At 42.3% G+C, this 576,716-nt stretch overlaps 23 protein-coding genes, 3 long non-coding RNA genes and 1 pseudogene across 102 annotated transcripts in view; 12 read left to right on the plus strand and 15 right to left on the minus strand.

Moving 5' to 3' along the window:
- Positions 1-5,987: 5,987 nt before the first annotated feature.
- Dbp45a (putative ATP-dependent RNA helicase Dbp45A) lies at positions 5,988-8,261 on the plus strand. The gene is made up of 6 exons (XM_076784688.1): positions 5,988-6,273; positions 6,337-6,530; positions 6,606-6,950; positions 7,019-7,191; positions 7,464-7,819; positions 7,902-8,261. Exons 1-6 carry the CDS (start codon positions 6,216-6,218, stop codon positions 8,123-8,125), a joined length of 1,350 nt encoding a protein of 449 aa, XP_076640803.1. The 5' UTR covers positions 5,988-6,215; the 3' UTR covers positions 8,126-8,261.
- Positions 8,136-11,181, minus strand: L(2)k09913 (transmembrane protein 53-like lethal (2) k09913). 6 transcript variants are annotated; one of them, XM_076784691.1, is made up of 6 exons: positions 11,040-11,181; positions 10,041-10,157; positions 9,673-9,945; positions 9,343-9,611; positions 8,928-9,105; positions 8,136-8,871 (listed from the first exon to the last, which is right to left on the minus strand). In XM_076784691.1, exons 2-6 carry the CDS (start codon positions 10,131-10,133, stop codon positions 8,731-8,733), a joined length of 954 nt encoding a protein of 317 aa, XP_076640806.1. In that variant the 5' UTR covers positions 10,134-10,157; positions 11,040-11,181; the 3' UTR covers positions 8,136-8,730. The 6 variants fall into 6 exon arrangements, with proteins under 6 accessions (XP_076640806.1, XP_076640808.1, XP_076640807.1 ...); XM_076784693.1 differs by having other exon boundaries at positions 10,041-10,162; positions 11,040-11,178; XM_076784692.1 differs by lacking the exon at positions 11,040-11,181 and adding an exon at positions 10,744-11,033.
- A 607-nt stretch (positions 11,182-11,788) lies between these two features.
- On the minus strand, positions 11,789-19,394 carry Posh (SH3 domain containing ring finger posh). 2 transcript variants are annotated; one of them, XM_076784662.1, is made up of 13 exons: positions 18,934-19,394; positions 18,745-18,859; positions 18,565-18,663; positions 18,366-18,502; positions 18,164-18,290; positions 17,765-18,088; positions 17,397-17,692; positions 16,834-17,159; positions 16,561-16,766; positions 16,349-16,488; positions 15,668-15,835; positions 14,887-15,000; positions 11,789-14,748 (listed from the first exon to the last, which is right to left on the minus strand). In XM_076784662.1, the coding sequence occupies exons 1-13, from the start codon at positions 19,392-19,394 to the stop codon at positions 14,565-14,567; spliced, it is 2,697 nt and encodes an 898-aa protein (XP_076640777.1). In that variant the 3' UTR covers positions 11,789-14,564. The 2 variants fall into 2 exon arrangements, with proteins under 2 accessions (XP_076640777.1, XP_076640778.1); XM_076784663.1 differs by lacking the exon at positions 15,668-15,835.
- Positions 19,395-19,882: 488 nt separating this feature from the next.
- Positions 19,883-25,828, plus strand: Su(w[a]) (suppressor of white-apricot). 5 transcript variants are annotated; one of them, XM_076784665.1, is made up of 9 exons: positions 19,883-20,009; positions 20,535-20,764; positions 21,693-21,862; positions 21,935-22,137; positions 22,217-22,439; positions 22,699-22,781; positions 22,857-23,027; positions 23,307-24,601; positions 25,464-25,828. In XM_076784665.1, the coding sequence occupies exons 2-9, from the start codon at positions 20,568-20,570 to the stop codon at positions 25,624-25,626; spliced, it is 2,505 nt and encodes an 834-aa protein (XP_076640780.1). In that variant the 5' UTR covers positions 19,883-20,009; positions 20,535-20,567; the 3' UTR covers positions 25,627-25,828. The 5 variants fall into 5 exon arrangements, with proteins under 5 accessions (XP_076640780.1, XP_076640779.1, XP_076640781.1 ...); XM_076784664.1 differs by lacking the exon at positions 19,883-20,009 and having other exon boundaries at positions 20,400-20,764; XM_076784666.1 differs by lacking the exon at positions 19,883-20,009 and having other exon boundaries at positions 20,625-21,161.
- Positions 25,829-29,192: 3,364 nt separating this feature from the next.
- On the plus strand, positions 29,193-33,127 carry Miox (Myo-inositol oxygenase). The gene is made up of 6 exons (XM_076784669.1): positions 29,193-29,329; positions 30,658-30,844; positions 31,107-31,315; positions 31,429-31,565; positions 31,639-31,869; positions 32,464-33,127. Exons 1-6 carry the CDS (start codon positions 29,312-29,314, stop codon positions 32,570-32,572), a joined length of 891 nt encoding a protein of 296 aa, XP_076640784.1. The 5' UTR covers positions 29,193-29,311; the 3' UTR covers positions 32,573-33,127.
- Positions 33,128-48,905: 15,778 nt separating this feature from the next.
- Positions 48,906-80,447, plus strand: Mav (TGF-beta domain-containing family member maverick). Its single transcript, XM_076784678.1, has 3 exons — positions 48,906-51,108; positions 68,217-68,337; positions 79,473-80,447. Exons 1-3 carry the CDS (start codon positions 49,936-49,938, stop codon positions 80,273-80,275), a joined length of 2,097 nt encoding a protein of 698 aa, XP_076640793.1. The 5' UTR covers positions 48,906-49,935; the 3' UTR covers positions 80,276-80,447.
- Positions 80,448-83,517: 3,070 nt separating this feature from the next.
- On the minus strand, positions 83,518-86,829 carry Non1 (nucleolar GTP-binding protein 1). Its single transcript, XM_076784670.1, has 8 exons — positions 86,504-86,829; positions 86,154-86,428; positions 85,815-86,052; positions 85,404-85,646; positions 85,078-85,329; positions 84,698-84,985; positions 84,346-84,624; positions 83,518-83,948 (listed from the first exon to the last, which is right to left on the minus strand). Exons 1-8 carry the CDS (start codon positions 86,549-86,551, stop codon positions 83,649-83,651), a joined length of 1,923 nt encoding a protein of 640 aa, XP_076640785.1. The 5' UTR covers positions 86,552-86,829; the 3' UTR covers positions 83,518-83,648.
- A 6,068-nt stretch (positions 86,830-92,897) lies between these two features.
- On the plus strand, positions 92,898-94,069 carry LOC143352338 (uncharacterized). 2 transcript variants are annotated; one of them, XM_076784700.1, is made up of 4 exons: positions 92,898-93,149; positions 93,222-93,384; positions 93,466-93,669; positions 93,771-94,069. In XM_076784700.1, exons 1-4 carry the CDS (start codon positions 92,966-92,968, stop codon positions 93,958-93,960), a joined length of 741 nt encoding a protein of 246 aa, XP_076640815.1. In that variant the 5' UTR covers positions 92,898-92,965; the 3' UTR covers positions 93,961-94,069. The 2 variants fall into 2 exon arrangements, with proteins under 2 accessions (XP_076640815.1, XP_076640814.1); XM_076784699.1 differs by having other exon boundaries at positions 92,898-93,384.
- Positions 94,070-104,455: 10,386 nt separating this feature from the next.
- Gish (casein kinase I gish) lies at positions 104,456-233,936 on the minus strand. Of its 5 annotated transcripts, XM_076784683.1 has the most exons (11): positions 232,032-233,936; positions 120,756-120,796; positions 119,740-119,809; positions 119,047-119,195; positions 116,795-117,029; positions 114,085-114,404; positions 112,875-112,949; positions 111,679-111,753; positions 108,965-109,090; positions 106,703-106,809; positions 104,456-104,662 (listed from the first exon to the last, which is right to left on the minus strand). In XM_076784683.1, the coding sequence occupies exons 1-11, from the start codon at positions 232,261-232,263 to the stop codon at positions 104,593-104,595; spliced, it is 1,500 nt and encodes a 499-aa protein (XP_076640798.1). In that variant the 5' UTR covers positions 232,264-233,936; the 3' UTR covers positions 104,456-104,592. The 5 variants fall into 5 exon arrangements, with proteins under 5 accessions (XP_076640798.1, XP_076640795.1, XP_076640794.1 ...); XM_076784680.1 differs by lacking the exon at positions 112,875-112,949 and having other exon boundaries at positions 104,456-104,644; XM_076784679.1 differs by lacking the exon at positions 112,875-112,949.
- LOC143352341 (uncharacterized) lies at positions 113,416-114,077 on the minus strand. The gene is made up of 2 exons (XR_013081904.1): positions 113,557-114,077; positions 113,416-113,523 (listed from the first exon to the last, which is right to left on the minus strand). It is a non-coding gene; the product is annotated as an uncharacterized LOC143352341 (long non-coding RNA).
- A 1,356-nt stretch (positions 233,937-235,292) lies between the features above and the next one.
- On the plus strand, positions 235,293-239,935 carry Rha (rha). 2 transcript variants are annotated; one of them, XM_076784705.1, is made up of 10 exons: positions 235,293-235,803; positions 236,070-236,217; positions 236,285-236,540; positions 237,406-237,713; positions 237,779-238,022; positions 238,097-238,217; positions 238,294-238,397; positions 238,467-238,748; positions 238,810-239,138; positions 239,433-239,935. In XM_076784705.1, exons 1-10 carry the CDS (start codon positions 235,752-235,754, stop codon positions 239,761-239,763), a joined length of 2,175 nt encoding a protein of 724 aa, XP_076640820.1. In that variant the 5' UTR covers positions 235,293-235,751; the 3' UTR covers positions 239,764-239,935. The 2 variants fall into 2 exon arrangements, with proteins under 2 accessions (XP_076640820.1, XP_076640819.1); XM_076784704.1 differs by lacking the exons at positions 235,293-235,803; positions 236,070-236,217; positions 236,285-236,540 and adding an exon at positions 236,639-237,300.
- An 82-nt stretch (positions 239,936-240,017) lies between these two features.
- Mat89ba (nucleolar protein 6 Mat89Ba) lies at positions 240,018-245,443 on the minus strand. The gene is made up of 12 exons (XM_076784703.1): positions 245,285-245,443; positions 244,762-245,190; positions 243,925-244,393; positions 243,569-243,850; positions 243,221-243,494; positions 242,693-242,987; positions 242,400-242,624; positions 241,716-242,150; positions 241,482-241,645; positions 240,972-241,225; positions 240,492-240,901; positions 240,018-240,404 (listed from the first exon to the last, which is right to left on the minus strand). The coding sequence occupies exons 1-12, from the start codon at positions 245,306-245,308 to the stop codon at positions 240,159-240,161; spliced, it is 3,507 nt and encodes a 1,168-aa protein (XP_076640818.1). The 5' UTR covers positions 245,309-245,443; the 3' UTR covers positions 240,018-240,158.
- A 1,474-nt stretch (positions 245,444-246,917) lies between these two features.
- Positions 246,918-254,821, minus strand: LOC143352345 (uncharacterized). 6 transcript variants are annotated; one of them, XR_013081905.1, is made up of 14 exons: positions 254,095-254,821; positions 253,805-253,954; positions 252,594-253,219; positions 252,337-252,513; positions 251,579-252,207; positions 251,146-251,505; positions 250,813-251,062; positions 250,532-250,740; positions 250,321-250,459; positions 250,005-250,261; positions 249,777-249,942; positions 249,542-249,714; positions 249,346-249,445; positions 246,918-248,639 (listed from the first exon to the last, which is right to left on the minus strand). XR_013081905.1 is itself a non-coding variant. In XM_076784709.1 (14 exons), exons 1-13 carry the CDS (start codon positions 254,603-254,605, stop codon positions 249,427-249,429), a joined length of 3,666 nt encoding a protein of 1,221 aa, XP_076640824.1. In that variant the 5' UTR covers positions 254,606-254,821; the 3' UTR covers positions 246,918-248,639; positions 249,406-249,426. The 6 variants fall into 6 exon arrangements, 5 of the variants coding, with proteins under 5 accessions (XP_076640824.1, XP_076640823.1, XP_076640822.1 ...); XM_076784709.1 differs by having other exon boundaries at positions 249,406-249,445; XM_076784708.1 differs by having other exon boundaries at positions 249,393-249,445.
- Positions 254,822-256,346: 1,525 nt separating this feature from the next.
- Positions 256,347-260,977, plus strand: Rtf1 (RNA polymerase-associated protein Rtf1). The gene is made up of 7 exons (XM_076784711.1): positions 256,347-256,666; positions 257,164-257,422; positions 257,494-257,898; positions 257,968-258,205; positions 258,277-259,003; positions 259,089-259,356; positions 259,423-260,977. Exons 1-7 carry the CDS (start codon positions 256,586-256,588, stop codon positions 259,527-259,529), a joined length of 2,085 nt encoding a protein of 694 aa, XP_076640826.1. The 5' UTR covers positions 256,347-256,585; the 3' UTR covers positions 259,530-260,977.
- Positions 260,978-262,042: 1,065 nt separating this feature from the next.
- Tsr (Cofilin/actin-depolymerizing factor homolog tsr) lies at positions 262,043-267,523 on the plus strand. The gene is made up of 3 exons (XM_076784793.1): positions 262,043-262,461; positions 266,523-266,765; positions 266,870-267,523. The coding sequence occupies exons 1-3, from the start codon at positions 262,459-262,461 to the stop codon at positions 267,068-267,070; spliced, it is 447 nt and encodes a 148-aa protein (XP_076640908.1). The 5' UTR covers positions 262,043-262,458; the 3' UTR covers positions 267,071-267,523.
- A 153-nt stretch (positions 267,524-267,676) lies between these two features.
- LOC143352361 (uncharacterized) lies at positions 267,677-272,330 on the plus strand. The gene is made up of 9 exons (XM_076784780.1): positions 267,677-268,577; positions 268,773-269,005; positions 269,125-269,412; positions 269,486-269,646; positions 269,726-269,861; positions 269,933-270,236; positions 270,310-270,469; positions 270,544-271,400; positions 271,469-272,330. The coding sequence occupies exons 2-9, from the start codon at positions 268,781-268,783 to the stop codon at positions 271,555-271,557; spliced, it is 2,220 nt and encodes a 739-aa protein (XP_076640895.1). The 5' UTR covers positions 267,677-268,577; positions 268,773-268,780; the 3' UTR covers positions 271,558-272,330.
- Positions 272,331-272,427: 97 nt separating this feature from the next.
- Positions 272,428-273,690, minus strand: Atpsyno (ATP synthase subunit O, mitochondrial). Its single transcript, XM_076784792.1, has 4 exons — positions 273,537-273,690; positions 273,299-273,343; positions 273,049-273,159; positions 272,428-272,974 (listed from the first exon to the last, which is right to left on the minus strand). The coding sequence occupies exons 1-4, from the start codon at positions 273,555-273,557 to the stop codon at positions 272,528-272,530; spliced, it is 624 nt and encodes a 207-aa protein (XP_076640907.1). The 5' UTR covers positions 273,558-273,690; the 3' UTR covers positions 272,428-272,527.
- Positions 273,691-274,816: 1,126 nt separating this feature from the next.
- Positions 274,817-277,488, plus strand: LOC143352364 (uncharacterized). Of its 3 annotated transcripts, XM_076784784.1 has the most exons (7): positions 274,817-275,408; positions 275,490-275,909; positions 275,971-276,169; positions 276,230-276,460; positions 276,529-276,738; positions 276,812-276,909; positions 276,986-277,124. In XM_076784784.1, exons 1-7 carry the CDS (start codon positions 275,241-275,243, stop codon positions 276,992-276,994), a joined length of 1,335 nt encoding a protein of 444 aa, XP_076640899.1. In that variant the 5' UTR covers positions 274,817-275,240; the 3' UTR covers positions 276,995-277,124. The 3 variants fall into 3 exon arrangements, with proteins under 3 accessions (XP_076640899.1, XP_076640898.1, XP_076640900.1); XM_076784783.1 differs by having other exon boundaries at positions 276,812-277,488; XM_076784785.1 differs by having other exon boundaries at positions 275,284-275,408; positions 275,470-275,909; positions 276,812-277,488.
- Positions 277,243-388,572, minus strand: Bent (projectin protein bent). 50 transcript variants are annotated; one of them, XM_076784719.1, is made up of 106 exons: positions 388,241-388,572; positions 377,075-377,677; positions 376,409-376,430; positions 370,659-370,821; positions 369,768-369,909; positions 367,314-367,449; positions 366,218-366,421; positions 365,125-365,426; positions 363,773-363,990; positions 362,813-363,218; positions 361,851-362,023; positions 361,610-361,780; positions 361,449-361,528; positions 361,169-361,334; positions 360,648-360,854; positions 359,859-360,029; positions 359,597-359,647; positions 359,088-359,105; positions 358,342-358,386; positions 358,225-358,260; positions 358,099-358,152; positions 357,957-358,013; positions 357,599-357,670; positions 349,633-349,686; positions 349,378-349,428; positions 349,226-349,264; positions 349,066-349,119; positions 348,909-348,965; positions 348,757-348,813; positions 348,590-348,646; positions 348,439-348,495; positions 348,314-348,373; positions 348,172-348,228; positions 348,020-348,076; positions 347,852-347,908; positions 347,400-347,444; positions 347,018-347,059; positions 346,731-346,889; positions 344,778-344,960; positions 343,905-343,919; positions 340,798-340,977; positions 338,165-338,209; positions 332,707-332,745; positions 331,578-331,616; positions 326,404-326,551; positions 324,789-325,025; positions 323,513-323,649; positions 317,057-317,182; positions 316,845-316,989; positions 315,995-316,134; positions 315,764-315,908; positions 314,583-314,724; positions 314,338-314,462; positions 313,910-314,263; positions 313,628-313,834; positions 313,152-313,460; positions 312,265-312,855; positions 311,703-312,008; positions 311,296-311,598; positions 310,918-311,202; positions 310,527-310,838; positions 310,135-310,437; positions 309,770-310,051; positions 309,400-309,699; positions 308,859-309,161; positions 308,131-308,718; positions 307,572-307,874; positions 307,178-307,479; positions 306,819-307,098; positions 304,017-306,368; positions 303,248-303,547; positions 302,578-302,880; positions 301,714-302,172; positions 301,301-301,423; positions 300,327-301,214; positions 299,756-300,058; positions 298,526-299,407; positions 297,059-297,640; positions 296,381-296,683; positions 295,907-296,291; positions 295,567-295,772; positions 294,653-295,113; positions 293,932-294,466; positions 293,429-293,623; positions 292,755-293,238; positions 292,402-292,654; positions 291,626-292,076; positions 290,869-291,153; positions 290,651-290,790; positions 290,268-290,531; positions 289,118-289,734; positions 286,514-288,838; positions 285,100-285,233; positions 284,815-285,022; positions 284,340-284,492; positions 284,035-284,261; positions 283,381-283,671; positions 282,926-283,297; positions 282,754-282,810; positions 281,241-281,419; positions 280,750-280,849; positions 280,368-280,667; positions 279,318-279,635; positions 279,115-279,228; positions 278,353-278,587; positions 277,243-277,948 (listed from the first exon to the last, which is right to left on the minus strand). In XM_076784719.1, exons 2-105 carry the CDS (start codon positions 377,385-377,387, stop codon positions 278,385-278,387), a joined length of 27,036 nt encoding a protein of 9,011 aa, XP_076640834.1. In that variant the 5' UTR covers positions 377,388-377,677; positions 388,241-388,572; the 3' UTR covers positions 277,243-277,948; positions 278,353-278,384. The 50 variants fall into 50 exon arrangements, with proteins under 50 accessions (XP_076640834.1, XP_076640833.1, XP_076640850.1 ...); XM_076784718.1 differs by having other exon boundaries at positions 347,018-347,062; XM_076784735.1 differs by lacking the exon at positions 359,859-360,029 and having other exon boundaries at positions 347,018-347,062.
- LOC143352371 (uncharacterized) lies at positions 320,361-322,406 on the minus strand. The gene is made up of 2 exons (XR_013081909.1): positions 322,145-322,406; positions 320,361-320,528 (listed from the first exon to the last, which is right to left on the minus strand). It is a non-coding gene; the product is annotated as an uncharacterized LOC143352371 (long non-coding RNA).
- Positions 354,310-356,174, minus strand: LOC143352372 (uncharacterized). Its single transcript, XR_013081910.1, has 3 exons — positions 354,814-356,174; positions 354,691-354,747; positions 354,310-354,327 (listed from the first exon to the last, which is right to left on the minus strand). It is a non-coding gene; the product is annotated as an uncharacterized LOC143352372 (long non-coding RNA).
- Positions 388,573-403,850: 15,278 nt separating the features above from the next.
- Positions 403,851-408,214, plus strand: LOC143352347 (UBX domain-containing protein 7). The gene is made up of 9 exons (XM_076784712.1): positions 403,851-404,225; positions 404,369-404,656; positions 405,162-405,436; positions 405,526-405,801; positions 405,880-406,068; positions 406,139-406,184; positions 406,273-406,355; positions 406,430-406,595; positions 406,670-408,214. Exons 1-8 carry the CDS (start codon positions 404,186-404,188, stop codon positions 406,586-406,588), a joined length of 1,356 nt encoding a protein of 451 aa, XP_076640827.1. The 5' UTR covers positions 403,851-404,185; the 3' UTR covers positions 406,589-406,595; positions 406,670-408,214.
- Jwa (PRA1 family protein Jwa) lies at positions 408,203-410,659 on the minus strand. Of its 3 annotated transcripts, none has more exons than XM_076784714.1 (4): positions 410,133-410,659; positions 409,812-410,023; positions 409,626-409,739; positions 408,203-408,750 (listed from the first exon to the last, which is right to left on the minus strand). In XM_076784714.1, exons 1-4 carry the CDS (start codon positions 410,330-410,332, stop codon positions 408,716-408,718), a joined length of 561 nt encoding a protein of 186 aa, XP_076640829.1. In that variant the 5' UTR covers positions 410,333-410,659; the 3' UTR covers positions 408,203-408,715. The 3 variants fall into 3 exon arrangements, with proteins under 3 accessions (XP_076640829.1, XP_076640828.1, XP_076640830.1); XM_076784713.1 differs by having other exon boundaries at positions 408,203-408,753; XM_076784715.1 differs by lacking the exon at positions 408,203-408,750 and adding an exon at positions 409,117-409,288.
- Positions 410,660-411,151: 492 nt separating this feature from the next.
- LOC143352234 (transcription elongation factor 1 homolog) lies at positions 411,152-411,898 on the minus strand. The gene is made up of 2 exons (XM_076784565.1): positions 411,699-411,898; positions 411,152-411,622 (listed from the first exon to the last, which is right to left on the minus strand). The coding sequence occupies exons 1-2, from the start codon at positions 411,812-411,814 to the stop codon at positions 411,490-411,492; spliced, it is 249 nt and encodes an 82-aa protein (XP_076640680.1). The 5' UTR covers positions 411,815-411,898; the 3' UTR covers positions 411,152-411,489.
- Positions 411,899-412,574: 676 nt separating this feature from the next.
- On the minus strand, positions 412,575-414,877 carry Rpn7 (regulatory particle non-ATPase 7). The gene is made up of 5 exons (XM_076784716.1): positions 414,649-414,877; positions 413,988-414,339; positions 413,575-413,903; positions 413,323-413,491; positions 412,575-412,931 (listed from the first exon to the last, which is right to left on the minus strand). Exons 1-5 carry the CDS (start codon positions 414,791-414,793, stop codon positions 412,757-412,759), a joined length of 1,170 nt encoding a protein of 389 aa, XP_076640831.1. The 5' UTR covers positions 414,794-414,877; the 3' UTR covers positions 412,575-412,756.
- A 3,279-nt stretch (positions 414,878-418,156) lies between these two features.
- Positions 418,157-429,326, plus strand: LOC143353004 (fatty acid synthase-like; annotated as a pseudogene). The gene is made up of 5 exons (XR_013082041.1): positions 418,157-418,517; positions 418,653-421,077; positions 426,098-426,831; positions 427,042-427,501; positions 427,597-429,326. The product of XR_013082041.1 is annotated as a fatty acid synthase-like (transcript).
- Positions 429,327-438,628: 9,302 nt separating this feature from the next.
- The window catches only part of Tdg (Thymine DNA glycosylase), a 614,020-nt gene continuing 475,932 nt past the window's right edge, over positions 438,629-576,716 (minus strand). For both annotated transcript variants that reach the window (XM_076784776.1, XM_076784775.1), the window contains 8 exons: positions 511,554-511,621; positions 505,146-505,366; positions 497,259-497,560; positions 495,404-495,545; positions 488,083-488,152; positions 458,630-458,779; positions 443,839-443,981; positions 438,629-443,753 (listed from right to left, as the gene is read on the minus strand). In XM_076784776.1, the coding sequence (XP_076640891.1) occupies positions 441,780-443,753; positions 443,839-443,981; positions 458,630-458,779; positions 488,083-488,152; positions 495,404-495,545; positions 497,259-497,560; positions 505,146-505,366; positions 511,554-511,621 (3,070 nt within the window). In that variant the 3' untranslated portion in view covers positions 438,629-441,779. The remainder of the gene's footprint in view (positions 443,754-443,838; positions 443,982-458,629; positions 458,780-488,082; positions 488,153-495,403; positions 495,546-497,258; positions 497,561-505,145; positions 505,367-511,553; positions 511,622-576,716) is intronic.

The raw sequence follows: 576,716 nt of genomic DNA on the forward strand, positions 1-576,716 counted from the left end.
GATCGGATCGGTGGACAGCGTTTGATACCGATGGATTAAAGGCTCAAATTGGGGCAGAAGCTTTTTAATCCAAAGCACCAACAATTTTTTGGAAACGGGATGAAACAGTCTGATAGATGGAAGAATGTCATTGAAAACGATTGGTGTAACAAATGTGCAAATTTTGTGTACACGACAAATCACTGGAACACCAGTGGTCCATTTCTGGTATCAGAATCAACAATTTTCCTTTATTTTTAAAAGACTTCTGTTTTGTCCTATATGTCTCGTTTAAGAGAATATCAACGCCAATGTCCGCTGTAGCCGCGCTCCGATTGGTCCGCCTTTTTCGTTAATAACTCCTGAACAAAGCCGTGGGGAATATTTTCGTGAAGGAAAAACTTACTCCAAATGTTCTCAGGAATTACTTCTTACAAGGAAGTGCAACATTTTTAGGACACACTGTATATTTACACTCGAAGCTGATTCGACTGCACTTAACGCGCCTCCTCGTACCATATTCGAACATTTAGAAATCTATTAAATACAAACATATTTAATACTGTAGAAATTGCTTCGGACAATAGTATAGAAATTTTTAGTGGTTCCTCAGAGTCGCCCTGCGAGTACAAAGGCTTAAAAAAATCGCTTGGGTCGAAGGCTGGTACCGTTCAGCAAACAGCTACCAAAAAGAGATTATGGAGCAGGGACCAGAAAGAACAAAAGTCATGGAATAACAAGTATTTCATTGACTAAAATCGTATTGGTTACAAATAAGGATTATAAGTAACCGAAAATTTTTTCTCTTGTTGGTACATGTTATCGTTGAAAGAAATTCATTTCGATCACTTATAAGAGTTATCAATGAAATAAGTTTATTTCGATCGTTCATAACAGTTATTGATGAATGAAAACTTTCAAATGGTAGAACATCAATTATTTAATAAATTTTTTATTCGTAAAATGAATTGCTACAATCAAAATTTAGTATGACAAACATGAGTTTTACCAAATTTTCTCCTGACAAATTACACTGCAAATCACCCAACGTTAATTTTAGAGCAGAAAAGATTCGTTCAAGGTTAACCTGAGTGTGCCCCACGCGGGCTCAGCATGAATTACGCACGCTAGTTTTGATAAATACAAGACTCTATATTTCTGATTTTCTCAGTTGAAAAAATTTTTCAAAATTTTTTCTTCATAGTTTGTGTTGTTCGAAACTTGTTGTAAGAAAACTTCACAATGAATTTTACAAGCTTGCCCGATCCGAAAAAGGGTAGACAACTCAGTAATTAAATAAGCAACTGAAATGAATTTTCTCATGAATAATTATTATGAACAAGTGAAAAGAAATTCGATCATCGATAACTGTTATGAATGATGAAATTAGCTTCTCTCATTGATAACTATTATGAGTGATCGAAATGAACTCCTCTCATCGATAACTGCTTTGAGCAATCGAAACAGTTTTAATCGATAACAGTTATCGAGGAGGATCCAATTTTTTGGGCACAAATAACTGCTATTTGTAACCAAAAAGTATAAAAATCGATATTTTCGAAACATTTTGTTCTTCGAATTTTTTTCATTATATTATGTGTAGATTATTTTAAATTTCAATAATAATCAACTTTTTATTAATGATTTTTATCGTATAAAATTGTAGAGTAACTGTTATTTTTGCTTCCTGTTATGGAGAAACGAGAAAATTGATGCTGCTTTTCGATCTCTGGTTCATTAATAAAAATTAGTCGCGTAAGAGGACACCAACTCGTAAAGAAGATCGCGTTTCGCCCGTCGCCGGAATCAAACGAACGTAAAACCAGCGTCGTAGCCGTAAACGTACGAAAGAGGCGAGTGTCGGGAATATTGTTCCTCGTCGCGTGGAAATTTCGTTGGGAAGGGTCTCGAAGGAACGAGGGCCGCGCAACAGCCCGTCATAGAGAGGCCCTAATTTTCGCTGCTCGTCCTCCGCCTCTTCGACCTCGTTCGCGTCGTCCCACGCGACGCGATATCTTTGTCGCCTAACCTTCCCGGCGAAAGAAAGGGACGCCGAGTTCTAAACGCGGGGCTACATTTGCATTTCTCGGCGCTTAGGGTCCGAGCGAGGCGGCGGGGCGAGTCGACGTTATGCAAATCTTAATTCGCCCCGCTGGAAAACTCGTAAAATTACCGAGCTTTTCCGCAATAAAGCCCCAAATTACTTGCACGCCTTTGAGCCCTTTGCCTTGCCCTCGTCCGTTCGCCCGGCTTCATCGGGGAGAAAAAAGGCCGAGGATCTCTCGACGATCCTAGATCGCTTCGTCTTGATAACGGTTATGGGTTGGAGCTGATCGTTAACGGGAGTGCTCCAAGTTCAAATGAAATTACGCGCTCGTACATACGACGCTCCGGCTCCCAGGACCAACATTTGCAAAGCCGATTCTCATGAGTCAACGTTAAGTCGAATCGGGGGCCGACCACGCTCTAATTCGTTATTTCCACATTGTTTATCTCAACGCGGCCCGCTCCGGCTGAAAGGACTCGAGCATAGCCGTCCCATGTACATTATGCGAAACGATAATCCGAGGAATCGTCAACTTGCATACAGGACCAAAAGCTCCCGCGCACGTGGCTCTATTAGATCGTCCCATTAGCAATCTCAGACTTATCTTACTTTAACCGTGGTATTCTCTATGCTTTCGCTGTGATTATCTCTGTTCTTAATAATTCCACAGCAGAAAATTTACACATTTATGTCTACGTTTATTTTCATGCTTAAATACACTGGTAACTACACTGCGTATCTGTATGCAAAATAAGAATTGTTTGCATTGGTTACAATTATCAGGAGCCAAACAGAAATTTTGTTCTTCCCTTAAATATTTGAATAAGCTGAAACTAATACATTGATATCATTAAATTCTTTTAAATTATACTTGTCATTTTTCTACGAATTATAGACTGCAGATTTTTGTGCAAAATAGAAATTGTCTGCATTGATTGCAAGACACAGAAGCCAGATAAACATATCTCGTTTCTTCCAAAAATTTTCCAGAGTTGGAAATAATATGTGTACGCAGGACAAATAAAAAAGACGGCACTGGTTTCTCAGGTGACCTAATAGATTCTGGAATATAGTTGAACGATATACGTTCGAGGGAATCGGAGACAAGGAAAGTTCGGAAGACGACAGAGTTTCCGTTTTTCAGGGTCCTTGGAAAATTCATTCCGCCAGGGTCCGCGATTTTCGGGCACACGACTCGCCGATAAATTATCGAAGGAGACCTACGGGGACGATATCTCGACCTTCGGTGTGTTCCATCGCGCGCCCTATTGTAAATTTATGGGTTATCGTGTATATAGACGCAACGGCACGGAAGAACGCGCGATATCCTTGTTCGGTTTTATGGCGGTGGTGGAGGAAATTTGCGAGATCCGTATCCCGTGGGAATAAATGCGAAACCAGACTCTGCAGCGTCCATTGCGGATAATAGCGCGATGTGTACTACGCGCTTCCACGTATTTAGACTTACCGAGTGGCTCGTTTAAGCGTTAACGCCGAGATATCTCCGGCAACCACCGGATAAAATGGTTCGAACAAAACAACGAAGCGGTACCGTTCCCTCCGGTGTTTGCAAGAATGTTAATATCGTAAAATGTTGGTCCGTTTATCGCTGCGTCGCGTCTCGACGCGTCGCGCCGTATCGCGTCGTTCCGAACATTTGCAAACTGTTTACAGTCTTTCTCGCGTGTATGCCGTGTGCGTCTTTTCTGCAATTGTCTCCGTTTCGAAGACCGTAAAACGCAAAGTTGTTGTTTAACGAATTACTGTTGCCGTGGAGATAATTAAATACTTGTCTTTCAGTGAGAATGTTACGCCATCGTGGTTTCACGGACATTACTAGTCTGGCGAACGACGATGGACCCAGAATCGAAAATGTTTTAAAAGATAAACGGTAATTTGTTGTGTTTTTACATCGCAGTAAAAACAATCGTTTCGGTGAACATAGAAGGGTTTAAATAATTTCTATGTTTACTAGTGATCGTTCATATCGACGTCATATTGTTACGAAAAGCCTGAGTACCATATTACCAATTTCGTTGCCATCGATTGATTGGCACGCTCCCTGGGTCCTCCCCCCCCCCTGGATCATCTCCCTCCCATCCCTACCATAGATCCTTTCCTCCTTGCCTAGAATCCTCCCTCCCTTGTCTGAATCGCCTCTCGCTCTACCTTACCGTAGATCCTCTTTCCCCCTTCCCCTCTAGGGATCGCCCCTTTTTTCCCCTAAATTCTCTCTTTCCCTTCCCTAGATCCTTCTCTCCCCTAGCCTTCGATGGATGCCCTTCTCCACATCCCTTCCACCTGGATCACCCATAGATTCCCTTTTTCTAATCCCTCCCGCCTGGAACACTCCCTTTCCCTCCTCCCTACCCTTGCCCTTATCTAACTCATCCCCTTAACTTGTATGTAGTGCTAATTCGCCCCCTTTATTCCGTTCATATTACTGAAAGTAGAAATTAAAGAGAAGAATATTGTATTCTAATCAATAGTGTTATTATATATGTGTCCATATCCGAAAGGAATCATCCTAAACAAATTTAAACTTCTGAGCCGATTCCGTGACGGAAATCATGTTTGTGGCGCCATCTACAGCGGCAGATTTGTGAACTAACATTCCCTATCTTTGTAATGTGTAAGAGAAGGACAGGTAGAGAACGCACTTATGCCACCTACTTTCCGTCAGCAACCTAATCCCCTGATACTTACGCGCGAAATATGATACGCGAAGAAGTATCCAACAAGATAACTATCATGACAAACTATATAGAAAGAAGAGGGTAGACTTCTTTAAATAATCCGACAAGTCGATGGAAATGAATTGATGATTCCCTTCGCTTTAATGATTGAAAATATTTTCGAACTGTAGATAATAGTATAGACATTAAAAAATATTCACGTTCTAGTGGGATTTCTAGTGGGATTCAATAATTATTAACATTATTTAAATCTATATATGTTCTAGTATAAAGAAGTATCTTCGGATAGGTACCCTAATGAATCAATTCCCAGCTTTACAGAATTAATAGATGCCGTTGTATGAGTTTAAAGAAATCAAAATGGAGACCCGACAACCCTCGGAATATAATTCTTGCGCGAATTTCGATCCGAATCTACTAGTTATTTACAATTATTTAAATTTCACTCACCGGTGATGTAACCTACAAATACCGCCGGCTCCCCAGGTACTGATTTCTCGATTGCAAACAATTGATCCACGATGATTCATGATCGATGAAACAGAAATGGATCCTCACCAAAATTTCACTGACATTTCCGACAGTTCCCATCTGAAATTAATCAATTATTAACCATTTTTGTATAGAATTCAAACTATGGCGCCAATTCACTTGGCAGTACTTCTAGCATTTCATATTTTCTCAATTCACATTGTTTACTCATGGAAATTTATAGTCAAAGAAACTCACTTGAATCTCAGGTACTTGTTGTATCATTTTGACGCAAAGTTTGCACTTAATTAACTAAGTATCATTGATTTTTCACGAGGTTCTCCGTCTTCCTACGGTCCACAGCAAATGGCAAATACGTATCCCACATAGTGGCGCCACCCAACGGTGATCAATAATATTAATTAGTTTGAATTTTTGGTATCCTGTCACGGGTGACGCCACCTGTGTTTGCTGTGAGTTCACCTGTCGATAACCTTTGTCTATCATTTTGAGTATTTTACCACGGATGGCGCTACAAGCCCAAAATTAAAAATTTACAGTATTTTTGCTTCCGTCAATTGTATTTTGCGCATACGCGTATAGTATCCTGATGACTCACTTTTAAAATTTTCTCCCAACAATTGCTAAACACCCTACATAATATATCCCCTAAAACCTAAAAGCACGTTTGTGCTAAAAGTTTTAAAACTATGTAAAGTTTTAGCGCCAATAGAGCTGCAACCCTTCACACTCAAACACTTCTACACCCTGACCCTGTATTTATATGACTTATGTGACGAACAGATTAGTCCATGTGGTTGACTATTCTTGTTAAAACATTTTTGCGACTTAATTATAATTGGTATCCCTCAATGTTGCAATAACTGTTACATAAAGGAATGAAATTCTGAAGACTGACGTCATTGCGATGTATTTTTAGAGCACATGTATTCTTACATTCCTCCACGTGCTAACCTACTCTGTTTGTAAACAATTCGTTTTCGCTTGACACATCGAACACAATGACTTTTGCTGGATTGAATTTGAGTCCGTGGATAGTGAATCAATGTAATTCTATGGGTAAGTTTCCATTTAGATACCAAAAATCTTATAAAACATATCCTACGTTGCCATTTGTGATAGGTCTGAAGAAACCTACTCCGATTCAGGAAAATTGTGTGCCAAGAATTTTGGCAGGTGAAGATTGTATTGGATGTGCTAAAACTGGAAGTGGAAAAACACTTGCGTTTGCACTTCCTATAATTCAGAAATTGTCTGAGGATCCCTATGGTATATTTGCTTTGGTCTTGACGCCTACCAGAGAATTAGCTTTTCAAGTATGTTTGCGTATCTAATTACTTCTCCCTGCATTCTCTCTTGGCAAGAGTCATACTAAAAGCTTGTATACATAGATTGCAGATCAATTCTCAGCAATAGGGAAATCTATTAGTCTGAAAAAATGTGTAGTTGTTGGTGGAATGGATATGGTTACACAAGGCTTGGAGTTGTCGAAAAGTCCACATATAGTTGTCGCTACTCCAGGACGTTTGGCAGATCACTTAGAAAGCTGTGACACGTTTTCCTTAAGAAGGATTAAATTTCTGGTTCTGGATGAAGCTGACAGACTTCTCGGTGGTCACTTTGACGACCAAATAAAGACTATATTCAATGCTCTGCCTAAACAAAAGCAAATTCTCCTTTTTAGTGCTACTATGACAGACACTCTTGATAAAGTAAAACACGTTGCATCTAGCAAGGTATGAATTATCATGGAAATTGATATAGGGTGCTGTTGGAAAATGCCTGACTACAATTATTTTTGAAGGTTTTCATGTGGGAATCTAACGATGACACTGGTGTAGCTACAGTAAAAGAACTAGATCAACGTTATGTACTTTGTCCGAGTGACGTTCGCGATTCGTTTCTGGTAGAAGTAGTTAAAACATTTCGATCAAGTAACAAGGATGGATCTATAATGATTTTTACGGACACTTGCAAGTAATTATACAGTATGTCCGGTTTAGATAGACGCGATTGTTTTAAGTATTAAAAATGCAAGTAAATGTTTCCTTCCCTATGACCTTCACAGGAATCTTCAAGGCCATCCAAGATGTGCAGCATTTGTCATTTCAGATACACAGCAACATTTTCTTTGTATTTTTAATTCTTCAGAAAATAATCGCATATATACATAAACCTAATATACTGTACACATGGTTTTCAATAATATAAAAAAAATGAACAATGTTTTATTGCGCATTGTCTTCTAGGAACTGCCAAGTATTGTCTATGACACTGAATGAAATTGGCTTTAGAAACGTAGCTCTTCACGCAATGATAAAACAAAGAGAACGGCTCGCAGCGCTCAGCCAATTCAAATCTAATCATACGAAAATTTTAATAGCTACAGACGTCGCAGCGAGAGGTTTAGATATCCCTACAGTAGAGTTAGTCATAAATCACATCGTACCGAACGTGCCAAAAGAATACATTCACAGAGTCGGGCGAACAGCCAGAGCTGGTAAAGGAGGCATGGCTGTTACCCTAATCACTCCGCACGATATCAAATTGTTGCACGCAATTGAGGATACTGTAGGGACTAAATTGACAGAGTACAAAGTTAATGGTAAGGTATTCATTAAATCGATTGGTGTTACTCAAACGAATTGAAAGACTCGGAATGATTCAATGCAACATTTTCTGCGCAGACAAAGAAATAGTTACGATGATAACGCAAATATCGGTGGCCAAACGAGAAGCGGAAATGCAGTTGGACGAAACAGATTTTTATGAGAAAAGAATGATTAATAAGCGCAAAAAGCTCATTCTCGAAGGAAAAGATCCAGACGAGATCGAGGAGATATTGGAGAAAAAAAGGTCTGGCAAATCGAAGAAGATCAAAAAGAGGAAACTTGCAGAGAAAGCGTCATAATGCAGACAAATGCGATTAGCTCAAGTTTTATTATCTGAAAAAATGTATATAATAATATGATGTATAACAAGCTAAATTATTGCTATGAGATACTTATATAGTTTTTCAATAGATGAAAGGCACTTGGTTATTTGTACCATATGATTATCATTACAGTGAGAAGATTATTATATTCGGTATAAAAAAAATATAAGAAAATATTTAGGTTGTACAAACTTCTCTTTGCTAATTATTATCTATAAGAAACAAGTACAAAACAACCACAAAATATGTAGTCTACGAGTTATTTTCAGTCGCATGTTTTAACTATAGGTTCCAATAATTATAGGACTTAACTTTTCAGATTATAATAACTTTGCAACAATATAATACTTTTGAATATTGCACACGTTAACATTCCTATTTACAGCCGACAAAGCATATGCAAGAGAAGATCATTAAGAGAAACTTTATAATCGATTGTAATTCTACTTTGGCATTCGTTTTTCCTTTCTTCAAGTTAATGAATGGTTTGAGGACTACATATTTGGCAAGTGAAATAAGGTATATATTCAAATATCCTTTACTCATGTAAATGCTACTTGGTAAGGTGTCGGACTGCATATTTAAAGCCGTGCTCGAATTTTCTCTTCGTTCTGAATCAAATTTAATTTATCTAAGAAAGCATATAGTTCTCCCACATATTCTTTCGGATATTTGCGAAAATGTCCGACATGTGGAGATTTATCGAATATCTTGACGTATGTCTGAAAGAAACGGACACAAATGTAGTCTGTTTATATTAAACAGTTCGAAATCTTACCTTAACACCATTGATAACCCATTGGTCATGAACTCGCATATTGTCCCTTATGTTACCAACAGTGTCCACTTTACTTATAAAGAATAATGCTGGACTGTGTACTAAATTCGTATGAAACAATTGACTAGATCGTACATAGTATTGAGTAGATTGCTTGTAAAATGTTCGTAAGTGATACCTAAAAATCATTTTGATACCATGTTGGACTTAAGGCACTGATAAGAGGGAGACCCTAGCTATCTGACTTTGGTTTCAATGATAAAGATGCTACCATCCTACTCCACTATCGCAGGTTTGGAATTTTTATATAATTATTGTATACTATCATCGTACGAAAGCTCGTTGATATCAAAGTCGGATAATTGAGATCTTTCCTTTGAAAAAGGCATGCAATCACGTTAAAGAATTGACTCACTCTAGATACTTTTGAAGCATGTTTTGCAACATGTAATTTTTCGGGAACACAGCGGGCGGTATACCCGATGATACTTGGGGTACATCGACCACACTATCCCAGACCTGACCGATAACCATGTCAATGATATGAGCATACTTTTGGCGGTCGCTTTGCATTAAATCCATCACTTCTCCCCACATGTACGCACCCACTGAAAACCCATGTAACAATATCTGTTGATTACGTTCGTACTGTACTAGGAAATCAAGCAAATCTGCAGCAACCATCTAGAAAAGAAACTTTCCTCGATTATACTGCACGCCTGTTTCCTTACTTATCCATACCTACCCTGGATCCCTTTGTGGGCCACATCAGTTGCCAAGGAGTAAGTGTCACTAAGGCAACGTCGAAACCCTGTTCTGTATATAGGTTCACAAATTTCATAACATGCCTACGTTTGGACATAAGCCAGCTCAGCATAACTAGCAATGGTCTGTTGTCAAGGTTCTTGAACTTTTCCATTCGGCCCTCAGGAGTCTTGATCTTTTTGTCGTGTGAGATGAATTCAATGTTCTTCGTAACATGGTAGCTGGATATTTTGCATACCAACAATAGCAGAGTCTGATTTCAGAAAAAATTTCAGTATAAATATATTTCTGAGAAACAAAGTGTTATAGAAATTTGTATAGAAAGTAAAAGGAACAAATCTACATTACCAAATCCTGTTTCTGACTTAACAATTGTGGCTGAGCATAAGAAACCAGTCGTGTTCTCGCCAAAGTAGTTGACAGTATTCTTCCAATAATCATTGTTGCTGCTTGAATCCTCTGGAACTAAACTGTATCGAAGGAAAAAATTTATTTTGAGCGGTGGACATAAATAAAAACGTAAATTATCAAGAAAAAATATACAGTACTTTACGAATTAATAACTACACTAGGTTATTAAATTGCACCTACTGAATAAAAAAGAAACGGAAATTCAAATTACATAGTGTTATGATATGATAACTTGTTGACAGTTACGAGTTAAAAATTACACATTACATGATTACATAAATGATTCGCAAATGATTTGTAAATGAATGTGACAATGTGTTGACAGACTAATCGAGGGGGGTCGAAGTACAACCTACATACAAGCAATTTAAAATCAATTAACCCATCCGTGACATTTTTATACGCTGAAGAGGCATATTGCTCTCCTCTCCTTATTTTTTCTGTGTCCCGTCTTCTCTGTCTGTCTGTCGATTTAAAGAGTCGTAAGCGCGAAGATCAAATTTCATTGAATCTCCCTATTTCCGCTTTACATAATATTTTGTGAAGGGTCGCGTGACATAAGCACACTGTGCATTCCCTTTAACATTTTTTCCATTGATTACGAACCGTGACAGTCAAATTTATAGGCACAAAAACTCACAAGAACCGTTTCGACGAGCGCAGAGTTTCCAACTACATTATCACAAAGATTTACGTTGGGCAGAAATATCCGTTTCACATTTTCAATGTCAAATACATTTCACTTTAATTAGTTGGTAATCAATTCTTTTGCTCTATTATTAATAACGTGGGAAACGGATGAAAACGAAATCGATCGCGTATCGTTAATAAATAGCGTACAATGAATGCTCGAAGAAAAAGACAATTCAAATTTTTTATCGTCGCAATATGCGAGCGTGCGTTCAACCAGAGAGGCGCAATTAAAAGCGAACTTACTAGCCTGATGGTTGAACACTTCACTGACTACGGTGTAAACTGAATAACATTTGTATTCGCGTGCAGCCACAGTCGACTGCTATATGCTTCGTTTCGTGCAACGCAAGCAGATAAATAATCGCATAGCGTCTACTGATTTCTCCTTTCGTCTCGTAAAATAATGATAGAAACATTTTTTAAACAGACTGGCAGTTTGTAACCATAGACATGTTAATGCAATCAAAAAAATTGTTTACGAAATATCCACGAGCTAATTCGAGTGTCTATTTAAATAGACGCTCAATGTTATTCGACATCGTGGCTATTTCAAATACGTACAAAACCAGCAAATTGTTTAAAAACGATTTATCAAGAAATGAAGGTGAACATTAATTATCTTAATGTTGATAATATGAATTATCTACACATTTTTTCCAGGTGATAACGGCCCTCTTGTTCGTAATACTAAAGATTCATATAAATATATTTCGCCCGATTTCATTGCGGTTTATAGATGTACATACGTATATTTACATCGAAATATAAAGCCAAGTATATAAAACCCGTTTCTCTTGGTTATATGATCCCTGACATTTTTAAAAGTTGCTTAATAAGATAGGCAACGAGACCTTGTCGAAATTGTGAATGCATTTTGTTGTATTATGTTTTCACATATTTCGATATTTCAAATTTCTGCAATTATTTATGATATATGGACAATATACTTTTACATGTTTTGAGTATACATAAGAGTCATACATTTTCAGGTACAGAAAATTTATTAGCAATGAATCACTTACAGTGTATTATAATAGGGAAAATGAATTCATTTGTAACTGTCACATTTTACGATAGCTATTTGTAGAATTTTATTACACCTTGTATTCGTTACTTAAATGGTAATTTACGGTAATTTGCGCTGGCTATAATATAAAGACGGACTCGATATAATATTGTGAAGAAAGTTCCGCTATACAGCGCCCTTTTGATGATTAAACTACTTTCAACATATTTTAATTTTATAACAAAGTAGAAAGTACTAAAGTAACACATGAAACTAATGATGAACATTCATCCTAAAAAGACACAAGATTCTGTGCTGTAGTTAATTCAATTTTCTGACTCACTTACATATCGTTTAGATAGATGTTACTTAAATTTACGCGTCGCTCATTAATTTCGAAAAGTGTACATGATCATTGTGCCTACAAGTGTTCCAACTATAAGCCCTTCCTTATAGCAAAATTGTGTACCATAGAAAATTGAGAGTATTAATTACAATTTTGCTATTTATTACACACTACATCACTGCAAAGTATGCGTAAAATGTTCGTTTCACCTCGTCGTAACTTATTTACATCATTGATCGTTACCTTCGCAAACTTTTAAATGCCAATGATACGTGTTGAAGTGAAATAGAAAAGAATTCAATAGACATCCTGTGATTTTCATTTGTTTTCCAATTACAATATTCACGAATGTTTATTTTTATTATTTAGTACTGCTTTAAATTGATCTATTATAACGAAGTAATATTTCGTTTATAAACTGCTATTGTTATTAATAATAAATTACCTATACCGATGTTATATAAAACACATACATATAAATATTCTTTTACAAGGTATATGTTACTGAATATGGCGATACACATTTTCGTCTAATGCCAGAGGAAGAGGTAAAGAAATATATAAACATATTTTATTAAACACAAATATATTGCTGCAAAAAGTCAGATTATACTTCGAGTAGATATATTATAAACAAATATTACAAATAAAAGATACACTCAAATGACCCCAACGGTACCGACAAAGGCAATTTACAATCTTCTAATTGATAACATAAATATCACATTCTCCTACCTTTTATCCATTTCTCTCTTCCTCTGTATTCTATTCTACATTGTATATGTATACATTCATGAAGATGTATTATAATAGTAAACATCTATAAAACAGTTTATTGCAGTGTTCGTGAAACATAAACATATAAATTAAATAAATTACACTATGTATAGAAAGATAATACATGATCAGACTTATGAACGAAGTTATCAGATTTGCTACTATTATTTAATATTTATTTATCCGTATCGTCCTATGAACCACAAGCATCGGTTCAAAGTAAACATAATAATTGTCAGAATAATAATGCTAATCGTGTATCGAGTTACTTACAAATGTTTGTGCATGATCGTAGAGAACATACTTAATAGAGAATTAACGTAAATTTGCACCTAAATACTGATCGTTATTGGGCCTCTGGAAGCACGTCAATTTATCTTTATCAATTTCATACTGTTATCGTATGAAATAGCTTGCTCTGTAACTTCCTATCATGCACGAACAGATACATGCATTGTAAGTAAGGAGAAGGATATATACATAATATCCACTTATAGTATAGTACAGTTACAAGGTTTGTTCTAGAATTAATAAAATACGTCGCTCAATCGTTTCTTGAACCCTACTAAACTGAAACAAGTCAATGGTTGTGCAGAAGTATAGGCCAGTCTTTGACAATTATACATTCAATAAAATTGTCATTCTGTGTCCTTTCCGTAATTGGAAATTATTACATTTCTTGAGATATGTATTCGTATAAATAGAGAGACGGTATTTTAACAATATAAAGACGTAACATGTTCTATAAGATGTGTGTATCATATCGTACACAGAAAATCATAAACGTAAAATCTATTCATAGAAGATTGTTTGTCAAAACTGACCGTATTGAGATAGCAGTGGCAAGTGATATAATGATAAAACATAGTTGAAAACCATATGTTATACACAACTTGAATGATATTATCACAAAACATACCGCATAAATTCTTCAAAAGCAACATTCTACAAAGAATCAATGAAAAATCTTAACGTTTCCAGTTTGTCGTTTGTGCTGCAAACTGGTACATAGACAACAATCCTTCCTCATGAAAAAAAAAAACATTCGAGCAATAGATAACATAAAAACGAATAACATCATGCATTACAAAAAGAATACTTGTAGTCGATTCCTTTATCGTTCAACTGTAGTGTATGAACAAAGATTTCCACTATAAATATGTATACGCGATTAACTTCGCAGATTATTATCGTGAGTTAATCCGATATCGATAAAAATAAGAAGAGTATTAATAGTTTTTAAAAAATATTTTTGTTCAAATGGCAGTATCGATATAGCACAATCTTACTAGTTCTTTCGTTTCATATAAGACCGATGGCAGTAAACATTTTGTATTACTTTAGCACACTTAATATGTATTTAATCGTTCAGAAAAAACTGTCTTAATCGATAATCGCGACAAAAGATCGCGTGAACATACTGCATGTAGTAATATATAAGTGTTGTATATCCGATACATAATTTATGCAGTATCAAACAATCTCATTGCTTGGAATCGTCCACTTACCCTCATACCGACGAATTACCCCCTAACAAAGTCAAGAAAGGACTCGCGTAGATAGTCACCTTTTCGATTTTCGGTATTTTTGTGCAGAGTTATATACAGGTTTCTAATACAAAATGGCTTTGTGTTGTATCTCAGAAGGCCTCGACGAAACTCGCTGGAAAAAGTCCTGTGCGACCAGTTCTCTGCTGGGTACCTTTGTACCAACCATCGTCGCGCTTCTTATGTACATAAATTATGTCTCCCACGCGAAGTTCAAGTTCGAATTCACTGTTCGGCGGGTATGGCACAATGCAGCGAAATCTGTACACTCGTTCTCTGCAAGAAACATGAGAGAGCTTACAGGATCGTTCTACGCAAGAAACGATTGCCTAGCTGTTACGGTCGAAGCAGAAAAAGTGCTTAATGTTGAAAATTTGATACTGTTCAAAGAGAAGAAATAATGTATTATATTACCGTTCTCGAGAAGGCTGTTGTTTGGTCTGTTTCCCCATACCAGCGTCCAAAGAGTTGCTCTTACGGTGATGATTACCGACTGTCGTGCACATCATCCCACCGGATTCGCTGGATCTAACAATATTGAAGAGATGAGAGGAGTTTCGCGTGTTGCGTGACTTCTAAAGTGACCATTAAATTTTGTGCAATTGTGAAATGAATGCACGCATACCGAATTAACGAGCAATTGTACTGATGAAATTTGTGATCGTAATCAGGGAAACAACAACAAGCAATTGAGAAAAACATGGCCAAGTAAAACAGGCGTGGATTCTAGTGCTTAACACTAACCACATACTAAGCTTTGAAACACAAAAGGTCTTCCGTGGTCTCACGACCATACTTACCCGGGTAATCGCGCATTTAATTGCGAACGTTAATACAGACAAACATATGCGTCATACAATTATTATGTACACTATTAATTTGCGTCAAACAGAAAACTCGATTTCCAGTTCTTTTTACATGTGTATATGCAGGGTGTTTATCTTGAATTTCTCAATATTTTCATTATTTTTATCGGTATAAAGAATTGTCCTAGGACAAAGTTGTTTGACTCGGAACAATGAGCCAAACAGCTTTATACTGGGACAATTCTTCGTAACAGCAGAAATGAATTAAGGAGTCCAAGATAAATGGGATACCCTGCATATGAGCTGAACAAATATACTTTACTGCAGCTGCTAATGTTCTTTGCGACTCTATCTGCCAAAAGAAATATAATTACCAAGCGACGACTAACCTCTGGAGGATCGAGACCGGTAAAGATGGTCTCTCCTTGTACTTAAGTCTTTGTGAAGACGTGACGTGCCCTTGTACAGAGCCTGGACACAAACGATGATGGTTGTTTGAAGCATTTAATTCCTGTGTGGCTCCCACCTGTAGCAACTGACTTGGGCAAGATCCCGATCTAATTTTAAATACACCCGCCCAACCCCCCCGTGTAGAATTAGACAAATACTTCATGACGTGCAGCTCATAAGAAGATAAAAATTGGGGTGGGGAACAACAATGAACGAAATGAAAATGTTTAGAACTACTCTGTACACTATGCGACTGACTCGCTCTAATATTCTTCCGTTGTGTATGTGCGCAAGCATCAACTCATGCAGTGATTTTTACAAATATGAAGAGAATAGTATGCCTGCACAACACATGGTGATGGAACACAAATACATTGATTCCATGTATGCACGAAAACATAAACGAATTTGAACAATACATGCGGATTACTTAAAAAAAAAAAAAAAAAAAAAAAAAAAAAAACAGGGGAACGTGTTAGATATGCTATAAGCATGCGGATTATGATCCAGTTTTCGTTTCGTTAGAAATTTTGATCGAAATTAACCACATTATGCCGAACGCATTATAACTTGCGTAAAGCACAAAGGCTGTCGTTGTAATAACAACTGGTGAATCTTACCGAACGTGTACCGGATTGATGGAATTACCATCGTCAAACACAGGGTTATCCATTGAATACGTCGCGGGTGGCGGAGATTTTGATTTTTTAATGTTTGCGAATCTACGCATCAGAGAGACACACTTATCCTTTTTCTCTTTCTGCTGAAATCAAGGTATTCAAGCGTAAGATCGTATAGCAGTGCAAAAAGACGAAAATAAAGAAACCATTACCTTTTCAGTGCTCTTTGGCGGAGCAGCAGCAGCAGCAGCACTGGCAGAGGAGGGGGATGCAACTGTGCGCAAAGTACTGTTCGGGCTTCTGTTCATTTCAGTAATACCAGAGGAAGCAGTAGCGATGATGTTGCTGCTATTCATACCCGTGATAGTAGTGCTAGTAGTCACCGATGGAGGCAAGATCACTTGCTTTCCTGGTGAAGCTGAAACACAAAGCAACGTCTTACATGTGCTGATATCGTGCACATTCAGAGTACAATTAATACGTACAAATGTTCGATGACATCACAGCACTGTGACTGCGTCCGAGAGGATTCACCGTATTTTGTTCAGATTGCCGAGGAGGGCTCTTCTCCTGATTTTGTGTCTGGCTCTGACCGTGCCAAGAAGAAGACACCATAGGAGAAGGACTGATCGCGCGCGGTGGCAATTCAGGTGGCATCAGGGTGCGTGAATTGTAGGGTTGAGGTGCGGGTCCTTTGCTTTTAGTGTACGTCACGGTAACTCGTGGCTCAGAACCGTTTTGACCGGTCGACGACGGGAAATTTTGATGCTGTCCTGTGTTCTGTGATCCCCGACATAAACTACGCTGACATCTGCGAAGATACATGGTCGTTTAGTGTAGGAAGTACTATAATTCAGAGTCGGGCATTATTCGAATAACGAATGAAATCTTATTCGCTGTTCGACCAGAGTTCAGCTTAATCGTTAGTCGGTCTTCATTTATAATTCAATCGTTATTTGCGAATGACAAATAATTTTGTATACCAATAAGAAGATAACGAATAAACCGATTTATTCGTTATTCACAAATATGACATAATATATCATACTTAGCAGGCGCAACATAGTTTCCAGGAAAAACTCCGCACTTCTGGGTACGGTTCGAAGTCCCCTTGAACCATCCGTCTTGGCAACGTTCGGTCACCATATAGATACCGCCTTTCCTCAACTCGAGTTCATCCGCCTTCTGCGGTTTGTACGGGTACAAAGCAATGTACGCGGCTGGCAAATGAGTGCTGCCGGTGGTCGTGGTGGTGGCTAAACTTTGGGACGTTTGCGCGAGCACAAGGTCGCTGCTACCGCTTCGTCTGTGCCGCAGATTATGCTCTACGCCACTTACGGTAGTCTGAAAAATCGAAATGCGTAGAAATACGCTGCACCTGCGACGGGGCTTTACAAATTCAATTGCGTTCTTCACCTGTAACGGGGAAAATGAGTCACTGCTGCAGCTGCTATTGCTATTCCCAGCTGCATTGTCCACTGGTGGACTAAGTATTTCAGCGCTGTGTCTATGGTGTGGATGGGCCTGATGACCAGTGTTCACAGCAGTGAAACTGTGACGTTTCACGTTGTGTCTGTTTCCAACAGCTGGAGGGGACGTTGCTGGACTACTAGGACTGCTCGGAGCAGTGCTTGAACTACTAGAAGTACTTGAACTATTAGGAGTATTTGGAGTAGTGGTTGAGGAACTACCTCCTGATGATACATTCGAAACGGTATCAGAAACCGGTAACGTTGTGTTCTGTTGACAAATTCATTACGATTTAATGTATATTTCTGTTATACCTCAAAATGAGTATGTTACGAACGCAATTACCTGTACAAGCTGCGGCCGTGGCTGACTTGTCGTTTGTATATTGCGTGAATGATCGGTAGGTATTAGGGGGGTAGTTTCTTCATTAGTAGGTGTAGGAGGAGCTACTCTAGACGGGCCTGGCTGTGCACTGATTGCATAAAAAATAATGATATTAGAGGCACGCGCGAACGCCAAGATTGTTACATAAGCTCGTTGAAATTACTTTGTTGAAAGTTTCATTAGAGCTCTTGCCACGCTGTTCAACTCCACAAAAGCCAGTGGAAAGATACCAATTCTGTCCAACAGTTTCCCTTCTGCCCAATTTTCGTCCACTCTTCTAATCACACTTATAACTTCACCCTGTAAAGACAATTTTTCTTTCAATGAATGATTGAAACAGAATTATGGTTCCATTGCTTTACCTTGTTAAACGTAAGGCAGCCATCTTCATCGTCGTTGGTCATTCTAAAATCATACAGTGCTTTGCACTGAGGAACATGCGGTGTCAATGGTGTCATTACCTGAAAGATAAAAGTAGTTCATAGTTGATAAGCTAAGTAGAACAATTGGGTATAACACTTTTTAAGATACTAAGGTATTACCTGAACGTAGGAAAGAGGAAAAACACCGCGGCTGTTGGCGCTCTCCCCGAAACACCAATTGTTGTCAATCTTCTTGCAAAGGATGACTATATCACCCTTCTTGAAAGACAAATCCCTGAAACAGGAAACGTAGGATAAATGCAAAAATCTCACATGGAATAGATCTACTTCTGCAAAAGAGACAATTACCCTGGAACTTTCGATACATAATCATAGATTGCTCGGCCATAAGCCCGATTGTGCAGTTGGACTTGCTTGGCTGCAGCGTTTGCGTGACGGATCGGTTCGTTCGTGTAGGCAGTAGGAATAAGACTAGCAGTTACGGTAGGAGCTGGGGTGACCTGGTGACTGCCGAACAGTCTCTGCGGTCCTGGGTTGCTTTTAGTCATGGATTTGGCGGTTTGTTTGGGAGCAGCGTTACGCATACCTTCAAGGATGCGCATCAGCAGCACGTTCGGAGGCAGGTCGTCGACTTTGACGTCGACCAACACGCGGCACTCGGGACATCGCAGCTCCCGATGGGTGCTGACAATCTCCTCGAGGCATTTCTTGCAGAAGGTGTGTTGACACGGAAGTACCTTGCTCGAGGTATCCAGCCGCTCGAGGCACACCGAGCACTCTAGCAGATCGTTCAGCATGCACTCGTCCATTCTGGCCGAAAGATTCCTCCTCTCACTTTCGACGAATCCGTTTCAATCCGTTCGCTCGCAACCGTTTTCTCGATAACTGCTTCTTCCTCTTACTTCTCCAATCTTCCCACGCGTCCCGTCTTTGTTGCACCCATACGCCGCCATACACCTGACGCACTCGCCACTCTTCGCATAACATGCAACGATTATTCGCATAACTCAACGGATGGCCAGAGTCCACCGACAAGCCCAGCTTGGACGCGAACCCGCGGACATGTTATCCGATCCTTTTTTCAACTTTCGAACACCACTCTTTCCACCCTTTCATTCACCGCGAGCCAAAAACCCTTGTTAGGCGCGTCAGTGTACCCGCTGTCATCCTAGTATTCGTGTTTCAATGTACGCACACACCGACACACGCGAGACCATATCGATCAATCGGACTATCGTCGATTACAGTCGATTCTAATACAGGCTAACAAGTGCTCCACCAATTGTACGCATGTACCAACCGTACAATAGATATTGTGTAATCGAAGACAATGTCATAGAACAATAACGGTTGGCCAGTCAAATCAAAGTTCGAGTACCGAAATCTTTCATTGGAAATTCCTCGTGTACATATGTAACTGTGCTGTACGTATATTTTATGTATCTGGGCGCTCTCTTATGAACCAGGGGTGGTTTCACTCGAATAGAACTGTTAACACGGGTTTAGTAGTGACAAGGGCCAGAGGTCTCTGATTGCATAATTAATTCTCGGATTATACGCTAGATGGCACTCGCAACAATATTTTGTGGAGATTTATTTAACATTTGATTTTAATATAAATAATAGTTGGCTTATCGTAAAAATATGCGAAGTCTATAAGCGAAAAATTGTTGAATTGATTATGCCTAGGATCATGCACTACAGATAGATGAGAGGAGAGATAGAAAGAGTTTAGATTTGTACGGTTATCCGCAATTTAAATAACTGTCGATAACTATCGATAACTTTTGATTGCGACGATCATCGATAGGTATCGATAGTGCCATCGATAGTTCTCCCCCACTATATACATATATAGTTCGTAACGAAAGGGGTGTGCAAGGCATGTGTGCCGTTCTATATATCCTTTTACATAATCCCTGCTTTGTTGGCTGCTTCTTGTGTACAAGGCGAGAGAGACGTAAAGGTTCAGTAGCTGGAAAATGGCGGCACCGAAAAGTCAGCGTTGGATGGTTGATTCGGGGATCCTACGTAAAAAGAATGGAGAAGAGGAGCCGCAGGAGCTGTTGGTGTTTGGATATAGCTGCAAATTATTTCGAGATGATGACAAGGCGAAAATGATTGATCAAGGAAAGCATTTGATACCATGGATGGGCGATAACACATTGAAAATAGACAGGTCCGTTTCCCTAACCTAGACAAACTTTATCATCTAGGATATTTAATTCTCGCATAAAACGCACACCGTACATGTGTAACCTTTAGAAGAACCGATGTCCGACTAAACTGAGCAAATTGTGCAGCTGTTCGAAAACTATAAAAAAAAAATACGCACTACCACGAAACGGTTTACGTATGGATAAGCAATCTGGAGACTGTTTAAGGTTTCTGCAGGTGTCTTGGCTGTGAACAGGCGGTGTGGAAGCGCGGTATACGCGCTCTACACGCCCGTAGAGCAAGTGCTCTCTCGCGACGTTGGTGCTTACGGCTGACCGTCGGCGCAGCAGCAAGGTGAGACACAGCGTAGAGAGACAAACGGCAGCTGACGATTGTATGTACTACAATCGCTCAGCATGGTATGTATTAGCGTCCTAGACTCGGCCATACCCGGCATAGGCACTGAACGCGTTTCATGTTATTCGTGGTATGGATAGATTTTGTTAATTGCAACCTATATCAAAATGATAATGTACACTAAAATCTCTTGAGAATATATTACAACAAATGTGGTTAGATATCGATAAACATTCTTTGAGATTCGGTACACACACACAACGTGTCTGGGTTACACTAAAACTTCATGACGTAGTCATTACAATATCTGCTATTCAGTTAAAGAAACTGTTATTATATCGTGTAGCCAACCAATCCCTCGAGAATATATTTTCCTGTATGCTACGTGCCTGCAATGATTAACGTATAGATAAACACGGCAAATGTAATAGTATGTCATAGAGTTTTGTATAACTGTATTCTATTTCAGAGGAATGACTTTTGACACAGGGTTTGCTTCGTGATCATAACTTTCAGATGCCGAGATCGACCAAATAAATTCTACAAGACGCCTGTCATTTTCCTCCTTTGATTGTGTTATTGTATGTGTATAGATACGATGGACGCGGAGCTCTGGGGGACTTAAGGATATACGAACCACCGCCAGGTGGGTTTGATCAACGTACTATCCTTACGGAGGAAGAGCTTAAAGTGGAACAGCTATGCGACGAGGAACGGTATCGGTCCCTTTACAACAACGAACTCGAAGATTCCGTGTATCATGGTAAATTGCGGCCACGACAATCAATTTTTCAAAGTCTCGAGAATTTCAACTAATAAGGTATAATACTTTCAGAGGAGGAGATGAAACGGCTGCATCAAGCGTTGGATTCGGAAACCACGTATAGCCAGGTAGCGTATAGTTACAACGAGGAAGGGAACGGTCCGAAAATCACGTGCGAAGATTCCCAAAGTCCAAAACAGTCTGAGGGTTCTCAAGAAGAGGACCAGGCGTTCGTTCCGCCACCCGATCTGGAAATTCCAGACGGTATACCGTTGGTAGGTGTTAAAGCGAAGTTGACGAGAGAGCAGAAGAGAAGAGGAACTTTTACTAATTCTGTGTTATTTTGTGCACCAGCCGGAGACACAGAAACTAAACGCCATCATAACAAAAACAGCGTTGTTCATAAGCCGTCAGGGGGGCCAAATGGAGATCTTGATTAAAGCGAAGCAGGCAAACAATCCACAGTTTTCGTTTCTGTCGATAGACGGACGTCTACACCCGTATTACAGATACATACTGGACGCAATCAAGAGCGGAAAGTACAATCCCGAAAAGCAGCCCGAAAAAGAGGAATCCGGTACGCATATTGTTTTATTCAAGGCAACATCTTAATAGTAATGTTGTTCACTTTTGATATTATTGAGTTGAAATGATTGAAGCGACTTAAAACAGGATTTGATTACCCACATCTACTTTGAATTCTACTTAGTTTTTCTTGCCGTAAGTACTTCCACGCATATTTGTTAATGTACATCGATCTCTGTGTGATACGTAGGAAGCATTAGAGCGATTGTGCACGGCCATGTTCTACTTACTTGTATTCTTTTCAATGATAGAACACGAAGAAGGCTCGTCGGATCAGGATGATGAATCGTATCTGCATCCGAGTCTGGCGCCGTCTTTCACCAAGATCGAAGCGGTATGTGCTTTGGTATTATCGAGAAAACAAGACCAATCAAATCTACAAGAGCTGATAAACAATAATCATTTACAGGCTCCCAGTATTCCCAGCATACAGTACAAGCCATCCGCAGATTGTGCTTATTCGATGCTGGTGAATAAAATCACAGGGAAACCTCCACCCTCCAAGGTGCCGCAAGTGCCGGAAACACCTATTCAGCCTCCAGCTCCTACTCTGGGATATTATCATCCTATACCTGGACAAGTAAGTTGGATAATTACTTGAAAAGGGCTTGATTATGATTTTAATTTTATTTAACGGCCATTTTTGACCACAAACGCTTTGAACATAATAATTTCTTCCGAAGCGAAAATATGCTTATGTCCTAAAATTTGAAATAAAATGTCTATCGAAAACCAATTGTACAACGAGAAAAAATTTTGAATTGGTCAGAAATGACCAAAAGACTGAGGGTTAAACAGAGCTGTAATTGCAGTCCATAAATAATCGGAAGAACGATTGAATTTATTCGATTGTCCACAGGGTTACAATCCATATCCCGCACCGGTACAATATTCTCACGGTCCCGTGGTATACGGGCCAAACGGGCAAATCCAGTCCCCTGGTCAGCTGGCTGTCGTAAACATACCACCGTCGTCCGTCGACGTATCTGCAACACATCTGTCAACGATCGAGCCACCGTCGCCTTTAGTCCCATATGGGTCCACCACACCGCAGAAGCAATTAAGCAGGCCGTCGTTCATCGTACCGCCAGCGGATGTTCAAATAGTCATCGACAAAATGGCCAGTTACGTGGCGAAGAACGGCCGAGACTTTGAGGCGATCGTGAAGAACAAGGGCGACCCGAGGTTCAATTTCCTCGAGCTGTCGCACCAGTACCACGGCTACTACGCGCACAAGCTGACGATCTACGAGGGCGCGATAAACCCAAAGGTTCTAACGGAGGAGGAGCTGTTGCAAAAACAGGAGCCGCTCGAGGAGAAGCAGAAGAAGCTGGAGGAGCTGCAGAAGAAGCAACAACGGATGGAGGAGGTGCAGAAGAGGGTGAAGATGATCCAGGCGAAGAAGAAGTGCGATACGAGGACGAAGCAGGTCACGCCGGGGACCAAGCAGATCACCACGGTGTCGTTTTCGATAAAGAAGCCTAAAGATGGCGAAACCGGAGTGATCGAGAAGAGGAACGCCTTGCCATTGGAGGAGAGCGACGACGAGATTGAGAATGATAACAAAGATGCTAACTCAAAACCCAATTCACCGCAGAACATAGGCGAACAGAATTTAATGACCGGCGGGGATAAAGACTCTTGGAAATCAGAGAAGAAATCGAGGAACGAGGAGAAGGAACTGGTGGACCTTACTGACGAGATTCTAGAGGACTGCCAGAAGGATCTTAGACACAAGCAAGCAGAGGACAGGATCAAAGACAAGCTGGTTGCTGCTGCCAGGGACAAGTTAGCCGCCACGTCCAGAGAGAGACAGCTCCAATTGGAGAGGAAGAAAAAAGCAGCAGCGTTCTTGAGTCAGATACAGTCTTCCGTATTACCGAAAGCTACCGGAACCATCGTTCAATCCATGAGAAAGGACGATTCGGACGAAGTGCACTCCTTGCCGTCGCCTACACCTTCTCCGTCCTTCGATGACGGGAAGTCTTCCGACTCCAGGACCGGTGGTAACTCGTTGATGGATAGGTTGAAGAGTGCAGACCTCACTGGCAAGAGATCCAGGCCGCGGTCGAGGAGTCCCGACGGAAGTCGGAGTCACAGCGACAGACAAAAGTATCACAAGAAGCACAAGAAAAAGAAAAGTACCCACAGAAGGTACTTCAGTTTCTATTTAAACGGTATCCTCTTCAGGGAAACACCGAGATTCCATATTAGAATATATATAATATTTTTCCATAGTGTCGCATTGCTCTTCTATTATAGGGACAACCAAAATGTGATGTTAACAGGAAAAATGTTGCATTTCATTATTTTTGAGATATACAAACATTCAGAGAAACAAAAATTAAATAGCATTTTTTTATTATATGCTGTTCAAGTTTCTGTTTTAATTCTTGGAGGACAGATGGCCATATATTAGGGACATTAGGCTCGTGTATCTAATCTTCGAGATTGCAATCAAATAATTCAATTATTTAAATGTCATAAGTAGATTGCGGACCTTTATGCAAAATAAAAAATGTGTGCATTGATTGCAAGACACAGGAGCTAAATAGAAATTTAAAATCTTTTTAGTAGGTCCACTGCTTAAAATTATACGAACCCATTTTTGTCAAAAATACATCAAATCCGAAGTCTAGTCATAAGATGAGTATGTATTCATACATTTTTCTCTAGTAGATAAGGCTACTGTTCTTTGAGAAAAATGTTCTTGACATTGACAAAAACCCGCAGAGTGGTCTGAAAGTCTGCATATAGAGGAGAGGTGGATAGTTGATTCTCAGAAAGCAATCGGTATCGGTTTGATTACAATTTATGCGATCTCTGTTTTATCGAACGTTAATCCGTTAGTCCGTTGTTCCTGTAAGCAGTAATGAGTTTCAGAGACTCGTGACCCATATATGAATCATGTGGCGTGAGTCGAGGCTTCCGTGACCCAGATACACGACTCATGTGAAACGTCGACGCATCGATTTCGCAATATTTTGTCGCTAATTCCCTTCGCTTCCGGTTCCAGCAACCACGACAGTCCGAGCAGTTCCCGGTCGCACCGATCCAAGAAGAGCAAGAAGTCCTCGTCGAAGCACAGATCTAGATCACGAACGCCGTCCCGCAGACATCATCACAGCGCGCGACGAAAGGGAAGCAACTCGTCCTACTCGGACTCGAGCTCGCCTTAATTCGTACTTTCCATAACTTTATACGTGTAAAATTGTATATACACACTCGTACGCATACGTACATGCATACATACATACGTACACACCGCATATACACATACGTACTCGCGGGCACCAGCGAATATTATCGTTCAGACGATAATTTTAATACGACTTTCGTCCAAGAAACGAAACAGGAGGAAATAAAAGGATTGAAAAATAACATGCTCGGACGATCTTTGAAATTATCCGTCCGCTGATCACGGTGTGCGATGACACTGACAATCGTGATCCTTCTCTAACAATATCCCTGTTTCCTGTCTTCTGCCGGATGAAATCCTTGTCCTTCAGAGAAGTAGTACATGAAGGTCAGAAAAGGAAAATTCATTTTTCAAACTATAGCACCATCAGCTAGCGCAGAAAACTTTTATTCGCAATACAATGTACCCAATGATAAAGAACGCACACGGAAATACGAAAATTTGTTAAATTTGGCGTTCCTTTTTTTTTCTGTGGACCCTTCATACTCCTAACCGGACTGTGAATGTAATACATTTATGGCAATTTAAAACAGTGGAAAGATTAAGATCATTTAGGAGTATCAGTACGTTACTTTCGACTTGTCAAAATGATTAAGGAAGACGCAGAAAATTTTTATTTTGCACGAAGATCCACAGTGTATTTATAACATTTCGGTGGTCGTTCCACTAATCGAGCCAACAACGCGTTGATCAAACTGTTTTCTGACATGGAGAAACGATTATGGTATTGACACAAAAACGTAAACAAGTAGAGTAGAGTTTGATAACTTGTTATTACAGCATCACGGAATGCAAGTTCCACAATAGTGCTATCGTTAGCTCACTCGTCAATAGCGGAGCAGCTGTATTTTCGTTTATCGTCATCCGAGAAACATGTCGGATGAAAAAATTGTAAAGAAAACACTAAAGGAAAATATTTGGATCGAGATTCATCCTCCTAGTTCTGTTGATGTATCGAACGCCACGCAATATCAAAGGTTATCAAATTAAAGTATTCCACGCGCTCGTGCTTGTTGTATCGATTGTTACTCCAACGTGAGCAAGCGAGTTCCTCTCGTTCGCGTCGAGCAACGCTTTGGATAGACATCTCGATTCTCTTCTTCCTTTTCTCTCGGCTGCACCCTGCACCTCGGCCTGACTCGCCCCCTTACCCCTCCGTCGCCTAAATAAGTAAGCCACCAGTTCTTCCTTGGTCTGAAAATAGCACCGATGCTTTATGCATTTAACACCGATCGAATATAAGCTGCCCCGGGAACTGTATTCCATTTTACACCAAATCAATTGCCACCTAATTGAGTTTAATAAATCGAGAACACGCCGTCTCAACTACGCAGAAATGATACGCGCCCTCGTGCGAGCCACGCGCGTGCCGACACCTGTTCTCGACTGAGGATCGCCACTATCGCTTTACTATAGTTGCATAATTGCTTATTCAATTAATATTCGTTTTGTCATCGATGGCGAATTCTTGCTGGCATGCTCGAAAAGAACGTAGATTTCATTCCCTTTGGGGTTATTGCAAAAATACTTTGATTTTTGTAGAAAGTTTCAGTGACGATAGAAAAAGCGCGTGACAGTCACGTGTCACGTTTCGTAAGAGTCAATACTGAAAGAATCGGATGGCTCAAAGTGACCCATTCATAAATTCTTGGTTCACGATTACCCAAGTAACAGAGGTGTTCTTGTGGAAAATAATGAGCTACATTTATCTGTTGTCATTTGTCTACAAAGAAGCCTGAGGCCGGGTTCATGAGTGAAACGTTATATTTGCAACAACAGGGGGACTAATGGAACCACCAAAATTATTTTAAAAAATACATATGCTCAAAAAACTTGGCCGGAAGTGACATCAATTTCATATTACGAAAAAGGTCCGCTGCCCAAGGATTAAAGGGGAAGAAATACAGTTCTATCTGACTACCGTCTCCTGCAACCGTGACAGAACGTTTCTAGTTACTTCTGTCTAGGAAGACAGAAAAGAGACGAAGCCAGACGAGTTAGAACAGGTGCTAGCGATCGAAAAGCTAGAATTCCCCAAGTTGTTCCCCGAAGAGCAATGATTCGTTCCGTTCTGCGAATCCAAACAGTTCAAGTTCATCGAGAGCAGCCTCTGTCGAAGACTCTAATAGTTAGAGCAGGAAATGAGAATCGAACGGAACCGATTCGATTAACTTTTGCCGCGAAGGGAATCTAACGGTTTAGAGGGCACTCTGTATTGCAAACCGACCCGCAAACTGTTCGGAATCGCAAAGTAATTCTCGCGAAGCGAGCGTTACAAATTGCACAGGTAACTCGTCTTCCTCTCGGCAAATGATCACGGGCTAATTACGGTAATCCTACGATGATAAGTCCGAGTGGCGCCGACGGTCAAAGAACCGTCGCGTCGCAGGCGAGTCGGATGGAATTGGACCGATCGAATTCGAGCAATTCAAAGAGTCAGGGGTCAAAGGAAATTTTTATCTCATCTCGTTATAAGCTTATTCGATCGCGGGAGGGCTTAATCTCGCCCGCAGAATAGACCAGCCTTTCACAGGTCTGCCAGGAAAATAACGAGCCGCCATTTTTTTCGTCCGATTACTCGAAGAATCCAAATGATTTTTTTTCTTCATCAATAAAGACTGCTATTCACGGAACGATTACGATGCTGGCGACCACGAGCCCGTATCTCCGCTTTTTTCGCACGATTATGTCCTTTATCGCTTATATGAACATAGAGCGCTTTTATTTTTCTCTTGATTGTCTTTTCCAAGGTGACCGCGGCCTTGGACGCGTATAAATCCTGATAACAGCGCTATGAATCCATTGATCTTCAACTTTGAAGACTATGTTCACGAAAGTCGTATTATACACCATGAATATGTTCCTTTGTTAGAATCATTGCAATGATGAAATCGTGGGACATGTTTCTGTGGAAAATTGTCAGATAAATTGCAAACTATAATCCACGACCGCCATCAGAAAATGTTCGAAACAATTATGTAAATTGTTCACAGACCAAAACGATTAACCATCTTTCGAATTTCTTTTAAATTTTAACCTTTTACTTACCTTGTCTATTTATAAAGGTAAACGCTATATTAACGGTCTTTAGCTACCACATTGGTTTTTAAGAAACGAATCAATTATAGGCTCACGAATGTAAATACTGCCTCAGATCCACAGTTTTCGAAAACGTGAGTGTACATAATACACTATTGTTTGTATTCAAACAGTTGGTGGGGTCAGAAGGTGTGTAGAATAGCAATCGCTGACGTGATTAGTGTGTAATTTGTAACACGCAAAATTTAGTACTTTCGATAAATCCATGAAGATTGAGGATCGATGGATCGCTTTCCTCGATCTTTTGCCCCCAGGGACGAGACGTCAGCGGTATTGACGGAAGTTCACGAGGATCCGTCAGCGTCGTTCGGTCCCCACGAGCATGTCGCGATTAAGCAGACCGTTAATTTCCATGGGAGATTTTTTTATCTGATTTGTTAGACTCTTTAGAAACGCGCGCGAATGTGTTAAGCTGCGATAGCGTGTATCGAATATTCCACACGTGACCACTCTGATCAAGCGGAGGTCAAGGGTGAATTGCCTCAGATTTATAAGTTAGCTCGGTCGCACGAGACTCAGTCAGTGTTGCATACTCAACATCAACAGTAACACACCAGCACAGACAGATGTCGGCCAAGACGATCGTGAGTATCTCCGAGGACCGCGGAGACGATAGCATCACCGACGCCTGGCGTCGGAATTCCCTCGATCGATCGTGCAGTCGATCGAGTCGACTGTCTTCTATTTTCTGTCTTCATTTTTCCTTGCCCTAGAAAGGTTTCCGTTAGAAAAGACTGCCAGAATTTTTATCAATGCCTGAGTTCGACCTAATCTACAAATTCTAAACACTTAGTCAGTGACACTACGAATTTTTTTTTTTTCTTCTGGAAGGTATATAGCTAAATTAAAACTTCATACCATAGCTGTTAGTTGATCAATACTGTTAATAATTCGGCAAGAATTTTTCTGTGTCAAGATTGTTTTTTTTATCATGGCGGTTCTACCTAGGTGCTGGTCTCCAATTTAGACAATTTAGTATCTTCTCTAACGAGTAAATCGTAGAATTTTAGGTAATTGTTTCTATTAAGTCATTGGCCTAATATTTGTAGAAGAGTTCAAGGCAGCATAAATTAGCGGAAATTTTGAACCTGCTTGCTCTTGGTTCCAAAAGGGATTCGAAGACGTTTATACTGCAGGGAATAATAGCAAGGAAAAATGAAAAATAATATCCTTATCACGAATTTGTTTTCTCATTTGACGAATCGCTTTTATAAATTATGTTGCAATTATAAAGATGACGTAAACTATATTGCTATCTAAGAAAAGAATGCGGTTTGGCAATGTTCACAAAAAGATTGCATGAATGATTCAAATGGGTTGATTACCACATTTTTTTAGTCTTCGATTAAATAAACCACTCGAGTATTATTATCCGTAAGGGCTAAGCTTCGAGCAAATAATTACTGTAATCTACAGAGGTGCTAATCCTACTTTAATCAAACTACTATTATCTTTCTTAGCAGGAATTCCCAATCCTATCTCGTCAATCAAAATTCTCATTAGCAAAATTCACGCAAATCTAAGACGGGAGAATCGAAATCGCGACTAAAAACTGGATTGCATACGTCTTGTATCTACGTCGCTGACAAAATATTCCAAATTGCTGAAAAAAATTGATAGAATTAAAAAGAGTTGGTACAATTCCAACAGCTTCGAAGAATTCCAATCAGTTTAAGAACATTCAGCAGATAATTGCTACCGGCCAATACCAGTAGTGTCTACAAAATATTGACTGATAGTGCTATTGATAAAATGGTACCCGGATTAACTATCTTTCGTAGCAAGTTCGGATCGATAAGACTATTCGATAAATGGTTGGAAAAGTTTGGAAGATGTCGAATGGAATGCGCTTGATAGTACACATTTCAGGAACAATAGGAGGATGATAAACTGTAATGTTTTTTGTCTATAGTCGCAGCCGCAGAGGCAAGCCATGATCCTGGATCCTTCGGACAAGTACCGTCCGGAGCCGGCGCACGCCGGGAAATTCGAGAGCGAGTTCAGGAACTACTCGGTTGACGGGGCGGATCCTGTGATGGAACGTGTTCGCAACACCTATCACAAGATGCACTCTTCCCAAACCGTAGAATTCGTTCAATGTGAGTATCAAGTTGACCCTGGACCACTAGAAACATGTGCATCAAGGTCCTTACCCCTATACTACGATTTTCTTTGCATCTACAACGATTAGATCTTGCCATTTTTATCGTAGAATTAGTCATTTATCATTTTCTAGAAGAAGACAATGAAATAGCTTCTCGCAATTGTGGCAGCAGTGAGATTACCAAGAGTGAGAACAATTTAAATGTTCAATAAGATGACGAAGTCTTCTCTTGGATAATGAGTTCGGTTTGGTTTCAGCTCGCATGAAGGACTGGCTGCGCTTCAACAAGTTCAAGATGACCGTGAAGAACGCTCTGATCATGCTGAACGACCTGGTGGACGAGAGCGATCCGGACACCAACCTGCCGAACATTGTGCATGCATTCCAAACCGCGGAGTCCATCAGGAAAGAGCATCCGGACCTGGATTGGTTCCATCTGACTGGCTTGATTCACGACCTGGGAAAGGTAGAATCGCTCTTCTCATAAAAGGCGACCAGCAGAAATCCTGCTATCTCCTCTGTCGATGAATAAAGTAAATAGCCAGCAGAATAATTTAACGCGATGATTTGCTCGTGCAGGTGATGGCGTTTTACAACGAGCCCCAATGGGCCGTGGTGGGCGACACGTTTCCGGTTGGATGCGCCTGGGCTGATTCCATTGTCTACAGAGAGTCCAGCTTCGAGGACAATCCCGATGGCAAGGACTCGCGATACAAGTAACTCTCGCGCTCATATTTCTGCTACTCCGTCTGAATACAACAATCCCCACTAAATGTTTGATCCTTCCAGCACGAAATACGGCATGTACAAGCCTGGATGTGGCCTGGAGAACCTGTTGATGTCCTGGGGCCACGACGAGTACCTCTACCAAGTCCTGATGCACAACAAGACCACACTGCCGAAGAAAGGGCTGGCTATGATCCGGTATCATTCGTTCTACCCCTGGCACACGGGCGGCGACTACATGTACTTCTGCACTAACGAGAATATGGAGATGCTTAAGTGGATCAACGAGTTCAAGTAAGCAGTTGATGAAAGCCACACTAGCTTGCTAATGCTAATCGAATTGGAACCCAGGAAGAATTTAGTACGCTACATGAATGGACCAAGCAAAATTCGTTTGCACTCTTTGCTCTTGAAAGACTCTATTCTTGTATCAGTTGTCTAGACGCATTTGCCATGCAAGCAAAGCAAAATTCGTTTACACACTTTTCTTCTGACAATCGCTGTATCCGTATCAATTTTTCCTGGAGACAATTATAACTAGACTACGAATCTTCATGCGAAATAAAAATTGCATGACGCAGAAGCTATATCACACTTATTTCTTTTCTTAACACGTTGACTGTTGGCCGTGTATGGGTGACATAATTCTTCGGGTATTATGTATTTTGAAAGTCGCGTCATTAGGATTTATAAGATCTAAAAGAGTTCAAGAAGCAGTGCCTGCGATAAGCTTAAACTCTACAATTTTTATTGAAACGATTAAAATTCTTTGATTTTTTGGGACTTTGGGGGGCGATTGTTTTAGGCAGTCAATTAATAATTGTGATCAGGTGAAAATAATACATTTTTCCACTGTCTAATTATGACGATGATGATCTTGCTTTCCAGCAAATACGATCTGTACACCAAGAGCGGCGAGATTCCCGACATCGAGAAGCTGTGGCCTTACTATGAAAAGCTGATCGACAAGTACATGCCTGGTGAACTGGAATGGTGAAAGCCTTTCTCGAGCCAACAAGAATCAATCTATCATCGATCGACGACAACCAGCGACTACAGTGTCAACGAGGCAGACGAGAGGATTTCCTGTTTGTAGATTAGCGTACCCTACGGTCTCTAAGTCAGGCATGTCCAAGTTAGAGCTCGTGAGGGCCGACTTCGAAGCAGGGAGCAAACAGAGGAGCACCTGACAAGCTACACTACTTTTTACAATCTCAACATTCCACCTTTTTCACGGCTGTAGCCTTTTGCGTACCCCCGATGAAGATCTTTCCGCGAGCATCGGTGTTGGAAGTGTTGCCTGCCGCAGGGGCTGCGACGAATAGGAAGTAATTTATAGACTAAACTCTTTTCTTTCACGCTATGGCTTTTGCCTTTTCTGCAGTGGTTCCTTAACCCTTTCGATGTTTAAGGAAGAAATATATTCGCTTCTTTTCTTTATAACACAATTTAGCTAACGCTCTATTTAGCACACTTTTTAAATTAAATGAAATACTTGAAAGGTTAAGATTCAATCTTGTATATTTGAATTACATTATTTAATTTAACTTAGTATTGAGTAGCATTACATTATACAACTCAAAACATCTTTATTCACATGGAATTACGCATCCTGCTAGTCCTTACGTTCATTCGCCTCGTTCTTCCATTTCCGCTGCCATTTTTCCCTGCGTATAGAATCGTTGGTGGGTAGAATCTCTGTGGAGCTTTAAAGTTGGTCAGATTCCAGCTTCCGATTATTGCTCGAACCTTTCGATATTTTCATTAATCTCTGAAGCATCAATATCAACGATCCGGGTGTGTCATGAGCCGAGGGCTCCTCTTACTCTGCGCCACTTTGTGCGTTAACTTTCAAGCTCTGCGCTGCATTTGGTCATGCCTGTAATTTCTGCGATGACTTGAAAGCTCGTAGATGCACTTTGATATTAACGTCTTGCATTGCTATCTATTTTACGAAATTTTATTTCATAATAATCTAGAAGAGAAAACAAATTTATGTTGTACTCTCTAACGATGAACACTAGAACAACCGAAAATTGACATATACCTACATATTTCTACCGGAGGGGTGAAAATGACTTGTTTTATTTATTTCTTCCAGTAATTGGCTTCTTCGTGAAAATTTTCCCATAGTTTCTAAGTAATTTTATGGGTTAAAACATTTCTGCAGATCACGATAAAAAATAGAAATCTGATTTTCTGAAAGTATTATGGCACAAAATAACGTTTCCTCTATCAGCGTTTCTTTCTGACTAAATGCGAAATACTTTCTGCGATGCAAGTGCATTGAAAACAGAAGCATATCAATATATACGAGCGTTACATGTTTTTATATACAAGCGAAGATATTGTTACGGCCATGTAACAAAAAATCACAAGTTCACCTACGTTTCGTAGGGGTCTAAATGACTCATCTCGGTATATGTAGGTATACTACATCAAATTTTACGACAAAAAGACAAAAAAAAAAAAGAAACAATACAATACGAAAAGCCATACAATATTTTAGACAACAAAATGTTCTGAAAATAAGTAATGATTGTAAGAAACGCCAAATAAGTCATTGCGACCCCCCTTGGTGGTTCTAGTGTAAAATATCGACAACAGCGAAACCGAATTTGATTTCAGTTTAAAAGAATTGATAACAAATTGCGCGGATCTAGTAGAACCTGTTCGAAGCGTTCATCACGAGTCTCACTCGATATTATTGTGCAACGGGTTAAAACATAAAAGCGGATGAATCGAATGGGTGGTCGCGTGACCCAGCAAATTTTCCAGATTCGCTGAGTAACGGGGAAGAATTTGACTCACCCTTCGATCGATGGTCACACGCGACTACCTGCACATCGACCAACAAACTGAATTCTAATTTTGCAATTGTTCATGATTGACTATCCGATTGATTATCTGAGAGACAAATCAGCGACAACATAGAGCAGCAGTTAAAATAAAATTTTATCTGTTTGCTCCATGCGAGAAATCGCAACAACCCAACAAAGTCTACAATTAAAAATGCGTCTTCGACACGCGACTTCAGAGAATTCGACAAAATTAATGGCGGAGGTGGCTGGAGGTCCACTCTAGAATAATCGGTAAACTGGAGATTGAGCCACCGATACGCCCGAAAAAAATTCAGAAATCCGACCGCGCCTCTGCGTTTCATGTAAACATGATCGGACATACTGAACCAAAACATGCGATCTATACGGAACGATTTCACAGAATTCGACACCATTCTAATTAGAGTAATTGGTAAAGTAGAGGTCGTACCTCTGACACGTCACGAAAAAATTCCGTAAATTCATGAGAGCACTGTATAGATCGCTTAGAAAACGATACGTCGCCATAGGCGAGAAGATGAGAAGTAGAGGGCGGAAGAGGAGGAATTCCTTCGCGCAACGTTGGTATCGCGCGAAAGTGTGGGTACCACGGGAGGAAGCTCTAGAAACCACGGGTATGCGTGGTTTCGCGGGTAATCGAAAACGCGTTTCGACTTTCGAGAAGACCCATCCGAGCACCGGCACCAAACATTGCGGAGTCCTGGACTCGCGGTTTCGTTCCCACGTGATTAGCCCCGGTAACGGGTGCCTTGTACCACCGTGTGTGCGTGCCCTTAAATGGCCCCCATTTCCGGATACTATTGAGGGAACCAGCCAGTACATCTTTTTCACTGACAACTCTTTCTCCTCCTCCTCGCTTTCTCGCGTTGATAGTTTTCTTCTGATTGCCGGCCAGACAAAGTTTCTTCATTTTGTGTTTGCACAGAAAATTTTCGTTAAATTTACGAACTCATCGGTTTAGTTTTTAACTGGATATACCGGGCACCAAGTTCAGGATCCATCATGGATCTCACCGACAGCAATTACTTTTCGTCTCCTGCTTCGGAGAAGACAGGAACGCGGTTTGCAGTACCGCGAGTTGCATAATGAAGACATTAATAATAACGAGCCCGGCAACAATGCCGATGAGCTGATAAATTCCGAGGGTGAGGGAGTAAGAAGGGGCGTATGGTTGCATTGAAAGAAAGGGGGTCCGCTGGCGGCGCAGTCGTAGGATGGCATTTTTTCGTGGTCAGGAGAATAATCCTGCGTGAGGCGCCGTTAATCCCTCCGAACCAGCGTCGTTAACAAAGATATCGAGCGATCGGGGCGGCCATGCCGGCGTGCACGTCCCGCCAAGCTAATTATTGGCTTTGTTGCGATGTGCATCGCGATGTGCATCTGCAAAGGTCGGAGGAAGGGCAGGCTGTTCCTTTCCCGATCTGGGACGCGCGGGATGTATCGTAATAAAGGAACAGCTGCGGCAACGTTACTCAACCCGAAACGGGGTTACGTGGTTTATTTCGACGCTGCATACGGTGCCGACGATCGCATTTGTGGTCAACGAATTTTGCCTGGCAATTCCTGTCCCGTTTCCCACATTTCCCGTTCGTTTTTTATTTTCTGTGTCTAATCGCTGCATGGGAATTGTCCGATTTTCTCAGAGAGTAACAGGAATCTTAGATCGTGCGTTGACCCTTTGTGATCGAAGCCTCTTCGTCTCCAACGACTAGAAATTTCATAGAACCTACAAATTTCTATTTTAGACAGAATATTTTAGAAACAAGAAAAGGTGTCGTTCACTTTGTTACGTCGGTCACGTGTGAATCTCTGATCCGTAGACTGCGGATTTGATACATTTATAACAAAACAGGGTAGCCACAGTTTTAAACAATGCAAAAATTGAAACAATTGAAAAGGGAGGATATATTTGACCTTTTCAATTAATTAAAGAAACAAGGCAATTTCAATGTGGCTCCCGTTTCTTAGAACAGAGGCAGTCAATTTTTATTTGTCATAACAATCCGCAACTCACGTTCAGGCTTACGGAGCACTAAAAGTGACTATTTTACGTTACTTTATAAAAATAACAGGAATGTGCTGCCCAAAGCCATCTTTTTTTTGACAACATATACAAAAAAAAATTTGTTAAATAATTCCTCATGGATGTATCTTTAAAATCTTGATAATTGTAAATTAAAAATATTAGAACCCGTTATTTTGACAGGTTCCGTAAACCTAATGTTAAAGCAAAAATTCATTGCAGCTCATTGCTCTATACTTGGCAAAAGAGCAAATGATCTATTGTTATGTACTACTAAAAATCTCACGAGCATCGTTAAACGAAAAAATGGTTGAACATTCGGGTACCTTTCTACTGTTTAGTAGTATTGGAATGTTAGAGCTGATGATGTCAGTAGGTCTCTTAAAAAATCGCTATGGGAACTTCCTGAACAGACTGTGTATTTCACGCCAAATGCCGAGCAATAACATTATTTTGCTCTAGTTCCAGAAATATAGCGTACGCTTCATGCTATCGGACTGTAGCCCAAGTAACATTATATTCCTCAAGTATCCCATTCAACAGCACGTTTGGTAAGAATTGCCAAAGAATTTTGATCGAAATTTTAATCCTTGAAAATGGAATGTAAACTGTAATCTGATCGATTTGAGAATGTTAATAAGTTTTCACAGTGACTGGTGACACTTGCAACCACTGCGTACTTTATGAAACGCAGCCAATTGGAAGGCAAATTAATTTTCTGGCACGCGGCGCATGCAATTCAACGACGCGTCGCCTCGCGTGGGGAGATGAGTAAACTTTTGAGAAAAACTATAAAAACCTCTGTCATTCATCAGTTCCCCGAGCTTGCGTCCGAGTGGCAATATTATTTTTAATGCATCCTTTAAAATAGCCTCGATCTTCTCAGAAAGAGGACTTGACCATACATTGCATCTAAACCTGCTTCGTTATTTAGCTCGAAATCTAGCCGTGCATCACTGCTAACTTTATTTTCACACTCATCTTACAAGCTCATTTTACCATTGATAAATCTGATACAACTTTCTGCGAGCATAAATAATCACCTGTCCACAAAGTTTCGTTAATCGCAGCGTCATATGCAGGTGCTGCTACTTGTCTGGGTTGAAAAATACTCTCTGATGCAACAAGGTTGCGAACACCTTTTATTGCATCTTGCAAGCACTGGGTGGGCCAAGAACTGTTGTGGTGTCGTTTGAAGAAAAATTTCGCTTGAGTAAATCAAGTTTCGTAAAGTATTACCCATTTTATTCGGTAATATTAATCTTATTGCATTCCTTGCAGTCGACTTTTATATTTGGACTCAATTCGCAGAGAGGATAGAGGGACAAAATAATGGAAACTCTGCTTACTATACAGGATAGAAATACTTTTTCAAAAGCTGAATAATAAATATTTCCATTTTACTTTGAATCGTGCATATAATTTTGAAAATAAAACACCAAATGCAATCCTACATTATATGAGTTCTCTACGGATGTTGCCGCCATACTGTCGCTATAGCGATGCCATATAGACGCTATGCTGGCGACTAGACTGTGGATTTTATGCATTTATTATATAACGAATATTAATAGGTAAAGTATAAAACGAAAGAATTCAATCTGTAAAAATTACTGAAGAGAGAAGGAAATCTGTACTTAATTCCCGTTTGCTACAAATGACGCAGACAATTTTTATTCTGCATAGATATACAGAGTAGATTGAGACATTAAGCTCGCATAACCAACTCCTAAGATTGCAAGCAGGACAATATAATTATTCAAGTAACAATAGATACCGTATACAGTTCCTTTTTCCCATCTTAGAAGACATTGACGTACAAGTCAGTTCTTTGAAGAAGATCCTCTAAATATTAAAAAAAATCCTCGTCCACAGAGAGTCCTTGAAAATTTGTCTTTAATGCGCGGATGTGTCGCCATTACTTTGTCGAATTGCTCCAGGTAGTCTCACCCCTGGAAATCTGTGTTAATTCAATAGAATTGTAAAATGGTTTAATTTCGCGCAATTTTTTCTATTCGACAGAGATTTGCGCGTCTCGAGTCGCAGCTGCGCAGCAGATTTCGCGGTCCCCTTGTTCGGTGAGTCAATCTGTCGACTTTGAAACGGTAGCAGAGCCGTTTTCCCTCTCGATCGGTTTCTCCCCTCGGGCCAGAGGCGGCTCGGATGTTCAAGCGATCGGCAAACCGCGGTTCCGAACGCTTTGTCGCTATTGACGCACGCGCGCGCTCACGGTGCACGGGTATACAACTTATACAACTACCTAACAACCGATATAGCGGTTTCAGGGAACACGTTCGGCCTTGGGAACGCGCGATCCTTCTCGATCGTCGAGTTCGTTGGACGAGCGAGACTCTCTGCTCCGGTATGGGGCTTCTTCATTTTTAGCGATTCACCGGCATATCGCATCCATGCAACTCCTCATGGGACACTCGAGGAGACGCGCTACGGTGTCGATGGTGGCGGCGGCGGCGACGTCAACGTCGACACAGATCCTTCAAGTACCGAGGTCCTTCGGCTGCTTTGGCTTCGCCTCCTGCCTCCGTTTCCTTCCGGCCGACACGGTTCTTGACGGGATTCTTCAACAGGATCCGTGTGGTCTTTGCGACCGTGCCGGCGACAGGTTCGTTTGCTCGTTTATTAGGCCGAGTTGCCGATCCCTGGGTTTCTCCACCAGCTGCGCGAAAAGAAAGCTGAATCAAAGTAGATTTTCCACCTTGTGTTTCCAGAATAACGTGCGAAAGAATGGATCAGCACACGGTGTCCTGGAAATCTCGAAAAAGTGGCCGAAAGTCAATTTTTCAAGTTTAACATTTTGAAAAAATATTTCTTCCTGTAAACTAAGAACCCTTCAAAGCTTCAACTGCCAAATCATTGTTCATTTCAGGTTATTCTCTGATCAGATGTAGCGTTCCGAAAACAACATCGTAAACTCGAGAGTTAAATTAACCCTTTGCACTCGGCGCTATTTTTGTTCTAAAACTAAATTTTTCTTCCGTCTTAGAATATTTTCATTTTATTCATACGAAGCTGATCCGATTTCCACATATAATGTTTAAATGTTTAGTAATCTATTAAATACAAATTTTGTAATGCAACAAATATTTTGTAATATTTTTTGAAATTTCTTTGAAATAATGCCACAACAATTTCTAGTGGTGCTTCAGAGTCACCACTCGAGTCCTAAGGGTTAAACGTTTTAGTCTACCAGACGCTGCAAGGTAATAGGTCCTATACCTAATTCGCAGACAATCCATAGTCAATTTTTACCTGTAGTAACACCGTAAATTTGTTCCTCCTGCAAAGTACAAACCTGTATCACAATCTTTAGCGCTCTATGCAATTATCAGCACCAATCCTTTGCACTCCGATTCTTTCTTCAATTTTATACTCAACAACTTCTCGACATTCTAACTGGTTTATTCATAATGAGAAAACGATCCTGAAGGCTTCCTCTCAGGCTATTTTGTTGAGTATAAATGTGACAGGTGCAGCAACGTTCGCCGTCACTGTTGGATATACCAAATCGCTGCAACGACTGTATGTCGTGAGAGCGTGACTCGGGAAAAGAAGATTTCGATCTACGCAGAACGTTTACCAAGATCCAGGAATCCGTTCGTAAGAAACCTTATGGTTTTCTTTATTCATTATACAGCGTCGCTGTCTATTTCCGAAAGGCCAATGGACAAATCAGTAAAATTCTAATGACTCTGCTCATTTTGTTTTCAGGGTCACGCACTCGGGTGGCCGATCGTTCGAATTTCTCAAGCGATAAATTAATCACGTAGGCGCACGTGGATTCGTTTACACTTTTTTTTTCTTCTTACGACGATCATTAATCATCCTTTTCTTCCGTTATGTATTTCGCCTGAAGTGAAAAACATTCTACGAATAGAAATCGCAGTGGACAAGCATATTGCTCTGATGCACTGCAATTATTTGCTTGTTCTACCGTGCTTATTCTCGGTCAACTCTGATGATTCAATTTTCTCGTTTAATATCAGACGAAGATGTATAGCGTCGCTACAGTGATGCAAGTGCAGTTTAAAGGAAAGCATGGCTGTAGCGTCAAAAGTGACTTCACAGAGCTGAGGGTTAACAAGCGCTAAAGACTTTCAGTCCATTCAAACCTTTACTCATCGATCATTTTAGATACTTTTGTTCCCCGTCTATTTTAATCATTGACTGGCGATGCTATGTTCAAACGAGACGATCGATATTAACCCTTATGTCAATATGTATCCAGGTTCATAGATACCTACAGTCAGTCTCACAATTGATAGCACACGCTTTAAATCAGCATAACTCTTTCATGAATGGATTAAACGACTTTAGTTTTTCTGCCAAGCTAGGGTAAGAGAGCCAATTACTGTGCCTATATTAATTATACTCATTTTTAAACTATAATGAATATTAAAAAAGAGATATTAAATTTTTCATTAAAATCAGTTAATATATGTTATATATATATCCTTTTTAATATTCACTATGCTTTAAAAATAAGTATAATTAATTATAAATTAATTAATTATAAATAATTATTATAGTAAATTAATGGATTAGTTTACTAGACGATATGTAATGGAAATTTTGGAAACGTTGCGTATAGTCTGAATTACGAAAAAAAAGTAAAAGTTGTTTTTCACAATTTTTTATTTGATTTTAAAAATTTGTTAAATTTGATTTATAAATGCATATAAGCTATACAGGGTGGTCCTTTTAAGTAAGGCCACCTAAGTATCTCTTCAGGTTATTGTGATGCAAAAAATATTTGTTATGTACAGTCAGTCCCATAAGTATTCGTACGCTCTTAAAAATCGCATAACTTTGTCAATATTGGACTATACTACTTGAATTTTTTTGAGAAGTTAGAACAATTGGGTCACTACATAAAGTGAAACAAATTTTTTACAAAAATTGCAATTGGTCGAAAGTGCAGAGAAAATACTAAAAGTTGTATTTTGTAACTTTTTTATGTGGACTTACATTGAAAATTTAGAAAGTACTATTTGTAGATCTGTATGAATTATACATGTTCTGAGAATTTCATCAAAATCGGTCGCAATGAGCCGCAGATGTTCCAAAATGATCACATAAGGGCGAAATTCCCTGAGAAGGCCAAAATTCTGCGACTTTCGCCCTTAAGTTTTCATCGTTAAAAGTTTGTAGCTCAGTGCAATGTTGACCGATTTAGATGAAATATTCAAAATATGTATAATTGATACAGATGTACAAAACGTACTTTTTAAATTTTTAATATAAGCCCGCATAAAAAAGTTGCAAAATACAACTTTCAGTACTTTCTCTGTAATTTCGACCAATTGCAAATTTTAATCAAACATTTTTCTCACGTTATGTAGTGACCCAATTGTTCTAACTTCTCAAAAAAATTCAAGTAGTATAGTCCAATATTGACAAAGTTATGCGATTTTTAAGAGCGTACGAATACTTATGGGACTGACTGTATTGTACATGGCGTCACGTATATACATGCTGAATATTTTATCGAAATTTACGAATTTGTTTATAGCTTATAAACCATTGGGAATTGTGAAAATCAGGGTTTTTCTATGTTTACCATTAAATTGGTGAATATTTACTAATCGCACACACTTAAAGTGTATACTATTGATTATGAGACTGCGTCTAATTTGTCTTCAATAATTGTTGTACGTATTAGGTGGACGATGCATCGGGATATTTCGCAACCGACACGCCTCGCCTCGGTGTTTTCGGGTCAATGCTGTCTCTCCGCTATCCGAGGAGAGATCGATCGATCAGGAATCCCCGTCGGCGGAGATCTAGTAGCGCGGAACACGCGACACGGTCTCGCTATAGATCGTAAATCGCGCACGCACACAGAGAGCGAGCGATTCTCGCGGGCCGTGGGACGCGTGGGCATGGCTCGGTTCGAAGGAACACGGACCGCGAAATTGGCTTAGTCATCGGCGTATTACAGAATATTACGGGATATTAGCGAGAAACGGCCAGCAACGAGCGGCAACTCACCGCTTTCGACGAGGACGAATGACACGAGGGGCGAGCAGGAGCGACGTGTATCCCATGATTCATACCCTCTACCTTGCGGCTCCCGCGACGATCGTTCGATTCCTGGAACGAGGGCCAACCTGTGTAACGAGCTGTCGAGCGCCGTTCTTTTCAACTGGGATCGTAAGCTGGAGCAAAGATATTGCCCTGTGGGGCACTGGCTCTGATTCCGCTTAATTTGGGAGCAGCAGAGCCACGCCCACTTAGAGGGCAGTCTACAGAGAGAATACAAAATGCAAGAGATTTTGAGATACTCTAATTGCGAGTAAAGCTTGAGTAAAGTTTGCCCTGGCTCCGCTGAAATCGAGAGCAACGTAGTTACGAGTAGATAGAGAGAATGAGACACTGTTTTAGCGATGCTTTTCTCTGTTACGAAATATTCAGACGTAGGAGATTAACCTGTGAAGTGTTGAGAGCAGCGAAACCACGCCCTCTCCGAGCACTCTACATAAGCGATACAGTTACTTGTAGTACTACTCCTTCTATTAGGAAATATTCAAATTTAGAAAATGGCAGGATGCTTTGCGAAAGGCTTGAGTAAAGATTCCCCGTGAAGCATTGTATTGGCCCCGTTCAAATCGAGGTCCAAGAAACCACGCCCACTCAGAGCACGCTGCATAAATAGTACGAGATAGACATCCTCTCAGCGCTTCTTCTATCATGAAATATTCAAACGTTAAAAGATTGTGAGATACTTTGTGAAAGGCTCGAGTAAAGATTGCCCTGAGTAATGACTCCGCCCAAATTGTGAGCAGCGAAGCCACGCCCACTCAGAGCATTATTCTAGCTCCGCCAAAATGAAGAACAATGAAGCCACATCTACTGAATGGTTTCTAAAGATAGATAACTTTGTATCTCTCTCTCACTCTCTTATTTCTTTCCGGTGACATCATTTGCCCTGACCTATTGCTATCGGAGCATACCAAGAGCATTCCCAGGGTGTAGAGTTCTCATTAGCAGTGTTCATTAACAAAGATTTTCCCGCGAATCATCAGAGTCGACGATGTAACAGGAAACAAAGTAGCGAGCGAACTATGAATCGACGATGATAAAAATATCTTTGTTGCGCGTAGAATTCGAGTCTATGTCCAAAGAAAATGCCGAGTAGAGAGAGATGCAAATTAATGTGAGATAACAACAAGGAAAAACACGGAGACATAAATAATGTACAGGAAAAATTGCGTGTGTGCAATTGAGAATGGATTGTACGCAGTTCGTTAGGTATGACAGTTAGTGCCATTGTTCGGTCATTACATTTCGACAAGTCGACTTAATAATTTTTTTTCGTCATTTTGTTCGCAGAAAATGCTCCGATTAGATGCATAAAAGGGAATTCTGGACCACGGACACCGGGAATTTCCACCAAGGAAACGACACGATGAACGCTACACCTTTTTTGCCGCGAGTACACGAGAATTCCGGATGTTGAACGTTTCTTGTCGCGACATTCTACTGTGCCGGATAGAAGCACGTGAACATACACACTTTGACCATAATACAGTACCAGGAAGCCATTCACTGGCGATCCCGGCGATACGGATAAGCAACGTTAATCGGAAAGTTTAGTGGCTCATGTACATTGTATATACGTAACAGAAATTCACCTGTACTCAATGTATCTCGGGTAATACCCGTATCGAACCCTGACTACACACGCTCACGTTTCCAACAGTTGGGATCGATTGTGTAATGGGCACAAGAAACGTGTTGCTTCTGTTATCAACATTGGAACAAGGTTTAGTATCTCTGAAGAAGTATACTTACGGTTCTATACGATTTCGAACATTTCCAATTTCTGATCGAAGCTCGATCCTGCGAGCTGTCTAGCTTGCTCACTATTACGTAAATTGCTCTCAGCGGGCGTGGCTTTGCTGCCCTTAATGAGCTGGGAGCAATGCCCCGGACGGCAATCTGTGCCAATGCCAGCTTCAATCGAGTGAGCACTCAGCATTTCATTTATACGATTTTGTAAACAAGAAATTGCCTGCCTTGTACATTCTACGTAGAATGCTCTAAATGGGCGTGGCTTTATCGCTCTCATCGGAGTAGGAGCAGTGCCCCAGAGGGCAATCTACATCCAAGCTTGCTTTGATCGAGTTCCGACTGAACATTTCATTCATTTAATGTTGCAAGCAGAAACTTGCAATCTCGTGCTTTCCAAATAAAATTCTCTCAGTGGGCGTGGCTTTGCTGCTCTCAGCGGAGTCGGAGCAGTGCCCTGCGGTGCATTCCTGCAAATGATAATAATACCCTATGGTATTTCCATGCCTGGTTTAATCACATTTTCACTCAGCATTTCATCTACTCGATCTTGGGAGCAGAAAACTGTCTGTCTGTTGTTGACTATTACGTTGATTGCTTTAAGTGGGCGTGGTTTTGCTGATCTCGGTGGACTGGGAGCAGTGCCCTATGAGGTGATCTGTGTCCAAGCCTGCTGCAATTCAATTTCTACTAAATATTTCATTCGTTTAACCTTACCAAGCGGAAAGCTGTATTGTGCTTTCTTCATAAAATCCTCTCAGTGGGCGTGGTTTCCCTGCTCCCAATGGACTGGGAGCAGTACCTCGCAGCTTCTGCTCACAGAACAATCCCCAAACCAGAAAATACTCCATTCATGCGTGTTCGACACGCTCATTCAGCATCCTCGTCGTCGCTATCGCGAAAACCGTCTGCTCGATCCCGATACAGGAAGTCAAGAGCTATCGAACGGCGTGCAATACATCACCGGCCGGATTACGTTATCGTTGGTAGCTTCATTGTGCAACGAGAACCGCGCGCAGATTTCTCGGACGAGCGAACGTTTCGGTTCTTTTCGTGCGTCGACGAATGATCATTGACTCTGTTCTTATCGGGAATCGAGCGAAACCCCTCGGATGACGCGTCGCGGCGCGGCGCGGCGCGGCGCGGCGCGGCGGCGCGCCTAACCGATCTAGGGTGACAATAGCGTCACGCGAAAGCTTCTCGTTCCGCGAAAAAGCTTGTGAGCGTGTCAAACGGGGAGGAGCCGTATTCCGCGAACGTTTCTCGTCGCGTTTTCTGTTCCGAAAAGCGTCGTCGATCGTTTCCGCCTCGTCAACGACGACGTGTCGGACGCTCACCGTCGCGTCGACTGGAAAATCTGACCAGACCGAATATCGTGTCGCCGGCGACTTTTGACCTCGCAGCCAGCGATTATTCCAATCGCCCCGGTTCTCTCTCGATTTCCTCGTCAACGTTGTTCCATTTAGCGGCCCTTCCGGTGATAACGCGATTTAAGCGCCACACCGCTTCGCTTTCGACCGCAGACGTCCACCGACCGGATTGCGACCGCGTTTCGTCGATCATGGTTGTACAGCTGCGACAAGTCCGATGCGACGAGTCGCGACAGCTGGAAATCCGAGACGCGTCGATGCACGATGGGAAACTTGCAGAGGATCATCGGTGAACGATGACGCTGATTAGGATGATCAGAATGGTGCTGATGGAGCGACAGGATGTCAAGGACGACCGAGAGATTGCTAATATGATTTTCATTTGCCCCTCTTCGACCCTGATTGCTCGATTTCATCTGTTTCATCCTCTTGGAGCTGGTTCTTCTTCTTTTTCCTCTTCCTTCTATTACCAATCTTTTGAGGATGAGTGTATCCTAGTTAGACCGCGGGTTTTATGCATTCATGACAAAAATGAGTAGGTGAAATTTAAAACAGTACAGAGACCAAAAGACTTTCAGAGTATTCATAGATTATTTTTTACATGTATTAAAATATCTCAATGGAAGATATACATTTCTGTTTAGCCCTTGCAATTAATGGAGAAACTTTTTATTTCGCACAAAGATCCGCAGCCTCAGCCTAGTGTATTTTTTGATTCATCGAACTCACCTATCTATGTTTTCTATAGCATGAGAATGTCCGCTGAAAAGTTGGATATTATAGTTAAACGAAGAATAGATCAATGGTTTCAATAGTGTGGTATACAAATAAAATTTTCAGTCGTTTGCGAGAATTCAAGCATACAGAGTATACCGATGTATGTATTTCTAAATGGTTTTGACAAGCGTTATCCGAAGTATGTTGTTCGCATTCCGAACGGGAATAAATGCCCCACTAACTGCGGATTTGATCAGCTTCTATCAATTAAACGGTGGCATACAGGAAAACGAAGTCTATTGACAGAATGAGGAAACAGCTAAGTGATTTTGTTGCGTGATAACGCTTGTCCGCATGCTGATTTACTAGAAAACAAACTACCTTCAACTTTAATTGAGTATCTTCTCTAGACTTGAGAATTCATTCTTAAGACATTTGTAGCTTGTACTGTGTCGAGTATACCGCGGCTTGCTTACAGTGAGACTTATCTTTTTGGTTTTTCTTTCTTCAAACCAAAAATTGCTTCGATTTTGTGAAGTTTCTATTACATTTACAATCAGCTCAGGACTCAACAGTTAAACTATTCGATCTGCTGATCCATTTTGATTGAAGTTTGTAAAAGCTTCGCGTGGTTCTACCGCTTTCATAAAAATAATTGCTTCGATTTCGTAAAGCTTTTATTACATTTACAATCAGCTTAAGAGTCAACAGTTAATGTATTTGATCTGCTGATCCATTTGATCTAGATTTGTAGAAGCTTCACGTGGTTCTCCCGCTTTCAGAAGTTACCTAACTTCGATAGTTTTTTATCTTAGGTGCAAACAGGAGATCGACGTGTTTTAAAGAAGTGCTTTCAGAAATACGGTCTACTTTTTCGGAAGACAAAGCCTGACACTATCGAACTGATCCTGAACACTCGAACGCCATGTACTCGAACTGATTATGGTAGTACGGGTAGGTGTTATGATCGACAGTGTACGTCAAGCTTCCCCTTTCGAAAAACAGGCTATAAAAAAGTCGATGAGTAAGGGGTCTAAATAGATCTGGTCACCACTACCTCTACAGTCTTCGGATGCGTCTACCATTCGTGGGCTAAGAATTTCGATTACGCGTTTGCATGTGACACGCCTTTACAAATGATTAGTAGGCTGCGGATTTTTTTGCATTTGCGGCAAAAATGAATAGGACTAGAAGAACTTGGTGTTGGACTTTTTAACACGATTGAAAACGAAAATATACTTTAACTTCGGTTTCTCCCAATTGTCTTGGACAATTGGAAGGGAGACAGAACTTTTCGTTTGGCTTCTGTTGTTAGCAATTGACTCGGGCAATTTTCTTTTTTTTTTTTCTTTACATAAGGGTCCACGGTCTACTAATTGGGATCGAAAAATCAGCGATTCAACAGGTAGGACAACAGCACCACTGATCGGACGATAACCAGCTTGTCGAGTTAACGACGTCCCCAGTGACCGAAACACGGAGACACTATGAAAAAGAAATGCTCAGCATTGTTCAACCCTGCGGACCGGAGCCGACCCGCTTGTGTATCGTCTCCGGGTCGACCAATGCCGAGTTTCCCAACGTTCACGTCCAAGTGTCGACCGTCTACTTTCACGGGTAATACCGGCCGGTAACTCGACGGTATTCAGATACCGGGCCGATTGATATTCGTGAGGCACGGTATCGAACTTGATTCCGAGTAGTTGTAGTGATGTAGTAGTAGATGTAAGTAGACGTTAGTAGTAGTAGGGGAGTCGTTAAATAGCGCGCGTTACCACGGTATTCGGCAGTCGACGCGCGGCACTCGAGCGGAGCGGGTCGTCCCGTCTTCAACCATAATCGCGTCGTCGCTTCTCGTTCGTCTGCGGCACCGGAACGAGAGTACTCGCGCGTTTGGAGAACCGGAACAGGAACATAACCGAGGAAAAGCAGAACGACAAAAAGGAGGGAAGAAAAAAGAGAGAGGACCACATAAACTATAAGGCGGCACACGTGGATCGTGTGCAAGGATTCCCGGAAGTCGTAGATGAACGAGGATCCTCGATCGGTCCTCGTTTTAAGATGACCGCCTCGGCACCGTCTCCCCTGTCTTCCTCTCTCTCCTCTCCGTCCGCGGACCCGTCCGTCGCCTCCTGGTGCACGTCGTCGTCGTCGTCGTCGTACTCGCCGCCGACGTTCTCCTCGTGTCCCAAATTGCCGTTACCCTCACGCAGGAAGAAGAAACCGAACCGGTGGACCATCGACCGTGGCTACCCGCTTCGTCTTCGCCAGAGAACCGTCCTCTGAATCCTGTCACTGATACCGAAACGCAAGCCAGACACGGAAGAAGAGACTGTCCGAGTGAAGAGAGACACGTGGTCGGTTGAATCGATTCCAGAGCAAGAAAGGCCGCGCGGGTAAACAGTGTACCCGCCGAGGTGCTCTAGCGAGTATCCCAACGAGTATCCTACTGGTATAGGACCTCAAAGTGTGAAGGACATAGACTAGCAGAAGAGGGGTGACACTCTTGCGGATTGCATCATAGAGTTAGTTAAGATCATCGACATAGTCAACACTGTCGTGAATTGTTAAAGAAATTAGAAGACAACGTGAGTGAAGAGTGTACCCATTGTGTGTACCCATCGCGTGTACCCATCGCAAGAAAGAACTCTGGAAGAAGAGGACATATTCTAGTAAAATTATCAGTGAAGAGTGTACCTACCACCGGAGAAAGAGGACTTGAAGAATACAATTCAATATCGTGGATAGAGCCTGAGGGAAAAGTTGTACTCGCCGCAACAACGAATAAGAGGAGGCACTCCAGAAGAAGAGGATACAGTCTAGGGAAAAAGAGACACAGGACTATTAATAGCTAAATTTATCAGTGAAAAGTGTACCCGCCAGCTGAAAGATACCTGGAAGAATACGAACGCAAAACTGAATGTGAATCGTTCGTGAATCTAGTTGACGAAACTAGTAAAGAGTGTGAGTGAACAGTGTACCCGTCGTGTGTACCCAGCGCTAGAAAGAACTCCAATAAGGAGAACACAGTTCACTAGCTATAATAGACACGCTATTATTACAGTGTCGCACGTGAATAAATCGCAGAACACGACGGTAGTGCAAGTGAACAGTGTACCCGCCGCGAAGACCCGACACTGCAAAAAGTCTAGGAAAGGAAGATATAGTCTACCAGCTAATAGACACATTATCATTCTCGGAACTGTCGTGTACAGATCGCATAGCAAGTGAACAGTGTACCCGTCAGTGGGAAGAACTCAAAAAAGAAAAATAGAACACAGTGAAGATAGATAAAATCATTGACGAAGAGTGAACTCAGTGAACCGAGAATCGAGAAAAGAGTACAAAAAGAAGGAAGGTACCCGTCATCGGCAGGAGGACCATCAAACACGTTGCCATAACTGCATACCGGGGGCCAGCTCGGTGAAGAACTCGTGGCAAGGCGAAAGAGGAGCAATCGAGGAGGGAAAAGAAGCGAGGCAAGGGTAGGGGAGCGAGGCAAGAAGAGTACATCAGCGTGTTGTGTGATCGTGAAAGCGGCGAGGTGCTCCCTGGACGGAGACATCTTGCCGGTTCGGCCGCGAGCTCGGCTTACTCGCCGGCTATGGGAAAGCTGGCAACGACTGGTGGACGACGCGTGACCCGTGATAACGAGGAGGACCAGGCGGCATCGGCGTGCCCGTGCGGGCCAAGCAGCGCCAGTTCCGGCCGCGCGTTCGTCGCGGAGCCCGTCCGCGGGATCGCTCCTCGCGGCGACGCTCTTCCGACCATCGTTTTCGATCCGGATCAAGGAGAACGCGTTCGCGAGTGCCGATCGTGGATCTTCGCAGGTGCCCGGACGCCCGAGGACCCGACGCACGGGTCGCTCGGACCCGGCCGGGATTTGTCGAGCCTCCACGAACCGACCCGACCGCCCCTTGAAACGGCAGCCACCACCGTCCCGTCGCTCCACCGGCCCCATGCAACGCATCAACCAATCCGCGTTGGCGACCCGTGTGGTACGGTGTTTAGGGAATCTAGGGAGAGAGTACAGACGACCCGACCGCACCTGGAGACGGCCACCGGGACCTATCCGTCGCTACACGGGTTCCACGCGAATAGGAGGAATACGCACCACCGACTAATCCGTGACGATGACCCGCGTTCCACGGTGTCTAGAGTCTCCGAGGAGAGAGTACCGATGTCTAGAGACTCGAATGATGGAGCACCGGTGTCTAGAAACTCTAATGAGTACCGAGTACCGGTGATTGGAGCAGTACAGACGACCCGACCGCTTCTAGAGACGGCAACCACCTACCCGTCTTCCCTGGAGACGGCAACCAGGACCTACCCGTCGCCACACGGGTTCCACTCGAATAGGAATGCGCACCACCGACTAATCCGTGACGACGACCCGCAGTATGCGGTATCTAGAGACTCTAAGAACAGAGTATCGGTGTCTAGAGACTGTAAGAAGAGAGTACCGGTGATTCGAAGAGTACCGACGACCCGCCCGACCCGCTCGTTAGTAGCAATAGCGATCCTCGCGATGTGCACGCTCGCCGCGGCCGTGCCCACGCCGAAGCCGAACCAAGTGGACCCGTTGCGAACCGGTCTACGACGCGACCTCGACGGCTCGTCCGGTCTCGAGGACGTCTACGAGGACGCGTTCGAGGACGTTTTCCGAGAAGAGGACCGAACCAACGCCGGCACCGTCCTCGACGAGAACGAGCTGGAGATCATACGACGCAGCATCGCGCGCGGACTCGGTTTGAAGAGGATACCTGACCCAGCCAAGGTGAGTACTGTATGGACCGGAGCGAGCGCTCTCTGGTACCGTTTCTTACGATCTCTTTGGAACGTCCAGTTGATCACTGGACATATACCAGCACTCGCTGCTCGTTTTTAGAATAGTTGAAATTTTAGTTCGGCTCGTACTTCGTAATAGGTCAGTGCAAACGTTCCTGCTCGAATTTATATTAAACTACGACCAGGAATCGGGCACGAACTTTTGCACTGACCTAATACTTTACTGGAGAACGAATTCCATTAGATGTCGATGACTCAGCTCTTCAGGGGCTGCTGACGATGTGCGTCGCTATAGATGTTGCATCGTGATCTGTTGATCTGATATCTTTAGCGCTGGAACTACCAGAGGAGTCAGACTTGTCCCCGACCTTTGATTCGTCGCAGAATGGAATTCCAATTTTTAATGACATAAGCGGGCGTTTTTAAGGATTTTGAAACAACGCGGGGGTTAAAAAAAGGGCTGCGCTTTAATTTGTGATCCGAATATGTTGATTTCGTGGGATCTTTCGGGACCTTGTCGTTCAACGTTAACTCCTCGGTTTTTCAACTGATAGATTCTCGATGCAGCCAAAAGGCGTGCAGCTAGCTTCCAGCGTTAGTTTGAATCGCCGTTGTCGGTCGGAGAATAGCCGGCTCCCGTTGGCAAAAAGCACGGGACCCCGTTAAAAGGAGCGTGTACGATCTCTGGCGAAAGGTGTGTAGGGGGAGAGAAAGAGAAAGAGAAAGAGGAAAGGGTGAAGGTGGAGAGACGAGGTAGAGACGTGAGAAGGGTGGAGGGAGAGCTGAGAGACGGGGCAGAAGAAAAGAAAGAGAAAGGCGGAGTGGTGCTCGACGATAGACGGACGCGAAGCGAAAAGGTTGCCGGCTCGACTGGGCGCCGAAGAAGATGATGATGATGGCTCGGGGCGAGGTGACGAAGCGGCAGACCGGGATCCCGACAACGAAAAGAAAGAAACGGGGGAGAGAAGAAAGAAAGAAAGGAAAGGAAAGGAAAGGAAAGAAAGGAGAAACGAACGCGACTCGACGCGACGACGACGGCCACTCCGCCGACGTTCACCGCGCGCCCGACAACTTAGCGCCTTAGGTCAGGGACGAGATGACTATGACGCGACGGATCATCGACGGGACGAGCAATTAAAAAGGGAAATCGTCGACGGATGGAAAAAAAACTGTCGTCATCTTTGCGTAATTCGCGATGGAATCTGCTTCGAGCGAAAATTCACCTGCTGCGAACAACGTGTTCCTTTTGCAGACATTCCTCGTTAAAGCTGTTTCTCACGGACTTGCAAAATCGTTGTCGTTGATCCAAAATTGCAAAAGTCACAGCACAAATTTAAACGTTAGGCGGATCCTCACCGTAGAATGTGATTTTGTTTGTGATTTGTCATGTTGGTTAGTTGTTTATTCAATTAGAATGTAGTCTTACAGCGCGTAGATTCCACAATACCTACGCTCAATTCTACACTCAATACTAAAGCATCCTAATCGTACACTCGTTATAATCGTACGCTCAATCTTGTTGTAACACGGTTTTGATGTAGGTAACACGACGCATTGATGACTTAGATTTTTTAATATTCGCCTAACTTTAATAAATAGACTGCGGAACTTTATGCAAAAATGGTTAGTATCAATCACAAGGGACGGAAACCGGATAAAAATTTTATCTTACAGTTTTATACAATCTTACAGTTTCAACCCCTTGCCCTACAATATCGAATCATACACGTGACGAAGATTCTGAACAGAGTATAATAATTATGTATGTTATTAATTTCCTTTAAACCGAAATAACATTGTATTTTGCCGTTGTTAACACGTTAAGTGCCAAATATCAACCCCAGAGATTCTTACAAAATCAGAGTAATTTAATTAATGAAACCAAAACTAGAAATTTAAAATGTATTATAGAGGATGCTGTCTTAACCCTTTTGAATTCGAAATGCTCCAATAAAATTCGGTTTATCTGGATATCTTATAATAAAAATGAATTTCTAAACCCAGTCAAAAATCACTGTCAGTCATATTTGACTGGTGCGGCAGTTAACGTGTCAATGTACAACCATTGAAGAACATAGGCATACGTAATAGATATTTTCTCCATTTTTTAGGAAATTACGAATTACAAAAAAGTTCTAATCACTGAAACCGTAAAATAAATCGTAGTGCGGGGGGTTAAATCGTATCTATTTATCTGTGTAATGAGTCCGTACAGTGTACTGTGCACAGACGTCTTCATTAGGTTGAAAATAAACTTGAAGTCGCCGTGAACGCAAAGCTCAATAAAACTGAACGAAACTGAACGAAATTCGACAACCACCTAACAAATAACTTTCTTAGAATTCTTTTATCGTCAACATCTTCCGCATCTTTCAATATCTGTTCTTAAGAGCCAATGGTAGTCACGTGACTTTTGCAGAGCCAGTAGGTCGGTAACTGCTGTATAATTTCAGTTCACAGCCTTCAGCCACTGACTTAACATCCATCTTGGTCTTGATCCGACGGGTCTTAAGTCTGTCACGAAACTTGTCACATTTTTTGCTCTATATTATTGATATCATGAATTCTGACGCCAGTCTGTTGTGAGTCTGGTTGTCAGATGTATGGCAGGCCCATCCTCGGCTGGTTCGTAATGGGCCTAGGTAAAACCCTCGGGGTTTTTCCCGGGGCGCGGTAGCAGTCGAGTCGCTACAGTGCTACTCTCGATTTCATCCAGAATACTCATCCAATGGCATAAAAATGCTTGGATTCCACGGCACGCACATCGTCAATTTTTGGCCTACTTCTAACGCTTATATTACCAAATATCTGTATAATCTCGTTAGCTCGTGACCACTGTGCGCTAGATTGACCCTTCCTCTTTCGAACGAGCCCTTTCCCAGCGAAAAATATTCTCGTATAAGGACGAAAATTTGAGTCACGTAAAACGATTTTTCGGCTATTTTAGTCGGTAACCTGGTCACTCTACCTTATCGCGAATCTACGGAGTCTTGGCTCTGAAACGGACGTCGCTCGATCCTCCGATTTTCTGAAATATGGACTCACCGTGATATTAGATTAGCAAACCAGCTATCCGTGGGCGTAGCAAAAGGTTCGGGGCAACAGGTGTTATCCGCGAAGCCCAAGGAGAACGGTAGCGAAAATGAGCAGAGAAAGGTGCTTGGATGACGGCGAGGAACGTCAAAGGAGGTTCGGGGATCGCGGACGTCGCGAGTCGGCGTCCGTAAACAGCCGGCGAGACGAACACGAACACGGGGAACGTGGGTGGTCCGTCGTGCGTTGCCCCACTTTCGCTAACGCATGCATGAGCACGTGCGCCGATCCTTCTTCTGCTATGCAGAACCGGCTGTCCACGTGCGTGCGCGAACGCCCACGATTCTTTTCTCTCTCTCCCTCTCTCTCTTTCTTCTCTCATCTCTTCTCGACGCAGTCGCCTTTCTCTCTTCTTCTCTGTTCGACGCGGGATTCTTGTGCTCTCCATGCTAGCAAGACGTTTATCCGATGACACTCGATACGAGGATAGACGAGTGGATCGACGAGTTCGCGAGACAGAGCTTGTTCGCGTTTGGAGTGGCTTTTGCCGATGGTTAGGTGTCTGCGACTATAACGAGTAGACTGTGGACCTTTCTGCAAAATAAAAATCTCCTGCGTCGACTGTTGGAACTAGAAACCAAATCGAAAGGGCTTTCATTCATTGACACGTTGAACGCGCGAATCTCGTGTGCTTCACTCGAGTTTCGTTTATCTCGTTCAGAGAAGTGTTATTAATTTAGTTCTTACTTGACACACTATGATCATACTTAATTTCATAATCATTCTTAAGCAATACAATGGTCACCGGTGAGCACCGTGGCACGTTCAACGTGTTAATAGTTTTAATACATCAAAAAGAATAGATTCGCATTCTTAAATTCCTATAATGTTCTCGCAGCTTTCAATTTTACCTATCCAATGTTGTCATAAATTCTTAAATTCCTATAATGTTCTCACTGCTTTCAATTTTACCTACCCAATTTTGTCGCAAATGCATAGAACCCGCAGTCTAATAATGAGCAACTAGCAGGAGAACCCTGTACATACAGGGTGTCCTAAAAATGTTGTATTTCTTTGACAGGGGCGATTCCAAAGGTCATTTGAAGTAACTTTTTCCTTTGCGAAAATCTTCTCCGCATCTTTGTTAAGGAGTTATCAACGAAAAACGCAGGCCAATCATAGCGCGGCTAGATGCGGATGGATTCCGACTCGGCCAATGCCAACGCCAGGCTTAGCGAGACCTGTCGCCGAGTCGCAATCCGGCAGCTATAGCCGTGCTCTGATTGGCCCGTGTTTTTCGTTAATAACTCCTGAACGAAGCCGCGGATAACATTTTCGTAAAGGAAAAAATTGCTTCAAATCACCTCGGGAATCTCCCTATTTAAGAAAGTACAACATTTTTGGTGTATAATGTCCTCACGAAAATTATATGGTAGTTCTTAGGTAAGTGTTCGGCACGTATCTGTTCTTTTATCCCAAGAGTTTTAGGAGACCATCAAAAAAATTGTGGAAAAAAATATAGTAAATGGGTACCCGGTTGGCTTTGCACAAGGGTTAAGGGCCCGGGATAGTCACGTGACTTGATTGTCACGATAATTCTGCACGCTATCGTTGATTCGCTGTTAAAATGGACCGCCCCCGCGTAACAACGACCGCCGAACCGGAACGATCGGACCAGATCTAAATTGAGAGCGTTACGTCGAACAGGCGTCATCCGGAAATTCTCGTGGCGATCGGCGAAATCGGAATTTGGATCGTTGTCCCGGCACACCGACTCGACGGTTCGGTCGATGACGATACACCTCGTGGACCGGATTCTCGGTCCCGTTCCGGATCTACCATGAGGACGTGTGAACGTGTGAGAGCGTAGGCGGGGGCGGGAACACCTGTTGTCGCGGCGACTATTGCCGCCAGCGTGCTCGTAACGGCCGCGATAACAAAAGCAGATTCCCTGCGTCCTTCAAACTCGAGGACGTCGCCGGGAAACGTGAGAACATAGTCTTCAGAAGAGAACGATATCATTAGCGCAGCGGCGCGGCGACGCGTTCTCCACAATGTCTTCTTCTGCTTCTTGTTACGCTCGTTCAACTGCTCGTTGATTCGCCTGACAGGCAAAAGTCTGGATTTCCTCTGTTGTTTCTGTGAGGAGCTTATAGTCTTGAAAAGTGGAGCTTCTTGATGATCTTTTAGGCCGACGTTTAGGTGCTTTGGTCTTGGATTCGCTTGGTCATTTTTAATCGACTAAAATTTCGCAAAGAAAAATCCTGGGACGATGAAACCTGGCTCGTTTTAAAGCTTGAAGCCTCTACTTTTGCAAGCCATTGTTCGTTTTCTGCCGTGATGTTTTCCCGCGATGTACATAGCGAGTGGCAAATGGCGGACAGTTTTAAAACGAGTTTAAGCCTATGGTTGTAGGAAGATTAGTAAGATGTAATAGATAAAATGAAAGGTAAAGGATTAGGCAAAACGATGTTTTTTTGATACAGAGAAGTTTCGCAATGTTTCGCGAGGTTACCAGTCTCGCAGCATCCCAACTAGATAGTTATTACCGAACACTAAGACCGTATTAAAATGAATTACGATCTACCACTATAGCCCGTCTATTAAAATGATATACACTATACCGTGACGCAAATCATTTGCATACGTACAAATTCAGGTTGCCTCGATGAATATTCGAGCATTCGAAGAACCTGCAGGAAGTTTAAATTTTTTTGCCAACGGGAAAAAAATATTATACTGCGTCAGAAAAGTCGAAATCACCTGATCGTTCCTTGAAAGTTGTTGAAGAACACTCGGAGAGGAGACAGAAGAAATGAAAACAGGTAACTCCGAGCGGCCCCGACGAATCTCTCAAAGGAAACGTAAACTGCGAGTTCCGAATACGGTACTTAAATCTTATCAATTCTCGCGACAGGTTAAGCAAAAAGTCCCGTTAAGCAAAAAGCGAACAAAATAAAAGGTCCACGCGCTGGGTGAGTCACCGGTCCTAGCGAGACGCAAAGTCTGCCATCGGTTCCAGGTTTAAACGAACGAGGGAGCTGAATCGGAAAAATATTTATTCGCGGCTGAGTCTTTGAACTCTTTTTTGAAAAATCCGGCGGTCGACTTTGAGACTGCCTTGCAGACCGGAAGCGTTCACGAGGAAACGGAAGTCCCAGGCGCCTTTGAGACGTTCTCGAATTCCTTCAAATTCTTCCTGTAGTTATTATTTACAATCCGGACATTTATACCATCTGTTAAACAAATGTAAAAGCACCAGGTTTTAATTGTAATCAGCAAGCGAATCAATGTCAATTACGACTGGACAAGAAATCTTTATGGAAAAGAAAAATTGTCTATAAATTGTACAATACAGGAGCCAAATGCAAGTTTCGTTCTTCCTTTAATAATTTCAATCAGCCGAAACTTCTTTTAATCTGTCCACTACTTTGAGTCGCTCTTACTCATTTCGATGATGTCCCTATTTTCTGTTCACGAGCGACAGAAAGACAAGCTTTCTACAGTTGTAGTTGAGAGCAGAGCGCAAAATACTTGCGCTCACAAATGCACGTAATTTTGCGCAGAAAGAGAAGTTAACTCTTCCCCTTGCAATTCAATCCCAAGGTTTCAGATTAGAGCATACAGTGAATTCCCGTTGTAAGTCGGTGCAATCCTCGCGGTTGAAAGTCAGTGGAACTACCCACACTACCGCGGGGTATACGATATATCGAGCTTCGCTGACCGTTTCTACCTGCAACATTGTATCAGAGAAAGACATTTTCTCAGGCTTCTTGTCGTAAACCTATGACATAGAAACAGCGTGCACTGTGTATTTTAAATGCAACGTTGGGCGAGAACCTCAGATTCCGTCTAACTGTCTCTCGCTGGAACCGTGCAACTGACTTATAGCGGGAATTCGCTGTACCGTTTCATTTTATCGGACGTATTGAATACGCATCGATAAATAATGTCTATTGCTGTCAAAATCAGTTTAAAATGGTTAGACCGACAGCATTTGCGACAACATTCCGGTAGGCGTTGCCACAGTAGCACCGTCCCGGTCGCTAAAAATAGCTGCTCATCAAAGGCGGTAATTTCATCGAGTAAATTCGCGGAGTGTACCTTTCTTTTTCTCTCTGGCGTTTCGCAATCGCCTTTCTCGACGAAAGACGCCGGTCATGACGAGAATCGATCTCTCGGGGAGAGCTCTGTAATCGGCGTTACGAGCGATCGCGGAGGAGAAAGCCTGAACAGAAGGAGGCGCAGAACGGAATGGATCCGTGGCGATGAAAATTCGTTGTCTCGGGGTCGGCGACCCGGCGCGATTGGATTAACCGAGAAATTGCTTTCGAAAGGGAGCGTGCTCAAAGGGCGAGCCACGCGGTGCGTTCACGAGGCGAAGGTTGCGCGAAGAATGCGACCCGACTGGGCCGCGGCACCTATGCCAGCGTGTATAGTAACTATAGTAGAGACACGGGTTGCGAAAGATCTTTCTTCGCGTGGGAGGCCGGCAATGCTTCGGCCTCAAGGACATCCGCATTCGCGGGGAACGTCACCCGTCCTCGGACTACCCTCTCTGTACCCACCTCTACCCGGCTGTGTACCCGTAAACTTCGCTGGGAACGCTTCGCGAAGATTGAACGAGAGAGCTTCGACTCCGGTGGTCTTGCCGCGAGGATCGTTTTCACCGTGGAGGATCTTCGAGCACTTCCTGCATCTCTCTATCTCTTTCTGGTGAGCTACCGACACCTGGAAGCTTGAACGATGGAGCTTTGCCGCAGTGTCGACCGAAGACGTCGAACGGCGTTTTTCATTTTCCGAAAGTCACGTAAGGTAAACCTCCCAGTATCCGGACGCTTGAGGAATACATAGCGGGGTACGGTATGTCTTAATTTAACACGTTGACTGCCATGTCACCCACATGTGGGTGACGGAATTATTTGTCCAGGTTTTAAAATTAATTTTTATGTCAATTTATTCATTGTACCAAATTTGATTAGGGCCAGTATAATGTAAGAAAGTTGGGGGACTGCTCAATATCATGCATTTAATTTTTTTCAATTTTTATTTCATTAAATAACTTACTTCGATTATGTGGAATTTTTCAGGCTTCTAGTTTGGCAGTCAAAGCGTTAATGTGTAAAACCACCATAAAATTAAACCATTTTTGTTTAATTTGGAAGCTAATACAATGTAATTACTGAAACTGAGGACAGTTTCAAACCTCTAAATCATGTTAGGCGTATTTATTTTAACGATTATACGAGAAGGTACAATGTCCCAGTTAGCGGACAACCTAAGAGTGCATGTCCCAGTACACCTGAATTACATTGTTCGATTAACCGAACACATAATATGTTCGACATTACCTGTTACATCTTCCGATACAGCTTCAAAAGTTTGTTTTAATTGATCTTGTGTATATTTTTGTTTTTTCGTTTCTGCCATGCTTAATTTATAAAAGAAAAAAGATAAAGTTTGATTTTATATGAATCTAAAATTTGAAGGATATGTACAAAATACTGTACATATACATACTTCAAGAATACACTATTTGTTATAATTTACTATGTAACATAATTAAATCCTCAATATTTCCACATGAAAACTCACCTGTGCTACGTGCAGCCACGTGCTGATCGATCAATTACTGATATAACACAACGGTCCCCTACTGGTACATTGAGGAAACTGTTGTCCCAATATGTAAATCTTATAATTGTACAGTAAAAAAATTAATTTTCTTGCACGTTCGAATATATGGTTTACATATTAAATAAATATCAGATATAGTGAAATATTCCCTTAACAAATTAGCGAGATTTCTTAGTAAAAGCTTAAGAAATTCTTCGAGATTTGTTATAGATATGACACATGTTTCAAAATAATAATTTTTAACTAGCAAATTTTAATTTTATGTAACGATTATTTTAATTTATATCAATGAGTGTTTCTACTTTATGCTACTAATTTTTATTTTTAATTATATTAACCCCTTAATGCGCGGTTTAAAAAAAAAAACCGGCCAAAAAATCAATTTTTGATATACTGCGCTTTTGTTCCATGGAAAAAGGCTATATTTTATTCTTGAATAAATAAGTGTTATAGCTTACAATCCCATGTAAATGATAAATATCAATAAAACGATTTTTTTTCTTTGCTTTCACATGGTTATTTTCAATTCTCGATTATATTCGAGTGTGAAAAATTATAGCAGCATAAAATACAACGCCGCTCGAATTATCTCGAGTATGCACGGTTTGGCCTGTTTAGCGCGCTCGAATTAACTCGAGCGTACATGCTAAGGGGTTAATAAGTAAGGTAAAAAATTAATTAAATTTGTATTACTGTCCGGATACCGAGACATGGTCAACCACTGGGACGTACCTTATCTGTGCTATTTCGCTATTTATCGTAATTAAAATCCATCCGCCGTAGCCGCGCTCTGATTTGTCCGTGCTTCCTGTTAATAACTCCTTACCAAAGCCGCGGAGAATATTCCCGTAAAGGAAAAAGTTACTTCAAATGACCTCGGGAATCGTCCCTTTCAAGGGAATATATTGTTGGACACCCTGTAGTTATAGATACGATTCCAGTTATGGTATTACCGGTATAGGACCGGTAAGCACGATCCATCGCATTCGACACTAGAGTTTAAATTCGAGTTTATAACGAATGGTTCTCGAAACTTCGAGGACCGGTGTCGCGAACCTTGACTAAATTAAATTCGTGTAATCCGAACGTGCTCGCTCTTTTTCTCTTTTTTTTCCCCTCACTTTCGGGAACCATAATCCCGACGGAAACCGCGGATTTATTTTCGCGCGCCGCAGGTTGCCGAGCTGCGCTTTCTCAACCCGGAAACGACCCGGATTAAAACGGGCTTCCGAGTTCGACGAAACGGATCCGCGACCCGTTCCCGATCCCGCAACGCTCGATACAACTTCCCCAAGGCGAAAATATCTCCTTCGTGGCCGCCGCGGTCATCTGCTAGACGAGACCCGTCGATCTCCGGTAATTGCCTCTTCAAGGCGTTAGGCGTTAGGCGTTAGGCCAGAACCTCGTCTTTGATCTTCTATCTTTGGTATCTGCCGTGCTATTAATGCGCGGGGTACCCGCCGGTTTATTTATCGTTTGAAAAGCTTATTAACCCTCGATAACGAAGCCATCGTACCTGAAATTGACGACGCTCGAATGTATAAAGCTGTGTCCATACTGAAGCAACGTCGAACTTTTTGTCGCCTCGTCGTCTTCTATTCGGTAACAAAATCATTCACATTGTGGACATTGCTTTAGATCTACGAACTGATTCGTGACTGTCACAATCAATTAATTGCAACTAGATGGCGGATCTTTGTGCAAAATAAAATTTGTTTTCACGACGAAGAAGAGCCAAATAGAAATGTCTGTCTTGCTTTAATGATATCAATAAGCTGATATCAAATATGGTCTCAAACATTGTCCGCAAACGCATTGGAAGAAGAAGAAAATTTGCATCTGTCGTGTTCCTATATATTCTCTATACTGTAGATTATTGTATCAGACTACAGACGAGTATAATTCCAAGCTTAGCACTAGAACTACCGAGCCCTAAAAGAGCCCTATTCGATAGAATTTAGTATGATTTTTATTTGTTTTGGATCTACAGATGCTGTTCCCATGAAAAATAGGCCAAAATTGGAAATTCCATAAACATCCGCAGTCTGTTTATAATAGTAACAGGATTACATTTATTTGGATTTATTCAGACAGAATTTTTCTGGTAGAAAGTATTTCCGTAACTTGACGAATTGTAAAAGACAGACAAATCTGAAATCCGTCATTTTGACGGGCTCGGTAGTGCCAGCGTTAATGATCGCTGAAACAACGGAAAAATCGTTCGACCAGAAGAGCAGGAGTAGCAGAGACAGTGCACGCGAGTGTACCTTCAGTTGCAAGTAATGATACAGCAAGATGCGAGCGGCAATTACACCGGGGGCTAGTTTGCTCGTTGCTCTCGCGGACGGAATCACTCGCGGCTATTAAACGCGTTGAATTTAATCAATAGGTACGGTAATCTCTCCGACGAGGAGGCAGATCGAGCCGCAGTCGAACAGCCGCGGCTACTTTATTCGCCGCTCCTCCGATTCGAGTTCACTTTGTAGATGCTTAAAGTAATGTCGCGAAGAAAACCAGTCGTAGGAAGCATGCGAAACCGAGTAAAACATCAGCCGAAGCGAATGGTATGGTTAAATTCCTGCTTCAACCGGTCTTTGAATCAACTGGTTGCATTTTCGACGAGATGTCCTTTTGGAAATATTGTACAGCTACGTCGAGACTCCGAACGACAGGCTGATGCAAGCAATTCGTTTCTTCTGAGCTGTTCAAAAGGTTTTCAACGTTCTTGCTCTTCTACGAGAACTCCATTTTGAATCTTCGATGCAATAATATCAAATACTCTCACAAATTGAGTAGGGTAATTCCGGGAGAGACGCACCATAGGGCGAGATGCACCAGTTTGTATTGTGGCAATACCGGACGATTCTCAACTGTTTTTCTGTTACCATTTACAACATTTTAACGTTTGTAAATAACCTCAAAACGGAGAACAAGTGTATTATATCATTCACGTGTAACAGAAGCATAAAAACTCCCTAGTGCTCGAAACTTCTGATGACATATTTTTGTAAGTGCTCAGTACAGTTTCTATTTTACGATATTTCATCGTGTTTTGACAACATTTTTTGTACTGGGTTTTGTTTTTGTACAGGTGCATCTCTGCACCGTCTTTTTTATAAAAAATGAAGCATCCTTTTTTTAATGAACTAAAAAGCGATAAATTAAAACTGGGACTTGTTCTTTGCCACTCTATTTGTTAACATCATACACTTCAATTAATTAAAATTAATTAATTTATATTTATTGCTCTGTAATTAGGTAATTAAAAAGGAGATGCTCCATTTTTTACAAAATCGACTGGCTAGTAGATACCAATAATTATTGTATTGAATGTTTACAAGATTATTATTCAACCACATCTCAAGTAGATTGGTTTTCTCGTTAAGAATTCCTACAATGGCTCCATAAAACATGTGCTATGTATACTCCTTTGTGTAACATGTGGTAGAGAAAAAAAAGAATACAAGTAGGGAGAAGAAGGTATAAACGAAAGGAGTGCATCTATCCCCAATCAGGAATGCATCTAACCCCAGACCCTAGGAAGAGATGCATTTTTCCGAACTTTTTTAAACGGAATATTAACACATTAAATTAAAAGTTTTACTCATTTAACTTTATATATCGTTAAAGAGATTTAAATAAATAATTAAACTATGTCATTCAATATTCCATAAACTATGCTATTCAATAGGTCCGGAAATGATTAGTTTCCGAGTTATTAAAGTTTTTGTGCCACAATTCTCGTCACATCGTGTCATTGAGCTCCGAACACGCTTCCAAATAATTGTAAACAAAAACAGTACACCGCGATGACGCAAACATAGACCGGCGATTACTTCAAAAACATTGTTGATGCCTTTAAACGGGCCTTTAACAGTAAACTTACCACGGTTGAAATGACCGATTTTCCATTACAAAATTATTGAAATTGTAAAAACGTTTTCATAGGAAATTACCGAATTGACTTCTTTGAAAATTGAAAATGAGAATGAAATGAGAATGAAATCGAAAATCGTACAAAGTTTAATTAAATTCAATCTTCTCTCTTCTATAAGACGTTTCACTTTCATGTTTTGTGCTTGGTAGGTTTAGTGTTAAGACGATGTGGCGAGAATTGTGGCACAAAATCTTTAATAATTCAGAAACTAATCTTTTCCGGACCATTGTTGATATAAATTTCTTTTCTCCTCTAAGCGTTAGGAATCTATTCCTAAAGTTTTGCCCACCATTTACGAAACACCCTGTGGATAGCCTCCTCGAATTACCATCGAATTAACACTGTACCAAGCGTTGGTTAACAGCAAGTAATTTGTGGCGTGACATACAAATTGCGGGAACATGTTCATTAAAATTGTGGAAAGGAATGCGAAGGATGGAACAAGCTGCTAGTAGACCTCCAAGTTCCCTGCAATCGATGCGGAATATTTTAATTCCGCACAAAGATCTGCAGTCTCTTAATAACCTTTCATTGAGGCATCTTCACGATTGCAACGATTGTAAAGAGGACATTCATAGATTCCTAGAACAGCTTGAAGACGTTTCCAAAACATGAAAATGAAGAAACAAAGCTCAATTAGACCTAGGGTAAGGGACCCAATTACTGTGGGGGTACCGATTACTGTGCTTATATTAATTATACTTATTTTTAAAGCATAATGAATATTAAAAAAGAGATATATAACATATATATTAACTGATTTTAATGAAAAAATTGAATATCCCTTTTTTAATATTCATTATGCTATAAAAATAAGTAAATATAGGCACAGTAATTGGGTACCCTATTCCTTGCAATCGATGCAGAATATTTTTATTCCGCATAATGATCTGCGGTCTATTAATGTCTTTTCAAGTATCTTCAAGGCTTTAGCAATTGTAAAGAAGACATAAATACCGAGTACAACTTGAAGACGTTCGTAGGGTTCCCGCAAAGCTTCCTGGGAAAAATCGCAAAGGAAGGAACAAGTTTCAATTAGACCTATTTCTTGCGATCGATGCAGAATGTTTTTATTCCGCATAATGATCTGCAGTCTACTAATACCTTTTCAAGTATCTTCGTGACTTCAACAATTGTAAAGAGGACATGGATACCAAGTACAACTTGGAGACGTTCGTAAGGTTCCCGCAAAGCTTCCTGGGAAGAATCGCAAAGGAAGGAACAAGCTTCAATTATAATGTATAATGATCTGCATTCTATTAGTAACTTTTCAAGTATCTTCACGATTTCAATCATTTTAAAGAGGACATGGATACCAAGAACAGCTCGAAAACGTTTGCAGGGTTCTCGCAAAAGCAGTTTCCGCTCCAGGCCCTACATGGTCCTTGTCTCATTATGTGTATTGTTACCTCAAAGTATACATCTGCGAGATGCAGTCCGAAACGCAGATGCACGCAAACGCCTCCGCGGCGTCGCGAGCGGAATCCCTTAACTGGTCATACTCTTTAAGGACAGTTAGCTGGTCCGAGCCAGTTCCGGTTCGTCGAGACAGACGTGTCGCGTTTATGCTTATTCTTTTTCTCTCTTTCTCTCTCTCTCTCTTTCTCCAGAAGGCACACCAAGTGCATCCGCCCGTGCACAGAGGATCCGTAAATCGATTCGGACGCGCAGTTTCGCTCAGAGCTCATTTAGCTGTCGGCGCTCGGTGCAGTTGACTTCTCAATAGCCGCTCGGCAAGACCGAAAGGTCGGACGGCATGAACGCGATAATGATTCGCGACCGCTGATCTTTCGCGCAATCTTGTTTGCGGAATACGGTGAAAAATTCATGAAAATTCTAATCAATTAGTAGCATTATATTAACTCTTGAAATAATAATCTTTACTAAAATACACGGTGGTTGAACCAAGGTATTGGCCCAAATTAGGCTACTCTCCCCTACGCTTGCAGTTCATTGTCGAAAAAGAACAATTCCTTGTTAACACGTTGACTGCCGCGTGAATTTTCCGCGGTTACACAAGTCATGTCTGTTTCATTCAAAGTTATTAATAATTATTACTAGGTATTGGATAATGAAGTCTGCGCCTTACACTATAATTTTGTTCATTTCGGAGTGAATAATTTTATAACGGTCGTGTCGACCGCGGCAGTCAATTGAAAACAAGGGATTGAATTATTGAAAATGTTCCGGCCCTGTTTTCGAACTTTCCGGATGTTTCGTTGATCGGCTAAGGCGACGTCTCGGCGAACGAGGGCCTAAGTTCGACGTTTAGGTTCCCCGATGGAGCTGACGAAACTCGCCGGCCAGACCCGTGGGCGAGTTAATTTTACGAAAGCGTGTCTAGCGTGTCTGGACTTTCTCACTCGGGCGCGGAAGCTACGGGAGACGCCGAAGAAGAGGAAGCAAGAGGCAGCAGCAGCAGCAACGGCTTGAAAATCGTGAGGACGCTCGAGGCAGGGGAGCAAAAGGGAACCGGAGAAGCTGGTCCGGCGGCTGAAACGCGGCGGAACAATGAAAAGGAGCCGCGGCGGACGAACCAGATGAAGAGATCACTGCCGGAGAGCCGGACTGGATCCAGGACAGAAGCAAACGGAGAAAAGGGAAGAACGAGAGAACACGACTCGCTGCACTGTGAGAGATGCCAGCCGGAGAACGAAGCTGTATCTTCGTGTTCCCGGGCCCTAAATTGGATTCCAGATAATTGGCACCAGACGCTTTTCGATGTAGTCGTCGTGTATCCCAATTTCCTATTTACTAGGATAGAGAAAAATTAATTGAAGCAACTACAATGTAGAAAAAATCGAGCTGATGTATTTATCTGAAGACGAAAATTTGCTCTTCAGGGGCCAGGAATCATGACCTCGGAATTATTTTTCTAGCAATACACCAATAATAATTTACCTCCGAAGTGGAAGAAGTATTAATTTTGTTCGCGATTTGTAGAACACTCCAGGCAAACGATAGGCCAGATTGCCCTGTGGAGCTCTGCTCTGTCTCCATTGCGTCCGAGAGCAATAAAACCACGCCCATTTGAGACACCCTGCCCGCAGAGAGAACGAAATAATCCATGTTCTGATATTTTCAACAATCAATTCACGAGGAATACTCCTACAGCGAAGACCGTCCCTCTTGTCTCTATTTAACCATTGAAATCGATCGGCTGCTGGGCCACGCCCCCAGAAAATGGTCTCAGAATTATTTTATAAATATGTCTTAATAATTTGACTTAGAAACAGTAATTTTGTCTACGATTTGTACAACATTCCAGTGCAAGTACTGGATTTCCCTGTGGAGCGCTGCTCTAGCTCCATTGTATCAGAGAGCAATAAAACCACGCCCACAATCTGACAGTTTTCATATCCAGTTCGCAAGATGTGTTCAACTTACTCGAACACAAAGCGAAATGTGCCCTCGAAGGGCCATCTGGAGCAGTCTCGGAGCAAAGACCCGTCCCTTATGCTTGTGTTAGCCATTGAAATCGGCCAGCTGCTGCGCCTCGACCCCAGAAAATTAGATAATTCCGATGTCACGCCCGCGGGCCGATTATCGCGTCCGCGAGGTCGATAAGTTAAATCTCCTCGAGAACGCCAGAGGCTCGTTCCTTCTGTTCTTTATGGCTCCGACCACGAGCGACTTATTAATTTCCTTTTAATCTTCCCGGCGCTATATTTAGTGGCCGACCCTCTGGTAGCGCGCGGTCCGGGGCCAACGAGCGGAGTCGAAGGCGTCGAGGTGTCCAATTATCGTCGGAGATGGATCGCTGAAAAACCGATACCTATGATCAGCAATCTAGTTGTCGTGGTTTTCTCGCATTCTCTCGCTTTCTCTCTCTCTCTCTCTTTCTCACTATGTAATCTGATAACTGATAGTTAACACGTTTGGGCACCGCGGGGCAAATCCTTTCGACTTAACGTGGGAATAGAACAAGCTATACTTATCTCTCGAACCTGGGCTCCGACTACGCTTTCAACTAAACAGTGTCCTTAAGTAACGCGAAACCTTATTTCCTCCCCTATTACACTGCGAATCTTATGCATTAATGAGGAAAGTGACGAGCTAGATTACAAGACGGTAAATGCCTCGGAGGAATTTCAAAATTCTGTTACATTAGAATCATTACGAGAGAGGAAATCTAACTTTTGTCTAACTTTTTCTATTACTCTTCCTGGACGTAATTGACCTATCTATTAATATCAGCAAGTTAAATATAATGTCGAAGATTATAAAATTGTATAAAAATTTTCATTTCAAAAAGAGGCGTCGGATTCGTCTTCTTTTAGATAATTCCAGAATGATTGAGTAGATTGTATGGGTAGCCTTATTGGTTCACGGTTGAAGTTGCTATTGTTGCTAAGCAAATTTACCAAAGCGATTTACTTTGGCTCTGAATCGTGGATTCAAAACAGAATTAGGAATCAAGAGATCTGAATGATGGATTAAGAAAATGTTACGAATGAATAAGGGAGGTAACACTGAGTCTTTGGTTTCAGGCGAACGTGAGCCAAGCCGAGTACGAGCGAGCGCACAGAGAGTACCTGAAGAAAGTCCACCTGTCCTTCGACGAGGAGGCCTCGAAAAGCAGGAGGAGCCTGCACGTGTTTCACGCCGCAGGTACAGATAAAAAAAAAAGAAACATCTTGGTCGCGTGTTTGCACAATTTCGCTACTTCCTCTCTCTTTCTCGCCTCGCCTATCGATACGTTATTCTTAAGAGGGAACGCGAACGATCCTCAGAAACGCGTAATTTTTGCGGCCGGCATTCTGGAAAAATATACACGGCACGTCCGCTATAATTACTGGCCGCGTAAACACGAGTCCGATTCAAAGAACACGCTCCTGGTTTTTTCGCCACGTGTAACAAACTATGACGACCTGCTCGGGAAAAGCTCCGGAACTTCTAACATTTTCTCGTTGATGAAACGCTAACGTTGCCTTTAAAGTCTTCGTGCATCTTCTTGCTCGCCTTCATTCAAAGACGCTAAAGGTAATTTTAACACTAGGTTTCACGTCAAAATCGCGCGTTTTCATATTTTTAATTTATGATTGTTGGCATCGTAAAGATTCAAATTTATTTCTTTGGATATATACTAAAAAAAAGAGGATTTATAAAAATTTGGATACAGTGCTTCCTCGATATATGTGAACAGCACGGGGCTTGCCAGCGACATATACCGTCTAGGAGATACTATTATTCTTTCGTCCACGTGAACGTCGTACCCTAGCCGTGTTATGTTTACACTCCTCGGCGTCCGAGGCCTCTCGATCTTCGTGGCCCACGGGGTATACCCGGCGGTAGTGGGGATAGTTCTACGACTTTTATCAGCCAAGTATTTGCGACATGTATCGAGAAATGACTGTAGATACTCTTAGTGCTCACTAAGTCACTTTTAGTGCTCTGTAAACCTAGTGTTAACGGCACTGCATACTGTAACACAATGTTGGCTGGAAAATCAAATGTTTAGGGGACTCATAGCCTCCATACCGACTGCAAGTTAAATATATGTAAGGTGGAGTGGGGTAAAACCGACTCAGAAATTGTAAAGTTTACTTTAAACTGATGTATTTTCTATCTATTCCACTAAAACCTAATAATCTTAGTGTTTTTATTTAGCGCATGGTTTATTCTTTAAGTTGCATTAATTTGGATTGAAAATATCTTCTGAAACTTATGATTTTCTTAATAAATTAAAAACAGTGCTGCTAGGGCGGACTTCCCCGGAACTGGGGCAAAACTGCACCTACCTGTTTAAAAATTATTGGAAAAAGCGGAATTATTATTAGTAATAAAATAACATAAAGATAAAAATTCAAATTTGTATTCAATCATCGTCAAGACATCTCTCACATTCATATTGTTTTTTTTTTCATCCTTTGCTGCAGTTTCCACAAACCCAGTTCATGCAATTGTGATTTCTACCTTACAGTTGGTACAATGCAACGTATATTCGAATAAATAAGGGCCTAGTGCGGATTTGCCCCGTGTACGGATTTACTCCACTGCACCTTACTGCAATGAGAAAAATTTATTTAGCTTGGAATTGGCACGGAGTCTATGAGTACCCTACTCGTTTGATTTCCCGTAAGAAAAATTGCAATTAAAAGCAAAGGTCGATCCATGTTAAATCGATTCAAACACAATGGTTTCCAGGCGTTTTCACTCCAGCAAAATTAATTTGCTAGGTTCATAAATTCGCGGACGCTAGCCAGGGAAGGGTAAAAATGTTTGAAGGCACCTGGCGCGTTCCGATCCCTTTTTCCAAGAGTTTCGAGCTGTTCTCGTGCACGCAACAGGGAGACGAAGTCGGAACGCGTGAAACTAGTTGGTCGAGTGGCTCTCCGGAGCCGAATCCTCGAGCAGAGCGAAGCAGAGCGGAGCAGAGCGGAGCGGCGCGGCGCGACGCGGCACGTTTCGCGCTTGTAGACGAGTATTAAAAGAAAGGGTCCCTGGATACGTGACGTTTGACTGCGTGGAAAGGGTTAGAGTGGCTTGGAGCACCCTCGAACGAGCTCCTAACGGCTCTGCCCTCGGATCTCCTTCTTTTCCGTCGTCTCCAATTACGAGCGGCGCGTTTTGCATACGATTACGCGTGCAAAGAGACGCGACTCGGACGATGTAATACCTTGGCGTCTTAACTCTTCGCGCGCGATGCAGAGTTCGTTACTTACTCGCAAATTTACATTGTTTCAACCCTATGCAATCGGAGATTTTTCTTGGACCGTCTATCAGCAACTTGAACGAATCATGTGTTGCTTACAGAAACGATCAAGTGCTCTGGTCGTATGGGATTTGGTAGGAAGTTTTATTGATACAGATTTTGTGGAACAAACACATTACATCTTGTAACTACCGTAATTGCCAGAGCAATCTTTTCATGTCCTCTCGAATGATTTACGAGACGTCCCCTCGGAAGGAACAGTCTACATTAAAGGGCTAAAGGGTCAACAACACGTGTTTTAAAGCCCACAGTTTCGAGGATTCGGCTCTTCAAACTCGAACAATAATGTCGGGGCAGCTGTTATTCCTGACCAGGCTTATCAATCACTGGACAGCTCTCGTATCGCTGATCTAATTAACTTTTACACGCCTGGTCGCTCTATCAGCCTGTATTTCTCGCTTCTCGTACCACGCGTTTTTGCTTGCTGCGATAGAGCCGACACTTTTTTTCGAAAAAAAAAAAAACATATTGGCTAGCTGTTGGCCTAATTTTCTATGTGGATAATATTTCTTCTCTTGTTTTTTCCATCTCGTTATTCGAACTCAAAACATAAAGGAAGATGAGGGCCGAGGAAGGATCGTTTTCTCGAAGATTCTTTGAAATATTTAATGCATTTATGACAAAACTGACTAGGTGCGATTTAAAGCAGCAGACAAATTAAAACAATTAAAAAATATCAATGTGTCAGCTTCAGCTTATTAAAACCAATATAACAAGAAAGAAATTTCTATTAGACTCCTGTTTCTTGCAATTAATGCAGTTTTTATTTTGCATAAAGATAGCCTAAACTGTCCCGAAATGAACATGGAATACTCCAAGCACGCTTACGAGCAATTCCGTGGAATCTTCTTCGCAGCGATCCGAATGTTCCATTAGGTGTTTCATAAATCAGGGATCTAACAGTAAGTCACGAGCAAGGGAGTCCGGCATCGAGGAGCAAAAAGCTTTCGATTTCATCGTGCGCGAGGCATCCGGGGACTGGTCCGGAGTCACGGAACTGGTCCGAAGTGCCATGGCGAACCGCTTTCCTCCGTTCGCGGAAAGGAAAACGTGTTCCCCAACGACGATAAGTTGTCTCGCGACTCGGCCCTGTTCGCTCGGTGCGTCCTCTTCTTGCAGCTGCGTCTGTAGCGGCCGCGTTATTATGAAATAGAAATTCCGACCGCGATGGAATGCCGAACGACGAGTTCCCGAACGCAATAAGAACGAATCGGCGAGGAAGCCGCGGCTCGGTCATGTTCGATTTCCTTTTGTACACCTCAAGTGTACGAGCATTCCTTCCACCGGGATTCCTCGCGAATCGTTCCCGAAGATTGCCGGTCGCGTGCCGATTCCGTCGAAACCGGCCGAAAATATTCCGACAAGTGATCTCTCTTTCAAGCACATTCACTAGATGCAGGTAATAATTAGCGACACTTCAAAGCAGGCCTTCAAAAAATGCTGTAATTCGGTTTTTGAAACGGTTCTCCAGAACCTTCAACTGTTATGGCTGTTCCTGACTTGTTCAGACTTTTTTGTTTTACTTCAATGGAAAACTTTTGCTTCCGTTCTAACACTGAACCTAGCACAACCGGTCAACTGACCGATTTCGTATATTTTATTCTGAAATCATTCAAATTATAAAAGTCTTCCCATGCGAAATGAGCGAATATATATTTTTATCCAAGCACGTAGCATAACCGATCACTTCTGTTTCCGTTTTAACACTGAACCTAGCACAACCGGTCAACTGACCGATTTCGTATATTTTATTCTGCAATCATTCAAATTATAAAAGTCTTCCCATAGGAAATAGGCGAATATATATTTTTATTCAAGTACGTATTATAACAGAAATCGTACAAAATCTAAATAAATCCAATATTGCGATTTCATGTCGCCTGTCCTTTTTCGTCGTGAATGCATAAACTTGTTTGTACAGTCAGGATAAAAGACAAAGATCAAAATCCCATTCAATATTAGCAACGCTGTATCTCAGTTTAATCTAATCTGTGAAAAGTAGATTATTTTGGTCCAGATTGATCTAAACTATTCATACGAAGCGTTGTCTCGATCTGTTCAATTTTAAAGTCTGACACACTATCTTCTAAAAAATGTTACCGACTTAATCACTATGATAAATATTGACCTTTCCGAAACGATATTCTTAAGCAAATCGCTCTGTGTTTTTATGGCAATGCTGAGTGCGTTCGTTAAAACCCGAACCTTGTCAAAACAACCGAAAAGCAACTTTCTCTATTTTCGGCAACGTTCTGGAATCAGGTGTTCCATATTACGAGACCGTATGCTATTTCTGGCGGCGATGATGTGCAAGGTAATCTATAATTGGTGCCGGTGCCGCGAATAAACCTCGGACATCGCAAATTCCGGCACGGTGACGAATTTCTCCAACTTTTACGCCGAATTATCGGAATGCTAGGGATTCCCAACCGATTTCACGGCGAGTTATTTTGCGAGTTATTCTGTTGCGATCGCTGGTCGATCGCCAAAACGCCTTTCCTTCCCTTTCCGATCGGTCTGTGCCGCGCGTCATTGAACCAGAGATCCAACAATGCGATCGCGTGATCCTATTCTGAGGTCACCCCCGCGATCATCAATTCGGGCGTAACAAACGAATCTTTAAGAGAATGGAACGCAGATTGATTCGCATGCTCGCGGTTTTATAGCACGAGCGTTACCGTGCATTCCGAGCTCCTGTACAAACCCAGAGCTGCTGATTTATAACGCTGCCGATTTTTGTCTAGACTGGGCTCCCGGTTTCGATCGGTGGGCGTATGTAGCACAAACAGTGTTCGCGTCTCGTCGTTTTGCAAAATCGTATAAATTATTTCGTTGTCGGCTTGTGGATCTTTCAGGATTTATGGCTGGGGGAACGTTGTAAAGCACAAGGAGATCTTGTATATTAATTCATTGTGATCTTTTGTCTTTTCTATGTATCGTAACAGAAAGAGAACATTCTCTGTTAATCCCTTGCTCTACGATTTACTTTCGTTTGCATTCACTGCAAGGGGAAAAGGGGAAGGTTCTATGCTAATCCCTTGCTGAACGATTTCATCCAGTTTTCATTCATTGTAAGAAAAAAAAGGGAACGTTCCGTGTTATTTCCTTGCTCTATAATTTCCTTCTCCTTTGACTCGTTACAAGAAAAAGGGGGAACACTTTGCGCTAACCCGTCGATCTATGATTTCTTTCCATTTTCATTCATTACAAGAAAAAGGGGAGACATTCTGTGGTATAACCCCTTGCTCTATGATTTCTTTCAATTGTCATTCATTGCAAGGAAAGGTCCGTTGCTCTATAATTTCCTTCACTTTCCGTTCGTTATTGCGTGTCCGTATTTACTCTGATGGCTAAACATCACGAATAAGAACGGCGTAGTATCCATACAAGTTCTGTTCGAAACTTTCGTCGCGCTCTTCTTCCTTCGACTCTTCGTTCGTATAGATTCAAATTTGAAGTTGTTTTATCAAAATCGAATGAAACATATTCTCCTCAGCCGGCAGATATAAACGTTCGACAACTTTTCGAATCACCAACTAGCCAACAGAACCGCGCTAGTCAATTTCCGATTTCATATTCCCCACTGACAATCAGAGATCTCGGAAGCCAATCAGTGTAAATCCTGTAAATTCCCACGTTACTGAAATCCTTTAAATCCCTGCTTAATTAATTAAATCTTTTCGAACTCGATCCTAAAATGGCAGCGGTATGAGGCTCGCAAGCTTTAAGACACTCTGTTTATTAACAATTGTCATACGAATAACCTCCGCTACAAACAAAAGTAAAACCGCGACGCACAGTGGTTCGGAATCGTAAAGTAGGTGGACAAAGTTCGGAAAAATTGGATGACATGGAATGATTTAATATTTGGTCTACCGATAATGGTGAATGTAATAGTTTAGAATGTTTAGAACAATCGAATTATAAACATTCAAGCGTCGATGCTCTCTCGAAACAGTAATCAATCGGTATATGTTACGCGACGATTGAGAGAATACCGTGTATATTTTCTGCGCAAGATTTATTTCAAATGAATAATGAATTCTTCTAAAACTGGTATTTATCTGCTTTTATGTTAATTTTCAAGAATTTTTAACTCTTGCTAAAATAGTCATTTACTACTACAGTTTCATGTACAAACATGTGATATCTCTTCAATGAAGGTTGTTTTAAAAATACTGTAACTTTTTTAATGCAAATAGGTGCATCAAATTTCTTTCAATATCGATTTCTGTAAACACTATTGTTATAATTAAACTAAAACTTAGCTGCGTCCGTCTGCGTCTGTAACAGTGAGACATTTTTTAAAAACATGCATTTTTCATATTATAAAACCCGTTATCAGAAGCTGTTTCGTTCAATGATTAAATAAAATTGTTGATAAACTATATAAATGTGTAAAAAATTGAATAATAACTCTTTAATTATACAGTTTCTTGGGTATGTTTATATAACATTATTTGTCTAAAATTATGTTTTAAATCAAAGAATTTTCGATTTTATCGGATAAAAAAAACAGCTCCCATAAGGGTAGGTTTAGAAGGGTAGTTTTTTATATTAGATGATTCTACGTATTGAAAACCCCCGAAAACTGCCCTCTTTATAATAAATGCAGCATAGTTGAAAGAGATATGAATTTGATTCACCTATTTTATGATTCTGAACCACTGAACCGTGCGACGGTTCAACCAAATTGACACAAGAAAATTGCACTTATAAGTCCAAGTATACTTCCACCGATCGGCTAGCCGAGCCCTTCAATTATCGTAACTCCGGCTTATCCAATCATCGCAATTACGAGCAAGTATGCCGAAGAATGCCAGCACCGTCCGTCCGAGTAAGATCCACGCCGTTTAAGAAACCCGGTGACCGAGAAAACCGAGAGATCCGTCGATCGTTCTCTCTCTCTCTCTCTCTCTCTCTCTCTCTCTCTCTCTCTCCGTCGCGTCGTGTCGCGACGGCTGGATCGTTTCTTATCGGCCAGAGAGAAAGAAACGACGATTCGCCCGGGCGTTTTCACCGGAGGATTTGGAAAACTATTTTCTACCCGTGGTTTACGGCCCCGGTGAAGATAACGTTCCGAGAGTAGGACCGTTAGGATATCGGCGACGCCACGGGGATCGAGATAAACTTTCTCGTCCGAAGCTCGCCGTCGTATTTTTACATTTCCGACACAGGGATTTATCCCGACACGGCGGAACCTGTAACGTTACAGCGTTCTGTTACACGGCTCTCTGTTTTACGACTGGTACACGGCCGACAACGGGCCACGTTAATCCTACGGTGTCGCCTTACGCGAACATTCGGCGGCTGCGTTCTTCCTTGAACGCCTTGTTCAGCGAGGAAAGGGAAAATAAAGGGCGCGAGGAAGCGTGCCGATGGCCTCGTTACGCCATGCTCCCACGCCGAGAAACTAGGCACGCGAGATAGCATGCTTCAGACTATCTAACTGTGCCGTGCGTTTTTGGAATTCTACGTCCCGAGTGCCGTCGAGAACTTATTGTGGTTTTCGATTGAGAAAGTATGCTGGATGCTTCATAGGTGTCGTGTACGGTTCCTTTTGAAACGATGCATGATTTTGACTTGATAATGATCCGGTAGGAATTTTGTGTTTGTAGGAATTTTTGGAGTTTTGAACCTCGTCGTTCATAGGAATCTCTAGTGACGTCTGTTGTGGATGCTTTATGCGGCTTGTAAAGGAACCCTTTTCGAGCGATGTATGATTTTAGGGTACCAATTACTGTGCGTATATTAATAATACTTCTTTTTAAATCATAATGAATATTAAAAAAGAGATATTAAATTTTTTCATTAAAATTAGTTAATATAGATGTTATATATCTCCTTTTCAATATTCATTATGCTTTAAAAATAAGTGTAATTAATATAGGCACAGTAATTGGTACCACCACAGTAATGGGGTCCCTTACCCTATGTGGTTTTGTAGGAATTTTGAACCTTGTGTTATAGGAATCTGCAGAAAATCCTGTAGGGGATTCTAAGAAAACATGGTCCTACGGATGTACTAAGGACCCTTTAAATCATTCGTCTTTTTCCTTTGACATTCTCCTGTATCTTCACTTGGTAACAGAGTTATGACCTGAAACAATTGAGTGGATTTATTGTATGTATACAGAGTATCTTAAAAAATTATGGTACAGGCGTTGGTATAGTGATTCTATACATATAAATACGTCGAAAAGGAAGAATGACGTCTGCTTTGACGCCCAATTTTCGATAAAATCGAGCTCGAATACGGCCGCGTATTGTCTGGCGCGTCTGGTCATCACCCACCGATTCTACTTACAGCAAATACTAGAGCTCGCTCACCTAGTGCGTATTCAAACTGATTTTTCTCAAAAACAATGCCGTCAACAAAAAAATGTTCTTCTTGTTTTTCTACTTATTTTTGCTTGTAGAATCGCCGTGTAGCCACTCGTGGCATGTACATGTTTGTAACTCGTCTTATTAGCGTCTTTAGCGTCTCATTTCAGACGCGATGCATTTCTCAGAATTTGTTTAACCCTTCGGCTGCGTAGACGAGGCATTTGCTCAGAATCGAAACATGCCAATGGACGACATACCAATAGACAACATGCCAATAGACAAAAAGCATAGATAAATATATAGATGGACAAATTGGATCCCGTAAGTGGACCGCGGATTTGATGCATTTATGACAAAAATGAGGAGCTGCAATTTGCCACAGTAAACACGTTCGAAGAATTCGAAAATACTGTTATATTATTCTCAACCTACTAAACATATTAAGAAAGAAAATAAATGTCCATTTCGCTCGAGTCTGTCGCAGTTCAGCTACAAAATTTTTATTTTGCATAAAGATCCGCTGTCTGTTTATACCTAGACTGCGGATTTTATGCATTTCTGACAAAATCGAGTTGGTGCAATTTAAAACAGTGAAGAAATTAAGACAGTCTAAGGATGTCGATATATTGTTTAAAATTTATTCAGAAGAGAACAAAAAATTTTAATCTGTGCTTCTAGCAATTGATTCGAATAATTTTTATTTTGCATAAAGACCCGCAGTCCACTTATAACAAATGCAGACAAATTTTGCATAAAGATCCGCAGTCTGACGTTTCTCAAAGATGAAATACAAAAGTACATCCGCGCAACCGCTGCACAAATTTTCCTTTATTTTCTACAATTTACGAAACAACGCGCAGAATAGCAATGGTCCCGACTAGGCTGTCGTTATTCCGCCTTTTGAAAATAGGACAGGAATATAGGGCAGGAGGCACTCGCAGCTGACGGGATGACCAGCCAGTAAAACAGAACGCGAACAATGTTGACAAGAAGGTGTATCGCGATCGTAAATAGCCGCTTACGCGCGGCTCGCGCATCAAGTTCCCGGAACGGTCCTGGAATGCGTCGGGAACTACCTGTCCATGGTCCTGACGTAAACCGGAGACAATTGCGTGCGAAAATCCCCGACGATATCTGCTCACGGCGATGGTAAACCCGCGTGGCCAACGCGAACGTACACACACACTCCCACAAACGTGCGATCGCGATGGGTAACGAGAGGTTCGCGGTGACGCGCGAGTACGTCTATTAACGAATTACCCCGGAGTTTGATAATTCCTCTAATTGGCCGATGTAAATGGAACGGACGGGACTGGTCGTTGTCGTCGACAGCCTCTACCGGATACGTGTTGTGTCCGCTTCTGCTGCGCCGGCCTCACTCGTACACACGCTCTCGCAAAACGGAACCGGCGCGCGGTGAAAAACGCGCTGAAAAACAGCACCGCCGGCCTCTGGCGACACCGAGACGCCGATCCACGGCTGCAAAAATCCCGATCGATACAGTCATTCGACCGGGTCAATAGCCCCACCGCTCGTTGACTTCTAATGATAGCGCTCCCCTGCTTTTTCTGCCTTTCGGAAACCCGACGATCCTCCCAAACGTTTACCACATATGAAATCAGCTGGAACGTCGTGCCTTACCTGTCTTACACATTCAAATTTCCCTTCGTCAGGAAAAATGCCCTGCTAAGTTGTCTTGCTGGAGGCACGGTGGTGGATCAAATCATTAGAGCCGCAGCAACTAACGAGAACCAATTATTCCTAAAAGAACAGTCGCGATTCAGTGCGGCGAGCTATTTAATTTGTGGCATTTAATCGTTGCCCGTTTCAATCGTTAAACGTATCGTTCCAGGTAAAATCATTAGCACGCCGAGTGCCACACCGATATAAATCACACAAGTTCAAAACAAACTTATTTAATAATACAAAAACAGAAAGGACTAAGTTTCTCGTAACAATGATTTTTCTAATGTTCTCACACCTCGTGGATCCTAATAAAATTTGATTTAAATAACCGATTGCAGTGTAAAAATAGATTTTCAAGTTTGGTAAAAAAATGTTTACCGCGACGTGTATTCGTTTATTGTTGCAAACAGGCGCGATAGAAAGATAGAACAAGAGATAATTTGATTCGCGAAAAGTAATGTTTTATTTCACTGTCAATTTCAGAGATCGAGATCCATCCTTCCCCGAATAACCGTATTGATTTTTCTTCCATGTTTTATTGTCACGTCGTCGTCGAACTCGCTAACAACGACATTATTAACACTTTGACTGCCGAACTAGAAACCTAAAAAATTCCATAAACTCAAAGTAAATTATTTAATGAAATAAAAATTGAAAATAATTAAATGTATGATATTGAGTAGTCCTCCAACTTTCTTGCATTTTACAGATCTTAATCAAATTTGGTATAATGAATATATCAACGTGACAATTCATTTTAAAACCTGGACAAATAATTCCGTCACCCACATACGGGTGACATGGCAGTCAACGTGTTAAACTTTCTAAATTATGCAACACAAAGCTTGATCTAAACGATTCCACGATCCGTTGCTTGATCTCCTCTTCTCAATCAAACAATCTCGAACCCCGGTATGTGCACGGTAGCAACGAGTCGATAGCCAGAGAAAGAGAGAGACACGCAGGATTCAAGGTTCCCGTTTACGTAATGTGCTCAGTGAGTCGTGTCTGTTTGCAGCGCATCCTGGAAATGGATCGAGTCGGATCGACAGAGGACAGCGTCGTCACCGATTGTTCTTTCCCGTGGAAATTCCTGAGGCAGATGCTAACGTGTCTGTTGACCACGCGACGTTGCGATTATTGCTGCACGGGGACTACAGCGAGCGTTCCGAGCTGGATGTTCAACTGTACTTGAACACGTTCGGATCTAGACGGTTGATCGTGCGGAAGAGGGTTCCGGGAGGAGATTCAAGATGGCTGGAGTTGGACTCGACGGCAGCCGTGTCCTCCTGGCTGGAAACTGGTCTGGAGAACTTTGGACTCGAATTAGAGTTCCTTCAGGACGACGAACCTGTCAGACGAAGCTTTTCCTCGCCGGTTCTGAACGTGTTCACGGAATCCTCGGAGTCGAACGCTCTCAAAGATGGACTCTCAAGGTCGAAGAGATCGACGCCGGAGGAGTTGATGTCTTTGCATAGAGGACGCAGGACCAAGTGCAAAGGGGAGAGCAAGAAATGCTGTAGACACGAGCTGACGGTGATGTTCAAAGACTTGAAGGGATTCGAGTTTATAGTCTACCCGAAAACCTTCGACGCTGGTTACTGCAAGGGGCGGTGTCCGCCAAGGTATAATCCTGCTCATCATCACGCCCTCCTGCAGAGCCTGCTGTGGAAGGAGGACAGGAAGAAGGTGCCGAAACCCTGCTGCGCGCCCAGCAAACTCGACCAGCTGATGATCGTCTACTTCGACGAGAACGACTCCACACAGCTCAAGGTCTCCTACTGGAAGAACATCAAGGTGCTCGAATGCGCCTGCTCTTGAACCACCGATCCTCTTGCGGAAGTTGAGAAGCTGCGGTAATGCCTCGATAAGTGTACTTTTCGACTCGAACACTGTTTCATGTGCATCATTAGCTAATTTTTCGGAATTTTTTGAAAGAACAGCATTGGAGTTCCAAACTCAGCCCTCGTTATAATACAGTGTAATTTTGAAGTTTTATGTCCAAAGATTGAGAATTTGTTAAAAGATGAGCATCCAGCTTGCAAACGTCACCTTCTTTGATGCTGTGTAATTTTGAAGTTTCGCATTTTTTAAGTCTGCCCAATCTTTGGGAACTTTTTAAAAGAGCATCGAGGTTGCAAACTTCAGCTTCTTTGATGCTGTATAATTTTGAAGTTTCGCATTTTTAAGTCTGCCCAATCTTTGGGAATTTTTTGAAAGAGCATCGAGGTTACAAACTTCACTTTCTTTGATGTTGTATAATTTTGTTGTATATTTTTTAAGTCTGTGCAATCCTGAAGCTCTATCTTACGGAACTTACCTTGAGACTGCAATAGACTAGAATTTCGTCGTCAGCTCCCCGACCAAATGACGAATAAAAGAATCGCTCTCCCTTCGGTAGAGTCCACAGCCGGTCATAATATTTCAGATAAGCCGCGACAGTTATCGAGGCAATACTGCAACTGTTTAGTATGCTACAGTGTAGCATTGGTAGGTACAGAAAAGCTTTCGGAGGACTGAGAACTGAACAGTTTACGAGGACTCACCAAAGAATCGTCCGAATGGCATTGGGTGGTGGCGTTTCGCAGTCGTTCGATGTACACGCACCTATCTTTTCTTCCGAAAGGTAGCCCAAGGTTTTACGAGTGTCACTGTATATTATCCCATCGACAGTAAAACCGCCATAATTCCATGGTAAGCTGTATCGAAGCGAACTTCTGCACGAAGGAACAGCTGCGAACGCGATCTGAGACATCACCGAATGCCCAGACCCCATAATCGCGGGTCTTCCATTGACTGTGATACTAAGATATCTGCTTGACATTATTACTCATAAATAATCGTATTTCGTATCGTTAAATGGTCTCTTTTTTAAAATTGTCCCTTGTACATACGTGACTTAGTTGTTAATTAATCGTCGTTCTCCGAGAAAGAACTTGCGGATCTACCGACAAACGCGGCGAGATTCTTGTTACGCACAAAAAAAAAAGAAGAAAGAAGAAGAAAAGAAGTCGATAAGACACCACGTTATCTCATCGCGTCGCATGCATTCTTTTAATTTATTTCGATCACTCTGGGGTTAGGATATTGTAGATGTATGTGGGTTCTCCGCGCGTATTGCGAGCCGAGTATTAAATGCAGAAGACAGATTCGATCTATTTATACGCGAAATCGCTGCTTCATAGAGTTTTCTTCTGCTCGAGGTTTCGTTAGTTCCTAATAGAGTTACAGAGCGTATCTCTGACACCGTGCTCCCCTTCTCTCTTCCGTTTTATCATCTCCGGGACGTCGATGTTAAACATTTTCCACCCTTAACGCTGAACCTGCCGCATATGATCAAACAATCGTATAAATATATTTTATTTTACAATTGAAACTATGAAGATAAAGAAATACAAACCTTTCAATGGAGAATAATTCGAAAAATCGAAATGAATTCAATCGTGTAATTTTCACAAGGGAATGTTCGATAGGCTCAGCGTTACCGGTGTAATCATCATTGAACGCTTTCACCTTCGCATCTATTGTATATTTTTCAGTCGAATAAAAGAGCGTCTATAGTTTATGTCCTCCCACACCTCGCGAGGCATACGTCACAAATTCGTTTTCGAAATTTCGTTGATAGACGACGGCTACTTCCTGCGCCGAACCATTGTCCGCGACTTCCGGTTCGCTCGCGTTACTTATATTTTCTAATCAACCATCGATGATGTAACGACAAAATAAAAATTTATTCGTTATTTATATAACAGCGCAGTAACTGTATCTCGACCGCAACACTTTTCGCAGACAGCCTCCTCTCCCGCTAATGCAGCTCCGCATCCGAACCCGATCCTCCAGTGTTTTTCATTTTTATGAGGCAACGAGACGTTGCTCAACGCAACGCCACGCAATTATCGTCGGTATCGGCGTTGTCACAATATTTACTTCGAGAGTAATTAAACCGAGAGGCTAAAAATGATTGTTTATCGTGTAGGGACTGTTATGTAGTTTACTGAACATGCCGGAAAACCTAGCAAGTGATAAAGAAAGACAGCCAGAGACAACCAGTTCAAAAGGAAACGTTTTTTTTTTATTTTTGATTGTGAAACAACAGATGTTTTTGATTAAAATGAATGCAAACACGATTATGTCTAGACAGCGTGATCATTTCCTGTAGCTCGACCATTCCCGCTCTAGCTGATCCTTGAGATGTTTATTAATACATCATTTATTGACACTCTACCTATTGGCACCTATCTAAACAGTCCATTAGAAATCAAAGAGTATAGCTTGAGAATCGTATTAATAAAACTTTATCCTGAGACATAGAATCTAAAAACTTCTTCCGAGTTCTGCCATTAAAAGCCTATTAATAGATTTCCGGTAGCTAGAGTGTTAAATAAGTATAATCGACATGCTATCGTGTTTGGTTTCATTCTAATCAGAAAAAGCTCATAAATACTTTGATGAAGTTTCCATAAATAATTAAAAACGGTAAAGTTATGTATTGGAATTTGTATACTGTCTCACCGACATCCTACCACGGATAATTATTATTACATTCTTGCACAACCAAGGCGGACAGAATTTGTCCACTCTCAGAATAGATCTTTCTACAGCCAATACTGCACATGGTGAGGAAAAGAAGTCCACGAACAACGTTAGTCTTGTAGACTATAGCCGAGGGGTTATCGTCGCGCGACAGCAATAAAATTTCACGATGTTGCTCACCCCGCTCGAGGCCGAAGGTCACTGGCGACCCGGAGTTATGCAATCGTAGACAATTCATTCATATTGTTGCAGTATCTGCCGCGCTTTTCTTTCTAATCACGTCTCGCGAGTTGACAAACATTTGTAGCAGCGATTTAGTTCATTTACATCGAAGTGACAATCTTTTGTGCAAAACCATAACAAAATCTTTGTTGTGTGAATATAGCGAGAACATATAAATATTGTTACGGCGGCGTGATCAATGCGAAGTCGCTGTAAGGAAAAATTGCCCTGCGATGGACAATCCCTAAGGAAGTAATAGAAAGGGAAGGGTTGCCAGGAAAACTGTTGACGAGCTGACAACTGAAGAGATGAAATCTGACTGCTGAACGAACCAGACAGAGAATCGATAGACCAAACACGATTGTATGTTGCTGTAGATAATTGTACATTTGTAGAATAAAGTTCTGTGTAAGTGACGCGGAAATTCGCAACAATATGATTATCTTCTGTCCGTCTTGCCGACGCCTCTCTTCCCAGAGAACAAATGTCTCGGCATCTTCGTGCCGATGAATCGATCCGCTTCGCCCTTCAGACCCTTCTTCGCGATCTTCTTCTTAAGCGCCTTGTGCGCGATATTCTTCAGCTTCGTCCTCATGGCGACGTTTTTCACGCCCATCTCGTCGCGGGCTGGTCTCGAGCTGCTTCGAGCGCGAGACTGCGAGGCGGATTCCATTCGCATACGTTTCTTGGCCGGTTGCGACAGCGACCTCGATCGACCTCTTGTTTTCGTGAAATGCGCCTGTTAAACAGCAACAGATTTCGTTAATATCATTTCGAAATACTCAACTACATGTTTTTGCGAACGTGTTACCCTTTGGCATCTACACTGTCCAACAAATTTTAACCCTTTGAGCGCTGAGTTGTGCAAAGTTAAGCGTGTGCTGTGGACAGCCTACTTTTTACGACGAATCACTCGCTGGGCTACCTGAGAACCCATATATGTGTTCATGGCCCAAATTGAATGGCAGTGTGGGAACCCATATATGCGTTCATAGCGCTCAATGGGTTAATATTTATTTGTTAGATGCCCGACAGAAAATCTGTAAGAATCATCTATGATTGTTGCTGGATAGCGTAATTAAACGACACGTTGGTGCCAACTCTTGGCAGTGCGAAGGGATCATTTTGCCACTCACTTCTTCGGTCTCCTCCATATCGATGCCCAGGTCCTCCATCTGTTCCTTTAGCTTCGTCACCGACCTCTCTCGTCCTCTTGCCGCGGCCGTACGTGGCATCACAGGTTTCGTGGAAGCCTTCTGAATCATCGCCTCGTCCTTCATGATCGCCTTCTTGTCTCGAATCTGCTTAGCCAAGTCCACTATTTCCTTCATCGTCTCGGACAACTCTGGCACCTTGTAGTCGTACATGCCAGCTTCTTCTCGAAGCTGCTCCTCTTTTTCAAGTTGGTTCAATTTCTGCAACAACGAATGAAGGAGATCAATAATCAAGTTTCAATGAGAGTAATTTAAGATTTAAGTGGATACGAACCTCGAATATATCTGGATCGATATAATCAGCGATATTGTGGCCCTCCCAGATTTCGGGAATAATATCGTATTTCTGATCTCCCTCGATATCGTAGTTCTTCTTCAAGTCCAGCACGTAGTCGTCACCTAGCTCTTCTTCTATATGTCGCTCCAGTTTGCGTTTTCTTGTTGCCTGTTCTGCTGCCGCTTGCCTCTTCTGCAGGATAATCTCTGGAATGCACGGTGCACGGACTTTGTTATCCCTTGGCACTGGTTGTGCGACGTGTAGACGATTCAGCAGTCCCTCCACCTGTAATGGCAAACAAATGTTGAAAGCTTCATCTGTTACGATTGAATCGGTTCTCGGTACCATTCCCTTTAATCGTTCCAGAATTAATTTACCTTCTTCGTTCGTATCTTCTGATCAACGCGGAACTCCAACAGACGTTCGCAAGCCTGTATCTTAACATCCATCACTCCGAAGTCCGTTATCGTACTCATCTCTAATACAGGTACTTCTTTCTCTTCCAATGATTTCAGGAGCTTTTGCTTTTCTTCTGGAAGTTCCTCTAAACGCACAACGTCTACTTTATTTAATACAACCGTTAAAGGTTTATTCGCGAATAAGGGTTTAATAGATTCGAACAACTTGACCTGGAAAAATTGAATATAATAAATAATTTCAATGCTTATGTTGATGATGTGCGAATCCAGTTTCAGAGACTCACCTGTTCGTCTAACGTGTGACCGCATTGCTCTGATATATCGCAGAAATAAAGCACGGCCGATCGCAAATGCGCTAATGCAGTTATCGCTTGCATCTCTATGACGTTCCTGTCTTCCAGCGAATGATCCAGGATTCCAGGTGTGTCGATCACTTGCCACCTCAAGTACTTGTAGTCCGTGTGACCGACATATAACGATTTCGTTGTAAACGCGTATGGCTGAACTTCGACGTCGGCTCGTGTGATCTGTAAAAAGGAAAGTACATGTATTACAATATTGAATAAACAATTTCACCCTGGAACAATATTTTGTACTGGCAATAAGAATGGAAATAGAGACATTACTGCAGTTATTACCTTCAAGACCAAGTACTTATCTATCTATATTAATTAATACATAAAAAATGAAATCACCTTGTTTATAAAACTGCTTTTGCCAACATTTGGAAAACCACATATTATAATGGTGCGCGTATAGGGGTCTATACTGGGTAATCTGGCTAAATGCTGACGAACTTGTTCCAAATAAGCTAAATTTGCTGCCTGCCTTTTCATTATTGTAGCCATACGACCCAAGGCAGCCTTCTTCAGTTGTTTACATCGATATAGAGAATCTCCAAACTTCATTAAACGCACATAATCCTTTGCCACACTGTTACAATAAAACATTTATATATACAATAAAACATAAAATATTAATATTTAGGTAACATACACATTAATAGAAGAATATAAAATGTCATTTATACTAACTTGTCGATTAAATGTCTCGCTATATTTATCTGACCAAGGGCTAGCTTGTAATGATCTTTATCGTACAAAACGTTCATTAAATCGGCGTAGAATGGATGAACATCATCGAGCTTCGGAAATTCTTGAATTATCTGCGATAATCTGTCGTGGAAATTCTGCTGTGTAAACTTCACTTTGCGGATGTAGAAAGAACGTATCCTGGTGATTTTGTAATTCTTGTGAACGACTGTGGGTGTTTTACGTTGTGTCTTCGACAAGATTATGTCGATGAAGTCCTAACAAAAAAGAATAAAACGGTAATATCGATACATATTTATTGTAAATAGAGAATCGATGTTTAATTAACTAACCTTTGCGGTGGGAACCACCGCTATTTTCTTGAAATTGTACAAAGACATCGTTGCGTATTCTTCACTGATTACCACTTCCCAAAAATATCAAGTTTCACGAAACGCGTAAAAATAATGCGCTAGATTTTTAATAACTAACGCGATCCCTAACCATGTACAGTATGAAAACACGTGTACGACATTGCACAGCTACCACGATTGTGTAGAGAGACTCAGAGACTCCGCATTACGGACATATGAAGCTTGAACGATGACAACGCCATGACGAGAATAAGGGGAATATACTTATCCTTTACGCCGACTGGAAGAGCTCTTTTTTGAAATGGCTTTCAATACAAAATAAAATACGTTCTTTAAGCTTGAATTTACGCCTTCAGAAGTTGCGAAATCTCAACGAAAAGCATAGAAAAATCATTTGTTTGAAACGTTTTCAATGATTGATTGCTTTTGGATTTTGACCATGTCATGGTCATTATTTTCGAACAATCAAGCAATCATATTAAACAGCATTCTATTAGCTTTGATTTATTTATTAATAAAGCTTTAGGCCTAATTTGGCCCATAAGCTAGTTTGTATAAAGTACACAATAAAATACATCTTGTATGCCTATGTACTATATATACATGTATATCTATATGTATGTAAGTCTATGTCAGAGAAGATAGGTTATGTCCTTTACTGTATTGTTTTCACTTTATCCCTCGACTCTTTTTCAGAGCCTGTTTATTAAGTTTGAATACCTTGTAAAAACTTCCTCGTTTGGGATATTTTTATCCCAATTCTATTTCCTATTACTTTAATATCACAGCAAAAAACTCTACGCTCAAAACTTTCGTTCTTACTCCTTGGAATCATCGATCATTTTTTGATTATTTCCTATACAATATTTGTTTTCAGTTTTCTTGGGTTGGTACACAGCTTGTTTCTATCACAGTTTTCTTTACGAAGGTCACATAACTTACTTTCTATGTACATACAGTGATGAGCAAAAGTGTAAACACACTTCGCTAGTTTTACATAAAACGTAATAGTACAATCTATTTTTCAATTGAATGATAAAGATTAAGTACATCTTGTATCTGGAGACAAGATTAACCAATTTTTTGGTTCTTATATTGCATTTGTAAGACAGGATCATTCTAAGTCTTATATCTATTCTTATTTGTATTGGTAAATATCGGAATTATCTTACTATTCTTATTCTATTTTAATACAGTCTAATTGAGCAGTAGGAGGAGTGCTTGTGGATTTATATAGGATGTTATAAAAGAGTATGTTGTTTGTAGCGCAGAACGCATTGATGATGTTTAGGGCCCTAACGTTAAGGTTCTTTAGGAATGTGTCTATCTTAAACAGGGGTTTCCAATTATTTTTCAATAATTTGGAGACTATTAGATTTCTATTCTTGTGTCAATGAGGACAATACCATATTAGATGATCTATATCTTGGGTGATGTACGAACACTCACAAGTGGAATGCTATATTATTTTAAGTCTGGCCAGGGATTCATGGGTGTTAATGTGATTAGTTCTCATTCTGCCGAATCTTACTATAAGTTCTCTGGGTAGGTCTAGTTCTCTATACCAGGGTTTCTTATGTGAATTGAAGAATTGTTAGAAATATTTAACTCCTTTACTATGAAACCTAACTCTGGGAAGGGATTGGAACTCGTTCCACATTTCATCTGTGAAAGTCTCTTTGAAACCTGTGCAAGGAATTTTATGTTGTAGGGACAGAGCTTGTTTTGTGGCTTCTTTTGCGAGATTATCTGCTACTTCGTTCCTATGTATACCGCTACGAGCTGGGATCCATATATATGAAACATGTTTTTTGATAAGATTTGGTTGATAAGTTTTTAATCATCCTATAGTCTACTCCATCGAGTCCAGGGGATGATTTGGGGTTGGATCGGTCGATGGCATAGTTAAATTCGGTGAAGTCGAACGGGGAGTCTAGGAATGCATTTGGAGTAACTTTTACGTTTATGATAGGATTTATTGGAACCCAAGGAGAGGAGAATTTGTCTGAGGCTTTGTTAACGTTTTGCTTGAGTACCTCAGAGTTTGTATTTTCTTTTTTCTTCGTAGATATCCACTTGTTTTTAAGTACCCTGATGTGGTTCCAGATATAGATGAGTGAAATTTTGTGGGAGAGGTTGGCAGCAAATTGTCGGAAGTTTTCTCCTTTTTTCTTTTTTAAAAGTTTTTTGGTCAGAGCTATTTGTTTTTTGTAAAGGAGCCAATTGTTGGTGGTTGACTGATGCTGCCATGTCTTAAAGTGTGCCTTCCTAATTCTGACGGCTCTGTCACACTCCAGATCTCACCAAGGGACTGGATTTCTGTGGGTGTATGTATGTCCTGACCTTTTCTTTGGTGTGCTATTGAGGACTGCTTGTGTCATACCCTTTAAAAAGTGGTTATACTTTTCAGTAGTGGAGGTATCCATAGACAGCATGGATGTGTCAAGGTGATAATCCATTTTTTTTTGTGTATGCCCCCCAATCAGTTCTCTGCGGAGATATTCCTCCTTTTATTGTTTCTTGGTCTGTATATACTTTTGGTTATGTTAATTGCAATATGGAGTGGAAAGGGGTCTGAACCGAACGGTTCCTCTTCCTGGAATACTATAGTTTCTTCTCCACTGCTTCCACGTGTTAAAACCAGATCCAGGTTATTGAACGAACCATTTCTGGCGTCAAAGTGGGAAGAAGTGTCATGGTTAATTATGTTTACTTCATACTTATCTAAAATTTGTATCAAAGTTCTTCCTGGGCCGTCTATTTTGGAGTAGTTCCATTCTATATGTTGAGCATTGAAGTCTTCCATAATAATGAATGGTCCAATGTCTTGAAGTGATTGAAGGAAGGCGTCCCAGTGTGATTCTGTAATTCTGTTAGATGGAGGTAACAAGCAGCTATTGTGGTTTTTTCTGACAAGTTTGTTATCTGAATGCAGCAAGTTTCTGTATGGCCGTCTACAATTCCAAGGTTATTAAGACGGATGTATTTTAGGTACTTGACAATGAAAATGGCTATCCCACCACCATGCTGGTGTTAACGTTCTTTCCTTACTGAATGAATTCTGGTAATTGGAAATCTTTCTGTAATCTCATCATTCTGTGAAATCAACCCGGTTTAGACACAGACAACTATGTCTGCCCCTTTTGCCAGATCGGTAATTTCTATTTTCTTGGTGTGTATGCTTCTGCAGTTCCAGAACAGGGTGCGCAGAGAGTTGTTCATTATGAGGTTGCCTGGTGATAGGGTCTTTCCTTTTTTTAATTTAGGGTTTTGAGGTTGGGGATGGTTTGTATTGCTTGATTAAGGGAGGAGACTTTGTGTTGGAGGAAGATTGGATATGGGTTTCGGTATTAGGGGTGAGAGATGGAGTTTTTGTTAAGGTTGTTGTGGATTTAATGGTTGGTAGGGAAATGGGTTGTTTTCTGTTTTGTTTTGTTGTTTAGGTGCAGGGGTGGATGGTCTAGAGGTGATGTTGTTTGCTGGGCATGCTTGAGACCATGCTTTGGAAGAGGAAGAGGTCGAAGCAGGTGTCTCTTGTCGTCCAAACTCTTTAAGTTGAAGGATGCGTTGTTGATTTGGTGGACAAAGAGGAGGGAAGTTCTCCTTGTTGTCCTGTATTGTTCTGGAGTTGTACTTGAACGAATGTTTCGTGACAAACTGCTTGGCTTCGTAAAAGCTTACCTTAAGTAAGGACATCTGTCTATTTATTTCCTTGTTTATTTTGAATGACGAACAGCTTGGGTGTAGAGTTGGATGAGCTTCTTCGCAGTGAGCACAAGTAGGTGTGTCAATTGTAGGGCAATCAATGATATTGTGTTCTGCTTTTCTACAATTTTTGCACAGTTTTTCGCTGTGGTAGAATTTGGCAGTGTGTCCTGTTTTAAAACAGTTAAAACATATTTGTAATGGTTCTATATATAATTCTACATGTGTATGGATTAATTTGTACAGTTTTATGTAATCTGAAAGACTCGTGCTCTCAAAGGTGATGACTATGGATTCGCTAGGAATCCACTCCCATGTGTTTGTGGGTTTCTGATTTTCCTGTTGAGTCTTCTGGCATCTAGTATGGGAACTGGGGAGTCTGTGAATTTCTTTATACCTTCCAAATCGCAATCAGTGGAGAAACCCTTGATGAGGCTTTTCCTTGTGATTCGGTATTTGGGGATATATTTGTTGATTCCCTAAAGGTCCTTATTATCAGATTTCACGAAGTTGTTTGCCTGGATACCTGTTTTGAACTTTATAATAAATTTTCCAAATCTTCATGAAAATAATAATAAAAAATTTTCATGAAAATAACATTACAATTGAAAATTAACGTTAAACTTCGTTAAATAGTTTTTAAAAAGAATGGATATATAAATATTGTATAATATTGACATGTATTTGTACGTATTCATGCCAATATGTGCCAGTCTACAACCTACCACCAGCCTGTCATTTGGTACTGTGCAAGTATAGGTGATAAGATTTAAAATTTTAATTTTAAAGGGGTCTGAGGTCTACATTCAATACTCATGATAATTTAAGTTCGATATTTTCATTGATCGCCTGCGGCCAATGAAAAATTAAAAATGGAACAATTGATGTAATATCCGGAAAGGACACCATTAAAATTAATAAACGACTGTGAGACCCGCTGGAATTCGCAGTACGATATGCTCATCAGACTTATTGATGTGCGTAGAGCATTGCATACTGTGCGAACCGCGGATGCCGGATTCGATAACCAGCCGCGAATGGGATGCGATACAAGAATATTGTAAATGTTTGAAGTTGTTTAAAGAGGCAACGGAGATGCTAACAGTGGAAAATAAACCCACCCTTCCACGGTACATTCCAACAATTTATGGGATTCGCGATACTCTAATGAGTATGCTGGAAATGGACGATGCAGAGGAAACCTTGTTTTTCAAAAAGAATCTAATTGTTGATGAAAATCTCACACTACTTGCTAGTGCGGCCCCTGCCTCATGCCTTTTCAAGGTTTTTCCACCTGCATAGAGTTAAATTATTGTAATAATTGTGACTGCTTTTTCTGTTTGCACGATTGTGTGCACGTATTATTAATATTAGTGTATTATTGTTATTATTATTATTACTATTGTTAACATCATCATTGTTATTTATCTATTTCCATCTTATTGTTATAACTACTGTTAATATGACCATTTGCTGTTATTTCAAAAACATGACATGAAATAAAGGAAAATTCATTTGTGATTTAATACATGTATAATATGTGTCACTTTTCATTAATTACCTTCGTTTACCCAAATACTCTGCTAACTCATGACTTAATATCTAAATAAACATTCAAATAGTGCTGAAATGGTAAATAATTAATACGTATATGCATATGTATATTATAGTTTGTACTATTAGTATACTTCCACGAATAATAAAATTGTGCAAAAATTTAGATCCAAATATATCCTTTTGCGTTTTTGTACAAGCTTCTACAAATATTTGTGCTTGTCATTGAAATACACCACATAAGGAATTATAATGTTTCATTATGTATAAAATAATATTGTTTTTTGTGTCAGTTATGCACCGAATTTACATACCTACTTCAACATTTGCAAATTGAAAAAAGATTTCGAGATGAAATTCGGTAAACTTTTTACAAACATTAAAATATTAACTAAACAGAAAGTATCACGAGTGTTGAACGTAGACCTCAGATCCCTTTAAAATTTAAATTTTAAATCTTATCACCTATACTTGCACAGTACCGAATGACAGGCTGGTGGTAGGTTGTAGACTGGCACATATTGGCACGAATACGTATATAAATACATATCAATATTATACTATATTTATATATCCATTCTTTTAAAAAACTTATGTTTTCTTTTAGAAAATGTTAATTTTCAACATTATAAACAATTTTGCGAGAACACCTTTTTACGACTGTGCAGGCTAATTGTAAACCGGAGTATAATATAAAGGAATATATAAAATAACGTTCTTTACAGATCACATCTAGTTATGTACATAAATCTAGGAAATAGTTGTTATTGCATAATTATTTTTAATAAGGGTTATACAAATTCTGAATCAACATTACTCAACATTATATCCATTTCACTATCAAAATGTATAATAAAACATCTCAAACATTTAGCATTCTCAATATATTAAAATGCTTGATAATATCGATGTGCTGATCTTCCCGCAGTAACTCGCATCATGTCATTTTATGCTTGAATTTATTTCAATTTATTTCGAGTCGATCCCTTCGTTGCGAGCAGCTCGCTGCCAAGTAAATACATGTGAGTACAAGTATTGGCGCTGCAGGGACCCTTAACTGAGCTTCGAAATTTTTCCACAAGAGGCACTATAATCGCTCACGTGTTTGTTTAGTTTGAAAACTTTATACATAGTTAGTATGGCTGGTATGGTAGTGTAATATCAGTATTATAATAAAACTAAATGGCAGACTTTCAACGTTTAAGAGATGCTGTAGCAAAATTGCATCAAAGTGTCTCCAATTTTCGTGTAGGAGCAGTTTCCTTGGACGATTATAAACCCACCGAGGACAGGATCAAAAATATGCGAGATACACTTACACAACTAAATGCACGATTATTAATGCTTAAAGCACATGATACATTTCGTATGTGTCTGAACTACTCCAACAATAAAGAGCAGTTTTCAATATATTCAATAATTTACTTCGTTGTTGTAGGAAATACTGAAATACTTGAGGAAAACATAGCAGATAGTGCAACAAAGTTGCATAATGCAACATCAGATTCCCTTTTAAACAATAAAGCAATTAAGATATGCCTTCATTCTTATACGATTCAAAGTATTCTGGCAGGCAACGAGGGTGATAAGGAGAAGCAAATGTAAATCTTTAAATTCTCAGACAATGTAAATATAATTTTTCCTGGTAGTCTGTAATGAACTGCATCAACATTTTACTTCAGGAAAATTAATGCCTGCATGCATACATTATTTACCATCAATGATGAGATGCTGACAATACAGAAGGAGATTGATAAAGCAGTGCAGAAGCAGTTAGATTTAAAGATTGAATGCCAGAATATGTTATTTGAACATAAAAAGTTTCTAGAGGAACAAGAAGAAGTAAGAAATAAAAGGTTACAAGAGAAAAACCCTGAAATTGCAAGGTAGAAACCCTTTGAGTAAATATTGTTATAAAAATACTTACCATAGAGCATTATCAATGCTCATTGATTAATTTTTCCTGATGGTCTAATTTCTCTTTCAGGAACAAGAAGAAGCTAATAGAAAAAGTAGATAAAATAAATATAATGAAGAAACTTATAGTCAACTTTATTGCTGCTTCAAGCCATTTGCTGATGAAAGAATCAATGTTGGTAGAGATGCTAGAGAAACACAGAGATCTAGTCAATATAGACACGATTTTAAAAATGGCCCAAAGTAGTGCCGAAAATTAAGGCACCAGAGTTACAATGGACCACTGTACTATCGATTCTACACAAGTGTTACGATGTAATCTCACAACAGTATTTTTTACAATTTTATATTAAATCATTAGTTGTACATAACGGAATTTCTCAACTGTCTTCAGTGTATACTTTCCTTCTAAACGCATTAAACATTGCAGCATGATCCATTTCTTGAATCTTGATTATTGGGGATGTATGAAATGAAATTCGTCATTATTAATGAGACTCTTCTACGAAAATGAAAGATGAGAGTGAACAGAAAATGTGCAAGAGAATTGGGTTCCACACATATTTACAGGGGGTGATATCCGACTGTCTTCTCCTCTTCTAAGCAGCGTTATCAGACGGCTCTTTTCATACACACCTATGTATTAATCGTTAAATAACAGTTAGCAAGCCAGTGGTCAGCTGAAAGATAGAAATTGAATCACAGCTCGCGGTAAAAGCGTATTCGTCCGCTTAGGGGAGAGGGGTGCGCATTTGTTGATAAAATCAATCGACGATAGTTCCGTTTCTGTCCCGTGAAATCTCATTTTTATTCAATTATGGTCCTGTGTGTGTTCTCAGTCTATTTGATTCCTGTCCCTTTTTCCCATTATCAACATGCTAACCGCTCTCCTCGTGATTTACACATTGAATCCCGCGTATAAACACAAAGAGTCAACCGGAAGTAGTACTCAAACAATTTAATTTCTATGTACATTAAACTTTTCTTGTTGTTCTGTTTGCCTTCGTCTTTAATAGTCCATTAGCTTACTGGTGTCGACAGGGGGGAGGGGGGAGTGGAAATGAAAGCGAACTCGCTAAAGACGGATTAACAAAAAAAAGGAAAGCGCGGTCAAAGGATGAACATAATCATGTTCATCTGTGGGGGGGGGGGGGGGATGTGTGTGTAGCGTGTTGTTTCTTTCGCAAAAAAGAAAAATTCGTCAGACATCTCTTTTTCACCGTTCGTTCATTAGCGTTGGTGGACGCGTACGAAATCGACAATTGTCTGTAGCTGTTTCTCCACGTCCGTGTAAATCGCCTCGTTTAATTAATTACTACTAATTACGATCTCTTTCTCTCTTTCTTTCTCTCTCTCTCTTTCTTTCACTCTCTCTCGCTCTCTCATTTTCTCTCTCTCGTCCGATCTCGCCGTGATGAACACATCCGCTTTTTTCCACCGTCGTCGTGGTCACGTTGGTAAGAAAAATTCATCGGTCGCCGTCGGGTTTGGCGTCGCGACGACGGTAAAACTACAGTGGTAAGAATATAGCTTATTAATTCGCCATTACTGATATAGTTTATGTATATATGTATATGTATATATAATTTGAAGCTGATACAATCTCCCTGACATTATCCAACACTCGATTATCCCTCGACTCGTTCCCTCTGTTCTCTCTTTCTTTTCTTTTCTTCGTGTTTCCTGTGTGCGTACTCTTCTTCTCTCCGCTCTCCACAATAATAATTTTCTATTTACAAAAAGTGCACCGATATTAGTCCAAGTTTTCGTAGTCTCTCTTTTCTCGTTTTACTTCCCCCCCCCCCCCCCTGCACGTCACTTAGTTAATTAGATTCGATAAACTCCTTCTCTTCTCTACTTCTTCAACCATCCCCTCCCCCCAGTTATGTTCGACTCTCGAACACGCGTCTCCCTTTTGTTAAACAACGGACCGTCATCGGAGCACACTCTCGTTTACACATGGGCACGCTATTATACGTCGGTAATGCACGTGAGCTGCCAATTCCATACAAAGTGGCAAACAATCGGTCGAACACAAGCTACCGTAAACTTGTTCTCGGCGACGGATACATGCTAGTTAAAAAAAAAAGAAAAGTAAAACAGAAACAATAATCGTAGCGATAGTAGCAATTAACAGTAATCGTCGTCGAAACGCACTGCACAGATCGCATCGTTATTATCGTTATTATCGTTATCATCTAAAATCACGTTCTGGAGGGTGAATCGCGCGACGAATTGCCTATTAAAAAAGCACGAGACGCAGCGTGACAAATGACAATGAATTCCTCTTCTTTGCTTTTTACAATTGAAACGAGACGCGATGGGGACAGATAGGAAACGTCTTGGTTCCCATATGCGCGACTCCCATGTTCGATCGCGAGAAGCGTCGGTTTCTCCGAAAGACGCGAAAGTTGCGCTACAATTAAGAAAGAAGCACAAGGCAACGATAACAATTTTTACAATAATCGACGCTCCTAGATTATGCGAGATCGAATGCGAGAGTCACTGCAGGATTGCGCACTGAAGATAGACAAAGACAAGATAGACTCTTAACGCTTTACCCACCAGGGATTATCAAAATTAAGGATCCACCTTTTAACCGAGCGATTTTTTAATTATGAATGCCAAACAGCATAGAGTAATAATTTCTTCTTCCAGGCGTAACATAATGATTAAAAGGTCGGCGATCAATGCTTCACAAGTAGGTAAAGCGTTAAAAAACAACAGAGAAAGGGTGATTGAACATTTTTCCCGTAGCACGAATGTTCTTAGAAAGGTGTACGATCATGCTCTCGTTGAGAATCGCGAGGAAATGAAGGACACACATAGACGTACGTTGAATTTGGTCCGATCTATTCGCACCAATTTACAAATATACAAATAATCGCGCTCGCAACAGAACATCACCGTTCCGATCGACAGACAGGAAGGTTGATCGCAGTCGTCGGGACGCGTGCAACAGCCTTTCTTTTCCTATATGTCTCGTTTTCTTACGGAGTACACACGAGAGTGAACAAGAACAAAACAAAAAAAAACCGAGAAAAGATAAACGACGCAAAGGCGAGCAAAGAAAAACACAGGATCGCCGAAAGGAAAACGATTCTCCTGGATCATTGGATACGGAGTTGCGGAGGCTCGTGACGCGTTTACTTTTCTCTCTTCCTTCCTTTTTGTTTTTCTTCGCTCACAACCATACTTAACCAGCAGTCAGTCGTGTTCGTATGTTAAAAAGTCGGTGACGCTTTGAAAAATCGACTAAAAAACTATAAACTAAATTGCAACGTAGTCGCAGCGTAATCGCGCCATTGATCTGTGGCAGATCTGATATAAATATGGAGGCTCTCGTTTACACCCATTCATTCAACCATTCGTTCATTCGTTCACTCTTCATGGAGAATATTCCCCTTGAATTTGGAATTCATCGATTAATGTATATCCTAATCACGGAATCGTGCGTGTACATTTGTGTGTGGTTTGTGGGTGATCGTTTGCATGTAACTGTGTGTATATCCGTCAAGAGATCATGCTTACAGAAGAGATAGCGTTGACGAAAAATAAAAGAAAACTTAAAGAGACGTCGGCTTAAGCATCCAAGTAAACGTAAAAGGACTCTCTCTCTCTCTCTCTCTCTCTCTCTCTCACCCTTTCTCTCTCTCTCTCTCTCTCTCTCTCTCTCTCTCTCTCACCCTTTCTCTCTCTCTCTCTCTCTCTCTCTCTCTCTCTCTCTCCCTTTCTTTTAGACGCATAATTTCCAGTCATTCTCTCTCCATCGCCACCGTTTCGAACGAATACAAAACACAATTGTTCGACGATCACCCGCGCTCCTGCGGCGAGCTTACAAAAGAAGGAACAATGCGCTCGACGCGTACCAAGTGGGAAGATACAAATAACTAACCACGCGCGCGCGCGAGTGTGTGTGTGAGAGAGAGAGAGAGAGAGAGAGAGAGAGAGAGAGAGAGGAGAGATCGTAACTTTGGGACTCGTAAATTCGGTTCACGTCTTCGATTAAGAACGTGCAGCAGTATTGAAATCTAAAAAAATCATCTTTAGAAGCCCGACTCTTTGTGAAGATTTTGCAGAAAAATTTATTTAAATATCTGCGCAATTACGTAAGTTGTAAAACATGCGATTTGAACGCATTCATCTCGAGATCACATTTTTAAGAAAAAATCATCTCACGTGTTTCCGCGAATTAATTTACCAAAATTTTTACCTGAATCCATTCAAAGAGCTCCGCTCTCTGAATCTGAGTAAAGAGATCATTCGCAATACATTATCTTTCTTCTGAAACTATGTACATACGCCGACCACAGCTGCGCGCATCGCAGTTGTCTTCATCGCTTCATAACTTCAATAATTCTCCACATTCTGACGATTATATTTTTTTCCCCTTCTAGATTACTCATAAATTTGTCTAGAATTAACTATGAAAAGTGTAAATACATTCACGGAAGCGTGTTAAAGTAACGTGACTTGGTTCGGGAGGAACCAATACTGCTGCACCCTCTTAAAGGTATTACAACAAGGTCTGGGCAGCTTGTTTCACAGGAGACGAGGAAACGCTGTATATCACCGATTCGCACCCTCTCTCTCGCTCGTCTTTCTCTAAGTACATACATAGGGGATCGTTTCTGTTGTCGGATGTGCTTGGCCCACTGAAACAGTGGACGCAACGTGTACGGGCGCTCGTGGCACGTTAACACAGTACGTTGCTATGGCTCGGGAGTGGCGCATACGCGATTTTTGACCTGCGGACACGAGTATCTTGTCAACGATCATCTTCGCGAGCAAACCAGTCGTTTACACCATTCCTTAATTACTCCAGCAAGAAGAAAAACATCGGCGCTGACTCGCCGATTCAACGGAGTAAAGTCGAGACCGATATGGCTGACCATCAACGCCTGAAACTACTTCGTCGTCATTGATTCATTCTTAGCTCTGAAGTTTATTGCTACACTCGACGATCTTACGGTAAAATAAACAATTTCTGATCGTAGGTCTCGCTAAATCGAATTCTTATTATTTTCCTATGAATTATTAAAGATTGCTAGGATTTTATGCATCCGCAACGAAAATGCGATTTTGAAAGAGAAGCTTTCGACGGTAAAACCGTCCAGATCCAGTTTACCAGTCTATAAACGGTTAAAGTGTGAGGTAAAATTATGTTTAAGTATGGCGTTGATTAATCAGCGTGTTCGGCGTCCAGTTTACTCGCCAGGCGGTTTTGTTACAAATCTCTTCTCCCGTTTCTAGAGCGTCCTCTCTCCGCTCAACATTTTTACTCTAGAATGAAAGATCTATGCACATCGACTAACGCCTTTGTTTTATCGTTTTCTCCGGTGTTTGTCATCGGTGAACGGCATTTATCTAACGAGACGTATCACCGCGACGGTATTTCTCTGTTCTTTATCGTTACTATCAGCTTAACGACAGCATATTTACTCCTGGCAACTACTAATACACTTACGGCGATACATGCGTTTACTTTCGAACAGTAACTTTCTTGTACACCTACGCGTAATACAATGTTTAGTGGTAATATTTATAGAGATAACGGACACGTTTAGAAAAATCGATTTCTCTCTCCCTCTTCCCCCGTTTCGCGCGTGTAACGTGCTTCTTCTTTTTCTCTGGTTATTTTTTACTCGACGAAGAAACGAGAGGATGTTTTGCGATGACAGAGAGGACGAGGATCCTCTCTCGTTATCACGATCGTCGCGTTGCCTCCTGTGTGTACGTGTATGTCGCTAGAATTCTATCTAATTTCGAGGCGCGAGTAAACGAGGATTGAACGTTATCGATGATCAGTCTGCGAACGAACGGACGACGCGGATTCCCGCGTGAAGATTAAGTCTAACTTGTGTTTCCGGCGGCGGAGAACGACGACAGAGAATTTGTAACAAAACGCCAGAGGCTCGCGAGCCACGCTCTTACGCTTGCTCGTTCAACGCTGTACGTACCGAGCGGTAAAAACCAATGCTGTACATCGTCTTTTAAAAACTACGCCATCGAATTTATTTATATTTCGCACAATATCAGGTGTAGAAATAAATTCGTTGCCGAACAAACGCCTTAAACAAATCTCTCCCGCTGTTTTACATTTTTTAATGTTCAACAAAAAACTGTCCTCGGGAGATAAACTTGTGAACTCGAACAATGACGCAGAGCAGAAATGACCACTGACCGATGGCAAACGTGAATTAATTTTTGCGTTTGTCATAGCTCCATCCAATTACCATACGCTTAACACGTTTGTTACCAGTGACGTTCATGATCTTACGAGTTACTTAAAGACATTCAAATTCATTTTCTTTTGCACTTTCTTGTTTAAAGTTGCAGCACGTGACATTCAGAGAATTCTTGTTGACTGTTTGCTGCTAAATTGTGTCAATATTTGAAGTGCTTGCAGCGAACGTGTTAAGTTAGATCGTTTAACAGATAAATGGCTCTATGAATATGTTAATTCAACATCGCCAAGTTTTTGTCGTTGATGACACTCAAGTTACCATAAAGATAACGTTGACGATAATAATTTGACTGCGAATTTTACATAATTTATCATAAAAGTGACTAGGTCATAGACAAAACTAAAAAAACATTAGAAGAATTTAAGGATATTGTTATATTATCTTCCAGGTTTTAAAATATTTAAAAGAAAAAATCCAATATGAACCATTTCTATTTTGCATAAAGATCTACAGTCTATGGTCTATATTTCGCAGATCAAGCACCAGTGATTATTTTCTAATAAATGGTCTGTTTCACCGTAAGATCGGCAAGAATCCATTTCCATACCTTTTGCACGCTCGAATAAAGAAACTCCCTGAACAATTTCCCACGGGAGCGTCTAGATAATTTCAATAATAGTGAAATAAAAAGTCCGGAACCGGTTGCACGACCCGCGGTGGTACGTTTAGCGTTAACCGGCTTTAAGACGAGATCCTTTTCCCCTTCGGCGACGTCGGGTTTCGCGCGCACCTTAAGTATCTCTTGATCGCTCGAGTGCGTTTCGAGAACATCCTACACGGATCTCTATCGTATATAATAATAATGTATATATCACTGCGCAACGCTCTTGTTTCGGCCGACTTCGTGGTACCGGAAGTCCTCGGCGTGGTTCCTCGCGAAAAAAGACACTGCACCACGTATTGTTCATAGTTCTCGCGAATATATTTCTATCTACTTCTCCCTCGTTCGAACATGTCTGTCCACGTCGATCCGAACAGGTTTTCTCTCTCGTCGTTTCAGACGGTATCGAAAATCGGCGGCTGCTAACGTCGACGATCAATTACAGGCGTGCTTTGGTTCTGTGTTTCTGTTTCTTTTCTCTCGTTCGCACTCGCGCTGCTCGAGAAAACGAATAAAAAGAGGAGGCTCTCTCACACTTTCTTTCACTCTCTCACTCTCTCTCGCTCTCTTTCTCTCTTTCTCTCTGTTCGAAAATCCTTCGAATGTCTCGGCTTTTTTTCTCTGGTAGAACACGGATGAACGGTATCGGTGTGTTATATCATATGTATAGTTTTTCACGATCTACGCCCTAGGAGATTTGTTCGCGGCGGACATTTCTATCTACGGACAAGTAACTCTTACGTGCTTCTTCACTCTCGATATGTTATGCGAAACGGAGCTTGGACTTGCCGGCATACTACGCTTTTCCAACAACTCGTCGTGGAAGCCATGAAACTGAAATCAGCTCCTCGGGCTTGTATTTTTCTCTACTCCGCAAGTTACAATCGTCGGGGTTAAAATTAAAACGCTGCGAACGTTCAGTTTTGTTCGTTCACCGATTTGTTCAAGCTTGTACGCTCCTTAGGGTTGAAATTCATCCATTTTCTCTTTTGTATAGATAGTCTTAATCGTCTGATTTATTTTTATTCATTTTGTAACGACGTGATACTTCCTTAATCCATTTATATTGTTAACTCCTTGCACTACGATGTATTTTACGATTACAACGATTTGAACTTCTATGACGTTCATAATTTACTAGGAAAAATAGAAAATTTATATTTAAACGAATTAATAACACATATTTACCAAATTTTGTTCGAAGTCTTAGTCACGAGTCTGACTCGATTTTATAGTAGAAGGGGTTAATGGATTGCGGATCTACTTTACTGCTAGTCCAAACAAAAAATTGTATAAAGCAACTTTCACAATCTCTTTAAAAAATTATTGACACATCATCCAATAGGAAGGGATTAAAACGCGACACAACAAATGAAATATAATTTGTAGACTCAAAGTATAAAATACTGTCTCAGACTCCTTCGTCCAACTGCTTCCAAGGAGCGTACAAAGTTTAATGAATCTTTCACTAATTTCTGTGTACCTTCTCTGCGAACGTTTTCCCCGAGAAGTTTAACGGATCTGTTCATGTAAGTATAGCACGTTGCGCTCATGAAGACGTAGGAGTTTACAGAGTCTGTAAACGTTCCTTTCTGGAACATCTTGTTGCTGGAGTTGTAGCTCAGATCAAGACCAACAAAATGTGGACTTCGGAGTTGAGGAAAGGTTGTTATAGAGGAGTCGTAGCACGAGCGACAATTAGCAACAAAAAGTTCCGTGGTGTTCCTTTGATGGATACACAGCTTTATTAAATAATATACAATTAAGTGAAACGCGTCGCGTACCCGACGCAGGATATAGCGGCTCCGTAGCAAAATATTTGTTCATACATTATGTACAGTGCGGTGTCTTCATGAACGTATGCTTGTGCAAGGTGTCCCACAACTTCGCGACCATAACGTGTCCTCTGCATTTCCAGTATAAAAATAAGAAAAAGATAACGCATTTATCAAAAGCGATAACGAAATCCTTCGTGATTTCAGAGTGACTCTTGTTCTGGTCATAGTTATCATTTCCTGTATACCTAACGCTTTGACGACCGCTGTAGAGCGTACACCTTGCTAGCCGTGTTACTAACTAGCATCACAATACAGGTCATTCTGAATATCCCTCGATAATTATAATAATTGTGCGAAAAGTGCCGACGGTACGCAACGATCAGCGGTGATCAAAGCGTTAACATTAACACTTTCTAGGTCCTACGCAAAATCAGACATAAAATGGCCGCGAAATTTCAGGACACTTTGGATAGAGCGAGCGGCAGGCAGTGTGGGCACAAAATAAGTCGTGAAAGGTAAAACAAATTCGCTAAAATTACAATCAACGCGATTTTCCAGATCACATCTATAGCGTTAATACTGTTGCACGTTCGCTTTTTGCAACCCGTGTACAATCCAAAGGACAGAAACGAAGGGAAACAATAATTCTCGACCGAGAAAAATGGTCGGACAGACGAAGCAGATAATCAGAGAAATTCGACGGTAACGAAACGTTGCGACAAGCCCCGGATTATCATTAGTATGAATCTGTTCTTTCAGTTTCATGCCTTTCCAGCTGGATCGGACAGGACAAGCGTGTTTCGGACCTCAACAGAAGCGGAAGTTTCAGTGAAATGAGATCTCAGCTTTGACTCGACGATCAATCTACCGGGCGATGGAGCGACTCGGTCTTAATTTGTTATAAAAATCACTTTTGTCGAAGCCTGGCAATTCGTCCCGCAGTTCGCGCGCGGATATTTATTCAATTTATAAATTTATTCAGCCCTTAATTGCCTAAGAGGATTCTTGCATAGTATTTTTACAGAACAATGTTCCTACTTTCTAGTTATGTTGGTATACATATTAAGAATAAAATTACCATTTGTGTAAATCATTTTACAGACTATCCGCAAATCCAATTAAGGCAGTCAAGAAGTGATTAAATTGCCATAACAGCCCTAGCTCTTTGATTCCAGGCGATCATAAAATAAAACCTCTGAAGTATATCGCTTTGATCCGTCCGGTAGTTTGAGAAACGTCGATACAAGTATCGTAATACACTAGCAGTCGCAGCAATCGGCTATTTAATTAGCTGATCGCCAAGCCGGCGTTAACATGATTCAACAATGAGTGTGTGTATGTGTGTATTGTGTGTGTGTGTGTGTCTGTGTGTAAGCGCGTGTGCGCGCGCGCGCGTGTGTGTGTCGTAGGCACGAACGCGTTCTTTCACAATCGGCACGTCAATTCCTTTAACGTTAATTTTTTCTCTGTTTCTTTATTTTCTTCGTTACGCGCAGCTAGGTGCTCGGGTGGACACCGAAATTTGCCGGGTAATATATATATTATGTATATATATATGTATTTATATATATAATATGTATATATGTATACTGAACTTTACCGAGGCCCTTGAACTCAAGGACCCACGGGGTCGTCCTCAGTCAACGGTGGACACGAGAGAGTTTTACAATACGTTGAGAAATGGGTGTAGAGTTTAACACATCGACGCCGTGAATAAGCGACGATGATGTTGATCCAACAAACGATGATGGTGTTGTGTGTATTCGTGAACACGAGATGACAATGACAATCATATTTACGAATAATAATAATAATAATAATAATAATAATAATAATAATCATAATAATAAAATAATAATACAATAAATTGTGAAAGTAAAGGATAATCAAATTGTAATGAGACATTGTAAATCGTAAAAGGAGAGAAAAAAGGAAGAGAGGAGCAAAAAAAAAAATAGTTAATCGTGATAATAATCATGATAATAATAGTAGTAATAATAGCAGTAATAATGATGGCTGTGTGGTGGTGGTTGGATTCGATTGCGGCGTTGTTTGCGACGTGTCATCGTGGTCCGCGGCGACGAATCCCGAAGAATCGATCGACTTCTTCGGCAGCATCCGCCATTTCGGTGAACCGACGATCCTCCGACGAAGGTCCGGCTTGTTGATCCGCAGGGCCTCGATGACGTCCCGATCCTTGCAGACTCGCACCGCACTGTTACACGCGCACTGTACTGCCCCCCCAAGATCGACGACAACAGACAGTCACTTTTGTCTTCCACTTTTCTTCTTCTTCCGCTTGAAGAAGCAACAGCATCTGTAAAAAAAACCAACACTAATAGGACTTAGAGTCGTCTTCTTTCGTACGTCTTACGCTAGGACACCAACATGCAGCACGACAACGGGACGCAGGGGGGCACGCATTCCAAAAAAGCTTGGTTCTTTCTTTTCTTTCAATTTCTTTTTTTTTTTTGTTTAGTTGCTGTTGTCTGGATAGAGTGATGGTTACAGGCGGTGTGTCCAGACACGGAGGCGTGTGTCGAAGAGTAGTATAAGAGCAGAAGTAGTTGAAGTGGGAGCTGTTGTCCTGACTAGTGGACGCTACTTGGAAGGATAGATAATGGCTTAGCTAAAGAAGAACAGTGTTTAACTAGCAAATTTAATATCAAGCTCTAATTAGAGTCGTACAACCTCTGAATTTAGAATATCATGGTGTTGATACGAATGAAGGTGTACCATTTTAGATCAGATGGGAAGTCTGATTGTCTGACAACTCGAATGTTTCTATCAAAGTTCCTCCATTCTATGTCTCAAAGAGAAACAGACATGACCAATTTGATTCCAGCGTTTCCTTTATACAATGTAACACGTTTTATCAAAACGATGAAATTATTTTATTGAAACCATGGGAATACTCAATGAATTTAACACTAAACATACCGAACATTAACCCACCATGTCATTAAAGCACAAATTGTGAAAAGTACATAATATTGAACGAGAATTTAGAATTAACAAAGAAACATCTTCTCGACATCGAAGATGCTTGTTTTAAAATGTTCATACTCTTTTTTTTCCGTCACGTACACAAGAAAAAAATCGTTCTTCAACCTTCGAGAATTGGCATCGTTTTTGGATCATCGGTGAAGTTTAAGGATATTGTACTTCGTTAAAATGTTAGACAGAAGGAATCTGTGTAATGGCCACTTGTGCTCAGCTAGTAAACCAGGTTCAGGAATCGGTTTGGAATGATCGGTGGACGTAGGAGTGCGTGAACTTCGGCGTAGGAACTTTCCGCATCCACGACAACGCTTTTTGTTTGTAGACAAAGATTTGATTCTGAAATAGGATAGATAGGAGATTTAACATGTATCATGCAGAAGATCTGAGTTACAAGTAGAAACACCCTGCTACAAGAAAGAATTTACTAGGTTCTGATTGCACTTGCGTCGAGAATATTGTCTGTTCAAGGTCGAGAGTCCTTTCTGTTATGGGCGTGGTGTAACGAAGCTGTGGGCGGTCGATTTGCGTGGTGAGAGCCACGCCCAGTAACCTTGAACAGACGATATTCTCCGCTACCGATGTTATAGGATCGCTGCTACCTTTCTACCACGTTAATTACACTATTTAAATGGTCGTTAATATTCATTTATGGAGAGAGCCCAGAGGCATGCGAATAAATGCATGTTAACACTTCGGCTGGAGGAAGTCTATTAATTTTACATGAATATCATGTATTCAAAAGAAGCTCGATCATTTCATTCGAAATAACGATCTCAAAAGAAGTGATTAGATTATATTAAGATTAGTGATACTAGATTTCTGAATGAAACTACTGTTTATCGATTTATTTAAAAAAAAATTACTGATTTCTATTCTTTAGACAGACATTGTAATACGAAAAATTGTACTGTGCAAATACTGTTGTTGTCCAGCACCGCTTCAGACATTACTTCATTATTTAAAGTGGTAACATTGCAAATGATTTTCACACGTCTCGTGTACATGCAGTATTTACAAAATGTTACTTTGTTCACTCGATTTGTTAACCCATTCAATGTTTATGTTCGCTAGAAAATTTATCATTTCGTTACAATTCATTTCAATTTACTTCTCAAGTATACCCCCGTTATTGCTATTGCTTAAAAGATTAACTAGATTATAGTGCAAGGTGTAAACTTCACTATGAAGTACTTAACAATTATTATTAATTAAGCACACGGGTGCGCACTTTAATGAAACATTGAAAGGGTTAATTGAGAATGAGATGTACAGAGTACTGTTGGGAACATTCGAGTTTTGTCAATCTAGTGCGTGAGATCTATAGCCGATCCGGTCGGTCAATTAACGATAGATCAAATCGATAAATACTAACTTGGTTTCGTCGACCATGTCCACCTCTTGCGGCGCTGTGATTGGTGTGTTCGAGTGTCCTGCTGTTGGATCGTCGTTCGCCAACTCTCCGTTCGTCGAGGACACCACCTAAATATACAACAAGAACCGTCGTGAGAATGATTTTCATGAGTCTTGCCACACAACCGATCGCATAAACAAAGAAACAGAGAGAGAGAGAGAGAGAGAGAGAGAGAGAGAGAGAGACAGAGACAGAGAGAGAGAGAGAGAGAGAGAGAGAAAAAGAGGAGAAAAACTATGATATAATACATAATGTATATAAAATTACTGGAAAGAACGTGACGACCAATGGGATACTCTGTATACCGTGAGCCGAAAAACGATCTATGTGGAGAAGAAGGATCTAGCTACACACGTGATAACACAACGAGTACACGAGTATTTACGTGGAAGGATGTACACATAATACAACGAGTTCTCTAAGTCGCAAGGAACAAGATAGTAATTTACGTGAAACAAGCGGCACTTTATATTCATGAGACGTTCTCAATACAGACGAAGTGAAACTCTAAGACGTGATATAACTAATTTAACTCGGTTAATAAGTCGCTCTCGGATGCCGGCAGAGAAGAAAAAAAAAAAGAGACGAAAAGAAAGGAACGCGCGAAAAACCGGGGAAAGAACCGCCGCGCGAGCGAAGCGAAGGCGGTTCTCTTGCGGCGTTTGCCGATTTTCCTTTTCGGTTTTGCTGGGAAACGCGCGGTGTCGGGCGGTTGGGATTAGTGGCGGTAAACAAACGGCCGTGAGTCGATCAACGATACAAAGTCAACATGCTGCAACAAACCAACTCTCGCAACCTCTAAACTGACCATAATCCACTGGCGCTTCGCCTAGAAATAGAGCGAACAGTCAACAAACTGTCCGGGCGCTCGTGCGCGTCGTTCTCCTGGTCGAGATAGAGGGGAATTTGGGAGAACAAGAGTAAAAATTCGGGAGGAGAGCGTCCTGTAACTCGTCCTTGATTGTTTCTTCGTTTTTCTACTCGTTAAATAAACAATTTCGAAAGAAAAAGTTCGATAGCGACCGAGGAGAGAGAATAGTTGGAGATTTTTGTCACAAAAGCGAATTGTACTGTTCTCTGGACCAAACAGGGCCACGAGATGCTCCGAGGGCCACGACTGGGGCGCTCCGTCGAGCTCGAGAATTATCAAGCCACGCCCACTTATTACGATCCGCGTGGAGAGGGCAAGATGGACTTCTACTCGGTTGTAACGTAGATACGTTCTGATTATAAGAGCTTAGACATGATTAGGCTGCGGATTTTACTGCGTTTTGTCGGTACTATTTTCAACTTGTTAAGAGTACAGTGTTTACTCCATATATGTCCTATATACCTCCTCGTGAGGGGCCAAGAAGCTCGAGAGACCTCGGTCGCCGAGGATTGTAAAGTCACGTGGATCAAAGAATAGTATCTTCTAGCCGGTATATGTCCGTGGCTAGACCCGTGTTTTGGACATATATCGAATAAACACTGTATTAACGAAAGAAAGAAATTTCTATGTGATCAGCCTTTCTAAAAACGAACAGAACCCTCTTCATTCATAAATAACCCTGTTTTTCTTATTAAAAAGATGTATCGACTACAACCGAATGTATTTACGTAAGTACCAATGCCAATCTTGCGAATCGTGATAAAATTGGAAGATTGAGGTTGTCACGCGCTTCTTTATGATTGTGGCGTCGGAGGTTCTTCTCTCTGGGGCAACGGAGACTGTCCTCGGAGCAATTTATTACCCTACTTGCTCTAGAAACTACGATATATAATGTATACTATGGTTTTGATCCTGTCTTTTTCTAGGAAAAGAAGATACAGGTGACACATTCTATTTCTTTTCCGAATTGTATGGACGAAGTAGCGCTATGCGCTGTTCCTCCGCTATGAGCAGTATTCCCCTCTTGTGACAAGAATCTACGGCGCAAAGACTCGATAATTGCTATGTTATCGAGATAACGCTTTTGGAAGTGTTCCACAGTGGTGCCGTTTCTCGAATCAGGATACTAAAAGAATTACATTACTATCGAATCTAAATAAAGCTTGTCCAGCCACTGTGCAACCCTTTCTGGTGGTTCTTTGCGTTCTCCAAGTTTCTGTTCAAGAGAAGTGGATCCAACGCGACGCGAACATATTAGAAACAGAAAATTGTATAACGAGGGAGCGAAAGGAGAACGGACAGACGGACGGACGGACGGACACGGCATAAGGAATCCCGAGGTGTCCACTCACCTGTACTGAACCGTGCCTATCAGCGGGTGTCAACGTACCACCGGCTCCTGATTGCTTCACTGTATCCGGCCACGTGGTTCCCACCCCTTTACCGCCCCCGCCTCCCACCCCTGGTGCTGACACATCCTAAAGGAACAAGCACGAGAATGTTGCGAAAATGTTCAACGCGTTAGCGAATTACAAGAGAGGATTAATATACAGGGTGAGTCACCTAACGTTTGCACCTCAAATATCTTTGTTGTTTCTAAAGATACGTAAAATATGGTAAGGACAAAGTTGAATGATACAATGGGGCTGACACGATGCCAAAAAAAATTTTGTTTTTATGTCATTTTTTTAGAGATATCAAGGTGACCTTCACTTTTTTAAATGGAACCACCCTTTTTTAAACACCTACAATGATAGTCCCTTTCATTAGGAATTCAGTGACCATAATTATTCCAAGGTCATTCAATGTTATTGTTATTCAGTATTCTTATTTACTATCAGTATGTTTCCAAATGCGATTCCGTCTTATTCAATGACTGAAAAGTATGATATGATCACGATTTACTGTGAATGTAGACAAAATGCAGTGCAGGCCCGATTACTTTATGAAGAAAGGTACCCCGAGCAAAACACTCCTTCTAGACAGACTTTCATTAATACGTACAGGTTGTTTCGAAGTACTGGAAGTGTACATGCAAGACAGCACAAACGGAAGAATCCCACGACTAATGAAGACAATGAAATTAATATTTTAGCAGCTATAGCTGTCGATCCTCACGTGAGTACGAGAAAAATTTCCCGGAAAGCAGGCATAAGTCAAAGTAGCGTAATACGAATTCTGGCCCGACATAAATTTCATCCGTTCCACATATCGCTCCATCAAGAATTGCACGGGAATGATTTTCGAAATAGAATTAACTTTTGTCAATGGGGATTGCTTCAAAATCATTCATTTTTTTTTCTAATGTCTTGTTTACGGACGAAGCAACATTCACTTATCATGGCACAATTATACATTTATAAAATACAGGTATTCTGCTTCCATATTTTAGTTTCATACGTTTTTTCTGTCCTTGACCTTGAATGACCTTGGAATAATATATTCACTGCATTCCGAATGAAAGGGACCATCATTGTAGGTGTTTAAAAAAGGGTGGTCCCATTTAAAAAAGTCAAGGTGACCTTGATATCTCTAAAAAAAATGACATAAAAACAAAATTTTTTTATGGCATCGTGTCAGCCCCATTGTACCATTCAACTTTGTCCTTACCATATTTTACGTATCTTTAGAAACAACAAAGATATTTGAGGTGCAAACGTTAGGTGACTCACCCTATATATGCATATATATATATACAAAAAAAAAGAAAGAATAGATGAAAAATGTCGTGGCACCTGTCAGAGCTTGAGCACCACGTGAATACTGTCGATCGCGAATCGTGTGATCGTTGAACTTTCCATATTTTGCTGTTCGATGCCGATGGATACGGGTGCGTTTTCTTTACTTTCTACGCTCTTGATACGTACGCGATACTAATAGCATGATAGTATTTAAGTAGGTGAGTCTAAGTCTGAGTAACTACGGCACTAGCTACTGTACGATGTACTGTATGTATGCGGTTGTGTGATTGATACTGGTGGATACTGCCAACTGGGAATACATAATTACTGCTTCTCCTACGACGATTCTTCGTACACTTTCTTTTTTAATCGTGTTTCGTACCGATTTTTTAATCAGCCGTTGCCTTATGATCTCTTTTAGCAACTGCGTCCATTGAAGCGATCGAGGAGTTTCAAATTGTGTTTTGTAATGATTTCTTGGTAACTCTTTGGAATTTCTTCGTCATCAATCATTTTCTAACTGGCCACGAATTTATTTTAGCAGCTGAATCTCAATAATAGACAAATATTATAATAATAGAATATAAATAAAAATATTAATAATAATAATATTGACATTTCTCTATTTCGATTGAAAGAAACAAAAAATATAATTAGCAGACTCTAGAGAGAATAGGAATTTCATGTCCATCCTAAAAATTTAATGTTGATAATAAAAATGTGGTATTTCTTGTTCTTTTTAAAGTGTCTTCGAAATCATAAGGCAGAGGTTCGATAGAATCACGAACAAGAAGATGAATCGTGCACGAAGAACCGTTGGCCAGCGATTTACGAAAATCAGTGTGGCTTACATAGTTGCCCTGCATTTCGATGTGAACCTCATCCAACATGAGGACAACATCCTCCTCAAAATCATCGTATTCCTACACACCGGGGATTCCCGTGATTCGCAAAGGAACAAGAATCGTTTATTGTATCTGTCCTCTGTGTATTCTCGCGCGAACGGAAACGGTGTCCCGAGAACATTTCGCTTCGAGCCCGATCGACTTGCCAAAACACCGTCGATACACTTTCCCGTGCCCGTATTGGTTATATCAGTCTTCAAATCTCGAACGAATAATCTAAAGTATGTATATTTTACACAAAAACGAAAAAAAATATTTAAAAAAAAAAGCAACAAGAAAAGAGTAAAACAAAACGGTGAACAAACGTCTTTGTGTTTTTGCCGGTTATGTGTGTACGTTCATGCGGTTATTCGATCAGTAAGTATTCAATGAAATAAAAAAGCTTCACACATCCATGCTCTGTTCAAGAGAAAAAAGTACAAAACTTCGAGTAACGAGTGTATAGGTGGAAACAGGAAAAAAAAGTTCAGGATCGCGTACCTTGTACGGATGCCGATCGCGATTCGGCGACACGATGATCTCCTGTCCGGTCTGCAATGATCCAACAGGCGTCGACTGGAAATCAGAAAAGAGGAAAGAATCGTTATAGTGAGACGATCATCGTCCGCAGAGGGGGGGCGGCTACTGCTTTCTCTCTCTACACATACATGATCAACTTCGTTATAACATACTTGTAACCAACGAATGAAACGATACTGTCGCCGATTTTTAGTTCGGGAAGACTGCTCGTCGAACTGCAGGGGGTATTAAGAATCTATGGTCCCGTTGGCGATCGGGTCGGAGGATCTAACGTGACACGGATTTTCGTAATCTTACACGATACGGTACGATTAATGCTATCTGTCTGCGAAAAGAAACCATCCAATTAAGTCCATCGAATTGGAGAGTGATCGGATGCCTAGGTTCGCTGATGTCTCTCGAAGCGTGATTCAAGCGTTTCTCGAAGAAGATGGGGGCAGCTAGGGATCGTTGGATCTTGTTATTCAGGATGCTGGACGTTTAGGAAATGATTTTTGTACTCGGACGTCTGTGTTTCAGCGACCAGCAATTCATATTTGTTGTTCAATCTGCAATTATTTGGATCTCGTGGCTCTTTATTCGCTGTTTCCGGGGGCCGGTACAAAAAAGCATCTTTGGGTTTTCAGTGTTGATGTAAATAAGTTGCTACTTTAATAATTGAATAGCCTTTTTGCTGTTTTGAAGCGGAATGCTGTGTAAAACAAGCTACAGCTTGAACGCGATGAAGGATAAAATGGAAAATTACAGAGAGATTGTTCATCATTAAATACAACAGGAACGATGTGTATAGATTGCGAATTTCAGGAAACGCTAGTTTATTATGTGGAGTTCATCGCAATTGTGCGGCTCACAGTCGAGCCTGTGCAACTTCTACCGTTAATTAAAATAATTTACTAGATTTTTGCAGAGTTCCACGACAACAAGCGGATTCGTGAAACAACAGGAAACGGAAGTAAGGTCGGAGTTCTTCGAAACGGCTCACAGAGATTGCGATGCTGAACGAAACGAAGGCCCGAAAGCACCCAGAATCGTCCGATGCGGTTTACTGTTTTGCGAGCAAGGTTACGCATGATCGCAGGTAGTTAAGGGCGAATTTCGGTCGTGTTCGATCGCTGTCGATGGAAAAGCAACGCAGTGGCTCGCTGTACGTGACCCACCTTGTCGGATCTCGTTTTCCCAACGTGAGAGGGAGGCGCGTTCCGCAGCAGTTTAAGTTGTTCGAAGTTGGATGGCTAGAGATATATTGGGGGCAGCATGCAAACGTTAAAAATCAGTGAAATACTGTTTTTACCGGGGCGAAACGCAGAGGGGAAACGTCGGAGGAACACCCAGGGCGACTTTACTTACCCCGAAGAGACGATACCTCGGAGTTTTGTTCCGTTTTGCTCGTCGACAACGGTGCAAAAAACCACACAGAGATTGAAAGAGGACTACTCGGTGAACCGTGCTGATGCTGGGGACGACGAACTATTCCTATCGAGCCCCGATTCGTTTTTACGATTACACTGTGTTGTACACACAGTGTGTAGTAATTTTCGGATTTCTTTCCTTGTCACAGTTCAGAAGATATTTTTAGCAAGCTGAGACAATTAAAATAGATTTTCCGACTGTACTAATGTCTTTCAGTATTCGAAGAAGCTGTAAACGTGGCAACTAGCTATGCCCTCTTCTATATATTCAACAGAGATCATTTTTTGCTCAAGACAGTTCCCCCGGCAGTACCAACACCTTTCAATGTTTAAAGAAGCTATAAACCCGGTAACTAGCAGTTATTTCACGCACATTTTCATTAAAGGGCATTCTCAGCTGGAACAAAGATTTAAAATAGACTCTATCAACCAGGTTTAACATCTTCAATATTCAAGATAGCCTTTACGAAAATACTCAAACCGTACGAAATGCTATTAAAACCGTCTCGAAGGAATAGCTCTGCTTTACACCTCTCCGCATCTCTAAAACTTAAAATCGCGTCGGCTAAAACGAGTTTTGGCCCCGTCATGTGCACTTCAAACATTAATCGCCTACAATTTCCAATAGGTTTGCTTCCCAGGATCAGCACAGTCCTCCAAAAGCAGATCAGTTTGGAACAGAAAGAGAGTCGTATATCGTTGTTAATCTTTCCTCCTTCGAAAACAATCTTAGTTCAGACAGATCAGCTCCTTAGATATCGACTCTTGCGATTCGTCCCCGGATACGAGCATCGTCACGACAATTCTTTCTTCGGTTCTTGCATGCGTTTTGCAGGGTGGTGATTTATTTGAGGGTTCGGTGTGGAATCAAAAAGTGGTAAGATAGTGAGACTATTTAGTGGGTATGGTTGTACGGGAGGAGGGGGTGTCTGGTTCACTTGACAAACGGGTCACGCACCATCGTCTTGCCGGTCCAGTCGAACTCGCCGTCGTTGACGAAACCCCGTTTCTCGTAGAGATCCTGGAACAGGTTCCTCAGGTACTCGTAATCGGGCGTCTCGAAGAAGTCCAGTCTGCGGACGTATCGCAGGTATTTCGCCATTTCCTCGGGGTGCCCGTCGCAGAGGACCTCGATCGGCGTGTTCCGCTTCGTCTCGCCGATCTTCTGATACCGCTCCTTCAGCGTGTCCGCCTTCAGACCCTGCCAGGGCAGGCTGCCCCGCAGGAAGTACATGAACATGTGCCCCAACGCTTCCAGGTCGTCTCTTCTGCTCTGCTCTGATTACCGGAAAAAGAAGAATTCGCAGTCAGTACTAAAGTCGTTTCTCTTTCTCTCTCTTGTTCTCTCTCTCTCTCTCTCTCTCTCTCTCTCTCTCTCTCTCTCTCTGTCTCTCTTTCTAGGTTTTATGCTTTGGCGTTCTCGCGTGGGCGACCCTGCAGAACTTATACCACTGTGTTCACCAGTATCCCAGCACTTTCACGTGAAGAGCACACTAATGCTGCAATAATTAGACTGAGGACTTTACGCGTTTCGGAGAAAAGCGAGCACATCAAATACTAAACAATGAAGATATTAAAAATATTACGTTATTTTCTGGTTGTTAAAATTAGCGAAACTAGAGCCACAGTTGTAACTCCTGTTCTTTGGAATTGACACAGAAAAATTGTGTTTTGTACGAACGTCTGCAGGAAACAGAAAAATTAACATTTGATTCCTCTTTCATTAATTCTTCCGATAGGTTGAAAAATGAATGTTCATTGTGACATATCCGACAAATGCACGTGTCATCACTGTCATTAAAATTTGAAGGATGCAGAAACGATAGAGGCACAATCGCTACGATCAATTCTGTTTTGCCACGTTTGGTGCGATTAGTAAAACTACTGGGATTGGCGGTAAAACTGTTAAACATTTTTTTGTCAATGACAGTACATCGTTTTTCCGCGAATTCAATATCGATCGATTGCTCTGCTGTCATTAGGTTCCGCGAGTCTGATGAATCCCTGGTCATTCCGTGTAATTACTCGAGTGAATAGATCCGGACAAACGGTCATTAAATCAGCCAATTAAATCCTGTAATCAGATAGACAGTCGATGAAAAGATTTCTGTGTCGGAACGGGACTGATTCAATTACACTCCTGTCTTGCAGGAACACGTACGCATTAAAGCGACGCTCTAATTGTTTTGATGAGTAGCAGATAGCATAGAACATTTGCAATGGCAATGCTTTTTGCTGTTCACCGAGTTGTACAATGAATTCTATATGTGGATCGTTCGAGATTTAATTATTTCTTTGCGAAAAGCAATCAGACAATAAAGGGTTCGGACATTAGAGGCCCGGATAATCGAGATCAAGGATAAGCTCAGTTTCATTTAAAAGGTGCCTATTAAAAATCGTTAAATATTCCGCGCGACACGTGGGAACGAGGCCCGATCGAGCACGTGGACTGCATTTTCGCATGTGCAGGCACGCGTGGAATTTTTCCGCCCTTGATCGAGCGGCGTTGAGACACCCGTCTAATAGACCCCGACGGTGTTTCTCGTTTTTGTTCGTCCTGTTGGCGCAATAATTCGCTCGCGATTGAATTACCAGTAGAGGAAAGACTATAGCCGGTCGGTGAATTGCTGACTCGACGGATTTAGCGTGCTGCTTGCTCTCTCGCTAGCAACTTTCTCCGGCGCCGTAGATCACTGATCTAGAGAATTTCCGCGGCTCGTCTAACAACACCGGCTCGATCCAAAACGAGAGCTCGATTGTACTCGGGGATCGAAACGGTTATAGAACTTTTTGATGGATTCTGTTCAAGTCATTGACAGTAGAACTTTTTTGAAAAATGTTCTTAAGTTATAAGTAGACTGTGGACTTTATGCATTTATGATCAAAATGAATAGGTGTAATTCGAGACAGTGAAAAGATTAAAAGAGTTTAACAATGTCGATATACCATTTTTAACATATAAAAATGATTAATGAGCAAAATAAATTTTTGCTTAGCTCCTGTAGATTGCAATTGACGTATAAAACTTTTATTTTGCATAAAGTGCCGCAATCTAATTACAAGTTTCGATGAGAATGAATAAAAAGAAATTCTGGAAATTAGTAGCTTTGAATGGAATCTGAGATATTCAATGAACAATACTATGGCAACATTACATAATTATTACTAGACTAAGGATTTTATGCATTTAAGATAAAAATGAATGAAATACAAAACTGTGAAGACTGTAGAAACATTTCTGAATATTGTTACACTATGTCTGACTTATTGAAAGGATTAAAAGAAGAAATACATTTACAGAAAAACATTGATGGACGTCTTTTTCATGAATATTTTAAAATATCTTCGTTTTATGGATCTATTGTACAGATTCTACAATATCTGTCTCATAGGAACACATTCTGAACAAGTTTCTGATGACGTTTCGCTCTATAGAAGATTCACAGGAACAGATATCTTCTAAAATGAAGCAAGTTTGACAGGTTCGAAAGTTAGAAACAAAAGTCTACTTCTGGCTGCCCATTCCGATCCCCGATTGTATTCGCGTTTCTAATTGACGTCGCCGTGCTGCACGCACGATAGACTCGTTATTCAGGATAAATATCGTCTTGATTCTTATCAAGGTGTTGTATAGAGTCTCGTTGATAGGCAACGTGATGGGTGGTTACCTTTTCCAAGGTGCGTGTTGATGCTCATGTAACGCGCCGTCCCCGTCAGGCTTTTGTGTTCCCGATACGGTATGTGCTTGTTCGTTTCCAGGTCTATGTACTCTTTGGCCAGTCCGAAGTCGATGATGTGGACGATCTTCTCCCGTTTGGTTGTGCATCGCCCGATCAGGAAGTTCTCCGGCTTGATGTCCCGGTAGATCAAGTGTCGACTGTGAACGTACTCTATCCTATGGAGCTGCGCAGACAGGTTCGATCGATCAATCATTAAGTCTCCTTCACTCTATGATCACTAATCTAAACTACATTAACCCTTTGCACTCGAAACTATTTTAATTCCAACGTCAAGAAGTTTCTCTCGACCCCGAATATTTTCAGTCTTATCTTTTTTTACATTATGCAGATGAAATTGAACCTGTTTTCTCAGGTAACATTTGAATTTTTAACAATTTATAGAATATAGACGAATTTCATAATATTATATTATATTTTAGTAACGCCTTAGAGTCGCCGTTCGATTGCAAAAGGTTAATCTCTGATTGACGCTTTTCAATGTAAATCGTGTCTGAATGGTCTAAAATAGGGTCCCGCTAACTACGTGTACAGTTATTAATAGACTGCGGATCTTTCTGCATTTATGGCTTCTGAAAATTTTCAAAAACTACTCTAATATAAAATTCTACAGAATGTAGTACGATTTTTATTTATTTCAGATCTACAACGGTGATTTTCATGTACCACTGAAAATTCGATTTTATTTGTTTCCGCTTTCCTAAAATATGCCTATAAAAATTGAAAATTGCATAAACATCCGCAGTCTAGTTATTAATCTTTCTGATTGCGAGTGCAAGCCTACTCTCAAACAGTTTTCCTTTTCAAAGCTGTTTTTTCTCGGTGGCCTCTTCCGCTAGCTCAATTTCCAAGTGTAATTGCGTGTGCAGTGAATCTTAAAAAGCGAGACTGAAAATAAAGTAACTGAACAATTGCGAAAGTGTGATCTCAAGCTATTTTCACTAATCTGAGCGAATGTGTCCCAAAAAATCGTAGCAAAATTCTCTGGATCCGATCCGTATCGGAAACAACGAAAACCATTAAACCGAATAAATACTTCAAGAGTTTTAAAAGAGAACATTCACCAGATATCTTCTATTAACGTGACCCATGAAAATTTTAAGAGTGGATTTATGATTGTACAGCGAACGATACGCGGGATTCCGGGCCGCTGAACGAATTTCAGCGACGAATGCGATCGGCGAGCGTGGAATCACGAGCATTGTCCATTATGCATTGTTCATTGTCGTTTTGCAAAACGCAGCCGTGCTCCGTTTGTCGGAGAGCGGCGAGGAGCTTAGCGCGCGTTTAAATTCGAATTTAGAATCGAGAGAAATCCTCTCGAGTTTCACGGATTAATTGGTTAACTATCAATTCCGACGATCGTTTCGGTGTCGAAGGCTTCCTTTGTGGTCAAAGCGATTGACGTTTGTGTCTGAGCGCAGTCGACACGGTTCCCTTGGTCACCGGAAACGCTGTCCACGATGAAACTGACGCTTTAACTCTCCGCAGGGACAATCTCGTAGATCCCCGCTTTCGTAGATTACGAACAAGCCCAGAAATTTCTTGGCAATTTTTCCGAGCACATTTTTCGGGACCGCTCAACTAAACCTATCGATTGTCTTATTGAACGCAGCGGACTCCAACCGTTTCAAAAGACTGTACATGTCTCACAGTAAATATGCAACAAATTAAAAAGAAAAAACTGCACACTCAATGCCAAAGAAGATATACACAGTGAATCCAAAAAGTATCTGAACACTGAATTTCTTATTTTTGAAGAGTTGCGACAGTTTGGTAAAGAAAAATAGTACAACAATCAACTTGGACACGTTTTAAAGCTTGAGGGCTTTAGTTTCGCTGTATATCGTTCATTTGCGCCTAAGATATTTCAGCATGATGTCCAGTGAATCCAAAAAAATACTGGAACACTAAATTTCCGAGTTTCCAAACATTGTCAACATTGAATCTGTGATAATTTGGTTAAGAAACATAGTATAACAATGAACCTAGACTCATTTTAAAGCTTGAAGCGCCTCTAGTTTCAAAAGCTATTGTTCATTGTTTTTTCTACAATATTTTGCATGATATAGCAGGCGATAAACTGTAAATTGACTCTCCGAAATCTGGATTGTTGGCAAAGTTTTTGGAAATCTGGGTCGGGACAGCCCCAGCATGGCAGAGGAAGGATCAATGGTGCTCACCAGTTGTGTGGCGATGTTCAGAACGGTCTTCAGGGTAAACCTCCTCCCGCAGAGGTCGAACAGGTCCTCCAAACTCGGGCCAAGCAGCTCCATCACCAAGGCGTTGAACTTCCCGCATGGGCCGAAGTAATATACTTCCGGAATACCCTCTGAGAGCATTTCACGAAATAATAAACGAGTCAAAATGCTGAGTATTCGATGCAGAACTTCGCGGAATGATTTATTTGTTCGCGCTCCGAAAGGCGGAAGCGAGCGATAGTTTCGAAATGGACTTCAATCGTTGCAAAGAAAAGTGCGTCGAAAAGATACTTTGCTTGTGCATTAAGTCCTTAAATCTCTGTATTTAAGATTTCTGTATACGAACTACTAGTCAAACGTCGATTTAAAAATCGGTAGATAATCTGTGATGTTCCAGGAAAATTTAGAAAATACAGTGGTTTCTCTATATATGTCGCCAAGGCCTGGATGATAAACGTCGCGGAATTATCCCCACTACCTTATACGCCGAGGGGTGTAAACATAACACGGCTGGGGTATGTTTTTGAACGATACAGTACGCTGACGAGACCCGTGTTGTTGACATATATCGAGAATTCACTGTAATCTGTAGCGTTTCCGAAAGGTAAATTTCTGATCAATGTTCGAGTCTATGAATATTGTTGAGTGTTATGGGATTACAATGAATGTACTCACCGTGTGAACCTAATAATTTGTAAAACCTATATTCTAAGTGCAGCTGTGGCGCCTTCGACCTCATTGGTTCCTGCAAAACCGAAAGAAAGGCCCGAATTAAAGATGGAAATCTATTGCTCCGCGTTTAGAAATCTTGAATAAGTAAAAACAATTCGCAAATGATCTGTTCGTTCGCTTCTTCGACGCAAAGCAAAATGATCGAACGTGAATATTTCATTCCGGGCCAAACCGACCCCGCGGGGGGGGGGGGGGCGAATAATTAAACTCCATTTCTCATTAATTTTAATTTAACCCTGCACGCTCCGGAGCAATATTTCAGTCGGTGTTCTCGCGGAAGTCCATATCTCTCGACATTCTTTATTATGAATCGCGACGGAAAGAAAATGTCTCCGGAAAAACGCGTTTCAGCGAGAAAAGTTGCAACTGCCTTGCTGATTGCTGGCGTCTTTAAAAAATGAAAGAATGGAAGTCGCTTGTACATCCGTCCAGCAAAAACGCGTCGAAATCGAAGTCGTAAATTAAAACCTTGCTGTCATCTGTCCGACATTGTGTTGTTAAAAAATATTATTAAAATTGTTCCCTTACTGAAATCAGGCTCAAAATGTCGAAATAAAGGCGGACAGACGACAAGACTGGTACGAAAGTATTATATTATATCATGAAAAAAAATAAGTGGTTCACCATTGAAATTATGTGATTGTTGTCGACTAATTTATCAAGAATTTTATAAATAAACAAAAGTCAGGAGATAAAGTATAAAACAGTGGAAAGATTAAAAGAATTGAATTACAGCAAATTTGTCTCCTACTAAAGAACATATTGCAAACAATTGTAAAAATTGTAGGAAAATATTATTGTGACATCGATTGATATAAAATTGTAAGACAAGAATCATCGAATAAATGAAAACAACGGAGATTGAAAGAATATAACATGCTCGAACCGCGCAGGGTTCATTGTAATCGGATCGGGTACCGATCGGGAGAACGCTCTGTGATAAATGTTGCTCGACTTACCATTTTAATTGCTACATGCTCGTTATTGTAGAGGTTTTTCCCTGCGAACAGAAAGAGAAGGAAAAGGTCAGTAGACGTGCGGAACGATAGCGCGGCAATTACGTGTGTCGCGCGCCAACAAGCTTATTAATACTTTTCCCGCGAGCGCCATTGGCACCTAACGCGCGCCGCGTTGTAAATATTTAATTACAATCCTCGCGACTGTTTTACGCAATCGCGGATATCATTCTGGGTGTGTCCCGCGGCCTGCGCCGATCGCTCTCTCATTAGGCTAAACGCTAATAAACGCACCGGAGGTTGTACCGATTATCGCGGACACCGCTAACGACGGTGTCTGCTCGCGTAATTGTCTCCGAGAACTCTGCGAAGCCAAACGATGCACAAAAAAATTGTAGAAGATATCGTGTCCCATTCTGTAGATTGCGTTCGTCGTCGCTGACATTTTTCTTTGCGAAATGCTAAAGCAACTTCTTAACGCGTACGCTTGGCAACGTCACACGTGACGTTCGCAGCTTATCTTGCAGTTTATCTAAAGATAGACAAGTTAATTTTATACACCTTGCTATTCAACAATGGAACTACCGGAAGGGTTAAAACGAACCATTTCAGACTTTTTATTGCATTAGGAAATTCGCATCGGACACCATCAAGTGTACTTGCGGTTACAGGACTCGTCCAAATGATGGGTATGAAATTTTGTAATTTACAAATTATTCAATAGATTTGTCCCTTTCGACATGTATTATAGGTAGACTGTGGATTTTATGCATTCACAGCAAAATTTAATTGATCGAACGTTTAAAGAACTGTTGCTATCATTGAGCAACCAACGTTAAGATTATAGCAGACGATTTACCGGGGATTACAGATCGGATTTAGGGTGCACGGTAGCATGTAACGATGGAACGCTATACTCGAGGTTTCCGTGGCGCGACGTATGATCGGTGGAGAGGTTTATCCAGCAATAAAAAGGTGGTGCACTTGTCCTCGGCGATCCTTTCGCCGCGGAACGGCTACAACGACACGATCCAATTCCAGTAAGAAGATGCCCTGACAATGGAAAATATGTTAGAGGGAAGCGGCGAGATCCGCGGGAATTACTGCGGCTCCGAATACCGTGGAAAAATTGATTCGTCCTCGAAAATAGGCCGGCTCCCACAGCTGGGACGAGAAATTCCGTGAGGTATTCCAGGAACGTACCGCTTCCAACCGTTCGCGTCCAATTCTGGGCCTAGAATCTCACGTTCTCCTTCTAGTCATCGATCGGTGGTTGATTATCATAATCAAAACCAATCGCTTGGATTAGCTGCTCTTCGATCATCTCGAGAATTTTTATGTTTCAGAGAAGTTCGAATTAACAAGTAATGTGACAATGACGCAACTGAATCATACAGAAACAATTTTATCCCCCCCCCCGCCCCGCGGTACCAGCGAGTTCATTATCACCGTGTTGATTGCCGAGCCAACATCCCAAAAACTCCGCAAAATCAAAGGAAGTTTAAAGAATGTATAAATAGTGTTGCACATTAGAATTGTGGTAAACATTAATTGTCGAAGACGAGTTGTGTCACCCACGCATAATCGATGCAACAGTCAACTTGTTCATAAGATCGAGACACTGGATTTAGACACCTGCTGCAGGCTTTGCCTCAGATTTCCTTTCTAATCGATTTATCGGATTGAGCTATAAATAGCATGCGGATGTTTATGCATGTATAGTATGTGCGAAGGTGAAAAAAACGGTCCGATGAAAATTGTTGTCGAGTTCGACATGCTGTGTCAGTTACGATTTAACGAGAGCAATTCATACGAACATTTCAAATGTGTAAGATCAATTCAGCAGTCTAGTTACAACAAACCGTTTACTCAGAAATCAAAAGTTCCAACTTGAACACCTTCTCCATTACTGTAATGTATGATCAATTTTGTTTCTAGAAATCTGGGTTAGGGTAGTAGGTCTCATGAATTTATAAACAATTCGTGAACATGACATGTAGTTTTCTAACGATCGAAACAAATATTTAACATCCTCCGGGGTACAAGAATGTTCAGTTTCGGCAGATTTCTCGTAGCCATCACTACCTCTTCCATAAAAGAGACATTATCGCCGTTCCCTCTCGATAATTGCGAGCATGCAAATAGTATGCGAATCTCGGAAATATCTCGACAAAATTGCAGACAATTCGCAAAAGGGACTTGTCGCAGCCACCACGAATGCCACATCGAAAATCGGTAATTAAACTTCGCCTTCGACGGCGTTTATCCGTATTGCGGATATTACGTATTCCGATAATTCCGAGCAAGGTGGGGAAGATACCTCGAGGCACAAACCGATCGGCGGATAATATCTCGGTCCGATTAATTGTTTAATTAAGCGTGGCCGATCTATGGCCCGCATTCGCTTCCATTCCCATCGATTGCCGCGTGTATCTCTCTTTTTCTCTCGATCGGAGGCAGAATATCCGCTGGGAAGATCGCGGATCGCTGGATTCTGGATCTAGGGATTAATGCGCGCCGAGGTAATGGAAAGCTTCCCGGAACGAAAATGTGGCGAGCTATTTGCTAAAAAACTCACTCTGTTCGTATCAATTTTTACTGGATTCATATTGCCTTCCGAATGTTCGTTTTTCTCGGGAATCATAAAAATAATGTTGGGAATGTGTTCTGCAATATTTTGCAGAGATACCTATTAATTTTCACAGACAAAATTGTTCCTCTCTTTTTCGCGATGCTTCGATGAGCTTAATTAGAACACATTCTTCTGTGTGAAAAACTCCCTTTGAAATGACTGTTTGCAATTGATTAAAAAATCCTTCTCCACGGGCTAAAAATTCGGAAACATAATTTATTACCGTCAGTGACATTATAGACTATGGCACGCAGCTTTAAATAAGTAGTAAAATCACCTTTAATTAGCAGATACATAAATCACCTCTGAGAAACATTTTTTGATGTTTGATTAATTGTGCGATGATAGAACTGATTAGATCAACAGTTACTTCCACCGTTTGTTCGAAAGCTTCAAAAGCAAAGTGAATAAGCCAGTGATCCACGATCCGGCCGCGAGCACGCATTATGCTCGATTCACTCGATTCACTCGGCTCGATTCGCTCGGCACGTGAGATCCGGCACTGATTCATCGCGGCGGCGCACTCGTCGATTACATTCCCGCTTGATACGTTCGAGATCCGCGATCGCAATTGCAATTGTCGTCCTTAATCGCTCGGGTTCACGTGAGCCTGGCGAATCGCGCGACCACGAGACTCTGCCTTGGTATTCTCAGCTGATCGCTCGCTTGCTCACGTGTCTCAATCGTTTTCCGAGCGAGTAAGTCACGCGAGTCTGACGAAAATCGTTCTGGCTATTCGAAAGATTGAAAGCTATTGTCTGCCGAGGCTGCGGACAAGGATGAGCGATCGATACCTTTCTCTCCGTAACCTTCTGTCTCTGATCGTTCTGTGCTTTCTGTGCGTACTTGTGGTTTCGCCATTGCTCTCGATATTGTATTAGTACCTTCATTTACACTTTTTTTCTCCCTTTTTGTTCCCTATCCTTTAACTAACCCCTAGTCTCCTCCCCTTTCTAGGGTGCATCCCCCCCGCTTTAGTCGCGGGCACGCTCCTTTCGACTCACAGACCTCTCCCCTTTAGCAGCAATGTACTCTTCTATTTCTAATCATAAACTCCCCTTTTCCTAGGCATCTATGCTTCCCCCTCTAGTCATGGATCCTCCCCTCTCTAGTCTTGGGCACACCCTTTTTCATTTACAGACCTTTCACTTGTTTTTCCACTTATAGACCCCCCCTTTATAGTCATGGACACGCCCCTTTCCACTCACCGATCCTCCCCTTTCTAGTCATGGACACGCCCCTTTCCACTCACCGATCCTCCCCTTTTTAGTCATGGACACGCCCCTTCACACTCCGACACCCTCCCATTTGTAGTTATGTACTCTTTCCTTTCTAATCATAAGGAATTCCTTTTCTAGGCATATATCACTTACGGATCCACCCCTTTCTAGGATGTATTTTCACCTGTCTAGACTTGGACACGCTCTTTCCGCACTTACAGGCCCACGCTTTGTAGTTATGCGTCATTCTCCCTCTAATCACGAATGCTCTCCTCTCTAGCAGTGTACCATTTACAGATTCACCCCTTTCTAGGTGGAACCTTCCCCCCTCTAAACTTGGACACGCCCTTTGCCACTTATAGCTCCACCCATTTCTAGTCCTGTACGCCTGGGCTTCTTCATGAATGGTAGTAAACGTATTAAGATCCATGAAAAAGAATTTAAGCTGTCCCAGAGAAGTTGTATAAAGGCAATTTTTAATAGAAACAGAAACTTGTTTCTTTCGTTAATAATTTAAATGAATCGAAAATAGTACATCGATGTTGTTACACCCTTTTAATCTATCTGCTGTTCTAGCATAAGTAATAATATTAGTAAAATATTATCCACCACCTATTGACGAAACTTAGAAGGTTTTATGCTACTCTGTCATCTCGTCTGTCCATGAACCACCGTTTCTACTTACTCCGTTTCTAACATGCCGAGCCTCGACCGAACGAAATGCGCATCAGCACTTTCCATCCACATTTTTGCATAAACAACGCTCGTCCCGCGCCACTTCGATCACACCTTCGAAAGCAAGAAGCTGGATGATTTGAAAAACCTTAACGATCCCCATTAGCATGGCCACGCAATTAAACCATTTTTTGAACCATTAGCCGGAGAAAGCGAGGAACAGCGGACCATGGAACGCTAAACCAGAGGAAGAGCTCGCCGAACAATCTGTTATACGACTTCAGGAAACATAAAAGGATCGGCGCGGCGCTCGATCCGCGGCCACTGGAGGGTTAAATCGACAAACAACTTTCCTTTCCTCTGTAACAGGGTCTACTGTGTATATCCCCGTGCCCCGGCAAAAGGCCGCCACTTCTCACAGAAGTTCGAATTCGCCGTTCCCGGACATCGAAGTTCCCCGAGGTCGATAGGCAAAAGAGTCAAGGCGCTTTTCTCGGGGCCGATATCCCTGGGAACTGAATGGACTGCCAGTTTGCCGGCCACTTTCTCCCGCTTTCGATCGCAGAGCTTCCAGACGATCGGCGCCCATTACACGACACGAGGATTACGAAACCATCCCATCCGGCCAGTTTGTTTTTCGTACGGTTTCGCGCTCAGCTCCGCTCGGCGACGCGCGAAAACTCGTTTAAAATTTGATCGCGCGCGACACCCTCCACAATTTTGCCGTACCGGCCATTAGCAAGATTACCTAATTGTGAATTAACCGTACGAACACCTCCTCGCTCCTCGTGTTCTCCGCTGAAAACTGGCAGTTGATTGTTTCGTGCACCAGAAACTCGATCGATGAGAAGCACACCATGTGGAATTAGATACAATATCGGTGAGACGATGCTAATCAAATTACTCTTTTTCTTTTTGTTAACGATTATTTTCTCATGGAAGCTTTACCAACATACTAATCACATTCTCCTAATTAAAACGAGTCCAAACACGATCCAGCTTGGACTATATTTACCTGTACAATTCACGTCTCAGTGAAATCAAGGGCATCGGTTCGGATAATCGAGGTTCTACTATATCGTGGTTTACTCAGGTAAATGTGTATCGAGTTGTATCGTGCTGGGTATCATTTTAAGCAGAAAAATGTCACGCGTGCGATGGTAACATCTTCATAAGAAGATAATCGACAATTAAGAAGTTACGTCACCTGAAAAGGAATAGTGTCCGTAGTCTGAACACGTTGCAGTAAATCTAGACTCTAAGTTCTTTAGATCAAGACGAATTCGATTAACGAAAGATAGATAGATGAAAGCACGATCTATCAAAGAATATAAGAAAAAGCCGAAAAATATGAACAATCAAGAAATACCAGATATGTGCTGAACTATTCAACCGAAGAACGGACGAGTGTATCGGCCGAAAAATCGCGGTATCTTCGAAAGATGTTTCCGCAACACTGGCGACAGCGGAACAATGGTTGCGTTCATTCAGTGTTCCCAGCAACGGGGACAACGTTTTCAAACGCAGGCGTGTTAACACCCGTTAAGGTCCCGGCCAAAGCGATTGTGGAACGCGTCTATCGGAATTGCCACTCGGCGTTGATTCGTTCGGTGTGTGCTCGACGTCTTTGGCCTGGCGACGAGACCGGTGTACACAGGGAACCCTTTGTGACGCGCGCCTAACCGATAATTAGAGTCAGAGTTAAGTGTACACGTTTGATAATTAGAGCCGGAGTAAGACCATTACGCGGCGCGCCGACGAAGTACGAATTGCTGCTGCTCAAGCGATAAGACTTTGCCGAAACCCGGATTGCGATCCAATAAGACTTATGCTCGCGCAGCTACTTTACCGATTACGGTTGCAATTTGCATGGCTGGGTCCGTGGAAATCTTTATGTTCCAATTTTATGTTACATATTTTTTAATGCACCTCCTTCGGCTCAACGTTGAAATCTCTCACCAACTTCGTATAGCTATTTATGACTATTTTGACTAGTTTTATCATTTTTTTACTACTTAATGATATATAAGGGTTGAATATTACGCCCTTTCTGTTTTGAATGATCGTCGATCGATGTACCAACTACGTTTTCGTTAATTACTTGATTGTCATTGCCCACGTTTCCCATATATCCTACAGTAGAGGACAGAAAGAGATTTTGAGAAAGAAAAATATTTCAAGAGTTCATAATAGAATTAGCTCGTTCGAAATTATGCTTTGAATCGGGTTAGGTATATATCTTTAGAAAGAAAAATACTTACAGTAACACTAGCGGTGCTAATTAACTACGTATTATAATTTAGGTCCAACCTAGACCCAAGTCGAAATTTGTTGACACAATTAGAGTAGGGCCCAGGTGAAGGAACCTAATTTCTTTGCGAGACATTCGGTCGGTATGGCGAGATAATAAATACAACGAGAGCACGAACAGGAGCTTCAGCAGAGTGTTTGACGCTCGAAAAATATCCCCGAGTGGTCCAAGAGCGAAATTAATTTGAAAGGCAGCTGGTTCGCCGGCTATTCTCCCAATGTTCTTGCGCTCTTTGACCAAAATCAAACGTTATGGTTGCGAATGGGGTTCTTGTATAACCGGCAAATCCTAGTACTGGCAAACCTGACTAGCTTAGTTAATGGCAAAGTTGAGAACGTCTACAGTTCTAACAGGGGCAAGCAAATGCAGCAGGACTCCATTTATCCTAATTGGATCGTGCGGATAATAAGGGTCAACCGATATCCCTTTCAACATAGTACAGTACAGTACAGTACAGTTCGTTCCGTTCGTTCGCATAATAGAAGCTAGAAATAAGAGCTCCGGTGTTTGGAAAGCCTGATTACAAGATTAGCTCGACTAAATGCAGCACTGCTGTAAAATCATTTCATCCACGTCAACGGCGAAACGTCGCCGGCTAATAATCTAGACTCTGTTTACGAGAATCGTGTCCTATATTATGCTACACGGGTTTATTTAATAAAACCGCACGTCCCAGTTGGGGGACTTCCCTGATAAAATCGGAAGACTGATTTTATAATCTACCATCCAAGAAAATTCTATTTTGCTGGATTTTTTGTTGGATAACATCCTAGACCGGTCGCAACAAATGCGAAATGTTCACGATGTTGCAGTTTACACGAAACTAGACAAATGAATTCTATCCTTTATTTTTAAAATCGTACAACATAGCGTAATGCGAACATGTGTGTATTATAGAACAGTGTATGTAATCATCTGCAGGGAAGCATGTATGTCGAAAGTAAAAAAATTGCTAGATAAAAACATATTGATTCTGTCTATCTATAGGGTAAAACTATACAATACGTCCCGGTTGACAAAACGCCTCACCATTGTATTACGCATATAAGTAAGTATACGCCGTTGCAAAGGACACGATCGAACCTACGTAATTATTACATTTCATCGAAAAATATTCAAAACTTTCGAATTTCGGCTTCTGAACAATTTGCGGTGAGTACTAAACAAATTCAGCTTTCTAAGTCGCTATTTCTTGTATGATAAATTAACCTATATGTTTCAAAAGTAGAAAAACTGACCTCTTCAAATCGATATTACCCACGCCTCCTGTCAATGCCTTATTGTCTTTACGCCAAGGCGTTTTGTATCCAAGAATTTACAAAACGCCCCAATCGTTATTGGATAATACGCCCCACCTTCAAAATCATATTGTTTATGTATTATGACGCATTTTTTTTTTTCTTAATTGTTAATAGAAATGCCGTGTAAATATGTAAGGACTACATTAAGGGCATCATGGTCTGAGAAAGATCTCAATGAGGCAATGGAGAAGGTAAAAATCAAACAAATGGGAGTTAACGAAGCTTCTAGATTGTTCAGTATACCTTCAAGGACTCTAAGGAGGCATATTAGTACAGGAAAATCTAAAGTTCCTTTACGTCGTTCAACAGTTCTTGGCAAAGAACATGCTAAACAGAACACTGTTCTTTAGAACATACTAAAGATTTAGCCAAGAATAAACGTCCTGAAAAGAAACCAAAGGCAAAAAAAAGCATGGAAATACTAAACCAAAGACAAAAAGAAGTAAGAATAGAACATCTTCTTCTAAAAGTAGCAATGAGATAGCAGTGAATAAGGATACTTCAGAAGAAGAAATTTCCGATGAAGACACTAATAAGTGCGTAGAGTGTACTGAATACTATTATTGTACTAAATCAACAGAAGACTGGATACAATGTACATCATGTTTAGCTTGGTTACATGAGTTCCGTACAATGTACAATCCTTTTTGCAATCGTTGTGGTTGGAAAGGCAAAAGAGCAGCCCTTAATAAGAAATAATATAATTGCATTAGATACTACTCTATTTTTGTTCGTAACTATAGTATTTGTTGCTTTTGTTTAAACTTTTATAATACTTTATTAAGCGTAATATACCTAAAGTAGTGAATAATTTATGTAGAGGCGTATTGTCACATGAATGAGGCATTTTACGCGTCTACTGTGTTACAATACTTTCTATTACGTTTTGTTCATGATCAAGGAATAGTTGTGTAGAGAAATGAACAATTTATGTGATTTGACAGATAAAATAAAAAATTACTGAGAAATATTTTTTTATTGATTTTTCTTTAAAAATGGGGCGTATTGTATAGTTTTACCCTATTGATGGATACCTGTTTGAAGCAACCTTTCAGTCGAATTCAGAGCAGGCCTTGGCATCGGCAAGCGTGATCCAGTTAGGGGCGGCTCGTTTCGCGAATAATCTACTTTCTGGACGGCGTAGAAGCGAGTCGCGAATCTGCGAATCCAATTAGGGGATTCATCGAGGAAACATCGCGGAAACTACAGGCTAGAGAATCGAAAGGCCGGCGGCGTGATACTCGAAGGCGATCGGTCGCGGTACCGGTCTGGAAAGAAACGAGCAATCAATTTGCTCTCGTGGCCGGTAGCTTTGCATTACCGGCTTCCGAGCTCGCTGATAACGGCCACGGCAAAGCATAAAAGGGCCCAGCGAAGCGGCAGACGAATTCTCGGGGCGAGAAAAATTCCTCGGGCTCTCTCCTCCACCCCCTAGAACTGCTCGTGCGAGAAACTGATCGATCAAGGCCTTCGCGTAAATAACTGAATGTGTCTCCGAGAGACGATGCGACCTCTCCCTTCGGACCTTCGCGAGAAAATATCCTTTCGACGCGCTTCGGAAAATAAACGACCAGGAAATTCGAATTATTGAATCTGCAAACAGAATAAGGAAGCTTCGAGTCATCTCTAGACTGGGGATATTTATGCAAAATCATTTTTCCAGTTACTTAAGAACGTTATCCTTCCTTCGATAATTTTCCCAGGTCGAAAGTAATGATGCTGTTCGATTCAATCTTTACACTGTGTCGAATTGTAACTACTTATTTTTGTCATAAACGACAGTGGAAGGATTAAAAGAGGTTGAGAATATCAAAACATTTTCTGCGACTTAATAAAACCATATAAAGGGAGAAATAAATTCCAATTTGGTTACTACTTCTCGCAACGAACGCAAACCATTTTTATTTTGCACAAAGACCCGCAGTCTATTAATCACAAGAACCTCCCTAATGCGCAAACAATGTTGCTAATACCTACACGCGTTTCGTAAATTCTGTTTGACATCTTCGTCCGTGAGTCCGACTCGATTTTCCAAAGCAAGGGGTTAATTAGGCTGATTAATCCCGGTTCCACGACCACAACTGTGAATTACAAGAGCGGTAGACGCTTCGCGAGGATGCACTCGGTATGCAGAGCATTCTGCACGAGCTCTAAAATATTATCCACGGCCGGAGAGACATCGGATACAGTTCCTGGCGCTTGGTATCCCAGCCACTCGTAAACTTTCCCGTCCGCGCCGCTCAAACAAACGCGTTAGCAACAGTTTATCCATGGACGCGGTTGTTTTCGAGGCTGGTCCCGTCCAGAACTTTCGCCGGAAACTTCGAGGAACGTTTCCGCGTCCGCCGGTGCCTGTCCTTGATACCAGCGGATTTATTTTTCGTCAGACAGCCATGAGTTATTCGCTCGATGACGATGAGACTCTTGTCGCGTTCTTCGCGTACCTGACACGCGAGCGTGACAAAATGTCTGGCGAATTTGACCGGCGGCTTGCAGAAGAGCCGGGAGACCTTGACGAATTTTTCTTGTGTTGGATTCGGCACGCCGAGATCGCGGATGCATCATAATGGGAGGGATGAACGTGGAGAGCTCTGAGAGGGCGTGGTCTCCTGTGTATAGAGTACTCCCCAGGGCGTGGTTTTGTTTTCCTCTCAATCTAGAGTGCTCGGGAAGGCGTGGTTTTGCTATTGTTTCAATGTGGAGTTCCCTGCAAGGACGTAGCTGAGAGTACCCCTGAGGGCATGGTTTCGTTGTACTTTCAATCTAGAGTGCCCAGGGAGGACGTGGTTTTATGGCTCTCTCTGCAGAGGGCTGTGATGGGCGTGGTTTCTTTGGATTTTAAATCTAGAGTGTTCTGAGAGGGCGTGGCTTCAATGCTCTATACATACGAGTACTCCAACAAGCGTGGTTTTATTGATTACTCAATCTAAAGTGTTCGGACAGGATGCGGCCACAGTGCTCTGGAATTTTAGTGTCAAAAGAAGGTGTGGTTTCATTATTTGTTGCGTGAAGGGAACTGTGGGGCGTGGTTTCGTTGCTTTCCACTTATAAAAGGCGTAGTTTTGTTTGATCCCTCTTTGTCGAGAGCCCTAAGAGGCGTGGTTTTGTTTGCCCTACTTTAACGAAGGCCCTAAAAAGCGTACTTCGTTCACCCTTCGTTGTCAACGGCCCTAATGTTGAGACTGATGAGAGTAAATTATGTCCATAAGTATTTGAAGAAATCAAATTCGCCGGACACCGACATTAATCGAGAACGCTACTGCCTGCCAATTCGACGAGACACGGGACATCTGACAACCGAAATGCGAGATTGCTCTCGATATTATCGCTGTTTGGATCAGCGTGGCAAATTGTATTCTACAAAGCTGTCCAGCAGCTTTATCAATTTTATTTCTATTTCCTAAGCGCTCCTTCGAGCAAATACTGCAGTCTAGCAAACAGACAAAAACTTGGGGACCGTGATAAGCTTTCCAGGTAGAAACCTTGTCGCGAGTAAACGATGACAAATTTTCATGGATGCTTTGTATCATTTTTCCTGTAACCTTGGGACAAAGAGCATTTATTCTACTTTTTCCTCTGTTATGAAGAACTATCTTTCGTTTTATTGAATCGCTAATTTTCTTCAGTACAGAGATTAACCTAATTTCCTTATTGAGAACACAGGAATACGAAAACACATTTTTAAGGAAATATGAAGGCACGAAGATAACGTATCTCTATCGTATCGATCGGCGGTACGTGGGAAAACAAATCGACCGTTCAATCTCCGTACACGGTGGAACGAGTCGCCCCAAGAAAATACATACCTCGCAGCCCTAAATTTCCCCGATAATCCGTATCAATATTTAACCGGTCAAATATTTTGTTTTGACTGCCGCGATCCACTCGAGAGCGAGCCACGCTCGGCAAGCCAGACGTGAGCACCTATAACGCGTTCGGAAAAACACGTGAAATATTGAATTCCACGGGGAATCATCGTCACGGATAATTAATGAACTACCGGGGCTGTATTTACAACGGATGTAACTGAATCGGACTCGTCGAAACAAATATCCCCGTGATGCTAGCCGGCCGGTCTTTATTTTTACGCGGCAAAACAATTCGCGATACGTACCAGTCATTAGCACACGCTAATTAACGCTGTTCGCTCGAACTAAATTCGCACAAAATTTGTTCTAAGTAATTCCAGTGAATTAACAAGGGATTCAGCGATCACAAAATCAGATGAAATCAAAACTTTCACCTTCCACTCACATATAGTTTTCCTGAACAATACATCTTTCATTCCCAGGTCTGATTTCTCGTTGTTCTGGGCTTCCGAAAAATCTGAAATAATACAGAGCCATATTGTCGGCGAAGGGTTAACAAAGCAAACCTGGGTGATTAAGAATTTGACATTCATTGCTTTCTGAATCTTCTGACGTTTCGCAGATCGCGAGCAAATTTGATAGAACCGATCTATCAAGATTCAATTTCAATTCAATTTCAATTCAATTTCAATTCGAAAAGTGTAAAGTATGAGTGACGGGGAACGTGTTACAACAGAGGAAAGATTATACCACTCCAATTAATGCCTCGGGAGTAAACGGATAATAACATTCTCGGTCCCAGACGAGTCCTGGCTCGGAGACAAGCATCTCGGGGCGAGAGCGGCGTCTCATTTTCCGAGCTACGTCACTTCCGACCGCGAGGAGAAAAGTAAATCTGCGTCAGGACAGATTTCGCCAGCATCGCCGCTTTTTAATTATCCCCGTCGAAGGATTTTCTATTCTCGCTTGTTATCTCTGTTCCGCCGGCGGCGAGTCCCGCAAGATGCAATAATCATCCTGGCTTCTGATTCGCGTTCATCCTCCAGCAAGGTAGAAAGATCCTTGCTCGGTCGAGCATTCGAAGTAACTCGCGAATTTTCGCTGTTCTCGCTCGCCGAATTCATTTCCGGCGGGGTATAGAGGGGAAAAGGGATGGAGTTCGAGGAGGATGAGGGATAACGCTCGTGGAACACTGATAATCCCGTTATTAACATCGCGGCGGATCCGTGCTCGAACCCAGACCAACGAAAGTGAACGCACCTCGCCGGAAGTTCGAAAGAAATCCGCTGGCAGCCGGCCAAAAGCTTGCGGACAGCTAAGCTACGGCCGACAATGGAGAACCAGTTTTACTCGCTGCTTGCTCTATTTTTCCCTCTATATCTTTCTCTCTTGTTTGCTTCGAACGATGGAGGTTTGGTAATGAGGAAATGTCTAGGGTGGAGAGGTTTAATTCAATCAAAATTTCATCTAAAGCGGCGCGCCTCAGTGCTCCAAACATTTGTCGCAGGAATTGTTTCTAAAAATCGCTCACCTTTTTTTTTAATGCTTTGATTCAGAGACCATAACTGTTATAACCAAAAAGAGAAAAAGTCTTGGAATAACAGGTATTTCATCGACTAAAATCGTATTGGTTATAAATAAGGATTATAAGTAACCAAACATTTTTTCTCTTGTTGGTAATTGTTATCGTCGAGAGAAGTTCATTTCGATCGCTCATAACAGTTATCGATGAAGGAAATTTGTAATAGTTATTATTATGTAAATAGTACAACTTTCAAATGGTAGACAATCAATTATATAATAAATTTTATATTCATAAAATGAATTGCTACAATCAAAATTTAATGTGCCAAACATGAGTTTTTCCAAATTTTCTACTGACAAATTACACCGCAAACCATCTAACGTTATGTAATTTTAGAGCAAAAAAGGTTCGTTCAATGCTAACCTGAGTTTCGGGCACAGCGTAAATCATGCACGCTAGTTTTGATAAATACGGGAGTCTATATTTCCGATTTTCCCAGTTGAAAAAATTTTGATAAATTTTTTGTCGATTCGTCTTGTTGTACGAAACCTTCTCAATGAATTACGCAGGCTTGCTCCATCCGAAAAAGAGCAGACAACTCAGTAATTAAATAAGCCACTCAAATGAATTTTCTCATCAATAATTATTACGAACACGTGGAAAGAAATTCGATCATCGATAACTGTTATGAGCGATCGCAATGAACTTCTCTCATTGATAAATGTTATGAGTAATCGAAATAAACTTCTCCCATTGATAACTGTCATGAGCGATCGAAGTGAACTTCAAACAAAACTCGAAACAGTTTTTCTTGATCGATAACAGTTATCGAGGAGGATCCAATTTTTTGGACACTAATAACTGTGATTTGTAACCAAAAAGTATAAAAATCGATATTTTTTAATCATTTTGTTCTTGGAATTTTTTTTCTTTATATTTTGTGTAGATTATCTTAAATTTCAATAATACTCAACTTTTTATTAATGATTTTTATCGTAGAAAGTTTTAGAACAACTGTTATTTTTGGTCCCTGCTTTGATCGTCCTGGTGCAAGTGTCTATGAGTAGACTGCGGATCTTTATGCAGAAATTTTTCTCCTTCTTTAATAACATCGGACAGCTGAAAATAATACAATTAAATTCTTCCAATCTTTCTACTCAGAAAACTGTTTTCAAGATCGTTGGATAGATTTATGAAAATCTTCAAACGAAGAAAGATTGGGAATTAAAAACGTGTTTGTCGACTCTTCGAGGGACGTTCGCAAAGTTCTTCTTCTTCAGTTCCTCTCTATTTATCTTCCGAGCATCGTATCTACGGCGAAGTTTTCCTAGAATCATTTATCATCCTTGATTCATCCTCTCTGTCGAAAGATTTCCACTTTTGACTAAAAACGCTTCTACCGAGATCGCTGGATAGATTAATGACAAATTTGTGAAGGTAGGATTGAGAATTAAAAATGCATTTGGCCGTTCTTCGAGGTCGCGAAGTTTCTCGTTTTCAATTCTCAAGAACTTCTTCCAACATCCATGGATGAACCGATGATAAGTTTTCAAAGAAGCAAAACAAATGTTTAATTTGTCAGCTTTTTAACACGTTGAACGCCACACGTCAACCATATGTGGCTGGCGGAATTATTTGTGCAGGTTTTAAAATGAATTTTTACGTTGATATATTCATTGTACTAAACTTAATTAGTATCTGTAACATGCAAGAAAGTTGGAGGATTACTCAGTATCGTACATTTAATTTTTTGCAATTTTTATTTCATTAAATAACTGACTTTGATTTTATGGAATTTTTGGGGTTTCTAGTTTGGCGTTCAAAGTGTTAAGGAACACTCGTAAAGCGTTTCTCTTTCACTCCTGAAAATCCGTGAGAGGAGAAAGAATAAGTTCTTAATTTTCTCGAAAGGACGTTCACTAACAAGGGAACATATTCAAGTGCGAATTTCCGATTTTGATGAAACTTATGTGACATATAGTTCTTTGAAAAATATTTGACACGTATTTTTTTTTATCGGCAACCATCCACTTTGAAGGGGTGAAAACAGCCCTCAAAGTTGGGGGTCAAAACCATATTTTTTGAAATACCTCGGAAACCAGAGGTCGAAAAAATTTGAATTTTTTTTTAAATTGTGTGTTTTTCAATGAGAAATGTAGTCGCGCAAGAAAAATTTAACAAAAGTCTTTTGTTTAAACAATATATTGAAAATTTGATTTTTTTTTGCAGTTTCTCTTATTTATTGTTAGTTCATTTTAATGTAAACTTGGGTGTGTGATCTTTGATCAAAATTAGGGTTTACATGTTTCAGGATTTTTTTTTTTTTTGCCATTTAACAATAATTATGCATTATGGAAGATAGTCTTGCATCTGCCGTGCGTAGGAAGGAATTGTGGCTTGTTTTATCGAAATATAAGTATTTACTATAAACGTGTATAGTATTTTAAACAATACCACTGGGTTATGTGTCGTTTATTGTTTTATTAGTAGCTAAAGAAGGTGGCGCAGGTAGCAGCGTGACGCGGTGCTAATTACCGCGGCGGAGTAAGGGTACCGACTTTTATAGCCAATTCGCCTGTGAATTTCTGCAATCGTTGGGCCTTCGGTCAAAATATCCCTGCAGCCTTTTTAAACTGTGAATCCTCGAACCTGGAGTTTCCCTCGTCATTTATGGTAGCTCTAAAAAGAGCTGATTTTGAAAGAAGTGCTGTCCACAAAGATTATTCTACATAATTCTGGCAATATTGATGTCCTGTGATTGTTGGGCCTTCGGTCAAAATATCCCTGCAGCCTTTTTAAACTATGAATCCTCGAACCTGGAGTTTCCCTCGTCATTTATGGTAGCTCTGAAAAGAGCTGGTGCCAATGCCGCACATCAGTTTTACCTCGGTTATATACAGCATTTAAGAAGGACCCAAATATTTTCAAACAATTCCATTGGTTGTTAGAGTGAGAGAGGGGGAAACGTAAAACAGTCTTCAGAATGTATAAATATGGGCACTTTGCTGTATGTGCTATTAGTCTTTCTGCATTACGGTTTGTAAAGCAACGTACATATCAAGAAGTTAAGGCTACTTCTTTCGGATTTTTAAAACGGTGCCACATATATCAAATAATTTCTGGCAATAATAAAGTTCGAACATTATATTAATTTTGCTTTTGCTTATTGTTTATTTGTATTGTTAGATTCGTTTTTACAAACATGAAGGTCAATCCGGTGAACGTTATAAATATTTTGATGGCAACATATAGCAGTAACAATAACGAGGGAACACCCACGAATGGAAAGGAAATTGAACTGGCAAACATAATTATAGACCTGATTAATAGCTACAGAGAAGCAGGGTACATGAATTTCGAAACGCAACAGGAATTAATATTCGATGACCTAACAGACGAACCGACTTCATTTAATGTTCCCGAAGATGAAGAAGATTTGGAATCAGCGTCAACATCTAAACCGTCGTCTTCAAGTTCTCCAGACGAGAGTCCAGAAGAAATAGAATTTGGAGGCATTGATTTAGATTATAAGAAGAAAGCTGTAGATTTTTGGAAGAGTGGAAGAAAAAGACCACTAAACTTCGAAACTGTGAAGAACAAATACAAGAAATTGAAGAGAAAATCAGATTTATACAGATGGGAAGAGCAAATTAATACAGGCGGATCTCGTTACGATAAACTTACAGCAATTGCACATGCTACACTTGAAAAATTTATTGTAGCGAGAAATAATAAAATTTTGGTACACGACGTAGATTTGAGACGGTGGGCAATGCACGAAAATTTATCAATAAATTTAGAAGGATTCCAGGCATCGTCCTTTTGGTTGTGGAAGTTTAAAGAAAACTATAATATAGTATCGAGAAAAACGACGAAACTCGTTACCCGCCATCATACTAACCATTTAACAGATTTGACCGCAGCAGCAGAAGATTTTGTGCATCATGTGAAAGGGTATTTTGAAAATTATGGCGCAAGCAATATTTTCAACAGTGATCAAAGTGGGTTCCAGTTGGAATTGCACTCTGGTCGAACACTTTCACACAAAGGTGAAAAAGAAACGGGTGCTCTTGTCCAATCGATATCTTCAACAACGCACAGCTACACTATCCAGCCCACAATTTCAGCTGACGGACAGTTGCTATCGCCATTATATATTGTTTTGAAAGAAGTCAAAGGGCAGTTAGGACCTCGTGTACGAAGAAGTGTGTTCACGGCACCTAATGTACATATTGAAGCTTCCACATCGGGAAAACTAACGAAGGAGTTATTTAGAACGTGGTTGATTGAAGTATTTCTCCCATCTGCTCCAGAAAATTCTGTTTTACTTCTTGACTCGTGGAATGGATACAACGACGAGATCATACGTAACGCCCTGCCAGAAGACAAACAATTAGAGGTATTGACGATACCAAAAAATACGACGCCATTAATCCAACCACTTGACGTGTATGGATTCCGCATTTGGAAGAATTTTGCAAGAAAACTTTCCGATCTTGCAATATTGTTAAATATTGATTTTAATCTACACGCAAGAAATAATATTATTAAATTACAGTCATTAATCCACAACCAATTATCAGCTGCGCGTTATAAACGGCTGTTTCAATATGCTTGGTTCCGCAGTGGATATATAGAAGAACGGCCAGGAGAATTTGAAAATCCCGTAGAGTTCTGCTTTACAAAATTAGATGGTTTAACGTGTTTCCATTGTTCAAATGTAGTCGTACTGAAATGTTCTTGGTGCAAAGAACATTTATGTTTTTCTCATTTTATCATCGAGTATCATTATTGCCAGAATTATGTAGAATAATCTTTGTGGACACCACTTCTTTCAAAATCAGCTCTTCTCAGAGCTACCATAAATGACGAGGGAAACTCCAGGTTCGAGGATTCATAGTTTAAAAAGGCTGCAGGGATATTTTGACCGAAGGCCCAACAATCACAGGACATCAATATTGCCAGAATTATGTAGAATAATCTTTGTGGACAGCACTTCTTTCAAAATCAGCTCTTTTTAGAGCTACCATAAATGACGAGGGAAACTCCAGGTTCGAGGATTCACAGTTTAAAAAGGCTGCAGGGATATTTTGACCGAAGGCCCAACGATTGCAGAAATTCACAGGCGAATTGGCTATAAAAGTCGGTACCCTTACTCCGCCGCGGTAATTAGCACCGCGTCACGCTGCTACCTGCGCCACCTTCTTTAGCTACTAATAAAACAATAAACGACACATAACCCAGTGGTATTGTTTAAAATACTATACACGTTTATAGTAAATACTTATATTTCGATAAAACAAGCCACAATTCCTTCCTACGCACGGCAGATGCAAGACTATCTTCCATAATGCATAATTATTGTTAAATGGCAAAAAAAAAAAAAATCCTGAAACATGTAAACCCTAATTTTGATCAAAGATCACACACCCAAGTTTACATTAAAATGAACTAACAATAAATAAGAGAAACTGCAAAAAAAAATCAAATTTTCAATATATTGTTTAAACAAAAGACTTTTGTTAAATTTTTCTTGCGCGACTACATTTCTCATTGAAAAACACACAATTTAAAAAAAAATTCAAATTTTTTCGACCTCTGGTTTCCGAGGTATTTCAAAAAATATGGTTTTGACCCCCAACTTTGAGGGCTGTTTTCACCCCTTCAAAGTGGATGGTTGCCGATAAAAAAAAATACGTGTCAAATATTTTTCAAAGAACTATATGTCACATAAGTTTCATCAAAATCGGAAATTCGCACTTGAATATGTTCCCTTGTAAGTTCTCTTTCACACCTGGCCTATTTATCTTTTTCGGGTCGCGTCTACGGCGAGGTTTACCTGCGAAACCGAATTGAATCGGTGCTAACGAAGACGAATTGCACTCGAAGACGGACGCGCGCGCCTGCGGCACTCGTTGCGCGTGGATATCTGGAACATCGAGGAACGTTCGGGCGAACTTTCGTTTCGTAATTCCGCATTCACAATGGAAGGCCATCGCGAGGTCAACGATATGCGCCGTGCCGGAGGATAATTCAGGATAACGACGGGGGAAAGGGGCACGAAAAACTTGGCCAAAAACTTGGCCGGCCACAAGTAACTTCGATTAAAACGTTCCTCGTTAATTGTCTGCTCTTCACGAACATCCTCTTATTAACGAGCTAGTTCTTCTAGGTAAGAATGCACGATTTTGTTCGACTGTTTTATGGAACTAAGAAATATCAAGCACAACGGGGTCGTTGAAACTGTAGAGGGGACTGTAGAGGGGACTGTAGAGGTGTTAAACAATTTGTTTTTCTTAAAATTTGATGCGTGTGTGTGTGTGTGTTTTAATCGTTCTATGAAACAAGAATTAGGAGCAAGTTCAGTCCTCATGAAGTACTTTACATTACCTTAATATTTTGCTTTTCATTACATTAATATTTCTATTCGATCGTTACCCGACACTTTCAATGTTCACAGATCCAGTTCTATCGATCAACGGAGTAATTATTGCATATTTTTTTAGCGTACCGGCGGGGGTTAAAAGGGTTTCTTGACCCAGGTGGGATTCGGGGGTGCAGCACGCGTGAACATGCAGCAGCTGCATCGGCGTTATACATTCGCCGGCGGAGAATTGCATCGATCGCCGGCTCTTCCGCCTCCATAGATCCCCATCAGCATGCAAAATATCACAGCGTGGAGGTTGCGGGCTGCGCCGCGTCGGCGCCAGAAATCGCGTGTGTAATTCCGTGTAATTTCCTCGTGACGATTACCAATATTCCAGAACACGCCGTCGACGTTATTGGAAAAGCATATTCAATCTCGTAGGAAGTATTATCGCCTAAGGTCCGGCCGTTTTTCTTTCTGTTTCCATTCTCTCCCGAAACGTTCCTCGTTATCGGTCATGGTGGGATCTAACGGAGAAAAGTCAGAGGAAAAATCGAATCTGGACCTTTGACGCGATTTTCCTGGGACCATTGATTATTCGAGATTCATTTAATCCATCGCGGTTTTATTTAATAATTTGTGACCCTTTGCGGAGGAAGATTTGTTAAAGTATTAACCCTTAGCACTCGAACGGCGACTGTAAGGCGCCACTAGAAATTGCTGTATCGTTATTCAAAATATTTTTTACATCATTAAATTTATTTGTATTTAATAAATTACTAAACATTTCAGTATTTTATGAGTAAATTGCTCCATTTTCGTATGTATAACACGACAAAATAATGTATTGAACGGAAGTATTCTAGGTCGGAAGAAATGTTTCGTTTTCGAGTTAAAATAGCTTCGAGTGCAAAGGGTTAATAGTAGAACCACCGAGCAGTAACACGTTCGTTACCCTTTATAGTTGCAATATTCTAGTAAATGCAACAATGTGTCATCTTGTAAAATATGTGACAAGATAATGTCGAAGACAAGGAATGTCGCAGACGTCTTTTTCACGGTTCCAAGAGCGATAAAGACGACACTTTGGTCGCCGCGACAACGATTACGCAAACCAGGATCCCTGTTTCGCCGAAAGCGCGATCGGCGCCGATCGAAAGTATAAGTGCACATTCCTCTGCATTCACTTGCACCGCGCGTGTGGCGCAAAAGACACAGCTGAGCAAGCCTGAACCAGATCCGCGGATGACTCGGACCTCTTGTACCGGCGAAGGTCGTTGACTCCGCCGCGCAATTAGTCACTGCTTTCGCGTAATTAATGCGTCATTTCGCGGCCGGGCCTGTGATTTTCCGATACCGATATGTACCGCAGTTTCGATCCTCCATTGTTCGAGTATAAATCCTCGGATCGAACCGTTGTTTCATCATCCGCTATTCGAAGATCTTTCTTTGAATCCTGCTTAGAAGTTAGCTTAGAAATCTCGATCTCCTAAATCGGTCAAGACAAATACGTGAGAATACATGAGTTAAAACTCTATTTTTGCTGTGCTCAAAGTTTTTATCTAAACGATAAATCAGCTACGATGGTTCTCGCAATAAATTTCTGAATACAGTGATTCTCGATATATGTCAACGACACGGGTCTTGCCAGCGTCATGTATCGTCCAGGAGACATAACCGAGCGTCCGAGGCCCCTCACAGGGTGTATATCCTGCGGTAGTGGGGATAATTCCGCGACATTTATCATTCAGGTCTTGGCGACATATGGTATATAGAGAAATCACTTTCATCGCGAATCCCTTTCTTCGGGTTCTACTTAGAAACTAGTGCAGTTGGGAACAGGTCTGGATTAGATTAGGATAAAATCGTCATCATCTCGATCTCCTAAATCGTCCAGGATAGATACGCGGCGTTTGAATGCGCCATATTAAAATTCGATGGAGAATACAATATTTCCTTTATCGCCGGGCACGAAGTTTTTGTCTGAACGATAAATCGGCCGCGGGATGGTCCTTCTCGCAATAAATTTCAGAATAGCGATTCCGCGGAACGAATGCGAACGACACGCCGCGTCGCTCCGCCCGTAACCCCGTTTATTTGAACTTTCTCCATCGATCCGGCCGGCAATCGAGATTCTCTTTTTCCCGGCGGCTAATCTCGCGAGCCTCCATTATCCTCGTCGCGACGCGACGGTAAGGCAAGCCTTGTGCTCGCGCGCGTTTAAAAGCGTCGACTTCGCCTTTGTTTATCGCACACTCCGCGCAATTAAGCTGGCCGTTTTCTTGCTCCCGTTCAAGAAAACCGGCGACGGAGGCGGCTATATCCAATCCGTCGTACGGTTTCCCTCGTACGCAACGAGTTTGTCGACGAGTGCTCGGGACACTTGTTTCAACGACGGTCGCATTGTATCCGCGGGCAAGAATTTAATGAGATCGGTCACGGATTGGACTAAGCATTCGATCGGTTCCCGTGAAACGCCACCTTTCGTCGAAAACGGCCTTTTCGATCGATTTGTTTGCGAACTTGGCTTGTCTGCCGTTTTCATGGGAATCGGTTCTCGGCTGACTCGCAGGATACCGCCCGTGGTTTTATTTTCGAGGGTTTACCGATCGGTGCGGTTTTGTTTTCGCAAATTAAGGACCGGAAAGCCGGCTTTCGAAGGGACCACGCCCGCTTGGCCGCGACCGCCTACCTGAGAATGATCTGACCCCGTAGATCCTCCACGCGGATTAGTGTTTCGCAGGAATTCAAATCGGTGTCTCGGTTCTGAGCAGAATACGATGCGAAGGCTCTTCGAGTAGGTCACTATTTATGCGCACCCACCAATTTTTGCCATACATCCATCAAATCCGGAGTCTAACTATATGTTATCATAGTACAATATTCTTTTACCAAATCAGACGCAAAAGTCAAAACATCGCGAAGAAGAAAGACACGACGACTTCACTTTCATGAATCACCAACACGATTGATTGTTCTACCAAATCGCAATAGAAATGTAATAATATGATCGACGTTGCTATAGAATAAACTACGTCGAGCAGAGTGCATTGTGGCCGATCAAATATTCGACCAGCAGAATCCCCGGCGAAAACAAGAAAATAAAAGACCAACGGTCCATTGTCTCGCCACTCGGTTAGATCTCGCGAGCCTAGCGATGTAAAAGCCGAAACATCCGTTCCCATTTGGTAGAGCGAAGAAAAGCCAATTCCAGCGAGGATCGAACAAGTGATCAAACATTTCGTAGCGGCGCGCGAACCAAGATAAATCATCCGTCGTGGTGCACAAACGAAGAGCAACAGAAAGCGGCGTGTCTCGGGTTTCACCGTTCCTAAGGATAAAGGATTTGGAAATCGCGGCTAGGATCTATCTCTCGCGTCTCGCCGGCTACCGGCGCGCGGCGTGCGGATTTTATCCGTGGCCGGTATCCGTTGGGCGGGTACAACCTGTCCTACCGGTGCAAACGAGACTGGCGGCGAGCAAAAATCGCGGCGACAAGCTGGAAGTAAATCGGCCCGACGTTGCACCGTGCTATAGAAAACCGTGGGGCACCAGGATCGTGCTGGAGCATGATAGCTGTGATTGTTGCAGCGAAATGGACGAGAAACTGTCGACGACAAAATCTGTAATTACAAACGTAGACAGAAAGTGAGGACTTTATGCATTTATGACAAAAACATTATTATACTATTAGAACACTATTATACTATTTCCAACTCATTGACATTATTCAAGAAAGAAAGAATCTTCTGTATGGAGATTTTTCACACTCGTCGATGACAATTTTTATTTTCCACAAAGTTCCGCAGACTATTGATAACTGTCAATTAGACTAGCTCGGAATAGCTAGGGTACAGTAGCTTCGTTGAATGTCGGGGTCAATAAAAGCCTTATCAGGACACTTGGTATAGAAAAGCGAACAAAATCACGCCTTCTCGAGGAAATTTCTACAGCAGGAGCAACAAAACCACGATTTTTAAAGCACTATATACAGGAAGCAAACAGACCACGCCCCGTCAAGAGACTCTGCATAGAGAGAATAACGAAACTACGGGTACCAGAGTACTCTACATTGAAAGAACTACAAAACGCCCCTCAGAGCACTCTACCAAGCAAAAGCAACAAGACTACGCCCTTGAAGGGCATCTTGCACAGAGAGAAGGAACACCACGCCCACTAAAGTACTATACACATGAAGTGCTAAAACAACGCTCACTCAAGGACATTCTATATGGAAAGGACAACAAAACCACGCCCCTCAAAGCACTCTACCAAGCAAAAGTAACAAGACCACGCCCTTGAAGGGCATCTTGCACAGAGAGAAGAAACACCACGCCCACTAAAGCACTCTACACATGAAGTGCTGAAACAACACTCACTCAAGGACATTCTACATGGAAAGGGCAACAAAACCATGCCCCTTGGAGCACTCTACCAAGCAAAAGCAACAAGACCACGCCCTTGAAGGGCATCTTGCACAGAGAGAGCAAACGCCACGCCCACTAAAGTACTATACACATCAAGTGCTAAAACAACGCTCACTCAAGGACATTCTACATGGAAAGGGCAACAAAACCACGCCTCTTGGAGCACTCAATAGAAAGGGCAATGAAACCACGCCCACCAGGAGGCTCTGTACAAAACGTACAGGACAGATTAGTCTTTCATCTTTTTCCTTAAAGCAATTTGGTCTGAAATAGGCTCGCTGACAATCAGCCAAATTAATTACATTTTTACAGTCGTAAGACCCTTTCCAACAAAATTGTGATCCATTCTATCAGGATAGGCTCGTTTCACCGGGAAACTGTCTTCGTTCACTGCGACCAAAAATTCCCGAAGTTTCTGTAACTCGCAAACAGTGACGTCTCGAAAGTGATACGGTAAGTTCGAAAGGCCGCTGGCGATCGTTTCGATCGCGTATTCAGAACGTGACACCGGTTGTGCCTGCCGGTTGTTCCGTCGACGAGAAGAGGAACACGGGCGCGTAACAAACGCCGGGGTCGGCTCGGTTCGGCTCGGCTCGGCTCGGTTTGGCTCCGTATGTATATCGTACCGATTATATAAAAGAAAAGGATACCCCGAGTGGTAAAAGTGGGTCAGAGCGTCGACTAGCGCCTAATACGCCTCGCGTGTACACGCTTCCTCGTGCGACCGTTGGCCGCGTGCAACGTCCTCGTTTTCAAAAGGATTCGGTGCGCGCCGATGATAAATCACGCTCGTGCGAAACGACATCGTATTCGCGGATTGAAATCGCACGAGGAGACGAGAAGGAGGAGGAGGAGGAGGAGGAGGATGGGGGGAGGGTTGCGCGCCGCTTGATTTCGAGTTTCAGGCCGAGCGTGTTTCCAGGAGAATCGATACGAGCAACCAGCAACCCCCCTCCCCCAAGTCCCGCCGGTAGTCGGGCAGGGTGGTAACGCTATTTCAAAGCGCGACACGAAAGTGTAATAATAACAACGCGACAGATTTCAAGCGGTTTGACGATCTACCCGCCGAGTTAACACGTTATCTCGCTGGTTGAACGCCGTGCTGTTGACTCTTAGGCGAGATTAGCGCCGAGAGCTTGGAGTAATCGTGTTTGTCCGTGTTTGAACGAAACGTTTGGCAGCAGTCTCAGTACGCTTCGATAAGGATGTTGAACGTGTTTGGAGATACTGAACTTGACCGTTTGAACGTGTTTGGAGATACTGTAACTCTCTTGGGCGTCGCAGAGGTGGTAAAATAGCAAGACCGATTTTCGTGTCCAAGGAATGTTTGAAATCGTTTGAACTCGATCAAGTGTAAAAATGCTTGTACTGGGTGGTAAGAGACGTTGGATGTTTGAGAGTGTTTGATCGGACGAAATCGTCGATGATGATGTCGGTCGAGGTATGATTGACGTTCTCGTGGGTACTTGCAGGGATCTGCGCCGGGTCGCAACAGCGTGGTTTGACCAGGTATGGCTCGGTATGACGCGGTGTGTGTCTAGGTGGGCCGGTATCGGGCCGGCGGATCGCTCGAGATAATTAAGAGCCGCCGAACGGACGACGGTCTCGAGAAACCGGATGACCAACAGCGGAACGAGCGGTGCCGGGGTCTGCGGAGGGCGACGGGCAAACGTGGAAGTAGGCGGTGAAAGGGAAAATTATGTTCTAGCGTGACTCGAGACAGGCCACAGAGAGATGCACGTGCCACGGGCACATTCGACTTTCCAGCCGCCCGATAACCTCGACGGAACCGGGCGGCGGGAGATCGTGCCCGTTCCGGGATACCAGGGCGAACCTAGTAGGCAGCGGATGGTTGGAGGTAGGTGGATATAGGTGGACATAGGTGGGCAGAAACAGAAAGAGAAAGAGAGATAGAAAACAGGTTGGAGGTGGAGACACGGTGCAGACGATGCAGCCAGAACGCGGTGAAAAATGTTTCAGGCTTGGAATTTTCTACAATGGTGCATCGCAACATGCAGGACTCTCTTTAGAACGCGCGTCCTAGTTCGCGTTGTTTCTAAGTTGTAGTCATCGTTCGTATTTTCATATAACTTTTTTTCTATTTTTCTCGACAAACAGCAAAGGTATTGCAGATTTGTAAGTTTTCGGATAACCGCAGAATAATTCATATTCTGTACAGTCTGAATTTTTTCCTTTGAGAAAAAGGACTGTTCGGCCACACCGAATAAAAAGTGGGCCGCACAGGGTTGCGCCGGGAACGCGGCCCGGCGTTCTCGGCGTCGCGTCGGGAAAAGAAAGGAAAGGAAGGAAAGGAAAGGAAAGGAAAAACGGTTTCCCAGGGTCCACGTGTCGAGAAGTGGTGGCGGGTAGACGCTTTTAACCCTCTAACCTAGTCGGGGCAGGCTTCTCGTAGAAACCATCAGCCAACCAGCGTGTGCCGAGCGCACGACCGAGCAACCGAGTCACAGCCCAGCCTTCCTCTCCGCACCGCTTTCCGTGCCGGCTAGAAAATCGAAGTGGAACGTACGAGCGAGCGGAGGCAACATCGCTCTCATCGATCGGCCTCTGCCTCTATTCCATCCTCGCCCGTTCCCTCCGTTTTCCTCCTCTTCTCTTCTTTCGCCCTCCTTTCCAGCGATCCTTACCCTCTTTCCTCCTTGATCGACGCCACCCTTCCTTTAATCTCATCCGAGACCACGGTTCCGCGCCCTCCCGTTGTTTTTCTACGCGACAGGTCGCCGGGTTGCCGTTGTCCTGCTTTCACGACACCTTGTTTCGACTTCTGTATCCCCTTTCCTTCGACCGACACCTACTTCTTCCATCCTCTCAAGTTACAAGCGCGTCTACCCTTCTCTCGGCGATCTCTATCCTGCTTTCTTGTAAATCGCTGGATTCTTTTCGGTAATCTCGTTTTCGACCATATTCTGCACCCTCCCGTCCCATTGCGTTCCCATGTGTCAACCTCCATCTTGCTTCTGTCCTACTCTCGCGACCTTTTGTCATGATTATTTTTCTGTCCCCTTTCCCTCGACTGATTACTTCTTCCCGCCTGTTCTTAAGTTGCGAGTCGCGTTTGCCCTTGTCTCGGCGATCTTTATCCCTTTTTTCTTACAAATCGTTGTCATTTTCGACCATATTCTGCACCCTCTCATTCTTTTTCCAGGCGTCAGTCTTCTATCTTGCTTCTGTCCTACGACCCTTCGTCTCCATTTTTGCGCCACTTTTCCTTCGACTGACACATTCTTCCCTTTTACTGTCTTCAGCTCGCTCAAGGACTCCTTACAGCAATCTTCATCATCTTCCCTCCTTAATCGCTGTGTCGCTTCCTTTAAATCTCATCTTCAATCATACCCTGTACCTTAATTTGGTTTTGTCTCCTGTTCTCTCACTTCGATTCTACGAAACCACCAAAAATTCGCGTATTCAGGTTGTTACTAGATTTCCAACAAATATAATGTCAAAATGCAATCTCGAGACAACGAGTAAATAAATCCCTTCCTCTTTACACAAGACAATGAACAAAATCAACAATATTCATATGAAAACGCCCAAAATTCGAGCGGCATTTGCAACACACGTTACTACATTTCCAATAAACTAAGCGTCAGAATGCATTTCCATAAAACCGACAAATTGAATCCTATTTTCTGTGATAAAGTTACGATATCGATCAAATAAACCCGATGAGAATGAAAAACGAGTGCTGCAAAAAAAAATCGCAACAGAAGGGTTGGAACGAAGCTACCCGTCAGCCCGTGCTCTTCCACCAGCACAATCACCGATCACTTCAAACCCGAATGATTCACCCTCGCTCCTCGACGAGCAGTCCTTCTGCCGCGCAACCAACGACAGAAAAGGGAGAGCAAACAGGCCAAAGGTAAAACCCGGAAAGACAAAAGAGAGCCCCCGGAATACCGGCCGTCAAAATCCATTTCTCTCTCTCTCTCTCTGTCTCTCTCTCTTCCTCTCTCTTGTTGAAACGCCGAACGAAGGGCACTCGAACGGGAATTCGATTTCCGGTGGTTTCGGGGCCGCCGTGTATAAACGGCACGCGCGGCCGGGAAAAACGCGCCGAAAAGGGACGGTCGCAGCGGGTCGTCGGGTTGTGCTGGCGGGTAGATAGCATCAGATAGAAGCTGTGGAGAAAATACAGTGGAAGGGAGAGAGAGAGAGAGAGAGAGAGAGAGAGAGAGAGAGAGAACCGGGGGCCGAAGTGTGACCAACGTCCGATATGGAGTGGCACGCGTGCGTCGTTATTGCGGGAGCGGGCCGATAGAGAGGTTCTGAACATCGGAGGGGTGCGTGGCAGCTATCAGCGAAAGCGAGTTGAACAGAGAAAGAGAGACTGCAGGGGAGAAACTGAGGGAACGAGGCGGAGAGAGAGAGAGAGAGAGAGAGAGAGAGAGAGAGAGAGAGAGAGAGAGAGAGACATCGAGACAAAAGGGTCGCGAGAGCGGGACGGAAGTAGAGGGTGACGCGTTGGAAAAACAACGGGAGGGTGCAGAATGTGGTCGAAGATGAAATTAACCCCTTGCACTGCTGTTTATTTGCAGGCGATAGGGACTAGACACACGGTATTATTTTTCTTGATTTCGTCGAGATGTTAACGAGGAACATTGGAACTCTTTTTGCTCGGACAATTGGTTATTAGTAGACTGCGGATCTTTATGCAAAATAAACACTTTCTACCTGAATTGCAACAAACTGAGGTGAAATAAATATCTAATTTCTTGCTTAATAGGTCAAAAATAATATAATAGTATATTTGAATTCTACAAATGCTTTTACTGTCTTAAATTAGGCCTACCCAATTTTATCATAAAAGCATAAAATCCGCAGTTTAGTTATTAGTAAACTGTGGGTTATTATGCAACATACAAATTGTTCAAACGAATCACAATGAACTGGAGAAGAGTCACGCAGAAATTTCTTTCTTTCTTGGATAATGTTTGTAAGCTGAGACCAGAGTTGTGCTGATTCAATTACACGGTAATTTAATTACACAATTGAATTACATTGTATTTCGATACAGTAATGCAACTACGTTGTAACTAAATTACATAATTCAAACCTTTCCATTGATTCGATTGCTAATTATTTAAATTAGATTTGTAATTGAAATATAATATAATTAAAATACGGCTCTCCAAATTATAGCCTGGAACTTTGAAGAAGTGTGATATATTTTTATGTGTTTCTTTCATATACTTGTTTGCTGTCAATAACACGTAACGCTGTTTTATGTAATTTAACTACAAAGTATTTTATAATTGTACTCCAATTGCAATTACGAAATACATTGTAATTTAATTCAACGAAGATCTGAATTATAAATTACAATATGACTGAATTACAATGTAATTCAATTACTATGTAATTATAATTCCCGGAGTAATTCAATTGTAATTCTGCACAACTCTGGCTGAGACTGACACATCGATGCTCCTAAATTCTTTGTAAAAAACCTTGTGTCAAATGTCACCTACCCATTCTTACCGTAACTCCAGCAAATTCACAATATGTGAGACGGTAGAAATTCCCCGGGTCGAAAATAAACCAGCAATTTTCAAGCCAACAATCGAATTCTTTTCTCCGCCCTTTGCCTGATTTTCTGCAATTATCTTCCGCTCGAAATCTGCCTGCATCCCGCCACATTTTTTCGCGATGCGGAATTCCCTGGAAGCGCGCGGGCTTCCAGAATTTCTCGTTTCATTTCGCGTAACAAACGGACGGCAGAATCGCAACGAAATTAGTTGGCTTTGACTCGGGGGAGATACAACGTGGCTTCAAGCTCGGAGGAACTAGGGCGCGTTCTCTAAAAGAGAGAAAAGGGAGAGAGAGAGAGAGAGAGAGAGAGAGAGAGAGAGAGAGAGAGAAACAGCGACACGGGAGACGCGTAAGAATGCATAGAAAGCGAGGGATAATCGCGAAGTTAATTGAAAATCAAAATCAGAGCAGGGATATCCAATCGCGTTCCGTTGGCGAGCACGTGAGATTTTTTTGCCAGCTATCTCGTCGTATTTGTTGCTCCCGACCGTGCTAATTGCTCGATACGATCGCGTTAAATAATATTCGCAACATTTCGCGCGAGACGTTCGATCATCCGAGACACAATGACGAAACCAGGTACAGTAGATTGATGCCGTTTCGTGTTAGCAGACGCGCGTCATACGGTGTACTTGTTCTGTTAATAAAATTGATATTTACATTGCTGCGAGCGCCGTGCGACAAGCACTATAAATGTTTACCGTTTTGTAGTATCGTTCAGATGCGATCCACGTAGCTCGGACGTAGTCACGCGGAAACGCCCGGAGCACAGAACGCGTTAAATATCAAAGCAAAGTACAAATATTGTTGGCGAAACATCACGTGAACGCCGCTCATTCTTTGCACGAGTCCAGTTTTTCTTCGATGTTCGTGCGATTAGCCTGCGAATCTCGACGTCTTCCGCTCTTCGGAATTCAATTAACCCTTAGCACTGGAATGGCGACTGTAAGGCGCCAGTAAAAATTGCTGTATCATTATTCAAAATATTTTCTACCCTATTAAACTTCTTTGTATTTAATAAATTACTAAACACTTCAGTGTTGTACGAGTAAATTGCATAATTTTCATATGTACAACATGAAAATATACATATAGAAGGGAAATATTCTAGGTCGGAAGAAATGTTTCGTTTTGGAGTTAAAATAGCTTCGAGTGGAAAGGGTTAAGTCAACGTATGAATGACTGTTACGTTGCACTAATATTTCGTAATCATGGCAAACACTATAAAAATCGCTTAGGTGAAACTTCTATTTCAGTTTCCCCCCTTAACGATTGTAATTAAACCCGTCTATGTATTCGCACAGTGCCAATATTAGACTTTGCATTTTATGTATTTTATTTTCATCTCGGTCAAATTTCTGGAGGTAAACAAATGTTCTGTGTACACATCTTCTGCTTCGTGCTGTTGCTTCGGGCAATTTTTACGTTGTTCCAAGATCTGCGGCTTACTGATTATTTTTTAAAGGAATTCTGCGATGTACTTTTCGCCAACTTCAAGGATCTCGGAGAATTTCTTGTCACAAAGCTAGTAGGCATAAAAATTTGAAACTTTGTGGCTCTATTTACCACTCTGTGGAGAACACGACAAAATATTTTCGAGATATAATATTAACTTTGCGTAAAGGTATGGTTGTTCAAGCTTCGGAAAGAGCGTAGGAGGATTGCTGGTCTTAAAAATTTGTTCAAAGCCGTCGCACTGGACTGCGCAACGGATTATCTTTCCAGGACGCAAGAGTGCAAGAAAATGCAAGATAAAAATTTGTTTAAAGCCGAGGCAAGTGGCCTGCGCAAGGAGTTAACGACTCGAATCGAGGAACACCTGCGCCTCGTTCGCGATCGGATAATACAGAGTGATAGGGGTGCGGGTATCGGGAAAGCTCGCGATTCGCTTGTTATCAGCTGACAGTGCCAGTATTCCCCGGCGGGTAATCGGACCCGAGAACCGGCGGAACGTAACGATGCGTGGCTCGTTTCAAAATACGAACGAGTTCCCCCGAAGGAGTGACATTACGTTCTGGTAAGAGAATCTACACGAACACACGACACCTTCGATCCACATTCGAATTATCCATATATTCAACATGCAACATACAGAAATATCCTCGTTAGAAAGTGTCAAGAATTATCGGCATTGACAAATTCTAATAAAAATTTGTCTCCACTAATTGCGAGATGCAGGAGTTTGTGCATCGATCATTTAAATGAGCTGGAAATAATACAACCGAACTTTTCATTTCTTTAACACTTTGACTGCCGAACTAGAAACCTGAAAAATTCCATAAAATCAAAGTAAGTTATTTAATGAGATAAAAATTGGAAAAAATTAAATGAATGATATTGAGTAGTCCTCCAACTTTCTTACATTTTACTGATCCTAATCCAATTTGGTACCTGAACAAACAATTCTGTCACCCACATACGGGTGACATGGCAGTTAACGTGTTAAACATGTTTACTGATTTGTACCTGATCTATTCATTTTTTAAATAAATGCATAAAATCAGTCATATGTGGGTGACACAAATCTTCGTCAATCTTTAACAATTAATTTTGTTCACAATACAGTTGCTTGGACCGAACTTTATTTGGATTAGCATGATCTGAAAGAGTTCATAGTTCCTACGATGATCTCTAGCTGTGCACTTTTTATTGCAATGCTTACTTTGATCTTATGGGATTTTTGAGAGGCGATTCTCCGGCAGCCGACGTGTAAATAATCCAAAAAAGGAAATTACATTCACTACGACTCTGTTAAACATTGAGCATCGAAAACAGAAATACAAATGCATGCACGTGTAGTTCTGTAATTCTTGCAGCAATTAGCAAGTTCGTCAGAAAACTTACAGTTAAATTCTCGCTATAGCACGATAACAGTACAAAGCGTGTTCGTCAAGCTTTGTATAAGTGTTCTCGGCTTGGAAATTGCTGCAGTTTCGAAAAAGTCGACGTCCGCGTGCGAAAACCGCTGTTTCACGTGTGTCGAGAAGATAAAAAGTTGCGGAAATCGCGAGCGAAACCCGCGACGAAGCAGAAGTTCGCGTCTTCAATTAAGGATCGTAACTGGGTCAAAGATAAAAACAACAAGGCACGAGATTACGGTGTTGTTCAAGTTCCCCCGCGTTATCGAGCGCCGCATCTTCGCCTGGCCAATGAAAAACAACAAAATTCATAGTTACGCTATTCAATGGTTACGCGGCATTTGTATTCTCTGGTTGTATTGATACTGTGCGTTCGACGCGGTTTCCGCTAACTAGCTTGCGGATTCCATTAGCGGAAGCTGTCTAACAACTGCGGGACACATTTCTGTTCAACTTTTTACCGAACAATGTAGAGGAATCCCAAGGTGCACTGACAATTTCGATAATTCGGTTGGCAATGGGAATCATCGAGGAAGGTGTGTGAATAGTCATTTAACACATTGAGTCAGGGACCAAAAATAACAGTTATTCTAAAATTTTCTACGATAAAAATCATTAGTAAAAAGTAGATTATAATTCAAATTTAAGATAATCTACACAAAATATAAAGAACAAAATGATTAAAAAAATATCGATTTTTACACTTTTTGGTTACAAATCACGGTTATTAGTGTCCAAAAATTGGATCCTCCTCGATAACTGTTATCGATGAAGAAAAACGATGAAACGATGAAGCAAAAAGAAATCGAAACCATTTTTCTTCATCGATAACAGTTATCGAGGAGGAATCAATATTTTGGACACTAATAACTGTTATTTGTAACCAAAAAGTATAAAAACCGATATTTTTTAATCATTTTGTTCTTCGAATTTTTTTCTTTATATTTTGTGCAGATCATTTTGGTTGTAACAGTTATGGTCCCTGCTTTGAGTGTCTAACCAGCAGTAGGTACATCGAAGAAGAGACTTTTAGGTAGAAACGAACGAATTTTGGAAAGTCCAGTCTCCAGTCTCAGTCTCAGATAATTTCTCGAAAGAGGAGGCCTGAAATCATCCAATAGTGGCAACGTCGTCCAAGCGTCGTCACTGGACTGCGAATCTTTATGCAAAATAAAGATGTTCTGCATCGATTGCGAGGAATAGGAGCCTGCCTGCCTGCCTGCAATTTTGAAATCAATTCATAAAATCCGCAGTCTAGTCAACGCTACAAATTGAATCTCGTGGTGTGCGTAACCACCATAATCGACGAGACAATTAAATATCCTTTTCCCAATAGTAAATTAACGATCGCAAAGTCCTAGGAAAAGCAACTGGCGTTCAGAAATTTGCGCTGGTTCGTGAGCATTTCTCAAATTGGATCGCACCCGTCGTTGCCGCCAGTTTTTGCCATTGTGAACGAAGAGATAGCCGCGTTTCATAAGGTGAAAAATGGTTTCTAGAATGAAACGGCTCGTCGAAAGAGGAATTTCGAAAGCGTGGCAGTCGATGGCGGACCTTGAGGATCCCTCCGACCGTTACCAGGGACAGCTGTCCGCGTGCAACGTGGTGCAACGCGGTGCACCGGCTCGGCCGACGATCCACGGAAAGCCAGGCAACAAATGAACGAAAGAACGAGCCGCAGGGAGAAAGAGAGAGAGAGAGAGAGAGAGAGAGAGGAGGAAGGAGGGTGAGAGAGAGAGGAGAGAGTAGGGGAGGGGGGAGACGCGCAGGTGTCACGATCGAGACGAGTCTGCGGCACACGCTGCAGCCAGGAGTTGCACTTTGTGCGTTGCACTTCTACTGTCTCCGTCTTGCTTGACGCTCTTAATGCTTCTGTTCATTCTCCTCGCCTCTCTTTTTCTCTCTCTCTCTCTCCGCCTTTTTCTACTGTCTACTGTGTACCCCCTCTGCCCCTGGTTCTAGAGCTGCTTCCTACGCCGCATGAAGCCCCGTTCACACGGTACCTCGACCTCCTCCAGAGGTTTCTTCTTCCTCGAGACATCCTTCTGAACAACTGCCACCGGGTCAGGGATGAAAAGAACGCTTTTACGAGCCTCACCTCCAGCACAACTACCGGCGATTGTTTCTTAACCCCGCTCGTTACTCTTGCCGGGTGCAAGGACATCGATGGCGACTTAGGGCGCGAGGGGTCTTTTACGTCAATTTAGTCGTCCCGACGCGTTGTCGATTTTTACCCTAACACCGGATGCTTTTGATGAAAATTATCAAATCAATTACGTTCCTGCCCGATTCCGTGTTAGAATACAACAAGGAGTCGGAGTACTGTGCACTATTCTACACATTTCTTATTGATGCTCTTTCAAGGCCTGGACAACAACAAGGTTTGCGAACAGCAAAGTCTACTGCGAATGAAAATATCTACATAATGCTAAGTTAGCGATCAAACAACACTGTTGAGGAGACAGAGGTTGCCTGTGGAGGCCGGGTACTGGAGTTACAGTTTATTTCGTGTCAGAAAATGATTCGCTCTTCTCCGATTTTTTCCCATCATTTTTCTAGCCAGGAATAGTGGGTTTACATTTTCTTCGAATTTATAGAGATCTTATCAATAAGATGTGTGAGCTACCCAAAAATCAGCCGCTGTTCCAGAAAAGATTTTCAGCATCCTCCTTTCTATGGCTTCTCGGCGTCGAACTTTTGAACGCTAGTGTACGGAATAGGTTCTAATAGGTTGATAGGTTAAAGACTTTGGGGACGATAGGTCGATCGATCCGGACGAAACTGGCTCCGGTTTCGAGGGATCGTTGACATACAGCTCGGATGTGCTCGGGGCTAAATCGGATAGGAAATAGCTCGCGAATACGATTGATCGCGGAGTCGAATCCGATATATGCGGCAGAGAGCTCGAGCCTGCGAAGAATGGGGGGTTCCTTAAATCGAATAATCGGCCGAAAACCCGTGGGAAAGAAGTACGAAATGAAGATCGATGACGCCGATTCAGCGCTATAAATTCCTACGCGAATTTGGATCTCTTTGAACAGCAGAGAATCTCTGGAATCAGGGGCAAGCATGATTCATTGCAAATTGGAAATTAGGGGAAATGAGAAGTTTGCGAGAATGTCTTCCACGTGATTATGTGGCACATTTGATTCTGTAACAACATAATTATCTGTGCGGATTTCGAATCTGTTCTCCTGAAACTTCGCAGAGATTCCAATCTCTTTAAAGAATGTTCATTGAAAACTGGGAATAGAAGGTAATGAAAACTTTCCAAGAATGTATTCTATGTATTTACATAGCACACTCGATGGTCTAACGTTACAATTATCTGCGCTAATTTTGGTGTCTGTTCTCTTGAAACTTTGCAGAGTAGAGATTCCAATCTGTGTTTGAAGTTTGATTAATTGAAAATCGGGAAATGAGAACTTTGCAAGAATGTCTTCTACGTGATTATATGGCACGTTTGATAGTGTAACAATATAATTGTCTACGTGAATTTGGATCTGTTTGAAACCTTGCGAATCATAGAGATTGGATTCGGTTTTGAAGTGTGCTCACTGAAAACTGGGAATCGAGGGAAATGAGAACTTTGCGCGAACGTCTTCTATATATTTAGGTTTGATTGTGTAGAGTGTAATAAAACAATGCTCGTAGAGAAATTTCATAAAATTTTTATGACGCGAGCGAGTCTGCAGTATTCAGTTTACGTTGTACCGTAGAACCTCCAGCATCCTGTGGCCATTATGACACTAATACGGACACAGTGTTCAGCAACTCGTATTAAATACCGTGATTTGCCAGTGAAAAATACAGAGCTCGTAAATGTTGAAGAGACGTTAAATTTATTTTCCGTCACATATTTTGAAATTGGTTTTCATCTTACTTCTCTAATAACCGCTACGAGCGAAACACCGACTAACAATTGTTTTTATCATTTCCGGTATGAAAACTGTGTGTACAGAAGGATCGCGTCTCTATTAAAAAGTCAATATTAACCCGTAAAAAAGAGAAACCGGAAGTTCCATCGCGATAGGATAGTGTTTCGTTGATACACGAACAAAAAATAAAAGTGAAGCTCGATAATCTAATTCTCACGTGGCGAGCACTGGCAGATAACAGTACACGATTCATTCGCGACCTGTGTGCACAACTGAATGGAGAACGGACGTGTTATAGCGTTGCCAGCTTCGAGTCGATGATCACCTTGTGGACTTCGCTATGCAGATAATGGCGAGGCCTGGAATGCAAAAATTTCGAACAACGACCATCCATTGAAAAAAAAAATATACCGGAGACAATGCACACAAGATTTAATCAACGGGCGGGTTAATCAATCCAGTATCGAAAGATTCTATTTCCCGATTCGGTCGATTCGTTAGCACAATAGCCGGAAACACCAGATGGATAGAAACGAGACCGCTTCGTGCATTTCAGTTTATCATTATTCAAATCATGGTGGTGCTTTTTGTAGGAATTGACTGGTCCAAAACCTGAGACAGTGGGATCAATATTTTAGGTACCTTAAAATTTTAAATAACGATACATCTTGGTTCGTGATTGAAGTTGCTATTGCTGTGGAAGAATTCGACTGTAGATCGGTAAATAATGTGTTGATACTGTTGTAAACTCATTCTTATCATAAACTCATACAGTCCACAGTTTAATAAATCATAAATGAATTTCTACGGGTTCGTCTATGTGTCTAGTAAGTATTGCACGCAGCGTGCGACAATCAAAGAGGTTCGCAAAAGTGAAATTCGCGCACACGGTGCAAAATCAATGGCCGGAGGCGTCCGAGTTTTTACATGAAAGATGAAAGGAGCATTCGCCCGAGGATTCCCGTGCGATTCGATTTCTGTTCGTTGCGTCTCCAGGAAGGAAACAGGAATCGTCGAATGATAGGACATTGAACGGTCTCCAGCCCCGGGGGCGTTCTGAAAGAGATGCCAGAGGAACACGTGTTGGCGAAGCCCCAGAACCGTCTTTCGCACCGAATCCTTAGGATCTCATAGTTCAATGCGCCATCGCATCGGCCCCGGACGCCGCGATTCGCGTGGAAACTCGCTCGAGCGTGGACGAGATCTCCGTCCTCGTCGAGCTCGACCGAAAAATGATGGGTGTTATTGGCCATGAACGATCGCGTCTTCTCAGCGATTCAACACGTCCAACCACCGCTGCATGATCCCAACTTCACGCCCGATACCAAAAATTTATTATCCCCCGATTCTCTTTGCGCGACGTCAGCGTTTGCCTGAACCCTTTTCGATTCGTTCTATTCCCACGGTTTCAACTGTGGATCGAGTCTAATCTGCTCTTAGTTTGAATTACGCTTTAATTGTAATTGTAGAATTTATGGATTTTCGGGCATCCAAAATCCCCCTCCCCTTTTTTCGTTTGTTCGATTTTTATCGTAATGTATGCTCGAATGGAGAAATTTATTTAGTGATATCCAATGGAGAAGCTATTCCCGAATAAAAAATCACCGGTGTTGCTGGTTTTAGTGTTAATGTATTATTTTCGATTTACTAGAATTATTAGACTTCTGTTTCTTCCAACGAGATAAAGAAAATTTTTATTTTGCATAAAAATCCGTCTATAGCACCGAGCAATACAGTCGGAAAACTAAACATGTAGAAGCAGCAAAGAAACGAATATAGCAAGCAATGCCAAATTCGCACAGCGGTCGCGGAAAGCTTCATTGCGCCTAAATATTTAACGTTTTTGCGACGATAAGATAAATCGTTCCATTCCGACCGGTCCCAGCCCGTTTCACGAACTCCCTCGATATTACTCCGATTTATTTATTTAACGAAGAAATCCCTGCTTTCGTTGAGCCGCGGCACGATCCAGATCTTCGGGCGTATTTCATCTTGATTTACGATCAAGCTGTTATCGCTCCGCGAGAGGACTCAATTGCTCCGATTCGTAAAAACAAATGGGAGAACGGAAGGTGACTGAAGATTCTCGATATTTTCCATCGAATTCCGGCGCGTTTATTCGAGATTGTTTGATCAAATTTCCACTGTCGAGCAACAATTAAAACAGGTTCACTGCGTTGGTCATATATGACAGCAGAGACGGTATCCTTTGATTGGGTAGAACGAATTAATTCGCATCGTGAAATATTGCACACTAATTTTTCGATTGCGGATCATAATGCAAAATAAAAGTTGCTTGCATTAATTGTGAGACATAGGAATCAAATAGAAATTTATTTTTCTGTTTGGAGATTTTATCAAGTTGTAAGGAATGGATTGATATTTTTTAATTCTTTTCATCTTCCTACCGTTTGAAGTTTTACACCCATTTCTGCCGTAAATGCGTAAAATCCGCAATTTTTATTAGGACTTGTAGCACACGGGAAAATTGGAGAAATAATCGCTTTGATCAATTCGAATTTTTCAGCTTCAGTTTCCCTAACCAAATTACTTGAACTTGGAAGTTGTCGAATTTTTGGAGTTGCGATTTTGCAGTCGACCTGTTGAATGAACTTGAAGTCTATATCAAACGAACATGAAGTCTACTTGAAATGAACATGAAGTCTCTGACAAGCGAACACGAAGTCTATATTAAGCGAACGTAGAGCCTACATGTATTAAGCGAATACGAAGTCTACATCTACGCATAACACTACGAGCATCGTGACCAGCGAGTGATATTTCATTAGCATGAGTGTGTTCGATTGGATCAAGAGGTCCGGACGATACGTTTCCACGGTAACGAACTTAAAAATTTTGTTTAACATCATCCGGTTTAAATCGCGTTTGCCGGCCGGACTACGATAACGAGATTTACGAGAAAGACGAGCACGGACTTTTTGTTTAAGGATGTAATCTCATTGATGACGAAGCACCTGCTGGAATGCCGCCGTGACCGTCCGTATTCGATATAATCAGCGAGTCAAAATCGCAGACGATGTATGTACATATTGTGGCTCCGAAAACCATTTGAACACCGAATTCCTGATTTTCAACAAATTTCAGCAAAAAGGAAGATATAAAAGAGAATAAAGAGAGTGATGGATAACGAAAGTAGAAGCTTCAAGCTTTAAAACAAGTCTGGTCTGATTACCATACGATTTTTTTTTCACAAAATTGTAACAGTTTAAACACGTGTGATACTTGAAACTTATAGAGACCGTGTGCAGAGTTATCGAACAACGCGCTGTGGTCTGAGAACGCGATTTGACGGGCCAAAAATCAATTTTTGAAAAACTTTTTTGCTATACAATAACGATACACTTAAAACCTTCAAAATACAAAATATTATTCATTTCAGACAATTGTGGAACCGAGGGTGACGTTTCGAATAAAAAATTCTGAAATTGGAGGTGAAACTAATTGTTCTAAGAACTCATTACAGAACATGATATAACACATTTTAATGAATGTTTTATATATATTAATAGGCGTACTTTAATACTACAATGATATAATTTTATCTATATAGTTAAATAATTATAAAATAAATAATATAATCATGTCATGCGTATTACTTATATTAGCTACACTGAATAACTAAAATATATCGCGTTACAAAATGTCGATATGTTACATAATTATATAATATTATTGGTGTCAGATTCATTATCAGTGGGCTGCGGACCATGATACATTTACGGTTTCTGAAAAATTTCAAAAAATGTTATAATATAAAATTCCACAGAATTTAGTACGATTTTTATTCATTCCAAATCTACAATGGCTATACCACTAAAAATTAGATATTATTTGTTTCCACTTCTCTGAAATTTGCCTACAAAAATTGAAAATTGCATAAACATCCGCAGTCTTCTCGTTTGCAAGAATAAAAATCTCGAAAGTGACCACTTAACTAAATCTGAATTTTCATTATCAGTGACCTCAAGAACACTTGATCACCAACTTTTAGAAAGTTCCAATGACATTTTGATTTTTGGCCAGTAAAATCGCGTTCTCGGACCACTGTGGCATCGAGAAAAAATTTCGACTGTTAGATGCACGTTTCGAGAATCGACGAGGGAATTCCGCGAACGTCGGCTGAAACTAGTCCGCGAATAGTTGAGGATCCGCGAACTCCGGTCTACGATGGCGCTGTTTTGCCTCGGGGTTAATTGGCGGAGGTTAGAAGACGCCTGGGTTAAGCAATTTGCGACAAAGTCGCGCGGAAGTTCGTCCATCGAGGAGACACCGTCGACGTCTGTACGCATGTAGAACAGAACGATGCAAGTTACCAGGAGCCACGTGCATCGGATCAAAATGGCAAACGCGTATTGCGGAACGTTCCTGGATTGGGCGGGTTCGCTAACGTGCGCTCGGCTAATTAACCCGATCCAATTAGCAGGACTGGTAACCGATTTATGCTAAAGCAATTAGTCGTTGATACCCGGCATTCTACACGATACGAACGTGTAGATACACAACTTCTTGGTGACGACGCCGTGCGGACTTCCATAATCTCGCACTTGAAGAATCAACGAGCGTTCAATTGAACCTTGAGCCCTCGAGCAAGCGCTCGGGTACAATGTATGGGAACTGCGTTTCTTAGAATCCCTAGACTTTGTTCCGAGATTAATCGAACGGGTTGTCGAAGACTATTAAACGCCATGGAAAAACTGCTCGGACCAGTGTCCCATGCGAGTGGCGATGATGCTCGCAAGAAATCGGTGGGAAACCATGCCACTTAGAATTCGATGGGATCTGAAATCTTCCTTGAATCGTGTGCTGTCCTCGAAACACTGGAGTCCTCTAATCTTCCACTAAATGATTCTGTAGAGTCTAGAACAATTTAGATAGCGTTTCTTTCAATCACAATTGCATCCAGCCCTTTCTTTGGCCTGCACCTTCATCGAGACTCAAAGATTAGGGTACTAGAAGTAAGTGCAGTAAGCGCCTCGATGTAAGCGCATTATTGGTCCCAATATATGTACGCACCAACTTCCATACACAAGTAAATGTTCGTTTAAGCACAAATTCAGACGTTCACGTAAATCCACGAGTTTCTGAATAGATCTGGAGAATTTCGGGCTCAAATGTTTTCTTGCGCGTCGATGGCTCCATCTGTTAATTAAGAATTCACTGTTCTATGAAATTGTACGAAATCTTGAGTTTTATAGTTTCTTCGGAACTCTCTGGAGCTTTCTGCAGGTACACGAAGATCCGCAGTCTAATGATAGCCGCGCTACTTTTGTTAGTTCGGAAGTTCGTAGAGGAAAAATCGATTCCTCCATCCGAACTCGACCTATCCAATTTCCAACCGTCCGTCAGACGCGGTCGAACTAACAACTGGCTTCGTTTTATCGCCTCTCCTCTATGAGAACGCTTTCCCGTTTATGATCGGACAAATAAAATACTGGGAGCAGGCGTGATATGTTATGTAGGTCCGGACCGTCTTTCAAAAGTTAAATGACAGCCGAGAGGTGTTCCTTCGGGCGGTCGATCACTGCGCTGGATATCAACACCGGATTGTTAACTTTCCCCAAACATTGCAACCAAAATTTTCCCATTAATTTTTCGCACTAACCCTGTTATTTTCTTCTGATCTTCTTTGGCGTTAATTTGATAGTGAGTCCAGCGGAAGTCACGAAGATCTTTCTTGAATGATTAATAGAAATCGATTAAGCAGATTAAATGAAACTGTATTTCATCATTTAATAGTTTGAATAAATTGAAAATATTATAACGATACTGTTAAATTCTTTTGATACCTACGCCGCTCTGTATTTTACTTATGCATTTTTCTCCATAAATGCATAAAATCCGCGGTCTAATGATTAATATCTGTATATTTGTGAATTTAATTGAAAGAAATCTGGTTTTTAACTCGCGTGGATGCAAGCTGTTGTTGTATATTAAAGTTGTATATTTCATCAAGGAAAATTACAATTAGAAGCAGAGGTCTATTTTCGATTAAATTAGGGCTGAAATTTATATTTTTCGAAGTGTTACCATCTCTTTTATGGCACACAAAGGGTTGAATAACGCGAGCATACTCGAATGACGAGCACGAGGGACAGAAAAGCATCGAAGAAAGTTCGGACAAACATGTGCCACGCGCGACCTTGTTTTTGCACTCTGAATAAGGTGCACATCTGTTCGCGTCTATACGACTTGCTCGAAATGATTACCTTTGGTTCGAAGGAAAACAGAATTTTTCTAAAGATAGAAAGAGAATGAGGAAAAGAAAGCGCACCTTTCTGCACCTTCCACAAATCGACGAAACAAACAACAATCATCCAATTTACCCACAAACGCTAACAAACTAATCAAGAAACGTTGAATGCAACTTGCATACATAGGGTGCAGCGGATAAATAGAGCAACAGGCTTAACCGCGTCGCGACGCGTCTAGACGCCGAGCAGCCGTCGCCGGGGCACGCAAATTGCGTCTAATTAACACTCGTGTCTCCTCCTTGTGCAGCACCGCGAAATTTGATCGCAACCGAAGCCCAAGTTCGATCTCACGGTGTCTGCGAAGGTGGCGAAGAAACCGTTCAACCTCTTTCCCCAGTTCCTCCAGCTGACCGGGGAATTTCGTGCATTACCGAGTTGGCCTAGTTCCGCGATAATTCAAAACCAAAATTTTGCTTTCTCGATAGAATTGCAAGTCGAATATGCATTACTTAAAACAATACAAAATAGTGCTCTTACTTAGGACTGCCATCTGCAAAAATTCTGGACGATTTCAATGGACTATGATCACAACGGATCTTTATGCAAACTAAACATTATCTGCACAAATGATAAAGAACTGAAATAAATTTAATAAGTTAGAAAGATTATATTGATATTCTCAAATTTATTTAATTTTCATACTATTTTAAAAGTTACTTATACACATTTATCATAAACGCATAAAATCCGGAGTCTAGTGATCAGAATGAGAAAATGAAAATTAAATATGGTTGTGTACAATAAAAGCAAGGACCTTACTGTTCAACCAAATTTTTCATGAAGTTAACGTATACTCTGTAATAATGTATACTTTTCAAAAATTCAAAAATTAAATATTCACATTTCTCTGGTGGGTGAACAACGAAGTATAAAATACATCACGGTCCGAAGAATACAAATCATCATTCTCAAAAACGGAAGAATGCTTCCAGCTCGAGTATGGTGTTTCGTATTCGACTTCTGTATCCAAAATCTACCAGCTGATCTAGCACTGCACTTTAAACCCGGTTTCCTGCACACCAGATTATTCTAATTTATTCTCCCCTGGCCGCCGATCGAGGAAATGTTATCTTACACAGCATTTCCATTAAAAAATCTAGAATCCTTCCGCATCGGACAAGTCTCATCTCCTAATAGACAATCCACGTAGTCGCAATTTGCTACGCGAGAGGCTAACGCAACTTCCTGAACAGCTTACAAGGATAAAAAAGGCTAATGCTTCGGATTCCTCGCATTTCAGCTGCGGCGCGCACAATGCATCCGCGGGGCGAGCTGCAGTGGGAACGTGCATCGGCTGAAGTATGGCCTGGAATAAACTTCCCATGGAAACGGAAGATGCAGCGAAAACGCGGAGAACTCGAAGAAGCTCTAGGACGAGAGCGATGTGTTGTGTTGGCCCGTGCGTCTCGGCCCGAGGAACGCGGAGAAAGTGTGGGATTGAGTCACTCGGTGTTGCCAGGTGGATAATCGATGGCCGGAGGAGGTGCACGCCGTGCATGATGCGGGGGCGGGTGCATCCGAGCAGAAATTGGATTTGCAAACGGACCGGACACGCGTCCTCCTCGAACGTTTTCACCGGAGAACGTTGCACTTGATGCGATTTTCTCGTAATACCCTGTGCTGACATCCAATCGCAAAGAATGGCACACATATTATACGCAACAGCTCTTACTCTTCAAATGGCAATCGTTCAACTTGAACACAGTTTAGCGATGTGGCCTACGATTCAAACAAATTGAACTTGCTCCGATGTGTGAAGAAACACATCGAATTTATTTATATAAATTCAACACTCGATTCACCTATATAAATTCACTATCTACATCAATTCTACGCTGAATTTATCGATATACATTCAACATCGAATTCAACACTGAATTCATCTATCAAAATTCAATATCTATATAGTTTCAACATTGAATTCCAGACTGAATCTGTCCATATAAATCCAACACTAAATCCATCTGTATAAATTCAGCATTTAATTGATCAATATAAATTAAAACTCGAATTCAACACTGAATTTATCTACATAAATTCTACACTGAATTCAACATTATATAGATGTATTATAATGAATGCTTGAATAAAGAAATCTATTACTTGCCACGAACGCATTTCTCTAATCTCGATAATCGTCGAATAAGAAACTGGTCGTTTGAAAGTGGTAAGTTTAGTGTGAAAACAAGCGATGGAAATCGCACCTAGTATAACCGCAGCCTAACGTCGTTTTAATTACCTGTCCTCCTATCAACAGATCGCCTCGTAGCTGGTCGGGCTTCGCGAGGTTCGATTTATCGATCCTCGGCCTCCTTCGACGACGTTTTTCCCGAGATGTCGATTTCAATGTCACGCAAATAAATTTTTTTTTGTTGACTAACAAATACAACGTTCAATGGAGAAATTTATCTACGTTCTAATCCTGTAGCAGCCAGTTTAAACGATTAGGTATTTGCATTTGAATCGCGAAGAAACTCATTTTTGTTGACTAACAAACAAAACCTTGAAGAGATTTATACCTTGTTTCGAACGTTCCAGCAGTTAGTTTAAATGATTAGCTGTTTACGTGTGGTTCGATAAGAGGATCAACGTTGATGTCGAGACTGCAAAAATATGTAAAAGAGTATTAAGACATAAAGATTAGAATGGATCCGCAATGGCTAGCGCGAGAGATCGCCGAAAGCGTTCGTTCCTTAAAATTGTTCGCAATAATTTCATGCTTACGCAGACTCGACGAGAAGCATAATATTAAACCTGGTCCTCGATCTCCTGCAAAAGCATCTTTACGAGTTCAACAATTGTAAAATAAAAAGCTGGAAAGTCATTTCAACCAGTCCGGTGGTTTGCGCGCTCGATATGAACGTTCTCTCGCATGTAACAATTTCGCGACACTAGTCCTAAGATTCGCAATCTCGAGATCAATGCACGAAATTGAAGATAAAAGTAGAAGAAAAACGACAGAGACTCGGCCGAGGAGATCTAGCGGGGCAGGAGTGTACCGTTCTTAAACCTAATCAAGGGAGGGATCACGGTGTCGAGCAAAAAAGAACTGGTTAATTGCAGCGGCAGAAAGCCGGCGCCTTGATTAACGGAATAATTAGCCTCGAAACGACGGTAATGCAAAAATGAGAGAGTAGAAAATTTACAGGCGGAACAGGCTAATAATTACGAGCAACGCGATCGTCCTATCTGCATTTTTAATTGAACCCGCCGAACGTAGAAAACTTTCGTTGCGCCGTGATTTGCCCGCAATAATGAATCCCTCTCTAATTATTGTTACTTTTTTTAATTCCCCCTTTCGGCCAAACGAAGCCGATGATTCAGGCAAGCTTCGACCAAACGCGAACGCTTAGGAGAGAGAGAGAGAGAATGAGAGAACGAGAGAGATACTTTAGTTACACGTCGCCAGCTCCGTTAATCGCGACACGTGTTTTCCAATGCTTTAATGACGTTGTTATTGTCCTGCAAGATAAAAGCCGACGAACAGGGAAAGAAGGGCTGCGTCATCGATTTATCTTCTCCCCTACTTCTTTACCAATGCTATGCTCTTTTTCACGGAGCCTCGACTTTGACTTAGTCCGCAAATGAAGGCTGCTATCGCCGATGTTCTCTTGATTTTACAGCTATTCAGTAATTCATCAATTTAGTGTCTTTTAACTTCAATCTACCCCCTTTAATTTTATTTTGTATTTATAAAATATGTTCCATTTAAAGCAATCCTATCTTTTAATTATTCTATATGTCTTTCACAGACTGTCTTAAACATTTCAACAGAGAATGTTTCCAGGATTATTTTGTTACAACAGTAACTATTGTCCTGCTCATTTATTCAGTGATTTACTTATTCACTTATGTCCAACTGTATACGATGAATAAAACATCTAGTTAGTTGCTCGGTTTTCCTCGATATCTTCAAATAAAAATGTTACAATCAGAATATTCTCTGTGTTTGTCCTAAATCCTAGACCATCCGCTCTACAAAGACAATTAAGTAATTGAATTTTTGTACGACGAGACATATAGTAGTTAATTTGAATATAAAGAAGACTGGCTTTCGTTCAATATTTACAACCTCGAAAATTTCATGATCTGAGAAATTCATTAAACACTGAACCTACCACTGCCAGTCAAATGATGGGTTTCATATTTTTTACTGTACACTTGTTGAAATTGTAAAGTTGTTTCCTGGAATAAACTTCTTTATTCAATTGTAATAAAAATTGCACAAAATCTGAATAGATACTGCTTCGTCGTTTTCTTAAGGTAAACCACTTGAATCGCTTTCAGTGCTTGGTAGTAGTGTTCATTCTCGAGAATTTCTCGAGAAAAATTACAGTATTTCTCGAGAAATTTAAATTTGGGAAAATTCTTATGAATCTCATTTATTTTATAACATATAAATTCTAAATTCTCTTAAATTCTTATTTAAAACTTTAGAAAAACTGAATACTGAATTGAGTAATGAGTTTCTTGTTGTTATTAAAGAAGAAATATCTAAAAGAAGAGACAAGATTGTTGTATCCCTTATAAAATATCTGCATAATCCAGAACCTCTGCAAAAAGATTCAGAAGAGAAATTTTTTTATTTAACTAAGTCTAAGCAGACTTTATGGAAAATATAACAATGATTCTTATGAAAATAGCGAAAAACTTTCAGATTCTCAGAATGCGGAACTATCACTGGAAAAACAGTTAGAATTAGAAATTGCAGATAGCCTTCAAGAATTTAGTGTCAAGAGTTTAGCGGCAGAAGAAAATAAATTCCGGACTCTAACAAAGGAATTCCAAATTTTTGAGTCCATTGAAAAAAGGACATTCAATCTTCAGCAACTTTTGGATGTTCTGTATACGATAAAGCCAACATCCACACAAAACGAAAGAAATTTTTCTACGGCTACAGATTTTGTTACAAAAAAAAAAAAAAAGAAGTAGATTGTCTGATTCTACATTAGACGCATCATGCTTCTTAAGAAGTCATTTCAAAACGAAAGCGTAATGTTTCACTTTATAAAAGTTTGGTAAAAGTTTCCCAATATTTTTTTATGTTATTAAAAATTCTCGAGAATTCTCAAGAAATATAGTCTTGGATTTAGAATAGATTTGGAATTAGAAATGAAAAATGTCGAGAAATCAGGAACACTACTTGGTAGGATTAATTTTAGTAAAATAGAAATTGAGGAGCTAAGATGAGTGTCACTTAAATCGTTAAAAATCGGGTCGAAACGAGAGTTCGAAATCGAACGTCAGTCTTTCCGCAACGATTTACTCGTCGAGAACGTTCCAAGCAGCGGTGCGATTTTCCCGGTGTTTTTCCGGCGGCTCACATAATTCTCCCGTCGAGTTAATTAACGAAAAAGCACGCTACAAGATTGTTAGAACACCGAGCGGCGGGGTTAGAGTAACGACCCGAGATTATGGGCCACTTCCCCGTGAAAAATTGTACGCGCGTGACAGAGAAAGGCAATCGTCCTGAAATTTACGAGAACCACGGATGATTTCCTCGCATTTTCGTGGATCAAGGACTCTCGTCCGAGCGGCTCTGCCGAGCGCCTCCTAGAAACGTGGCGGCGACGAGCAAAACGAACGAGTGACCTGGATATAGGCTCATGTGTGAAAGATGCTCGTCCTATAAATAGGTAATGAAACTATTCATTAAAGAAGATAGAATGTTCGGCTACACCTGCACGCCCCGGCAACGAGCTCCCTAAACCTGTTACCGGGCTTCAAAAATTCGTTTGACATTGCCATTCAATTTCCCACGTTCCTTGTCTCACTTTTCAACAAAACGTTCATACCCAATGAATGCAATTCATATTTTTACAATTCATTTTATCGCAATGAAATCAATCACAGTTCATTCGCAATTATTAGACTGTGAATTTCATGTATGATTAGACAGCGAATTTTATGCATGACAAAAATGGATAGATGCGATTTAAAACAGTAAATTAAACAATTTCAGAGCATCAGTGTATTAGTTGCAGCTTATGAACATTATTGAAGGCTGAAAGAAAGTGTTCAGCTTTTGTATCTTGCAGTCGATGCAAACAATTTTTATTTTGCATATAGGTCCAGATTTTGTTTGTATTTGATCGTTTACACGTTGTAGTCCAGCTGCAACCGAGTTAAATAAGAATTTTTCGCTACGATGTACGATGTAAATTCGCGCGACGCGACGGTGTAAAAAATTCTGTTTGGATACGTCCGAGGAAATCGAGGATCTTGATATTAGCAGCGGCCAAAGTTTCCAGTAGCGGCTTGTGCAATTTGTTTCGAAAACGAGTTTAATTCCGCGGAACAATTAATTATCAGCGATCAATATGCAAATAGCCGGCCGATTCTCGGCTCAGATAGGCCACAGTGAAAGTATTAAACGAAAGGCCGCGCTGGGCGGAAGATATCGCTGTATCGAGGGTCTCGCGACCAAGTCCTTGAGCGGACCACTTTAAACCCAGTTCCTAATGAAAAATCGCTATTATCTCGCCGGTTTATCTGCCGGAGCCGCGAATCGACCGTGCAAATAGTTTGCGCGGAAACAGCGATTGCTGCGTCGATCGATCAGCCCTGATCGGGCTGGTATTTAATCTAAACTAATCGCGGCATGTTTTATTGAATGGGAAGACTCATCAATTCCCTGGACGTTACGTAACGATGAAGTGAAAAACATGATACATGGCTTCCCTGTACGATTTTGAAACTCGCTGCTCAACTACAGAGAATAATGGACCACTAAATAATTCGCAGGTAAACACTTCTGGTATAATCGAATCCCTGCAAACAGTCGGCATATCTTTCTAGTTTAAATTTTAGTGGAACTTAACGCGCGTTGACTACCGTAAAATTACTATTACAAAACAAGAGACATGAGCAAGATAGTAACGTCCTCTAATAATTTTAACAGGCTTAACATTTATTTATGGAAAATAATAACTAGATTTTCAAGCAAAATAAAGCAAGAGGCAGGAGCAAGATAAAAATGTCTTTTAATCATTTCAACAGAATTAAATTTTATTTATGGAAAATAATGAAATAAATTTCCTCGTCCAAGTATCTATTATTATTGAAAATTGCGGACAGTCTCAAGAAATTTAGTGTGGCCGTTTTTATAAGGCAACGTTCATTACTTGGTAGGTTTAGTGTTAAAGTTTAAACAATTGATCAGCGTTGAAAGTTGAACTATACACGCCTTATTTCAGTAACAAGTGAGAAGCGACGCGATCGCGTTTGAAAATTGCTGTCGCAAAGATGGCCACGGCGCACAGTGCACGATTTCCTGAAAAGTTTTTGGTAATGTAATTTATTAATGTATAACACGTAAAACTGATAAGTTTATTATTTATAACTAAAATAATTGGAACAATAAAAAAGTATTAAAATTTTCAAAATTAAAATTTATCCTCCACCCCGAACTGAACATGTTGAAAATTTTTGTAAAAACTGAAAATATGGGTCTAAAATATTACAATAATCCACAAATTATTTAGACAACAGGTACAATTTGCAATAAATCCAATAGATTAAATATTGTTGCATATTTTCTTTGGAACGTCTCCGAATGAATTTTCTTTTGTTACACATAATACAATATTCATTGCTGCAACTACAAAATTTAAAATCAGCTGCGTCTTTTTGCGGTTTGTTGAGTACTGTAAACTAAAAATCATACGCAAACGTACAGTGGAATCACAGTAATTCGGATATTTCTAAAGGGACAATCACTTTTTTAATATTGGACCATACGACTTAGATTTTTTTTTAAAGTTAGAACAGTTAGTTTACTAAATGACGTGAAAAAGAAATTTAAAAAAAAATTGCAATTGGTCGGAATTACAAAGAAAATACTAAAAGTTGTTATTTACAACATTTTGAATGCGAGCTTATATTGAAAATTTAAAAAATACATTTTGTAGATCTGTGTCAATTATACATATTCTGAAAATTTCATAAAAATCGGTTGATGCGGAAAAGAACTACAGGCATTGAAAGATACAAGAATCCTTACATTTATTACAACCATAGGCTGAAAATCGTGGAAAACTGCAATTTTCACCACCTTCAAACGTTTGTAGCTTATTGCACCGTTGACTGATTTTAATGAAACTTTCAGGATACGTATCATTGACACAGATCTAGAAAACGTATTGTTTAAATTTTCAATATAGGCCCACATAAAAAAGTTGTAAACAACAACTTCTAGTATTTTCTCTGTCATTTCCACCAATTATTATTTAGTAGAAAAGGAAGATACAACTATTTGCGAGGGTTAAAAGGTATGTTTAACCCTTAGCGCTCGAACGGCGACTGTAAGGCGCCACTAAAAATTGCTGTATCATTATTCAAAATATTTTTTACATTATTAAATTTGTTTGTATTTAATTGAAACACTTCAGTATTGTACCAGAAAATTCCACCATTTTCGTATGTATAACGTGAAAAAAAATATATACAGGGTGTGTCGCCACATTTTGCCATCTAAATTTACATCATTATTATTACGCATAGCAAACAATGTTTCGGATGAAGTTGAATGGTTTTGAGAGGTGTACATTCTGATGGTACATTTTTTTTGTAGGTGGACGTGTAAAGGACATATGAAGGTCATTAATGTTTTTTTAAATGGAATCATATATTTTTTATTGCATCAGCTGATGCTCCTTCATGTTCTTTAGAAGAAAGTATTAATCTATTTGTGTAAAAAAATCATTAGCTTGTGAGATAGTTTAATTCTAATTTGTTAGGAAATCTCGACTTTCTGGTCAATATTATGAATTCAATGTGATAATGTAGTAGGAGAGCAAGAATTATCAATGTAAATATTTACATTTTCTGTGTTGATAATTCTTGCTCTCCTACTTATTGTGAAATTTAGACTTATTGGTCCATACTTTATCGAAGGATCAACCGGACCAAAATATGCACATTTTTTATCAAATACTCTATGGATATTTTCAGATGATTTACCACTGCATACACGACAAATAATGTGGATTCAACAGGATGGTTGCCCTGCTCATTATTCAAGAATAGCAAGGGATACATTAAATCGAATGTTCCCAAATCGTTGGATAGGGCGAGGTGGCCCCATTCATTTTCCGGCAAGATCACCAGATCTAACGCCCCTCGACTTTTTCTTGTAGGGCTACTTAAAAAATAAAGTGTACGCTGAGTCTCCGACTACAATGGCCAATATGGGGGATCGTATCATCAATGAGTGTAACAAAATAACATCAGATACACTACGCAATGTTAGTGAGTCATTAACTTCTCGATTCAGAAAGTGTTCCGATGCAAATGGTCGCCACATTGAACCTTTTCTGTAAAGAGACATTACAATTGAAATATCTCCTAAACTAATGAGTTTTTTACACAAATAGATTAATACTTTTTCGTAAAGAATATGAAGGAACATCAGCTGATGCAATAAAAAATATATGATTCCATTTAAAAAAAACCCTAATGACCTTCATATGTCCTTTACACGTCCACCTACAAAAAAATGTACCATCAGAATGTGCCCCTCTCAGAACCATTCAACTTCATCTGGAACATTGTTCGCTATGCGTAATAATAATGACGTAAATCTAGATGGCAAAATGTGGCGACCCACCCTGTATATGGAAGGGAAATATTCTTGGTCGGAGGAAATGTTCCGTTTTGGAGTTAAAATAACTTCGAGTGCAAAGGGTTAATATTGTTATTGAAGCGACACTCCCAATAAATTGAGTTCTTGGGCGGTATTGATTTTTGTTCCATTTTTTACGGAAATCGTCGACTGTGTGGCGCAAGCGGATCCGCGATCGCGATAAAATGGTGCGTCAGGTGAGCTAATGTAGGGAAACGGAAGCAACAGGTTCGATATGACGAGAGGACTGCAACGAGAACCGCGGCCGGGACACACGCGAGAGTCGAGGGTTAGTTTTTCATTCGCGGGCACGGTCGGGTATGTAGGACAGGGCAATTTCGAAAATATTAAATCAGACCGGCCAGTTGCCAGGCAATCGGACGGTCGGACGATCGACCGTCGTCGTAGACGTAGAGTTAGACGACGTAGGTGTGAATGTAGGTCAGGGTACCAACACGTACAACCGCCGCGGAAGAATACGAACCGCGAATTCCGAGGAATTAGTTCGTTTGATAACAATTGACGTGCTGTACCGGGAATTTCGACAGAGAACGCCGGTTCACCTGCCGCGGAATACTTGCTGCAATTATGAACATGCGGATATTCCAGCGTTCTTTGAATTTTTCATCGCCGTTCCCTGCTGTACGTACGTTCTCTGGCGAATTTGTGGAGATTAAACTATGTTCAATAGGATATTCGAGCAGTTTGCGGTCAATTTTTACTTTCGTGTTCATTTTTCCTGGCTGTTATGTGCATTTTTATAAGCTTATCCCTTTGCACTCGAAGCTACTTTAACTGCAAAACGAAACATTTCTTCCAACCTGGAATATTTCCCTTCTATATATTTTAGTGACGCCTTTCAGTCACCATTCGAGTGCTAAGTATGTTTAGCACTGGAATTCAATTTTCCTTTTTTTTTATTTGAATATTCGTTTTAACAAGACGTTATTGTTCTGGTACATCGTTTCAGAAAAATTTCCGAGAGGTTTCTTCCCCGTCCTCGAATTTTCGCTGTTGGCTTTCGAAACCTTGACGAGATCCGCGCCGGATTCGAGCCACGGGCTCCCGGATTACACAAAAGCGATCCTCACCGGTCTCTCTCTCTCTCTCTCTCTCTCTCTCTCTCTCTCTCTCTCTCTTGCACACACATACATACTCTTCACAGCCTTAGGGCAGGATCGATAGCATCTATCGTGGAGAATGTGTTCCTCTTGAATCGCTGTTTCGATTGCTAGAACCACCGTTTCACCGAAACACGCTCAACAAGATATTTCCACAATTCGAGGGCCGCTTCTCTAAACTGTTATCTTTTCTACTATTGTCGACAGTGTTCAAAAATTGATAGCCAAGGCCCGAAGCAAAATTGAGGCAGATCAATGATCGGAAGTTGTCCCTGTTTGCGATAGATCAATCATTTTCAATGAGCGTTTCGCGTGGAATATTAAACGCGGAGCCTGGCGCACCGGGACGAAAACAATCAACATATTTTAGCATAAATCAATAATCCTGTGGAAATATTCTCGCGAAGGTATTTGATCAAATTCGTAAAATTAAGGTCTGGGTCAGTTTTGCTTTGACGAAATTCTGAAGTATGTTTCTCGAAAGAAGATCGTTGACGTCATAATAGCTGTCCAGTCTACTCTTACGCTACAGGTATGAAATAGTAGCGGTGGGGTGGACAGCTATTATGACTTCAGCTATTATGTCTTCTTTCGAAAGACAGGAAATACAGCTATCATTGAACGCTACTTGTGAAAGCGATTTTCGACTATGAACTTGCAGCAATTTTTATGCATTTATTTTCAGAAATAAGTTTGTGCAATTTAAAACAGTTGAAACATGGAACGTATTTAAGAACGTCGACATTATTGCCCCCAACTTCTCAAGATCGTTAAAGAAAAAAGGAAAGGTCTATATGGTCACTGTTCGTTGTAATGGGCGCAGAAAATTTTTATTTTGCATAAAGATCCGCAGTCTACCTATAAGCTAAGATTTCTGCATCTTACTTGTCACAAGTAACAAGTAACAAGTTGAACATTATCCTAAACAGCAGCATTAATCACAGCTGTATCTAATTAAAAACCAATATTGTTCGTCAGCTTAGTAGTATATTAAGATATCCTGATAATTTCAACCAGATCGACACTGTACATCGTTTGGAATAATTTCGCGCGAAAATTCGCATAGTAGAGTAGATTAGCGGCAAGCTATTATCGATAGCGTCGCCGTCGAGGCTTATCAGCTCGTTAAATAATTTATATCCTCCGTCGAGATGGAATCGAGGCGCGGAATTGCAGCGTCGAGCGTCGGCTCACGGTCTACACTGCGAAAGATCATTAAGAGGAATTGCGTGGTCTAATGGGTCTTGTGTAATTGAATCCCGGGCCACCCGACGACTCCTAAGTTGTCCAATCCGTAGTTATCGCATCAGTTTTTCCGTTTCTTATTCGCACACTCGTTTTAATTGCCGCGACCAGAACGGAAACGATCGACTTCGAGGGAAAAACTTGTGTCTCGATATTTTTCATCGACCCACCGGCCATGGAATACATCTAAACGCCGTTATGAAACGTCTGTTAATGCCTCGGCTGACACTTTAATGAAGCATCAACTTTCGGAGGACTAAGCTCCGAGACTAAGCTGCTTATCTGTATGCAGACGTTTTTATTCGCGATGCTCTCTTTCAGCTGCAGTGTCTTCGCCAGGATAAAAACACTGCTTCCGATGCTGCCGGCCTCCCTCCGCAACCATAACTAGTTCTGCCGGAGTCTGCTGAGACCGATCATTTATCCTTAATATTTTGCGCGGCGCTTAGTATCAATGCTTTAATTAATGGCGAGTCCAGCCTTAGAAGCTAGCTTAGTTGGCTCCGCTGCGACATAAGAATGGCGCAGTGAACCTTCTACAGAATACAGTGTTTTCTCGATATATGTCCAAAACACGGGTCTAGCCACGGACATATATCGTCCAGGAGATACTGTTCTTTGATCCACGCGACCTTACACTCCTCGGCGACGGAGGTCTCTCGAGCTTCTGTGGGGATAGTTCTGGGACTTTTATCGGCTAGGCATTTGGGACATATAGAGAGTAAACACTGTAGCAATTTTCTCAACCACCAATGATCCAAATTATTTGCAATTTCGTTACGGAATAAAACAGAAGTGAACTTTTGCATCGTAATATTTTTCTCTGCCGGCAATGATCCAAACTATTCAAAATTTCGTACCGAGATAAAACAGAAGTGAACTTTTTCCAGCGCAATATTTGTCAGCTTCGTTAAAGGACGATCCGGATGCAATAACCAGAGGCAAATCTTTTTAATCGACTGCTGCAAAGGACGAGCATTTAAAAAACGAGATACCGTGCAAATGTCAGACTCGGTGGTCTAAGCGCAGCGTTCAATTATCAAATAAATTTCCTCGAGAGCTCGGGGGTAAACGTTTTTAACGGATAAACCGCTTTCGACGACTCTCGCCGCGTGTAATCTACAATCAACGGGTAATTCGACCGTCTCGAACTTCGTAATTCGCAATTTTCCCGCGGGAGCAGGAAAAGTTGCATCGCGGGATTTCGAAGCTACTCTCTCTGTCTCTCTCTCTCCCTTTCCCTTTCTCCGTCGCTCTCTTCCCATTCGCCGGATAGTTTGCAGAGGTGATGACGAATTTCGAGGCAATTTGCGAGCCGCAGTCACGTTCGCGGGCCTCGCGGAATTAATAATTCGAACGAGGAAACGACGGCCCACCGAGTCGCCGTGCTCGATTATTCAGACTGTCATTAACCGCGTCCAATAATTTATTCGCGGCCAAACGAATCCGATTTCGCCGAAATCGCCGCAATTCCAACAGCGAAAAACCTGCGCCTCTTTTCTGGCTGATTTCTCGTTCGTTTATTGTCCATTCCCTCAGCAAAGTTTCTTTGGAAATTCCACAAATGCACATACTTTTGCTACCTGATTCTATACATGTTCGGTGTGGGTCCTGAACCGGGAGAAATTTACGTGGTATAGATTTTTAAACGTTATGAAGAACAAGAGACATTTGTACGTAATTCAATTGAGTTACGAAAATCAAAGACCAGAAAACTGAGTAATTAAAATAAACACTCTGCATTTCTCAATTGAAAGGAAAATTTTTACTTTGAAGATCCACAGACCAATCAGAAGTGTTTCATCGAAAGAAAACCGAGAGAAGTGAAAATATATTTTTCATCCAGTCTATGGAATACTTTCTATTTAACTCTCTCTTGGAATTTCTTGGAGTTTCTTGGAATGAACGCAGAAGGTGTCTACTTTGAAGATCAACAGTTCATTCACGAATCAGAAGAAAATTCTACCAAAAAATTTGACTAAATCTGAAATACCCTCGCTTTTATTGGAACGAATACAATTTTTATTTCGAAGATTTCTAGCATATGAAACACAAATGTTTTTCGAATCCTTGGTGAAAATTCGATTGATACATCAATGGCCAATAATCCCAGGGTGTCGATGGCAGCCGCATCGATTTTTCAGTCACGTCCGATTACAGTTGACCTGACATTTTCGACAGGCCTGGCGCATCGGGGGCAAATCTGCGCAGGACTCTGTTCGAAACAGACGCGGGCGCTGCGTCGTGATCGATCCTCCTATGGGATTCCGAAGTACCTGCAAACTGCGGCTGCTAACTTCTCGCGAACTTTGACCCGCGGGGTGTGAACCACGCGATCGCTGCTCCCAGCCCTGTGGTTGCTTCAGAATCCCCTTTTAAAACCCTGAAAACCGTCAAAGGCCAACTACGACCCACGCAAGACGATCGTCGCATGTCCTAACGTCTTAGCGAATTTAATTTGTGCATAGCAGCAACCGAACTGAACAAACTCTGTGCACACCCTTTGCACTCGGGAACTTCTCTTCTTTGACCGTCTTCCAAAACTTCGAACACATTGGTTTATTCATTAAGTGGCGAGTGATATGTCGCTTTAACCTTTTCGTTACGGCAGTCCGCCACTGAACGCGACACCGCGCCAAAAAGTGTGCACATACAGTGCTTTCTCGATTTGTGTCACCAACACGGGTCTTGCCAGTGACATATATCGTCCAGGAGATACTATTATTCTTTGATCCACGTGAACGTCGTACCCGACCTGTATTATATTTACACTTCTCGGCGTTCGAGCCCTCTCGAGCTTCGCGGCCCCTCGCGGGGTATACCCCGCGGTAGTGGGGATAGTTCTGCGACTTTTATCAGCCAGGTATTTGCGACATAATCAAGAAAAGACTGTAATCGGCGCTCGTAACGAAAGGGTTAAATAAAATGGTACAGCGGGGTACATAATCGTCCTACTTAAATTAAAGGCTTGAATTTTCAACACCCCTGCACTCTCTTAGCGCGTAAGGTCTACGCTCCTTTCATGTGACCTGTGACAATCGATGTCGTGTTGTAAGTCCACCACGAAGAACCACTAAAGTCTCTAGCAAGCTTTACAGAATTGTATCGCAAACTCTATGAAACAGTGTGTCCAACCATAATAAAACCATAATGGAACGCCGATACGTTTTTCCCATGAGTCATAGGCCGCGCATCTCGGAGCATTATATTTCAATCCCCACTCCACTTATCGATTTGTAATCTGTCATTAATAATTTATACCCGCCACTGCTCGATAAGAATCATGTAACCCAACGGGTGGAATATTGATTAGATTCTATTGTGCTCGATATGCGAAATGTGGGTTACAGTACACATCGAACCTTTTTACCTGTAGTAGAGGCACTATCTTCGATTGGAAAAAAATTCTGAATTAAATTCTCTGCGCAATGCGATGATTAAACTGCAAATATTTATGCAAAATGAAAATCTTCGAGAGAAAGGATTTAATTAGAAAGTTGCTACTTTTTCGGAAATTTCAACGAGTCGACAGCATTGCAGGAACATTCTGAAATTCTTTTGACGTTTTCACTGTTTCGCATTCTACAAAGCCGCAGGAGGATTATTAATTAATGCGACCGTATTGCTACCAAATCAACGTGCTGATAAACACGAAGAGGTCGTAACATAAACGTAACATAAACGTAATATTGAACATTTTATTTCGCATTATTTCCGAAGGGATTCTTCTCATTCCCAAGTCAATGATCGATGTTGTTCGATTTATTCGATAACCGGCCAATGTCGTCGCTTATATCGTGCCCCCACCCCACCCCCACCCCATGAATGGTTCAATTTCAATTCACCCGAACGATGTCTATTGGCGGTTTGCTCCTCGGCGAGCGACGGAAAAGTGAAATTTCGATCGAGCTAAGTGAAAAGGGCTTTCTCCATTGAAGTCGCCCTCTTCGGCGAACAGCGATATTTCCTTCTCGGTGCCCTTTCTCGATTTGAAGGGAATAAAAGCCCAGACGCGACGATAAACCGATAACGATGTTCGTTCATTTTCTCGAAAATAAACGGATCCACCCCGGGTTTCCGGTATGGAGTCCGGCGCGATCATCGATCGTCCGAGGCGAATTAGGTAAATCGTAGCTGCCGTCGCTTCTCCTGATCCGCTTAATTATGTTTGCCGCGGTGATGGCAGTGACGCTAATTAAATGCAGATTGATAAGGCGATGCGCGTTCGAATGGTGGGTCGAGATCTAATTAGGGAGGAGTCCGACGATTTAATTACGCTCGAATCTCCAAGAAACAACTCGCGCTCGGAGAGAGGAGCTGGCTAGATTTCAAATTAGCGGTGATCATCGCCGCATACTGCCGCCATTATGCCCTGGCTAATTACCTAAAATTCAATCATCGATTATATATCTGTATTCCTCCTACCTTAGACCCACACCCTTTCCTGGATCCCCTCCCTTCCCGAAATTTTCCCTACATCGGACCTCCTCCCTCCCCAGGATCCCATTCCTTGCGTAGATTCCCACAATTCCGTAGTCCTCTCTTCCTGTGAACTCCTCCCTTCCCTAGTCCTTTCCTAATCATCCCTCACCTAGATATTTCCCTAGCCCCAGTTCCCTAATTATTCCCCTAGTTCACGCATCGTATAAAACCCATACTCCATTCAAAACTGAAAAAGAATCAATCAATAAGTACGAGTTTGAGCGTTAAGAGCCAAGGGTAGTCACGTGACTTCTGCAGAGCCAGCAGGTCGGTAACTGCTGTATAATTTTCGTTCATAGCTTTCAGCCACTGACTTAAGATCCGTCCTGGTCTTGATCCGACGGGTCCTAAGTCTGTGAATAAACTTGTCACATTTTTTACTCTGTATTATCGATATTATGAATTCTGACGGGAGAAACGTGCTTCAAGTTTTTGACTTTATTTCGCAGAGACTCAAGACAAAATACAGCTAAATTTGCAGCTGGAGTCATTTTCTAGCGTGCGCTACTCTCGATTTTATCCAGAAAACTCATCTAACAGCATAAAAATGCTTGGATTCCACGGCATGCACACCGTCAATTTTTGGCCTACTTCTACCGCTTATATTACCAAATATCTGCATAATCTCGTCAGCTCATGACCAACGCGCGCTAGATTGAACCTTCCTCTTTCGAATGAGCCCTTTCCGAGCGAAAAATATTCTCATATAAAGACGAAAAGCTGAGGCACGGAAAACGATTTTTCGTCTATTTTTGTCGGTAACGTGGTCACTCTACCTTATCACGAATCTACGAAGTCTTGGCTCTTAAGATAATTGCGAGGTACACATAACCTTCTAATACCTAATAAGTCGTTTCAAAGATCAAGTTCATGCGACACATTAGAAACCAAGTCACACAACCTAATTATAAAACAGCGTGCCAGCACACAGAGGAGAATTAAATAAGAAGTTGGAAGTGTATATTTAAAATTGAGGAAAACACGAGTACCGTGAAGGTGGTAGCCAAAACCGGTGCAGTGGCCACAACCGGTGCATCTACCCCACGGTCCGCGCCAACCAACCCGACGCAGACCCTCCCTCTCTTCTCTCCTCCGGATAAAATTTCACTAGAAAAACCAGCTCCCGCGGCGAGGAGGCTGCGTTTGCTACAAGAGTCTCTCTCTCTCTCTCTCTCTCTCGCTCTCTCACCCTCCCTCTCCCTCTCTACGTGCAGCATGTTACATGTTTCAGAAAGCGGAAACGTTGCTGGACGATGCCGAGATGATCTTGGCCCGGGAATTCGTCGCGAAGATACTTTGTTAACGCCTACTCTTACCTGGCAGAAGTCTATGAATAGTCTCATTAATAAATGCCTCTGTTCTAAAGAAAATGCCCAGAGCCAATGATTCCGACTCGATGCTCCGCGATCGAAATCTAGAAGTCGCTGTCGAACAATTTATTATAGCAGTGTTTCCCAAACTTTTTTTGCAATGGAACACTTCGCAAACCCGAAAATTTTAACGGAACACTTAGCTTATTTTTTAGGTTGGGTAATTCCTACTAGTAAAATTAAGAAAAAAAAATTTTATTAAAACGCTATTTAGTAATTATTTATAAATATAAAATTATAATATCATATATACACATTAAATTATGAATAAAGAAAGCACTTAATGACTTTGATGATTTTGAGTCCTTGAATTGCATGTCTTCTTGATGTCAGGTACCTTTCCAAGTTGTCGCGGAACAACTATTCAGGTTCAGCGAAACCAGAGTTGTGCTAATTTCATTACATTGTAAGTCAATTACACGATTGAATTACATTATATTTCAATTATATAGTAATTCAACTACGTCGTAACTGAATTACATAATTCAAACCTTTCAATTAATTCAATTACTAATTATTTTAATCAGATGTGTAACAGAAATACAGTATAATTAAAATACAGCTCTCCGAATTACATATAGCCCAGAACTTTGAGGAAGTGCGATATATTTTGATGTTTTTCTTTCATATACAGTGTTTACTCGACATATGTCCAAAACGCGGGCCTAGCCACGGACATATATCAGCCAGGAGATACTTTCGCCCACGCGACCTTACAATCCTCGGCGACCGAGGTCTCTCGAGCTCCATGGCCCCTCACGGGATATACCCCGCGGTAGTGGGGATAATTCCGCGACATTTATCACCCAGACCTCGGCGACATATATCGCAGATTCACTGTACTTGTTTGCTTTCTATGCGGCGAATTTTCTATTCCTCGTCCTCGTTCATAATACGTAACACTATTTTCTGTAGTTTAATTACAAAGTATTTTATAATTGTACTCCAATTGCAATTACGAATTACATTGTAATTTAATTGAATGAATATCTGAATTATAAATTACAATACGACTGAATTACTTTGTAATTATAATTCCTGGAGTAATTCAATTGTAATTCTGCAGAACCCTGAGCGGGATACTGGTGTTCCGCGGAACATAGTTTGGGAAATCCTGTATTATAGAATCCTTAGCTGCTAATCGTTCCGGTTTGCACAACTTTCAATCTGGTGTGCAATTTATGGAAAATTAAGTGGCGTTTAAGTGATTATTTCGCAAACGCATTTAATTCTGGTTCTGATTTATGTCGCATTAGGGGTGGCTTATTAAGAGTCACTAAAACACATTTGTACTTTTTGTTATGAATTGTAGTAATGAATTTTTATCTCAGCAATTACTCGTCAGATTGAACGGAATCTTTTTTTATTTGAAGGTTGCTCTTGCTCGAATAATTTCGCTCGTACATAAATATAATTGTAGCGTCCGGTCGCACGCACACAAAAGAGTCTTTCTTTCGTGCAAACGGCCAACGCAATTTACGACTCTCGTTCGACGAAGCTATTTTTGAGTGGACATTTTCCAGACCTAGTCGAAGTATGTTTATTAGAGTTTTGTCCCAAAGTCCTCAATAGCAAACTGAGACCGTCATAAATTAAGAGACGAACCGAAGGGCACTTGAAGCGGACCCAACGGTCTATCGACACTTGGGTCAAGCATGAGTGGCCCGGAGGAAAGTCCCATCATCTTCTCCGATCACCTCGCCGTTCCGAAAACAAACACGCCAAGGGCGGAAGGAACGGGGGTGAGACGAAGAAAAAGAACAGCTCTGATTGGAAGGACCCAAAGCGTGGGTTAGCCAATCAGGGTTGCTTAGGATTTTTACCAGGGCAAACGAAGGCGTTAAAATTAAGTTGTACAGGACTTTCGAGGAGTCACTCAGAAGTCGTCGCGAGATACACTTCGCATAAAATTGTACAGTCGCGAACGATACGTGTATATATAGAGATTAAATTGAGTTCGCCAGCAAAGTTTAGTTCACGATAAATAGACCCTATCCACATAATGTCAGTAATAATAGAAATTATAAACAAATTCTAAATTTTGCATTTTGGCGACTGACGCTTTATATTTCTTCAACTTCTATTTACAAAATGAGCCCGGTCCCAAGAGATGTAGACTGAAAAACTATCTGTGAAACAAATTATTAAAAATCCGACGTGCCTTCGCGATCAGCTCAGAAATAGTTAACATTTAAAATTTCTTGCGTAAATATTTCTCTGGAGAACGCAAATCTGTGGAATAGCGTTTCCAGCAAGAACTCGAAGAATCACGAAGGAAATATTGAAAACGAATGCCGGGATTTTCTGGTGCGGGAGTTAAGGAGGAAAGGAAAAATCGCCGGCTTTAATAAAAATCCATGGAAATTGGTTCCCGAGCCGGGAAATCTTGAAAAACCGCTTGTTCCAGTGGCCTTGTCCGTCGCGATGGCGGAACGATCGAAGCCGGATGGAAGTTAGACGGTGTATCACGGCCGGAGGCGCGTTATTACCGAGCAGAAAAAATAAATCCGCGGATTTTAACGAGATTGCGGGTGTTCGAACTATACCCGCCCTCTGCTCGACCAAGGAAAAATCGCCTTCGAGCGTTAATGACTGGACGATAAAGCGAAAGCGGAAGAAATGAACGCTTCTCGAACGAGGGGGAGAATGCATTTAAGTATTCATTCGCCGGCTAGCTGTAGAGCAGCAGGATTTCATCGAGAATTGATTAACCCCTTGCACTATGATTTATTAAGTTGGTCGAGGAATTAGTTTGAATTTTCCTCGAGCTATTAGGTGCACAAATTAATTCGTGGATCGAGAAGTTAATTAACTTCAATCTGTAGCTCTTTCTTCGTGAATTTGATCATTTACGAACCAGTAGATGGCATACTAATTAACACTTTTAGCACCAACAACAGCCCTCAAAATTCCATGAAAATAGAGTAATTTGTCGAATGAAATTAAAATTAAAAAGCTAGTTAAAATAAAAATCTTCTTACATTTTGCAGATCCACAAATTCCTACCCTGAATACATGAACGAATTTATAACATAAATATTTAGCAGATCCTGTTAAAAATCGAACCCGAGTTTAACTCGATTCTGTAAGGTTTAAGCTGACCTGGTTCTCCGCTTGGTAGTTTCAAGTCATCAGTCTGTCTGACGGAATTATTAATCACGCGGCGATGTTATTATACCTCGCGTTACGCAATCAGGAGAAACGAATGAATGAAGCGTGCAGGGAAAACTGAGACAATGACAGACGCATGCGAGCAAGCGCATGTATGTATGTACGTACTCACGGCACTATTTCGCTGGAATTCATTCTTGGAGGGAATTGTTAGCTGTGATGTAAACGGTTTTTTAAAAGAAGCTAACATTGTGGCGGTACAAAGAGCTCCGAGTTCTATGCATTGTTGTAATTCAGTGCGATCCAACCAGTGGTATAACAATTGCTTGTATCAGGAGAATTTACTCTTCGATCCAAGTATGAATGACGATACGCGCGCGATGTTAAATCATGTATGATTCACGACAGTGCATCATTGTTGCAACCATAAATGCGCCCAGTTCTTGCGATAAACTTTGTATGAGATTACGAAGAAAATCGTGTTGTAAATTCTAAAAAAAAAAATCGTCATCAAAAAATCGTTATAGATTGATGTACAAAGAGATAGATGGGCAGAGATGGTGATGTAGCAGATAGAAATATACATAGATGAAAACGGAGCTAGAGATAACTAGATAGAGACAGATGGAGATAGATCATAGATCGAAGCAGAGGTTGATACAAAGAAAAGATGGACCAAGATAGAACTGGACAGGCAGAGAAAAAGTCGGTGGGTGGACAGACAGAAGAGCGGATAGATGAATAGAGATAGACGTCCGCGAGGTCAAGAAACAAAATGGAGAAGGACACAGTCGCGCATAAAGAACGCGAACCGCGACGAAAACCTGTCGAAGCGCTGGAAATTGGAGAGCCGAGAGCGAGATCGCAAATACAATGGTGTGCTTGACCTCACCCTATAACATAGCCGCGTCTTTCTAATGAAGTTCTTGACCTCGGTGTCTTTCGGGATCGATACACAGTAGATTCTATGTCGGATTTGAAAAGGAAAGGAGGAGGCGACTCGTCCGGCCTGTGGCTGGGACTGATGCAATCTTCTTGCATGCTGTGGACACCAACCAGAAGTCAAAAGAACTGCATAGGAATGCAATCTCGCAGAAATTCGTCCACCAATCTTGACGAACCAACAAAACTCCAGTGATCCATCCACTGTACGCTTCAAAATCAACATGAATTCGAAATACAGTGATCTCTTTATATATGTCGCCAAGGTTTGGACGATAAACGTCGCGAAATTATCCCCACTACCGCCGGGTATATCCCGTGAGGGGCCACGAACCTCGAGAGGCATGCTGGCAAGACGCATGTTGTTGACATATATCGAGAATTCACAGTATTTATTTCCGACCGCTTTACTCTTAATAAATTCTCATTGGGTCATTTTTGACACCGCTGGGCGAACTCGCAACACTTCGTTAATTCATGTTATTTTAAAGAAACTACTGCAACTTTTTAACCAATTGATGTGCCTGGCTCTTGAAACATCTATTACAACATATACAAAGATAAATCGAACCATTCAAAACGTTCTACCCATTCGCTTTAAGGCAGAAGTTTGAAGAATCTAAAAATGCATATACGCATCATCCGGTGCGAATGTGTTCAATTTGGGGTACCTTATGACATCGAAAAATGTTCGAATTGCTAAAGAACAACTTCCTATATTCCTTCCTTGAAAGTTTCCAACAGAATTCTCGTTGTTCGAGCGATTGGGAGAAGCTTTCTGTAGCACCTAACAATTTTGTTAATTCGATGGACGAAAAAGTTGGAGAGAAAAATTTGCTACACCGATTGATCGCCAATCACGCGTAATTGTCCAGATGAAAAAGTTCCCCGGTTTTTGTCGTATCCCTCGCGATTAGACTCGCGTTAAATGTTTATATTATTCTGTTTCCGTTAATTAGGATCGTCGTGCTCGTTCGCTGAATCATAATTGTGCACGAGTAATTCGATTACACGACAATTACAATTGTTAATCGCCGACGGAGATTACATTTCGCCCCACTACACACGCCGGGAGAGCAAACAACCCGGGCGCTCTCTCAAACTTCGTCGCGCGAAGGCCACCTATATTACACGGCCGCTTCCGGTTCTAACGGAATAAACGAAATCGCACGTACCGGGTGCTCCAGATTATTAGACTATATTTAGATATTATTACACGGTGAACGAACTCGGCGGAACTAAGGCCTTCGCAGGAATTAGTATTTAACCGAGGCTTATCCCGTTCAGAATCGTTCCATTGAAAAATTAATTTTTATCTGGCTCTCTGGATCTTCGTTCTTTGATCTCCGCACTGTGTTTATGCAAATCGACGTTCACGCAGATTTATGTTTTCAACCCGTGTTGTAACCGGTCTGTCTCGTGACGAACATTTTAAACGGAATCCATTAAGTACAACTACATCAAACGCTACAATGAATTTAAGAATATTTTTGTATTAATTTCGACCCGTTAAGATTATTAGAAGAACGAACACATTTGTGTATTTAGCTTCTTGCGACAGACAATTTTTGTTTCGCATAAAAATCCACAGACTAAAGACCATGTGTTCTTTGTATTCGCCTCTTCATTCTATCACAGTGTCGCCAGACCGGGGAAATTCGTGCGGAATCATCAATCAATTCGAGGGAATCACGTGACATTGTGACACATGCACGAAATGCGTCACGTGACCGGGCAGTGGTGTGGAAGCGTGGGGATGCTCCCCGTCGCAGAGTGGGAGAATGGCATCGTAGAAGGGGTAAACTAGAGTGGGAGACAAGTCTTGATCTGGCGACACTGATCCATCGACGAAATTGTTTGCAAAAATTAATATTGAAACATAGAGACTGCAAGATGGACGTTTTCTATTCATTTCAATTCAATCAAGTGGAACCCACCACAGTAAACATTGGAACATGCTAAGAGCAATTTTACGAATAGAAATTCTTATTAACTCGATGTTAATGTTTTGCTAGAAGAATAGAAATATTGAGCAAAGTAGATGAACATTTAGACTAGATTTTTATGCATGAGCAGAAGCCAAGTATTAATTTCTTTCTTCCTTTGATAATCTTGATAACACTACACTACAAATGCATGGAATCTGCAGTCTAGCGGACGCGAAATAACGAAATTCAGCGATTGACTTCCGGCTGTCGATATTCGCGGCTATTAAACCGACCGGGTCCGATAAGCAAAAGCGTCGACTGTCAATCACGCTAGGCACTGTTCGCGAACGAGGAAAGTTCATCGAACGGAGCAGCACGGGACGTCGACGTCGCGAAGCAAATTCGCAAACATCTGTGTCCGCGAACTGACGTGCCACCCAGTATAATCGCGGAGGCACGCGAGTAGTTTACACTGGCCAGCTGATGTTTAATGCGCGACGTGCATATACAGGCCGGTGTGCACCATGTAAACTTTACCTTTCGTTGATTCAGGCCTCTGCAGCCGCGTCCGCGTCATCCGACCTTCGCCTAATGTCACGGAGATGGAAATGGAAATGAAAAGCGGAATCCTTCGAGGAGCTCCGCGAGTCCTCCAAAGAACCATTCACCGCCCAATCGTTTTCAATATTTTAACTGGCGGAAACCTGTCAGCAGGCTTCTTAACGCGTTCATTGGCACATATCAATCTCAAAAAGATCCCACAAAATGAAACCCCTTGCCTCGACACTTTATCCAACGGAAAGCGATTAATGAGATTTTCAATAATTGTGCCGCATCAAAACGAGATTAATAATCAGCATTTTCTATAATAATGCCAAGCGAAATTATTTGCTGGAGGTGAGTTGTCAGCGCACAGTTTAAAAATCCTTAGCTATGGATAACAGACTTCAAAAGATTGCAAAATAATCGCTGGTACATAATGTGTTGGTATTTGTTTCGCTGCTTACCTTCCTTGTTAAAATGTTTCATGAACTGCAACGCGTTTCTGTTATGAACGGATTGCGGATTATTATACCAAAGAAAAATTGTGCAAATTAATTTCAAGATACAGAGACGTCCATTTCTCTTCTTTTCTCTGTGTTGTGTTTGATCTGCCCAATTCAGTCATGAATGCATAAAATCCGCAGTCCAGTTATGAAATATTAAAGCTATTTAGCAGAAGGGAATCGTGAATTTTCTGAATTTAAATAACAAAGTGTAGACAACTACTTTGAGCGAATACTTTGATTTTGTCGCATTTCTGGGGAGCTGTCCTTCGGCATTCAGTGCCGGATTTATACTTCTGTCGCCTTGGGGCTACCACCACAGGCCAACTTTTTTACGTATTCACCCCTACTATTACATCGCGATAAAAAAAAATATATAATTCCATTTTAAAAAAAATTTATGACCTTGACATCTAAAAAAAATGAGCTTGAAAAAAGTTTTTTCCGAATCATTATATTGCCCCTTCGGTTAGGTTAATATTGTCCTATAACGTTTTTTTTCTATTACTAACACTAAGCGAGATATTCAAGGTGGTCGAGTTAGCTGGGACACCCTGTATATATACTTTACTATAAATGGCAATGTTATTCTAAAGGCTCGTACAGACCTGTACATTTCGACGAACATTGCGCCGAACAGCGAACGAAACGCAAAATCGGATTCAAAATCAAAGAAGTTTCGATAGAAATGAGGTAGAGCGATGAAATTTTTTAAAGTGAAAGCTGTAACTTTGTAGAATATGGGAAAAATAGAGAGATTGTGGTACGAACGTTTGTTAACCTCGAGAAAATTCGTTAAACGCGCACAAATTCAAGAAAATTATGGTTTTTCCAATACCACGCGCGGAGAAAATTTTTTTTTTCACATGCCATACATCATTTCCCATAGATTTTTTCACGCTGATTTCAAATCTGGTCTCAAAATTTGTCTACGACCTCAGGATTCTGCAAAAAATAGATTTTTGTGACAAAAACTAATGAAGTCATTTTTTCGTTGAAATGATTGGATGGTAATAATCTTCCTATTTTGGATTCCTATTGTGCGGCACGCGGCATACAGTGATCAATTTGGACGAAATCGGATTCAAAATCAAAGAACTTTCGATAGGAATGAGGTAGAGCGATGAAACTTTTTTTAAATTAAAGCTGAACCTTTGCAAAATATGGGAAAAATGGAGAGATTATTACCATCCAATCATTTCAACGAAAAAATGACTTCATTAGTTTTTGTCACAAAAATCTATTTTTTGCAAAATCCTGAGGTCGTAGACAAATTTTGAGACCAGATTTGAAATCAGCGTGAAAAAATCTATGGGAAATGATGTATAGTATGTTAAAAAAATATTTTTTGCGCGCGTGGTATTGGAAAAACTAAAATTTTCTTGAATTTGTGCGCATTTAACGAATTTTCTCGAGGTTAACAAACGTTCACACCACAATCTGTCTATTTTTTCCATATTCTACAAACTTGCAGCTTTCATTTAAAAAAAATTTCATCGCTCTACCTCATTTCTATCGAAAGTTCCTTGATTTTGAATCCGATTTTGTCCAAATTGCCCACTGTGCGCCGTCCGGCGCAATGTTCGTCGAAATGTTCAGGTTTGTGCGAGGCTTACCCGTTTGCGTTCGTGCGCGCTGCCGATCCATCACTTGTCGGTTTTTCGACATACATCAAAAGCCTCGTACAAACCTGAACATTTCGACGAACATTGCGCCGAACAGCGACCGAAACGCAAGATCGCGCCGTTCGGTTCGTCGAAATGAATATCGATTTTGCGTTTCGTTCGCTGTTCGGCGCAATGTTCGTCGAAATGTTCAGGTCTGTACGAGCCTTTATAACGCCGCAGTGTATCCGCGTGTTTCACTGTATAATGTATGAACAGTAAATATAGAGTATTTGACACGGTGACTTTAGGACTAAACTTTAACGCGAACCGCACGGGCTAACTTCCTTAGTCGGACTGACGACAGTCTTAACTTTACGCCCCCGACTGGGTCCCACCGTCCCTTATACCTGACCCCTCATGCCATCCCTTATATTTGTGCACGAAAGTGCTATGACATCGTTGAATTCCAACAAATTGGTTAACATTTTAATTTATTTGTTTCTATTGTTGTGCTTTTAATATTTTTCCAAAATGTTCCGTCCTGGGCTATAGTCCCTACAGCCCCCCCCCCCAAAAAAATCCGCTACTGTCCGCTACTGTCGAAGTACCGAGTTCTAAATGTACGTTTGCAATTCGAATTCGAGGCCGACACTGGTTAAAGAGGCCATCATCGAAGACCTAGCTATCAAGCCCAGTGGGGCTTGTGCGTGTAGAAAAAGGCGATTCACGACTCGCCCGTTGACAACGCGGCGAAAAACGAACGAAAACCGTCCCGCTTTTGTTGCGCCACGGCCTTCCCCCCGAAATTCCCTGTTCCGACGAGTAAAAGTGCTCCAGTTACCAGTGTTTATTTGCTCCGAACTCTGCGGAGTGCTCGACAACGGCCTCCCGATCCTCGCAAAAACTTAGCAACTACGGGGATCTGCACCTCCTCTCTCGATCCTCGTTTCTCGTTTACAGGCCGCGCAAAAAATAGCGACAGACTGGATCTCTCGTGATAATTACAGCGACTCTCGTTAATATTCGAACACTCTTTTCCAAGAGCATCGCGTTTTAAATGTGACTGAGAAGTCAGACGTTTAAACGTACATTACCTTGATTCCGCGCAATTTTTAGATTTCTTCATTTCCAAGCTGAGGATCTTCATGCAAAATTGTCTTCGTCCATTACGTGAAGCAAGGGTTCAATAAAAATTCTTCTCTTAACAATTTTGATACTTTGACTACCAAACTAGAAACCTCAAAAATTCCATAAAATCAAAGTAAGTTATTTAATGAAATAAAAATTGAAGAAATTAAATGTATGATATTGAGTAGTCCTCCAACTTTCTCGCATTTTACAGATCCTAATCAAATTTGGTGCAACGAATATATTTACGTAAAAATTCATTTTAAAACCTGAACAAATAATTCCGTCATCCACATATGGGTGACATGGTAGTCAACGCGTTAATGAGAATCACTGGGATTAGAATTACTGGGTTCTGAAGTTGGAACAGTTTCGAGTGCATAGCATTAATCCGTAAGCTCGCAACACAACCTTTGATAAACCACAAACAAAAAGATGTTTGCGTACCACTCATCACGTTCAACGACATTAAGCTCGCCTATTGCGAAAAAAACATTTGCGATGACCTAATGCTAATAATCTTCTGTTAAAGGATTGGTTTGAATAGAAAGAGACGCGTGGAGATGTGTAACAGAAAAAGATTGAATGGATATATTTAGAAAAAGAATTACAGTATTCGGTCTGCTTAAACCATGTCCGCACGGTTCAGTTCCTTTGCTGAGACTGACTGCCTTGGTGTCCTAGCGTTTTGACCAGTCTAGGCTTTTTACCTGCTTGTCATAAAAACCTTGTCCTTGGGTATTTCCCAAGTCCTGCCATCCTGACCATTTGGACATAGCAAAAACTTTCCTTTTTGCCAGATGGCGAGTTTTCTTAAAAAGTAAGAATTACTTTAACATCTTCTCCAGTAACTAACACGTTAACACTCTATCCACCGGCAATTACCCACTCCTTTAAAACTCCGAGATTAACGATCAATTTTCTTAATAAACTGTTCAATGACTACAGCAACTACATTGACAAGCAAGTTACTCGGACAGATACAATCTGAAAACGCCTTTCGAGATTAACACTTGGAAGAAAATGATTGGGCTCCTTTTACGCATGGCACGGTCGTTAAGAGCCTATGAATAGGCTTAAGGTAGCTAAAGTTTTAACAGTTATGGTTATCAAATTAACTGTTAATAGGTAATTAAATTTAAGGTTTTGTGATTAATCGCCGAGTGATCACAGTTTTAGGATTGCGTGGACCAGTTGGAACTTAATCGGCGGATTAACAGCGACACTTTAATCACTGTATTCCTTAATGACTATAACTTTATCTATTTAAAATAAACTTACCAAAAAGTTGGAAGAACTTCTCGAGACAAATATGTGTAACTGCATAACAATTTTCTCCACTTGTCCATAGTTAATCGATTAATCTAGCAATTCAACTCAGATATTAACTAATTACAATTCCTAGAGAACCGAAAACTTGGGTCGCTCAATTTCCCCCACCGGATCCCATAAAATTAATTATAATCGTCGATTAACCAACAGCGAAATCAACAGGGAAAATGAACAATATTAGTAGTGCGGTCCGGTCTCGTCAATTTGATGGCCGTCGGTATAGCAATTAATTTCGGATCTATGCGGGTCGGCCGAATTTTTGTTGCAACCACAGGATGCACATGGGCGTATGCAGCAGCTAGCTGCGGAATGCGGTCCGAAAATACGATGGATTTGAAATAATTTCGCGCTGCGAGCCGCGAAACCGGCAAACCGACTATTATTAGATTCGTTGCACGACGGTGTTCGATTGTTCCATTTTTTCCTATCCAATCTACATTTTTCGATCGTTAGAGGGTACACGCCTTTTGTTATCGCTCGTCGTTAGAATAATAAGCCGTCATTCGAGAGCGCGGCGAAATGGGCGGGACGACAGACCGGGAATTGCCACGCGTGCGACGCTAATTGCTGATTGCTCTTTGAAACGCGGTTGGACCCGTTCGTCCCCGACGGATTTTTTAATCGACATTTTGACGCGCAATCCAATCCCATTCCCGGCGAAGAAAATTCGCGGGGCCTAGATTTTTTAACGATATAACGGTTAATTTTTTAACACGGCGGTTCAGTGACATCGTTGCATTCGAATGCATGAACTTAATTGGCAACTTAATTGGCAGTGCGATTCTATCGGGAAAGGTCAGCGTATTTTACGGACCGTTTTCAACCTGTTCGTTTATCGATCTGCGCCTTCAATCGCCCGTTGCAATGAACCATTAAACTTCATTAACCCCCGGGTAACCACGGTACTTGCGACTGTCATTGCTAGACTGCGGATCTTCCTGCAAAATCAAATTGTCTGCATCAATTACACAACACACGTTAGACACACCGAAGCTTCTTTCTCTCTTTAATGATCTTAATCAGTTGAATATAATAAATATGTTGAGATTATTAATGCTTTCAGCTTTTCTTCTGTTTCAAATCGTACCAACTCCGTTTTGTCATAAATGCATAAAATCCGCAGTCGAAATCCGCATTACTAAGCATCCGCGAAATTTAACAGTGTCAGTTGAAAATGCGAGTGCAATTGAACCTTCCTTGTGCAACAATAAAAATATTTTGCTACGTAGACAGACAAACAGGATGTTTACAGTCGAATTAAGACACGGTTGAACGAGCCGTGGTTTCAATACGAACTTCGTAATTACAGGCGCAGTTTCAATTACACATTTGACACGCCATGCTTCACTGTTTACAATTCTTTTCCGAAAGAATCCCGACACAATGATTTCTCTAATGTCATTCCTCTAATGTCGCCAAGGCCTGGATGATAAACGTCGCGGAATTATCCCCACTACCGCGGGGTACGAGGGTGGTCTGAAAAGTTTCCGACGTCCACATGGAGATGGCAGTATTCGTCGACAAAAATACTGGAGCGCGTTTGTGCATGCTTTGACAGGTACTCACCAAAACTTCAGCCATTTCGGACGCTCAGTTATTATTTAACAGTCGTTTGAGTAAGTTGCTGTGAGTGTTTTTGTGAAAATGGAAAAACTCGAGTATCGAGCTGTGATTAAATATTTATTTTTGAAAGGCAATACGCCTACGCAAATCAAAGAAGAGTTAGACGCTGTATACGGGAACTCTGCACCATCATTTACCACCGTGAAATTTTGAGCAGCTGAATTTAAACGTGGCCGTACCAGCTTGGGTGACGATGAACGTTCGGGACGCCCAAAAACTGCAACCAGTGACGATAACATCGCTAAAATTCACCAAATGGTGCTAGACAACCGTCGAATTAAAGTTAGAGAGATAGAAGAGGCCATGAATATATCCAAAGAACGTGTTTGTCACATATTGAATGAAGATTTAGGCACGATAAAGCTGTCTGCGCGTTGGGTGCCGCGTTTGCTCACGTTGGATCAGAAACGTGTTCGAATGAACATTTCGATCGCTCTTTCGGCGCAATTTAGGGGCAATAAATCAGAGTTTTGGCGCCGGCTAATTACTGTTGATGAAACTTGGATACACCATTACATTGCCGAATCAAAAATGCAGTCAAAACAGTGGACTGCTTATGGGGAATCGGCGCCAAAAAAGGCAAAGGCTGTTCCTTCGGCTGGGAAAGTGATGGCGACTGTTTTCTGGGACAGTCGTGGAGTTATTTTTGTTGATTATCTTCGAAAAGGGAAAACCATTACGGGAGCATACTACGCATCATTACTTGACAGGCTGAAGGCAGAAATTGCGGAAAACGGCCACATTTGCAGAAAAAAAAATCTTGTTCCACCAAGACAATGCGCCGTCTCACACCTCAACGATTGCCATGGCAAAAATCCACGAATTACGGATTGAACTGCTTGATCACCCACCTTACTCTCCAGATCTAGCTCCAAGCGACTTCTTTTTGTTCCCCAAGTTAAAAGTTGCACTCGGAGGACAGAGATTTTCATCAAATGAGGAAGCCATCACCTTTGTAAATAGCTATTTTGCAGAGAAAGACGGCAAGTACTATTTGGACGGGCTGCAGAGATGGGAGCATCGCTGGGAGAAGTGTATAGACTTACAAGGAGACTATGTAGAGAAATAAAAATAATTTTGAGGAAAAAATGCCTTATATCTTTGTTAGGTCGGAAACTTTTCAGACCACCCTCGTATACACCGTGAGGGACCGCGAAGCTCGACAGGCCTCGGACACCGAGGAGTGTAAACTAACACGGCTAGGGTATGTCTCCTGGACGATACATGAAGCTGGCAAGACCCGCGTTGTTGACATACATAGAGAATTCACTGTAGTGTGATCCTCTCGTAATTCGCCCGCAGATTCTGTGCATCCGAAGAATGCAGTGACAAATTCCATCAAGATTTTAGTTGGATTTCAGCTAATTGACCTCTTAATAATAATGCAAGCGAAGTTCTCTTCGACTATCGTCCGCGAACCAGTGCGTAAAACGAAATTTGCATAGAGATCTAGGTGCCTTCGATCTTGCCATTTTTGTAAGGCATCGTTCGCTTGATGCTCGGTACATTCACCGTTAAAAATTTTCACCGTTAAAGATTTTAAGCAAAAATTTGCTTAAAGATTCTATTTTGGCGTTGTTAATGTACAGTTATTGAAGAAACGGACGGGTTAAAAGGCGTAATAAACGAGTTGAACGTTAACACATCGGTTGTTTCGCTTTTTATTCGTTTGTTTCTGTTTTTTTTTTCAGATCGACTCGGTGGCACTCGAGCCCTGCTAGCAGTTCCCAAGGCAGATAGAAAAGAAAGGGCGAGCTGGAGGGTCTATTGTGCGAAGGGCGTTTAAGTTCATCGTCCTGAGTATTCATCGCGCTCCAACGGGTACTTATAATAACCGGGTGAATGATTTTGACGAGCTTTCGCGAGCCGCCGCGTCGAGAAAAAGGGCTGTGCTCGAAAAAAAGAGAATATCTTATTCGATTTAGAGTTGAGGACGCAGCCCGAAAAGTTCTGGACTCGTGTTTGCCCGTCCGGGGCTGGATAAGTAAATATCGTTCCTGGTTCGATAAGAGTCCGATCACGTTTATCAGTCACTGCCGACAATAGTTTCGGAACCAGGTGGAAAACTCGTGTTTCCAGGTGAAACGTTTCGATGGTATACTGATCGTCTTTTCACTGAAGTTCGTTGGGTTTGCGTTGATTGGCTCGTGTGGATCGATTAGGGAACTCGATCAGCTATTATGCTAATAGTCGAGGACATTATGTCGTTTATTACCTTATTTTATGGGGTTTGAACCATTTGTTTAACTGATACTTCCTGGAACTCCCTTGCAGATCAAAATGATCTTATGAAAATAAAAATTTTCCGTGTACATAGATTGTAAAGAACAGAAGTGTATTTCGCATGTTACTTCTCCTTTTGATAATGTCAATAAGTTGACAAAAATGTAATAATATTCCTAAATTCTTTTAATGTCTTCTTAATTGTGTATTTCATCCACTCATTATTGTCATTGTTGAGGATATGATAGTAGTGAATGAAGAGACTTTAATATAAAAAACTTGGAACGGTGAACTCTTAGTACACATATACCAGGTATGTCCTGCTTAAACCAACCTTTTTGTTGAACTATTATATCATACTATTATGTCATTTTGACTCGTGACGCACACTCCACTGGGTTTTTTCCACATTGTTACATTATAAAAGTCAAAGGTGACACCCCGACATTCCTGGATGTGAATTTTATTTATACTATTTTATTTCAACAGTCATAAATGGATAACAGTCTACTTACGAGTTGCCAGTCTCGTGTTAATCAGTAGCATTTGACAATAGAATTGTCCATCTATGAAAATCAATCTTTGTTTATTAGGATTAAGGGAGTAATTAACGTAATTTTAAACTCTGCAGTTTGGAACTCGTTACATAAGTTTCACTGAGGTTATAGGGCTTTTCAGGGTGTTGACTGGGCAGTCAACGTGTTAACAGTGTCCATAAAAGTCGCATCATGGCAAACGCGGTAGACAAAGTGTTAAATAAAGATTACGGAGACCAGCAGTTTCCTTAAATATTCATGGCTCTCGTAACTCCGTGGCAGCTAAACTGTATAAATTATTCAACGTAAGAACTACATTACACGTTGCGTTAGATTACTATTATTATAAGTATTTGTTTCGGAGAACGGAACGTTTCGTATAATAATTTTTGCAGCACAGAACTTAACAAATAATTGGACAACTCCGACGTTTCTTCTTCGAGGGGACTCGAAAAAATGGTTCGATTTAATCCGTATCGATAAAATTTCCGGCAAAATTCCATTTCAAGAGTGTCCAATTATTTCCCTGTAAACAAATAAATCCGTTCGTGTTACAAAGAGCTACAATTTGAAATGCGATACAAGTGCAATCAGGGAAAGATGGAATCGATCGATTTTCGAAAAACAAAGGCTAGTGAAAAGCGATACAATTTTCAATACGAAGAAAAAAAAAGAAAACCAATTTTAACGAGGATGTTCTTCCTCGGTGAACAATTTCAGCCTCTCTAGATCATGCTTCGTGAGTCAGAGAACCGCCGTAATGCTGGCCGAATGCTAAAAGTCGTTGCCAAAGTTACCAAATTTTTCCGACTCCTCGGGAACGCATGCGCGCGAGGCGAGGCGAGCGAACGAAAAAGCTTTTCGAGCCGAGAAATGCGCTCGACATTTAAAATAGTTTTCTCGACACTTATCACCTCCTCCCCCTCGGCCTCCGATGAATCATTCTCGCCCAAGGAAAATATTTTCCGATAGCAAGACCGAACCGCGGAAGGGGGAACAAAAATTGAGAAAAAGAAGGGAGAAGCTTTTTTCGCGGCAGCAATGACAGGATTATCGTTTCACGGTATCGTTGCGTGCTCGATGCAAATGCGTCGGATAGCGAGGCTCGATAAACGAGAACCGGGTCGAAAGTCGAGGAAAGAGGCCAAACGAAAATGATCCGCGAGGAAAATGTCGACGCGAAAACACGGGCCGGCGAACGATGCATTTTTTTATTTTCTTTTCTTTTTCGAAACGAAATAGATGGTTAATCAGAGCTCAACGCATCGATGACTCCGACTTTTTTTCTACCACCGATCAAACGTTCTGCTCGGGCAGGGCCTAGGACAATAGGAAAACAATAGGACAATATCAAAATCGCCGTCTGGTGGATAGAGATAAGCGACATGAACGATACACGCCAACGATCAAAGGTATAGCACCAGAATTGCCGTTCCACGAAAGAAGAGCTCGCAAATATGTATATATCGACGAAATCGAACGTGCGCTCGTTATGTAACGTTTAGCACGATTTTAGAAATAGACGACGCTCACGTCTTTAACCCTTCAACCCCAGATACCCAAAATATCGTACGATGTTCAATAACGTTGTACTTGTTCTGGTTTTTAACACACTTTATTTATGAGAAATTATTCAATAATGTTCTTAAAATCAAAGCACCACGGTTGAGATTTTCTCTCTACGTTGTTGAAATGCGACAACATTTCCGTTCATAATTCAACAAATTTTTGGAATATAATGAGATTGTGGATCTTCATGCAAAACAAAAATTACATCAGTTGCAAGAAACGGAAGACACATTAAAATTTCTTATCTTCTGCAATGGCCCTAGTAAATTGAAAATAATGTATCGACGTTCTTAAATTATTTTAATTTATCTACTTAATTTATCTATTTGAAATTGCATCAACTCATTTTTGTCAAAAATGTTGAAAATCCGCACTCTAAATATACCCACTTCTTCTGAGATTATTATTTAAAAGATAATTATTCAGCTTCTGTTGCATACAGCTCGGTCACTAAACAGCCTATTAACCCCTCGCACTATGATTTACTTTAAGTGATTATAATATCTTCGGCGTTCGAAACCTTCCACGGGGAAAATAAAATGTATACGTATATGTCCCGGATAGCGCCGGACGTCCCTGGGACGACCTTAGAACTTCAATTTCGGACTTGGGATTTATAAATTAGGTACGTTCCAGGAATGCTCACTTCTTACGCGCGAGATATATATATACACACACATACATATAATAATAAAAATGTTCTCAAGACACGTTGACAATGTTTTCAAATGTTCTAATGTATTTCGAATGTCTTGAAGATATTATTTATAATAATGACTACAGCAATAGCTAAACAGCTGGATGCAAAATAAAAATTTTATACCAGAATTGCAAAAAGAACTGCAGTAAAATAGAAAAGTAGTTTTAAATATTCAGGAACCATATCGTAGACATCTTTGAAGAGATTAGATTTTTAAATGTTCTATACACGTCCTGTAAATATCCTGTTAACGTACTGAATATGTCCAGCCGGACATCCGCGTGGTACGTCCTGTGGACGTCCCACTTTGTCACTGGTACCTACATGGGTCGTATCTCGGACATATCTGAGCCGTACGTACATTACTTGAACGTCCCTGGGACGTACAGAAGGTCAGGTACGAACGTCCATGGAACGTCCAGGTGCTGAAGTATACATCTATTATATTCTTTATAATATGGATTACAAAAAAAAATACCGATAACAAAAAAAAAATAACAAAAAAAAATATCGAAAACAAAAGGAAAATATCGAATAACTATCGAATAAATATCGAATTCTTTTCCTAGGAATTGCAATTCAATGTTAATTTGCACGCTCGCATTTCTCACAAGCGCACCAAATCAGCAGCCTAGCACCGCCATTATTCGAGGATGCGAGTTTGAGAAATCTGAGAGATCCATCGACCGAGAGGATGCGAGTTTGGCATGAACAATCTGTAACGAACTAATTTCCACGGTGCACGAGTGCAGGCTGCAGGGAAGATGCTAGTTGGCGCGTCGATTTAGTGGACCGATTAATTGCTAGCTTATCTGTTATCGCGATCCCTGTCATACGGGACTCTTTAATTGGAGAAGTTTGCAGCCTGCTTATGCTCAAGGTGCGTTACCTCGTTCATCGCCGTTTTAACTATTCCGTACAGACTCCAGAGACCTCAAAGCGCTTTCAGTTGAAGTTTGCTTAAAATATTCATGACAAGTCTGTCTCGATGTTATAGAGAAGAAAGTAGGAATATGAAGCACCAAGATTATCACCAATACACAATATTGATACTTAAGAATGGTTGTACAGTGATTTCTCTATACATGTCGCTAAGGTCTGGATGATAAACGTCGGGTATATCCCGTAAGAGGCCGTGAAGCTCGAGAGGCCTCAGACATCGAGGAGTATAAAGATAACATGGCTATAGTGTGTCTCCTGGACGGTACATGACGCTGGCACGGCCCGTGTTATTGACATATATCGAGAATTCACTGTACATACTGTACCGACTTAATCTTCGTTTTTCCAAAGGATTCGATCGATGTTCGAACGTTTTGTTTGAGTGATCAGCGGTCTCATTATCTCGGTATCGCAACGTTGCGCATCTCGGGCGACTCGAACGTGACGGATCCACCTACAACGCGCGATTATGTCACAAAGCGAGGACCACCGTTGTGCCAAGTGCAATGGCAAAGCTTCTTGGAACAAGCCTGCCGGGTGACCTAGTCGAAAAGCGAGGTCTGGCCTCTGAGAAATTTATGTCTTCCTGTCTGGGCGTGGTTGCGTCTGGATGACCGAAGGATCACAACCACGCGAGATCTCGAGAGATCGATGATTCCTTAAAATTAGCAGAGACGCGCCAAGCTTGATGGAATGACGTCAAGTGGGGTTTACAATATTCATGTAGAACCATGGATTTGGTCAAGATGCTGCCAGTTGGAATTACTTGGCAGCGTGAGAGAATCATGGTTACGGTGAAATGAGGTGGTTATGAAGAAATTAGACAGATAGACGGGGATCCATTACCGAGGACATTTCAGTCGACGGTGAAACGAGCTCGTTATATTAGAAATACGACCGTAAAAATAGATATCGATCTATTAACCTTTCGAGTGTAGACTATAGTCCGTGACTGTCAAATATTGTACATAGGAGGATCGATATTGCGAGGGGAAAGGACTGTATTTTCGAAAGATAGGGTCTAAGGGCTCCAAGAAAGATTCTTGGACGGTCAATTCTACTACATACATACATCCTTGATCACCAACCTCTCCTTGCTCTCTCAGACCACAGCACTTTTTTCCAAGTGTCCTGAGGACCTTCGAGGTCCTACAAGGACCACGGCTGAGGGCTTCTGGACCCTCTCGAGGGTCGTTAAAAGTCTTCTTGGGTCTCTTGAGGACTCGCGAAGAGCTCCAGGTTGGTCGAGAATTTCAAAACTTTTCTGGAGACTGTCAAAACTACTCCATGGAAAAAAATCTTTCTGAGATTGAATGCTGTCTTTCACTGGTGGATTCTACGTAAAAAAATGTGCAATACAAAAAATCGACCTTGAAAATCCGTCAAGGTTAACACTTGTAAGAAGTAGAACCGGTAGATCGTGACCAGACGCGTCAGACGATTTGTATATCCAATTTTCAAACTAGATTTTCCTAGAATTCTACGTTATCGGTTTATTTTTTCATGTAGAATCGCCCGTTTTCCGGTTGTACCACCAGTTACCGACCACCACCCTGTATATCGAGCCATAACTGTCTCCATGCGTTCGATTCCTTATTGCTCCCTGGTATCTCTCACAAAATGGAACCCAGAAGTGCACGGAACTGCTCGGAAGGCTCTCTCTATCGCTGGCCTAACATTCAGGCTTGCGCTTTGATCCAACGTGAGCTCACCAGGTCCCAAACGACCGTCACCAGGTGGCAATAAAGAAGGTCGAGCATTCTAAAGTGAGACTCCGCCGCGCCGGTTTTCATTGCCGTCGAAAGATCAGACGGCCGCGAGCCGCGCACGAGCCCAAATGACATTTCCCGGCGATAACTACCTGCCTCGAAACGAAACCGCGGCTTGATGCCAATATGCGTGGCCTGGCATAAATCATTGTCAGAGGTGTAACTCGATTGCGGGTCGGGATAACGAGCGGAACTGCGAGAAAGAGAGGGAGAGAGAATCCGCTGCTCTCGCAACGCCACGCGACGCGACGCTGTTTGCCTCTCGTTCAGCGATCATGGAGACAACTAGAAGGTTCCGAGCAATATGCTGGCCCTTTCAGTCGGAGTTCCGAAAAAATGAGGGTGCTTGTTTGGCCAAAATGAAGATTTCAAAATCATAAAAGCAATAAAAATGAACTTTAAACAGCATCGACAAAAAATCAAATTCTCGTAGCTAAACTAATTTCCAACGAAACCGAATTTCAGATTTCCCGTCTCACAATTCGTGAAGTCATACACAGGTGAAGTCAAACATGTACTTCCTTGAAAGGGGTGATTCCTTAGGTAATTTGATGTCACTTTTTCCTTTGCGGAAATGTTCTCCGCGGCTTTGGTAAGTTATTAAGAAAAAACGCGAACCAATCAGAGCGTGGCTACGGCGGACAAGTTTTGCCTCGGCCAATACTAATGCCATGCTCACCGGGACCCGTCGGCGCGCCAAAATCCGTCCACTGTGGCCGCGCTCTGATTGGTCCACGTTTTTCGTTAATAACTCCTTAACAAAGCCGCGAGGAACATTTTCGGAAAGGAAAAAATGACTTCAAATGTCCTCAGGAATCACCCTTTTCAAATTTTGTAGTTTACTTCTTTATTGAGGTACGTAAATGTTACCATGAAATTCTATGAAATTCAATCCTGTTGTTATGATTATAATGGAAGATACGTCAGTGTCGTTTAGGGCTCGGTAGTTCCAGCATTAATCCGCTGGTAGCAATCAATAATTCTCGATCGCGCGGCCCCAGCGTAATTAGTCGCGACAAGACGCCGACTAATTATCCGAGCCCTCCGACAAAGCTGACTCACCGCACACCACTCTTTAATTTCACGGCATCGCAACATCTGTTTCTCCAGATCGATCGCGGCATATATTCTTTTCCACCTACTATAATACAATGCACGGTCTTACGGCTTTGAATTCATCATGCCTGTCACACGCTTCCACTTTGAAATCGGAATACACATTGTCCCAGAGATTCTCGCCGTTCGTAGGCGGCCCTCGCGGTATATAGGCCAGATGGCAAGGAATCATCGGACCGTCGGCTGCGTATATCGCTGCAAAGAGGTCAGCAATTATCCCGCCGAGGAATCCCATTTATACCATTCGCAAACCGGAAGATTCGGCGACCCCGGCGAAACGATGACGAAACGCGAGCAATTAACCTAATGACGGACGATCGAACGACCCCGCATCGATCCACACAGCTGTTCCTAAAAAACATTTACGTTTTGACCATTTTTGCGGAGCATTTTATGGACTCCGTGTCAATTTTTCTCCTTTCGATGGTCGTTTTTAGGAATTTTTGCAGGAAAACTAAGTGACGTAGCGCTAAAACAATTCTTCCAGTGCATTCAGACGTGATTTTCAGTATTATTGACGATTTTTTACTGAACATAATGATGCTTCTTCAAAGCATTTCTTCAACGCACACACAGTTCTAATGAAAAATGAATTCTAGTGAAAATTGTTTTCACTGCTTCGAATACACATTTTCGATTAACTAGAACAATTTTTAAGACAATAGACAGAAATTTTTATAGAGAAATTATAACGTAAGTAAAATATTAACGTTCGTGTACACGAGGTGCAATAAGAAAGGACAACTTACGGAACCGTGTAAATCCAGTGTGAGAGTGTGCAAGACACGAAACTAATTATTAAACAAAGGGTTGATTGAAGATTGTTACGACCCGTTTATTCGGTGACCAGGCTCTCGTCGCACGCCACGCATAAACAGGTATCGGTACCCTGTTTGTCGGGACGCTACGATTGTTTCGCGGGTGGCGACTAATTAACGGAAGTTCGTTTGTCGTGGTGATGCTTGAGGCCTTGCCGCCAATTATGCGCTGAAATTGCAGGAAAACCGAGGAAGTGCGTGATCGCGAGCGAACCGCGAGATGTGGAACGAGACAAGACAAACGGGATCGCCGAGAGGCAACGCAAACCAGCCTTCTATAGTTCGGCTCCTAAGCTGAACGATCGTGTCTTCAACCCCTTCCCTTGTAACACTCCTAACAAACATTTCAGACGAAATCTACTAAACATCTGTGCCATTAATTTCTCTATTTTTCTGTTATTCGTCTTTAATACTTTCGCTTTCTGCATTTATTGCAGCATTAGTTAAAATCGGACAGAATCGAAATTAATTCTACCTTGCTACTTTTATGAAGCGACAATGTTTTAAGACCGTACTGTTTCAGATTTTCAAACAATATTTTAACCTTTATGCGGACGAGAACTTTTTCTATTCCACTTCTAGAAGGGTCCAATAAATCCTCCTCTGTAAAGCAAAATCACTGAAGAGTTCATCATATGAGTTAGATTAACCTTTTAAGTACGGCGCACAGTGGGCAATTTGGACAAAATCGGATTCAAAATCAAGGAACTTTCGATAGGAATGAGGTAGAGCGATGAAATTTTTTTTAAATGAAAGCTGCAACTTTGTAAAATATGGGAAAAAATAGGGAGATTATTACCATCCAATCATTTCAACGAAAAAATGACTTCATTAGTTTTTGTCACAAAAATCTATTTTTTGCAAAATCCCGAGGTCGTAGACAAATTTTGAGACCAGATTTGAAATCAGCGTGAAAAAATCTATGGGAAATGATGTATAGCATGTTAAAAAAGTATTTTTTGCGCGCGTGGTATTGGAAAAACTAAAATTTTCTTGAATTTGTGCGCGTTTAACGAATTTTCTCGAGGTTAAAAAACGTTCGTACCACAATCTCTCTACTTTTCCCATATTCTAAAAAGTTGCAGCTTTCATTAAAAAAAAATTTCATCGCTCTACCTCATTCCTATCGAAAGTTCCTTGATTTTGAATCCGATTTTGTCCAAATTGCCCACTGTGCGACGCGCTCGTCCGCGACTCTGTCTCCCAGGGACGAAGCGCCTGGCCGCGGATGCCACAAAAGCCACTATAGTGGTTCGTACCATTCAAACTGATGCTTTCCATGGAAACCACTACAGTGGCATACAGTACTAAAGAAGTTAAAGAGAGGAGGCTGTGATTCGTGACAATTTGATAAATTTTATGTGAGAATAATTTGCTTACTGCTATAATGGTAAAAGAATTCTAGAATCCCATTTAGAAAATAGTGCAATTACACTTCCCCACCTGCACCCATACAATTCTGTAGAAAGTCAAATTGCTCAACGATGGAGCTTCGTAAATTTGGTAAAAGAATGGAGAATTGCTCTCTGAAACTGTTATGCTAATTGCTATATCACCTGTGAGCACCTTTCCCGAAAAAAGGGAGCCGGTACTCAATTTTCCTCGTCTGCTTTTACCTGGAGGAGTTCTTGGAACAACAGCTACACTAACGATTTCAAACACCTCTCCAGGGGCGGCGCTCGAAAAACTCTCGTCCCTATTCTCCCATTAGGCCAATCAAGCGCCAATTAAGGTCCGCGGAACAGGTAGAGGTTGGCATAAACACGCGTGACACCGTTAATACAGCGCGTGGGTCAAGTCCGAGCCGCCGAAGAAGCGGTCGTCTAAAAATATATCCGCGTTTCCGTTCGTCGGACTGGCGAGCACGAGCTTGCTAGCTAAAGAGAAAGAGAGAGGAAGAGGGATTCCCATTGAAACCACGAAGAGGAACGGAGATTCCAAATAAAAGAGAAACGGAGACGTGGAACAAGAAGCGAGAGAGAGAGAGAGAGAGAGAGAGAGAGAGAGAGAGAGAGAGAGAGAGAGAGAGAGAGAGAGAGAGAAATAAGGCGAAGCAAAGCGAGCAGGCAGCAAAAAGGCAGCTCACAGTGATTTAGAAGATTCTAGATTTAGGTCGTACAATTAGGAAGAAATTATTTCAAATATTAGTGCATAAATATTTTAAGAAAAATTGTCCACTATGTATCCAAGAAGTTAAAGCTGACCGATTTTCAGATTCGTATTCAGCTGATCCAAATCTACAGGCCTGCTAAGAATCGAAATGCAAAGTCAAATTAAAATATCGTTTCTAGACAAATTTAAGAAATTGGTCATAGAACATTATAACTAGACCGTGGATTTTTATGCAAAATAGAAAATTAGTCGCAAGATACGGAGGCTGCATAGACATTGGTTTCTTTTATAAATTAAATGGGTCTCAAATACCCCAGAACTATCCCCACTGCCGCGGGGTACACCCGTGAAGGGTCATGAACCAAGACCTCTAGAGCTCCGCTGTCCTTTTCTACATTCCGCGGGGATCAAACAATGGTATCTCCTGGCCGATATATGTCCCTGGCTAGACCCGTGTTTTGGACGTACATCGAGTAAGCACTGTAATAGTATTTTCAGATGTCTCAAACGTCTCTACTCGTTTCTATCATAAATGCATAAAATCCGCACTCTACTTGTTACCTAATTGCGCACTTCACTTCCGTTTCACTTAACGCTCAGTCGTGGCGAACATTTTTATTACGAACGCGCTCTCGCAATTATTACAATTTACTCGCTCAACAGCCGCCCGTATGAATTCCATACAGTCAAGCTAGTTACAAAGAAAGAACCTCCGTTACGAAAAAACTTCCCGAAGAGATGGATCGTATGAAATTAATTTCGGCGTCGCGTCGCGTCGGCGATCGAACGGAAAAAGCGGGTGGGAAACGGTGTTGCGCGCAATAAAGATAGTAATTTTAGCATTTTCTCCTCGTAATACGAGGATCCAGACCACAGCGCGGCGTTAAAAGGACGTTACACGGTGCGGCGGCCAGTCTAGCCGGATCCGGGGCCGAGTTCATTTCACTTTGCAGTCATCAGGTTCTCCTGAGTCACTCGAGCCAGCCAACAGACAGGTTGCTACCTGCCCTCGAACGTTCACGTTCGCGGAGACCTTGCGCCTGTATGCGAGTGGCTCGACTGGCTCTTTGTCTCTCTTCATCTCTTCGCCCCCCCCTCTCTCTCTTCTTCCTCGCGAGACTGGGACTCTTTCTCTCTCTTGTTCATCGTGAGACAGAGACACTTTCCTCTTTCTGTCTCGTCCTCATCGCGAGACAGAGCAAACGAGAGTGAACCCTTCTCTTTCTCTTCTTCATCGCGTGACAGAGGAAAGGAGAGACTCTTTCCCGTTCTTCGTCGCAGGACGGAGAGAAAGACTCTTTCTCTCCCTCTCTTCTTCATCGGAAGACGGAGGGAGAGAGAGAGAGAATGTTCTGCGCGTTTGCGAATTCACCGATGCAACAGGGACCGGTCGTTCGAACGACTGGACACACTGGAAAATTGCGAGTCGAGGCGAGGCGAGGCGAGGCGAGTTCAGGCGAGTCTGCTATGGGGTAAATTAAGAGTCAGCTGGGAAGCCGGTGTGAATCAGCTGACCGAGAACTTGCGACATTACCCGTGTGTGCGGGGCTCTCTTCGGTTCGGTTTGCGGCTTCGACGAGGGACTGACAAAACCAACAGCGGAAGGGGACCCCGAGCGAAAGGGATTGGGCCCCGAGGCGAGGGGAGATAGTGTGCTCGGTGAATTGATTAACCATCTGCGACGACGAGCCGTTTCGCTTCGGGACGAACGAATGGGCGAACTTGCGTGAGCCGGGAATGGTAATTCGAACCAGGAAATTTCGTTACGAGGGCTGCTTTGTGGGAAAAGTTGCTCTTCCGTGAGGAAATGTTCGCGGAACGGTCTTGGAGATCAAGAGACTTTTTGGTAATGCCTCTGTACGAGGAATCGTGTCGAAGTTACGGGAAATTAGGGGACTCGTACAATTTTTGGACTATTTCTACCACGGTTTAACGCTAAACCTACCGAGCCTTAAAAGTAACGGATACATGTTGTCTTAAAGAAATGACGAGATTGAATTTATTTGGATTTCGTGCGGTTCGTATTATAATACATGCTCTACTAAATATATGTACTTAATCATTTCCCACGAGAGAGAGATTTTGTAATTTCAATAATTGTAGAAGAAAAAATCCGGTGGTGGGTTTAGTGTTAATGCATACCTACTTCGACTTATTTTTTTTTATGTAGTCACCCCGACACCAGAACTAAAATCCTTCGCGGCCTCGTTTCTATCGCAATCTCGTACTATCTTCTTCAACCTTGCCCGCGTTATTTAACTCGAACTAGAAACATCATATATTTCTTGTTAATTACTTTTCAGCGTCGAGTCCGCCCATTAAACGGCCTCTGGTAATGGGGACCGGGGTCTTACGCCGGGAGGTTCGGCTTCTGTTTACCAATTAAGACGAACGGTGTTTTCGACCATCGGCGGAATAAGGTCAAAATTTTCCACCATAGTTATTACGCAATCGTCGAAGCAGAACAAGCTGGAAAGAGATTTAAAAGGGAATGTTGTGGAGAGTTGAGAGGCTTTCCCGGGCAAATTGGATCGCGGATAGGAAGACCGATAGGATGGAGATATGGACGGGATGAAACCTTTGGGGGATACCTTACCAGATTGTTTATCGGGTTCCGCCTCGAATTTTCTAATGAATTTATTCCGATGGGCTGGAGGAGACCTTCGACCGGAACGCGATTCTCGTACGTGAGTTTCGAGCACGTTCCCGATCAATTTTTCCCCAAACGTGACCGTGGGAACCCGGTGGGCATTCTGAACTAAACCTGGGTACACACCGCCGGAAGATCGGTTTTACAGTACACTCACTGTGGCCCACGGTTTGGAATTTCGTACTTCCTGTCCTTCGAACTACCGACACCCTTCCGAATACAAGACCGACTCGATGCGAAACACTGAAAGATGCGATCTTCCCAACCGGTTCCGATTTCATTCCCGAACACGCCGATTTTTATTCTAAAGTAAAGAAAAGTTGTTTCCTGCATAAACCACAACTAATTGTTTAACCCTAAACGACTAGCCTTCCGCAAACACTTCAATCTCGCGAGACTCGCGAAACAATATCAATTTAATCATTCTTTTTTGTTTCGAATTGTTTTTCATGGAAGTTCTACCAGCATATTCGTCGAATTCTTCTAATTAAAATGAGTCCCTACACGACATCATTCGGAGCATGCTTGTCTGCTGAATTCACAATTTAGTAATTTAACTGTATCGGTTCGGATAATCGAGGTTCCAGTATATTGTGGATTAAACGAGTAAATATTATGCGCGTTGTGTCGTGTCTAATCAGAAAAACCTCACGAACCTACTGCTGAAATTTCCATACAGAAATAATTGAAATCATTACATTAGTATAAGCCTTTGCATCAAGTATTCGGTGATGTATAAAAATGCAACGAATACAAATAGCAAAGGGACACAGAGTGTGTATGGCAGAGAGAGAGAGAGAGAGAGAGAGAGAGAGAGAGAGAGAGAGAGAGAATAAATGAAGCGTACGTGTAAATAAAATAAATATAGTGTTATACAAACCAAGTGCTATTCTTAATCACGAGGCTGAATAAATGATACGAGCATAATTCTACTGGAAAGATAGACCCCTACGTCAGAGTGCTCGGTCCCAATCGATGACAGAATAACCAGCAAAAATGCAAAACTACCAGCATAAACGCGGCGACATAATAAAATGTGACGCGCAAAGTAAACTACCGTTCATAAGGAATATGCCCGCAGACTTCACAGTTCAGAGAACAAAAGACAAAAATAAAAAATAAAAGACTTCACGGTCTATTGTTCCACGACTGCTGTCTTGAATAACATTTCTCATCAGTTACACCCGCGTCAACGTTAACCACAAAAAAAGTTCAAACGTCCATATTCTTCCCATCTCTCTCTCTCTCTCTCCCTCTCTTTCTCCCGCGAGTTTACGGTTGATCAAACAACCGATTAAACGCTTTTTAATATTCATAGGTGATTATGAACACGACTTCCGTGATATACTGCCGGTGATTGTACTATATTCTCGCCACAGGCTGGAACCGGCAAATTCCCCCATATTTTACAACAAACGACGTTTCCGGTTTAATGCCATTATTATGTGCGAATTCGCCGAACCCGCTGAATTATCTGCATTCTAAAAAGAATGCTAGAACGAACACAGTGCTTCCAGTTGCCGAGTAAAAATACCCAACAGTCCAATTTCCCGGGTGAAACTTCGGAAGAAACGCGCTGTTTCCGACGGTCGTCTTAGCATAAATATTGGATGGGCGCGGTTACGCTACTGGGCAGAAGTGGAAACACAAGTAGACTAATATCGAACAGTGACCAGAACGATATTATTGCACTCGATTGCACATGAGTGTGCAACGACAATCATCGGAGACTATTGTTGTCGACAGTGAACAATCTTCAATCTCAAAGCTTGTATTCAATTCTAAACTCCATTTATTTTATTTCCGCAATTTAATAGCATCGATTTTAAGAACACAGTTGACCAATTAAAAACAATTTTTCTTTCAATCAACGAGACATTTTTCCTTCTGAAATATTACTATAGTAACTCCTCCCAGTGCAATATATTTCCTAGCACATATTTACCTTAAAGAATCGCTCGTTAAGGGCGGACACTCAAGACAACCCTTTCTAATCCTTCCTCAATCGATAACCTATTTGCCCCGCTATATTCTTCTGAAACATAACAGTGACCTCCCTACGAGCCTATAAATATTCTCCGAAGCAGCAACAACCTCGAATAAATAAATTTCATCTGCTATCGCTAAGACAAAGCTATTTTTGTTGCAATATGTGCTAGAATAAAGATATTTATTTAATCATTTCCAACGGAAGCATAATTACGGTACATATAAAATGAAAAATCCGAAATCGATGATTCCGACCGGTGGTGGTAGGTTTTTGTTAATTCACAGCCCAGTTTCAACATTCGCTGATTTCATCGCGAAGAGAAAATCAAATGAAACCGCAGAAGTGTTTTCTCGCGGCACCACCTAAATTAATTAAAATCCTCGAACCGTGGGCTCGTTGAGGGGTTGCAGAGGGGATGTAGGTAGGCGAAACGCGAAGATATAAGAAATCTGCTGACACAATCTACCGCAATAAAATCGATAACACTCGGCGTGGAGTGCACGCGACGAAAGCAACGTTCGATATTCGAAAGCGTCGCGGCGCTGCACCGATTTAACAGCTTTACACGGCAATGACGTCAGCCAGTCAGCTGATCGAGTTTTCCAGCGTGCAACGTCGTCGTCGCCGTCGCCGTCGCTGGAAAGGGAATGAGTGAAAGAGAAAGAGAGAAGGAGAGAAAGAGGGAGGGAGGGAGAGAGAGAGAGAGAGAGAGAGAGAGAGAGAGAGAGAGAGAAGGAGAAAAAGAGACAGCTCTCTGAAACTTTACAGCCGGCTTATTACCGATGCGTCGCAGCAACCTGCGACCTAAAGCGGTCGTTCGCGTGGATAACACGTTCCCCCGGACTTGAAAGAGGGAATCGATGCGAGGCGAACCCTTTTCCCTGCACGAAGGGCGCATATAGACGCCCAGGAAAAATGGACGACGCTCCGCCAACAGTACTACGCTCCCCATAAAATATTTTATACTTCTTTCGAGCTACAACGCCAGGCTCCGACGGGTCAGAGGATGATTTTAGATGGGAAGGTGAGTGGAAATTGTGAAGTTACATTTTGTTGCCCTAGGGTTCCCCTAGGCGTGTCTGTTCGTCTTTTATAGCACTTGGAATGTTTTATTATGCGTAAGTTCGCGTTTGTTCACCCTTTCTCTCTCCGTTGAAATGGTTTTATTCTGTACTTTCAACTTATATTTTTGTGTACAATTCTTCTTCATTTTTCGTTGAATGTGCCATTAGATCAGAAACAATGTTTGCGTGTTTCTCTTTGAGGTTTACAATCGAAACGATTTTATTGGCAACTAAATTGCAACCCCAAACATGCGCAATTTACCAGGATTTGTGGTAGAACTAGAAAGGGGATGGAACAACGTGAAAATACGAGTGGAAAATGTTCAACAACGTTGTTTCATTCAGAGCTTTGTTGTCTGGGAAATCGAGTCGGAAGTTCGCCATGCGAGAAGTAGGAATGGCCAGCCACGATCAGACACGTCAGCCTATCCCTGTTCCACAGCACATGTTTTTTCCAAAAAATGTTCAAGTTCTTTCTTCTCAAAAATAGAAGCTTTCAAGAGAAGAATTTATTCTATGTTATCGACTAAATTTTTCCTCATTCTCTGAATATTAAAACGCAGCCCCTATGTGTCAGGTACATTAAGCACTGTGCTTAGGGTCCATGAAAAGTGGATTAAAAAGAAGGTGGCTACGACAATTTAAAGTTACGTTAGGGTTGGAAGCCCTTGTGCAATGTGAACTGCAAAATATCGAAGTTAATCACTTTCTCGTAGAGGTTATTCCACTGAAATTTCTGTACATATTTTTTAATAAACATGGATGATGGAGAAATCAATATAACAACGAAAGCTCTCTGCAGTTTTGCAGTCCTGATACAATAAAACACCCGAGGTACAAACTATATCCCCCCAAACAGTTCATATCTTTCTTAGAAAAGTGATTCCACTGAAATTCCCGTGAATTTTCTGTGATGTTAAAAATGTCTTTGTGATGAATGTCCATATAAAATATTGTGGCCCACGACAGATGCGTGTATAGTTGCACATGCACCGTAGGAGAGTTGCACATTTCTTAAAGAGGAAAGAAGAAGGTATTCTTCGTGGCAGAGAGAGTTATCGTTGTTAAAAGGTATGTTAATTCGTATTGCTCGAACCAGAGAGAGAGAGAGAGAGAGAGAGAGAGAGAGAGAGAGAAGCAAAGCAAAACGAGGTAGGAATAAATCCCGCAGCAAATAACCGGGGAAATGGAACAGATTCCGCGGTGTTATTATACCTGCGTCGCGCTGTGAGCAACATTAACATCGTGAGCCTGCAATAAAACACTGCACACAATTCTCGAGTTATGGGTTACTCCCTGAAGCCCGTTCTGTAACATACAAAGAGGGTGTGTCGCGTATCGCTTCCAGGAATCGACTTTTTAACGCGACCAACGCTTTGTCTGCTAGTTTCCTTAAAATAGAGAGGAAATTCCGGATATGTGGATGCACTACCGTGGCGTTTAATGTACTTGGAAAGATACTAGGAAACCACCATTGCCGCTCCACTATGATTCCACAACCTCATTCTCATCGATTCCAAGAAAATTCGACGCTTTCATTGCACAACTTTACAAGTTTGCTTTTTTTTTAATGGCGGAACATTCGAAATAACTGAACTTGTATACAGTGTTTATTCGATATATGTCCACCAAACGGGTCTACCTAGGGACACATATCGGCTAGAAGATACTATTCATTGATACCCGTATTATGTTTACACTTCTCGACGATCGAGGCCACTCGAGTTTTGGGGCCCCTTACAGAGTAACCAACAGACTTTTATCGGTTAGATATTTGGAACATATCGAGTAAAGACTGTAATATATCGAGCGACTTCAAAGAGACACAGCGGAACCATGATTGCTGTTTTATAATCATTTCTGCGCGATATAGTAACTAATATTAATGAAATGCAATGACACCGTGATTATTTACGCAAAAATGGCGACGCATTTAGACGAGACAAACAAGTGGATAATGTTTAGTAAACTCGAGCAGATACAGAAAAGCTGTGCTTGCTATTTTAATATCGTTTCTTTGCAATAATATTACTATTAATATTAATGAAACGCAAGGCTCCGATGATTATTTTCGCAACAACCTTCCAGTCATGTTTAGTCCTCAGACAGTCGATGAGAATTAAAATCGGTTAAAGTCAAAGATTAACCCTTAGGACTCGGGTGGCGACTCTAAGGCGCCACTAAAAATTGCTGTATCATTATTCAAAATATTTTTCAGATTATTAAATTTGTTTGTATCTAATAAATTACTAAACATTTTGGTATTGTACGAGTAAGTTGCACCATTTTCGTATGTATAACATGAAAAAATATATATAGAAGGGCAATATTCTAGGTCAGAAGAAATGTTTCGGTTTGAAGATAAAGTGCTTCGAGTGCAAAGGTTTAATCAACTACCACTAGATCATTCAACTGTAAATTCCAAATAAAATTAAATCTATAAATCGATTAAAATTTGTCCACTTTGTCCAAAGTTTTAGCAAATCTGTCTGTTTGCCAGTGATAAATCCTTTCGGAACCGAGACGAATACTAACGAGATAAATTGTGTGTCAGTATCGAGGTGCCGAAGGAGACGATTCGAAGCGGAAGGGAGGCGTTTCGAAGCGGAAAGGAGGCGTTTCGAAGCAGAAAGGAGACATCGTCATCGTCGTCGTCGTCGTCGTGTGAGCGGAGTCCGCGAAGACCGCAAAGCGTTTCTCTAAGGCGGCTCGGAAACGCGACAGGATCGGTTTGGAAAGCAATTTGCTTGGTCGATACGGCGATTCAAGGAACACAGAGAACGTGCAACAACCGCAACGCGGCCCGGACCGACTGCCACTCGGTAAATGCGTTTACCGAGCGACGAGCAAGACCGGCCGAAGCTGATAAACTGATAACGCCGACGACGTTAATGGAACAACGTGGCGACCGGTCTGCCACGAGACGATCATGTCCCTTGGACAAGTCCCCATCCCAATGTCGATCCTCTCTGACCAACAGACAACGACAGATAGCCTATCGTCGCGATTCGCGAACTATTATCGCGGAAAAATCACCCGTTCCGATAACGCCGGTGCAGCGTAATTGTTACCAGTTCGACTTTATACTCAAAATGCACCTGTGAAACTTGCAAAACCTTCTTATGAATTTATGAAAATTCTTATATCATGTAAATTAACACGTGTACCTATTTTCTTTGATTCTTCGCACGTCTTAAACTGAATGTGTAAAATGGTAAAAATGGGTACATTTCTCCTCAAATATGTTGCAATTTCTTGCACGGATTAGTTTGCAAAATTTTTTTAAGTCAATTGTAAGGATCAGAAATGAAATAGAAATGTATTTTTTCTTTCAATAATTTTGGCGTATCAATATTCTGGAAATCGTGTAACATTTTCGCAGTCTAGTTGTAATAGATATTCTGGAAGTTGAATATTTATTAATTAAGAAGTTCTAGCATCTTGTTAACATAACACAGTTTTGCAAATTTGTTCGGCACCTGCGTCGGATCACACCGAGAAATCAGTATGTATGTTAAAATTGAACCCACCATTACTGGTTTCGTATATTTTATTATACAATTAATAAAATTATAAAGATACTCCTCCATAGGAAATTATCGAGTATTTCTGGAACCGATTAGGTTCGGCGAAGAAGAGACCGATCGTCATTTTCGTTCGATCTCAAGGCCGATTTTATCGCCATTGACGTAACAACGGTGGCTCGTGACGCGAAGCGATTTATAGTCACAAACGCGTAACAGAGTGATCTTGAAAGTTGTTGACCAGATTGATAGTCCGAGTATCGTAGAAAATGCCTCTAATCCACCGGCAAGGCCTTTTCTTCGTTGATACTTATTAAAGCGGAGGAGACGTCTGTGACGTAAACGGTGCACGTAACTTCATCTTAATTAGCCTTCCAGTTATGCGTTTATCACGACTTCCCGCAACGGGATCTCAGTTTTCTTTAGAATCCTACTGAAATCGCTTTTCAATTCTTTTGACAAGACATTACGATCTTCTTCGAATTCTGATATAGACTGCAGATTGTATGCATTTTATGAAAAAAAGTGAGTGCGTGAAATGTAGAACGGTAAAAACATCAGAACTCGTGAACACTTTCACGTTTCGAAGAAGAAACGCAAATGTCGAAAAATGTATCTGTTGAATGCATTTCGAAATGCATAAAATCCGCAGTTCAGCAACAACATATCTCACAGATATCTCATTCGTCCAGGCACGAAGGCTCCGTGCTCAAAAATACATTAAAATACCACGAGATGTAGTCGCGCTCCAATAATCACTAAAAACATTTGCGCTGTCGTTTGACCAATTTTCGATTCGGGGCGAAGGTGGAAGAGTGAAGAACGAAACAATTCAGCGGCCGAGGCGTCGAAAATAGAACGGCTCTGTGAAAGAGTCTGTTTTCGAAGGGCGAGCGAAAAACGCTCGACTTCGAATGAAAATTCATCGACCTCTCCGATTGTTTCGGTGTGCCCCGAAAAGTCGAAAACTTTTTACGGGCAACCGGAAGGCGTACCAGTGCGTCCACAATATGGACAAAAATAAAAAGATTCATGACTTAAAAATTCATCACTTTCATGTTGGAACTTCAAACCTTCATAGAAATGTTCGTTTTCTAAAAATGAAAACTTCTCGCTATTTCCACATAGAATGTGTTACTGGCGATATGTACTTGTTTGTTCTTCTCCACTTTCCGAGATCAAATTAATAATGTGAAATTAAACGCTACCGATAACTTTAATTATGGTTTTAAAACATATTTCTCAAAACGTATAAAAATGCTGTAAAAAAACTGTGCAAGATTTAGCTACTCCTACCTGTCCGTTAATTTTTAACCATCTCTACAATGTCAGCGACGACTTAAATAAATCTATCTTCCATATATGTATAGCTTTCAAACAACTTGAAAATTGTGTTCAGTTTTGTACCTTCATTAACTGTTTGCAGAAGAAAATTGCAAGCTACAGAGAATAGTGGCGTGCAAAGTTCAACCGAACAACTTAGCGATTTACATCCAACAATACATAATGCTAATGTCGGCACGTCAACATGGAACGCCTTTAACTCGATAATAGTTTAAGCAAAACCAAATGTATTGTAGTGTTTTGAAAACATCTCGGCATCGCTTTCAATAATACGTAATCAAAAATATAGGTTCCCACTGAAAATTTCTATTGTAATCTCTACAGAGATTTTCGAGGTTACTGCGATGTTAAACAAGCAGAATACAGTGAATTCTCGATATATGTCAAGAACACATCAAGTGTATCTTTCAGGAAACATACCCGAGCCGTGTTACGTTTACACTCCTCGGCGTCCGAGGTCTCCCGAGCTTCGTGGCCCCTCGCGGGATATACCCCGCGGTAGTGGGGATAATTCCGCGACGTTTATTATCCAGGCCTTGGCGACATATACAGGGTGGTTGGTAACTGGTGGTACAAGCGGAAAGGGGGTGATTCTACGCGAAAAAAGAAGTCGAAAATATAGAATAAAAATTTTTCGTTTGAGGCTTTGTTTTCGAGAACATTGAGTTTGAAAATGCAGCCAATGCGCGTGTTATTCGATAGGAATTGTCTGCTGCGTCTGACCATGACCTACCAATTCTACTTCCTACGCATACTAAAGCACGCGAACCCGACGGATCTTTAAATTCGATTTTCTCGAAAACAAAGCCTCAAACGAAAAATTTTTATTCTATATTTTCGACTTCTTTTTTCGCGTAGAATCACCCCCTTTCCGCTTGTACCACCAGTTACCGACCACCCTGTATAGAAAAATCACAGTAATCACGTACTCTCTTCTATATGTTGCAACTTTCGTCTGAAACAGTTTGTCGTATCACCTATAATTTTCGAGTAATGGAATTTTGTCCAGAAAACGAGCTTTTCGACGCACTGCGAGGCGCTCGGTTTACAGTGACCGATATACGGCAACATTTTGTTTCGTTAACAGAGTACTTGAAGTTTCGTGTATAGAGTCGCGTGGCAGCACGGTCGGCCCGCGAAAGAGGGAAACTTCACTTAAAGCTCGGGGGGGGGGGGCAGAATGAAAATGTCTTCGGCCCCGTAGAGGGAAACCGGGCCGGGGCTGGCTTTGTGCGGTTTTGTATGCCTATTATGCGACCGTTCTTTGCGGGTGCATCGCCGGGAATGTAATCCGAGTTCTTTATCCGGTCGAACGAGATCGTTAATTCCATTGGACCTGGACGCAAGCAACTGTGTCTGTCGATGATGCTTCCCCGGGTTCGTTACTTTCCTCCACCGCCTTTGTCTTTCATCGGAGACCGTTCTTCTTCCTCTCTTTTTCTTTGTTGCCCGTCCGGACTGCGGATCTTGCGAGACCGGAATTTTCTGAAATAATTGCGAGAACGAACGGAACAAGTCGAATGGAAACCGATCTCTTTTTATTTTCGCTTTCGAGAGGGCTAATAGAAAGGATGAAGCACCTTCGACGGAGTAATTGCGAGAACCAGTCCGATAGAAACTAATTTCTTCTTCTATTAATTTTTACACTTCGGAAAAGATTCGTGGAAAATATAAAGTAACTTTGAGAAGTTCGTTTAGCGAGTCTATCTGATGTTTGGCTCGCTCTCTTCTAAATCGAAGAGGATTGGGTTTTGTTCCCTCGTAAAAACCCTCTGCGAAGGGACATCTGTACGACCGTGAAGGTCAACTAGTCACCCGCGGCATAATGACCATGGCCGCCATAAAAAACGCAACATAATTTAGCGTAGTGGAAAATCCGAGTAAAACTCGGCACATGCTGAACTGTAAACCATTATAGTACCTAGATTTATAGTCTTATAGCCGTAGCCGCCTGTAACCAAATGTACCTTCTACTCCCACTCTTCCTAATTTTCCACCACTTTCAACACCTTCCAAAAACACATCCTTCAACCAATCATAGACAACTTCCTAAAACCACACCCACATCCGAGCTTTTCTAATTCCTATACGATTGTAACCAATTCAGAACTGCTTCAAAAACCGAACTATTAAAAACACCGAGATTCTAACAGCAAGCCAAGTCTTGCCACATCGCAATAAAGACCAGTTCTCCGGAGATTGACAATACAATCATTCGCCGTCAACCTATACCCAGTCGCGATCCGATTTCTCCCAAGTCCGGGATCGACGCGACACCACAGGTTTCACGAATTTATCGCGAAAATGGTACCTACAGATCGAATGCAAGACTGTGAAGACATTAAAAGAATTTGAAGATACTGTTACGTTATCTCTGATTTATCAGTAGACGGATCTTTATGAAAAATAACAATTATTTACATCGCTTACGAGATAATATGTGTATATTCATTTCACTCGTAAATGTACATATTTTGTAATCAAAACTGCAGAGTTAAAACTCATTACAATCCTTGAACTTTTCTAGATCGTACAAATCCTGATGAAGTTCAAACTTCAAATTCCGCGTAGACGAAAAATTATGTCACCCACGTATGATCGACGCGGCAGTCAAAGTGTTGATATTTTTAAGATGTTGAAAATAATGTACCAAGATTCTTGAAATCTTCGAATCCTTTCGCTGTTTTAAATTGCACCCACTCGTTTTTTGCATAAAATCCGCAGTCTACTTATTAAAATGATTAAAAGAGAACTGGACCATTTTGCCCGCTAATAACATTCATGAACATTCCAACTTGTCTGAGAGGCTCCGTCCGATAATTTCGATATTGGAGTCCTCGAACGAACGGTTCCAGGGGAAATTTTTACACGGAGGTTTTTCAGCGAGAATTTTTGCGAACTTTTTCGCGGAACGTGTCGTGAAACGCGGGTGTGGGTAGAGCCGACGTCACCCGCAGAAATTTCCGGTCACGCGATTGCCAAACGAAACTTTTCATCGTCGGGCCGAGCGAAACTTTGTTTTCCCATCGTGTCGGCAAACTAATCCGCGAAGAATACCGCGTTCTTGATATACGCGTGAATGGGAAACGCGGGAGAGCGACCATTCTGCAATTAGTATTAATGGAACGCACACCAGGGGGGGGGCGAACTGGTGTGTATCCACCGTTGCATTAAGATAATGAACGGCATTGCCTCGTTAATTGTTCCCTGCTGTATCGACGTCAGGACACAATGCCCGAAATCCGGCGTTTTGCAAAGAAGCACACACGGGATCCGCGTCCCGTTTTGCACCGGTGAGAATCGAATCCCGATATTGATCGCCAGCTAGGCGGAAACAGAACCTCCATTGTCTGCGAAATCGGTGTGGGCGGTTTTAAGGAGTTCAGTCGCTGGGATATCGACGGGCACGAAATGGAACTGCCTGCGCGTTTCGCCGAGGACGATTAAATTTGCGGGTTTTTTGCGGCCAACAGGTTACGCGATTAGGCTAAGGAATTTTAAAAGATTGTCGTGAAAATTGGTGCAATTTCGAACGATAGGTTAAAAGAGTCTAAGGAATTTTTGGTTGGCTCCTGCTGCTTACAATCGATGCAGCAAACTGACTTTCTACCAAGATTATTCTGTGTCGAAAGAGTGTTTAGAGCGGATTCTACAACATTCTGAAATTTAGAGGATTATTTATGGATTGTGTATCTTTATTTTAAAATTGTGTAAATAATTTCTACATACAAGTTTTACCGAATTCGTCTACAGAAGCGACCAACGCTATTAACCCTTAAGGGGGCCGGCAGGCATTTGGCCTTGACTGTCACGCTATGTTACGCTGTGCCTTTTTTTCTAGACATTTTACGTCTTAAATAAGTAAGTAGTCAATTAAAAATGCATACCACCGTGTTTGTACATGTCTTTGCTACGTCTGTCCAGAGCCTTTTTTTCGATACGAACACTAAATCTCTCTAAATTAAGAAAATCTCTCTGCGCCAGCCATCTTGTGACGTCATACTTGCTTCAGAAAGCGAGTTTTCTGTCGAATATTACAAATTACTCCACAATGAGGTAGAAATTCGCAATTTGAGCTCTGGACAGACGTAGATTGGACTTTTAGGAAACACAAGTGACCACTTTTAAACTGCTCATTGCAATATTGAAGCGTCAATTTGTCAAGATTTTGACCCTTGCAAGTTCATATGCGTATATTGCAGAGATTCTCTTAATTTCGAGAGATTTAGTGTTCGTATGGAAAAAAAAGGCTTTGGACAGACGTAGCAAAGACATGTACAAACACGGTGGTATGCATTTTTAATTGACTACTTACTTATTTAAGACGTAAAATGTCTAGAAAAAAAGGCACAGCCTAACATAGCGTGACAGTCAAGGCCAAATGCCTGCCGGCCCCCTTAACGGACCAATGCCGCGTATATGGCGGCAAAAATCATTTTATTATTTTTATCAGTCTTATTGTTGTCATATTTACATAACGAACGCGTTAAGCATTGTGCCAGGTTACTTCTGTGAATTTGTTCCCGCTTGTTATCTATGTTCCATTATCTTTTGCCGTTTTTATCTACGTGCATTTTCGTCCTCCTCGCATGCAAATTCTGTCTTGTTTTGATTTTGCTAGGAAACGTGAGCGTTCCCGGAGTTATTTTACACTGTTGAGTTTATTATATTTTAGTTTGTTAATAAATTTTCACTAAAATATGAATATTTTCCTTTCTATACTTGATATAAAAATATTGTGTCCACAGTTTCTCTTCGTATGAAAAATAGCTTGGACCGGGTGGGAAGTAAACTTGAAATACTTCCGGACCGTTAAGGGTTAATAACAATTATCAGTAATGTGATAACGACACCTTACACTATAATCTAGTTAATTTCAGTATAATTTTATAACAATAATTTTTATAGCGCCGGTCTTAAATATTGTATCTCATTTCAGAATTGTCTCTTTTGTCGACGACTGCGTTACGATTGAAACAGTTCCTGCACAAAATGAAGATTTGATGTATGAATACTATAATATGCTGAAGATTGGGGAATCATTTATGAGAGAAGAAGATTCATCGTGTTCATTAAAATATGAAATATTCAGTAAATACGCGTTCCGCTTAGGGTATCCGCTGCAGAAAATTGATGCGTAAAATATGGACCATCTCTCGACCAGACACATTTTACTTACTTTGATGAGCTGCACGCAAGTCTAACAAAAATTCACCGTTCCTTTTACGTTACCCGGTAGTACGGCTTTACCTGAATTTCCGCCGAAAAGCGGAGCACACTTTACGCTATTTTAAATATTTCATCGCTCTGCGACTCCATGGGACTCTAAACTCGAGTACTCGCACGTTTACGCTGACGGTCGAGAAATATAAGATCCAGACTTCGAGATATACTACTTTCCTGACATCCTGATGGCTGAAATTATTCCATTTATACACCCGGTGCAATTTTTGCTTGCGCGTTTGACCACGAAATGCGCGAATAAATTTTAGAAGAACTAGATCGGAGGTTGAAAACTGTTTCAATACCGAGAAATGATTTCGAAGAACCTTCACTTCGAGTAAGAATCATAATTGTTCACTGAAATTGACCTGATTTATAATCAAATACTATAAATTCAGATTGCAATAATTAGACCGCGGATTTTACATTTTGGCCATTTATGGCAAAAATGAATAAACGAGATAGGGTAAACATTGTGTTAATTTCAACTTATTCAAATTATTGAGAGCAGTGACACATTTTTATCCGAATTCTGTTTCGACTTATTAAAATTATTGCGAGTAGAGATACATTTTTACCTGAACTCTATTTCAACTTATTAAAATTCTTACGAGCACACACATTTTTTTAAAATTCTGTTTCGACTTATTAAAATTATTGTGAGTAAAGATATACATATTTTTATTTGAAGTCTGTTCCAACTTATTAAAACTATTGAAAGCCGAGACAGATTTTTATCTGAACTCTTTGTCGTAGTGGATGCAATTTTTATTTCGCACAAAAATAGTAGTTTAGTAATAAGATTAGGTGTGATATTTTCAGTTCCAAGCGTGTTGGTATCAATTGTTAAGAATACGACAGTTTCAAGGTTGGAAGATCCACAGCTATGGAGCATAGACGTTCAAAGGAATTATGAAATAGTCTCCGGTAGATAAGATAAATGTTAAAATGCGTTGTGCAAGATGCATTCGATATGTATGTATGTAGAATCGAACGGTTGTATCGATAAGAAATACGAGTAAGATACGCGAGCCGCAGACGCCGTGATAAAACGCGCCGATAAGAGACCGGTGAAAAATAACCGATTCTGAAACGATCGGTCTGATCGAGGAGGAAGCGGATCCCGGAACACATAGTGAATATAGTGAACACAGTTTGCGAGTCATGATCAAAAGATCGACACGAGTATGCGTTCGTTCTGCTGTATGGTTGATCGCGACTGTCGCGCCGCAATCACGCGACACACCGCTTTAATATTAAGAATGAGTCACTTGCTCGAAACGCAACCGAACTCGTGCCGTGCACGGCACCGCGAACTTATCAACAGATAAATGTCGCTAAACCGACGACAATAACGTCAACCCGTGAATTAACATCGGCCACGCGTGGCCGACTTATCCTAGCACCGAACGCGGGAGCGACTTTGCAACATTTTCCATATTCTACGTGTCTTTTACCTCATCTCTTTGCGTTAGATTTCACTGGGAATCCCGAGTAACCGATTAAGTAAACGAAATGATTGAAAGAAACATATTTATTGAACGTAAATCTACTCTAAACTTTGACTCACGATTTTAACACTAAACCGACCACGGACAAACGACCGGTTTTATATTTTCAATTATGGAAATTATCAAAATTCTTTAATAGAAAAATAATGGAATAAATTTCCTTGTACGAGCATCTATTATATTGAAAATTACGGACAATTCAAAAGATGTAGTGTTTCCATTTTTATAAGGCAACGTATCCGTATACGCATTGTTATCCACAAAAATAAACAAAGCAACAATGAAACCGTACGAGGTACAATGATGGTCACAAAAGTGCGACGCTCGCAGCAAAATGTTCATTACATTCAATTTCCACCAGGCACTTAATAACGTTCGATAAATTGTCTAACGTAATAAGCATTAGTCGCGCGACGTCTTCGCTCATGATTCATCCTGTCCGCACACGAACGTTAATAATCTAAGCTATTACTTTTTCGAGATTGTTAGTAACGCGGTGATTACTAATCTCTAAATCCAGTTTTAAAGCTAGCCAAGCCGAGACATCAATCATCCCCTAGTCTCGTCAGCCTGGTAACGAAGGTTTAAAACTAAATTTAATGGATCTGCCGATTATTCATCTCCTCGGAGTCGGAACGAAGTATCATTTTCTTGCTATCAATATTCAATGTTTGATGCAAACGTAATTCCACAGCAAATTTAGGACTCCCTCCTCTAGATAATCGTTAGAGACCAAGTAGGAAGAAGACTAATGAGTTGGCAAATGTTTTTCTTTGGAAAGGCGACATTACAGTGATTTCACTATACATGTCGCCAAGGCCTGGAGGATATAGGTCGTGGAATTATCCCCACTACCACAGAAGGTGTACCCCGTGATAACTCGGCTCGGGTATATCTCCTGGACGATACATGACGCTAGCAAGACCCGTGTTATTGACTTATATCGAGAATTCACTGTATTGAGAATAGTGAAGCCGCAGACATCGAGGTGTAACACAATGGAACAGATTACTTCCAATTCTTACATGAACAATTGAAAGAGACACAAATTGAGAAAGGCCCAGCTTCTCAAGATTTTCTAAAGCAAGGGGTCAAGTAACCCTTCATTGACAACATGATTTTTTAGGACTCTGCGTAATAGGTCTTTCATTACTAGGCCTGATTTCTCATTATTTGGAGCTTTGGAAAAATCTGAAAAAATTCTGAGGTACTTGTTATAGAGTCTAGAAGGTAGATTGTTAAATCGCTGTAGAAGAAATGGGAATTTGCTTGGAACTCGACGGTTAATAAGGATGATATTATTAAAATAAAGACGAGGTTGCCGGTGTTGGAATAGAGGAAGATACAGTACATATTACACCCTAATTCCCATATATAAGAGATTTTATCGCAAGGTTGGAAGGGACCAGCAGCTTTGAACGAGCTAGCGCCCTAGTTGAGCAGCGTCCAGGAGGTCTCCGAGCTTTCCAAGAAAACAAACAAGGACCTAACCGGGTATCGACGCGTTCCCCGATCCATCCACGCTATTTCCACACCTAACAATCATCTGGCAGAAAGCACGGGCCCGTATACCTGGAAAGGTTCGCCGACAACTGGAGGATTTTATTCGACGGGCACGGTCTCAATTTGTCGGCCAGTTTGGAAGAAGCCGGCCAAGCGGAAGATCTAAACGAGTATTCACACGCGGCTGGATCGTTCGGAGATGAATCACGGCTAGAGGCAGACATTTTTCGAATTGCGTCGCTTGCCAAAATTTCGACTATCTGTCCCCTTTAACTCAACGAATTCTATTAGGTTCAGTGACAAGGAAACAAACGAAAGTCGATGAATTTTCATTCGAAATTACTTCCGTCTCCGAAAAGAGATTTTTCAAAGAACTGCTCTATTTTTTATCGGCTTTCGGTGCCGAAATGAATCTTCATTGCTAGGCTTATTCCAAATGGTTGAATAATTGTTGATGATCTTTATTCATTTTTGCAACGAGCCATCGTCAACTCTTTACACTAGAAAAGCGAGTCTAAGGCGCCACCTTATTTACGTTACCATGTTTGTACCCAGGAAATTTCTAAAATTTCCTAGGCAAAAACATTTATTACGTTTATTACTACTACTCGTAAATTTCATGTGCATAAGAGTAACCACATACATCGTATACAATGGAAATATTCTAGGTCACAAAACAGCTTCGAGTGTAAGGGGTTTCCAAAGAGACGGGAATATGTTAACAGTTTAAATTAATTGGTCTAGTTTTAAGCAAAAGTCGATCTTTCGACCCTTCGCTCCAGCTCACATTTTTTCCAAGGGACAGAGCAAAAGCAAAGCTAGGATAGCCACCGTAAAAACAATATGTATATCCGTCGACAATCGGCTCGCTAATTCGCAACGTTTGCTCTAGGCATTCTTACTGGAGCTCGCGACGCAGACTTTAATGATTTAACATGATTGCACACGCATTTGTAACACAGCCGCGGCGCACTTTGTACCGTTTCCCCCGGTGAAAGAGGAAAGCTTGATGAATAGAATCGCGATCGTTCCCTGGAAACGTGGATGTTTCTTCGGCGGAATAATTGGACAGAGTTGAAATTGCTCGGGCGAATGATTAACAGTGATAATTTGTTGGGAAGCGACTGTTATCTTGCCGGCGATGCTCAGGATTAGCGGAACAGATTGAAGGGAGCGAAGTGGGTAAACAAAGCGGAGGAGATAATGTTTATCGAACGCAACCGGTGATCTGCTTCGCAAAAGCGAAACGGATGGTTCATGGAAAAACATCCCGAGAGGAGAAGGAGCATAAGATGCTCATTGTTTCGTTGCGAAAAGAATCATTCACTATTTTTACCGCCTTGAAAACGTTGCGAATGATAGTGCGGAATACTGAAATTCGAAACTGAATAGTGGATTGATTAACTCCCCGAACTCGCTAGGAAGTTGAAAACATTGATGTCATAGTACACGTTTATTCCTAACCCTTTGATCCAATAATTTTTTCGAAAAGAAGCAATTTATGTTTATTGTATGTTAAAACAGAGGAACAGAATTTTATTACGAAAGTTCTTTCAATTTGGGTCACTCGGTGGTATCAAGCGTAATTTATTAAAGCAATTTATTTTAAGTAGAAAATATACAGAAACTCGCAAGGCAGTTAATCGATAAGGGTTGCGACTATGAGTCTTTCTTTAACGTTAGGTTTACGGAGCACTAAAAGTGACTATTTTACGTTATTTACGTTATAAAAATAACAAGAATATGCTGCCCAAAATTTGTGGCCATTTTTTGTTAATAACATACATCCAAAGAAATAAATTTGTTGAATAATTCCTCATGGATGTACCTTTAGAATCTTAATCATTGTAAATTAAAAATATTAGAACCCGTCGTTTTGACGGGTCCCGTAAACCTAGCGTTAAGTAAAATGGCCGTAAAGGCAGAAGAGTTAAACCCCATCTATTCAGCACCCGATTACCAGGATCATCTTGTTGCAAAGAACAACAAGGGCATTTGCACCTTTAAAAACTTGAAATTCCGTTCAGGAGATTACGAGGACGCAAAATGAAATTTATTCCTCCTGGAAAAACTTCGGCGAAGCGCGGAATAAAGAAGGTAATTACTCTATTTCAGCGTGCAGTCGACACGCGACGTAATTATTTTTACCGAGTGCTACTGTTAAAATAAATCGAGCTGCGTGTATCCCCAACAGATCTTTTGAAAATCAAGATTTTTAAATCACAGAACACGCTCGCGAAAATTACAGAATAGGCTCGTATAAAATTGAAGGTTCGCTCTAGAGCTTGTCGTTCATTTATATGTCCATTACCCCATTACCTTTAGAGGATTAATGACCGCCATAAAAATTCCTTTTGGCGATATTTACGCTAATATCCTACGTCACGGAGGGGCGAGATAATGGTTAAGAAGCTCCACGAAGCTATGTGTAAATTATGAAAAATCGCGCTCTTTATTACGAATACGGGCAATCCATAGTTTTAAGATCCTCAGACCGTAAAATTTAATTCACGTTTCTCATAAATTCAAGAAAAGAAAAATGAGAGGAAGATGCAGAAAAATCAAGTGAAATGTTGGTGTAGTTTGCAAAAAAAATAAACCAGGCTTAAATAGAAATGCATTAAAACTAGTTTCGCGTTTTTTAAGATTTTGGTAGGATTTTTTATGCAAACTAAAAATTTTTTACCTGAATTGCAACGAACTGAAGTGAAACAGACATTTTTTTTTTCTTCTTACTATGTTCAGCAGATTGAAAGTAATATAATAGTATGTTTAAATTTTTTTAATAATTTTGCTACTTAAAATTACACCTACTAATTTTTGTAATAAATGCATCAAATCCGCTGTCTAGCTATGAATTAGTAAAAATTGTTGATGTATTAGCTCGTTCTTCCCAGTTGGGCCACTCCGATTACCGAAATGTTGACTGCGGTTCGCGAAAGAGTAAACCGCGTGCGTTAATCGGAAATTTCAAGCGGCCTGTGTTTGCGGAACGCGCAGACGTGTGTAACAAGACGGTAACACGAAGCTAATAATCGTCCGGCAAACATAAACACTTCTATATTCGGCTTCCTCTTAGCATAGATAAAAGATATAAATTTATCACGCGGAATTACGTCATGCGTTAGACGTGAACTTTAACGATAAGCGGTGCATGCGAGACACCAGGAATCGGTCAACGTCATTGGACGGTCTCGCGGTGCAATGCTGCAGCAGTAACCGCCGCGGCGGCGTTTTCAATGCAATCATTGTAAACATTATCATTAGAGAATATTAATTATGGAGGTCAGTTGTGTACACGACGAGATACGCAAACATCTGGAACCGATCATTTACATCGGAAATTAACGCACGAATTAAATGCAACAAACACTGTTCCATTTGTTTGTCTAGAAAGCTCTTAAAAATAACCAACGATAAATTGGAAATTCGATTCTACTGCAATTTAGTATATAATAAATTGCACGTAAATTTTTCTCGTCTGCTTGCAAATTATATTTCAAGCGCCTATTAATGTCACGAAAATTCAGGCTATTTATTAAATGCAACAAACACTGTTTCGTTTTTTTGTCTAGGAAACTCTTAAAAATAACCAACGATAAATTGGAAATTCGATTCTACTGCAATTTAGTTTATAATAAATTCCACGTAAATTTTTCTCGTTTTCATCTCGTTGTAGATCATGTTTGAAGTGCCTATTATTACTGTTATAAAAATCTAAGCTTTTATCAGAGAATGATTAACCGATTTAATGCAGTAAATTTCAGTGTTTTAGTCACGTCAATGCTACCGCTGTTGTCATCCTGTTACTCCACTGGCTATATTCATTTTCGCGATCGCCTTACTGGACCGCAGCAAACAGATACATCATTTCGCAGTAAAAACATTCGTAAAATAAATCGAACACTCCGACCAAAAAGGTGGCGGGACGTAAAGTTTCGCAATAAACGCTCGAAGGAAATGACTGTGAACTAACGCGAAACGGCACTGATAATGATCGCCGGTCATTTCGCGATCGATCCTCGCCAGGGAAGACAGATAACCGTGTTCCGCACGAGTTCAGCTCGAAGTCGCTTCGTTACTCCGGGTGAACAAACCGAATTAATGTTTTTACATAACTGTTCTTGTTCCTGTTGCTAGCAAACGAACGAGCTATTCTAATCGTCTGCCGGTCGTTGCTAAACAAATTGGAGTAGCCTGGCTCCAATTAACACATTCTACTACGAGTTTACGTTTCCTTAATCATTCGGGTCGCCCTTTAACGAACGTACCGTAATTAAAGCATTCAAGAGAGTTAGTCATCGCGATCGTGACTGCTCGCATAAAGGTCGGGACGATGTGTGGCGATGAATAGGGTAATTAATGTATACAGCGAGCGTGCAAGACCACGCTCCAAACTTTGCCTCCTAGCATAAATATTTTGACGAGTCTCGAGCACTGTTTTCTTCCGCTTCTTTTTTTCGACCCTTGGCGCTCCCGTTGCGTTTATTTTGAAAAGCGCACTTGCTCGTTCGGTAATTAGGAAAACGAATTAGGAAAACAGTTAGCCAATTGTATTTGTCACTTGTCCTCTGACGAACTGACTCGAGTCGCTGTGATACGGAGCCTTTCGCCTTTGCGAAATGATAAAAATGCGTAGAACACGCTTCAATTTTTAATTTTAGATGGGCAGAAAATTAGTCCAGACGCTGCAGAAAACTTTGACTATTTAAGTGTCTAAATGTTTAAATTTAAAGAATTTAAATGTTGAATTTTATATAGGCTAGAAAATTAGTACAGAAGTTGCAGAACACTTTAACTATTGTGAAGAAAAGAATTAAAAATTCGATATCTTTATTAAAAGATAAAAGAAGGAATGCGCTTACATTTTTCAATTTTGTCGAGATTAAAGAATTAGAGCAGAAATAGAAGTTGCAGAGAACTTTTACTACTGTGAAAAGAAGAATTGCTGCGCCTAGAAAATAATTTTCAATTTTATATAGGGTGGAAAATTAGTACAGAAGTTGCAAATGAATTATGAAGCACGCAAGGTGTGCTTTGAGAAATCCTGCTCGGACACAGCTACAGGGTGTGGCCCGAAACACCTGTTCACCCATTGTATTCAACGACCCCCACAAATTGCCCTAATTTTTTTTATTCATTTATGCTTCATCCTCTTTTTATGTTATGTTTCAGAACCAACAGGGCTTTGACTCGAAACGATACAGAACACATCGAGCTCAAAGAGACAAGCGGCAACACAGGAGTGTGTAATCGAGAACCAATTACTATACAAATTGTTATACAAGGCGATCCAGTTCGCGAATAAAATTTCCCATGAAAAATCAATCGAAAAGGACAAAAAAAAGAAAACATAGACAAGTGTTCGAGCCAGTGTATACTCGATTACAGCTGTTCTCGTGTTCAGGCGGCGTATATTTATTTACGTTGTCGTTATTTGTTTACCGAAACCGTGTATACGAAGTGCGACGCTTTGTTTTGTAAACTTTGCGGCAAACATGCTTGCACGCACTCTCATCGAGGTTAGTGCAACGCAAAATTGACTGTCGCTCGAAAACAACATACGATTTCGATCGTATCTCCTCAACAGGAATTTATTAAAACGATTAATATTGTTTTAATAATTATTTCTGTTGCATTTTACATTGAACCGATTATGTAGATCACATCGGTTTTATCGTTGTAATTAGAACGGTTGCAGGGAAAATTGTTTAATGCATTGACGAGATTAAATTACTCGTAAAATGCAACGTGCGTTTTAATGAAAACATGCATTTTCATAATTCCGAACCCCCGTTGATTAAATGCTTTAATGAATTATAAATTGGTTCAAAAAATGTTTCGACGCTTTTAATAATCGTGGGTCAACTTCGGGAGAACAATACAAAATAAATTGTACGAAAAGAGTAATGGGAGCGTTAATAGATTAAAGATGGTTATCTGTTCTTTCTTATTACTCGCAGTAAAATGTTCGCAACAGGAAATTACGTTTATCAGACAAAATTCCATTTCGTTACATACAGGATAAATAATTCCGCACTTTTACCGTCTGCTCCGTTTACGTGTAAAATTCCGCATCGTGTTATTCCACGATCGCAACTACGTCCGTCGCATTTAGCACATTCGATTGCAAACTATTCGTTACTGATAAGAACCCGAACGGGAAAGTGATAGGTCAGGGCGAGAAAAATTAGAGAAACAATTTCCTCGCGGAGGAATGCAACACTGTATGGAATCGATTATCTGTCTGTAGATAAACATACGCAAAGGGTTAAAAGTGACAGAGCATCGGCTAGCCGCGGATTAAACGATGCAATTTTGCACGGTGGTGCAGCGAACGCGGTAACCGTACACTCCGAAACAAAAAGATAGCGCACCGTGCATCTCCTCGTATTTTCACTGTACAATCAAGAAAATGTCGATTTCATTTTGCCTACTACTTCGCGGACACGTCTGTACGAATAACGTACCTATGTATACATTCATTAATTGATTCATTGATATTCATTCAAAAATATCTGATGCAACCATTTGTATAGTATTGTACGAGTAATTAGTTTCATATCCATAAAATGAAAAATAAATCATATAGAATGGAAATATTCTAAATCGGAAGATTAAAGAGTTAAAAAAAAATGAATCGAATCCATTATCAAATTAATCATCTGCTATTAAAATAGGAGAAACGACAGAGCAAGCTCCTTCTATAAAATTGTAGTTAATTGCAGTTCTGATTTTTCAAAAGAACCGCAAAACCACCGCGCAAAACAATGCAATCGCTGCAATGTCACCGAAAAGTGACGTGCAACGTACGTAACAAAAGTTCGAGCCATAACAAGAGGGAGTAATTGCAATCTACATATTTAGTATTAACGGACATTGTTATTGTATTCACTTGTATTATTATTGTATTCTCCTTGTTTTATTTCTGCATTCTACGTTATTGTATCCACATATATTATTCCTGTAAAGCGAAATAAACCCAGAAGGATTTTAAATGCTTAATAAATAAAAAAAAAAGAGGGGGCGCATAAATGAAATTTCTGTTGCAACGTCAAATCAAAATTACGTCTGAAAGTGCGCTACCGTTTCGCGTCGGAGCGTGTACGTGTAATTTTCGTAACGGATAAACGGGCGCCGTTTACGCCGCGTCTCGATAGATTCTCGATAGGGTGAATAGTCCCGTTCGATATTACAGTCTCGAGACACGGGTAGCGAGAAGTAGCGAGAGACGGAGCGGCGCGGCGCGGCGCGGCGCGAGGCGAGCGGCACCGAAAGAAAAACGAATGTACACCGTCGGACTTACCGAGCCGAAGTTCCCCGAAGTTGCCGGATCCGATCTTCTTGCCGACACGGAAGTTCGGGCCGACCATCAACACGTTCGAGGAGGACGTGACACTGTGCCTCGACGAGTGCACGTTGGACCTGGGCGCGTTCCCGCTGCCGCGAGAGATCCTCTTGGCGTCTTCCTGGTCGCGTTCGGGGCTGCGCGTGAACTCTTTCTGGCGTACCTCTCGTCTGTCCTCCCTTTTCTGCATTTTCGCTGGACAGTGGTCTTCTGCTCCGTTAAATGATCCGTGGCGACCGTATCCGTGTCGCGAGCTGTCGTCAGGAGCCGAGAAAACACGCTCGATTCAACGACTCGGTCAACGGGAGGGAGAGAGAGAGAGAGAGAGAAAGAAAAGGAAGAGATAGAAGAAGAAGAAGAAGAAGTGGTTGTAGTAAGAGGGGAAAAAAAAGAAAAAAAATAAAGCTTCTCCCCCCGAGAGAGACACGCGTCGAATAATAAACCCCCCCCTCCCCCGGTTCACGGTCGATTTTTAATGGTCGCGACGTTGCACGGTGTCGTATCGGGGATCGATCCCCATTCTTGACATATTTTCTTTTCTCGTCTTCCCTCGGACAACCGTCGATGGATAAAATACTCCTGCGGCTTCCTGGGCCAGCGATATAGATGTATATATACACACACGCACACACAGAGAGACGCGTTACGGGGTTTTACACGCACACACGGCACAACGACGACGACGACGACGACGACGACAACGCACAGAGAGGAACAGGAGAGACACACCGTGTACGCGGCGAGTCGCAGGTGTTGTCACGGTTCGTCGGTCGATGCCTCCAGGGGATCAATCCCCATGCTATCCTAACCTCCAAAACTGACTTTAAAACTGTTTACACTTTAATATATATATACGTATATATAGACGTAGGAGAGAATAAGGAACACGCGCGAATCACACACATACACAGCTCTTTATCCGTTCTTCCCTGTGTTTCTTCTTCTCGTTCAGTTTTCTCTTGCCTCCGTTTTCGTTTACTCTGTTCCGAAGAGCGGCGGCGGCGACAGCGGCTAGTAGTTATCACAGACCTGGGCGAGCATTCGTCGTGTCGAGGACCCTGGACGATTCCATGCCAATTTCGATCTGGCTCTTTTCTGACCCGGCCGGCCGGGAGGAATAGTCAATGGGAAATATCGCGTTACAGTCAATACGGCGTGCATCGCCGTGGCCTGTTCTCTTGCGGTCGAACACACTCGAAAACCGTCACCTCCATTAGAAAAACGACGGGCGCCTGCTGGCCGCGTGCGATGATCCTTCACCGAATCCTCTCGTGGCCTCGAGAAGACAGACAGACCCCGCCGATACAGGCCTGTGCCTTCAGCCACCACCGCGACACACACACACACGCAGGAGAGGACTCTCTCGATTCTGTGGTTAAGATTCGGGGAGCGCCGCCGAAGCGGCTCTGGAACTGTTTCCCGGTGACACGCACACAGCCACCATGCACCTCGCGAGCTTCCTCTGTTCTCCTTCTTGTTTAAGGAAACCGTTCGCTGCCGTGTGTCACCACCAGTACGCTCGATCAGCTATTGTGTGCCTACACACGAGAGAGCCCAGATTAACCGAGCATAGTCCCTCACGGTCCTTCTCTGTCCCTCTTTCTCTCTTTCTATCTCTCTCACTCTCGCTCTTTCTCTCCCCGTCTCTATCTCAGTCGCCCTATGGCTCTCTATGACTTCCAAAATTTCTCCAAACGAAACCGCGATCGAACGGACACGTATCCACTTCGCCCAGCTGTACCGTTCTATCGGCCGATCGCACACACGCTATTCAAAAGAGCCGTCGAACGCGGACAAACGATCGCGGACAAGCTTACGCTCCTGTCTCTCGCGCTCGACTCGACATGGGTGAGATTTGTTACGAGGCCGACAGTGCTGCCAACCCAGCCACGAAATAAGGCCGCGTTCCCAACGGTGCGTACATGCTCCGCCGACCGCGACCGCCGCGGCACTGCACGGCGCCTCTAAAGAACTAATTCGGAAGTTTGTTCGAACGCGCATGCGTGCGCAAGAGGGTCCCTACCAAACATGGCCGCGAAACGTTGTAATCGAATGCGCATGCCTGAGGAAATCTATGAATATAGCTTCGGAACTACGTATACATTCAAATTTTTGAATAATCATACGAACTTGAATATTTCTCTTAAATGTGTTGCAATTGCAATTTTAAACTGTTTAAAATTTCAATTTTAAGGTAAACGTAAAATTGTTTGGAGAAATTGTGCACGTATATGTTATGCAGCAATAAATGTATATGTTAAATGTACAAAAGATCGTTTAAAATACTGTACATCCAGAGTAGATATATGTATACAGTTTTTAAAGCAATTTTTTGATCGCATTATGTGGGAGTCTACAGTATAATATACTTTGCAGCAACGTTAAAATGCAAAATTGGCATTACAAGATATAAATTCTATACAGGAATATAATAATAGTCTTATTAAGTGTTGTAAATACTCATTTACCCTTGAATTTTCTTACTCTATTCCGATTTATGACTCTTTAAACGAAGTCCGATCAAGAATAGTATGTCGACATACAATAACGATCGTTATTGTTGGAAGAACGATTCGACAAAAGCCATTTACATTACTTTCATACGTTCAAATAATACATTTTCAACGATAAATAGAAGATAGAAACTATATAATTACATTTACAGCAATATGCGATGACCCGGATCACGCACTTCTCTTAAAATTTCAATATAATTCATACTTCAAACACAAAAAAATGAACAAGGTATGTACGTAAAAAGCATAAACAATGACTCAAAAACTGCAAGTTTTTAAGTATATTACTGTTGCAGTAAATGGGCAATATGTAACACGATGAAAAGTAAATTTTTAAATAATAATAAATTAATAAAATTTGATGTACTTGTTCAATATCATTTCACAACGATTTACGTCTCATATATGCGCGCGTTTTCCAACGTTTCAAACTTTTCGCACGCAGTTTCTTCTTCTTCTTTCATCCAGTGACGTAGAGAAAGGGATGGAAATATCAACTTGAAAACTGAACAACACTGTATGCACGTAGGATGTCAAGGTCATCCCATTTAAGGACATAACAACATAAGTTTTGGCAAAAGTTCCAACTGTGACATACCCAGCGTCGATGTTGACGCCCTTCCTTTTCAACAATGCATGTGCTATGTACGTCTACAAATGATATTTCCCGTGGCAGAAACAATTTGTATTTCTTCTTCCCGCTCGTATGTCCTTTGCCAGTCCTGTTTTTTAAAATAAATAATCTGTGCTATGCTTCAACGATAGAACTTAATTATGATCCCATTCATATAAAGAATTGATGATGTCTTCGGAAGATGTTGAAATATTGTTATCAGGCATTCACTCTTAGCTAATTATATATTTATATATGGCGACAATAGACATGGCGTTGATTTTGAATTTTAAATTGAATGGAACATGCGAATTTCAAGCATGAAATTAATGTCACGAGTTGATTTTTGGAAACTGTTATTTATAACAAGGTTTTGCATTCGGAACTTTATTCAATCTCTAACTAAATTGTGACATTATTAGAAGAGCATGTTGTGATACGAAATGCTCATGTTCCCATGGAAACCGATTTGAATTTTACTGATTTCTTTGATGTACCTTACACAATTCCAGATATTATTTTTATTATTTTTGTGTATGATATAGTACCATGGAAGAGTTGACGAGTTCTGACGTGAGAATCGTATTGAATATAAAAGAAGGTAAATTGCATTATGATTTATTAACCTTTTAAAAATGATTATTTTGTACCGATGTAATTATTAATAAATACAAATTACTTGTAAAGAATGTACATAATAAATAAAACTTAATATTCTTCGAGTATATTCTTGAATATTCATAGAACACTATGCAGGTCCTCGTATTGACTGCCTCTGTTATGTTAATACGACAATTAATTATTATATGGCTTGAGTATTTTTGTGCACTAAAATCGAAAGCATTGACATTTTGTTCGTACCTATAGGTAGAGGATTTGAGCAAATTTTACTGCCAACATCAGTGACAGCAACTTTAAATGGACATTTGTTAGAGACCGAAGCAATTGAACCAAGTCCTAATCCGCAATATGATCACGATTTGGTTTGGGAAGTAGACAAGAGTAGACTACGGAAGTACGTACTGAAAAGAAATGAAATATCTCTTGGAAAATAGTTTAAAAATTTTATATTAATTTTATAGGATGAGATCGGGACAAGTCCCATTGAAATTAGAATGTTTTACTGTTAAGGGCAACGACAGTAAAGAGAAATTGGGGTACATTTTGCTTAGTCTAAGATCTGCACAAATGTTTTCTAAAAATGAAGATATTGATGTGAGAACTAATTGGCATAAACTGCTAGGACTGAAAAGTAATTTGAAAGCAGATAAACCAGAGTTACTTCTTGGTTTAAGTATTCATGATCAAGACTCTGCACTGTTAAACTGTCACGTAGAGGTAAATATTCCATTTTCTGTAATTAAACTATGGAATTTCATGTATTCAGCATGTTTCGGTAATACAATTATTTTTTATCTGAAAGAATTCAAAACAATCCGAGCAAGCAACATTTCAAGATGATAAAGTAACTCCAATTTTATTACGCGATGAACGTCTTATTCAGTTGGGTCCCCTAGAAACTTGCCATGAGCTGTTCTTGATGAACATCACAGCCATATCTGCAGCAAACATAGATTTATTATTACCAACCAAATATTACTCAGACTTAAAAAACAATTTACACTTTTGGTGCAAAATATTAGAGAATGACGTGTATTTTAATCAGTCCAAAAAAGAATATGGAGAGCTTTGGGCACTGAATGAAAAAATTGTAATAAGGATAAGAACCTCTCTAAAAGTTTTGAGATCATATTTACAAGTAAAACCACTTTTGATTATCTATTTGAAGTATAAAAGTAATGTAATAGCTGAATCAGAAGTTAATATGCAACCATTAGCTCCTACTGACAATATTGAGGAGTTTCTTAAAACTTCTGAGAACAATAGTAGTATTTTAAATTATCGCTGTCATCTGCATAAAAAGGATCAGACTGACAACGATGAAATAGAATATAATAATTCGTATCTTGATGTGCAGTTAAAATTACAATATATAGGAGGTAAGACAGAGGTAATAATGAATTCCCCGAGCACAATATTAAGTGAGACAGGCCCCATTAATCCTGTTAGAGAACAAAGAAATGATTTAAGGCAAATAGTAAGTTCGCCTGTTACACATTGTGAAGCTAAATGTGTGAGATTTAAGGGAGGGAGATTATAAATCAAAATTGAAGACATTTTAACTTCTAAATATGATTTCCAGAATTATAGTGAAATAGATTGCCATAGAAATCCTGCTGGTGATTTTGAAAAGTACACTACTGAAGTACAAATGTTCAATTTTCCAAATGGATGCAACATGCTGGATAAGCAGTCTATGAGCTATGAACATATAAGAAATCAACCAATTAAACCAATGTTTTCCCAATCACTTGACAAGCTGCCATGTCATTGTAGACTCAATGGTTGCTCCAAAAGTATAGAAGCATATCATTGTTATTGCTTAAATATTTTATTGACAGCAATTAAATCAATGTCTTCGAAATTAACTGTACCAAATATTGAAATTCGGTATGTACTAATGTAGAAACTCAGTCGCAATGTTTTTATTTATTCTAATACATAAAATAATGCAGATTTCATCATCCAAAGACTGAGGTCACATCTACTTATCGTCCAAAAATACCACTTGTATTAGGAGAAAAAACGAAGTTGCAGGATGCAGGATGTAAATTGCATTTTATATCAGCGACAGACGAAATCAAACATTTATTGCTATCTTTTCCACCTAAAATTAGTATATACAAAATAGATGAGAATTCTAAAATTTGTATATCTCAATGTGCAATCGATGTGAAACAACTGTTTCATCAAAGCAAGGTAATGCAATAGGGAAGAATAGTATTGTACAAACATATCCAGGTGCAGGCTGAAATGATGCATACATTTTACAGTTTGAGTGTCAGTGTGATACACCATTGTACGACACTGAACAGAACATTGTTGGGAACTTAGATATCACGATGACTTTAGAGGATCATGGTCCATATTATAGACTTAAAAAGAAAACACCTAGTAAGTTCCAACATAAATAAATTAGAGTATAACGTAAACCAGAAGCATTTATTAAACTCCAATTTATTTAAATCAGGTGAAAATTTAGGACCACCAATTTTAGACGATAGTTTAGCATATAAAATAGTTGACGAGTTGGAAACGTGGAAAGAACGACAAAAGGAGATATTTAAAGTCGAGGTAAAACAATCTCAATGTAAGTACATTCACAGGATACATGTACTATAAGAAAAAGTTTTTTTAATTCAGTTGAAAAGGAAAGAGGATCGTCATTTGAATTTGTTAAGTCAAGAATGGCAAAAGCATAGAGAAAGTTTAGAAGCGAAGCTTGCGTGCAGCGTCGAACAATGTAAAATGTTAGCGAATAGTCTAAACAACGCTACGGAAGACCTACGAACACGGAGATTAAAGAGTCTCGAAAAGGAAGCTAGATTAATTAAAGCAAATGAAGAACTGCACTGGTCATACGAAGCGAAATTGCGAGAGCTCAGAGAATCGTACCATGCGATGCAGGAAGACCATATGTTGAAGGTCAGTAACGCTACTCAGCTGCTAACAGGAGCAAAAATTGTGTATCTTTAATACGTCGTAGATCACTGCACTTGAGAAAAAGAAGACCATCCTAGAAACGCAAGTTGACCAATTGAGTACAGACAATGGAAGGATGCAGTTGCTTCTTACGAAACAGGCGGAAGAGTTAGACACTTATCAGAAAGGGTCCTTAACGCAGGATCAAACAGCAACATTGCTGCAAGAATTAAAGGCGCTTGAGGAGAAGTTGCAAGCCACGCAAGAGAGTAAAATGCTTTTTAAAGAAAAGTACGCAGCGGCAGTTCGGGAAATGCACAGAATGAAAAAGGAGTATCAGCAAACAATAAAGGTTCAAATAAAAAATAGTAAAGAAGAATTGGAAAGTATAGAGTACGTATAATAGACCATAGAAGATTAATATACAAAACTACATTAACACTAGGTTTACAAAACGCGTTCTAATATTTTTAATTTACGATTATTGAGATTGTAAAGATACATCCATGAGGAATTATTCAACAAATTTATCTCTTTGGATATATATTATTTAAAAAATGACTAACAATTTGGAATAAACACATTCTCATTATTTTTATAGAGTAATGTGAAATAGTCATTTTTAGTGCTCCGTAAACCCAGTGTTAAAATAGAAACCATTATACTTATTTATTTTGTTTTAAATAGTTTAGAGGATATATTGCAAGCGGACTCTACCGCTTTGACCGACGATCGAACTATATTGAATGAAATTCAAAAGGAGATCGACGTGATCAAACAAAAGCCATCCTTTTTAGAAAAAGATCCTTATTGCCAGGTTTTCACACCGCCTACCGTAGGTTCAAAAACAATCCAAAGTGAAAGCAAACATATTTTAAAAAGATCAGATGAGAACGACGAACGATTACAAGCCCTGATAGAAGAACGTAATTCTCTTTTAAAGACTGGTAGCTACACACACGAAGACGTAGTTATTATGAAATTAAATAATGAGATAAGGTCCTTAATGATGAAGTGATACAAACTATATGTTTTAACGATAATACATCCATCAATGTGTAAATTATTGTTTTATATTTTTTTTATAAAAATGATTTACGAAACAGTAAAATAGTCAATTATAAAATATTTTATAATACTTCATTTTATACATATATCTGTATATTTATTGAAATAAACATATCGTATATCTTTATGGTTTGGTTTACATGTTGACAAGTTCGTTGATATTTTCCTCACCTAAAGAAATCATGGTGAGTATCTAAGAACAAATAATATAAAAAGTATATTTATTGTATCATATACATTTCAAACTATGTTGCTCTTTGTACAATACAAATATCAGTTTTCGTATATTTACATTACAATTCAATTATACTAGTATAAAATAGAGCCCACGATTTTTTGGGATCATCATGTCAAAGAAAATCTTTTCGATTGCACATCGATCGATTCTATCAAATCTTTGCCAAGAATGGAAAAGTCTTGAATCATTGCCGAAACATTTAAAACCAGTTGATCGTCATCGTTGAGCTTGCGGCAACTAATATTTGTTACTTTGAAGTCTTTAGCTTCTAAAGCAGAAGGTTTGAGTAATACTCCTATCACTGTACCGCCGTAGGTATCATAAAAGAATAAAGCAAATTCATCGTATCCGTTCTATTGAAAAAAAAAAGACATTTATATTTAGTTAGGAAACTGTTAACACATTAACATATATTATACACAATTAATATTTACACTCACCCTCAATTCCTTCAAGAAAAATTGTACAGGATCAAAATTTGTAACCGGTATCTTTTGTGCAGAATGTTTCTTATAAGGATGTACATCGAAGAGAGAATACTCCTCACTGATATCAATTGCTTGTCTTCTTCTCGGAACCATAACTGGCTTCAAATGTATCAAACAGTCGTATTCTGTGAGTGGTGGCCTAAATAAAGGCTTCACATCTAGCAATATTTTTGCAGACATTTGATCCTCAATTAATTTTAAAGATTGCTTTGCTAAAGCTGTGATACGATTTAAAACCAGAGTGCTTGGTGCTTTCCTGGTCCATAGTGATCTTTGCTGATCGTAAGGAGTAGATATAAATAATGGTGGTAAAGAGCTACGAGATGACCCAAACAGAGTTTCCACAGCAACAATTTCTTCCTCTACGATTATTTATGGTACATTAACAACAGTAAACAAAACAATAAATTTAACACTACTGTTACTACTTACTGGTCATTTCATCGTTAAAATTAACAATCACAGGATCTGTGTTCCAGTGACCTCTGGCAAAAATTTCCAGCATTCTTAAAAAGGCTACTTGAGGCATTTGAGGAGGTCTGTACGGAGCCGGTGTTAAGTACATCGAAGCTACTAGTAACTCAATCACGATATCTGGTATGTGGAAATCGTCCAATAATTGAGCAGAGAGCCACCGTTTCATTAAACAACAAGTTGTTCCAAAGGAGGGTTGCTGGACGTGTAATCTGTCATGTTAGTAAAATCATTTATTTCCAGTCTTATAAAGAGTTTCAATCTTTTCCTTAACACTAAGTTTACGGGACACGTTCTAATACGCGTTCTAATAATAATAAATTTAATATACAAAAAATTTATTTCTTTGGGAATATATTTTTTTAAAAATGGTTAAAAATTTGGATAGACACATTCTCATTATTTTTATAAAATAATGTAAAATAGTCACTTTTATTGTTCCGTAAACCTAGTGTTAATTATCCGTACCCATGTAAAGCACTAGTCAGCTTCGGTAATTCAAATAATCTGCTTTCCAACTCGACCGACTCATCGTTGTCTATGTACTGTTTAATTCCATCCTCCGTCATTTGTTGCTTGAGGCAACTGATTTCCTTCTGATGCGCTATCCTTAATCGGAAGACAAATCCTTCCTAATAATATACCAATTCTCTTTAATGGTGTCATTAAAAAATTATATAATAAATAATTCAATGTAGCTACCTTGTACACATCAATGTGCGAGTAGTTTGCATTTACTCTTAGCATGTACTGCTTTCTAAGACATTCTGCAATTTGTATGTTGAAAGCAGCCTTCGTATTTCTGAAGGCCTCCAATTCGTCTGGCCATTTGCCACTCATTGATAATTGAAGACACACGTCCAGTGGAGTAACATATTTAGGAGCCGTAGTTACATTTTCTGATAATATTAAACAATTCTTGCTTTGTTTAATAAGCCTTTTGTCTGGTCGGTGAACTGTTGCGATCGGCGGAAATACATCCGCGTATCGAAAAACTGCGCTAGATCCTTGGACTCCGTGGATCGATAAAGGAATATCAGATAGATTCATCAATTCTTTCTCCAGACTATTCAATACATTGATCACTTTCAACGTTGCTTCTTCGCCCGTACCATACATGAAATGCGTTATTTGGACCTAATTTTAGAAGAGAATTGTCCATTAACAATAGGTTTGCGGGACTCGGCAAAATGACGGGTTATTTTGAATTTACGATTATTGAGATTGTAAAGAATCCACGAGGAATTATTCAACAAATTTATTTCTTTGGATAAAATGGCTAAAAATTCGGATAGATACACTCTTGTTGTTTGTATAAAGTAATGTAAAACAATTACTTCTAGTGCTCCACAAACCTAGTATTAATATAGGAATTGCTGTAATTACCTTTTTCAATTTTAGAACATCTTCCATTTCATCGGCAATATACGTAAAGTGATTCTTCTTGAAATGAAGCTTTTTTTTCAGCAAGAAATCTGCAATTTTCTTACATATTATTCTTTTTCCTGATATAGTTTTGCCACTCGACCAAACTACTGCTTCCTGGATAGATCCGTCTTTGAATCGACGTAACTCCGACCTTTGTCCCCAGAATTTTCTGAATTTTGCTGCCTTAAATATAATAGACAGTGAAGTGAACCATGATATAAATTATTGCTCGGCTTGAGGTGTTCACTCACTTTTGGTAAATTAGCTTCAGGCCCTTTATCCACTATGTTGAAACAAAACTCTGGGTTCAGCTCTAATCCAATAAAGATTTCTCCAATATTGTCTGAACTGTTCTTTGTGCATTCCCATTCTGTGAATTCTTTTGGCAACACACATATGTGGTGTACTCTATTGGTTAATCCTCGTTTCAGTATATTGTAAATGATTATGATTGCTTGACTGCGATGATTGGGCCCATAATCTAATTTATAGTTGCTACGTGAGAATGTATTCACCACTTTTTCCACTCTTTGAGTATCCTTGACACTGGATATTTAATTAATATAACGATCCCATAAATATTGTTGCAATTTAACACTTTCAGTGCCAGCTCAGCTATTTTTCTCAACCTTGCATTTTTCAAGAATAATAATAACCAAATCTGCTGCACTCAATACAATAACAAAGTTCATTTATGGGTTTGGACAAATAATTTAATCTCCTATTTCTGGAAGACGTGGCACTCAAAGTGTTAAATAATTATAGTGGTTGATCATTACCATATAAAATGATCAAAGGCCTTGTAAAATGGCACTTTCCTCATAAAAAGCGATTGGAAACTATCTGCATGTGCACTATCCAAGTGATGCAGGCAAAGCTCTGCTTCCCGTTGGATCCAAAAAAATGTGCTTTTGGGTAAATATGCTGCAATGTTGTGGTAACCAGTACTGTCCAAAAAGACACAGTCATAGTAATTTTTATAAATCAGAACTCTATCTTTGATATCTTTGTCCTGACTCATTGTTATTCCAGTTTTATGCCAGCTGACTTGAACTAATAAATTGGAGAATATTAGCATTAATACTCATACATCCATTTGTTTAGTATTTAGCTATAAAATGTTTTACCTAGCTGGTGCCACACGTTTCTGACTATTTGGTAACTGCTCATGAAAGTATTTAACTTCTGAATAGACAATAAATACAGAACAAACATTGTTATAATGTGTCCACTGAAACCTTCGAAACCATTCATCAATTCGCGCTGTGCTAACCATATTTTCAATAATATAATACCATCTCTCAGATTTGGATATTCTTTGATAATGTTTAAACATTCTGAGTTTGTTCTGGAGGCTACTAAGTCACGAAGAATTATAGAATTGTGATGTGGTGTTGGTGGTAGACTTTCTGCAAAAATAATCATTTTTATAAGTACTATAAACAAAGTAAGTTATAAAGCAACAAATGTTTTCATAATATACCAGTTGCTTTATCTGAGAAGAACCATCCAGGTCTGACACTATTTTTCTCTGGCAAAAATCTATTTAATTTAAAGCTATCTTCTTGGGCTGTTATGTGCACAAGTACGTTAACTTTTGTACCCAGTTTTCCACTAGGTACAATCTTTAAAATCGGTCTTGAACTATCTCCGACAAACTTTTTCTCTTCAGCAATATCATCAGTAATGCTAGATGCTATGAATGCTAGATATATGGCTTTCTTCTTTATATATCTGTAGTTTTGGTAGTCCAGTTTTTGAAACATTTTTGTAGGCATTTCTATCATCACATCCACAGTGATAGTTGGACCAACTGTGGCATTGTATGCGTAAGATCCTATCACAGCTATTTGCGAAGGCTTAGAGAATTTAAATGTTGCTTTGGTTTTCTGTGGAACATGGGGCTTGGGAATACGAACTTTCAATTGTTTCTTCAAATTCTTGTCTGAAAGCTGTAATAATACTTTAGAATATTTCATATTGTTCTAATGATTAAGGGATTAGACTACTACACATCCAAAAATTGCCTGTTTCTTTTCAGACTGTTGCAGTAGCATAATCCCAGCCTGAGCAGTTTTGTCTCAATTGAGACTGTCGACCAAATGCATGCGTCGTTACTATAGAGAAAGGACTTGCTTCATCTGTCGTAAGTAGCTACGTAGGTACATATGGTAGGGCATCGTAGGCACAAGGCACTAGCAAACGCGACGGAGGTATACAATGCATGAAAGAGAGGTTGGTGGGGGAAGCAGGTGTTTAACGTGCCTCTACGCTGCCCAGGCCTGATGGAATCCCTTAAAATATTAATAAACTTATATACCTTATATTCATCCGTCTCTTTTATAGAATTTACAGTCTTCTCAAACTGTTTAAACCAAGCATCAAACAGTCGTTTGTATTTGTCTTTTATTCTAACTTCATTTAACATTTCCTCTATTTGCAACCTGAACAAGTTGGAATGAAATAAATTTTCTGTTTCCCTAAGTTGATTCAATTCTTCGACTGTTGGTTGCTTATAAAGTTCACTGTGTAATTTCTTTTTCTTTCCTGGAGTAGCATCTGTAATATCATCGGTGACTTTCTTTCTTTTCTTATCAGATGTTATAGACGTATCCTCTTGTATTTCGACCTCTTCATCTTCTGCAGCTTCATGATTGTCTTCTTCGAATTCGTCAATTTCATCGTTGGAATAATCAACATTTTCAGTTGCCGAGTCATTAGAATTAATCATCAAAGCACTAATGTTTGGCTAAAACACACATTGTTTATATGACAACCGTATCATTTGAGGTTGTATTGCATTTGGTAGTAAGGTTATATAGTTCTGAATCAAATTGGTGTACCTTGTAAGGGCCTTTCATTTTCATGTTTTAATTATTCAATCACTTGAATATGAATACTTTAATACATTAGTGGAAATAAAGTTTAAACAAGTCGGTAAAAATCCCACACGTGTTTGGTCCTCAATCACGCGTTGATCCACGTGCATTTCAATATTCAACATTAGCGCCACCATAGATCACCTATTGCGCATGCGCAAATCATGGCGGTCCTGGTTTTACCTTTTAAATTGATTAAAATATATCTTATATGAAGTAAAAATTAATATTAACACACCACTTATCGTCAATGACTTCTCTAAATCAAAAGATAATTGATATTTATAAGAAAAAGAAAAGCTATTGACAGGCTTGCGATAGGTAAAGTGTTAAGCATTAATTATATGAAGGGAAAAATAAAGCATCAATTTTTTGATTTTCACGGAAAGAACACATACATCGTCTGTCTCTCATTTATTATTGTATCATTAATAAACTTCTCAAGTTGTTTTGTAACGTATTTTGAAGATATCGATTGCTAATTATTTTTTTATGTTGTAGGCAGCATGTATGTATACAACCAAAATTAATCATGCACATTCTAAAAATTATTATACAATACCGTCAAAAATAGGCTCGAACTTATGTCTATCGCTAAGCATTACAGATAGAAAAATATATACTGCGTTTCTTACAGACTGAATGAACATATTTATAAAGGTGTTTACATTCCAAGAAATTTTCAGAAGTTAGATATAATAAACAATTCAATACGATTTTTAGGAAGAATAGTGGAAATGAAATCATCGAATATTTAGAAAGTGAATCAAGTAATATACAAACTTTATAACATGTAGCTACTTATATACCTATAAATGATATACTGTATACAAATGTATAGTATATTTATATAATATATTTATATGTATATATATTGCCATTGCAAAAGAGAGAATTATAATGTAATAATTCTATTACAAATCGTTATACAAATTTTTATTGACTAATCTACGAAAAAAAGTAATGAAACATAAATTTTATGAATGTTTTTATGCCATTGGATGTTGAACATTTTATCAATTTGCCAATATCCACAATTTATGAATTATTTCTACATCCTCTAACATTAGAAAAATAATAAATGTAATAAAATTGTCTTCATTTCATTACACTATCATTATGGTAAATTGAGGAAATGAAGATGCGATTCGTCGGCAATTGATGACAAGCATAAAATATTATGATTCTCGCTTTTGCAACTAAAAAGGGGAACGTAATTATTATGCGTTCCTCATACATAAGAAATAATGCGGTATCGATTTTTATAATCACAGTGACCTTCACAGTGGAAGCCCTCTTTGATTCGAAGGAAGAGCATAAAACGAACACTCATATCAAAACAAGATGCAACAATATTACACATACTCCTTGATATTTTTAACATGATATTAGAAATCTGTATATTATAGACATAATGCTCTATAACGTGAAACTTATTTTGCACCATTCTTGGAAGATTATTCGTACATAGTACAAGTTAAATTATAACTAATTAACTGGTAAATAGTATTTGCAAGAAGAAGCCGTATTTACATCACGAATTGTATAGCTTAAACTGGAAAGGTGGGATGTGGTGAACTAAAATAAACAAACTGTGTAATGAGCACCTTCTTGAGTTATTAAAACAAAAACATACAGCAATCAAAGTGCAGTTTGACAATAATAATAATAATGTGCAAAACATACAATTCTTTTTTTTTTAATGGAGTCTTTCTCAAAGTAAACCTTAAATAAAATATAACATTATATTTCAGATGATCAATGATTTTTTCCTATATGTGTCGTACGATATGATATTTTTCTCTGCATAAGTTTTCATAAAATGATATGCAATCTCTCATGCTTCAAAGAATTTATGGAAAATAAGATTAATATATTAATGCACAAACGCATCAAAAGTAATTTGTTTGGTTCGCATAGCATCCGAAGTAATCTATAAATTTATAATAGAGCAACAAGCAGCGCAACCAAACAACGTGAACTTTTGAACAAGGACTGATTAATATTTGCTAAGAAATGTTTTATGATCATACGTATCGGCGCTTTACATAATTACTAGATTATTCATATTATTCTAAATGCACAAATCGCATTAATTTGATCAAGCGAGTGTGCAAGATAGATTCCAGTTTTTTTGTATGATCAATTCAAAGTTTCCTAATATTTACAGACTTCGCAATAAACAAACAAATGTACAGTTAAATTGGTCAATAATAAAATATAATACTTCAATACGTACTACTATCTTAAAGCATATTATGATCACATTAAATTATTCGATGAAAAAAGTAATTACAATAATTCATTGCACGTTTCAGCAGCAAATAGCAATGATCATGTATGTCTCTAAAAATTACACTGAAGTGTACTTAGGTAGCCCATACGCGAGTTCATGATATATAGAACTATTTTTCTAATTCAATCGAAAGTAATAGTTTACTATTTTTTTTTTTAGACACAAAGCATTGTTTTATATTGTTGTCGCATATTAATTTAAATAGTATAAGAAAGTATAATGGGTTTTGATTAAAATGAGCTAGAGAGCATAAAATACTATTTAAAAATAGTATTTTCTAGAAAGGGCTACAGCGGAGCGAACATGTTAGTTCAAAACACAAATAAAATTTAAAGTACAACCTAGAATGCGAAGATGTCTTTATACTGCTACATTATTGGTCCAATAACAATTAAACCAATGTAACACACACGATTCTTGTATATTTAGCATTCGTTACTCTTAGGCCCTAAGATTGGAACTATATTTTCATTACCACAAACTTCAGAAAATTCTGATGTATTCGTTTCCCTAATCATTCAACACTCGAAACTCAACTGCATTTATACTAATATACGAAAATCACTGTTTTATCTCTGATAGAAGCAAAACTGAAATACAAGAGTATTGAATCATTAATGATATAATGTTGCGCATCAATTTCATTAAATAGTGATACTTTTAACTTAGAGCAGTACTGATAGCCGTATAGATCTATAGTTTCTTAATGTTAAAAGTTGCAAAAAATAGAATCTTTTAATATAGAAAAGATCTTTTAACATTCTTCACTGTGTAATATAATTTTAAATGTATAGAACTATTTATAGAGCGATTCTGGTAAGAACGGATTCTCTTACTCTTTATATACATCGACTACTACAGCTGAACATCTCGTTTTAACTGAATTCATTCGCACTATGCGATTAGTATTGTGACTTTCAATAAACGGTCGATTCATCCGCAGATATAGCCAATTCTTCGTCGCTCCAATCGATAACACCAACTCCTGATGAGCCATGGAAACTGCGTGACCTTGCAACGTGACTAAAAACAAAGCAAATGATAGTTTCCTTAAACTAAAACAACGTGAAGAAAGAACCAGTTACTAAAATGAATCGATTGTGTGTCTCTAAAATGAATGATTGTCTATTTAAACGTCTATACACGATATCTGGATGTTTCGGATCACTGTACCTATTTCGATCGGAAAAACTATACAAAAACAGTCAAGAAATAAGTCCATCGAACCAAGAACAGATTTTGGTTCTTTCTTGAATCATGCAAATCAAACACGTATAAATATAAGGCTCAAAAATTAATCTAGCTGTGTATCACATTAATAAGCCACAACAAATTAGGCTGAAAAGTTTCGACTTTGCACACTCATTATAAGGTGTATTAGTGTAATCTCTAGCTATCTCCTTTACGAGAAATATCCTTGCGATAGAAACGATGAAATGTTTCTGTAACTCAGGTCACTGAAACATCGGTAAATGAAAACAGGAGATGAACAATGAATAATATGGATTTTATATTCTCTATTCAACATCAATAATTTATAAAAATAATGAAGCGACACATCCATAATATTCATAGATTAAAAGTGCAAGAGTTGCATTGCAATAGGCAATGAATGAACGAATGTAAATAGTAAATAAATTCAAGAAGCAGCATTATTGCGATTTTCTTAAGAGGCTGGATGATAGTAGCGAAAGGTATGAGAGAGTTGCAATAGGTTCGATGTATGTACCTCTTAAAAAAATCTACATCACAAAATCAAACAAGTCTGTTTCGTACCACTTGCTTGTACCTGACGGTCTCTATCATTAGATTATCGATCGCTATCAGTCCTACCAACACAGTGAAACAATTACTTCTTATATTAATGAAACAACAGAATTCTTTTGTATCATATTCTCCATTAGCAAACGCGAACAGCTACTCACCTCGGAGAGAGATTCGCGTTCGCGGTTTTCTTCGCCAATCCTGCTTTTCTCCTCCCCTCCATGGCTGCTTTCATAGGGTCGTAACTCTTACGGCGTTTCCAATTTTGCATCTCGACTTCCCGTGCATTTGGCATCGCAGGTTTTCTAGTTTCCTTTGGTTTTGTTTTAGAACCCTAAAACGAACGATTTTGTAAAAATATTTTCAAACGGTGTTTCAAAAGAAAATCTGACATACCGTATTCGAAGTTCTACTCGATCGCATACTAAAACGGCCAGAATCAGTTCTACTAATACTCGTAATGGTCTCTGATTTTGCCCTAGTCTCGTGCGTCACGGATTTCTTATTATTTACATTTGTTGGTAGTTTTGTTGGCTGAGATTCTAATCTTGCTCTGCGTAAACTGCGGACAAAGGTTCATTGAAAAATTTGTAACATTAGATGATAGAATATATAGTTACATACCTAAACGCTCTATTATATTTAGTGTTCGAGATAACATTCTGTGTGTTAGGCTGACGGTCGTCACTACTTTCTGTATCACTAGGCTGGCGTAACGTTTTCGACATATCTTTATGCAAACTATGACTAGTGTCTTCGTCGCTTTCGTTATCCGAGTCCATTAAGGGTGAACGGCAAACTGTAATTCGAGCTGACATAGCTGAGACGACATTTTGCGTTGTTTGCAAGTAATAAGACGTCTCTAGATCACTATCGCTTTCCTATTAAAAATAAAAGATTCAGTAACATTTCTGGAACATTTTTTTTCTCGTGTACCTACCAACTGTGGACTACACGGTGGAGGTACTTGATTGTCATTCGGAGCAAAATTTAATTCGTTGTCAGACCACTCGTTAGCTAATGAGAGAGCACCTCCTGTTCCATGGAAGCTGGCCGATCGTAACACAGAACTATCGTGACTGTAAGAATATTAATTAAAAACAAATGCTATTGATGCATAGCAAATATTTTATAATACAGCGAGTACTCACTTTCCTGTACTATCTTCTGTACTGTGATGTTTCTTCGTGTTATCCATTAACTTTTTCCTACCCTCAGCAGCTGCTTTCATTGGATCGTAACTTTTTCTTCTCTTCCAATTCTGAAACTCTACTTCCTTTGATGTTAATGTTGAATTACTTCTACCAGACTTCTGATCTTTATTTACTCTCTGATTGGGTCGCTGTGCCGTCACAGTATGCTAAACATAATTTAACAATTTCAAATGCATGAATATAGAAAATCCATATGTAAGAATTTCAGTAACTCTTACGTGAGCTGATTTCGGTACTCGTATACTAAGTCTGGTGCTATCAGTCCTCGACAAGGATACGGCCCTAGGTTTTACAGGTTCCGGTTTCTTTAGAGGTTCTCTACTGTGCGTGTTGGCATTAGTTGCACGACTTCGATGATAATTCTGTTGTTTATTTGTTTGTGAAGGTATTGATTTCACTTCGCTCTGTGCTCTTCTGCGTCTCTCTTCCGGAGTGGTATTCGGAGTTGTATCGGACTCGCAATTTAATCTACAAGACAGTAAACAGTTTGCATTATTTAATATTATATTATTATTATATTATTATTTAATATTATTATTTTTGGAAAGTACCTTGCCCTTCTTATGCTAAAAGCTCGATTCAACTTGATTCCGGAAGACGCTGTGGCTAAAGGTTTGACTTGCTGTTCACCGGTTTCGCTGCTGCTATCGGAAGCAGCGAGACATCTTCCCCCGGAAGATGTTCTTTCGATGTCACTACTGTTAAAGCTACTTCGACGCGAAGACTGACTCTGTGATTTTATATTTCTAATGTTCGCGTTGCTGCACGATCTTTGGATGCTTAGATTACGTTGAAGATTCGGACTATTCTGGAGAACACTGTTCGTTTTTGGTAGTAGATCTTTGTTATTAAAGCCAATGGTTCCTTCATGATAACTTGCTGTACTATTAGATTTCCTTAACATGTATGGACTGCAAGACAAAAAGAAAATTGTTGTAGTACTCTATAAACGAAGTAGTCTTGATTGTCGTTCGATCTACCCACCTGTTTTCAACACAAGTAAAATATCCGATATTCTTAGCTTGCGGAGAGGATTTCGTTAAGTGCTTAGTTCTTTCTAGCACGGGCGAATTCACAATTTTCGTCACTGTCTTACGAGTTACGATCGGACTATTAGTTAATTTCGGCGTAGATGGTCTTAGACGGCTTAAAACAGGGCTAGTTGTGTATTTCGTTTCGTCGTCTTGATAATACTTCATACTACTTCTCCTGGACGTATTGGACTCGGTTGTGTCGGATGTATATTCTCTCCTGTCCAAGGAACTACTTCGCTTCCCTAGATGAAGGGAAGCAAAATCTTTGGACGGACTACTTAATTCTGCATTAGCATCCTCAGTCTTAGATTTGTTTGAACTTAAGTATTTGCGAAGACTTCTCCTGTTTTCGCTGATATTCACTCGCCGAAAGAGGGATTCGGATAAGCTTCCTCGCCTTGCTAATGCACCATGCACCGGTGTCCGTTGTGAGCTGTGTGGAGGGGTGTTGTAACTGTTGCTGGTGTCATCATCCGATTCTCCGCCGGAATCGATAAGTATGTGTTGGTTCGATATTAATCCAATTCGCTCCTTCATTCGTAAGTAGGACTCCGCGTCTAAACTGCTGTCGCTTTGCTCCTAAAAATGTTGTAATAATACTCACATAAGTATCGTAATAAGGAGACATTTAACGTGTTAACATTTTACGGCCCGGCGATTTCGAGACGAAACCACCATCCAGTGGCAATCTATGCAACAGAAACTTACGTTACGACTACGAGACAGTCTTTGAGATCTAGTATGAATAGGAGACGGTATTTTGGAAGGACTTAGTGGAGGAGTGCGGCCGGTTGGTCCACCTATCACCGGTGGAAGAGAATTATGTTCTGCTACTTGAGACGCCCATTCCGATATCCATGTATTGTTATCCCTCGAAGCACTCATCTACAAATCGAAATATTTTTAGTTTTATAAGTAACCGTTGCTATGTGAAATGTTAATGAATAACATTTGAGTTAATTTACTTTAAAGCTATGAATGCATGCTTCATTGCTCTCATCCTCAGTGAAAACGCCGACGTTAAACACTTTGTCGATGTCCATCCGCGCCTTTTCTTCGTCAGTGTAATCTTTGTGTATTGTGTACGTTCCTGCTTCACTGACTTCACCATCAGATCCTGCATCAATATTGCTAACATTGAAAGTATCTATGTTGGTCTCGGTTGTTTGATCTGGATTCATTTCTACCGTATACTTCACGCTAGATAAATTGTGTTCCTTCGAGTTGATACTTTTGCTTCTAGCATAACTAATATTCGATACTTTTTCATTGTCAGACGAATGTCCGTAATCGTCTTCTTGGTCTATGTTCTTCGTGTACTGTTTTTCGCTGATAGTATCGTCGTAATTGTTAGACTGAATTCGACTCAAGTCATTTATAGTGGCAGACTTTTGGGGACCCCAATATGTTATTGTATTCGTTTTCTCCGAACAATTAAGCTCCAGAGAAAGATTTTTATGAGGGTGTTTATTTTGTTTTGATTGTTCAAATGATCTAGTCATTGCTTCCTCTTTATTTTGAAAATTCGTTACTTTTGCATTTGGCTCGGGTTTTTTTGCAGCGCTGGACGATTTTAAAAGTGGTCTTGAACCTAAAAGAAATATATTACCATTTCACAAAATATTTTTCGTAAGCACGAAATACAAATAAAAAAGCTAAAAAAGAAAATTAATTGTTAATGTTAATATATAAGTGCTGTAACCAGAATTTGTCAATCGAATATAATTGAAGGATTTAATATGAATGTGGTATTAAAGACTTAAATGTGTCGACAGCCTACATACTGTGAACATATTGGAGATACATGAGAAGAATATTAAAAAGCATAGTACAGGTGACTTCACCATGACTCATACGTTACTGATATAGTCATCCATTACACAGCATTCGGCTCTTCAAAAGGAAATGGTCTTCAATGATTTAAAAAAACAGTCAAGCATTATTTTGAATAATACAAACTGATCATTTGTTTATTAAACAAAACTATTCAACTTTTATGCTAGCAGTTAGACATGTTTTATTAGTACAACCAGGAGAGATATAACAATTTTTTTGTGGCAAACTATAACTTCTGATTTACATTATTTAAATAATACTTTCAATTAAATGTCAATTTAATAAAAATCATGTCTACAAAAGACAACTCTAGTAATTAAATTTAAATGAATCAAATTACCTAGCTGCTTTAATTTCTCTGACAATTGATCTGTTTTTCTTTTCGTATCATCCTCACTGCTAAAATATCCCTCAGAATGTGTACTAGATACTTTTTGTTTTTGCACTGAATTAGCAGAAAATGATGTGCCACTTTTTCTCGTGTTCATTTCTACCTGAAAATTAAATTCCCAGTTTAGTTACACTGTGCAGTGAATTTTAGGTTTCCACTTCCTACAGACAATGTTTATATATATTTTAATAACAAGGATTAATGTTTTATGCAGCTTCCACAAAGATTCATTGAAGAACCTACCTTCGAGGTAGAAAGATTTCTTTTATGCCTGGCATTGTACCTTTCGAATAAATTTTGATATTTTGTTGTATCAATTTCTTTGTTGCCAAAATCAATTGTAAAAGCTAATGGAGCTTGGGACATATGACTGTCTGTAGAATTTTGTGATGTTAACTCCGGTTTCTCGTCCTTACAATCGTTCTGTAAGAGCTTCATATTCTTGGGCAAGTTTTCCTTTTTATTCTCTATACTGTCCTCCCTTTCTTTATTTTCTAATTCTCGATTATCGGGTAATTCATTCGCGTAAACCTCGGAACCGTCGAGTTGTGCGTATAGAATGGTTCGATCGCTTCGATTGTGGTTGTTAATTGTTGTATTTTCGGGGGACAAATAAGGATGCCGGAGATCTTGTACGTTTTCGTTGTTCTCGCGACGAACGCCGTCCTTAAAATCCATCGAATTGCTTGCCGAAAGTTGAGTGTCAACCTCTTCGGACATGCTCTTGTCTACTTCCATATTCACAGCCATTGAACATTCTAATTTTAAACATCCGTAATTAGAATGCTCCGGTTCTCTACGACACTACTATCTATTACAATTAATTCGTAAATGCCACTCCTATAATTACATTTCACTGGTTGACGGTAACGTCATACAAAATCCAATATAGTACAAAATTTCTCTGACACATCGACACAGGTGCGTCTATCGTACGCCATTGACGGCAAAAAGTGTCAACATTCACGATTGCCAGTGCGAACGTTGAAAATGTTCCTAACGGCAATGAGAAAGCACTGCTGCTTCTGTACGTTAATATCTTTGTCCTTTTCTGTGAGCAATTGGATGAAAAAGAAAGAGCAGAACTGTTGAAAAGGGCGGCAATATTTGAAAGCTGTTTAGGTGTTCAGGAACTTGTACAGCCAAATGCAAATGTTACATCATTTTAGTTAATCGACACGTATAGATGCAATAAACTATTTTCGACTACAAACTTGGATTTACAATTTTATAAACTGTATTTAGTATAACTTAATTATGAGCTTCCGGCAGATGTGTATCAAAATATTCTGAAACTATATTCATGGCGTACACTTCCTGACGCATGCACCTTAAATATTAGTTCCCGAAAAACGCTAAAGTTGCATCTCTAACATATTCCATCATACTATAAGAAACAATATTCCCATCTATTGGCAAAATGTTCTATGGTATAAATAATATAAAAGGTGTTCTTGAAATTAAGATACAATCACACACGACCGAAGAGAAATGCGTAGTCTAGTAACGGTAAAAAAATATGAATCTACTAAACGAATTTTAAAGATACAGATTCAGAAAGTTATTTGTTACGTACATGTTTTCGTTTACAGTAAGTAGAAAAGGCGCATGATGAACAGACGTCCTAAGTGAGTGTTCTATTATGATAAAATTTATTTTCCTATTTTTTACTCAACGAACAATTTCGGAAGCACCCTATGTAATAATACTACAAAGCATTTTTCGTAACACATAAGGTTTCCGATGATGCGTAGTAGATATTTTAGGAAACAATTCCACCAGCCAAAATAGGTCGAAACCAAGAGTGAATAACTGTTTCACTAAAACAATGATATTTCACCGGTACCACGAATGCATAGAATCAATTATGAACGTTATCAATGACGTTCATGACAATCAATACCTTATTAGTTTAACAATTTTTTGTCATTGCTTCAAATATGCAATTTCAGTTTAGCGCTATTCTGAAATCGTACTATCTGCGCCGTCTATGTTTAATATGGTAAACTAAACATTAATGCTAATAAATGAAACTTGCGTGTTGCCACAGACGAGGTAAAAGAGTAGACCAATCACCCAATGTATTTTTTTGTCTCACATCCGCGGGGCTCTAGAGTAGGGTCTAAGCTTCTCGTGGATCTAGTTGCAACATTTATCGTTCGTCAGCGTAGAGGGCGTAAGATATCTAGTTGTTGGGTATTTCAGATTGTGAGACACGAAACCCCATATGGTGATTGGTCTACTCCTATACCTCGTCTGTGGTGTTGCTGTTCAAATTCCTGAATGTCTGGATGAAGTTCAAATATTGTCGCGCTTTTAAGCAGTTCCAACTTCTCACACGTATTTTTCCTTTCTTTTTCAACAAGAAATAAGAAAGAAAAAGAAACAGCAACGCGGTGTGTATGTAGGATCTGAAGGTCATCGAATTTGGGAATAATGAGTATTAGATGTTTCGAGAAGAGTTTCGTCCTTGGTATAGTCTGTGGTTGAACGGTACAGCAGAGAGCACTCACAGAGCGTCGCTGACACTCTGTGTTGTGAGTTCGATGAAATAATGTGTGGCGTGGTGAACGCTACCCTCGGATCGGCGTTGATGCATTGATACATTATATTTAACGTTTTCGGTTCTACGCGGTCTTCCTAGTTTATTGTATCTTGCATGACGTTAGATTTGTCTTTGTCGGGAGGGCGTGCAATTTTCACGATCTCCGTACGGTTATCTGCGTGACGATGCCAAAGAGAAAGAATCAAGCTCTCATAGATTCTGACAGTAGTGGCAGTGCGTCGGAAAGTGGCTCGGACTTAGAAAATGTAAATGATATAACCTTACATAAAAATCTCGTGTTGCACATCGGCTGCGCTGCATTTCGAATTCACTTTTCGCTGGCCGAGAGTTGAGCGGCCCGATATTAATAGCAATGTTATGTATATTGAATCGGTTCTACGCTCTTACTACGAGTTATTGTCAACGATATACGAATGAAATTTACTTTACATAACCTGTTGTATTGCTAACGAATCGCGGGATCAGGTTTTTATACCTATCAAACTTTTAATTGTCTTCGAAAAGCAATGTGTTTTTTAAACACGCACGTTTCGATCTCGAGGGAACATTACTAATCAAAGTGCGAATCTTTCTGTCCATTTGTACTGTCGCAAGTAGAGATTAAACAACTTATATAGTTCTTCTATTAATCGATTGATTAAATTAAAACGAAGATATATTATATTCTAGAAATGTATACAATATGCAGTTCAAATTTTGTGCATCAAATTTGTTTTAATTGAATATCTTCTCCCTGGATTAGGACTTGTTATCACTTGCTAAGAAGAAGAAAGGTAAAAGTCAAGATGACTCTCAGTCGAACGAAGATACAGCAGCTACCAAGAAGGATAACAAACATGATTCAGATACATCAGATTCTGACGATGACTGGGGTGCGAAGACTGGTAAAAATAAGAAAAAGAAAGTGCCATCTAAGAGGAACAAGCGAAAGATGACAAAATCTAGTAGCGAGGAAAGTGCTGGCGAAAAGGAGCCCGAGAAAGTCTCTGAACCGGAGGAAGGTAATTTTGTTCATTGGAATTAAACACCTGGACCACTTAATTTCCACGATGCTGATTATTCATTTTTACAGGCGAGGTTTCCGATTCGGATGCCAGTGTATCTGATTCCAGTCAAGAGGAGTTCAACGATGGTTATGATGACAAATTGATGGGGGATGCGGAAGACCAAGCGAGACTCGCTCAAATGACAGAGAAGGAACGCGAACAGGAAATCTTCAAACGTATTGAACAACGAGAAATAATGAAAACTAGATTTGAGATTGAAAAGAAGCTACGAATGGCCAAGAAACAAGAATTGAAAAAGCAGAAGGAATCGAGGAAAAAGGAGAAGAATGCTGAAGAGAAGAAAGTAGACAGAGCCCCAGATCCTAAAGAGAGGAGTAAGGATCGTAAGAAAACAATAGAAGAGAAACAAGACAAGAAGTTCCATGCAATGTCCCTCCTGAAAGCAAGAAGAGAAGAGAAGAAGGAAAGAGGTAAAATAACTTATAAATTGCAGGGAATATTTAAAAAATTATCGTCTTCATTTTGCCTTTATTTATCAGAGGAGAAGGAGAAACAGAGGATGGAGCAACAGCAACAACAATCAAAGGACATCGAAGAAGAAGAGTTAGAAGACGATCACAAAGGCGGAAACAAGACGAAGCTCAAGGCATCCGATATTTACTCGGACGACAGTGGCTCATCGGACAGCGGTGAAGATGAAGAAGCTCCTAAGCCATCGTCTCATCGTAGATCGTCTTCGAGTGACAGTAGAGACTCTGATTCTGACAACGATAAAAAGTCCGTAATTCTATTCTTAAACGAGTTATCCATACTTCAATGATGCTTACTATTCTCTTTTAACTTTGCAGATCTGTTACTAGTAATAAGGCTAAACCGAAGAAACCGATATACGTGAGCACCAAGGAAGATCTCAACAAGATTAGATTATCGCGCCATAAAATGGAAAGATTTGTCCATTTACCTTTCTTTGATAGAGTGGTACAAGGTTGCTTCGTTAGAATTGGAATTGGGAATAACAACGGGAAACCCGTCTATAGAGTGGCTGAAATTAGCGGAGTTTGCGAGACAGGAAAAATCTATCAACTCGGTGGTACTAGGACAAATAAGGGCTTGAAATTGAGACACGGTGCTCAGGAACGCGTGTTTAGATTAGAATTCGTGTCGAATCAGGAATTCACAGAGTCTGAATTCTTCAAGTGGAAAGAGACTTGTGCTTTGCAAGGGATATCCATGCCCACGTTCGAAGAAGTTGATCAGAAATTAAAAGACATTAAGGAAGCCTTAGTTTACGAATTTAAAGAAGAAGATATCGAGAAGATAGTACGAGAAAAGGAAAGATTTAAACAGAATCCGTATAATTACGCGATGAAGAAAGCGCAACTTATGCGGGAAAGAGATGCAGCTAATTGCAGAGGTGACGACGAAACCGCTACTCGACTGAACCAAGAATTAAGCGAACTCGAAGAACGTGCCTCGGAGCTTGATAAAATGCGCACTGCGACGATATCTAGTATATCGTATATCAACGATCGTAATCGGAAGAAAAACGTCGAAGAAGCGGAGAAAGCTATTATGGTAATGCAATACGTTTTGTGACACGTTACGGGAATATTTAAGCTTGTTCAGCATGTAAAACTGATGTATATGTCTGTTATTGTAGGAAGAAATTAAAGCTAATAAGGGTAAAAAGGTAGACGATCCATTCACTAGACGGAGCACGAAACCTAGAATGGTTTACAAACCTGAAGACGACGACGTAGCAGCGGCGGCTCCAGTGAATGATAAAACAGCTCCTCAACAAGCTGACACTGTGGCAGCAAATAACGAGAAAGAGAATGGACAGGAGACAAAGAAAAAACAAAGTACCGAAGACTTATTTAATGCCCACGATTTCGACATTACAATAGATTTGGAAGTACCGATTCCAAGTAAGTATTTAGATTTTCTTTGAAACTGTTTAACGTGAGTTTTCACATATAATGTATCTCTTTTAGATAATCCTGTTAGTGTATTGCCGAAGCCTATTAGCAATATTAAAGACACAGGACCTCGGCGATCTCTGAACTTAGAAGATTATAAGAAAAAACGAGGACTTATCTAACGTTCTATTAGGCTTAGAAGTCGAAAAGATATTGCAAGGATAAGTTCTAAACGTAATTGTGTAGTTATGGAACTATACATATTAGTCCTTGGATATGCCGGTTAATTGTAAAACCAAGGACGAAATCTTGGATCTTAACTGAGAAACTAATTTATGTATAGTTCTCGTATAACATTACATTTTGTTATGTTGACTTTTTTCTTCTCAAAAGGATATAGGTGGTTCCTACTATAGTTATTATACTCGCGTGATCATAGTTGCTGCGTTCTGTACGAGAGAATGCTATTTTATTATTCGTGAAGGTATGTTTTACATCTTAAAGAACACTGTTAAAGAGTACTTAAAAAAGTATTATGATTTGATTTATTTGATTAAGAACTTTGTTATTGCATTTGTTCCCCTGTATCAGTAATATAACTTTTTTTTATCTTCCAACGGAAATATAAATACTTTTCATCCTACCGAAAGAAGAATAAAAACATTAAAATGTAGAACTATTTATATCTCGATAAAAAAATAATGACGAACAAACAGTTCGAATAACGAAAATCGATATTGCTTATAGATATAGTAATCAAATTGACATATATCGTTATATGACGTTTTCCTTTTCGTGTTCTGTACGGTAAAATAAATATTAGCAAGCGACCACCGTATAAAAAGTTACATAAATATTTCAAATTTAGTATTGGTTGGGTATACAATGATTATTTACTTGATATCACAACATTACGAAAATATATTTAATCATATTTTTTTATTCTTCTGCAGTGTTTTTCAAATGTTAATTACACTGCAAATTACTGCCAATATAATCTGGCTATGGAAGCTTCAGCATGTGTTTTGCAAAAGAAATTTGTACATATTCCCTAAAGGATTTAAATAATTTAATGGCTAAATTCATATATATACTGCTCTACAAATGACAACAAAAAAATATTTTTAGATGTATACTTTTCTTTCGTCTAGCTAATCAAATAATTATTGTTAACTCTATTCTATGAAAATAGGTAAATACTGTATGAATCGTATTGTGCTAGTGATTTTTACTAATATCTACAAGAATATTAAGTATCTTTTACTGTATTCCATCTGTCCATTAGATAATTCTTTTTACCCATGATCATGGATCTGATATCTTGAATAAATAAAGTTTTATACTTTACATTAAAAAGATGCATTTTTTAATCACACATATTTATTTAGGTGATAGAGTAGCAGAAAGAAATAATATTTATCCGATAACAGGTAATGCTGGCATAAAATTTTATTCATTCAAGATATCAAAATTTGTTTAGTATGACAATTTACAGGTATACGTATATTAATGTAGAATGCTGATTAGAATGTATTGTAAAAATACAACATGTATTTATCAACATCCAGAAATTTGCCAAAATTGTACATATATGTATTTAAGCAGTATACCATTAAACAATTGTAATGAAGTTAATACTTTCATTTAGATAAGATTGATCTTACGATTTATTTTCTATGGAATTTAAAAATTCAGTAGATTATTTTTCAAATGGATTCAATTTTATAAAGACTTATAATATAATACTCAGTTTTTATATCGATGTGTTGTAAATATACTATATACATTATTTTAAAATAGCTCGTTATGCTTGTAAGTCATGGCTTTCTGTCCTACTTGATATTGTACATTACCATGCGTTAACAAAATTACTTATCATTTCCGACACAAAGAAACTCGACGAATTGTATTTAAAAAATCTTTTACTGTGTCAAACGCAAATGTAAGATGTGCAATGGCACATAATTATATCTCAGTATTTAGAAGTATGACTATATCCTGAATTTCGCATCGACACAGAAAAGATATTTAAGAAATGATATTTAATCATATTTTGTTACATCTAAGCTGAAATATATCCATGTGAATACTTTAGTCTGTCTTTTGATTTTTCAATTTCAGAAGAATTCATTCGAAACTGATATATGATTGAACCTATTTACATGTATTTAAATATGACCATAAATAGAAAGACTTTAATTTCAAAATGGTGTCAATTTGATAACACGTAAAAGGACTGAAATAAAAATCATGTTATTCAGCAAGTGTAAAGAACAGAGTCGTGTCGAGTGTTCGCTTTTATCTACAGTGCGTAAGCGATTATCGCCTAGCCGAGATAGTGCTGTCACGGCTCGGTGTTTTTCGCAAGTGTAACCGATGTTGCTTGTCGTGCGCATGCAAACCATGCAACATGCGCACGGGACGACGCGCGACGTCTGTATGCGGTCGCTTGCATGCCGCTGCCCATATAAGGTAATTTCCCCACGTCCCTTGCGATGATTGGCCAGGGCGACCGGCAGCTTGTATCGATGATTAATTTCTGTAAATGACATGTCATTGTTGCACGATTCGACTGAACGATTATCTCAACCAACAAAGAATCGTATGAACAAACGGTCTACTTAAACCAAGCCGGAAACAAATCGTATTGCAGTTGAAATCAAAAGCTGTGCGAACGACCGGCACGAGCGCGGCGTACAACGCTTGCGCACTGGAACGGTCCTATCGGCTCGAAAACAAAAATCACCTTAAACGACGTTAATTCGCGAGTTTCTTGTGAAAAAATTTGTAGAAGTGGCGCGATACAATGGGCTTCCAACGAATTTTCATGCGAAAACCCCGTGCGAAACGGATCACGAATATTCGTTAGTCACAGGCTGGCCAATCAAGACCGAGTTAATCAGAAGTGCGCGCGCGCAGGCGTAGGGATACAGGATTCGCGGAAAGCTGGCCGCGAGAGGAGCCTCCCTTCCCGTTCGTTCGTTCGTGAGCCGCGACCCCCGCGACTGGACACTGCACCTATCCAGTTCCACCAGAACCGAGGCTCTCGCGAAAGTGTAGGTTAAAAGTGCTTGTTTACGTGATTCTCCTCGCCGGCTACGATATCACGAAATGGTAAATATTCTACTATGCATGCATCCGCCTTCCGAAAAATGTCAACGATCCCGACACCGGGAAAACCGGTACGGCACACGGGGCCACTTTGTGGTTATGGCCGAAGCAGACGCGCCGGTCGCCATTTCTGTCCCGGCGATACGCCGCGAGAACGATCACTCTTTCATTCCTTCGGCTCGTGAATTTCCTTGCACAGCGATCTGCTCCGATCATCCCCGTGTGCTCGCGATTTTCACGCATTTAACCGACAGACCGACGGGAACTCGGTACTTCTTTCGCTTAGGCGAGATTCGAACGTGCTAGCCGCGATACTCGTCGCTTCCAGGAAACGGATGATTCATTTCCAGCCTCGCGATACCGACAGTCACAGGCTCGGAACAGAGCAACTGCGATCTCGGTGACGGGAAAAAAATATTCCACGATCAGCGATCAAGGCAGTCGTTATTTTGTTCGAATGTATCTCGAGTCGCATGGAAATCCTGGCGAATTTCTGTTCGGTTCTCTGTCGCGCAACGTTACATTGCAAGGATCGGGGAAAATCATTCGTTTCATGGGAACGACAATCCCCCCTCCCCTGTTTAATTGTAATATCCCTAACGATTCATCGTGTCGATTCGTCGTACCACATGCTTCGGATCAGTGTAAACTATTCGATGTAATCGGAACTTCGCAATTGGTCTCCTACAGACTGAAATAACACTTTTGCATAATTTCGTCTGCCGTCGAATCAATTCCGAAAACCTGTTTCTATTTGGTCCTGGTATGTTTCGCATCGATTTCGCGTGGTCGACGTTGCAAAAATGTACTCGAACGCTGTTATCATCGTGCGATTTCGTCACGGGCACAAATATTTCGCGAATTTCCGTCGGAATTGCCAAAAATTTATATAACCTGCATCAGTTAATGCCAAACCCGAATATCCAATGACCGTCCACGATGTTGAAATATCGAACTCCATTATCGATCACCTGCTGCCTCCTTTCAACCGCGTCGATGTATTTTATCTTTTTCGATTTCATTTATCGTTCCGACTACTTGTGGTTCTGCTTGCTCGTTCACGTCTCTTTTTTCCCCGATTGTTCCTTTGCAATCGTAATTGCGAAAGTACGATTACACAAGTGCGAAGCAGATTCGTACAAAGAGCCAATACGATCGCGAATGTCTACGTAGACGAATCGATTGCATCGTGGAATCGGTGTTTTTTCCAGTGTTTTATCAGTGTTTTATCTAGTTTATCTGTCGGTTGCAATGATCGTTGATATTAAGCTGTTTCGTTGAGCATCTGTCTGGAATCGTCGGTGCTCTTTCGCGAATCGAATACCGCACGGTTGCGATTTTCATCGAAATTCCTGGGGCAGCTTAACGATTAGAAATTCCGTGGCGGCTCCTTCTACAGGCGACGCGTCAGTCGAAGTTCCGGAAGAATTAATTATGTAGTCGCGTTCCGTTTCCGGCAAATTGGCGACAGAAACTTAACCATGTGAAACTGGCGCAAGCGGTGGCCTCCGTTCTCCGAATAAGCTTTTAATATTTATACCAGTTACCGACAGACGCTCTTGGTATCCTTGGTAATGAAGAGTTCAGTTTCCTTGAAAAACCAACCATCCCCCTCCCCCCGCCCCCTTCTTGTTTAGCCACGAAGATGACAGTGAACTACAAGAGAAGTTCTGGTAGAGAGGGAAAAATTCAATGAGCCCGTAAGGAGGTCGGTTCTTGCAGGCCAGTGACTCTCAAAGTTCACTGACGCCTTCATAAACGGGGTGAATAAGCTGATTATCTTCGACATTGTGATGGTCAATCTTATTTGTTGGCAGTATCCTATTCATACAAACATGTACTATTTTTCCCTTCGTCGCGTACTATTTGCTATTTATACTTTTCTTTTAATATTTCTCGCTCTATTTCTCGGGCGACTCGATTTTTGATCTTGAATCTCGAACGGATAGCGAAGCGAATTTTTTGGAGCAAACGCATAATACGTGTGCTCGCCATTAGTCATCGATAAATTTCACACGGATTTCGATAAACGTAGCCAAGAGCAGAAGGTGTCCATGCGTCGCGTGACAGAGGTGAAACACCGGTTGCTTTCTTTTTATTAACCGCCGGAGCGATAGAGTATGAAACCATACATGTAAACGACCAGTTTACTCGGCAGTCAAACAGCCGACCATGTCGCTCCTTGTCGGTGAATCATCTTCCGTTTGACCTTGTGCCACACACAAGAGACGTTTACAACAACGCCCTAGAGGGAGCCAAGTCTGGCCCTAACCGGCATCCCCCGTCGTGCCAGAATATCGACCGAGGAATTGCATCCTCCATCCACTGGCTATCCTCCAACCACGTTACACTTTTCGTCGGACCCTTTTGCACCCCGATCGACCCCTTACGCGTTCACTATACTGTACCGGCGAAAATCTAACCATACGTAGAAATATACGCCCAGTTAAATACTCAATCTTACGAAAACCGAGAAGAAAAAAAAAACAGAAAGATTCCTCGTGATAAACACAGGATGAAATTTTAATCATTACCAATCGTGCGTAAATACTTTATTTTGCTAAACGGTATAATTTTCATCGATAACACTACAGTCTTATTAATTTTCTGAATGTAAGTTTGTACTATTCTCCTAACCATATGAGCAAATTCATTAAAGCTATAACTTGCTAGTTTCTAAAAAAGATGAAATACTAAATTTTTATTTGAAGAATCGTTCAGAATGACTCCTTGATCTCTCGAACATTCTTCTCAATAAATAAGCTGTTGTTCAGGTGCGTTTTAGGCTGGCAAAAGATCCGCTCTTCCTTTAAATATCGAATTACGTTTCCGACGACTAATTTTAGCGGTTTTGCAATTCCTTGTTTACAGCGACGGATCCTTATTCGTTCTCCATGTTTGTCAATACCGTGAACCATATTTTCTTACAGATCAAATAGACTTTTTCGATTCGAAAGCGTGTTGATCCTAGACGAAAGCCGTTCAAAAATAGCTATCCCACTTCGAACTTTTCACTCTGTGCGTGTCGCGCATCTGTGGCGTTTCTTCCCCTCCTCTTCAACCCCTCTCACTCTTTCTCTCTCTCTCTCTCTCTCTCTCTCTCTCTCTCTCTGTCTCTCTCTCTCTCTCTCTCTCTCTCTCTCTGTCTCTCTCTCTCTCTCTCTCTCTCTCTTCCTCTTTCTCTACTCCCCTCTCTCTAACTGGTTCGCATACACGTACGCACACGCTTCTCATATCTCTCTCTCTCTCTCCCTCTCTCTCTCTCTCCCCTAGAATCTTCGCGACGAGTACGTCGTGTCATGGTTGTATTTCACGAATTTCCACAGAGTGGCAGAAACACATAATCGAATGGGCCTCTCTGTACCGTGGTGGCACGTGCCCACGGGCAACGGATAACTTTAGAAATGGACGTTGGATCTGTTTTAGCGTCGGATTCGTGCGTGGGAAGACTTTATTTCGGTACGTCCCCCACGTTTGCCCGCGAAATAAGCTTAAACGGCCAGACTAGCCGACGTTAGTCCAACACTGATAGCGCCGATACTGGCACTGCCCTCCTCGTCATAGCCAACAACAGCAACCACATATATCCCGATGTAGAAAGATGTCTGACGCCCTCCGTAAATCTTTGCTCGGACTGTACCAAAAGGGGAATCCCACTTATCGACGCGTAGGGTGGTAAAACTACGAGAGCTAATTCTCGACAGTCTTTGACCTTCGAGATATTCGAAACTGTTTGTTGTTCGTTCGCTTACTAGTTGAGTACAGAGACGATCCATACGAATCGGACGCAATTAAACGTGTTATCATGAAAATATACCTCCCCGGCCTAACGCGGTAATAACACGTTTCACGAGTCGAGACGATAAGTTACAAGTTCTACTCGTCACGATATCGATTTCAACGTGTGCGATTAACATTTTATAAACAAATCGTTCATCAAGCCATTATGCAACGTATTGTGACTCGCTACCTATGATTTGTCTTCCGTGACAATCGATCGCGTGTCTCCTGAAACTTTTTCAAACTTTATTTAATTCTCTGTCTTTCCTTGTTTGTCCGTTTAGGCATCCGGAGTAACAGTGGCCGACGTTTGTAAGACAACGTACGAGGAGATTAAAAAAGACAAAAAGCATCGATATGTAATCTTTTACATTAAGGACGAGAAGCAAATCGACGTTGAAGTGATCGGACCTCGGGATGCCGCTTACGACGCCTTCCTCGAGGACTTGCAAAAGTGTGGCAGCGGAGAATGCCGCTACGGTCTTTTCGACTTTGAATACACTCACCAGTGTCAGGGCACATCCGAGGTAACGGTTCCACTATTTTTTTTCTCTCTCTCTCGATGATTCGCGGTCGTTCGTTTGCTTTGTAATTCGTGTGAACATTGAAACGGTAATCGTTTGGTTTTCAGGCCTCCAAGAAACAAAAATTGTTCTTGATGTCGTGGTGTCCCGACACGGCCAGAGTTAAGAAGAAGATGTTGTACTCGAGTTCTTTCGATGCTCTGAAAAAATCCTTAGTTGGTGTGCAAAAGTACATACAGGCAACAGACCTTTCAGAGGCTTCCGAAGAAGCTGTGGAGGAGAAGCTCCGAGCCACCGACAGGAATTAGGAGTATATCAGCGGAATCCAAAATTAATAATATTAAACGAGAGAAATCAAGTGAAAAACAATACGCAAACTCCCTTCCCCAAAAAAAATAATGCTCTGTACCGTCGTCGCATCGAAGGTTCATGTTTTTACACATTTTTCACTTTTAAACGGAAACGATTACCAAGTATTTGCGCTACATGTATTAGTCATTGGGGAGCGTAAACATTAGCAGAAAAGAAAAGAACGTAAAAGGAAAAAGCAGAAAAAGTATATAAAGAAAAAAAATCACTTTTCATACTGCGAAACGTTGTGTGAATCTGTCTGATATAATATTAATATTATACTATTATTATAATTATAAGAATAACTTGTAAAAGAATAACAGTTTACAACCAGTCAGGCAGTAAGATTGAAAGCATTACACTTTTGTCATCGGCTGTATAATGTTTAAATTAAATTCATTTCATAATGACTTTATGTGAAACCTCGTTAGTAAGTCCCACATTCTCCTAATGTTGCGTGAAATTCTATTGTTTGGTTTGTTATACAAAAAATAATTAAGAACAGAAGAAACGTATTATTAGCGATATTGTTTGTACATGATAAGTCTATCATTTTATACGTAAAATAAATTTTGCTCCAATTATTTTTTTACAATTTTTACATTGAATTTTCTAGGACCGACTCGATTGTGGTCATTTTTTCATTGGTGCGATCGATTAAAAATTGTTTTGCGTTTTTTTATTGTTAAAACCAAATTTATAACTTAACGAAAGCTTGATCTTTATTATCGCGTGGAAAATCGTGGACTATATTAAGTCTTTATACTTGTACATGTATATATTATACAGTCTTATTAAGTTCCAAAACATTTAGCAAGCGAACTTTAAATCACTACCTTGGATAACATTTCCGCGTTGCTTCAACAAAACATTCTTTTTAACATGTCATAGGTGTAATTACAAATTATCCATTAAAAAAGTCGCCAGATTTTGTGCAAGTGAATGAAATGAAATACTACTGTTTATTACTTCTTTTTTTAATTAAATAAGAAGTAGCATTGGAAGAATAAATATTTTATAAACGTTCGACCATAGTTTATCACACTCGTGATAAAATGCATGCGCGCATATACCGGGCTGCACTCTATTGTGAAAAACATGTACAACGTTCTCGTTGAAATTTCCACATTTAGCCATTAATTACACTAAATTGGCCTATGTATCTGTTGTCGGTGCATCTGTTCTATTTTAATATCTCCATTATAACAATAAATTCCAAAAAAAGTAACTTGGCAAAATTATCGTTGCAACTGCTCTATAATATATATAGTTCATGGTAACGAAAGGCGTGCACATACACTGACATACACTGCAGCCGTTTGCCGAAGAACAGATGATATCGAAGTTGTTATTGTTATAATGTTTATCAAAAGGTTGTTGTTTCTTCAAACATGGTAAAGAAAATGTGAGCCGATAACAACACCGTGCAACCCTTTTCACGTATCGCATCGAACCGTTAACAAGGTAAGTCAATATGACTTTTGCGGGCATTTGTATGCTACTAGTTCTAGCGAGATATTATGCATGTATATATCGATGTCACTATGACACTATGCATTTCACTGTGACAGGGGATCTTCGGAAAAATTATTATTGAAATTATTGTTCAGAATTACTTATTACCATACCAATTGTTTAATTATATTATTATACAAACAGTATTTGCCATGACAACACCTATGTGTGAAGATGGTGGCCCCTTGAGAGAGTGGGCACCTCTCGCTACGCTTCTTCAACAAATACCTGCCAAGATTCAAAATGGGCTATTTACGCATAATATCAATCTTACCTGTATCGATGCGGTACCTGAATTCATTGCTATCGGAACGAATCATGGGCTGGTTTATTGGTTTAACAGAGAGAAGCAAGATCTTCAAAGACTTCGATGTGAGGTATTCTTCAACATGTTTTAACAAATTAACATTTTAATGCTGTTTGGCGTTTTTCGATCTTGCACTAAAACGATTAATTAATGAAGTTATATTCACACAACATTCTATTTTTCATACAGAATGTAAACTCGAAGATCACATGTATTCAAGTAATATCAACTGTGGACTATATGGTTGCTGCTGGTAACGAACAAGGTGTTGTAACAGTGTTTCAAATACCTAAGAATCCACCAGATTCGTTGCCAGACAGTTTGAAACCGAAACAAAAGAAACAGGCAGAAAGATATAGTATTAGTGGTTTGCATAATAGTGCGGTAACAACAGTGGAATGGTCCAAGAATGGCATGAAATTGTTCAGTGGAGATCAGGATGGTGTAGTGGTGTTGACCGAGATTGACTTTTACATGGTATGTTGTAGAAAGTAAATACCATTGTGTCTATGTACAAGTACATCATATTACTAATAAAAATGTTTAATAGCATTTATCAAAGTCATCGGAGTTGCTTAATGAAAAGTATGCAGTTGTACAGCTGAGTTATCAACAAGGTCTGTTGTTGGTTTCCACAACGTTGCGTACAATACTAGTAAACAGGAATGAAAATGGAAAAGTGACTCAAGTTGGCCAAAAAGAGCGTAAAACGTTAATATCACCACTTCAGTAGACAAATTTAAAAAGTCCCATTGTAAACCGATTTCTCTAATAGAGTATTGTATTGTAGATTAGGAAAATTAGGTGCCGTGTTTGGTTGCCGACAAAATTATGTACAAGATTTAGTAATCTACGCGAGCAGACCTGGCCTACGTTTATGGCAAGCTGATAAAACTGGAACTGTATTGAAAACGCTTATCTTTAAGGTCTGTGCGGAATTCTATTGCTGCTTTGAATCTGTTTCTTCTATCGTCTAATCGAAATATGTATGTTTCAGGATGCTATTCGGTCTGGTCATACGGAAGTAGAACTTTTGAATCCAGCGCCAGAGAATTCTAAAAAGAATCGTGGAGAACCTACATTCGGTGTTATTTTACCTTTTTGTGATGATTTGTTAGTCACGTATAGCGATGATATTATATACGTAGTCAATCCGCAGACTATTGCTATAACGTCCATTGTAACCGATTTGCGACGGGTTATCGATGTTGCTTGTACTAAAGATGAAATATTCGTCCTGGAGGGAGAAAGGAGTATTATACGTATAGCATATTATCCTGAAACTAATACGTTCTCAGCAGGTACGTGTTTCCTTTTCTAAACACGCTATGTAATGTCTCGTCGGAATTCTAAAGAACAATTGTATATTTTCAGAAGCAACCAATACATTGGATTCGCTATCGTCATTTGCTGAAATCAGTAAACCAGTAACTAACGGTATACTAGAATTAACTTCTAAATTAAAGGAAAGCGCTATAGTACCGGCTATTCCCTTCCACAAGATTAATCCAACCAATATCATTCAGTCTGTTGGGTACGATATAGAAAGAACGTATTTACTTTTTGTTAATAGAATAACATGTTATATTAAATCGAATGTGATTTCAGTATTGCGCCAGTTGGTACTGCTGACACTGATACAACTTCCATAGCGGAAGAAGCTGTAGAAATGCCGTCTGTAATACCAACGAATTTAAATGCCTCTGCAGTAGCGAACAGTAGCGGTGCATCAGATCAAAACGATGCTTCCAGGAAAAACGATTGTGAGCAACCTGACAGACATATTGATAGAAGGCAGATATTCCAAAAGATTAGTCAACAAGAGTTCGAAGACGTTGTTTTCACTCCGGAAAGGAAAATCAAGAAATCGCGTAATAAAGCAATAAATGGTAATGAGAGCGGTTCGTCGTTCTCCCATGCCTATGACATGTCTGCTTTAGATAAAGATAAAATAAACGCTAACGAGGCGTTGACAACGCATTCCTCTTTACTAACACTCAGCGTCGACGACGATTTTATACTGAAGACTGAAAGGAATCTCGAATCAATTCAACGCGATGTAGAAGATAAAGAAAAGCGTTTGGCTGAGTTTTTGGATTTTGATTTGTCAAAATATATGGCAAGCAGTCAAATTGCTACTACCAACTCCAACGTTTCCGAGTGCACTATTGATACGAGCACCTATATCGATCGCAAAACGCATTGCAATGATTCATCAACAGACGAAAGGAACAATGAGCAAGAGGCGTATAATGAGCACAGCGACCATACAGAAACCGAATCCGGCGACGAGGATGTCAGCTATCAGACAGAATTAAAAAAGTTGGTAGACTTAGGCGAATGTAGGAAAAAACTGATACAAGAGAAATTAACCGACCCGTTATCGAACAATGCTTACGTTGATGCGAAAAAAACACCGCATACATCCGATGTTGATAGGCATAAAGTAGAAGTTCAATTGCATAGTGAGTATGATTAATTACTTTTATCAGATTTTTATAATACAAATTTAATGGCTTTCTGACATCTTTAGTTCTATCAAATGAAACTATGATATCGACAGTCCTTGAGGAGGAAGATTGGGTCCTGGTGAAAAATGTCACATCTTCGGTTGCGATGTAAGATTTAATAAAAGAGGAAACTATTCCATGAACGAACTACTTCGATCTCTATTGATAGTTCACAGATAGTAAGTTGTATAAGAAATGTGCATTCTGCATAATAAGAAGCTTTTACTAGAACACGAGTTCTTTTATGTGTGTATTTTCGCACATCAAATTTATATCGCAGTCGAATAATCCTTTCTAGTCTTATTTTAGCGAGATATATTCTATTTTATTTGAAATTAGAAAATACATGAAACGTGAATTGTTATTTTTACCGTGCGAAATATAAAAATCAATTTGTTTTTATAATTTTAATATACATGGGAATTTACTGCATAATGTAAATGTATTTGCGGAAAATTGTTGTTTTTCAAGATCGTATCTTTCTATTGAAAGATTGAATAACACAAAGTATTATACATATATTATCGTATTTGTTCCATAGGGAAACTATATTGCTTTCAAAAGATTATCATTGTAAAAAATATTTCAATTTTTAGATAGTTAAAAGTTTACAAAAAGCATCAGTATGTAGTTTGTTTAGAGTATACATGTGAATACAAATCTTTACAATAGTATATTTAATTTTTCAATACAATTACATTCTAAAGTTGGAATAAATCATTAACGAAAAAAAAAGATCTGTGCAACTATGAATGCTAAGACAAGCAATTATTTTATTTTAATGTATAAATCTATACACATAGAATTTTGTTCATTATGGATGTAACAGTATTTACACACAATATTTTTGTGACATGTTATTAAATAAAATGAATAAAATTTCGTTCTTCGGTTTTAATTACTTGTTCTTACAAAAACAAACTAAGGGTAATGGCTTTACAGAATGGTTCCATGGAATGAGAAATACACATCCTAACAAGAATTCATTTGTTGTAATTTATTATTTAACGATGTACATTTTACTCGTAATTGCCTAAATGAGTACTCGATTCTCTCTCGTGTAGCTTATCAAATAAAAATAATTATGCTGCTGCTGTAATGAGGTCGTTGTATTTTTTTACTTTAGAAGCAACACTCATGTCTACATACTTGTCACCTACAGACACAACCATACCTCCAATAAGAGCAGGGTCAACTTTTGTGGTGAGCAGAAGAGATTGACCTTGGGTCAAGAACTTTTTCAAAGCAGCTTCAAGTTTAGACTTCATATCTGCATCAAGTGGTTTTGCTGTAGTCACTTCACAGACAACCTCACCTCGACCAGCAGCCATCAATAATTTAAATGTGTTGATTACAGTGTTTAATTTTCCAAGACGACCATTTTCTGCGAGCAGACCCAACAAGTTGGCAGTTTCTTTGCTAACGCTCAGTTTACTGCTGACAGTCTTAAGAGCTTCTACTTTGTCTTTTCGTTTAATCGCTGGGTTCTTCATAAATTCATTTAGCTTCTTATCCTTATTTATTGTGTCCTAATACGCCATAATGTTTCATTAGAAAAGTGTGTTATACTATTCGATTGCAATTAAAACACTGTAATACATACTTGTAACTTAACCAGATCTTTTTCTACGTTGCTCAATGTCTTCTGCTTAGAAGCTGCTGAGTAAAGGGCTGTGGCATATCGTCCTTCCAATCCAAATACTTGAATGGGAGGCTAACAAATCAAAGAAGCAGCATTTTTTAACATAAAATCGAGACTTATCAAGAAAAATATTTAATAGTTTCGAGAACGGAAGTTTAGCACATTTTAAGTTATATAATTTTCGGCTAATTAATATATGTGAAAAGTATACCTTGACCATCTGCTGAAGAGCAGAGGTGGAAGAGAACGATCGGGCCTAGAAACCAGAAATGAAATCTATTACTTGCATAGAATATTCATGAAAAAGAATTAACAATGTTTTCATTTCACTAATTTAACAAATACGTTGTCACCTATAGCTTGTGCTACAATTAGAACATCAATGCTATAAATTAGAGTTTCGTTCGATCGTAGAAAAGCGACAAATTACTGTTCGTGTCATTACTTACAATTACTCTGCTAAAAGACATTTTCAAAAACACCGTCAGTTCATCCAAACCCTTGAACGACAAAGGTGGACTTACACGACCACCATTATATTACATAAGTCACTTCGATGTCTGTGATAGGATATCCTTATTCTACTGTCTGAACGAATATCAAAAGCGACGTCTGTAGACTGAATTTAGAAGTGTACAAACGTACATAAGTTTGTAAATCATTAACACAACGTCAAAAATGATTATTCACAACAATATAAGATGAAAATCAAGAGTAAAAAATTTCAATTTTAACTTATTTATTAAGTTATTAACAATCAAAGTTGACCAATGTCGATGCGCAAGCCAGCTCTGTCTACGTCTTCCCATTGGCGAATCGGGAAGATCATTAATTGTTAATAACTTTAAAACGAAGCTGAAATAATAATTTTACTCCTCTGAATGTTCGTCTTATATTATCCTGGAAATCACTTTTCAAGTTTTCTCCCAACTATTGCCGAAAATCCTGTATAATTGACCTTTTATCGAGGCCATAGCAAATTGCACTTCCTTGTAATTCAGACAACAAAAAACTATTAATCAGATAATTCTAGAGGCAAATAAAAGTAATTATTCACTCAGTCCTCCATCATTTTAAATTTATATATTATTAATATTAATGTTCATATTGAACGAAATGATTCTTGCCATTTTCCCATAAGACACAATGTCAATTCCGGCAAGAATGATTTGCCCCGTAAGGATGTCCATACAGCGCCAATACACGTAGCGGCAAAACGCTCAAACTGTTAGCCAAATTTTATCGACAGAGAATTCTTTCTTTTTTTTTATTAAATAAGCTTTAAACTTGGCACCGACGAGGTAGTATCGACAGTCTTTAACAGTACCTCGTCGGTATTTTAGGTCAGATCTGGCCTATCAGCAGTCAAACATAGAGTATTACCACCGACGAGATATAGGAGTAGACCAATTACCATATGGGGTTTCGTGTCTCACTTGAAGCTTCGAAATTTCGGCATAAGAGGCGGTGCTTGGTCGGTAACATGTGGCTAACAGTTTGAGAGTTTTGCCGCTACGCGTATTGGCGCTGTACGGACATCCTTACGGAGCAAATGATCTTGTCGGTATTTACATCGTTTTTTATGGGAAAAACGGCAAGAATCATTTGCGCTTTAATAAGAAGATTGTTTTGATTGAAGACCTTTTCCATAGACCTTTTTTTATATTTTTAGGGCTCAGATTGAAACTGCAAATATGCACTTTGAGATAGGTGCATTTCAATCTGAAAGTAATAACTGAAAATTTAATAATTACTCGTGGATGAATCCGCTAACGGGGTCGTATGACGACTGACACAGACTTCCTGAGGAATGTTTATGTTAACAATGCTATTTTATCCATATATATTTTCACCAATATCCTACTCATTGACATTTTATTCTCACCGACATACACTTTCATAGACATACTTTTCTTACCGACAGATTATTATATATTACTTCGTAAAATGATTTCGTATCATGCCAATGTCATCAATTGATAGTTTTACAATCAACAAGAATGGTCTGAGTTATATAGCTATGGGGTTAGGTCTATGTAGGTCAGTGAGAATAGAATGTGAGGAAATAGCGTCGATGTAAACATTGTCGAGGAAACCTGTCGCCGGTCATGTCATACGGACCCGGTTAACAAGACTAAGTAAAACGAATCATAATGGTCGAAAATTTAACGTTGATTCTCGATGATAATCATTTCGAAGCGGATAAAGAGAAACTTGCGAGTAAAAGTCGCTATTTCAAATCTCTTCTCTCTGGCAATTTTAGTGATTCTCACAACAAGGAGCATACTATAAATTATGATATTGCTCTGCCTACTTTCAAGGTTGTGTTACTGTTTGCTACTTAAGAAAACTATTCGAATATTTAATTTTTCTGTTGTAAAGATGTTTCTTCATGATTTTAGGATTTCATTGAATGGGTTCATGACGATAAAGAAGAACATAGATACGCAGATTGCTATAACATAAAACAATCCATGACCAAGTTCATGAAAGATAATTTCGAGTACTTAATAGATTTGTTAAAACTGAGTGTATTATTCATGGTTGATGAATTAACAAACGATATTGTAGATATTATAGTTTTGTTCTGGCTGAAGCCGGAGATTGTAATCCGCATATGGCAAGTGGCACAAAAGTTGAGCTTAAAGTTGTTACAAGACATCTGTCTATCAGTATGCCTCGACCGTTTCGAAGAACTTCCCTTGGTTTCCCTTGCGAAATTAAAAAAACCGCTCATTACCAGTTTGTTACAAAATGTTAATGTAAGAGCATCCAGCAAGTTCTTGCAAATAGTGAGGGAAGAATGGCGGCAGAATCACATGGTAATTAGTATGTTACTGGAATATTCTTTTCACGACAGACTTCAAATTCTCTTAATTTTAGGGAGCAGTTATTCCAGATGTGAAACAGAAGAGACAACCAAAATTTATACAGGGCACGGTTGTATACCAAAAGTATGAAGGCATTATCGAGGATGCACATTTGTACATCTGGAACGGTACTGATTTCTCTAGAGGCGTGCAAATAAGAGATATACAAGATTCAGAGAGAGGGATGGTTGGAATGCATGTAATTGGCAGAGGTATAAATTTTTCTATTCTATAGGTCACTTATTTCATAAGTATTGAAAACATTTTCTTAGGTTTCAATATTTATACCGTGGGGGGAGAATTGGGTTTTGGTACTGGAAAATTCAATCATATCATCTGGAGGTACTGTCTACTTTCCAAGAAATGGTACTACCAAGCAACATTACGAGTGCCAAGGAGGCACATGGTGGCTGCATTCGTGAAAAATAAATTGATAATTGTCGGTGGATTAGGGAGACACAGACTGAAGTTATCATCAGTAGACATTTTAGACATTCATACAGGTGAAAAACAATCTTTAATACTGAAATTTTAAACGGCTCGCGGTCATTTCAATCGCATAACGTTTCAGGTGTGTGGAACAGCGGAGCCGACATACCTGAAAGTTTCACAATGGTTCCTCCTCACTGTGTTATGGATGGGAAATTGTTTATAATGAAATCGGCGCTCTACATTTATAACCCGAAGGAAGACTGTTGGAAGACTATAGAGTTCCTTCCTAATTATTCTTGTTTCAATTGGGATGTTTGTCTCACCAACAATTCAACTTTGTTCCGCATCGGTAATGGTTTTCAAGAAAGACAATCGACATTTGCATCTCTTCGAGAATTACTGAGATTTCCTGTTTTTGTAAGGTGTACATCTGGGCAAGACAGTTCTATCGAGAGTCGACGTCGTGAAAGAACCAACCTGCGAGAAAATAGACTGTTTGAAACAGTATATGGAGCACAAGGTAGAAAAAACGCTCCTCGTGCACAAGTGTGCTTCCTACAGATCAAGATTCGTTAATGTAGATGGCATTCACATAGGGTTACTGAGTGATGTCCGCGACAGAAAATCTTTGTACCTGCATATACATACGGACCTGAGAACAGACTTCGACGAAGACGCAACCATCCCTCAAATAGAGTGCTTTAAAATCATCGATCCTGATACTTTGTACAACACCGTGTAATCCTATTATGTAACCCTATTGTTTCCTATTTCTATATAAAATAAAATATTGCATGAAATCCTTTATAATTTTACTGATGGGCTCGAAAGGGGGTAGGAAGAACCATCAGAGTTTTATATTTGAATCATATTTTATTTATCGTAAATTTTGTAACGGAAGCAGTCTTCAAACAAGTATAACACGATAGTGCGTATGATTACATGGAATAAGAACGTACATATCTCGACAGTACTAATCGTATCGTGCTTGATGTAATCTCGGCAAGATGTCAAAATGTCACGTGATGTTTCTGCTGGATGTCGAGGATGCTGGCTGGCTATCCTGCCGAGATTCACCGCGACGATTCAACCGTTCCAACTCCGTTACTGTCGTTCATACATCATTGTGTACTTAAATATGCTAATTCGTGTATGCAGCAAAGCTCGTATTAGCGTATAGTTTGCGCGTGCTATCCGTGTACTTGCTCGATCTCTCGGATTCATCATCATCTTCCTCATCTTTCAACGCGACACGATTGTGTTCGATTTGTTGCGAGTATGATAAGCACACAAAAAGAAAATACAGCGTTCCATGAAAATTTACATATAGAGTAGTGTATATGTGTGTGTGTTTGTGCGTGCGGTCGTGCGTGTGTGTGTGTGCGCGCGCGCGCGCGTGTTTGTTTGCGGGTACAATGGTTCTTTAATTTCTCTTTTATACACGAACCTTATATAAATACCACCTATCGAGTGCGACAGCTCGCGAGTCGCAAATTTTTACAATCCGTTTATACATGTGTTTCTCTGATCGTTGGTCTCTCGTTTAAACATTGTAGAAGCTGAAAGCAGACGAATTAAGGTCAATTTACACTATACGTCACGGACCGGCATGTACCATCAACGGAACGAACCGGCACCGACCAACATTATCCCGAAGGATGTTTTGCCGGTGTCTGCGCTGTATCAGCAGAGCGAGAAGGGAATTGCTAGTTCCTCGTCGCTGTCCAATCCGCTCATTTTGACTGTTTTACGTCAACTGACGGTTTGTCGTCGGAGCAGTGTAAACATAAAGCATAAACTGTCGTGCCGTTGCCGGTTCGTTCCACTGACGGTACGTGCCGGTCCGTGCTATATAGTGTAAATCGACCTTTAGACGTGCGGATATATGTGTATAATCCGTATAGGAAAAAAAAAAAATAGGAATCGGATCGGCCGATCGAAACCGGTCGGATCTCACCCAAACCTTGTCGTATCTTGCGATCCTCGGTGTCGAAATCATTGTTCGCTGGCACTGGTCACGTTCAAGGCGAACGCCGCGTTCGTTTCGCCCTTCTTGCCGATCGCACGGGCCACGTATTGGCCGACGTCGCTGTCGGTGCACGATTTAATACGCAATTCGAACGATTTGTCGCCGTCCGAACTGAACAGGTACCTGCTGCTAGATTCTGGGATCGCTTTTCCGTCTTTCAACCACGTAACTGCGCAACACAATTCAAAACGATATCGATTATAATCACGAACTCGCTCTGGCTTCCCATTGCCGCTAGACTGCCGACCTTGACGAATCTATAGCATGCGCGACCTTGTAAAACGCAAGAGGATGCTATTATGAACATTTTAATCGTTGCAAGACATTCCTCTCTTCCTCAGATGTTTATAAAATGTGAGAATTCGTACGAAGATCCGCAGTCTAGTTATCGCAAGAGGACAATGTAGACAGACACAGAGTTTCTCATTCAAACAGGCCCAATTAATTTGAGGCTCTCACAGTTCAGATTTATACACGGTTTTTATTATGGAGGCCTTTCGAGTGTGGGCCGTGTTTCTTTCGGAATCAGTTTTCCGACGATTCGTGAGCATTGCAGCTGAAGACATGCTGATCGGTACAGTTTGAGAAAATAATTGCAAAACGACACAGCTCACACCCACAATCTCCTCCACAGGTGTTTAAGAAAACTGTTTCGAATGGGACACCCTGTCTCTGATCGGCGAGATTTCTACTGACCTTTCAAAGGCGCGGTTTCAGTCTTGCATGTGAACGTAACCGATTCGCCTTCGCTCACCGTTGCAGATTGCGGGAATGTCGTGAAGACTGGGCTCTTCGGTTCCTCGTTTGGAACTGTAAAGGCGAGATTGCGAGTTAGAATCCACGGGGATGATCGTAAGATTGCGACGAAGGGGATCGAGATATGTAGAAAGATCGTATACCAAGGACGTTTAATGTGCACGACGAGAAGCTCTCCCCTGCGTCGTTAAACGCCTCGCAGGTGTAGGTGCCGGAGTCCTCGGGGAAGATCTCGGCAATGTTCAGCTTATAGATGTTCGCCTCGTTGCTGTATTGGAAGTCTTTGCTCGGCTTGATCTCCTTGTTGTTGTGGAGCCACACCACGTCGAACTTCTTCGCGCCGATTATTCGACAGCTCAACAGCACGGCTTCTCCGTCCTTCACGAACATGCTGGTCAGGTGGTCCACGATCTGCGGAGGCTTGTCGCCGGTCTTCTTCTTCGCGGCCGCGTTCGCGTTCGCTGAACAATGATTGGCGTTCATTAGAATACTGATATTCCTCCGATCTTAGTAATTATTCAACACGGTCCCTGCCGCGTGAGGTTTGTGAGCTTCACGCAAGTCTTGACTATTTTATTCGTATAAACGTCCAGAGTTATTAATAATTATTATTAGTAGACTGCGGATTTTATGCATTTCGGAGAAAAACGAATAGGTGAAATAGAAACTGTTAGTACACTTGATAAATCTAAGAACATCGTTCTATTATTTTCGACTTATTAAAATAGAAGTACATTTTTATCAAGCTTCTGATTTTGCATAAAAATCCGCAGTCTAAGTATTAGTCACTGTACGTGCCGCGCAAGAAGTCCCGCGAAAGGAATGCGAGACTGATTGGTCAGAGTGGAAGGTGCACGCCTCTAGCTGTTGTATTGGCTAAAACGGTCGCACATACTATGCAGCATGTGACGTCAAACTCTAAGCATTGGACTATGGGAGCGTCAACGGGGGGGGGGGGGGGGATAGGCGGAGGGAACGAGGGCCCTTGTTTGCCCTTGTGCCATCCTGCGGGACTTCTCGTGAGGCACGGACAGTACTGGGTACATATTGAATTCTGCACCTTGCTCTATAATTTAGTTCATTTCAGAACGAATAAATTGATATTCGGCGCCGTTAATTTTATTTACGCAGAGGGGAACGTGTTAACGGATCTCACCGATTCCAGTGACCTTGACAATGATCGTTTTACGTACGTTTCACGGTCAGTTTGCAGGAAGTGGTCACGGTGCCCATACTGTTGGTTGCCTGGCAAGTGTACTCGCCCTCGTCTTCAGGGAACACCTCGTTGATCACGAGGGTGGCTACGCCGGACTTGTACTTCAGGTTCATGATGCCGGACGAGCTGAGCGTCTTGCCGCCCTTGGTCCAGGTGACTTGTGGCTCGGGATCGCCGTCGACCTTCGCGCTGAGCTCGAGCTGTTCTCCGTCGTTGATGGTCAGATCGCTCAGTTTCTTCGTGAACTGTGGCGCTCTCATCGAGTCATCCGGCGGATCTACAAAAGCATCAATTTACCGAAAGTGTTCATCAATTTATCCTACAGTTTCCTAGATGGAAATAGCAACGCGTTCTCTTACAGATCAATTCTTTCGTGGTATTCCTGGAACGAGACGGGCTGCCTGTGGAGTCCATGCCGTATTTCTTGACGCTTCGTTTGTCGGTGCTGGAGTCGGTGGCCTGCGGTGAAAATAATGTGAATAAAACAATCCGTCTTGATGCTCCCTCACTGGCAAACCTTCTGACCGGATTTCGATTTGACACAGTCAGTCAAAAAAAGCAGCGTTACACCCTTTAGAACGGGGTGACTCTTTTGACACGTTAAGTGTCGAATATCAATTATAAAAATTCTCATGAAATCAAAATATTCGAATTAATGGAACTGGAGAAAATAAATATTGTCTTTCACAGTCTTTTGTCTGAGCCCGTGATGAAAATTTAAAATAGACTGACTGTGAGAGGGAGTATCAAATGATTCCTGATTTCAGTCACATCCCCTTGAATTCTATAAGGGCGGAGATGCTGGATAGAATAGTTTGATTCGCGCACTCGTATTATTTCGAGCATTTACTTTGTAGGAAGAGGAAGATGTGGAACTTTGCTTATTGGTGGAACTACTGTAATTGGTCGCCGAACTGCTCGAGTAACCCTGCGTGGTGGTGGAACTGTAGCCGCTGTATCCGCCGGACTTGTGGACCGTTATGATCGGTGGTGGCGCCGGTTTGATCGGTTGCTCGATAAATCTTCGATCTAGGAAAGAAACCGTGTTATTCGGGGATAGTTGATTCGATTCGTTCTCGGATTATAAAACACGCTTGAGCCATTACACGTCGAAACGTACAGAATTTCTGTTTATCGCGTTCCTTGGTACTATTTGTCAACTTATTCTATTAAAATGAGATGATCGTTGGAGTAGATAAGTGGCGGAGTTAAAGGTTGCCGACTATTCCACATGTTACTTCACATTTCTGTTTATCGCATTTTTTGTCATTTACTTTTATGCTTCCGTCTTCAATTTATCTCCGTTGTGCTCATCGGCATTCAATGTAGAATGTTACAATCTTTGTCTACAGCAAGCATTGAATTCGGAAATTTACGTCATTGCGAAAGCAAAAATTTTCTGAAACCGGGATACCACTTTTCTAAGGGATCTTTCACTGTCTTGGTCGGTTCTCAAGTTAGAATATCGCGATCTCTGTCCACAGCAAGCATTCGGGGGCTAAGATGTCGGGATAAGCAACAAGCTCGGAAATTCGCAAGGTTGTGGAAGCAAAAATTTTCTGAAATCCGACTACTATTTTTCTAGTGTTTTTCTAAAAGGTCTTTCAGGGAAAGCATTGACAAGCATTTTCTTCAAGCTTATATTATAAGGCGTGCGGGGACGGGGGCTCGGGGGTAGAAACAGCGTTGTATTTAAAGCGAAATTTTTCTCTTAAGACATCATCATATGTTCGTATAACAATTGAGTTTTAACGCATGCCTGGAGGGGGCATCGTTCCATCTTTAAAACGGCTATGAATGTTATTTCGCCGAGGCGAAATGGGAATATCCAGGGTTGGAAGATTGGCGTGTCCATTTGTCTGGCGTGATTTTTTGGGAATTTTAACGTTCGATATCCTGCGGATTTGGGCTGGGGGCTAAACCAGGGAGGCAGGGGCACACGGTTCATTTCCCAAGGTACACCGGGTCTGCAAGTTTGAAAGAAGATCAGTGGAGAATCGTGTTTGGGCTCGACGTGGAACGGCTCGTTCGCTGTCTACATTGTTCATCGATCGGAGTGCCAAACAAGCGACTATTCGACATGCTCCTAAGTTATTGTCAAACCGAACGAAACCCAATGGAAATTAGTTGGTCCTCGAGGTCGGGGAGAAATAAATGCGCAAGAGGAAATGACGGGCTGCAAACTTTCCTCTACGACGTGCAGTGCAATGTTTCAGCGACCTGGGCTTTACGTTTCAACGTTAGATGGAAAACTAGTGTCTCTTTGATGCGACACTTTTGTTCAGATTGCTAAAGCATTGCACTGTGCGACATCTGGATAGTGATAGAGGATCGCATACTAGAAGAGAGGGCTAGAACTCTACCTCCGGAATGTAGGAGGTCGTGCGCTAATTTAACTTGCTCCTCAGTTTCCCCAGTGCCTACAAATAAACGTTCGATGAGTCTCGTGGTGAATATACAGAATACACACTCGATAATTCGATTGCTCGGAGCTATTCTACGTTTCATAAGTATCGTATTCGTTGGCATAAGTACCTTCGACGATGACGACGCAGGTGGTCTCGTCCTTTCCGTGTTTGTTCGTCGCCACGCAACGGTACTTGCCGCTGTCCTCGGGCTTGCAGTCGATGATCTCCATCGTGACGACACCGTCCGCGTGCGTCATCGCGTAATGATGCTTCGAGAGCTCGTCCCTGTCCTTGTACCATTTCACGGTCGGTGGTGGGTTGCCGCTCAAGCAGCAGAGCAGCTTGCAAGTCTGCCTGACCTGGATGACACGCGGCCGAAGCAGGAAGGTGAAGCTCGGTGCTGATTCGATCGTCTCCAACCAGATGTTGTAGCCGAGCGGCTCTCTTCTTCGGACTGGGAGCAGTTCCGGCCTGTACTTCGGTATATCTACAGGCAGCGCTAAAAACCAAAAGCGGAAACGTTCAAGAATGATCCCAGAATTAGACGTGCTCCCACTACGAGCCTGATATAGGGGAACTTACGCTGCACGTTCAGGAAAACGACCTCTTCTCTGTAACCGTAATGGTTCTCCGCCCTGATCACGTACTCCCCTCTGTCCTCGAGCTTCACTCTGTTGATGATGAACGTGTAGTCGTCGCCGTGGTAGCGTTTCATGAACTTGACCGACTGCCGCAACTCCTGGTTGTTGTGGAACCATGTGAGGGTCGGGTCGGCGATCGCTATCACGCGGCAAGTGAACTTGACGCTTTGGCCTTCGTACGCGAACGCGCTCGTTGGCTTGATGACGAACCTCGGCGCGGCTTGTCGTCGGTCTACAAATCATTTTCATGGATATCTTAGCAGGTTCTGGGCAACATTTAGCCGAAGAAGTCTAGATCTTAAGCTATATCCGCGTTTGTTACCATCTCATCCTATCCGAAGCTAATCTCTGGACACGTTCGCTAAAGAAAATGTTAGATCCTTATTCATTACTAGACTGCGGATCTGTATGCAGAATGAAAGTTGTTGGCATCAATTGCAAGAAACACTAACCCTATAGACTTGATTTTCTTCTCTAACAATGTCAACAAGCTGAAGACGATATGTTGGCACTGTTAAATTCTTTTACTGTTTTCGCCATAAATTCATAAAATCCGCAGTCTAATCATTGCTTATCGTTTCACGTTGTCCCTTACCGAAGCAAGAATCGTAAATCTTGTATTTTTCGACGAGCAGCTTCCTCAGGGAAGAGTACTCCGCCAGACGACCAATCGGGAGCACGTATTTGTCCCAGTCCTCGTATTTGGCTCGCAGCCTGTCCCTGAATTTCATGTATCGGCTACTTGAAATGGCCTTGGTTCTATCACTGTGGTCGCCGGTCAACCATGGGTGCAACAGGCACTCGTGTGCGGTCATACGTTTCCTGGAATACGAACGCGACGTTAGAAAGACATTATCTTCCGATAACGACAAAATCAATCTATCAACTCGAAGCACGCACTCCTTGTTCTTGATGAGCAGTCGCCTAATGAAGTCCTTGCCCTCTTCGGAGACATCGCGGAATGCTTCCTCGTCGAAGTCCCAGTCGCAAGCCTTGACGTTCTTCAGCGTCTCGATGTCGTTGTCTCCGGCGAACGGTGAAAGGCCGCTCAGTCTACAATCAGGTTCGTTTTATCAGTTTCGCTGTTCTCTAGCAAAGAGCATTGACCCTTCGATGGCGGGACCAAGGTCTGGGTCTGTTTTGACCCGGAGTATCAAAATCGCCATTTAATTGCTCAGTTTCGAGCGAGTGGATTAAATCAACAACTGTTTAAAAAAATTGTAAAATAAAGCAGTGAATGGTTCTAATCATCATCGATTATAATCTCTTCAGAAGTATGTTTTGAAAAGTGATTTTTACGACTCGTCAAGCTAGATTTTTCAAGGGAGGCTCCTCAAGTAAACGAAACACGACGAAGAGAAGACGATCAGCTTACAGAACGTATGCGAGGACACCGCAGGCCCACATGTCCGTGTAAAAACCAACTGGTTCACGCTCAACGATTTCAGGAGCCGCGAACTCGGCCGTGCCGGTGCTGATCTTGACCACTTCGTTGGGATCAAGTTTCGTGGCCAAGCCGAAGTCGATCAGCTTCACGTTCGAGCTGTTGCGCGTCTGGCACATGATGTTCTCGGGCTTGATGTCTACGTAGAAAAGATCAATCATTAGCACAACGTCTTTCTCACGAGCATCGCGCCAAGTACCGTGCGGAAGAGCTTACCCAAATGTATGATGTTCTTCTCGTGCATGTGTTTAACGCCCTCGCAGATCTGTCTCATGTAGTTGATCACCTCAGCCTCGGACATGGTGTATCCCTCGGCCGTGATCCTCTCGAAGAGCTCACCGCCGGACAAGCTGAACAAACAGAAGGCCGAGATTATGGATAAAGCGAGAGTCCACGAATGATTTAGCTCTCGAATGATTTTCATAGACAATTTTACTGGTACTGGTCTAGGACTAGAGAAGAGTAGTCACAGACTTGAACCTAGAATTTCGTCCTAGGTTGAACTTAATTTACTATTTGGTCAATTACTGTCATTAATAGTTTCAGGAAACGGTACAGTAGGTACTTGTTTCGTTGCACGGAAACGAGATTGGAATTTCAGGCAAGACCCGAGGTTTTCGCAATGAAGAAGGTAGTATATATCGGTTTCGGTATTCATATATTTCGGTATTATGTCGGTTTCGGTATAGCTTTATTAGTGCAATACCGGTATCACAATAATACCGCTTTTAAATCCCTGCCTATAACTCCCTCACTATTGAATCGAAGCCGCTATCAATGTGTACATACAGGATGTCCAGCTACAGGTGGGAGAAAATTTAAGGGGTGGTTCTCCGAGACAATATAAGACGGAAATGAAGAATAAAAAATTGCGATTTCGGCTTCATATTTTAGTTATTAACAATTAGAAATCCGCCTGAAATGCGACAACCCTACCAACAGAGGTGTACGTTGCGTACGTCATGGAGGTGCACGATGGTCACGTAAACAAATATGTGCATTTTTGTGAATACTTCCACTTGCGAGGATTACATTCAATATTTATGGACACAATGGATATATGCAAAGCATTTTATAGTGATCACCAGTGAATTACTTATGTGAGCTTCATTGTAAAGTGAAAACGCATTGATCCCTTCTACTCGATAATTCCACAGTGCGGATATTAGAAATGCCCTGGTGGATTTTAACAAGTGGGCAGGTTCAATGTCGTCGAACGATAATTTCTGAATCCTTAAAGTACCTCGCTGGGGCCCCAAATGACACCCAAGGTAAGCATACATTTGTCACTTGATAGGTGACTGTCGCGCGCCTCCATGACGTGCGCAACGTACACCTCTGTTGGTCGGGTTGCCGCATTTTAGGCGGATTTTTAATTGTTAATGAATTTTTAGTCTTGAGTTTCGTCTCATATTGCCATGGTGAATTCTTCTACCTGTAGTCTGACACCCTGCATAACAATATAAAGAGACAATCACAACTCTCAACACCGCAAAAAAAGAAAAAAACTACATTCTCCACCTGGCGCGAACAAAATGCAACGAACGAGGTTGACGTAAAGACCGGGCCTTAGATCGGGAGCACAATGATCGAGAACCTACTGTAGTTCAACGATGATCTAGGTACTCACAACTCGAATATCAGGACCATCTCGTCGTCGTCCTCGAAGGCGTCGTGGAGGTTGATCAGTTTCTGATGGTGGAGCTGATTCATGATGTCGATCTCCTTCCTGATCAGCTCTTTCTCCATCGCGTGCGACACGGGTATGAATTTAGCGGCGAAGATGTTACCGGTAGCTCTCTCGCGGCATCGGTGTACAACACCGAACGCACCGGTGCCGATCTCTTCGAGGATGTCGTATCTATCGTAGACGGAGAAGTGTTTGACCTCAACCGGCTGGGGCACGTACTTGCTGTAGATGTCGAAGACGAACTGATCGTAGTCGGACGGTTTCTCGTCGCTTCTTCCGCGGATCTTCTTGCCGGTCTCGTCGACCTTGTATTCCTTCTGCTTGAACTCTCTCTTGACGATGCCCTTGGTCGTGATCAACGGCGTGACCTCGCTGGGATCGGACCTGCCGTAAATGTTCTCCGCGCAGACCCTGAAGTCGTATTGATGACCAGGGCTGAGGCCGGTAACGGCCATCGAGCAAAATCTGGTGTTTCCAACGCGGATCCAGCTGGTCATCGGATGTTCCCGTTTCTCGACGAGGTAGTTGGTGATGTTGCTGCCGCCGTCCCAGACTGGTGGTTTCCAGCTGAGGGCCAGGGAATCGTGTCCGACGTTGTCGATCTGTGGGAACCTCGGCGGATCGGGTCTGTCGCTGATCTGGATCTTGATGATCGCCGTGTCTTGTCCCAGGTCGTTCTCCGCGGTGATGCGGTACGGGCCGGAGTCGATCCTGCTGCCATCTATGATCGTCAGCACGGCGTGTCTCTCCTTGACGTCGACGGTGTAGTGTCCGCCGGTCTCGATCGCCTCGCCCTCTCTCACCCAGCTGATCTTCGGCTTGGGATAGCCGGTGAACGGGATCTTGATCACAACATTCACGCCCTTGTCGAAGAACGCAGTGTCCCTGAATCTCGGTGGCACGTTCAGCTTCGGTGGGGTCTTGATGAACAGCTCGCCCTTCGTTGACTTGACGCCGCACTTGTTCACCGCGCGACAGAAGTACTCGTCCGCGTCCTCGCCGAACACGTCGTGGATGATCAGGTTGTGCACGTCGCCCTCCGAGTAGATATTGTAGCGCGATCCGCTGGTGATCTCTCGGGCGCCCTTGAACCAGGTGATCGTGGGCCTCGGGATGCCGATGATCTTACATTGGAACTGCGCGTTGTGGTTCTGCACGCAGTTCACCTTGTGCAGAGGCTGGATGATCTCGGGAGCCTTGGCGGCTTGCGGGTCCGTGATCTTCACCGAGGTCGAGGCCTTCGACTCGGGGCCAAGGCCGGCCGCGTTCTGCGCGAACACGCGGAACTCGTATTGTCTGCCCTCGATCAGGTTCGAGATGTTGATCTGCGTGGGCAGGCAGATGGCGACGTTGACTCGCTGCCAAGCTTGTCCGCCGACCTCGCGTTTGTCGATCCAGTAGCCTTGGATCTTGGAGCCGCCGTCGGACTCCGGTTTCTCCCACGAGAGGTTCACGAAGTCGCCGCCGACCTCGGTGACCTTCGGCGTTCCCGGCGCTCCCGGAGGATCGAACGGCGCCTTGGCCTTGATGGGATTCGCGCCCTCCAACGGCGGTCCCATTCCGTTGTCGTTGACCGCCATCACGCGGAACAGGTACTCCTGTCCTTCCGCCAATCCCTGCACCATGAACGAGCAGTCCTTGCAGAAGGACGAGACGATGATCCAATGGGTGTGGCTGACGTCGCGACGCTCCACCACGTAGTGCGTCACACGCAGACCACCGTCGACCTTCGGAGGATGCCAGTACAACGTGCAGGTGTGCTTGTTGATATCTGTGATGTCCAACGGCCCGGTCGGAGGTCCTGGAAGTCCGGTGATGTAGACGTTGAACGAGGCGCTGACGCTGCCGCTGTCGTTCGAGAACGAGAGGTCGTAGACGCCCGCGTCGTCCTTCTCGATGTCCTTGATGAAAATGATCAGGTACTCGTCGAACACGGTGTACTTGACGTGCGACGTCTCGACCACCTTGCGGCCGTCCTTCTTCAGGGTGATTTCCATCGGCTGGTCGCCGCTGTAGTAGATCTTGATCTTTGTGTTGTCGCCCTCGGCCAGGTACAGGTCCTCCGGCATGCGCTCGATGCGAGGAGGCGTGCCGATCTTCAATCGGCACGTGGTCGTCGCGAGGCCAAGAGGATTCGAGACCTGACAGCTGTAGTCGCCGGCGTCGGCGTCCATCACATCCGAGATCACCAGTCTGTAGATGCCGTCGAACGCCTCTGTTCTGAAGCGACCGCCGAGCGTGATCTCCCTGCCGTTTCTCAGCCACCTTGAAGAAGACGGGAAATGTTACAAATCGTTTACAAATTATTATTTATTAGAGGTGTACGAGAACCTGAAAATGTCGGGTCGGGACGGGTACTCGAATCTATCGAGATTCCTGAGATTATTAGGGAATCCCGATATATTCGAGAATCCCGAAACGTTGAAGAACCCGGCTTGTCTCGACCAGACGCCTCCGCGTCTCGTCTCAAACATAGAGTACCGGGCACTTTCGCGCACCTCTATCATTTACAAATCATCAACATATCCTCTGGCTGACACTAACCTGGCGGTGGGTAGAGGCTTGCCGGAGGCTTCGCACTCGAAGACCAGAGTCTTCCCAAGGGGTATGTTCTGGGTAACAGGCAGTGTCCTGACGAACTCGGGCTTCTCGCCACCTTCCACCTCGCAGATCTTGACTGGCGTGGTGCAGGAGCTCGGCTCGGACCTGCCCGCTGCGTTCACAGCGAAGATTCGGAACTCGTAGTCGCCGCGCTCGATCAAGTGCATCACAGTGTAGTCGGTGTCGGTGACGTTGTACTCGTTGCACTTGGCCCAGAGAGCGCTTCCAACCTCTCGTTTCTCGATGACGTAGCCGGTGATGCGGCTGCCGCCATCCGACACCGGAGCCTCCCACTTCAAGTCCACGTAATTCTTGCCAACCTTGACGACCTGTGGAGTGCCTGGTGGAGAGGGCACGTTGAACTTGCTCTTCAGCTTGAACGGCGCAGACGGTGGACTGGGTTTGCTGAATCCGGCAGCGTTCTTCGCGCGGATTCTGAACTCGTACTCGTGACCACTTAGCAGATTGTAACAGATGTAAGTCGTGTCCTTGACCAGGTAGTCGTTCGCCACCCGCCATTGCGCGTCGTCTGCCGGGTCGCGGAATTCGATCTTGTAACCCTGTCGAAGAGGAAGATGAATATTAATTTTCTGTAATACCGAGTCTTCATGGCGGTTAGCTTGGTAGTCAGAGTTGCCAGAAACAGTCGTTGCGCTTCCCTCTCTACCATTAAATTACCCTCTACATTTTGATCTTAGCCATAGAGGCCGAGAAGCGATATCAGATTACCCTCTGATGACTCTCCGCATCAGGAGAATATGTGGTAGCAGTTGGCTAGCAGGTACTAACAGCGGAATAATGTGACATTCACGTATTCTCCTCGTGCATTTAGCATTAGTCAGGGAAGCATTTAGTGGGTAATACAGTGTTTACTCGATATATGTCCAAAACACGGTTCTAGCCACGGACAGATCAGCCAGGAGATACTACTACTTGATCCATGCGACCTTATACACCTCGGCGACTTAGGTCACTCGAGCTGCAGTGGGGATATTTTTGGGACTTTTATCAGCTAGGCATTTGGGACATATATAGAGTAAACACTGTACATATCGTCTGATAACTTTGATGATAGTTGACGCGATTTACGTACTTGAACTCGAGAACCGCCGTCGGAGATTGGTCGAGTCCAGACTACGGTTGCATTCGAAGTGTCCCAGTCGATGACGCGGGGCTGTCCAGGTGCATCCGGAACCGTGAATGGGAATTTGGCGGTGATAGGCTCGTCCGCCTGCAATGGTTCCGATACTCCATACTGATTCTCGGCTCGCACCCGGAAGTTGTACTGACGATTCGGTTCTAGGCCGATCACGTCGTAGTGCGTGTTCCTGGCGAAGCTGCTCAGCTTCACCCAGTACTGAAATCATTTGTGCATGATTACATTATCCAACATCGACTTTGTGTCTCAAAAAAGCTCAAATTTGTTGGGCAGTGTTAGTACCGTCGACGCTGACAAAGTAAAAGGGGATGACTTACGCCAGCCGGATCGAATTTCTCGACGACGTAGTTCGTGATGGGTGAACCACCGTCGTCGAATGGCGGTTTCCAGGAGAGCGTGCAGGTCTCCGGGGTGATGTCCGAAATGTCCAACGGCCCTTGAGGCGGTGACGGTTTGTCTGGAAAGAGTATCATACATATTGTAATTACAATGCAGGACAGCAAACGGTTAACGAAACCTTGAAAGCAACACTCACCGACAACGAGGACCTTGCAGGAAGCAGAGTCCGTGCCGACGGTGTTCGTCAGATAAATGGTATAATTTCCGGTGTCTGAGCGTTTGGCCTTCTTGTTGATGAACTGCGAGGCGACCTCCGTGGTGTCGAACTTGATTCTGTCTCCGGTGAGAACCTCTTCGCCGTTGATCGACCAGCTTGGTCTCGGCTTCGGGTTCGCCGTGTATGGAACCGTGATCGTGAATGGTTCTCCTGCGATCACTGTCATGTCGCGAATGCTCAGGTCGGATGTGATCCTCGGTGGGACTGTAAATGAATGCATAATTAGAATGGAGTCTTTCTAACAAAGTTCTAACAGAAAAGGTACAGTAGAGCCTCCCGTATCCGCAACCCCATTTTACCTAAAGGTTCTGTTATCCATTTTCTAGTTGCAACAATTAGACCTACAAAACGAATTTTTCAAATTTTTAGTATAGGCCCACATAAAAAGTTTAGTATTTTACTTTAGTATCTTCTCTGCAATTCCAACCAATTGCAATTTTTAAAAAATTCCTCCTTCACGTCATGTAATAAACAAAAATTGTTCTAAGTTCTAAAAAAAAGTTCAAGTCATATGGTCTAACATTTAAAGGCTATCGTCTTCATAAAAATGTTCCAATATTACTCCGACGGACAGCAGCTAGAAGCTAGTAGCTATCGTTTTTTAATCGACTTTGGTCTCCCTATTGATACCGACATGGAGGCTCTCTACCGATTCTGCACATTTTCCGAAGCTCACATGGAGGCGCGCTGGCTCTGATCACTTCGGAATTCGAGCTGAACGGTCCTCGGCCGGCTGCATTCTCTGCAGCAACGCGGAACTCGTAGTCGTGGTTCTCGATCAGTCCAGTCACCCTGTAAGTGGTCTCGTGAACGAGGGACGGCGTGGCTTTGGTCCACTTGTCTTCGCTCAACAACCGCTTCTCGATCACGTATCCGAGGATCGGAGACCCTCCATCGTGACGAGGTTTGGTCCAGGTGATCGTGATGCTGTCCTCCGTAGTTTCGACGCCTCTCGGCGCTCCAGGTGCTCCTGGTGGGTCGAATGGATGCCTGGCCTTGATCGGATCCATCGTTGTCACTGGGTCCGATGTGCCGTACTGATTCTCCGCCATCACACGGAACTCGTAGGTGCTTCCGACCGTCAGGTTCCTCACTCTGACGAACGGCGTTGTGATGTAGCTGCTCACCTGTTCGATGGAACGATGGAGAAACGATCAGATAGCGTGAATAGGTGTGCTATGATCATTAAGGTGCGAATACACTAGCGAGTAACCATTTGTGCTACTTTTTGCGAGAGCGACATGACATGATCGTGACTCTACGCGACATGTGTGAACGCCTTTGAGATACCGGCCAGCAAGGTGAACTTACTCAAGGCAGTTGCTCTCTGAGAGCGAAATAATATATATTTAGAATATTTACAAACAAGTGTACACGTTTGTGCCAGTTGCTCTTGCAAAAAATGTCTCGTTACTGGCTTCGCGGATTTTATGCAATTATAGTGTAACGAACCTTCGACCAGGTTCCCTTCGGCTCGCGCTTCTCGAGGACATAGTTGGTGATGTCCGCGCCGCCATTGTCTTTCGGTGGGTTCCAGAACAGTGTGAGAGCGTCTCCTCCAAATTCGTCGGCGTGGAGGTTCTCCGGAGGGTTTGGTCTGTCGAGGACCTTGACGTTCACAGTGGCCGTGTCGAATCCTGAAGAATTGCGTAGCTGAAGTCTGTAGACTCCTCCGTCGGATCGTTTCGAGTTCTTCACCACCAGACTGCAAACGAGAAATTATTTGATCGGGTCACACACAGGCATTTTTAACGTGATGACTCTCTAATGCTTATACTCTCTTGGCTGATCGCTGAGAGCGTTACCTGGCGTAATCGTCGCCCAGCTGTTGGTGCACGCGATGATCGGTCTCATCCTTGACGACGTCGTTGGCGTACCAAGTGGCAGTAGGCTTGGGGAAGCCGATGTAAGGTACATGGATAGAGAAGTCTTCGCCTGCACGGACCGTGATGTCGCGGACTCCTCCCAGATCCATCACCGGTTTGTTCGGCTGTTCTTCGATGACGATCGGGTTGCTCGCCTTGCTCGGGTCGCTGTTGCCGACGTCGTTCACGGCGATCACTCTGAACAGGTATTCTTCGCCCTCGTTCAGCTTCGGCACCGTGTAGACGTTCGTCGGTATCAGTGCTCCGTTCACTTCGTCCCATTCGTCCTGTCCTCTCTGCTTGATCTGGACAATGTAGCCTCTGATCTTGGCGCCACCATCGCTGCGAGGAGGACGCCAGCTCAAGGTCACCGAATCCTTGGTGATTCTGTCCGGCTTCGGTGCATCTGGAGGATCCGGACGCACTGGAAAAGAATACTCTGCGTTAATCGATGTTCGTAGTTGTTTACGGTGTCTGTACTGTGGTTTACAATGAATTCTCAATATATGTCAACAACACTGGTCTTGCCAGCGCCATGTATCGTCCGTGACGTTTATCATCCAGCCTTGGCGACATATACAGAGAAATCACTGTATTCGGTTCATGACACTTACAACGCTGGTGTCCAGCGGTGATTGGTTCGGTGGGCTTGCTGGGTTTGCCAGGTCCGGCTTCGTTCACTGCAATAACCCTGAACTCGTACTTGGATCCCTCGTGCAGGTCCTGTACCGTGAACGTGGTGTTCGGTGTGGGATAGTTGTTGACCTTGAGCCATTCCCCGCCACGCTCACGCCTCTCCACGTAGTAACCTAATGGGTTAGAAGGTTTCTTTAGCCCTTTGCACTTGATCGTCCTCCTCAACACATTCCGTTTGATGAAATCGAAGTAGCTTATTTGATGAAATAAAAATTGAAATATAAGACGCGCGATATTGAGTACTCTTTCGACATTCTTGTATTTTTCAGACCCGAATTAATTTGGCGCAACGAATATATTAGCGTGAAAGTTCATTTTTCAAACCGGACAAAACAATTCCGTCTACCATTTTTGTAAGACGCGAAAGCCGAAGTGTAGAGAGGAGAAAATGAAAAGATTGCGCAAGGATAAAGTCTCTGACCTGTGATAGGCTTTCCACCCGTGTTCAGCGGTGGGTTCCAGAAGAGACTGCAGCTGTTCGGAGTGTATCCAAGGATCTCCGGCTGGCTTGGCGCGTCTGGAGGATCGTAAGGACTCTTGGCGATCACCGGCTTGCCTTCAAGCGGCTCGGACACGCCGTACATGTTCTCGGCACGGACCCTGAAGATGTACTTCTTGCCTTCGGTGAGTCCCTTGGCAGTGTAGCTGGTTCTCGGACAGTATCCGGGTGTCTGCCTCCAGTTGTCGGCTCCGTAGTCCGATACCTCGACGATGTAGTTCGTGATGTCTGAGCCTCCATCGTCGAGAGGCTTGTTCCACGACAGAGACACGGAGTCGTGAGTGGTGCCTGTGTACTGTAGCGGGCCTTGAGGTGGTCCAGGTCTGTCGACGACGATCACCTCAATGTCCGCGGAGTCTCTACCGTACTCGTTCGACGCCGTCACCGTGTAGAGTCCGCCGTCGTCTCGCACCGACTTCTCGATCGACAGGCTGGTGCGACCGCTCTTCGTCTCGGTCTACAAAGAATGCATTATAATATAAGATGTATCCTCTTAATACTATTCTATTCTCTGCATACTATTCTCTCCTACTATCCTATTCTCTTAATACTATTCTATCCTCTTAATACAATTCTATCCTCTTAACACTATTCTATCTTCTTCAATTGTTGCCGACTGCTTCTAACTGATCTTTTAGCGTACCGAGATTCGCAGGGTCTCCAGAAGCGGCCTGGCGTTCCTGGACCACTCGATCGTGGGCGTCGGGGCGCCGGTCAGTGGAATGTTCACGTTGATCGGTTCTCCGGCACGGACCTTGATCTTGCGTCCAATCAGAGCGTCGAGGTTCAACTTCGGCTTCTCCTTCATCGGTTTAGCGATGAACACTGACGATGTATCGCTAGGTTTACCGGATCCCGCAGCATTAATAGCGGTCACACGGTACTCGTATGCGTGACCTTCAGTAACATGATCGTCGTAGAACTCTGTGTTCTTCACTGGCTCTTTGTTCATCTTCAGCCAGCGACCGGTCGCTCTATCCCGGCGTTCGACGTCGTAGCCGATGATTTTCGATCCGCCGTTGCTGATCGGTGATGCCCATCTGATCTTGATGTGATCTTTGTCGGCGTCGACCAGTTCTGGTTTGCCAGGCTGTCCAGGGGCGACTGTGCGAAATTCGATGGTTCAGAAGTTTTGTTTATTAAACTTGTTAAAAATCAAGTTTCCATTTTATGGAACAGAGAACTTCAGAGCAGAGATCGAATCGGTATTACAAGTTGAATTGAACAATACAAATTACTAGGCTGCAGATTTTATGCATTTATGATAAAAATTAAAACAGTGTAAATATTGGGAGCATTTAAGAATATACTATTTTCAACTCACAGAAACTAGTAACGATAGAATGAAATCTTTGTCGGGCTCCTGTTTGTTACAATTAATGAAGAAAATGTTTATTTTGCAGAAAGATTCGCAGTCTAGAAATTACAATTGAATCAGACAGATCCAACAGATCATGAATCGAACAGATGCTGATACAATACCGAATTATCAAAGTATAATACATCGGTATTCGGTCTCTGCTTGAGACTCTAAAGTTTGGAGACCAGGGTACATACCGAATTGATTCTTGGCGACCACAGAGTGGTCCGTGGTCAGTGGATCGGAGCGACCTTGAAGATTCTCTGCGCTCACTCTGAACTCGTAGGTGGTTCCTTCGAGGAGCCTTGGAACTGTAGCGTGGTTGAACTTGGGATTGACATGTGTCACCGCTGGTACCCAACCACCGCCGTGAGTCAGATCTCGTTTCTCGATCACGTACCCGCTGAAAAAGTTAGCATTTTGTCAAGCATTCAAAAAGAAACTCGATAACTTTGTACAATAGTCGGTAACCATTTCAAAGAATCACAGATTATGCAGATTAACATCTGCAACAATCTACTGTATCATTATACTAACGTGATCTCGCTGCCACCATTATCCTTCGGCGGTTTCCAGGACAACGTAACCGATTGACTGGTGATCTCCTCGTATTCAAGAGGCGCCTCTGGTGGTCCAGGCCTGTCAAGGACGACCACCTGGAAGCTACCCTCGTCTATACCGCTGCTGTTCTTAAGCAACAAGTGGTAGAGGCCGGAGTCTGATCTCTTAGCATTCACCGTGTGAACGATAGTGTGATAACCGATCGACGTGACAGTCGTCCTATCGGTGGACACCAAATCCTTGCTGCCGACCGTCCAAAAGACTTCCGGCGTCGGTTCACCGACGAAGTCGATGTCAACGTGGAAGATAAGTCCAGCCTTGATGCGAATGTCCTGCAAAGGCGTCTTGATCTTCGGGGCAACTGAAACACGTTCAACAATATTCTCCGTTAGCGGAACTTTCAAACGACTGCTATTCAATGACTGCCATTCTATTCAGTAAAGCACTCACGATGACGAGGTTTGGCAGTGATCAGGTCACTCGGTTCAGAAGGCTCGGACTGTCCAGCAGCGTTCTGCGCAATTACACGGAACTCGTACTCTTGTCCTTCGGTTAGGTCGGGCACGGTGGTATTGGTCTGGTTCGGAGGAACGTGGACCGCGTTCACCCAGTACGGGCTGCCCTTCTCCTTCTTCTGGACGATGTAGCCGGTCAGTGGCGAGCCACCGTCGTTGCCAGGAGCTGGCCATTGCAGGTCGACGTGGTCCCTGTCCCAATCCGTGATTAGTGGCCTTCCGGGCGCGTCTGGCTCGTCTAAAAATATTAAAAGGTCTTAACAAATACGAAAAACAATCCGTAGCAGAGAAGTTGCCAGTCGGGAGAGCAAAAAGAAAGCTTGCTCTACCTGGTCCTACTAAAAGTACGAATAGTAAGTAACTTGTGACATATTTTGCGAGAACGACTCTTGTGTGAATGTCTCTGAGATAGCGGCCAGCAAGTTGAACTCGCTTGCGACAGTCGCTCTTAGAGAGCGAAACGATATATTTATTTATAATATTTGCAAGCAACTGTACACTCTTCTGTAAGTTACTCTCGTAAGAAAATGTCGCAAGTTACTTCTGTAATCACTTGGGCAATAATAGCTGACTGCCACCTTCCCACAGTATTCTCGAACCCAGAGAAACTAACCGAACAAGTTCTTCGCCACAATGCTTCTGGGTGCTTCGAGCGGGTCGGATTCGCCGATAGTATTGACGGCCTTCACACGGAACAGGTATTCCTTGCGATGCGTCAACCTAGCGACCTCGTGGCTCAGGATCATGCTCATACCAGCATCGGACCAAGTGCCACGCGACAAGTCCATCTTTTCGATGATGTAGTGCAAGATAGGACTGCCACCATCGTCCAGAGGATGACCCCAGGTCAGATGACAACCTTCTTTGGTGATATTGCTGATGTCCAGCGGCTTCTGCGGTGGGGAAGGTCTGTCTAGGACAGTGACTCTCGCGGAGGAACTGAACTTTCCGTGCTCGTTGACCAAGGTCAAAGCGTAGCGACCGGTGTCCGAGCGAACAGAGAATGGAATCTCGAAAGTGGTCTCCGTGTTCGTGGTGTACATCTCGGTGCGAGAGTCGGCCATGATCACGGCTCCGTCCAAGGTCCAGGTGGCCATCGGCTTCGGCGAGGCTTGGATCGGAATGATGAAGCTGATCTTCTGTCCGGCTCGGACCACCAGGTCACTGAGAGCGTTCGGGTCGAACGATGGAGCAACTGTTGTGGAAAATGTCATCGTTAATTGATGGAGACGAGAAGAAAAGGTCCAATCTTACCCCAATGTGCAGCGGGCCTGGGGCACCCAAATAATTAAACGGCAAGTTTAAGTTCTTCAACATATTTCTTCTAAGGAGATGTATCTCAAGTTCTTAACTTTGTTTTGAAAGAATGGAATATTGTTCTGAATCTTCCATTTTGAATTTTGAACGTTCAGTGTTACATTCGTTATCGAATACCTCAAAAACCAGTAACGAATCAAACTTTATTCGTCACTATCGAGCAAATATTCAATCAAACAAGAACATATTCAACAATTTGTATATTCAATTAATACATAATATTCCATTTTTATACGTTTTACACGTCTAGTTTGTAGCAAACTGACGTTCGTACATTTACTATTCTGCTGTCGATGACGTATTAATTTTATATTACGACATGAATCGAGTGTATATGTAAAAATCAACTAGTTGTAAACACAATGTCACCGCCACAACACGTAGCAAGAATTGGACTTATTGCGAGCATACGTCACTGCCGTTATCCGCGTAAAAACATTTAGAGAATTTAAATGAAATCAAAAGTAATAAGCAATTCTTCGTAAATATTATTAGGCGAATAGAATATTCGAATAAATAATGATATTCGATTAAATACAAAGAATAACTTGTTACGAATAATGCATAATTATTCTCCGAATGAAATATTCGGCTAAAAAGAATTTGTTCGAATAATTATTTTAGATAAATATTTATTCGGAACAATTCGAGAAAGTATCAAATTTTTTATGAAATCTTGGCGTTTGGCCATTATTTGGGTGCTGCTGGCCCACTGTGCAACGAACAATACTTGGCGTACCAATACGTTGATTATAGTACTTACGGAATCGTGGTTTGGCAATGATAGGCGACGAGGCGTCCGAAGGTTCTCCAGGGCCGGCCTTGTTAACAGCGATGACCCTGAACTCGTACTCCGTTCCCTCAATTAAATCAGGAACGGTACCACTGGTTTTGGCGCCATCAAGCTCCACAGCCTTCTCCCAGGATCCGAATCGCGGACGTTTCTCAATAATATATCCAGTGATGGGCGATCCACCGTCCTTCCTAGGCGGGTCCCATTGCAGATCAACGTGATCCTTGTCCCAGTCTGTGGCGACAGGGGCGCCAGGTTTGTCAGGTTTGTCGTACGGGTCCTTAGCAGTGATGGTGTCCATGCCAGTCAACGGCATCGACTCTCCCTGCTTGTTCACGGCGCGGACTCGGAACTGATAGTCGTGTCCTTCGATCAGGTGGTCGACGTGGGCGGAAGTGGAGCTCGCCTCGGCTACCGGCACCCATCGCATGTTCTCTGTGTCCATCTTCTCCACCTGGTAATACTGAATCTCCGAGCCGCCGTCGTCTTTCGGCGGCCGCCACTTCAGGTTGCAACCGTTCTTCGTCACATTATCGATCTTCAGAGGTCCTTCCGGTGGAGATGGCACGTCCAGGACGTTCACAGTGAGTGTAGCAGCGTCCCTGCCGTTCACGTTCTTCGCCTCCAATGTGTACACACCGGAGTCGGATCTTCTGGCCTCCATCACGCGGACTTTGGTGTTGTAGTCCTCGTTCACGATCTTGATGCGGTCGTCGCCGATCACAGGCGTTCCTTTCAGCGTCCACGTCTTCGTTGGAGGCGGCTCGCCGATAACCGGGACGTCGAAGTCGTAGAAACCGCCAGCCTTCACCTTTACGTCCAGCATGTACTGCCTGTCGATCTTCGGAGGAACTGTGGACAATTGTTGAGTGGACTTAGCAGAGATTCGTATCGTCAGGGTGTAGATCGCCACAGTGGTTTAGACCGCAGAATTAATAGGAAAAGAATCGGATGAATTGCAGGTGATACAGTGTAGGTACTAGCCTTTAGCACTCGAAAAATTGCTTTATCATTATCAAAAATATTTTTTACATTCAATACAACTTCGTATAGAATAGAAGTATTCTATGTTGGAAGTATGTTTGGTTTTCACGTTAAAATAGTTCCAAGTAGAAGGACTTGGAAATGTTTTATGTTTCAGAACTTGCTCGTAGTATAACGATCTAAACTGTAACGCCGAAGAAATGTGAAGCTACTTACGATTCTTGGGACGGGCCAGGTGCGATTTAGAGGCGTCAGAAGGCTCTCCAGGTCCAGCTTTGTTGACCGCCCTCACGCGGAATTCGTAGTGTGTACCTTCAATCAAATCGTTCACCTTTCCACGGTTCACGTCGCCCTCAATCTCAGCACACTTCTCCCAAGTTGGGCTGTACTTGTCTCGTTTTTCAATGATGTAGCCGGTGATAGGAGATCCGCCGTCTTCTTGAGGACGGTCCCATTGCAGCTCCACGAAGTCCGAGTCGTAGTCGGCGACAGTCGGCACGCCAGGCTTTCCTGGCTCGTCTGTGTACAAGATGAAGATCATGAGTTCCCAATAACGATAACTATACATATATACATATATAATTACTACGATAACTAGGCTGCGTATCTTAATACAAATAAAAAATTGTCTGCATCAATTTCAGGAAACACGGTGCAAGTAGAAATTTCCCTTTTCTCCACATATTCAAACTCTTTTAATCTTTCTATTCTTTCAAATGGCATCTACTCATTTTTTGCCATAAACGCGTAAAGTCTGCAATCTAACGATAACCAATTCTTCACCCACCGAAAGGATTCTTCGCCTCGACGGTCTGCATGCAGGCGAGCGGCTCCGACTTTCCATGCTTGTTAACCGCGCGGACCCTGAACTTGTACTTGTGTCCAGGCGTCAAGCCCTCAACATTAAGAGACGTTTCAGGTCCATCAGTTTCACCGGCAGGTACCCATCGGCCCGTAGCCTCGTCCATCTTCTCAACAACATATTTCTCAACCGGTTGTCCTCCGTCATCCTCCGGCTGCTTCCATGTCAGTTTGCATCCTTCCGCGTGTACATCGGACGCTCTCATCGGTCCCTGAGGAGGACCTGGCCTATCCAGGACAGTGACCCTAACCACAGCTTCGTCCATGCCGTTTATGTTCTCGGCAGTGAGGATATATTTGCCTGAATCCTCTCTGACAGCCATCCTGACGCTCAGGCTGGTGTTGTAGTCCTGGTGCTTGACCTTGATGCGATCGGTGGGCCTGACCTCCCGGCCGTTCAGCTTCCATTTGGTTGTTGGCGGTGGTTCGCCAGTCACTTTGACGTCGAAGCTGAAGTTCTGACCCGCCTTGATCCTGACGTCCACCAGATTCGTGCGATCGATCTTCGGCGCCTGGTTTCGCGGTTTCGCAATGATTGTTGGCGTCGCATCCGACGGCTCGCCAGGGCCGGCTTTGTTTACGGCTCGCACGCGGAACTCGTACGGCTGGCCTTCGATCAGGTCGGGAACAGTCGCGGACGTCTCATCCGCCGGCACTTCTACCGCCTTCTCCCATTCTCCATATTTGTCTTTCTTTTCGATGATGTAGCCGGTGATCGGCGATCCACCGTCGTTCGTCGGCGGTGTCCATGCCAGGTCTACGTGGTCCTTGTCCCAATCCGTTGCTCGGAGGTCGCCTGGCTTGCCCGGCTCGTCTAAAAACATTGAGAAAGAAGCGTGAACACCGACGGGTCTCAGCTTGTTTGTCAGTTGAAGAGTTAGGTGTACTCGATGGACTCACCAAATGGATTCTTCGCCAAAATGGCCTGTTCAGCTTCCAGAGGCTTGGACTCTCCTTCAGCGTTCACCGCGCTCACCCGGAACAAGTACTCCTTGCCAGGTGTCAGTCCAGACACCTCCAGGGCTGAAGGAACATTATTGTACAAAATATTACTTCACCGTTTGACATTACTTAACTCTACGTTAGTATGCAGTCTCTAGAACTCCTGAGCAAATGTATGGAAAATGTTTTCTATGTGCATTTTCAAGGTGCAGTGACAAACATGGACGTGTAGCTTCAGGATTGGGTTTTTGCAAGATTGATTTAGCTACGCATTTCTAACAAAACGAGGTACAGTGTCATACGTGGACATAACTTCAGGAGGTCTGTTTTTGCGGATAGACTTAGCAACGCATTTTTTCCAAGATACTCACATGGCTCTGTGGACCGGCCGCAAGGTACCCAGCAGCCGGTTTCCGGGTCCATTTTATCGACCTGGTAGTACTCGATAGGAGTGCCTCCGTCGTCCTTCGGCCTCTTCCATTTGAGCTTGCAGCCCTCTTTGTGAACATCTGAGATCTGAAGCGGTCCCTCCGGTGGCATCGGTTTGTCAGTGACGGTAACCTGCACGGTAACCGAGTCTCTGCCAGAGGTGTTAGTAGCTGTGACCGAGTAATCGCCGCTGTCGTCGCGCACTACCGGTCGGATGCTGAACTTGGTGCTGTAATCGGTGTTGTCGATTTGCACCTTTCTATCCGAGTGCAACGGGATCGCTCCGTATCGCCACTCGATGTGTGGGGGTGGTTCACCGATCACGTTCGCGTCGAATCTCAGCAGCGAACCGGCGGACAGAGTGACATCCCGAAGATTGCGTCGATCGATCTTGGGTGCCACTGAAAGAACACGATTTATAGATGAGCTTGATCGATCGACAGGTGCCAAAATCGCCTATTAATACAGATTATTTATAAAACGTTCGGGTACGCTATTGTCGGAAGCACCAGCGCGCTAAAACTATTCCCGATGTATTCGTGTCAGGGATAATGATCACGGTAAAATGAAAAAATTGAACCCGCGCCAGGAACCATGAAAAGATTCTTTGTTCCTTGATCTTTCTTTGCAACAGTCTGATATTCGTTCACCAACGATTAATTTGATCGACCTTATGTTGCTTTCATAACAAGAAGTCATTTAATTTTGATAAACTGTTGCGATACTATAACGAAACGTTACTAGCCGACACGAATGGTGTGTTACGAAGGGAAAGTCAATCTTTCTGATACTTAGGGGACACTTACAGAAGCGTGGTTTCGCCGTGAACGTTTTGCTGGTGTCTCCAGGTTCTGACTGGCCAGCCTTGTTCACAGCGATTACACGGAACAGGTAATCATTGCCCTCGATGAGACCATGGATGAGGGCTCTCGTGGTCGGTGTCTCGATCTCCAAAGCTTTCTCCCACATTGTGCTGTATTTGTCTTTCTTCTCGACGATGTACCCGGTGATGGGCGATCCTCCGTCGCTGACTGGTTCCTTCCAGGTGAGCTCCACCTGGTTCGCGGTCCAGTCAACCGGCTCCGGTGCTCCCGGAGGACTTGGGACAGCTAAAAAGGATCGTTCGATCAAGCACATCGTCTCCGAACACTTCAAAGAGGCCTCGACTAGCTCTAAGATCTGACCATAAGAGCCTTTTAACCCTTGAACAACAGAGCTTTTTCACAACCACAAAATGAATGATGTTTAACACCACTCACTGTGTACTTCTTGTACACTCGTTATTCCATCTGATGTCCCCAATGTAACATTTCATTCATTCAATTCAATCTCTGAACAGTGAATAATTAAATGGCGATTTCAATATTCTGGGCCAAAACGGACCCAAGCTCCGCTGTTGAAGTGTTAAACAGACAACTGGTCCAACCAGAGAGATCCTTTGACTATACTTTTGTTTTTTGCGTGACAAATACGTACTGAACGGATCTTTGGCGACGATGGAACCGAAAGTCTCCAAAGGCTCCGACTCTCCTTCTTTGTTGAGCGCTTTTACCCTGAACTTGTACTCGTGTCCAGGAGTCAGTCCTTCCACTTTCATTTCAGGACCCATTGTCTTGCCGACAGGCAACCAAACACCGGTTTCCGGGTCGAACTTCTCGACTACGTATCCTTCGATCGGCTCACCGCCGTCATCCTTCGGCTTCTTCCACTTCAGGGTGCATCCCTCCTTGTGGACGTCGGACACCTCGAGCGGTCCTTCCGGTTTGCCCGGTTTCGCTGCAAACGATTTATAACGTTCAAGCAAAGAATTTACAGACGAAGAAGTTATATACAGTGATTTCTCTATATATGTCGCCAAGGTCTGGATGATAAACGTCACGGAACTATCATTCGCGAGGCCTCGGACAACTGAGTGTAAACAACACCCCTATTGTTGACATACATCGAGAATTTACGGTACAGTGCTGGACAAAAGTCAAAGATACTCAATGTAGGGGAAACTGGGGCAAGTTGACACAATGCAATTATCTGGACAAACCTGGATTCTGCAAAAAATTGCAGAAATTTAAAACTGAAAAATGTTTCATTGTCGGGACTCTTTTATACAAAAGATAGGATATATAAAATGTGCAACTCTTTTCTTCCAGACATACGAGATACCCAAATATGAGTCTTATATTTTTGTCCACCACTGTAGACGGTCACCGACGAAGCGATCGGAAATGAGAATGATCTCGTTACGTACAGACAACGGTGACCTCGACCTCGGCCGTGTCCGACCCGTGCTGGTTCACCGCGGTGATCTTGTAGATGCCACTATCCTTGCGTTCGGGCTTGTCGTTGTAAAACTTGCTGTTGTACGGGACGTTCTGTATGCGACGGAACGTGGTCACCTGGATGCTTTTGTTGTTCAGCACCCAGGTCACGTCGGGCGGCGGTTCGCCGATAATCTTCACGTCGAAGTGGAATCCTTCGCTCTCGCGAACGGTGATGTCGCGCAAGTTCTTCCTATCGATCCTTGGCGCGAGTCGTCGACTCTTCGCCGTGATCGGCTTGCTGGTGTCCGATGGTTCGCCAGGACCAGCAGCGTTGATAGCCCTCACGCGGAACTCGTACTCGACGCCCTCGTCAAGATTGTCGACGCGTCCCTTGCAGTCGGGTCCTGTTTCAAGAGCCTTTATCCATCGTGGACTGTCCTTCTCGCGCTTCTCGACAATGTATCCGGTGATTGGAGATCCACCATCCTTCAATGGTGGAGTCCATCTTAGATCAATGTGATCCTTGTCCCAATCGGTTGCCTCTGGGCGACCAGGTGGTCCTGGTTCGTCGAACGGATTCTTCGCCACGATTCCGTGGTCCGTTTCCAAAGGTTCCGATTCACCTTCCGCGTTCACAGCGGAGACTCGGAACTTGTACTCCTGTCCGGGCACAAGATTCTCGACGACCATGTTGGGTTCCTTGGTGCGTCCTACGGGGATCCATCTTCCCGTTTCCGTGTCCATCTTCTCCACAACGTAATGATCCAGTGGGGTGCCACCGTCGTCCAACGGCGGGTTCCATTTCAACGTGCATCCTTCCTTGTGCACGTCGGACACTTTCAAAGGTCCCTCCGGTTTGCTCGGCTTGTCCAGCACCAGAATCTCGATCGATGCCTCGTCCTTTCCGGAACTGTTCTCCGCCTTCAGGGTCAGGCGTCCGCAGTGAGCTCTGCTCGCTGACATCACGATGTACTTCGTCCTGTAGTCCTCCAGTTCGATCGACAGGATACCGCCGGTCTCCTGTTTGGCCTTGTTCAGGTACCACGTTTTCGTTGGCGGAGGTTCTCCGGAGACTTTCACGTCCAGGCGGATGTGATTGCCGGCCTTGATCGTGAGGTCCTTCAGGTTCGTGCGATCGATCTTCGGCGCCGCGTAACGATCCTTCGCGATCAGACTGTCGCTGGCCTCGCTGGGCTTGCTCTGTCCACCTTTGTTCACCGCTCTCACGCGGAACTGGTACTTCTGACCTTCGATCAGGTCCTCCACTCGGCCCTCCGTCTTGTTTCCTGGCACCTCGGCGGCCTTCTGCCATTTGCCGAACTGATCCTTCTTTTCGATTATGTACTTCTCGATCGGCGCTCCGCCGTCTTTCTTCGGGGCCTTCCACTTAAGGTCCACGTGGTTCTTCGACCAGTCCTTCAAGTCTGGTTTGCCTGGCGGATCGGGCTCTGTGTAAGGATTCTTCGCTGTGGTCGGAATCGCAGTCTCCAAAGGTTCTGACTCGCCCTCGGAGTTGACAGCCTTCACGCGGAACATGTAGTCCTTGCCTTCGTTCAAGCCGGTGACATCAGCCTCCGGAGTTTTGCTCGTGGCGCAAGGCACCCATCTTCCGGTGTCAACGTCCATCCTTTCGATGACATAGTGATCGACAGGCTCGCCGCCATCGTCGTCAGGCTTGTCCCATTTGAGCTTACAGCCCTCGGCAGTGACGTCCGACACTTCGAGGGGTCCTTTGGGTTTGCCAGGTTTGCTGAGAACCTGTAATTCGACTTCCACTTGATCGGTACCACTGTCGTTCTTCGCGATGACCGTGTACGTGCCGGTGTCTATTCTCTGCAGCTTTGTGATGATGAATGTCGTGTGATAGTCCTCGTTCTCGATCTTCAGACGGTCCATGCTCTTCAGCACAGCGTCCTTGAACATCCAGGTGACCGTTGGAGGAGGCTCGCCTTGGATCGCTGCCTCGATGCGCAACATCTGTCCCACCCGCATCACCTTCTTCTGCAGGTTCTTGCGGTCGATGCGCGGAGCCAGGAAACGTGGCTTAGCAACGACGCTTCTCGAGGAGTCGCTGGGCTCGCCAGGACCGGCTCTGTTCACAGCCACCACCCTGAACTCGTACTCGTGACCTTCCTCGATTCCATCGGTGACCTTCGCCGCTGTGCGGTCACCGGAGACCTTCGCGACATCTATCCACTGTCTTCCCTCCTTGTCTCTCATCTGTATGATGTACTTCTCGATGGGAGCACCACCGTCGTCTTTCGGCGGCTGCCATTCAAGGTCTACGAAGTCCTTGTCCCAGTTCTTGATCTCTGGACGGCCGGGTTTGCCAGGCTCGTCTGAAACAGATCGTTATCGTCACTAAAAGATCTTTCGCGTGGCTAAATTGAGACGCTTCACAGTGTTCGAGACAATGTTAAAAAGGCCAATTTTCGAGGTATGAAATCTAACAGAATTTTGGTCATAAAACATTGGTAATATAATGTAGTTTGAAACATGTGTTATTTGCTGAATGTTTATCAGATTAAGCTAATTCTTTAGTGATCCTTTAGTATCATAAAATGATTAAATATCTATCAACTTCGGTTCGAGTTTTAAAGAAATTATCTCTTTACTTTCTGGCATCCAGCTCTGAGCACGTTAAACTTAAAGAAGAAATTGATCGTATTTTTGCCCGAATTTGCTCGAAATGAAGAAAACAGCCGAAATCTTTGGAAGTGATTAATTTTCTGCCATAAGATTTCGAACACCGTGGCGTCTGCTAATAAAATCAAGCGGAAGATCGGTACCAAATGGATTCTTGGCGACGATGGACTTATCAGTCTCTAGATCGTCCGATTCGCCTTCCCTGTTGACGGCCTTTACGCGGAATTTGTAAGGTTTGCCCTCCTGCAGTCCAGTGATCGTGCACTCCGGCTCAGTGGACTTTGCACAAGGTATCCATTGTCCGGTAAGAGGATCCAGCTTCTCGATCTCGTAGTACTCGACCGGAGCACCACCGTCGTCTTCCGGTTTCTCCCATTTCAACTTGCAGCCGTGCTTGTTCACGTCGGACACTTCCAAAGGACCCTGACAATAGGAAGATCATATGTTAACAAATCATGCGGGGAGAGACGAAAAATATTATGGTGATTCTTGGAGGACCTACCTTTGGTCTGCCAGGTTTTCCGAGGATAGTGATCTCAACCTCAGCTGTGTCCTCGCCCACTTCATTCTTCGCGTTGATCACGTACTTGCCGGTGTGAGCTCTCTTGGTCTTCAAAATGAAGAACTTAGTGTTGTAATCGATATTGTCGATGCGAATAGTGTCGTCCGACTGAAGTTCTTTTCCTTGGAATGACCAAGTCACGGTTGGAGGTGGTTCACCGATTATGTTCACGTCTAAGGTCAATGTTAGGCCAACCTTCACGGTGGTCGGTTGTAAGTTCGTGCGATCGATGAACGGTTTCACTGTAACGAATATGCAATCGTTATTCATTCGATTGATCAATAACATTGATAGACGAGATTCTCGGTTCGATTATTTTATTCTAAATACTTACGCCAACGAGCTTTAGCCGTGTGCGGATTGGTGGCTTCGCTAGGCTCGCCAGGGCCAGCTTTGTTCACTGCTCGGACCCGGAATTGATACTGATTTCCTTCCTCCAACCTAGTTACGGTTCCCGTGCAGGTAGGTCCTTGGATCTCGGCAGCCTTGACGAACTGGGTGCCGAATTTGTCTTTCATTTCGATTATGTAGCCAGTAATCTTTGCTCCACCGTCCCTAATAGGCGGATCCCACTTCAGCTTGACCATGTTCTCCGACCAGTCGATGATCTCTGGCAGACCAGGTGCCCCAGGAGCATCTGAAGTTAAGTTTAATAACTTAAATTCCTTTAAATTGGATCATGGCGAGACAGAATCGTCATGTGATTTTTAACGTTTCACTATGCCGCGAGTAAAGAAAGGCAAATATTCATACGCATTGGTCCGAGAGAGAAGTAATTGGTACTCCTATTTTTCCGAAAATTATGCCAAATTAGCTTTGCTACTTAGGCTCAGCAACTAGTAGTTTAGAGTAGTCGCGAAGGGGTTGAAAACATGATTACTATCTCCACCTACCGTATGGGTTCTTAGCAACGATGGCAGTGTCTGTCTGCAACGGCTCTGACTCTCCTTCCTCGTTGACAGCTTTGACACGGAACTCGTATTTGTGACCAGGTTCTAAACCAGTGATGGCGTGCTCTGTCTTATCAGGATCGACGATACCAGCAGGTACCCATCGTCCCGTGACCGCATCCATCTTCTCGATCACGTAGCTAGACAGAGGCAGTCCGCCGTCGTCTTTCGGCTTGCTCCACTTCAGCTTGCATCCTTCTTTGTGAACGTCCGTCACTTCCAGGGGTCCCTCCGGTTTTCCAGGCTTGTCCAGGATGATAATGTCTACGTCAGCTTCATCCTGACCTGAGTCGTTCACGGCCTTGATCGTGTATTTGCCGCTGAGTTTGCGACTGGTGTTCGTTAGGTGAATCTTCGTCAGGTAATCCTCGTTGTCGATCTTCACGTTCGCTCCAGTCTGCAGGACCGAGCCTCCGAAGTTCCAGGTGACCGTTGGAGGCGGTTCGCCCTCCACGTCGACCTCCAGCTTCACCATCTGACCGGCTCTGACCTTGATCTGTTGCAGCTTCTCACGGTTGATGTGTGGTTTCACTGAAAGGGGGAAGAACGTTCGAATTACGAGTTTCCGTGAATCTAGTGTTAATAAAACATTTTAACAGTGAATGTATGCAGCGGATCGAACAGAGATAGCGGACGTGTTAAGATGGAAGTATTCGTTAAGGTTCGCTTACGGTATCGCGCCTTTGCGACGTGCGGTTTCGTTGGGTCGCTAGGCTCTGATGGTCCAGCTTTGTTCACCGCGCGGACTCGGAACTGGTAAACTGAGCCCTTCTTCAGCCCAGTTACGCGGCCCTTTGGCTGCGGCGATTCCGTCACCGTGGCTTCTTGCCACTGGGTGGACGGTTTCTCTTTCATTTCGATGATGTAGCCGGTGATTGCTGCACCGCCGGTGTTCTTAGGTGGCTCCCACTTCAAGTCCACGCGGTCCACGTCCCAATCCTCGAATTCCGGTACGCCAGGCTTGCCGGACACGTCTGGAAACGATGATGATTTATTATACTGTCCAACTGACTGTGGTCTATTGCTAGACAGCGGATTTTGTGCATTTATCACAGAATTGAGCACGTGCAATTTAAAACACAAGAACGACCAATAGAATTTGAAGGTATAAAATACATTATTTCGAACTCTTAAGTTTGTCTTGAGCCAGAGTATTCTGATTGTGAGTAAGATCCAACTATTGATTGTAGAAGCGCAGAGCAAGGATTGTACCGTAAGGATTCTTGGCGAGGGTGGTGCCATCGGTGACCAAAGGTTCCGACTCGCCCTCCTCGTTAATGGCCTTCACTCTGAACTCGTACTCATGACCTTCCTGGAGACCTTTGATGTCCATTTCCGTGTCAGAGGTGCGTCCCACAGGCACCCATCTTCCGGTAGCCTTGTCCAGCTTCTCGACCTGGTAGCTAGTAACAGGTTTGCCACCGTCGTCCTCTGGTTTTCCCCATTTCAGCTTGCATCCGTTCTTTGTGACGTCAGATACCTTCAGAGGACCCTTGGGTTTGCCAGGAGCCGCTGTAAATACACGAAGTTTGATATTCTCTTCTGCAACAACGAGTGCGTCAACAAACGTCTCCGTACTTACAGAGTATAGTAATCTCGACTTCGGCTTCGTCTTCACCGTGGGGATTCACCGCTTTGATCTTCCACACTCCGGTGTTCTTGCGAACGCAGTCGCTGATGTTCAGCTTGGTATTGTAGTCAACGTTGACGATCTCAATGTTCCCTTCCGTCTTCATCGCTGTGTTCGCGTGGTACCAAGTGATCTCTGGCGGAGGCTCACCGCGAACGTCCACGTCGTATTTGATCGATTTGCCGGCTCGCACGGTGATCGGCTTCAAGTTCGTGCGATCGATCCTCGGTTTGACTATGACAAACAAGAAAATGTGTATTGAAACGAAACAAGGAAATGAACACTTCAAGGAATACTTTGAAAGTTGAAATACTCACGAGATTTGTGCTTGCAGATCTGCATCTTAGACGCGTCCGAAGGCGGAGACGTTCCAGCCTTGTTCACGGCGATAATCCTGAACTGATACTCTCCTCGTTCCTTGAGATCGGCCACTTTAGCCTCCAATTGGCTGCCAGGTACCTCCATCGCCTTCTCCCAGTCCGGCTTGTAGCGATCCTTCTTCTCGATGATGTATTTCTCGATCGGCGCTCCGCCATCGAAGTCTGGAGGAGTCCATTTCAAGCTGACCGACTCGTTGTCGTAATCGGTGATCTCCGGTGTTCCGGGTTTGTGTGGTTCGTCTGTAAATCATCGAATCAGTTAAGCTTTCGATTAAACTTGCGTCTTACGTATAAACGAAGAACGTTTACAAAGATGCGAGGCATTTTACCGTATGGGTTCTTGGCGATGATTGGGCGCTCGCTCTCGAGAGGCTCGGAGTCGCCTTCTTCGTTGACAGCGGTCACACGGAACTTGTACTCGCTGCCAGGATTCAGTCCAGTCACTTCGAATTCCGTCAACGGTGAGGTTCCAGGGACTTTGCCCACTCTGACCCACTTGCCAGTCTTCGTGTCCAGTTTCTCGATCTCGTACTCCTTGATCGGCAAGCCGCCGTCGTCCTCTGGTTTCTCCCATTTGACCTTGGCAGACGTGGCTGTTACGTCTGTCACTTCCAATGGGCCCTTCGGAGAGCCCGGTTTTCCTGAAGAACGATAGCGAGATGAATATAAGTTCCTCGAATTTCGGCTTCGAGTTAATTAATAGTTTAAACTGGAGCTTACCAAGGACAGTGAGTTCCACGGTCTCTTCGTCTTTTCCATTCGCGTTCTCGACGATCAGGGTGTACTTGCCGGTGTCTTTGCGCATGGCGTTGACGATCGTGAAGTCGGTGTGGTAGTCGACGTTGTCGATCTTGATGCGTTCCGTGTTCGTCAGAGGAATATTGTCACGCCAGATCCATTTCACCTCTGGAGGCGGCTCGCCGATTATGTCCACGGACCATTTGTGCGTTCGACCGGCCTTGATGATCACCGATTTGAAGTTGGTCCTGTCGATCCTTGGCTTAACTACGATACAATACAATCGAGTAGAGAAAGTCCTCAATTGTACAGCTTCGGAAAGGATTCGGTAGAACTGATGTACTGGGTGAGTCTACTTACGATTTCTATGCTTGCACACATGGTTGTCGGTAGGGTCGCTGGGCTGGCCAGGACCAGCCTTGTTGTGCGCACGGACTCGGAATTGATAAACCATCTTCTCCTTCAAGCCTTCCACCTTTCCCTCTGGGTTAGCGTCCACGGTTTTTGCTACCTCGACCCAGTCTACCGAGAATTTGTCTTTCATCTCAATAGTATAGTGCGTGATCGGTCTACCACCGTCACTATCCGGTTTCTTCCACTTCAGGGACACGCTCACGTTGTCGTAATCGAAGATCTCCGGCTTGCCAGGCTTGCTAGGCTCATCTAGTGACAAAACAAGAGAACACGGTTCAGAAACAATGAGTCCAATCAACTGAACAAGTTCTTCAAATTTACTGCAATGGATTCAAATTAATCCTTGAACTCACCGTAGGGGTTCTTGGCGAGGATGGCCTCGTCGACTTCGAGAGGCTCGGACTCGCCCTCCTTGTTGACGGCCTTCACGCGGAACTTGTACTTCTTCTTCGGCGTTAGGCCGCTGAAGGTAAACGTATCTTCGTTGGGACCGACTTCTCCAGCAGGTACCCATCTTCCGGTGTCCATGTCCATTTTTTCCAGGACGTATCCTGTGATGTCTGTTCCACCATTGTCTGGAGGTCTTTCCCATTTCACCTTGACGTGGTCAGAGCGTACCTCTTCAACCTTCAGAGGACCTTTAGGAGGCGCAGGTTTGTCTGGTGAAGGTAAAACGATTTCCAATTAACACGTACGTTCCAATTAACAATAAGGCAATAGAGAACAATACATCACAATACAGTAGAACCTAGATTATCTAAGTATCAGGTAACTGAATTCTTTATTGTCTGAACACGTTTCACGCGCATAAAATCTTCAGTCTACTTGTGGCTCATTGATCGGTATGGACAGTCTAGGTTTTGCTGTACTTAATAGAAGAAAATAGCTTTCTGAAAAAAGGAAATGGCAACGAACCGAGGACAACAACGTCGGCGACGCTCTCGCAGGTTCCAGAGCTGTTGGTCAGGACTAGTTTGTACTTTCCTGAGTCTGGTCTAGTCGTCTTTCTGACAGTGAGCACGGTATTTCTCTCGTATTTGTCGATCGTGATCCTTTCAGCCGCGTCCTGGACCAGCTCTTTCTCTCCGAGGAACCAGTGCACTTCCGGTTCCGGCTCACCAGCGTATTTGATGTCGTACTTGATCACCTGTCCCTTCTTAACGATCAGGTTCGTGAGACCATCACCAACAACATACGGCTTAACAAATCGGCATTTGGCTATGATAGGCTTGGTGGCGTCTGAAGGCTCGCCAGGTCCAGCTTTGTTCACTGCTCTGATCCTGAACTCGTACTGTGTACCCTCCTTCAGACCGTCGATCGTCGCTGCAGTGACGTTGCCCTCGATCTCTTTGCCCTTCACCCATTCCTTGCCGAATTTCTCTTTGTATTCGATTACGTAACCCGTAATAGGCGCACCACCGTCGTTGTCTGGCTTATCCCATTTTAGGTCCGCGTGGTCCTTGTCCCAATCGGTCACGTCTACGTTCGTGGGCTTGCCTGGTTCGTCTGTTAAAAATTATAAAGGTTATTGCACGCTCTATGCAAAATAATACCCTAATATTATTGCAAGCTGAAAAGGCTCCGCTAAGGTCAAGAGGGTTTATCGATCGACACGCCTGTTTCCGCCATTGATGCTCCCGTAGATTCAATGTTTAGGCTTTGGCGGCACACGTTACACAGTATAGACGCATAGTATTATATAGAACAGAAAATACGTGCAGCTCGGACCGTGCCGTTCCCACATTCCCTCCAAGTGAAATTTTTTCAGCTCGCAACAATATCTAGTGGTTTCTGTCGCGTACCCCATGGATCCTTGGCAAGAACCGGCTTTCCGAACATCGCCGGCTCGCTGGGCCCGAGTTTGTTCACCGCCCTGATGCGGAACTTGTACTCCTTCTTCGCGATCAGGTCCTCGACCTTGTAGACGCACTTCTCGCCTGGCATCACCTCGCCGACGCTGTCCCATTGTGCTTTGAGGCTGAGATCCAGTCGCTCGATCACGTACTTTGTGATCGGCGATCCACCGTCGTCCTTGGAAGGTTTGAATGACACCACGCACGAGTTCTGGAAGATCTCGTTCACATCGACGTCCGTAGGTGGTTGTGGCACGTCTGGAAAAAGTTGCCGTGGTCAATTGTAAAAGTAATTGCAGAAATAGTTGGCGTCTTTGAAGCATTCGAGCATACAGGTTCAAGAGTTATAGCTAAATGTCTTGATTGGAACGATTCTGTGGCAGCCATGTTTGCAATCGTCTCTTTCCCCCTGTAGGGACAAGTACCTTGCATGACGATGTTCACGTCCTTGACCTCCTCGCCTTGGTTGTTACCGATCTTCACTTGGTACATGCCGGATTGATCGCGAGAGGGTTTCTTGACCTTGAAGGTGATCTTGTCCTCGCCGACGACCACCTCAACCTCCTTCAGAGGCAGGGGTTTGCCGTCCTTCATCAGCTTGGCCTCCACCTGACTCTGTTTCGTGCCTTCGACTGCAAGAACAGACAATGTTAAAACGCTATCGATTAACCGAACATAAGATCAATGACGAAGGGACCTCTACTCACTCTTGAAAGGAATCACGAAGATGATCGGAGCGCTGCAAGGACCTTCCACTCTGTCAGGAACCTCGCAGATCGGTTTGCTCTCGCCCTTCTTCACCGTGAGCTTGCAACTGCTGCTCAGTTGACCGCTCTCGCACGTGATCTCACCGTCGTCGGTCATCTCCACGTTGTTGAATACCAATTGATGTTTCCCACCACCAAGGTTCTTGATCTCTATCCTGTCGTTGGGCTGGATAGGTTGGCCATTGAACTTCCATTCTGCTGGAGCCGTTTGATCCTGCAGTTCCACGTCGAGCACCAACTTTTCTCTCTCGACGGCCACCGTGTCTTTTAGTTTCTTGTTGAAGCGGTTTGCGTCTGAGGAAGTATCAATATCGTTAGAGACAATCAATCGAATTAGACGGTTTCAGAGGATGTCGAGAAGAACTCACAGTTCACGACTATCTCCGCCTCGGTCTTGTCGGCGTTGCTCACGCAGGAGTACAGGCCAGCGTCTGTGACTTTAACATCCTTGATCGTGAGCTTCCTCTTCCTGCCTTCTTCCTTGATTTGTACCCTACACGAAAATAATTACAGACGTCGTTAACCAACACTTTAGTCGATATTTGTAACACACTATTAGCTATTTGCAGCAGCCTAGTAGCTATATGTAATTCCCGAACATGAAAATTGTTACCTCTTGTCAGATAGGATCTCTTGGTCGCCTTTGAACCATTTCACTTCGCCGCCAGCATCATCCAGTTCACAGATCAAGGTAAGAGTCTCCTTCTCCACGAGCTGCTGGTGCTTCAACACCTTGACGAACTTGTACGGATACTCTGCGCAGACGAATCAATCATTTTTACATTGCATTTTGAAAAGAATGAATTTTTGGTGACACTGTTTTCTCATCGGGTTTAGAAATTAATTGTTACTGTGATACAGGGTGTCCGACTACAGGTGGGAGAAAATTTAAGGGGTGGTTCTCCAAGACAATGTAAAAAGAAAATGAAAAATAAAAAAATTGCGATTTCGCAATCATTTCTTAGTTGTTATCAAATAAAAATTCGCCTAAAATTCGCCTGAAATGCGGCAACTCGGCGAACAGAGGTGTACGTGGCTTGCGTCATAAAGGCACGCGACAGTCACGCATCAAGTTATAATAGTTATAATAATTCGGCTAGAACCGAAAATGCGTGTGGAATCATCCAATCGGACGGTTTACAAGCTGAATTCTTGCCAGGTGACTTTTTGCGAGGCACACGGAGTATCTGTTGCTTGATTCATGACTGTCGCGCGCCTCTATGACGTACGCAACTTACATCTCTGTTGGCCGGGTTGCCGCAATTTTAGGCGCATTTTAAGATGTTAATAACTAAAAATGAAGCCGAAATCATAATTTTTTTACTCTTCATTTTTGTCTTATATTGTCATGGAGAACCACCCCTTAAATTTTCTCCCACCTGTAGTCGAACACCCTGTATATTAGAGAAAATTAATTTTCATTAGGACTGAAGAATGCGAAAGGGGTACAGAAATATGTAACTATAATAAATTTTATCTTTCCGGGGTTGTAATTTGGCGATCGACGTGTTAACCCTTTGCACTCGAAGCTATTTTGACTCCGAAACGAAACATTTCTTCCGAACTAGAACATTTCCCCTCTATACATTTTTTTTTCATGTTATACATACGGAAATGGTGGAATTTACTCGTACAATACTGAATGTTTAGTAATGTATTAAATCAAACAAATTTAATAATGTAAAAAATATTTTGAATAATGATATTGCAAATTTTAGTGGCGCCTTATAGTCGCCATTCGAGTGCTAAGGGTTAATAGATGGTCAGCGACTTTATAAAGTAAGATTGACTTACCGACTACAGTGAGAACCGTTTCAGTCTTGTCCGTCTGTTTGTTAATCTTACAGGTGTACTCGCCGCTGTCTTCGAGCGTGGCACTCTTTATAGTCAGTCGGCAAACGCCGGTCATGTCCTTCGATATACTGTACTGGTCGCCATCCTGTAAGAAACAATTTAACGAAGAAATGACAATGAGGTACGAACACGAGCAAAGATGAATCTTGAAGTATAAGGGAAGGTAGTTACCTCGAGCTTCGTTTTTCCTTTGCACCATGTAACTTGAGCGAGATTCGAGCTGACGGTACATTCCATTAGCACTTCGTGTTTCGTGAAGCCGCTCGTCTTCTTCGCGAGCGGTTTGGTGAACGTGTAGGTCGGATCCGGTTCTGAAAATTGGGAAAATTACTTCAATTTCTGGCGCACCTTTAAATGAGTTAACACGTTCGCAGTCCGAGTATCTAAACTCAATTACACATGAAAATAACAGCTTTTCCAAAAGCAATAATAACAAGTCTTCTCTTAACCGTTTGAGTCCCAAGCAGCGCGATCGCGCTGCTGAGATTTTGTGTCGAAAAGTCCGAGTACAGTCACTGACTGTCGAAGTAGCGCCCTCAACTCTACTGACGCACTTACATCACATAGCTGCTTTTTGAATGTAAATAATACAAGTAAACATTTTGTATTTCATTGTTATCTCGCCGCTTAAGCCTCTTCGCAATCGATAAAAACAAGCGCTGTCGCGAGTCCCCTGGGACTCACACGGTTAACGAGATCCCACGCTATATTTCAGTGGATTCCAGATATTTGGAACGTATCGGGACTAGCGTCCTTTGGCTCTTCAAGTAGGTGAAGAGAACAAGGGCTCCCAAGTTGGTCCTATTCTTAGTGCTTTGCGTGAAATAAAATTTGCTTTGTCCCGATTAAACGGTAAGTCAACGAAACGGAATCTATTGAATTTTCTAAATTTCAAAAAGGCTGCAAAGTTAATTTCATTTGCAGACTTTGTGATCTTCATCCTTTTTTATCTTCATGAACATGGGACTGTGGACGTGTTAAGTGTGAAATAAACATAATGGATTTGTCTATTGCAACTGACCCTCGACGTTGAGGAATCCAGTGCTCGAAATGCCCGATATTTCGATAGTGTATTTGCCGGTGTCCTCGACCTTCGGGTTCAAGATGATCAGCTGGTAGCAGTCCTCTTCGTTCTTGAACTTGTACTTCGACGAGGGGAATAATTCCTGAAGAGAAGAGAGCAATCAGTTTCTGATCCGGAAGCTCGGAGAACAGCGAACCAAGGCGACTTACGTCTTTTCGGAAGAACCATTTCGGTTTGCAGTTCGGTTTCGAGAAGTTGGCCTCGAACACGACCTTCTTGTCTTTGCCCTCCTTGGCGTATTGATCGACCAGTGGTTTCAGGAAGCTTTCTTGTTTCTGCGAATAAGAGAACGACGTTAATCGGACGATCTGCTAGTGAGAATGAACACCAGTTACATCGAACAGCACCGTCAGCAACGACAGCGTCGCTATGCGTACAAGGAAGAAGAAGAGTTAGAAGATATCGAAAAAATCGAAGGCGACCGTGGTGAAAAGAATCAGCTTCGAAGATTCTCGCCGCACCGAGGCGAGGGGCGGGGCAAAAATGTCTGTACAAAATGTCGTGAAAAAGGATAAGCAATCAAAAATATATGTATGCATATACATATATAAAATTATATACACGTACGTATATCTATAACACAAGACGAGCTTCTTGTCGACGCACGAAAAATCGTGCGGCTCGCACGACGGCATCGTGAAAAATGGCGATGGTGGTTCTACCTTCAAAAAAATAGGGTCGTCGAGCACAAAATCATGTACACAAAAATGATCCCGTCCTTGTCAAAAAAAAAAAAAAATAAAAAAATAAAAACCAGTCGAAAAGAAGATGGACGCCGAGGAAGACGGTGGCTCGCCAGAGATTAGATGAGAAAGAGAGAACATCGAGAGGAAGGTTTGAAGCGTTTTCAAAAAAGTTTTCTTTCTGACGGTGTTCAGAGAAGATAAAGGGACGAGAGAAGAGTAATGGCGACTGGTCGCCGGAAGCTAGATTAATCGTGATTAGATCCATCAAAAGAAAATTTATTTTTGTATATTGTATAGAGAGTGAGAGAGAGAGAGTGAAAGAGAGAGATACAGAAAGAATAGGTGATAGAAGAGAGTTCAAAAATGGAATTTAACCGGCAGATCGAGGAAAATAGAGATAGAGAAAGAGATACAGTGACAGAGAAGTAGATCGAGAAAGTGGCAAGATAAGTATCACGAGACTCTATCGCAGGGTGTCGAGGAGTACGAGAATCCAACCTCCGTCTTGGTGAAATGGTGCAGGATCGGCCAGTCGGGAATTAATTCGGCCAGGGAGGGTCTACGAGATCCACTACTCTATAAAACAACAAAATTCGTCTGCGGTCACAGGTCTGATCGAGCGTAATCGTATCGACTAATTTTCTTCGTTACGCGGATCCGAGTTTTTCCCAAGCAAAACTATATGGAAGCTCTTACCAAAAAAAAAAAAAGAATAAAGAAACACACATGTCGCGGTTTGCTTGATGCACAGGCCGTGGCCTGCGATACGTGGAATCCCCTTCTCCGACAAATTTAATCATCAAAATGTCCAAAACGAATCAAAATTAATCAGCAAAAGAAATTTATTCAATTTTGTTCCAAAGTGTGCAGACTATCTCACTTTTTAGAGAATCTATGGTACATAGAACCGTGGAATTGCTCTTATCATTATTACTTCTACTAGCTGTACAAATTAATTCGAGGGCTTCGCGATTCATTATTTGTAACGTTGTTTTATATCTAAATTGGTTATTCGGTTCATCAGTCGCCTGTAGAATGGTGTAATTGTACAGAGAATGATTTATTTTCATGACTTGAATGTGTGTTATATATTCAATAAATTAATTTGTACATCTAATAATTTCGTCTACGAAGTGGATCCCACGAGTATGATGGAGTACCCTGTATATTCTGTGGAAAATGTATAGCGTGGTTGTAAAGTAACGGAACCACAAACAATCTGTTAAGATTAGGTTTTGAGAAAAAAAGGTGGTTCGGTTTTCGTTCGTTTTACGACCACGCGGTATCGTTTTCACCGAGAACGGGTGTCGCACAGCTGAACATCGAAGCGAACACGATTGCGCTAAGTCTCCTCCAAGAAGAGAAGACAAGCGCAGGCCAAAAAGCAGGTTTCACTAGGTGAAGTGATCGCGAGAGTTCCCTCGCAGGCACAGCAACCGGAAACAAAGAAGCTACAAGCGCAACCGAAAGCCTCTCGCGATCGTCCATTTTTTTTTATTTTTGGGACCAGATCGGATTCCTTCATGGACCGATGCAATTGGAACGATTCTTGTCTCGGTCTGGCGTACACGATGCATTCGAAAAGTTCCTGCACCGAATTCCCTTCAAACTTGTTAGCGACACGACGTTCAATTTTCTAGCTGATTTAGTTAACTCGAACGGTTGTCAGCTACCTTTTGCATTAACTACATCGACTTTTCTGAAGTCGTACATTCGTGTCGCATCTTTTACTTTAAACACTTTCATTGTGTCACACCAAAAAATTGTTTATTGAAGGTTTCCCTTTTAAAAAACAATTTTATTCTTATCACCTTCATTGTACTACATCAAAAAATTGCTTCTTAAAGAACTTCTTCTGAGAAAGAAGATCCTAAGAGAAATGATTAACTTAAGTTACCGGTGGTAACTCGTTGATTTACTATTCAAACAGCTATTGATGCTAAAAGTTCCTTAACATGTCCTCCGCTGTAAATTAGCGATTTTGAAAAGCATTGAAATAATCGTCAGTGGGTGATGTATTCTTAGTAAGTTTCTCGTAATTGTCATGATCTCCGAAACGAGACAAAAAAGCAAACGAATTCGATGATATGGAATCGATTCAGGGCAGTACATCAGCAATTCTACACAAGCTTACTCAAGAGGAATATTCTCCAGTCATCGAGGTTTCTCCATTAACCCCTTGCACCATAATATCGAGTGAGACTTGCGACAAAGATTTCGAGCAGAATTTACTAAATACGTATGTTATTAATTTCCACTGAAGCGAAATCAAATTCTATTTTGCTGTTGTCGATATGTAACCATTGGAGAATACATACGTATATGTACGATAAATATAAATTTTCTTTTTTTCTTCTAGGAAATTACGAAATGTAGGTTGAACCACTGCGACCGTAAAATAGATCATAGTGCAAGGGGTTAAAGCGAGAAGATATGTATTCTCTTTGGTTTGAGAACTTTAAGAATGTACCGTGTGTATGTACGTGTTGCGAACGTATGGACACTAGACCGCGAATCCTCGTGCAAATTTCGATTTGTATAATCGACTACTACAAAGACCGAAAATATTTAACACGGATTTTTACTACAGAAATCAATTGTTCCTGAAGATATGCGAAACGCACGGGGCAGAAGAGCGGAAGTTCGTGAATGTACACTACGAAAGAATGCGATTGTGAACGCGTTTGGATGCACCAGGATCCGCGATCAGACGATTCTACAGAAGCGTAGCAGGACAGAAGCGCATCGACATCGACATCGGCATCGGCATCGGCATCGTTCAGGTCTGGGTTGAATTGGTGGAGACGAGCGCGTGGAACAAAGAACAAGTTGCTTAAGATTTGTCGCGAACCTTCTCTTTGATCGTTGCAGCTAGTGTCGGCCAGTCGACGATTAACTCCTGCAAACTTGGCCTGCGATGAATGTCGAAGACGTCCTGCATGCCCGGCACACACACACGTCCACGTTAGTGCCACTGTTATTGTACGACCAGCGATATCGATTCCTGAACCGCCTCGATCCGCTCGCGACACAAGTTTCTTTCAAACCGACAGCAAATTTTCCTCCAAACACGATTCAATTCAAACCGAATTTCATTCGGACTGATTTTCTTTACAAACTCGCTACTCATTTTTCCGGTTGTATTTTGCATTTCTATCGCGTCGTATCATTTGCACGTAATTCTAATCGCGAGAAGATCGTATTTGCCTTTGGAAATCGTGATGTTTTAGACTATAGAGAGATCGAGGATCACGGACAGCGGCTCCGAGCGCCGATCGAGGCGATCCAGGTGAGAACATAGAACATTTAGAGATAATGCTTGCTGCTAGACAGTCCGTGCGGGGTTATACACAACTTTACTGACGCACAGCCGAGCTCTAATGCAAGTATTAATCGTCAGTTAATCATTCCCGTCTCCCGGAACGGTGGCTTTTAATCGACATGAGCCTCCATGCACTGTTAACGACGCGAGACAATGCTTTCGTTAATTTCTGGTTAATGATAACTCGTCTGGTTAATGATGATTAACGACCACAAATATGATGAATGTTCGGCGCGATGATCGAGTGCGAGCGTGAGAAAGACAGAGAGATAGAGAGAGTGACAGAGAGATACGGCTCGGTGCGCAGCATTAGCTCTAAACTAACTGTCTACTACATGTGAACAACATCAAATCGTGTTTTTCACGTGTGTGCCTGTTCTATTCGAGTGTGTCAGGGCTGGGAAATCATTTGTCAGGTCGTCGATATTCGGTCGGGAGCGTCGGTCGAGCTGTGTTTGTATTTGTGTCAGTGTGATTAATTAGAACGCGGCTTTCTGCAATCTTTTCTGACAGAGCAGTCTTTGCTCCGAAGAGACAGAGAGAGAAAGAGAGAGAGAGAGAGAGAGAGAAAGAAAGAAAGAAAGAAAGAAAGAGACAGAGAGAGAAAGAGAGAGAGAGTGAGAGAGAGAGAGAGAGAGAGAGAGAGAGAGAGAGAGAGAGAGAACGGTTGCCACGTTTCGCGGTGGTTTGGAAAGTTTCTTTTCTGACCAAAACTGAATTTGTCAATTTCGAATACGATACGCTTGGAGAACTTGTTTTTAGTCAATTGGGGCGTATCTAATAAACAGTCTGCGGATTTTTATGCAAAACAAAAATTGTCTATATCGTGTGTAAGATGTACGACATTTATATTTCGTTTCTTAATAATCTCGTAGAGTCGAAAACAATACGACAGTATTATTAAATTCTTTAAATGATTTTTTCATTCTGAGAATTTTTTCTGCTTCAACCATGAAAGCTAGGCCAATGATTTTTGTATAGAACGGTTCTGTATAATCTCCTGGGAACAACGATACATTTTGTAAATGCATAAAATCCGCAGTCCACGAATCAAATTTGAGAAAGTGTCCAGAGTCTTGGCCAGAGAACGACGGGTGTCTTTCCAGAGCACCGTGGACGGGAGACGACAAAATCACAGAAAGTGCATGGGGGTTGGTTAGTGCGTCGGTAGGTGCGTCTCGTCGTTGGTCAGATCGGGAGAATTCTACAGGGGGATGATGCCTGAAAACCTTGAGCCAGCTCCAGTTAGTTTCACCCTTCTTGTCTAGAGAAATTCGAAGGACCTCCTCACCCTCCTCCAAGATCACTATTTCCTCCCCGTCTTGATACCAGCTCCTCCCATGCATCACGCTGTCATGCAGCGACTACGAAGACAAACGTACAGAGAAGAAACAGGTGCGAGAAAACGGACGGTAGGTGTGTCGTACCGATCTAAGCGACCGCATCAGACCGGTATCCTGTGTTTTTGCTTATTATCCACTGAACAGTGAACACCCACCGATTACATACATTGCTTCGATGACACGGATAATCGTGCTGCTTTTCTCTAGGTATACTTACCGAGCGCGTCAAGTACGTTCAAGCACGCGCGTCATCGGTTCGGTTTCGTTTTCGAGAATAATCGATTATCGTTGCGTGCCCGATGCAGACCGGTTCGTGCTCAAGCGACATCGTACATCTAATACTTAATGGTAATGGCAGTGCTTGTGGCGGCTTCGAGCTGTTACACGACGACGATCGCAACTGACAACGAGATACACACGAACGCGAACCACGTGCAACAGCTTCACGATTAATCGACATGCGCCCATTGATATTAATCTTCTTCGGTTTCTTGTATTCGCTGGATGGAGCTTAGAGAATTTCGTGGGCTCAACGCGAATTCGTGAACCGTTTCGCTTTTGCACTCTCAAGCCTCGAGAAAGTTGAAGAAAAGACAAATTTTTGACTTTGCGAATTTTTTCTGCTTTAGCCGTGAAAGCTACATCGATGATTTTTCTATAGAACGTTTGTGTATAGTATTCTGAATACAACCGTATATTTTTTTATGAGGTTATCGGCATTTAAACATGTGTAAACAATTACTAAAGCGAGAGAGGGAATTCTCGGACATTTTTTAATTGATTATGAAAATCAAGGGAATCTCATTGTACCATTCGACAGTGCGGTCCTTTAGAGACGTTCATTGTTTAAACACATGTAAATGTATTTACGATTAACACTAAACCTACCAAGCACAAAACATAAAAAAGTAAAGCATTTCATAGAAGGGAGAAGATTGAATTTACTTAGACTTTGTACGACTTTCATTATAATATGTGCTTAAATGAAGAAGTCAAGTCAGTAATTTCCTATGAAAAGGTTTTTATAATTTTCATAATTGTGAAATAGAAAACCGGTCATTTTGGCCGTGATAGGTCTAGTGTTAAAACAGAGTTGATTCGTTTCAAGATTGAGAGCGATACAGAGATCGGCTTTCGAATTCTTGTTGACCACTGCAGAAGAAATATTTCCTTCGAGATAGAACGATATCTGTTCATAGACAATATTATTTCAGTTCGCCGTGGCGAGGGGACGTTCAAACAGAGAGCACGCACCTTCTCCACTTTCTTTAACGCTGGCATCGGCTTCTCGACTTCCTTCAAGTCTACTTTCTCCTGCTCCTGTTCTTCTCTTCCCCATTTCTGGTACTTTCTTTTCTTCAGCATCGCACGGAAGTCCATACCACTGGCGTCTATATGTTCACAATTCGTTAATTATTTTCTTAATATAAATGCAAACTTGATAGAGACTAACACGATCGCTACCACCATTTCTCGAAAACATTCCAAAATATTTGATCAAGTACAACGCAACTCCTTTACAAATTACAGAACAATTTAACAGGAGAAATTTATGCAATCTATGAATAGTATGTTGTATACTACGACTTCAAGTGGCAAAGTGTATCAAGTTAATTTGATATTAACCCCTTCCACTACAGCATCGAGTAAAAGTTTCGTACAAAATCTACTAAATATGTATGATATTAATCTCTTTTAAACCGGAATAAAATTCTGTTTTGTTGTTACCAATACAATAAGCCATTAGAAAATACATAGGCTGTCAGCACATATAAATTTTTGTTTTCTCCTCGGAAATAACGAATGGCGGAGAAATTTGAATCACCGTAACCAGAAATTAAATCGGAGCACAAGGGGTTTATTTGAGACTATGTTTATGGGCCATCTCTCCGTAGATTCGCGATTTGGTAGGGCGACCACGTTACCAACAAAATTAGGCGAAAAATGGTTTCACGTGCCTCAACTTTTCGTCTTTATAAGAGAATATTTTTCGGGCTCATTCGAAAGAGGAAGGTTCAATGCAGCGCGCTCTGATCATGAGCTGACGAGATTATACAGACATTTTGTAGTATAAGTGTCAGAAGTAGGTCAAAAATTGATGATATGCATGTCACGGAATTCAACTATTTTTAGGCTATTGGATGAGTTTTCTGGATGAAATCGAGGGTAGAGTTCGCTAGAATGTATCTCCAGCTACAAATTGAGCTATATTTTGTCTTGATTCTCTGCGAAATAAAACCAAAAACTTGAAGCACGTATCTGGCGTCAGAATTCACGATATTGACAATACAGAGCAAAAAATGTAACAAGAACGGAAATTATACAGCAATTACCGACCTGCTGACTCTGCAAAAGTCACGTGACTACACTTGGCCCTTAGGTAAATTGCGAGTGATACGTGCAAAGGTGGTAGCGAACGTGCTAAGGTATTAGGTTGTAGAACATGAAACCGGTATGTATCCAGTTATTTTTTAAAAGTGATTAATTGCTTATGGTTTGGGCTAGGGTGAGAGAAGAGGACGATGCTGACCGGAAACGTAAAGTTGCATCTCGGCGGAGTCCTCGCCATGGATATTGCTCACGACGATCTTGTAAGTGCCCTCGTCGTTGGGCTTCGTCTTCCTCATGCAGAGGGTGATCGTATTGGTCTCCGTGTCCGTAAGGAATTTGAATCGGCCACCTTCGATGATCTCGGTGATTCCCTTGTAGAACTTGAAGGTGGGCGCGGGCGTACCCTCCACCCCGACCGTGAGATACGCCGTCGAGTCTGGACAAATCAAAGAACCAAGTTGTGGTACGGTGATTATGGCAAAATATTTAAGAGAGAGAGAGAGAAAATCAACACGCGGCACAGTGCTGATTAGTGGGGCACATCTCACTACACGTTTATATCACGATGTACGAAAAATTTCTTTGGCAAAAATGCATATTAGGAGGAAATTGATGTTATCATTAATTTAAAAATCATTTAACAATTATTTTTATGCATAAATATTGTTATAAATAATTCTTTTTTTAATTTATTAATTTTATTGTTAAATTTCATTTTTTGTGAATAATTACCATTACATATGCACTCTCTAGAGTGCCAAAAATCGAAAAATATTACATTAACTGTAAATGGAGTGTTGCTATAATAATTCTGTGTAATGGAAAGTGCTTACCAAGGTATATGCATTCTTTTAACATTTAATAAAGTAGATTTATATTTAGTACAAATTTTCAACGGTTGTTTTATTTATTAATTGCATATAAAACTTCCAATTAACATATAACAAAAACGGCAAAATATATTCTGAGAACATATTCGGATATATTACTTATTATGATTTACGAATTGTATAGTTTTGTCTGCAACTAACTGCTACTTTTAATTTGAAAATTTGTTAATTTTTCCTTAAATTTATTACTTGTAATGTTAAATTTCATATTCTGTGAATAATTAACAATACATATACATTCGTAAATAAATTTGGATTTTTGTCCAAAATTTTGCCATTTGTCCGCCACCGTCACAGAGCAGAATTTACTATTCAAAATTTACTGTGCGAAATTCAATGTTCGTGTATATAACGATATGAAATACATTTCTTTTGCAAAAAATGCATATTCAGATGAAAATTGTTATTAATAATCATATAATGATCATTTTTATGCATAATACAATTTTGAAATAATTATATATCAATCATTTTTATATATTCTTAATTTGTTTTTAATATATGTTTTATACTTATTGGAAAAGTAATAAGAATATAAGGATAGATCGAGATTGTTTGGAAGAACGTGAATGGGGATCACATTCCAAGTACTGAGAATGAGTCAGATAGCGAATAGCGATTTGTTAAGTCTGTTAATTTTGTTTACTACTATTGTAATTTGTTTAAGTTTCTTTTTATTAATTTGACATATGGTTCATTTATTATTAATTTCGTTTTAAATTTGTTAGTTTTTAAAAATAAATTTTTTTTAATAAAAATTGTTAATTTTTTGTTAAATTCTTTAATTGTATTCAGGAATTTAATGTTCTATAAAAAATTTCCTACATATACACATTAATAACCAAATTATGAGAAGTGCCCAAAAACAGGTCTTTTGTCCGCACTGTGCACTCGACTCGAGTGTCATTGGTAAAATAATGTTACCTTCGACGGCGGAATATGATTCCTGGACATCGACGATTTGAGGTGGTCCCGGTGGTCCAACATCTCGAAGAGGTGTGCTCGGTTGATTGATCTTATTCTCGAGGTCCGCCACGCTGGGTCTTCTGACGTCCGTGCTCGGACGACGACGCTGTGATTAATCATCGACATTGTTAACGAAACTTCGTCCACGAACCACACACACACAGTTTTTATTTTGTTTTCTCAATTAAGCTTTCTCAAGCATTCAAAAATGAAGCAGGCAAGCGTCAACGACGGACAAGCGACTTTCGTCCACTTACCTTCGAGTTTCCTCCAAAAGGACAATCTACGGGTGTTCGACCATAATTTCCCAACATGAAACCCACTTCTCAAAGAGAACATTATGTTTTTTAGTGTAATAACTACTAGAACCATCGAATATTAACCCTTAACGGACCAATGCCGGCATATAAGCGGCATGGCACTTTTATTTATTGAGTCCAATGCCGCGTATACGGCGGCAAAAATCAAATTTGAATCGTCTTGTTATCCTATTATTCTGAATATATATTAATAAATTTTCACTAAAATATAAATATTTTCCTTTCTATACTTGATATAAAAATGTTGAGGCCACAGTTTCTCTTCATATGAAAAATAGCTTGGGTCTGGTGGGAAGTAAACTTGAAATACTTCCGGACCGTTAAGGGTTGATCTTTTTGCTAGGGGATGCAACTGTAACATTTTCGTGTACCATTCTATAGAAAATTTGGAAAAATGTTCACATCACATTGTGTTCTATATACCATATAAATATTGAATGGTGTTTTTTAAATATCCTGCATAGTGGGTCCCACGAATTATGTAAAATATCTTCAGTACTTCAAATGGTATTTGTGGACTACAGTGAATTCTCGATATATGTCAACAAGACGGGTCTTGCTAGCGTCGTGTATCGTCCAGGAGATATACCTTGAGCGGTGTTATGTTTACACTCTTCGGCGTCCGAGGGCTCTCGTGCTTCGTGGTCCCTCACGGAGTATACCCCGTGGTAGTGGGGATAATTCCGCGACGTTTATCATCCAGGCCTTGGCGACATATATCGAGAAATCACTGTATTGAGAAACTATAGTACCATCAGAGAATCGACGGAAGAAGCTCTAGAGAGAAAGTCGTGTCCGCCATTTGGTGCACGGTGCAGACGTGCTGTGTTCGCGCAGTGCGTTCGATTAGACGCGCGTTAATCACACGGTTAATCCACGCTCGTTAGTAACGAAGCGATTCAATCAATTTAACCACACGTTAGCCACGAGATTAGATGAGTCGAAGCTGTTAGGCGAGGCCAGCTGAGTCGTCTTTCTTGGCGTGCCTCCGTTAGCGAGACAAGATCGACGCGCGGTCAATGCGCTGTCGATCGCGTACGGGTCCGGGGTTCGTTGTAGGATCTGTTTAACGCGATTTCGAGGGTCTGCGAACCTTACAAGATCATTATAACCTAGAAGAAGCATGTGGAAGAGTGTCCACATACGATAGAACGCCCTCGAATCCGCGCGGTTGTGGGAAAGGGTCAAAATATACGAGACGAGTCTCCCAACGCAACGAATAACATTTGAAATTAACCTGTTGATTGACTGGATAGAGAGACATTTGAAACAAAAGTTGTGTGGTATAACAGGGTTCTACAAGTTACACGAGGCAGTGATTTGATTTTTAATGTTCTTCGTTTTTGTCGAGGTGCGAAGTCTCGCAGAATATGACAAATTACTGCATCGTGTAACAGCCTCGGTTTTTTAACTTTTGTTTAAAATGTTTTCTAACACAGACTGTGGTTTGGGAGGCTCGTTTGGTACAGATCACACCTTTTTGCGGTAGCAAAAGTCTAGGTGGTCCAGGTGACACATAGGGTGTTGCACGTGGGACACATGTAAACAATAGGTTCTCGAGTTACGTGGAGAGAGGATGGTTCTGCCTCGTGGATGCCGAACCGTCGAGAATTCGGCGCGCTGTTTGTCGGCAGCTTATATCAGTCACAAGATTAAACCTACTGCTACGAGATTAATTCGACTTGTCCAGGTTCCACCGGGTTTCATCGTGGTCCCGGTGAAAGTCTGGCGACAGTGAGACGTTGTCAACGTTCACCGGTTTCAGCGACCATCGACGGACCGTTCGCTTTGCCCGAGACCACAGAACCTTATGCATCGAATGCGTTCAATCGGTAACATTATTTTTAATCTGTTTAATTAATCTGAGAATTACATTCTAAACAATCGTAAGGGTTTTGCTGGAAACAATGTGAATAGAATACAATTTGTTCGGATATGAATACTGTGTTTAGATTGCAGATTTTTAGAAAATATTGAAACACACTTGATCAGGTCAGTTTGATAGAATTTGTTCATTGTCATATAATATCCTGTCAGAAACAATATGGATACAATGAAATTTGTTCGAATATGAATTACTGTGATTGGACTGCGAATTTTGTGTAATTATGGCTTAGACAGATTTTTATAAAATACTAAAATACTAAAATAGAATTTGTCCCTTGCCATATAATATCGTGTCATGTCAGAAACAATATGAATACAATGCAATTTGTTTAAGTATGAATTACTGTGACTAGACTGCGAATTTTGTGTGGTTTGGCTTAGACGGATTTTTAGAAAATACTACAATATTAAAATAGAATTTGTTCCTTGCCATATAATATCCTGTCAGAAACAATATGAATACAATGCAATTTGTTCGAATATCAGTTACTGTGATTAGACTGCGAATTTCGAGTGGTTATGCCTTAGAAAGATTTTTCGAAAATACTAAAATACTAAAATAGAATTTGTCCCTTGCCACATAATATCGTGTTAGACAAAATGAAACAATGACACATTGAACTGAAAGAGTGTAGAGAAAAAAAAAAGAAAACTCGTCGTCGCCGGTTAAAGATTAATTTGGTAACTGCTTAGTAGATTTTCAAGGGATGTAAATTTGCATAAACTTCCGTGATCTGATCGTGGACGAATGAAGTTCGCTAGGCAGTGTGTGCCGTCGATGGTCGAGGTTCACGCAAATTAGAGTATTACAATACAATGAGTACGGTGCGTGTGCAAATAAAAACTAAGCCGATATCGTAGATGTACCACGGGTGCTCGTTAACCACAAAAGCAGCCAGACGAACACGAGTTCGTCCGCGTGTTCTTTAATTTGCGTCTTCTCTGTTAACGGGTCGTCGACGAGCGTATTGGACGTCCGTGACGGTTTCCGGAACTCCTCGATTTCTCGTCACGCCGTCGCTGTTAGATACAATTTGTTAACCACAAAGTCTCCTCGCGTGTCGTTTAGATACAATTTGTGAGCACAATCAGTGGGCTGAGGAAATAGAGAAAAAGAGAGAAAGAAAGAGATAGAGAGGAAAGGAGATAGATAGATAGAGAGAGAGAGAGAGAGATGGGGGTGGGGGAGAGAGAGATACAATTAATTATTTCGAGGAACGATTCGATGGACAGGTAGTGGACGAATAGTGACGATTAGTGTTACCACAGACAGATGACTTGGTCACCGTTCTCGTTTTCTCGGTCACCCCGGCGAGTCTCTACAAACTAACACGAATCGATTAGGATTATTCACAGTAGCACGATGATTCGAACTAAAGAAAAAAACATTGAATAAAACTCTGTCCGCGAGTACAATGGTCAGTACGATGTCAGATACTTACAGATACATGGATTATCAATGGAAACAAATCGAGCATACATGAAGTGATTTTGCCGACAGGAGTGTCGGACGTTGGACTTGTCGCAGTAGCATGTGTTTTTTTTTATGGAGTACTGATTGATAGAGTGATTCTGTCTTTTGGGAATTGAAGATTTACAGCCGGGGACTTCTGGATAAATTTTTTAATCGCGACGGTTCACTCTGTTCGCAGACGATTGAATTTTCTTGAGCAATGTGATCGGATAATAGTTTCTTTTAGAATTAATATTTTCGATATGTATACAATAATATGGAACTGTTTTTTTACATGTAATACAATCTATACGGAGCCTGTATCAATAGGCTTAAGGTAGATAAAATATTCACAGTGAAATCGAAACGAGAAGACAACGAGTAATATGAGAGTCTGCACGAGGTCTGACCAAAACGCGACTGTACTACTGCGGCTCGTCCAGCGTCGAGCGATCATAAACTATTTGTACATAACCGGTGGTTGAAGATGGGATAAAGTAAACTATGAATATAGTAGAATAGTGCTTTCAAGTGGTCCCAAAGTTGATAAATTCTTCGTAAGATGTAAATGGTATAAAATAGTTAAAAATGTTAAATGTCATAATCAAACCCTGATCGAGTACATTTATTGACTTATTGAGTATATTAACTTCATTCGACGAAATTATTGAATAAAAATACATTAACAAAATTGGAGCTTCTCAGTAAAGCTTCCAAATAGTCGATATAAATGCTAATCATTTATGCAACAGTATGATTTCCACGACTCAAAGATTACTTGGAAACATTCGATTCTTTTCAACTTTTTCTGATCACGTTTTCGAAAGCTGCAAATACTCGTTCTAGGGTTCGAAATAAACTCATATAAATTGAGCACGTCACAAATTTGATTTCGATATTAACAAGGATCTATCGATTTCGGTCCCATCCCAACCGGTGGTACACAAATGGTATCGATGCACATATGGGGAAAAAATGAAAAAAAAAAAATAAAAAACAGAAACAAATACATACTGGCAAACTACAATAGTAGTACAACGAACAAAAATTCAATTCTTACCACCATGTCTAATCTCTACTCGTCGAATACGCGCCGTATTCGCTCGAATCAAGCAAACGTTTAAACGCTGCGCTCGGTCGCGCGCGACTTGTCCCTCGACTGCGAACGTGCAGAAATCCTCGGCGTGCTTGGAACGGTCAGCAGAAATAAGTGATAAGATAAATAAATAAACTGGCCCGGAAAAGCACGCGCGAGCTTCTCTGCTGTTCGCTTCGCCGTAAAAACAGCCGGCGCGACTCGGCGCGCACCTTGCCAAATATATACAGACGCATTGCGAACAATTCGCGAGCTTATTGCGGCCACGCATCAAAAAGAAACACGAATATGCCCGGCGGTAGCACGCGCGTAAACATTACGGCAATACACGAGCGAGAAAAAATGTGTAGGTACAGTTTCGTTTGTTTTCGCTAACCTCTTTCCCCTGCAGTTCGCCGGGACGGCCAAGCTTACTCTGTACGTGGAGCGCGTGGAAATGAAAAAGAAAAGAAAGAAGGTGAAAGAGAGGTTTAAGATCAGAGAACTGATCGTTCTCGGGGCTGGGCGTGGCTCGGGGCGGGAGTCTTATCGAGTATGATTGTCAGCGTGCTCTCTGGGACGCGGACGCAACCCCTGGTCTCAAGATCTCCTATCAACGCTTGGAATGCCACGTCTCTAAAAAAGACTCTCTCAAATCCAAATGAATTTTGATGGAATTTTTAATTATTTATTTTTTCAATGTAGCGAACTTGGTTAGGATCTGCAAAGTTCAAGAGGGTTGAGATTGTAATTGACTTTTTTATTTACTTGGACATAATTCACAAGATTTCAGAAGAAAGATATTGATGGACCTGAAAATATTAACAATTTCTATTTTTTTATTTTCGTCGGCAACTGGTATATCCCTTCTGAGAGGACACATAAAGATTGCTGGGAATAATAGCACTTAGAACATCTAGAATTTTTTTTCAATAGAATTGTTATCAACGTATTATTTTTTACTATTTTTTAATGAATCCCTTACCAATATATTTGTGAGGTATTTCCGATTAAAACGAGTTCAAGCACGACACGTTTGAAAATTAACAAGATATCGGGAGCAGGGGTTGTCTCCACGTCGATACAGATCGATAGCGGGGATGGTAGCGTGAGTCCGACAAAATCATCGAAAAATAAACTGTGGTATGTTCGCAGAATTAATAATTATCGGTGATCCGGCGGCGGTATTGATTGCGATTCCCGCGAAGGGCTGCAGGTACACTCTGGTTTTAGTTGTCTCGCTGTCAAACTGTGCAATTGCCACATCGGGACACTGTCGTCATCGACACTGTCCTTTCGCGAGGAGCGGTGATGTTTGTCATGAAGAGATATATACAAAAATATAAATAAGTAACGACTGGGCGACAAAAGAAAAATAGTAATTGGGAGACACAGAGATCGTAAAAAAATAGGGTATGTTGGGTGATTCATGAATGAGGGGGGGGGGGTGAGAAACATAGAAAGAAACATGTCGCATGATATACTCGGGTGGGTAAGCTTTGTGTTATAGCGAACACAAATCTCACCTTGGCGTCTAACACCTCGCCGGGCCGTAGCCTTCCCAACTGCAAAAGATTACACAGGCGAGAGTCAGATTTTTCTGTGAGAAGTTCCCGGTTCGTTGCGCGAATCCATCCAAAAGAAATGATTATCTTTCTCCAATTTCGTTTCAAGAGGATCAACGGGGGTGGGTGGGTTGGGGGGGGGGCAAACTGTTCTATTGCTACTCAAAATTGGAACAACGGTGTGGCTCGGAACCCCTCAACGATTTCGGACAAGAGCACTGGTTTCTTTTGAATCCGTCTAAAAAATATAGCCTAACCGCTTCTGCGAATGGTTTCCGAGAATACTGTGTTCCAGAAACTGCGGACGCGATCAGCAAAATGCGTGCTACCTCGTGAAAAGATTTGCTGGAAACGTGAATTGATTCTTAAGTGTGTGTCTGACCAATGCTGGCTCATTCTACTGATCAAACTTCACGGGATTTCATAAAATTATGAAACTTTAAGGATATGTCGAGCATATGTAGGTATATATCACACAATTTTTTTGGTTACTCAAATTTTTTTTTGGAAGAGCAAAATTGATCACTGAAAATTTGCGTACTCTTATCGGACGCTTGAAAATCAAGTTTTGAAATTGCGAAAAGAAGTCGGAAAATTATTGAAATGAGATTGCTAGAAAAAACCGCATCTTTTCACGAAGAAGAAGTAATTAGCCGGCGCCATAGTTTTCGGAACATCATACACGCGGAAGGGTCGAGGGGTACTCTCGTTGTGTGAGTGTAATCGAGTGTGCTCGATCGGTGAGCCGTGTTACGTATATTCGCGCGTTAAGGGGTTAAAAAACGGCACGAGGTTGTGGGTGTTGGTGGAATCAAAGGAAGACGATCACAAGGTCTCATTTTGGAGGTGTCCAAGGTCTCGCCTTACCGGGCTGGCCGGTGCATTTGCAGTGTTGGCGGTGCAATGGTCGTTCGCAGTGGTAATCCGCGGGTGCTTGTCAGCCGCATAAAGTGCAATTAGATGTGAAAGTGCGGATGCGTGCGCGACAATCCGGTGATCGATCGAGTCGCTCGATATTTTCACGATTTAACAAAAAACGCTGTGAAATGCGTCGACCGAGTTCCTCGTGGATTCAATCTCCCTTCCGTTCACATTAAAATTAAGTTAAGTAAAAGGTAATTTACAGAGTCTCTTCAGTTTGACAATTGCGAGGCACATCGAGCAAATAGAGCACTCTATTCTGGGATAGCTCATTAACGCGAAAAATATTTAAAATATTTTTATAAATGTAGTTCATAAAGAAACAGGATGCACGAAATGTAACATTTATATTCGATATTAACCCCTTGCATTACAATTTATTTTATGATCACTACAATCTACTAGAAAAAATAGAATTTCATTTCAATTTAAAGGGAATTAATAATGTACATATTTAGAAAATTCTGCTCGAACTCTTCACCACGAATTTGACTCGATATTATAGTGCAAGGGATTAAAATGAGTTGGAACATTTGACGGATCGTCTGATATCCCTATTGTCATTTCTACGGAAGATTAACTATCCGGGGTTAAGACCTTTTCATCTACAAACAGATTTCCCACTTCAACAACCCCAAATTTTCAATTCTAACACTTCGCATCTGTAACAAAGGCAGACAAGATCTACAGCATCGTGTCTCCGACATTAAGTGAGCAAGCAACCCGTCCTCGTTAGCAAAAGGGTTAATTGCCTCGCGTCTGTCGAGCAGAAGAGCGATTCAGACGACACGGACTCGCATAAATCAGTTCGTGGTTCGCCAACAGTAGAATGAAGAACAAGCCTAAAGACAAGAGGCACTCGCAAGAAGAAGAAACGATGAACGCGGATGGGGAAGGGAGCGATCGAGAAGATCCGAATCCGAATCCGAATTCGAATCCGAGAAAATCGGTCGAGGAATCCGTGACGGGTCTGCGGGCTAACGAGCTCGAGGAAAACCGCCAGAAATAACGAATCCGAGCGGAACACGGCCGCCGAGAGGGTGTCCATTGGATCGCGGGCGCTTTTGATTAATCGACGCTAAGGTATTAAGTGTGCGCTACCATAAGTCAGAGTCGGCCTTCGCGTCCGGCAAATTGATAGTCGGATCCGAGCGTTGGCATCGGATAACAAGTGTTCGGAGCCGCGCGCGCATAGGAATGCGTTTTACGCGCGCGTTCGCCGCGTGACGTGTCGCATTTCGACGCGACGCACAGTGTTTAGAGCATACGGGCGTTCGGGAGAAGAATCATTACTCTTGAACTAATCCATTTTCGATGTACCTTGATACCTTTTCTCAACAAAATACAAACCTGAATCGATTGGTGAATAAAAAATTTTCATTGGTTTTTTTTCAATTTTAACAAAAAGCCGTACGACGTGGTACTCTTTTCAACGAAAAAAATGGTTCATGTTGATTTCGAGAAGAAAATTCGAGTCAAAGTTGATAAAAATCTGACATAAAACATTGAGATAAATTGTGATTATTGCAAAAAAATGTTGTTTGCAGTTGCAAGGTCTTATAGTGTTATACTGAACACACTCTGTTAGAAATAAAATTAAAAGAAAAAGTTTGAAACAATGCACTCTAATTTTAATGACAAATTGATATATTTAGCTGAAATTATAGGTAATATTGTAAACTATGTTTTGCTATGCAGATTTTATGGCAACAAGAAAAAAGAGGGTAGATAGAAACACTGTGCGACGCGACGCGAATTTTCCTAGGGGTTGTTGCAACCGAGAGAGTTGCAACTGCAGCTGCACCCTGTCTTCTCCCGGTCGCACGGCCCCGCGGAGCAATCTCACGTGCCGTGGATGTTTGTCGCTTGTCTAGGCATTTGTTAACGCCGATGGCTGTCCTTTCGCGACAATGCTTGCCAAAATGTAATCTACGAGCCCGCGATCCATGCCAAAGGGAATTCGAAACCTTGTATACTTAATGATTTAGGGTCGAGGGATCGTCTCGAGCCCATCTCGCGAGCCAGACACGCCTCGGATTTTTGTCGCTTCTCCATAACCCTATTACTTATCCTATTTATTGTTACCGTTATTATTGTTGTTCGGTATTATTCGACAGTATTATTATTAATATTAATATTAGATATTATTGTGGTCACCGTTGGCGGCCGGCCGAGTATTAATGTGAATACCGTGGTGTCAATAATTTTGAGTAGACAGTGCGCATAGACTCGTGGTTTTGCAGCAGATCCGTGCCAGGTGCAGTGGTGCGTTGGTGCAATGGTGCAGTGGTGCATTCTCTTGCGTCAAGAATTATTATATTATAGAGAAGAAGTGGTGTACGCGAGCCGAGGTTCCACACGCTCGAGAGGACGAATTTATCCCACCGTCGCGCGTCGTCGACGTCGTCGTCGTCGCGATTAGTTTGACCCTTTTGGCTGCCGATACTACCTATCGTCGTCTAGATTGAACATTATATTTCAAACGTTGCTATATTTCAAACCCGGCCATATTTCAAACGAACGTCGTGTCTTCTAGTTCAACTGCTTTACACGGTGTACAGTGACTCTCACTAATATTCGGACGCTCTTAAAAATCGCATAACTTTGTTAATACTGGACTATATGACTTAAATTTTCTTTTAGAAGTTAGAACAATTGGTTCGATACATAACGTGAGAAAAATGTTCGACAAAAATTGTAATCGGTCGAAATTGCACAGAGAATACTAAAAAGTTGCATTTTGCAACTTTTTTTATATGGGCTTATATTGAAAACTTAGAAAGTACGATTTGTAAATCTGTATCAATTATACATATTCTGAATATTTCATCTAAATCGGTCAACGTTGCAATGTGCTACAAAGGTTTAAACATGAAAGCTTAAGGGTGAAAGTCGAAGAATTTTGGCCTTATGTGATCTTATGTTTTCTCTGCAATTTCGGCCAATTGCAATTTTTGTAAAAAAACTTTTTTACTTTATGTAGCAAACCAATTGTTCTAACTTCGTTAAAAAAAGTCTAAGTCGTATGGTCTAATATTAACAAAGTTATGCGAGTTTTAGAAGCGTCCGAATATTGGTGGGAATCACTGTACATCGTCACCAGGACTGCAGATCTTTCGACATTTATAGCGTCCGTGGATTCGTAAGATACGTTTATATTTTTGCTTTTACAACCGGTCGGGAACTCGAAGATGCTTCTGTGGGAATTCGTTCACCGATTCGACTCCTTTGATCGAACGAGAGGCGAGAAATTGGTACAGCAGATACAATTTTATTAGACAATGAATTTGTTCGATTTTTGCATCGAGATCTTCGATCATTGAAGACACAGAAGCAATAGACACACGAGAATTTATTTGCTGCATTCCTACAGATGCACTTGATTTATTCAGCCGTGAACTATAATAGACTATAATAAAAGTCAATTAAAATTGATGAATGCAGACTGTAGTTTGTACAAGAAAATTAAGTTCGGTTGATTTATACTTGTACGAATCTGTATGTGAAATATTTCTTCCAAGAATCGAATGAGTTATGAAATTTATTAACACGTCTGCTACCGGCATCTCTTTCGGTGCTCATCTTCATTATTTAAATGTTTTATGCGACGTATCTCTTTTGTAAAATATGGAAAGAATCTGGTAGAAGAAAGCTATAGAATCTTGAAATATACTGCGTAAGTATTAGACAGCGGATCTCGAAGTACATGTATACTGCGTAAGTATTAGACAGAGAAATGTTCTAAATTGCAGCAAACTGGAAATGGAAATTTATTTTCTTTCTTAACATGTTTAATATGTTGAAAATAATAAAACAGTATTTTTAGATACTAAAAACGCGTCAAATCCGCCGTCTATCTATGACTTACGAAGTAAATTCCGAGGTTGTGGACGTCACATATCTGTGACAGTAGTAACGAACATGTTGATAGATTCTATTTAGACTACGGACCGTTTATGGACCAACAAAAGAGCAACTTGTAATTCCAAAAACAGGCAGCGAAAGGATCGATTCGCGAGAACCTCGGCTCGGGAGAACGTCGATCTCGTCGAATCAACGAATGATCTACACGAGATCGGTGTTCGATTTCGTAATCCAGCGAGTAGTATCGATAAATGAGTAGTGGCGAGCAGGCAGGATTGAACGAAGAGACAGACACGGGTCGCACATTCCGGAAACACAGACCGGAAACGGGGGTAACGTGCTTCAATGGGAGTCTCGGTTTTTCTCTTCGTTCAACGTGTTCCAATCGGTGAGTGTGTGCGAGAGAGAAATATCGTGTAAGTCAAGTAGTGGTACAAAGTAAAATCGATTCCAAAAAAAGAAAACAATAGTGAGAATAATAGATAGATAGATAGATAGATAGATAGATAGATAGATAGAGTATAGATAAAGAGTAAGAAACAGTGATAAAGAGACAAGTGCAGATTGTGGTAGTAATCGAGTAAGGTTGCAGACGAGGCATTCGCTTTCTCCGATTCTCAGTGATTTCTCTCACCTTGCGCTCGTCCACCACCTCGCCTGGTCGCAGCTTCCTATTCTCCTATGAACCAAACTGTCCTTTACTAATCCGTACCTCTTCCAAGTACGCTAGTAGTGTGTGTGCGTGTGTGTGATATATTCTGTGACTGTGTATGTATCTGTAATTTGTTTAGCACGCGCGTACAAGATAACAAGCGCATGTCGCTCGTCGCAAATTCAGCGAACGGTTTCCGGTTTTTGTTTGAACAGAGACAGAGGAACACCACTTCCGTTTTCAAGTTGTTTCCGCATAGCTCTCGATCGATCCTCTCGATCGGAGGCTCTGTTCACAGCTGTAACGGTCTCGCGAAGAATAGAAAGGATTTTCTAGGGATAGAGAGTGAAATGAACGTGTACGTGATTAGGGCTCTGTCTTTTGTTCCAGAAGCTGGGCTGCTTGGACGTTTCACGAACGGGATTATTATGCTGGGCTAGCTGTCACGCTCTGCCGACACTAAGGGTGTCCGGCATCTACCTCTAAGAGACTATCACCCAGTGGGATCACTAAGTATCATTGACATCACTCTACGGAACTCAGAAAAGAAAGAAAAAAACTCCAACAAGGTCTAGGGCCAACAGTAGCCGCTGATCTACCTAGGTTCTTACAATGGCTACTGGTCTATAGTGGATCTCGACTAGAGCTAGGGATCCAGGAGATGGCCTGATAATCTCGACTGTTTATAGATTCAGATATTGATCGATTAATCAATGACTTTAGATCGTCTGTTGAATAACAAAACGTATGAACGATTTCCGAACAGCATTGACATGTTCACAACTATCAAATGGAAGAGGAAAGAAGACAGTGGAATGTTGATGCTGTATTGTTGTTGTTAAGTGGACGGATTTCTATTCAAATATTTACATGTAAATAATGTGAATATGTCAATGCTAGCCTTGTCACATTTGTCTCGTAATTATTGATACAACGCTTAAAAAGACAGATTGTCCCAGTATTCATGGTTAGATTAAGTAGTGCAAAAAGGGGAGGCAATACTACATGAAGAAACAAGCTAAAAGTGTATAATGAAATTATTACGTACTAGGATTCGTTTTCGAGTAACACAAAAGCGAAAGTGCGCGCGCCTGTCTGAGCGTGGCTGTCCTTTTCTACTTCGTCTGTACACTGCATCTAATAATTAGACCGGGCTCTAACTCTGTTGATATTGCAGATAGAAAAAAATTGCAGAGAACAATTTTGCATTGTTTACCGAGCTCTATAATCGAGCAATTCGAATTCTTACACAAGTGCATCGATGCAGTTTCAAAGTGCAATTGCACTTCTTCTTTAAATGGAATGCTACAATCTTCTTTACATTACTTGATTCTTCGAATCATTTTGAACAAAAAAGTATTAGAACATAATGACAAAAAAGTTAACATTTTAGGAGATATCTCCTATCGTATAAACGAAGTAGAAATGGTTATACATAATCAGACAAAATGGTCCTCCAAAAAATTTTGTATACTAAAGCACACATGCTCGACGAATTGATTAATTATACTCTTGATTACTTTTCATCTTTCTTTTCCTGATAGTAGCATGAACACTGGGTCCGTCTATGAGTGTGCACTACGTGGCATTATTTTAATTCTGTATAGTTAACCATCTATAGTGTTGCCTCATAATTTGTCCTGGATCAAATCGATAGCCGTAGTCGCGATCCTTTGGCTCGGAGTTGCTCTCGGTCTCAATGTTACTTCAAAATCGTGCATTTCAAGAGATCCTGAAGACATTTATTTAGACACGAGGTGCAAATAAAATAAATAAAAATTTCCAAAAAAGAAGGACTGCGAATTGATTATTTTTGTGCTGCAACCCTGGCAGAATAGCTAGTTCCGAAAGGGTGGCAATTTCGACGGTAACTTCTACGGTTTGGATCGCGAGTCTCGATCCCAGATTTTTCTGGATCGAAACCCGAGACCGTGAGCAACTCTTTCTCGCCCTCCTCGTCCGAACGATCGTCGATTCGCTCCGTCTTTTAGCTCGATGTTTTCCCAGCCAATTTCGAGAGAGGGAAAGAAGGAGAGAGAGAGAGAGAGAGAGAGAGAGAGAGAAAAGAGAGATCGGTGGCCAAACCGGGGATGATACATGGAGCTCGGGGCTCTTGGAGAAGAACGTTGACGGTCGTCGTTTATGATACATCGCCGATTTCAGGTTTTGGACACGGTCGGTCGCCTCCCGCGAACCCGAGCATTTTCTTCGTGAGTAATTACACGAAAATAGGCTCGAACGCGATTATTTTTGGGGCAAGCATTGGACATCGCGGGGCTATTAAGAACGTTTGCTTGGCAATCTGACAAAGGGACCTCGATTAACAAACTTCTGCGATAACGTTCGTCTCGGGGCTCGGTGCCGATCTCTTTCGGAGCGAATCGAACCGTTCTTCGAGGTCGCTGCAACGATATCTCTTCTCTAGAGAGAGTCACACTGTTCCTGCCCGACAGAGAATATCCACAGATTTTCTCCCAGATGCAGAAGAACATCTTTTCGCAGAAGAACGTCTTCTCATAGAAGATATATTGTTGCAGCGCGTGATGTGTTCTATGCGGTTCCCAGAAGAGTAGTCGATATACCTTCGGCTCGGGGATAGATAGCTCGTAACATACCTCGTCACTGATGATCAGACTGGGCCTGCGACCCAATTCTTCCGGCGGTATCAATGAACCACGTCGGCTGCTGGTCCCGCTGCCTGGTATCAGAGAACCCTTTCTGCTTCCAGCCGGGGTCACGTCCTTGATCACTTCGATCTTCGGCGTCTCAGGAGCTTTGATCTCCGGCACTTTCGGCTGCGATCACGACAGAAACCAACTAGATCAGTTTCGGGGAAATTTGGTGGAAGAACGAGTCGCGGGAAGAGCCTGTCGTTCTGGCAGCTCTTAATAGTTGAGAACGGCTCCGGGAATTATAATAAATCAATTTTAGTGCTGTAGAACGCTGCTTCGAGCGATCTTCGAGGTACCGTGGTGGCGAAAATAATCAAAGGAAAATGAAGTTGTTACGATCCTAGTTTGTTCATTAATCGTGCGTATATTGCCGTTCGACGGCTTGGAAATATGCATGTTCACGGTTTGTAACCGTGTGTGACGATAAAAGGAAGTATTTTTATATATTCAAACAAAATTTAAAGACAACTTTCATTGAATGAAATTTTGTCTATTCCGATTCATAGATGAATTATTAACTTAGTATGGATGTTATTTATTTTATTTGAAAATGTGATTTTTCAACAGTTTAGAATGTTCACTGAAAAATAATATACTGAAAAAAGAACGAATACATTTTTTGAACAATTTAATACATCGAGTGGAATCACATACAAAGTCTATTGTAGGCTAATTGAGAACTGATTGAATGGCTGAGCTGACAATAATAGTAATCACAATGGTTAACCCTTTCAGTGCCGAACAACGATATATCGTCGTTGGCTGCACTTGCGAAAACTGCATAGGTTACATTAGCATATGAAAATATTATCCTAATATTAGAACCGATATATTTTAATTTATGGATTCCTCTTTAGTATCATAAATTTGGCTCAGCATTTTTGGCTCAAGTTTAATATTCTATCGGCATTAAAAGGGTTAACTCTTGCACAATCTTATATTTTTCTAATAATAACTAAGAATGTGAATTCGATGAACGATCAAATATTAAATATTCTACACCGATATTTAAAAAACGAGAAAAATTATTGTCTTCAGTTCAGTCAACAGTTTTATATTTTTCTTGTCTTCAAAAGGGTTTCCCAAAGACTTTTTTATCCCTTTGATCCTCATTCGAACAAACATCAATGTACCAAACACTATCGTCGTAATACTCGATTTTCCCTTAAATTTTACACCCTCCCTTAAAATCTCATATCAAAACAGATCGAATCGATCATTTCCCAATAAAATATGGACCGAAACAACATGATCCTATACGTTATCAACATATTCGATATAAATCATCTTCCTGATGAAACGGTTACCCACGATCGAAAGAGAAAGGGGACGAGAGCTGCCAGATATCGCGAGACCTATCAATTTCGATTGAATCCGATCGTACCAAACGGGTGAATCGATAATCCTGCTGGATCCTCGCGGTTCACGGCGACAGGAGACGTTCGAGCAGCTCGAACCCGAACTCGAACTCGAACGTGAACGCGAAACGCGGTACGCGAGCCCGTTGATCACGATCGTCCGTAGATTAAGACTGGATCGAGACTGATCTGCCGAATCGCACGGTAGATCGAAGGGAGCTTGCGAGATAGCTAAGCGATTAGGTATATAGGGTAGAGCGGGCAAAGGGGCCGGACGCAATAACACCGAAAATAGCGAACGACATTTTCTCCATCCTCGATTCCCGCTCGACGAAAAATCTCGGGGACCACCGAAAGGGGGGTAGGCTAATATACGAGCAGCTATTTGCCAAAATAGTTCCCCCTCTCAGCGGACTTATCCTGATGCGCGATAGGCGATAGAAGTGGAGGCACAAGGAGATATCCATCGGTTGCCAAACGAGACGCGGTTTTACTAGTCCGATTATTAGCTCTCCCTCGTGTCGCGTTAATTGCGGGCTCCGGGCTCTTCTTGCGAACATCTAAGAGCGTCTCACGATCGACGCCGACGCCGACGCTGAAACATCAACGCCTACACTCGCCGCATAGTGCTCCGGATCCGCGTGAACGCGAGCACTAAATTCACGGATCCCATTTGACGCGAAAAGTTCCGGGAGGGACCTGTCTGCACTTTAATATTGCGCATGTCTCCGCTCAGGACGCGCCGTGACTCACGTGATTGATCTAACACCCTCTTGATCAGAATAACTCTTTTAAAGTGGACCAGACGACCCGAGGACTTTTTCAGAGGCTAGATCAAACAGTTTAACACGTTCACCATCACCGTCACACATCTGTGACGACCACGATCACGTATAATCACGTAAAGAAAATCAAATTAATTTCTGCGTATGCGATTATCTAAATACTACAACGAAATGCGAGATACAGTTTTTTGCAGATTTTACAAGAGGGCTTATTGTATGTAATACAGTATTGTAACTATGGAGACTGTCGGTAAAATATATGCTGCTAGTGAACGAGTTCGCAGGTGATGAGTAAAGAATATTGATCGAATACCATTAAAATCAATGTAACTTTTTGAAAATTGGTTGGAACGATTTGAGATTTCTGGAGAAGCCAAATAGATTAGCTTAGTATTCTGTTTCAGAGAGAAAGAGAGAGCGTTTGGTCAATTTCATGAGTCACAGTCTTTTCGGACAGTTAATCCTAATTAAAAAAAGTGGACGCATGACAAAATGGTCTGAAACTTACGTTGCACTAATTGCATTACGAAAGGATATACTGCATTTTGCAATGTTCTAATTCTTTGCTAATAAAGACAGCTTGTATCTCCCAAGAAAAATAATTTCGGGATTACAGGACGATGTAACCCCGATCGATACAATAAGACAGAATGTTATTATAAAATCTACGGATATATGATTATGTCTGTAGACAAGAGCGTATAATAAGTGTTTAACGAGTATTGCCGAGCCGATCCCGGTCCGCGTTCTCGATCATTCACGAGCTTACGAAATTTTGACGAGCCACGATCGAACCGCTTTTGGCTGGCGGATTGCAAAATTCTTCCAATTTCTTGGGTGAAGCGGCGGACAGCGGCTTGGCAAAATCGCTTTCTCATTTTCGTATTAATAACGGAGGATTGCTCACCTTAGACTCGAATTTCTGCCAGTCCGCGTGAAAAGAAAAACTCATTAGTAACGATCAACACTGTGACGCTCCATTTATAATCAGACTGCCGTCGTCTTGCCGCGTTTCATGATGTTCAATGAGGCTTTTATCTCGTTTGTTACCTCTTAACAAACAATTCATAAATAAATTCTTGTGCCCTTGCAGCTTATACGCTCGCAGTCTGCTTATAATTATTGGATTTCTTTCAATATTTTACTATTAAAAACATTAATTGCACCCATCGAAAATTCATCTTTCAAACTTGTAAATTACTTGTAATTGTATATAATTTAAAAAAATACAGGCTGTCCCAAAAATGTTGTATTTCCTTGAAAAGGGTGATTCCTAAGGAAATACAACATTTTTCGGACACCCAGTAATTGAAATACTACTCGTTTTATCAGGTAACCAAGAAAGTTTCTACCAATTTTACATTTTGTCATTGTTCAACTGTGCACGCGCACACAGTATCGATTAAAAGTGTGCTCAAACGAAAGCTTATTTAACGTAGACTTCACCAACCAGCTCATTAACATATTCGACTATTGTCGTATTTAACTAGACGATTCTACAATCAGCGAGACCTGATTAAAGCACTTTACTGACACCAGAAGCAAGAGCTTTGTTAAGAATGGAATAGAGCAAGCTGTTAGATCATTGTGAAAAGACAATGGAAGCCAAAGCTAACTACTTTTCTGAACAAGATGTCGTCCGATCCAACGTGTGCATCATTTATCTTTCTCAGTGACCTGATATCTCGAATCTGGCTAATCCTAGCATCGAGTCTATGAATCTATTCTCAAAGATCCGAGACTTAAAATGCAAAGTGAACTAAAAGCAACGTTCTGGTACCTGAGTGGCGGGTCTTTCGAGCTTGGTTTTGTCACGAGCCACGCGATCGCCAAAGTCAAACTCTTGAGGCTTCTCCAGCACCGGTCTCTCATAATCTGGAATCTCCGGAAGCTCGTAAGTGCTCTCCTTCGCGGTCTTGGCCGTTTTCTTTTTAACTTCAGTCTTTTCGGCCTTCTCGGTTTTCTAGGTGGCATCGAACAACACAAGATCAGTAACCAGAATAGAATCGTCAGAACGTCCAACAGTGTTAAAATCGAAGCCGTAAAGTATTATACAAAGTGGTAGAACATTGACAACAGTGTAGAAGAGAGTCGATTCGATTATAAGCGAGTCTGTCGGTATTTGGTAGATTCTCCGCCGTTTGGAGACGCTTTGCCGATCGTTGCGATTAGTGGAGGCTAACAGGCAGCCTTGTCGATTCTGTTATTGACAATACGATCCCCCTTTTTTTCTAGAGATCAAGCGTTGGAAAGACAGATAGTAGACAGTGTCGTAGAAACGATAGATCGTGTCACTGGTTATCGACGATATCGAGAGAGACTCCAAGCTTAGTGCTCCAAGTATAGGAGTAAAGAAAGTAAGATCTTTTTAGAAGGCGAAGAATGTGTGCTGTAGTATGCAAAGTGAAGAGTGTGAGAACGGCATCGAATGATAAAGTACGTAGAAAACAGTGGTGTAAGTGGAGAGAGTAGGAAGGTGTCATATAGGAAGCGGAGAGTATAGAATATAGTGTTGTAGAAAGTGAAGAAAACAGAGAACGGTGCTATGCAGTGAAGAACATACAAAACATTGATGTAGCAAGTGAAGAGCACAGAAAACAGTGATGTAGAAGATACAGAATATAGAATACAGTATAGAGAAGAGTATAGGAAGAAGTATAAACGAAGTATAAGCGAAGAGTATAGGAAACGGTGTTGTAGGATGCGAAGAGTATAGAATACAGTGATGTAGAAAATAAAAAGTATAGAAAATAGTGACGTAAGAAACGAGCAGTGCAAATCACAGTAATATAGGAATCAAAGAGCGTAGAAATAGTTTTGTAGAAAGTGAAAAACATAGAAAATAGTCACGTAGGAAGTGAAGAATGCAGAAAACACTGGCATAGAAACTAGAGAATATACAATACAGTGGCGTAGAAAAGTAGAAAGTAGAGAGTATACAATACACTGAAGTAGAAAGCGAAGAATGTAGACTATAGTGATGTGGAAAATGAAGAGTATAGAAAATAGTGATTTAAGAAACGAGCAGTTCAGATCATAGTAATATATTAATTAGAGAGTGTAGAAATAGCTTTGTAGAAAGTGAAAAACATAGAAAACATAGAGTAAAGTAGTGAAGAAAATACAGAGTACAGAATACATTGAAGTAGAAAGCGAAGAATGTAGAATACAGTGACGTAGAAAGTAAAGAGTGTTGAATACAGTGTTGAAGAAAACGCAGAGTATAGAAAACAGTGATATAGGAAGCAGAGAGTATAGAATACAGTGACGTAAAAAGTAAAGAGTTTAGAATACAGTGTTGAAGAAAACGAAGAGTATAGAAAGCAGAGAGTATAGAATACAGTGATGTAGAAGGTAAAGAGTGTAGAATACAGTGAGGTAGAAAACGAAGAATATAGAAAACAGTGATCTAGAAAGCGAAGAATAAAGAGAATAGTTGTGGAAAGTGAAGAATATAGAAACTGGTGCTCTGAGAATGAAGAGTACAGAAAGTACAGGAAGCAGAGAACGTCAAAGAGTATAATAGAACAAGTGAAGAAACAGTTTGTGTAAAAGTGAAAGAAGAGGGTGTTACAGAAGCTGCGACGAATCTTTCGTAGACAGATCGCAGATCGAAGATAGACGAAGAAGAGCAAGTCGCTAGTAATTGCGAACGATTTGCGTAGAGATACAGAGAAAGATGGACAGAGAGACAGAGAATAAATATAATGTTGATTCCCTATAGCAGGGATACCTTCAGATCAACCACATTCCCATTCTCAGCCTGTTGAGGCTTTTTGGGATCTCTCGCAACCGGTTTGAGTTGGACCGATTGAAAGCTCTCGGCTTTAATATCGCGTTTCGGTGGTTTACGTGGTCCTGACTTCTCCCCGGCCGCGTTCGTTGACAAGGGCTGCGTTCAATATCATCGTTTACTTCGCATGAGCGTACACGAATCGGGTATATACCGATTTACAAATATCGACGTAATCCGGTTACACAAAATGTGTTTTATATCGGTTTTTAGTAATTGTTACTCACTTTGAGCTCCACCTTCTGCAAAGTCTTCTTCTCCTCCTCCAACTGCTGATTGAACAATTTATTGTTAGTCGTGGGACTGGTAAAACATTGTTTTCTATTTTAATTAATGCTTTAGCTACCGGAGAACTATCTCATTATTACTCTATCAAAATAACATGACTGTACGGTCAATAATTATAAATTAAAACATTTGAAATCCATCATTTCAGCGAGTCTCGTAAAATATTGATTTCTGAAGAAATGATCAGACCGTATTGATTGCGATAATGCACCGACAAAACGATTAAAAAATTCTTAGGAATGAGAGATCAATTATTTAAGAACTGTCAAGCATCAACCAGTAAGTAAAACATCAAGATTAAATTCTATAAAGCAAAGTTACCTTAGAGACGGGTTTCAAGCTGAACTTCCTCGGCTGTTCCTCTGTCTGTAAAATAAACATACGACAGAGATTAAACACTTATTTCAAACTGGATTAATTGTGAGTGCGTCAGCGTTGATATTGCAACGATTCAATTATTAGTCACAACTGCTTGTTACGATGATTTTGAATGAGTTCCTGCTGTGGAAAAAAACGTTATTGCATTTGGTGCTAGAATCACTCAGGCTCGCAGTGCGCTGAAAAAAAATACATGTAGATAGACAGTCCTTCGCGATGTGCGCAGCAATTCTGTTTGGCATGATTGCAAGATGACGTAAAGTATTAAATGGTGCAGATGATTAAAAAGAATGGAGGTCACGTGAGTTATATTACGTGATTTACGTCAAGAGAATGAGCGAGACAAAAAGAGAGAGTGAGAGAATTAGAGTGCGAGAGAGACCAATTTAGTATACCTTTGGGACCTCGGGTTTGCCGAGTGTGGCCTTGGGTTTCGGGGCGGGTTCTTCTTTCTAAAAAAAGGGACGAATTTAACCTAGTCGCGTTGTACGTTCTCAAAAAATTGTGTGAACTATTAAAAGTATTCGAAGTTCAAGTGTAACTTGACTTGAGTTCTCGTGTACCTTTGCCTCCTCTGGTTTACCGAGAGTGGTTTTGGGTTTCGTGTCTGGTTCTTGTTTCTAAAAATATGTATTTGTTTCGTGTATACTTTGTTGAGTCGTGTAACATGTGTGAAAATAGTTGTATCTACATAAAAATAAAATGTGTAGTGTACCTCTACCTCCTCTGGTTTACCCAGAATAGTCTTGGGTTTTGTGTCTGGTTCTTGTTTCTAAAAAATGCATTTGTGTCGTGTATCATACACTAATTCGTGTAACTGATGTACAGAAAAATTAAAAATTGAATGTGCAGTGTACCTTCTTTGTGTCCTCTGGCTTACCCAGAGTAGTCTTGGGTTTTGTGTCTGGTTCTTGACTCTAAAAAATGTATTTGTCTGTTGTAAAATTTGTATTTAAAAAAAGAAAAGTGTCGTATAGTGTACCTTTGCTTCTTCTGGTTTGCCCAGAGTGGTCTTTGGTTTCGTGTCTGGTTCTTGTTTCTAAAAATGTATTTGTTTGGTGTACTGTGCACTAATTCGTATAACATTTGTGTGAATAGTTGTACAGAAAAATTGGAAGTGTAGTATAATGTACCTTCGCCTCTTCTGGTTTACCCAGAGTGGTCTTTGGTTTTGTGTCTGGTTCTTGTCCCTAAAAATTATAGTTGTTTCGTGCATTGTACCGTAACTTGAATCGTGTATCGTACATTAATTGGTGTAAATAGTTGTATACAAAAATGGAAAGTGTAATATGTAGTGTACCTTTGGCCCCTCTGGTCTACCAAGAGAAGTCTTTGGTTTGGTGTGTGGTTCTTGTTCCTAAAAATTGTTTTCATTTCGTGTAGTGTGCTCTAATTTTTGTAAGGATTGTGTGAACAGTTTTGTGCAACAATTAACAGTGTAAATTAGTGTACCTTTGCCTCTTCGGGTTTACCGAGAGTGGTCTTTGGTTTCGTGGCGGGTTCCTCCTTCTAAAACACGTCAGTTTCGCGTATCGTGCTTGTTAATATCATTACTACGATATCTATACAAAAAAAATGGTAACGCGAAAAAAAAGGATTTGCATTGTACCTTAGGCTCCGCGGGTTTACCGGGAGTAGTCTGTGGTTTTGCGGGTTCTGGTTTCTAAAAAATGAATAATGAAACGTTTGAGACTCTGCTTACAAGAAAACTGAAATAATTCGATAGTGTAACAATAATGTACATGTCGGTGTACATGTGTTGTATGTACCTTAGCCTCCTCTACCTTGGGTTTAGGTGTGGGTACCTCCTAAAATTAACGAATCATGTAACTATCGGTCTCTTTATGTACTATGTGCACATTGTGATATGTGTAAATGTTAAGATTTGCTTATAAAAGGGGGGATATCGTTGCCCTTGTACCTTCGTCTCCACCTTTCCGACGGTCTTCGTTTTTGCGGTGACTTCCTCCTTCTAGAAAAAACATGGACAGGATAAAACACACTCGAATAACAACCATACTTCTATCTTAACATAACAAACGGGTATAAAAATTCAAACTGAAGCCATAGCGATTTCAGTCCAGTTCTTTTTCTTTTCTATAGAATCCCAGAAAGGTGAGATTTTTTAATCAATTATTTCGGCGCGTATGCGTGTATTTACACTTCTACTATGTACCTTCGTTCCATTGGTAATTGCGCCGTTATCTTTCGAGTCTACCGTAGGCTCTTCCTCCTGGATAATAATCGCACGAGCGAGCAACAAGCGTAACATGGAAAAAATAAAAAGTAAACAAATACAAATAGCGTAAATAGCTGATGACACGTCACTAACAACTATCGTGCTCTGTATTCCTTGTACCTGAGAACCATCGGTCGACTTTGTCGATGACCTACGTCTGGCGACCGTATCATTCTTCTAAAAGTGTAAATAAAGGATAAAAAAAAGAGTTAAACGAACGTGTTTTGAACGGTTCCAGAAATTTCGTAGAGATAAAAAAAATAATAAATAAATTGTACCTTGCCCGCATCGTCGATTTTACGAGCGGTAGATTTCGATTTCCCTTCCGTTTTCTAAAACGATCGTGAAATTAATTATTTTGTCGGGATTTCATTGTGTATTACAATTTTTATGTGCTGTTACTGTGTACGTGTAATGATCCATGAGTGTACCTTTTTCGAATCAGCTTTTTTACGAGTCGTTTTTAACTTTGGTTTTTGCTCCTCCTAAAAAATGTGCAATTTACAATTTAATGCGTCGGTTAATTGCTCGTTTCCTGCGACAGTGATGCAACTCAGAAACTAGGATTTCGGAGAAAATGAATTCGTTTATTAAATAAGTTGACCGAGTCTACCTCTATTGTGTTTACGGGTTCAGCCAGCGAGGAATTGGAATTTGGTTTCAAGGAATCAATTCTGTCAGTCGAATTGTTCATCGTCGGTTTCGGGGCGTCCTAGAATGATCAATTTGCAATATAAACAAAATGAATAAATAAAATTTCACGGGATATATAGTATTTCGATTGAGAACGAATAAATTATGCACCTCTTTCCAAATCGGTTTGATTTCGCGATCCTGCGGTCTATCTGCCCAGATATCCTAAAATCGATTCGATCGATAGTGTTGATTTACTCCAATGTTTATTTTCTTAAGTGTAATCTAGCTAATTAAATACGATCTGTATACCTCAATCTCATTATCTATCTTCTGATCGCGCGGTCTGACCTCTAACGTCGGAATCTCCTGGAAATGTGATTTGTTAAAAAAAAAAAAGAAAAGAATACATTAAAATTTTATTTGTGCGTTCGCAAATGTACCTCGTATTGTTTAATAGTTCTAATGTCGCGATCCAGCGGCTTATCTGCCCAGATATCCTAAAAGTATTTTTTGTGTGAACTTTCAGGAAAAAAATTAATTTTACATGGTATACTACCTCTATCTCGTCATCTACTTTCTGTGTAGACGGTGTGTGTATTGATTTTGGTGTGTGTGATGTTTTCTGCAATAATTTCACGTGTGTAAAAATATATTCGTTGGTTTAGTACTTGGACAAATTGAATTGTTTGCGAACAGTACCTCGTATTTTTTTATAGGTTTAATATCGCGATCTTTTGGTTTATCTGCCCATATATCCTAAAATAATTTTTCCAAGTGAATTCTCAGTTGAAAAAATGAAAGAATAAAAATTTTCGCTGGTACTCTACCTCTATTTCATCATCTACTTTCTGTGTAGACGGTATGTGTATTGATTTTGGTGTGTGCAATGTTTCCTGCAATAATTTCACGTGTGTAAAAATATATTCGTTGGTTTAGTATTTGGACAAATCGAATTGTTTGCGAACAATACCTCGTATTTTTTTATAGGTTTAGTATCGCGATCTTTTGGTTTATCTGCCCAGATATCCTAAAATAATTTTGCAAGTGAATTTTCGGCTCAAAAAATAAAAAAGTTAAAATTCTCGAAGGTACACTACCTCTATTTCATCATCTACTTTCTGTGTAGACGGTGTGTGTATTGATTTTGGTGTGTGCAATGTTTCCTGCAATAATTTCACGTGTGTAAAAATATATTCGTTGGTTTAGTATTTGGACAAATCGAATTGTTTGCGAACAATACCTCGTATTTTTTTATAGGTTTAGTATCGCGATCTTTTGGTTTATCTGCCCAGATATCCTAAAATAATTTTGCAAGTGAATTTCCGGCTCAAAAAATAAAAAAGTAAAAATTCTCGAAGGTACACTACCTCTATTTCATCATCTACTTTCTGTGTAGACGGTGTGTGTATTGATTTTGGTGTGTGCAATGTTTCCTGCAATAATTTCACGTGTGTAAAAATATATTCGTTGGTTTAGTATTTGGACAAATCGAATTGTTTGCGAACAATACCTCGTATTTTTTTATAGATTTAGTATCGCGATCTTTTGGTTTATCTGCCCAGATATCCTAAAATAATTTTGCAAGTGAATTTTCGGCTCAAAAAATAAAAAAGTTAAAATTCTCGAAGGTACACTACCTCTATTTCATCATCTACTTTCTGTGTAGACGGTGTGTGTATTGATTTTGGTGTGTGCAATGTTTCCTGCAATAATTTCACGTGTGTAAAAATATATTCGTTGGTTTAGTATTTGGACAAATCGAATTGTTTGCGAACAATACCTCGTATTTTTTTATAGGTTTAGTATCGCGATCTTTTGGTTTATCTGCCCAGATATCCTAAAATAATTTTGCAAGTGAATTTCCGGCTCAAAAAATAAAAAAGTAAAAATTCTCGAAGGTACACTACCTCTATTTCATCATCTACTTTCTGTGTAGACGGTGTGTGTATTGATTTTGGTGTGTGCAATGTTTCCTGCAATAATTTCACGTGTGTAAAAATATATTCGTTGGTTTAGTATTTGGACAAATCGAATTGTTTGCGAACAATACCTCGTATTTTTTTATAGGTTTAGTATCGCGATCTTTTGGTTTATCTGCCCAGATATCCTAAAATAATTCTGCAAGTGAATTTTCGGCTCAAAAAATAAAAAAGTAAAAATTCTCGAAGGTACACTACCTCTATTTCATCATCTACTTTCTGGGTAGACGGTGTGTGTATTGATTTTGGTGTGTGCAATGTTTCCTGCAATAATTTCACGTGTGTAAAAATATATTCGTTGGTTTAGTATTTGGACAAATCGAATTGTTTGCGAACAATACCTCGTATTTTTTTATAGGTTTAGTATCGCGATCTTTTGGTTTATCTGCCCAGATATCCTAAAATAATTTTGCAAGTGAATTTTCGGCACAAAAAATAAAAAAATAAAAATTCTCGCTGGTACACTACCTCTATTTCATCATCTACTTTCTGGGTAGACGGTGTGTGTATTGGTTTTGGTGTGTGTAATGTTTCCTGCAATAATTGTAATTTCGTAAAAATCTATTCGTTTGTTTCATGACAATTCAAATTATTTGCGAACAATACCTCGTATTTTTTAATAGGCTTTACTTCGCGATCGTTTGATTTATCTGCCCAAATATCCTAGAAATATTTTTACAAGTGAATTTTCAGCTCAAAAAATAAAATAGAAAAAATTCTCGATGGTACACTACCTCTATTTCATCATCTACTTTCTGGGTAGACGGTGTGTGTGTTGGTTTTGGAGTGTGTAGTGTTTCCTGCGATAATTGCAATTTCGTAAAAATATATTCATTGGTGTCATGACAATGGAAATTATTTGTGAACAATACCTCGTATTTTCTAATAGGCTTTATTTCGTGATGTTTTGGTTCATCTGCCCAGATATCCTAGAAATATTTTTTCGTGTGAATTTTCGGCTTAAAAAATATAAATATAAAAATTCTCGCGGGTACACTACCTCTATCTCATCATCTACTTTCTGGGTAGATGGTGTGTGTATTGGTTTTGATGTGTATAGTGTTTCCTGCAATAATTGTAACTTTGTAAAAATGTATTCCTTTGCTTCATGACAATTAAAATTATTTGCGAACAATACCTCGATTTTTCTAATAGGCTTAATATCGCGGTCTTTTGGTTTATCAGCCCAGATATCCTAAAAAGTTTGACGAGTAATTTTCGGTTGCCAATATAAAAAAAATAAGGATTATGTTTATTCATCCAATAACCCAATACCTCTATTTCATCATCTACCTTCTGCATAGACGGTGTGTGTACTGGTTTTGATGTGTGTTTTGTTTCCTGCAATAATTCCACGTTCATAAAAAAGTATTCGTAGATTTGGAAACAATTGCAATTATTCACAAACAATACCTCAATCTTTTTGATAGCTTTAATCTCGCGATCTTTCGGTTTATCTGCCCAGATATCCTACAAGTATTTTCTCGTGTGAATTGTGATTTTCGAAACTAAAAAAAAATAAATTTTCTGTGGTACACTACCTCTATCTCGTCATCTACTTTCTGTATAGACGGTGTGTGTACTGGTTGTTTTGGCGCGCGTGTGGTTTCCTGTAATAATTCCCGATTTATAAACAAATATGTCAACCATTTCGGTGTCTTAATATCATTAATACTTCACGAATTGTACCTCCGGTCTCTTACGTGTCATTTTGTCTGTCTTCGGCTTGTCCGACCGAACATCCTAAAAATATTTTAACATTATGGTCGCGCACCCTGTCTCTTTGCTAAACAAAATAAATAATCAAACGCCATCGCAATACCTCGATTTCTGCTTGCGATTTACGAGTTCGAGTCACAACAGAAGATTTCGACGCGTCCTAAAATGCATCGCGTGATTAAAACACAGAATCTACAATTTCAATGGATGTGTAGAACGCGTATCAATTTGTTCAGTGTACCTTGCTCTGTTCAATTGGTTTCGAGTCGCGATCCTTCGGCCTATCAGCCCAGATATCCTAAAATATTTTCAACTTATACTTCTGCCTAAATACAGTGTTTACTCTATATAAGTCCCAAATGCCTAGCCGATAAGGAGCTAAATAGATACAGTGATCTCGAGAGACTTCGGTCGCCGAGGAGTATAACATAATAATACGGGTTGGGTATATCGGTGTGAGACCAGGACACCACTACTAATCCAATAACAAAACTTCCTTATTTTCCATTATTTCCTATTTTCACTATTGTCCTGTTCTACGTTCGGCGTGGATCAAAGAATAGTATCTCCTGGCTGATATATGTCCCTGGCTAGACCCGCGTTTTGGACATATATCGAGTAAACAATGTAATTACAGATATAAAGAAAAGTAATTAGCTACCTCAACGTCATTGCGTGGCTCATCACCATGTGACGTAACAGTGGGTTCGAGCGAGTCCTAAAACGATTCGTTTAATTATACGAACTATCATAATTATCATTGACAACGCGTTCTATGTCGTACCTCAATCTTTCTAACAGATTTTAATTCGTGATCCTTCGGTCTATCTGCCCAAATGTCCTAAAATAATTTGACTCTTTAATATACTATTCAACGTTTCATATTAAAAAGCAAAAGCTCGTCGAGTACCTCAATTTCATCATGTGGTTCGGAAAGATGTATTTCAACGGGAGATTTCAACGAATACTAAAATGAACAGTATACATAAGTAGAAACAGGTACGTTACAAAATTGTATAATTTAATTGTTTCTTTTTTTATACCTCGTTTTTTCTAATAGGTTTTAGCTCGCGATCCTTCGGGTTTTCCGCCCAAATATCCTAAAATACCTATCGTTATTAAACCCATCGTTACGATTGTTATAAAAAAAATGAAATAATAAACTACCTCGATTTCATCGTTTGGTTTGTGCGATTGTTGCTTAGGTTTAAGCGCTGCTTTGTCCTATAGTAAAAAAATAAAACAATTACTGCGTGTGGGTGCCTTCGCGTGAGTGAAATTAAGCTGCTGCACACGAAACGAATGAAAACTATCGACAGTATTGCTATAAATTGTTGTAAATATTCTTTTAAGTACCGAAAAAGTTGACTAAAACACTAAACCGTTTTGTAAAAATTACGAGCTTACAGACTTTGCGCGCTTTTTAATAAATCCCAGATGGGGCATTTCGATATTTCTAGCATCAAGTATTGTTAAATAAATTTTAAACGAATCGACCGTATGCAACAACCTAATGATTAATAGTGTGAACCGTGTACCTCGCCGTTTCTGATCAGAGAACCCTTTCTATCGTTAACTCGTGGCGGAGGAGCGACCTAAAATCGTGATTAGAAATTGCGTGTACAGATTTTTGCATAAAACCGCAACTGTCTACTGTAAGTGCATAGTGTACCTCTATCTCTTTAACAGATCTGCGCCTGTATGGCTTAAGATTGAGCAACGCCTCGTTAATCGTGTCCTAAAATAATATCGTTGCGTCAACAAGTACTCGCGTGAAAATATGGCCAAAGATTTATCAGCACTGTGACAATTTGTCGAAACATAGTCTACCTTTATGCTTGTTCTTTCTACCGTGATGGATACGCGTCTCGCGTTAGGCGTGTCCTAAAATGGCAGTGAAATGAAATCAACGTGCTCTGTCTTGTTTTTAAATTGTCGAGGACAATTATTATCTCTATCTCGACGGAAAATAAAAATTACAACTACCTTGGTCTCGTTATCAGATTTTCGTCTGAACATGTGGTATTTCGAGTACGGTTCGTCCTGGAACTAATAGTTGAAAGTTCTTTAACTGGATGGAACATTTAAATAAATTTTCAAGTAACTGATTGTTGAAACAATACGTTTTCCCTTTTCTTTTAGTCTACGAATGAAATTGCTTGTGCAATAGGAAAAATTATTAACAAATCTTTGACCGTTAATAAGATAATGCGTTGGCACATCATTTGCATAAATAAACTCGTTTATCTTACGTATGATGGAATGAAAAATTTGAAGAGGATCGTATCGATTGTTCTTCCGAATTTAGTGTTAAGACAATGTGAGTGGTGTGTAGCGTGTAAGTATAGTGTATCGTGTACCTTCGTGTCTTGAACAACCGTGTACGCGGACCATAATCTCGGGCTCTCTCTACCTGTCTAAAAGTTCAAAATAATAAAACAAAAATTGCTTGATCGTCCTATCCCCTAAGTCCTACATTTCTTTAGATCCTACGCTACTAGGATTCTATTTTTCGTTTCTTGATTCGTCGTTGTCTGCACTTGTGCATGCACAAAAGAAACACAACTAAGTATTAGCTAATACGGCTGAAGTTCCGAAAATCGGCCAAATCGGACCGAGCTCAAATTTTGCATGCAGCCTCATTTTGAATTAAAAACATGTTTCCGAAAAGGATTTTTGACGGCTCGAAAATAATTTTTTTATCATATTAGTATCATTTTCTACCTTACCGACGCATTTTTGTTAAGTCTGGGTTAGGATTGGGGTGGGGCCAGGTGCAGAAGGAGGGGCTCCGTTCTAAAACACGTGTTACGTCGATTAAAAAGGGCAGAATTCGTTGTAGTGAGTGTCCAATAAGGTAGGAAATGATATTAGTGTGGTAAACAATTTTTTTCAGGTCGTCAAAAATCCTTCTGGCAATGATGTTTTTAATGCAAAACGAACCTGTTTACCAAATTTCTGCGGAATCGTATTTGACCGATTTTCGGAACTTTGACCGCTACTACTACAGCCTCCTGAAGTCGTTCGCGAGGAGGTCACACATAAACTACTTACTGCTTTCGTATTTGATAATGTACTTTTTTAATAATTCAAATCACAAAACACTATTGAAATACTCTGGAAAGGGGTGAATTCAACGAAGTAGATAAAAAATGAAGTGACAAATTTTTTTAGTTTTAGGCAATCCGTGACTGTTTCTTTCTTATTTTTCATAGTGATTCACCCCTTTCCGAACTATACTACTACTGAGACACACTACGTACATGTATACAAATGTCTAGACTGCAGATCTTTATACAAAATAAAAACCTCAATTGCAAAACGTTAAATAAAAGATTATTTTTTTCTCAATGAAATTAATCCATTGATACGAAAGTGTTCCTAAATTCTTCTGGTGGTTTTAGTGTTTCGTTCTTTTTTATTACAAATGCATAAAATCTGCAGTCAACGAATGAGATTTGGACGATGTTAATTACAATATTTCGAGGATCGATCAATCGCATGTAGGGACGGTACAAGAACAAATGAGAAAACAACAATAGGAAAACAACAATCTGTAACTCTCTCACCTTCTCCGTTGTCACCTTCTTCTTCTCGACGATTGAAGACCGCCTGCTCTCCGACTTGTACTCTTCCTCAGCCTGTTTCCATCAGAACAACAAACAATCGATAAATAAACGAACAATCGTTTCGCTTTAGAATTTACAAGCTTGCGTTCATGTGAAACGCATTTGATTTTGTGTCGTGATCGGTGCGAGTGTACCTTTTGAATCGAAAAGCGTCGCGGTGATGTGTAGCCGTCTTCGCTTATCTACGTGTGTGGAAAAAAATAATATAAATAAATATTTCACTGTCTGTTAATCACGATTGTTCGAGTGTTAATTGCGAACAGGTTGTGTATGTTGACATTAGAGAGCAGTGTTTCACCTTTTCTTCTGTCGTGACCAAGGAGCTCCTTCGGCTTTCCGTTCGCAGTTCCTCCACCTGTCGAATCGAGGACAACAATTAATAAATTAATAATTCAACTAAAAAACTTTCCATCGGATGATCTAAAAATCATAATACTTACCCTGCTAATAGACTGCTTTCGAGAAACGGTTTTCTCCGCCTTCAGCGTGGCCTCCTAGCACAGAGAAAAATCAAATTAGAACGAACAGTAAGTTTACACTGAATTAGCATAAAACTGTAAGGTTACCTCTTTCTTCTCTTCCTCTTTCTTCACGATCTTCTTCTGTGAACAAAAATATCAAAATCGTTTTAGTTAAACAATCTTCGACAACGTGTTTTTTTTCGTTTGAATTCGAACAATCACCTTTTCCACTTCCTTCTTCTCCGCGATTTTCTCTTCTGGTTTCTTCTACGCGAGGACAGAAAATCAGTCGGTGAGAAATATTTAATATTTAACAAGATACAAGCACATTTCACATAAATGTTTACCTGCTGTTATCCTAGCGAGTATCGTGAAAAAAGAAACATCGATTAAACTTTCACACATTCTCTTTCATTCAATCGAATCGCAGAAAATATAAAAGCATGCGAAAATAATATTTTGCACACTGAAATCAACGTGTATAAAGATCATGCGAGAGGGATGGGGTGTTCAGGGAGAAATAATATAGCCCAGCTTCTAAAGGAATAGCTAAAAAGCTTGAATATCGCATTTCGTGTATACGCATTGGTTGCAAAGGAATGCTAAAAAGCTTGAGTTTGCGTTTTGTGTGAACAGGGTAGTGTGTACCCATTCTTCTAAAGAAAAATGCTAAAAAGCTTGAGTATGCATTTTGTGTGAATAGGGTAGTGTATACGCATTGCACTTAGCTGAAACGAAATAAAATCGAGTAATCGCCACAATGCAAAAGAAAGAAAAATTGCTGAAACAGAAGACTGGTTAGTTAGAAAAAGCTGAAAATAATCGCTCGCATAAAATTCACGCGACAGAATCGCCATCGAATACCGCAAAAGAAACGATTGTTCGCAATGCAATGGAAAAACCTATAAAACGATTCGAGCGCATACTTCGCATACTTCGAGAAAAACCAGCTGGTCCTTACGACTCACCTGAATTACTTCCAGTTTCTGAAACAGAAACATTAATACGACTCAATTAGTATTATTCCCCGTTGTGAGCAGGCTCCGTATTTATTGAATGTTAAGTCGTCCCATAAATTGTGCTATTTCTTATCACACTTAATGTTCATATACAATAGAAAAGTTCGTATTTCATTTCTGCCATGTTTTTGTGAAAACCAAACAATTGATAGATGGAAAGTCATCGTTACAATTATTTATTAGATTAAAAGTAATACTATTATATTTTACCCTTACACTAAGTAAGTTAACATTAAAAATCGACACAACTTAAGGGACCGACCTGTTACGTTTTGCGACACGATTAAACAATTACAAATTAGGACTAAAACAAAGGGCCATAAAACGATCACAAGGTCTACACAAGATGCACACAAAAGGGGGAATAAATTCGCAAATGTAAACGGTGTGAACGAGTGTGTGCACGAGTTTCCCATCTTCGTAAAAAATCCGCGAGAGTACCAAAAATTTGTTCGTACCTTCTTGAGACCAGGTTTGTCGATACCGTTCGGTTTGTTGTCGGGTACGTCCTTGAAAATATTGAAAAAAACCACGTGAATTTTAGTGTTTAACAAAAACAGTTGTCCTGAAGGAAAAAGCGTAGAGAAAAGATGTCTCGAGTGCTCGAGCAGAATCGAATAAAAGATTCGCACGAGCGAAAAAAATAGAATAGAAGAGTAGTGTGACTGTTTCGAGAAAGGAAAGAGCGAGTATGCGTGTTCGTGTTGTGTGATCGTGTACCTCCATCCGTGATACTGTTTCTGTTTCAGGTTCCTCGATAATCGGCTCCGCGACGCTGGATTCGATTACACTCACCACTTCTTCTTCTTCTTCTTCCTCCTCTACTTCCTCTTCGAGAATGCTTTCGTCGTAATCGGACTCTTCTTCGTCGCTCCAGATTGTATTCTTTACCTTTTGTATCGCAACACCGAAATTTCAAGAGAGCCAGATCATCGTGTGAACCAAACGAAAAGTTAATTTTCCCTGATTGCTAATACACCCCTGGCAATTCTCAGAGAAGGACTTCAATTCATTATTGAAAATAATAAATAATGCACTAATACACTTTCTTATGCTACGTACATTTTTAAAGTGATTTTTAAAGGCCTTGCGAGTCTTGTTCATTTTATACACTAGGTTTACAGACCACTAAAAATGATTATTTTACATTACTTTATAAAAACAATGAGAATGTGTGTATACAAATTCTAGCAATTTTTTTATATCATATACCCATATAAATAAATTTGTTGAATAATTCTTCAAAATATTAGAACTAATTTTGATGATTTTCTGCCAGGGACAGTATCTCTGTCAATCGAATTAAGTTTTCGTTTGAGTGATCATGTTTCGAGTGTATATTGTGTACAATGGGTATGTATAATAGTATGTATTGGGGGATGACAACTAACAATTGTTAGTGACGCTGCACTTTATCTACTGGGGAGCAAAAACAAGGGGGACACAAAAGATACAAGGAACAAGCCCTTTCAATAGCAGAATTGGCATGATGGCTTCAACAATTTCTACCTTCTCCTCCTTCTTTTCTTCCTTCTTCTCCTCCTTCTTTTCAACCTTCTTTTCAGCCTTCTTCTCTTCTTTCTTTTCTTCCTTCTTCTCTACTTTCTCCTCTTTCTTCTCTTCCTTCTTCTCTTCTTTCTTTTCCTCTTTCTTCTCTTCGACCTTCTTCTTCTTCTTCTCTTCTTCCTCCTCCTCCTTCTTCTCCTCCTCTTTCTTCTACAATGGGACAAGGACATTCCATGCAACATTCGAGGGAAGTTCAACAATCGTTTCACAAGATGTTCGAATGTTTGTCAACAATGGGGACATGTTTGACACTCAATTAATATCTTAGAAGGGGGGTCTCAACGAATAGCCTTCTTGGTTCCAATAGGGGATTCAACGAATAGTCTTCTTGGTTTCAAAGGGGGAGGGGGGATTCAACGAATAGTCTTCTCGGTTCCAACAGGTGAACATTTTAACATAGGGGACGACATAGAATGGGCATTGTTCTCCTTGAAGGATGGTTTATCTTCAACGTAATTACTTACCTTCACGACTACTTTAGCGGACGACTGGTCCTCGCCAAACTCGTTACTGACGACGACCTTGTAGGTTCCGGAGAACGAAGTGGAGGCAGACGTGATGGTCAGCTTCATGTCCGTGCCGTTGAAGGATATCATGATGTCCTTGGAAGATTTTACCACCGTGGTATCTCTGAACAAACGCGAGACAGTCAACGAATTAATTACACTGTTTTATACCAATCTCACATTTGTACATGAACGTTGCCAAGGGCACGCTATCGTTGATCATACTGTTATTACGTACCTGTACCACGAGATGGTCACCTTGCGGTCCAATTTCGAGAGACTGGCGACAAGTTCGACCGATTTGCCTTCCTCTATCGTCTGAAATTTGACAGAAAGAAATATTACTCAAAATCCTTTTATAAAATACAAACGGCAACCTGAGATCTCGAATGAACGTACCACTGATTTCAAACCGGAAGCAATCTTCGGTTTCTCACCCTCTTCCATGATATCCGTGACCTCGACTACCTGAGACGTCGCCTCACCTTTCTCATTACGGGCAACCAACTTGTACACACCCTTGTCGGTGGCCGACACTTGTTCGATCTCTAATTTGACAGCGAACTCTCCCTGCGAACAAGATCATGGTTGGCACTTCTGCGTTTGTCCTTCTTCAATATTAAAGAAAGCCGTCGCTTACCTCTTTGACTTGTTCCACGTGCACCTTGTGCCTGGTGTCCTGCTTGACTGCTTGTGTCTCTTTGAACCAAGTGCAGTCCGGTGTGAACTTCGACAGAACGTGGCACTCGACCACGACTGTCCTCTTCTTTACTATCTTGATCACTTTTGGCTTCTCCTTGATCACAGGTACAACTGCAATAGTGAATCAATCGAAAATTCAGTTCTCAAGTTCAACAAAATCGTTTTTTTGTTGCAGCGACCGCATCGCAATACAGGGTGTTCGACTACAGGTGGGAGAAAATTTAAAGGGTGGTTCTCCAAGATAATGTAAGACGAAATTGAAGAATAAAAAAATTGCGATTTTGGCTTCATTTTTTAGTTATTATCAATTTAAAATCCGCCTCAAATGCGGCAACCCGACCAATAGATGTGTACGTTGCTTACGTCATAAAGGCGCGCGACAGTCACGTATCAAAGGGGGTCCTCACTCCCACCCAGTGGTTCGTTTGTGACGTCACACACTTTAGTCAATAATTCGACTAGAACCGAAAATACGTGTGGGATTTCCCAATCGGATGGTTTACACGCCGAATTCTTGCCAGGTGACTTCTTGCATGGCACGCGGAGTATCAGTTACTTGATACGTTACTGTTGCACGCCTCTATCACGTACGCAACGTACACCTCTGTTGGCCGGGTTGCCGCATTCTAGGCGGATTTTTAACTGTTAATAACTAAAAAATGAAGCCGAAACCACAATTTTTTTACTCTTCGTGTTCGTCTTATATTCTCATGGCGAACCACCCCTTAAATTTTCTCCCACCTATAGTCGAACACTCTGTATACATTAGTATGTAGTCAGCGCAGAAGTCCGTTCCCCATTTCGTATGAAAATACAACAAGGAATTGAGCTGGAACTTTTGCACTGACCTATAAGTTGTGACAATTTAATTGTACTGTGGATTCCAAGCGATCGACTCACTTTCTACGTTGAGCGTGAGATTGGCGTTCAGTTCGCCAAGATCGTTCTTGATGTTGCACTTGTACAGGCCGGAGTCTTCAGGACTGGGATCGTTCAAGGTAAGCTTAATGTAATAGATGTCCTCCTTTTCTTGAACGACGCTGATCGAGATCTTCGAGGACTCTTTGACCACCTGGCCCGCGTGTGTCCACACGATGTTTGGCTTGGGATTCGCTTTCACTTTGCAGTCCATTATTACGAGTTTACCCTGGTTCTGCGATTGAATGCGCGGCTTTTCGACGAAGGTCGGCCCATCGCCTTCAGGTTCAGGCTCGGCTTCGATGTTCAGGTTCAGGTTGGCGTTGCTCTCGCCGTATTCGTTTTGCACGTGACACCTGTAAGTGCCACCGTCCGGTGCTGCAGGATCCTGCAATAATTTTTTGATTATCCAGGTGACATTCTAATTGGTTGAATGCCGTTAACGAGGGCAGGCTCATATTTTTCGATATGAAATCGAATGTTCTTTTAAACGCAAATAACCCTGTCATCTTCCAACTTGTTTAAAATCGTCATCTGTTTAAAATCGTAACGAGGTTACCCGGTCAAGTCCAATAATTTTGCCCCTAGGTACCGATTGGGATTTCTAAACTTTTCGACATGATCTCGAATTTTCCAACAAACCTAAACAGATCTATCATAAACTGCGGACTTTCAGCTTTAATTTGCGCTATCAAAAGTTCAGAAATTCACACTAGAAATTACTTTAAAAGCGTGTCGAAGTTACCCCTTCAAATTCAATAATTTTGTACCTATGTAGGTACCGATTGGGATTTCTAAACTTTTCGACATGATCTCGAATTTTCCAGAAAACCTAAATGTATGGAAGTGCGAACTTCCACCTGTTGTTTAAGCTAAAGTTCTGTGTAAAGTTGTCAGGTTTCATGGACAGAGTTGTCCAGCTCAACGATCGACACCACTGACCTTGATCTCCATGATCAGTTCGTACACATCCTCCTCGACGGTCTTGGTCTTGATCGAGATCTTGGAGGACTCCTTGACCACGTTGGTTCCCCGGAACCACGTCACGTCCGGTTTCGGGTTCGCCTTGCACTTGCACTTCATCGTGATCAGGGTGCCGGTTTCGTTCGGAATGATACGCGGTTTCTCGACGAACGACGGCGCGAAACCAGGCCCCTCTTCTGCATCTTGGAAAGATCCACGGTTAGGCATTATCATCCTTCGACGTACAATCCTTTCCAGCAGTAATCCCACCGGAAACGATCATCACCGGATCGCAATTTCCACCACGTGAAGAATTGCGGTCCAGTTTGTGGAAGTTACAGAGGGTTTTGGGTATCCCCTTCGAGATTAGTGATTTGAAATGCATTGATCGCGACACCCGCCTGGATCCACGGCTTTGCGAATCTCTCAGGATCCAGACGGGATCGCGCACGAGTTAGAAAGCGATGAGAGAACGACTCAATGGTTAGTCAGCATCAGCGCTGCGTACTCACTTACCTGATCTTGGACAAAAGAGACCTACACGAAAGAAACAACTTCGTTCGCTTACGGTTACGAACGATGCGAAAAGAGAAGAGACGCGGGTCCAGAGAAGCCAAATTCCTCTGGGAAGCGGGTTCGAACGACTCTGACAGGAAGAACGTGCTAGGAGCGTAGAGAAGGGGCTCTCGACGGACGTGTGTCTCGTTGGTCTCTCTGATGGTTCCCGAAAGAGTCGCGGGCAACTCCAAAAAATGCTCAGACCGCGGCGTAACATGGTATTTTCGCAATCTTGGTAGACACGATCGAATGTAGATAATAACCCGACTCTATCAAATAATAGAACGTTCATTCCATCGGGACATATAAAAATTATTCCAAGAAGCAGCCTTCAATGGACGATTAAGAAAGTCCAACAATGTTTCCAGCACCCGATAGTGATCACTGATTGTATATGTTGTTTTCTTCAATTGTTCAATGTTCGTTTACCAATTCGATCAATTTATAGTCTCCAAAGACTTACTTATAATACTCTTCACTGTGCTGCAAAAATTTGTACAATCACCTTGCTCTCTAATTTAACGTCTAGATGAAAAAAATTGGTTAAATAGTTAAAAAATACACGTCACAATTCATAGTAAAATTAACACAATTTTGATACTACTCGATCAACTTTATACGATCACGTTTAGTCAGATTGCAAAAATATCAGGCGTCGCGCGTAAGAGGCGCGAGGCGGTGGAAAAAAAATCGGGCAAAAATCGAAAGTTGAAACTTGATGGAGGAACCAACGAGAGACTCCGGTCGCGTTGCATCGGTGGAAAAGGACTTGCCTTGAAAGTTGAGAGAGATGTTGGCGTTACTCTCGCCGAAGTTGTTAAACGCGTTGCACCGGTAATTTCCGCCGTCGGCCTTGGTCGGATTCGAGATCTCGAGCGTGAGCAAATACGTGTCCTTTCCGGTGGCTTTGCGCGACATCTTGACGCGCGTGCTGTCGGTGATCGGTTTCTGGCCCTGGTACCACGTAATGTCCGGTACCGGGTGCGCTTCCAGGATACACTCCATAATCAGGATGTCGCCCTCCTGTCGGATCGTCGGTTTCTTCGGGAAACGCGGCGGCTTACCGTCCGGTATTCTGCGTGTAATCGATTTTCGTCAAACCACCCCTGTCCGCCAGTTCCGTTCTCCGTTTTTCTCTATCCGGAGACCGGATCTGCGCGGGACAGACCTTCTTCTTTCTTCGACGAGGCCTATTGTCGTCGCGACGCCATCATTATTGAAAGTTTCCCACCGTTTCCTTTTCCAGAAATTCCTTCAAGTATTTCACAATTTTTCGTTGTGATATCGAATTTCTCTTCAAATCGAGGTGCACTCATCGTAAAGTACGAACTTCCAGCTTTAATTGAAGCCCTCAACTGTTTAGAAATTCTCACGGGAATATATTTTAGAATTGATTTGTAGTTACCCCTGGAAATCCAATCAGAATTTCTCAATTTTTCGACGTGACTTCAAATTTTCTTTTAAACCTGTCATAAATCTTCTAGCTTCAATTTGAGACCTCGAATGTTCTGAAATTTCCACGGGAATACATTCTAAAATCGCCTTGAAGGTACCCCCCAAAATCGAGTAATTTTTTCGGAACTACCAATCTCGATTCCTCAATTTTCTAATATCCTTTAGAATTTTCTTTTAAAGTAATATGGAACTACCTTAAAGAACGCTATCCTAGCTTTAATTTGAGCCCTCAAACATTAAAAAGTTCCTACTGGGATACATTTTAAAATTAACTTGAAGTGTCCCCTCGAAATCCAATAATTTTCTCCTCGAAGGACCAAGGGTGGAAAACTGTCAACAACTCAGCATACATGAAAAGAGAATTTTCTAGCGTCACGACGACCACCAGGCTCGACGTCACCAGATTCATACTTTAATCTGTCGCCCCCTTCGAAGTTGAGATTAATCGTCGCCACTCCTTGTCCGTGTTTGTTCTTCGCGACGGCTCTGTATTCGCCGGCGTCTCCCTTCGCCACGTTGTCGATCTTCAAACGGACCAGATGGTACAGCTTCTGGTCGAGTTCCAGCGACATGCTATATCTTCCTCCTTCTTTCACCTCTTCGGTACCGTGATACCTAATCATCGGACGCGTCAGAACACCTGCTGTGCCATGCTTCTCGACGCGCGATTTTCCCAAACGCGATACACACCGATCGAAAATACACAACGACGAAGAATTCGCAGAATCGAGAGGACTATTCGAAGAGCATGCGGGTCCGAGTATTGCCCGACAAAACGGAGTAGCTGTACTTCACGGAAAAGCCGATAGGACACTTCAATTCTTCTCTTAACCTTCTCTGGACTGTTTTATGGATATTTGATTCTTGGAGTATCTAGCATCTCTGATGCTAAACTTTAAGGGAAAATAAATATCTAAACAGGTACAGTGATTTCTCTATATATGTCGCCAAGGCCTGGATGATAAACGCCGCGGAAATATTCACACTGTGGCCTCGAACGCCGAGGAGTGTAAACATAACACCGCTCCTGGACGATACAAGACGCTGACAAGGCCCGTGTTGTTGACATATATCGAGAATTCACTGTACTTCGTTCTTTCCCTAATGACTTTGCTAAGTTTAAAACCAACGTATTGGTATTCCAAAATTCTTTCAATCTTCTCATTGTTTCAAATCTCATCTACTAACTTTCATTATAAATGCATAAAGCGTACAATATGCCTTATCAGGTGGCCAAAATAAAAATGACAGGAAATGGAGGCAACACTAAATGAAGAACTATAAAATTGCTATTGTATGGTCTGACTTTTGTCTATCGGGAAACCTAATCTTGGCTTTCCAGCGTTAAAGAGATTCCCATGGCAAATTCTAATCGTTTCCAGTGTCCTATCGACCAAGACCAGTCTACTCGAATTAAATCGGAGAATATCGCCGAGGGCTAGAAAATCGGTGTTCGCGTCTCGGCTAGCTATCTGTTGCTCGTGCACGGGGACACGCATGATCTTACCAATTGACACTGGGTTTCGGATCGCCGACAAGTCGGCATTCGAAGGTGATGGTGTTACCGTCGTCGGATTGCCTTATTACCGGTCGTTCGGTGAAGGTCGGTTTAATACCGTCGTCGGGTACGGGCGCCTCGTCGCCTACGTTCACACAAATCAATTCTACGTGTCGATACATCCCTTTTGTCATAGTGTTTAAAGTGTGTATACGGTCGCTTAATCCCGCCGCAGTCATCACGATCGGTTCTCGACCTGGTTGCGGAAGGTTTAAGCCCTTCGATGCAAGGTCAGAGCCACGTATCGATTCGATTTTCACGCTGCTGCGCTCCCCCGTCCTGCTATTTAGACACTATTCTCTCACACTAATTACACTATTTTACCTCTCACACGTTTCCCCAGGGAAACGTTGCTGCTCGAACAAACGAAACGTTCGGGACCCTAAAAGCGACATCTCCTAACTTAGGTTGCTCTCGTCGACATTTTTCCTTTATCCGTTCTCTCCTGTTGACTACCCCGACCAATATGGCCGATGGTCTCGCGACGAAATCGGTTCTTGTACGAGCGCAGAATTAATCGTTTGGTGAGTTTGTTTAGAGTGTTTCCACGACAAAGACAAAGAACAACAACTGATTGTTAAACAAGTAAAACGTCTACCACCGTGAACAAAGTACAGTGCTACGAACAATTACAGACTCGAACGCATTTTCACAGTCTTCGGAACCTTGACGTTCTTGCCAAGTATATGCTTCACACGTGCTCATTTGTACTATCAACCCCTGGCGCTATCAAAACGACAGATAAAAAAATTCTATTGTATTGTTGTCGATGTACTATAGCCATTATACAATACATATAAACGTCTTTGTTCTTCTTAGAAATTATGAGCCACGAAGATGTTTTAATCAACCATAAAATAAATTGTAGCACAACGGGTTAACGCAAAATTTATCAACGTCGAATGAAACAGTTTTGTTGTGTGACAAAATATTTTCAAAAAATCACGATCAGAGGGGTCATGAATCCACACATTTTCGGAGAAAATTTCGTGTCCTTTCAGACGTTTCGACAATCTTTGGATGGCGTTCCCAAATGAGAATGTGCGAAGCTTATCGCAAATGTCGCTTTTCAAAAAATGCGAAAGCACGTTCAAGCCTAACGAGTCCAATGAAAGATCGAGTGACTGTATCGATTTAGTAGTGCAAACTATGCGATCGTTGGACTCCTCGCCGCACACCTGTGTCGCATGAGCACGAGACAGATCTGCGGGCGATCTATGCGAGTGTTGGTTGCGTTGTATTCATCAAATAATATGACATAATCGCGTTCTGAACTGTTGTCTGAGTGAACAGTGTTGCACACCGAAAACCACGTTGACCGTGAACGAAATAGAAAAAAAATGTGCGCGATTGCAGCAACCTAACGAAGCGTCAGCGTGAGACATCGATCTACGTTTCGCGTCATGCTCTCGATCTTTCGATCATTTTCGAAATAATCTGTTGACTCTTCTGAGAAGCTTGTAATCGTGCGACACGTAGATCGATCGATATTAATACGTGATAGAAGCAGCGTGTTCGTTACTGATTATTAAACAGAACTTTCAATTAGAATTATCGTTATTCTCCGATTACAGTTACAACTCCTTGGTCGCTTATGCTCCTTTTAGTCGATCGACCACGATCAACCGGGCTGTATATCGTCGCTCCGTCGAGCTAGACAATCGATACGTGCTCATTGCTCGACCGAGATAAACCATTAAAAAATAAATGTCAAACGTACGGATGGAAATAGTGATGTACGGAGAACAGAGAGACAGAGATGGAGACAGAAAGAGAAAAAAAGAGGCAAAGTGAGAAGAGAGGTTTTGGACGGAAAAAATATGTAATAAAGACTGCGAGATAAGTCGACAAGATTGTACTGTGGACGAATCGTGAAACAGGGGTGAGACTGAAACGAAGAAGTCAAAGTATGTGTCTAAAGATAGAGAAAGAGAGAGATAGATAGATAGATAGAGGATCATCGATATACATCCCGAATGAGTGAAGGCAACGAAAAGTGGAGTGATGGATACCGATCGAACCGGTTTACGTTTCCCCAATGCGAATTTCTTCAAATATTTGCTTCGCGGCCATTAAACTGAGGATTTTTATGATATTCTTAAGTTTAAGAAATATAGGAAAACATTGAAATTATTTTAACAATATAGAATCGTTTGATCGATGAAGTGAATTTTCTCTTTTTTCTGATTTTAATAAAGTGGTCAATCAAAATCTGTAGTGTAATCCGCAGTGTAATCATCGAAGTACACCCGAAGAATAGAGACTATCGATTAGAGCGATGTATAAAATATTACCGAGAGATTGTGTACAATGAATTAAGATCGTTCCGACAAACGTAAACCGTGTCGCCAGCGTATGAGTACACAGGTAGCAAGAAATCTGCTGAACTAATATGGTACTTACTGTCGAAATTTAAGGAAATGGTGGCATTAGACTCGCCGAGCTCGTTCTTCGCGGTGACCTTGTATTTGCCAGCATCCTCGACGGTCACATTTTTAATTTCCAGCGTCGCGAAGTACGAGTGGCCATCTTTGTCGACAGTCAGCTGAAATTTCCCAAACAGATTATATCAATAACACTGTTCCACACAAATCTGAGTTTGTTACTTTGAAAATTAATGATATATTCGATCTTCTAAAGCAATTCTCGTCTAAACATTCTGTTCCGTTTACACTCATCACGTAAATTACCGAACGGGTGGTACAACTGGGCGGGGGATGATTCTACATGTCAAAATGAGTCCAAGAAAAGGAATAACATTTTTTCGTTTGACACTTCGTTTTCGAGAGAATCGAGTTTGAAGATCCGTCGGGTTCGTGTGCTTTGGTATATGGAGGAAGTAGTATTGGCTGGCCATGATCAGACACGTCAGACGATTCCTATCTAATAACGCACATTTGCTGCATCTTCAAACTCGGTTCTTTCGAAAACGGGCCGTTAAACGAAAAAATGTTATTCCTTAATTTCGATTTATTGTTTTACATGTAGAACCACTATCTGCCGGGTTGTATCACCTGTCCGACCGTACCCTGTACATCAGAGGCGAACACTAACAATAAGAGTCACTCCAATGCAATAAAACGAATTGAATAGTGACATGTGTGGCTTATTTATAATTTACAGCGAAGAGTTTCAAAGTTAATAAATCACAGAATGAAATGATCTCCGTACAATAAATCACTAAAAATCGAATATCTGTAGCAACGTGTCTTTGCCAACAATTTTGTTTAGCTAACAGGTTTTCCAAAGATTCGTGAAACACGAGGGAAAGGAATTCGACGCGGGTTGGCTAACCTTGTGCCTCGGTGAGTCTTTGACCATACTTCCATCGTGAAACCACGTAACTTTTGGCGTGGGATCGGCTGTGATGCGACATTCGAAAAGTAGTCGTTTACCATCGTCCTCCTGTCTGATTGCGGGCTTTTTCGCAAAAGTTGGCGCGATGCCGTCGATTTGTCTGCAACCGGCGATCAAGAATTACAAGAGCCGATTATCGAAGCTGTTATTCTTGCTGCCATAATATCACACGCGAAAGCGCACACATACACAGAGGGACACCGGACAGCAGTATCTACGTGTTACGCGCGACAACAGCTGTTATGTTCGTTGCAACACTTGGTCGGCTAACGATCGAGCAGACGATTAGTTAGTGCGTGTTCGAGCAGGCAGTAGAATAGGTCGGCGCTCAGTCAGACGCGGCCAGATTTTCGATTTTGGGAAGACCGATGACCAATCACATTTTTGGAAATGTCTTAGGAAAATCACTACAGAGTTTAATCAATTCGAAATGTACTATTACTAGACGGCGGATCTTCATACAAAATAAAAAATTTCTGCATTAGTTGCGAGTGCAGGAGTTAAATCCGAATTTATTTTCTGAATTAATAGCCTTATAAAATTGGAATTATTAGAAGGGTATTCTTCAATTTTTACTGTTTTGTATTTAGCTTGTCTATTTTTGCCATAAACACATAAAATTCGCATTATTTACCCTGGAGACCATGGGAAAACTGTACTAGGTAATTGAGTCTAGTTTTTTTTTCGACACTTCAAATGTTAAATTATTGCTGCTTATATTTTCTTTCAATTATCGATGTATATTAAGCATCATTTTAGATGTTTTGGATTTAAATTTAAAACACATCTATCTCGTTTAGATTTTTAATTATTTAATATAAAATATTGCTGAACGACTCCATTTATTGCATGAATTTCCCGGTTCATTATTCTGCTAGTACATCGATATCTGAAGAAGTCAACTGCGATCAACAAGTTTTGCTAACGATAGTGTCCACAAGTTCATGCCAATTTTGACAACTCTCCCATCATCTCCAGACCAAATATTGTGATGTAACATAAATTCGAATGCAAAAATGTACAATAAGTGTTTTAATTTTATCGATTTAATTGTGACTCACAGCAAATAGGTACATGTAGCTGTGATTAACAATGAGACTGCAGATTTTATGCATTCATGACAAAATCGGGCATGTGCAATTTAAAATGGAAAAACGATTAACAGAACGTTAACAATTAAATAGGCTTCAAATGATTAAAGCAAGAAAGGACAGTCTATTTGTCTCCTGCCTCCTGCAATTGATACAGAAAATGTTTAACTTGCACAAAGATCCGTAGTCTAGTAATAACTATGCTTTCCGGTATCTGTAAAGTGTGTAGGATCATATCTCGTCAAAAGCTGTCGCCGTCAGCAAAAATTGGCTGCCTCCAAGCATTGTCCTCGTTCTTATTCGATTGTTTCCTGGTCCCGCGTTATTCTAGCATGATATTGCAAAAGTTCCTCTATTTATTAAGCCGCTAGAGCGTCGGATCGCGAAAAAGCGAGCGACTGCGCTGCGCTTTCGAGTCGCAAGGATGTCTCGTGTCGAGTTTCATCGGCGATTGTCACCCGGCTGTCAAGAAACCGTCGCAGCGAGACAGAATACCTTCTCGACGAGGCTCGGTCGCTTGGCAAGACGGGGACGAACCATTTTCTACGCTCGACAGACTCGCTAGAGGAGGATCTCCGCTCGATTATGCGGTGGCCGACGCCAGGAATAACTTTTCTGTTTTGTTTAGACAGCGCCTGTCTACGAGCGAACGGTATCGTACTGCGGCCTCGTTGTTACCTAGCAGGAAGAGAATCTCTAATGGCCAGTCTCATGGCGACGTCTCATCAATAAAGAGCCCCTTTAAAGCCCGGGTTCAACGGCCGACACGTTCATTCAAGCCGCGATACGCATCGCGAGAAACGAATTTTCACCCGGAAAATTATCCGCGATTTCCTCCTTCTCTCTGATAGACGTAGAAACACATTATCCTTACCAACCATCGCATTATTACGTTGACGGTGTTAACTCTTTGCACTCGGATCTGTTTTAATGCTGAAACCAAATTTTTCTTCCGACCTAGAATATTTCGAATCTCGACTCGTTTTTTTCTTCACCGAGAATAACAGAGCCGTTTAGTGTGTTTCTGTCGCCCCTTGTCTCGTTTTTCCCGAGCATCAGGATCAGGGAAAATAAAGAAACGGGAGGAAGATCGTTCGGAACGGTGAGACGAGCATGAGCGCGCGAGAGAGCGCAGAGTCGAGCCTCTAACTTTAGCGAAGAAGTAGGCTGCAGCTGTTTCCTCCGACTCTGTTCACTCCGCGGTCGCTCTGTTGATCGTGCGATCGGTCGATTCGCTCGATCAGCATATCGAGAGCGAGTTTCGTGCGAGCGCGTTCTGTCGGTGTCCGCCGAGCGATTTTCGCGAGGGAGAGAGGCTGATGTTCGGAAGCGGTGAGAACGCGTCGAAGGCTCGCGTTACTTTTAGAAATTCACGGGAATCACGTCTGTCGATCCGCGCCGAAAATACAACGTCTCGTCGCGATGGCCCCCCGGAGAACCAACTTTCGACCCAATTCCTGCTGCTTCTGCACGAAACTTCGCGAAATCCGAAACGAAGCACCGAAACAGACTTCAACATGGCGCCTCCGAGCTGTAGACGCAGCTCGCTTTCATTCCGCTTGGATCATTCAAATTAAAAAAAAATTTCCATGTCTTTCAAGCTAACGAGACCTCCATGAATTTATATTGACTCCTGCAAAAAAAATTCCATTCGAGCAATAACTGCGACTACAATGGCGTCGAGTCAGACTCGTGATGGGCATTTCAGACATAATCTAATAACCCCTTGCACTACTATTTATTTTGTGATCATAATGATTAGAAATTCCTCATCGTTCAGAATTTCATAGAAAACAAAGATAGTTTATATTTATTGTATGCCAATGTTTTTCTCCAAAGAATATATATCAACTACACCTATCCCCTGATTTGCACTGAAGATAGGTTCCTTAGAAAATCGTGTAAATGGAAAACAAACTAAAATGTGCATAATTCAGTAATTTATTTCAACGTAAAATAAAATTAAATATATCTTAAAAAACATAAAAATAACGATCTGTTCATAAAATGACAAAAATAGAAAGGTACATGTATGTAATTTATTTTACATATAGAAACAAGAAATATAAATTAAAAATTTTAACCAAAAATTCAATTACTGTTATCACTTTCATAGACTATTGAACTTTATACACGTTAGCAAAACGGTCGCTTCAGAATAAATGGAATTCAGAGTAGAATGGCATTAAAAAATTCCTAGAAATATAAGCGCTAATATTACCAAGCGAACGGAATTAAAAAATGACTGCAGAAATTTTTTGTTTTTTTTTTAAATCCCATATTTTAAGAACCGTGTAAAAGTGAAATCGTGTAAATCGGGGAATGGGTGTACAACAAAATAGAATTGTATTTCGTTTTAAAGGAAATTAATAACATACATATTTATTAGACTCTGTTCAAAATCTTCGTCACGAGTCTGACTCGATATTGTGGGGCAAGGGGTTAAATATGAATGTTATTCATTTGCATTTAACGTTATTCAGAAGCATTGAAATAAATGCAGACAAGCAATAAATATAAATCTTCTTTTCCTCTAGATAATTCTGAACTGCAATCTAATTGTTACAGATGTAAAGAAAATCGTAGTACAAGGGGTTAAGTGCTTCCTCGTGACCGTTACAATTAATTCGATAATGGGACCCCATGCTCGTGGATTTCTTCCAATCTCTACAGGAAGTAGAATGCGTCCCTCATAGACAGAAAACAAGGGGAATCTGATTCGATAGTGTGGAATTGACTTGAAGCATGATTTTGAACGTGATTCTAAAAGAGGTGTATTCTCGCATGTTCCGAAGGTTGTACAAGCAGTTGAAGATCTGCATTTGGAGAAAAGAGGTGTGCGTTCGGTGGCAAAAAATAATAAAGTCTAATATGAGAGCTGTTTCTAGAAGAAATCGATTAATCGAAGCACTTCATCGATCTTTAATACATTGCATTTACAATTAGAATAAGCTTCGAAAATGAATGTACAATATTTAACGTTCTCTGCATTCTATTTCGCGGGTAGTAGATCGATCCAGCGAACGAGCGGCTGCTGTAGGTTTCCATTCGATTATGCGTGGGTCTTTTCGCGCGGATCTTGCGAAAGTACCGCGGAAAATCGCGTGTGCCCTGAATCGTACGGCCGGTGAGACGATTAGGGATGAAAATAGAAAAGGAGTGGTTCCCGATGCTATTTCGATGCGGGCCAGTCAGCCCCGTGTATGCGTGGGCAGAAGAAGAAAATTGAACGATCACAGCCAGCTTAGAAGAAGCTTAAGCTTAGGTGTATCGTTGCTGTTATCGGACGCTCGGCTAACTCTCCCCCTCCCCTCTCACTCTCTCTCCCTCTCTCTCTCTCTCTCTCTCTCTCTCTCTCTCTTTCATTTCTAGCGCTCTTTCTCGAGCGCACGTGAACGCGCCCAAGAATAGCGAGCATTCCGCGACGGTTATTTTTGTCCAACCGCATTTGACGTGCACCTAAACATTATCGACGAAACCACTCGTTGCGCCTGTAACACACGCTCGACCTGCGTCTCTAACCGATGAAAACGGTCGCTCGTCGCTCGAAAGTTCGCCGAACAATCTGGGACGTGACTGACACACTCCGAGTAACCCTTTGACTGTGTACCATACCTATGAGCAGTTCATTAAAGTTTGCGAATACAGTGAACATCCGCTGTAAGTCCCTTGAGCGGTTCTGGCGAGGGACATCTAGATGAGATCTGTGGTTCTCGCCGAACGTTGCATTCGAAACACACAGTGCACGCTGAAAATGGCCCTCGCGTCTACATGGCCAAAACCAGGGACATATAGATGGATAGAGACAAGAAGGCTGCGAAAATGTCTTTCTCTGATACCCGCGCGTATACTGCGCGGTGGTGTGGGTAGTTCCAGGGAACTTTAAACGCGAGGCTTGAAGGGACTTACAGCGGAAATTCACTGTAGCGTCCACAGGCGCCCAATGTGAGATCAATCGCTTAGGGGACTGGATAAAATCATTTTGAAATGTTTGCTTTTAGTATTTATTTGTAATCCTCGTAGACTTTGTAACTTTCTTACTCGGTATTTTTTGTATTATTATTTTGTTATTGTTTGCTTCATCTTTGGCCGGTCCGCAGTCAAAGGGCTAGGGGCACGGTTGGAAACCAAACAAATGTAAAAACACACACACACACGCAGTAAAAACGTTAGCAATGGGAGCAACCGCGACTCACCCTCGCCTACTAGGTTCCTCCGCAGCTAAAAAGCAACAACAGAAAAAAGCGTGATGGTAAAGCGAGCCAAAGAAACGCAAAATCGCGGTAAATCAAAATGTTGTGAGCGTAAACCCTTGGACCTTCGATCGTCGCTTGACGTTTCAAGTCTCTGCATCGATTTTCTACTAATTATTAAATTTTTTCTTGCTATTAAAATTCGTCCGGTGCCATTCAAGTTTAACTAGTATCCCGCTCTTTCGCGAGCATCTATAGTTTCTGGAAGAATAATTAAGATTCGGCTTAATTCGAAAGAAGCGGGTAGATGGTGGTCCAAGGGTTAAGAATTAGCAGAAAATAATAAAAATCGAGCCCAGAGAAGCGACAAACGATTGAAATGTTTCGAAAACGACGGACTTACTTCTCCCTAGGCTCGTCGACAGCTGTAAAACAACGAAATTTTCTTTCAATTCTGATTTTTCACTGACACGAAAAGAAATTCTTTTTGGTTCATTGTTTGGATCAATAAGCATTAAAATAAATAAACTAATTCAATAAAAACACGAGAACGACGCATAGTGTCCCACAACGTCGTTTTAGCAATTCAAGTGTACAGATACAAAAATATAAAGATAGTCTGCTTCACGTAGAGGATTGCGGATTTTATGCATTTATGACAGAAATGAGAAGTTGAAATACAAAAGAGCAACATTAGGAAGCTCTTGGTTACACTATTCCGAACATATTAAAATGATTAAAAGAAGAAACAAGGCGCGTAACTTTTATTTCATATTATTTCCAGAGAACATCTTTATTTCGCATAATAATCCGCGTCATCTACCGACGATATTTCCTCGAAACTTCTGAACAAGTTCAGTGCATCTGAATTGTTAAATCCTGATTCCAGACGATTATGCTGTTCAAAACCGAAACGGAAACCGGAAGGGTCAAGACCGCGTCATCTATAATAAGATCGATTCTTCCAAGTACGACAGTATTGCATAACGGGGTCGTTTAGGATGGAAAAAAAGTGGGGGGCAGCACGATTGTACCTAAATTAGACGATAGTCAAGTGCAAGGTACTCACGACTGAAATTAAGGTTAATCGAAGCCGCGACCTCGCCCATTTTGTTCTTGGCCTTGACCTTGTAGAGTCCCGCGTCTGTCTCGATGACGTCGTCCAGCTCCAGAACGACCAGGAACTTGTTGGTCCCGATGCTCTGCATCTTGAAGTTTGTCCTGCCATCGGGGCTCAGCTCTGTCTCGCCTCGGAACCATGATATTTCCGGTTTAGGCAAGCTGACTAACTGACACTCGAAGATCAAACGGTTTCCGTCATCCTCCTGCCTGAGCTGCGGCTTCTGGGTGAAGCTCGGCGCGAAATCGTCGGCGACCCCCATGGCGACGGGTCGCCTTCGCACCCGATTCCCCCTTTACCGCGAAATCTCACGGGGTGCCGAGCCACCCTCTTCCCCCTCTGGATCGAGAGAGCCCTTCCTACGGGACACGCCTCCTCCTCCTCCTCTTCTTCTCTCTTTTTTCGTTGCTGCGAGCCGAACCGATCCGGGACTCCTCGAGATTGGTTCAAACGGCGCCGACCCGCGGCACCATCCAACCTCTCGTTCTTCCCCTCGATCCTGAGGATCGCGATCAAACCTCCTCTTTCGATGTGGAGTCCTCCTTCTTTGATCTGAAAGATAGACAATAACTTTTATCAGTTTGCGTTCATTTTCCTGGAATTTTTCTGTTCTGTTGGGAGCTCGGAAACTAGTTCTACGTCCTGAATACAGTGATTTCTCTATATATGTCGCCAAGGCCTGGATGATAAACGTCGCGGAATTATCCCCACTACCGCGGGGTATACCCTATGAGGGGCCAAGGAGCTAAAGTGTAAACATAACACGGCTCGGGTATTTCTACTCGACGATACAAGACGCTGGCAAGACCCGTCTTGTTGACATATATCGAGAATTCACTGTAAAAATATTATTAACTTCTGTCCACCTATGTATTCGCATTTTAGACATTTCCTACCGCAACAAATAAATTTTGTAGTATCTAAGAAAGAAAATGGTGAATTTTCGCAATGAGGAGCATAGGAGGGTTAATCTTTAGGCATACTTGGGTCTCTGATGACCCCCAACAAAATTTCTGTAGGGTAACTTCCGCTACTAAAGGCGTCCGAGAAAATTTATACAAAATTTTACGGAGGTCCCTACTATGAAACTTGTAATCTGAGTATACACTGTACCGCTTAAGGGTTAGCATGATGGTGAGGAGTGTAAACATAACACCGCTCCTCGACGATACTAGACTCTGGCAAGAACCATGTTGTTGACATATATCGAGAAGTCACTGTAGTCCCAAATAATCTCTGAGAACACAATCTCGAGACTTGGAGTTCCTTTCTTTTTTTCTTTTTTGGTCATTCGGTAGCCAATGCATATGACCATGTGGCCAACAAGGGAAACGAGAATTCGGTAAAGGCTCTTAATATTTGGGACCAATCGCAGACTGTGCCAACTCTCAAAGATATGTATTTTATTATTGTAGTTTAATCTGAACTCTCGATCATTCATTCTACTCGCTTATTCTATTACTAGACTGTGGATCCTTGTGCAAAATCTAAATGTTATGGCTTACAATTACTTTATCGAAACCAGGATGAGGAACAAATTTCATTTATCAATTAGAAAATTCCTTATGACAAGCACACAGTAGAGATGTCAGGACGTACTATAAATGCATAAAGTTACAATTATTAAGAGCTAGAAAGAAATTTGTGTTTGACACCATAATCAATGTAAACGATTTCTATTTTGCATAAAAATCCGCAGTCTAGAGTAATCAATTTTGAAATATTCGAGTCCGAGGGGTTAACGGTATTAATGGATTATAAACAATGCTTTTAGTTTGGTTCAACTATGCAGCTTGGGGAAGGGAAATATTCTTGGTATTAGTGTTGAAATTAATTGACTGCGAATAACGAAATTTCTCGTGAAAAGCTCGGTTCGCCAGGAGGGTTGGCGATTCGCGGTTCGTTGTTTCGGAATGCAAAACAAAGATACGCGGTCGGGCGTGTTTGGTAGCGTCGATTACGTAACGGTGTCAAATTACGGAAAGTTTAGAGCAACGGACGACTCTGTCCTCGGCATCGCTGCTTTTCTGTATCAATTTTAGTCGGTTCTTCCGAGGAGAGGAGAGAAGAGCGAGGGATGAGATGAGATGAGACGAGAGCGCGCGCGCGCGCGCGCGCGAGAGAGAGAGAGAGAGAGAGAGAGAGAGAGAGAGAGAGAGAGACGAGAGAGAGACGAGATTCGCTCCCCGTCTCTCTCACGGTCGTTAACGGTCCCGCGTCGCCGAATAGAAGATTAATCGCCCGAGAGATTAAGAAGTCGGAGCGGCTAGATACGCGGCAAGCACCTCTCGTTTCCAAATCGCAGGGCAGTGCGGGCCAAATTATTATATTTCCTCGCGTTACATCCAAATCTGAGAAATGATATATCGCCTCTTACAAATTCAAAATAGAACCTTTATGTAATTCGAACTGGACGCGTTTCCTGCTACCCGAAAACTAGCAGATTCTACCCGAATCTACTTCTTCTTACAATCGCAACCTTTCTACAGACGATTCTTCTTTAGGATCTTTATGGCACAATCAACGATAAACGAACTGTTCAACACTTCGAGTGCCGCTAAACTTTTTTCCCTTGCTATTAACCCCTTGCACTACTATTTATTTTGTGATTATAACGATTAGAAATTCTTCATCGTTCAGAATTTCATTAAAAAAAAGTTTATATTTATTGTACGTCTATGTTTTTCTCCAAAGGATATATATATCAGCTACAACAAAATAGAATTGTCATTAGTAGACTGTGGATCTTTATGCAAAATAAAAACTTTTCAAGCCAGTTCTGTAAAACGAAAGTTAACCCCTTTCACTACAACGTATTTTACGGTTTCAGTGATTAGAACTTTTTTGTAATTCGTAATTTCCTAAAAAAACGAGAAAATTTATACCTATATGTTCTTCAATAGCTGTACATTAACAACGCCAAAATAGAATTTTATTTCTGTTTGTAGGAAATTAATAACATACATATTTATTAGACTCTGTTCAGAATCTTCATCACGAGTCTGACTCGATATTGTAGGGCAAATGGTTAAGTAAACCGAATTTGATTATGATCTTCATGATGTGAGAATGTTATTGTCACGCTAAACTTTGCCTTTTCTATTTTTGTATTACTGAAGAAGTTGTTTCAAAGTGCGAGTTTTATGGGCATTGGCGTGGCACTCGACGCGTTATACCTCTATAGTCCGAATTTTTGTTATAGACATCATTACTCATTTATCACATGGACAACGAATGTATTTTTCAACGAAAGTATTACACTACGGCTCCGATAATTCTGTAGGAGCGATTGCGATTATATTTTTATATTTCTTCTTCCTAAAATACGAAAGGAAATTCGCACTGCTTATGAGATTATGTATAGTCACGTATGTATAGGAAAATGTATTTGCGAGTATGCGAGTACGAGAAGCTGGAAAACGAAAAATAAAAATATATTCTCCAACGACGAATTACTTGCACAATTTTACAAATAGCCTAAGAGCCTTCACACGCCTTCACTGGTAAAAATATTATCGACAAAGTACACAGCGTGAAAATAAACTGAATTCATTTCTGGAATTGGCGGTTCACGCGGATTCGCACGTCTACAGTGTTCACGCAAGCATAAGCCGTATTGTGTTCACAGAATCGTCACAGCATACATCGATGGGGGGGTTATGTCACAGGAAGGGGCTCAAGATGGTGTCCGAAAGCAACAGGCGACAGACAAGGTGTCGCGAGGAACAATGGAGGAATGATGGAAGGGATTCGAGCGTGGCGAGCGGCGGATTTTCGTGGAATCCGAGACTCCAAGCATATTTTCCAAGACGTCCAAGGTCGAACAATGACGCAACACCTCTATTATTAATGCGGCTCTTGGCTCGAAAATAGGTGGACCAGTTATCTTGGTAATCGGTTATTATGTTTGGCATCTAACCGTAGAAACCTAGACATTTAGGTCGCGATACAAGCCACGAGTCGAATCGGCTGCGAGAAGAGCGCACTTAAGGGCTGAAGGGACACGTTCCGGTTGCAACTTCGACTGCGTTTCGACTGTATTCGATGTTGGACTCTCCTGTTTCTCGATCATGACGTGTTCTGTGATTAAATAAGCCGAGTCGATAGAATTTTCGAGAATTCGCCGAAAAAGATCCAGGGAATCGATTTTTGATGGAGACCGGTGGGTGCATCGCGCGATGCGCTCCGATGGGCCGCAGAGACGCAAGGCAGAACGAATGGGCGAAGTGTTACAACGTCACGGTAAGACTTGGCAGCGAGCCCTAAAGCATTCCCGAGATTGCTGCGCTTCGTAACAACCGTTCTCATTCTATCCCTTCTATCTCCCCTCGTTTCGTTTTCATTTTCGTCCGATTCCGCTAATTTCAAGCGCGCCGCCTCGCCTCGCCTCGCAAAACCAATCTAATTAAACCGATTCAGGCGTTTCGTCTGCGCGAAATTGTGCCTGGTCTATTTCTTCCAATCGATCGGGAGGGAATCGACCATAATCACTAGGCTGCGGACCTTTGTGCAAAATGTTCTGCATCAATTACACGGCACTGGAATCAAATAAGAAATGTTTTCCTCGTTTAATAATTCTAATAAGTCTATAATGATATACTCTAATACTTGTCGTTTCTCGTTTCATTCGCTCATTTTATCTAAAATTGATCGTTTGCTTTTTAGGCGTAATCGATGTTACCTTTGGCTCGAGAGACCAGCTAATTGAAGACAGTGCTGACATTTTTATGCTAAACGCGACAGAGAATGAATGAAATCGTTTCGATCCGAGAACATCTCTGCATGTTCGATCAACAAATCGTCAAATCAACCGAAGAGAATTTTCAGAACAAGGCGTCTAGGAGAAGAAGAAACTCTCGAGTGATCTATTCGGAGAGATTGCCGAATGATATCGCGATCTATCGAGAGGCGATCAGGGTCGACGACCTCGATTTTCGGTGGGCCTTTCCAAACAGCGAGTTCCTTGCTCTTTGTTCGAGATATACTTTTGAGAGGAGGGTCCGCGTGTGCCAAGTGAACAAGGGAATGACCGAAGATCGAAAGGGACACGATTTCAGATAACGCTAGATCACAATATCTTAACCCCTTGCACTACAACGTCGAGTGCGACTGGTGATTAGTTGGCTGCGGACTTTTATGCAAAGTAGAAATTTTCTTCAATTACAAGGTACTGAAACCAAACAGACATTTGTTTCTTCCTTTAACTCCTTGAATTATAATATCGAGTCAGACTCGATGTATATCATTAATTCCCTTTGAATTGAAATGAAATTCTATTTTATCGTAGTCAATTTTTAGCCATTACAGAACACGGGGTTATACAATATATATAAATTTTCTATTTTTACTAGTACATTATAGGCATCGAAGAAATTTTAATCGTTGTAATCATAAAATAAATTGTAGTGCCAGGGGTTGATACTGTTAACATTTTTCTCAAAATTCGATTTTGTTGTTGCCGATATATAGCTCTTGGAGAATACACAGCCACATAATAAACAGAAGTTTTCTTTTTCTTCTAGAAAATTAAGGAGAAGTTCTACTCGCTATATTCATAAAATAAATCGTGGTAAAAGGGTTAACCTTTCTCGGTCCACAGGCTCATTTCGAAAATTTTTTCGATTGTGCACCCGCTGCAAGTAAACGCGTAGTAAACTCTTATCATCTGGATTTCCAAGGGAGGATGATTTACGAATCTTGAATAATTCGATCGAAAATAGATCGGATAAACAAGGTCCAGATTGGAAACGAAGATTAGGTTATTCGAAGCTGCAACGGGCTGCTTTTACCGCCTCAATCATCAAATCAAACGACGATGAGATCGCCCCGTCCTCATAGCCTAGATAGATCGGCCGACGGAGTTAACGATGGCCGCGTTTCGATTCGGTGGAAACTTTGGCAATCACCTAGATCGGAGGTCGCGGTTGCTCGCCATAAAAATAGTTTGTTGTTCCGCCGAAAACGCATTCTTGTGAATCGGAAACTCAGTGACTCGAGCGTATGCTGCCTGGCAGGCAAACGACTAAGAATCTGCTTCACGCTCTGTTTCGTCGTCGTGGGTCCAAGAAAACCCGTGTTCTGCAGAAATCAAGGTACGGGGAGGATCGTGGGCGAAAATAGTGCTCTTTTATCCAACCACCCGTGCCTCTATTCACTGCTCGTCATTCGAAATGAATGACAACGTCCTCCTTTTTCGTTTTCACACACTTTCAATTTTCGTTGGCTTCGGAACGGCCTTTAACGCCAAACGCACCGTTGCCGATCAAAGAATCACGATTTCAGATTTCTTGTTCCACAATTATCGAAATTATAAAGATGCTTTATGCAAACTAAAAAATTGTCTACGTTAATTGCAGCGCACAGAAATTTCTTTCTTCGATAGTTTCAGCGAGTTGATAACGACACATGCATATCCTGAAATTCTCGTAATCTGTCTACTGCTCCAAATTTCATGTACTCAATATTATAAAAAATACATCAAATCCGCAGTCTACACATGACAATAGAACTTGCCAAGTTCGTATTTTAATTGGGCACGAACTTTTGCACCGATCTAATATATTCGATATTGCCACTTTTAAAAGGCATTGTTCATTTTTAGAGCTCGGCACGTTTAGCGTTGAAGAATATTTTCAATATGTTCTGGAAAGGTGGAGGCACAGAATGAATGATAGTTATCGATTTCAGAAGTTTATCTATCATTGGAGAAGAGAAGAAATGAATGGAAAGAAAGAAATGGGGAGGGGGGGGGGTCTCCTCGAATCCACAGGTTGGAAAACTTTTCCTTGAATGAAAAATTCTCGAAAATGATTTATTGCCGTTTATACATTTAAGTTTAATATTCCGGAGTTCCGTTGCTATAGGGGAAAAATTGCAGCGCATAGAAGGGAAAAACCAAACTACGCATCGCGGCGTCAGTACAGCGGCAATGACGGGAAGCGGACCCCGGCGCTCCTCTTATCTCCAAAGTACAATAAATAATCCCAGAACTGATTGACAAGGAACGATGCAGCATTTTCGGTTAGAGTTAAGCATTCGATGCAGTCACAAGTGAAGATTCATTCGGAGAGAAGAGAGTTGTGACTTTCTATTTTATAAATATACACCTAAATGCAATCTAATATGTTCATAAAGCATCACACGCTTAAATATTACAGAAATTTTTTAGGAGAAATTTAGGAGCCCCCCTCCCCTGGGACTCCGCGTGACGGTTCGGGGCTCGAGAGTGTTGAGGTTAATAGTGTTAAGTATGGAAGGAAAGTTAAAACGGTCGTTTGCGTCTCGTTCGTCGAGGTGCTTCAATTTTCGTCGTGATTGTCGCTTTCGTCTCGTGTCTGCACGAGCGAAATACAAATGGACAGCGGACTCCGGGGTGTTACTCTCGACAATCGCCGTGATAATTAACGGATGAACAGGTGTTTCGCGCCAACGCTTGCACAGAGAGACGGACTCAATATTTTCGGCTAGCTCTGCGCCGCGACTTGGCATAATTTTATTGTCTTCTCGCGATGTAATGCATTCGATGACAAGCTGACCCAATAACAAGTAGCACAATGTACGTGCGGTTATAAAAAGAATGGAATGAATGGAACACCGTGTAGCAATGACGGGACGAAAATATCGTCCGCGAATCGGTGCCGCCGGCGTTCTTTGCAGCGAAAACCGCGATCGACTTTTCCGTTCGATTCTCTCGATTTTTTGGTCGATTCGACGGTCGTCGACAGCCCCAAGAGCGAAGAAACGAGGGAACGAAGGTTCTGGTCGATTCTCTGGCAGTGTACGGACTCGCTCAGAGGTTTCTAACCCAAGAACGATTTCGGATCCATCACGAGGCAGTGATTCACGTCTCGAATTGCGGCGACGGGAAGAATATTAGGTCATCGGAGAGGCTAATGCCGAGATAAACTTACCGAGCGCACTATATTCGACCTACAAGTTATAATTATTAGCCGAGGCATGCGTTCCGGCGCACTCTTCGCCTGTCTATACTACTATTTTCACGGCATCACTCGCGTCCCGACGTCTATTTCCGTGGACTGACTCAAAGCCACGCTAACGCGCGAGTCGACGCCACCGAAATCCTATATCGACGCGCTCGATTTATTCTCGAAGTCGACGAAAGCCTTTTCCTAACCGACGCGAACAACGAATCCTCCTACCGGCCGCCATTTTTCTTCGTTCGCCGTATCCTCGAATTCGCGTTCCAATCGGAATTCTTCTAAACACCCAATAATATCGGCGAAAAGCGGACATAGAAATTATTATAAAGTTTTTTGCAACGGCTTCAATTGTATTACAGTTGATTCAAGTTGGTGTACCGTCGATGAACGTAACACCATCTACTAATATCTATCGCTGTTCAAGTTTCGTTAGTTTAACATCCAAATTGCTGTTGACTTACTATCGACATGAAACCGCCGATGATGCGTTAACATAATTACTCAATTTCGAATCAAATAGAGAGAGAGAGTCTGGATAGACCTACAAGAAGTACCTCCAAAGACATACGTTAAAAGTTGCTAAATAAATCCACCCGTCGATTTGAAGCATGATAAATTGTACAGGTACAAAAATGGTTCGCCTTCCAAGAAGTTCAAATCAAGCGCCTGGATTTTAAGAACGAGTGTACGACTTGAATCGGAGCTAACGGCCAAGGGAAACTGTCTAACGTCATCTTCGACCGTCAAACGTCAAAGATCGTCCGATCGTAAAACCGGAAATCGCAGTTTTTTTTTAATTGGATGACTCAGCGAAACGGTCGCAGTTAAAAAAAGACGGGCGACACATCGAACCGGCGATGATTCGACGACGACAGCCGCGGCCAGAAACAATAAATTAGTCATCCCTCGCTAATTTCGACAGGGTTTAACGATCAACAAGTGCATTTTACCGATTGGCTGACCGTGGGCTCTATAAATATCGCGACACTCAAGCACGGCGAGTGAAAGATCGCTCAGGAATCCTGTCGGAGACTAAACAAATATATGTAGGATCCACGGAGAAAAAGTGAAATGTCAATTGTAATGAACTTTCACCTCCCGTACCTTATCTGATACAGCTTCTCCAATTAATTAACCTATACAGCACTTTAGGTAGACCTACACAAAAGCCTTGGCCTCTGTTCGGTGAAAACGATCGTTTACGTTCGTCCGAAGCGAACCGTGCAATGTACAGTTGATTTACAAAAATAAATAAAAAAGAAAGACGAATAACATTTTTTAGTTGACGCTTCGTTTCAGGAAAGATCGAGTTGTTGAATCGAACCAGCAGAAATAGGAACAGAAATTGAAATGGGTCCTTTTGAGTAGCGATCGGCAGACGCGTCTGACCATGCCCGACCAATTCTACTTGCGAACACTAGGACGCGCGTAGTCGTCGAATTTTCAAACTCGTCCTTTTCAGAAACGTCACGTCGACCACGAAAAAAAATGTTATTCATTCGTTGTTAATAGAGCCCGGATGATTCTATGCATTTATGACTAAAGCCATTTCTATGGCTGGCTGCAATTTTAAACAGTAGAACCATTAAAATAATGGAAGTGTATCGATATATTACTTTTGCCCTGTTAACAGCGCTAAGGGAAGAAACAAATTTTTATTCGGTTCCAGTGTCTTGTAATTGGTGAAGATAATTTTTGTTTTGCGTATAGATCCGCAGTCTAGTTATTACTTATTTGGCATACACCATTGCTTGGACCATTCATACTGAGGCATTTTATACATCAACTTCATTCTGATCTGTATTACACTAAAACCTTCTACAACACGGTTCGTTCTGTATTGTATCGAAAACGTGTTAAGCGAAACTTAGTAGTATGTATTTTACGTTTACATTACTATGTTCGTATCCATAAAATTGCTAAGAATTTAAATGTTATAAATACGAGCAATATTTAAAAAATTCCTATGCATTATAGTTTTGGAATTAAAACAGCTTCGAGTGGGTTAAAAGTCGCAATTTTTGCAGCGAAACCTAGTGTTCAGAGTACGGTGTCGTGTCAAGGTTGGGAGTGTGCTTCCCATTCCTTGTGGAGGCGATACTTAGAAGATTTGGCTAGAAGAGAGCATCGTAACGGGGACAAAATGGTGGCCGCGAGGAGGCATAATAGATGAAGACGACGGATCGACGTGGTAACGAGTCGATCGGAGCAAAACGCTCGGTGAAACGGGATGATAAATGGAGACAGCCTGGGGAGACACGAGAGGACAAAACGAAAGAAAACGTGCCCGACGACGACCACGAAGACGAAGACGAGGGCGATGAGGATGATCGAAGCGTCGTGTGGAACGACGACCCGTTCCTCCTCCCGTTACGTCTTTCTAAAAATAAGTGGACTTCGAGCCTAGATACCTAGATAGCAGTCTACGAATAGTTCTGGGTGGTTGGAGGAGAGTCGCGTGGCGATTACTCACGGAACCGCTGTGGCATCGTCCGAACGATCGAGAAAGAGGAGTTCTTCAAATTTTCCAACGATCGCGACCACCTTGCCCTCCCCGCCATTGAACGTACTCCCGTGTCAAGGTCACCCTATCGAACAAAGCCTCGTCATCGAACACCATCAACGGTCTCGATAATCCCCGATCGATTCCACTGTTTTCGATCTTTTCACCGACTCGCCCACTATGCTGAGTCGAACGAATCGCACGAGAATATCTACGTCTCGAAAACACTGAAGAAGTTACAGTCCCCCCTTTCTCTCTCTCTCTCTCTCTCTCTCCCTTTCTTTTTCTCTTTCTCTCTCTCTCTCTCTCTCTCTCTCTTTCTCTCTCTCTCTCTCGCTCTGTGTGTATATGTGTTAATTCCAGGTCGAGAAGAACCTCGCAGAGATTAATAATCCGGCTAATCGGGCAACAAGGTCTCAGTTTCGGGTCCAGGGCAAATAGATCACAGGATCCGAAGACACACAGTTCGAAGCACTGCAGTTCGATGCACCAAAGATATTATGCACAACAACACGATCATCGCGGCGGTCGTATCACCGTGTCCCCGAGAAACCCGCTCGCTCGTGCTTCCACGCTTTCGCACCGTAATCGTTCGTTCTCTCGCTCAACCATCCAGCCAACGTGTATGTGTATGTGTGTCAAACAGAGGGGGGGTGGTAGTGGAACACTTACTTGAGGCAGCTCCTTAGGTTATCCAAGGGAACGAAGGCTCGCGGCTCCTGCTCGACGAGATCCTCCCGCGCACTTTGTGTTTCTGATTCTCCTTGCCCGAGGACAATTAAAAAAAAACAAAAAAGAAGAAAACTGATCGAATTGATTGTGTGTATTTCGGTCGTGTGTTCGTCGTCGTCACTGTGTGGTCGTCACTCCGTTTCCTACAGATTTATCCTGTTGTTTTTCGGCCCTGTCTCCTGTCTACCCTTTTATACGGAGCGCCTGTAGTGGCCGTCCCAGTCACCGGGGCCCCGCGCGCCAACTAACCGCACGAAATATCGTCCTGACACCTCGAGGCGGAGACCTTACAGCCTCTGCGACGGCGCGGATTTGTCGGCCAATCGATGCTCGATACGTCAACCCCACCACACGGCTTTGCACACCCACGCAGAGACGCCTTCCACAAGCGCAGAACACCGCAGAACACCGCAGGACACCGCCCGAAAGGATCCTGCGCGGCGAGATCGTGAAACGCGTTACCGACGCGTACGCACACGGTTTACCATTTTACGCACCGCATTTCCCTCCCCACCACGCAACGCGACCCGACCCCCTTTTTGCCACGCACGCTATTGAACTTGAAACCTTGTAATTAGTGGGGACGCGCAGATATTCCCTACTGATGAACTTGAAACGCGCGCCGCGGAAATAACGATGCCCAACGTTCGGCAACTCCGGTCATCGCGTAAAGCATCATTCGTATAGGCAATTCTTTTTTCTCCAGGGAATTGTGTTGCCGGGGATGTAAGACAGGCGGAAGAATCATCGGAGACCCGTTTCTTAACACTAGAACGACCGGAGCAGTCAAAATGACTGCTTCCTAATTTTTTCTTTTACGATTATTGAAATTGTAAAAATGTTTTCATCGGAAATTTTTTAATGAACCTCTTCATTGAAGCACATATTACAATAAAAGTTGTATCAAGTCTGAATGGGCACAGTCTTGTCACTGTTACAAAGCAATATACGTCAGTCGCATTTATTGCTCGGTCGTTCTAGTGTTAATCCGTTCAGACCGGGATTACTTGATGATACACAAAATTGGTAAACAGATATCATTAGGCAGTTAACTCGGATTTCATTTACTCTGCGTGCATAGATTAGGGTAAGGGACCCAATTACTGTGCCTATATTAGTTATACTTATTTTTAAAGCATAATGAATACTAAATTTTTTTCATTATAATCAGTTAATATATATGTTACGCATATATCTCTTTTTTAATATTCATTATGCTTTAAAAGTAAATATAATTAGTATAGGCGCAGTAATTGGTACACCCACAGTAATTGGGTCCCTTACCCAATACGTGAAAAAGATTACTAGTGAACAATTCCCAACCTAAACATTGACCCTTTGCGGAAAAGGATTTTTTCAAATGCTAAGCATGCTTTCCTGCAGAACCATACTTTCCTACAGAATCAGGCTATGTATCAAAGCCTTAAATAATGGGAAAAGTGAACAATACATACTGATATTTTAATATATACATTACTAACCCTCCGCCTGGAACCTTGTGTTCACGATTAATTTTTTTACTGTCTGCACTTAATATAATACTCGTTGGAATGTCAAATGTTTAAAGCATTACAGACGGAGAGGTTGCAGACGGAGGGTTAAATAGTACATTTACAACTCAGCAGTTCGATGTCGCCAATGTATTGATAGTCGTCCCGAAAATGTTAATAACACGTAGTACGCGAAACGTAGTTTATTTAAATCGGAAAATGAACCAGTTCTTTGAATCGCTATCGCAGAAACATTAGCTACAGAGGGGGAAAGTTGCTCGAAAATATCTTTTCCGCAATCCGGGGATGAAAATCACGAGTTCCGTTGAATAATAATCACGAGTACCCGTGTGATGTCGAATCAGCGATCGGAAACGGTCGGGATCAGGCACGTGAAGCTTGCCCAAGGATAAACTGTTAGCGATAGTGGTTTCCGGGAGTGGAAACGGGCCGTATTAGTCAGACAATGGTCGCAGGAAATTCGAGGAACGATATCGTTGTTTTGAGAGCCGGCCAAAAGCGTTTCACAGGAGTCGGAATAACCTCCCGAGCATGAAGGGTCGCGGAGATTGCCGTGACTCTCGAAACGAACGAGTCATCCGGTCGCCAGGAGATCCGTGATACGATGTTCCTCCTCGGCGCGAAGAAAAGAGTCGATTAATCCGCTCGGATCGGCGATGCGACCGAAAAACTTATTTTCGTCGGGAACAGTGGCCAAGACCCACTTTTTCTTCGCACGGTGTTCTATTTCCTAACCGATCTCCGCTGCCGAATCTTTCTACTTGTGCTCCGGGTCTCCGAATCTTCCAGAATCGCGCCCATTTCGCGGAGAACACAATCTTCGATTACAAACTTTGATCGCTATGCGAAGCCACATTCCTTTTCTACCTAGAATCATCGAAGTCCTGTCTCGAACGCTCTCGATGCTTCGCCGCGAGAAATGACTTTCAGTTGCCATTTCAACGCGTGGAAAATTTATATCCGTGTTATTATACGGCTCCGTCAGGGTTATTGTTTATATCGCATCGAAATTGTTACATTACATCATTGTTGCCACATTTATTCTGGTATCCTACGCAACGCGGTGACAGCTTCTTGGATACTCTGTTGCTCTGTTTTGTTCGCTAGCTTCTACGCTTTCGCTCGACGAAAGCGTTCGCCATGCTCTTTCCAATATTATGGCGCTTAATGCTGGACCATGGGATCGCGTGATGCAATCTTTGAAATTTATTATTCCTGTTTAGACTGCGGATGCTTATGCAATTTTCAATGCTCGTAGGCAAATTTTAGGAAAGTGGAAACAAATAAAATCTAATTTTCAGCGGTAGTGGCCTTCGTAGATCTGAAATAAATATAGATCGTATTAAATTCCGTGGAATTTTATATTATAGCATTTTTTGAAAATTTGCAGAAGCCATAAATGCATAAAGATCCGCAGTCTATTCATGTTGTTCGATTTCTTCTTCTTCAATGTTGCACGAAAAATGTGAAGATCTGTTTAAATAACTTTTTTCTATAAAATCGTAACATTCACTGATTCTCTAATCTAATGGTTGTAAATTCTTATTAAAAAGTTCCCACATAGACTGTGATCTAGCATTATCTGTTATTTTTAATAGATAGAACTACCCGTTTTCGTCTCATTGTCGTTGCGATACCGTTGTTGCCTCCGTGCCGAATTAAAAATCGGAAGGATTCGAAGAGAAGTGCACATTGTATAGAATTATTGGTACGAGACAGCTGTCAGGGGCAACAGGAAACTGTCAGATAATAGAATGCTCGGGCATTTGAATAATGGGGTTGCGGATGCAGGCGTTTCAGCTGTGTGTCTCGATCGTTTCGAAACGATCCCGCGGTAGCAACAATGTTCGCGGTCGAGGCTGATTAAACTATTCCACGCCCACGCGATTTAGAAACGCGCGGAACGTCAGGGAAACGACGCGCTAGATCATCGATTAAGAGTCTAATTTCGATCCGGGGACACGCAGGTGAACTTCTTACACGCCGACTTCCCTCTCTCTCTCTATCTCGATTGCCTCGTTAATCGAGGCCAATTTAGCACGTAGACTAATTAATCCGCTATAAACGTTTACTTTGTCCCAAACTAGCTCGCGTTCGTCCAAGCGTTTCCCAATCGACGCTTCAAAGTCAATCCTTCGAAACAGAACAACCACTGCGGGCATACTTCTGCATCTTACCTGGCGATTTTATAGTAAGCTTTAGTCTAATCATGCTTGTCTAAGGTTAGGTCGTTTTAACCGTTTGACCGACCCTGGGTCATTTTTAATACCGCCTTGTGCACTGTTTGTTACAAACCGTCATACACATAAACAATGTTATACTATATTAATTAAATGTTATAATCACACTAAACCTAGCACCACCGGTCACACGACTGGTTTCAGAATTTTTATATGGCGATTATTGAAATTGTAGAGACATTTCCATAGGAAGTGATTCAATAAGTTTCTTTATTCAAGCACGTATTGTAATAAAAATTGCACAAAATAAATACTGCTTGGTCATTTCTATAAGGTTTCAGAAATCAGTCACGTTTGGTGCTCGGTAGGCTTAGTGTTAATGCACAGAGTGCAGTATTATTCCCTTTGCAATTTGCTTGTTATTGGACCATTAACACCATTTCTATCACGGTTTAATAGATTTATTGAATAATTTCCTTTTAAGGAACTCTTGCAGTCTCCATAAATTTCTAATGAAAATTCTAAAAGGTGGTCGTTTGCCACCTTTGGTAGAAATAATGTCAAAAACTAACAATGATGCACTTGATATTTCAGAGTAATGTTACAGGTAATGTGTATAGAATTTGCAGTTAGCCGTGCAGGAAAGCGTAGTGTTGAAGCGTAATGTGAATGTTGAGAACATTATACCGAGGAAAATTGGTCCTGTGCTCTCTCGATTCGCGCGTTAATTCGAACGGTTTCGATCGGCTCGAAATTCGATCGAATTTGTGGAACTCGTGCAGACTTTCTTCCTCGAGAAGCGCGAAGAAGCGGAACGTGTTTACCGTTCGCGCAAACATTATTTTTAAGACGCCATCCTTCAGGCTTACACCGCGGGTAGGGGGCCATCTTTCCCAGGCACTTCGAATGACGAAATCGTTTCGCGATTCGAGGCATCATCCGGCTAAAGCTGCGATTACACTCGATACGATTTTCCGTCGCATATAACACCGGTCATCTGATTTACTTCAATGCATTTTCAACAGATTGACTGCCGAGCAATCATCCCCCAAAATCGAAATAATCATTGCAATCAAAATTGCAGATTTGAATTTTATCGTAGGGATTACTTCTGGAACTCCTTTAGATCGTGTAAATCCGAACGTTCGGTTCAAGCGACTGTATTATGAACAAAATTAATGTTTAAAGACACACGAACAATTGTGCCACAAAAACCATTCTTGCAACAACCCATTCAACAGTGCGGCTCGTTTACATTCAGACAAATGAAATGATCGTGTCGTCGCACAAAAATACCAAAATGATTCAGGTTCGTTGAAACCTCGTAGAAACAGGTGAGACGACTAGTATCTCGGGCCGTTCCCTAAACAGGAAAAAGGAAAGGGCATCTGCCCTATCTATTCCTGTTGGGACAACACTTAATGTGTTTAAAATCTTAAGCACGTAGCGCTCGTCCGCAACTCTGTCTCCCAGGGACGGCGCTCCTGGCCGCGAAGGGCACGAAAGCCACTATAGTGGTTCGTACCGTTCAAACCGATGCTTTCCACGGAAGCCACTATAGTGGCGTACAGTGCGTAAAAGGTTAAGAAATTCTCAGCCGTGAATCATGAATGTTTAAAATGTGTTCAAGCATGCAAGTAGGGGAGCATATTTCCCAGGCACTCTGAATGACGAAATCGAGGCTTCTAGTCCTGTCAGGTTCGCGGCGTGCTTGCTCGCAGAATGGGATCCCGAATGTGCGAGTCACGCGCGTACTCGCTCAAGGGACAAGCAACCCAGAAGACAAGACAAGACAAGACAAGACGCTAAGACAGAGGGGAAGATAGAGAAGAAAAAGCGGGCTCGAGAGAGAAATCTCGCACGCGGCGCGATGCTCGGCTCGGCGCGCGCGGAGATACGAGTCTCTCTCGGTTCTGGCAAGCCGAGGCACTTTTCTAAATATACACGATCGCCCCTCACCGGTGAATCTATCTTTGCGTATTAGAATCTATACCTAACGACCCGAACGCTCGCACTTCCACCGTTCCACGGATCGCCTCGACGTTATTCGAGAATTAGTCGATCTGTTTATGGCTCGCCATCGGCCGGAGAGCTTCGCTTCATTTTTTCACGTTGAACTCGCTGACCGTGGCCACTGGCTTTCTCCGAAAGATGAAATCGCCTAACAGACGAATTAACAAACATTTAGCTCGTGAACGTTTCTTAGACGTTTTGCCATTTTCCTACATCCAGGAGATCGAATCGATTGGCGTGGATATTCTTGGTCTACGAATTGCTTTCAAATTCGTTTCAATGCTAGTATTGTTAAAAACATTTCAGATTTTTCGGATTTCATTATTGTCCGAATAATTTCCACCAGCACACAGTCCCATCTAAACCAATCACGAGCACTGAGAGAATGCGGAGCGTGTTCAAATTTCAATTTTCAGTCGCCTCGCTTTCTTTACCTTCGATCTAAACGAAAACTAAACGAGGCGTTGAACGAAAACAACTTTGGGAAGGAGGCTGCGAGCCAAAACAACCCATTTAGTGTATCTTTAACAATCGCTTATGCTCTTCTAAAAATATCGTGAAATTTGAATGGCCACTTTTCGGATAAAAGGGAACGAACACATTGGTGAGTCAGAACTTCACGCGTTCACGATGAAAACTAGTAGAATTTAAAGCGCAATTTAAAACAGCGGACATATTGAAAGAATTTTGGGACACCCATCCATTAGTTTCGACTTATTAACACTAAACCTACCACCCCCGGTCAAAACGACCGGTTCCAGATTTTTTATTTTACAATTACTGAAATTCTAAAGATGCTTTCGTGGGAAATAGTGCATGTATTATAATACGAACCGCACGTAATAAATTCAACAAATAAATTCCAAATAAATTCGGTTTCGTCATTTTTATAAGACAACATGTATTAGCAACTTTTAAGGAGCGGTAGGCTTAGTGTTAAACATGTTAAAGGAACTTGCAAAGGTTTATTTCGCATAAAGTTCCACAGACTGTTAATCACGATTGTTTAACAACGTATTATAGGACAGGAGGTTAAATAAACCCATTGTGCAACAGAGACTAAAAGAATCGAGATATAGGATTGGTTTTATTGAATCTAGGTACGGAAAACGACAAATTTTCGATCGGGCGGAAACGCGACCGTGAAAATTTCAGATCGAAAAGTGAAAATTGCGTCGATGTAGCAAAATCGGATCCCGACCAGTGATACGCGTAGAAGAGTACACGGTTCGCCACGGGCAAATAAGCAGATTCGCGTTAGCCGCGTAAATTTCGCGGTTTCGCGGAAATGGGAGCGGGAATTGGAATGCTCGAGGGTCAAAGGAGAAACGTCATGCCAGAGAAGAAGAGCTGTGGGAGAGAGGGAGAGAGGGAGAGGGAGAGAGAGAGAGAGAGAGAGAGAGAGAGAGAGAGAGAGAGAGAGAGAGAGGGAACGATGAGCAATGCTCCGGCTGGTTTACGTTATGTTAATGGCACTCTTCGGTTTCGCAAGTGGTTCGGATTCGTGTCGCGTTTTCGAGCTGACTTCGATGGATCGGCGCTCGGACACGTTTCTCAGGCACGCGTCTATGACCACCGAATATTTTTGCATCTGTCACGTCCTTCTGGTCGCTAATCTAACGCGTCATAACTGCGGAATGCTAAACGTCGCCTTTCTACACATACATTTTCCGCGTGCACATTGCTACTCGTCATAGATGCTCAAACTATGTTTCTGCTTTATCTTGCGTACACGATCCAAAAATCGCACGCATTGTTCGATCATATTTTATGAGAATCTACGATTCACATCTAACGATTTTCTAACAGATTTTCAGTAACGATTCTAACAAGTTCACTGCCACCATTTGTTTCGTTGTCTATCTTGAAATATTTTTGAATTCGAATATTTTGCTAAATACTAAAACAATTCTGCTACTTTAAGTAGGATCATGTATAAAATTAATTTTACTAGTTTCGTGTAGACTACAAGATTGTGAGCGTCACACATGTGTGAAGGTGGTACTTCCCAGTACGCGTTAATCCAGTAATTTCTTTCGAGATTATCATTTAAGAGAAGATTTATCTTTTATGTAATACAGTGGCCTGAATATGCCAATAATTATATACCAGAGATTCCAATAATTCATGTTGGACAGAGATAAATGTCTCGACAAAAGTTAAAGAGAGAGAGAGAGAGAGAGAGAGAGAGAGAGAGAGAGAGAGCTTCTAACGAAACGGAAATGATGAAAATGAAATTGTTAGGAATACAGACAAAATTGTATTTCCACGGTACGTTCATGCTATGACAACAACAGTAACGAAGTACTGAAATTGCGCGAACTATTGTGTTCAGTATCTATTCTATAGTAACCGGCCACTATTCGCCAATACATCTTTCAGGCGATAATACACGGATTTATTACCAGTTTAGCGGTACCCAAACTGTCCAATTTCAACGATCCGTTTCACGTTCATGCTCGACACACACCCTATTCACCTAGACAAGTAAAATCTACAACAATAGCCGAGAAAATTGATTGACGTGCCGCTTCGAACATGATTCAGACGCGCTTAACACGTTCACGACTGGATGTACCACCGGTGGTACAAATACAACGGCCAAAATACGCCCCCGTCGTGAACGTGTTAAACGTCTCCGGTGTTACAAAAAGCTACACTGTTGTGGGCAGTTCGCGGAATCGTTTTGCGCAAGAGTGGTCCGTGCAGCTTCGGCGATTAAAGCAGAAAAAAAAAATTCTGAAACGGTGACGCTGCTGCTCAACATTCCGAGTTTGACGTACGGCCGGGGAGGTGAAACTTAACGCGGCGCATTCGTTACCGAGCGAATGAACCGCGTCGCTAAAGTTTCTGGTACTTTATGCTCGAAATATTTTTAGTGCGCGTTACTTTTAGCCCGAGATGCGAAAAAACAGATGTAATCGAAGCCCTGCCGCCGCCGCTCGAGCGATTCGAGGAGGAGAAGATTTCTCCGGGAGCTTTTCGTCCCGCGAGACGCGAAAGTTCGCGGGCATCGAGCAGGAAACTTTCCGGAACCGTGGCACGAAACGCGATGCTTCCGGTTTGTCTATTTGGCCGACCCGGCGGGAGATCTTGTGAATCGCGGGCTCGAGTGTTTATCTCGCTTGTAACGCGGCCTGCGCTCTCCTGCGCCGACCTAAATTCAGTATCGCAAGCAGAACCCTGCTTATCGCCTCGCATCTTCTCAGTGGCAAGCACCGACGCCATTTATTATCGTTGCATTACCGGCCGATCGCGAATACGTTGCCCGTTTCCTTAAGTGATCCGCGAAAATCAAGAAACTGGTCCAAAAAGTCGATATTATTGGTCAATAATAGCTGTTCATTTTTGAGAAAAATGAAAGAGCAAGTAAAACAGCGTAAAAAATATATGAATGGTATTTGTTACATTTTTTGTAACATTTTTAGGTATTGGAAATTTGTCTGCACGCGTTACATGAACCCGTGATTGTCACGGGCTAAAGGGGTTAAATGATATTCCAAGTAATAAGAGTACTGTTTAGTTTTTAGCTTGCATCGGAGAAGCTTAACAATTAATTTTTGTATAGATTTAAGATAGACGTGTGCCTGAGATGATACTGGACAAATTGCTGGTAATACTACCTGTTAATATTAACACATTCACAGTACCATGTTCCATATCACAAATGTTTCGAATAAAACGTTCAATCACATCACACGTGTTCGAAGATAACTGCAAATAAAATTAACTTTAAAGATTCCTTAAAATGTGCAGAATAACCTAATGTAATCTATTCAAGATAACACCTGTGTGTTAAACAATATTTTATTTCAACGTGCACAGCGTCATAAGAAGCATATGACTTGATATGAATTTTTGGACATTTTTTTAGAGACAGTCGCTGAGTACGCTAATCCCAAATTTTGTGGACTTCTTAAGCACTGTTCAAAGAATGTACTCGAATTTTCCTAGGCGATAATAATCATTTTTTGGAAAGTTACACTGTTCGGATGTAGCTATTGAAAAACAAAGAAGTCATTAAACTAGGAAGATCTCTCAATGGCCATGGCAAGATGGAACAAAATTCAGAAAGAGAGAGAGAGAGAGAGAGAGAGAGAGAGAGAGAGAGAGAGAAAGTGAGGATTGTGAAGATTTGTCGCGTGGATGGGAATCAGTTATTTGTTCGTTTATCAGATTTTGTTCAACCGAGTGGACCCGAGTAGGCGAATGGCTCGAGTATATGGAACAGCCGATCTAAACTTAGTCGTTGGTCCGCTCTGGAAATAGATGTTATGAGTGCGAGGACAGGACAAGATACCGGCCCCTATTATGCGTACAACTGCGTATCATCGAACCGCCACCTCATGCTCCACCCTAGAACCGCGGATTCCTCTTTGAACACCTGTGCTTTCTTCTCGAGAGTGCAAGTTCAACGCGCGTATCTGTGCTCCGAGAAAAAGCGACTGGTTGCGAAACGTTAACACACGCCAAAACGATTTCCTTGTAATTTTATTTGGGAAAGATCTGCTCGACTGGTTACGGAAATTCATTAATTAATCCTGCTTCAATTAAGCTTCGGCTCAGCTGTATATTCGATAGAATGTCGGAGGAAGTTAAACGAGCAGTGAATTTCCATTGAAAATATGTTGATACTTAAACTGTCGTAACCTCGTTTTAAATCGTAAAGCCTCTACTTTCACATTCCTTGGTTCGACTTTTGATAACAAATGTACGTACCATTCAGGACGCTAAAAATGCAGAAGTACTTTCTCCTTCAGAATATTTTTCAAATTTGGACGACTCCACCGTCATTAAACAATTTTTTTCATCACTAAAACCATTATTGAAGATTACAGTCTCCCCTATGTAAAATTTTCTGTAGTCATTTTATTGAACTTTGAATGAAAAATCTGCCCTGGTCATGAAAGAAATGTTTCCCTTACTCTAATCTTAATCTAAAACTGAATAACTGCATAAAGAGCGCAGTGCATCGGACTGCATGAAGGTCGTAGTCGTCAGACTTCGTAGCTTATAATTATCCAAGAAATTGCATGTCTATATCAATTTTGTCGGTTGTCAAAACGAACGGAGAACAAATATGAAATATAAATTGGAAGTGGGTATCCCGGTGTTGACACAAGGGTTAATTATGTAAAAAATTGGCAAGATTTCTCAGTTTCGCCAAGGCCTGGCTGGTCGGCAGCATAGTTTGGTTTACGAGGAGCTTTAGCGGCTGTGAGATCGTTCGTCATGTTATGGAAGCATAAATCGCCATATCTAACATTGACCCAGTGTGCGCGCATGGCGCTTGAAACGAAACGTGGTCGCCACCGCTCCGCGTCGCGCCGATCTGGCTGTAAAATTCGCTAGGCTTTCGCCTAGGCGAAAGCCAACGAAGTTAGAGCCACTCGAGTACGGTATCAAAACGTTGACGGGGATTTTTGCCGCGTGTGTCGACCGATCTATTTAGCGAGCTGACATCTATTTCGAGAGAAATTGCATCTGCGAATAACGCGTTCGAAAGCGGCATCGTCAACAATCGCGCGACACACAGGGACAACGACACGCAACTGGTATCGTCGTCGTCGAGGATGTTGTAATCTCGAGGAACGGGGCTTTTAATGTCCGTGTCCCGTCCCGTAAAACACGCGGTGGAGAACAGTTTTACGAGAAACATCGTGAAACGTGGCCCTCACCGACCAACGTAAAGCCTTATCGAAAATAAATACGCTCCGGGACCGAGCAGGCCAGAAAAATAACTGAGAACGGCCCCGAGTATCTACGGGGCAAATTTCGAAATTTTTATCGACCCCGAACAAGCAGAGTCTTTCCTCGTTGAGGTGTTGCGATTTATTCGATCCCAGGATCAGCCAGGATCGCGAACGGGCAGCGCGAGCGAGAAAATGATAAACCCGGCGATCAAAATTCGAAGATTCTGCATTTCTCGTCCGGCTATTCTCGGACCACCGCGACTCCCACGCGGTTACTCAATATCCTCAGACACGTATTATTCACCGACAGTGTACAATCTGACAATTCTATAACAGGCCTACAGGCCGTCCCAAAATACGCGGCTTCGAACGAGACCGTTCCACGATTCAACCGAGAAATTCTGTTCGCGACGAAAAACTACTGTGCGGGACAATTTTGTATGTTGTCTGTAGATTGCGGATTTTACGAATTTGTGACAAAAATTCGTGGATAAAATTAAAACGGTAGTGAGATTAGAAGAATTTACATTAAAAGAGTAATTGGAATGATTCATGGAAGAAATTTCTGTTTGTCTCCTACTTCTTACAATTGATCCAGGCAATTTTGATTTTGCATACAGATCCACAGTCTCGGAAAACTTAATAGTGTTTTCATAACAAAACGTCAACAATTGCAGACGTCTTGATCAATTTTTCAATGTCTTTAGCGAATTCATAGTTTAAAAGAAGATTTAACATTCTAAACTTCTCAGAATCAGATACAACGTTAGCCGAAAATCCTATTAATATGAAGTATTAAAATAGCTAGTTTCAAGCCTTTTAACAACCGAAGATTAATGATTCGGGACTTCCCAACCAATTTCCCAATAGCGACAGCAGTTTCATTCATAAACGAATAAGTTATCTCGAGTAACACGACCTAATAATTTCTCTCGAGATTCCTAGTTGCAAGAAAACTCATTAGTACAGTCATTAAAGAGCCTGTTAATAGTCTTCCGATGGGTAAAACATTAAGACGCGCTGTACAACACGGTAGATGCAACGCTATTTCGGAATAACAGCTTTCATACAATTCTACCGACACGTTGATAGGTATATCGTCGATTTGCGGCAACAATGATACAGCTCAAAATTTGTCGCTCCCATTTTATTGGCAACGAATCAGCGAATCAACGGTGTACCTCGATTACGCGCTTTCCTTTTAGATTTTGATATTTCATCACTATATTGTGTCATTGCGCTCGTTTACTATTGCAAACTCACACTTTCGGAATAATCATATATGATTTCACTGAATAACACGATCAAGCACGAATAACATGCCTTTCGTGTCTCAACATGCCAAGTCTATTTTCCCAAAGACATTTTTCTAGAACACCGATGCAACTTCAGTCTCGATGTCGTTGTTTCACTCCATGCATTCAACGAAATACAGTTTTTTAATCAGGAAAACATTAATTTAATTTTTTACGTACATGCAGTGGAAAGACAATTGTTTAACACTGCATAGTGAAAATTAAAAGTTTTCAGAGTTCTTGAAAAAATCTCGCAGACGATAAAGTAGCCTAATCGCTAACAAGCCTAAAGTCATTCCTCTGTCGCAGACATTACACATTTATGCATGGAAACGTTTATGCACTATGCATTAGGAGGATTTAACAATATTATTACATTCTAAACAGCATCGAGGAATTACATTCGAAATTTCTGGTTCCAGCATTCTAGAAGATGCACAGGCTACCGACTGCAGTCTGCAAACTTGGTACACACATACACGTACCTATGGCTACAAATTCATGGATTTTCACCGAGAATCCGATAAAAGATTCGCGTTGAGTATCAATTTTTTTCGGTAGTGCAATTTCATTGAAAGAAAAGCTCCGAAGCAGCTCGATGCCAGTGTTCTCTGAACGGTGCTGGCACCGATGTCGGTTCTCTGGCCGCTTGGAAAAAGTAATGGCGAAGGTATTCTCGTTGGTAGCGTATCGCGAGATTGGGAATCCGACTCGATATCGAGAGTGGAGACGAGACGATCGGCACGATTCCAAAAAGCAGGCAATCCCCGATAATCTCGAAATAACGGGAACCTCGCCCCTTCTCGCGCGCATCGTCAAGCTCATGAAGCCACACGCTTCTCTCTCTTCTCTCTCTCTCTCTTCTCTCTCTCTATCTCTTCTCTCTCTCTCTTTCTCTCTCTCTCTCTCTCTCTCTCTGGCCGTGTTTCGCATCCTAGTCGTCGCCTCTCATTCTCACCCGCGGCTGTTGCTCAGACCATCGATATTTTTGGTCGTGGCGCGACGAAGACGTCGTCATTTCGATTTGCTGCTGAAAAAGAGAGACAGTCAGAGCAGTCGGAAAGAAAAGGAGACCGCGGCGTGCGGAGACCGCTCTAGCGAAGAAACGAGAGAGAGAGGAAGAGAAAAACGAGAGTGAGAGAGAGAGAGAAAGAGAGAAACGAGAGGCAACGAATGACAAAGAGGGCGAGCATCATCGTGAAAACGGTTAGCGCCGTCGGCGTAACCTGAGAGCTTCTCGGACCCCGCGACCATATATGTCCGCCTCTCGCTCTCTCTCTCTCTCACTCGCGCCTCTCTGAACCCCGTCAAGCTCTCTCGCTCCCACCAAAAGCTCTCGCACCAAAAAGCTCGCCTTCCCTTCCTACGGATTTTTTTCCCCATCGGTTAATTTTCCGATAATTTACTGCCACCGTTCTCAGCGAGCCAGAAACCGCTTTTCCTCGACTACGTTTCGCGAACGTTGCCTATCGCTGCTGAGCGCTCTCTCTCTCTCTCTCTCTCTCTTTCTTTCTCCCCCCCCCCCCCCCCCTCTACCTCTCGTTAATCGCTTCCGTTTTCCATACGGAGAGCTTAGATAAGCTTTCGGTTTACAGGGCTATTGTAAGGGTGCCGCAACGAGCGTACCGCTTGTACAGTTAGGAAAATTTTATTTAAAGTATTAAATTTTGGAATGTAAATTTAATATTTGTTCTAATATGTGGCATGGAGTGAATATATTATTAAAAAATCACTGTTACTCGTTATACCATATGATTGAAAAAATAAATTGTGGCAACCGACATCTATCGATGGAAAGCTGTAGCGTGTCATGGAGACGATAGAGGAAGAACAGTTGCAAAGAAAACGGTCGACGATAAAATTCTTTTAACTGACTAAATAGATGTACTCCTTCAACTATACACCAAACGTTTGATTAATTTTATGTATGAAGGATGTCTGCGCTCGACGTTACCGATAACTCATGAATTTAGGCTTGTTAGCGAGAATCTTTGTATGCTTCGTTTCGTTTCTACTGCGGACGTTTAATATGCACTGGAGGCAACAAATCTGTGCCTCGAATGTGGTAGATCTGACAACACAGAACTATCCACAAAACTACTATATAGAATGACATCACAATCACAATACAGATCACAGCACACAGTCGATTTTTTAATTACATTACTTGAAAACCAGAAACCGATAACAGCGCCCTTTTCTCATGGACCACAATTATCTAAAAAAAAAACAGCATTGGACCAATTTTGGTATTGTCTTAAATTGTTATAAACTATTCTCGTGAATATCAGCGCAGCGCCATTGATCAACGGTTATCATAACAACTATATACCAAGGTGCGCTGCCAAAAATTGTCAGTCCCTCACGAGTTGCCGGGGACGACGCGCAACATACCTTTCTTCGAATGAGTCTCTTCCGGGAGACCCCGGAAGAGTCCCTTGATACTTGCCCTTCGACAGCTCCAGAAAGACTTATGTAGGTCACCGATGGAACCTCTGTCAATCCTGGGGAAGCCATGTGGGTTATCGATGGAGCTCAGTAGGTCGCCGATCTTATCCCCTGTTGTACAACAATTCTTTGGATCCTCCAAAGATCGAATTTTTAGTTCCGCTACAATTTCTTCTTCATACGAAGGAAAAGAACCGCCATCAGACATATTTCGACTCGCGAGAATCAAAACATCGATATCGAGAATCGATGTGGATATCTCGATCTATTCGAACGTAGAGTCACCGCTATGCGGCGCCACTTCCTTGACTACTTTTATATCTCCTCTGTGATTGGCTACTGAACAGAAAAATATTGCGCAACTATTTGCGAGTCTGCAACTTGCGAATCGTAAAAGTCCATCGCACATTCAGAACTGCGTTTTATTCACGCAAGCGCACGAAGCCTAGTGCACACACATAACAAATTTCTAATGCTCGGGGAAACATTGAACTGCAGTCTGGACAACTGTTTACAGTGTATTCGTTGAAAAGTACACTTGCGTTACGTTGTTGTAATTTAAAGGGGAGTATTAGCTCTGAAATTTCTTACGGTGTTTATGCTGTAACAGTAAACTTCGAGGTTTCCTGAATGGAACGAAGAATTTCCTGAATGTTCGGAGATGTCAGCCGGTTGACGTTGCTTTAGACTTTGCAACCGATATTCGTAAATTTCATTTGAAACACTGTTGCGATCTGGAAACACTATGGATCCAGAACTTATTGAAAAATTCATAGAAGTGACTGGTTAGTATTCTTTAAATTTAAATATCGATCGATGCTTTACAGGTTTACGGTCGAGTTTCGTTTAACGTTTCTGTAAAACATTGCATTATTTGATGTAACGTGTTTACATTACATACAACTACATATACTTTATCTGTTATTAGGAGAGACTGAAGATGTTGCTCGTCAGTATTTAAATCTAACCGATGGCAATGTAGAAGCTGCAATAACAGTGATGTTCGAGGGAGGGCAAGCACCCGAACCGCAACACGCTGATCCAGATCCCGAACCAGAACTCACCTATCCTGATCCTGAACCAGATCCGAATGATCCTGAACCAGAAACAAGGCCCCCTATTTTACCAACGCAAGAGATATTAGTGCCATCAGATCCAGCTTGCTCTTTCTCCAGAATGTCAGAAGACAGATTTAGAGATTTCAAGATAGAAACACGTAAGACTTATTTAATTAACACGTTCATGCCAAGCTTATTTTGCTTGCCTTTCCGTTTATGCTGCACTCTACAAAAAAAAGCCAGAGCAGCAGTGCATACTGTAGCATAAATAAAAAGTATGCGGCCAGTTCATAGGGACCAGTATGGCATAAATGTAAAGTCTATACGTTAGGCCAAGCCTGGATATGGTTGGGGCCCTTGAAATGCTTGCTTCCCCTATGAACCTTTCTGTCATGCAGTGCACACCATCGTCGTGTTCGCTGGTGCTTTGTGTCATCAATGCCCCATCGTATGTACCTTTGTAGCTACTCGCGACAGGCGAAGCATGTCCTTTCTCCATGGTAACAGCACTTGCTGGAAGGGGACAGTGAGCACTATGGTCGGAACAGTTTTATTTTAGTTGAGAGAAATGTGCCCAAGCCTGCTTTAGGCGTTTAACATGTTAAATTAATATTATTCAACACTATATAAAATGCATAAAATAACATGGACTATTCTGTGCAGAACGACAAGAAGAAGAAATGGCTCGCAGAGTCGCAGGGCTTAAACCAAGTTCCAAACACAAATCTAACAGATTCGAAGACTTGTTTCTACGTCCGTACAGTATTCTCTGCTTAGGATCGTTTTTTGTAGCACGCGAACGTGCGAAGTCATTGAATCGTTGGCTACTTGTAAATATTCAAAATCCTCAGGAATTCGCTTGCTTGGTTCTCAATAGAGACGTTTGGTCGAATCGGCAGATTAAAGAAATTGTGAAAGATCATTTTATCTTCTGGCAAGTAAGTAGTAATCGAAAGTCAGTTGTTCTTTATTGTTGTTTTCGAAAATGAAAAGTAAAAGGCATGATATATATTACGTTTGCTAATAGGCTTTGTCAAACACTAACAATGGAAAGCGTTATATAGATTTTTACAATGTGTCTAAGTATCCCTATGTGGCAGTAATAGATCCCAGAACAGGGGAATGTATGAAGACATACCATCATATTACCGTCGATATTTTAATATTCGCGTTAAACGATATGTTAAGTACTCACCCATCTCCAGAGTGTGTATCGAACGAATCGGTCAGCCCTAAAAAATGGAGCAATAATACCGCAACAGCGACAACAACAAACGAGGATTCTGCAACTAATTCAACAAGTGTAAGCCTTCGCGTGTTTACATATGCTGTAAACTATGAAATAAGTACTTATTTCTCATATAGCTCGTTACACTTTTAGAATCACGATAGTAATACCAGAACTTCCAAACATTTGATCGATAGTTTAAAAGACTTAGACGATTCCAATAGCGTAGACGACATACAGAGCTCGAGTTCAAGAATGCCTGCCAGTGAATCTCAAAATACAAACAAAAAGAAAAGGATTGACGAGCCAGACTTGAAAGAAAAAGTCCAAAAACGGTCGAAGGTTTGGAATCGTTTGTACATTGTTGTTTCTATTCAATGTGGTGTAAATAAATTAATGATAATTTGTTTAGGATGAATCATGCAAGCCAAAATTCGATCTAAATAAAGATAAAACAAGTAAGATTTCATTGCGCTTTAATAGGATGATAAATTGTTCCCAAATTATTAATAATTTACGAAAACGTTTATGCATTTTTGTACACAGATAGTGAAACTATAAGGCTCTGCCTAAGACTGCCAAATGGTAAAAAGGAAACGATGTCCATGTATGCAGCAAACACAATAGAAGTAAGCTCTATGATCGCATTATTTTTTAATCTTGCAAAGTATCTGTAAAATCTATATCGGTTTTTACATTTCAGGATTTTATAGATCAAATGGAAAGCCTGGGTTATCCGTCGTCTGACCATAGTTATTTAGTACCATTTCCAAAAACGAACATAGGAGAGCTTTCTCCTGAAACACATTTATCAGACACAATACTATCTCCAGCAAACACAGTATTTATAACAAAGTTATAGTGATATGGTATGTGTACTGCTCTTATATATAAAAAAATATTATATGTTAATTAATAGACCTCTCTTCCTTTACTATTACAGAACAAGATAACGTACTGTATTTATTTTCTTTCGACTACAAATTGGAGCGCATCTTATGCAATCAAAGAACAAGTGGTACATTTAAAATTGTTCACGCAGTATGTGTTTGATTAACATTCAGACGCAATTATCGGTTCCATATTCATCGATGAATATCAAAATAGTAGAATGCGTCTGAAACTCTTCTAAGTAAAAATTAGATATTGATCAAGACAAGATTACAGAAAATCGATTATTTTAACAGTAACCGTTCGAAAAATTATACTTCCATAACGAGGGTAGAATATAAGTTTCAAATGACTTCCAGAGATTCTATTTCTCTTCATAAAATAAGTTCTATTGTTTTAGACGTGTTACCTATAGGTACCGTATGTACCATTATACAGGGTGTCCCACGTAACAGTTTTCAAAATTTTTTAAGTACTTGCGATAATCTGACAAAAAATATTTTCAATAAAAGTTGATCAGTTTTCGATTGGCTATATATTGCAATAAAAAAAGTTCGAAAAACATTTTTTTATAGTATTGTCAAGGTCACCTTCATTTTTTTAAATGGCACTTTGTATTTTTGACTTAACAGTATTACAACCCGTGTCAAGAGGAATTTAACGACCTAGTATACCATGACTTTCGGATGAAATTTATGTTCGAATTGAAATCCGTTTTGTTGTAGGCACGATTCCGTTCTTCGTAGTAAATTTGCATTGGTTGCTCTTACGATACTGTCGTAGCGAAGTTCTTCGCATGCTGTACGAATTCGCTGCTTTAAATGTTCCTTATTTTGTATTGGAACAGCATAAACTATCGACTGTAAATGACCCCATAAAAAAAAATAATCAAGTGGTGACAAATCAGGGGATCGTGGTCAAGCCAGAGTTATTATCACCCATTCAAGCAGACTGTCATTTTTTGTTGAAATTTTCATTTCTTTACCTTCAAGGTCATCCGAAAGTCATGGTATACTAGGTCGTTGAATTCGTCTCGACACGGGCTGTAATACTGTTAAGTGAAAAATACAAAGTGCCATTTAAAAAAATGAAGGTGACCTTGACAATACTATTAAAAAAATGTTTTTCGAACTTTTTTTATTGCAATATATAGCCAATCGAAAACTGATCAACTTTTGTTGAAAATATTTTTTGTCAGATTATCGCAAGTACTTAAAAAATCTTGAAAACTGTTACGTGGGACACTCTGTATATTTCATAATTGATCAACTTTCTGTTTGTATGTAATCTGTTTAAATATATTTAATGACTACGTCTATTATGTAACAAACGAAATAATTAGGTTTATTTACGAGAAAGCGGCAAATATTTTTATCGACACTATGATTAAAACATCACTAAGTGGTTCATGTAAACTGCCAATACATTACACTTTGTTTTTACAAACGTAGATTACTCGTTAAGAATTTATTTATGTTCGGTCCTTTAAATACATGCTCAAGATAAGTAAGTAAATATATTACTTCTTAAGTATAGACACCTCTTTCTTAAAGGAACTTTAAATTTTACAACAATAAATGCTGAATAACAAAATACATACATGTTACTTTTTTTATTTACATCAATTCATGGAAATGTTAATACATATACTTAACACGTGGACTACCGCGTGACTTGTACGCGAGTTAGACAACTATCTGCCAAAATTTAAAAATAAATCGGAGAAGATAAAAACATTACATTACTTAAATTTTGTGGTAATTTTATTGACTCGGTAGTAAACGCGTTAAACAAAGATCAACTGTACTTACGGGACTAGCTTTCTAATATGTTATAAATACAAGTACAATCGTCATATGCTTATAAACATTTTGTTAATATCAAAGCTTTGAATGCACATAAATATAGTTTGTTAGACGTAAAAGAATTTTATTACTGATTTTTGGAACGGTATCGTAAATGTTTTAATGTAGACAGCCCTCACCGTGATGTTTATCTCCAGAGATACTTCTCCATCAAATTAAGGCGACACCCGCTAATTAATACTGTACATTCACTGGCTGTTAGAATGAATTACTACCGAAGCGTTTTGGTATAGCTAGTGTGCACGCAGGGTTAAACCAGTCACTTCTTCTGCTTTAATGAAATAAAAAAAAATACAACAAAAAATTAGGATAAGAATTAGTGATGTGCTAATACAAAATTACAATCGTCGAATGTAAGAGAACAATTAGTACTGCATTAAGGTATTAGTTGAATTAAAATCTTAACTTACACAGAGCATTTGTAAAACAATACTTCTCTTTTGTTACATGATGCATGAAAAAAATATGTATATATATATATACAATGTAATAAGTCTATTCAACAAATACATCAAATACGTATCGTGGTGGTCAGCTGCTTAAACGAGAATTTCGGAGCAGTTTTAAGAAGCTGGCCACTGCCGTAAATAAAATGAAATGTACAATAAATTAAATATATACTCTCCTCAGAGTCACTTCTTAAAAAAATATTAATGTTTATTTAAATAGCTTTATTTTATCAAGATTTCACGTCCCGATTAGAACAATAAATTTCAATATTGCACACAAGTCTACACAATTTATTATTTATTGACTGACATTTTCTTTAGTCCACTCTTAGGGAAGGGAGGCAATTGTCTCAAAAACTGTTAAATATCAATATCCTTAATGAATCACTGGCACTTTCAACATTGAAATACTAATTCATTAATAATTTAAGTAGTACACGGTAAGTTTGTTATAAATTTACATCCATAAATAAATATGCTACAAAAATTATGCAAGCCTAGAACTACTATGCTTCTCGAATTGTTTATTCTTTTTCATTGAAAAAGCATAATATTAGAATAAATAAATAAATTTCTGGCTTTAATAATTAATAAATTAAGCTTAAAAGTGACATCTCAAATACATACAGATGTACTTTTCTTTTTCGACAAATAAGTATAGTAGAAATTTAGGTAAGAAGTTCTTCTTTCATACCAAAATATTTTAAGAACATGCCCATAGGTGTACGTTCAATTCCCATACCCTCGATTTTGTTGACTAGCTTATTCTTAATGTTCCTTAATCTCAACGATGCGTGTATAAAAGTCACTGAAATTAATAACACAATTAATACAAGTCGGTCAAACATAGTATACTTGTAAAATCAATTGTAAAACTTACCGCAAAATGGTAATAAAATGGTAAACAGCAGTATTAAAAATATTGAATTTACAATGTAAAGAACAAAACCTGCGCAAATAATAAGAAATATTGTCTGAACCACTGGATATTGTCTCCTTATTGCACATAATTCCTCGTGTTCGGTAAGTAGAAAAAGATACATGATTGCCCCCGATAATGCTCCAAGAAGCAGCTCTTTCGGATGCAGGCATCTAAGCAATTAAAAATGTTTAATATAATATCTATAAATCATCTATAGTATAATGCGAGACAGAGGGAGTGTCAAATTAAAATCTTTCAAATATTATCACATATACTTACCCAACAACAAGCATCACACTGAGAGACATGTAGAGGTAATTGGTTTGATAATATATCAGATTATTTACCACTCTATTACCCCATTTTTCGAAATCATTAAAATTGGGTAATTGGAAACCCGACGGCTCCAATAAGAAATCTTTCAAACCCCGAAGGGGTGGTAATTTACAACCATCGTGCAGTGCCCTGGCTTTATCCATCGTCAAGCACTGTAAGTTACAAGTTTGGTTCTTACACTCGCGCGACAGTCAACCTATTTCGCCTCCTTGATATTTTTAGACGATGACGACCATAAGGCGAGTGTCATGCAATGTTTACGCGATCAGCGTTACCCTCGTTAGAAAATAACAAACTACGGATTAATTTATGCGACAATCTCAACGTTTTACGAACGTCGATCGAAAGCTTTCCATCTCTCGATTCGCAAAAGATTGCGCACCACCAAGTGTAACGTCTTTGAACTTTGTCCGAAAACAGACAGAATTTCTTAGTGCGTTTCCTTATCTACTATCAAGTGCAAAGTACCGGAGAACAATACAGGATTCGCGTCATTTACTTAGCTATATCAGGAAATTCAAATAGAGCGCGCATTTTAAAAGTCATTTTCGTTAACAGCCAACGTCAACCATGAGATTTTATTCGAAAATTTTTCTGAGAACCGCTATTTATTCAATCTGTCGATAAATATATTAATCGTTGATCGTCAAGTACTGATGAAAGTTATTAATCGTTAAATTGATGACAATATCGAGTGACAGACTCGCAATGAAGAAAAAAAATATAATCAGCATGAATGTTATTAATTGCCTCTACATAAAATAACTGCGAAGGGTTATTAATTAATTTATTCATTAATTGCTAATTTATGATTGAAATCGAAATGAAATTTGATTTCCGAATATGTATTGACAAGTATATTTCTTTGTATATGTACGAGTAAAGTTGCTCTTAACATTAACCTTGATAACACGTATTTCAAGGTCATTGAAATCAATGGGGTATATGTATTTTGTAAATAATTACCGCTGCGTCTCTTTATTTTCCCGCAGGCACTTTTATCCTTGGTCATTAAATTTAAACGCATGCTCGTTGCCCATTTCATTTCACGGGCGAACCGATCATGTTTTGAACAAATTAGAAAGCAAGACTTGTTACATGTAACAATAATACTGTACCAAATACTGATCAACATCGTCGAGAATTCATTGTACATAGTCACAGTATAAAATAGTTTTGGATAATCGGTAAAATAAGGTTAATCGTAAACATTGATAGATTTTATCAATAATATTTAATAATGATTTAAAGCGTATAAAAAAGGCACAAGTTCCATTGTCCGAGATCACGAAAATAACGTTTAATTGATGGCATCGCAAGCGTCGATCCAGTCGTTGTATACATCGATCGGTTCTGATAACACATTGACAGTGGTCTGATAATCCTCTAAACAGACGCGACAGGAAATCCTCGCTGTGTTTCGACCTTTGTCCCTAAAATCACAGACAACGCCATGCTCTATATCGTATTTCGGCAGACATTGGGTTTCTTTCGAAGCACAGAACTCACATTTTAACTTCGCACGATTTCTCATGGTTACAAAATGGACACGTGAATTGTGTATCCAACGGCTCGATGGCTTTTCTCTTCTGAGGAGCCTGTCGTTTGCTCTTTCTTCGACCCATTTTCGGTGTTTACCTTTTCGACCGTTTCAGGCCCCAGTCGAATAACCGTTACACCGATTTATAGATGAGGTAGCGTGGGTTTTTCAAAAACCTGTATACACGATTTCATTTAAATTAATGCTAACTGTGTAGTAATTAAATTTAAGATAGAGTTTGGCATTAATCGATTAAAATGTTTCATTTACTTATTTTTCGATTAAAAATATTAAACGATTTATACTATCAGCAGAGGCATGGAACGGTTCCGTTTAGCACCGATCAGACATTTGAATATAGGTGTTCATATTATCCGATCGTATCAGCACAGACATGTACCTATCGAAAATTAGGTAAAAAAAGTATCGTTAAAATATTTTACTGAACAGAACCATTCCGTGTCTGAGCGGATAGTATATAAAATCTACCTTTAACCGTAAATTGAATCGTCAGCCGTGATTCATAATCAAATATTTCAATTGTAATCGTTAATTGCATCAAATATTGCACAGCCGAAGCAAACATTTATTTTGAGAATAAACTTTGCGTGCAAATACATAAATATTTATTCAAGAACTTACATATATTGACGAAAGTCGAATGGCGACTAAAGCCATATTGAAAAAGATATCAAATGGCCGTAATCTGATAAACCGCAAATCCTTGCGATTATTTAGCTTTTCCATATATACGTTATTCTACAGTATATGTATAGTTCTTAATTAGTTATTTTATGAAATAGTATTGCTTTATTTATAGGTAGGGACAGAAGGACGCGCACATCGTGTATGAATAGTCACATTTAATGTGTATTTTTACCATAAAATTGAATAATTATAATCAGGGTCTTTGATACAAAATTAATATTAAGTATGTTACAAATTAATCTAGAAGAATTTCAAGCACGCAAATGAGTAGGTTTTGTGGTTTGATATTGAATCATCACGATTTATTCTTTGTGTATAATTAAATATTAATAACACGTGACAATTTTTGCACCCTATTAAGCAGCAAGTCTCCTTGTTTGACCATAGCTTGATATTGCCAATTTTTGCTATCTGGTCTATTGGTTTCGACTACTCCACCAACACGATCAACTTTACAATGCAGTCTCCCAGCTGCAATGAAACGTGATATTTCCCTGCAAGAAAAAAAATGATGTTACAAGGACTAACTATACCTTTCAATTAGAGTTGGGCAATATTTAATGTAACTAATGATTAGACTGCAGATTTTATGCATTTATGACAAAACTGAGTACATGCAACTTAAAGCAGTAGATAAATTAAAAGAAATAAAGAATACCAATGTAATATTTCTAGCTTATTAAAATCAATAAACCAAGAATTAAATTAACATTTGGCTCCTGCCTCTTGCAATTAATGCACAAAATCCGCAAAGATCCGCAGTCAACTAATAATTTTTAATCAGCGATTAATATCTATAATCAATCGCGATCGTTGACGATTAATTCTGTGTCTAATGCCCAAATCTGATTGCAATTAATTAGCTTGCAAAGTTGTGAAGCTTACTGATCAATATACTCCACTGTGACGCCAAAAGCTTCTGCCATATACTGTAGCGTCAGAGATCTGTACGATTCCAAAAGTTGTGTATACGCGAGAATACGCATTTCTCTAACATAATACCGATAATGAGGAAATACTAAATAGTCTCTACGCAGCAAACCTTCAACGTGTGCTAAAAAAGAATCATCATACGGTTATACATCCTCGCTTCTACAATAAGTATGTTTTTATCTATTCGAAATAATGTTACAGTACCGAGATTCTTGAAGAAATCAGCATATTGACAGTTGTACAGGGAGAACAAGTAAACTTTTACATCCTGGTTACTATGAAGTACTTCCAAAATTTCTGAGCCTTTGATAATTTTATCGCGGAGCTCGTTTCGTGGTAAACTTATCATACTTAAGTATACTGTGTATCTAACAAACGTATTGTAATCCATCAGTTCGTAACTCGTAAACGTGCTAATCGTGTCCAAGAAGAAATTTGCAGCTCCTTTGAAATCTCGTACTGCTATACAGTATGTTCCCTGGTAAACCTTAAGTCTGTTTCTTCTGTCCCAATCACCACCTTCTTCTATTAAACTAGATTAATAAAATTATTGAGAATGTTTCTTGGTATCCTACATAGTATCGTTATACGAGAACTTGATTTTAATGTTTTTGTACCTCTTGGCTTTCTCTATGCTCGCTGTAATATGATCGTGATCCAAATAGAATAATCCGATCCTAATGTTATGAAATACAATGTCTAATCTATGTCCCAGAGATACAGTTTTACAATAGGTTTTTTGAAATGCAGAGATAGCACCCGCTTTATCTCCTATTCTGCAAAGGTGCTCGGACTTTTTAAGATTCGCTTCGCGAACCTCCATTTCTCCTAAATTCTTTTCGGCATCCTCGATCGCGTCATCGAGTTCTTTCAATTTTTCCGCATTACGTGCTTTCATTTCAGCCAGAAGAGTTTCGTCCACAGACCAATCCAAATCTTTACACACTTCTTCGTAAAACGGAGCCATGTCTATGAAAATCGCATATATAAATTACGTACTAAACAAACCGATATATAAAATGATCAATCATAAAATACAGAGATTAATGAAATAATAAAAACAGCCTGTGTCACACTAATTTCACGGAGGATCGAAGACAAAAGAGGTTAGGGTAAATGTCTCAACAGTATATCGCACGTATTTATATATAAACGAGGAAGCGTTAGTAAGGGGAATAATTGAATTAACAACATTCGATAATAATGCATTGTAACCGAAGCTAACCAAATATGTCAATATATCGCAGTATTCAAACAATGAAAAAGATGCAATCTCACTTTCTGCTTTGATGGCATCTAAAAGTTTGTTCTTTAAGAAAGGATCATCTTTGTGTTCGGGCAAACTTAACAAAAACTTCGTTTGCGCCAATTCCAAATTTGGGTTCTTCTCCAAACCTTCTTCTTCAAGATTTTCTAGCGGCATTATAAACTAAAACTGTAATTACAATTACTAATAGACACAATGAACCGACACTTTATCCTGTACTGAAGCACAGACTATGCAGCGAGCCAGACGCGACGTCACGGAGTATTCTTAAGACTCGTTTGCATGTTCCAGAAATTCAAGCAATCCGCCCTGCGCGTTCGCATTTATGTAAGCAAATTGTGGATCTTGGTTTAAGGACCGGTTTGTATTGGGCAAATAGAGCTCAGGCTGTTCAACGCCATGTTTATGTGAAATATATAAACAGAAGAATAAACCAGTAACCAGTAACCAGTGGATCTTGGTGAATCATTGTGGACTTTGATTTTTCTTTTTTTCCTGCTTCTTTTCCTGATTTCTATTTTTTAATACACAGTGATCTGCTAGCGCAGTTCCCCACATTTGTATGAATCAGTATCGCCAGATGAGGGAAGGGAGCACGAATCGAGGGGAAAAGTTACATTTTCTCTACCAGTAGTGAAGTATGCACGACAGAGATGGAACGTGTCACGTGACTGGGCAATGGCGGAAGCATGGGGGGATAGCGCGGTAGTAGGGAAAATTAGAGTGAGGGAAAAAGTCTTGATCTGGCGACTGTGGTACGGACCAATGCCGTCAGATCAAGACTTGTTCCTCCACTCTAAATTCCCCTTTTACCGCGCTATTCCCCAAGTTACCAACGCGTTTCGTCTCTGTTGTGCATACTCCGGCAGAGAGGAATGAGAGCACAGACGAGGTATAGGAGTAGACCAATCACCATATGGGGCTTCGTGTCTCACATGTAAACAACTGGTTTTCTTACGCCCTCTACGCTGACGAACGATAAATGCTGGAACTAGATCCACACGAATGATCAAATCTGATCAAATACAAATGATTAAGGAGTTATGTACAGAGAGGAATGAGAGTGCTCACGCCCGGGGTTTCGGCGTTCCCACTTTCGTGACATCGCCGCTTTAGCATGGCACAGCACCGGGCCGTCTTTTAGCATAAAACCGAACGCACATTATTTTTTTAACCAGGATTAGAACGTTCAGCTTAATATTTTATATGAAATATGTAACTAACATCTATGTAAATCTTGTGTACAAAATATCTAATTAATATAAATTAAGTATAATATTAATTGTAATGATACGTATTTTATTTTTTTCCAATTTTGTAGTTGGAAACTCTAGCTGTAAAAAATGGAAAACCCGGAAAATTCGAACAAATACAAATTTCATATCGAAGTTTAAAATCGACCATCCTGAATATTAATTTAATAATGAGCTATTGTCATCAACACTATCTTAAATTTGTTCATATATTTAGCTACTGTTATTATTAATTAAAAAAATTTTTCTTTCATGAATAAATATTTTTTCCACCTCAGCACCATAAGATGACTTTACTAGATGACTTTAAAAACATATTAGAACTATTTTTAAATAATTTTACTCGAAAACATTCTAGTTTACATTTCACCGTTCTACTAATTTTTTATGGGCTGCATTTCAGCTCTGTTAAACACTCTTTTACAATTCAATCAACGCGCGTGGCAGCGCGTGAACCAACTTCCCCTCCCGCTCCCTCTTAGCTTCCGAGTAGTATATCTCGAACCAGAGTTAAGCGGTTTTTAGCCATATTGGCACCGTCACTTCCGCTCTCCCCGGTAACCGAGGACAACCAAAATGTGTATGTGAGCTAGAAATAATATCATCAACGCGTGCGGCAGCGCGCGAACCAAGTTCGATCCAAGTTGATTGTTGCACTTACCTAATTCAAACTTTAAAACCTAGGGAACTTGGCGTCGGCGCTGGCACTAGTATTTTGACTTGCATGAGAAAAATTTAGCGTCACGGAATTCGCGACACGAAAATGCGTATCGGAAGTGGTGGGGATGGTTAGCCGAGCTAGTCTTAAATTAACGAAATTTTCGAAAGGCTCAACCCAAAGCATATAGGGTATGCCCAACCACGTGACGTATGTAGTCTTTTGATTAAAAAAAAATATATATATTTTTCGGGTTTTTCGATTTTTCCTGTTGGTTTCGATATAAAAGACAGTTGATTCCAAATTTTCAAGTTTCTAGCTTGTCTGGAAGTGGGTTAGAATTAACATGATCCTCCTCCTCCTACTCCTCCTCCTATATATATAGGACCTTGATATCTCCAAAAAAATGTCATAAAAACAAAATTTTTTTTGCATCGTGTCAGCCCCATTGTACCATTCAACTTTGTCCTTACCATATTTTACGTATCTTTAGAAACAACAAAGATATTTGAGGTGCTAACGTTTGGTAACTCACCCTGTATATTCCAAGAATTATGCGTTTTTAGCGTATTTATATCTCAAGTTCCAGGCTAGGTAGAAAGTTGCTTTTTACATGAGAGTTAGTTGATGTTATATGTAGCTCACATACAAATTTTGGTTGTCCTCGGTTACCGGGCAGAGCGGAAGTGACGGTGCCAATATGGCTAAAAACCGCTTAACTCTGGATCGAGATATACTACTCGGCAGCTTAGAGGGAGCGGGAGGGGAACTTGTTTCGCGCGCCGCGGCGTTGAAACCATTTGCAATAATCCATATGATTTGTAAACCCCTGAGTATTCAATTATAGACGGAGTAATTACATAACTATCGCACTGAAAACTGATGAATCCCCAGGAGCGAGGAAATGGTTATTTACCATGCGTGTATCTCCGTAAAAAAATTTTTTTTCAAAAATCTGACTTTGGCACATCATGCACGCACTATTAGGCTAACCAAAAATAATTTTTTTTTTATAAAAATGGATTTTTTGCCGCCTTGGCACCATTGTGCGCCGCACAGTGGGCAATTTGGACGAAATCGGATTCAAAATCAAAGAACTTTCGATAGAAATGAGGTAGAGCGATGAAATTTTTTTTAAATGAAAGCTGAAACTTTGTAGAATATGGGAAAAATAGGGAGATTATTACCATCCAATCATTTCAACGAAAAAATGACTTCATTAGTTTTTGTCACAAAAATCTATTTTTTGCAAAATTCTGAGGTCGTAGGCAAATTTTGAGACCAGATTTGAAATCAGCGTGAAAAAATCTATGGGAAATGATGTATAGCATGTTAAAAAAAAATTTTTTCCGCGCGTGGTATTGGAAAAACTAAAATTTTCTTGAATTTGTGCGCGTTTAACGAATCTTCTCGAGGTTAAAAAACGTTCGTACCACAATCTCTCTATTTTCCCATATTTTACAAAGTTGCAGCTTTCATTTAAAAAAAATTTCATCGCTCTACCTCATTCGTATCGAAAGTTCCTTGATTTTGAATCCGATTTTGTCCAAATTACCCACTGTGCGCCGCCGCGCGCGTTGATCGGCGGATCTAACGCGTTTGTCGTTTTCTCCAGGTCGTTTCCCGGAGTCGGAAAATGTAGACGAGTTGAAGAAGAATTTATTCGAGGGTGTCGACATGATCACGAACGACGAACGTCGATGGCCAGCCGGTATCTACGGTTTACCGAAGGGAACCGGCAAATTGAAGGACATTCAACACTTCGACGCCACTTTTTTCGGTGTTCACGCGAAACAAGCACATTTGATGGACCCACAGATTCGGCTACTCCTGGAGGCAACGTACGAGGCCATAGTCGATGCTGGCATTAATCCACAAGAGATTAGAGGATCGAAGACTGGTGTGTTCGTCGGTGTTTCTTCCTCAGGGTCGAACGAGATGTGGATACAGAATCCGGAAGAGATCAATGGTACGGAATGTGACTGTTTTCTTTCGGGCATAGGCTCCTCGTTGAAATTGGAAAGCGAATTTTCTTTCGGCGGTGTGCATGTACAATGTACATACGTGCGTACATACGTACTTACTTCGAAATCGATTTTCACAGGCTACGAATTGACCGGACGCTGCAGAGCCATGTTCGCCAACAGGGTATCGTTCGCTTTCGACTTCAATGGGCCAAGTTACGCGCTCGACACAGCTTGCTCGTCGTCGCTGTACAGTATGCACCAGGCGATCAGCGCGATGCGTTCGGGAGAGTGCGACGCGGCTATCGTTGCTGGGTGCAACCTTTTTCCGAAGCCCACCATGTCGCTCGAGCTCCATAGATTGAGCATGTTAGCGGACGACGGTAAGTGCAAATCGTTCGACGCCGCAGGTAACGGCTTCGTCAGATCCGAGGCAATCTGTGCCCTGCTCCTACAAAAGTCGAAGGACGCGCGCAGAGTCTACGCCACCGTGATACACTCGAAAACGAACACGGACGGCAACAAAGTCGAGGGCATCACATATCCGAACGGGCAGATGCAGAACAAAATGATCCGCGAAGTCTACGCGGAGGCTGGAATCAGTCCAACGGACGTTGCCTACGTGAAAGCCCACGGACCCGGCACCAAGGTCGGCGACCCGCAAGAGGTCAACTCTATCGCAAACTTGTTCTGCAAAGGCAGGAAAACTCCTCTTCTTCTTGGCGCGGTCAAGTCGAACATGGGTCACGCGGAAGCGGCCAGTGGACTGTGTTCCATGGCGAAACTGCTGATCGCTATGGAAGCAGGAGTGATACCAGGCAATCTTCACTTTAAGAATCCGAACAAGGATATACCGTCTCTACACGACGGCAGCATACAGGTCGTCGATAAGAATATGCCATGGAAGGGTGGCCTAGCCGCCGTAAACTCGTTCGGTTTTGGCGGAGCCAACGCTCACGTACTTCTTCGTAGCAATCCGAAACAAAAACTGTCGCCAGTCTTGGATAGTAAAATACCCAAGTTGGTCGCTGTATCCGGCCGCACAGAGGAAGCTGTACAGGTTCTTCTAGACAAAGCCAAAGAACACGAGAAGGACGACGAGTTCATCGCTCTTCTTCACGACACGTACGCGTTGAACGTACGCGGTCATCTTTACCGGGGCTATTCCGTGCTGGGAACGGCCGGAGCCGAGGAAACTAGTCAAATCACTACCTCGGAGAAACGTCCTATTTGGTTCGTGTTCTGTGGTATGGGCTCTCAGTGGGCAGGCATGGGCAAGGACTTGCTCTGCATCGAACCGTTCAAGCGAAGCTTGGAACGTTGCGCCGACGCTTTGAAACCCAAAGGTGTTGATCTGATGAACGTCATTCTGAACTCGACATCCGAATCCTTCGTTGAGAATGTCGTTCGCTGCTTCATATCGATCGCAGCTATTCAAGTCGCCCTCGTAGACCTCCTAACGTACTTGGGTATTCATCCGGACGGTATCGTTGGACATTCTGTCGGTGAGCTGGGATGCGCTTACGCCGACGGTACTTTCACGCCGGAACAAACCGTTTTGGCCGCGTACTGGCGTGGAAGATCTACTCAGGAGTCGAAACTGTCGCCCGGAGCTATGGCGGCCGTAGGATTGAGTTGGGAGGAGGCTAAAAAACGATGCCCGCCGGACGTGTATCCAGCTTGCAACAACTCCGAAGATTCTACAACGGTTTCCGGTGCGGCCGATGCTGTTAAGAAATTCGTCGAGGAGCTGAAGAAGGAGGATATCTTCGCACGAGTGGTAGAGACCAGCGGCGTCGCGTACCACAGCAAATACATAGCCCCGGTTGGTCAGAAAATGCGCTCCGCTTTGGAAGAGATCATACCGAATCCAAAACCGCGTACCTCCAGGTGGATCTCCACGTCCATACCCATTGCAGCTTGGAACAGTCCATTGGCGCAGCTCAGCTCGGCAGCCTACCATGTGAACAACTTGCTGTCGCCTGTACTGTTCGGGCAAGGGCTTTCGTACGTGCCTGAAAACGCGATCACTATCGAGATTGCTCCGCACTGTTTGATGCAAGCGATTCTGCGTAGATCGTTGTCGAAGAATGTGACGAACATTGGTTTGCAAAAACGAGATCACAAGAACAACTTGCTTTTCCTGCTCGAAAACTTAGGAAAATTGCACATGGCTGGCGCACAGCTAAAGATCTCGAAACTGTACCCACCGATCAGCTATCCGGTCGGCCGTGGTACGCCGATGATCAGCTCTATGGTTAAATGGGACCACTCCACCGAATGGGCGGTAGGCGATTCGCGCAAGAGCGACAATCTCTACGGAGAGAGCGTGATCGAGTTTGACCTGTCCAAAGAAAAGGACGCGTACATAGCTGGTTATACGATCGACGGAAGTATCCTTTTCCCGGTTACCGGTTACTTGGTACTCGTGTGGAGAATCTACGCGAAGCTGCGCAACGTCGACTTCGAGAAACTGCCGGTTGTGTTCGAACATGTAAAATTCCTGCGCACTACAATCACGCCTAAAGAAGGCCCGATTAAATTCTTTGTCAATATATTCAGGGTGTTGAGCGATGCCGCGACTTTCGTTTCGCGTTGCTCTTGTTCGTTTTCGAATTAACGAAAAACTGAACTGTTTGAAATAAATGGAAGCGTTGTTGAATGTACCCGTTTTATTCTTCGCGTTTACAAAACTGATACGGCGTTACAAACGGTACTATTGGTCGTACAGCGACAGCCCCGGTGTTAGAGTTACGATGGTCGTTACGATTTCAGTTGACTTTAGCGATTTCTGGTGTTCTGATCTTGCTTGGCTACACTTATACCTACGCTCGCTGCGATTCCCTCCCTTCGTCATTTTTGGGAGGAGTTTTCAAAGCGGCCTAGGGGCTGTCATTGGCGGAATTGAATTTGGAGGATGACCGTAGCAGACAATAAACCAAGGAAGCGCTTCGGACCAGGCAAGACATATTGAAGTTAAAACGCGATGAGTAGGATAGCGCGGGCTGGCAAACAGATGGCCCGGAAACGAAATCTGTAGTTAAAAATCGGACGCTAAATAGTTGTGTCCCATGGCTTCGAGGATTTATTGTAGCTATGTCATAAACGGTAATTTATTGAGATTTGCAAGGGTTGTAAAACGGACCCGTCTCGATAGTGGCGTTAACACGTTGTTTCGGTAGGCACGTGGCGGACAGACGGCTCGCCTAGGTCATTGTTCCGGAAAGTGAGGGCGCAGGTAGCCCAAAGACGGTCCGAAATCCGTTGAGCGATTGGGGGGTCGTTACGCGTCGCAACATGCCGCCCCCCTTGAACGATATGTTCAACGTTGATGCAATGCTAAATAACTACGATGAGATTATGAGGTGATTGATACAGATGAATGGTAAGATACGGTATGATACAAAGAATGATGAAGATTTACATTGGCGAGTGAAATGTGAGTGAAGAAAGATTAAGTTTAATCCACTGGCAGTGGCGCGAGGCGCTTCACGGAGCGTTTGTATTCACCGCGTGATGTCCGTACGGTTACTACACGAATGACGCCGTCTTCGCCAGGATGGATTGCGGTGACTCGTCCCAAAGGCCACTGCATGGGTGGTGTATTGTCCTCCTGGACCAGAACCGTTGTCCCAATCGGAAGGTCGGCTGCTTCGTTGGTGTGGCATTTTTTGCGGACTGTCAGCTCCTGCAAATATGCGTTTCTCCACCGTTTCCAGAAGTGGGCCTTAATTTTCTGTTTATGTTGCCACGACGAGAGTCTACCATCGGGCAAGCTCGTATGGTCATGGTCAGGCACGCTGTTCATTGATTCGCTAATTTGGAAATGACTGGAGGTGATGGCCGTTAGATCGTTTGGATCAGTGGATACCGAGGTTAAGGGAAGCGTGTTTAGAATTGATTCTACTGGCGCTGCAAGGGTTAGGAGACCTTCGAAGGATAGCAACGTGTCACCCATTACGCGTGTTAAATGGTGTTTTTTGGATGATAGTATGGGATGCTTTTCTCCGTACGATAGCTTTGATTTAGATAATCGTCCGCCTACTCTCAACATTCCGTCGGCGTCCAGAAACGGAGATAACGATGATAAGTTAGAGCTAGATGACCGATTCGTCGATTTGATTGCGCTTATTTCTCTTCGATACGCTTGCTGTTGGACGAGCATTACTACGCGTTGTTGGCTCTTACGGAGCTCGATTGTTGTTAATGGTCCGGATAGCGAAGCCCGTTTTGAGCTACTTTGCTTGAACCGGAGCATGTAGGTGACGACGCGCTTGAGACGATGGAAGGATGAGAAACGTTCGATAAACCCGAAATCACGGAGATGCATTGATAATGAAACGACCGGTCTGAGTTCTGGAATTCTGACGATATCGAGTTTAGAGGTAGGCCAGTTCCTGGTAGAAAGGTCGCGAGTTATATTTTGCGTATCATGAGGCTCACATGCACGTTCTTCGTGAGACAAAATGATTTCTTGAGGTGCTTTTTCGATCTCCCGGAGCTTTGAGCCCCGATCGTCTGATAAGTTGCGCACCACATGACAACGCGTGGTGCTAAGAGATTTCGTGTTAGCTACTGTTCCTGCGAGCACCCAGCCTAATTTCGTCTTCTGTGCCGTTATGGAACTGTTTGCGATAGTGATCTGGCCGATGCAAAGAAGTTTAAAGAATATTTCTGCGCCGATCAATGCGTCAACTTCGGTAGGATTGTTAAAATTGGGATCAGCGAGAGGTATGTTAGATGGAATCTGGAGTCGAGTTTTAGGAATTGGATGCGATGGTAGGATTTCCGTTATGTTGGGTAAGATTAGGAACGTGAGATCGGCGGAGAAATTATTGATGCGTGATCGGATAGTTGCCCGCGTGGTGTTCATTGTTTGCGTAATGCTGTGATTAATTCCCACGACCGGAATGTTGCCTTTACATTGTGGTAACGCTAATTTCGTAGCAAAACGCTTCGTCATGAAGTGAGACTGTGAACCCGAATCCAGTAGGACGCGGCACGGGTGCAGCAGACCCTTCCTATCCTGTACGTGCACGATCGCGGTCGAAAGTAGCGTTTCGTTACCGATATTTGCGTTTAGGGACGATACAGCCGATTGTACCGGCGACGATTCCTTGTGCAGCAAGGTGTGATGTCTTTCATCGCATCGTTTGCAAGATCCCGCGGTGCATGCATTGATGTCGTGGTTTGACCGTAAACAATTAAAGCATAAACCCGCGTTCCGAACCATCTCTGCTCGTTGGTCGATACTCGCGTTTGTCAGTTTCTCGCAATACTGGGTAAAATGATTTCCCTTGCACATAAAGCAACGAGCTTGTTGTGAAGGGTGAGCGAGTGCGCGAATGTTAGGATTGGATGTTTGGCGATTAAACATGTTCGTATTCGTTTGGGAACGGATTACTGATCTGGTCGGTTCGATTTTTGATGTTTCCAGAACTCTGCATCGGTTGTGTAGGAAATCTAACAATTGTTCCATGGTCGGAGGACCGGAACCTTGTGTCTTTTCCTTCCACCGCAGCCGCGTTTGTTCATCTAGTTTGCTCGTTATCGCGTAAATTGGGAATGCCTCTAAAAATGGCTTGTTGAGAGCCTTTAACGCGTTATAATGCTTCATCGCTGCGTCGGTCAATTCGCAAAGCGCTGAGGAGTTGAGTTGCGAACATGTCGGTAGCTCGAAAAAGGCCTGGATTCGATTATTAATGACGATGCTTGGATCGTTGTAATGCCTTTCCAAAATGTTCCAGGCTACAGAATAGTTTACTGAAGTGGTCTCTAATGATTCGACCTTCTCCGCGGCCTTTCCGGTTAAGCATGATTTCAAGTAAATTAGTTTCTGGACGTCGCGGAAGTTGGGATTATCATGAATCGCAGCTCTAAATGTATCAGAAAAACTCGGCCAAGCTTCGTAGGAGCCGCCGAATCTCGGCAGATGCATGTTCGGCAATTTCACTTGGAGTTCAGATGCCATGGTGAACGGAGATTGGAGTGTAAAAGCTCTATCGTTTGAACCCGAAGGGTGTGGACCGTAAGGAAATTGATTGTCTGTGAAAGTCGATGGATCTACCTGACCTCTTGATTTGTCGTGTTCGCGTTCAATGCGTTTCGCGGTAGCTAGCAATTCATAATAATTGGATTCAAATGTTTCTCGTTCGTTTAGTCGTGCTTCGAAACTGTTATCGTCTGCGTTTAATTCTAGAGCTTCTTGGATCGAGTTAAATGTTGTGAAGTCGTGTTCGATTTGCGCGATGCGTAACTTTAGCTGATCCATTGGGATCTCTTCCGACTCGTGGATTGCCGATACGAATTTTTTGAAGGTCGATAACTTCGTTTTTATCGTGGCGCGTTTACGAATAAGATCGCGATCTACGTTGTATGCGTTACCTTCGGAGGCCATTACGATAGGATTGATGAGGACGGAAAGAAAGGAAAATTAGCGAATATGACGAATGCTTGACTCACGAATTACGATGATGGTGTCTCGAAGGAGCGGTGGACCTCAGCGATGGACTCGTTCTCGTGTCGTTGCCGAATCCTTTGATGATGAACCAGTGGACGTTGACTCGCTCCTGGTTGACGATTTGGATGTTATCCAGAAGGCTGGAGCTCTCGATGGATCTCGAACTCGTTTGGTTGGTGGTTCAAGGTGGAAATCTCTGCTGCAACGTTGTTCGATGCCGTCTGCCGATTTCCCCTTGATCGTCTATCCTTGGTTGGGCTGTGCCGCGCTGAGTTGATGGTGGAAGTTAGCAGCAGTACTTGTATGCTGCCTTCCGATGATGGATACAGTGAATCAGCTGATTACACGTTGTCACACTGTCACTGGTATCCGGCTCGAAGGACCAAAATGTTGAGCGATGCCGCGACTTTCGTTTCGCGTTGCTCTTGTTCGTTTTCGAATTAACGAAAAACTGAACTGTTTGAAATAAATGGAAGCGTTGTTGAATGTACCCGTTTTATTCTTCGCGTTTACAAAACTGATACGGCGTTACAAACGGTACTATTGGTCGTACAGCGACAGCCCCGGTGTTAGAGTTACGATGGTCGTTACGATTTCAGTTGACTTTAGCGATTTCTGGTGTTCTGATCTTGCTTGGCTATACTTATACCTACGCTCGCTGCGATTCCCTCCCTTCGTCATTTTTGGGAGGAGTTTTCAAAGCGGCCTAGGGGCTGTCATTGGCGGAATTGAATTTGGAGGATGACCGTAGCAGACAATAAACCAAGGAAGCGCTTCGGACCAGGCAAGACATATTGAAGTTAAAACGCGATGAGTAGGATAGCGCGGGCTGGCAAACAGATGGCCCGGAAACGAAATCTGTAGTTAAAAATCGGACGCTAAATAGTTGTGTCCCATGGCTTCGAGGATTTATTGTAGCTATGTCATAAACGGTAATTTATTGAGATTTGCAAGGGTTGTAAAACGGACACGTCTCGGTAGTGGCGTTAACACGTTGTTTCGGTAGGCACGTGGCGGACAGACGGCTCGCCTAGGTCATTGTTCCGGAAAGTGAGGGCGCAGGTAGCCCAAAGACGGTCCGAAATCCGTTGAGCGATTGGGGGGTCGTTACGCGTCGCAACACAGGGGAACCAATGAATTTGAGATTTACGAGAACGGCTCGGTGGCGGTGACAGGAAAGATATCCGTACCGGAGAACACGGAGAAAATGATGCTGAATCTTCCAACACCGGTCGTACGAAACGATCCCGAACTTTGGAGCTGAACACCAAAGACGTTTACAAGGAGCTCCGTTTGAGAGGATACGAATATACCGGGGAGTTCCAGGGTATCGAAACCGCCAACAATCGCGGGGGCAATGGAAAACTTCTCTGGACCAATTGGACCTCCTTCATGGACACCGTGCTCCAGATGATCATTCTAGAAAAGGATACCAGATCCTTGGATTTACCAACTCGTATACAGTATGTTGCTATCAATCCGGTTGCTCATATGGAACAAGTGAACGACTTGGGGGAAGGCCACGCTCTTCCAGTACATTATTACAAGTTTATCGATGTCGTCAAATCTGGCGGCTCGAAATCAGAAAGATGAAAGCATCCTTGGCCCCGAGAAGGCAACAATGTAAAACCCCTCCCAAGCACGAGAAATACACGTTCGTACCCTATGTTAACCCCAAGCCTACGGTAAAAGACCCTGAGAAGGCTCAAGTGAATGCCCTTACCATCTTGTTGCAAGTTGTCAGTGAAAACTGGGTACCATTGAAAATGAAAGCCGTAGAAGTAGGCGGCGATCGTCCCGTAGGTGCTCTCTTCGCAACCACTGTGTTGGACATCTTATACAGCGAACCCAATGTTCTTGTAATTATTATTATTATTACTATTATTATTATTATTATTATTATTATTATTATTATTATTATTACTATTATTATTATTATTATTATTATTATTATTACTATTATTATTATTATTATTATTACTATTATTATTATTGTTGTTGTTGTTATCATCATTAGTAGGACCGTATACATACAAAGAACCGGCTCTTACAAATGATTTCTATTTCAGGTTGATTACCAGGTCGCTACAACCAATAGCGTCGAGCAATACGCCAGCTTGAATGCGAAAAACGTAAAAGTTGTACAAAAGGATGTGAACAAGACACCTGTGGGCCAAGACTTACACTTCGTCGTAGCTACGAACGTACTGTCCAAGAATACCGCCGAGGCTGTACTGAAAAATCTGTCTGACAGTCTGAGGAGTGGTGGCTACGCTCTGCTTGAAGAATCCGGTTTGAATAATTTGGATAGCTCGAAGAACACCGCCAATCTGATAATCGTAGGGAAACAAGTAGTGTACGGAAAGTCTTACGTTTTACTGAAGAAGCTTGAACAGTTGGCGGAGCCGATAATCGTCGAAATAACAGAGAAGAACTTCCAGTGGGTAGAGAATCTTAAGGCGGCGCTGAAGAAAGCTGCGACGGAGAAACGAGAGATTCTTGTAGTCAATCAAGGCGACGAACTGCTCGGTAAGTATTCGAACCTACCTGTTAGATTGCGACCATAAGTTCGTATCATCATTGGCAGAATTTCTGTATAACGAATATTATTCTTCACAATTCAGGCATCGTTGGGTTTATGAACTGCGTTCGCCGCGAGGAAGGCTGCACCAACGTGCGTTACGTGTTCATCCAAGACAAGAACGCCCCCAAGTTCAGTCTCAAGGATAAATTCTACGCCGAGCAACTGAGCAAACAATTGATGGCCAATGTCTTGAAAGAAGGAAACTGGGGAACCTTCCGGCATTTGCTCTTGGACCAGCAAGGAGAAGCTTCGTCCCTCCAGGTTGAACACGCATACATCGATGCTCTGTACAGAGGAGACCTGAGCAGTTTGCGATGGATCAAGAGTCCTCCGAGTTACTACGAACCGGAGAAATACTTGGGAATGGAACTCTTCCACGTATACTACGCTCCGTTGAACTTCCGAGATGTGATGTTAGCCACTGGAAAGCTGTCATCGGATGCTCTGTCTGGAAACTTGGCTAGCCAGGATTGTATCTTGGGTATTGAATTCTCCGGACGTAACTCAAAGGGTGAACGAGTTATGGCGATGGTACCTGCACGCAGTTTGGCGACCACCGTAGTAGCCGATTCTGGATTTTCATGGATCGTACCTAAAAAATGGTCTCTGGAGGAAGCTTCGACGATCCCGGTAGCCTACGCGACTAGTTACTACGCCTTGTTCGTTCGAGGTGGCCTGAAACGCGGCGAAAGCGTCCTGATCCACGCTGAAAATGGTGGTGTTGGTCTAGCCAGTATCTCCATAGCTTTGCACGCAGGCTGCACAGTGTTCACAACGGTCGGTACACCGGAGAAGCGACAGTTCTTGAAGAAAATGTTTCCTCAGTTGACCGACAGGAACATCGACAATTCTTCTGACACCAGCTTCGAACAACTGATAATGAACGAGACGAAGGGTCGTGGTGTAGACGTGGTGCTAAATTCGTTGGCCGAAGAGAAGCTGCAAACCAGCGTCAGGTGTCTCGCCGAGGATGGTCGGTTCCTCGAAATTGGAAAATGCGATCTATCGAACGACGCGCCTTTGGGAATCTCGTTGTTATTGAAGAACACCGCCTTCCATAGAATATTGTTGGACGCCATTTGCGAGATCGACGGCCCTGAAACGAAGGAAGTGGTCAGACTCGTCAAAGAGGGTATCGAGAACGGAGCTGTTCGCCCGCTGCCAACTGCTGTCTTCTCGGAGAAGCAGATCGGACAGTCGTTCCGGTTCATGGCCACAGGCAAACACATTGGTAAAGTTGTGTTGAAGATTCGCGAAGAAGAGAAGGAGACAGTGGTACCGCACCCAAAGCCAAAGATCGTAGCAGCCATTCCGCGCACGTACATGAATCCAGACAAGTCTTACATCGTGGTCGGAGGTCTCGGAGGATTCGGTGCAGAGCTCGCCGATTGGATGATCAAGCGAGGCGCGAAACATTTGGTACTGACATCGCGGTCCGGTATCCGAAACGGCTTCCAGTCGCTGTGCGTTCGTCGTTTGCGCGAATCCGGCGTGAACGTTGCGATCTCAACGGTGGACGCGACAACGATGGCCGGAGCAAGGAAGCTGATCGAAGATAGCAACAAGATGGCTCCTGTCGGTGGTATATTCAACTCGGCGGTTGTCCTAATCGACAACGTGCTCGAATACCTTGACGAGAACGATTTCGCCAAGGTAGCAGCGCCCAAAGTCTCTGTCACGAAATGCCTGGACGCGGTGTCGCGAGAGTTGTGTCCCTTGCTGGACTATTTTGTTGTCTTCTCCTCCATTACGTGCGGCAGAGGTAACTGAAGGAACAGGATTATGTAAGGCGGGTGCCTTACAATAAATGCTCAAAATCAGGCGTACGTGACTGAGTCGTTTATTTACCAATTGAATGATGTCGCGAGAGCGTCCGAGGTGGTTCAATTAAACTCACGATTCACTTGACTCGCGATTGAACTTGGGCTGCGGTTTTTACAGCGACCGGACTGCGACACGACTCTAAGTAACTCGGCGGAGAATCGGCTGTGACTTCTTCGTGACTCTCTTTTCGTCGGTAGTCTCTGCCTTATATTCTCGAAAATGCTTGTCGGCTGATTGGTGGAAGTCCTTGCGAGGAACTTCCACCAATCCGTGCATTTTGCATAACACGCCCACGTTCCACGCCTCTCGTGCGTGAGAAGGGTGAGTGTGTCGTGCTGTTAAAAATCTAATTTTGATGATGCAGCGGGGTGTCTTCCGGGCCCCGTGCTAAGTGCGGTACGTGACTGCTGGCTTACGTCAACGGGCCCAGCTTTCCCGGGTGATAGAAACCAGGCACGCGTCGCTGGGACGCTCTAGGCTGGAGACCCTTAGACTACCCAAAATTTATGGCGTCCACTTGCGCTATTGAGTTCGTCGCAAGGAACTACAAGGACACATCTGTGCGCTAAGTGGCCAAAAACGTTAAAGACGTTTTCTCACAAATAGCGTCTTATGCTGTGCAAACCATAAATCTTTCTTGGTGCTGGTGCGCTGAAGATTTCTCTTCCGGCGCCCCGCTAGCCGCTACATAACACTGGCCAGACGAATTATGGTCTTGCAAACTCTGTCATGGAGAGAATCATCGAGCAGAGGCAAGCGAACGGTCTGCCTGGCCTTGCTATTCAATGGGGAGCTGTTGGAGATGTTGGAGTGATTATAGGTAAATTGATCCTCGTTTTTCAAAACTTTGGCAGCGTATAAAATAGTACGTGCGAGAGGGGGGGGGGGTGGTATATCTTTCTCTTAATTCGGACCTGCTCGGAATATATTTTTTCATGTTTGGCTTTCTTTTCTAGAGTCTTATGGTCGCGGCAACGACTTAGAAGTCCGTGGCACTATCCCACAGCGTATTGGAAGCTGTCTGGAAACCGTGGACGTCTTTCTACAGCAACCCCATCCTGTCCTGGCCTCCATGTGCGTAGCGGACCAACGTAAGAGTCAAGAGAGAACCAACAAAATCAGCATCGTTCAGGTGATAGCTAATATCTTGGGTATCAATAAACTGGAAAACATTAACTATTCTGTCACTCTGGCTGATTTCAGAATGGACTCTCTGATGGCAACAGATATCAAAGAGACGTTACAAAGAAATTACGATGTAGTACTGTCCACACAGGAGATCCGTAACCTGACGTTCGAGAAGTTGAAGTCATTCGACTCTGGAGCTGTTGAAGTAAAAGCTATGTAACGGTGTAACGGAATAAATTTTCAAAGTCATTTTTTTATGAGATTTCAAGGTCGTCGATGTTGTTTTAAATGGAATGATATATCTCCGTTAACGTAATGTTGTAGCTGACAAAATAACGAATTCATCCATGTAACACAATATGACCTACAAGTGACCTTCAACCCAGAAAAATGGAATAAATAAAATTCAACGTGTAAGATTCATTTGCTTTATTCCTGTTACGCAAAATGTTAAAAAATATTCCCTCGAGCTGCTATCCATTCATTTAGCCGTGAAGTCCTCACCTTCGTACATTTTTTATTTCCAACGCTACCAGTTTCACGGAATTTAAATGGAAACTGATGGACAATCAACACGCGCGGGAGCGCGCGAACCAAGTTCCCCTCCCGCTCCCTCTGAGCTGCCGAGTAGTATATCTCGAACCATATACGGTGCCATATGAGCACCGTCACTTCCGCTCTGCCCGGTAACCGAGGACAACCAAAATTTGTATGTGAGCTAGATATAGCATCAACTAACTCTCATGTAAAAAGCAACTTTCTACCTACCTTGGAACTTGAGATATAAATACGCCAAAAACGCATAATTCTTGGAATATATATCGGAGGAGGAGGAGGAGGAGGAGGAGGATCATGTTAATTCTAACCCACTTCCAGACAAGCTAGAAACTTGAAAATTTGGAATCAACTGTCTTTTATATCGAAACCAACAGGAAAAATCGAAAAACCCGAAAAATATATATATATTTTTTTAATCAAAAGACTACATACATCATGTGGTTGGGCATACCGTATGTGCTTTGGGTTGAGCCTTTGGAAAATTTCGTTAATTTAAGACTAGCTCGGCTAACCATCCCCACTACTTCCGTTACGCATTTTCGTGTCGCGAATTCCGTGACGCTAAATTTTTCTCATGCAAGTCAAAATACTAGTGCCAGCGCCGACGCCAAGTTCCCTAGGTTTTAAAGTTTGAATTAGGTAAGTGCAACAATCAACTTGGATCGAACTTGGTTCGCGCGCTTTAATTATTTAAAAATAGTTCTAATATGTTTTTAAAGTCATCTAGTAAAGTCATCTTATGGTGCTGAGGTGGAAAAAATATTTATTCATGAAAGAAAAATTTTTTTAATTAATAATAACAGTAGCTAAATATATGAAAAAATTTAAGATAGTGTTGATGACAATAGCTCATTATTAAATTAATATTCAGGATGGTCGATTTTAAACTTCGATATGAAATCTGTATTTGCTCGAATTTTTCCGGGTTTTCCATTTTTTACAGCTAGAGTTTGCAACTACAAAATTGGAAAAAAATAAAATACGTATCATTACAATTAATATTATTCTTAATTTATATTAATTAGAGATTTTGTACTCAAGATTTACATGTTAGTTAGATATTTCATATGAAACAATTAAGCTGTACGTTCTAATCCTGGTTAAAAAAATAATGTGCGTTCGGTTTTATGCTAAAAGACGACACGATTCTCTTCCAGGAAAGACGACACGGTTCTGTTCCAGGAAAGACGACACGGTTCTGTGCCATGCTAAGGCTGAGCAGATGTCAGCACTATATCGGGAACGCCGAAAACCCGGGCGTGAGCACTCTCCTATCCTCTTTGGCTCGCATATGCGAGCTTGGCTGCAGGCCTAATATATATCTCGTCGGTGCCACAGGCTTAGTAAAGGTTCTGTTTCACGCTAAGAGATGGTGTGGGTTCTGTTTCATGCTAAAAGCGGGTGTGATCGATACCACCGACGAGATATCTCAAATTGGAGGCACAAAAACGCCGAGTATCGGATACATTATCACGTAGGTGCCCCGAGCGTGAGCGCTCTCACATCCACTCTCGTAATATGTATTATTATTATCATTTATTTACAGTTATTTTCACAGCTAACCATTAGCAGAGAGAAGATATCCTCTTTGCCGTTAGCATCTCAACTAGCCATCTAACGACCACGCACAGAAACTGTAATACAAGTAAAAATGCAGTTACCGACTCGTTGAAGTGGCACAGGTTGCATATTCCAAAGGGGACTTGATTCAAACGTAGCGGTAGCAATGAAAATTGCCACCCCCAGCGACTGGGCTAACTCATTTGCCATGTCGACAGACTCTGCCTGTTGTTTAACGATCAACGACGCGCCGTGCAAAATTTTCAGTTAGAAGGAGGGGAAATAATAGGGTCGGTCGCTTCGTTTTAACGAATCAGTTTATTTGTTGACACAAACTGCCAATGACTCCGTTAATGCGAGTCGAGAAGAGAAAAGTTTGTCTCCGCAGCTTCCGTTCGGTTTAAAATGTACAAGAGGTATCGCGCGTCGCGATGTCATTCATCCATGTATACCGTACAATTCAAACGCATACACTGGTGACCTCGGTGTTCCTTTTTCTTTTCTAACTAAGGTTTCGCGCGACGCTCTACAATCACATACTTCTTCCCTCGATAAAGTCGTTGCGCTTATCTTTGGACAGTTTACAGCGTAAGAAGATTACAATACGATCATTGTCGACATGTTCATTCCGGGGGGGGGGGGGTATAGGACGCTAACTGCGGTTTCACGAAAGAAATACAGGTGTACACGGATTCTATTATATCTCGCCATCGGATTCGAGTCAGGACACCGCGATATTACAAATGGGCGAACAACATTTTTCATTCGGCGAAGTTTCGCGTCGTACCTACTGTTCGCTTGATTTCTCACGGGGTTTCGAATCGCAGTTCTATTTTGAGCACAGATTTTCCTCTCGGTGATCCACGCGATCACGAAGAACTTAGCTAGCTAGCTCCGATCGGTTTTCAGTTATCAAACATCGAAGTTTTCTTCTTCGCGTCTCTCGGCGAATCGTTGATTGCACGGCGAGACCGAGAATGATTGCAAAGTGTCGTTTACCGGCACCAGAACGAGAAACTCGCGCATTCGGAGTCACGAACGCAGTTGGTAAAAAAGTGGACATTCGAGGTAACTGGCGCACTCTTTGGCCGCGGATCAGCAATCAACCCTTCACGGCTGGAAATCTCGATGCTCGTTGCAACGGGGCTTCGTTAGTGGCACAGCGAACCCTTCAAAACGACGATACACTCTCCCAGATCGAATGAAATAATCACGCACCGCGACTACACGCATCGATCTCGTTAGGAGTCCTCCTCGAAATATTCGCGGCACTCGTTGTTCTCTCAATCTCCCCTTTCTATTGTTCTCGAATCAATTTCGCGCGCACCAACGCGATACTGTGGCGCTGTTCAACTCTGAACGATCCGCGAAACTCTATCGATCGAAAGGCTGGATCTTCAACGTTGTCACAATTCTATCAGAAAATTGTACCACTCGGGACAGAGAACGTTCCTCTCATGGTTCCTTTCCGTCCTGCTTCCGTTATGATAGTCGTGGCAGGAACAGGCAACGAAAAGTGTGGTGATTCACCGGTTTCGTATCATCGCGAGTCCATTTTCGAGCGAACGATCCACTCGATCACGTGGACGTACAGTCACTGGCATTAATATTCGGACACTTTTAAAGAGACGATCACTTTTCTAATATTGGACCATACCACTTGGATGTTTCTTTTTTTTTTTTTGTTTGAGAGAAGTTAGAGCAATTAGTTTACTACATGACGTGGAAAAGAAGTTTTGAAAAAATTGAAAGTACTTAAAATATGTACTAAGTATTTTTTTAATTTTCAATAAAGGCGCACATGAAAAAGTTGTACCAAACAACTTTTAGTATTTTCTCTGCAGTTGGTCCGAATTGCAATCTTTTCGAAATTTTTTCCCCGTCATGTTGTAAACTAATTGTTCTAACTTCCCGAAATGATCCAAATCAGTTTGGCAAAATTATGCGTTTTTATAAAAATCGATATTTTTTAAAATTGTGCGTGATGGAACAACTCTGCTTCCGGATTTGATTTTAGAATGAGAAACTCTATAAGAATCAGCCAGTGGATATTACAAAATATTTTTGGTGTTGCCAAATGTTGTTAGTTTGGAAGAATCAAAACTTTCTGCATCGACTGTGAGACGAAGAGAATAAATAGAAAGCTATTTCCACCCTTAACAGTCGTGATACATGGAACATAATCGGTCTGTAATATCTGCTCATTTGTCTTATAAACGCATAAAAACCGTAGTCTAGTGATATCAATGCCAGTGACTGTATGTATATTGGGAGGAGAAGCTAGGTAGGTGTGGGCGCAACGAAAGAAAAGAAAGAAGATCTGCGAGGAATCATTGAACGTGTGATCGACCAGCCCTCCTTTCTTAATACTCGTCAAAGTTGGTCGAATTGTGGAGATTGATCTCTCGATCGAATCGGAATCGTGACAGAAGTTTTCGCGGAAGGTAGAAGCGGCCGGTTGATTTGAGCGAGCGATCGTTTTTACCACGCTTCGGATCTGACACGAATCCAACACGTCGATCAGTTGCGACGATCGATGGGACATCGATTTCCGATCGTCTGGACGCATAAGTTTTTCATATAAGCGCGCGCGTGTGTGTGGCTTACTAAGTTCGATTAGGTAGAATGATAGAATATCGAAGCGATTAAAAAATACGTTGGCAGGCCGGTTTCCATCCCGAGCTGTTTTCAACTCGCTCACGCAATTTCTCTCGATTCTCTCCTCTCTTTCTTTCTGTCTTGCTCTTACTCTCCGGTCATCATTCTTTCGTCATTTTGTTCATGTTTGCTTGTGTTATTATTATTTGTTTTTTTTTCATTGTTTGTTTGTTTATTTCGATACGATCAACAGCGAAACCACTTAAATCTGTATAATATATTTATACTTAATAGTTAATCCTTAGCGATCAATTTACAATCAAGTTAATTCGATTAATCGACGAAATGTTCAATTAGTTGATAGCGATGGCTGGTTCCGTTCGGCACGGCAACGCGTTCGTTTCCGCTTCCTTCGCGCCTGTTTCTCTCTTGCTCTCTTTCTCAAACACACACGCACGCACGCTTCTCTCTCTCTCTCTCTCTCTCTCTCTCTCTCTCTCGTATCCTTTCTCTCCAACACACATACTGTGTCTCTCACTCCCTCTTATTGAAATTCTCCTGTCACATATGTTTCCCTTTTGTTCGGTTCATTTCATTTAATCATCGATGAAAACGTTTAACACCGACAGACACTTATGCTATAACTGTTCCACCTCGGAATCGGAATGGATTCTGAAAAAACATCTACTATAGTAATTGTCGATCATACGCGGCATTGTGTCCTTGAGGCCGATAGAGAACAAAAGAAACATTCATTATATAGACATCAGTTATTATATCAACGATTCTCTCATCTATACCCTGTGCATCATTTTAAATGTTTTCAACACATTCTATGTGATTACTCGAGATAAATGTTTCTCGCTTATCGTAGATAGTCAATATATAATATATTTATACTTTATGTATATCTTATGAACCTGAGCGCTCGCACGCGCGGTCAAACGAACTACGTTTATATATGTTTCGGGAGCACCAAATCTCTACGGATTCGTTTTCGTGGTTGTTGTTGTCCGTCGCGGTTCGCGAGAACGCGCGCGCGCGAGCGTTCACGTCTCGTTTTATTTATATATATAATCATGCCAGATGCATAATTGTACAGCGTCGATCAGCGACTAAAAAGGATGCGCCGATCATCAGGCATGCATCTAAAATCAACTGGTTCGCGCGTCGATCGGCGCCCGGCACCCGTGGATCCTCGATTGTTCGAAACGCGGCAATCAAATATAATCAACGAGGCAACATAATAAACGCGATAACTATGTAATAAATCACGGTAACGTACGAAATATTCTCACAGCGGTGGTGTCGCGAGTCGCGGAGAGTCGCGCGCGAGGCGCGTGTGCAACGCGGTTGTGTACGCTCGCGGATGACTGGCGATAAAACGGAATCTGCAACGAGAGAACGGCTATAGTATATGGCTGTAGCGGGTGCGAGGTTGCGAGAGCGAGGATGCCTGCCCGATTGATCCGGGATCGATCGGGAACGCGTCCCGGCTGTCGGGTTACTTAAATTATTTATCCCGTGAAGTGTCCTTCGACGACGCGGTTACGATATAATATAACTATTCAATATGCACTCCGTTAGAAAAAAGCTTTACAAACTTCATAAGCGAGAAGCTTAACCCGTTAAACGACCGATCCCCTCTAGCTTCGCTCGATCCCCTAACTAAAACGACGCTGCTCGTCACGCTTCAATATAGATTTGGTCATGGTAGCACTCGGCTGAATGTAATTAAAATCTCTTAAGGTAAACCCCGTTGCTGCCCCGAACCGGTTCTGCAAAAATTGCCGGGTCCAATTCAACGTTTACGTTCTCACAAAGGGATCGAACCAGCCCCTGGCAGTTTTCGCATAAACGCCCGGGGCTATAGACAGTCCTGCTGGAAGCAAAAGAGTTAGATTCGCACCTAGCAGGCCCACTATTCTCTCATGTTTCATTTGTCAACTACCCTCGGTAGATAAGTACAGAGAATGAATACATAAAACGTAAAGAGAGATGTCCCGCCAAACCGAGCACTACTGCATTAGGACTCTCCCTCGTCGCGTTGCAATGGCGCTCCTCGCCGATCGGCCATCAGGATGACACGCCGACGAAGGGAAAGTTTGCGGAACAAACAGAGAAACGGAGATGCGATTGGCGAACGGGACGAGCGAAGTCGTCGCTCGTTTAACAGGTTAACGGCGCGTGGCTCAGTCTGTACATGGAAAAAAAACTCTCGATGTTCTGTGATAGCCGAGGTTCGTCGACGCGAACAGCGAGCAGAGAGGCGGCGCGACGCATTTACGATCGTTCCACGTCGGCCGTGGATCCCGCCTGTGTGTGTGTGTGTGTGTTCATCACTTTCCTCGATGAAACGCGCGCGCTCCCGGGGCTTTCACGCGGGGCTTTCGTACGAGGTGCTAATTAGGAACGCGCGTGGTCGGTCGCTCACGGTCGGCTACCTCCAATTACGTCTCGCAGCCGCCAACGTCTTCTACAGGTGGATCTCTGGATCCCGACGATACGATTTTCAGCTAATTATTTACAAAGGCGTTGCTCCCACCGAATTCAACCGTCTTGATGTATGCCCTCGAGAACAACGGGAAAGACTATTTTTTTCTGAAGAGCATTTCTCTCCGTGATGGATCGATAGTCTCAGAATGGAGTCTGGCGGTTAGATTAACAAGTTCAACACAAAGTCGCGTAATTCGGTTATAAAGATGCAGACCGGTTAACACGTTGACCGTCAGCCTGTATTTTCATGCAAGCCTTGCTTATTTCATTCGTATAAACCGATCAGAGTTACGAACAATTATTAACTGATAATTGTTCTAAGTAACTACTTGATGCTAATAATTGTTCAAGTAACTACTTGATAACGAAGTTTCCACCTTATGCTATAATTTTAGTTCATTTCAGAATACGAATCAATTGATATTCAGTGCTACTAGTATTATGACAATGATTTTCAAGCATGGCAATGGCGACCACTGTCACCACGGTCACTGGCGACCACCACGGCAGTCAGCGCGTTGATTATTGCACAGGCAAAGTTGTTCAGAATGTTGGACCTTGAGGACATATATCAAGGTTCATGAAGTTTGCGGGATTTCATTGTAAATAGTGAACCGATTTTGTTGCAGGATCGCCGGATTGTATTGGCGCGCAAAGGGACTCGGCTTATCGCGGTGGAACGGTGCTACGATTCAACGAATCGAATTGACTAGATTCGCATTAAGCATGTACAGCTCGCAATTAATCGTGTGTGTACACGCGCGTCCGCGTTATTGCTCTCATTTAATAATAATAATATAATAATAATAACCATGTCATAATATTAATAATAATAATAATAATAATAATAATAATAATAATAATAATGTATTCTGTAACATATACATATATATAAATATATACAGGGTGATCCACGCAATTGTTTTAAGTCATAACTCCGTTATTATTGCATTTACGAAAAAATCATAAAGGAGAAAGATAAATGGTTCGAAGAGCACTACATCTGTAGGCCTTTAAATTTTTTTTAGAAGAAGATGCTCAAACGCTTCTCCATTACATTCTAAACATTTCTGATAACGTAAGAAACGTTACGACACGTTTTACGTGTTAGTAAAATACATTTTCTTGTATTTAGTGAAATACAGCTACACTTTTTCAAAATCTTAGTTTTCGTACTCGAGTTACGATACGTGAATTGCTACCTAATGATGAAATGCTTACTCGTACAAATCGGTTTCTGTTATGATAACAATGTCGAAAGGGCGTTTACGTTTACAACATAGTCATGAAGTGTTTGAGTATCTCCTTTAATAAAGACATTTTTTGAAAATATCTCGAGATCTAATAATTTTTTTGCCATGGTACCCTAATCATTTTTTACGTAGAATGAACGGAAGAATCGATCTGTGCAAAAAAATATGCATTTCTATTTAAAGAAATGATGCAATTGTTAATTGCACATGCACTGCTGCATCTAAAAAAAATTTAAAGGCCCACAGATGTAGTGCTCTTCGAACCATTTATCTTTCTCCTTTATCATTTTTTCGTAAATGCAATAATAACGGAGTTATGACTTAAAACAATTGCGTGGATCACCCTGTATACGCATATATCGATTGCGACCGCGACACCGCATTCGTCACACCGCGAAGCGAAAGTACATCTCCAAATTTTTGCGGAACGCCTTGCGAGAGATGAGCGGAATTTCCCGACTAAAGCCGCGTAATTATGTTCCACGTAATGAGCACGTCCGATTACGGTTTCCGGTGCACGCGCCGAAATTACAGCACGGCGATCCGTGTGTGGTGTGTATGTATATACGCGTAGCGTGTCCCCTTAATTCAGAGATGCGTTTCGTTCGCGAACGATTTTGCGAAAAAATACTCTCTCGGCCGGCCGAACGCAACAGTTCGGTTCGAACGGGAGACTCGTTCTCGCGGTGAAACGGTACAGAGACACGGAATCGAGTCGCTGACGAACCAACGAAAGAGTTTCTCCCTCTTCTACAACAGACTAAACAAACATAAAAAAAAATAGAAGAAGAAGAAGTTAGGACAGAAGATAATGAGAGAGAAAAAAAGTAACAACGAATACGCGAGATTTTTGAAATTCGAAAGGGACCACGACGCGAGGTACGTCCTCGTGATCGTGGCCCCGTCCGAGACAACGGATTGCACTTTTGCCAGGTGTCGACCCAGCGAAACGATATTCTCAACAACAACGAAACGATAACAGTTAACGGTGCGCGCGGGGACGCGCTTACAAGAGAATCAACAGAACCGAAAGAGGAACGAGGGAAACGAGGACCGTCCTCCTCGCCGCAGACGATCGCGACATCAATTCGACGGAGAGATCGATAGCATCACAAGCACGCCCAATATCGAGACACGGTTCAACACGCAGAATTTGTCGCACACTCCCCAATTTTACTCCGTCTCGCGAAATTCTCGGATACACGCCGTTCAGCCAGCCAGTGGAAACAGTTCTGAAAACAGAAAATGGTCGCGGAGAAGGCGGCACGTTTTCATATTCAGAATCATTTCACCTAGATATGGCCGATATCTTAACCCTTAGCACTCGAATGGCGACTGTGAGGCGCCACTAAACGTGGCTGTATCATTGTGCAAAATATTTTTTACATTATTAAATTTGTTTGTGTGTAATAAATTACTAAACATTTCAGTATTGTACAAGTGAATTGCACTATTTTCGTATGTATAACATGAAAAAAAATATATAGAAGGAAAATATTCTATGTCGGAAGAAATGTTTCGTTTTGGAATTAAAATAATATCGAGTGCAAAGGGTTAATTTATAAAAGCGTCCAATACATCTTGCGAGTATGCGAGTGTGGCGAATTCTATGCGATTTGAAACGGATTGGCTCGAACGCGACCGGTCCGACTCGTTCTTCGGCGTTTTCTTCAATGTTTTCCAAGCAGGACTTGAAACGGCTTCGGAAGTGACTGTTTGAAATTGTTATACGAAGATTCTGGTCAAAACAGTTATGAAGAACCTCTGTCCTAAGGAACCATTGCGAAGAAGCAAAATTTCCAATGAAGAAGCAGTCGGGAAGATGCGACACTCTTAAATATTCAAATAATGACAATTTCCTTGATCCCCTTTGGAAAAGCCAATGGACAATACACAAAAATTATCATGTACTATTCGTACACGAGTTCGCTCATTATTGAATTAAAAACAACAATTTAATTCATTTGAATTAAAAAATTGTAAATTTATATTCCGGCAATGAGGGACTGTCGCGTGCAAAGAGGTAGTAGTTTTCATTTAACAGTTCCACGAACCGCTCAATTCAATGGTGTTTCAGAACGTATGATTAGAGAACAATAGCAGAAAAAGCACGCACAACGATAAGTGGTGCTAGTTTAGATAGTGTTTTGGGGAGAGACGGTGCTTATTGCTGCACACTTAATTAATTTAACCCGTACTAAAGCTTTAAAAGAAAATAAGACACCATTCAAATTGTGGCACTCTCTATCAAGGTTCCAGCGTAGTTGGAAATTTCATTTCTCCGCAACGGCGATTCGAGGAGAACGGTTCTCCGGAACCGTTCCAAGAACTAAAGTCGCAATTGCAAGAAACAGCGTCGAAGCCCTGTTTCCGGGGGTCCGGAGCCGCGCGGCCGTGACTACTCGCGCGGTGCGATCTTGGATCGTGAGCGACAAAAGAGGAAAGGGGATCGCTTTAAAGAAACCGTACGTAGCTTTGGAGGAGTCGCGTTGGTCGGAGTAGGATAGATGATTGAACGTGAAAGTGAAAGCGAAAGAGAGGAGAGGATAGAAACAGGAGAGAAGAATGATGAAGGAAGGAAAAGCGCGCGGTTCGCGAGCTCGTAATCGCGGCAGCAAAGTCGCGTCAGAGATCGTCCTGAACGTGAAAGGAAGCTTTCGTTCCGTTCGGACGACGGCGACGTCGGCGTCGGCGGCGGTGGCGGCGGCGGCGGCGGCGGCGGATCCTAAACGTGTAAAAATACGTAGAAAAGATAAACGCAGCGCCTCGAGACGCTATCGCTCGTTGAATAGCTTTACATCGATTATCATACACCGTCGTAAGCAAGGTCGACCGGCGGCCTATGGTGAGACGGGAGGTAAGATGGCGGCGTGGATGTGCCAGGCGTGGTGCCGCCGACGCTCGTGTACCCGCCGGGATAGTTCGCGCTTGGCGCGTGTATACCCGCCGGTGGTGCCGGATACGCGTCGAAGGAACTAGAGTACGATCCGTTGTAAGGATAAGGATTGGCCATATGGCCGAGGGACGGGTGCATTCCTCCCATGCCGCTCATACCGCCCATCCCGTAGGTGCGCTGCATCAGGCTGGGCTCGAGGCCGCCGAAAAGGTACCCGTTCGTGGAGCCCATCGGCACCGGATAGTGCGGCCCGGGTATAATGTTCGGGTACGAGTTGCCGGGGTGTCCGTGGTTCATGCTGGGCGTGTAGTTGCTCGACGCCAGGTTTTCCACCGTGTAGGACTTGCTGTGTTGTTGTTGCTGCTGCTGTTGCTGCTGCTGCTGTTGATGTTGCTGTTGTTGTTGTTGCTGTTGTTGCTGCTGCTGCGAGTCTTGGTGTTGGCGACCGTTCATCGCGTACAGGGACCCGTAGCCGTCGTTCGGCGAGTTGTGCAGCGAGCTCGGGTAGATCGAGCCGCCGGGTGCCAGGGGCGGACTATAATTGGACATTCCCGCGTTGGCCATGCCGGCGAAGCCCGACAGATAGGACTGGTGGTGCGCGTCCATCTTTTCCGCGAGGGTGCCGTCGTCGTTCATGCCCGGGTGACCGTGTTGAAGCCGCTGGCTGCCCCCGTCGGCTATACTCGGGATCTGATCGACCAGGGATTCCAGGTCGCTAAGGCTCTTCGAGGCCACGTCCTGACCCGAGTTCCTCTTGATGCCGTATTGCTCGTGGGGATGGTGCGGCGACATCGAGGAGTGCGTGGGCGTGTGGGGATGCGTGTGCGGTGGAGTCGGATGGGAATGGTGCGAATGCTCGTCGGTGGTTTGGCTCAACGGCGTCGGGGTGGTCTGATGCGGGTGCGGGTTGTGCGACTCCGAGGCTTGCTCGTGGTAGCCCATGTAGCTGGTGTAGCTCGGGTGAGACGGTGTGCCCGGGCTCCCGTGGTGGCCCGGGTTCTCGCCGTTCCCGGCCGGGTTGTACTGACGATGGTCGTTGCTCATATTCTGCTGGGAGATGCTGGTCGGCGGTTCGAAATCCGGGTGCTCGACGCTCGGCGATGTCAACGGCGACGGCTCCAGGTTGTTCTCCGAGGAGATCGCGGTGTTGATCTCCGACGAGAGATCCGAGTGGGTGAACGAGAGCGACATCGACTTCGGGCTCTGGCTGTAGTGCTGCAGATGCACCGGGCTTTGCTTCGCGTTCATGTTGTACGGACTGTCGTTCATCCCCTGCCCGTAGAAACCGGAGTCGTTCATCGGCTGCGGGTACGGAGCCATGTGCGCGAACGTCTTCGGCGGCGAGAAACAGTTCGGCACCACGCCGTAACCGTCCCCTAAGTGACCCATCCCTTGGTGCTGTTGCTGTTGCTGCTGTTGTTCCCGCTCTCTCATCTCCCTCTCCTGCTGCTTCTGCTGCTGGTGAATCTTCTTGGGGCGTCCGCGACGCTTCTTGATCACCTCCCCGTTCGCGTCCAGCTTTTCCGGATCCGGGGGCGGCTGATCCTCTGGGTTCTTGATCTTCTTCGGCCTGCCTCGCTTCTTCTTTCCCGGTATCTGCGAGTTCGGCTCCTGCTTGATCACCGTACCGTTCATCTCGGTGATTCTGCTGTCTCCCTCGCTCGTCAAATCGTCGCAGAACCCGGGCTTCTTGTCCTCGATCGCATCCTGATCCTTCTTCTTCAGCTTCGAGTCCGCGAACACGATGTCCGACTCGTCCAGGTGCGAAATCGCCCCGTTCAAGTAGTCCCGGAACTTCTTCAGCGCCGCGTAGTACGGCACCTTGTCCGCCGCTCGCGGCAGCTGCGCGCATCTCGCGCTGCTCGATGGCATCACCCACATGTACTGCAATCGAAATTATTATATACAACGCTGTTCTACTACGAACGACGAATTGCAATTGATTAATTTTTTTTTCGTCTAGGCTCACCGTGTTGGTTCCTTCCACCAGGTTGGGCTGTCTACCGAATCCGAACTCCTTCTTTCCCGAGAACACCTCGTATATCAGCTTACCGTTGAACACGGCGATCTTCGGCTTGTATTTCCGTAATTTCTCTAGCAGAATGTGACTACCTGCAAAAGGGAATCGATTTCACACACTGGGTCCGTTCAGAGTCCACTCGAAGTCTTATACTGCTCGAAGCTTCGAAACGCTTTGTATGTTAATCATTGCTCCGATTAAACCTGCTATACTCCGATTACAACGAGACCAAATATAGCATGAATCAGAGCATACTTGTTAGCGTAATCATTTCATGTTTTAAATGACAAAAAAAAACAAAGAAAACGTTGACAAAAGTATCAGAAGAAAATAATTAAAGACAAAAATTGTTGTTATTGCATTATTTTCGTTTGTTGTACACGATATGGACGACATCACTGTATTTGTAAACTGTGAAATAGGGTGTCTTTGAAAAAATCTAATAATCAGGAAAGATCATACACGCTTCTCCTAGACACTCATTGAATTATATTTTAACACTTTGATTGACTAAATTTCCGTAGTTGTTCATAGTGTAAACAGTAGACACCGGATTTTTTCCTTTTAAAAAAATTTTTGGAAGAATTGAAAAGTACCAGTTTCCAGTTTTTTGAAGTTATTAAAACAGGAAAGAAATTTCTGTTTAATACCAGTTCCTTGCAATTGATGTAGACAATTTTTATTTTGCATAGAGATTCACAAGCAACTATTTTTTAGCAAAAACAATTCATATGTATCAAGACATCGTGCAGTTTTGATTGTTTTATATAAGTTTTTTCTGCTACAAATTGCTTCCATTGGATCTTATTCATTTCTTTTCAGAGAAATTCATACGTAACAGTTCAAGAGCCCATTTCTCAGGAGACTTATTCCGAGAAGATGTCAATGTGCTTTCTATTGAATATAAACGCAATGTCGAATGAAATGGAAGAGAAGATCTGGAGAAGAAGATAATGCTTACTGTGTGGCGCTTGAAAAAAAAAATAGAGAGATTGTTTCCGGAATCGATATTATTTAATTAAACGTCGTTGTGTGTGGTTAGACGTTGAAATAAATATCGAAGATGCTTTAAGTAACCCTATATACATTTTGTGATTCTTGTCCCGGATCCCCAACGGCCTAAAGTCATTGTATCGTCTGAAACTAGCGAGGAGAAAGAGAAATGAGAAGTAAGTAGTCACGCGTATGCAGTGTTGCCAAAGTACAGTCTGTACCAGAGCCTACGATTTTGGGCGTGTACTAAAAGGACACGTGTCATAACGTCACAGGGTCAAGGGAGCGAAGCTCAACATTACGCGATGCGTTCAGCGGCGGATCGTCAATTTTGGGGTCCTGGGCTAACACTGTTTGGAGGCTCAATTAACCCAAATTAACTCAAGTACCAAAAATTTTTGTATAATTTCTTAAGTTTCTAATTTAAATTATTTTTATTTAATTTTTTTGTTTTGACCGCAACCAGGCCCTCTGAACGGGGCCCTGGACTGCAGCCCATAAAGATCATGCCTAGATCCGCCGTTGCATGCGGTACATCAGTAGTAGCGGTAATCATCCCAGCGAATAGCAACAATGCGTGTGATTCAACTGTGTGCGCCTGACCAATCAGACGGTTTCTTTGAGAATTCCTTTCGTATTCCTTCCGAGTACCACGTTATGGGACATCGGCAATACGCGTAATCTGTGAACCATGTTCTTAATACACGTATAATTGCGCATTCTATTTGATATACAGGGTGCTCCAGAAAGTTTGAACACAACTGGAAGATGTGATTCCTGAGGTAATTCTAAGCACCTCTATCTGTTGCCAATTCGCGCTGAAATGCTTTGTTTTCGAGTAATTGAAGAAAAACATGGGCCAATCAGAGCTGCTCGGAGACAGATCCCGCGGAGCGTAGTGTCAGCGTCGCGCTGTGGTTGAGTCGTGAACAAGAGAAGGAGCAGAAATTGATTTTAATTAAAACTCGCTTATTCAGTCATAAATGCATTTGCTGCTTTGAACCACAACGCGACACTGACACTACGCTCCGCGAGATCTGTCGCCGAGCGGGAGTCAGCCGCGCTCTGATTGATCCGTGTTTTTCGTTAATAACTCGAAAACAAAGCTTTTGGGCGCGGATTGGCAAAGGGGAAAGGTGCTTAGAATTACTTCAGGAATCACCTCTTTCAATTATGTTCAAACTTTCTGATCTGGCAGCAACGGTAACCGATGCGTTGATGTTTTCCGATCATCTTCTTCTCAGCTGTTCGTGTCTGAAGCGAAACGACATTATTATTCTTGTTGTTTTCATTGTTTTACTGTTTTCCTATTTTCGGTCAATCGTTTGATGTTTAATTGTTTCTTTGTTTTATATTAATTTGAGTAAAGTTCTTCATAAACAATTTGCAATTTTTTCTGTTCATTTATTCGTTACCTTACTGTTTTATGAAAGATACGTAATACGATAAGATTTATCTTTGTGAGCTTCAAACGCAATATGAGTCGAAACTTCATGCTCGACTGTTCATCGTCATATCAACGTGTAACGCAAATACACGTGTAATGTACGTACATACACGAATATCCGTAAAGTTAATATTACACGGATTAAAATCCGGAATCGTTTATTACACGTGCACACGGGTATTTACATACCAATGAAATTGGGACCTCTAATTTCTACGTTTCACTCTCCGCCATCAGATTCTCCTCTCGGGACTCTCTGCACGAGACACATATCAGTGGCTCAAGGAGATACAATCTTTACGCCGAGATCATACCTCAACGTTCTGAAGTATCAATAATCGTTATTTGAAGTTTGCTGAACACAGAGAAGGATAGGGAAGAAAAAGGGACGGATCGAAGGATCGAGGCGGCCGGCACAGTTTGAAAGGCTGCGTATCGATTACAATGTAAATGCGCATAGGAAACTTTCTTATTTTTGATTCTTTTTTTACAAAAATTTTTACCAACATACTTGTGAGACTTTTCTTATTGAAATGAGTCTAAACGCGCCATAATTTGGATCATATTTACTTACTTAATGAGTAATCATAATTCGTTATGATGTATGTAAATATAGCGATAATGTATTACTATTGATTAATATGGTAATAAGTGAAGATCTGACGAGTACATTAGTAAAAGTTCTGTAAAGAAAGAGCGCATAATAACAGTTTTGTGTTTACGTTACAATGTAGATATCTACACCCTCTATACCCTTTGATCTACACCGATTTCTACGATCGACTCCGTTTTTTTCCCCTTCGCTGTATTTCTTTGTGTCGGCAACTTTCGCCGCTTTTTAAATAAGTAAATATAATCGCCATTCTATCGTGTTTGATCTCGTTGTGATCCGTGAAATTCTCAAAAGAAAAAAATCGTTGGTAAAGATTTCGTGGGGAAATAACTAAAAGTAATAAAGTTTACATATAAATAATAATAGGGATAAAATGTTTCACTGTCGAAGTAGACGTTTTGTTCAATCTCGGAGGGGGTACGTGGCGTCACATTATTCCCTCTACAAGGAAAATCGAGCCACATTTAGTGGTAGAGGGGGAAGCATTTCCAGGGGACCTGTCCGCCTTTAAATCACGCTATGGGTCCGTTTTTGTAAGCTACTTTCAAAAGTTTTCGGAAGCTACTTGAGGGGCCCTCGAGATGCCGCACAAAAGGCAAAGTGTCGCCCATCGTTTGCTACCTACACCCCAGAAGCTTTTTCACACCCCTCAACACCCCAGAGGATGTCTACGCACGCCCCTTCTAGATCCAACTTGCAAGAGGCCTCGCAAGGCCCCAACAGACGATTGGCTAGCGCAGCCGGTGAAACCGTTTACAACCCTAAACGTACGTTTACGACCCTACCGAAATCACGACCTAGAAATACGGGCATCATATGGATAAACCGTGCGAAACGACGACCCTTCATGGCTCCCCACTCCTTCAAGCTAGACGAATGTTCGACACACACCTGCGAACCACTCGACTCAGAACCACCAATCAGGACCACACCGAGTCGACAATAGACCGAACACAACCAGAATCGACAGAACTCGGAGAACCACGATAGAGAGAAATCGAACGTCGCGACGCGTAGATCGTGTTAAATCGCCATAGGGAAACACGATCGGCATATCGTTTGTCACATCAACTTCGCCAGTGTTCCTCAATATCGTCGTAATCCAGCGAAATGTGATTTACGTTCCCGCCAAATTCGAGGACGTCACATATTTTGGTCCTCCGAGCCGGGTCCAGGGCTGTGGAATCTGGGTCCATCGTCGACGAACATCAAGCTATCCAAGCAGCAATTTGGGTCCATAACGGAAGTGCCAACAAGAAGATTTGGTTGTGCAGCTAGTGCAACATCTTCAACAACAAACGGAGCAGCAGAGTCGGCCGTGTCTTGAGCACTACCTCTGCAACATCCAGACCATCAAGGGTGGAGTCAACTGTGCGATAGTATAGCATCATCAACGTAACGGATTCGGCTGTGCAAAGACAAGCCATCCGAAGCATCATCATCGTCGCGTCGTTGAGGAAGCGAGACCGTCGCCGACAGCAACTACTGCGCGAGAGTGACTTCGTCGCATCCGTTTATCGTTATTACTATTACATATACCCCGGTGGGGTACCATCTTAACCAGCTAGCTGTTGCGACCTCCTTGAAAAATGTCTACTTAAATTGCGTCGCAAAGATTAAGCGATGACGAGTATGCTCGTCAAACACATAGTATGCGTGGCTGCTATAAGTTGTATGCGTGGCTGTGTTAAGTTGTAGAACATTGTCGCGAAGGAAAAAGTTATTTCAAATGACCACAGGAATGACCCCTTTCAAGGAACTACAACATTTTTGGGACGCCCTGTGTACGAGCCCGTAAAGGCTTCAGTGATGACTATCAAAAGAAAACAATACATTTGCAAAAAAAATTCATAGTATATACAGTTCTGCCATAATAATTATTTATATATTTTTATTTATTCCTTTTATTTCGTCTCGGCCTCCAAATATTTCAAACAGCTTGAAGTTTGCGAATATATTTTAGTTTTCATTAAAAGTGCAATTTAAACAGCAAATTGTAACTACTTTTTAAGCATGACGTGTATACTCGTGGTAACACAAAATATTGCCACTTCTTCATGACGAGTATACTCGTCGAAAACAGCTAACTGGTTAAATATATGTCCGTTACTTTTCTTTAACTAGATCGATGCGGTGCTTTTGTCTTGATCTTCTTTTTATGCGAGTTTTGTACATTTCTGCAGCCAACTGATTTGCGTGCAATTATAATAATCGAAAGGAACGGTTACAATTTGTGAAATTCTATCGCTAGAAATCAATAGACCTACGAGAAAACAGATTCTGGTAGAATTGCATGATTTTTATTACAACCGGAGCACTAACATTTTTCATAAATCATACCCGGACTGCATAGAATTCTAACGGCTGCTGTTTAAATGTACAATTAGATTTATTGTATTATTTTTTAACGGTACTGACAACGGTACTACAAGAAAAACGTCGCAACTCAAAATTTTTCATGGACAGATACCCCTGTTTCTGTTTTTGGTTTTCAAAGTATCAATTATATATTTGCAGAAAAACGTCACAACTCTAAAAAAATTAGAGAAATTGAAGAAAAAAAAAGAACGAAAGATTAATTTAAAGAAACTAAAAACATTAGTTTCTTTCATATAATTATTAGGTTTTATTTGTTCTTACTTGTAGCCACAGCTAGTTAAACTATCAAAGGACTTTGGTGCGCTCTCCTTTAAAATTTATATTTTTTTATTTGTGAAGTTTTTCTCGTGCTCGAGCGACATGCATATAATATAAGGAGGATTTATAAGTATAAGGAATCTGCACGAGGTCTGTAGAGGAGAGATATCGACAGTTTATCTAAGGAGCTGCGTAACCCCTAAACTACGGCCGTCTCTATTTTTTTTCTGCCGTGCATCTACTGTTTCCTACCAAAATCGTTAGCGCGCTTTCAAAAGCACATCTGGAAATGATCAGACGTTCAGGAAACTGGCCTGGTCGGGTCGTGAAGAAATATCGGAGCGAACTCGGTCGACCGCACGGATGGCCATGTCTAAACGGTAGGTACAAAAACAAACCAAATTCTGGCTCCGGAGCGGCTACAGTACGGTTCAGCATAACACGACTCTAAATCGGCCTTAATGGCTGTTAACCCAATAAGCATCATAAGGGACAATGAAGAATAATGCTCTTATCACCAATTTTTACATCCAAAAGGAGCAATTTCAAACGGTATAAAGATAATTCATTACATTTCAGGAATTTGTATATATTTAAGTATGCTATTGTGGGGTCCTTGTCTCGAGGATCTTACGAACTGTAGATCGTAAGGAGTGCGAGGTGGGCTCTCTTATTAGAGGAGTTTAATTATAAAATAGAGCATCGTTCGGGAAATAGTCTAAGACACGTAGATGCGTTAAGTCGAAATCCGCTACCAGAGTGTATGTTAATGAATGAATGTGAGGATAGCATAACTGTGAGAATACGTAAAGCGCAGTGTGAGGATGAGAGTTTATAACCGATTTTCGAAGCAGTGAATAAAAAACAATTAAGTGGGTTTATAGTGCGGAATGGACTTTTGCTTAAAGAAATTGAGAGTGATGTGAAATTAATAGCGCCACGTGCTATGAAATCGCAAATCATTCGACGCGTACATGAGAACGGTCATTTCGGGAGTGCGAAAACGGAAGCTCTAGTTAGAAAAGACCATTGGTTTACAGACTTAAAATCAACAGTTGAAAAAGTGGTACGCAATTGTGTTCCGTGCATTCTTGCTGAGAGAAAACATGGGGGACAAGAAGGATTTTCACATCCCATAGACAAAGGAAGCATTCCATTAGATGTGTATCACATTGACCATCTCGGGCCACTTCCATCCACGCGGAAGAACTATAAACATATTTTTGTGGTCGTGGACACATTTTCAAAGTTTGTGTGGCTGTATGCTACAAAAAGTACAACTACCTCCGAAGTAGTGGAACATTAAAAAAAAACAATCAACGATTTTTGGAAATCCTCGGAGAATTATCTCTGATCGGGGCACGGCCTTCACTTCGAGCGATTTCCGGGAATATTGTAAAACGGAAGTAATAGAACATACCTTAATAACAACGGGAATACCAAGAGCTAATGAACAGGTGGAGCGTGTGAATGGGACACTTATTTCAATAGTGACAAAATTGTCTGCGGCCAAACCGGAAGAGTGGTATCGTTTTTTAGATACCTCATAGAAGCATCGGTACAACGCCATTTAGATTATTGTTTGGGACACACCCAAGAATGAAGGATAATACAGACATCCGCGAATTGATAGAGGGAGAATGGATAGATATGTTCCAAGGTAACAGGGAAGATCTGCGTAATCAAGCTAAGGAGAGCTATTTTAAGAGTTCAGCGCGAGAATCGTCGTGGCTATGATAAACATAGGAAGAAGGCTCGGCAATACAAAGAACTGGTGGAATTGGTGGCCATAAAGAGGATCCAGTACGGTCCGGCTTTGAAGTTTGCGTCAAACTTCAAACGTTTGCGTCAAAATATTTAGGTCTGTATCGTGTTACAAGAGTCCTAAGGAACGATCGATTTATGGTATACAAAGTGGGCGAGCACGAGTGTCCGCAGCAAACGTCAATTTTGGCGGAGTATCTGAAGTCGTGGATTCATGAAGCTAGTGATACCGCATCGGATGAAGGATAAACAAAGATATCTGAGGGCAGATATCGTGCAGGATGGCCGAGTGTGGGGTCCTTGTCTCCGAGGATCCTACGAACTGTAGATCGTAAGGAGTGCGTGTCCATGTTATCGGTATGAATGAGTGTTTGCGTGTGGACATCGTTTTCGGGGATGGACATGCAGGGCAGAGCGTTGTGAGTCGTGAGAGCGTGAAGAGGTCGAGTTCAAGTCTAAATAGCGAGCGAGCGAGTTTATCATATATATTCTTTTGCTTCTTTTTTTTTTTATTTTTACTCTGTTATTCAATATTCTTGTTTTTACTTTCGTCTTCAAAAGAATCAATCCCCGTTCACTTAAAATCCCTACACTATTTTAAAATATCGTGTCATATACGCTCTGGTAATAGTGGCCAGGATAATAACGCGTATATACAACATGCTGATAATGCAAATGGGTCAAACATTTAACAAAGAGGTTGACATCGGTTCGGAAGACGCGTATTCTTTTCTGACAAGTTTCTTGGTTTTCCATTTATTTCGAACCAGTTTAGCGTCTTTCTGCAATTTTCTTTATCATGGCAAATAAGAGAGGCAAGGAAGAACTTACGCGAATTCGATCGTGTCGAAAAATTGCCCTTGCATGAAAGAACTGTAAAGCTTTCGTTGCTTGAAGATAGTCTATACAGATGATACACAACTATCGGGCTGGGACAGCCTCGCGGTCGTATCTTTATGAATCTTGGAACAAAAGGGGGGGGGGGCGGCGGGCTCCATAAGTATGCGATCAGTTCACGTCCCTAAGACCCGCATTGCTCGAGGTGGCAACCTTGCTGATCAGAAAAGGGTCGGCGAGCATTCGGACATTGTAATTCCAGTGATTTAGCCGGCGAACAAGTTTCGAACGCTTCTCGTTCCGTGATCTATGCGTGCTCGTGGTGCACGCACCGCTAGGAGGCGACACGTGGATCGCGATTGGCGCGCGCGGGAGAGAATTTCAGGCGTCGTGGTTGGCAACAGTGGAATGCCGCGTGCCCGATAGTCTCCTCGCAGTGTTGATCGCACGACGAACCGGCTTGAACGTCGACTTCGATCGGGAATAGATTTTCGGATGGTCTTTCTCTGTATCATTCTCGCGAATATCTCCCCGTCGATCGGAAGTACGGCGATCGTTTCGTTACGTCACGGAGGAATGCGGAATATTCTGCGATCCCGGCGAACGATATATCGTGAATCGAGGCCACCGAGTTTTCGTCGTGCAACTTGTCGCCGCTGACTAACACCTATACACGGTAAGTACGCCGACTTTTATCAATAAACCAGGATCGTCGACCGCATTATCGACCACGTGCCCCGCTCCGCGTCGCTCGGCTTCAATTCGGGCACGCTCGTGTACGTTCGACTTGCCGCGTTTCGTCCTCGCATCCGAACCACCGGAAGTCTCGGATCTATCGGCTACAAGGTTCGAAGGGTACAACGCACAACGAAGCTCCGACACTAGCGAGGAGAACGGATGGTCGAAATACACAGTGTATACTTTTGTACAAGTTGGTCCCATCGGACATCGGACCCGCGAGTACAGTTTCGCTTAGCTCGTCGATTATCAAACGCGCCGCTCTCTTCGCTAGTGTTGCAGGTACTTTCGCAGCCCCATTGTACTGGTATCATACAGGTACACTGCAGTGCATTGATACTGCGGTACTAGCGAAGCGTCGAAATAGAATGTATACTTTTATACAAGTTGGGCCCATGTAGAGCCTACACTTGTTAGCAGTCGATCATCAAAAGCTCCAACGACGCTTTTCGCTGGTATTGCAACTCCGTTGCACTTGTATCCTAATTCGTAACAAAGAAATATCCATCAATAGCTCTCATTGTTCCGTCGCCCGGTAATCCCTAAACTAGACACCGAGAATCCTATCGCGAAGTAGTCACTGCTGGTCGTAAAGGCTCGTACAGACCTGAACATTTCGACGAACATTGCGCCGCACAGCGAACGAAACGCAAAATCGACATTCAGTTCGGCGATCCGAACGGCGCGATTTTGCGTTTCAGTCACTGTTCGGCGCAATGTTTGTCGAAATGTTCAGGTTTGTGCGAGGCTCACCCGTTTGCGTTCGTGCGCGCAGTCGATCCATCGCTTGTCGGTTTTTCGACATACATCAAAGGCCTCGTACAAACCTGAACGTTTCGACGAACATTGCGCCGAACGGCGCGCCGTTCGGCGCAATGTTCGTGGAAATGTTCAGGTCTGTACGAGGCCTAAGGTTAGTTGTTATAGTTTCCCGCGAAAATGCCGGAACCTGTTTTCATAGTCTTCGAGAGATCGTTCTTGGATTAAATCGAACCGTATTGGAATTGCTGGCAACGCGTGAAGATTCTCCTCTTCGCAACATTGTTGACGTTCTGTTTGTACTTTGTACACTTTTCTGGCGGTGAACAGTGATTGTTTTTAACGTTGAATCGGCCCCGGAGTTTTTCTCGACCGGAATCGAACGCACGGCTGGTCTCGGTTCGGTGTGCCGTTTATCGCGGAAAGTGTTAAGAGAAAACTGTTATTTATTATTTATTATGTTTAGTTTGAATTACCAAATCGATCGATTTTACTCGGTTGTTTGCACCCTGATCCGGAAGTAGGAAAAGGTATTCGAGGCGCACAGTCATATTAGCTGTCCACTATACGCTTATGTTACAAGCCTGAAGCGATAGAAGTGGGGTGGACAGCTATTGTGACTATGACCTTACCTTAACCCTTTACACTCGAATCCATTTTAACTCTAAAACGAAACATTTCTTCCAACCTATAATATTTCCCTCCTATATATATTTTTTCATGTTATACATACGAAAATTTATTAAATACGAACATATTTAATAATGTAAAAAATATTTTGAATAATGATACAGGAATTTTTAGTGGTGCCTTACAGTCGCCATTCGAGTGCTAAGGGTCAATCCTTTGCGGTTTTACGTCGATGTTGATTTTTGTACCGGTGGTGTACTTATTTTACCGATTTCTATTACATCTAGCAATAATGCCAGAATTACATGGTACGCGAAAACATTGTACTATTTTTCAATTGTTCAAAATTGGTAGTAGAATTTGCACGTTGCAGAGACAATTCTGAAATAAAAGAGAGAAAATTCTTTGGACAAGAGTTCTTCCTTTGAATAACAGACTGTAGTGCCAGTACATTCTCATGCAAATCACGCTCCGTGGAATCGAAAAAGATATTTTGACTTTTTGCTCTTCGGGGCGATTATATCAACGAGAGAGGACCTTTTTGTTTACAACTGGCGGATCCATGGAACGGTATTTATCTCGAGAAAACAGAGTTATCGAGACGAACCGAGAAACACGAGTAAACGAACGGACATTTGCATAAAGTACTCGACGATCGAGACACGCGCTTTTGATTCTCGATCTCGAATCGTGTTCACTATGGTCCGGGAACCCGCTTATCGTGGCCAAAATTGTCATAGCGTTATTTAAAGAGTTATGCTCGCAGTAAAATAGGTCGTTGAATTCGTCTTGATATCAGGCATAAAATTCCGAAGTCAAAAATGTATAATGACATGTCAAAATTCAAGTGACTTTGGAATTGAAAAAAAAACAATTTTTCTTTTTAAATTTTTTATATTCAAATTTGTAGGAAGCTGAATACTGATTAACTTTTATCTGAAATGATTTTTTGTCAGATCATCAGAAATGCCTGAAAATCGTAATGACAGTACGAAAGTGGTGCAGGAATCCGCTATTTGTTTGCTTGATCAACATCAGAAACGTCTATGTACATATCAACTTTTGATGAAATACGATAAATAGAAATGCAATAAATATAATTAAGAGAACCGATATACAACTAAAAGACGACAAAAATATAATTGCCAAAATTTGGTTGTTAATGTATATATATTGGTAATTATTCATAGAAAATGAAATTTAAAAATACAACTAATAAATTTAAAAAGAAATTAACAAATTTTCCACAATAGATCCTAAAGGAAAGGTATAGACACTAAAAATATATATAAAATTATGCCCGGCAGTTAGTTGCAAACAAAACTATAGAATTCTTAAACTATAACGTGTAATATATCCGAATATGTCAAAATCTCACGATATGCTTTGCCGTTTTTGTTTTATGTTAATTTGAAGTTTTGTATGCTAGTAATGAATAAAACCAACGTTGAAAATCTATACACAAATAAATCTACTTTATTAAATGTGAAAATAGTGCATATACCTTGGTAAGTACCTTCTAATACACAGAATTTTAATAGAACAAATATTGAAACACTGCTCTACAATTGATGTAATAGAATTCGATTTTTGGCATTGTCTACAGTGCGAACACATGGGAAAATTTTTTACAACAATCTAAATTTGGTTACTAATGTATATGCATTGGAAATTATTCACAGAAATTTATCAATGCAATTAATAAATTAAAAAAAAATTAACCATGTTTACGCACAAAAATGATTGTTAATGATTAATAATAATAGTTGTCATCCTAATAAGCATTTTTGTGCGTTCATTTATTGAAATTCGTATAGTTTTAAAAGTTGGACGAGACTGGACCTAAAACTTGTCTGATTCTTCAACAAATGTTTCAGCTTTCTTATATGAAAAACCCGACAGCTAGAACTTTTAAGCACTTTTTTAAAACCTTTTGCGAAGTTTGAATTGTTGTAAACATCGCGCTATTTACACATAAGTTAAAAAATGCTTTCGACGCAATTACATAATCAAAATACAACTAATAGTATACATAAAGATGTTCTACAGAACTATTATTTGATGATCTATAATTGATACTGACAGAGATTAGTTTCACTTTGAATTTCAGAATTTTGATTTCAGCACGCTGTACGCGGTTACACAATCGTCTAAAATGAACAATATTTTTGATTTTATAGTTTTAATGTGTCGTCACTGTGTAAGTAAAAAAAATCTGCGAAGCATTAAATTTGAAAAATTGAATTTTGGCCATGTAAAATGGGTTCTTGGACTATATGTAGTGCGTTGGTTGGTACGGGTCGTGTAACCTCCGTTCACGCGTGTTCAGGAGGAGATTTTTCTGGATCATTCCACTGGGAACGAAACGTAATCGTCTGTGCTGGAAATGAGTTGGTTCCTGTCCTCCATGTGTGCACGATATGTTGAAAAATTCTTACGAGCTTAGACATCTCAGCGGTCTTAACCTCGAGACTGAAACGTCTGCTGCGGACGAAGACTTTTTTAAAAGCATTATACTCTGTCGATTATACTCGTTGAAAAAAAGTTAAGAATTAAAAATGAAGAGGATATGTATCGAATTTTTGTTAAATACAAGAGCTGTGAAACTACGGTCTGCGACTTCTGGAATTTAATTCACTGATTTGATTTCGCCAATATGGCGACTTTAGTCCTCAAAGGGTTGACACAGATCAAATTAATTTGATTGAGTATTGTTTCGTGTATCTGCCACGGATTGAAAGGGGATTATAGGTGTATGAAAATCATGTGGAGGGTTGGTTCATACTCTGTGTGTGTGCGTAGAGGTTACGTTTGTGCTCTTACCGCAAAACTGCGTCAAAATTCAAACGAAAGTTACTAAAAGGTGAATACCTTTTCCCGGGGAAATCTGAAATTGCCCGAACACAGTGCGCAAGCTAATGGAAACTATTCTCGGAAATTAATGTTAAACGATTCTTGTATTAATGGGGCGAGGATTGAATTCTTTTTTTTTCCGATGCTTCTCGAAACACGGGCATCCGATTCGAACCCCCTAATGAAAAATTATTCGAGTATCGTATCGATCTATATCGAAAGTTGAATCTCCGGAGCTACGAAAAAAACTTCTCTTTCGAAAGCAAATGCGACGTGAAATGTGATTGACGGTTCTTTTTCGAGTGCAGGGGATGTTCCAATTAAAACTATGGCCGACTATCCTTCAGGTAATATTACGTCCGTCGAATTCCGAACTTCCATTCAAAATAACTAGCCACTTTCGAAGGAATATTTATCGTCTATATTTATTAGTTACCTAACCCAGACACTGCTTTTGCGATATTGTTGATAATAACATAGCTGCAGGTTATTTTATATTCCGAAAAAATCACAGCCGCAGGAAATTAGAGTTCCATTACAGAGAAGAATCGTTCAATAAAAGATAGCGTCACCGTCTTATAATGTTATCTTTGTAATGAAAGGAAGAATCGGGAAACTATCTAGACTTTTGCTTGCCAATGTGCAAAATCTAAGAAAAATCGGCCACGATTAATTTCCTGGATGCTTTGCATACGGTCCTCCGTATTTGCATAAAAATCCTACGATAACTTTAACTTCCAGAACAGTTGTTTAGCTATCCTCATCGGAATTTATAATGTAGAAAGATTTTTAAAAAAAGTTCCACGGTCTATGCTTTAATCCTAGATAACTAAGCAATGTATGTATGTGGTTAACGTTTTTACTAGACAGTGGATTTTTACGAGAAACTAAAAATTGTCTGCTTTAATTGCAAGATGCAGGAGCTACATATTTTTCAGTTTCAAATGTAATGTATTACAAAAATATGTCCACGCACTCCTGCATATGTTGTCTGCACAGCAGTGTAGCACTCAGAACCAATAATTTAAAGAATTGCACTAAAATTCTTTATCACAATATTACCATTGTAGAACACTTCCCGACTGAAAAGAGCAACTTTTCAATGGCAATCGTTGTTTTCTACATGGTGAGTTCTTCAAGGTTAACGCAAAACCTAGCGTTGGTCAAATGACCGGTCTGAAATTTTTTTGTTGTACAATCGATTCAGCAAAGTCGGAGTTGAGGCTCTATATATTTACCGAAATTTTGTATACATTCAAAGAAATAAATTTGTCGAATAATTCCTCATGGATGCGCGTTTACAATTTCAGTAATTTCAAATGAAAAATACTAGAATTCGTAATTTTCACGGGTGCCGCAAATCTAGTGTTAAAATAGCTCCGAGTGCGAGAGGTTAAAAAATTGTTGGGCCGTTTCGACGGGGTGATAATAATTCTAATTAGCGGGTGTATTGTTGGTGGTGTACTGACCTTCTTTGATTTCTTTTCTGGTGAGATCGGCGCTGCCTTTAGTGGCGCGAGCCACCATATTTGTGAAACCGATACCGAAGCGCAACAGCTTGTAATCGTCATCCGCCGTGAGTGGTTCGGGTGTCAGTCCGCTCAGGTGTAAACACTTCCCTGTGGGAGAGAACAAAAAAAAAGAAAGCCGGTTTAATTGGACGTTAGAGATGTCGAAAGAACCGGGTTGATGCGCGCGCGTGCTCGGAACGACGATGTTGCACGAGCGCCCGGTTTTTCCAAGGTTCGCGGGAACCGCGCCAAGAATCTTTGCCGTTTAAGTTCGACCGATATCCACGGGAGAGGAATTTCAATGGTCTGGGTCAAACATTGTCGACAAACTGTCTGGAACTTCTGACTTCGTTCCGTAAACTCGTGGCGATAAATCGGCCGCGTCATCAGCCGAACAAAATGGAAAGTGTGCTCCCACGGCCAAGCCCCTGGCGCCGCCTATTATCCTGTTACGTAACCGGGAAAGACGAGTTAACTCGACGCCACCGTTCCACTGTCCCCTTTTGTCCCATTACTTTTTTCCACTCGTTGTTTATCACAAATCGCTCCAACTTTATTGCCATTGCTCTCGATTAACGCTTTACCAATCGACCATGATTCAAGAGTCTCTTACCAAATATTAGCAGTCCCTTTTAAACTGAAGTAAAATTCTACTTTATTTTTAATCATTCGTTCTGCTTTCATTTAATTCAGACATACAGTGAATCTGCGTTGTATGTCTGCAGCCCGGGTCTTGTCGTTGTAGGGACGCTATTCTTTGATGCAGTGCCGAACGTAGAAAAGCGCAGCGATAGTCACCGCCATTCACAGTTCGCCGCGGTCTGTAAACACGTCATAATTCGCGTGTCCTACGAGTTATCTGTCAAAGTCACAGCGGGAAAATGCTGTCGACGAGACCCTACTATTCTTTGATGCAGTGCCGAACATAGAAAAGGGCAGCGAAGCTCGAGAACTTCTTTACTTTTTCATTATTTTTTTACGAGACATTCACCAATGTATTTGTTGAATATTTATGTTTAACCCTTTCACGGCACCGCGTCGCGAAGCGTGCACTTTGCACGTCGGTAGTCTTCGATGTTCGGACTACCGCCGACTATAGTCGGCACCCGTACACACAGGTCGTCTCACGGCCGCCGACTATGGTCGGCACCCGTACACACGGGTCGTCTCGCGGCCGCCGACTAAAGTCGGCACCCGTAACGAAAGGGTTTTAAATTGATACCAAACACGATACAATTCGGATCATATTTACACTAACCTCGGTGGCGGCGGCTCTCGAGCTTCACGACCCCTCACGGGGTATACCCCGCGGTAGTGGGGATAATTCCGCGACAGCTAACTCAGAAGTCTGGGCGACATACATCCCGGATTCACTGTGTTCGTAAATTCTTCCGTAGAGTGTTTACAAGCCAGCTTATGTTAAGCGTAACGTGGTCTAATATAATTTCTTTTCATATTGTTGTCTAGTAGAAACAGATTAAGCTTCGTTTTGACAGACAGCATTTCAGTGGAAAAATCTGAAAGTTTGCGGGTGATGAAAGCGTTAAAAATCGTCTGTTTAGTATAAATACAGTAGACAAAAGCGACGTTGCAACATGTTTTGATAGAAGACAGGTGTGGAAAACAATGTCACTGGGAAACGATCGTTTATTCTTAACGTTTGCCTATTCAATCGCTTTCGTTTAACTCGATTTATTATTCGTGCCCGCGTTTATTCAATTCTATTGCTCGCAGGTTGACAAAAGCAATATTTTAGCTATCGGGATTATTAATCGGTTATATATTGATCAGTTGCATCAGCAACTGTCTTCTTTAATTTCGATTAAAATGCCGCAACGTTTCGGTTGACAAACCGCTATTTACTGTTTAGACGAGTCTCCCAGCACGGTGCATTTTTCAGTGAAATAATTTCAGAGATTGTGGGAAATTGATTTTGTAACTCCTCTTGCCTGATTTGCGAATTACCAATTAACAACTCAGTCTTCATAATAACATTAAATGCAAAATAAATGCAGTCCTGATTGTTGTTGCAAGTCAATATAAATCGGTCGGTTTAATTTTCCGGTTATGGTGAAGCCTAGTGTATGTCTGTGAAGCTAATGAAAAATATTATTCAAAAATTACTCGAGAAAAGCGTGAATCTCATTCGATAAAAATTACTCAAAAATATACCAGATCACGAAAATCCTGTACCACCGAATCGGATCTAGGTTTAAAGATTCTTCAGTGATCATTTCTTTAATAGCAATTAAAATAGTCAATCGATGAGTTATATCGAACAGCAGAATTAAATAGAGATTTACTCGCAATTATACAGCGAATTTCATGCATTTATGACAACAATGAGTAAAAACATAGGAAGAATTAAAAAACACTATTATATTATTTTGAATCTACTAAACACATTAAGAAAGAAAATAAATTTCTATTTCACGCCAGTTTGTTGAAATTCAGGTGGACAATTTTTATTTTGCACACAGATCCACCGTCCACTCACAGTTAACTACTGAAAGAGAACTATTGCCGTTCTTCTTGCCAAAGAACTGGTGTTTGAAAATCCGTGAACAAGTTTCCGGTAGACAAAACGTTGATACAGCCGCCAGAGAGCAAAGGGTCGACACAGCCGTGGGTAGACTTTTGGTAAAGAAAATCATTCGGAGAGGGACAAAGGGCCCGTTTGTTTTGTCGAGCAACGTGTATCGTATTCAATGACTCGAGTGTCTCCTCGAAACGAGGCTCGGTTTTCAATCGAACGAGTTAAAAGGCATTCGACGTGGAACGGCGCGGCGACAAGTGTCGTGGTTTAAAAACCGTGTACAGCGCGCGCGGTCGGATGAAATGTACAGGTGCCGAAACTGCCATAATTCACAGTGTTACGCCGAGAATGCATAATTCGGAGAAAATTTAATTTTAGGTACGTTTACGACAACGGCGGCCGAACACCGCTATTTCTAAAGAAGTTTTACAAGCGATCATTTCGGCTGTACAATTCACGGCCACTACAACCTAATTTATTAGGGTACGCTTTTTTCCTGAAAACGTGCTCGTGTCGGGTTTTGGCGCCTCGCTCAATAACTCTTGAAGTGTCATAAAAATCCACCTGCGACACAGACCTGTTAGGGTAAGAGTACAAAGCAGCCAATCCTCAAAAGCGCCGCTTCCCTAGTACCGCAGCTCCGTTGTACTCGTGCCCTAAGGAACTCATTGAGTGCGCGACCATACTCGAGCCCAGTATTTTTGTAGAAATATCTTCGGGTCAGCCTCGACCCCACCCGAGAAAAATGAGCGATTAGGTTAACTAGGTAGGAACTGCCCACGAATTTCCGTAAATATTTCCATTGGTTGGCGATGTTGACCATGAGCGAATTAATCCGTAAGGGTGTCCCAAAATTTTGTACTTCTTTGAAAGGGCTGATTCCTGAGGTCGTTTGAAGTAACCTTTTCCTTTACGAAAATGTTCTCCGTCGCTCTGTTAAGGAGTTATTAACAAAAAACACGAACCAATCAGAACGCGACTACAGCCGAGCGTAGCGCTGGTGCTGGTCGAGCCGGATTCCGTCCACTGTAGTCGCGCTCTAATTGGTTCGTGTTTTTTAAGAAGTACAATATTTTTGGGACATCCTGTATATTGCGACCTCGGCGGCTGTCTAAACTATTATTATACTGCATAGTCAACCTTAAGTTCTATATCTGTTATATTTAGATCTATTTTCCTACATTATTGTTTATTAAAATGCAGTTATATATAATTTTGACTATTGTTTGTTTATTTCTTTTTTGAGGAGTGTGAAGTGAGCGGTTCTGTGTTATTGCTGAACACTGAGACGCCACAACACACGGATTGTGTTCGTATCGCGTAGAGTCGGGTCCCGCGTCGGGGGAAGCAAAGAAACGGGTTTCCTACGCGTCCGTTAATTACCATGCATTTTTGCCCGGCTCGACTCGTATTCGCGTGGGGAACGGGCACGGTTTCGCGCGCGCTTTGTATCGCCGCGGCAATTTAGAGAAACTACTTGTCAGCGGTCGCGCGATGGTGCAGCAGGTGTTACAAAACGCGGCCGTTCAAACGGCTTAAATAGGTCTGGGTCAAGCTTGGTCGATTCTTTTTACTTCGCCCCCTCGGAAGTTCACTCATAAATCGTTCTCCTCCGCGCCTCGCTGAAAATTATTGTCCGACGCGGGGAAATTCCCTCGGACGTGCCTCACTTTCTTCCCGCGCGGCTTATAACCGGCCATTCTACAAAGAGAGATCGCGATACTTTCGGCCAACTTGCCGCCTTTTTCGCCGTCATACTACTTACGTTTTATCGTCGAACTTTCTTTCGTCGTTTCGTTTGTCCCCTTGCAAAACACACATTTTTAATTGCTTCAATTTCGTCAGCTTTTCTTTTTTCTTTTATTTTTGCCGCGGAACTACACTGTAGGAATAGGGTTATTGTAAAGGCGGATGCCTTCGAATAATGTTCAAATCATGTGTACGTGTGACTGAGTCGTTTATTTATCAATAGTGCAGTCGCGAGAGCGTCCAGGGTAGTTCAACTAGAACGGCGATTAACTTCGACTCGCGATTGAACTTTTACTGCGATTTAACAGCGACCGGACTGTAACTAGACTCTAACGACTTTTTGACTCGGCGGAGCTTCGGCTGTGACTAGACTGCTCTTCGCGTCGGTAGTCTCTGCCTTATAGCTCTAAAAACGCTTGTCGACTGATTGGTGGAAGTCCTTGCGAGGAACTTCCACCAATCCGTGCATTTTGCATAACACGCCCACGTGCCACGCCTCTCGTGCGTGAGAAGGGTGAGCGCGTCGTTTTGTTAAAAACTAATTTTGGTGATGTAGCGGGGTGTCTTCCGGGCCCAGTGCTAAGTGCGGTACGTGACTGCTGGCTTACGTCAACGGGCCCAGCTTTCCCGGGTGATAGAAACCAGGCACGCGTCGCTGGGACGCTCTAGGCTGGAGACCCTTCGACTACCCAAAATTTATGGCGTCCACTTGCGCTATTGAATTCGTCGCTAGGAACTACAAGGACACATCTGTCCGCTAAGTGGCCAAAAACGTTAAAGACGTTTTCTCACAAATAGCGTCTTATGCTGTGCAAACCATAAATCTTTCTTGGTGCTGGTGCGCTGAAGATTTCTCTTCCGGCGCCCAGCTAGCCGCTACAACACAATTTCAGTAACCGAAATTCTGCGTACAGTTTCCTCCACATTCTCGCGGACTACAGAAATGTTTATACAATGAGAAAATAGAAATTGAGCTTGCTGGAAGCAATCAAACTCATTAACGAAGCGAGCATTCAATTTTCCACCACGAAATAGTAGCCACGCAAAAAAAGATAATTGAGCTTGTTATAAGCGGTGAAGTACATCGGTAAACTACCCGTCACAAACAGGAATTCTTCTTCCATTTTGAGATTTTTTTACCCCGAAACTACAGAACCTTTGGCAACGAAAATTCTGTGTACCCTTTCACTGATGTTTCAACAAACTCCAGAAATTCTTGTGCAAGAAAAAATGAAAATTGAGCTCATTAGTAGCGACGAAGTATCCTTACACCAGGGGTACTTTACAAAACCGCCTACTTTCGGTCTGATTGCAACCCGTGCACGGTCATTGGACCATTCTTCAATCCGGTAGCACACACGTGAGGGTCCAGCGGACACTCGCCACTGAAATATGATATCTGCTCGTCGTATTTCATTCGCTACCGTTTTGGAACTAGCTCTAGCTTCTTAAAAACTGATACTGTATGTATCGATGCCGCGCCGCCTTTGTGTTGTTCGCTCGGAACAGAGTGATTTCTTTATATAGGTCGCCAAGGCCTGGATGATAAATGTCGCGGAATTATCCCCACTACCGCGGGGTATATCCCGTGAGGGGCCCCGAAGCTCGAGAGGCACGACGGCAAGACCCGTGTTGTTGACATATGTCGGCTCTTCATATACACCTTGATTTGCAGACACATTGAAAGAAAGGGCATTTAATTTTCGCATCGCGAAAGAAATTTGTAAAATGGCAGCAAAATGCTACGGAAGAGAAATACCCGTAAGTGACTCGCAAATCGACAATGGAACCGGTAATGAAATCTAGATGTACAGTTTGCTCCTAAATATGTGAAAATACAATTCTTTTGTAATAAATATTACAAAAAGATGGGTTTGAAACATACCAAAACTGTATGACAAAAATGTTTGATAATTAAACTATATATTTATAAATTATACTGTTTTTTTTATACAAAAGTATAATAAATACACATAAAACATTAAGAATAAAGATTACTTTTCACTGGGGGTTCATGGGCGCCCAACGTGGATACTTTCGTTTCAGAAGGTCACATGTGTGCTGCCGGGTTAACGATGCGGCGTTTAATTGAAGTGCAATCTCGTGTAAATAATATTGAACGTAATAATTATCGACTGAGAGCGTAGAGTACAATGGAGGACTTCGGAGTCCAGTGGGGGGGGGGGGGGATAGGCACACCAAGCCCCCTCCCCTTCCCGCGGGTACTTGAAACCGCGGATAGTGGAGAACACTATACATACACACTATACATACGATGCATTGTGCATTCCGCGCGTATACATATATTATCGAGTTTCATTTATAAATTAGGGACGATAAGGCCAGACGGGCGCGCGACCGACAATCGGCGAACGATTACTTAGCTGATCGAAAATGTGCATAATTAATTTTAATAGGATTACGCAAATACCCGACGAAACGGGCGGTGGGCCCGAAGATGAAAGTATCGTTGATTCTCGGAAAATAGCAGAAACTTGCATAGATATTTCATAAAATTGATGTTGCTCAAGATCACAGCTCTAATCAACACATCAATCAGAATTACAATATTTTGTAATATCTACTGGGTGACGCTTACAGTGATTCTCATTCTAAAATCAATTCCGGAGGCAGAATTGCTCTATAACGCACTGTTTTCGAAAAATATCGGTCTTTATAAAAATGCATGACTTTTCCAAAAAAAAAGTGTCAACGTATGAAGGTTCGGGTTTGAGTCAAGAGATAGAGGAGACTTTTCCCTAATACATCTATGTAAATAATTAGATTTTGTTGTAGTTTTTAATAGATGTAAATGCTCGTTAAATTTTGAATAAGAGCTGAGGCGGGTACTTCGTAGGCACTATTGTTGTATTCATGTGAAAAATCCTTTATCTAGCAGGAATTTATCATACAGTATTGAATTCTACAAACGTTTCTGGCGAAGAAACCATTCACGAAAAGTTTTCGGCTCGGTTGGCATATGAGCAGGTCAAGAAAATATTCGTTGTGTGCGACGCGATCCCGCCACGCGGCCATGCAGGCTTATCTCGACTCTTCAGTGCCGTAGCTACGTGTAGTCGATGTATTCGTGGGTGCTTGGTAGATGGGGCGACTGGTTGGTTTGTCTCGTAATAATATAGTTTATTATTCAGGGCGTCTAAAAAATGTTATACTTCCTTGAAAGGGGTGATTCCTGAGGCCATTTAAAGTAACTTTTTCCTTTACCAAAATGTTCTTCGCGGCTTTGCTAAGGAGTTATTAACGAGAAACGCGGACCAATCAGAGCGCGGCTATAGCGAGTGGATTCCGGCTCGGCAACAGGTCCCGCTGAGCGTGGCGTTGCCGTTGGCCGAGCCGGAATTCATCCGCTGTAGCCGTGCTCTGATTGGTTCCCTTTATCGACTATGCATTGCTGCGGCACTGGCCAGTCGAGATACGCCTGCAATGGCCGTGTGGCGGGAACGCACACAAGCCGGCAATAAATATTTTCTTAACCTACTCATCTGTATACCAACCGAGCCAAAAACTTTTTGTGAATGGTTTCTACTACAAGAAACGTCTGTAGAATTTAATGCTGTATTGTAAATTCCTATTAGATAAAAAATGTTTCATATAAATATAAAAATAGTGCGTATAAAATACCCGCGTCGCATCTATTTCAAAATTAAACGAGCATTTACAACTATCAAAAGTACAACAAAATATAATTGTTTACATGGATATATAGCGGAAAGTGCCCTCCATCTTTTGACTGAAAACAGAACTTTTTGTTTTAGCAAAAACATGGATTTTTATAGAAATCGATATTTTTGGAAAACTGTGCGTGATAGAGCAATTCTACTCTTTCGAATTTGATTTTAGAATGAAAAGCCCCAAGAATCACCCAGTGGATGTTGCAAAATACATATGAAAAAGATTTAAGATAATAAATAGGAGAATTTTCACCCTGAGGAACGTATGAGGGTCAAGCTTCCCCTAATTTTGTGTATCCTATTTTTTTTTTAGGAGACCTCTGACAGTAACTCGCCGTTTCTACTGTTAACACTTTGAGTGCTACGTCGGTCATATATGACCGACACCATTCTTTTTTATTGAACTTGAAAATCAATTTTTACTACAACATATTAACCACATCAAATATTATTAAGATTCATAAGATATGCAAGTGTTAGAAAAAATATTGTTACAACAAATATTGCTGTTGTATTATTAAATAAGTTGTCTTGATTTTGTGTGCCTTTTATGGGGATCGGCGTGGCACACAACGTGTTAAATACAGCGACTCTCGCAGAATACAGCTGTCTGGCGCAGCTTACTTCAGTCGAAAGATTGCGAGAAGTGAATGGAGTGTAGACCTTGTTGGATCCTTGGATCCTTGGATCCTTGGATCCTTTAATGTTGAAACGACACCCTATTTTATCCTGTATCAAGGTTTGAGTGAGAAGAAAGCGTGACTTTCATCGGCGTTACCGTGGCAATCAACGTACTGATGCAAAGTATGTATATAAAATGGAATACAAAGGACGAGTGTTCTATTATCCGAACGTGTTCCTTCAAATAACCTATTTTGGTTTCGTAAATGTGGATATGAAAGGCAGTACAGTATTAGAAAACCGTGATCATCAGCCCTAAAAACTAGGCCAGATCCGGGGCAACCGGTACGGCAGCTAGCCTCGTAGCTGGGTCATCTTTTGCAACCTTTCGCGGGGACCCGAGCAACCCTGTGCACGGTAGCATTCTCGCACTACCCTAAACTCTCCCGTCGACAGGGAAAATTGTGCGAGCGAAATAAATCGCAGGTTCATGCCAGAGACTGGCAACGAGTGAGCACGGATGGATAAAGAACGGGCCCGCGTGTGTGTGTGTGAGAGAGAAAGAGAGAGAGAGAGAGAGAGAGAGAGAGAGAGAGAGAGAGAGAGAAGGTGAGAGCGAAAACGGAGGAGTCGAGAGGTAGCAGAAGAGAGAGACAGAAAGATAAAGTAAGAGAGAGGTCTCCGGTCTGATGGCGCGAAATTACAGACGTCGCCGAAGTATATTCCGCGAGCGTTTACCCCCGGCAGCGGCAGATAGAGATTTATGACGCGGCCTCGGAAATTCTCTCCCTCTTATCCTCCTCCCGGTCTCGCCTCCTCTTGCACCACCGACCTACAGCCGCTCCACACGACCTTGGAGAACTTCGGAACAAAGTTAAACGCTCCCGCGTCTGCCGGTGGTGGTCGTTGCACGCTTGCTCTCCCGTTCGATCCGATCCGGGAGCCGATTCTCGCTTGCCGTTAAAGTCGGCTGCGATATCGAGGGGAATCGAGAGCGAGAGGATAGAGGAGAGAGGGAGAGAGAGAGGGAACAGAGGGAGAAGAGAGGATCCGAGAGGGAAACTCTTTTCCTCCCCGCTTTAGAAAAACTACGGGGTCGTTCGTCGGATGACCCGGCAAGCGTTACACGCACAAGGAACGCCGCTGGCCCCTCTGAACCAGACTAACGACCGATCGAACAAACTTTATGGAGGCGAACCGACCCTTCCCCGTCGTTCACGACGCTAACCTAACCCAACGCGACTTCCCTCGACCTTTCCGCGTTACCTCGTCACCCCTGCACGATCACTTATTTGTACCGTTGCTAATAGCACGGTAATGCATCGATACAGGTGCGAACTTTGTCGCCGTATCGCATCGTCGCTTGTATCGCGGACGAGTGATATCCGTAGGTCTCTTGCTGCCGGCGAAACGTTATTGAACGTAGGAAAGAATAGCGAGTGAAGACAACGTCGACACTAATGTATCGGCGAGACTATTCCTACATCTTTTGTTTTTAACGATTTTTGGATGGCAACATACTCGTGACATTTTTTTAAATCAAAATGATACCCACACGACACAGTTTGGATCGTGTTTACTCGTTTAATCCATGTTGTGAAACCTCGATTATCCGAACGAATGAGGAGGACGCGGTTATTCGGAGCATACACCTACAAACAGATAGTGCTGGATACGGATCGCTTTGGGTTGAACTATTTAAAATACGGATAATGGAGAATTCAGATTCGGTTCGGATGACCAAGGTGTGCTAGCTTCTATTCGCAGTTTAGTAATTATTTTAGTAATTAGAAAGTAAATCATACTCTGCTTCTTTCGGAAAAATTGCTTGCACCGTTAAAACTACTGAACAAATCGTATCCAGATCATAATAATTCTCGAGACTGTAAGGATTTCTGCGTGGTACTTCGTTGAATGAATTCATTCGAGCACAAATCATAATTAAAGCTTTGCCAGATCGGAATGAATGCACAACCATTGTTATTTTTACAAAGCAACATAAACCTATCGAGGTCCTAAACGCAGTTCTACGATAAATTCTACTTTTTATTTGATAATTTTTCAAATATTTTTATAGACTGTAGACTCACAAAATTGTCGAGTCTGGTAATTGTACGTTTACAGGACAGCTCCGCGTATCGAATCGATGTTTCTATCCATTCCATTTCCGTTTCATGCGTTCATGGCGTTTGTAAATTTGTAGAGTGCAAAAAAATGTTTGCACTAACCTTTAAACTTTTTGTAGCGTTTCTCGTAACACCAAACACTGTTTCAGTGACATCGGAAAACCAATTACAAAGCTTCACGCTTCGAGAAGAAATGTTGCAAAAAGGGAAGCAAAGGAAATGTTTCTTATTCGCTGTTCGATTCAAGAATAAAAACAAGAATGACATTCTTTTTGTGCGATGTCACGTTTACGAGTATAAATCGAGTTCGAGCATTCAGCGTGTTCATTCGTGAACTACCAAATTCGTGAAATACCAGATTTTTAAACTCATTTTTCTCGAAAACGAGGCGCCAAAACAAAAAGCTCTTATTCCTTCTTTTCGACTTGGTTCTGCATATATGTAGAATGCACCCGCTAACTGTTTCATAATTTTGGGAAATAACCTGTATAAGATCATAGTAGACATATTTTTACTGTACTTGTTTACTGTCTTTTTACTGTACTGTCTCATGCAACGGATGGAAACAATTTCTATTTTGCATAAAGATGCGCGGTCGAATAACAAAGTATGAAGTGTATCGTATCTAATAATTGAACACTAAACCTACCAGGCACAAAACGTATAAAAGTGAAACCGTATTATAGAAGGGGGAAGATTGAATTTACTTAAAATTTGTACGATTTTTATTATAATGTCTGCTTAAATAAAGAAGTCAATTCAGCAATTTCCAATGAAAACTGGTCATTTTGATCGTGATAGATTTAGTGTTAACCTCGTGTAATCAATTTTTCAATATTCGTCAGAGTCGGTATGGCGTACCGATGTCGTCCCTGGAGGGTCAACGAAAGACTTCACACAAACAATTACAGTACTAATTTTATCTCGCAAAATCGACGGTTGATCTGTTTACCCATTGTTAATCGAGTGTTTAGAGCGCATGACAGATTAGTGCGAAACGCTCGCGGAATGCGAGAGGATCGCAGACATCGCTAACGAACTCGATGGCCGGGAGACGTTGGTAGATTCGTGTCCCGTCGCGTCGCGTCGCGTCGCGTCTCTCGGAAGTTTCAAAGTCGAAAGAGTTTCGGTTTCCCCTCTGTCCGACCGACTTAGCTCGTTTTACCGAGTTTCCGAGGTTCCGGCGTGGCGTGGCGCGTTGCAACGCGCAACAGGACCTATCCCGCGTTACATTTTTCCTCGTGGCCAGGTCGCCACCCCCTCGATAGACATCGTCGCTGCTCTCGGGCTTCGGGCTCGCGGCTCCGGGAGCGGAGCAGAAAAGAGAAACTGGCCGGCGTGACGCGTCGGGGAATTTATCGGTTGCGATATTTTTTCCACGCCTCGTAATTCGAGGCGTTCGTGGTTGTTCGGTGGCGTGGGGCGGCGGTTGTGGGGGCGGATGGCTTTTCGTCGTCCCGGCGACGTCGTTCGTTTTGGACCCGGACCTGGGGGTGTGGGCGAAAACGTCGATCGACCGATCCGAAAATTTCCGTGGAAAAAGGGCGTGAGTTTGGCTGACGCTCTCTCTTGCTCTCTCTCTCTCTCTCTCTCTCTCTCTCTCTCCCTCTCTCCCTCTCTCCCTCTTAAGCCCCCATTTCTCTCTCTCCCTTTGCGAAAATTCCCGAAATTTCGTTGACCCAGATTTTTCCTTCTTTTCGTACGCGGTCCTGTCTGAATGAACCTCGCTGGTTCATGTTCGAGCTGCAGGGGATGCGAGAGGAGAGCCAGGTGAAAATCGATGCAACCGAGGGAGAGGGAGAAAGAGAGTTAGAGAGAGAGGGAAACCTGTGCGTGGGTACCGCGGGAGACCGCGCCTGGAAAATCAATTTTCAGGGTTTTCCAGGACGAAGACCCGTTCACGGAGACCTAGGAAACAGACGAGCCCTCCGCGGGGCTCTCTTTTCTATCGCACCCTGTGCACCGTCGACGTAGTCGTCGTCGTCGTTGTCGTTGTTGCAGCCAACTGCCACAATTTGCGAGCGAGCACGTATTAACGCCTAGTAGACGCGTTTAACGACACTCTCCTAAGAATTCTAGCCGCGAAACTTTTTCTACAGTCTCGTTAAAATGCCCGGCGCTCGGAGCCAAGCGCGTAGAATCGCGCGGCAGCGGCGGTTACCTTGCAAATTTCTGATCTCCACACCTTTCGCACTGGACCGAAGAAAATTTGCATCGGTTCTCGATTTTCTTTTCTCTTCGGGAGAAGACATCAGGAGACATTGACGATCCTCTTCGACCGACGAATTCGAAGCGCCCGGGCCCATTCCACCGACAATGATTTCCTCGACAATGTTTACATTCGACACTGCTTCGCCGCTGTATGTTTTTCACCGACATTCTGTTTTCATTGACATTCCAATGTCATCGACATTAGTTTTTATGGGCATTTGTTTTCACTGATATTATGTAATCTTCATCAACACTTTGTTGTCACTGATTCGATTAGCGTTTCTTTCGTAATCGACTCGTGGACATTCTGTTTAATTTTGCAAACTGCAATATTATTTTGATAGCCAGTCAAAATTGAAATGTTGGTGAAATTGTCGAGAATGTATCGTTATCGGTTAAGTAGAACGGGCCCAAGCGTCCAAGTAGATACACACACGAATTGCCCTGTGGGGCACTACTCTGAGAGAGAGAGAGAGAGAGAGAGAGAGAGAGAGAGAGAGAGAGAGAGAGAACAGACAAACAAAATCAAAATCATGATGATTATCTTCTGAACGACCAACTATTCTATACTGTTACGGATGCTACTATAATACATTGATTAATTAAAAATTATGTGCAGTTTTGTGAGAAAAAATATACAAAACTTCGACAAGCAGGGTTTCGCTAAAAGATGGACTTGCTCGGATTTTGCACCAAGGTTAGTCCTTTCAATATTTTTCATAGTTGTATACTCGAATTCTAAAAAGTAAGCTACAATGGTTCCCAACCCCAATATGGCACCGTGAAATCAATTTTGTAACACTCTTTAGAGTCACCACGATGCATAGACTTGAATCAACAGCAATCAATGTATTTCCGTTTGGCATTTTTATTACCGCCTCATTTCTCTGTACTCTTTTCGTTATCAATTCTTTTAAATACTCAAATATGTATGCCGTATTTCTGTTTGCTTCAGAAAGATGTCTTTTCATGGAATACTTTCCCTTTTTCTCGAGGCACTCACCGTATGCGGCCGACCTCGAGTCCGGGCAATAAAATTGACGATTGCGTTTCTTGGGGAGGACTTTCCCCTGCATATCTTTGAAACGCGTAGAGTGTTCCTGGCCCCCTTGTTTTCGAGACGACTGTAGCGCATCTACGACGACGGGCCAGACTTGGACCCCACGGCATTGCTGCCAAGGGCCAATTCAATCTCTCTGGGAGCAAAGAAAGAGTTAGCACCGACCCAACCTTAGACCTAATCCAGAGAAGAACAAGATTCAAGACCGTCCTGATCTTCCGTAGAGCTACGAGTCGTTCACCCCACGGCACGGCGTTGCTCCCAAGGGCCAGTTCGAGCGCTCCGGGAATAAAGGGAACGTCCATTGGCCGTGGTCCGGAGCGGCAGACCGTTTTCGGTGGGTGTTCGGGTGGCCGGGTTCTCGCGTGTGGGCAGGGTAAAAAATCTTGCTGTCCAGGGAATCTCAAAAAGATGGGGCACGAAAATTCTAGGGGGTAGCGAACGTGCACGGACTGTAAGCTGCTATCGAGCGGATAGGCGTGCGACAACCCCTTTCCCGGCTCTCTGCCGTCCCCCTCGGCCAGCTCTAGTTCCCTTTTTCCTGCCCCTCTGGCCCCGTTGGCCCCTCCTGCCACCCCTTTGGACCGAGCAGCAGGCTGGTAGAAGGGTGGCCGGCGGGGGTGAAAAGGGAGGAGGCAGAGGCTACACGCTTTCCCACACTCACCGACCAACCCTCCTTTGCCACCTATACCCTTCGCCCATCTCGTTTTACCCTACCCACCCCTGTACAACCGTCTCCTCCTCCACCTCCTCGTGCTGCTGCCGCTGCTGCTGCCGTTGCTCCGCTCTGCTCTACTCCGCTCCGCTCTGCTCCGCTCGGCTCGGCTCCGCTCCGCTCTGCTCAGCTCTGCTCAGCTACGCTCCACTCTGCTCTGTTGCTCCACTACCATCAACCCTCTCCAACCCATCGGCCGCGTCGATGCTCTTTCTTTCGTATCTCCGTCCGACTCTCTGTTTCTCTGTTTCGCGCACCGGCTCTCTTTCTCTTTCGCTCTTTCGCGAGCGTTCCCTCTCTCTCTCCCTGCGGCCTCTCTCTCCGACCCACTCTCGCCGCCTCTCTTTTCCCCGGCTCATTCTCGCTCTGCCTCACCCTCCTGCCCTGATCCTCACCCACACCCTCGAGCTCACCGCCCTCGTCCTCGCCCTCTTCCCTTCGCTCGACACAGCCGCCACTCATTATAGTTCCCACCACTACCAACCCCAACCTCCGCCACCTCCTTTCCCACCTCCGCCAGCATCGACAACCGTCAGGCTTGCATCCCTTTTCCACTCACGCACTTGGCTGGCTTCGCCAATCTTTTCGCAGGTCACCGCTACGATACCCTTCGACGCCGTGTACTCCTTCTTTTTCTTCTTCTTCTTCGTCGTCGTCGTCGTCGTCGTCGTCGTCGTCGTCATCTACTTCTTCTTCTACGTCCCCTCTCCCTTTCTCTTACAGAGGCGATCCCCCTTCGTCCCGGATATTTTTCCGCGCTCGATAGCCGGAGAGAGAGAGAGATATATATATAGATAGATATAGAGAGAGAGAGTCGAGAGAAATCGCGCGGAGTTCGTCAAATTTTTCCGCAGACTCGGGCACGCACGAGTTCTTCCCGCGAATCTGCCGAGATGTTCCAATGGGCTGGCTCGCGGGAACAAGAGATAGTCTCGAGCAACCCTCGACGAGAAGGAAGAACGTTAATCGGGTTCCTTCGTTCCCTTTTTCATCCGAGGCCAACGCTCTCCTCGCACTCCCGGCACCATTGTGCTTCCTCGTTTCGCGGTTGTCCAAAGTCAAGCTCGAGCCACCGTTCTGCAAAAGTTCTATCACAGTCTGCAAGATTGTCGAGGTGGCAAAAAACGGAGAAGAATTTTCTACCCGTTCCTGTCATAGAATACTGTGAATTCTCTATATATGTCGCCGAGGCATGGCTGATAAATGTCGCGGAATTATCCCCACTCCTGCGGGGTCTCCAGCTTCGCTGTCCTTTTCTACGTTCGGCACTGCATCAAGAAATAGTAGGATCTCCTGGACGGCATTTGTCGCTATGCCTTTGACATGTAGAGTATAGGACGAATATGTTTACACTCCTCGGCGGCGAGCATCGCTGAACCTTTTCTACGATCAAGCCCCGAGTTGCTGACATATAACGAGAATTCACTGTACTGTGTCATCTTCCATTGGATCCAAGATGTTGCAGTTGTATTTCTGCTTCCCTCGTTCTGGAACTCCCTTTTTTTATGTTGTTGTCTCGCACATGCATCGTTGTCTGAAGTCGCGTTTAATTCATGATCGTGTAAAAAAGTTCTATGAAAGTCTGCAGAATCGTCGAAGTAACTAAACCTGGAGGAGAGTCTACTCGTTGCTATGATGTAACACTGTGCTGTCTACACCAGTTAGCCCCAAGATGTTGAAATTGTATTTATGCATCCCTTACTCCAGAACTTTGTACGAGTTTGAAAGTTCACTAGTATCGTACTCCCAGTGCATGGTATGTTGTTTCACAGATGCATCGTTGTCCAAAGACGCGTTTAATTCACGGTTGTGTAAAAAAGTTCTATCAAAGACTGCACGATTTTCGACGTGACAGAAAAATAGAAGAGTCTTTGTCTTTCGTTTCTTATAAGTTGTATCCATTTTTAACGCTAACTGTAACCGGAAAATAACACCTAATTTTTTTTTTCCTAATTAAAGCCATCAGTTCATCAATATTGAACGTCGTTGGATAGGCCGATCTCAATTTATCAAGCAGGTAAAAAATTATTTCTGAATTTCGGAAACTACCTTTGACACTTTCTCGTCACATATTTTCAACGTTTCCCTCTTTAAATTTATAAAATTTCGTTATAAATGTTTCGATTACGCATTTCAGATTCACGAGAGGGTAAAAAAGCCTTTTACAACTTTTTTCGTCCGATCCCGTGATGAAAATTTGGAAAATAAATTTCATACAAAAGGTGGTAAAAATTACAATTTCTCGCGATTTTCGGCCTGTAATTTAGAATACCATTTTTAATCGTTTGTACCTCATAGCGATGTGAACAGATTTCAATGAAATTTTGTATATAACCACGCATTTACACAATGCATTTTCCAAATTTCCATTACGGGCTCCGGGATAAAAAAAAGGTAGTAAAAAGCTACGTTCAACAAATTACAATTCCCTTCATGATTCCAACTAAATATAATTTCTATAAAATTTTCTTTACATGTCGTCCAGCAAAAATTCAAATCGTTAAATCCAATTTTTAAAAGGTTACACTGATTTAACTCTTCGAGGACGAATTACGTCATATTGGCGATGTCAGGTCCATGCGTTTAATTCTTAAAATAGCAAACAAACGATTTAACTATTGCAGTTAAACATTATTCTGTTTCCCAAAACTGAAGACTTTGATATAGGATGTAGTTCTCTAGAAAATGATTTCCAATATTTAAAAAAAGCGACATTCCGAATAGGTTAAGCTGCTGTGAGAAACCGCACCGATTTAACAAAATGGATCTGATTAAATTGCAAAATTGTGAACGAAGCACAGTTTGCAGCGTCGAAGAGTTAACCATTAGGATCTTCCGTGCAATTATTTCCGGAGGACAAGGTTCACACCCGAACCCTTTCGTTCCGGTTCCCCGAGTGAAATTCATAGAACTTTCTTGGAAATTTTGGGACCGTGGTTCGTTGCGTTAATATATTCATCGGCATTCCCTCGTCGTTCTCGGACGGTTGTGCCTTCGATCGTTCCCCGATAATTTGCCAAGTTTTTTCCCCTCCCTCTGGTCTATTTCGAACGGTTGCCGCGTTCGCTCGGATCCTCGTCGGAGCGGGTTGCTCTCGCGTGTGTTTTTATTGGAGCCGTGTGGTGGTGGTGGTGGTGTGTTCCGCGTCGAAAATAAGGATGGTCTCGGCGGCCGCGGCTCTGTGTCCCTGAAACTCTCGCGTCAACTTTCGCACGCGAGATCATCGAAAATCGATAGGGCGAAACACAGCGTGTCCCGATGCGCGGAAATACCGAGGAGCTACGCCATCCTTTCGGGACGTTCCTCCCGGGAGGAAAAGTTTTCTCGGGGGCGAAAACTTCGGGAGGTCGTGCGCCGCGCCGGCGAACTGAACTACACGCTGCCAACCACCGGCGAACGATGTAGGACGTAATCTCGAGTAAGAGGGCGGAAGTCAAAACTCCAGTTTTCAAGTTAACGAGCGCCGCAGAGTCGAGAGTTACTTCCTACTTTACGACACCGGCGAGGCAGAACGGCCGCGACGTCGACGAAAATCGGTCATCTTACAGGAGACCGATCGAAATCGCCTCCTTTAAACGCGATCGTCCCTTCCGATCCTCCTCCTGCGATCCTGCGTACGTGCCATTCTTGCAAACGCTCCGTCGCAATTCAAATGTATCACCAAACAGAACCGTTAGCCTTTCATATTGAATCCAATACGATCACCATTGATCTCGAAGAAGCAGGATCGACGAAATCAATACTAAAAAATTGATTCGCGAAGATAACGTCCAGCAAGCTAGGCTTAAAGAGCTGTAGTATTGTGTACTTTCGATTAAACATCGTCAAGCCGGTTAAACACGTGTCAAACTTTATTGCCGCGGGGAATGTCTCGCACTCCCCTGAATAGAATCCTGCGCCCGTCCGCGAGCTATCCAGGACACCACGCGGTTTCCGAAGGCTTATTTACTTGGTCGGCATTCCAAAATCGGTTCGATAACTTTGTGCGGCACCTCTCCGGGTGTCTGGTGCCCGTGTCTGTGGAAACGTCGAGATTTTTCGTGTTGCCGAAAACCTATGAGAAGCCGTTTCGTCCCGGAAGAACTGCGTTTTGTGCGTAGCCCGGCCGCTCGACTCGTATATACCCGGTTACTAAATCAAATTTTAGCAACGCCCAATTGTTTTCTTTCAGAGATATCGTAGGGCAAATGCGCCCTTTTCTAACTCGTACACAATAGCTAGGCCTCTTGAAGACCAAATTGCTCAGAAGTATGAAATACAGTGCTTTCTCTATATATGTCGCCAAGGCCTGGGTGACAAACGTCGCGAAACTATCCCCACTACCGCGGGGTATAACCCGTGGGGGACCGCGAAGCTCGAGAGGCCTCGGACGCCGAGGAGTGTAAACATAACACGGCTCGGCTATGTCTCCTGGACGTTGTTGACATATATCGAGAATTCACTGTATCTGCCAACAAATCCCATAGATTTCAACGAGCACAGTGGCCTAGCCGGTTCCTCAAATAAAACTTTTAGAATATAGCATACGAATATAACAACGTCCAAGAGAGCTGTCTGTCGGAACAATTACCCTAACTCGTAATGGGCGACATAAGGAAACTGCACCCTTATGGTTAGCAAGGACGCAGGGTTTTTTAGGATGGACGCAGTAGGATTTGCATGTGGGACTCGCAGCGTACAAATAGACAGCATTTTAGCGGGTCACATAGCATCAATGATAGGGGCAGGGTTAAGGCACGTTTTCACGTGACAGTGAACCGCGACATTTACCCGTCACGACACGGAAAGCCATGGCTTTTGTCGTCGCGGGAACTGGCAATTCGATAGCTAGGTGTGTGCTTCGCCGTTCGACCAGGAATACTTTATTATTCAGATTATATGCCTGGCCCACCGGAATCAGTGTCACGAACCCAATAGCAATCTGGCTGACACTCCCCTCCCTCCCACCCCCTCATTCTCTCATGGCAATCAATTGGACTTCTTCCGGGTGAAGCAAATTTCTAGGTCATGCGCGTAAACCAATTATGGTGCCGAGTGGATCGATGATCTTCCCTCGATCTTCTGCCTCGTTGCGAAACTTTCCTGTTACTGACAAAACGGAATGTCTATGTCTTACGAATTGAGTTCAATTAACACCTAATTCTTCAGCTCCTCTTCCCTAAATGATTACTCGACTGCGGATTTTTATGCAACATGAAGATTCTATTAATTGCGAGACGCAGGAGCAACATAAACACTTGCTTCTTAACTCGATAATTTCATCGGGTCGGAAACAATGCAACAGCATTTTCAAATTTCTCAAATGTTTTCGCTATTTTGCATTCGATATTCTCATTTTATGCATTTATGACAAAAATTACTGGATCAAAAGTATAAAATCGAAAAAGAGAACATGTAAAGAATTTAAAAATGTGATTGTATCATTTACGTTTGCTTACAATTATCAAGAAAAGATATAAAAGCCTGTCTTGTTTCTACGTCTTGCAATTAATGCGGACAATTTCCATTTTGCAGAAAAATTCACAGTCCCGTAATTACGTATGCAAAAGTCGTCTTATTTCATTCGTTTGGATTTAACGGATTAAAAGAGTTTTGCTGCAGCTAGTATAGAGAAAACGGGAATAAATTGCAAAAAGAATGAAATATCAAATACGAAGTTGATCACTGGGTGAAGTTGGTAGTTCAAACTCTACTGTTCCTTGAAACAAGACTGCTTTAAGAAGAGGATGTGCACCTATTCAGCTTTTCGTTTCACCTCAAATTTCTTCTATCCAATTCCAAAATCCTCTTTCGTTGGATAAGTGGTGGGGGGGGGGGGTGATTTTGGTTTTTCGACGAGCGGAGAAGCTTCGCCGAGGCGTGGCTTCGGAGAAGTGGAGCGGCGTCGGATCGACAGGATCGTCGACCGTGGTTGTTAGCGGCGGAGGAAGGAGGATAAGGATAAGGATAAGGTCGCGCAGCTGTCGCGAAACGAACGAGGCTCGGCTCGGCTCGGCGGCGCGGTAAAGTTCGAACGGTCCGTTGGACCGAGTCGTATCCATCGGAGCTCTGGGGTTCTGGTTCTCGGGGTCGGGGTCGGGGTCGCGGGGTTTCGTCGCGCGTGCGAGAGAGAGAGAGAGAGAGAGAGAGAGAGAGAGAGATCCGAGCGAAGTCGAGCGGAGCCGATCCGGTCCTCGAGGAACCGTCGCGCGGAGCCTAGGAGCTGAAACGGGGCGGGGCGGCGAAAGGGGCGGGCTGAAGGAGCAAGCAAGCAAGCGAGCAGCAAACGAGAGACGCGGATTGTTCGCCACGGCCACGAAAAGTTTCCCCGGTCACGTTCAACTTTCGCGCCGTTCGAAAAACCCCGCCGCCTGAATTAGGTCACCGACCGACCCTCCTCTGGCGCCCGCTTTCTCGATTACACTCTCGCGGCCACCCTTTCGCCGCGGCACCAAACTTTTTTACCCTCGCCCCCTTCGAACGGCGAACAATGCCGCCTCGAGCCCTGCGAGCCCGCGCGCGCGTTCCACCCCCCAACTTCCCGCAGACACAGCAACATACACCCCCCTTCTCTTCCTCCCCATTCTCATTCTCGGTCGCAACAGTCTTCTTCGGCTTATTCAGAGTTTTCGTACGCGGCCTTTCACCGTAATCGTCTCCACGGAATGGATCGCTGCGGTCAATGTCGCCGTCGATGAACATCGCGGCGCTACAACCAAGTGTCGTTGAAAGACTGGTCGGCGAGACCGTGGCGCGTTCTCAGGAATAGTAACCGCGGAACATTAACCTTGGACTACTGAACCAATCTAGACTGCGAGTTAGACTTGTTCCGAATGTTTCAACGAACAAATCGATGTCGAACGTAACTTTCTAGTTTCGTCGATCTTGCTTCTTTATAAGACAAACTATCTTTTTGGACAAACGATGGAAATGGTTTTAATGGGCGTCATCAATTTCACGAATGTATTGTACCAACGTTATTCATTAAATAAAGATTAGTTACCCAACACGTCCTGACACAGTCTTATCGTCCTTGCATGGATCACGCTGATTACTAACTAACAGGAAACAGCACTGTACATGTAGTCCTCTACCCTCTCAGAACGGTACGAAGCAATTCTGATCTAAACGTTGTCTTCCGAATAGACAATAGGCAAAGAGACGTAACTTTTCACCAGGTGTTCGGGAACTCGATTCGATCCGCAGACGGTGAACGAGACGCGCGTGGCGTTTCCGCAGAAAAGTTTGCGACTTCGAAGGCGAACGCGAATCGTGGAACGGTTTTCGCGCGACGTGCAGGTTCGCGGGCAAAGTGTCGCGCTCTCTGTAATGTTACCGATCAACAACGGACTTCGCGAGGTCAATTCCCACCTGGCAACACGCGTCGGCTCGCACTACCTTGCGATGGACGGACAACGGGGGGCAGTCTTCTCCCTTTGATCCCCGGTGATCAATGATCGAGCCGGTCGGCGGCGTGTCTCCGGCGGATGGGCAGCTCGCACACCTCGATCGATCGCGCGGTGGCTGCGGCTCCTCTCCTCTGGTTCCCTCTGGTTCCCTTGGACGACGAGTTTGCCAGAGGGAAAGCGCGCGAACGACGATTATCGGTCCCGAAAGCGACGAAGAAAAGTCGGGCGGTCACCTCGCGCGACGACACAGAAACTACTCGATCCGCGTGTAAGATCGTCGATTATCGCGGGTCACGGAGCCGCGCGACGTCTTTCGCCGCGTCTCGTTTCGGGTCCGTCGCGTTGCGTTGCGTTGCGTTCCCGTTCCCGTTACCGTTTCGAATCGGTGGTACGGTGGTACGGGCTGCGTCGCGCAGCGTCGAGTCGAGTGGAGCCGCGTCGGCGGGTAACGCGGGAGGCCCGATCACTGGGCCGGTTCGCTTTCGAGCGATCGAACCGGCTGAACCGTGCTGAATTTTTCGGCGTTTACTGCCTTTAGGCCCGGCCCGCCACTCCCTCCCTCCATGCTTTAAATTGACCCGTCGTTCTCGATCCGGCCACCCACCCTCTCCCTCCGACGGCCCACTCAAACCGCCCCTCTCTCTGCTCTCTCTTTCTCTCTCCGTCGCTCTTGCTCTCCCGTTTCTCTCCTCGTATCTCGCTCGCTCTCTCTCTCTCTCTCTCTCTCTCTCTCTCTTTCTCTCGCCGTAGCTGGCAACCACCAGCCGTCCTCCTCCCGTCGCCCCCTGGTCACCCCGTTGGCCACGTCCCTCACCCCGCCGGTTGCCACAGCTTCCAACCTTTTTACCCCGTACTACCCTGCTTCCGCCTCCCTCTTCCTCCTTTTGCCGCCCACGTTTTCTCCCCACCTCCCAGAACCACCTCCACCTCTTCCTCCTTCTCCACCTCCACCACCCCGTCCCCCTGCCGCCTTCCTCACTCACCCCCTTTTTATCCTGCTCTCCCTCACGCGCGCACCACTCATTATAGTTCCTCCCTCCACTACAACCGTCCTCCTCCCACACCCCTTTCGCTCCTCGTCGCAGTCCGACTCAACCCGCTTCGTATCCCATCCCCGTTTTCCCGTTCCCGTTCCTGTACCCGTACACCCCCGACACCACCACCGCCACCATCCCCGCGTTCGTCCTGCCCTCCCTTCTACACGCCACCACCACCACCCCCACCCCCACCCTCCTCCACCTCCCCATCCACCGCTCTACCGCAACCCCGGGAAAACCCTGGAAAATCCAGCAGCGTACACCTAACTTCACCCTGTATGTACTACCTATGTGTGAACGTACGGCTGCTCGCGGCCGCTCGCTCTCTCTCTCTCTCTCTCTCTCTCTCTCTCTCTCTCGCTCTCTCTCTGGCTCTCTCTCTCTCTCTCTTCATCTCTGTCTCTCTCCCTTGATAGCTACACGGTTCCGCGTATGTACGTACGGACGCGTATATACGTATGTATGTAAGCGCGAGCGTACTGTTATATGCAACGGGCCTATGTACCCGGCGAGGTACGCGTACACCGGTGTATATACGCGCACGGACGCGGGCATAAAATGCACGCGCGCGTAATAACCACCTCTCGGCTCGGAAGCGCGCAAAATTGTTTGCTCAAAGGCCGATCGAGAAATCGGGCTCGCGAGGACAAGCGACTTCGAGTACCTACACCTCGATTTCCAATCGCGAAATCGTCGCAGGACACCCTCGATCCCCTCCTGTTCCCGATCCCAGAACGCGCGATCCTCCGCTTTCGATCGGTATCATTTGACTGCGGATCTTTATACAGAATAAAAATCTTCCGCCTGAACGACAACAAACTGGAGGGAAGTAGAAAGGCTATAGCCGAGTTTGGGGGTCAAATCTGCCCTGGAAGGTATTTTATTCTAATTTGCACCATTCGATAGCCTACCAAAAAGATACCATTTAGCCAAGTTTTAGCTCGACAGCTCACCTGTAAGGGTAATTACAGAGGAAAATCGAAAATCCAGTTTTTGGCCCATTTTCTTCATTTTTTCGATTTTTTTTCATGTTTTTCGATTTTTACAACCAGAGTTTGCAACGGAAAAATCTGAAAACGATTCAAAGTATGTGGTTTGGCATCCGAAATGTGTCAGATTTTTTTCAGAATTTTAAATTGTCATTAAATGGGGAAAGTGGACCAAAAACTGGATTTTTTATTTTCCTCTATAACTACCCTTACAGATGAGCTGTCAGGCTAAAACTTGGCTGAAAGTTTTCTTTTTTGGTAGGCTATCGTATGGCGCAAATTAGAATAACATACCTTCCAGGGCAAATTTGACCCCCAAACCCAGATAAATCCTTCATTTTCTTTCTTAAAAATTTCTATATGATTATTCTAAATATTGTTTACATTATTAAATTCGTTTATATTTAATAAGCTACTAAGAATTTAGCATAAAATTAAAAAAATAAAACTCTTGGTTTCCGAATCCAAAGAGTCAATACGTTCAATAGGTCGAAAATGATATAATAGTATTTTTCAATTTAATATTTTCACTGATATCGGTAGGCGAAACAGCAAACGGTAAAACTATCAGAAGCATATGTGCAGGGTGTATAAAAAGTACTTTATAATAAATATAAAAAGGAACATAATCGTGTACGTGCCTCGAGACAAACGAAATTTAAAGGGACATTCGTTGCTAGGCCCGTACCAAATCATTGTCACCCTGCCAAATTCGGATCATAAATTTGAAGTTGTAAAATATGAAAGAAAACCTTGTATCCAATGTTACACATACGAATACGAATGTTATACATAAGCCTGCATTATAAAATACTAATATAAAGTACACTTACAAATTTTTCAGAATCATCTGTTCCTCCGTCGGATCCACAGCACACTATTATTGACTCACGCGAATACGTCCGAATAGTTGGACCACAATCACTAAACTCTACACAACACACTTAACGAAATCGTGTAAATAAGACTGTGATTTTAACCGCTTCGCCTCCACGGACGTGTTACGGTTAGGTTATACTAGGCAGGTCAGACGCCGTGGGTTTATAAACACTAGATACAAAAACAGGGAATTCAGGGAAACAGGGTCGGCAACTCTGCCACCAGAATTTGTTTACCTTGGTTTTGTATCTGGCGTTTATAGACCCTCAGCGTCTGACCTGCCCAGTATAACCTGATTGTAACACGTCCTTGGGAACGACACGGTTAAAATCGCAGTATTATTTTATTCGTGGTCGAAGTAACTTCTTCTCGTTCGCTGTCACAATTTCGTTAAGTGTGTCGTGTAGAGTTTAGTGATTGTGGTCCAATTATTGGGACGTATTCGCGTGAGTCAATAATAGTGTGCTGTGGATCCGACGGAGGAACAGATGATTCTGAAAAATTTGTAATTTTTATAGTGTAGCATTTTATAATGTAGGCTTAGTATTCGTATGTATAACATTGGATACAAGGTTTTCTTTCATATTTTGCAACTTCAAATTTAGGATCCGAATGGGCAGGGTGACAATGATTTGGTACTGGCCTAGCGACGAGTGTCCCTTTACATTTCGTTTGTTTCGAGGCACGCACACGATTATGTTCCGTCTCATCGACTCGGTCAGGTGGACTGTAGGGTTTTGCCTATACGTATAACTTCACACAATCAAATTTTCCAAAAACTTTAACGGCTTATATCTCGATAACTATTTGTTTGCGACATACGGTTCCTTTCAAGCTTTTTCTTTTCTGGATGTATAGAAAGTGTTGATGTAAAAAAAAACTTTAACAACAATTTTCTTTGTTACAAACAATTTTGCGGTAAGTTTCTTTGACAAATGCCCATCGATCCAGAGGTGTAGATTCATCCCTAGGACGGATGACCATTACTTTTTATACACCCTGTACAACAATATAGTCTTGTTGTTTTCGAAAAATCCGATCTAGTGTTACATACGTTCGCCATCAATCTCGTGTATCAAGAATTCACGCTAATCTCGATTTCGCACTCCTCGCGTCCCTCGCGATAATTATGCCTACGTTTTCTCCCTTTCTTCTCGAGCGCATCGTTTCGTTGAATAAATAAATAATCCGCCGTTGTTGCGCACACAGTCGTTAAGACTGTTTAAAAGAAAACAAGGAAGAGAACTGAACTATCGCGTAAGATGACGAGAATAATGATGCCGTGGAGGACGAGATTTCGCTGAAATGACGAGCGGCGCGTTCTCGTACTGTTCAAGCGTTTCTGAAATTGGAACGAGACGAAACCCTGAAATGCCAGTGGTCGGTGCCGATTTTACGGGGATGAGATGCGGCGTGACTGAATCGATCACGGAATTTTGCTGTCTCGAAGAAATATTCAAGACGTTGCAAAAGTCCACTGGCCAAGCCTATTTTTGCACTATGATCGTCCATCGAGATTCTAAGCTCGCGTTTAGATTGTCCCATGAGTGAATGTTACACTTTCATCGGGTTTTGTGCAAATCTAAAATAGACTGCGAATTTTATGCATTTACGAGAGAAACAAGGCGGCGCAAAGAGGACCGATATATTATTTACAATTTTTTAAGATCGTTAAAAGAAAAACAGAAACTTCAATCTGTTTGTAGTTTCATGCAATCGATGCAGAAGATTTTTATTTTGCACAAAGATCCGCAGTCTAGTGATCATAGCTTACAGTTACAGAGCATGGGTGCTACGGAGATCGAATAGGCGTTCAAACAGCATTTTTTTAGCAATTCTATTTCCTCTCCTTCGATCCGTTTGCGATTGAGAGCAATTACGCGCGCGATCGTGCTCGAAAGCTTCCGAACAAGGAAAACTCTCGAAGCGAATCATTCGGCTAGCCGAAAAAGGTTAGGAAACTGTGCCATGGGCAAGAGAGACGCTTCGAAATTCGCGGACACCAATGAAGAAACATAAGCAACTAAGTATAATAAGTGGGCGGAACCGCGCGATTCGAAGTGGCCGCGCGAAGACGCGATGCGATCACTATCAGGATGGAAAGCGAGAGCACGCGCCTCGACGTTTCGAAAGCGCGACGTGAACGGTGCACGAGAAAGAGAGAGAGAAAGTGTGTGTGTGTAAGAGATATATATATATACTGCACTATGTTTTGGTACTGAGAACTTGGTTTCGAGTTGCTTCGTCGATTACACGGCGCGCAAACTTCTCTTCTGCCTACTTTGCCGCACACGTCCGTCCGTTTTCCACGGGAAATTTCGTTTATCGGAAATCTCCAACGCAATCACCAACGTACGGTCCATACTTAAAAGTGGGATGAATAAAAACGTAGAGTCATCTTCACAAGACTCTCACCGATACAGAAAAGTCAATCAATTATTATCCCAATTGATAGATACCGCATTCGTCCGAAGAATTTCTTTGTTTTTTTTTAAACTCGCGAAAATAATGGCGCGTGTACGATTGAACTGCACATTACCTTCATTTACAAATTTTCGCGGCGTCGTCGGTTCATTTATTTTGCGAATTCGCGGTAAATGAATTACAATAACGCAGAAATAAATTACTCGGGAGTATCCCCGGGAACGAACATGTTTACGTATATTTTATTTTTGCATTTTCCCCGAGAACTCGATTTTGAGGGAAACGCCGCGCCGCGCGGCTCAATATAGCGTGCGGAATCGAGTGGGCTCGATGGGCGCGCGGAACGAACCATCGCCTACCATCGCGAACCATTGCCTACCATCAACGTGGCAAACAGGCGCAAAGACGCTTGTACGCGGCCACATCGAGAGTCTCGTTCTGGTTTCCTCCGGGAACGCGTTAAAAATAAACGATGATCGTTGTCTCGGTCGGTCGCGTTGGCCACTCGAGAGCGAGAGGGAGTCAGAGGGAGAGAGGAGAGACAGAGAGGGAGAGAGAGAGAGAGAGAGAGAGAGATCAAACACGGATAAAAAAAAAGCAAATTGGAGAACGAGCGAATTTTTTCGATCAGCTGGCGCGCTGACGTCGCTGAAACCACGGGTTCAAGCGAGCATCCGTTTCGCGTCCGTATAATCGCGAGAGTCCGCGGAACGCGCGCGCGCGATTTTCCGCGATTTTTCTCGGAAAATCGCTAGAAGGGCGAGGGCCGATTACGCGCGATCGAGTGGCCCTTGCGCGCCCTATTCTTCCCTCGAACGATGCCAAACCTCCCCCCCCCCTCTCTCTACCTCCCTCGCGTTCTCTCTTTACCGTGCTCGATCGTAATCGCGTTTTGCCGTCGAAGTTATCGGCGCTCGTAACTCGAATCGGTGAAAAATAGGTCGTGGAAACGAGCGCGTTCTTTCGCCGAACCAGTCGAGCGTACTTCGTGTTATCGCGAATTTTTTCTCCCCTTTTTCCTACCTCCCCTTTTCTCTCTCTCTCTCTCTCTCTCTCTCTCTCTCTCTCTCTCTCTCTCTCTCTCTACCTCATTTTCTCTCGCTCTCGATCTCTCGCGTTCTCTCTGTTGAATGAAACTTCATCGCGTTCATCGACGACTCCACGAGTCGCGCTCGATGTCGATCGCCGCTTTGCGTCGGCTTAATTAACCGGCTCGGGAGATCGCAAACCGTCCGAGTGGAAATCGCGAGAATGAAAACCGGCGGTGATCCGAGCTGAGCGGAGCCGAGCCGAGCCGTGACGAGCATAACTTCACGCGCCGCGGACTCGTAACACCGATAACTACAACGCGATAGCGAGAGGGACTTCCACCAGGTATCATTTCATTAGACGCCTTGAAACCTGGCAGGTATCCTTTCGAAACGGTGTGCTATAAGTTCTACCTGCTGGAATTTCGAAAATTTTTACGGGCAATGTTCATTAGACTCTTGATCGTCATCCTGTTTGTTGGACATTTTATTCTATTTTTATATTATTTAACGCTTCACCTACCGGAATCCTGTTAATAAAATTTTCAGTAGTTGTACTCTGATTCAAATGGAAGCTTAAAAACCTTCGTTTACGTTGATAATCTGAACGAAATTCGTGGACGACGTTACTGGAGGTGACTTGTTGGTTCAGAATTGAAATGGTTGTTGTTGTTGGAAAGTCTTAAGCTGCGGACCATGTGCTTTTAGAAATTATGAAACAATCGCCGATAGGTAACGTGTTAATAGGAGTTCACGTGTAAGAAGATTTTGCTCAGTTAGAGTCAGTCAACGAACCTCCGATAAAATTTAGCTTATATAAACGGAGTGTTCCGCTTTGTTCGAAGGGACGCACCTGCACCGTCGCACCACAACATTGTTAGCTCGTCAACCGGCGAGCAATAGAGCGCCGCTCGTAAATAAACATTATTAGAAGAAGAGACGCTATTTGAACTCACAGAAGTGGTTTCCGGGTCCGGCGTAGTGGTGGCCCTTGTAAGCCGCGAACAGTCCGGGGTTGATTCCAATCTGCAACAAAAGAGAAGAACACGATTAGAGTCTCGTGTCTTGTCGATATCCGCCAGTTGCTATACCGGGACAACGCGCGATACGGAAATAATGGTCACACGGTTAATTTCGTTTCACCGGTTCATCGATTGATTCCCGCGGCTTCGAGCAGCTTCAATCTTCTAGAAATTATTACGCGGCAGGCTTATTTCCAACTAGTTTCCGTGCCGGACGATAGGATTATTCTCCCGGCAGCTTTGTTCTCTCGACAATCGACAATCCTCGACGCGCTCGATCTCCGATTCGACGCGTCGCGTCGACTCAGAGGAATTCCGCGATCGAAACTTACCTTTACTCTACGATATTTCGATGTTTCACGAAACTGCCGGGAAATCGCGCGAAAGCCCGCGAAATTTAAATCCTAATGCATTAGCCTCCTTGTCAGCAATCCTAACACTCAAATCACTTTAGATGAAGAAGCACAAAGTTGGCTGATAGCAAATTTCTGTCGCTACAGCATTCAGATAAAAATGATCAAGCTTGCGATTGGATAAAAATGATCAAACTTGCGTTTTGGATAAACATGATCAAGCTTGCATTTGGATAAAAATGATCAAGTTTCCGTTTGGATATAACAGGTCGTGCTTGCGTTCGGATAAAAATGGTCATGCCTACGTTTAAACAAGAATGGTCAAGCTTGTGTTTAGCTAAAAATGAACGAGTTTTAAAGTTTTGGATTGCAAAGACATCGTGCTTGCTTAAAAATAGACGTTCTACTTAAACGACAACCGAAAACAGTATTTTAAACGATACGAATTTACATCAGCGGCAATTGACACGTATAGACGTGTTGACTGTGAGTTTTTGTGCAAAATAAAAATTGTCAGTATAAATCGTGGCATATAAAAACTACAGACATATTAATTGAAGACAGACATTCGTTCATTTTTAATTGGAAAAATGAACATATTAACACGTTGGCAGTCGAACGATTATCCCCAGAAGATCCCACAAATATCAAAGTAATTTAGTCATTGTAATTAAAACTGCAGAGTTAAAGCTCATCGTAAGGATTACTTCTTGAACTCTTCTGGGTTCTACAAATCCTGATGAAGTTCTGTTCAGGCAACTGTGTTATAAACAAAATTAAGTTTTAAAGTGTTAACGATAATATTATGTGATGTTTGGGAAAAATGTGGAGGTAAATGGACGCGCTATTTGTCGTTGATAGAAAAAAAGGTAATGTTTGTTTATCGTCGCTATAAAAAATCGGACATTTCACGCGCATTAACTTAGTACAATTATTATTAGATTGCGGATTTTTATGCTAAATAGAAATCGTTTGCATACATTGCAAGACATAGGCACCAAGTTGAAATTTATTCCGCTCTTTAATGGTTTTATCAAGTTGTAAGAAATGCATTGATACTCTTAAATTCTTGCAATGTTTTTTTATTGTTTAAAATTACACCCACTTTTGCCATAAATGCATAAAATTCATCCTGTTTTATCCCCTCGCCATATAAGTCAGACGAACACGTAAAACGTTAGAGAATTCTACATTTCCGTAATTAATGCTAAAGCATTCTGGTAAATTTAGACACACAATAAATCTAAGTTTTCGTTCATCTTCTGCGAAATGGTTAGGCGGATAGTTGTAAAGAACATTGTGTGGCAAGGTGTTTGTTAATGAACCAAAACAATTTCGTGTCGGCGTTTAAGGACGGGCAGAGACGATAACAGCTCGTTAACAATTGGAAAAAGAGTGATTATCGGCCCGGCAGTAATGTAACTAATATCTACGAAGTAGCACGATAATTATCGGGAAAATAAGTTGCCTGGTCACGGGCTATCGCGTCACGTGTTCGCCGCGCGAAGAATTATTATCCTCGTGCAGGCGCGATCGTGGCCGCCGCGTCGCGACGATCGACAATCGCGAGGATACAAAGGCTCCTAGAGATCGTTTCCGCCAGGACTCGGGGGATCGAAGAATTCCGGAGAGGGCGGGCGAAGGAGACAGAAAGAGAGAGACAGAGAGGAAGAGGGAGAGAGAGAGAGAGAGAGAGAGAGAAATAGAAAGAGGGAGAGACTAGAAGGTGCGCGGGGTGCGATCGTTGGTTTTTGTGTCGATCGCTCGTGGTGCATTCCTTTCCCGACACAGGTTGTACACGCGCAAAGATTTCACGTACACTGTACAACGTTCTTACCCGCGATTATGCAACGCGGTAGACACAGGTGTGGTAGTACCTGTTGCGCAACCACATTATCTTCGCTCTTCGCGCCGTCGGTTGGACAATTAATAACGACAAAGTCCAAGGACACGGGACAGGGACACGCCGCGCTGGTAGCCGAGTGTCCTCGCTGTGTTAGGCTCCCGCTAGCCTATTTGCTTGTGTGCTAGCCTGACTGCAACTTTCGGTCTGCGCACCGCTCGTTTCCGACAAGGAAACGCGACTTCGCGGCCGTTCATTTCGCGGAAATCGTTTTACGCCGAACAATTCGCAACCGCGAACTCACCGGGAATTTTCTTGGCTTCACCCGGCAGGAGCCTGTTAAACGACGAGGTCCTTTCAAAGGTGCACAAGGATCACCGACAGAGAGAGATAGATAGCGGGTAGAGATAAAGAGAGAGGGGGGGAGAGGTCTTTTTAGACGGAGACCCTTTCGGAAGATCCTCGTGACCATCAAAGCCTGTCCGCTCCCAAAGGAAGGGACTCCCGGCCAAAGAACCGCGAAGACGATGGTCCAAAGATGGCCGAAGGGTTTCCTTCAAGGGACCCATTAACTAGTCATACGGGATTAATCTGCTCCTGCGAAGCGATTGTGGTTCGATAATTGTTTCCCAAGGGTCCCCGTTAAGGGATTACTTTCCAAAATATTCGAAATATTCTTGCAATCAACGCCGAGCTATCAAGCACTGAAAGTGCCGTAATATATCTTACAAAAGTGAGAAGATTGAATTTATACAGCCATGTTATCAGACAATTATTTCTTTATGATTCTTCCTGGGAGCCTCTGTAATTTCGAAGTGTTTGCAACTTCAACGACTGTAGAATGAAGACCGTGGCAGGTTTGGTGTTCCCAGCTAAAATTCCCACCCCACGCGTCTTTGAAATATTATTGTTATTGTTCGTTCACAGCGCGAGACGAACCCATTAAGAACACGCATAGTTCCTAAGTTCCATTCGTTAGTGCGAGACTGACTCGGACCGGGAATGTCTTCAAGACAAAAGAAGAGATGGGAGTTAGAAAATTTTGGCTATCTGCGAGAGTATCGCGCTACGAATATTTACAAAGTTCAAGAGAATATCTACCAAGTCCCATCTCTTCTCGTTCCTCGTTCCCGGGCTTATCTATCCTGACTAACGAGTAGAATACGGCTCGAAGATATTCTAGCTGGGGAATCCTTTGCGGTAATCCGGAGCGTAGAATGGTGGCGAGTGATTATTTAAGCCTTTCGCGCCTAATCGGGCGCGTGAAGCCGAGGGGACCGTTTGAAAAATTGTAGAATGATAAGGGATTCGCAATGATAAGGGAACATTTATACCTATTAGATATGCAAGTGAATTCGTGGCTTTCTGTTATTGAACGATTGCGAAAGTTCGTGTCCGATTTTCACAGACCCGAAGATCTTCTGAAATGACCGTGATTTTATATTTTTCATTTTATAATCATTAAAGTTACAAACACGCTTCCGCGAGAAGCGAGAAGTGTGGATGTTCTTCGTTCCAGCACAGTACATAAATTCCGCGTTGTCATTTTTATAAGGCAAAACATTCCAGTGATTTTTAGCGCTTGTTAGGATTTAGTGTCAGAGAAAAACCACGCTGGGTGACAATTGCAGAAAATGGCGGTGGTAACGGCTTGTGCTTTATTCTCAAATCGGGTATAAACTTTTGCAATCGTTTGATAAAAATGGAATTTCTTTGCACAACTAACAAGTATTTGTCACGTAAACAGTACTTAACCAGCTGTGACCCGACAAAGTGAAACAAGTTGAAATGAAATCTGTGCGCACTTATCCGGGTGAATCGTTCGCACTAATCCGAGTAGCGAAATCATCGCAGCAGCTACGATTAAAAAGAGGATTCGCGTGTACAGCTAACGAGATCTTGTCGCATAAACAATGCCCGGTCAGCGGTGACTCGAAAAAGCAAAAAAATCGCCAACAAAGGATTAAAAAGGCGGGACACGAGCACGAATTAAACCGGTTCGCACTTATCCGGGGCGAATGATTCGCACTAATCCGAGTTGCGAAATAATCGCGGCTACGGTGAAAAAGAGAGGGGGAGGGTGTAGGGTCGCAGTTCTTTGGTCGGAATCGCGTTATATCGTTTGTCGCGTACGGGTGGTTGAGTCCTCTCCCTCCGTACATAAAGTACGTATCGCATTAGCGCGTTAACGCCAATGCGTTAGCCGGTCGGCCGGCGTCGAATGGCGCTACGACCGGGATAAACGAGGATAAAATGATGGGGGTTGGATGCACGGCGAGGGGTTGGGTGGGGGTGGAGGTGGGGGGAGAGTATGGAATTGTCGCCGATTGAAAACAACGCGCGTCGATTCGACCTGGGACTCGCGCGTGGACTCGCCTCGACTCGCATCTACTCGACTCTACTCGACTCTGCTCGACTCTGCTCGTCTCGGGACTCGAACCCGATCCGAGGAACGCGAGCGCGACCCGTGCCGGCTCGAGCCGACCCGGTTCAACGCGGATCGGCAATGCAACAACACCACCACCACCGGCGCGGCGGAGAGAGCGAGTTCGTGTCACGGGAGACACACGGGGGTGGGTGTTCGAGAGCCGACAGGGACGCGGAGGAAGTCCGGAGGGGTTGGAAAAGCGGGGTTGGTCCAGGGCCAGGGAGGGCCAGAGGTCCACGGCGAAGAGGGAACGCACAGCCCGACACCGGTGTCCCGTTGCGTTCGATCACAACGACGCCCGTAATAACCGAATTGCCCACGGCCCGTTAAAGCGTTTACACCGTTTGACGGATGATCGACCACGCTGACTACTCGTTCCGCGTAATATATGAATATGAACCGGCCGCTAACGGACTCTCCCGTCACCGAATCGTAATCCCGCCCTACCATAGCTCTCCTCCGAGATATATACCCTCCCCGAACACTTTCAACCCCCAACCACCGCGATCTCCTTAAATTCTCTCCCCTTGCGGTTCATCTCTCTTTCTCCCCGTTTGAACCCCGAGTGCTTTTTTTGGTCGCGAACCCTCCGAAAGACACGACGCGCGTTAAATGAAATGGACATAACACAAATTAACACTTCGCCGACGGAAGGGTTAAGTGAAATGTACGCAATCAAATTCTCGTGTTTCTCGTCTCTTGTTTCTTAGGCAAGGACTCGCGAGCCCACCTATAGTCTGCCCCAACCAGATGAGTCCTCTGCTAACTACCTGTCTACTCTGTCGCAATCGAGTGTTTACTGCCCGGTCTCGTTGGACAGACTATAGTAGAAGAAACTAATTACAACTAACGAAGCCACCTGATTGCGAAGATTTAAACTCGAATAAAAACCTTAAATGTCGCGAACGATTAAGCTCGTTGCGTTTCGTTTTTTCAACGTTATTATATTTGCCGTAGCTTCCGCGTTTTCGAAGCGGCGCGGCGTCTCTCGGGCGATTTTTCCCGTAAAAATCGGTAACGACGATACGGGAGCCGCGGAAACCGGGATGTAGAGGGGGCAGTGAGGGGGGGGGAGGTGTGGTCGGTCGAGAAGAAAAATCGTGAGCCGCGGGAAACCGTAACGAATCGCCGGGAATATAACAATCCGCATCGATGGGGTGTTCGATGAAACGGCACGACCGGCGGGAACGTGAGCGCGCACGAGTTCGCGCTCGTTACCAACGTCAAGCGTGATAACCGAATTGGGTATGGACCATTAAAGCGATTACGACACCTGACGAACGCGCTACAAACGGCCATTTGTCGTAGTTACGTTCTCCCTACCGTCTCGCTGCCTTCGAGATGGATTTTCCTGCTAACTAGACGCCCGTTATGCCAACGGCTAATCGGATTAATCGTTCCCACCTCTCTCTTTCGCGAAAAACGATGCGACGGAATCGCGAGCAGCCTACGAGATCCTCCTCGGAAATTTACGGCCCGAAGGAACTCGGCTACTGTGGAACGGGGCGACGCTGCGTTACACGCTCGAATCCGCGCGCGGATCCACTTCGAACGGAGCCTAGCGCTTCGCGGACGAAAGTGTTCCGCGACTTTAACCCTTGTGCCAATAACCGGGTACCCGTTCGCAAGTTCTTTTTACAAATTCTTTAATGTTTTCGTCGACCAACGGCAAGATTATTGCAGATCTCTGTGCTGGTTCATCACTCCGATTTTATGATAACACCGAGTACATTGAATGTTAAATAGGAAAATCGTTTAAAGAATTTAGAATTACTGCTTCGTTGTTGCCAACACTGTAAACTTATTAAAAAAATCAATGTCTACGTAGCCCCTGCGATTAATACAGACAATTTTTATTTTGCACGGAAATCGCCAGGCCAGTCATCACAAATTCGGTTACTGAGTGCATTGAATGCTAAATGGGAAAACCATTTAAAGAATTTCGAAATACTGCTTTGTTGTTGTCAGCACTGTAAACTTATTAAGAAAACAAATGTATACGTAGCCTCTGCGATTAATACAGACAATTTTTATTTTTCATGGAAATCGCCAGGCCTGTGATCACAGATTCAGTTACATTTGGGGCATAAAAATATGCGTTGAGGCTATAAAGCATATCATTGGATGTCGTTGAAAGTTTTGGTTATTGACATACAAGGGTTAACGCTTTCGCTGTTCCACCCTGCCAAGTTAGTCGCGTGCACGCGATGTTATTCGCACCATTATGTGTTTAATGAACAGCCTGAAAGAAAGTCTCTTCTATTTTACGTAGAAAAAGAGCGACTGGATTACTGGTGGAATGTTTACAGTTCCGATCTTTGCGCATCGAACATTTAGGCCGTTATAGAACCGACCATTGCGTCGCAATAGTTCATAACACTCCAAAATACAGTGAATTCTCGATATATGTCAACAACACGGGGCTCGCCAGCGTCATGTATCATCCAGGAAACATACCCCGAGCTGTGTTATGTTTACACTCCTCGTGATCCCTCACGGGGTATACCACGTGGTAGTGTGGACAATTCCGCGACGTTTAGAGAATAGAGAAATCAATGTTCGTTTTGGAACTGTACGCGTTGCGACGGAACGACATAAGTAACCCGAAGAAAGAAGGTTGCAATGACTTACGATGATGATGTCGAGGTTGTTGGTCAGGTGGTCGGGTAGAACGCGTTTGCTGACCTCCTCTTCCGGCATGCCGTCGAATCTGTCGTGTTTCTTCCTCTCTTTGTACGTTTTCGCCCGCTTCTTCGCCTCGGCTAGCTCCGCCCTGTATCAAATTACGTCGAGAAGTTAGAGAAACTCGGTCGCGCCTTGGCTCTCCATTATCGCGTTGGTAACGTAGCACCGAGAAAGCGAGTTAGAAAGAGGGAGGGAGGGAGGGAGGGAGAGAGAGAGAGAGAGAGAGAGAGAGAGAGAGAGAGAGAGAGAGAGAGAGCGAGTATGCGGTCAGCCTGATCGAATCGGATTTACGAGTCCTGCCCTTCAGTTGTTAACCGGCTCGTCGACGCGACAAAGTACCCGCTTTACCCGCTTCATTCGACTGGCAGCGACGCGCTTCGCAGTTTCGCCCGGATCGAATGACGATCACGGGACCGGCTCCTAGTACGGATTCGCTTGATCTTCCCCGGCAAAAGCAGCTCGCGAAGGTGATAAGTTGGTTAGACCAAAGGGGACACCTCTGGGCTATTCGGCCGGTTCGCGCAGTTTCGTTCACTCTCGCCGCGACACGCGATCGTTTCAGCCAATAATGAAAATACGCGAGGGCTAGGGCTATCTGGCTGGGAGGGCGACGTTCTCGTAAGAGTTCCAAAGCCCTCCCGAGTCCGAGTTAGACCACCGTGGGAGTTTTCACCGAGTGCGAGTCCCACAGTACTCGAATCCCTCCCTCTTCTCGGAGGGCGAAGGTGTCTTTCGAACACCTTCCCCCGCGAAAAAGGCGACAGGGGTTGCTGGGGACTCGATCCCGACTAATCGCGACCTTGGATCTTGCTGCTTGCACCGTCTATTTCGGAGAACCAACCTCTGTTGCGGGACTAATCACACTTCCATCCATTTCCTAGCTAGACAATTATCTTATTCCAATTTATTAATCCTCGGAGAATGGTCCTTTCGAAAATGATGAAGGTAGGCCAAAATCCCCACCACTCTATTGACGGGGTCAGGATCTGATCAGTGCGAATCTTTATCCAAAATAAAAATTGTTTCCGTCAATAGCAATGCATAGGGATCCATCAGGAATTTGTTACTCTCTTGAATAATCCTAGTCGCCAGATTAAGACTTGTCTCCCCACTCTACCTTCCCTTTCTGCAACGCTATTCCCCCACGCTTCCGCCATAGCCCGGTCACGTGACTAATCTCGTTCTGGCAGAGAGAGGGTAACTTTTTCTCCTCGATTCGAGTCAATTTCCCCGATCTGGCAACTCTGATTATAGCAAGTTGCAAGTAATGTCTCTCGATACTCTGAAATTCCTTTAATTCTTATTGTCTATTGTTTGAGGTTACACCCCACCTATTTTTGTCACGAATACATAAAATCCGCAGTCTACTGCCCATCGTTTCCGAGTTGCTTATTTAGCTTAGTTGGTTTATTCAGATAAACAACAGAGTAGTCCTTCGAGAACTAAAAGAGGAGGGCGATAATCGAGTCGTGCATCGACCCGCAGACGCGATCGACCTAGCCGCATATTATTATTTAGAATGAACTGTAGCCGCCGCCGACCGCAAACACTCGTCGCGCGCGCACGGCCTATCCACCAAAATTGGGCCGTAAATATGCAACCGATTTCGGTCGGTTCGTTAACGCGATTATCGAATTTGCCGAGGACACGGTTGGCACGCGTGTCCCCTTCCGGTTCGACCGCCGGTCCTTTTTCGGCGGCGGAAATTTTTGTCGTGTCCTCAGTGGACTGTAGGGACAAGAATAAGTGGGAATCCCCGGAGAAAGCGAACACGGCTCGGTAAGAATGAAAAAGGTCTTACTCTTCCGGCGTGAGGATCATCTCGGATTTTTTCTTGCGGCCCCTCTTCTTGGGCTGATGCGGCGCCATTTGGGGATTCACGTTGCCGTTCATCACGCCAAGGTTCATCTGAAGGTGCTGCGGTACGGAGAGCTGGCCGGGCGGCGTCGATGTAGGTGTAGCAAGGGCGGATTGCGCCCCAGAAGGACACGTCATGTTCTCGGGATTGCCGGCAGGGCTGCTCGCCGTCCTCAACCCACCCATCGACATATCCTCGTCGACGAACGAGTACTGGTCCACCGGGGTCTCGCACTTGATCGCCACCTGCGAATACAATTTCGTTTGCTCTGTAGAAAAGTCTCAACGTCGGGACGAACGTTCCGCTCCCGTAACGCTGAACCCACCGAGCGAGCATGCTATCGATTGTCCAGAAGTTCTCGATTACTTACTGATATGGTGACCTGTCCAATGAATAAACACTTTTAGATCTCTATAGCAAGACATCTGTGAATTTACGATACAATTACTGCATAAATTTCGTCGTGAACAGGGCGTCGTGAATGTTATTTAGCCGTTTAACACGTTGACTGCCATGTCACCCATATGTGGGTGACGGAATTATTTGTCCTGGTTTTCAAATGAATTTTTACGTTAATATATTCATTGTACCAAATTCAATTATTTTAAAATCAAGAATTTTTGAGGTTTCTAGTTTGGCAGTCAAAGTGTTAATACCAATTGTGTTCATTTACTTGGAAGTATTCATTTACTGGACAGGCCACCAAACAATGTCTACTGGCGATTGTTTCATCATTCTTCCAAGTCATAGTCCATAGTTGATTTTAATAAATCCTTCAACACCAATAGCAACTTCAACCGTAGAACAACATGTCACCCTCAGCAATATAATTAAATAAATTCGTTTGGCATACAGTCTCTACTGTTGACAGCCTTCAAGGAGTAGATACATGAGAAAGTAGAAAGAATTATTTATCAAGGTTATTTTTTAACGATTCTTCAAAATCACTGGTATTTTTTTGGCTGACACCTTATATTTTGTCTTCGATATTTCTATACAGCATGAAAAGACGAGTCCAAGCACTACCATGACCACACCCTTACGATCATTCAATTTCGAGATATTTGCGTCTGAAAGGTAAAATGTTGATAATTTCAGACACAAATATCTCGAGATTGAATGATCACAAGGGTATGGTCATGGTAGTCATTGGATTCGTCATTCCATGCTCTATAAGAATATCGAAGAAAAAATGTAAGTTGTTACCAAAAAGAAATACCAACGATCATGAAGTTTTGTTAAAAAATAACCTTGAGAAAAAATTCTTGTCACTTGTTATATGCATTGAGCACACCTCGAGGTCTACCAACATTACAAACTATATACCAGACAAAATTATTAGATACATTATTAGACATTTTCGGCAATCGTCATAGATGTTTGGTGTTCTCATTGAAATCCGCGAAACCGAAGCAACGAGGTGAAGTGTACGCCAACAGAGAGGAGCACATGGATAATAGATGAGCGCGTGTAGAATGGAAAGCACTGTTTCAGGGCTACGTCGAGTGTGAAATTAGCTGAAGCACATGTTCCAGGGAAGTGCAACGCACAGACGAATTAAAGATTAGGATTGAAGAAGCGTTCCTTCCTTCGAGAGATTTTTTTATTTTTTTATTTTTTGTCGACTGCGTCTCGACGTATTTTCGGAAACCGCCACGGAATTCATTACGAATTCCTGTTGGCTTTTTTACGCGTCCGTTCATTCGGAAAATAAAATTTGAAGCGGCACGTAGCGCACGTGCCATCATGAACACGTACACCGGCAATCGTAAAATGTATATTCCCGTTGGTATACGGCCTGAAAATTGTCGGGGTAATAGCGATTGCCGCTTGCATCGAAAATAGAAGTCACGCGTTCGCGCGCGGGATCGTCATCTTTTCCCCAATTTTCCGTCGTCGCGGACATTTCCCCGGGAAAACGCGACGCCGCTCCGCGCCGCGCCGTTCACACGCGCGAACGCTTGTCTGCGACACCCTCCTCCGATGCGTTTTCGGAAAGCTCATTCTCGAATCAAAAATCATTCTCAAGCTTCGGGCGCTTCTTTTCTGCAGCGAGAGCTCTTTGAACTTCGTTCCCTACGATCTATTTCGATTTTTGGTAAATAATAACTGGATACTCCTGAATCCTTTCAATCTTTATATTGTTTTAAACCGCAGCTACTCGTTGTCATTATAAATGTACAAAATTCGCAGTCTAATTAACGACATGCACAAGATCAATTTGATTTTCTTCGTGCGATAAACGTGTTATACCGAATGGATTTATGGTTCAACCGACTGTCTGCATGTTATTTATTCTACGATTATTGACGTTATAAATAAGCTTCCATCGAAAACGATTATACTCGCAAAACCTATAATATATCCAATTACGAAACATTTGAAAAATGTTCCGGAACCGGCTGAAAATTCCAGAATTAAAACAGCATCGATTGTAAAGGGGTATAGAGGCAGAGCCCGCGAGAAAACACTTGTTAACTTTCACAAAAATTGGAGGGGTCGCTCGGGTAACACCCTTTGTTAGAGCTCGTTTCATTGACAAATCGTACCGCGACGGGTGCGATTCCCTTCGAAATAAAACCCTTCCGATTTGTTACATTGCCGCGCACAATGCTGCGGCTGCGGCTACGCTCAAAGCAATCGTGTCAATTATGTTCAGCGACGCTATTGAGAATCGATGGCAGCTTTACCTTTGTTTCTTCCACCGGCGAGTAATGAGTCGCGTGATCTTGATCGGTCCGTATGAAAGAAAATCTCGACGCTTCCATGCTCCGACTGTCTAATCATGTTTCACGTGCCAACGAATCAGACTCGCAATCAGTAAATTAATCCGAAATTTTTCATGATTTTTCGAAGCTCAACGTTTCCATTTTTGCTATATCTCAAACACGTTTTTTCTTGTTTTGTACATTATCACATTAAAGTTTTCGTTTCCTCGTGCTTATAAGTGACCAGTACTTCCTAACACCTCTGATCCCACAGTTATATATCTCTTTTTTAATATTCATTATGTTTTAAAAATAAGTATAACTAATATACGCACAGTAATTGGTACCCCCGCAGTAATTGGGTCCCTTACCCTAGATCCGCAAAAAAAAGTTGTAAAGAGCAACGTTTAGTATTTCTTCTGCAATTCGGACGATTTGCAATCTTTTCAAAAAGTTTGTCTACGTCGTGTAAAATAATTGATGAGTAATAAAAAGTAAAAAGTCTAACATCAAGAAAGTGATCGTCTTCAATAAGAGTGTCCGACTATTAAATGCCAGTGACTGTATAAATATGAATAGACGCAATTCACAGAAACCGCGCAAGAAAACAATCCTTCGCTATAAATGCATAAAGCCTGATAATTATGCTTGGCGGTAGTATCTGCAAAAGCATCGATAGCGCGTGACTCACGATTTTTTCCTTAACACCGTGAGTCACGTGTGGCTAATAAAGGAAGAGCGCAATTAAAGCGACGTGCCACGGCCTAAAAACTGTTTTACAGCCAGACGATCGCTCTCGTTGGTCCATTATTTCCCGATCGACAGACTGCGAGAACGAACATTTACATAGATCCCGGCCGATCAAAGCTGCCGAACGAAAAACTTGTTGCAACGTGGCAGGCGGCACAACGTGTTCAGAAACTAGCGTTTATCGTTCGCTTTCCGGTTTTTTTTCCCGGCGAGTTACGGGGTCAGACGAGTTCTTTTTTTTTTATTCCCGCGGTGGTTTTCGCGGCAGCGAATTAGAATAGATCGGTGATATTTCCCGCGATATTTCGTGCGACCTTCGGGCAAAATCGACCGAGAGAAAAGCTGTGCGTGCTGGAGGCTGAGGGGGGGGGGGGGGGAAGAAAGCAATATTCCGTGTTCGAGAGTCTGGCAGGCGCCGCGCTCGATTATCTGTCAGTTTCGTAGCCTCGGTCTAGGGTTATCTGGGAGCATGAGCCGCGCGTACTCTCGAGAATGATCGCGCGGAAAAATCGGCGGAACAGCAACCTCGCTATTATCAAGCCGGTCAACACCTTTCGCGATCGCAAAGATATCGTTCGCGAATGCTTCGTGGAAATTCTGTGGTAAAACGGTGATTTAATCGTGCTACGCGTTAGAATGTTAACGCTGTGGTAGAACTGCCGAACGCTAAATGCGACTATTGTATAATGACTGGACTGCGGATCTTATGCATTTCTGGTAAACATGAAATTCAAGGTAGTGGGAAGATAGAAAGTATTGGATCATGTCGTCGCATTATTTTCAATCTATTAATCTATTTTCAATTTATTTCGTTCAAATATTTATTTGTTCTCTAACGACTATAATTAAAATAGGGACGTCAGCATCAGCACGTAGATTAGAATGTTTCTCTGATTTTTTGAAAGCCTAGAACAGTGAAAGAAATTAGTCGCGGACAATAAAAACCCTGGTTGTCTACAGAAAACATGTTTGCCCATGGTGGGTTAAAATGATTAAAAATAGAACTTTCTGTTTGGTTTTTATCTCTTGAAATTGCCGAAGAAAATGTTTATTTTGTGCAGTGACTCCAACTAATATTGGCACACTCTTAAAAATCGCATAACATTGTCAATATTGGAGTATACTACTTGAGTTTTTTGAGAAGTTGGAACAATTGGTTCGCTTACGTAACGTGAAAAAAATGTTTAACAGTTGTATTTTGCAGATTTTTTATGCGGGCTTCTATTAAAAATTTAAAAAGTACGTTTTGTACATCTGTATCAATTATACATATTCTGAATATTTCATCTAAATCGGTCAACATTGCACTAAGCTACAAACGTTTAACGATGAAAGCTTAAGGGCGAAAGTCGCAGAATTTTGGCCTTCTCAGGGAATTTCGCCCAATGTGATCATTTTGGAACATCTGCAGCTCATTGCGACCGATGTTTATGAAATTCTCAGAATATGTATAATTTGTGGTGAAGGTCTTGTTCAATGAACACGGATATTTGTTGTAAGTATTTATTTCAGGACGGACAACTGACAGACTGACGTCTGCACTGGTAGCTAACGACTGACTAGGTTTTCATCGTCCTATTTACTTATATAATGCTCTCTGTCCTTTGTGGAAGGGAAAAATCTCTTCCACATAATGCTGATGTCCTCCAGACCTTACGCACGTGGGGCTCTTCCGGTCGCGGACGACCGCTGCCCTCTTGTCGAAGGTCCTTCGGCACTCCACGATTTATCGTACCCGTGTGCATCTATTGAGACTGTGACTAACTCGAACTAAAATCATGCTAGGGTCTGAAACTAAACAGTTCTCTCAAAAATAGCTTTGTCTAGTCACGTATACCATAAATCGTGTTCAGCAGTTTTCCAACTTTCTCTAGTCCCTACAAATTCATACAGACGTACAAAACGTACTTTTTAAATATTTAATAGAAGCCCGCATAAAAAAGTTGCAAAATACCACTGTTAGTACTTTCTCTGCAATTTCGACCAATTGTAATTTTAATCAAACATTTTTTTCACGTTATGTAAGCGAACCAATTGTTCCAACTTCTCAAAAAACTCAAGTAGTATACTCCAATATTGACAATGTTATGCGATTTTTAAGAGTGTGCCAATATTAGTTGGAGTCACTGTACGAAGATCCGCGGTAGTCTAATTGTGGCGACTGATATAATGTAGTCGAAGACTGTCTATCGGTCGATTCGGACAGAGTGGGGATCGGCGGAGACAGGTCAACGGGAATCAAAGAAAGAACGAAGTAGAAACAGCTCGCGTGGCAACGGGCTAAAGGGACTGCCCCCGGTCTCGGGCGTTGACGATAAATCCGAGACGTGTCCACGGATAGTCGGACGAATCGTCACGGAGGTGCATCGATTTCTCGTTACCGTTTACGAGCCGTGGATATCACGGATATCACGGATCGAGGTGACGAGTCCTTTCGGGCGACGCGCGCTGCTTAAAAGTGTATTTCTAACCTCGGACGACTACTGTAGAAGCGTACCGGTTCACCTTGAGCTTCACCCACTTCGACGACACAACACTAAACGTTACGTTCTACAGTGAATTCTCGATATATGTCGACAAGTCTTGCCAGCGTCGTGTATCGTCCAAAAAACATACCCGAGCCGTGTCATGTTTACACTCCGCGCCCCTCACGGGGTATACCCCGCGGTAGTGAGGACAATTCCGCGACGTTTATCATCCAGGCCTTGGCGACATATATAGACAAATCACAGTATCGCGACGTCATCGAATTTTCGGGAAGGAATTTTGGTATTTTCCAGTCGACAAATGAACGTCGGTTGACTCCAGGTGCTTAAGTCGTTCAGAGTTTGAGAGTGTTGGCTCGGAGGGTCAAAGTGCATTTGGATTTTGTGAATGCATCGACAACTGGCACTATACTGCATGTCGACTGGCCAAAATTCATTTGTCATCCGAATACGGCGAGAATAGTGTTCGCGAAGGTTTGGATCGCGATCTCGCGGCCTCGGGATCTTGTCCCGTGGATCCAGATCTATTCGGTTGCTTGGTTTCTTATGTCACTATCAGCCCGCGGGAAACGACGTTGCATAATCGCGCCACGAAGCCGGGCGACCAGATGCAAATCGACCGCACGGCGTATTACGAAAGTGCGCGCTCTAGTCGGCGCGCGGAGCGAGCGCACTTTTATCGCGCAATTTATCGCTCGTTATTCCGATCGGGAATCACCGGATCCGACCGTAACGATCATCGGTCTTAACCGACAAATAATTCCCGGGCTTTATCGGCCGATATTTGTCCCTCGTGGTCGCCGATTACCGGCGCTGATCGGTTAAGGTTACGCGATTGATTTTGCAATGACAACCGCAAACCGGAACTTTTCCGCTCGTTTCCTTGCGGGATAAACATCTTTGCGTGTGTCCATACATTTTGCAATTGCCTCGTCAATTAGCAACATCGATTTACATGTTGGCAATTGATTAATGATAGGTACGTCGGTAATTAGATTTTACGGATTTGCGAGAAAACTTGATCGGAGGGTCTTGAAACGGTAGAAAGTTTCAAAGTGTTGGAGGACATGCGATTTTCAACTTTCCAAAATTATCAGAAAAAAAAAAGAAAATTTCTATTTGGCCCCCTAACAATTCTTATTATGCATAAAGATCCGCAGTCTACTCATCGTCCAACAAATCTTCGCGAAAAGAATTCAAGAATCTGAGGACCACCCTTATTAATTATTCCCTTAATAATTCGAACAATTGGAAAAATTATCCGGTCGCTTTTGTCACAAATGTGATCCACCAAAGAAAGTAACATAAAGTGCAATCCTCCCCTTGTAATTTAAGTTCTCGATCGCTCAAAAATTCCTACGGATACAGTCTAAAATTGGCGCACCAGGATTCCTTGTAGAATCAAGTGAATTTTCGAAAAGTTCGCGTTTTTTTTCATTCAATCATTCGACACGATGTCATCCTCCTTTTTATTATAAAGTGTAATGTGACAATGGCGAAATGGTACGAACGTTGTAATGGCATGAATGGTGTATGAATAGTATCGAACGAACGGTATAAATTGGGTGCACGAACGAGACGGTCGGTCGTGTGTGTGTCTCGCGAGGGAATAATAAATAAAAATTTTTGGCTACGAGCAGAATGTATAATTCTTAGTAGTAAATAGACTACAGTCTACCATCGCCTATTTGAATAGGAAGCGGCCACGCGACCCTGCGGAGTATCGACTGACAATGAAACGTACTTCCGTGTTGTAGCGCGTCAAGAAAATTGCGTGGCCACCGGCATTACGGCGCGAAACAGAGCCGCGTGACCTAATCGTTGGTTTCCTCGAGGCAGAAATAGGAAAAATGGAGAAAGAGGGACAGAGAAAGATAAAAACTAACCTGTCCGAGGGTGGAAGCGGTCGAGCCAGGTTGCTGGGGTTGATGCGCTGTCGCCGATATCGGCGTGAGGGGTGTGTGCGGCGTGTGTGGTGTGTGCGGTGTGTGCGGTGTCAGCGGCGTGTGGTACTGCTGACTGCTGTCACCACCGGTGCTCCTCATCTCGAGATCCGGACTTGTCTCGTAACCGTCATCCCTCGCTTCCTGCTTCACCATCACCCCACCTGCACGGAAAAAGGCATCGGTGTCCATTCAATTCTTACATGCACGATTCCGACGGTCTACCGATAACTAAACTCGCAGCGATTTTCATCCCCCCGATCACTCTTACACCCCCGAATTATATCTATTACACCCTTCTTCCAGGAGCCATAGGCTTTCGATCGGTAACGTCCGATACTAAGAACGGGGACTTTTTTACTTTACGGAGCTATACTTTCATCCCCTATTTGGATACCCAATATTTTGGAGACGAGAATACGCTCCCTGCTTGTCGCAAAACGGGACGGTTGGAGCGCGTTGCAATTCTAAAATAATTTTGTCAAACAAAATACAGTGAATTCTCGTTATACGTCAGCAACACCGGTCTTGAACATAGAAAAGGACAGCGATGCTCGCCGCCGAGGAGTGTAAACATATTCGTCCTATACTCTACATGTCAAAGGCACAACGACTAATGCCGTTCAGGAGATCCTACAAAACCCCGCAGGAGTGGGGATAATTTCGCGACATTTATCAGCCATGCCTCGGCGACATATATAGAGAATTTACTGTAATTTTGTCTTGTGCTCGTCAACAAGAACGTGCAAACAGTTTACAGCGAGGGTTAACAGTTCATTAAACGAAAAGACAGTTAATGTAGGCATTTTCCGGAATTATAATATAGTAAATTTTAATGGTTTTTCATTTTTAATGCTTCAGAGGGGGCAGTGCGAAGGATTAATTGTTTTATTTGAAGATCGCGTCGCCAGTTAATGCTTAAATTACATACGGGGAAAGTATCTACGATTAAACGTTCTATTCGACGTATAGGGCTTAATTGATGAGTAAGACGTCGTCGTCTATCATGTATACGTTTACGAGAATACAGACAAAATTTTCAAGAAAAATTTAATGTAATTTTTCCGATGTTCAGGTAAATTGGCATAAAGGTTAAAATAATACAAAAGGGCCAGTAAGACAGTTGTTGGTTAAATTAGACGAGTTTTCCTTTTTAGGTCTAGTTATTTTCGCTGGAACGATTTTGTTTAAGCTTGCAAAGCTTACAGCGTTTCGTAGTCGATGTTTCACCACAGTTCGACAACTAGAAACGCGATAACGGGAAAAATGAAAGACGAGGGAAACTTCCAGGTATCGCACGTCGCATGTTTCAATTCCTTGCCGCTATTTGCAACTCTTGTTTACCACACACTGCTCCGCCATGCATGAACACACGATTCGGTTATCAGGAACACGATGTACAAAGACGACTTCCTTTGTTTGAATTGTTGGGCAGAATTTTCTTAGATTCCGCGACTGTTCCCCGTGGCCTCTGGCACTCTCTTCCATGCGATCGTGGTTTCTGATGCTGATGCGCAACGTTTCCGTAAATTACCGGTGCACTTTATTGCACTGAGAACTCTGTTCGTAGCTCGAGTTATTTATTACCAGATGCGAAATTTTTCGTTTGAAAGATTCCAGAGCTATCAATTTCTTTTCGAAATCATTTTATCGAGTCGAACACGGAACGACGGTATTTTTAAATGGCTACTGTTTCGCGCTGGATGTACTCGTTTTTATCATAGACGCATAAAATCCGCTGGTTATTATAATAGAACTTTCGATTATCTGAACTGGATTGCAAAAACCTGACAGTTCGAATAATGGATTAGACAATTATTTGGACGAATTCAACGAATTTGGGAACATCGGTGCGTTGTTATCAGTGGACTACGGTTTTTATGCATTTATGACAAAAATGGGTGGGCGTATTTTAAAACAGTAAAAACATTGGAAAAATTTTAAAATGATCTTACATTATTTTCAACCTATTAAACATATTAAGAAAGAAAAATTTTGTATTTCAGTCGAGTTTGTTGCAATTCAGGTAGAAAATTTTTATTGTGCATAAAGATCCGTAGTCTAATGATCAGTTTATTAACATTGTTAGAGGAGGACAGGCATTTCTGTTCGATTCCTGTCCCTTGCAATTGATACAGAAAATTTTTTTGAGCTATTTAAATTTGAGGATTGTTTGGATTCTAGAGACTTAGGATAATCGAGGTCCTACAGTGCTTTCTTTGCCTCCCGGCATTCACAAAAATTCGAATTTACATAGGACGGTTTAGTAGCACGTCTTCAACGTCTTACAATGCAAGAAAATCCGAAAGGAGAAGGAAAAAATCGATTTTGAAAATCCGTCGGACCAGGAAGACCAGAGATTTGGTTAAAGAATGAACATTTATGTCGAATATTGAACAATTTCGATACAATATCGCCACTAGCCCGTGCATCGATCGTTTACGGACACGCAACGCCTCGGAACGCGTTATTCCAACGGCGGGCTTATCGCTCGAGATATATTTTCGCGGCGTGAGTCAACTTTTTCGCAAGTGCTATATCAGTGCTGTCCAACGTTGGCCGGCCGATTTCCCCTGGAACCCCTCCTTCCCGGTTCGAGAGACCGTCGCGTCGCGCAAGTGCCGGGGCCGTGACAGTCAAACGAAAGAAAATATTATTATTTTCGCGGCAAGTGTTGATATCGGCGTTTTTCTGCCCGGGAGCCTTTTGGACAGGGCTCCCGCCGTGTATATCTTTCCGGTTCGAATGGAAGCTGGTACTCCTGCTCGCTCGGATCGCGGTTGGCAAATCGCGCGGCGCAATCCGCTTCGTTTCTCGCTCGTCTTATTTTCGGTTCCCTTATCCAGTTTCCTGGTTATCGCACGAGCAACGATATCGCTGGTTATCCGGACTTCCTCGTCGTACGATCGAACGATCGCGAACTCGCGACTTGTTTCCCTGTTCCTCGGCTCCGAACGGTAACGCCGACTTCGTTAACTACAATACTGGTTTCGGTCAATCCGTTTCGGAAACTTTGTTAACGCATCAACAAAGTATTAACACGTTCTTCCTCCGTACTCTTATTCCGGATCGAAGAAATCGTCTAAAAAGCCACGGAAATAAGTAGGTTCTTTTTTAAACATTAACCACGTGCCGTAAAATATCAAGTTTAACTCCGTCACGTAAAATTCGGATATTAATTAAACATGTACGTTATTAATAGACTGCGGTTTTGACGCAATGAAATCGTTAAAAGAGAAAGTTTGTTTTTATTTCGTTCCTGTTTGATGCGCAGTTTAGTTATCAATTTTTCTCTCATAATGACACATAATAGATATCAATTTCTGGTTTCTTCTAGAACCATAAAATAGATGGTTCTATTTTATAGAGTGCCAGAGGTTAAACCCAAGGGGTTTACCCTGCCGGTCAACCGACTGCAGATTTTTTGCATTACAATTATTCAAATGGTGTTTTGCAAATGATCGAATACTCTATTCGAGCACACGTTCTAAGAAGAATTGTGGCAAGTCTAACTAAATTTTGGTAATTTTATAAGGCGAGACATGGCTACCCTCGGTAGGTAGGTTTACTGTTAAACGTTTCTTCGAGTTGTTCAAAATCATTGCAGGCGTTACCGGGAACCCCGGTAACGCAAGAAACCGTGCGACACAAATAGACCCATCATAAAGTTTTTGCGCTAATCCGCAGGCGAGCGGCCTCGGTTCTCGGGCGACAATAGACAGCCGATCGAGCTCGGCGCCGAAACCGGGTCAACGCACGCAGACGTAAACTTTATGTTTACGTCTGACGGATTACTTGTCGCGTGGGCCACCGATTCCCATACTCCAAAATATCAAATCCGTTACCCATCGTCCTTGTTTCCTGCGCAGCAGCGGCCGTTAGGGCATTGCCCTCGTACGCTAACTAACGCTCGACACTGCCAAATCCTTTGTCATTTTCAAAAACCCCACTCCTTATTCCTTCCGCTGTCGGTGGCCCCGCACAGTATAAATAACCCCCGACAACCCCAGCGCGGGGTCCTTTGGCAACTTTCTGATCGACTGATCACCATAGTTCACGCGTCTTATTATACGATCGACTGATCGCTGTATTGTACAATTCTGTACTCGCGGGCTTCGCATTTAGTACGTATTTTCGTGACGACGTCTCAGCTCATTGTACGTGCCTTTGTATCTACCTATTGTTTTAATATATTTATGTTTCCCTTATACTCAGAATTTACTCTACCCGCACCTTTCTTACATCCATTCTCCAGTCACCTGCCTATATCACTTTCCTACCGATCCTGAGCCACTCCGTGCCTCAGTCTCCTGTCTATATTTTCAACAGAGTCTATTTGAAATAAGATGAAAAGGCAATTGATATTTTTTCTACCAGTTTAAAAAAAATGACATTTGTTGATCAGAAAAAAGAGCAATTATATACGAGCATATCAACGAGAATTTAACTCACAATCTAAAAGGCAATAGTGCTTGCGTCGAAGTTTTCGATTGCGAAAGTCAAAAAGACTAAAGAAAAGTTACAGATTAAGGATTTGCAATTCCCTGTATATTAGGTTAAGGAGTGTTAAGTATATTTTGCGTTCTGTGCATTATTCTTGAACAATATATGATTCGTTCTGTTCTATCATCTTTTGCCATCTCTCCGGAAGCCTCATAGTGCCACTTTGCCAAAATTCGCTTTTTCGAGGCCGTTTTTTATCTCGTTAACTGATTTGAATTTTCTGTTGCGAAGAAAGTTTTTTACTCGATACACGTCTCAAATATCTAGCCGATAAAAGTCCCAAACTGTCCCCATTGCCGCGAGGTGTCGAGTGGCCTCGGTCGCCGAGGAGTGTAAGCATATGCGGTCGAATATATCGGCGTGAGAGACCAGGAGACCACTACTAAATCAATAACAAAACCTCTGCATTTTTTGTAATTTTTGTGGGATTTTCACGAAACATATTCGTGGCATTTTTCTAATGAAAATGATACCAAACATGATACAATTCCGATGATATTTACGAATCAACGAACGCGAAACGAACTTTCCGGACAACCTAATACAAATGTGCCATACGAAAGAATTATCCAACAAACAAACAAGCAAAAACGTGAGAATGCGCATTCGAAGCAAATCGAATCCGACAAATTAACTCGTCTGCTCAGATCAACGCGTTTACCCCTTGCAAAAACAGTGTCTACTAACGTGGGTGAACCGATGGACGAGCGATTTACCAGGACCCGACGGTTCTGAAACACTTTTTCCCCGTCCATTAACGGCGTGACGCTTGAAATCTTGCCGATGTTTTATTGCGTTATCGTTGTGACGCTTTCGCCGTGCTCATGTCCCGCGAGTTTCCGTTCTAAAAAAGAATTCCGGGACACGGACGGCAGATGCTCGTATCGAGGCACGATAGACTCGCGTCCGTTGCGTTTCTTTTTGCCGCCGTTCCTTTCGAAAATTAAAGGTCGGACACGATCGAATCTGAACCGAATGTCATAAATATCGCGATTAACGCGCGGAAAACGGTCCGCGGCTCGAGGCGATCCGCCGGAATCGCTAGCCGGACGTTAAATTTAATCGGATCGTTCGGCGAATTTCCGTTTATCTTGCCGGAGAATCCTTTTGCGTGAAATTTCATCGAAAAACAGCGGACAGCGGGGCTGAATCTGAAAATGAACGCGACCGGATAAGCGAGCAGGTTTTTCGCGATGCCAAACGCATAAGTCACGAGCCGTTCCGGTTGTTGTGTGGAGAGTACGAGAACGAACCAGCGCACACAGAGAAAAAGAGAGAGAGAGAGAGAGAGAGAGAAGTGGTACGGGGACGCGTGCTCGCATTTGCAAGGTACAATATACAAAATTAAAATGATATTTGATTCGTTATACCTTTGTCCGCGTAATCGCGCGATATTGAATTGCCACGGGTGGGGGAATTTTTTCCCCGAAAGTTTCCTCTGAAATATCGTAGCCGGTATTTTCATACGTCCTCGACGTTTGATAGTTGGAAAATTATTCAGCCAGGACAGAGTCAGGTGGACAGGGCAGACACGGCCTCGGCGGCCTCGATACAACGCCGATCTTTCGATGAGAATTCTGCCAATAAATTTAATGCAACGCTAATTCAATAGGCGGGCCGAAACTCCCGTGAATTTTTTACCCCGAGCTAATTAATCAGCATAGGACTCCCTTTATTGCGAAATTCCGTTCCGTCCCCGGATCCCCCTTTTCGAATCCACGTGCCCCCGACTCCTGCTCTTGCTCCAGGTCTGGCCCCCGCGAGCCAACGAGTCTCACCTATCGAATCGCTGCGAGTCGATTAACGCGGCGTGTGTCTATCTGTGTATTTCGCGATCGGGAGGCTTACCTTGCGAACCCCCGCAACTCATTGTCGTCCCATTTGGCCCTCCGTTTTGCACGGGCGACGGGTACGACCTGGAAACAAACGGACAAACTCAAATTAGTACAATGTTTGCTTGTAGATAGCGTTCATCGTTCTTTCTACTTAACGAGCCGCTCATCGACTCCGCGCAATAAAAAGTCGAGAACATTTACGGAATAGTACAGTAATGTCTCCATATACATGCGACTGAGATGTGTACAATCGGTGAGACAATGGTAACCTAGTGACAAAACTTTTTTGTTTTCAACTGCTTTTTAATGAAACTTCAACCAACGTGTTCGTCACACTTTTCTGATTAAAATGAGTCCAAACACGACAGAATTTGGTTCGTATTTATTCGTTCAATCCACGATAGAGTAGCACCTCGATTACCCGAACCGATCGGAATTCTTCATTTGTTCGTATGTAACCACTGTTCTAGATCTGTGTACAGCACGATTTATCGTACAAGTCGATCAAGATTTAATCTATCACTATACCTAGAAATCTGTGTTCTATTGTCCGCACAGTTACGTCCCTTTGATTAGTTCGGATAGTAGAGGATCTACTATATCGTGAATTGAAGAGGTGAATAGGATCCAAATAGTATCGTGTCTGGTATCGTTTTAATCAGAAAAATCTCATGAATGTCTCGGTGACAATTTCATCGAAAACTGATTAAACAAAGAAATTGCAACGTTTGATTAACATTGTATGACCAAGTAAAACTGCAAGCCACGCGAGTCACGGTTTTCATTTTACATTTCAATCACTTGTGCCATAAGTTCATAAAATCCAGGCACCGTTGCAACGTTTCTACCGCACGGAAAACCCTTGTCTTTTCTGATTGATCCGGTAAACGTTACTCTCCTTGCCACTCGATTAACCAACTCGTTCACGCAACCGGGAACATCGGCAGAAACGGCGGAAGGGAAGAAAAGAGTTGGCGCAAATCCCGCAATTAATATGTACACTTTCATTAATATGTACATTCTCGCAGCTAAATATTTGATCGGCCGCAATATCCGCGAAGAGAAGCGAAGGAAAATAAAAGACAGCGTTTATTGTTCCGCGATTGTTGCTTTATCGTTTCTCCGCGGTCGCATCCGTTGACCTCGTTCCTATGAAAGCTCGGGCATCCATTACGCAACTTTTTCCACCGGGGGAAAAAAAGCCCAAGTTCATTGTTCGTCGGGACCCGATCGATCGATCAAATATTTTTCACCGATAGACGTTTCTATTGGCGTGTAATATTTCGAGCTTGGCGGAGAGGTAGGCTCGAGCGTCTCTCGTGCATTTGTTTCGTTTATCGTTTATCTTAAGGGGAGTTCACACCTCTTTGGATGCTCGTCGCGGATGATTCGTTCGGAATTAAAGATGCAAAGATTGTTTTCGTCTGCGTCTCGTTCCAAACGTGATTAGTAATTATTGTTATTGTTATCGCTCTTATCGTTACACGATAACGGACGTTTGAAGATTAAAGTTTATTATAAGTTACACATGGTGTAGCGATCATTGCGACACGTATCGACCAATCCCAACGTAGACTGCTGGTCTTTATTCAAAATAAAAAATTTTCTACATTAATTTTAAGGTACTGGAATGAAATAAAAAATGTATTTCCTCCTTTAATCGTTTTGATTAAGTTGATGCTCGTACAGTGAATTCTCGATATATGTTAACAAGACGGGTCTTGCAAGCGTCGTGTATCGTCCGGGACACATTTCCGAGCCGTGTTGTGTTTACACTCCTCGGCGTCCGAGGCCGTTCACGAGGTATATATAGAGACATATATATATATATATATATATATATATATATAGAGAGAGAGAGAGATCACTTTTCTTAAATCCCTTTTTTATGTTGCCAGTTTTTCATGTTTCACTTCTAATTTTAGTCATAAATGCATCAAATCTAGCGATTAGTAGACTATAGGGAGTAAATAAAAAATTAGTTCTTTCATTAATAATTTTATTATTCAAAAATGATGTATTAATACTGTTGAAGTCCTTCAATCCTCTAATATTTAGTGAACAAAGTAGTATCGGTTTCAACTTTGGATGAACTGACTGGATGATTCCAGTCACTGTGGAACAGTGAAAAACGGTAATGCAAGTGTGAAGAATTTCCAAACAAATGGTGTTCATATTCATCGTTCAATTGTACCGTAAAAGAAGCATGAATAGTCCAGTTTTCATCTTTCACATTTCACCGTGTCGTACAAATCATCCGCGATGTACATCCAAAGCGAAAAGCCTAAATTCGTGTTCTTAGACACTTTCAGTACCGTCCTAGTCGGCCGTGTCATTAACCCGTCCTCTTTTCTTCGCAGGGACCAGGCTACTGGAAATATCTTCGCTCGTCGACCAGCAACAGGTAATTTTCGACAGGTTTCGAAGCGCGCTGTGTTCGTGAACTTGTTCGTCGGCACGCGGAAAGTCGTTTCGAATATTAATGGCTCGTTCGGCGAATTAATGCGCCCAATATCGAGTCGTTTACGCGACCATTAATTCGATCGGGAATACGTGTCGGGTTTGTTGTACCCTTCGAGAGTACGAACAGCTGCAACCGGACAGAATTTCTTCCGCTTACTATGTATCGTCGAGCAGAGTTTTCCCCCGCGGCTCGACTTTTTTCCGCGGGAAATTTCGCTGAATTATCGCCCTGCGCTCAAATGGGAGACCTTGTTACGGCGTTTCGGCCCTCGGCGAGAAGATTCAAGCGAAACTTTACGCCGGCTTATCTCTTTCGCCCTTGTTTACGGCGAGGACGCGACAAACTTGGGTTGAATCGTGTTTTGAATTCTTTGAAATCGGTTTCCTCAATCAGCGGACATTAAATTGTTAATTCCATTCAATTTTGTTTTATGTCTCTTAAGCAACTTTTTAAAATATCAACACTAGGTTTACAGAACGCGTCAAAATGACCGCGTTCAAATATTCTTAATTTACGATTATTGAGATTGTAAAAATTCGTCCATGAGGAACTGTTGTGTCTCGTCCCAGCGTTTAGCAATAATTAGACTGCGGATCTTTATGCATTTATGGCCTCTGAAAATATTCAAAAAATACTATAACATAAAATTCCACAGAATTTAGTACGATTCTTATTTATTTCAGATCTACCACTGAAAATTAGATTTTATTTGTTTGCGCTTTCCTAAAATTTGCCTACAAAAATTGAAAATTGCATAAACATCTGCAAGTCTAGCAAGAATATAGAACCGCAGATTCAGTAATAATCGACTACCGAACCAGCAAAGGGGGTCAGCTACAGATAGCAACTATTCTAATTTATTATTTTTTTAAATGAAACTATTACCATCGTATTCGTTTCGTTTTTTAAATTAAAATGACACCAAACACGATATAGTTACGATCATAAGTACGTGTATAAGAAGCGATTAAAGTTTCGGACTTGACATTTACGGTAGAGGTACACAGATTCTGTAAATGTCAAGTCCGAAACATTAATCGCTTGTTACACAAGTAATTACGATCGCAATTATATCGTATTTGGTGTCATTTCAATCAGAAAAACGGGACCAATACGTCGGTGAAAGTTTTATCGACGATAAACCTAAAATAAAAAATGTTGATTTCCGTCCTTTTTCTTTCTGAGGGTTACTTAGAGAACACTGTAGTCCCAAACGAAATTACTAGATTATGTTATTAAGGGAGAGTTATTGGTATTCATGATTGAAGTTTCCGTTGTTGTTGCAGGATTTTTTTAAAAATCCCCAGCCACGAGCCATAGACCAAAATTATGAAATAATTATCGGTCGATAATGTGTGTAAGCTAGCGAAAAACGGAACCACAAAATATCGCAGTTAAGCATGCCGACCGTGATTTTTGCGAAGGGTTGGTTCGAAAGCGTTAAGTGCGGACAAGGAATCGTGTCATGCATGCATGATTGACGCGGCGTGGCGCGGCGGCGGGATCGTCGAAGAAAGCGTTTCGTCGCGCGATATCGATCGCGACAGAGGTTCGCCCGATCGGATTTCAATATCGTCGTCGGGAGTTGCTTTCCGAGAGGACGCGAAACGGGGATTTCTTTGGGCTCTCGAAGTCCTGGGTAGAAGAAGGTGCGAGGGGAAGAGTACAGTTATTTAATTAGAAAAGTGAAAACCGAATGGACGAGGAAAGGAGGGAAACCAGTAGAGAGAGAGAGAGAGGGGGGGAGGTTGGAGGGGGGGGGGGCAGCGAGAAAACCGGCGGAGAATCGTAATCAGCCGCAGCGTCGTTAGAGCGCATAAGCCCGCGTGCACCCCATTTAATTGATTGTGCTCCCTATAAGCACGCGCCAATTATGATTGTTCTCTCTATTACCTACCCCCGGCTCCCCCTCCCCCTCTCTCCCCCTCTCATTCTCTCCTGCTCTCTCAACTGGCAGAGTCGTTCTCGCTTGGACGCCTCTCTCCGCAAGCCCCCCGACCCCGTCTTTCGGCTAATCATGAGCACCGATGAGCTTGGTCGCATACCGAGAGCCGTGCATCCTGTATCGCGACCATTTCGGTCGAGTTACGAGCCACTGGAATCGCTCTCAATTCACCACAGAGACAACCGTCTGTCGGTGCTCCCATATTTTCAACAGAATCGCAGTTTTACGGCCGGACTCTTCGCGGCTGCGTGTTACACTCTCGATTGGGGATCGTGCTCGCTCGGGTTGCTCGCTCGTACAAAATGATTGGCACTGGGGCACCTGGTATATTTCGAATAAAAAGTGGTAAAAGCAATCATTGAAATGTCTGTCTTTATTCTAGATACAGTGAATTCTCTATATATTTCAAGAACACCGGTCTTGCCAGTAGCGGGGATAATTCCACGACGTTTATCATCCAGGCCTTGGCAACATATATAGAGCAATCATTGTAATCCTTCAAGATGCATTTTTCGTTTCGCCGCTTTGTACGCGAGAATAGGTCCGCATGTCAGACTGCGGACCTTTGTGCAAAATTAAAATGTTATGCTTCAATTGCAAGGTACAGAAGCTGAATAGAAATTTCTTTCGTTTAACTAATCATTTTAATATGTTGGAAATAGTACATAGATGCCCTTACATGCCCTTTTATTCTTTCTACTTTAAAAGTGTCAATTACACTTTTTTGTCATAAACGTACAAAACCCGAATCTCAATTTTTAATTGAAAGAATATTTTTGTGGGAGGTGTTAGAAGCAATTGTTCGAAGTGTTGGGTATATGTGACTGGACAATTTTAATTCTTTTACGACAGAAAAAATGGTTTTAGCTAACTGGGCGAGTTAAAGTTCATACTCGATCTGGAAGATGGTTTAAAGATATACGGAAGACAGCGGGGAATATTTTGACTAAGAAGTTTTTGTAGAAGGAACTTTTTAGTGCTTGTATTTTATACTTTTTGTTGACTAAATGCACCTTCGTCATTTCTACTATTAGGTCGCGTGGTATGGAATTGTTGGATTTCAAATTATTTGCAATTTGATCAAACGACGTCAACGATTTGAAATTCAACATTTCATAATCAATCATTTCGGGTGTTCGTCATTTCTAAAACCAGCATTCCAACTCTTCAAGAACTTCTATCAACAAGGGGGTCATAAAATAGATCCAGCTAATTTGCATCTTGATCCAATATTCCCAGTATATCCGTAACACCGATTCGCCAACCGGAAATCGTCGGCGACTCGGCAAGAATGAGGGATGGATACGAAAAGTTTGCGGCAACGGTTTCCCGCCGGTATACAGCGCCGGAAATGAAATGATCGCGCTGCTTCCGAAAGTTTCGGTGTTGAAGGTTCGGGTCGCGGGGGTGGCCTGTGTTCGCCTACTTGCCTGCCTGCCTCTACCGGTAGAGATTACGGGGCTACGCCGTTCGCATAAACTTCTCCGGCAAGTGAAACCATTACGATCAGCTGCGCGCTTTGGATCGATTAAGTAGCTCCACGCTCGCGGAATCGAAAACTCGACGATCGCGGACCGGAAGTCACGACCCGCCGTTCCTTTTCCCTTTCTTCGAACTTGCCTCGCCTATCCCGGGAGCATCGATACACGCGAGACCATCCTCCGTGTACTTTTAAGACCTCCAACTTTTCCATTTTTCTTACGTACCTCGCACAACAATCGTTCGGTTCTTTCTATCAACCTCCTTTATCGAATAGTGTCTTCGATCTAGGATTCGAATTATTTGACTGTGTATTTAACGAATTTATCACGACAATTAGTAATTGGAAAACAGTGAAATATTTTCAGGAGTTTGGAATATTGTATAATGTTAGACACACTGTGTATGTAGTGTAGGGCACGGACGTAACGGGTTTGACACGGAATCCTTGGGGAACTGAAAACTGTTTGTTTTGGTGTGCTCCGTGTACGTTCTGCCGTTGGAGACGTTTTGAATTCGACGAAACGGACAAATTCGGTAGCCGTACCGGTGACGTGTGACGTCATTTCGCCGGCGACGCGTGTGCTCGCGCGTTACCGCGAAGACGAGTCGTGTATTAGACGTATGTAGATCGAACCGCACGCGTTAGGCCAAGCGAGGCGCATAACTTAGCTTTCGGTCATTTTCGATTCCGTGCATTCTGTCTCGTTTCTCCGTCACTATCGATTCCGATAGAGATTTTCGTAACACTTGCGGCGCGTTATTTGAGACTGCGTAACCACCGCGTGCGTGTACCGCTTTGTTATCGCGGAGGCGAAAACCTCCCGTGCGTTCTTTGTATCGTTTTTTATTGAGAATATATTTAGACTGCTCAATCGAGCTATTTAATACAAATCTCAACTTTCTTCAACAAATACCGTCTATTCTACCGATTCTCCCACTAAGGAAGGAATTCCTAGAGCATCTCTCGACCACCTTGCGAATTAATGAAATTCAGTTGATATCCCTAAATTTGGCGTGAGGCTCCAGGTTGAACATATAATTTACAACCGATTAAAACGATTAACACGTTAACCGTCACACGTGGACGATACTAATTTCTGACCAGACTTTGAAATTCATTCTTATCGTGGCACGTTAAAGTAAATTTTAAAATTCATTAGGACAATTTTATGAAGCTTCATAGGACGCAATTGGGTCAAAGTAGTCTGACTCGATGTAAGACTCTGAAGATTTTGAAGAAAAGAAACATGTACAGTGAATTCTCGATATACAATCGGGGACCATATTAAGTGGACAGTCTTAAATTTTTTTCTAAAATTTTTTTTTAAATGTTATACCGACTAGTTCGCTAGACAATGAGTAAACAAAAAATTCTTTAGATTACAATTAGTCGGAATGATAAAACAATGGAAAAATTATGATTTTTCAACTTTTTTTCTCTGAGCCTACAACGATAATTTAAGAAATATGTTTTATAGATTCCGGTGACTTACATGCATACTGAAAATTTCATTGAAATCGATCAACGTTGCAATGAGCTACAAATGTTTAAAAATGATCACATAAGGGCGGAATTCCGTGGCAAGGTCGAAAATTTGCGACTTTCACCCCTAAGCTCTCATCTTGAAACGTTTGTAGCTCCTTGCAACGTTAACCGATTTTGATGAAATTTTCAGTATGGCATATAAGTTTCGCGACGTTTGTCACCCAGGCCTTGGCGACATATATAGAGAAATCCCTGTACGCCCTCCTTCGTAGTTTTCTTTAAATTGAAATGAAATTCTACTCCCTTGTCGTCGATGTTGAGCCACTTGAACAAATATAGCCGAAAGTACCTACAATAAATGTTGTATACAAGTCTTCTGTTTCTCGTAGGAAATCATTAACGACAAGGTAGCTCGATACTAGTGAAGGAAATCATACGGACGATGAATTAATAGTACATTTACGATTGCAACTTTTAGAAAATCAAGCAAAATCAAAGTAATATAGTCAATGAAACCAAAACCAGAAAGATAAAATTTATAACAGTGGCCATATGCTTAATCCTTCGGTCCCGATCACAATTAATTTTTTAATACATACGTTGTGGTAGAAATTAATTTCTACGCTTGATAAAAAAAAAATAGTGGGATCCATGTTTACATGAAAAAGGCAAAGGTCGCGTTAAACGAGTGATAAGGATTTGTAATGAACACTCGAGATTCGTATTTGCGGCGTTGTTGGGCCGTCGCGCCGCGTCGGTTCGACGTCGTGGAGCGTCGGGACGCTCGGCGAACTCGGTCGAGAGTGGAACGGCGAGAATAGATGCGACTGTAATTGGATTTACAGTCATCGGGCCGGTTCGCCGGCGGATGGAGTCTAAAAGCCGTTGTTACTCGACACCGGTATAGTCATTGGACGTCACCGCGAAGGGCGAAAGACCGTTTTGTTGGACCGCGGTTCGCGATGCTGCTTGCGTAACGGGTCCTAGGCTCTCTCCTCTCCTCTCCTCTCTCTTTCTCTTTCTCTTTCTCTCTCTCTCCCTCCCTATCTCTCTCCTCTTGTTCCGCTCGGGACCGTTAATATCACGCTCCAGACTAAATACAAACAACGGAACCGAGAGCGGAGCGGCGTGTAGCGTGCAGTCCAGCTGCGTTGATTCCGTTAAAATTGAAAATTACAGACCCCGGATCCGTTTGTCGGAGGCCCCGACAAAAGGGGGCAAAATATGAAATCAATATTTGCGTAGCCGCGCGCACGCACCACCCACGCGCGCGACCCGTTTATAATATTTCCGAGTTACCGCGAGATCGGGTCCGAGCCGTTCTTTCTAGTTCTCTCTCACACTCTCGAACCCGATCCGCTTCGGCAAAGTGTAAAAAATCGTTTCGTTCGCGTTCGAATTAGCGGAGTGCGCGAAACGATCCCTCTCAGATTTCTTAACCCTTCGCGAGTCGCTTATGTAGGTCGCGATCTTCCGTAATTATCTTTTGTTCTCGCGCGAGGGACAACGGACTTCAATCGATCGTGAACTAAAGTACTCATAAGCAGACTGAAGATTTTAAGCATTTTTAACGAAGCGTAGGTACAGTTTGGAAGAGTGGACAGATTAAAGGAATTTAAGGTGGCCGATATATTATTTTCGACTTTTTGAAGGTCGTTAAAGAAAAGGGGAGACCTGAATCTGTTTACCGTTTCATGCAATCGATCCAGAGAATTTTCATTGTGCACAACGATCCGCAATAATTTTATGCAAAGTAGTAATCATCTGTAGAGATCTTCTTTTAATTGAAATCAGAGCTGTCGACAACAAAATCGTTGCTCTTGACTGTCGTCTTAATCCTCTCCGTAAAATTGTCCTTTGAAATCGTTGATACGCATAATTGAACATTTTGAACAATAGCTTACATTTCAAGATGTAACATCAGCGATGCGTTTATAATCTCTTATAAGAATCGTGAGAGAGTGCATTCGTTAATTTCTGACAGCATTTTCTTTCAGTGATTATTGAATTTTAAACTAAATCTACCACGGTCAAAATGACCGGTTTTCTATTTCACAATTATTGTAATTACAAAAACGTTTTCATAGAAAATTACTAAATTAACTTCTTTATTTCAGCACATATTATAATGAAAATCGTACAAAGTTTAAGTAAATTCAATCTTCTCCCTTCTATAAGACGTTTCATTTTTATATGTTTTGTGCTTGGTAAGTTTAGTGTTAAAGGCACCACCCAGTTATTAATTTCCTGCTGGTGAGGTTCAATTAAAAGTAGTGCAATCGAGTGGGATAAGAAGATCAATGGATCTAGATAAAATTCCGTTGAAAATAAATTTAAAAAAATCGAAGAACAACTGTTTAAATAGAATGAACCATCATCGAAACGACCCGCCTTCCCAGTATTAATAATTCATTTCGAAAACAATTGTTCGAGTTCACAGACTAAAAAAAAAAAAAATCCGCTGTTTCTATGTTTTGCAACGCAGCTGCAGATTCTAACACGAGCTCCCCAGAGTTCGAAGACTACACGGTACGTAGAAGCAGGTTACGGTTGAATTTGAAGCTCGGTAATTTGCGTGTGGCAATTGCAGGAAGTAGAATGATTCTGCGGTTCGAATCGGCGCGGCACGGTGGCGTTCATGCGCAACCGGAAGGCATTTTGTGCGAGTGCACCCTCGGCCGGTGTTTATTCTTGCAATTTTTCCAGGTTTTCTTTTCCCTCGTTTGTTGTGGCGCGACACCCATTCTCTCTCTTCTTCCCGCGGGAACATCGTTGCGTAAGTCTTAGGCGTGGGAGAAAAAGAAGGGAAGAGTGTACGGGACAAGATAATAACAGCGATTGTAACAACCGGCAGTGTCTAAACACCGTAATCACTATCATTGGGGGATGGAAGGAGCCCAGCGTGTGCCATCCGCTCGCGTGTAAACACACGTGGTCGCCGGCGAGCCGCGTGGATTTTAAAGTCCTCGTAGTCGATCGAAATTACAGAGTAGCCGACGCGCCACTATTACGTAGGGTTGGCGGTGTATTAATAGTGCACGACGACAATAGTGTCTCGTCCTAGGAAAAAAAATAGTCACCCTCCCCGGTTTGTCGCGGCTCTGTCGATCAATCGAACCAACCCCTCGTCTCGACGCTCTTCGTCTCGAAGTCGATGACGACCGGACGATAACAACACCGTCGACTTTTGCTCAGATACTCGCGATCGGGTCGAATCGAATCGACTAGGGCGTCCGAACGCGCGAGGCCGAAATTCGTATTCCCTCGAACTATGATCCGCGTGATTTCAATTGCCACCGTTAGTGACGTCAAGCGCCACGACACGCACAAAAGAAAGTGGCTGTCGCGTACAATGCTCGCCGTCCAAACCCGAATCGCCTTAATTGCATCTCGTTGGATCGTTCGTGGGCTTAGGTAATTTTATATTGTTCCATTTCCTTTGGGCCCTGCCGAGTCACGTTATTTTTCAACCCCCGGTTATTCTTGATATTGTAGATGAACGAGTTCCTCCATTCCCGTGTTACTTTTCTATTATTGATATTATTTCTCGTGAACGCTAGGTCGGTGTAGGTTTCCTCACCGCACTTTTTGCCTCATTCAAATTGTTTTCTGTCAGGGACAAGACCTCAAAGCTTCTATATCCACAATATTTTTTAGTTCAAATAATTATATAATCGGAACATTGACATTGTTACTGGCAATACTATTTTCGGATTTTGAAAATATATACCGTTTACATCACGTGATACTGTAGGCTAAAGAACCCAATTACTGTGTCTGTATTAATTATACTTATTTTTAAAGCATCAGGAATATTAAAAAAGAGATATATGACATATATATTCACTGATTTTAATGAAAAAAAATTTAATATTTCTTTTTTAATATTCATTATGCTTTAAAAATATATATATATATATAATTAACCCTTTGCACTCGGCGCTATTTTCATTCTAAAACTAAATTTTTCTTCCGTCTTAGAATATTTTCATTTTATTCATACGAAACTGATCCGATTTCCACATGTAATATTTAAATGTTTAGTGATCTATTAAATACAAATTTTGTAATGGAATTTTCTAATATTTTTTGTAATTTCTTTGAAATAATGCCACAACAATTTCCAGTGGTGCTTTAGAGTCACCACTCGAGTTCTAAGGGTTAACATAGGCAAAGTAACTGGTACCCCCACAGTAATTGGGTCCCTTGCCCTAAATTCTAAGCAACAATTTTTAATTGTATCCCCTGTGTTCTATGTTGCTTCATTTATAAAGATGGCGTTCACGCGATTTTCTTCTCCTCAATTTCCTAGAACATTAATGTTTCAGATATGTTACTGCAAGTATACAGAGATTTAATAGGAACATGTTAAAAAAACTTGATTCGTGTCCGAAAAAGAAGACCGATTGAAGCCGCCATGTTTAATTTTGTGTTTTTTACCGTTAAACTCGTTGTCAGCTCGGAAAGCATTAACTACCACTTTTCACAGTGCTAACGAGACTTTGGGTTTTTGGCCAGATTTTTCGAGTTTCCGGAGCACGGTGCAACGTGACCTGCCGGGTGGCAGGAGAGGGTAGTTTTTCTCGAAATGGAAACGGCGGGGGTCTGTCGAAGACAGGAAAGAAGCGGCTCGTCAGGAGGAAAGAGTTACGTAAAGCATCTCGGACAGGCCTCGGTTGGGTTTTACGATCGAATGAAAACGCTCGAAAAGGCGGGATGAAATTTATTCTCGGCAGCCGCGCTTATTTAATGCGGAGAAAATGCCCGGCGAGCGTCGCGTCGCCCACGCGAACCAAGCTGACTTTAACGTCTTGGCTGTGCGCGCGCGTGTGTGTGTGCCCCCCTCCCCCCCCGCGCGGGGAGTGAAACGCGGCCCGATATTTAACGCGAAATACTCGGAAATAGTGGCGATACTTCTCGTCGCTTCGGCGAGTATCGACCCTCCTACGTTCTCCCTCTTTCTTTTACTTTCTTCGTTTCGCGATCTCGGCCCGTCGCGTCGAACCGATGACTTTCGTCGTGCGGGCGCGCGCGCCGAATTCTCTCGGCGAGAGGACACGGAGCGGAATTCGTAACGGTTCTTCGCGGTAGTCGCGGAACCATCGAGGCATTCTGCGGTTTCTCGCGCGGTTAATCTACTTCGTTGCGAGGAGAAACGAGCGAGATCGTGCCCGCCGCGATCCGAATCATCGCGCGAAAATGCATCCGAAATCGAGAGAAAGGTGAAAGTCCAGTCGGACACGAGCATTGTCTTTAATTCGCGATTTAATCGGCAATAAATTCGGCAACGGTCTTGGTTCGTTTCTCGTTGGATCGAGACGGTTTGCTTTCGAAAACTTCGCTGTAAAACTTCAAATCAAAGCAGCGCAATGGGTCAGCTCGATTCGTTTAACTCTTCGATGGCGGTGCACTTGGGTTCATTGTGACCCAAAGTTACAAACGATCTATCTTTCATTCTAATCCTCTGGTAGCCGGCTTGAGTGATCGAAGTTTTTATAGTGGGCCAAATAAAATACAGTGTTTGCTCTATATATATGTATTCCCCAAACGCCTAGCCGATAAATGTCCGAGAACTATCCCCACTGCCCCGTGAAGGGCTCAGAAGCTGGAGAGACCTCTGTCGCCAAGTATGTACTGGTCGATATATGTCCGTGGCTGGTCCCGTGTTTTGGACATGTATCGTGTAAACACTGTAGTCAACGTTGATCTCGAGGAAATAGATGCAAAAATGTGTAAAAGGAATTGTATAAAATTTGAACAGAGATTTAGCAAGATTCACTCTGGAATCAAAAACTAGATTTAGCATTAGTTAGAGTAATCAGCGCTACTTCGGCCCAACAATATTAGAGAATCCGTAAAATCAAAGTATTCTAATCAATAAAAATAGTAAAAAGAATAATAATTAAAATAATAAAAAGACTAAAAGTATTTGAGAATGTACAATATATTATCTTCCGTCTGCTTATTTTTATTTTATAAATAAAAATATTATAGATTAATATAATATAATAAAATATATATTAATAATATATATACATAAAATATATAATAATATAATATAATAAAAATATTATATATTACCAAATATAATTCATTAAACTAAATACACTTTGAAAGGTTAAGAGACGTGTACCGTGTACTCTCTGAGCTTTTTCGCACTTTGCAGATCCTAACTAGGCTAGGCAAACCTGATGCGTTCGAGCAAAAGTTAATTTTTAATTCTAGAGAGATTCTGTTTCCCATTTTGAAGAGAACGGGTGTTTAGGGGTGTTTCTCAACGAATTGGGAATCGATTTTCCTCGGTGATGTTAGAAACGCGGAATTTTCAGGGAGGCTAGAGGATTGATTGAATTGTTGCCCTGTCCTGTTAAGGGTTAACATAGAAAAGTTCGATGTTTCCGATCGCATGGTGGATACAAGGAGAAATTGCAGGGAATTTCTATGGCAGCCAGGTTCGCGCGAGCACGTTGCAGGTGTCTTCCTGGTCGACGTTCGTTAACGGCGCACGATCGCCGCGAGGAAACGTGTACCGACCCTGGCAGCGACTCGCGCGAATTTCTGTTTGTGCTCGTTCGATCAAGAAGCTTCCTCGCAAGGAAAATAATCCTAATCTACGTGATTACACTTTATCATTGTGTATTGCACCTGCTCTCCTGAAAAGCAGGCTCGAGTTCCCAATCGAAGAATTGTTCTCAATCGCAGATCCAAAAGCATCCGTACGTGCGTGGACGGAAAATATCCTTGGATTCGACTTTTCTCACATCCGTCACTTCAGGCTTGAATACTCAAAACCGCGCCAGATGATCAACCCCTTGCACTGCTATTTATTTTGTGATTATAATGATTAGAAATTCTTCATCGTTCTGAATTTCATAAAAAAAAGTAATTTATATTTATCGTATGCCTGCCTATGTGTTCTCGAAAGGATATATATCAGCTACAGAAAAATAAAATTTTATTTAAAATTTCATTAGACTCTGTTCAGAATCTTCGTCGCGAGTCTGACTCGGTATTGTAGGGCAAGGGGTTAATAAAGGATGAGATGTTTTCAATGGCGTGGTTTAAATAAATGTATAACGGTTATGTTATTAACAATAAAGTGTACATATTACGCTAGAACGACCGTACAAAGTTGTTTCTTATGTGGATGATTACCGAAGACTGACTAGAGAGGAAAGCTGCCTGTTGAGGGATCTGAATTATGTGGAGGAGGTGGTAAAGCATAGTGGGAGAAAGTTGGGGGTGAATTGTGGAAATGGTGCAGACACGCTGTCTTAAGATGTTATTTTTATGGCGCCGGAAAGTCGCAGAAAAAATCGGACGAATCCCGTCGCGTCGGGCTTAAGAGCATTCAACTCTTAGACTAATTTATTGCCTCAAGTCGGATGGTCGAAATCTTTGAGTTTTGATGTCAAATTCTACGTGGGATCCAGGTTACGTTGCGTCTCAACAGCATCACTGGGATTCGATGATTGCAAAAGTTCGACGAGCGATTACATTTTCAAGTGTAACAGTGGTATTAACGAACTGCATAGTTACCGTCATTTTCTACAATCGAGCCATTTAATGCAGAAATGGTGCGAGTCAAAACAGTGAGTCATTGGGTAATGAGGAATTCAGTAAAGGTTCTATAGAAAAATTTAACAAAGGCTCTATAAATAATATCGAAGGCTGCCACGTTTGTCTTATGCAAGCCACGCTAAAATTGTATTACCATTATTTTATGTAATGACGATAAAAACCTCTGTCCTCTGGTGTTGAGTCAGGCAAATATCGACTTACACTACTTTCGTATGAAATTCAATTTTCCGACTCAATTCTGTCACAACGTTTCGCAAGCTTTTCCTAAAAACTGGTGTGGCCCTTTTTTAAAGCGGATCTCGAGGTCCCTGAAAATCGGTCCCGAACTTTTGAAATCATCCAACGCAGTCCATTCAGGTTTCAGGTTTTCATGCGGACCATGTTGCGAAGGGGAACACTTTGCCGACGTTTAAACGTCCCGAAGATCAACGACGCACTTTCTCGGAAAACGTTTCTCTAGTCTGGCTCATAGTTCCCAAGCCCAGTACTTTAAAAGCGGCCAACGATTTGAGTCACGAGTCGCTTCTCGGCCGAAACGACGCTTCTCCGCGCAGACCTAAGGACAGTTCTGTGTCCTGTCGGGTCGAGCCGCAGTCATCCTAATCTCTCTTGTCCTCTCGCACCGGGCAAGAACGAAAAAGCCGTGCGTAGGCGTGACAAAGGTGACTCTTGCTCCCCCCTCGGGAGGTTTCAGGCGAGGGAGTTGAAGAGAAGAGAGAGAGAGAGAGAGAGAGAGAGAGAGAGAGAGAGAGAGAGAGAGAGAGAGAGAGAAAAGTCCGCGGCCGTGCTTCGCAGCGCCGTAATTTCCAAGAGCGATCTTGGGAGACTTCCACTTGCCCGGCTAGGATAAAGGACTGGCAAAAAACCGGTCCTCGCGTGGGCTCCTCGAGTTTTCCGAGCCAGCGGGAACGACAATAAAAAGATGTGTCCAAAGAGAGTACCGCCGCCGGGACGTACAGTCGGGCGCAGCAGCGCCGGCCACGGTTCCGCGCGAAACCGCTCTCTCCTCTCTCCCTCTTCTCTCTCTCTCCTCTCGTTTCTCCATCCTGTGTTCTCCTTCTCCGTTCTCTTTCACTTTCGGGATCGACGAGCTGCGCGACACTCGCTCGCCGAGATCGATCTACTCTCGAACCAACGAGGCACGATTTCCCCTCGGACGGGTTGGTCCCCGGGATCGGGAAAATTTCCCTCGAACCGCGGGGGAAAATCTTGAACTGCGGAAAATTCGAAGGAACACCAGGGCGACGACGACGATGACGACGACGCTGGGTACAGCGTTTTCAGTCTCTATTTTTTTTTGCGCTCGCGTTTTCTGACGCTCGCTCTGCGCGAGCAAAGAGCGCAAGAGCGTGAGCGCGCACCGTTGCTCGTTCCTGCACGCTAATTCGAAAATACTCGGAATAATTTTCAGCCGGAGCTATACCTACCCTATGTATTTTTTATGTGGCGCTCGGACCTATGTATCGCGGGCCCCGATGCACATACATAGGTACGCGTATATGCCACCAAGGTAAATATACAAGGTATATAAGGGTAGCGTGTAGGAGATGGTTGGTACATAGAAGTACTTGCTGGAAACGACTAGGGCTGTCGACGGGGGTGAGGCGAGGGAGGCGGGCAAGGGAATGGAGAGATTCTATCCATCTCTCTCTCTCTCTCTCTCTCTCTCTCTCTTGCTCTCTCTCTCACTCACTCTCTCTCTCTCTATTTCTCTCTCTTTCTCTCCCTCCTGTCCGCCTCTCTTCGCTTCGCTCCCTCCTCTTTCGTAGCGAAAGCTTCGAACCACCGATCGCGGATAGTCTTTCGTGATACTCTTCCAAACCAGAGATTCGAAACCGAAATAACAAACACGCTTCTTCTACAGATCATTGCGAACAACCACAATAAAATATAATAATTGCGGAACAATGCAACCCGGACAGGATGAAATATTGGTTCCGATAGCGATTTCACACCAGATTCTGGAACCGATGTTACAACCAGACTGCGGATTTCATGCATTTCTGGCAAAACTGAATAGACGAAATATAAAACTGTGAAGACATTGGAAGAATTTAAGAATGTTGTTATATCGTTAACGATTTATTGAAATCATTCAAGGAAGACTTACATTGTCGTTTAGTCGATTTCAGACTCGATGTTAACACCAATATCACATCAACTGATTTATATCAGACCTGATACTAGAATCAATAATTAACAGTTATATATGCTCTTCCATACGCTTTATTTAGACGGATAGTTGGAGGGGCATCAAACATGATTTCAGGAAGTATAGTACAACAATTAGGGACTCGAAATCGAACTCAAAATCAGGACCGCCATCTTGAAAGTTCTGGAACCGATAACGGGATCATAACCGGACTCCATATATCGTTGTTCATCATTTATGTTGTCGTATCGGCACGTTTAAAATCGAGATATAATCACACGATTTGTATCTGGTAGTTCAGAGTTATTTTCAGAGTAGTTTGAGTAGTCTCCGAGGGATCGGGAAGCTCGCGACCGGTTTTTCGTCTTTGATATCCACCGGGGGTGTAGGTATCTATCGGTATCGGTATCAGTGAACGCAGAGGATCTCTAATTCGAAGGAATCACTATCGCGCATCGGACGCTCCGGGGCTCGGACCAGGGACGGCTCGAAACGATCTCTCGAGTAGAACGAGAGAGAGAGAGAGAGAGAGAGAGAGAGAGAGAGAGAGAGAGAGAGAGAACTGGGATGGGATCGGCTCGGCTTGGCCGGCGCTTTTCCCCCGCGAAGCTTGCAGGATTGTGTTACGCGTTTTTCTCGTGAAACCGGAGCCCCGTGCTTTCTATCCGGAGGACGGACGGTTCGAAATAAAATCCACCTTCTGTGCGGAGAAAACCGTGATCCATCACTGGATGGATCGCGGTTGGATCCATCCAAGGACGATCGGCATTCCCCCCCCCCCCCCGCTGTTTGTCTGGCGGAGAAAATTTCTGCACGAGTTCGAAAACATTTCCGCGGCACGTCGATGGAAATCGCGCGTATCTCTTCCTCTCCCTCGGGCGCGTTCTCCAAAATACCGTCTTTCTACTCTTCCGGCATCCTTTTTCGCGAGAGTATCGAACGACGGGAAAACTGCGTCGTCTCGCAGGAGGTTTCGATTTTCGGAAACCACGGACTCGTGTGTGGCTGTGAATCGAGAACGGGTGAAATGGGCAAAGAGAGAGAATAGCGAGGAGAGAAAGAAGAGAGAGAGGGAGAAAGAGAGAGAGAGAGAGAGATAGATATGAGTCAAAAGAGAGGAGAGCGGTGGAGAGAGAGAGCGAGGTCTCGCGCGGGGTTCGTAGCTACCCCTAAGCCGGGCTGTGGCTGGTGCTGGTGCTGGTGCTGGTGCTGCTGCTCGTTGCTAGGGGAAACCTCCAGAAAACTCTACACACACACATTGCCCGTATGCCAGCCGACACGTACACGCATACCCATACAAATTTTGCGCGCACACCGGCGCCCGGTACCACCTACAACCACGCACGGACGGGGAATACGAAAACACGGACGCGGCGCGCACACACACTCGCTAAAGGGGGCAACGAGAGAAGCTCACGCACGTACGATCACGCACACCTTGATGCGCCCGTGGAAAATGTCGATAACGAAAAACCACTGCTCTTTCGCTCTCTCCTCCTGCCATCCACCGACCCTCTCTCTCTCTCACTCTCTTTCTCTCCTCTCTCTGACCGCCCTCCACCACCTCCTCCTCCTCCTCCTCTTTTTCACTCCTACATTTTCCCTTCTCCGCCCCCACCCCCCCTCGCGGAACCAGCTTCCGGGCAAACTATTTCATTCTTGCGAGGAAAAAAAAGGAAAAGAGCCGACCGTTCCCTTCTGCTACGCAACCGAAGAAAGAGAAACGGCCGAGCAACAGCGAGACCGACTCGCCTCGATCGGACCAGTCGCGGCTGACGTTCTCGATCGGTGCCGAAAGAGCCCGAAAGAATCGCCAGATCCGCGATAGAACCCGCGACAGAATCGTTTCTAACCTACCGGCGCGGCGGAAAATTCCGGAAAATAGACTTCCATCCCGCGTGTTCCAAGAACGATCTCTCGTGGTCTGGAAGCGCGTCGGGCTAACTAGCTGCCTCCAAACTTGCCCGAAGTGGATATATCCCGCCATGAAATACGGACAAATTATTGGGAGGCCGCCATAGTTCAACCAGAAATTTCGCACCGCGAAAAGTAGCCTGGACTTCACGTACGCTACACGCGTAAATTTGAATTAGCATCGCTGTATCTTTCTTCTTCGAGGTGTACAGTTTCGTGCGAGCACGTTGGCCCGCACTCTCTTCTTTCTTGTTTCTCAGTTCGCATGGCACATTACTCAGGAATCATTTAACTGTCGGTGGAAACATAGACGTAGAATCATCGAAATTTTTCAAGCAGGAAAAATTGCCGTCCGCGTCACAATATTGAGGGTGGTCAAAGAAAGAGGGCTTCGACGGTTTGCAGTAAGTAAAAACTCTAATAGTTATCGATCTTGAAGAACCTTGGGACCTAGCAGCCGAAGGAACACGCGACTCTTATTTCAGACACAGTGTCAATGACATTCGCAACATTTCGCCAAGTGGCACTATTTCAATTGAAAATTTCATTCATATGTCTATCTCCCACTGTAACATATCTGAAGTTCTATCGATTTATTGTAAGGCAAGTTTGAAGTGTTCTGAAAATGTAAATATATGCGTCATCCGGTGCGAACGTGTTAAAACGAGGCATCAATTTTGTCGATTCTTATTCGAATAAATCACATTATACAACCACCAAAGAAACGAGTGTTCCGTATGAAAACCCCTATTGCATTCAATCGCAAAATTTAACAGTCGACGTTCCCCTAGCTTCGGCGATGTCCAAGCTACATGATCATGCTTCTGGATCCCTGCTAGGGATTTCTGGTTCTCTTTCTAGCCGACGGATTCTCTACGTTTTAAACGTCAGTCCCAAACTGTGAACCAGTCCCTGATCTGGAGCCTAGATCGCTCTCGGGCCCCGAGATATCGATCGCTCGTCGCAGATTTCTAGCTGGTTACACTAGTTCGGAACGTGTTCACGACTCGCCCGCGGCTGGAAGTCTCGTTTCACGGGTGATTTCGTCGAGAGAGCGAGAGCTTCTCCCGACGGAGCGGGGCAAACGTCGACGACGACGACGACGACGTCGAAACCGACGAGAACGACGACGACGATGTCGAAACCGACGAGAACGACGACGACGACGACGAATCTGCGGAACAGGCGAGAGGAAAAAAGGAGACGATCCGGTGCTCGAGAGGCTGGTCCTCCTGGGGACAATCTCTCCGGTGGAACGCCGGCTAGCTGGGAGTACGAGTTCGTTTCCAGAAAGAGGTCGGGACGAGGGAGGAGGAGGAGGAGGAGGAGGAGGTTGACCAGAGAAGGTGGGGAGTGTGACAGAGAAAAGCGAGGACATTAACGAGGACGGATACTGCGTGGGTGTTGCGGTTCCTCCGCTCGGCAAACTGCGATCGACGCTCGACCAAAGGAACCGATCAAATTCGACCGTTCCGACAATTATTACCGGGGGATTCTCGGTGAAAGCTGTGTGTCCTCTCTCTCTCTCTCTCTCTCTCTCTCTCTTTCTCCCTCCGGTTCCGTCGACCACGTCGGGACCGTGCTTCCTCGCCGAGTTGCCGAACATTTGCATCTCGCGCGCACGCGGGCAACTAGTTTTCGCGAAGTTTAGACATCGCGCAGATACTTGATACGCTGCGTTCGTGGCACGCGGATCCGCTCCGCGATGTTTGACGAACGCGGAGCGACGATCCGCGAGCGGATCCCATCAGTCCGCGACGTAATCCCTGAGAAAGGCGGCGCGCGATCGACGAGAAACCTTGCCTCTTGCGCCGAGAACAAAACGCGCGAACGACGGATCCTAGAACGAAGAATATAGACGTTGGCAAACGACGCTAAAGAAAAACTCTCGGATTTAGTTCCGTACAGATAATGACCAAAGACTGTTTACTTCGCTCTGCGTCCACGTAGAGTCGCGTGGTGGGGCGTGGTTTCATGGCTCTTTGCTTAGATCTGTTTTAGACTTCCAAGTAGGCGTATTTTCATCGCTTCTCCTGCCTAAACTGCATTTCACGTTGATTTGATCCTTTCTCTGCATCGAGTGCCTTCGAAAGCACCTCGAATGGATGTAATTTCTTGCATCTGTACTTGGAGTGTCTCTAGGAGGCGTGGTCTCGTTGTGCTCTCCGTGTTGGGTACTCTGGGTAGGTGTGGTTCGATTCCTGTGTTTAGGTGGATTACTCCGAGTGCGTGTAGTTTTGTGCCCCGAGTGGGTGTGGTCTCATGATTCTGTGTAAACAGTGCCCCGAGTGGGTGTGGTTTAGCGTCTTCCTTTGCACAGGGTGCCTCAAATGGAAGTGGTTTCGTGAACCTTTTATGTATTGTCCATCTGAGGGAGTGTGGTTTCGTTGCCCTCTCTGTATAGGGTGCCCCGAATGGGCGTGGTTTCGTGGCTCAACATGCACGAATTGCTCCGCGCCAAGTGTAATTTTGTCATCTATCCATCTCGAAGAAGACGCGAATCTCTCTCCCCCTCTACCCACAAGACGTCTTGCCTAGGCGTGGTTTCGGCTCACCAGGAACCATCGCAGTGCCCCAGAGGGCAATCAGCGGCCGCGTCCGAGACAAATCGTTCCTCGGCAGGCTTTGTTCGCGGCGAGGCCTTCGGCGAGCCGAGGGAAAGAGGAACGGAGTCGTCGCGTCGGACGAGCGAGAGGGAACCCGCTCTCTGTGGCGCAACCTTACGTGGCAACGACGTAATGGCTCTCGTAAAAATGGAGTCCTGCGTGGCGCGATAAAAATTTACGAGCCAAATAATAACCCGAAAGCCGGCTTCGCCGCACGGCAGCCTATCCAAACTTGGAGAGGCGTGCTTCTGCGGCGATCTCGCGGCGAGGACGAGCCGAGCCGGGCTGAACCGAGCCGAGTCGCGCCGCGGTTTCTCTACGCGGACGCATGAATATTTATTCTGCGTAGGAACGACGATGACTACTCGCCGAGCACCAAGATCTCGCAGTTCCGAGAGAACTGCGCCACGTGAACAGGAAGGGGGAAACGTTTGGTCGCGCGTTAACGGATGCCCCGAGGATCGGCCGAGCGCGGCCATATTGCGCGTTTACCTTTGCTTCTTGTTATGTAAAAGACCGTACACCCGTGCTCGCGGAACGATCTTTCCTCATACCCGATATTCCCAGCATCTGAATCACAGTCTTTCCGTACAGCTCAAACTAGTCTACCTACTACGCTAACTTTTCGGCTAATGTTCCGTCTTGAGACACTCCATTGAAAGGACCAAGCGCGTGACCGATGACAGATGTCACAAACAATGGACCACGTCCGGATCTACCATCCGAGGACCGATAACTCGACTGCGGATCTCATGCATTTATATTTAATAGAAATCCGCAAGTGAAACAAAAGACGGTGAAAATAGACAATTATATTGTCTGTGACTTGTAAAAATTATTACGAGGAAGAAATGTCTGTGCAGCTCCTGTTCCATGCAATCGATGCACAAACATTTGTACTATTTTGCGTAAAAATCCGCAGTTCTACCGATAACTAAATCGACCCTTTACGTCCGTCTCGAGTTAATCCCTGCATTTTGTGGATCGATATGATGAAATGATTGCATCAACGGCAGACACAGCAACTGTTTTCGATCCCCCGTGCTCTTCGAGGTACGAAAAAGCTACGGAAAACGATACAGAAGAAGATACGAAGAGATTGCTACGATGTATGACTTCGGACGGCGAAGCCCAAGAGACCGAGCCTCCGAAAACAGGTGAACTCGCGGAACAGGTGAATGTCAGCACTTGAATCGGCGCGCGAGTAGTTTGGCCGCGGCGGAATTCGCGGTCAGGTGGCCGTTTTAAATAAATCATTCGCAGTCGCGAGCACTCGGCTCGAGTAATCGGAAAAGTTGGCCGGATCCTCGAGCAAGGTTTCAAGTGCGCGACGGTGAAAAAAAAAACAAACAGTCGGGGGAGGAGAAGGAGGAAGGGAGAGGAAGAAAACGGAGAGTAGAAGGGAAAACGAGAGAGAGAGAGAGAGAGAAAATATCAAGAGTCTCGGAGTCTCGAGCCGAATCGGGCAGCATCGATTTCGATGTCGAAGGTCGAACGACCTTCCGCAAAACGGGGACCGGGGATTCCCCCGAGTGGAATCGACGTATCGCCTTAGGTCGCGTAGCAGTTCCGAGTTTCCAGTTATAAATTACAGGGTAGACGACCGAGTTCCACCGTTTCTTCCCCGGCACCGGCACCGGCACCGGCACCAGCGTCGACGGCGACACGCGCGCGCGTGTGTGTTCTCTTTCTACCCGCGGTCCTTCTTCTCCTCCTCGGCCTCCTCCCTCGACCCGTTTCGTCCCGTTTCCGTCCCTCTTTCCTTCCCTCGTTCCCCCCTTTTTTCTTCCCTTTGGTCGCGTAACTGGCTCACAGGAGAGAGCGCCTATCGGAGAGCGAGCGTTCGAACCACGTGTGGTCCCCATTCATAAAATCCTCGAGGCGCGGCACGTGCATCGGTACCCTCTAAACGACACCGGCGCGATTCGAAAACGGCCCCCGTTCCCTCCTACCTTTGTTTCCCAGCCTGTTCCCCTTTTACACACCGACTGCCACCTTCGGGACGCGAAGATACCCGTCTAGGTTCGAGCGTTGGACTGCGAATTTTGAAATGAGTACAGCAATGTCTCTCTGTTTTTTTTGTTTTGCTAACAAATGTTCTGTCAACAAACTTTTACCAGTATAGTGGGATCCCGGTTTACACCAGCTAAATTTTAGCAATGTTAATTGAACTCTAGAGCCAGGTGAAATCCTCCAATGTCCACCGTGAACTATTAAATTAACCAAAAAACATAGTCAGTGGTGGGAGTCAGGTGCACCCCTATCGATCACCCGGCTATGTGAACCAACTTTTCCCCCGACAGGTTCGTCTTAATGAAGTTCTATTGTATACCAAAATTTTTCACCCTCTACGACGAAACGTACCCCTTATGAGTCCCAGAAACTCCGAATAACGCGACGATGGGCGATAAAACGAGTTTGTTTTTAATTATTTTTGTACGATACTTTCACAAACATATTTGCGGCATTTTTCTGATTAAAATGAACCCCAACACGACACGATTCCAAGCACATTAACCTGTGCAGTTCACGATTTAGTAGAACCTCGACTATCCGAACCGATGTTACCAGAATCGTTCGTTGTAAGCATCAAGTTCACTGCTAAAATGTTTTATTCAATGCAATGCATCTCCTTCACGAAATATTAAGACAATTTAAAGTCGTCGAGTCTTTAAATATTATACTGTATACTATGACTAGATTCTATGCATTTATGATAAAAATGATTATGTACAATTTAAAGCAGTGGACTTATTAAAACGATTCAAGAACAGGTGATTCGGCCTATCAGTTCCAGCCGAATAAGATCGGCACCTGCGTCTCGTAATCGATGCATTATTATTTTGCTTAAGAGCCAAGACTCCGTAGATTCGCGATAAGGTAGAGTGTCCATGTTACCGACAAAAATAGGCGAAAAATGGTTTTACGTGGATCAACTTTTTGTCCTTATATGAGAATATTTTTCGAGGGAACAGGGCTGATTCGAAAAAGGAAAGTTCAATCTAGCGTGCGGTGGTCATGAGCTGACGAAATTATGCAGATATTTGGTGATACAAGCTTTAGAAGTAGGCCAAAAATTGACGATGTGCATGTGTGGAATCCAAGCATTTTTTTGCCATTGGATGAGTTTTCTGGATGAAATCGAGAGCAGCGCGCGCTAGAAAATATCTCTAGCTACAAATTGAGCTATACTTTGTCTTGATTCTCTGCGAAATAAATGCAAAAACACGAAGCACGTTTCCGGCGTCAGAATTCATAATATCGATAATAGAGAGCAAAAAATGTGACAAGTTTAGTCACAGACTTAAGACTTACGGATCTTGAGTCAGTGGCTGAAGGCTGTGAACGGAGATTATAAAGCAGTTACCGACCTGTTGACTCTGCAAAACTCACGTGACTACCCTTGGCTTTTAATAAGATCTCTAGTCCAACTATGACTTTAATTAAATCTAAATACATACAATTAATTTCGCTGTCTTTAGGTAAAGTGAACGTCACATACGCGTGACAGTTGTAGCGAACCGGTTACGTTCCGAAAAATGCGTCGGCTTTTTCTAGTCAGTCGTCGTCGATTCTAGGCGGATCCAGAGCATTCCTGGGGTCAAAAGGTGACCGTATTTCGCGTTCTTTTCACGGTCCGCGGCTTATCTCGGGGGGACAACGGTGGATGTATCCCTTTGGTCGCGAGAGCTCGAGCGGCAGCTTCGCCGGCGATAATAGGGAGGCGAGTCTTACGGGATCGATTCGAATCGCGCGACGACTCGAAAATAAATTATCCGGCTGGTAATCCCCGGTCCCCGCCGCTCCGCTAGACCGCGACGAATCGTTTTCCCTCCATCGTCGACGCTCTTATCCGCTCGATCGATTCTTGCTTCGTCCTCGTCTAGTCGCGCTAGTAGATGCCTTAGTAGCTAATCCATCGGGTATATCGCGATCGTCGTCGAGTCGGGAATAATCTGCATCGTTTGGCTCTTCGGCTCGCCTCCTCTGGATGTACCCCCTCTCTTCCTCTCTCTCTCTCTCTCTCTCTCTCTCTCTCTCCCTCTCTCTCTTTCAAGAGAGAAAGGGAGAGAGAGGAGACAAAGGGACCCGAACGAGGGTCCCCTTGTCTCAGCCACTCTCCGCTGCCTCCTCTCCTGAATCGCTCGAGAAGCAACAACTCTCGCGGATCAAGGCGCGATAATCTTGCCACGAAACTGTGCGGCCGCGATCGATCCGTCGATCGAGAGGATCTCTCTCTCTCTCTCTCTCTCTCTTCCTCTAGCACTTTCTCACTCCGCCTCTTAAGAAGCGTGGTCGATTTTCATGTAATTCAAATGAAGCGTGAACCGTCCTCGCCGAGACTTGCTGAGACATCAGACCGAGTGCACCGAGTCTCTCGGCGACGAGCCTCTCGACGCTGTTCGTCCTCCTCCTCTACTCTCGATCCTCAGAGTCTCGGGCATCGGCTCGATTTAGGCCTTCTGCGTCCGCGGTGCGTCACGGAAACCTACGCGATCAACTATCGTTCGCTGTACGCTTCAGCGTTGCGACGAATCGATGGACAATCGACGCGACGTAGGATCACGCTTAGACTTATGAAAATGTTCGAAAAATGCTATAATGCAAAATTCGATAGAATTTCGTACGATTTTTATTTGTTTCGGATCTGTTCCCGTGAAAAATAGAATTTTATTTCATTGCATTTTCTTAACATTTGTCTGGCAAAACTGGAAATTGCATAAACATCCGCAGCATAATCATGACTAAATTGCGGATCATCATGTAAATGAAAAATTCCGTGCGTTAATTAGAACAAACAGGAATCGAGTAAAAAATTTCCTTTACTACTAATTTTAGTGAGTTGAAAATAATACATTCGCGGCTCTAGACTGTCTTATAATCTGTTCCCTATTTTTGTCATGAACGCACAAAATCCTCAGTCTAATTACAACTTAGGCTGCGATGCGGCTGGAAGTCCAGATTTCAGAAGCTTCGTTAATTTTCATTCGTCCCACATTTTTCATTTATTCTGAACAAATAATACGTTTCACACTTTAATAGGGGGATCAAGATTCGTTCAGCTATGCCTGCATCGAAGCAACATTTCATTCGGTAAAAAAAGAAGAAGGCGACAAGAGGTATCAGAAGGTTGATGTTGCTTCGGTATTGACATAGCTTTTTATAGTCACTGCTATTTCGATTTTCTTGTACTTCGTAGATCCCAGCACAATTTTAGTTTACCTATTACTATACGATTCACTGTTGAAATTTGTCCAAAAATTGTGACTATACGCTGCTATTACGAGTCTCTGACACGACGCGTACAAGAAGTAGAATCGGCAGGTCATGGTCAGACGTGTCGACGATTCCTATCGAGTAACGGGCGTGCTTGAAGAATGTTCAAATTCGGTACATCTAATGCTAGTTTTTTAAATTTTTGAAAAGAATTCTTTAAAACAACTGTGTACATGTATCTTCTGTGGTAGTTAGTATTCAGTCTTTTTAAGCAATTTTTATGATCCCGTTGCACAGGAATGTCGTATATTTGTAAGTCCGTCAGTTTATAGAATTTCCGAATAAATCTTGGTGCGGTTACTTCCGAAGAATGGCGCAGAATACACTGTTTACTCAATACATGTCCAAAGAAGGGTCTAGCTAGGGACATATATCGGCCAGAATATATTCTTTCGGTTCATGGCCCCTCAGGAGGTATACCCCGCGGCAGTGGGTTAGTTCTGGGACTTTCATCGGCTAGGTATTTGGGACATATATAGATTAAACGCTGTACGCTATTTTTAGACAATCGACGTTTCTTCTTTTACGAAGAGTGTTCAGCCCGTAAGTACACCGTCGTCTGAACGAGGCGTTTGTCCCTTATGAATGTCCAATGAGGTAGCCTAACTCCGTGGCGCGGGTTCGCCGCGGGCGATCGAGCTTTCGTAGCTGGTATTAAAGATTGAAGTTAATAGGCGACCGGCTGTCGACGATTTGGAGGTGGTCTCGTCTCGATTAGATTGTTGTCGCTTGTTTGAGCGCCGCGGTGGCATTATTCGGATTAATACCGCGGTGGTATACGGCGAGTGTGGGGTTGAGGCGCGGGGGTGGCAAAAGGGAGGAGAGAGGAGGGTTGTAGCGAGCGTTTGCTCGCGGAAATTGAAACGGCTGGCTCTAACCGAGACCTTGGACTCTCGGAAACTCGGAGACACCGACTCGACGATTGAAAATCGATGGGGGCGCGCGGGGTAATCGAAGTTCGACGAACAACGAGGGGAATTTTCATCGGGACGCGCACCCTCTTGGAAAACTTGGCCACACGTATCGGCTCGTTCGCGCGTCGGCGTCGGCCGTCTCCCGATTCGCGTGATCGGGACGGTTAGGCGAACGGACTCGTCTGGCGATGATACGGACGATCGAATTAACCCTTTGCGGTACCGCGTGTTTTTCCCCTGTTTTATCTCAGAACCTTAACTCGAAAAGTTAACCCTTCGAGGAATGTGTGTACGATTAGGCTGCTTTATGCATTTATAGGAAAATCGAGTAGGTGAAATTTGAAATTGTAGGAAAATTTTAAAAATTACGTCAAGATATTACGCGAAGATATCACGTTCTACTTGGTTTCTATTTCTTGCAATCGATGCAGACAATTTTTATTTTGCAGAAAGATCCGCTGTCCAATGATTGCAGTCGCTCTCAAAAGTTTCTATTGCTGCGAATGCATTTTTAGAGGAGGTCTGACTTTCATGAAACATCAAACAAATTTTTCCTAAACACAACATTTTTAATTAAACACTTTTTCATTCGTTTAACCCTCCGCCAGCGGACCATTCCTACAAGTGTATAATTTATGATTTTTTTGATTCATTACTCCATTAAGTACTCTATTTATCAATTTCTGAAATTATATTTTTCAAGGTTTTTCTTGTAGACCCGTTAGATTTCACGTTGTTCCTAACATAGCAGCTGTTCATTTCATTAATTCGCCAGTTTCACTAATTTCCATCACGTTCATTGACAATGGCACGTAAGAACTATTCTAAATATGTTAGCTGCAAAGTTACATACGAGAACATAAATTGAGTTTACACGATGTTCGGAAATAAAAGAGGCTATGTGTACAAGATAATTTACAACTGATAGTCAATCAACACCATTAATAACACCGCAAATATTTGAATGGAAACCACGAATAAGAGTGTTCGTTACAAGTATAACTTTTTAAGAGAACGCGGTTTATAATTGTAACACAGTTTATTATCTTAAGTCGTAAGTGCGAAGAATCTAAAAATCAAATCATTGGGATAATACGAGCCCACCCACTCTCTTTTCCACAGTCGTTTTTAGTCCATAAAATATCAACTGATGTTCGCACGAGTATGACACACGCACATAAATCATATTGGATTTATACTCGATTATTCTGATTACTCTGAAATTTTCGGAAGGATTGTTTCTCAAGCATTAAATAGAAGAAGAATTGCAATTCTTAGAGAGTTCGGATAAGCAGTATTAGCAATTAGTTCTCATAATGCGCTCAGCAACAAGTTCGTTAGATTGTATAAATTCATTCCGACAACGATGGCTTAAACAAATCGAGGACCGTGGACATTGTGATATTTTTAGGAGTAATTGCAAGTATATTTATTTCTCAAAACTCACAATGATCCACCACAGACACATACCGAAATTAGGCTATTCTCTTTTTCATTCGATGATCGTATAGGTTTCCAAGGAACACGAGTATCTAGCGCACAGGTTTCCCGACTAACGTGCGGCACGCGCGAGAGGCGTAGGTAAAATGGTTGGTAAAAATGGTCGAAACAGTTTTCAGCGTGGTATGTATGGCGGGGGGCGTCGACATAGTTCCGCTTGTAATCTGTTACGCGGGATCTATCCGAGGCCGAAAGAAGGGAAAAATGAATGAATGAATCGGCGCGCGATAACCTGGCCCCGTGCCCCTTGCCGCGGCTTCCCTCCAAGTTTTTCGCTCCCGCTTTTTCCTCCCGTTCCCTTCCTGCCCTCGGTCAATGGAAAACACGCGGAGAACACGCGAAGTGAGCCGACATATCGGGCACTCTCCCCCGGTACAAACGCACGCGTACGCACACGCACACGCACACGCACACGCACGCGAATAGGGTGAGAGAGCGTAGCTGCTCCCCCGGCCTAGGTCGGGTCCAATCAAATTTTATGATTTGTATCCATCTCGCTTCTCGCGATCCTGACCTACCTCTGGCCCGTGTTGGACCGATAGAGCGAGCGCACAGAGAGAAAGAGAGAGAGAGAGAGAGAGAGAGAGAGAGAGAGAGAGTGATAGAGTGACGAAGCGGAGCGGAGCGGAGAGAGCGGGAACGCGCGCGCCACACTTTTCGCTGCTTTTTTCCAGCCCCTCCGCTCTTCCATCGCGCTGCCATCGGATTTCCCCTGCCTCGACCTCCGCGAAAAAAAGGGAGAGTGACTTCGAAAGTCAATAAATCGAATCTCTGTCCGACGACCGCTTTAAACTTTTTTCCTCTTTAGCCGGCTGCTGGCTCTCCTCTTCTCTTCCCTCCTCGTCGCGGCTAGCCGCTTTATCTCGGCCGCGTAACAAGCGCGCGAGCGAGCGGCCAACACGCCGACCCCGGTGAAATATGAACGGCCAACGACCAACGACCAGGAAAACTTTCTTCTTCCCCTTTGCTTTCCGTTTTTCCTCTGTGACGTGGCAAAAGTGTCACGTGTCCCTTCCAAGTTCGAGAGGAATCTCCAACTCGGAAATCGGAAGGACCGGACACCGCCCTCTGGCAGGATAATCGCGGGAATAAGAACCGAAAGGGCTCTAGGTCACGCTATGTTACGCTGTGACTTTTTTTTCTAGACATTTTACGTCTTAAATAAGTAAGTAATCAATTAAAAATGCATACCACCGTGCTTGTACATGTCTTTGCTACGTCTGTCCAGAGCCTTTTTTTCGATACGAAATTAAGAGAATCTCTCTGCAATATACGTATATGAACTTGCAAGGGTCAAAATCTTGACAAATTGACGCTTCAATATTGCAATGAGCAGTTTAAAAGTGGTCACTTGTGTTTCCTAAAAGTCCAATCTACGTCTGTCTAGAGCCCAAATTGCGAATTTCTACCTCATCGTGGAGTAATTTGTAATATTCAGCAGAAAACTCGCTTTCGAAAGCAAGTATTAATTTCGAGAGATTTAGTGTTCGTATCGAAAAAGAGGCTCTCGACAGACGTAGCAAAGACATGTACAAACACGGTGGTATGCATTTTTAATTGATTACTTACTTATTTAAGACGTAAAATGTCTAGAAAAAAGGCACAGGATAACATAGCGTGACAGTCAAGGCCAAATGCCTGCCGGCCCCCTTAAGAGCCAAGACTCCGAAGATTCACGATAAGGTAGAGTGACCAGATTACGAACAAAAATAGGCGAAAAATGGTTTTACCTGTCTCAACTTTTCGTCCTTAGGTATATGAGAATATATAAGTATATATAAGTATATCATTCGAAAGAGGAAAGTTCAATCTAGCGCACGCTGGTCATGAGCCGACGAAATTATGCAGATGTTTGGTAATATAAGCGATAGAAGTAAGCCAAAAATTTACGATGTGCATGCCGTGGAATCCAAGCATTTTTATACCACTGGATGAGTTTCCTGCATGAAATCGAGAGTAGCGCGCGCTAGAAAATATCTCCAGCTACAAATTGAGCTATATTTTGTCTTGATTCTTTGCGAAATAAAGCCAAAAACTTCAAACACGTTTCTGGCGTCAGAATTCATGATATCGATAATACACAGCAAAAAATGCGACAAGTTAAGTTTATGACTAGACCCGTAGGATCAAGACCAAGACGGGTCTTAAGTCAGTGGTCTATGGCTGTGAACGGAAATTATACAGCAGTTACCGACCGGCTGACTCTGAAAAAGTCACGTGACTACCCTCGGCTCTTAAATATCGTCGAGCTTTCAATTACGCGTTCAATTTCTTTACGAGGTCCTTTCCCGCCGTTGGGAACGTCTCATTCGATCTGCTTAGAATCCTGACCCCGCTACGAGCTCTTCCAGCTCTTGCGACCGAGTCCTTTGTGTATTATAATTTCGTGCGAGTCCGAGTGACGTCTGGTGGCCGAATCGAAGAACGTTGCGTAGATCGTAGATCACCGAAGCCTTCGAGCACGCGTTTCATCCCGGGTGGACTGTGTTACGCGCGGCCGGACGTAGCCCGGCCTTGGAGCCTGTAAAAACCCGGTGTCGCTGGTCTCCGACGGAGACGCGGAAAATAAGCGACTTGATACCCCCCCCCCCCTTCTCACTCACTCATCATCGCTGCTTCCTCGTTCGACGCTACGCCATCGACGAACCGAAGAGGAAACAACCGAGAGGCTTCCTCCTCGCGACTCGCGCCACGAAATCGTCCACGCTTGTTCTCCTCTCTTGTTCTCCGAGCCACTTCTCGAAGGAAACGATCGTTCTCGGTAGCGGATCGATGCGTCGACGGATTTAAACGGCTTGAAGAACCGTCCCCCGAAAATCGTCCACGCTCCAGATCGCCGAAGGGTCTCGGATAAACGGGGCCGTGTGTCCGTTTGACCTAAAAGATTTCGAGGAGCGAGAGGGGAAATGTCGTCAGAAGTCAGACACCGGTTGTCTGGTTACGATTCACGGGTCAGCCAAGTCGTATGTTCGCGTTCGAGCGAGAAAAAGGAGTTCGGGGTGCGTGTAACGAAAAAACGGAAAAGGATGAGAGAGAGAGAGAGAGAGAGAGAGAAGAAGAAGAAGAGAGGAAAGCAGGAGGTGGAAAGGAGGACGAGGAGAAAGAGAAACGACCCTTCCTTCGAATCCCCAAAGCGAGACGCCACGGCGACGAGACTTTGACCGAGTTTTGAAGCGACTCCTACATCGACGCGCGAGAGGGTGAGAGAGGAGGGTGGCCGAGGAACAGCGAGAGAGAGACGGAGAGAGACCGACCGAGGAGTTAAGGACGCCCAGAAAGGAGAGAGAGAGAGAGAGAGAGAGAGAGAGAGAGAGAACAGAGAGTTCGCGTCACCCTCCCAGACACGACCTCCCATTGCCTCGTATCGGCTCGCTTCGCCTCGCCTCGCCTCGAGTCGACTCGCGTTGCCTCGCAATTTCTCGCGTAGCCACCAGTAAACCATTTACCGTGGCTCGTGCCAAAAGTTCACCAGTCACGCTCCTCGATTCCGCGACTACTCGTGCTCCGCGGCCCGCGCTTCGGGTTCTCTGGATCTTCCCCTTTCGACTCGACTCGACATCACGGCAAGAATCGATCTGGAGGATTGCTTCGAGTTTTGTCTTCTAGATGAGAAAACGAGAAGTCCTGTCCATCGCGAATAATCCTCAAACCGAGAACTTCGAATGTACCAAATTCAAATGTAAAAAAAAACACACATCGTGAATCCGAGGTGTAAGAATCGAGAATCGATCTTTTCGCTCCGACTTTTGTCCGGTAGAGAAGGAGACGCAATATATCTTCGAAACATTTATTTATTCATTCGAGCAGCTCCGCTCCGGCGTGGACATAGATTTATCCGAGAGCAGAGTAAAAATTCTAGCGTGCAACGGGCGAGTTCAAAGGGCCGCGTTGTAAAAAGGGCGACCCCATAATTCTCGACAGCGAACTAGAACTGTGTCAAAATTGTAGAACGCTCGTTCGTTGCGGGAATTCTCGCCCGCCTCGAATCCTTCGAACGATCGTTCCACGCGTCTCCATCGTGAACGAGCATATTCTTTGGAGCATAAAGCGATGTACCCGTGGCCTTGTTTACGTGGTGCACCCTTTCCCCTGAACGCATCCCTATCCGATCGCAGGCTGTTCCCCTTGGATCGTTCCCTCGCTTCTGCACGGATCGGGCAATTTTCGAGGCGTATCCACCGCCGACGTTTCATTTGAAAAATTCATGATTGCTCGCAAAGGATCTGCCCGTCGGATGGAGCGACACTCGTGCTCGCCGGTATACGTAGAGCGTTTCTGCAAAATTCAAACCTCGGAAGAACGGCGTTTAGCTTGCCGCCGCGCTGCGATCCGTTGTTATTAATAGGCGCGGGACGAGGACCAACAGGTACGAAACGCGGCGAAGGTATAGCCGACGCAAAGGCTCGTTAACGTTTCACCGGGTGGGTCGCGTCGCGACGCTGAAAATTTCGGGTATTTCGGACCCGGGCCGCGTCGCGACGCGTCGCGCGCGCGCTCTAGAAAAACGTTTTACGTAATCCGTCCGCAAAAAAAGTGTGGGACAGAGTGTGTGCTCTTAATTCGCGAACCGCGCCGAGACTTTTTCCATTGAAAGATCGCGAGAGAGAGGTCTCTCTCTCTCTCTCTCTCTCTCTCTCTCTCTCTTTCCCTCTCGATTAGCATGTATTTTCGAGGAGATTAATCGCGGCCACTTAATTGCGATTTTTCCACCGCAGAGCGTTCACCGGTATGTACTTTTGATTAGCCGGAAACTTGCCGGAACCGCATCCGAAATGTTCGCGTTAAATTCCTTGATGGCGGGAAAACGGGTCGCGTTATGTTCGACCGACTTATCGTCGACGAAGACCGAGAGCTCTCCAAAATATTAGTCGTTGCCGCGAGATAAATGGGAGCGCGCCGCTTTGCCAGCGTGCCCCCGGTCGACGTTAATATCGCGGCCAGGAGCGGGACCCGTCAAAACAACAACGACACACCGCGATCCTTCTCTCCGCGGTGTCCGATCGTTTTCCGTTGCGTAGCGACCGTGAAACGCCTCGCGTAAACGCGAAATCCTCTGGCCCACCGGATCTCTGCAAACTCGACCGTTCGATCCGACATTCTCGTCTCGCGATGATATTGCAAACCGCAAATCACTAACCTCTGACGGGAAAACGAAGATTCATTTTTACTGTCCTTAAGAGCCAAGACTCCGTAGATTCGCGATAAGGTAGAGTGACCAGGTTACCGACAAAAATAGGCGACAAATGGTGTTACGTGCCTCAACTTTTCGTCCTTATATGAGAATATTTTTCGCTGGAAAGGGCTCATTCGAAAAAGGAAGGTTCAATGTAGCGCACGCTGGTTATGAGCAGACGAGATTATGCAGATATTTGGTAATATAAGCGTTAGAAGTAGGCCAAAAATTGACGATGCGCATGCCGTGAAATCCAAGCATTTTTATGCCATCGGTTGAGTTTCCTGGATGAAATCGAAAGTAGCGCGCGCTAGAAAATATCTCCAGGTACAAATCGAGCTATATTTTGTCTTGATTCTCTGCGAAAGGAAGCCAAAAACTTGAAGCACGTTTCTGGCGTCAGAATTCATGATATTCATGATAATACAGAGCAAAAAATGTGACAAGTTTAGTCACAGATTTAAGACCCGTAGGATCAAGACCAAGACGGATGTTAAGTCAGTGGCTGAATACTGTGAACGGAAATTATACAGCAGTTACCGACCTGCTGACTCTGAAAAAGTCACGTGACTACCCTTGGCTCTTAATTCCTAAGTATCGGTACTGGACGAACAGAATCTCACTTCGATTCATAAGAGACGAGGTGACATACACGCATATCCGTTATCCGTTTGAATCTTGTCATCAAGAACTCGAACCCTTATCAAGAACGATGCTATTGGGTTGTTCGGAAAGTAATTTGATTTTTTTTTTTGTGAAAATGAAAGACGATTTTCTTATAGTGTATAAATATTTTATATAATTAGACATTCTCAATTTAATCTTTATCAGCTTCAACTGCCCTTCCAGTACGTGGTGCATCTTCAACATCAAAATTGCCAGAACGAAATTTTTCGAACAAGTTTTAGCACTGGCGTTCCACAATACATCCTCTCCATGCACATCGAATAATTGTTTTCGTGCTTGAACAGCATTTTCACCTTTTCGATGGTAAAAAAGTAAAATATGCCGAAAATGCTGCATTCGACTTTCCATATTTGATAGGGCACCAAACAAAAACTATTGCGCAGAATCAAACAAACTTTTTCACAAACAAGCCTTGCAGTATCAGCTGTCAAAATATATAATGACAATGCGTCTTAAGCGTGAAGTTGGCAGCGAAAAAATACAATTACGTCCTCCGTTGGGAAAAGAAGAAATTACTTTCCGAACAACCAAATATTTACAGGATGAGGTGACGGATGCCCGGTAAAGTCATTTCAGCGGCCACGTACTTGGTATTTATCGACGAAGGTCCATCCGGTGTCGAAAGGGTTTGCGAAGCGCAAGAAAGGGGGCACGAAAAAAGCAAGTTGCAGGACGAATGCGGCGAACGCATAGCGTGGATGCCCGAAGGGCATCCAACCCGTCAAAGTTGGCCATCCGTGCGCGCGCGCGAACTGGTCGAAGATATTCATGAGCGACTTTCCGAAACTTGTCAACAACCACCCCGAAAATTCTTGATCCGCGCTACCCTTCGGAGCGCCAGGGAGCGCGAGTGTCCGCGACCAACCGAGAGAGAGAGAGAGAGAGAGAGAGAGAGAGAGAGAGAGAGAGAGAGGGAGATGGGGGGGGGGGCGTGTTCGAAACTTTCGAGTTTCTCGCCGAATTCCAGAAAGTTTAGCCCCCTTGTTGGTACTTGCGCTCCGCGTCAAGCAAATCCCCGCTTACGGAGTTACGACGACAGAGATAGCTGTTCGAAATATTCGGGAAACCTGTCTGGATGTAAACGGGAGAGAGTCGGATCCTAGTCGCTTACGGTTTCGGGCTCGGGTTCCGGTTTTCCGGAAGCTGTCGCCGGGAAGACGCGGTCCCGTTCACGCGTTCCTCGGAAAGAACCAAACTGCGAAACTTGCCGAATATAGTTATCGCCCGCGATCGAGTCGATCGACGCGATCAAAACAGTCTCCCGGATCAACAAGAGGATTCCGGAGCACCCCAGCCACTTGATCGGCATTGCTCGAGTTTATTTTGGTCCGGCATGGCAGCTACACCGGAGAAATTTAGAAACTTCTCGGTTTCCTGGATAATTGCGGTTCTCGGGGACTCGCAAACTTCTAGGTTCTACTTTTCGAGCCACAGTTCTTCGAACCGCGAAGCAATGTACAATTCACCGTGTACAGTAAATTCTCGCTACAAGTCAGTTGCGCGGTTCTGGCGAGAGACATTTAGACGAAATTTGAGGTTCTCGCCTAACGTTGCATTTGAAATACACAGTGCACCCTGGAAACGCAAATGTCATAGGTTTATGACATAGAGACGGATAGTGACACGAAGGCTGAGAAAATGTCTTTCTCTGATACAATGTTGCACGTAGATACGGACAGCGAACCTTGATATATCGTATACTCCGCGGTGGTGTGGGTAGTTCCAATGACTTTCAACCGCGAAGCTTGCACTTACTTACAACGGGAATTCACTGTATAGTAATCTCTCGTGCGTAATTCTCATGTTCGGTCTGCTGCTCGAGACCGTGACATTTTTCTGATTAAATGAGACCAAACACGATACAATTCGGCGCGTATTTTGTTACTCGAACTAACCAATACACCGCGGTACACGAGTGTTCGGATAATAGAATAGTTACCTGGCTAGAGTGTTAGATTAAATCTTTATTGATTTGTACAGTCAATCGTGTTGTATACCTATCGCTTCGGATAATGAAGAGTTCAGACATCGGTTCGGATAATCGAGGCCCCACCAAATTGTGAATTGAACAAGTCAAAGTGTTTCGAATGATGTCGTGTTTGGGCTCGTCTTAATCAGGAAAATGTCAGGAAATCAGGTAATGTAATCAGGATAAAAAGTCGTGTCGTTCAATTAACAGAGAACCCTAAACATCGAATCCAGGTTCTACGATCGTCTCCGGACGATAAACTCGTGTATCATAGAAACTCGAATGCTGCTCTTGCACCAAGATGCTGAATAATTCAAACAATGAGAAGGTTTAAAAGTGATCGATGTACGGGTCGAACTCGAATGGGCTGTTTTATGGTTTTTGCCGTGAAATTTGTGCGCGGTGAACAGAGCGCGGGTGGATAGGTCGCGCGGCTGTGATCTCGGGAAAGAAGCTAAGATTACGGCGCAACGAAACGGGCCGCGCCGGCGCGAAACTTTCCGGCCCCGAGATTCCGGCAGCTTTTGTGCTTTAAACGCGCGCCAGATTTATGAGAAAAGTTGCGCACTTGCTCTCGCGTTCGCGGCTAACGACTGGATCCGCAACAGTAAGTGCCATCGTTACCACTAGATATGGCGAGTCGGCTCGAGTCCAGTCGGGTTCAACGTAGACGCATCGTAAATTCCGTCGGACTTGTCGATCGCCGATTGAGAGATTACTTCTGGTGGTAATAGGCGGCCGAGCGTTATCGATCATTAGCCGGCCGGTCTCGGCCTAGGTTCGCCTAAATTTCCCGGACGGTACTGCGAAACCTTCTTCCCTCTCGCAGGGTCGCTTTTCAACCCCAGAATCGCCGAAAAAACTCTGCTTTTCTTAGATATTATTTTTCTTGAATTTACAGATCCGTGGGACTCGACGCTGTTTGAACGTATACGGATCGTTGTTGCCATAAGTTTGGGTGTGCAGGGTGAGTACTATGTTCTTCGTACCTGTGCGACGGAAAATGTACTGTCTACTGTACAGTAATGATCAGACTGCGGATTTTGTGCGTTTACGACAACAATGTACAATTCAAAAGTAGTATAAAGGTTAAGAAAATTTTATTTTTATTAATTTCATTTTTACTTCGCACAAAGATCCGCAGTCAACGATGCAAATGGAGTCATCTTCAAGGTTTGAAATGTAAGGATGGTCGACGGATTTCTGGGCTAGTCAGAAATTATTTTCCTCCCGACTATGCCACATTCGTCTGAATTTGAGGATGACTCGGATAGCGCTATTCAAGAGACCGTCTGTCTTTCTGAATCAATGTGGGAGTCGGAGGATCGTCGATACAGATCGCCGACTAATCATCGCATAGTAAGAATCCGCGGAGTCGAAATAGCGCAGAGATATCATTGATAAATAGGTTAAACGGTGGATGTCCCAAACGAGATCCTCGAGGAATTCCAGTAATAGCTGGCGTATTCCTGGATCGAGACTTTAGCCTTACGGCCGCGGACGTCGCTATAATTACCGATCGCAGCCATTCCCTCTCGTCTGGGGTGCATGGGGCTGCAATTTTCTGTCCTAGGGTTTCCCCCGATTCGTCCTAGACTTTCTCTAGAAAGTAAGCAACAAGTATATATCGAACTTGACACTTTGCTCACCGACAATTTACTATAATAGTCCTGTTGAAGCCGAAGACCAACTGCCGAGAATTCTTCGATAAATTGGTCAAAGACGACAGAGTAGTTGCATTCGCATTTCAACGAACTTATAGAATCGATTACAGTGATTTCTCCATATATGTCGCCAAAGCCTGGATGATAAATGTCGCGGAATTATCAAGAGGTCTCGGACACGCCGAAGAGTGTAAACATAACACGGCTCGGGTATGCCTCCTCGGCGATAGACGACGCTGGCAAGACCCGTGTTGTTGACATATATCGAGAATTCACTGTACCTAGCCGATAAAAATCACAGAACTATCCTCACTGCCGCGGGGTATACCCTGTGAAGGCCACGAATCGCAACTTAGACGCGGGACAAAGAATAGTATCTCCTGAACGATAGATGTCCTTGGTTAGACACGTGTTTTGGACATATGTCGAGTGAACACTTTATTAACCTCTTAAGTACGGCGCGCTCGTCCGCAACTCTGTCTTCCAGGGACGGCGCACCTGGCCGCGGATGGTACAAAAGCCACTATAGTGGTTTGTACTGTTCAAACTGATGTTTTCCACGGAAACCACTATAGTGGCGTACAGTACTTAAGAGGTTAAGGTCGTAAAGTATTGGTTGCGCATCGCAACAGTGGCGAAAGGTCGTGCCGAACCGTCCCTACAGCGACTTAGGTCGCATAATTAGAAGGGCCTAGCAATTCTTGAAATTCAGGTAATTTTTACGACCACCGCGACCGAACGACGACACCATAAAACACCGCATGCGACACAGTACTTGTAGTACCACGACCTCGGCGAGATCAGATGAGCGTTTCTGACCAGTTCCCAGTACCCTAGTACGCAAAATTCAAAGACGACGGGCTATAACGACGAGACCGAGTCGACGTAAAACGGAACACGACGAGAGGAAGCAAACGACATCGCAACGGGACAGAATTAATAGAAATCGCATCTGAATATCGTATACTTTTAAATATTCTGTGAATAAAGTGTACAAACGCGTCTATCCCTTCGTTACATCAATGTGCTCAATGTCGTAAACCATAGAGAAGGCATCGACACCCAGCACTGCTGCCTTCGTCGTGAAATGTCTGATTTCAGAATGCAAATTCTATGAAGTGTTTCAATTAAGAAATACTACCATAATCTACAGGTTTATTATTTGAAGGTACCAAGCTAATCTTTGAAGTCCTATACTTCCAGACAAAAAGATAGTACACGCGTGTGCATACCTTACAATCGCATTGCATCCTCGAGTTCTCTTGGCAAAAATCTTCAGTTTCGATTTACATATCCAACCTTACTTTTAACACTAGACTGCCGGATGAAACAGAAGTTATCTGGTCAGTTAGTGGTTCCCTCTGACAGATTGGTGGTATTGTATGATAATGAGGGTGATCAGATACCTACCTTCATAATTCTGTTAAAAGCCAACATATGTTTAAAAAAAAATTATTTAAGTTTTTCTATATGTAGCGATAAAATCGTAAATGAGTCAAATTGACTCGTTCCGGCAATCTAGCGTTAAATAAAGTTTATTTCGATATTATACGATCTGATGAAAAATGTGGTAATAAATGAACGCACTGTTATTCAACCATAGAGAAAGCTCAAAAATGTACAAGCTCATAAATGAAGAAGTAGAATGACCGAAAAAGTTCAATATTTACCGTGTAGCACGATCGAAAAACTTGTCGTTTGTTGACAGAGTATGATGATTAGAATGGTGCTTGTTTAGCTCGATAAGTTTCATTTCGAGAAAAGTTTGTTTAAATTTACCCTCGTGAATCAAGTATTTCGTACGCAGCAACCTTTTAATGAAAATGAAATCGAGCTTCTTTTGCACTCAGCTCAGTCATTAAAAAGCCTATTAGCTGGCTTCCGGTGGGTAAAGTGTTGCCCGTGGGGTAACGACATCCGAAACACTTCAGTCCGACGCACAGACGTCGTGGTTGAAGTGTTAAACGAGATGTTTAACAAAAAGACAGGGATATTCACGTGACATTTGTAGCTCCAAGCTCTTTGGTATCAAAGGCTAACGATTGTCATCTATCCGACTGCTCCAGGATTAAATAGAATTGCGATTCAAACAAGTTCTGGTATTTCAAAGCGCTCGGCGCTCGAATCGAGCACTTTTTACCTAACAGGATTGCGCATTCTGCGCTTTGCGAATTGTCTGCGACCCGAGGAAGAACGCGTCCGACGTCAAGGCAGACAAGCGGAGCAGGAAATTCTGAAGCGGAGCGGCCGAGGCGACGAACCGTCGCGCTTTTTCGTTCGGCGAGCGCGTTCGCTCGTATTCTTTGACATGCGATCGGAGCGATGCGGCGCCCTGGAATTGTTGCGCTCAGCCTATCCATATGCATGCATATGCACGCGCGTGCATACGCTTTACAGTTTGCGCTGTGTGCGCGCACAAACACACGCATACACAAACACACACACTCTCTCTCTCTCTCTCTCTCTCTCTCTCTCTCTCTCTCTCTCTCTCTCTCTCTCTCTCCCGCCGCGCCGAGTAAACGCCGTTCTCGCGTGCACGTTCGACGCGCTTGTTTCCTGTGCGCGGCCGCATGCATGCATGTGCGTCGACTGCGTCTGACGCGCCATTATGCGATAACCTCGAAGCGCGTCTGCCTCGAAGAGAATCGTGCGATGCGAGAACGACGGTGCTGGACTGCCGAGACTCGGCGAACCTCTGCGAGCGATCAGAGTCGGGGAAAACACGCGAGTCCCAACGCTCCCGGCGATCGAGACTGTCTTCGGATCAACCGCACTGGTCCCGCATCAGGATTTAGCAGTTCAAAATCGCTATAAGCAACGGCCCGACATGTGCGAAAGAGATGCGCACGATTATTTGCGAAAACTAAACTCCCAGTACCGCGGGTTGCGCACCTCGAGGCTCCCAGAAGCTCGATCGAGAAGTGCAACTCGACGAACATCGATAGAACTTCTTTCTGTTTTTCATTATTTTCCTATGAAACGTTTGTCAACACACTCGCGACGCTCTTCCGACTAAAACGAGCCCAAACACGACGTAACTTAAAACCTACGTTCATTTGTTTAATCCACGATAGAATAGCACCTCGATTATACCAACCAATGATGTCCGAATTCTGCGTTATCCGAGTACCCGTTTCAATCTATGACGATCCGTTTGCAATACGATTCACTATAAAGATTAGTGAATCTAGCATAGGCGTCCTCATTAGTTCGGATAATCGAGGTTCTACTCGCGAATTGAACGAGAGTGAATGCGACGCGAACAACCTAGTGTTTGGAGTCGTTTGAATCGGAAAAGCGTCGGGATCAATCCAGCACGCATTCATTATCGCTGATATTCCATCGCAACGCGGAGCAAAGCTCGGAAACGAAGATCCTCGCGAATTTTGTAAAAGTGGCGCACGTTGCTCGGTTAGTTGTTAGCGGGACGGCCGAATAATAATACAGCGGTAGTATTAATAATAATTTAGTAAAAGTACGTTTAATTATGTCGATCGTTATAGCAGTCTGACCGCGCGGCGAGGCGGGGAGGGACGGGGCGGGAGGAAAAAGCGGCGAGGAGAGAGGAGAGGAGAGGAGCGGCGTCGTACCGCGGCGCAATTAAAGTCGAACGTAAACCGATAGGGAGCCTGTTACACGAAACTCCGAGGTAATGATTACGCGAGCCGTTGTAATTTATTATCGCGAGCGCGCGCTCGTTATTCTCAATTGTAACGTAATTCGGTAATACGGCCTAATTGCGGTCTTAATAAGAACGCGCGCGTTGCTCGCCGCGCGGAAGGCTCGCGAGCCGGCGAGCAACGCGCAGGCGGATTCGAGGCTGAAAACGCTCGAACGCGCTCCCCGGCCTTCGCCGATTCCCCGCCGAAAAACCGGTTCGCCGTGAAATTCGCCGCGATATCGGCCGATACTCGCGCGACCGACTCGCTCGTAGATCACAATCCGCTTCCTCTAAACGCGACTGAAAAGACCGTCGCAAAGTGTCCCGACAAACTCGCTTAGACAAGGCTGTATTTTTCAAATTTCAATTTCAGTCGAAAGACTGTTCTCAACGTAGTCGTCGTTTCGTCGGAACAAAGGGACAGTGCTGCTGCAAGTTATGGCTTTTTTAACACCTACCGGCGGCTGTTTCTGTGTCACAGCTGAGTATTTCTTGAAAAATTATAATCAACAGCCAATGGCAATTTTCCACACACGCCATAATCCCATTATTACATTCTTTTTTTCTTTTTTTTTTTAAGTGACACTGTCTTCGAGAATCGCGCCAATGAGCTGCAGATTTTATGCATTTATGACAAAAACGAGTAGTCAATTCAATCAACAAAACGATTAAAAGAGTTCAAAAACACAGATGCATCGTTTTCATCTTGTGGAAACGGTTAAGGAGGGACTGACAATTTCATTTGGCTCCTGTTACTTACAATGAACGCAATTCTTATTTTGCATAAAAATCCGCAGTCTGGTAATGAGTCGAAATAATTTCATACATTAAAAAATTTGAAATTCTTCCATACCGAAAGAGTCTGGTCGTTCTAATACCGTCTTTTATACCGAGTTTCATACATTCATGACAAAAATTAGCAGATTAAGTAGAGAACAATGGAAACACCCGAAAAACTCAAAAATGGACATCAATGTCCGCGCATCTGCCCCGTATCTTTACAACGAACTCGGACAGTTTTTATTTAGCAATAGTAGCCTACGGCCTACTTGCGAAGACCATTAGCACCGTTTTTGCAAGTGGAATTTTGGGCTCGTTGGGCTCAGCAGTGTGCGAAACAGTGTTCGAAACAATATGTGGTTTTGGCGAGCGGTGGCACACGATTGCGGGATCGCATGATCGCGCGATTCCTCGCGTCTTCGTCCGACGTTTTCGCGATTCGCGATTCGCCTCGCGCTCGATAATCGAGGATGACTCATTGGACGGCCGCTATCGCGCTCCTCGTCGAACGATGCCCGATATGCGTCTCGTTTCACGCCAACGAGCCACGGTTTCTTTTTTCCTTCCGATTCCGTTCGGAGTTCCCTCTTTTCTCTCGTTCGTACCGGCGATCGCGTTTCCCAAAGAACGGATTCGTTAACGCTCACCAAATTTTCCATACCTGCCCCGGTATTTTTCTGTGCCCTTCACTACTTTTTCTAGCTCACTGTGTGCTCGAAACAATGCAGTGCAAACTGCACACTGGGTGGCGAAGACGGAACGTCAACGCTTCACTCGTTCGATACCTACGAACGCTTTGATCGCCAAACTAGTGACGTGTGTTACATACGCCATTAAAAATCGCAGAAACGTGTCGATGGGAGGAGAGATTGCAAAGTCGAAATGCGAGTACTCTCGAGACGATACTGAGCAGTTCACTCTTCTTTTTATTGAGCATTTTAAATCTCAATTCAGATTCATTTCTGCTGCACTAAGACGAAGTACAATGTATACGTTACATAAATTAACTTAAATGTACTGTGCTCGTAGTACTCACATGTATGTACCCATTTACTCTTAATTCAAATTAAATATGTAATTGACAATTTTTCACGTGTCCACACGAACATCCTCGACAAATAATTTTGGCTATCGTAATCGAGAAAAGCATTAATAATTTCCTTGCAAAATAACAGTCCCAACAGGCACTATCAAATCGCATTTACTCGGGACCACTAGCTTTACGAACAAACCCGGTGTTCGCCCGACTATCATCCAGAGCTAATTAAAAAATAATGCACACGGTGGCTTGAAAGTAGTACGGATACATCTCCAGAGTTTATTTCCACATCGATTCGATAATGGTACGTCGTTGCACGGTTGGCTTTTAATGCCGGATTAAGATCGTTTCGCAACGTTCCGGTCTCGCGTTCTCGTCTTTAGACAAGCTAATCTGATTTACGCTGTTCCATTAGTCAGAGTTTGGAAACGGACAAACGTTTCCTGTCGCGGCATTAACATTTTAATAGCGCCCGCTAATAAGCGGACTACTGGTATCGTTTGTACTTTCATCCGAACTGCTATAAATGAATAATCGACGGCATTAATGCTCCGTCCGTCACCGTGTGTTCTATTGTCTTCCCTACTTTTGTCTGATGCGATTGCCGAATCTGTCCGACACACTGCACCGGTTTCAAAATGTCAGTGTCTAATTGTTTATCGCACTTCACAACGGTCTGCATTAATAAAACAATACCAGCTTCGAGACGCGAATGTTAAATGATTCTTAAAGTTCGACCCGTCATGTTTTCTTAAATCAATTTTGTTTTTGCTTGTAGCAGGATTCTTCTGCGTTATGTGTGCTCAGCAAAGAAATCCAACAAAAAAGCTGTTTAACCATTAGATCAGTAATATAGCGTATGGTAGACTTTGCCAAGTACTATACGCAGTTCTTACTGTCATGAATAGACTGCGCATCTTTATGCAGAATCAAAATGGTTCGAGTCAATTGTACAACAAGGAGATCACATTTCCTCTTCTAATCATTCTAATAAATTGAGAATAATATAAGAACATTACAATTTTATATTTGCCCAGTCGATATTTGTCATAAATGCATAAAATCCGCAGTCTAGTCGTGAATCAGCGTATTTAGAATAGTAACAGCAACCTAGTTATTCTGCATTACTACAATTACAAAATTCAAGAAATTAACGAAACCAATATAAAATGTCAACGGAGCATTGAATTGAAAGCAGTAAAAGTAACTTCACTTTTCACCGTTGCAAATACATACAGAGTGTCAAGCGAAACGGAATGTCACCCGTGTATTTTGATTTGCGAAAAGTCGCAATTTAATCGCAGAACAAGGATCTGATGTTAAAGACTGTGCGTTCGAGGGCATTCTATTGTGTTCGCGCAAGACGTCGGGACGCAGAGGCGCGACGCAACGGTGCAACGAGATTCTTCGCGACCCGCATGCTACGATGCACCATGCACCGAATCGAGGGAAACATCTTCGCCGACATTTCGGCTCTCCGTTCCCGGCTGGTATCGGCCGCGAATCTCGTTTCCGTTTGATACAGACGGTGGCTTTCGGTTCACAATAGCCCGAAGCAATTAACGCCCGATAACAATTAGCTACTTTGAAGCGGGTTCGGCAATGTCGGCCGCTACTGTCGCCGGCAGCATACACGACGAGCGTTTGCGAGATCGTGATTCGCGTTCGACAAACTCCGAATTGTTCCTGGGTTAAGTACCAACCCTCGCCCGGGCTATTGTCGGGTCGAGAACGACCCGGTTAATACTGATACGAGTACGCGATTCCACACGCATCGGCGTAATACTTCCTGCGTCGATTGCGCGGACTGTTACCGTTGTTATTAACAGGTAAATAAACACTTTGATGCGCGTAAAGTAACAGATCACAGATAACGCAATTACTCGCAAACGAATGTACGGCAAAAGCTGCGCCTAAGGGTTCGCGCACAAATGATTTCCCCCGTTTACGCAAACGATTGAGAATTCTTTGAACGTGTATTCCTTATTTTTTTCGTTTTTACAAGCCGCTTCGTGTAAACAATCTGCCAGAATCAGAGACATTATCTTGCGTACTTCGATGCAGAAAATGCCTTTGGAATATCCCCGGAAAGTTCAGGAATCGTGCGACGTTGTGTCATCGTTTTATCAGGTGACCAAGGAAGTTCGTGTCGCTGCTGGGTTTTCTCGTAATTAAACTGTACGCGCACAAGTCGCGTCAATTAAAAATGAATTTCCTTATGTTCAGATAGAAGTCCACCTAACGGGGAACTTGAGCAACGACTGCTATTGCTTTATTTAGTTGGACAATCATTTATTGGGTCTGAGGATACCGCAAACCCGTATACCGAATTTCCGTAAATCCCGTTTCGCTCGGTGTGTTGGGAGCTAAAGAAGTAACTTACTTTTCTGAACAAGACATTGTTTGATCCACTTTGTGTATTGTGTACCTGTATTGGTTAAAACTCGAGCAGCAGACGTTCGCTTGTAATCGTAATTTTTCTCGCTGAATTCTATAAATTAATGGGACATCAACAGTAACTATACATGGCGCACGAGTTAAACCCTTGCCGTGCAATTTCTCTTGCAGCTACAATGGTTGGAAATTCTTCAAGCTTTAGTTTTTACGTTCCTATCATAGAAAAAAAGTGTCACCGCGAGTCTGAAACTTAGTATCACAGGTTAAGAGGTTGAGAACTAGATTCTTTCTAGAACTGTGATTCGATCCGATCAAAATACGAATGTTTCGTGCGTACATTATTGCACGTTTACGAGCCAAATTGGATTAGGGTCAGACCCGTCATTCAATTTTGTGCAGCTATTTACGTCGTTCATCCGGACATAAGTATTTTACGAAACTATGTTTTGCTTTATGCTTTCCACTATGTCTCGAGCGAAGAAGGCAGACGGTTGTGTACGAGTACTGGTCCAAAAGAGAAATAATTTATACTCTTATCTTTTCGAAAATCATGCGAATTGGCTTGGCTACCTGGGCCCAGCAACTAGGCGTTCCGAGTGGACGCGAAGGGGTTAACCGTCTTGGTGATCCGATATAAACGTCGTGGGACGAAAGAATTCGAGCGACGTTGTTTGGAGTGTACGGTGCCGCCGTAGGTCGTGTTGCAAGTTGTTGTTGGGTGTGCAGCACGGTTGCAAAGCGATTCGCGACAAAACACGGCGCGGCGTGGAAGGAAGCCGCGAGAGCTCGCTGGAGCAAAGTAGACCGAGGAGAAACGGTGAGCTCAGTGTTTACGAACGTGTTCTCCGCTCGCAGACGCCGAGGCTCGCCTCGCCTCGCCTCGCCTCGCCTCACCTAGCCTCACTTTGGCTTGCATCGACTCTCGTCTGTCGGGACGAAAAGGTCGAAAGAGCGAAAACCGTCGGCCAGCTCTCTCGGCCGGGGCCGAAACTCGCCGAGCGGGCACGAGCTTGTTCTCCAACACCGACGAGAGAGTCGCCTCTCTCTTTCTCTCTGTGCGAACGATTATCGAAAAGAGAAGAAAAGGGAACACAGAAGAAAAGAAAAAGGAGGAGAGGGGAGCCAGTGAGAGAAAGAGAGAGAAAAGGAAAAAAAAAGGAAAGAGAAACTGCTCGGCAGGTCCGTACGCGAAGGAAACCGTAGGTAATCGCGCGAGCAGAAACGCTGACGTAGATAAGGGAAACCCTTACGACCGCCTCCGGTGGCGGCTGGCTATTTACGAGCGGTCTCGCTCTGTTCGGACGGAACAGCCGAAAGGATTCGCTGGTTTGCCCGCGTCTGCTCTCGCTCCCCGCCCTCCAGAGCTCCAAGAATTATTCCGTACCCTCGTGAAATTTCAAATTTCCTAGCCCTTTTATCCGCGTCGTATCGCGGCGATCCTCTACCGTTCGAAGCGCACGATTCGCAGAGTCCGATCTACCAGCTATCCGGAGCTACCGACAAAAATTTCGAACAAGAGAAGAGGAGGCAGAGGAAGGGAGAAAAATCGAGAATTGCGCGCGTCCGAATTCCATGTGTACAAATTCCACGCATCCAAATCCCATGCACTTAAGTTGCACGCATCCAAATCCCACGCGTCCAAGTTACACGCATCCAATTCCCACGCATCCCAATTCCGCGCGCCCAGATTCCACGCATCCAAATCCCACGTGCTTAAGTTGCACGCATCGGAACCTACGCTTCCAAGTTGTACGTATCCAAATCCCACGCATCGAAGTTGCATGCATCCAATTCCCAGGCGTCCAAGTTGTACGCATCCGAACCTACGCGTCCAAGTTGCACGCAACCCAAATCCCACGCGTCCAAATTCTGGGCGCCTAAGTATCACGCGTCTAAAGTGCACACGTCCAAGTTCCTCGAATTTAAATTTTTAAAAATTCGAAAGTTCTTCCCATAAGATCTCTGGAAATCTTCCCCGCGAAGGTGGTACGATGAAATCGTCGCATTCTCGATCGGGGAGTCCGGAGTCTCTCGCGATCGTTATCCAATTTTTACAAGCCGCTTGCGCGCTCGCTTCGAGCACGCGTTAATGGGGTTACGTAACGAGTGAAGACTCGCGTTGGATCGAGCAACCGTGGCTCGCCAGTGGATTCCCCGTCGATCGCCGTGCGTCGATCGCTCAAGGAGATCGCACGTTCTCCGCGAGCCCGCAACAGGGTTCGCTGAACATGGAACGGCGTTGATGAACCTCGCCCTTTGCGTGCGCTCGAACCCGCCTTATCCAATCGGCATACTCGACGCGCCGCCTTCAGTCGACTGAAAGTTTCTCGGAACTTGCGGAGAATGCGGCGAAGAAGGGAAAATTTCACGCGCACCTGAAGAAGATTCTATTGGCGTTGCGAAGGCGAGTGCTTAAGACAGGCATGGGCACTAATTGCTCTGTGTTGGGGCTTTGATGAAATCAAGGGCCACCGAAACTCGCGTCTTAAGACATAAGCAGAGCAAAGAAGCCACGCCCCTTGGGACACTTCATACAGGAGGATTAAAAATACCACACCTTTGAAGGGCTTCTAGATATGAGAAGCAAGGAAACCACGCCCCTTGAGCACTCTACACAGAGGGAGGAAAAAAGTCAGGTCTCCAAAGATACGTGGAGCAAAGATACCACACCTCTCAGGACACTTCATACTGGGGGGAGTAAGATGCCACGCCTTTAAGGCCCTGGAGACACGAGGAGCAAAGAAACCACGCCTTCCGAGCACTCTACACAAAGGCAGCAAAGAAAGTACGCCCCTTAAGGCAGTATATACAATAAGATTAAAGACACCACGCCTCTAAGGGTTCTTCAGCCGCGAACAGTAAAAAAGCCACGCCCTTCAGAGTACATTACATAAGAACAGCAAAGAAATCCCGCCACTGAAGGCACTCTTTGCATGGATACTAACGGAACCACGCCTCTCAAAGCCCCGTAGATATGAGGTGCAAAGAAACCACGCCCCTCAAGGCACTTTACACAAGAAGAGCAAAGAAACCACGCCCCTTTAAGTCACTGTACGTAACAGAAGCAAAAGAATCACCCTGCTGGAGGCAATCTACGTACATAGCTAACTATAAAATCTTCTCTTACATTCAGTATCGGAACTGTAAGACAATCTCCTGTTTCCCTGACACCGTTTGCCCAGAAGGGCAACGTTGATTGGCCCTTGCGAAGCCTACTGCTACCACAACGCGGTCCAGCCTCCTATTTCCTCCTATTTAATTTAAAAATTATTAAAACTTAGATCGCAAAAATGCCTACGAAGACGATCCGTCAGGTGCAAAAGTGTCCCCGTTTCGCACCGGGAGCGAGCAAATCAGTTAGCTGGAAAACGATTTTTTACTGTTTTTTAAATGATCGCTCGACGCACTCGCGGACGCCCAACGTTCGTGTTCGCCAACAAGGTTGCCAGATGACGCGAGACTCGACAGAGTGAGAGAGTGAGAGGAGGAGAGAATGGTGCGCCTCGGGACGAGGAGAGGAGGAACGAGACGTTTTTCGAGGTTCCGTCGGCTCCGCGGCGTCGAACGAAAATACCAAAGACACGTATCGCCCCGAGAAATTTCCACGGCGCGATGCGAAGCTCGGTGTGAAAGGAGAGGAGACGGAAAGTCAGTTCAAGAGAGAAGAAGACCAGAGAGAGAGAGAGAGAGAGAGAGAGAGTACGATACAGGGAGGGGGAGAGAGAGAGAGAGCAAGAGAGAAGGTAGCTCGTCTTTTTTTAACGAGGCGAAGAGGAATATTTTCTTCCTGCGGCGAACAGAGTTTCGCGCTGTGCGAACCCGTCGGAAAAACTTCTAATCCGGCAACGCTGGCTCTTGAGCGAGAACAGGCCGGTACAGCCTGATAAAAATAAATTTGCGCCCGGAATAATCGCGGAGCTCCCTAGAGATCCGTATGGACGTCGGCGTGCGGTGGTCTAGGTGCTGGTGTTCACGAGAAACGGACTGAGAGAGAGAGAGAGAGAGAGAGAGAGAGAGAGAGACCCGGCCACCTTTCGGAGCCGCGGCGTTATTTCGGCGTTCACGATAAGCCCGAGACCGGAGAGCGTCGCGTCGCCCGCGACAGCCTCGATAAAAGGGCACTCGCGCTCGTTTTCCTCGACGAGCCGAGGTCCGAACGATATCTCGTTGTTCCTCGTCTTTTTTCCACCGCGAAACCCCGCGAGACAAACCTATCGGCCCGCGGAATCTAAAAGACACCGCGCGCCTATAACAGACACTGAAAACCCCCTCCTCCTCCTCCCGGAGCAAATAGGAAACTAGTTTCTGGCTGGATGCCTCACGGACCGCGACGTATACGCGTCGCGTCGTCCTCGTCGATGACGATAATTGCGTGCGCGATAGCGATGCCACAGAGAGAACCTATTGTTCACGCCGTGTCCAACTTGGAGCCAGCGACCAACAACGCTCGCGCCGCGTTCTTCGGCTACTTTTCAACCCAATTACATTTTTATTCCCACCGATCCAGATCGCGACCTCGTTTCTCAAACGCAGCAGCAACTTCGTTATCCGAGTTGATCCGGGAAACACCACAGTTTGGACAATACAGTTTTCTTTCGATACCAGACGACGATGTTGTTCTTCGCAACAAGAAAATCTCTACCCCCTCTTCTTCTTTTGGAGTTGTCCGCTCGACACCGCTTAGTGCCAGAACGACAGGGTATGTCATATTCTAACCACAGCGAAACATATCGCTGCGCAACCGACCACTTTATAGCCTATACAAGTTTATGGGACTCATGAACTCCCGACCGACGCAAGAACAATGTCAGCCGAATCGGTACCCTCGTCCGCAATACGCCGATAGCCGCCTCGAGCCATCGTCTTATATCGAAAGAAAACTGTAGAACGGTTGCGGTACTGACTTAAATCTTCACCGGTTTATAGAATAAATGTCAGTCTCCTTAGGCTGAACTATTCGCGAAGCAAGGTTCTACCATGTGCATTGATTAACGTCTTTCCCAGTGTACGGTTCAGTCGCAGTTAATGTAAATTTACCAAACAGGGAATTTTAATGTCCCTCATATGGAACAAATGAAACTGTTGCTCCTGTAATATTTACTTCAAAAATGCAGTTCACCTGTTGCCCTGTCATTTGTTTCATTTTGATATGGCCAGGACTTGTTTGTGCTCAGTGATTTTTCATAGCTAAAAATTGCCGTTGTACAGCAAATTCTCGATTCATGTCAACAACACGGGCCTTGCCAGCGTCGTTTATTGTCCAGGAGACATACCCGAGCCGTGTTATGTTTACACTTCTCGGCGTCCAAAGTCTCTCGAGCTTCGTAGCCCCTCACGGGGTATAGCCCGCGGTAGTGGAGATAATTCAGCGACGTTTATCATCTAGACATTGGCGACATATATAGAGAAATCACTGTATTTACTGATGTCTAATCATACGTGTAGTTTAAAATATCATACGACAAGGAGCTAAGGATTAAGATAGATATGTTCTCGCACGATTTTTCCCAAGAACAGTTTACTCTGCACACGGCAAATTCAGTGGTAAAATCGCCGAGTTCACCGAAATCTTGTAACAATTTTTTCAATGTGCTCCATTTTATTCGACGGACATTTTTCACTTTACCTCGTTTCCATTGGCCATTATCGCTCGCCGGCCAACCCGTTGTTACGTCGTGTGTAGCATGCGTGTTTTCAAAGGAGCTTCGTTTAGTTAAATAAATAAATAAAACATGGAGTGCAGTTCGCGAGCAACGAGCCCACCCCACGTCCCGTTTCCGCGACAATGTTGGTCGAGCACGATGCAAACGTCATCCTGCAAGCTGGAGCACCGACTAAACTCTGTCGGCTGTTCGAGTTTTCCCCGTTTTCGAGCCTTGGACGACTACGATCGCCGTTCGCTACCTTGTCGCGCTCCCTTCTACACCGATGTTCCCTCCAAACTCCAAAAAAATATCAGACATTGGCGTACACCCTAGATTGCCTGAACTTGACAAACCGATTAGTTTGCTACTTTACTAACGTCACTCTTAAATTGCCACATCTGTCAACCCTTTACCCTATAATAATAACCTGTACAGTGAATTTCCGATGTAAGTCCCTACAAGCCTCGCGTTTAAGGGTCCCTGGAACTACCCGCACCACCACGGGGTATACCCCGCTCTCAAGCTTCGCTGTCCGTTTCTACGTACAACATTGTACAGTGAATATCCGCTGTAAGTCCCTCGCGCGGTTCTGGCGAGGGACATTTAGATGAGATCTGTGGTTCTCGCCGAATTTGAAATACACAGTGCACGCTGGAAATGTAAATGACCTCGCGTTTATATGGCCAAAACCAGGAGCATACAGACGTATAGGGACAAGAAGGCTGAGAAAATGTCTTTCTCTGATGATCTCCGCGGTAGTGTGGGTAGTTCCAGGGACCAGAAAACGCGAGGCTTGCAGGGACTTGCAGCGAAAATTTACTGTATCAGAGAAAGACATTTTTTCACTCTTCTTGTCCCTACCCGTCTGTATGTCCCTGGTTTTGGTCATATAGACGCGAGGGTCATTTATATTGTCAGCGTGCGCTGTGCATTTCAAATGCAACGTTCGACGAGAACTACAGATTTCATCTAAATGTCCCTCGCCAGAACCGCGCAAGGGACTTACAGCGCGAATTCACTGTATAGTGCAAAAAGCTGATCGTCATTTTCACGCGAGACTGTTGCATCGCGGACACCTCGGTGACGAAACGATTTGCCCGCGCTTGGAAATGAACTTTCGAAGAGATCGAGTGCACCGAATTTTCTGATGATTCGCAAAATGCGGCAGAATCAAAACAGCAACTTTTTTTCAAGAAAATTTTTCAGAAAAATCGCGTAAAGAGCAAACGGTTTTCGGGAAAGAGGCTCGCGAAGGTGTTCGCGGCGCAAAACAAATGCCCGACCACCTACAATGCTTAGCAATAATGAAAACGCTTACCGAACGGCCCGCGATATATTATTAGAGAGCGGTGTCTCGCTACTCGCGGCCGAGAGGCGATTTCGCATTATTATGAACGATCCTATAAAATTCGCCGGAATAAAATCGCTCAGAAATACCGTGGCTCGTAAAACAGGCGAATCTACGAGCCTCGCCACAATTAGGAGCCAATGGCGAAACGATCTTACGGTACCTACCGCCATCGGTCGAATTTTTCTGGCAGATCTCGCGTGCTCGCCCCTCGCGAAATCGCTTAATTTCGAACGCTTCGTCGCGATCGTTCGAACAGAACGAGCCGATTCGCGAGCAAACTACCGCAACGCCGCCGCTCTGGGACTGCGTAATTGTATCGAGCGTATGTGCGTGGCCGTCTAGTCTGCGGGGCCATCGATTTTTCACCGGCACGTATTTCAAGTAACGTTGACCCGCGCGCTTCGAAAATCTTGCGATCGCGTTAGACAGCCATGGAAATTACGAGGTTGCCGGCACCGCGTGACAGCAACATGGCAGAGTCTCGCCGATGCGTTTTACTGCTCCCAAGAGTCGAAGGAACTTGGCGGTTCCGAGTTCTAAACACCTTTTCTTTACGGTGCGCAAAGGGTTGCGGTGTTATGGGGTATTGGAGCTCGAAGGGTTGCCAAAAGTGGAGAAATTTGATCTTTTCAGGAAATCTGGGGAGAGAAGGGGTAGGTTGATTGAAATTTTTTGGAGCTTTCGCGCACCGTGAAAAATAGCAACGCCTACGGTTGTAATTGTTACTTGCTTTTCAAGATTTCACGGCGTTGGAGTGTTTCACCTTAGTCTCAGTTTTCTTATAGCAGCAACTATAGTATGGAGTAAATCCAGGTTCTGAAAGTCGTCCAATTTGTGCATCAATCAGCAATACGTGTTGCGGTGCAACCTCGATTATCCGTAGAATTTAATTTTAATCTAATTATCGTAGATGTTCGAATAATAGAACAATTACTTACGATTGGTTCCAGTGCTAGATTAAATACTTTACTGACCTGTACAATAAACCTTGTTGTATTAGGTCAGTACAAAAGTCGAAGATTCTGATAACGGAGGTTCTGCTATAACAGACAGAGCAGAGTTTAAATAAAAAGATTTCTAACGCGAAAAGGCTCGTCGACCGATTCGCACGGAGAAAGTTGTTCCCCGGACTCCGTTAATTATTTAGAGGTTATCCAACGAGATACAGTTATTTCTCTATATATGTCGCCAAGACCTGGATGATAAACGTCGCGGAATTATTCCCACTACCGGATGCCGAGGAGCTTAAACATAACACAGGTCGGGTATGTCTCCATGACGCTGGCAAGACCCGTGTTGCTGATATATATCGAGAATTCACTGTATGTCCATTAACCGAGTCGTCGTTAATAAACAGTCCGTTACGATATCATACCCGGCGATGAATTGGAAAGATTCGAGCAGGTTACTCGGATTAAGGTGTGTTTTCCTAGGTGCGTCTCGACTCAGTTCAGCGTTTTGCGATCCCAAGGCATTTATACTCCATTCGTAAAAATTCGTCAGACCTGATCGCATGGGACTGCGTCTGGTTTTCCTAAGCGCGTTTTCCTACGTGCGTCCGAACGCATTTTTATGGTGGTCGTAGGTCCCTTTTCTTTTCTCTTTTGTTCTTTACTGCGTCGTTGACTATCGAACGAAGAATTTGTATGTAAAGAAAGCTGAATCAGTTAGAAGTGAAGAAATGAATCGAAAATTAGTTTTGTTACTACTTAAAGAGGAAGCAGAATGTCTAAGAATGTTGATGAAAAGACGACGAACAGAAATAAAAAGTATAAATAAAAAATGAAATGGGGAGGGTCATGGCAGCATATTAATACAAAAGCATTTACTGAATGATGCAACAGCATTTAGAGAATGTTTTGGAATGAGTAATGTTGGCAATAATTTAAATAAACCAGTTTGTAGGGACTGGCTTTCAACTCAATGGCGATTATTAGCGTGTCATAAACCTTTAGATACGACACAGGCCACTGGTACCTTCGTTAGGTGCGCGTCCATCACCGGACCGAGTGCATCTTGAGGCCTTCTTCTTGGGGTTAGTTTCGGCTAATATATTTTACAACTTAATTAATACCATCGACAGTATAAGGGACATTGGTTTTTCCAAGCTGACCGGTGAATAGCGGCCGATCGACTGGTACAATTGTCTGAATCGCCGGATGACACATAGTGGTGCCGAGGCGGCACAAAATCCAGTTTATAATTTTTAGATTTTCATAAAAAAAATTATTTTTCTATTGCCTAATAGTGAGCCAAAGCCCGATTTAAAATAGAATTTTTACAGAGATATTATTACACATAGCTTAAACTATTAACAGCTAAAAATAATTTTTTAAAAAAGTTGTTTAACTATAAGTAATATGGACTCACCGGAAATCTTTGTTTTTCGCTCATTTTTTATTTATGGAATCATATCTAAAATCTGTTAAGAGACTTTGGTCTGTCACTGATCGTTTTGGCCAGGTGTAAGTACTATAGAACTTTGTGTAAAAAATCTTGGCCAGCTTCGGCCACACTTGGCCACGATTCAAATTTAAATATCAATTTTTCTTCGTCATTTACGATATATCCTTTAAAATTTTCACCTAAAACCAGGTTTTTTACACAGAGAAACAACCATAGAGAGCAGTCATATTTTTCCAAAATTTGTCAAAATTTTTCTAGAAAAATGTTTTCACGTTTTTAATATTTTTCATAAATTGTTTAAAACGAACAGTCTGTCTCGATGACGATTCAAATAACAAAAATGTTTTTATTCTTAATGATAATCGAGATATAAATTGTTTTGTAAAGGTAGTTTTCATAAAAACTTATTTTCATCGGTTTGTTGATTCGGCCATTAGAATTTAATGGAAAAATGTTGACACTTCATTTCACACTTCTGTAAAACCAACAGTTTTTAAGATTTCGAAAAATCCTTTGAGATATGTTCATGTATCAGTACAGATTACAGCATATCCAAATTTAAACCGAAGCAGTGGGTCCGAGCTCGACTGCTTCGGAAGCAGTGGGCCCAAAACACGCGCGTCTGCGTCTGGGGCTCCATTCGGAGGTCTCGAAGCGTAGGTATAAACGAAAACGTGCGTGTCGAGCGCCTATAGTAAATCGACCGACGCACGTGTTCGGAGGATCTTCTTTCCTCTTCCTTCTCAAGCGAAAAAGAAGGAAAGACACAGGGTAAGGGACCCAATTACTGCGGAGGTACCAATTACTGTGAGTATATTAATTATATTTCTTTTTAAAGCATAATAAATATTGAAAAAGAGATATAAAATTTTTTCATTAAAATTAGTTAATATAGATGTTATATATCTCTTTTTCAATATTCATTATGTTTTAAAAATAATTGTAATTAATATAGGCACAGTAATTTGTACCCCCACAGTAATAATGGGGTCCCTTACCCTACCAAATCGCATCGCACGAACGCAAACTTGTGTATCCAGACGCACACAGCATGGAGTTACGGCGAATGGAGTTTGGATCGCATAACGCTGAGTCCAGACGCACCTAGGAAAACCCACGTTCAGATGTCCCCCGGAAAAGGGACGAAGCGGGAAGGAATATTTTCGCGGACGTAGAGGAGCATTCTGTTGCGTCACGAGGCGCGTTTCGAGAGCAGCGCCGATATAGAATACTATGTACATCGTGAGTCACCGAAAACGCCCGGAAAAAGGCGGTGGCGGTGTTTCGTGGCTCGATATGGTCGGCCGAAACTTCGAGCCACGATATTCGTTCCGTAGCCGGAAGCGTCGCCCCGTTTCGTTCTATCCGGTGCCGGGATTCGTTCGAGACTGTAAGAACAGAGTCTCCTTTACTCCCTCTCTCTCTTTCTTTCTTTCCTTCTCGCTCTATATCGTCTCGCTCTATCCCGCTCTCGATCGACGAAGCTAATCCCCGCGACAAGTTCGCGAATCCTCCGCGAGATCTTTCTTTTCGATTTCCATCGACGACTGCGTCTATCGCGACTATGAAGAGGGGGTTAGGGGATACTGGAGATTCAAGTTCGCTGGTGAATCAGTGAAGATCAATTTAGCAGACTTTAACCACTCGCAGAACCTCTGGAAAAGATGGGAATACTTCGTTCTTGCAAGGGAAGAACCGCAAGCACTCGTTCGACTTCGATTTTAACTACATTCCATAAATGTGTCGTATTAGCCGTAGTTGTCAGACAACTTCCACTGCTATTTATTGTTACGATTACAGTGAACTCTCGATATACGTCAACAACACGGGTCTTGACAGCGTCATGTATCGTCCAGGACACATACCCGGGCCGTGTTATGTTTACACTCCGACGTTTGAAGCCTCTCGAGCTTCGCGGCCCCTCACGGGGTATACCCCGCGGCAGTGGGGTATAATTTCGCGACGTTTATCATCCAGGCCTTGGCGACATATATAGAGAAATCACTGTACAGTGATTCGAATTTTTTTTGTCGTTCATGCTTTCGTAGAAAAAGAAGGAAGATTATATTTCTACCTTTACATTCTCCAATGGCTACATATTGACAACAACAAAAGAGAATTTTATTTCGATTTAGAGGAAACTAATGACATACGTAATTATTAGTTCCTGTTCGAAATCTCCATCGCCAGTCTGGCTCGATGTTGGAGTGTAAGGCGTTAATCCTTTTAGTACCGATCGAGCAGTTGAACTTGAGTGAAAATAGCGAGCAAAAATGACACTGAATACGAATCCATAAATCGGAATAGAACAATCGACGGTGTAAGAACTGGATGGAAGAAATGATTGTGAACTCCGGTGATGGGAAGTACAAGCGCATAGTGACTTACGCCACTTCTCGCAAGTGTAACGAACGATATATCGTTGTCCATCCTAAAAAAAAAACGGTTGAATATACAAACAATTGAATAAATCGTAGATCGAGTTGTGATACGAGTGAGAATTATCTGAAACAGGAGGACGAACAAACATTCGCTCGTTGAAACCATAAGAAACGCCTATGGTTCGCGTCTCGGGGACGACGTGTCCCAGAAAAGCGCAAGTTTCAATCCCCACCGAGGACCAAGAGCAACAATCTTGCGTCACATGCTTCAAGAGCAAGATTTCCTCAAGTTCTTCAGAACCGCAGCAAGTAAAACGATTCTTTGATCGAAGGTTACGCCAGATCCCGATGAAATTACGAAATAAACTTGGGACCCGGGATTTTGACGGGCCCGGTAGTTCCCCGACCCCTTCCCTCCGTACCGTCGCGTTGTTCCGGCGCGCTCGGATCCTCGGGTTTTGAAGAGACGCGTATATCTCTCGCGGCGAGGCTCGTTGCGAGTCTCGCGAGAGACAGAGACAGCGAAGGAGAGTGGCGGTGAGCGGGAAAGACGCGTGTTACGAAACCATAGTCTGCGAGGCTCGAAGGAGGAGAAGAGGAGGTGGATGAGGTGGATGAGGTGGAGGAGGTGGTGGATGAAGAGAAGGAGGAGGTAGAGGTGGAGGAGAGCAGCCCGTTCGACGAGCTCTCTTCGTGCGGCCGTTTGTGTTCTATCCTCTTCTTGCTCCGGCTCCTCGTGCCGGCGATGCTTCTCTCGTTTTCTCTCGTTTCCTCCTCCGTCACCTCCGCCTCCACCCGTCGCTTCAGCCCCCGAACCCCGCCACCCCCCGTCTTTCACATCAACCTTCCTACTTTTCCTCCTCTCTCGCACGTTCATTCGTCCGTCCATCTTTCTCCCGCTCGTTACTCTCCTCTCGGTCTCCTACCCTCTCTACGTTCGTTCGTTCGTTCGTTCGTTCGTCCGTCCGTCCGTCCGTCCATCCATCCGTCCGGCTCACCGTTTCCACCTCGACATTTGCTTCGGGCTAAAATAAAAACACGACGGAGATAACCGAGCCGGGAGAAAGGGAAAGGGAGTAGTAGTCGGCGCTCGCTCGCCAAGAACGGCGAAAAGAAAAGAAACGGACGGGAGAAGAAAGCGAGAAAGAATGGAAGGAAAGAAGCGAAAAGAGAGAATTGTGCGCGTACAAATCCCACGCGTCCAAATTGCACGCGTCTAAATACCGCGCATCCAAATCGCACGCGTTGAAATTCGACGCGTCCACATCGCACGCGTCCAAATCTCACGAATCCAAATTATGCGCGTTTTACTCCCACGCGACCAAATTGTACGTGTCTAAATCCCATGAATTCAAATGAAACGCGTTCTACGCTCATGCATCCAAATTGCACGCGTCCGAGCCGCACACATCCAAATTACACGCGTGCAAAATTCCAAGCGTCCGAGTTACACGCAACCAAATTCCGCGCGTCCAAAATTACAAGCGTCCGAGTTGCACGCATCCAAATTCCGCGCGTCCAAAATTACAAGCGTCCGAGTTGCACGCATCCAAATTCTATGCGTTCAAATCGGACGCGTCCAATTTCCAAGAAAGAAACGAAAAGAGCCAGGAAGAGAAATGGGGAGGCTATAAGAAAGAAAAAGCGAGAAATTGAGAAAAGTAACGCGATCAGAGGAATTTCGGCAGAACCCGGTATCCTCCGCGAGAACAATCTCTTCCGCACGGAGAGCAGGCAGGACGTACGATAGAGGGGGAACAATAAAGACGCGGACACGGGGCCTCGCATGACTCGGAACGCGATTTACGCGCGTTAGGTCTGAAAGACCCCCGCGTTGCGCCACACCGCACCTCTGTTTTTTCTTTTTCCTCGATCCGATTCGTACCGATCCGTGCCGTGACGCGAAACAATCTGTTCGGTGGCGTGTACACGACGGTTCGCTCGAAAAAAAAAAAACACCGGCAACGAGGATTTTTGAGCTCGGCATAGTTCGCGGCCGAAAGCCGATCGCACCACCTGTGTTCGCCGAACGGAATCGGCTGATAATAGCCTAATAAACTGGACTTCACACCGTTGTGTCGTAAAGTTCGGTTCAGTGGAGATACAATTTTATTTTTGTATTTTTTGAATCTCGAAATTTTAAACAAGATCGGGATCTTCGATCGAGCCAATGTATACCGTAGAAGAGTATTGAGAAATGTTCCGTTGAATTCGCTTTAACGCCCTTAAACCTGAAAGTAGCTTTCGCGTGACGTTTTCTAATTGTCTCAACCGGCGTTTACAATCCCACGATCGTTCAAATCTAACCCGCAAAGGATCCAGTTGACGCAACGATCCCGAAACACGGTCAGATTCAAGGGAGCAATAATCTGTGGCTGTAAAGCGGCGGCAGTCGAAGTTAGTTCAAGTCATTAAGCAGGTACATTAAACACCCCAACTGCGCATCTTGTCCGAGTGCACAACTGCTCGCGCATTCCACACACGTTTTTACGAAGCAATATCTGTCGTAAAATAAGCACGTCCTACGACGGCGGTAGAAGTAATTTTTTTAACAATACTTTACACAAGATAATATTCGTATTTTGCAACTGGTGGACTCTAGGAGCCGCTCCCTGTAGCTCTCGCGAGGTTGAAGAGACGTTTGCTTTCGAAACTCTGAGTGGAACTCTAGATTCATGGACGTGTATCGCTTAGCTGTAATATAGTGACCACCGAAACTGACGAGAAGATAAATATTTAACACTAGATTGTAATTAGACGAGTCGAGATAAAGCGTTCCCAAATTCTTCCGTCACAATTGTAGAAATGATTAAAACCTTCTTACAAAACATTTTTTAACGAACTTCGCTATTCGAGCTTCTATTACGGTAAAAACCGTACGAAATCTGAATAAATTCAATCTCGTGCTGTAACGTAATGTACATGTGTACATTAGTCCCGTTTAGCTCTGTAGTTTCCGTGCTAATCCTTCGAGGAAGGATTAGCCTCCCAAAGGATTATTACCGTAATCTCCAGACAATTTAGACTCGTGGATATTTTCGAATCCTAGTGAGCAAAGAACACTGCACGAGGAAGAGCAATGCAGTCTCAATGCTTATTGGTATTTTTCGAAGATATCTTCGAGTTCTAGAGAGCACAGAAAGCTACATAGAAGAGTGTTGCACATAGGGGCGTTCAATTTTTATTTGAATCAAATGAAATCACTGCTTCTCGAACACAGTGGATGAGATCTCGACGCACGGCGATTTGTGTTAGCGTGCCACGATAATGCGGTACCGCGATAATTAAAATCGCAACCGGGCGAAGAATAATTGCCACGATCGCGGTACGTTAATACAGGAGCCTGATCCCGACGAAGACGCGTATCGCAGCATGGACCAGCAAGAGCGAACCGGATTACCGGGGGACCAAGGCTAACGATACTCGGCGTTTCGTGCCGCCGCCAACTCCGGACCACTTAACGACATTTTATACGCGGGGCTCCATTTTCCGGTTCTTTCGTCGCTTCTCGTTACACTTTTACGCGTTCTTCCGCTCCCTGTCCCTTCCGCTCCGAACGTCCGGCCTGGCCGAACATCGCAACCCGCTCGAATTCCAGAAACGGAAACCTTCTAATCACCCAGAATTCGACCTCGTTCCACAACCGTGTACCTTCGCGGCCCTTTTCTCGGTCGCTTAGGACACGTTCCTGTTGCGACTGCGATGAATAATCAACGCGACGGTCACAGAAAAACGTAGGAACACGAGATGTATCCGAAAAGTGAGTTGATAGCTGTTGTTGCTACAGTGCTGCGAATACAACTGCTTCTATCTTTGTTTATTGAGAAGACATAGAATGCATTTGTCGTTTCGCATATGGTTAACTCGTTGAACGCCATGGCGGTGGATCACCGGTGGCCATAAGAACGTTTGCCGTAAAATTAACGGCATTGAACATGAATTTATCACTGCCGAAAGTGACTAGATGACAGTGTAAGAACTTCGTGATTCAGTGATTAACGATTGTCCTTAACACATGCACTACGGTTTATTTTGCGGTTACAGTGATTAGAACTTCTTTGTCGTTCTTAATTTCCTAGAAGAAGGAAGGACTTGACCAAGACAAACTCCTTAGCTCTTCCAACTATAGATGGTTGAAATTCTCATTAGGCCACGAAAAGTGTCCGACATGTTTACATTCGAGCCGGTACAGGATACAGCTCGGAATCCGTTGTGGAATTTGCGCGCGATTCGAAGCTTTCCGAGGACAAGCTCTCGTCGCAGGACCAGGTCCCGGTTAGGTTTCTTCTCGGGAGGACCTTAAACGGTCCTAAATTGCCGCGGCAAAGAATACGGCTTTATCGAAGACGATTCGTGGATACCTGCATCTTGCAGGCTATTCATGTATTCCGAACTTATGGAATACATGAATAACTCCGTCGGGACCGACCGGCTGCGAATCGGTGGAATCCAACGAGAGGAAGAGAGAGAGAGAGAGAGAGAGAGAGAGAGAGAGAGAGAGAGTGCTGAAGAAGTTGGAAGAGGGCGAGAAGGAGTCTCGATCTTATTGATAAGGTCGATTTATCGGCGAGGCACGATTTATCTGTGACGCGTGGCCGCCTCCGCGTTCTTTCCTCTCGTTTTTCCCGGTTCCCGGCTCTGTTACGGCAGCGATGAAATCGTTTACCGCCTCGTCCCGGCGCGAGTAACGCGCCGAAACTCTTCTACCTCGGCCACGCGGTTTACGTTTCCTTCGGGATGAGAACGATCTGTTTTTCCGCCTGTTACACCTTCCGAAAGGCGGGATTTCCTGTTTGCGATTCCATGTCGCGAGCGTTCAAATTCCGGCCGTCCAAATTCCAGGCGGCCGAATTCTACGCGTCCAAGTTGCACGCGCCCGAATCCCACGCGTGCAAATTCTATGTGTCCGAATTGCAAGCGTCCAAATTGCACGCGTGGAAATCCTAAGCATCCAAAGCCAAGCGTGTCAATTCTACGAGTTCAAATCCCACACGTGTAACTTCCACGCGCCCCAGATCCCAAGCGCCAGAATTGCACGCGTGCAAATCCCACGCGCCCAAATCTTATGCGTCCAGATTCTACGGGTCCAAATTCTATGCTACCAAGTTGCACGCATCCAAATTCCACACGTTCAAATTGCACGCTCCCACATCCCACACATCCAAATTCCACGCGCCCAAATATCACGCGTTCAAATTGCACGCGCCTTAATCAAATCCATCAAAATTTCACGCGCGCCGATATCGCACGCGCCCCAGTCTTTAGGCTTAAACTTCCCATTGGAAAGGACTTTGGCAACTTTCTATCAAACTTTTGTGCTATCGTAGTGCATCACTTGATCGTCTGATGTTCGAATAAAAACGAAACGTATGTGCCATCATCCGCGTGCGTTCATCGTATACGTCGATCCCTAGTTCTGCCGTCAAAGCTGCCGCAGTTGTCGTTAACGGCGACGGCATCGAACACCCGCCGACGTTTCCCATCGTCATAAGACGCGACACTGACGAGTGTAACCGCTGCACCATGCCGCGTTCGAATGCGAAAAACCGTCCAGTTCGAAAGAGAAAGCGTAATCGCTTGGATATCCTGCGAGACACGCGGTTGGCCAGTCGATCCGCGGATTCGGAGATCGGCCGGCTGAGAGATAGCCGAGGGATATAGTCGTCGAAGCGTAATGTAGCCTTGACCTATTGGCGCCCTCGCGTCTGCTCGAAACTTCTCGCGGTTTGGCTTCGGTTCTCGAGAGGGCCGCGTCGAACGCGCTTATCGTCGCCGTTTCTCCATTTCCCGCGGATCATCGGCTGCGGAAATCGCGGCGGCGATGTTTACGGAAATCGGGTCCAGCTGGACCAAACTATATTTCTATATTCCCCGCGTTAAGCTCGAAAGAGTTGACACCACTGCTTCTGGTTAAGCGCAGACGGGTGGGTAGTTAAACATTCATCAGAAAAATAGGTAGATACCGTTTTTTACTTGATTTCTGTTTCTCACAGTTGACGCGAAACATTTTTGCTTTGCATAAAGATGCGCAGTCTACTCGCAGTAAATTGTATGTAGTAGATACAATGTGGAAAATCAGAATTAGGAATCAGGATTTTAAGCTTCTGTACACTGAACGGACTCGAAAAAGGATTGAGCGCATAGAAAATTGTTTGCGACGGTTCCCTTGTAAGGATATATTATTAGCACCATTTCTTTACGTTTTAAATGAATGAATTTTGTCCATTGAACAAAGATGATATTGACCGGCAATCGTTTGCACAATTAACCTTCCTCATCGTCTCGTTTATGTCCGCGACACACTGTGATCCGGTTCGTTTACATGTTCTAGTATTGAGCCCTTGTGTAGCCAACCAAAATTCAGATTTTGAGACTATAAATTAATATATTAGCGAACAAAGAATGGGCATTCAGAGCAGTTTTGTAATATTTTCAGAACATTACAAAATTATTGAAAGAACTGCAATAAACGGGTACCCCATTGGTTTCGCAGGGGTAACCCCCTAGACGACCGCATTCGAGTCTGTCTTGACCCACAATATCAAAACCGTCCTTGAAGGCTGGTCAATTTCTGTCGATCGATTCAAGTTGAGAATCATTTGAACGGACTATTCAGAACTACAGTTGCGAATCAAAGAAAATCTGCTTCTCTTGAAAGTCTACACCCTCTGGATCTCTGTCCTGATCCAGAACATCGGAATA

The sequence above is a fragment of the Halictus rubicundus genome, chromosome 3 (genome assembly GCF_050948215.1).
Source record: "Halictus rubicundus isolate RS-2024b chromosome 3, iyHalRubi1_principal, whole genome shotgun sequence".
NCBI classification, from domain to species: domain Eukaryota; kingdom Metazoa; phylum Arthropoda; class Insecta; order Hymenoptera; family Halictidae; genus Halictus; species Halictus rubicundus.

Excerpts from the sequence above, each read along its gene's own strand:
- Dbp45a (XM_076784688.1), top strand. The coding sequence starts at position 6,216 with ATGACTTTTGCTGGATTGAATTTGAGTCCGTGGATAGTGAATCAATGT. Across the intron at positions 6,531-6,605 it reads CCAGAGAATTAGCTTTTCAA|ATTGCAGATCAATTCTCAGC; the intron begins GTATGTTTGCGT and ends TTGTATACATAG. Across the intron at positions 7,820-7,901 it reads GACAGAGTACAAAGTTAATG|ACAAAGAAATAGTTACGATG; the intron begins GTAAGGTATTCA and ends TTTTCTGCGCAG.
- Posh (XM_076784662.1), bottom strand. The coding sequence starts at position 19,394 with ATGGACGAGTGCATGCTGAACGATCTGCTAGAGTGCTCGGTGTGCCTC. Across the intron at positions 18,089-18,163 it reads CACGGCCGCAGCTTGTACAG|AACACAACGTTACCGGTTTC; the intron begins GTAATTGCGTTC and ends ATTTGTCAACAG. Across the intron at positions 16,767-16,833 it reads TGTGATGTCATCGAACATTT|CTTCACCAGGAAAGCAAGTG; the intron begins GTACGTATTAAT and ends TTTGTGTTTCAG.
- Miox (XM_076784669.1), top strand. Across the intron at positions 30,845-31,106 it reads AACCGTAGAATTCGTTCAAT|CTCGCATGAAGGACTGGCTG; the intron begins GTGAGTATCAAG and ends GTTTGGTTTCAG. Across the intron at positions 31,566-31,638 it reads GGCAAGGACTCGCGATACAA|CACGAAATACGGCATGTACA; the intron begins GTAACTCTCGCG and ends TGATCCTTCCAG.
- Mav (XM_076784678.1), top strand. The coding sequence starts at position 49,936 with ATGGGAAAGCTGGCAACGACTGGTGGACGACGCGTGACCCGTGATAAC. Across the intron at positions 51,109-68,216 it reads GGATACCTGACCCAGCCAAG|GCGAACGTGAGCCAAGCCGA; the intron begins GTGAGTACTGTA and ends CTTTGGTTTCAG. Across the intron at positions 68,338-79,472 it reads GCACGTGTTTCACGCCGCAG|CGCATCCTGGAAATGGATCG; the intron begins GTACAGATAAAA and ends GTCTGTTTGCAG.
- Non1 (XM_076784670.1), bottom strand. The coding sequence starts at position 86,551 with ATGTCTTTGTACAATTTCAAGAAAATAGCGGTGGTTCCCACCGCAAAG. Across the intron at positions 86,429-86,503 it reads CGGTGGTTCCCACCGCAAAG|GACTTCATCGACATAATCTT; the intron begins GTTAGTTAATTA and ends CTTTTTTGTTAG. Across the intron at positions 84,986-85,077 it reads AGAAGATACGAACGAAGAAG|GTGGAGGGACTGCTGAATCG; the intron begins GTAAATTAATTC and ends TTGCCATTACAG.
- LOC143352338 (XM_076784699.1), top strand. The coding sequence starts at position 92,966 with ATGGCAGACTTTCAACGTTTAAGAGATGCTGTAGCAAAATTGCATCAA. Across the intron at positions 93,385-93,465 it reads GGTGATAAGGAGAAGCAAAT|GAAAATTAATGCCTGCATGC; the intron begins GTAAATCTTTAA and ends ATTTTACTTCAG. Across the intron at positions 93,670-93,770 it reads AAAAACCCTGAAATTGCAAG|GAACAAGAAGAAGCTAATAG; the intron begins GTAGAAACCCTT and ends TTTCTCTTTCAG.
- Gish (XM_076784683.1), bottom strand. The coding sequence starts at position 232,263 with ATGCAGAAAAGGGAGGACAGACGAGAGGTACGCCAGAAAGAGTTCACG. Across the intron at positions 119,196-119,739 it reads CAAATTATTAGGTTCACACG|AGGGTATTCCGGAAGTATAT; the intron begins GTGAGTACATTC and ends AAATGCTCTCAG. Across the intron at positions 109,091-111,678 it reads GCGATCGGCATCCGTACAAG|GATGTGTCAGCACCAGGGGT; the intron begins GTACGCGATCCT and ends TTGTTCCTTTAG.
- Rha (XM_076784704.1), top strand. The coding sequence starts at position 236,743 with ATGAACATCACAGCCATATCTGCAGCAAACATAGATTTATTATTACCA. Across the intron at positions 238,218-238,293 it reads ACTTAAAAAGAAAACACCTA|GTGAAAATTTAGGACCACCA; the intron begins GTAAGTTCCAAC and ends TATTTAAATCAG. Across the intron at positions 238,398-238,466 it reads AGGAGATATTTAAAGTCGAG|TTGAAAAGGAAAGAGGATCG; the intron begins GTAAAACAATCT and ends TTTTTAATTCAG.
- Mat89ba (XM_076784703.1), bottom strand. The coding sequence starts at position 245,308 with ATGAAAATGAAAGGCCCTTACAAG. Across the intron at positions 244,394-244,761 it reads AAGAGACGGATGAATATAAG|CTTTCAGACAAGAATTTGAA; the intron begins GTATATAAGTTT and ends GTATTATTACAG. Across the intron at positions 242,151-242,399 it reads ATGTTCTAAAATTGAAAAAG|GTCCAAATAACGCATTTCAT; the intron begins GTAATTACAGCA and ends TTCTAAAATTAG.
- LOC143352345 (XM_076784707.1), bottom strand. The coding sequence starts at position 254,605 with ATGGCTGTGAATATGGAAGTAGACAAGAGCATGTCCGAAGAGGTTGAC. Across the intron at positions 251,063-251,145 it reads TTTAGCATAAGAAGGGCAAG|ATTAAATTGCGAGTCCGATA; the intron begins GTACTTTCCAAA and ends ACTGTCTTGTAG. Across the intron at positions 249,715-249,776 it reads CGAGTAGAACTTCGAATACG|GGTTCTAAAACAAAACCAAA; the intron begins GTATGTCAGATT and ends CGTTCGTTTTAG.
- Rtf1 (XM_076784711.1), top strand. The coding sequence starts at position 256,586 with ATGCCAAAGAGAAAGAATCAAGCTCTCATAGATTCTGACAGTAGTGGC. Across the intron at positions 257,423-257,493 it reads AGTCTCTGAACCGGAGGAAG|GCGAGGTTTCCGATTCGGAT; the intron begins GTAATTTTGTTC and ends TCATTTTTACAG. Across the intron at positions 259,004-259,088 it reads AAGCGGAGAAAGCTATTATG|GAAGAAATTAAAGCTAATAA; the intron begins GTAATGCAATAC and ends CTGTTATTGTAG.
- Tsr (XM_076784793.1), top strand. Across the intron at positions 266,766-266,869 it reads AGTGTCAGGGCACATCCGAG|GCCTCCAAGAAACAAAAATT; the intron begins GTAACGGTTCCA and ends TTTGGTTTTCAG.
- LOC143352361 (XM_076784780.1), top strand. The coding sequence starts at position 268,781 with ATGACAACACCTATGTGTGAAGATGGTGGCCCCTTGAGAGAGTGGGCA. Across the intron at positions 270,237-270,309 it reads AACTAATACGTTCTCAGCAG|AAGCAACCAATACATTGGAT; the intron begins GTACGTGTTTCC and ends GTATATTTTCAG. Across the intron at positions 271,401-271,468 it reads AGTAGAAGTTCAATTGCATA|TTCTATCAAATGAAACTATG; the intron begins GTGAGTATGATT and ends TGACATCTTTAG.
- Atpsyno (XM_076784792.1), bottom strand. The coding sequence starts at position 273,557 with ATGTCTTTTAGCAGAGTAATT. Across the intron at positions 273,344-273,536 it reads TGTCTTTTAGCAGAGTAATT|GCCCGATCGTTCTCTTCCAC; the intron begins GTAAGTAATGAC and ends TCTGGTTTCTAG. Across the intron at positions 273,160-273,298 it reads CTCTTCAGCAGATGGTCAAG|CCTCCCATTCAAGTATTTGG; the intron begins GTATACTTTTCA and ends TTGATTTGTTAG.
- LOC143352364 (XM_076784783.1), top strand. The coding sequence starts at position 275,241 with ATGGTCGAAAATTTAACGTTGATTCTCGATGATAATCATTTCGAAGCG. Across the intron at positions 275,910-275,970 it reads AATGGCGGCAGAATCACATG|GGAGCAGTTATTCCAGATGT; the intron begins GTAATTAGTATG and ends TCTTAATTTTAG. Across the intron at positions 276,170-276,229 it reads AATGCATGTAATTGGCAGAG|GTTTCAATATTTATACCGTG; the intron begins GTATAAATTTTT and ends ACATTTTCTTAG.
- Bent (XM_076784718.1), bottom strand. The coding sequence starts at position 377,387 with ATGGGGGTCGCCGACGATTTCGCGCCGAGCTTCACCCAGAAGCCGCAG. Across the intron at positions 361,529-361,609 it reads CTTCCGGTTTGAAATCAGTG|ACGATAGAGGAAGGCAAATC; the intron begins GTACGTTCATTC and ends GTCAAATTTCAG. Across the intron at positions 358,261-358,341 it reads AGAAGAAGGAAGTGGAAAAG|AAGAAGATCGTGAAGAAAGA; the intron begins GTGATTGTTCGA and ends TTTTGTTCACAG.
- LOC143352347 (XM_076784712.1), top strand. The coding sequence starts at position 404,186 with ATGGATCCAGAACTTATTGAAAAATTCATAGAAGTGACTG. Across the intron at positions 404,657-405,161 it reads AGATTTCAAGATAGAAACAC|AACGACAAGAAGAAGAAATG; the intron begins GTAAGACTTATT and ends TATTCTGTGCAG. Across the intron at positions 406,356-406,429 it reads ATGCAGCAAACACAATAGAA|GATTTTATAGATCAAATGGA; the intron begins GTAAGCTCTATG and ends TTTACATTTCAG.
- Jwa (XM_076784713.1), bottom strand. The coding sequence starts at position 410,332 with ATGGATAAAGCCAGGGCACTGCACGATGGTTGTAAATTACCACCCCTT. Across the intron at positions 410,024-410,132 it reads AGTGTGATGCTTGTTGTTGG|ATGCCTGCATCCGAAAGAGC; the intron begins GTAAGTATATGT and ends TTAATTGCTTAG. Across the intron at positions 409,740-409,811 it reads CATTTTATTACCATTTTGCG|TGACTTTTATACACGCATCG; the intron begins GTAAGTTTTACA and ends TATTAATTTCAG.
- LOC143352234 (XM_076784565.1), bottom strand. The coding sequence starts at position 411,814 with ATGGGTCGAAGAAAGAGCAAACGACAGGCTCCTCAGAAGAGAAAAGCC. Across the intron at positions 411,623-411,698 it reads AAATCGTGCGAAGTTAAAAT|GGACAAAGGTCGAAACACAG; the intron begins GTGAGTTCTGTG and ends CTGTGATTTTAG.
- Rpn7 (XM_076784716.1), bottom strand. The coding sequence starts at position 414,793 with ATGCCGCTAGAAAATCTTGAAGAAGAAGGTTTGGAGAAGAACCCAAAT. Across the intron at positions 413,904-413,987 it reads AGCATAGAGAAAGCCAAGAG|TTTAATAGAAGAAGGTGGTG; the intron begins GTACAAAAACAT and ends TTATTAATCTAG. Across the intron at positions 412,932-413,322 it reads ACAGTGGAGTATATTGATCA|GGAAATATCACGTTTCATTG; the intron begins GTAAGCTTCACA and ends TTTTTCTTGCAG.